This window comes from Pristis pectinata, chromosome 3, assembly GCF_009764475.1.
Source record: "Pristis pectinata isolate sPriPec2 chromosome 3, sPriPec2.1.pri, whole genome shotgun sequence".
In the NCBI taxonomy this organism is placed as follows: Eukaryota; Metazoa; Chordata; class Chondrichthyes; order Rhinopristiformes; family Pristidae; genus Pristis; species Pristis pectinata.
This window is the reverse complement of record NC_067407.1, coordinates 49,079,305-49,566,891: the sequence shown is the minus strand read 5'-3', so window position 1 is coordinate 49,566,891 and position 487,587 is coordinate 49,079,305. Positions and strand designations below refer to the sequence as shown.

The 487,587-nt window shown below is 39.5% G+C and overlaps 8 protein-coding genes across 12 annotated transcripts in view; 6 read left to right on the top strand and 2 right to left on the bottom strand.

Moving 5' to 3' along the window:
• Positions 1-4,101: 4,101 nt before the first annotated feature.
• camsap2a (calmodulin regulated spectrin-associated protein family, member 2a) lies at positions 4,102-156,865 on the top strand. Its single transcript, XM_052011124.1, is given in 23 exon segments — positions 4,102-4,511; positions 4,513-4,542; positions 4,544-4,604; positions 14,723-14,746; positions 14,749-14,801; positions 14,803-14,958; positions 14,961-14,984; positions 84,574-84,735; positions 93,788-93,871; positions 104,363-104,395; positions 114,111-114,252; positions 116,127-116,266; positions 127,060-127,153; positions 127,757-127,859; positions 129,506-129,588; positions 132,858-132,930; positions 136,881-139,062; positions 140,893-141,026; positions 142,136-142,353; positions 142,698-142,770; positions 146,241-146,356; positions 147,909-148,027; positions 148,842-156,865. Coding segments are annotated over 23 exon segments (4,458 nt in total). The 5' UTR covers positions 4,102-4,460; the 3' UTR covers positions 149,145-156,865.
• Positions 156,866-172,031: 15,166 nt separating this feature from the next.
• LOC127568143 (WD repeat-containing protein 47-like) lies at positions 172,032-216,700 on the top strand. Its single transcript, XM_052011521.1, is given in 18 exon segments — positions 172,032-172,254; positions 184,589-184,772; positions 186,939-187,022; positions 188,898-188,982; positions 190,340-191,142; positions 194,902-195,034; positions 199,296-199,474; positions 199,718-199,963; positions 200,977-201,067; positions 202,620-202,716; positions 202,719-202,776; positions 203,753-203,781; positions 203,784-203,921; positions 209,357-209,527; positions 212,793-212,924; positions 214,530-214,748; positions 215,364-215,477; positions 215,480-216,700. Coding segments are annotated over 17 exon segments (2,766 nt in total). The 5' UTR covers positions 172,032-172,254; positions 184,589-184,614; the 3' UTR covers positions 215,509-216,700.
• A 1,920-nt stretch (positions 216,701-218,620) lies between these two features.
• clcc1 (chloride channel CLIC-like 1) lies at positions 218,621-253,702 on the top strand. Of its 2 annotated transcripts, none has more exons than XM_052010712.1 (11): positions 218,621-218,746; positions 228,125-228,268; positions 229,361-229,480; positions 230,446-230,556; positions 231,905-232,123; positions 239,454-239,582; positions 240,115-240,214; positions 241,857-241,954; positions 242,043-242,189; positions 242,537-243,331; positions 253,490-253,702. In XM_052010712.1, exons 1-11 carry the CDS (start codon positions 218,669-218,671, stop codon positions 253,562-253,564), a joined length of 2,016 nt encoding a protein of 671 aa, XP_051866672.1. In that variant the 5' UTR covers positions 218,621-218,668; the 3' UTR covers positions 253,565-253,702. The 2 variants fall into 2 exon arrangements, with proteins under 2 accessions (XP_051866672.1, XP_051866673.1); XM_052010713.1 differs by lacking the exon at positions 253,490-253,702 and adding an exon at positions 244,522-244,669.
• Positions 248,124-307,332, bottom strand: gpsm2 (G protein signaling modulator 2). Of its 2 annotated transcripts, none has more exons than XM_052010715.1 (16): positions 307,230-307,332; positions 293,924-294,014; positions 288,915-289,224; positions 275,293-275,514; positions 273,985-274,120; positions 272,591-272,733; positions 267,090-267,213; positions 266,298-266,413; positions 265,130-265,285; positions 261,423-261,531; positions 259,512-259,641; positions 257,727-257,797; positions 254,907-255,095; positions 253,735-253,891; positions 252,096-252,313; positions 248,124-248,282 (listed from the first exon to the last, which is right to left on the bottom strand). In XM_052010715.1, the coding sequence occupies exons 3-16, from the start codon at positions 288,971-288,973 to the stop codon at positions 248,124-248,126; spliced, it is 1,989 nt and encodes a 662-aa protein (XP_051866675.1). In that variant the 5' UTR covers positions 288,974-289,224; positions 293,924-294,014; positions 307,230-307,332. The 2 variants fall into 2 exon arrangements, with proteins under 2 accessions (XP_051866675.1, XP_051866674.1); XM_052010714.1 differs by lacking the exon at positions 307,230-307,332 and adding an exon at positions 299,989-300,314.
• An 82-nt stretch (positions 307,333-307,414) lies between these two features.
• Positions 307,415-357,919, top strand: LOC127567730 (uncharacterized). Of its 3 annotated transcripts, none has more exons than XM_052010708.1 (21): positions 307,415-307,549; positions 313,819-314,156; positions 318,363-319,678; positions 320,877-320,951; positions 322,946-323,096; positions 323,733-323,884; positions 326,728-326,787; positions 328,045-328,178; positions 330,627-330,789; positions 331,415-331,578; positions 337,000-337,135; positions 338,276-338,376; positions 340,858-341,072; positions 341,917-342,073; positions 344,263-344,433; positions 344,616-344,740; positions 345,378-345,524; positions 351,243-351,326; positions 352,314-352,431; positions 352,715-352,874; positions 355,987-357,919. In XM_052010708.1, the coding sequence occupies exons 2-21, from the start codon at positions 313,823-313,825 to the stop codon at positions 356,122-356,124; spliced, it is 4,101 nt and encodes a 1,366-aa protein (XP_051866668.1). In that variant the 5' UTR covers positions 307,415-307,549; positions 313,819-313,822; the 3' UTR covers positions 356,125-357,919. The 3 variants fall into 3 exon arrangements, with proteins under 3 accessions (XP_051866668.1, XP_051866671.1, XP_051866669.1); XM_052010709.1 differs by lacking the exon at positions 307,415-307,549 and adding an exon at positions 308,449-308,532; XM_052010711.1 differs by lacking the exons at positions 322,946-323,096; positions 323,733-323,884.
• Positions 357,920-371,052: 13,133 nt separating this feature from the next.
• On the bottom strand, positions 371,053-410,055 carry stxbp3 (syntaxin binding protein 3). The gene is made up of 19 exons (XM_052011156.1): positions 409,833-410,055; positions 403,044-403,090; positions 398,067-398,148; positions 395,864-395,940; positions 395,336-395,408; positions 392,909-393,009; positions 388,569-388,735; positions 387,137-387,227; positions 386,455-386,579; positions 385,157-385,258; positions 382,358-382,415; positions 381,144-381,209; positions 379,998-380,078; positions 379,696-379,834; positions 378,151-378,254; positions 377,720-377,818; positions 373,444-373,529; positions 372,401-372,549; positions 371,053-372,143 (listed from the first exon to the last, which is right to left on the bottom strand). Exons 1-19 carry the CDS (start codon positions 409,873-409,875, stop codon positions 372,082-372,084), a joined length of 1,752 nt encoding a protein of 583 aa, XP_051867116.1. The 5' UTR covers positions 409,876-410,055; the 3' UTR covers positions 371,053-372,081.
• Positions 410,056-422,325: 12,270 nt separating this feature from the next.
• LOC127568501 (fibronectin type III domain-containing protein 7-like) lies at positions 422,326-440,889 on the top strand. Its single transcript, XM_052012329.1, has 14 exons — positions 422,326-422,461; positions 423,058-423,076; positions 423,368-423,625; positions 427,137-427,391; positions 427,994-428,254; positions 432,248-432,523; positions 433,886-434,140; positions 435,318-435,575; positions 435,957-436,211; positions 437,804-438,058; positions 439,792-440,049; positions 440,206-440,235; positions 440,379-440,415; positions 440,501-440,889. Exons 2-14 carry the CDS (start codon positions 423,058-423,060, stop codon positions 440,505-440,507), a joined length of 2,424 nt encoding a protein of 807 aa, XP_051868289.1. The 5' UTR covers positions 422,326-422,461; the 3' UTR covers positions 440,508-440,889.
• Positions 440,890-471,668: 30,779 nt separating this feature from the next.
• LOC127567760 (fibronectin type III domain-containing protein 7-like) overlaps positions 471,669-487,587 on the top strand; it is a 21,814-nt gene continuing 5,895 nt past the window's right edge. The window contains exons 1-5 of the mRNA XM_052010765.1: positions 471,669-471,723; positions 473,756-474,016; positions 479,992-480,147; positions 483,870-484,001; positions 486,316-486,576. Coding sequence (XP_051866725.1) covers positions 471,669-471,723; positions 473,756-474,016; positions 479,992-480,147; positions 483,870-484,001; positions 486,316-486,576 — 865 coding nt within the window. The remainder of the gene's footprint in view (positions 471,724-473,755; positions 474,017-479,991; positions 480,148-483,869; positions 484,002-486,315; positions 486,577-487,587) is intronic.

The following is a 487,587-nucleotide window of genomic DNA, read 5'->3' as shown; positions in this document are numbered from 1 at the left end:
CTTCACCAAAGAATTATAAATATTCTCTCTCCAACTTTGGCATTGGATAGATTATCATTGTTCTTTGTGTAAGGTGCAATTTCTAAATCCTATTATAAATTTTAAAAATCCTATTGCATTAAAATGTCCTAATGCATTAAAATTAAAGTGTCTATTCTGACACTTCACTGTGGTTCTGAGTGATTGTTGCACTAACAAGATTGCACTCCTTCAGATGAGAAGGCCCAGTTAATACTCTCAAGAGGACCTAAAAAATCTACCACTTCAAAGAAGAGCGAGATGAATTGTAATAAACTGCAAGGGGACACGGGTATGGGTGGAAAAGTGGCAGGTGCCGTTCAATACATGGAGTGTGAAATTTTGGCGGAAGGAGCAGGGAGACAAAATATAGGCTAATACATGGCACAGTTCTATAGAGTGTACAGGAATATATTGACCTGAGTTTTTAAATTGAGAAGTGCATGTTGCAAGTGCATTCAGTAAGGCATATGGAATCCTGAGTTTCATGAAAAAATTAGAATACAAAATCAGAAGGTTCAGTTGCAAACTATTTAGGCCATAACTGCAATATTCCATCCGATTTTGGTCAACTTACTTTGTAAGGATCCGAAGATCCCAGAGAACATGGGGAAGAGATTTTCTAGAATGCTTCCAGGAATGAGGGATTTTCAGCTGCAAGGTTATTGGTTATTGGTTCATTATTGTTACTTGTACCGAGGTACAGTGAAAAACTTGTCTTGCCTACCGTTCATACAGATCAATTCATCACACAATGCACTGAGGTAGTACGGGGTAAAAACAATAACAGAATAAAGTATCACAGCTGCAGAGTAAGTGCAGTGCAAGTAGACAATAAGGTGCAAGGTCATAACAAGGTAGATTGTGAGGTCAAGAGTGCATCTCATCGTATAAGGGAACTGTTCAATAGTCTTATAACTGTGGGATAGAAGCTGTCCTTGAGCCTGGTGGTATGTGCCCTCAGGCTCCTGTATCTTCTGCCTGATGGGAGAGGGGAGAAGAGAGAATGACTCAGATGGGCAGGGTCTTTGATTATGCTGGCTGCTTCACCAAGACAGTGAGAGGTATAGACAGAGTCCGTGGAGGGGAGGCTGGTTTCCGCGATCTGCTGGGCTGTGTCCACAACTCTCTGCAGTTTCTTGTGGTCCTGGGCAGAGCCGTTACCATACTGCTGTGATGCATCCAGATCGGATGCTTTCTATGGTGCATCAGTTAAAGTTGGTGAGTGTCAAAGAAGACATGCCAAATTTCTCTAGCCTCCGAAGGAAGTAGAGGCGCTAGTGAGCTTTCTTGGCTGTGGCGTCTATGTAGTTGGACCAGGACAAGCTATTGGTGATGTTCACTCCTAGGAACTTGAAGTTTCTCATCCTATCACTGCAATTTTTGGGTTACCAAGGATAGAGTCTGGCCATCTATCTGCCTCCGCTAACCGTATGATTGCGTTTGTTACCTTAATGGCCAAACAATCTATTTTGCTTAAATGGAAGGATCCAATACCCCCTACTACTTTTCAATGGTTCTCTCAAACTATATCATGTTTAAACTTGGAAAAAATCAGGAGTGGTACTGTTGATCCTTCGCTTAAATTTGAGGAACTTTGGAGAGTCCATTTATTCAATATTTTCACATGATATAGATCCCCTTGTAATAATCTTTCAACTTAGAGGAATAGAGTTGACGACATAATATTGCTCTGTTTCTACTGAGAAATTTTAGTCCAGTTTTTTTTCTGTTTGTTTTGTTTTTGAATTTTTTTAGCTTAGTTTGGTTTGATATACTGTTTATAAATTTTCTTATCGTTTTGGGGATTTTTTTTCTTTTTTTTATATTTTATAATAAATCTTTTTCTTTCCTTTCTTTTATATTATATTCATTCACTAAGAGATCGTTGGATCTACAGATTTTTTTATATACTTTATTGTTTTTTATGATTATCCATGCCATGATTGTTCTTCCGATCTCTTTGTATTACATGTACAGACATTGATGTTATATATTAATCTGTATTAATTTGAAAACTAATAAAAAGATTGAAAAAGAAAGAAAGGAACTTGAAACTCTCAACCCCCTCGAACTCGGCACCATTGATGGAGACAGGTGTATGTACACTGCCCCCTTTACTGAAGTTAATGACCAGCTCTTTTGTTTTGCTGACATTGAGGGAAAGGTTGTTGTCATGAAACCATGTCACTAAACTCTTTACCTCCTTCATGTACTCTGACGCATGTTACACCGTGGAGGCCAAGGTATGTCATTGGAGAAAAAAAGATTGAGAAGAGATGTGATAGACTTGCAAGGTCATGATAGATTTATACTGAGTGAATAGAGAAAAGCAGTTCCCATTAGCAGATAGTTTGAGGACCAGGGACAACGATTCAAAAGAAATAGGGGTCATGTGAAGCAAGTGCATTTATGAAGTAAAACTCAGTGCCTGTAATGATTGCGGGAATAAAGTCAATCAAGATTTCAAAAGGAAGTTGGATTTCTGCTTGAAGGTAAATAATTGTCAGGGCTATGTGGACAGAGCGGGGGATGTGACTGTGAGGAGCTGTCATTGGATTTAAGAGGTTGAATTGCCTCTTTCTGTGCTATAATGATTCTATCATACTAAATACTCAAAGTGTATTACCTTTGAAAATCAGTTTGAATGAGATATTCATTACTGAAAGGGAACGAACCTAAAAAAAACACAATAGTTTAATGCGTAATGACGTCAGATGCTCGGGGAACAATCCACAGATGAATACGATGCATCATTACACTAATTTTGTTTACCTCTCTACTTAATTAACTTCAAATAATTTTTAAACTGTGGTGCAAACAAATTGCGTTTGAAAAGGTTTATGGGATTTGATTCATGTGCCACAGCTGTGGCCCTGTTGTTTTAATTTGGTTCATTCGGTAGTACTGTCACCTTTTGAGTTGGAAGGTTGCGCATTCAAGCTGCACACCAAAAAGCTGAGCAAAGAGCCTATGCTGACACTTCACTGTGGTTCTGAGTGATTGTTCCACTAACAGGATTGCAGTCCTTCAGATGAGAAGTTAATTCTCTCAAGAGGAGCTAAAAAAAATCTACCACTTCAAAGAGCAACTGAGTTATCTTCGTGTGCTGGCCAATATTTATCCTTCATTCTTACTAGAACAGATAATTAGGTAATTGCCACGATGCTGTTTGTGGCAGTCTGCTGTGCATAAATTGACTGTTGAGGTTCCGACTTTACAATAGGGACAATATTTAAAGAGTATTTCATTGGTTGTATTGTGATTTGGGAATCCCGAAACGGACGTGAAAGGCCCCAAATAAATGTTCTTTCATCTGCATTGCCATTTCCGAGTTAGTCGTTTAATCACAAAAGAATCGCCAATCTTCATGCAAAAATTCACATCAGCAGTTTGTGGCTATATTACCCAGAAAAGGACAATAATTTCTTTTTAAAGCTAGAATGATCTTTTGTTATTTTCTCACCTTTGCTACTTGGAGTTGTTGCTACGATGTATCGCCTAATAAATAAACGCGGTTAAATTAATTCCATTATTAACATTAGCAACGTTTTGCGGAGATGCGTCCGCATTGTGGTAGTTTTCTACTGTATTATGCGATCCGCGGTCTTCAACTGATTTGAAACAAATTTCATTATCACTTCGGTTTTTTAAGCGTTGTTTAAATTCCCCAAGAACAAACGACAAGTGAGAGAGAAAGATGTGATCTCCAAAGTAATTTAATAGTGCAGAATTTGCCTGGGAAGTGAGGGCTCGCTCGAATATGAAGCGAATAGAATGGAAAATGAATGAAACCAAAATGCATTACAGTTGAGGCGGCTATTAATTATTTTGAATGGCTCTTGTTTTTTGGGAAATAATGCTTGTGATAAAGGACGAGGCCGGCGGGCAAGGCTGTAAATGCCGAGACGAACAATATGCACCGTCTGGAAAAGAAAACAGAGAGAAGGCCCTAACACCAACTGGTGGCGCGCATTGTGCGGGAACGAGCTTAACCAAGCAAAGGAGTGGGGACGTGAGAACTTCACACGCCCAGGACGTTGACGGGAGCGCGCAGCGCGGGGCGGCGCTGGGAGGCGGGCTCCCGGTGGAGCAGCAGCCCAGTGACAGGAGGCGGAGGATGGGAGCGGCCCGAGGGTAGGCAGCGGGAGCGGCCGGCCCCAGCTTCTTCCCCTCACTAGCCCCTGCGACCCGGCACCCCCTCATCCGTACCTGGAGAAGCGGGAGGCAGCGACAAGAGGAGCCTTGTCACCATAGAAAAAATAATCCGGATCTTCCATATAAAATCACCCTCCACCAAAAAGCTTGGTTGATTTGCAAAGGCATTCGGAGGAGCCGACACTTTACGCGCTGCAGGGATGCCGTAAATCACGCAGGATTTTCCTTGCGGCAGAGCCAATTTTAAGGAGGGAGAGAGCGGCTGTTGGCGCCGGGCTTCAGTAATGGGCGACACGATGGATGCGGGCAGAGAAATGAAGAAGACGTTCATTGTCCCCTGCCATCAAAGCCTTCGATCACTATGATTTTTTCCAGAGCCAAGATCGCCTGCAGCCTCTCGTGGTTGGTGGCGAAAGCATTCGGGACAGGTAGGTGGCGCGCTGTGTGCCGGGTGCGGGTTTTGTATGGCCAGGAGATGGGAATGCAGCAGACACAGACGGCCGGCCCTCCTTCCTACGACACATCAGCACCTTATAAACTGCTGTGCGTCCTCATTGCACGCGGCTGGCCTCCGCTGTCTTCAGATTTTAATTATGTTAAAACATAAGACGTATTAGAAAAACGTATTGACATTTGGCCGGTTCTGACTTCATAGGAAGGTTGCTGGGTCCTTATGCCCCAAAAGGAATGATCCCATTTGATCTTTTCCCGTGTGCTGTATTCATATGTTTCAGGAGTGTATAGCGAGTACAGGGATTTGTTTGTTTCTATACAGATCTACCAATAAACTACACAATGTTTACACAATTTTTCTTCTAAGATGGTGGTCGAGTTAGCTTTATTGACACCTTTGTAATTATTTTATATGCGTGAATTATGCTTATCTTTTGCTTTTCGATTTATCAAAACTTATAACTATGGCATTAGCATGAATGTACATGGTCTACATTTGTTGATGGAAAAATATTTTTTCTGCGTTATATAATTTTTGTTCTTGTAAATGCCTTAAGGTAGGTAAGACAAGTTCAAGGACGTATAAAGGTAATTTTTATGTCATCTGCAATGAACATTTATCGCATAGGGAAATCAAATTCATTTGTGATTTCTCTGCGTTATTTACACTGGTTGTTGTAAAATAGTATGGCTATTATTTTGGGATTGCAAGTAGAGGCAGAGCACTAAGTTATAGTGATGAGTGCAAATATTGACCAAGAGTGGGGTAAACACTTAGTTGTTTTGATGGGTTTCTTGATAAGCCATGACAGTTTACGCCTGTGTGGACATTTACATGGCATCCCTTCATCCCTTAGAGCTATTGTTTGTCCATTGGTGATCAACTCCATGGAAATCTGCTCTGACATGGGAGTCCCTGCCACACTTGCTGCAGGTGAAGGCAGTGGGCTGAGAAGTGCAAAGTTTGCTGGCCTTTGTTTCCACTGGGCCGCTTTCACAGCTAGCCAAGCTTTCCATTTTTCCTTGTCTCTTCCGATGCTATCCTGAATAGTCAGCCTCTGGAGATCCAGATCATTGTCAGTCTTCATCTGCATTGATGTCCAATATCTTCCTACCTTGCTTCCAGTTGTTCTTGTCATGAAGGTGTGAACAGGAAGTCATGATCTAGTGGTCAGGTCAACATACAGAATATGTTTGGAAATGGACCCATCAATCATCTGATGAATGTGTCAATCCATTGCAAGCGCTGCTGGCTTAGTACTGAATAAATGCTAATGGACTTGGCACACTCTAGAACTTTGTGTTGCCAAGGGGTACCAAGAATGTGTCTGAGGCAGCAAAGGTGGAAATAGTTAAGTCTTTTCTCATGCCCTGTATGCACTGTAGGTGTGTACTAAAGACACCATCTTGGTGGACTTGCAATTTGCTGTTCTTGTGTAGGTGCTGTTGCTCCACACTCTTTTACTGAGCTTGGATGTTAATAGTCCAATTGATGTCACATATATTCCAAGGCAGTGTGATCACAAGACGAGCCATAAATGTCTTCACTTGACGTTTTTCTTGCATAGATAGGTTTTTGAAGCAAACAAAATGATACAAAAAATTATTTTGCTTTCAATAAACATTTGTACGTTGGGTTAGGGGACTGTGAGAACATAATGTAACATAACGTTTAAGGTTGTATAAATCGGTAATGCGCATAGTTATTTTCTGTTAATTTTGAACCCAACATAGAAACATGTATACTGTCATAGTTCATAATTTATACTGTATAATTGGGGTTATCCAGAACTCCGTTATTGGTGTTAATAACTTGCACTAAGTCCCATTCACTCCTCACCCTGTATTTACTGACCTACATTGGCTACAGCTCAAGCAGTGGCTTGATTTTTAAAATACTCACCTTTGTTTTCAAATCCCTTTATGGTCTCCTTCATATCTCTTTAATTTCCCCCAGCCCTAAAACACTGTAAGATATCAACACTCCTATTCTGGCCTCTTGAGTATCCCCACATATAGCATAAGCACTTGAGTCCATAGCTGCTGAGCTTCTAAGTTTCAAATCACTCCCTGAACCTCTCTGCTCTTCTACCTCTGTTATCCTCTCTGCCGTTCTTGCCCCTCTGCTTTATTCTCATTTAAGACACTGGCTAAGTTTTTGATCACCTACCCTAATATCTCCTCCTTTTGTGGATTGGTGACAAATTTTGTTTGATAATGTTTCCATGAAGCTTTATGGGATCAACCTAACCAAGTGCCTATTCTTTGAAAATCAAAAAACTGCAGATGCTGGAAATACAAAATAAAGACAGAAAATACTGAAAACACTCAGCAGGTCAGGCAGCATCTGTGGAAAGAGAACCAGAGTCAATGTTTCAGGTTGAAGACCGTTCACCAGAACTAGGTTTGACCAGAAATCCTAACTCTGGTTCTTTTTCCACAGATGCTGCTGAATCTGCTGAGTATTTCCAGCCTATTCTGTGAACCCCTGTTGTGACATGTATACACCCACAAAGTGCTGGAGGAGCTCAGCAGGTCAGGCAGCATCTATGGAGGGAAATAAACAGTCAACGTTTCAGGTCAAAACCCTTCATCAGGACTGGAGAGGAAGAGGGCAGAAGCCAGAATAAAAAGATAGGGGGAGGAGCACAAGCTGGCAGGTGATAGGTGAGTCCAGGTGAAGAGGGGGAAGGTAGGTGGGTGGAGGAGGGGGGAGATGCAAGAAGCTGAGAGGTGATAGGTAGAAGAGGCAAAGGGCCAAAGAAGAAGGAATCTGGTAGGAGAGGGCAGTGGACCATGGAATAAATAAAGGGAAGGAGGTGGGGAATAGATGGGCAGGTCATGAGGGTGGGGAAAGGAGCCACAGGAATGAGGGAAGGCAAAGGGGGGGGGGTGAAGGATGGAGGAAAAAAAGGGGGGGAGAAGAGGAGAGTGTTTACCAGAAGTTAGAGAAATCGATGTTGAGGCCATCAGGTTGGAGACTACCAAGTTAGAATATGAGGTGTTGTTCCTCCAACCTGCGTCTGGCCTTAATGTGGCAGTAGAAGAGGCCATGGATAGATGCTACCTAACCTGCTGAATTCCTCCAGCACTTTGTGTTTGTTGCCCCAGATTCCAGCATCTGCAGAATCTCTTGTGTCTCTGTGACATGTATACAGTTTGCTTGTTCAGAACTTCTAAAATTTAAAGAGTCTTCCCTTTTAACAGAGATATTTTAACTAAATTGAACCATTTGTTTAGTTACCAAAGAAGCTTGATGAACATGTAATATCTTTCTAAGGTAGTGCCCAAGTTTCCTGGATTGCCTTGTTTAAAAATTTCCTGTCAGATTTTTGCTCCTTCTATAGCACTGATTAAGCACATAGAGTTTGATTATAAGATCATCTCACTTCTCCTCATGCTTGATCTTTATGTAACCGTAGAGATGATTCAACATATCATCTTCTTTCAATTCCTCTCCACTGTCCATCTATCTGATAAAATTAGAGAATCACTTGCAATGGTTTCTCTAGCCATACCATTTTGTTTCCTCTGATGTCTCCCAAGGATTTATCCTCCCACTGTATCTTGTCAACCTGCTGTCCCTCATAAACGTGTGCATTGACGACATCCAGTTCCACTGCACCATCCCCAGCTTTGACCTTTCACTGGCTCTAAATTGTCACATTGTTTGGCAAGCATCCAGTACTGCATGAACAGGAATTTCCTCCAGCTCAATATTGGAAGCATCTCAGCTGTTTTTGGTCCCATCACAAAGTTCCCCAGCCACTGACTTCCTTGCTCTTGCTGAAAATTGTCTGAACCTAAACCAATTGCTCACAACTTCGGTGTAATATTTGATAAGCTTCAGATCTTGTATCATCACCTCATTTCCATTCTGTGATGTTCTTGACCTTGGCTCCTGCTTTAGCTCATCTGCTGATGAAACCATCATCCATTCTTTTGTTACCAATGGACAAGTTTATTCCAATGCACATCTGATCTGTCTCCCTCATTTCATCTTCTGTATCAAAAACTTTGCTTCCATGTCCGAACTCACTCCAAGTTTTATTCACCTGTCTCCCATATGCTTGCTGATCCATGTTGGCTCCTGGTTCAACAATGTTTTGACTTCTTAAAATTTTCATTCTTGCTTACATTTCCCTCATTATACCTATCTCTGTGCTGTGCTCCTCTAAATTTCTTCCAATTCTGGACTCTTGGTCATCCTCAAATTTAATTGAATTGTCTGCTTTCAGCTCTCAAGTAAACTCAGCTCTTAGAATTGATCCCTAAACCTCTCTATCATTGTTCCTCTTTATCCCTTTAGAATTTTCTTTTCAACCAAGTACTTAACCATCTTCCTTACTATTTCCATGTGGGGATTGACGTCAAAGTTTGTTTGTGAAGCACTGTAGAATGTTTTGCTGTATTAAAGAAACAAAAGCTATCTTTTGTTTCATTTAAATGAGAGAAAATTATTTTTCAGTCTGTCACTAAAGTGCAACTTGTTTATGAGCTTGCATGAAGGTTATAAAATTGGCACATTTTGTTGCTTGTACATGCATAAGTATGTTGGGCCCAAATTTGAAGCAACCTCCATCGATAGGATGGTTTTGCTCTTCATTTGCAAAAAGTTTATGTATTCTCAGATTAGGTCCTGATCCTAGTCCAAAATAAATTTAAAACAAAATAGCCATCATTTACCACAAAGGCATCACGTTCTGATCCTTGTTTGTGGATGCTTTAAAAATAACTATGACTGGAAATTTGTTTGCTTTTCTGGATGCAGGAAGAAGGAAATACTTTGAGACTCATTTGCTTGATAGTATTCTTGCTTCTGAATCTGAAGACTGAATTGGGTTATTCCTACTCTAGATTCTTGAGTGCAAATTATGGGTGCACAGTTGTGGGTGGCATTTTTCAGTTGAGACATTAAAGCTGTTCTCTCAGATGGACATTAAAAGATGCTGTGGCATTAATTTGAAGAAGAGCTGGAGAATTAACCTCTGGTATTTCAGCCAATGCCTTTTCCTTTATTTACCATTACAGATAATCAGGACTTTATCACATAGTTGTTTGCAAAACATTGCTTTTGGTAAATTGGTTGCAGTGTTTCCAATATTATACAGAGGCTGCATGTCAGCAGTATTTTATTGAATTTAAAGCCCATCGGACATTCTGAAAGGGAAGAAGATTTATTTTCATCTTCTGGCTTAGTTATGTTTTTGTTTGATTGTTCTCCTATGAAGTGCTTCGGGACATCTTACATTGTGTTAATGCAATTTGTTGTTTATGTGTTTTATTGGAGTAGTGCTAAATATGACCAGTGAAATGAAATTGTCATTTCCCCACAGGAGAATACTAATTTACAAGTCATGAGTTCACACAATAACTGTAGTGTTAGTGCAAAGCAGTTACTTGATATCTCATCCATAAGTTTGATATTGATTGCTTTGGATGAGTGTTAAATCTATAGCAAGAATGTGAAGGAAGAATGGAGCTTGCTGGGAAGGGCATTGCATCAGGATATCCTAAAGTACTATGTAGCCAATGAAGTACTTTCTGAGATGTGTTAATGTAGGGAAATGCAGCAGCTAATTTGTACACAGCCAAGTTACACAAAGTGTAGCGAGGTAAATGACAAAATAATTTGTTGTCACAATGTTAGTTGAAGGGTAGATGTTGGCCAACACAGAGGAAAACCCGCCTGTTCTTCAAGTAATGGCATTGGATCTTTTATATCACCTGAGAGCTATTGGTGCCTTGGTTTCATTCACAAGTCAGCATCTCTGATAATGCACATCACTTCATTAACTGTGTTGATCATTGGTTTAGATTGTGTTCCCATATCTCTGAACCCATTCCTTCTGACTTGGTGATCAGGTCTTCCCAGTGAATGAGGAAGTTTTTGAGATATGTTAATGTAGGGAGATGCAGCAGCTAATTTTCACAGAACTAAGTGTGATACTTCCATTAAGGGGAAATTTCCTGTCATATTTTAAAAAATATGTTGAAATAAAAATGATGAAAGTTTTCCTTTTTCATCTCAGTACATGGTTAAAGTAAGATGCATGGAGCTCAATTTTTAGTTTTCAATTTTATTATACTCCAACGGTGGCTTTTTATGTATAATTTATTATAGATGTATGTAAGTGAAAATGGTCATGCTCTTTCTTGGGAAATATTTCATCTTGGTTCTTTACGTAACTGCCCTTATGGAAATTTACCCTTGTGTTCTTTCTCTTCATTTTCACAGTTCTAAAAACATCACCAAAATGTGTTAGCGTGATGTTAGTGAGAGTTTGTCAGTATTGCAAATATATTTAGTTATTTAAGGATCCAAATTGCAGGTGGCAAAATAAGCTTTGGTACCTAAATTAGCAGTAATAAATGAAATAGCAGATTAACTGTGATATATTGGAGCAGGATACATTGCCATTTATTTCTCAAGTTTTGTGTGCATTATATTTTTTGTTATGTTGATTGGAGAGAACAGCTGAAGGCTTATGTCCTCCTAATCAATTGAGGTAAATTGAAGGTGAGAGTTGACAGCCTCTCTCTCAGATTGTTTCACAGTCACCAGAATGGAACTAGAGTTCAGGAGAGTAAAACCAGACATGGAACATTTTAAAGCAGAAATATTCAGATGTTCATGCTTTAATGCACATTTTCATTGCACAATGTTTGCAGTAATAGCAGCCACTTGTATTTATGTAATATCTTTAAATGTAGCAAAAAATATCCCAAGGCACTTCACAAGAGCTTTTTCAAACTAACACATGATCCAGGAGAGATATTAGAACAGACAAACAAAGGCTTGATACAAAATGTGGATTTCAATGAGCATCTTAAAGGAGGTAAAGAAGCAGAGTGGTGTCGGAAGGGGGTTCCAGAGTTACGAGCCTTGGCAGCTGAAGACATATCTCCCACTAGTAGAGCTATTAAATTCAAGGATGTGCAGTATTCTAGAATTGGAGTAGCATAGGTATCTTCTTCAGTGTAACAGAGATTGGGATGAAGTAAGACAATATGAGGGATACAAAGCAGAGAAATTTTAAATCCGGGTATTGTTCACAAGGAGGGAACATCGCTCAGCGAGCACCAATATTATGGATGATTGGAACTTAGTATGAGTTTTAGATGTCCTCGAGTGTACAGCAGGTAGAACAAGGGGTACCAGCAAGAGTGCATTGGAATAATCAACTGTGGAAGTAACAAAATTGTGGTTGAGGCATGGCCAGCATCAGGCAATACCACTAACGTGGAAATAATTGATCTTAGACATGACACACAAATAAGGTGCAAAACCCAGCTCAGTATTAGAAATGATAACAAAGTGGTGAAATGTTTCAGACGGTTCACTGGAGACAGATGGAGTCAGTGGCTTGGGAACGAAGTTTGCAACAATGATTTAAGACAATAGCCTCAGTCTTACCAATGTTTATGCAAATTCTGCTCATCTAGTAGTGGATATTGGGTAAACAGCCCAAGAATTTGGAGGCAGTGAAGGAGTCAAAACAAGTGGTGCTGTGATAAGCCTGGGCATTGTCAATGTTTCTATGGAGACATTTACCTGGTTTTTGGGTGATTTTCACGTGGGGCAGCAAGTAGATGAAAATAAAAAGGAGCTAAAGGGAAAGTGATGGTGTGAGTGCAGGAAGGGCAGCCTTTACGAGTGACTCTGTCCATGACTGGATAGATAAGAATGGAACCAGAGTATAGTCCCATCCAGAAGGATGAAAGTAGAACACTTTTTTTGGAGGATGGTGTATGTGCTGTGTTAAAGGCTTCAGACAGGATTAGGGTGGCTATTACAATATCAATCACATTGGATGTTATTGGTTCCTTTGGTCGGAGCTGTACAGTGGCAAGGAAACTACCTGATTCTGAGTGATTCAAACAGGAGCTCTTTAAGATAGGTACAAGATTGGGAGGCTGCAAAGTGTAGGTTGAGCAGGTATTCTGATGGAGCAACAATCTGCTGGAGAAACTCTGCGGGTCAAGCAGCATCTGTAGGAGGAAAAGAATCATCAATATTTTTGGTCGGAATCCTGAATCAGGACTGGTGCAGGTTTCAGTCTGAAAACCTCATCAACTCCTTTCCTCCCACAGTTGCTGCTTGACCTGCAGAGTTTCTCCAGCAGTCTGTTGATTCTGCTGAGTTATGCAGGTCATGATGTGGTGGTTATGAAATATTCAGCAAAGTGCATTTTAGATAAATACTGACAAACTTACAGTACCAGAAAATCAAATGATTCTCTTGAAGAACAATAAATGTTTGGGATACTTTGCTTGGTAATGTATTTTAGGAAAACCAAGCCTTCTAGGGACAGTAAGATCCAGCTGGATGCTATAATGGGAAAACTGAGAGGATGAAGCTAACTGGGCTAAATAATTTTTTCTCATCCATGATGCCTGATACTGCTTGTCTGTATCCAATTGCAACAAACGTAGTTCAGCAAAACTGGCAGGGATAGACAGAGCAACAAATTGATGGATTTGCACTTTATTAAAATAGTTAATTAAAATGGCATCATTTTAACCTTAACATAGTATTTAATACATCCTGTTAAATTATGATTTTTGAGATGAATCGAGCGAGTAATTGTTAAGAAGCTCTTTTCTACAGAACAGTTTACATGAAAATCCTCTCTGTTTATAATGGTATATGGTTTCACTTTTTTTAGTAATGAACTGAATGCCTTAAACAAAAATATTGCCCATTCTTAGTGGACCTGTAAGTAAATTTAAGTTGGAATAATATCTGATGCATTGACCAAATTTGTGGCTTTAGTATACATAGAAAAGAGAAAGTAGTTCATCTGTGGAACAAATAGGGCAGTGTATAATATGGCGTCATTGTAATTGCTGGATGATAGCAATTATTTCTTCTCGTAGTTGAGACCCATTTGAATACAATTATATTCTCTATTATATTAAGCTTCTGTATAATTGGTTTTGAGTATCATTTCAACCTTGTATTTCTACACAAGGTGCATTCGACATGTGCCATATTTAGTTTTCAAAGTTTGGTGATGGACTTTGACTTTCCAAAGATGGATTGAAGAAGTGTTTCTTCTTTTTCAAATAATTTTCAAACTGTAATGAGGTTGCATTTTTTTCTAATTCTTTTAATTGGGCCTGAACCTGATGGGAAAGGACAGTAGTTAGAGTTTGGAACTGCTGCATTTCTCCACCCACTTCCCTTTCCCCATCCCTTCAAGTTTCTGGAAGTTTGAGACTCAATGCAAGCAGAAAAATCCAGAGCTTTCTGGCTGCTCTACGCTGGGGCTTTTGCCAACTGGAATCGAGTGTCAGAGCGCTCGACTTCTGCAATAATCCGATAGTTTACTCTGTGGAATCTTCCTGCTGAATTTGTGCCAGATTAGATCTGCCACAGGAACACCAAGTTATTCATTGCAATGAGGAGGGTAAAAATAAGGCTTTAAAATTTTATGAATTAGTTGAGTTTGCTTTCAATTGTTTATAAGTGTCTTAAATATTTTAATTTGTGTTTTCTTAAACTTCAATCGTTTAATTGATTTTTAAATAGGTTTTGAATGCCTGGAATATTCAGAAGCATTCATAATCCTTGACAGGTTTGGAAGTTGATTAAGCTTGAGTGTATGCTTACCTGGTGGGCCAACATTTATTTTCAGCTGTTTCATGGGTAAGCCTTGTTCTGGACCTCTTGTGTGGTGGCATCGGGTTGAATCATGTTGTACTGGACCAGCAGTTCTGTTGAGAATGCAGGTTGTATGGTGTACTTTAGGAAAATGTCATATCCAAAGAGGAAGTGTGGAAGAGAACTCACTAAATTGAGAGCAGGAACGTAAGATTTTAGGAAAAAACTGGAATCATTTTCAATTGAAATGTTCAGAGGAAATTTGAAAAAATTGTGTTTGAGTTTGTAAATATTTGTCAGTAATATTAAAGTATTTCTAGTTCTCAGTGATTGTGAATGCTTCTGAATGTTCATGACATTCAAAACCTATTTCTAATTAAAAAAAAACACAAATTAAAACATTGCTGAAACCAGAGAAATAAAACACTTTCCAGTTTTATTGTGTTATTTATGCAAATTACTTGATAAGCTTTTGTTTTTATTAAGATCATGTACCAGAGGAACTTAGAGAGCATTTTACACAGACCAGTATGAACAGGAACACATTAAGCCACCTGTTGTCAACCTTGCTTCTTTCTGCTGAGCTGTATTGCCGTGCTGGGAGCCTGATCTTGAAAAGTGATGCTGCCAAAACACTACTGGGTCATGATGCAGTTGTACAGGCGCTTGCACAGAAGGGTCTTTATGTCACAGAGCAGGAGAAACTAGTGACAGAGAGAGATCTCTTCGCAAGAAACCTATTCAGATGGTGAGTGTTTGAAAGAAATCAAATTGCATTTGAGATGTTATGCCACAAATGTACTTTGTTCTTATACGATCCTTTGTTTTCCCTTATTTTGTCTTGAGAATTAAGATTTGTCTGAAAAATGTTATACAAGGATTTTACGCTATGGAATATCGTATTGCATGAAAATAGTTTATCCCATTTGGTTTTGTTTTATTGTTGAGTAAAAAAAGATGATTTATACATGTGCATGAAATTTAGATTTTACAGATATAATAGTTTTTATACAATCTGAATTAAAAATAGATTTAGTCTTGCTTATGTAACTTGTGATTTGATTCCCAGATGTTCAGATGGCAATTACATAGTGGCGTTTTCAGATACATGCAGAGACAGAAGGGTTTAAGACAATGGAGGGTGCACTTTAATTATGTTTATAGGTGTAGCCAAAAAAAATTTCATGTGGAAAAAAAATAGGTATTTTTAACTCTTTTATTGACAGAGGATTCTTGTTTTTTTTCATCCACATGAATGAACCATATTCATATACTCTCTTTACTTGAACTGCCACCTGGCCCTCTATGGTTGGCAGAAGCCCAGAGTTGAGGAAAAGGCATTCCAAAACTTTCTACTAATGCAAGAAAGAAGGAAGTAGAATACTTAATGTGATCTTTGCTGTATTTCATTCTTGTTTTCAAATTCCTTCATGGCTTGACCATCCTGTGATTTCTCAAGCCCTCTATTGATTCAAGCGATCTCATTTATCCAGCTCTGTTCGCTGAAGTATCCTTAATTTAATCACTTCATGGTTGGTAGCTGTCCCTTCAGCTGCCAGGGCCCAATTTCTGGAATTCTTCCCACCAATCATTTTATGTTATCATTTTAAGTGCTCCTTAAAAGCTGTCTATCTCCAATCTACCCCAAGTGGATTGGAATCAAATCTTGTTTGACAAGTCCTGACAAGTGGCTTAGGATGTGCAATTACGTTCAAGATGTAACATCATGCTCTTATTAGAAGCTATTAAGCTGATAGTTGCATGCTAGAGATGCACATTCCCTGCTCAGTAATACTCACTTTGGATTCTGTTTGGAGATCTCAGTATAACCTTGGTTCAATTATAAATGAAAGAATTGACTTCTAGAGGTGACGTCACAGCAAGGCTGTAGGGGTTTAAGGAATCCTTGTAAAATTGAAGTCAGTGAGATTCAAGAGCGATCTCTGGGTGTGGGAGCGGATTCGTATGCAATGCAAAAATAGATGGTTGTGTTTGTTTGAAGTCAGTCATTTCAACCCCAGGACATTACTGCAGATGTTCTTTAGGACAGTATTCCAGGCCCAATTATCATCAGCTGCCTTCATCAATTGCTTCTTTCAACACAAGGGTTGGAAGTGGCCATGATCGCAGTGTTCATTTCCATATTCAGCTCCTCCAATAATAAAGCAATCCATGAGAGAGATCTGCAGCGAGATCTGGATATAGGTTTTAGGCTTGGGCAATAAGTGAAAAGACATGGTTACACAAGTATAAGACAATTACCATTGAACAAAGAGAGTCATAATCATCTCCCTATGGTATTCAGCAACGTAATCATCACCAAATCCTCCATTGTCAGCCTTCAGGTGGACATCATTCATTCGAATTTAACCATTGCTCATGACCATAGTTAAAGGGCTTGTGGATAAACGGGACTGGAACTTTTTACACTTGTCAGACCAAACTGAAAATAGTTGGAAGTTTTATTTCTTCTGTGTAACAATAATTGGAAATAATTGCTTACACGGTATTAATATTTGGTTTACATATATATTTTATTAACATCTATTCTGTGAATAGCACTTGGCTAATGATTTGCTGACATAGAGTGCAGTAGCAAGGACATGGATGGGCTTAGCTTCATGAAAAATTCATATTCTGAAGCATAAAGGGATTAGCATTATATTTGCTTGATTGATTCTTATTGTCTGTGACTGGAATATACCCCCAAATATATAGTAATTTTGTCTTATCATTGTCTCGTGACTCTCACTGATTCTTTGGTTCAACAGAATTAAGGGCTTCAGCACAGAAATTGTGAGTCAAACTCTAACCAGGCAGAGGCTTAATTCAGTTGAACGATATTCTTTTCTACGCTATTTTAGCTAAAATGTTGAAACCAATGTTAAAATAGGAAAAGGCATTTTGTTATAACTAAATTGTTTATCTGTTAATTTGGCAAACAGTAACTTCATAGAACCAGCACACCATAGATGAAGCCTATGAATCCATGCAGCTTGTTAATAAGAGTAGTCCAGTTTGTACCATTCTCTAGTTTTTTTGTATACCTTTCAGATGCTTAACCAATTGCTGTTTGAAAACTATAATTGAATCTGCATTCACCTATATTCCAAAAACTGCTGCTCAAATCATAACTATTCATTGCAAGAAACATCTTCTATCATGTCTCCTTTGCTTCTTTTGCCAATCAACTTAAATCAGTTCCTCTGGTTCTTGAACATTTGTCTTGACCCATTGTGATTTTGAAAAATTCTATCAAATCTCCTCTTGCCTTCCCTGCTCCATCTTCTCCAGTATCAGTGTACTGTAATTTCTCTTTCTCTGAGTCATTCTTGTAAATTTCTTCACCCTCTTCAAGATTTTCATGCTCATCTGAAAGTGTGGTGGCCATAATTAGATACGGTCCTCCATTAGGGCCAAACTATGCATTTTAAGGTGCAATTAAACTTCTTTGGTCCTGTTTATAAGTTCAAGATCTGTTATGCCATTGTTTTATAATTTTTTGAAAATATATGAATTTGTATTCATATAAAAAGTGACCCTCTTCCCCCTCCCCCCCTCCCAAAAGAAAGTGGTATGTTTGTGTGTTTACTGGTGAAGAAATATTTTCAGATCTCTCTTTGTGTTGCTGGTTGGAATAATGGCATTGCATATTGAAATGCAAGGATAGCTCCATGCAATCTGCGGGGGAACTCAGTGGGTCAAGCAGCATCGGTGGGAGGAAAGGAATTATTGATGTTCGGGTTCAAAACCCTGTTCCTATGGCAGGGTTTTGACCAAAACATCGACAATTTCTTTCCTCCCACAGATGCTGCTCGATCCACTGAGTTCCTTCAGCAGATTGTTTGTTGCACTAATTTCCAGCATCTGCAGTCTCTTGTATCTTCAAAGATAATTTCATAATTCTTAGTAAAGGAGATGGAACTATCAGAGGAAAATTAATTGCCTAAAATCCAATAGAATGGCTTGAATAGAATCTCTCATTAACTGCTCTTAGAATTATAAGGGAGTTATGTTAATTGTAGAAACAAAGAATGTGAAAGGACATGATCGTTTTACATAAATATCAGTTGACAAAGTGTGATGATTCAGACTATCCATCTAGGGCTATGAGTTGAACTTTGGAAGGTTCAGGTACACAGTGAATCAGGCTTGAGTGAGACTTAATATTATAAGACAGCATATTCATAAAAGGATCTCTGCAATGAATAGCATTATCTGAATTGAACACAGCTTTAATTTGAATTTTATTCCAATTTATAATTGGAAAATTGTCATTTCATTGAAGCAAATGTGAATGAAGTAAATAGTCACCAGAAGACAACATTTGCAGTTTAGTTGGTCTGCTGTCAAGTATTTATGCTCTTGAAATTTAGAGGTGAGTTTCTGTAGAGAGTCAGGGCTACCAGTGGGCTGTTGTAAGATTGGGAAACCTGGAAGAGAAAAGTTCATGATTATCTTGCAGTAAAGATACTAGACGCCTCTTAGGTGGGGATCCCACTGATAGACACTTGAATTGAAAGGGAAGGAGGGTGGTGGGAAGCCTTTCAGGCAAAAAGCCCACTTCACAAATGTACAACTATCTGGAACAAATTGGTGTAGTGAGGGAATGATAGAGAGACATGAGGGAGTGGTGATGTGGTGTCAGTGGTGGGGAGGCGTGAAGTTTACTTCAATAGATTGTCTGACTTGGAGGAAACCCTTCTGCTTCTTTGGGCTAGTAAGTAGGTGCTTGTTGCAAAGCTGTTTATGACAAGAATTCAAACCTTTTTACCTGCGTTAAGTTGCCTGTTTTCCTGTGGCCAAGGAAACTAGGGGACTTGTGACTAAAGGTAGACTGTCTGTTAGAATGAAAGCAGGAAGCCTGAGTGTCCCATTTCAATGACCACCATGCGTCACAAGAGCATCTTCCACTTTCTGCCACCATTTTGCCACCATTAAAACTGGAAGAGAATGGGTTTGAAGCAGGTTTAGTTCTGTTTCACTTTTATTCGTTTTAATCTGTGGTGTGACCCCACCTGTTGAAAGAGAGAGATGATTTGTACCAAAATGTAACTTGTTTTCACCTTGGTCAAAGAAGCTTCTTGGAATCTTTTGGCATCGTTCCACTTCACCGAAATGGGCTGGTGGAAACTCACTGCTGCTTCCTGCTTATTTTGCCAAGTTAAAAGTTAACCTGATCCATGTCATCATTTGACCCAGAGCAGGTTAGTCAGGTCCTGACCGTCATATATTGTAAGCAGTTTTTGATAGTACAGATTAATTTGCTATCTGCAGATCCAGATACTCATGAGGTCGGCTTCAGCTCCCATTTCAAACTTTTTTCAAATAAGTATATCTGTATGCATGTCCTTGTTGAGCAGCCAATCATTGTCTATATAAACTGATCAGTTTCCAGACCAACTTGTCAAATGGCTGTATGTACTGTCTTTGTTTGTACATCAGCACCTTGTGATTCAAAACTGATCACTGTAAGTTTCAGTACTTTCAATCAAAGTATTTATTAGCTAATATCATTTCTTTTGTGTACTTAAACACTGTAGTGTGCTTATGAATGCCTGTTAATGTTTTCAGAACATTATAGGTCATATTTATATTTATTTGAGCAGTATATTGGTTACAAAGGTGGTATCCATGATTTGTCATATTTCATGGGAGGTCCATGCCCCTATCCCTCATGGACAGTGTACTTATTGCAGCTTTTGAGGCCAGCTGCCTTATTCCGTGAAATATGCTTTGACTGCCTCTAAATGGTATGTACAATTTGTGAATAGCTGATAAGTATGAAAGTGCTCACAATAGTGTTTTACATATAATGATAGGTTGAGATGACAATTTTATTAGTGATGAACCCGGCTCAGCAGAAATATCACTGGAGAACCTGAAGCAAGAAAATGTGCTTTCCACATATTTGACATTAAGGTCATCATTACAGACATTCTTGGCCTGAAGCTGGAATGTGGCAGTGTTTTCACCTGTAACGCAAACTGCTGATTTGAACTGTTTGGATGAACTAATTTATGACTGCCATTCAGACATACCATGAATCATAAATATGCAATAAAAACTTTTTTCAAAGGCATTTAATTTAAAGGTAACTGATTGGTGAGCTGGGGTTGAAAAGGTGAATCCTGTTTGGTTAAACCATTGACATCTTTTGAAATATTCATTCTTGGGATTTGGGCAATACCAGCAAAGGCATCTTTCATTGTCTATCCCTCATTGCAGTCTACGTGCACTGCAGCATTGCTCGTAAGCAGGAGGATGTGTGACTTTGGTGGGGGGGGGGGGGGGGGGGGGGGAGTTAGTAGGAGATAAAAAGCTTTCTGTGCACCTTGTTTTCTAGACAGAAGAGGTCTTGAGATTCAAAGGTGGCTTGGCTGTCTGCTGCTGTGCATCCTATGTAAAAATAAACTTGCATTTTTCAAAAAGAGGTTTGAAAAGTACAAGCATTTTTTATCATTCTTGGGATATGCCATCAAAAGATGGTTGTGAGCTTTCTTTTTGATCTGTTTGCAATCCATGTGGTGAGTATGTTCTAAGAATGCTATGGATAAGTAATTTTAGGGTATTATGTAGTAACAAAGAAGGACCAGTCTTGTATGTCTATGCCGACTGGGATGTAATATGAATGTGATGACATCACGGCACTCAGGCAACAAATTCTGAAACAGCACAGGAGTAGCTATTCAGCCCATTGTCCCTTTGTTGCTCCTTGGTAAAGCTGTCCAATTAGTTCCAGGATGTTTTATTTTCCCTTCAAGTATTTTATCCAATTGACATGTATCAGTTATTTTTTGAATTGGCTTCAACTGTCCTTTGTTTCCCTATTTTAGATTTCCATTGCATTTGCTACTATATCATGAATCTTGTGTCTCTGAGCATCTTCTTTCCTTGTTTTATTTTAGTCCCTATATCTTTTAATCTTTCTGAGGAATGGTGGCTTTCAATTTACTTCCTACTTCCCCCATTCAATCCCTCATGAGAATGTAATTACTCAGTGAACCACCTCATTTTGGATACTGGACGTCATTGGCAAGGCCAGTATTTATTGGCCATCCCTAATTACACTTGGGAAGGTCTTGGTGAGTTACCTTCTTGAACTACTACAGTTCATCATAAAAGGTAGACTAGCACTGGAGACAAAAGGGATTCACTAAGTTAATTCCTGGCATAAGAGGATTGTCCTATGTGAGTGGGTAAAGAAATTCCATAACATCATAGAAGATCAGGATATTTTTAACGCCTGTTCCCCTTGTTACTTGTTTGATCATCAATCACCAATCACAAACTAAATTTACTTATTGCAACACAGAGGAAGCCATTTGGCCCATTGGTGCACATCTGCTCTGAGCGGAGCAATCCTTCAGTTCCATTCTCCCTCTCTTTACTTTCCCTGCAGCCTTGCCAACTTAGTCTCTCTCAACTCTCCTTTGATATTTCTGCCACTTACCAATACTAAGGGTAATTTATAATAGTCAGTTCAACTCCATCAGATGGAAGTCCACACAGTTGCAAGGAGAACATGCAAGCTCTGCAAAGGCAGCACCCAACTTCAGGATCGAACCCAGGTTCCTGGAGCTGTGAGGCAGCAGCATGTTCTGCTGCATTACTTTGCAGGACTGCAGAACTTCGATTTGATGAAAAACACGATGATACTGGAGGAACTCAGCAGGCCAGGCAGCATCTGTGCAGAAAAGCAGGTGGTCAATGTTTTGGGTCAGGACCCTTCTTAAGGACTGAAGATAGGAAAAGGGGAAGCCAATATGTTGGAGGCAAAGCAGGGCAGTGATAGGTGGACAGAAGAGGGGAGGGGGGGGTGGGCACAAGGTAGCGATAGGTAGATGCAGGTAAGAGATAGTGATAGAGAAGTGTGGGGGGAGGAGGGGAGAGCGGATCCGCCGGGGGATGGGTCAAAGGTAAGGAGGAAAAAAGGGGTAGAAAAAAGAGAGAGAGGCTAAGAAAGGGGAGAAAAGAAGAAGCATGGTTGGGGGTGGGGTAAGTGTGGGGAAGGGGGTAGGGATTACTTAAAGTGGGAGAATTCAATGTTCATGCCATTAGGCTGCAAGGTTCCAAGATGGAAAATGGGGTGCTGTTCCTCCAGTTTGCATTTGGACTTCTGGCACTGAAGGAGGCCAAGGACTGTCGTATCTGTGATGGAGTGGAAGGGGGAGTTGAAGTGACTGGCAACGGGTAGATGCAGATCATGGTTACGGATGGATCACAGGTGTTCTGAAAAATGGTCACCTAGTCTGCATTTGGTCTCACCAATGTAGAGGAAGCCACACTTGGAGCACCGAATGCAGTCGATGATATTAAGGGAGGTGCAGGTGAATCTCTGTCTCACCTGAAAGGACTGTTTGGGTCCCTGGATGGAGGTGGTGTAGGGGCAGGTGTTACACCTATGGAGGGGGCAGTGAAAAGTCCCCGGGGTGGGAGCCAGAGGGGTGGGAGGGAGGAGTGAACTCGGGAGTCACGGAGAGAGCTGTCCTTGCGAAAGGCAGAAAGGGATGAGGAGGGGAAGGTGTGCTTGGTGGTGATGGAGGAAGTGGCGGAGAATGATGTGTTGGATATCTGGGCTGGTGGGATGAAATGTAAGGATAAGGGGGACCCTATCCCTTTTGGATCTGGGAGGGGTGGGGGGTGAGGGCAGAGGTGTGCCTCCCCTCTTTTGTCCACCTATCACTGTTCTGCTTTTCCCTCCTGTATATTGGGTTTCCCCTTTTCCTTTCTTCAGTCCTGAAGAAGGGGTCCTGACCCAAAACATTGACTGCCTGCTTCTCCCCATGGATGCTGCCTGGCCTGCTGAGTCCCTCCAGCATCATGGTGTTTTTCATCTTGATATTCCAGCATCTGCAGTCCTTTGTTTCTCAAACTTTGATTTGATCTGTTGCCTGTGAGTTTTGCTGATTAGTATGAATGCAGTCCTGTGTTGTAGATGTGATGCAATACTTAATGTGGATCTAGCTACAACAACAAACAGGAAAAAAGTCTGCTTAGTAAGTACTTTATGCACATTTCTAAATGGCTGCAGTGTACTTTCCACAGGAACAACTCCCAAACCAACAACCTCCTTCACCCACAGGAACAAACCATTAGGTACATAGAAGCACCTGGGAAATATGTAAAACAAAAAGATTGGGATGGTTCCAGAAGTCAGCCATTGCCATCTTTCTTTGTCCTTCTGTTTAAATGCAGTAAGATCTTTGAGACTAGCACTGTTCTTCCTAGTTACGGCATTCTTTTTATGACTTTTGCACCAGTAATAATTGATAAGGGAGCACATTCTGCTGCTGAATATTCAGCGGTGTTGCTTGACAGCATAGGAACACTTTGTCTGATGGAAGCATCTCTCATGTATATTTTTGACCAGTATTTGTTAGAATAGGGACATCTTTAAAATGGGATTTCTTACCTGCCAGTCCTCCTCCTCTGTCTTAGGCAGTGCCTTGGGATTAAGGATGAACTGTTGCCACTCTGGTTTTGTAGGATCTGATGTGGCTCATGCAGAGACCTAAGACTCTTTCACAGATGGGGTAGGAAGTGGCTGACAGGATGAGTGAGTGGATATTTTGTGAGGTGGTGCACTTCATTCATCACTTATACAGAGGTTTCTTTGTGCTCCCACGCATGGGCTTGAGGTTCCCAAACCATCATGAATGCTCCTCCACTTTGAGGGTCATAGCCAGAGGTTCCCAAGAGTCAATGGGGATGCTGAACATCTTCAAGGAAGCTTTGAGCACACCTTGAGTCTTTCTCTCTGTCCACCTTGAGATCTCCTCCCACAACAGTACTTGGAATACAATATTCATAGGCTGTTTTTATGAATAATAAGAATTTGGTCTGAGGGTCTCTCAGGTGTTTAGCCTGCAGAATTGTGCTGATCTGAATGTCAGGTTTAGTTCATTCCCTCAGTACTCCCAGTAGAGAGATTTTTTTTGGCTTGAGCACCAGAGCTTAGAGTGAAGAAACAGCAGCATCTAACTGCAAGATTTGGAAAGCTACCACTCTTGGGAGAAGATCTTTTGTACTATCTGTAACTGCCATTTTCCTAATCTGTTGCAGATTTGTAGACAAAAAAGTGTTTAAGCAGGAATTTAAGTGAACAGCAATTTAATTACTTCCATTTCATTAAAGGCAACAATATGCTGAGGTAAGCAAAAGGTAATTATGTTCCATATACCCAAGACAAATATATAAAATCTAAACTCTGTGGTTTTAAATTGATGCGTAGAGAAAGCTATAGTGGTGACCACTTAGTCCATGGAAAATTATTTTCATGATTGATATAATTGAATTATAACCATTACAATGATGGGAAGAGAATTTCCTCTATTTGTCATCAGTTATGTGGAATTGCATAAAATAGAAACACACTATTCTGACCAATTACTCTATACTGGGATTTATACTCCTGAAAGTGAGTCTTTGCCCATTCCATCTACTCTTCTCAATCTTTCAGCATACCTTTCTGTTCCATTTATCTTACAAACCTGGAAACCTTTGAGTTTGTTTTTCCACTAGACTGTTGGAAAGTGGAAAAATTGTGCAATATTTTGCAGACACCTTTGGTTAATGCTTACATTTTATTGTTACATAAATTGCAATTGGCACTAGTTTGTACTTATTAGTTTTTGTTATTGGCTTGCCTTGAAAGCGCACAGAGCAGAACTTGCTGTGCAAAATGTTTGAATTGACAGCATTGATTGGAATATCTGTCCTTTTTTAAATAAAACCCAGAGAGTGGAACTGAATAAATATCACAAAGATTGGGAATACCACTTTTTTGCAACTGTAGCAGTGATTTCACTCCCTATCCACAAAAGTTGCAAACTGTGTTTCTTTGTGATAAGTCCTGCTGGGTATGGAAGTTTTCATGTTTAGTGTTAAATGTGATTTTTGTAACTGCTTCCACTCCTCCCCATGACCAAGAGTAAATGAAATTCCAGTAATCACCACAGCAGTTTTTGCCCAGTTATTGGAAGTACATGAAACTCAATCTTTCTGGTATGTATCACCATACCTCAGAGCAGTGGTTGGAGATTGGTTCCTGCTTCAGATTGCCCTGGTCTTCAAGTCACCACCTTGGAGTCGGTGCACAACTACTTTGTCCCTAGGACAGGCTGATCATATTTGCTGAAAGCAATCCAGCAGAAGCACAGCAGGGAGCCAGGACTATATTTTATGTTGTGCAGTACACCAGTTCAAAAAGTTGAACAATCTGCATTGTAACAGTTATTAAAATAGTAGTACTGCAAGTTACTTTTTGTCCCTTCTCTCTGTTTTTTCTGGTCAGATATTTTCCCCCTTTATTCCTCATGTCCTAACCCTTGATTTGAATCTACTACGAAATACCATGTCAAAGACGGTTTTGAGTATCTAAAAATAATAAAATAATAGAATAGTTACAGCACAGAAGGATGCCATTCAGCCTATTGTGACTCCACCAGCTCCCGCACTGAGCAACTTGTTTGTTTCACCAATCCTTCCTCACCAGTCCTTTCTCTGTCACCTTGCAAATTCTTCTCCCCATAGGTTTGTCCAATTCCTTCTTCAAAGTCACAACCTCCCTTCATCATATCTGCAGGAATCATTCTTGATTCTGTCCACATACTGCAGAAAAATGATTTTTCTCGTGTCACTCTTCCCTTTTCATTTTGTACCCATGACCTCTGGTCCTCGACCCCCTACACCAGCATTAAACGCCTCCCACTATCCACTCTGTCCATTTCTCTCATTATTTTGTGTACCTTTATTGTCTATCCCTTCTAAAGAAACCTGTCCCTACCTGTCTGATGTATCCTTGTAACTGTCTCCCTTATCCCGGGATAATCTATACGTTCTTGAAAGGCCTCACATCATTACTATAATGTGGTAACAATTATTGATCACAGTACTGCATTATTCAGTGTTTTATAAATGTCCAGCATGACTACCCTGCTCTTACACTGCATGGCTGTAATGATAAATGTATGTTGTCAGCTACACTACTCCTGTCCATTCTTTCGATTACTTCTTCAAAGAAAAATAAAGTATTAGTCAGGCATGAGGGTCCCTTCCCTCTAACTTTGTTTTTGTCCATGTTTTATTACTTCTTTGATTTTCCTTGAAAATTTGATTTTTTTTAAAAAGTTCTCTCTGCCTTCCTGGTGTGTTCTTAATATTTTTCTCATGTTCCTTGTTTCTTTTTTCAGCCTCCTCTCATTTAATGCTTCTTGCATGGTTCTTAGTTGAGACTTAATTTTCCCATTAGTCCTTGCTTTCTTCACAAAGCTCCATAACCAGCTTTCATTTTCAAACACAATGATTTATTTCCTACAGTTTTTCTGTTTATTTTTTTTCCACCCAGTTTGCCCTCATTAATTGTCCTTTGTTTGTCTCTCTTGATTCTAATTTTGAATGTTTCTATGCCATATAGAAATAAACCTTCTGAGCCAGGTTGAATGGTTATGGTCATAAACTGAATTTTGCATAAATAATTGCAATTTTCAGTAATTTAAAACAGAAAATGCTGGAAAAACTCAGCAAGTCAGGCAGCATCTGTGGAAAGAGAAACAGTCAACGTTTTACATCTGCAACCTGTCGTCAGAAGTCAGTAAGTTAATTTTCAGTGGTTTACATCCGTTACTTACCTGGGCAAAGTAGTGTTGCAGCAAAACAGCCTTAAGATGGTTTTCATTTCACTGAGTTTGTAAATGAGCGTTCTTTAAAATTTATATACCGTTATACTACTTATCAAACAGTTTTAATAGCATGGACTAGAATAAAGCCATCAAAAAAGGATTTTAGTCCAATTAATTTTTCTTAAGATTCTAGCCCCAAACCACAATTTTCTGTTCTTGATGCAAAGTGTTTCTCAGTTCCATTTCTGGTGCTTTGTGATTTTTGGGATTGCCTCACTCGGTTTCAGGGAGTGTTGTCAGTGTCCACCTTTGTAACAGTATGGTTAAATAATTTATCATCAAATTTATTTCTGACTGGAGTCCATTAAGTGCAACATAGATGGATTATTATTCAAGCCCTGCTGTCTGTTGGTAAAGATAATATGTAAATAAAAGTGTTAATAATGAATTATGACTGACAAATAGGCTATGATTTATAAATAATGCAAAACTCAACTTCTGCCAAGCTGATCTCTGAGTACACAATTACAGAGCAGATTTGGTGTGATGCTAAATGATCTTCGACCAGATGCTCAGTCTGCTATGTAACTCCACATAGTCAGAGTCCAACATAATTCTTAATGAGAGGCTCAGTAAATATGGCACTGAATTTAATATAATGTAAGGACTAGTTTATTATGTGCTCAGAGGATCCATTGGAAAATTAGAGACTTTACTAATCTACCAAATCTCTTCTTAAATTTTCCAATTTGACTATCTCCATTCCATGCTTTGTATGCATTTACATTTTTAATTGTGAGGAATTGGCTGTTCACTCTTGTATCCAGGCAGGTATGCTGTACACCATGGAGACACAAGAGACTGCAGGTGCTGGAATCAGGAGCAACACACAAGATGTTGGAGGAACTCAGTGGGTTAGGCAGCATCTATGGAGGGAAATGGACAGTCCAGATGAAGGGTCTCAATGTGAAACATCGCTGTTCATTTCCTTCCGTAGGTGCTGCCTGACCTGCTGAGTTACCCCAGCATCTTGTGTGATGCTGCACAACATTGTGCTTTAGGCAAAGCTAATATTACCAGCCAATAGGATAGTGAATTTCTTCCATGACTGGAACTTTAACAGTATACCTCAGGTTGTGAGTTTAAATCTTTGTCTGGGAACCTGTGTAATTGAATTCAATAAATGTGTCGTTTTGGGTTTAGCATCAGATAAAATGACTCAGAAATTTATCTGATTTCCACCAAATCTGAACTGTTTCACAGTCTTTTAAAAAAGGGATGTTCCATGCCAAGCCTTGTGTGTGACATCAGTCCCACACCATATGGCTGACTCTTCATGTCCTCAGGATAGCTAGTGATGGTAACAAAGTCCTGGCTTGTCAGTGTCCCTTGTCTAAAATACAAATAAATGGCAGCTACCGTGATGGTCCTGAGACTGATAGCTGCAGTATAAATGTGCCTTAGATTCTTTAACAAACTGATGCAAAACTTGACACGTCTCTAGGGAACTAACATTTTGATTGTCAGTCAGGACTGGCTTTAATAAAATTGTGACTCACTCGATTAGGTACCTGAAGACTATTTTGAAACTCTTGAGTACTACCTCACAAAAGGTATCTTACTAGATATTTTCTAATTTACTGCTTGATAAAGTGTGAATAGAATGGTACTCAATACAGCAAGGATTTTGCTGCATTCCTTACTGGGAACTGGAATATAAGGATTTGATTTGTGGATTTGAGGTAGGAACTGTGTCATATTTATGAAATACTGTTTGTCAGATTTAATTGTTTTGTACTTGGGGTAAAGGTATAAAAGAATAAAGCAGTTCACTTCATAGATTCTGGGAATTAGTCTGGAGATTTGGTTCTGACTATGCAGTTTCTAGTGTATTCCTGCATGTGTTGTCATTTATTTTTTAACATTTTAACCACCCCATGTGTTGAGAATTCTGTACTAAATTTGCAGTTACAAATAAAAGTTTCAAGATACTGTCACGAACCAGCAACAAAAGAAACACACTGAGCATGATTCAGTGTTAAAAACTATTTTATTAATCACTACTTATGATAATATGTAAAATAGAAGTAAAAATGTTAGTATGTTAGAATTCAAAAATGTTAAACCTTGAACGTTAACCCCAAAAACTAAACTCTTCGTGTGTGTGTGACAAAGTCCCAAACTCCAAGTTCAGGAATGGTTCTTAAAGTTCAGTTCCGCAAGCCATAAAGTGAAACATGAGCAAGGGCTTCTTCAACAACCACCGTTGTCTGAAGATAAGATGTATACGTAGAGAAACAGAGAGAGAGTAAATACGAAATCCAAATGTTCCACGATGGAACCCAAGCGACACTTCAGTGTTTATTCGGTAGTGACTTCCTCACCCCGAAAAGCATCCGAATCGTGGTCGTCCACACACAAATACCTGTTTCCTTCTACAGGTCAGCAACAAAGTGAACTCCACCGGATTACTTCCAACTTCCATACATGGATTTCAGTGGCAGACACAGTTATAGTTTCTCATCCATCGATAGAGAAAACTAGCAGGCTGGTGTCTCTCTCCCTTCTCTCTCTTCTTCCACAACATCATTACGTCCTTTATCTTCTATTGACGTAAGCACGCCACACACACAAATACACACACACTCTCTATCTTAAAGGGACATTCACTGAGTCCGTAACAATACGTTTAAAGTAGATTATTATGTAACTTCAATAACTGATTGAACATTATTTGGGTTAAGACAAATACTTTATTGTACTTGTGTACTTAATTTCCACAGGGTTTCAAATTCAGTAAAGCCTAAAAGTCAACTATTCTCTTCTCCCAAGTAGTAGTTCTTGTAAAGATAAGGAATTTAAAGGAGCATGTTCAGTTTCTCTTCAAACTAGTTTGTTGTCATATACACCAGGGTGCAATATGCATGAAGCTCACAGAGTAAACAGTAAACAAGGTAATGATAAATACGTATACAACAATAAATACAATGACGATTGCAAAACAGAAGAATGGTGCAAAGATTGAAGTAGCCATCTGAAGTAATGCAAAAAGAAATACTAAAGTGACAGTGAAGGAATAACCGAGAGAGGTAGCGTTAAGGCAAATGCAATGTTAGCATTCATTTCAAGAGGTCTAGAATATAAAAGCAAGGATGTAATGCTGAGGCTTTATAATGCATTGGTCAGACCATATTTGGAGTATTGTGAGCAGTTTTGTGCCCCATATCTAAGGAAGGATGTGCTGGTATTGGAGAGTGTCTAGAGGAGGTTTATGGGTATGAAAGGGTTAACACGTGAGGAGCATTTGTCTCTGGGCCTGTACTCGCTAGAGTTTAGAAGGATGAGTGGAGATCTCATTGAAACCTACCAAATATTGAAAGGCCTGGACAGAGTGGACATGGAGAAAATGTTTCCAGTAGTCGGAGAGTTTAGGACCAGAGGGCACAGCCTCAGAACAGAAGGATGCCCCTTCAGAACAGAGACTAAGAGGTATTTCTTTAACCAGAGGGTGGTGAATCTGTGGAATTCATTGCCACAGGCGGCTGTGAAGGTCAAGTCATTGGGTATATTTAAAGAGGAGGTTGATAGGTTCTTGATTAGTAAGGGCATCAAAGGTTACGGGGAGAAGACAAGAGAATGGGGTTGAGAGAGAAAAATAAATCAGCCACGATCGAATGGCGGAGCAGACTTGATGGGTCGAATGGCCTAATTCTGCTCCTATATCTTATGGTTAAGAGTTCAACTCAGTGAGGAGAGATCCTGGGCAATAACAGCACTTTCAGGGTTGTCCTTGTTTCTGAGTTTAGCTTCCAGCTGTGAGACAACCTTTGCAGTTGCCATCAAGGCTTGGGCTTCAGAATATGTTTGAGCCACACTAAAATATAAATTGCAACCTTTGGAGACTGCTTTCTTTTGGCTAGATGGCAAATGTCAGGCCTGGTCATGCATCTGTTATTGAAAAAGATACATATTCATAAGATAAGTTTAAGGGTGGAATTGCTATTATCCTGGATCCAATGTTAATGCTCCTCCATTTTGTGAGATATGGGAAACCCATGTTATTTCCTGGAATGAGCTTTTACTGAACATAGATTATTTTTCTTTGAATACTATTGGCAGAGCAGAAACCTTATACAATTTGATTAAGCATGTTAAGTAGGGCAGTACTGTGGTGCCGCACTTAATGAACCGAGGTTGGACACTGACATCAGATTCTGTCTGTGCAGGATTTGTATGTACTCTCCATGACTGGCATGAGTTTTCTCCCACATTCCAAAGAAGCTCTGGTATGTGAATTAGCTCCTGTAAATTACCCTTTGATATACATTAATGGCAAAAAGATTCAAAGGGAATTTGATGGGGATGTGTGAAAGAGTATAAATTGGAGGGATACAAGGAAATGAGCATAAAGGGGCAGTGGAACTAATGGAATTGTTCCTCTGGGAGCCAGCATGGACCCAATGGGCCAAATGGCCTCCTCCAGCTTCATTATAAAATAAGATATAATCACTTTTCAAATGGAACATTTTCAAATGGAATGTTCCATTTTATTTATTTTAACCTTGTGTGATTTTACTGGCATCACATGTAGTAAGATGGGTCTTTCCAATGTTAAATTTGAATGCAGATCTTCGCTGTGGCTATTAAAATCTGAAACAAAAGAATGTTTTTTAAAATTCACAATGTGAAAGTGAGAGGCATTGGCAAGTTGACATTTCATGTCCATCACTAGGTATTCTGAGAAGGTGACCCTGAAAGTGCTGCACTAGTAGTGGTTTAATATGACAGGCTGGCTGTCTTGGGCCACTTTGTGCAGGATTGAAGTCATACATAAGACGAACCAGGTGAGGATGAGAGATTTCCTCTCCAAAGTAACAGTGCTGAACTATTCAGAAGTTTAAAGACAGCCTTGCAGCTTAATAGTCACTTTTTGATGTTGCTTTTTATTTTTGTTTAGACATTTTAAAAAATTGAGTTCAAATTCTCAGAATGTTATTGTGGGATTGGACTCTTGTTTTAAGGATTATTATTCCTACTTTTTATTATTCATTCAAGGGATGTGGGCTTTGTAGGCTCAGCCAGCATTTAATTGACCATCCCTAGTTGCCCTTGAGAAGGTGGTGGTGAGCTGCCTTCTTGAACTGCTGCAGGCCTTGAGCTGTGTGTACACCCATTATGCTGTTAGGGAGAGAGTGCCAGGATTTTGAGCTAGTAACGGTGAAGGAATGGTGAAATATTTCCAAGTAAGGGTGGTGTGTGACTTGGAGCGCAACGTCCAGGTGGTGGTGTTCCTTTGCTTTTGACCTTGTCCTTCTAGCTGATAGAGGTCATGGGTTTGGAAGGTAGTATCTAAGGATTCTTGGTGATTTACAATTATTATTCGATTAACAGAATTATTTACCACATATCCCCAGTAATGTGAATGTATTTACATCAGATGGTGTATCTTGAGTTATCAGGAATATTTGTCTTTGGGCAAAAAGCCTTAATTTGCTTCTGTTTTCCCTGTTTATTGTGGTAAATTTTTCAAACCCCCACCCCCAACCCCCCCCCCCCAACCCCTCAAGCAGCTATTCCTGTAATTACTGGTGTTCAAGGGCTTTTCTTATAGATGATGGACAAATGGGTGTGGCACTTCTTTGTCTGTCTCCCAACTGGCCTGCTCTCAATCCAGCAGGCCCTTCAGAAAGTTCAGTGAACCCCAGTGAAATCACCACCAGCTCACCCCCACCCCGTCCTTGTATCACTGGAAGGTTCCCACTCTTGGTGATCCAGTGCCGACATAAGTCAGTGTACCTGGACATTGGATATGTAAGAGTCAGGAAAGGGCCAAATGTGACTGAACCACTGCTGGAGGCTTCTCCTGGGCAAGATTGACGTGAGGCACCCTGGGGAGAGAAAGCAGCAGTGTGCAACTGGCAAGTATGACTGACTTGTCAGTCATCAGAAGATCTGCTCAATTATTATTCTCAGGACAGCAAAAAGTTGTTGCGTAAGTAATGTCATTCCAGCTACCAAACAGCCACTTAACTTCAAGGTCACATCACTAATATGCTGTGGGCTCTTTAGTAGTCCATCCATTAAAATATATTGGAACTATGTGATTGTTTATCCAACGGCTCTGCTGTTTAATGTGCCATAATCAATTGACATTAACTGTTTCATTTTCAGAGGGGGATGTAATCAGTCAGTTCTTTTAATGAAGTTTCAGCACCGACAATATCCCCACAGATTTTATAGCCTAGTGTATTTTAACTGTTGTTTATGATATAGCAGTGCAGAGAGAAAAATGAACAATCAGAATTGTATTGGATTGATTTTTAAAAAGCAAACATGCATGCAGAACATGTTGCATAATTTAGGCTTATTAATTGTAAAGGAGACATTAATTCATGCAGAGAATTGTAATGTGTTTAGAGGCAATAGGACTTGAAATGCATGCAGATTAATACATTTCAGAACCAGGGAAATTGGAAGATATTATCAAATTCCAGTTTTGAAGAAAAAGTGCCAGTGTACAAATGAAAATGAGCTAAACAGCTTAATAATAGTCACCAAAAAGGAATAACAATGGGCAATATATATCATCTTAAAGAAAGCAAACACAATCATAGCTTCAAGGTAGTGTATCGTCTTTTGAGCAAAATTGCACCGTGTAGAGAACATTACAGGCTAGGAATGTTTAGGAATCTGCACAGTCCTTTGTATACTTTTTCAACCACCTTGGAATGCTGAAAAAGCTTTGTCTCAGCTGTGGTTCAGTTGATAACACTCTCACCTCACAGTCCAATGGTGGAAGGTTTAAAGCTCACTGTAAAGATTTGAGTACAAAAATTATTAAAGAGATACCCGATCTGCTCTCTCAAAAGACACAATTTTAAAGAAGAACAAAGCTATTATCCCTGGTATCACAAAATTAGCAGATTATATTCACTGGCAAATTTCTGTTATGGAGTTTGCTATGCTCAAATTGGTTGTCATCTTCCCTACATTGCAACAGTTAATAACCTTCAAGGATCATATCATTGACTGTTTAAGTTCTTAAGGCTATCCTGAAGTTTTGAAGTCTGTCTTTAATTTATTCCTTTTTTTTGCCCAGTGTTGGTATTTGTGGAGAACAAACAAATTAAGTGAAATTGCTTGATAGGGTTTCAGAGGTGCACAGATTGATTTGGTTGTTTTGTTGCAACTGAAGGAGGATGAAACTACAGTGACCATGTAGATCAATTGAATCTTCACTGTGCAGCACAAATGCTCAATACAGATGTATTTTTGTGTTTATACTGTAGCGACTCACCGCATCGGCATCGAACCGGCTCCCGACATCGTGAACGTCGTCGGAGGCCCCGATCCAAGATGGCGCGGGCCCTCCTCCTTCCCCATCGTCGGGCTAGGAAAGCCCGCACGCGGGAAGGTCAGGTGACCCGCGCGTGACATCAGCACGGGAACTGTAGCGCGGGAAGTTTTGGGATATTAAAGGCGCACCGCGCCCCTGTCATTCATTCGACTTCTGATTTTGAACCAGCGACTCTGTGTCTTCATTTTGTAGTGTGTAGCTAGCCGCTACGTTGGTGACCCCGACCAGTCCCAAACGCCTTTGGACCCATGAAGTCTGCACAGCAAGAGGTACAGGCAGTAGCCCTTAAACTGCCCACCTTCTGGACCCTCCAGCCCCGTGTCTGGTTCGACCAGTCCGAAGTCCAGTTCCAGATTCGCCAGATCACCAGGGACGACACCAAGTACTATTACATGGTGAGCGCCCTCAACCAAGACACTGCAGCCCAGGTCGAGGACTTCATCCAGGCACCCCCGGAGGAGGAGAAGTACGATAAGTTCAAGACCCTCCTTCTCAAGACTTTCGGCCTTTCCCGATGCAAACAGGCCTCCCACCTCCTCCACCTCGATGGGTTGGGCGACAGACCCCCTTCTGCACTCATGAATGAGATGTTGGCCCTGGCAGATGGGCATAAACCCTGCCTGCTGTTTGAGCAGATCTTCCTGGAGCAGTTACCCGACGACATCCACCTGCTCCTGGCAGATGCCGATTTCAGTGACCCCCGGAAGGTGGCCGCCCGGGCTGATGTCCTTTGGCGGGCGAAAAAGGAGAGCGGGGCGTCCGTCGAGCGCATTGCCACGCCACGTACCCAGCGGCCCAGCAGGCCAGACCCGGCAATCGAACACACCCCACCGCCACCAGGTCTGAGACACTGACCGACCAATGGTGTTTCTACCACCAGCAGTGGGGCGCTGACACCCGCAGATGCTGGCCACCATGCAGGTTTCCGGGAAACGCCAGAGCCAGCCACCGCTGATGGCTACGGCGGCTGGCCACCCGGATAGCCTCTTGCATGTGTGGGACAGGCGTCCCGGACGTCGGTTCCTAGTGGACACTGGAGCCGAAGTCAGCGTCGTGCCTCCCAACAGCCACGAGACTCGCAACTGCACACCAGGACCCACCCTCAGAGCTGCCAACAGCAGTGCCATTTGGACCTTTGGCACCCGTTTGGTACACCTCCAGTTTGGCACCTGCAACTTGGAGGTTCATCCTGGCCACCGTCGCGCAACCACTCCTTGGGGCAGACTTCCTTCGCACCAACAGTCTGCTGGTTGACCTGTGGAGCAAGCGTTTGGTACATGCCAGGACCTCCCAAATGTTCTCGTTGGGTGAGGCCAAGCTACCGGCCCCACACCTCGGCTCCGTCACCACGTCGATCAACGAGTTTGCCAGGGTCCTGGCAGAGTTACCATCCATACTAATGCCCCAGTTCTCCTCCACCTTGCCCAAGCATGGCGCCCAGCATCACATCCCCACCCAGGGCCCCCCCTCCACGCCCGCGCCCGGCGGCTACCCCCATACAAGCTCAGCCTCGCGAAAGAGGAATTCAAAAAAATGGAGGAGCTGGGGATCATCTGCAGGTTGGACAGCCCATGGGCCTCTCCGTTACACACGGTCCCCAAGGCAGCCGGAGGCTGGTGACCCTGTGGCGATTACCGACGCCTCAATGACATTACTACCCCGGACCGGTACCCCATGCCGCACATTCAGGACTTTGCTGCCAACCTGCACGGGCGGTCCATTTTTTCCAAGGTCGACCTTGTCTGTGAGTATCACCAGATCCTGGTGCATCCGGACGACATTCCGAAGACGGCGCTGATCACACCTTTCGGCCTCTTTGAATTTGTCCAGATGCCCTTTGGTCTCAAGAACGCTGCTCAGTCCTTCCAACGACTGATGGACGCGGTCGGGCACGACCTTGACTTCGCCTTCATATACCTCGACGACATCTTGATCGCCAGCTACAACCGCCAGGAACATTTCACGTACCTCCTCCAACTCTTTTCTTGCCTGAGGGATTTCAGCCTGACCATCACCCCAGCCAAATGCCAATTCAGGCTGGAGACAATCGATTTCCTGGGCCATCGGATCGACAAACACGGCGCCACGCCCCTGCCTGCGAGGGTCGACGCCATCCACCATTTTGCCAGACCCACCTCCATCAAGGGCCTGCAGGAATTTCTCGGTATGGTAAACTTTTATCACCGGTTCATACCATCCACGGCCCGCATCATGCGCCCGTCCTTTGCTCTCCTGTCGGGCAGAAGCAAGGACATTGTTTGGTCGGAAGAGGCTCACACCACGTTCGTCGAAACCAAGCAGGCCTTGGCGGACGCGCTCATGTTGGTGCATCCTCGCACGGACGTCCTGACTGCCCTCACGGTCGACGCCTCCAGCACAGCGGTCGGAGGTGTTCTAGAATAGCTTATCAAAGGGCGTTGGCAACCACTGGCGTTCTTCAGCAGGCGCCTTCGACCAGCAGAGCTCAAATATAGCGCCTTTGACCGCGAGCTGTTGGCGTTGTACCTGGCCATCAGACACTTCCGATACTTCTTGGAGGGCAGGCCATTTACAGCTTTCACCGACCACAACCCGTTGACCTTCGTCTTCAACAAGGTCTCAGATCCCTGGTCAGCACGGCAGCAGGGGCACTTGTCGTACATCTCAGAGTTCACCACTGACGTCCGCCATCTGTCTGGGAAAGAGAACGTGGTCGCGGATGCACTGTCACGGACCACCATCCAAGTTTTGTCCCAGGGGGTGGATTTCGGCGCCTTGGCGGAGGTGCAGTGAACGGACATGGAGATGCCCAGCTATCGCACCGCAGTCTCGGGCCTGCAACTGCAAGACCTACTGGTAGGCCCCGCGAGCGTACCCTGCTCTGCGATATCTCTACAGGTAGACCCCGCCCCATCATCCCAGCTGCCTGGCGCCAACGGGTGTTTGATGCCATCCACGGCCTTGCACACCCATCCATACGGACTACTGTCCAGATGGTGACAGACGAGTTCGTCTGGCATGGCCTGCGTAAACAAGTTTCCGAATGGGCCCGGTCCTGCACTCACTGCCAGACCTCGAAAGTACAGCAGCACGTCAAGGCCCCCTGCAGGATTTTCAACCTACCTGCCAGAGGTTCGACCATACCCATGTTGACCTGGTCGGCCCCCTCCCAGTCTCCCGAGGATCACGGTACCTCCTCACGATTGTCGACCGTTTTACCCGCTGGCCTGAAGCCATTCCCCTCGCAGACAGCTCCACCCAGTCCTGCGCATGGGCCCTTTTGTCAACTTGGGTGGCCCGTTTCGGTGTCCCGGCACATATCACCTCAGACAGGGGAGCTCAATTCACCTCTGGCCTGTGGTCTGCCGTTGCCTACTTGTGGGGTTCCTGGATCCACCTCACTACCGCCTATCACCCCTAATCCAATGGGCTGGTAGAGAGGTTCCATCGCCACCTGAAGTTGGCACTCATGGCCCGCCTTAAGGGGCTCAACTGGGTAGACAAACTCCCCTGGGTCCTGCTGGGGATACACACCACGCCAAAAGAGGACCTGCATGCCTAGTCCGCAGAGATGGTCTACAGAACGCCCTTAGTCATCCTGGGCGAGTTCCTACCAGCCCCTCGGGGGGCCAGAGGAAGCACCTGCCACGGCACTCAACCCGCTGCGCGAGCGGCTTGGAAACCTGGTCCCGATTCCCACCTCGCGACATGGACAGGCCCCGACCCGTATGCCGACTTCCCTCCAAGACTGTAAGTTTGTCTTCGTCAGGAGGGGCGCACACCGATCACCACTGCAACGGCCGTACGAAGGGCCATTCCGGGTCGTCAGGAACAATGGGTCTACGTTCGTGCTGGACACTGGTGGGGTGCGAGGAGGTGTTTATGATTGACCGGCTGAAGCCGGCTCATTTAGACTTGGACCAACCCATGGTGGTCCAGCGAGCGCAGCGCAGGGGCAGGCCACCCAAGTCATAGTTTATTTAATTCTGGTTTTCGCGACGGTATTGCCAGTTCTGGGGGTGGGGTTATGTAATGACTCACCGCATCGGCATCAAACTAGCTCCCGACATCGCGAACGTCGTTGGAGGCCCCGCTCCAAGATGGCGCAGGGCCCTCCTCCTTCCCCATCGTTGGGCTAGGAAAGCCCGCACGCGGGAAAGTCAGGTGACCCACGTGTGACGTCAGCGTGGGAACTGTAGCGCGGGAAGTTTTGGGATATTAAAGGCGCACTGCGCCCATGTCATTCATTCGACTTCTGATTTTGAACTAGCGACTCTGTGTCTTCATTTTGTAGTGTGTAGCTAGCTGCTACAATACATACCTGGAAAATCTGGCACACAGGTAGAATTTTCTTTCAAAAGTATGGCCTCCAAGTTTTCTGTGTTGTGAAATTAACACTGACATTTCTATTTCTTCCATATTTTCATTGCTTGTCAAATTGTTGTTACTTAAAATATTGGTGTGGGAAAACTGAGCTATTGTAAAGCACATATGTCGCAGTGCACATATGTTGCAGTGCACAATGCATGTCAGACTAATAACTTTATTCTGAATTTATGTGGTAAAAGAGTTCTAAAAGTATGTTGCACATCTAGTTATTTAATGGCTTTAGAATCCAGGAGTTATTTAGGTAGTGTTGATTAAATATACTAAACAACATATTGGTTGAAGGCACTATTTTCCCAGTGGATTAGAGATCGTCTTACAGTTGTTGATTGTTGTCCAAATGTACTGGGTGGCCTATCCTGGTCACTTGCCTCCATTTGGCATGGCTGCATAGTGCTTTGTTGGTGATTTTATTAGATCATTTGATTCTCATTGTTGCAGGCAGTTGAGTTTTTTGATATGCAGGTGGTAAAGGGAGTAAGTCTCGAGTGATACTGGAGACAAAGGGGCACAAAGCTGCAAACTTGGTGCTTTGTAACAATTTTAACTCTGTCATCCCACTGCCACCATGTCTAAATGAAAATGTCTATATTCATGTTTTGAGAGCTACAGAAGGTTGAGATGGCTGATTTTCAGTGGATTTGTAAGTTCTTTGCCAGTGCTGGTGCCATTAGTTTGTAGTGCTGGCCAGGCCCAGATTAATTGGTTACCGTTCACTCTTCTGTTTGATAGTGATAAAGGTGGTGAGTTTCTACCCGGAGGTAGTTGTTAAAGTATTTTTGTTTCCTTTACGTTAATGTAAGTGCTAAGTATGCCAATACCAGAGGTACTTAACACCATTGACACAAGACTTTAAGCTAACTCGGAGTGGGGGGTGTGCTCCAAGAATGAAGGTTTAATAAACTGGGAGGAATGAAAGAGCAATGGCACAGGATAGTGATAGAGAGTGTGTTGGGCGAGGGCAGAAGATGCAAGTCAAAATATGCAAAACAGCAAATCCAGAGTGGTAAATAACTGTTTAAAAAAAAATCAAAGCTAAATATTCTTTATTTTAATGCACGTAGCATTTGCAACAAGATAGATGAGTTGATAGCACAGATAGTAACATATTAAATACGATGGAGAAGCTATTACAGAAACGTGGTTGCAGGGTGACCAGGAGTGAGTGTTCAATATTCCAGGTTATATACTGTTCCAAAAGAACAGGTCAAAGGTGGAAGGAGGTAGAGTGGTGGTGTTAATCACAGAAGGGCATGAAAAAAAAATAGTGACGTTGAATCGGTTTGGGTTAAAATCACGAATAGCAGGGGAAAGAAGACGTGGGTAGGAGTAGTCTATAGACGCCCCACAATTTGGTCAGAGAATAAATGGGGAAATTCCTAAGCCATGTTTGAAGGGAACTTATTCAGAAAGTCAGGAGGCATGGGATCCAGGGAAACTTGGCTGTGTGGATTCAGAATTAGCTCGCCCATAGAAGACAGGGTGGTGGTAGATGGAGCGTATTCTGCCTGGAGGTCCAGTGGTGTTCCGCAGGGAACCTGTTCTGGGACCCCTGCTCTTTGTGATTTTTATAAATGACTTGGATGAGGATGTTAGTAAGTTTGCAGATGACACGAGGTTGGTGGTGTTGTGGATAGTGTAGAAGGTTGCTGTGGGTTACAACAGGACTTTGATGGAATGCAGAGCTGGGCTAAGAAGTGGCAGATGGAGTTCAACCCAGAAAAGTGTGCAGCGATACAGTTTGGAAGATCGAATTTGAAGGCAGAATACAAGGTTAATGGCAGGACTCTTAGCAGTGTGGAGGAACTGAGGGATCTTGGGGTCCACGTCCATAGATCCTTCAAGGTTACTGCACAAGTTGCTAGCATTGTTAAGAAGGCCTACAGTATGTTGGCCTTCATTAGTTGGGGTATTGAGTTCAAGAGCCATGAGGTAATGATGCATCTCTATAGAACTCTGGTTAGACCACACTTGGAGTATTGTGTTCAGTTCTGGTCACCTCATTATAGGAAGGATGTGGAAGCTTTAGAGAGAGTGCAGAGGAGATTTACCAGGGTGTTGCCTGGATTGGAGAGCATGTCTTATGAGGATAGGTTGAGTGAGCTAGGGCTTTTCTCTTTGGAGAGAAGGAGGAGGAGGAGAGGTGACGATAGAGGTGTACAAGCTGATAAGAGGCATAGATTGAGTGGACAGTCAGAGACTTTTTCCCATTGCGACAATGGCTAACATGAGGTGACAAAATTTTAAGGTGATTGGAGGAAGTTATAAGGGGAATGTCAGGGATAAGTTTTTTTACACAGAGTGGTGGGTGCGTGGAACACACTACCTGGAGAGGTTGTGGGGGCAGATACATTAGGGACATTTAAGAGACACTTAGATAGACATGAATGAGAGAGAAATGGGGGGCTATGTGGGAGGGAAGGGTTTGATAGATCTTAGAGCAGGATAAAATGTCGGCACAACATTGTGGTCTGAAAGGCGTGTACTGTGCCGTAATGTTCTATGTTCTAACTGCAATTATCATGGGAGATTCTAATCTACATATTGATTGGATGAACCAAACTGGCAAGAGTATCGTAGAAGAGGAATTTGCAGAATGCATCAGGGATTGCTTTTTAGAGCAGTATATTGCAGAGTCTACCCAGGGCTATTTCGTATTTGGTCTCATGTGAAGAGGAAGGGTTAATAGGGGATTTTGTGGTTAAAGATCCCCAAGGAGGTAGTGACCACAATATGTTAAAATTGCAAATGTAGTTTGAAGATAAACACCATAGGTCCATAACCAGTGTCTTCAATTGAAATAAGGACAATTATAATGGTATGATGGAGGATTATTTGAGGTGGAGTAAATGAGTTAAGAGACAGGTCAGTAAATGAACAGTGGCTGATATCCAAACAGCTGGTCTGTACTGCTCAGCAAGAGTTTATCCCAAACAAGAAGAAGATTCCATGGAAAAAAGGCACAACGGTGGTTAACAAAGGAGTAAAAGGATAATGTTAAATTGAAAAGAGGAATATACGAAGTGGTAAGAGCTAGTGGTAGACCATAGGACTGGGAAGTATTTTAGGATGCAGCAGCAGAAGACTAAAAAGCTCAAGAAGGGGAAAATGAGTTTTGAGAGAAAACTTTCTGCATGTAGTAAAAGTTTCTATAGACATATACATCAGAAGAGGAGAAGAGGGTGGCTCAGGTAAATGTGGGACCTCAAGAGAACGAGGCTGGTGAATTGATAACAGGAAACACAGAAATGGCAGATATGTTGAATACATTTTTCCATCAGTCTTCACCATGGAAAACAATGCTAATATCACTAAGATAGCAGACTGGCCGGTTAGTTTAGCAGGTCTATTGTTGAGATGCTGGAGTCAATATTCAAAGAGGGAATAGCTAATCACTTAGGAAAGTTGAATACAATTAAACTGAGTCAACATGGTTTTATGAAAAGTATATCATGTTAGACAAATTTGTTCAAATCCTTTGTGGATAGAACAGGGAGAGTTAATAGAGGGGAACCTATAGATGTGGTATATTTAGATTTTGAAAAGGCTTTTGACAAGGAGCCACATAACATGTTGGGGTATAAATTAAAAGCCATGGTATCAGAGGAAGAGTGTGTTGGAATGGATTGAAAACTGACTGTCTCGTCGAAAACAAAAATTTGGAATTAATAGGCAAAGCGCTGGAGGAACTTGGCAGGTTAGGCAGCATTTATGGAGGGAAATGGACAGTCAACTTTTCATCAGCCCAGATGAAGGGTCTCAACCTGAAATATTAGCTGTCCATTTCCCTCCATAAATGCTGTCTGACCCGCTGGGTTCCTCCAGTGCTTTGTGTGTTGCTCCATATTTTCAGCATCTGCAGTCTCCTGTGTCTCCATTGTGGAATAAATAGGTCCTTTTCAGACTGGAAGGAAATAATTAGTCCAATATCGCAGGACTCAGTTCTTGGCCCGAAATTGTTCACCTGGAGGAAGGAACAGTATATCAGGTTTCCAAATTTGCCAATGATAATGAAAATGGGTGGAAGGGCATGTTGTGATAATACTGTGATTCTTCAATTGGATATAGATGGATCGAGTGTGTGGGCAAAAGATTGGCAAATAGAGTTTAATGTGGGGAAGTGTGAGGTCATACACCGGAAAGAGAAATCAAAAGACAGATTATTATCTTGATGGAGAGAAAATGCAAGTGAGTTAAGTACAGAGGCATCTAGGTGTTCTGGTGCATGAATCATAAAAAAAAAACTAGGAAGCACATTAAATAAGTAGTTAAGAAGACAATTAACATTTTGGCTTTCATTGCAAAGGGGTTGGGGTTTAAAAAAAAAAGGAGATTTTGATGCAGTTGAAATACTGTACACAGTTTTAGTCCCCTTAACTTAAAAAAATAGAGTAACATCAGAGGCAGTACAAAGGAGATTCACCAGGCTAATTCCTGGGAAGAGAGTGTTGTCCTACTAAGAGATGAGAAATAATTTGGTCCTGTATTCCTTGGAGTTTAGGAAAGTGAGGGGTGACCTTATTCGAACATATAAGATCCTTGACAGAGTAGATGTTGGGATGTTTTCATTAGTGGGAGAGTCTCAAACAAGGGGACATAACTATAAGATAAGGGGCTGGTCATTTAAAAGTGAGGTATGTCGAAATTTCTTCTCCCAGAAGGTGGTGAATCTCTGGAATTCTCTGCCACAGTGGATGGTGGAAGCTGGATCATAAAAGGTACTTAAAGTGGAGCTAGATAAATATTTGATAGATCAAGGAATAGAGGAATAGATGCCACAGAAGAGGAATTGAAGCCAGCATAGATCAGCTATGATCATATTAATTAGTGGGGCAAGCTTGAAGGACCTAATGGCCTACTGTTGCTCTTATTTTCTTGTGTTCTTGTGTACTCATTGTACTCATTCCAAAACCAGACAGCATGGATTTAAGGTGAGGGATTAGAGGGTGATCTGACGAAATGTTTTTTCACCCAGAAGATAGTTGCGATCTGGATGCAGTGCCTGAAAAGGTAGTGGAGCAAGGACTGTCACAATATTAAGAAGTATCTGAAGGAAGAACTTGAATCACCAAGACAAAGAAGGTTACAGACCAAATGCTCATAAATGGGATTAGTTTAGATGGGTTCTTGATGATCAGTATGGACATGTTGGACCCAAGGGCACGTGCTGTGTTGCATGACTCTGTGACTTTAATACAGGAAGTGGGAAAATGAGTATGCCCATCAACCTTGCTCATGCTTCTCCATTTGCTGAAGACGTTTGCAGATGGCTCACAATGCCACGTGCCTGCTTGTATCTTGGCTCAGGAAGAGACTGTAAACTGATCTTTCTCACCACTCGCTATCATCAGCACAATGTAATTATAGGTTATTGTGGTAAAGTGATTCATCTTGCAGAACTCTTGCTACATTTTGTTGAGTGAACTTCACATCACTAATGTGAAGTCTGCTCCTGTAGAGAGTTGTGTTCTTAAGGATTCACACAGTCCTACCTCATTGCTCGCTGCTCTTTAGTTCTCTCTACACAGCCTGGATGATGACATCAAGAAAACATGACATTTGAGCCAGTCATAGATTTCATATTAACTGGATTTATTAATGGAAAGTGACAAAGGATTTATTAATGTAAGTATCAAAAGCTGATGATAAAATGATGGTAGTATATGCTGAGAGCTTCTAAAAACATTCTGCTTCTTCAGAAGTTAATGTTGTAAGGTTGTTAACCGGTTGTCAGGGGTGCGCACTTGATTTTAGTTCCATATCACCCAAGACCATACTGATACAATTATCTCTTCTATCTGAGTAACAGTCCTTGGCCTTGGCATTAGATTCCAGCTATAATGCTTTTTTCATTGCATTCAAATCCATTGTGGATTGGTAAACCATAAAGTAGGCAGTTGCAATGTCTTATGTCACATTTAGTGCTGCAGAAGGAATTCAAGTGGATATTTCCATGATTCAGTGAGGAGATTTCCTGCACAATAGGAAATCAAACTGAATTGTTCACACAGCATCATTTAGTCATTGGTCTGTAGTCATTCCCAGCATGAATATGTTTTACTAAAATATTTTTATTTGCCTTTTTATATAGGTCTATCCACACATGGAAATAACAATCCCCCCTCCCCCCCCCCCCAACTCCTAATCATTTTCCTCTCTCTGCTTCCCAACTCTAAAATCACATCCTCCTGACCATTTGTGCCTCTAACACTCCTTAACACTTTGTCCCCAAGGTCTATGCCATGCTTTATCTGCTGGGATGCCCGATCCCACCCCTTCCCAACCCATGATTCCTGGTCACCAAGTTTCTGATCACCTAATCTGACTAATCCTGGCATACAACCCACAATCATCATAATGCTTCTGCCCTGGCCACCTTCAAGCCACAGCTGTCCCCATTTACCTTGATGCAGATACTCTTTCAGGCCCTGAGTGGTCTTAGGAACAGTGGCACTCCCTGACAGTCATATCAGGTTGGGCTCCAATGCAATGTTAAAACGAGGGTCCTTGACCTAAACATGTTATTCTGTTTATATACCATCACAATGAAATTCTCCAATATTAGGCCCCTGTTTCCTGGATCAGTGATCCACAGAGGAGAAAACCCCACACATCAGAAGTGAAAAGTCTCCAGGCTTTATTAGCAGTCAAAGTCGAGTTTATTATCATATGCACAAATATGTGCATGCACAAGTGCAATGAAAAACTTACTTGCAGCAGCATCACAGGCAGATAGTCAAAATCAAAAGCTATTTTCCAGGAGGTAAAGGTGTTTTTATCTACCTATATCAAAGTTTGTGGCAATTATAATGAAAATGGGTCTACAGAAAGAATCACAAAAGTATACAAACTACAAATGAAAGCATAATGATCAATTCTTCCTCATGACTAACTAACTAAATTTGCAGAATATAAAATCAGGCCATCTGTGAAAATAGGAAAATCAGAAAATTCAAAAGATTGATCATTTTTTTCTTCAAGTATTCTTAACTTTGTTCAATATATTGTACATATACAACCATCATCTTTCAGTTGGTGATTGCATCATAGAAATACATCAATGTATACACAACTCAGAACCAATGAATTCAGCTCATTCACTGATCCTCTTTATTAAATCTCTGTGTGAACAGCCAGTTGCAATTCCTTTCACCTACCTTCTTTTGATTTCATTCAACCCCTTTTTAGTCTCATCCATCCATACAGATTTATCATAAATGTTTACAGTTCTTACCATGAATTAGGAAGTGAGTTCAACAGCCTCACAACTCTGAAATGAAAACAGGATATAGTGGAAATATGCAGCAGGACAGAGAGCATCTCTCTACAGATGCTGCCTGGCCTGGACCCTGGAGGGTGCTCTAGAATAGAGAGACCCAGGAGTACAGGTACATCGTTCCCTGAGAGTGGTGACACAGGTAGACAGGGTGATGAAGAAGGCATTTGGCATGCTTGCCTTCATTGGTCAGGGCATTGAGTACAGGAGTTGGGACATCATGTTACAACTGCACAAATTGTTGGAAATACATGGACATGTTTGGACAAAGGGCCTGTTTATGTGCTATATAACTCTATGCCTCCATAACTTGCTGAATATTTGAACATTTTCTAATTTTGTTGCAGATTTCCAGCATCAGTTTTCTTTTGCTTTTTATTGTCTCACAACTATGCTAGAAGAACTTACACTTTCTGTTCCATTCAATTTTGTAATTTATGACTTCTCATCCTCAGTCTGTCAACTACAAGAAACAGTCTTTTCATTATATCATGTTCTTTCCTTCCTTAATTTAAGTATTTGCATTACAGACTGTAGGTGGTACATTATTCTAATGATAAGAGAATGAGTTTTTCAGTCAGAGACTTTTTCCCATTATGACAATGGCTAACACGAGGGAACATAATTTTAAGGTGATTGGAGGAAGGTATAAGGGGGATGTCAGGGGTAAGTTTTCTACACAGAGAGTGGTGAGTGCGTGGAAAGCACTGCCAGCAGAGGTTGTGGGGGCAGATACATTAGGGACATTTAAGAGACTCTTAGATAGACATGTGAATGGCAGAGAACTGGGGGGCTATGTGGGAGGGAAGGGTTTGATAGATCTTAGAGCAGGATAAAATGTCAGCACAACATTGTGGGCCGAAGGGCCTGTAATGTGCTGTCGTTTTCTATGTTCTATTAAGTCAGTCTTTGTCTGATATGAGACTATACAAGAACAATGTTCAAGTAAATTCCTTTCGTATTAACATTTAAATATCCTTCCAGAAGTCTGGATTCTATGATTACTGGTAGTATTCTGACAGAGCAATAACTGTTGCCCTAATGAAAATCCACAAATTACAGTTCAGAATTTTTTTTTGACATGGCAATAGTGACTTTTCAGTGATGTATCAGAATTTGAATTCCCTTTGTAAGAAGAAATGTATCCTGATCTAACTTCTGATTTACTTTCATGTGCTGAACTCGCATACAAGAGGAAATGGTTTCTCTCCCTATCAAAACTGTTTCATTGTGATAAATATACCAGGTCATTCACTTAATCTGCTCTCTTGAAGGGAATATAAGCCTCATGTATACAAGCTGTCCTTATGATTCTGGTAAACCTATGCTTCAATCCTGCCATGAGATGCTTTCTGCATCCTTAACATAACCTCCACCCTTTTGTATTTTAGCCCTCTTTAATGAAAGAAGAGGTTTTAATTTGCCTTTTAGAATTATTTTTTGTTCTGGCCACAATTTTTTTTCCATCTCCTCTTCCACAAACCAAATTTGTTTCTATTCAGGGAATATTTACAGCTGTTATTTGCTTTTTACTTTCATTGATTTCAATCCACCACTTTTTAAGCCAATTTTCCTTTATCCTACCAATATCCATTGAAATTGACTTTGGTCTTTGCAAATTTCATACTTCAATCTGGCTCTTTTATATATGGTGTAGACAATGTTGCCCCAGAATTGAACTTGTGTGGATGCCAGTATCTACATTAAACCTTTTGTGAAAATTTGTCCTTTATTCTCACCCTGTTTTCAGGCTTACAATTAATTTTTAATTCTGTTTGCCACCATCATTCTCATTCAAACCCCATTCAGCATCCTCACCACTACAGTGACATGCCCATTATTCTTATCAAGTAAACCATAGTGAGGAACCTTACAGTCTTTCCTGCAGTCCATTTCATTTCACCATCTATCGTGCATATAATGTCAGCCAGGCTAATGTACTCAAAGAATGGTCCCAAATGCTGAGAGATTCTTCTCCACCAATGCATAAAACAAATGGCATCTCCTTGGCAATTCTGCTAGTAACAAACTCTAACTTGTGAAGAGACTTGGAAAGAGTTATTGCTGTACTTTGCTCAACTGCCAAATCCCACACTACGTATGTTCCAGGCTTCATATTAACCAGTGAACATGTCTACAAAGTAGATTAATGAAAATAAGTTCAATGAAAGAAAATCCATGCTGTTTCAAGGCAAAATTCTTTCTGTACAATGGTTTCTTCCTGGAGACTTCATATTGTCATGTTTCAGCATTTCTGTACTTTTCTCATTACTTTACTCTTCAAGCTGCTGAGGATGTGAAAAGGCAAACTGTACTTGGCCTTTATTAATTACACTCAGCTGCTCAGAATGAGGCACTGTCCTATTTTCCCTTCCTCCAATACGTATGTAACCACTTCACCTTTCCAGATTCTTCTTGTTTCTTGCTGACATTGAGAATTTCATCATAAAACAAGCCATAGGTAGAATCCTAAAGTTAACCATGGTACATAGCAGTTTGATACATTGCAATCAAAACCTCAACAACCTCCCCTTTCCCTTTGTGCCTTCCTACTGCAGTGTCTTTGGCAAGCTGATAGACCATTAATGAAATTATATAAAATGTCTACTTTCTTAAAAAAAATATAAGCTGTTTCACAAATATTTAATCGAATGAAACTTTGTATCTGAAGGCAAAGCCAACTTGCAGTAACTTGAGCACAGTACAGACATTGTCTGTTTACCAGTGCTGATGGAATTCTAAAAGTGATGTATTAGTCTCCCTAGTATATGTATGTATACAGTGAGTGGTGTTTATGCACCTTTGGAATTTTATTCTGTGGGCGTCCCATTTTCCATCAGTGAGTAATTGCGGGTTTATTTTTTTTTAACATAGTCTGAGGTGTTAAACTGGTAACTGGGTGGAGATACTTTGCAGGTTTAGTTTAAAAACAAAGAAAAGATCTGATAGTAGCTAACAAAAATATGTTTGCTTAGAAAGCTACAAAGTGCTTTTAAAAGTTGAGTGATAATTGGTGAGAGGGAAATGATTTTGGGACACAGAGCAACAATTTTGTTAAGCTGTTGAAAATGAAATATTCCTCATGCATTGTGCTCCCTCAGACACTCCTGATTTTTCTTCAGACCAAATAAGGACAGGTTTGAACTTGGCTGGGGTAAAATGGGCAATTACATTTCTTACGTGAGAAATCAGAGGGCTGGTTGTATTCATGGAACCATAACCCAGCAAGAATCCAAGACACGAGAAGAGGAGATAAGGAGGGTTTTTTTTAATATAAAATCAGATACACACAACTTTGTGACTTAGTGTCAAGTCAAGCTGATTACCATATACAGCTAACAGGAAAGACGTGTCTTGACAGAATAAGCCAATAATGTGTTATGGAATACTCTACTTATATGTATGAAGTTGTTTGAGTGTGTGTGTCTGCATGTGTATGTGTTTAATAGGAGATTCTTTTATTTCTGCCCATTAATTTGTATGCTGGAAGTCAAATCAACCATGAAATTTTGACAGTTGAAATTTGTAGAATTAATACTTTGGAGGGGAGGAATTAAAAAAATTTGTTTAAAAAAAAGTTTACCAGTTTTGCTGCCTGTGGAGTTAGTTTTTTCTTCAAAGCAGATTGCTGGACACGTGCCAGGCTGCCTGCCCCATCCAGAAGAGACCTGTTTGGGTGTTGTATGTGATGAGTCTGTCAGCATATTTCTTTGTGTTGAGAAAGCATAAAAATTCTTCCAAATCATCAAGTCCTGGTGGCCAAGAGTAGTAGAAGTGTTCATTACTAAATCAACTGGATAGGTTTTGGGGTGGGGGTGAAGCTGCTTCTCCAGAGAGCCAGAAGAAAACTTATGGAATGGAGCAGAAACTGCTTTGTGAACTAATGAGCAGCCAAGTTAGGGGATAGGATTAGCAGATACAGTGGAACAAACTTTGGAGTCTGCATTTAAAAGCAACTATTTTAAGTGGGAAGCATTCAGTTCTTAGTATGAAGAATTGTGTTAACTTTTATCTTCAATCTCTTCAAGTATTTATCCAATAAATAAGGGAAATTAGAACTACTTTCAAGTGAAGTAGTTGCCAATATTCATGATGGCTGAGGAAATAACTTTGATTGAAAGGAGATATCTACATGAAGACCATTGATGGCTTAAATGCAGTGGCAACAATACTTAAATGTGTAGGTCAAATCTAAAGATTTTGAAGTACAGTAGTATAGGTGTGGATGAGAAATTGCTCCATTGTTACTTCTTTAGAACTGTAAAACATAAGGGTTTCCAAGAAATTAATGCTAGTGGAGATGGTGCAGCTCTGAGCAATCAGCCCAGCAAGCACTTGTTCTGTTTCATTTTCTTTGCACACAATACTGCAGGGCCACAGTAGTGCACAGCAGAGCACCAGCTCCCTCAATGGTGTCATTTCCAGAGGCTGTGGCTTGTATGTGCTGTACTGCCACTGACGAAATGAGCTACATCTCTCCATTTGACATTCACACCTCATACTAAAATGGGAAAGAATAAAAACAGCTCTGTGACCAAGTTATTTCTAACTTTGAGCCAATAAATAACTGCACTATATTGGAAGAAGAAAATTGAGGAATTTGTCCTTTGGCCAGGAACTTCCTTGATGAAGTAGGTTATGCAACATGTCATCAGAGTTGTTTGCTTCCATAGACCACAGTTAACAGGAAATAAGTTTACTGATGAATTTCTTTAACGCCGGATCCATTATCTATGTAAGTTAAGTTTTATAAATTAAGGCTATGAAACACGTTTTTCTAGTCCTGGAGCTGAGGTGCAGTTGTTAGATTTTGCCTCATTGATGGTTGTGACACAAATTTGATTGGTAATTCTGTTCAGGTATAATCTGGAAAGCTCGAGTTGCAAGTTAAAGAGGTTGTGGATTGTTCAAGACAAATATCTAGAAATGGCTGAAGAGCAGCATGGAGCACCTCCATTATCAGATGTAGCATGCAAGTGATACAGAATCATTCCCCTATCCTCCTCTTTCCCTTTATAGGAAGCTTGTCAGTGGATGATGAGCAAAGTAAGTGCAGAGAAAGGTCATTTGCCTCAGGAATTCTGCCAAGATACCACTAACCTGCACTATACTTGCTGAGTAAGTGGGCATGTTATGTGTGCAGTGAAATTTCCTCCAACCTCATTGTGTGAGACCATGAGAAAGTTTTTGGATCACACACACCACAGTATGAATAGGCACTCAGAATTCTTTTCACCTGTTCCCTCCATTGTCACTAACCACAACAGCCAGTTCCTAAGCACCAAAACATAGAAGCATTGATGGTCCAGAGCGTCTTAACTCAAACAAAATTAACCATAACCTTGGGTGCTAAGGAAAAGCAGTATAACATCCAGAGTATATTGTAAGTTATATGTATATATTAGAAGAGTGACTTGTTCTCAGATTTTACCAACACCACTGTTGTTGGTAAAATATCAGATGGCAATGAGGAGACATAAAGGAGTGAGATAGTTCAGCTGGTTGAGTGGTGTGGCAATAACAACCTCGCACTCAACATCAGCAAGACCAAGGAATTGATGTGGACTTCAGGAAGGGAAAGTTGGGAGAACACACACCAGTCCTCATTGAGGGGTCACTGCTGGAAAGGGCAAGTGGCTTCAAGTTCCTGGGTATCAACATCTCAGAGGATCTATCCTGGGCCCAACGTGCTGATGCAATCACAAAGAAGGCATGCCAGCAACTCTACTTCATTAGGAGTTTGAGGAGATTTGGTATGTCACCAAAGACCCTTGCAAATTTCTATAGATGTACAGTGGAGAGCGTTCTGACTGGTTGCATCACACCTTGGTATGGAGGATCTAGTGCACAAGATTGCAGGAACCTACCAGAGGATTGTAGACTCAGCCAGGTCCATCACTGGCACAATCCTTCCTCAATCCTTCCCCACCATCGAGGACATCTTCAACAGGTGGCGCCTCAAGAAGGTGGAATCCATCATTAAGGACCCTCACCATCTGGGACATGCCCTCTTCACATTACTACCATCAGAGAGGAGGTACAGGAGCCTGAAGACCCACACTCAACAGCTTCTTCCCCTCTGCCATCAGGTTTCTGAATGGTCCTTGAACCTATGAACACTACTTCATTATTCCTTTTTTTTGCACTATTTATTTATTTTGTAATTTATAGTAATTTTTATGTCTTTGCACTGTACTGCTGCTGCAAAGCAACAAATTTCACATCATATAAGCCAGTGATAATAAACCTGATTCTGATCTATTCCTAAACCAGAGTTTTCACTGTTTATGAAACATAATATAAAATTACATTTTCATTACAGTAAACTTAGTGGTAAACTGTAGAAGTGTCATGATGTCCTTTCAGTTGCCCTTTTTATAGCTGGACATTTTTAGCAACTGTGACACTGAATCCAGTGGAAAATGACACTAAATTGAGTGGAAAAGCAAATTGTGCAGAGGATGAGGAGAGTCTGCAGAGAGATATAGATAGGTTAAATGACTGGGCAAGGGTTTGGCAGATGAAGTACAGTGTTGGTAAATGGAGATCATCCACTTTGGAAGGAAAAATAGAAGATCAGATTATTATTTAAATGGTGAAAGATTGCAGCATGCTGTTGTGCAGAGGGACTTGGGAGTGCTTGTGCATGAATCGCAAAAGGTTGGTTTGCAGGTGCAAAAGCTTATCAAGAAGGCAAATGGAATGCTGGTGGGACTGAATTTAAGAGTATGGGGGTTATGCTGCAACTGTACAGAATACTGGTGAGGCCGCATCTGGAGTACTGCGTGCAGTTCTGGTCTCCTTACTTAAGGAAAGATGTACTGGCTTTGGAGGTGGTGCAAAGGAGGTTTACCAGGTTGATTCCAAAGATGAGGGGGTTAACCTATGAGGAGAGTGAGTCATCTCGGACTATACTCACTGAAATTCAGAAGAATGAGAGAGGGTCGTATAGAAACATATAAAATTATGAAAGGGATAGATAAGATAGAGGCAGGGAGGTTGCTTCCACTGGTAGGTGAGATTAGAACTAGGGGACATAGCCTCAAGATTCGGGGGAATAGATTCAGGACAGAGGTGAGGAGAAACTTTTTCCCAGAGAGTAGTGAATCTGTGGAATTCTCTGCCCAAGGAAGCAGTGGAGGTGACCTCATTAAATATATTTAAGACACAGTTAGATAGATTTTTGCATAACAGGGGAATTGAGGGTTGTGGAAAAAAGGCAGGCAGGTGGATCTGAGTCCATGGCTACATCAGCCATGATCTTATTGAATGGTGGAGCAAGCTCAATGGGCCAGATGGCCTATTCCTCCTCCTATTTCTTATGTTCTTATAAGCTCTATATTCCAGTAGCAGGTAGTATCTTGTGCTTGTCTCATTTTGCTAATTCCATAAAATATTCATCACTCATTTCCCCCAACATTACATGTTTTGCATCAAGGAACTTTTGTAAAATTAAAGTCAATGGAATTTAAGGAGAAACCTCTTTGCTGGCCAGAGTCAAACCTCACAGAAAAGGTGATGGCTATGGTTGTTGGTGGCTAATCATCTCTGCCCCTGGACATCACTGTTAAGAGTCCCTCAGGGCAGTGTCTGCAGCTCCCTCATCAATGGCCTTCTTGCCATTATAAAACAGTAGTAAGGCACTAATGAGTGTGAATTCCAGTTGCAACTCTTTGGTAATGATGTATCCAGTAAGGCCTGAACAACATTCAGAAATACTGCATGTGCCACATGTCACTTATGAGCCAGATAAAGAGCACCTCGAACAAGTGAGCATTTAACCACATCTACCTTTGAGTACTTTTATTATTCAGGCAGGCTGCTCAAGAGAAACTTGTCTTTACAATGTTCTGTCAAGGAACATAGAACAGTACAGCAGAGGAATGGGCCCATCAGCCCACTGTGTCTGCACTGACCATGATGCCAAATTAAACTAATCCCATCTGCTTGCACATGGTCTGTGTCCCTCTATTTCCTGCCTGTTCAAGTGTCTGTTGAAAAGCCTCTTAAATGTTGCTATCATATAGGCTCTACCACCTCCTGGCAGTCCATTCCAGGTGCCTACCACTTTGTGTCAAAACAAAACTTGCCTTGTACATGTCCTTTTAAATTTTCCTCCTCATCTTAAATCCATGCTTTTTAGTATTTGACATTACCACCCTGGGGGGAGAAAAAACTCTGATTATCTCATCTATCTATCCCTCTCATGATTTTATATACTTCTGTCAGGTCTTCCCTCAGACTCCGCTCCAGAGAAAACAATCCACATTTGTCCAACCTCTCCTCACAGCAAATACCCTCCAATCAGCAACATCCTGATGAACCTCTTCTGCACCATCTCCAAAGCCTCCACGTCCTTTCTATAGTGTGATGACCAGAACTGCACATAATATTCCAACTGTGGCCAAACTAAAGTTTTCTACCACTGCAACATGATTTGCTAACTTTTATACTCCATGCCCCAACCAATGGAGACCAGCATGCTGTAAGCTGCCTTTACCACCCAATCCACTTGTGTTGCCACTTTCAGGAAGCTGTGGACTTGCAACCCAAGATCTCTCTGTACATCAATGTTCTAAAGGGTCCTGCCATTTGCTGTATTCTTTGCTTTTACCTTTGACCTCCCAAAATGCAACACCTCACACTTGTCCAGGTTGAACTCCATCTGCCATTTCTCTGCCCACATTTCCAACTGATCTATATCCTGCTGTATCCTTTGACAACCTCCTTCACTATCCACAACTCCACCAATTTTCCTGTCACCTGCACAGTTACTAATCAGGCCACCATATATTTATCCAAATCATATTACAACCCACAGAGTTCTCAGCACTGACCCTTGTGAAACACCACTGGTCACAGACCTTCGTCAGAATAACACCCCTCGATCATATAAATCTTCTGGATCAGTCTTGCATGAGGGACCTTGTCAAATGTTTTACCAATATCTATGTAGACAACATCTACTGCCCAACCCTCATCAATCAGTTTGTCAAAAAAACTCAGTCAAATTTGTGAGACAGGACCTTGTCTGCACAAATCCATGCTGACTACTGCTAATAAGTCTATGCTTTCCAAAATGTGAGTAAATCCTGTCCCTCAGAATCTTCAATAATTTCCCTATCACTGATGTAAGACTCATTGCCTTATAATTTCTTGGATTATCTCAGTTGCCTTTTTTAAACCAAGGAATAACATTGGTTATTCTCATGGTCTCAGGATGTCCTGAAAAACATTATCTTTTGAAGTGCAGTCAGTATTATAATATGAAAAGTATAACAAACTGATTTGAACACAATCAGCAGTGAAGTATTGATCAGATTACCTGATGGTGATGTTGGCTGAGTTTTAAATGTTGACAAGGCCTACCATGAGATCCTTTGTGTCCGGCTGAAAGAGTGGATAAAGCTTCAGTTTAACATCAAGAAAAGATGAAGGTGCACCTGAAACCCTAGCACTCTTTCTGGATGGTACTGAGGTATCAGCATCACTATTTCTGGAGGTTAAGCCCACAACCATCTGTATTTGAGACAACAATAATAATAGTTGATCTGATACCATGTAAGAAATACAACTTTATCTTGGACATTTGTCTGTTAACTTCATAGAAATTTCAGAAATTAGCCTTTGCATATGATTCATTTTTTTTTATTAATAATAGGAACAGCAGCAAGGAAAGATGTTTTAGCCAATTGACCAACTTTGAGGTCACTATTTCAACCTTTTCACCAAGCTTTGTTTTGGTCACATAACACTGACAGCATGTGTATATGAGACTCCTGTGGTGGCTGTCTGATTTTCAGAGACAGATTGGTAGCTGGCCTACTGCATCTGTTCCTTTTTCCATGTGCTGAGTGCTCCAGGGATTGACATTGTTCGTGAAGCTAAATCAATAACAATGGCCATTATAAAATGATTGAATTTTAATAGTATTCTGTTGCCAGTCTTAAAGATGAAAGAAAGCCACTTTATCTGTTGGCAGCAATCATTGTTTAATTTCTATTCACTCAACGTAAAAGCACTGCATTATTGTATGTGTTTCTGCAGTGATCATTAGCAAGCTCAACAAAAAATGTGCAGTGCACTGAGTTAGTGTTATAGTTTTACCTGGGTTTGGAATTATGTACAACTTGCGTCATGCCTACGTTCTTGATTTGAGCAGTTTTAATCTGAGTCTGCCTCTGAAACACTGCCCAAGAAATCATCAAAGATTTACAATGTGAAAGGAGGTCATTTGGTCAATTGTGTCCTTGCTGGATGTGTCTGAGTTACAGAAGTACCTTTTAGTTCATAGTTAGGTGGAAACACCTTGGACTTTGTTTCACCCTTGAGCTCAATTTCCAAAAACACTCTTAAATTTTTATTGTCTCTTTCTTCATACCTGCCAGCAACCTATGAATGTAACAACAACAAATGCACTGACCAATTTAGCAATGTCACAGAGTCATAGAATTGTACAGAATAGAAACAGGCCCTTGGGCCCACCATGGCAATGCCAACCATTATGCCTATCTATACTAATTCCACGTGGCTGCATTAATTACATGTCCCTCTGTGCCCCGCTCATTCAAGTACCTGTCCAGATGTCGCTTACATGTCGTTACTGTTCTTGCCTCCACCATTTCCTCTGGCAGCTCATTCCAGATATTAACAACTCTCTGTGTGAAATATTTACCCTTCAGAGCCCCTTTAAATTTCCTCCCCCTCACCTTAAACCTGTGCCCTGTTGTTTTAGACACCCCAACAGACTCTGGCAATCCATCCTATCTCTGCCTTTCATACATACATTTCATTTCTAATTTCAACAGTGATAGTTCCTTTTATGTACTTGCATTAAATGTTTGCACAATGCCACCCATTGATATTAGGTCTAATCTCCTGCTGGTGTGAATTGAATTTTCAGCTTCTTCCAATTAACAGCTTGCGAGATCACATGGATAGGTTTTCTTTGTGGAAGATTGGATGGGCAAATGGGGAAGGAGACTTTTTTTCTCTATTCAGTTAGTTGGAGGAACACAGGTACTAAACAACTGAAGCAAAAATCAGGCAAGTTGAAAATGAGCACTGATTTTAAAAATATGGCAAGACCTGCTTCTGTATGCACCCATCCCCACAACAACTGAAACAACCCTTTCTGGTGTTTCACAGCCCTAAGTTGAATGAGTTTGTTTCCATGGTGATTGATTTCACTACTGTGAAGGAAGGCTGCCAATGTTAGGGCTACTTCTTCGTACAGCCTTTAGAATCCATCATTGATGGTATTTAACATTAAAGATGCTGGCATGTAGCACAATGTCACTGTTGTTAAGGAGATACTGATTAACATTGCTTGCAAAACATAGATAAAATTGATTTCATGTTGTATTTTTATACTTCTCTCTCAATGTCACTTTTTGCAGTGACCATCTTGTACTGTGGTTAAATCTAATAATATAGTCAATATTTTTTCAGTTGCTGACTATTTTAAATGCCTGCTTTTTGCAGCATTTGTTTATTGTCCAATTTCTTGCAGCAAACTGATGGTGCATATCACTCAGTAAACTGGTGTTCCTTTCAGTGATTTTATCATGCATTTACATATTTCTCTGAGTATGGAGTGATTTTTGTCATAATATGTAAATTAATTTTGGTCATTCTCAGTTCACTAACATGGGAACATTGCAACTTTCAAAAATGTTCGGTACATGGTAAAACGTAATTTATAAAATTGATGTGCACTTCTGAACACTTGATGTTCATGAATACTTTAACAGAATGATGTTCTTTTCATTATTGTTCATTTCAACACTGAATATCCCACATAACTATGAAATATTCCTTACATTTTCTATTATATAATCTCTGTAGTTTGATTCTCTCAATATATCTCTGGTTAGTTAACATGAAGTTAAATATAATAGCATGATAGTTTTGAAGCTTACTGTATAAATAACATGTATATTTTTAAAACCATTGAAAAATAGGAATTGTAAATTGAGTTGAACTCTCATTGTATTCAGGGCTATAATAACCACTTATATTACTGACATGTAATTGTATTTCCATTAATATTACCAATTTATGCTGGCTGTAGCTGAGATAGGAATAAATGGGCAGTTAAGGTTTCCTTATGTCATCATTGCATCTGCTAATCAAAATTGTGCATTAGGCGCAGTGCAGAAATCAATTATTCTAAAGTATTGCTGAAAATAGAATGGAATAATTTTTATGTACAATGAGCCAGCACAGACAACAGTCTTGCTCAATGACGTGTAACTGCTAGCATTCCATAGTGTAATGTGGGCCATTTTTCTGTATGTGTTATAAATTGCCCTCTGTGCTTCCTGATTCATGTTCTAAGAGGCATGTATCTGTTAAGAATGAAACAGTCATGAATTTGGCAATCATTATTATAATTATTAATACCACAAATAATATCTGTTGAGTGCTTTTAGGTTAGCTGTGAGCAAGTTGGAACAGCTATGGTGTCTGGAACTCTTTGGAATATTGGACACATAGTTATTCGTAACCACTCCTGCACCATATTTTAGCAGTACTGGTTTTAACTTTGCACCTGAATAAAGAATCTTGGAATGATTATTTATATGAAATGAGCTACATAATTTATTATCTTGACTCAGTAGTACTTAATTATATGTAAACCTGCATGATACTATATTACCCTCTCTTCCCTCTGTTTCCATAACTACATGAAGTAAGAAGTAAAAATAAGAGTTACATCTTGCCTCAAAAGCTGAAGAAAGCTCATTTTCTAATTTTGAATTTCATGAATTACTTCAACATGCAGTCACTTTCTTTTTAAGGGAAAATGTGGCAATCATTGCACTCACACCAATTGGAATGAAATGAATAACTAATTAATCTGTTTTTCATCATTTTGGTTGAAGGAAAAATATCTTGGAACACCATGCAATGCCATGCTCTTCAGATAGTTCTCTTACTGATCTTTAGCATCCAATTCAATCATCAGAACGTGAAGTCTGGAGTTTGTTTAGTATGTGTTTCACCTACATACATCTTCAGCAGAGTGGAGAGATTGGAATTTGGCAAAGGGGTGGAAGTTGGTGCACCAATGATGATGGAAGTAAGGAATGGCAGACACCTTGAACAATTTTTTTTTTGTTTTCAGGTAAAAGACCTTAAAAATACCTCAATAATAGCACAAAAACATGGAGCAAAAGGGAGGGAGGAACTTAAACCAATTACAATCAGTCAGGAAAAAGTACTAGGTAAACTAATTGGGCTAAATGTTGAGGAGTCCTCTGGACCTGATGGTCTTTTTTTTGTGTCTTAAGAGAATTGGCTGCAGAAATAGTAAGTTGTATTCTTTCAAAATTCTCTTCATTCTGCAAAGGTCCCGCTGTTTCCTTTTGTGGGGAATATAGAACTGGGGTGTATTGTTTCACATTAAGGGGATGGCCCTTAATATAGAAATCAGGAGGAATTTCTTCTCTCTGAGGAACCTGAATCTTCCATATTTTCTGTTTCAGGGAATTGTAGTCATTGAATATATTTGAAGTGTAGACACAGATTTTCAGACTATATAGGGGAGTTAAGTGTTAGGAGAAACAGGAAGGAAAGTGGATTTTATTGAGTGTGAGCAGGCTTCAAGGGCTGTAGGGTCTACTCCTCCTCCTGTTTCTTGTGTGTTGATGAAAAATCAGACTTCTGAGAATATGGCTGGATCCCACTCAGATTATTTTGGGATTGACGAGGGTGCATAGTGAGGGGATGAGGTGGATCGATATTAATCCACAGCGCTCTGACTGTGGTCAAATTCACAGCAGTGCTGACATTTCAGCAGTTCATTCAACTTTTTACAACTTGTTACTGTCTCTTCATTATTTTTGCTTTCAGAATTTGGTGACTTTTTTTTGTGTGGTTTTCTCCAACATATTCTTCACTTCCAATGTTTTAAGTTTTGTTGCACAGAATTGCAGAGAATATACGGGGCAAAAACAGGCCTTTTTGGCCCATGTTGGTGGTTATGCTGCGCATGAGCTCCTTCACACTTTCATCTCAACAATTACTGTAATCTTTTAATACACTTTCTCTTACATGTATTTCTCCAGTTTCCCCTTTGGTGCACCTGTACTGTTCACCTTTAGCACGGCAACAAGTTCCATATTCTCACTGAATTTGTCTATAGGTTCCACTCTGATCCACTCTACCTTCGAGGAGAGTAACTCAGTTATAAGCTTCTGCTAATTCATATTTCAAAAATTGTGGCCAAGGAATTCATCATTTAAATCCTCAAAGGATATGCTTGTAATACAACAGTGGCATGGACTTGCTTCACATCCGTGTGGAGTCAGGCCTCAAGCTGGTGCTGTAATGCAGAATTTCTACAAGCTACATGTTTCTGGTTCAATACAAACATGTTGGGCCTTTACCCCAGGATGGCATTTAGGAATCAATTTACCGACCATACTGCATAAAGAAACACACAGTAAAGAGCTCAATTTTGCATACAGTGAATCTCTGCAGATTCCTGTTTTAAGTCTTGTAGGCCTGTTCCTCATATAATGAGGTGATCATGCTTGGAATCTCAGCAGGATTCTTTCAACGCCCATCCTTGTTGTACAAATAAATATACTTGTTTATGTTGGGTCTCTACCAATATTTACCGCTGAGTTACTGTCTCCGCAAAACTTTTGTCAGGAAACCATTTGGGCAACAACTTTAAAAGTGGAAATAACAGTTGCACATTTATCTTCTCAAGCTCATCTCAGGATTTCTGCCGGGGATTTCATTGTTCTTCAGCTGTTGCTGTGAGCTGCTGTTTATTAATCCATTTTATTTATTTATTAGTCATATGTACATCGAAACACACAGTGAAATGCATCTTTTTGCGTTGCTGAGAATATGCTGGGGGGATAGCCCGCGAGTGTCGCCACTCTTCCGTCACCAACATAGCATGCCCACAACTCCTAACCTGTACGTCTTTGGAATGTGGGAGGAAACCGGAGCAAAGGATGTTAATATATTTCCTCCAGTTTCTGTTTGATCTCTGAACCATGTTCAGCTGAATGTCATGTTCCTTCCAGGCTTCTCTGCAATGATAATGTCATGATGCTTGGGAGTTATTATCCTTGAATGTTCTGCCTTCTCATCGCAAAGCACCTGATACGCCCTCAGTATATCCAAGTGTTGACATGGCCAGAAGTGGTAATTCGCTGTGTGAGGAGTTGCACTGGCGAGGCTGAAACCTATATTGAAAATGTATTAATGTGCTTCATTACTGCATTGCTGGCAGCTGTTGCTCCTGCTTTGGTGTTGTGGGATAGTTTTAAATTTTGTAGTTTTGCTTTTATGTAAGGTGAGGAAGTTTGATAATGTTACAGCTAACAACAACATCTTCTGAAAGAATGGAGAGGACATTACAAGTGTGAAAAGTGCTGTGGTCTGAAGGAACACAGTGGCCACAACAGTGTTGTACTCCTGTTGTTCAATTACAAGGTATACATGGATGGCTTAATTATGCCTGGGAAGAGTTTTCACTTCAAGTTGTAATACTTTGAATGTTTGAGGAGAACAAGGCAACCATTATAATTTGAAGAAGGCAAATGTGTAATTTGGCTGATATCTGTATTCAGAATATTTCTCATTGTGTAATTTAATGCTTCAGCAAACTGCACTTGTATAGCATCTTAAATCCATTTTTGCCCGATAGTTACATCCGTATGTTAACTGCCTGTAATGTGATTTCATTGATAGTTTCTTAAGGATTTGTATAACCTTTGCTGGTTAAATCATTGCAGTTCAAGAGTGTTGTTACATTGCAGATTGGATAGAACTCTATTAGCAGATTCTCACATATTTGGATGATAGCATAGCTAAAGGCCCTAAACTTGTCATTATTTCCTTATTACTCTTGGTGAAGCAACTATATACTCATTCTTCATTTGAAATAACAGGGGAATGACTTTATTCCTGGCTTCATTCTGCTGCAGTCTGTAACCAGTTATTAAGAGGTGCTAGAAGAAATAACTGCTGCAAAAGTTCTTTGCCTAACAGTTGGTGTCTAAGAACTGGGGTTTGCTCTGTGCCTCTTCATGATGATACAGATGAAGTTATGAATTCACCACATTGGCTGATCTTCATCCTAACCAATCGCTGTGCCAACATGCTGATAATAAGGCTGTTCCCTTTAAACCCCATGTGGCCTCCGTCTCCAGTGCTGTCTCTAAACCAATGTGAACTCCATCTCCACCATGGTCCTTAAACTTTCCAGATCTCTCTACCAGAAATCACCAGCACTGATTTGATGAGAATAATTGGGAGGTGCTGATTATCCAGAAACAAAAGGTGTTCCTGGATTGGAAGCTCCATGATGCCTCAAGCTCCCTAAAGGTCGAGATCCAACAGAAAGTCCATGAAATAAGGAGTAGGTGGTGGGTGGAAAAAGTGTAGAGTTCCAGCAAGTCACTGGTAACCATTACAGGTACAGATTCTTCATCACTGTCAAGACCATGTGTGGCCAGTACCCAGGGCTCACCACACTGAGAGCCAAGAACGGAGATGACCTTAACAAGGACAGAGAGGCAGCCAGTGCCCGCTGGAAGGAACACTTTGAAGAGCTCTTCCTCTTTGAATGAGTGTCCTTGACTTTATTCCACTGCACAATAGCAGTCCAGTTATGCCCCCAGCCCAGACTCACAAGAAATAAAGAAAAAGCCCTGTATGCCAGCTGAAAAACACCAGGACCTGAGCAGATGCTGTCCCTGCTGAAGTTTTAATACAGGGTAGAAAAGAACTTGTCTCTCAAATTCACAACCTTTCTCTCCCACAACTAAGAAGAAGTGGAAATGCCAGGAGACCTCAGACATGCCGCAATCAGGAAAGGAGAAAATCCAGTTGTGGTAATTATAGAAGAGTCTACCTGCTAGAGGGAAAGATATCACCAGGCTGTTCCGCAACCACCTTCTCCCAGTAGCTGAAAAGCTCCCTGAATGGCAATGTGGATTCCGTCTATCTAAGAGCAGAATGGACGTGATCTTCACCATTTATCAAGAGAAAAGCAGGGACCAGGTTAATTACTATATTTGGCTTCTTTTGATCTTGCCAAAGCCATTGACTTCATTAATCTTAAGGGACTGTGGAGCAGTCTCCATTTGTCTCCATCCTGGGTCTGCTTCATGATGGCATGCAATCCGTGATTTTCCCAGAGGATCCATAGCTGATTGGTTATCACTCCAATACTTTTCTCAGTCTTGCTTGCTGTAATGCTTTGCCTCAAATTCCAACAAGCTTTCTACTAGAATGAAGCTAATTTACAGGAAAATTGGGAAGCTGTTCAACTTGTGTCACATTCACTCCAGAATAGAGGTCACCCCTGCCTCAACCGTGGAGCTGCAGTAAGGCAGGTGATGCTTGCATACGTGTAAGGTTGTAAGCAGAATCAGAATCAGGTTTATTATCACTGACGTATGTCGTGAAATTTGTTGTTTCATCATCATCAGCTGCTTCATTGAATCTTATGAGAGAAAAGGCCTTGCATTTCAAATCCATGTAACAGATGTCTTCTGCCAACCTGCCATGCTCTACGACACAATAAAGATCTACAATAAGACCATGCAAAATGTGGACCACTTCTCAAATCTCAGACACTCCATTCAATGAAGGCAGGTGTGAATGATAAAATTCACTATCACCTTCAGTGCACCAGCACAGCCTTTCTCAAACCTGACACAAATCTTATGGTTTACTAGGCTGTAGTAATCCCTGCCCTCCTATGTGCTTCTGAGACTTGGATTACCTACAACACACACCTCCAAGCATTGAAGAAATGCCACCAATGCTGTCCCTGCAAAATCCTCCAAATCTACTGGAACAATAAGTGAATAACCATCAGCATCATTGAGTCCCTAGTTACACTCAGTTGACTCTCTTGTTCAGGCTATGTCATTTACATGCCTCCTACCAGTCTTCTAAAACAGCCATTCTATTCCAGGAACTGGCATGGAAAGAGGTGGACAAAGGCAAAGATTTAAGGATGTCGTCAAAAACCCCCTTGGAAAAAAGGCAGCATCCATGGGAATCCCTCCCCCATGACTATTCAGAATGGAGAAGAGTCATTCAGGATATCACTGAGAACCTTAAGCACATACATTTGGATGACATAAGCCCAGTGCAAATGGTGGAAGAAGTGCACTACCTCACAAACTTACCCACCACGAACACCATCTGTCAAACACCACCTGCCCCAGCCGTGGCTGAGTGTGCAGGACCTCCACTGACATCTTGGTTTACTTGGTTTTCTAATTCATTACTTTAGTGTCTTATGCATGTTCTCAGTTTCATCTCAAACTCTAAATGTGTTGTAATCCCTTAAACTTGCTTCTCTTGCCTCTTCTGATTTTACTTGATTCATCGGTTAAACTTGTGCCGAAAAACTGGCATTAAAAAGGCAATGGACAGGAGAAAGAATCAGGAGATGTTTCATGACAGAGGCAAGTCACAGTTGTTTTGTGAATGGACTAGAGATCAGGGAGAAGGCTAAATGGCTTGGGTCCCCAACACCCATATTAACTTGTGCTAGCAACTGGCACGGTTGATGGAGATCAGGAATGAACCACAAAGGTGCTGATAAGAACTGTAGGCGTGGGTCACAATTTCTCAATTCTGTTGAAATATTTTTGGACTGTTCTGTTCTTTGTATCTGAGTAGCATTTTAAGAAAGTGACAGCAAAGGAGGAGGCATCAAGGTAGAAGTGAATACCTTCAGTATGCAGACAACCTCATCATTAATTTGTAAATAATGAAAGGAAGGACACTAAACATGACACTGTAGGCGACACTAGAAGTGGCCATACTAGGAGAGAAGTTATGGCTGTTGGCGTGAATCAGTGAAAGATGAATAAAGGAGGCAGTGCAATGGGCAGCAGAGGAAGAATGTTGGAGACAAATGACATCAAAGGTGGATGTACAGATTAGGCAATGCGATAGTGAGATCAAAGGTCACACTTCCACGGTGTCATATTTGATGCATTAGTAAGTTAGGTTGATTCAGGCTGCTTGTACATGTGACTAGCTGACAGTACAGCATGCAGATTGATTTTTATTAGCGCCTAGTAAATATTGCTTTAACTGTGCAGGACTGGTTCAAACCAGCATAGTGATACAGTATGCATTTTAACGTTTTACTCAAAAATGCAAATTATTTCTTAGTTTCACACTAATGACAGTGGATGTTTTATTTTAACTTTTTGGCCAAACTCCATGTGATAACATTTAAATATCCAAGGCCCTGCTGCCACATGGGCCTCATAATTAGTGATCACTTGTGCTTTGCAGGAAGGTAGCCTTGGGGGATCTATTAAAGGTAAGTCCAGACTTGATGATCACTCTCACTTTGCAGGAAGATCGCCTTGGGGGATTTGTTAAAGGAAAGTCTAGACTGTGTGGACTTTTCACAGGGATTGTGGGCACTGGAAGAAATTCTGAGCCACAGTCACAATTTTTTATGGCAAAGTCATCTGTTTCAATGTGTTATTTTACTTGTGCAGTATTGTCTGAGTGCTGCCTCATGCTTCCAAAAAAAATGATGCATGTAAGTTTTCCAATCTAAAGTATTAGGTCAAACAAAATATCCAAAAAAGTCCAATCCTGGTAAACTACTCTGGAAATGATAATGTGCTGTCCATATTTGTACGGATAATATGAATAATTATGATGTCTATAAATGATACATACAGAAGGTATGAGGAGAGGGCAAGAAAATGGTATTAAGATACAGGATCAGCTGTTGTCATTTTGAAAGACAGAAAATGTTTAAAGGGCCAAATTTTCCACTCCTGTCTCTATTTTTCTAGGTTTGTTTTGTTCTAAAGCAGGACAGGGATATCTTCAAAGAAAAAGGCACCACGAATGGTTATCTTTGATGTGGTTTGTTTGGCAATTCTTTTCTCTGAGGCCTCTCACATGCATTATATATTCCACAGATTTATAGGTCATTTCTTAATTTCTGTCATTCTAACCATCTCTGCCCTTTGTGCCTCTATTTATAGAGTATACAAACAAGGAACCTTTATCATTCACTGGTTAGACCTTGGCTGGATATTGTGCCCAATTCTGGGCATAACATTTTTGGAGGAATGTAAGGGTAGAGAGGAAATATACTGAAATGGTACTGAAGGTAGGGGACTGGAGTTATGTTGGGAGGTTAGAACAGCTGGAATCACTCTCAAAACAGAAGAGCTTATGATTTGAGAGGAGTGCTCAAAACTGAGAGGGGCTTTGATGGAGTGGTTAGGAAGAAGTTGTTTCCATGGCCGAATAGGTGACCTCTGGACATAAAATTAAGATGGCTGGCCATAGAGAGCAGGGTAGAAAGAGTAAATAGTGATGGTCTCTAATGCACTCCCTGAAATATTGCAGAAGCAGATTCAGTTATAACTTGCAAATGAGAACTGAGTAAATACTTGAATAATAAAAATAAACTTGCTGACTATAGAGAAGGGAAGAAATGGAAACAGTTGCAATTTGGTGAGAATTTGTCACTTTGTCAGCATTCTGGCAAAATGAGCAAATTATCACTGACCAAATCAATAAAACTTTATGCCAATATTGCTAAATGAAATTACCAACAGAAGTTTCTGATGTGTGTAAGACTCTGTATGTTAAAGATATTAATATAGATATTCCAGCAGATCGATCTGTGCAAGACCTTGATTGTGAGACGAGGCAGCTATGTTCTGTCATTTGATGGTAAAGTCAGGGTGCTTTCATTGAGTCAAGATGTCAGCTGTGGTTCATTGGTGGCATTCTTCTATGAGTTGAACCTCATTTCAGATATTTGGGCATATAGTCTAATCTGACATTTCATTGCACTACTGAAGGGGTGTTTCACTGTCATCTTTAGGCTGAGGCACAAATAGAAGCCCTGCCAACTTTCTCAGATGGACATAAAAGCTATCATTTTGCTTCTGATAGTTTAACTCGATTTAGAATCAAAATATTGTTATGGCACAGAAAGCCATTTATCTGACTGAATCAATGCCTGCTCCCAGTAGAGCAACCTTTTCAGCCCAATTCCCACTTTGCACATTATTCTTTCTCATGTGCCCATCCATTCCCTTTAAGGCACTGATTGGTTCTATTTCCACTATCCTTGTGGTTGGTAACTTCCAGATCCTAACTGCTTCTGAGTAAAAAGGCTTTTTTCCCCCTCACGTTCCCCTTTTATCTTTTGCCCAAATGAGTAAATCTACATTCCCGGTCTTTGGAAATGGAAACTGGTATTTTTTAAAATGTATTGATTTTTCAGGATCTGGGTGTCACAGATAAGACCAGCATTTATGGTTAATTCCTAATCGCCATTCTGAAGGCAGTGGTGAACCACTCTGAAGTGCTGCAGTCTGATGGAGCTACTCCCACAGTTCTGTTGAAGGAACGGCGATATATTTCCAAGTCAGGATGATGAGCAACTTGGAAAGGAACCTGCAGGTGGTGGTGCTCTTGTGTACCTGAAGTCCTTGTTTTCCATGGTGTCAGAGGTTGCAGATTTGGGAGGTACTGTTGGAGTAGCCATTTTATACACGTTGCAGCCACTGTGTGCCAGTGGTGGAGGGAATGAATGTATACGGTGATAGAGTGCTGACTAAGTGGGTTGCTTTGTCTTGGATAATGTTGAGCTGGGCAGGTAAGTGGAGCGAATTCTATAAGAAGGCATCAGTCAGAAATGTGCCTTATAAGTTGTGGAAAGACTTGGAGGTGAATCTCAAGCTGCAGGAAACTCCACTTCTAACCTTCTCTTGTAGCCACAGTATTTATGTAGCTTGGTCCAGATGAGTTTCTGGTCAGTAGTGAACCCCAAGAAGCTGATGATGGGGGTGGGGGATCTCATCATAGTAATGCCATTGAATGTCAATTGTAGGTAGTTAGATTCTCTGATTGGAGGTGGTCATTGTCTGGCACTTCTGTGGCATGAATGTTATTTGCCACTTATCACCCTGAATGTAGTCCAAGTCTTGTTCCATGCAGGTATGGACTGTAATTTTCTGAGGAATTGCAAATGGAATTGAACATTGTGTAATCATGAGTGAATGCCTAAGCCCTTGTGCTGGAGGATGTTGATGAGGTAACTTAAGATAGTTGTGTCTGGGACAGTGTCTTGAGGAACTCCTGCATTAATGTCCTGGGCCTGGGATAATTGAACTCCAGCTATTACAGTCATCTTCCTTCATGCCAGTTATGACTCTAACCATTGGAGTGTTTTCCCCTGTCCATTAATTTCATTTTTACCAGGGCACCTTAGTGCTACATTCAGTTAAATGTTGCCATCATGTCAAGAGCAGTCATTCTCATCTTGAATTTTGGCACTTTTATTTAGTCCAAGTCTGTGAGAACTTGCTATCTCGAACCCTTTCAGTCTGTAGGACAGTCACCTGCTGGAACATGCAATCCCAGGGAATTTGCAGATTTCCTAATATTCTGTCATGACTCTGGCTGTCCCTAAAGCTCAGAAGTCCTGGACATTTGGAAGCACTTTCTGCTGTACTGGTTGTCCAGGATACACAACATGCTGAAGTTCCCATGTGGTGCAGGAATTGCAGTCAATAGGGATCAGTGACCCATCTCCATCTGAAACAGTGTATTTCCTTCTCTAATCCCTTCTTTGGATATGCTTATTATTAATTTGTTATTCTTACTGAACTTCTCCATCTTTACATATTTTACTGTAGCTTCACAGTTTAAGCTTTGTTAATAATTTTTTTATTAATTTAACTCTATTAACTCTATTAATTTAAAAATATGTCAAGCAATACCCTACCCCTTGTATGAATCCCTTGCTCATCATAATTCCCACCACACTTGGAAGCTGAACTCTGTGTTACCAGAACCCATGTAGGTTTATACTACCAGGATCTTGCATTTTGACCCACTGACAGTAATTTCATTTCCAGCTGATCACCAAATTAACTGTGAAACTAATTGGCAACTTGTTTACTGTTAGCAACTTAAGGTTGAGAAATTCGAACAGCAAAACTTAAATAAACTTTAGAGTATGATAACAGATATCTTGCTCATGAATTTCCTGTTGGTAGGTCCTGTGCTCCATGGAAACTGAACTCTTTGCTGAGCTTAAACTTGTCTCATACCTATGTACGTGAGCTTGATTGTGAGCAAATGAACTATTGCATTTTCCGATGCTGCAACTGTAATGGCAATGGAAAAGTACTGAGGTGATTAAAGTCACAATGTAAATCAGAATTTGTACTTTTTTTTAATATTGTGAGCATCATTTTTGGTTCACACACCAAAATGTCTCTCTTATGTTGACTAAGCTTACTGATTTGTAGGACAAAAGTGGTTCTTGCGAGAAAGTAAATCCAATTTAGAAATGATGTGTGATACTCCATCTCCTGTGTGTGTTCCTGTTCCTTCCATGCTGTGATGTTCCTCATATTTGAAATTACTGCTGGAAAGATGTTCTTAACTGCAATGATTTAAGTGGTTTATAGAAGAACATGGATGTTGCCTTTGATGGCTTATGGGCAAGCTAAGATATTTCAAGATTCCACTTTATTGATAAACTGAACTCTATCATTTTTACTTAACAATAAGTTTTCCAGAAAACTAATGGGTGATAAAGTTTCAGAAATTGACAGTCTTGAATGGTAACTGTAAGTTATCAGAGAATGGTGTTGAGGGATGAGTGTGCAGTAGGATGTGTATTTGGAGTGTAAGTGTGTATGTGTGCACATAAATGCCAGGCATTAGTATTGATATTTTTTGATTGGTTTATGGTTTGTTTTGTTTATTTACCTGCATTAGTGTTAGGCAAAATCAGTTAACTTCAGTTAATAACAAATATTCACTCACAAGTTGCATTGACTTTTGGAATCTGTAATCTCAAATAAATCAAAATAACATAAAAAATACTTGGGTGATTGGAATACCTTTAGACCTATATTCCAAACTATGTGGCTAAGTTGTGCTGTGATCTGAAATCCATTTTCCTAATTTTAGATGAATACATGTGCAATACCACTGCCACTTGTTAAGCCAAATGTGGAAGCTGGCTTCTACTCTCCTGCTGTTAAGGGGATGGTGTTTTTCATCTTTCATGCTGATGCTTTATTCAAAAATTTGGGGAGTTGAAACAAGCCTATTTTGCAGTTTGCCAGGAAACAGTTAGTACCAAAATTGATCCCATGAGTCACGATTTCTTAGTTTTCTTTAACTGAGGCTGTCAGCTACTTAATTGAATACTAAAGACCGTTCACAAAATATCTATTGGGAACACAGTGAAGACCCACAGACTGAACAACAAGAATTTAGTTTTCTTCCACATTCTTGCGCATTCCTTTTTTTTTGCTTCACTCCATTTCTGTCTGCACTTTCAATACTCCAGTTTTTTCACCACTGACATACCATTGACCAGTGCATCCCACAGACACTTGGTCTGCGTGCACATCTTGAAAGCTGCATTTGGCGTTCTGAAGGCAAAATATACATGTTGCATGGCTGTTATTTTTAACAGGGCATTGTCATTGAAAGATGAATAGAACTAAGCAACTTTTCCCAGTATGCCTTCAGGAATGTTTCTTTGACCTTTGTAAACCAAAAAAGCATTCAAGCTGTACATTTTGGTAATAGTATGAAAACCCTTTCTGGAACTTCAGTCTCCTTTGTTAGTAATTGCATTTTTAATCTTTAATCTTTCTTTATGGGTTTCCACATTTGCACAGATCACTTCATTAAAAGATCATAACATAGGAAACTGAGAATTCTTGTTTGGTTTTCCTGGGTTTGTGTGTTTATAATAAATTTCTGTTGCAACAGACATTGTACTGACTAAATTCTGAAAACAGACAATAGGATAGAAATCTTGTGTACAGTATAAGATAAGATGTGACCTTTTTGCTCACTTTATTTCACAAAGGTACACTTTGTGTGTTGAAACACTGAACATCCATGTTTTTTTGCTGTTAATCTTCCACTATTGAGTACCAGTTCTTGATACAAGTTTATCCCTGCAGTTACAGCATAGATATTGGTTTGATACCAATCCTGAGAGGAATATGGGGAAACAACACAGGGTTATACCAATTTATGCTGCCCTGCTTGCCCCAATCTCTGTGGATGTGCATTCATTTATAAATGAACGCTGTTGCAGATGTGATTTTGTTTTTTCCAATCTTCAGTGAAGATTGCTATAACCTTTTATCTTTTCTGTGGCTTTACTGAAAATTTATTGACAGTTTGATGGACTTCCTGCTTGGACTTCAAAATTTAAATTTATAACATTCATTTTAAATCAGTTCAGTTACTTTCACAAGCTGGGTAATGATGGCATGGTTTGTGATTACTTTCCAGAGGTGGTCTCTCAAATTGAATCATGCACAAAGAAGGACGAGTTGCAGTGACATGGGCGAAAAGTTAGGAATTGGACTCACTAATTTGTTCTTCTGAATGGTCACCACTGACACGATGGGCCATATGGCTTTTTTTTGTGTTATACGATGCAATGATTGTATTTGTGCCTCAAATTAGAGTTACATTTCTGATTTCGACAACATAAGAAACCAGTCATGACACTGTAAACCACGCATTAAAATCCCCCCCTAAAATTTGTTTACTAACTATTGGTTTGTTCCAAAGCCTACATTTCAGCCAAGTAGGAGCAGAACTAATAGCTTTTGAACTGTGATTGAGGGGAGTTGGGCACAATTTCTTCAATGAAAGTAGTGAAACTGCAAGGTAACTTGCCTGTTACTAGGGGAGACGTATATTCTGAAGTATGCTCATCTATCAATGGCAGCCTATTCAGAATAAAGAAAGCAGCCTACTGTTTTTCTTAAGCTGCTTCCTGTCAAAAGTAAAGCTTGGCTATGTTTCAAAGCAGGAACTATCTATAGCTTGTTCTCAGGTGGAACCTGGTTTTTACGTGAGAGAAGTTAGTGTTACTGAAACTCCACCAGTGCCAGAATATTGGTTTGATGTATTCTGAGACGAGTGACCTAAACGTGGTTCTGTTGGAAAACAACTTTGCAGAAAATTTTGCAGCTATGTAATGTTGATATTTATTTTTAGATTTTTTTAAAATCAATCTCGCAAGTCTGCAGCATAAGGAACCCACATTGTACTCCCTGAATTGCTGCAGGTATGGATATAAACCTGCTGTTGTCTTTGCTGAAGCTTTATAATCATTTGTTCACAGGATGTTGTTTTTGCTGCCCATGCCACCATTTATAGCCCTTCACGGATTGACTCCTAAACTAACTGGCATGCTAGGCTACTTCGCAGGGAAGTTAACTGTCAACCACATTGGAGGAATCACCATTACTGAGATTTATCCAGACTTAGTTCATTAATAGAATTTAAATTCCCCAGTTGCCATGTCTTTGTATCGGTAATCCAGCTCTTTGTACGTTGGTCAAACAACTTAAACTGCTGTGATACTGTATCCAAAGTGTATCATTATTCTGAACTTAAAAGGAAAAATTAATAGAATGAATATCAACAAACTTGTCAGTTTGGCCCATTTGTGCCTCTTGGAATGAAGGATGCAGGAGACCTCCATTTTTGCTTTCTCTGATCGCTGTACTTTTTTGTTTTGAATGTTTTGTGTTTGGAATAGTTGTCTGAGTGCATCAATGGTAATGCCACTGTTGCTGTACAAGCACCTGCGATAAGCACATTATGTGTGCATTGTGGTGACGGGGCAAACAGAACATAAAAACATAAGAAATAGGAGCAGAAGTAGGCCATTTGGCACTTCCTTCTCTACCATTCATCAAGATCATGGCTGATCTTTTACCACAGTTTCGATTTGCTTTACTATCCTCATTTCCCTTGATCCCTTAACATCCTGAAATCTATCAATTTCTGTTTTGAATGAACTCAGTGACTGAGTCTCCTCAGCTCTCCAGGATAGAGAATTCCAAGGATTCACTCCCTAGAGAAGAAATTTCTCAACTGACTCCTGTTTGGCAGGTTTTCTGCATGTTATTGTTGAAATACTCAAGTTGTTACCTTCTGATATTTTCATGAAATGGTTATCCTTTGAAAACTTGGTCAGTGTATGATGTATGCTATATCATGTCCGGATGATGCAAGGTGCAAGTTTGAAGCTTAAAAAGCAGTTCATATTTATCTTATATTAGTCTGGTATTTGTGCCTTTGCTTCATGCCTTTATGCTTACTCAAAATTAATAACTGACTCTGCATCAATTGTCAAAGAGAGTTGAAAATTTCTCCCACCTTTTCCATGTTGGAAGTGTTTTCTAATGTAAGTCTTGAAAGGCCTGGCCTTTTGTTTTAGGCCTTAGCCTTAGATTCTCTAACCAATGGTTTCTGTCTATCCTATCTGTTCCCCTTACTGTCTTGTAAACCTCAGTTGAATCTTCTTAACTTTCTAACTTGTGCTGAATGCAACTTTTTTTTATAATCTCCCATTTAACCCTTGGATTCCAATATCATTCTGGTATATCTGTGTCGCATTCCCTTCAAAGTCAACACATCTTATGTGTGGTCTGGTGCCCAAAACTGAGCACAAGGAAGGGAGAGGACTTTCAAAGTAAGGAAAGGGCTTGAGGACTTAAAATGTAAAGGCCCACCTTCCATCCCACTAAATTTTCACTAGTAATATGATGCTAACAATGTTTCACTCTGAGTATATTTTTGAAATGGTTCTTATTCCAGTTTCTAACACTCAATATGAATAATGATTTAATACAATAGAGAAAAAATTCTCCCTGGAAGTAAGTTATTTTTCTGATCTCTGATGACACAAAGCGATCATAATGAATTATTTTAAAACCTTCTCTGAGCAAAATCTGCTCCTCATTATTTTCTGGGTTGATTTTGAAGTAGCATGTAATGCACAGCCAACCTGTAATTTCAATAACTTAATTATGAAAATTAAAAAAGATGAAATAAAATTGCCAATGAATGGTCTGTCTAGACATCTTTTTCCACTTTGGCTGCAAAGCTAACCACTCCCTGTCTACACAGCAACTCACGCACAGCTCCCTCCGTCTCTTTTATCACCTGATTAAACTTCCAGCTCTGCCCAAGACACCATTTGCTTCGATGATTTCCAAATTCATAAAATACAAGGTGTGAGTTAGGACATGGCCATCAGGGTACCCCTTCTTCTCCTTCAATGAGGCAATTGTAGCCTGTAGCCCCGATAGCAGTAGAGATATAGAGGAGCAGATTGGTAGGCAGTGTTTGGAGAGAAGCAGAAATAACAGGGTTGTTATAATGGGAGACTTCAACTTCCCAAATATAGACTGGAACCTGCTTAGTGCCAAAGGTTTAGATGGGACGGAATTTGTTAAGTGTGTCCAGGAGGGATTCCTGACACAGTATGTTGACAGGCCAACTAGAGGGAATGCCATGTTAGATCTAGTTTTAGGAAATGAACCGGGACAGGTGAAGGATCTATTGGTGGGTGAGCATTTGGGGGACAGTGACCATTGCTCCATAACCTTTAAAATTGTCATAGACAGGGACAGGTGCAGAGAGGACAAGAGGTTTTTCAATTGGGGAAGGGCTAACTACGAGGCTATAAGGAGAGAACTTGGGAGTGTAAATTGGGATGTCCTTTTTGAAGGAAAATGTACCATGGAGATGTGGTCGATGTTCAGGGATCTTATGCAGGATGTTAGGGATAAATATGTCCCGGTGAGGCAGAGAAGGAATGGCAGGATGAAGGAACCATGGGTGACGAGAGAGATGGAACGACTTGTTAGGGAGAAGAAGGTAACATATGTGAGGTATAAGCAGCAAGGTTCAGACAGGGCCCGTGAGGAATATAGGGTAGCGAGGAAGGAACTTAAGAAAAGGCTGAGGAGAGCTCGAAGGGGACATGAAAAGGCTTTGGCTAGTAGGGTTAAGGAAAATCCCAAGGCCTTTTTCAAGTACGTGAAGGGTAGGAGGATGGCTAGGGTGAAGGTAGGTCCGATTAAGGACAAAGGTGGGAGAATTTGCCTGGAGGCAGCGGAAGTGGGAGAAGTTCTCAATGAGTACTTCTCTTTGGTATTCACCAGGGAGAGGGGTCTTGATGATGCGGAGGGGAGTGCTGGTAGGGGTAATGTTCTCGAGGTTGTTGATATCAAGAGAGAGGATGTGTTGAAGTTGTTAAATGATATTAAGACAGATAAATCTCCGGGGCCTGACGGGATTTTCCCCAGGCTGCTTCGAGAGGCTAGGGAGGAGATTGCTGAACTGCTGGTAAGGATCTTTGAGTTCTCGTTGTCTACGGGGGTGGTGCCGGAGGATTGGAGGGTTGCGAATGTTGTCCCCTTGTTCAAAAAAGGTAATAGGGATAGGCCAGGGAATTATAGACCGGTGAGTCTCACGTCTGTGGTGGGTAAGCTGTTAGAAAGGATTCTAAGGGATAGGATTTATGAACACCTTGAGAATCATGGACTGATTAGGGACAGCCAGCATGGCTTTGTGAAGGGAAGATCTTGCCTCACAAGCCTGATAGAGTTCTTTGAGGAGGTGACCAGGAAGATTGATGAGGGCAGTGCGGTGGATGTGGTTTACATGAATTTTAGTAAGGCATTTGATAAGGTTCCTCATGGTAGGCTTCTTCAGAAGGTCAGAGGCCAAGGGATCCAAGGAAGCTTGGCTGTGTGGATTAGGAATTGGCTTGCATGTAGAAAGCAGAGGGTTGTGGTGGAAGGAGTGCCCTCGGATTGGAAGGCAGTGACTAGTGGTGTCCCGCAGGGGTCGGTTCTGGGACCTCTACTTTTTGTGATATTTATAGATGACTTAGATGAGGGGGTAGAGGGCTGGGTTAGTTAGTTTGCAGACGACACTAAGGTAGGCGGTGTTGTGGATAGTGTGGAGGGCTGTCGGAGCTTACAGAGGGATATTGATAGGATGCAGAGCTGGGCTGACAAGTGGCAGATGGAGTTCAATCCGGAGAAGTGTGAGGTGGTACACTTTGGAAGGACAAACTCCAGGGCAGAGTACTGGGTGAATGGCAAGGTACTTGGCAGTGTGGAGGAGCAGAGGGATCTGGGGGTTCATATTCACAGTTCATTGAAAGTTGCCTCACAGGTGGAAAGAGCAGTTAAGAAGGCCAATGGGATGTTGGCTTTCATAAGTCGCGGGATTGAGTTTAAGAGCCGCGAGGTGATGGTGCAGCTTTACAAAACTCTAGTTAGGCCACACTTAGAGTACTGTGTTCAGTTCTGGTCGCCTCATTATAGGAAGGATGTGGAGGCATTGGAGAGGGTGCAGAGGAGATTTACCAGGATGCTGCCTGGATTGGAGAGTATTGAATATGAGGAGAAGCTTAAGGTGCTAGGGCTTTATTCACTGGAAAGGAGGAGGATGAGAGGAGACATGATAGAGGTATATAAAATATTGAGAGGAATAGATAGAGTAGACAGTCAGCGCCTCCTTCCCAGTGCACCAATGCTCAAGACGAGAGGTCATGGCTTTAAGGTTATGGGTGGGAGGTTCAGGGGAGATGTCAGAGGGAGGTTTTTCACCCAAAGAGTGGTTGGTGCATGGAATGCACTGCCTGGGGTGGTGGTGGAGGCAGATACATTGAACAGGTTCAAGAGCTTGTTGGAGAGGCATATAGAGGAATGTGAGATAGAGGGATATGCGGGAGGAAGGGGTTAGGTAGTGTGAGGGTGGTCTGATGGACGGCACAACATGGTGGGCCGAAGGGCCTGTTTTGTGCTGTATGGTTCTATGGTTCAATGTGCAAAGATCTTTTTACCTCTGGCATACAGGGCATCAATTCGAGGTCCCAAGTGTGAGACATAACATTGAATTGTGAAGAGATTTGAACGCATAATTTTCTGAGTTGGAGGCAAGAGTGTTACTAATTGAGCCAGAATAGCAACTTTACTGTGTGCTTTAGCTTACAAACTCCAGCTTGAGGATGGTAAAAAAAAATAGTGGACAAGTTTACCATTTATTGTGATACTGCAAGAAGAATATAGGAACAGGTATAGTCTGTCCCACCTTTCTTTCAGTTATGGTTCATTGAACCATAACTCTATGTACCTGTCTTGGCTCCATATTCTCAATTTGCAGTGTTAAGCCTGCCGAACAAAAATTTTCACTTGACGTAGCCTGAGCAGTTTTTACTGTGGGGATTAAATTCTAGTTTATACTGCTTTTTGTGTGAAGAACTGCCTGTCTCTAATTCCAAGATTATGTTCCCTTTTTCCAGATTCCACAGGTGGTGTTGTTTCTCCCTATCTAGACAAATCAGCTCCTTGAAATACTTAACAGGTCTTGAGACTGCAGTCCTGAAATATGCAAAGGTCAAGGTTACATTGGGGCCTGTAGCACAGTTGACCTTCATATCACTAGACCTGAAAGAGAGAAACGACTTTTTGTTCAATTTCAAGTTTACTGCCATGGGCATACATACCCAGGGTATTAATGCCATAAATATTAGCTTTTTGCAGCAGCAGCACAGTACATTACAAACATCAATTATATAAACTTAAATTAACATAAAAACTTACACAACACAATAAACAAAAATAACAAAACAATATTAGTGCAATTTTAGGGAAATATACTCCAAGGTAGAATTAGGGTTTTTCAGGTCTGTTCAAGAACCTGATGGCAGTGGGGAAGGAGCTGTTTTTGAACCTTGAGGTGTGGGTCTTCAGGCTCCTGTACCTCCTGCCAAATGGCAGCAATGAGAAGAGGGCATGGCCCAGGGAGTGAGATCCTTGTTGATGGATATTGCCTCCCTGAGACATCGCCTCTTATAGATGTCCTCAATGGTGAGAAGAGTTGTACCTGTGATGGAACTGGCTGAGTCCTCTTGCAGTCCTGTGCATTGGGGTTTCCATACCAGGCCATGATGCAACCAGTCAGAATGTTTTTCACTGTACATCTGTAGAAGTTTGTCAGAGTCTTCGATGACATGCTGAATCTCCATAAGCTTCTAAGAAAGTAGAGACGCTGGCGCACCCTCTTCATGGTTGCATCTCTGTACTGGGCCCAGGATAGATCCTCCAAGATGTTGACACCCAGGAACTTGAAGCTGCCTTCCCTTTGCAGCACAGACCCTTCAATGAGGACTGGTGCTAATTTGCCTGACTTCCCCTTCCTAAAGTCCACAATCATTTCCTTGCTTTTACTGACATTGAGTGCAAGGTTGTTGTTACAACACCATTCAACCAGCTGACTGATCTCACCTCTGTACGCCTCCTTGTCACCATCTGTGGTTCTGCCAACATTAGCATATGCACCAATCACAGATAGACTATGGGTAAAATCTGTGGGAGGAAACAGGGCCATGTCAGCTGTAGCATGATTTTTAAGTCGATAAGTTCAACAAATTTTAGAAGGAGAATTCAGGATGGTATTGTGTATGTCAGAGCCCTTCATCAGGAACACACAGAGCCCTTCAGGAAGATAAATAGCCCTTAAGTAAGCAGCAGAAGGTGTGCACGACCTCACAAATTACCTATTCATATGCCCCATTGGTAGAAGAGTCTACAGTTCTTATATTGGGTTCATTAGCCAACTCAGAACCAACAGAACTGGAGTAGAAACAAGGCTCCTCGATCCTTGGGGACTGCTGAAGAAGAAGAGACAAAGAAGAGCTAGATGTTGGATCAAGGTTCATGGGATGGACAATGTTCATCAAATTAACTTGTATGGATAATGGCTTAAGCAAAATTCCAACTTTTATTTTGGAACCTAACCTATTTAGCAGAATTAACATGAAGATTTGACCAAAGTGGTGATTAACTGGGCAATAACACGTACGCTATTTGTGAGAATGTTATACAGCAAGCATTGTTTTGACTGAGTAAGTTTTTACATAATTGCCTGTTAAGAAAAGTATTTGCCATAGCATTCTGTGTTGCATTGCTACCAAGCAGATAAAATTCATTAGAGTAGGTTCATCTTTACCATAGCCTTGGAGAGGGATAGGAGCAGACGATATGAGAAAGTATTTAATTGGGGGAGGGGGAATTATGATGCTATTAGGCAGGATCTTGGGAGTGTAAATTTGGAACTGATGTTCTTGGGGAAATGCACAATGGAAATGTGGAGGTTGTTTAGGGAGCACTTGCATGGGGTTCTGGGTAGGTTTGTCCCATTGAGGCAGGGTAAGGATGGTAGAGTGAAGGAACCATGGTTGACAAGAGATGTAGAATATCTTGTCAAGAGGAAGAAAGCTTACCTAAGGTTTAGAAAGCAAGGATCAGACAGGGCTCTGGAGAGTTACAAAGTAGCCAGGAGGGAGCCTAAGAATGGACTTAGGAGAGCTAGAAGGGGGCATGAGAAGTCCTTGGCGAGTAGGATTAAGGAAAACCCCAAGATGTTCGACACGTATGTGAAGAATAGGAGGATGACTAGAGTGAGGGTAGGACTGATCAAGGATAAAAGAGGAAACAAGTGCCTGGAGTTGGAAAAGGTAGGGAAGGTCCTTAATAAATACTTTGCTTCAGTATTCACCAGTGAGAGAGACCTTGATGTTTGTGAGGATGTTGTACAACAGGCTGATATGCTAGGGTATGTTGATGTGAGGAAAGAGGATGTGCTGGAATTTTTGAAAAACATTAGAATAGATAAGTCACCAGGGCCAGACAGGATATATACAACGTTATTACAGGAAGTGAGGGAAAAGATTGCTGTGCCCTTGGCGACGATCTTTGCGTCCTCACTGGCCACAGGAGTAGTGCTGGTTGATTGGAGGGTGGCAAATGTTGTTCCTTTGTTCAAGAAAGGGAGTAGGAATAACCTTGGGAATTACAGGCCAGTGAGTCTTACTTCAGTGGTGGGCAAATTACTGGAGAAGATTCTTAGAGACAGGATTTATGGGCATTTGGAAAAGCATTGGCTGATAGGAGAGAGTCAGCATGGCTTTGTGAGGGGAAGGTCGTGCCTCACGAGCCTGATTGAATTATTTGAGGATGTGACAAAGCACATTAATGAAGGTAGAGCAGTGGATGTGGTGTACATGGATTTTAGTAAGGCGTTTGATAAGGTTCCTCATGGAAGGCTCATTCAGAAAGTCAGGAGGCATGGGATCCAGGGAAAATTGGCTGTGTGGATTCAGAATCGGCTCGCCCACAGAAGACAGAGGGTGGTGGTAGATGGAGCGTATTCTGCCTGGAGGTCCAGTGGTGTTCTGCAGGGATCCTGTACTGGGACCCCTGCTCTTTGTGATTTTTGTAAGTGACTTGGATGAGGATGTGGAAGGGTGGCTTAGTAAGTTTGCAGATGACACGAGGTTGGTGGTGTTGTGGATAGTGTAGAAGGTTGCTATGGGTTACAACAGGACATTGGTGGGATGCAGAGCTGGGCTAAGAAGTGGCAGATGGAGTTCAACCTAGAAAAGTGTGAAGTGATACAATTTGGAAGATCAAATTTGATGGCAGAATACAAGGCTAATCGCAGGACTCTTAGCAGTGTGGAGGAACTGAGGGATCTTGGGGTCCATGTCCATAGATCCCTCAAAGTTGCTGCGCAAGTTGCTAGGGTTGTTAAGAAGGCGTATGGTGTGTTGGCCTTCATTAGTCGGAGTATTGAGTACAAGACCCACGAGGTAATGTTGCATCTCTATAGAACTCTGATTAGACCACACTTGGAGTATTGTGTTCAGTTCTGGTCACCTCATTATAGGAAGGATGTGGAAGCTTCAGAGAGGGTGCAGAGATTTACCAGGATGCTGCCTGGATTGGAGAGTGTATCTTATGAGGATAGGTTGAGCGAGCTATGGCTTTTCTCTTTGGAGAGGAGGATGAAAGGTGATTTGACAGAGCTGTCCCAGAAGATAAGAGACGTAGATTGAGTGGACAGTCAGAGAAGTTTTCCCAGGGCAAAAATGGCAACACGAGGGGGCACAATTTTAAGGTGATTGGTATTGGTTTATTATTGTCACTTGTACCGAGGTACAGTGAAAAGCTTGTCTTACAAACCGATCGTACAGGTCAATTCATTACACAGTGCAGTTACATTGAGTTAGTACAAAGTGCATTGATGTAGTACAGGTAAAAACAGTAGCAGTATAGAGTAAAGTGTCACAGCTACAGAGAAAGTGCAGTGCAATAAGGTGCAAGGTCACAACAAGGTAGATCGTGAGGTCATAGTCCATTTCATTGTATAAGGGAACCATTCAATAGTCTTATCGCAGTGGGGTAGAAGCTGTCCTTAAGTCTGGTGGTACGTGCTTTCAGGCACCTTTATCTTCTACCCGATGGAAGAGGAGAGAAGAGAGAATGTCCCGGGTGGGTAGGGTCTTTGATTATGCTGTCTGCTACACCAAGATAATGAGAGGTAAAGACAGAGTCTAAGGAGGGGAGGCTGGTGTCCGTGATGCACTGGGCTGTGTCCACAACTCTCTGTAGCCTTTTGCGGTCCTGGGCAGAGCAGTTGCCGTACCAAGCCATGATACATCCAGATAGGATGCTTTCAATGGTGCATCGGTAAAAGTTGGTGAGAGTCAAAGGGGACAAACCAAATTTCTTTAGCCTCCTGAGGAAGTAGAGGCGCTGGTGAGCTTTCTTGGCTGTGGCATCTACGTGATTTGACCAGGACAGGCTGTTGGTGATGTTCACACCCAGACATTTGAAGCTCTCAACCCTCTCGACCTCAGCACCATTGATGTAGACAGGTGCATGTACACTGCCCCCTTTCCTGAAGGCAATGACCAGTCAATGGAGGAAGGTATAGGGGGAATGTCAGAGGTAAGTTTTTTACACAGAGAGCGGTGGGTGCGTGGAACGCACTGCCAGGAGAGGTGGTGGAAGCAGATACATAAGGGACATTTAAAAGATACGTAGATAGCCACATGAATGATAGAAAAATGGAGGGCTATGTGGGAGGGAAGGGTGAGATAGATATTAGAGCAATATAAAATGTTGGCACAACATCATGAGCCAAAGGGCCTGTACTGTGCTGTAATGTTCTAGGTAAATGGCAGAATGAAAGTACCAACTAGTCTCTGGTTGCAAAAATGTTGAGAATTATTTCTGTCAGAAATACTTCTATCTGATTGCATCTGAAATGTATTATCCCCTATTAAACAATGATGAATATCTGTGCCATTATTAGCTGCAGGAGTTTTGACTTGTGGCAAATTGTCATATTGTGGGGTTGCAGAACAGCTTCTTCCCCTTCACCATCTCCATCAGATTTCTGAACGGTCCGTGAATCCATGAACATTACTTCATTATTCCTTTTATTTCGCATTATTTATTTATTTTATAATTTATAGTAATTTTATGTCTTTGCACTACACTGCTGCTGCAAAACAACAAATTTCACGACATACAAGTCAGTGATAATAAACCTGATTCTGATTCAGTCTATCAGCTCACTTTGTCTCTCTAGTGGCAGCAAATGGGTAATACAACAGATTGGAATCAGGTTTATTATTACTGACATATCATGAAATTTGTGTTTTTTGGCAGCAGTACAGTGCAAGACATAAAAATTACTATAAGTTGTATTAAAAAAATAAATAAATAGTGCAAAAGAGGAATAACGAGGTAGTGTTCATGGACTGTTCAGAAATCTGATGACGGAGGGGAAGAAGTTGTTCTTAAAACGTTGAGTATGGGTCTTCAGGCTCCTGTACCTCCTCCCCAATGGTAGTAATGAGGGCATGTCCTGGATGGTGAGGGTCCTTAATGATGGATGTCATCTTCTTGAGGCACTGCCTCTTGAAGATGTTCTCGATAGTGGGGAGGGTTGGAGCTGGCTTAGTCTACAACCCTCTGCAGCCACATTGGAGTCTCCATACCAGGCGGTGATGCAACCAGTCAGAATGCTCTGACTGTACATCTGTAGAAATTTGCAAGAGTCTTTGGTGACATACCAAATCTCCTCAAACTCCCAATGAAGTAGAGCCACTGGAGTGCCGCCTTCTTGATTCCATCAATGTCTTGGGCCCAACATAGATCCTCTGAGATGTTGATGCCCAGGAACTTGAAGCTGCTCACCCTTTCTACTGCTGACCCCTTAGTGAGGATTGGTGTTTGTTTACCCGCGTTCCCCTTCCTGAAGTCCACAATCAATTCCTTGGTCTTGCTGATGCTGAGTGCGAGGTTGTTGTTGCGACACCACTTGACCAGCTGTTCTATCTCACTCCTGTATGCCTCCTTGTTGCTGTCTGAGATTCTGCCTACAACAGTGGTGTCATCGGCGAATTTATAGATGGCATTTGAGCTGTACGTAGCCACACAGTCATGAGTGTTGAGAGAGTAGAGCAGTGGGCTAAGCACGCATCCCTGAGGTGCGCCTGTGTTGATTGTCAGTGAGGAGATGTTATTACTGATCCACATTGATTGTTGTCTCCCGATAAGGAAGTCAAGGATCCAGTTGCAGAGGGAGGTACAGAGGCCCAGGTTTTGAAGCTTGTTGATTAGTACTGAGAGGATGATGGTGTTGATCCCCAGGCTGTAATCGATAAACAGCAGCCTAATGTATGTATTGCTGTTGTCTAGGTGCTCCAAAGCTGAGAGATTATATTTGGTTGAATATTTTTGCCTCCAGACATGTCACTGGACATTTTTTCTTCCAAATTATTACATATACAGAAATGTAAAAGTTTCAGTGGGAGAGATGAGGAGGGCCAATGTGTAATCTATATAAATATTTTAAGAGCACAATATAACTTGAATATAATGCAAATGCACAGGTTCTGAATGGTTGAGAAATTCACATTGTATTTTTCCAACAGCTTATGTTAAAGTATTTTTTTCCAGAAATTTTGTTTTCAGCAAAAAGTAAAGATTGTAGTAAAACCAGCCCAAATGCAGTGGCAGCAGTAGGAGTAAAAGTGAATGGGCTGCTGTCCCTTGCCGTGTTATCTCACTCGCCTTGTCTACCATCCCCTTCTCTATTATTATGCAGAAGATGGATATGCTGATAGGGACTACTATTTATGTTGTATGAAGGGGAGAAGAGATCAATAAAAGAGACTGATTGCATTAAGGTTATGTATAGTGCATGTCTTTAATAGCAATTTAAAAAGAAATTACTTACTTCAATTGATCTGCTTTTCAGAGATTTACTCATGGGAAATCTCAATTACACCAGTATCAGTGACTCGAGACAATGCTTCGCCTCAAGTTTTAGGCCAAATCTCTACCAGTTATTACCAACTGGTGAATTATGTTGTTTTTCACAATCTCAAGTGTTCTAAAACAAGGAAATCTTGATGTAATAAGCCTGCACCGCACTTGGAGGGGTATATAAATGCAAACTATTGACAAAAAGCTTATAATGTTGTTCCATCATCAGTGCCTGTAATATTCTTTAAGTACAGTAACCAATCCAGTCAAGGAATTGAGCTCTCTTTTGACCAAGTACTATAGAGACTCAAACACAGATTGGTTGAAGATAAGAACAGAAAATTTGAATTGAGGTTGTTAATGGATTCCTTAATCATCAGCTTGGCTATAATAATGCTGTCTTCAATTTTATTTAGGTTGTTGTAATACCAGCTGCAAAAACAAATGTACTTATCAGCATTGCAAATAATTTTTTGCTCTTGAAGCAACATAACATTTACAATGCCCTCAAGTAGTAAGAGTAGTTCATACTTACATCGTATTTGGTGACTGAGGTGTCACTCATATAGTAGACTCACCAGACCTTGTAGGGATGACCAGTGTTTCTTTTAATTAAACAAAAAGAGGCACCAGAGGCTTCAAAGTATGACTGTGTAAACTTGTGCAATTTCAGTTTTATGTCTTTGATACAGCTTTGACATTTCTTGAAGATTACTCCGAATCTTTTCACTTTGCAGACTGCCCATTTGGCCATGATTGACACACTGATGATGGCTTACACTGTAGAGATGATCAGCATTGAGAAAGTGGTCTCCTGTGTCCAGCAGTTCACAAACTTCTTCCCAGCCACAGAACTTCCGTATGACATTGAAGATGCCATTGTCTGCTGGATAAATAAGGTAAAATGTCACTAATCTGATAAAATAAAATTCTTGAGCAACATTTGAGAATGTGATAACTGAAGTACCATAACGAGTGTGGAAATGAGGTTGTTAGCTTCAAAAGCAATGAATGATGCAAGCTGTCAACAGAGTTAGAGCAGAATTCAATTGGGCAGAGGAAATTTGCACACAGTTGTATCTCGATTTCTTTCTTACTCCTTGAATTATTTTCACTCTGTTCTCAGTTCTCCACTTTTCTTCCTTTATCTCTCTTCATTCTTCTCCAAATGTTTTTCTGTGGTCTTCACTCTTTCTTCCCTCCCCAGTGTTGCTGTGTTCCAAATTTTCACTGAGATGCCTAGGACTGTGACACCAAAGTGTGAAGTATGTCAAATACATTCTAAAACTGATTTATGAGACTAAGTGAGAACTGGGCTGAAATGTCCCAGTGCTGATTAGTTTCACAGAAAGAGATCATAAATTTGGGCAACTTAAATAATTTTATATATGTTTTGTCAATAAGATGCAAAACATTTTATTCACTGTATTGTTTTAAATATCTATCTTACCAAATGTGCATGTCATATTTTAAATGTGACCACAATGATACAGCATTTGGCCCTTCTTGCCCTCTTACCTGCTCCAGTTTTCAATAAGATCATGATTCACCACCACTTGCCTGCATTAACCCCAGAACCCTCAATACCCTTAACAGACAAAAATCTATGGATCTTTGTCTTGAACTTACTCTGTTACTGATCCTTCACAGCCCCCTAAGACAGACAACTCCAAAGGTTCACTACCCTCTGGGTGAAAACATGTTTTTTTCTCATCTCAGCCTTGCATGGCTGAGACTTTATAGAATATACAGAAATTTGGAAGATGAAAGCTATATCTATAACCTCTTTCAAAACCTTGGGATGCAGGTCATCACATCCTGGGTATTCATCAGCTTTCAGTCCAATTAATTTCTCCAATACAATATTTTGACCAATGCTTATTTCTTTAAGCTGCTCATTGACTTTAGACCTGTTCTCCACTTTTTTCTAGGAGGTCCTCTGTGTCTTCCATGAAAACAGACACAATATTTGTTTTATTTCTCGACATTTCTTTATTTCCAATGTAATTTCTCCTGTCTCTGTCTGCAAGGGGTCCACATTAATGATTGCTTTTTTTTTCCTTTTTACCTACCTATAGAAGCTTTTGCTCTCTTGTTTATTGGTATTGGTTTATTATTGTCACTTGTACCGAGGTACAGTGAAAAGCTTGTCTTACAAACCGATCGTACAGGTCAATTCATTACACAGTGCAGTTACATTGAGTTAGTACAAAGTGCATTGGTGTAGTACAGGTAAAAACATGTTTACTCTGGGATTCTGCTTTTCCTTTCCTTGTTTATGTCTTGATGAATTCTAAAATACACCCAGTCCTCAGAATTGGTGTTAATGGTAGAGCTAGTGCAGGACTGCACCATTTGTATCATTGTACAAGTAGTACCTGGGGTGCATGAAATATCAATGTTTCTTGAAGATCACATTTGTTCTTCTTCCAGCATCTCTCAGAAATTGAGTTAATATAACAAGAGTTTAATTTAGATCACAAGATCACAAGATAAGGGAGCAGAAGCAGGCCATTCGGCCCATCGAGTCTGCTCCAAGGAAAAGGGAAAAAGAAATGGGGTGGGAAAAAAAAGAAGAAAAGAAAAAAAAAACTATTCTAATCCCATTTGCCAGCCTTATCCCCATATCCCTTGATACCCTGACTATTTAGATATCTGTCTATCTCCTCCTTGAATACCCCCACTGATCTGGCCTCCACTGCTGTGCGTGGCAAGGAGTTCCACAATTTCACCACCCTCTGGGTAAAGAAACTTCTCCTCATCTCTGTCTTGAAACTGTACCCTCTAATTCTAAGATTGTGCCCTCTGGTCCTGGACACGCCCACCAAGGGAAACAGCCTAGCCACATCTACTCTATCCTTACCTGTCAACATTTTAAATGTCGCTACGAGGTCCCCTCTCATCCTTCTGTACTCCAGCGAGTACAGTCCAAGAGCCGACAAATGCTCATCATACTTAAGCCCTTTCATTCCTGGAATCATTCTCGTAAATCTCCTCTGAACCCTCTCCAACGTCAGCACATCCTTCCTAAGATGTGGGGCCCAAAACTGCGCACAGTATTCCAAATGAGGCCTCACTAGCGCCCCGTAGAGCCTCATCAACACTTCCTTACTTTTATACACTATACCTCTCGAGATGAATGCCAACATAGCATTCGCTTTCTTAACCACCGATCCAACCTGGTGGTTAACTTTTAAGGTATCTTGTATAAGTACCCCCAAGTCCCTTTGTACTAGCGCACTATCAATCTTCTCTCCTTCTAGATAATAATCTACCCGCTTATTTCTACTTCCAAAGTGTACAACTGCACATTTCTCAACATTGAATCTCATCTGCCATTTCCTTGCCCATTCTCCTAAACTGTCTAGGTCCCTCTGCATTCTTTCTATTTCCTCTATGCTCCCTACTCCTCCACTTATCTTGGTGTCATCCGCAAACTTAGCCACACAACCATTTATTCCATCATCCAAATCATTGATGTACAAGGTAAAAAGGAGAGGCCCCAACACCGACCCCTGCGGCACACCACTAGTAACCGGTAACCAACCAGAACGAGATCCTTTTATTTCCACCCTTTGCTTCCTGCCAACCAGCCAATTCTCCACCCATTTTGCTACCCTGCCCATAATTCCATGACCTCTCATCTTATTAATCAGTCTCTTGTGAGGCACCTTATCGAAGGCCTTTTGAAAGTCTAAATACACAACGTCTACCGCCTCTCCCTTATCCACCCTACCTGTGATTTCTTCAAAAAACTCCAATAGGTTGGTCAGACAGGACCTCCCCTTCACAAAACCATGTTGACTAGGTCCTATCTTGCCTTGCGCCTCTAGGTATTCGGTAACCTCCTCCTTGAGGATAGACTCCAATAATTTTCCCACCACTGACGTCAGACTAATAGGTCTGTAATTGCCTTTGTGCTGCCTCCCACCTTTCTTATACAACGGAACTACATTCGCTACCCTCCAGTCCTCCGGAACCATGCCAGAATCTATCGATTCCTGAAAAATAATCGCCAATGCCTCCGCTATCTCCACAGCCACCTCCTTCAGAACCCGGGGATGCACCTCATCCGGTCCGGGAGACTTATCAGCCTTAAGCCCCTTTAGTTTTCCAAGCACCTTCTCCCTATTAATCTCAATTGAACTCAGCTCCAATTCGTGAGACTCCTGACTAACGGGCACATTGCTTATGTCCTCCACGGTGAAGACCGATGCAAAATATTCATTCAATTCCCTTGCCATCTCACTATCATCCATTATAATACCTCCTGCACCGTTATCAATTGGTCCTATGTCAACCCGTGTCTCTCTTTTATTCCTTATGTATTTAAAAAAACTCTTAGAATCCTTCCGAATGTTGTCCGCCAGCTTCCTTTCGTAACTCATCTTTGCTTTCCTAATGACCTTCTTAGTTTCTCTCTGCAGATTTTTAAAATCGTTCCAATCTTCTGTTTTCCCACTAATTTTTGCTACTTTGTACGCCGCCCCTTTTGCTTTTATTTTATCCTTCACCTCCCTCGTTATCCACATCTGTGCCTTTTTTCCATTCAAAACCTTCTTTTTTCTTGGAATATATCTGTCCTGCATTGTCCTTATTTCCTGTAGAAATTTCTTCCATTTTTCCTCTGCCGTCCCTCCAGCTAACTTACTCCTCCAATCAATTTGGGCCAACTCATCTCTCATACCTTTGTAATTTCCCTTATTCCACTGAAATATCGATACACCAGTTATCAGCTTCTCCTTCTCAAACTTGAAACTAAACTCAATCATATTGTGATCACTTGTTCCCAGTGGTTCCTTTACCTTTAGTTCCCTAATCACCTCGGGTTCACTACACAGCACCCAATCCAAAACAGCTGATCCCCTGGTGGGCTCCTCAATAAGTTGCTCCAGAAAAACATCCCTTAGACTTTCCACAAACTCACTCTCCTGAGTACTACCGCCTTGCTGCATTTCCCAGTCCACCTTCATGTTAAAATCCCCCATAATTATCTTCACATTGTCACTCTGGCACGCTTTTTCTATCTCAATCTGCAACTTATGGTCCACTTCCTGACTGCTGTTCGGGGGCCTATATATGACTGCTATTATTGTTCTTTTACCCTTGCTATTTCTTAGCTCCACCCATAAGGATTCCACCTCCTCTGACCCAATGTCCTTCCTTTCTATTGATTTTATATCGCTACTAACCATCATGGCCACACCTCCCCCTCTGCCTACCCTCCTATCCTTCCTATATACTGTATACCCCTTGACATTCAGTTCCCAATCACATCCATCATGAAGCCACGACTCAGTGATTGCAACGATGTCATATTTATTAACCTGTAGTTGTGCCACTAGGTCATCTACTTTATTCCTGATGCTACGTGCATTTAAATATAGTATGTTTAGACTGGTATCTGCTATTGATTTTATTGTACTTCTATTGATCAGCAGATTATCCTGACTTTCTACCTGTCCATCCTTCTTACTATCTTCGCTACCTACTATCTTAGACATGTTCGTGTAGACCTCATCCCCTATCCTAACATTCGGTATCCGAACATCCTCATCCCCGATCCTAACATTCTGTATCCTAACATCCTGATTTGTTGTACTTCTATTATTCAGTAAATTATCCTGACTTATCACCTGCCTGTCATTCTTGCCATCCTCAATGGATTCGTTTCTATACACTTTCTCCCTCACCTTAGCATCTTGTAACCTAGCATCCTGGTTACCATCCCCCTGCCAGATCAGTTTAAACCCTCCCCTACAACTAAATTCTCCTTACCAGCAATCGTTTCACTATATGAAGGGATTATGACATTGTTCTGGGTTTGATACATCCAAACTCTGTCCAAAAAGAAAACCCAACAGTGCCAGGGCTCTGAAAGTCAATGGATCACAGCTTGCATGTAAAATATTTACACATCCTCATCGTCTCTCTGATGTCACAACCATTTTAAGAAGTTCTCTTCAAATCTTTGCCCTGTTGTTAACCTAAAATTCTCAGAACATAAGGCTGTTCTGTGTTTAATGGAGCAGAGTTGAAAGTAAGTTTCAGCCTACTTTTTTTAAAAGAAAGAATTTATGATGGAACAATAGGAATAGCATAATTCACAGCAATAAAAATATAAATATTTTAATTACTACCAACAAAATACTGGTGATCATTACAGCCTTTTTTAAATACAGCTTTTCATAAATTGAGAGAGATGTTCTTGAATTCCTCTGTGGTTATCTGTCTGTCTTACAGCAGTTAGCAATTAGAACCGTTTACATTTTCTGTCCACACGAACAGCTAATAATCAGGTGAAATGATTAAAGGCTGTTTGCTTTAGAATTCAACTTTACTTGAACTCAGTTACAGTAAGGGAAAACGTCTGCTCTTAAGCTTAATGCAGTTCAGTTTATAAAATACACAGCAAAGCTCTTCAGCAGTGGAGTAATCAAGAGTCTGTCTTTTCTCTTTCCTTCTCCTGTTGCTTTAGCCCACTCTTGCTATCAACATTAATTCTGGCATTGGCCATCTACATAGTGCCTCAAACCAGGCTCTTTTTGAAGCTTAAGAAAAGTATTCTGGCATCACAACTGACTGACACTGATGCACAGTGGGAACTTTGGAGACTGCACTTGATCAAACTGCACAAATCAATTCAGCTCACAGAGTCACTGTGTTGGAGATAATGTCATGTCCTAGCCTTTAGAAGACTAAGGGGCCTTGAAATAAAACTTATTTATAGTATCATAAGACTTAGCAGTGTAAAGCAACTTGTTTTTATATATACTTTCGCACAAGCATAATCATACAATATCAAGAGTGATTGTTGCTTGAATGTTCAGAAACAGACTGAAGGAGATGATTGAAGCTCAGTCAAGATGTATGACACAGGTGCGTAACATCTGCCTCACCCTGTACAAGGAGAGGTGTTGTAATTTCAGGTCGTAACTTGTTCAGAAGCATGATTTAAGAAATGCTATCACATATCAGCAGCATATTTAAAGAAATGTATCTTTTCCAAAGAATGCATCCTAATCAACGTTTGGTTGTCATGCCAAAGCTATCTCATTGGGCTTTCTGCTATGTTTTTGCAAAAAAGGTTAACCAATAAAGAAAGGCCACTGTAGTCTTGATCATGAACTCAGTTTGTCCAAAGCTTCTTTACAATTAAATAATTATGAGATGTACTCACTGTCATATGAAGGAAACTCAACAGCACTGTGTACACAGCAGGATCCCACAAACTGCAGTGTAATACCGACCAGACTATTTGCTTTGGTGATGTTGATTGCGGAATAAATATTGTCCAGGTAACCTGGAAAGGAATCACCTGCTCTTCTTCAAAATTGTGCCATGGGATATTTTCTGTCCATCCTGGAGGGTAGATGGAGCCATGGCTTAATCTGAAATGCCAAGTGAGACTGCTAACGCTTCTGATTTGTGAAATATACATCAGAATTGAACTAAAAGGTGTTTCACGTACCAGCAACAAAAGAAACACACTGAGTCATGTATGAGTGTTAGAAAATATTTTATTGATAACTACTTACGATAATAAAAAAAATAAAAGTAAAAATGTTAGAATGTTAAAAGTAAAAATGTTAGATATTAAACCTTAACCCCAAAACTAAACCAAATTCCAAGTCCAGGAATAGTTCTCAAAGTTCAGTTCAGCAAGCCATAAGGTGAAACATGAGCAAAGGTTTCTGCAAAACCACTGTTGACTGAAGAGGAAGTGTAGAGAGAAAATAGAGAGAAATTATGAAATCCATATGTTCCACGATGGAACCCATACGACACCTCAATCACTGATGATCTCCATTCCTTTGTTCCGAAGTATCTGCCACCCCAAAAGACATTCAAGACGTGGCCGTCCACACAAATACCTGTTTCCTTCTACAGGTTAACGACAAAGTGGACTCCACTGGATTATTCCAATAATCCACACGTGGATTGTGGTGACAGACACAGTTACTGTTTTTCATCCATCGATACAGAGACCAGCAGGCAGGGTGTCTCTCTCCCTCTCTCTCTTCTCTGACTCTGACTGAACCAAAATGTCAGCATGTCCTTATCTCCTGTTGTTGCCGTAATCACGCCCCCCCCCCCCCCCACACACACACACTACTGTGCTATGTCTTAAAGGGACATTCACCAATAGTAACCTAATCTGTAACAGGTGAAAGAACTAAATGCAGCATTTATGTTTCTATAATTGCAAGGTGAAATCGGCCACACCTGGACACCATTTCTGCATTCTCTGTTTATTCACCTTGAAATCTTATCTGCCCAGGAAACATTAATCTTGTTGAATTCTGCAGTGTTCTTTATTCTTCTGTAATGAAGTTCATTGCTGCGAAAAAAAAGTGTAGATATTTTACATGAGTCCAGAAATTGGATTTGAACCTCTTAGCTTCATATTGAGATACAAGGTAACCACCATTGAACCCAAGCTCTAAGTTGCTGTGGTCCTAAACCTAAAAATTAAATGTTATTTTCATTTTGAAAGTCAAATTTGCATGTAGACTAACTTGAAGAAGATTCTATGTAGTAGTTTTTAAAAAATATTGTGATTAAATTGTCCAGGTTGAGAAAACAGGGTTTGAGTTTCTAATATATTTGAGAGGCCTGTTTGGATTATTTTATTTTATTTGTATCTCTCTGGTGCAGCATTTAATTTAACATTTGACACAAATAACAGACTTCTGAACTGCACACTTCGTATTTCAGAACTAATTACACCCTCATCCTCCTTGCCTCATGATTAATAACCATTGTGTTTTAAGTACAGTTTTCAAAATAGTTTTGCAACAAGCCTTTTTGTCAAGACACAAGACTGCAGATGCTGGAATCTGGAGCAACAAACAAAAATTGCTGGACAAACTCAGTGGGTTAAGCAGCATCTGTGGAAGGAAAGGAATTTTCGTTGATTCTGGTCAAAACACTTCATCAGGATGTATTGTCATTTCATCTCTATGACCTTAGTTAATGGGAAAAAGTTTCCCTAAGACTTTCACATGAAATGAGCTTGGATTGTCTCGTCCCAGTTCTTACCTGTTAATGAATTTACAGGAGAAGACGGATAATAATTCAAGAATCTGTAAAGGTAGTCTCCACAACAAATAGGCACACAAGGGATCTTGTGTTGAGGTTGAGGTAAGTTTTAAGGACGGAGTCAAGGCAATTTTACCCTGTTTCTAATCACCTTATTCCCACAGCTTTCTGACTGCAGACATGAGGTGTGTAAATATAAACTTAAATATAGACTGCGACTTTGAGTATGTTGCAAGAGGAGTGGAAAAGAATGTTTAGAAATTTGGTGAGAGAGCTGAAGTATGATGTGAGATTTGTGCTGACCATTTGGGTATCATAATCGCTATATATGCATGACTATTAATTGGATATTTTTAGGAGTAGAAACATAGGTAGACCACAGGTACAACACTGAGGCACTGAAGCTAGACAGCAGTTCCATTCTCTTTTGAATTTATGTATTTACAATGGATATGGTGTGGCTTATTTGTTATGGAAACATGAAAAAATATATTGTCTTCTTATGTGCAAACCACAGATTAGTTTCAAACATCAACACTGATGCTTTTAATGTTTTGACTACATTTTCCCCACGACAAATGTGCTGAGCGAAATGTTTATCATTCAATACATAATCTTGAGTACATTATTTAAAATATCAATAAGAATTAAAATCATCTGTGTTTCTCTCTCTCTCTCTCTGTCTGTCTCTCTCTCTCTCTCTCTGTCTCTCTCTCTCTGTCTCTTCCCTCCGCCCCCCCATCAATCTGCTGCACCTGCTTAAATGTTACCTTTCACTTCCTGTTACATCTTATATGAACAATAAATCACAGAACAATAATGTAAATAACACAATTTATCAGCAGTTAAAAAAAATGTTACATGTATTGGGTATGATCTTAAATTCCTTTTTTGATGTTATTGATTTAGGTAAACGAACATTTGAAGGCAATAGTTAGTCACGAGCAGAAGTTGAGGCGACCACAAGGGCCAGAAACACCTGGAAGTCAAAGGGTAGGAACTCAGATTGAACTTTGTCAATAGTATTATATTTCTCACAAATAACTTCAGTGTACAAGTAAATAAAAATGGGCTTTATAGCCTTCAGAATGTGTCAACTCCCTTGCCTGTCAAATAACAGAATGAATATTTATCTTTCACTTTTAAATCATTGTCAAGTTTTTTTTTAAGAGGCAGCATGTTTCTACAGATTAAAGGCTGTACTTTGAGACCTATTGACAATACTCTTTGGTTTCATGAAACTTTATCATATGATCATTGTAGATGATGTGGTGGTAAGCTAACTACCAAACTGGAAAGTAAACTTTGCACTTGAAACAGCACAAAATCCATGATACAAAATAACAAGACATACTTCAATATTTCATTAAACAAAGCCCAAATGTCATTGATGGAATGCAGAAAATGTAGGTTGTTTCAACTGAATGATCTGAGTTGGAGTCTTTGGCTAGATTCCAATTGATTTAGTGATATGAATCAGAATATAGTCAGAAATAAGCAGTTATCATTATTATAGAAATTTCTTTACATACTCTGTTCATAAACCCATTATTTTAATGTTCCAACATTTCATGATGTCGCAATTTTTTCATACCAGTCCAGAAACTCAATGTAACAGTTCCCAATTTACATCATTTTGGTCTTGTATTGAGCGGTCAGCTGATGCAAGGCCTCATATTTTTGGCCAAAAGATAAAGTCATATTTTCCCAGCCAAGACTTCATGGCATTTAGCAATAGAGGCAAATCATACTGGTGAAGATTGGCTCTCATTGTTGACTATGTAGCAACTGTAATGGTGTACAAAACTGATTTGCATTCAAGAAATTGGCAGGTCCCGACACGGATTTTAGTTGTTCAAAATGCATAAATGAAGATTGGCATGGCATTGGTGGATTGGATTTGGAAAAGTACAGAAGTGCCAAGGACATGTATTGGTGACAAAAACTGCATAATTAATTTCAACAATGCACAATGTTCTTTTTTTTTTCCCAATCTTTTTATTAAATTTCAAATTAATAAACATAATAGTAATTATACACATGATACAAAGAGATCGGGATTACAATAATAGTTAACATATACAGACACAAAGAGTAAAATATATAATCTGAACCTCCCAATCTCTTGATAATTAAACATGAGAAGGATTTAAAAAGAAACTTGATTATATGAAAAAAAACCAAAAATAAAAAACAGTAACAAAACAACAAAAAAAAGTAATAATAAACAAAAACTAACCAAGAACTAAACAAAAACTGGGCTGTCGTATTTCTTCAGTTAAAAGCATTATTATGTCATTAACTCCGTTCCTCTATATTTAAATAGAAAGTTATTGAAAAGGATTAGGAAAAGGTCAACTTACATTATATGAAAATGCTGGTTAAATGGGCTCCAAGTTTCTTCAAATTTAGCCGAAGGATCAATAGTACCACTTCTAATTTTTTCTAAGTTTAAACATGTTATAGTTTGGGAAAACCATTGGAATGTAGTAGGTGGTTTAGGATCTGTCCATTTAAATAGATTGGATCTCCTGGCTCTTAATGTAACAAATGCAATCATACGACAAGCTGAAGCAGATAAATGGCTAGAATCCATCATTGGTAACCCAAAAATTGCAGTAATAGGATGAGGTTGCAAATCAATACTGAATACCACTGAAATAATATCAAAAATGTCTTTCCAATATTTTTCCAAAAGAGGGCAGGACCAAAACATATGTATCAGGGAAGCCACCTCAGAATTACATGTAACAGATAGGATTTATATGGTTATAAAAACAAGCTAACTTATCGTTAGACATATGGGTCCTATGAACCACCTTAAACTCTATCAAAGAGTGTCTAGCACACATTGAAGAGGTATTAACTAATTTGAGAATTTTCTTCCATGTCTTTATAGGTAAAAGTATCTGAAGTTCTCTTTCCCATTCATTCTTAATTTTATCAGATATCCCTAGATGTATTTTCATAATCAGATCATAAATTATTGCTATCAAGCCCTTCTGATAAGGGTTAAAACCTAAAATTTTTTCTGTAATTTCAATTTGATGTGGTATCGGAAAAGTAGGTAAAGTAACATTTAAAAAGTTTCTAATCTGTGAATATATATAAAAAAAAATGGGATCTAGGCAAATTGTATTTATTAGACAACTGTTCAAAAGACAAGAAACAGTTATCAATGAATAGATCACAAGAACATGTTATTCCCTTCATTTTCCATAAAGAAAAAGCTGAATCAATTCTAGATGGTTGAAAGAAAAAAATGAATTGAATAGGATTTGATAAGATAAATTTATTCAATCCAAAAAATTTACAAAATTGAAACCATATTCGTATTGTGTGTTTAGTTATTGGATTAATCATTTGTTTATTCAATTTAGTAAGTGCAACAGGGAGCGAGGCCCCTGAAATAGAAGCCAACGAAAACCTTTGCACTGACTCATGCTGGAGATTCACCCATTGTGGACATTGAATTACATCTAAATTTTGAATCCCAAAAATTAAATATCGAATATTAATTGCCCAATAGTAAAATCTAAAGTTAGGCAAAGCCATACCGCCATCCTTTTTTAATTTCTGTAAATATTTCTTACTTAACCTTGGATTTTTATTCTGCCATGTATATGAAAGAATTTTAGAATCAATAATATCAAAAAAGGATTTAGAGATAAAGATTGGAACTGCCTGAAATAGATACAAAAGTTTAGGTAAAATAGTCATCTTAACCGCATTGATTTGACCAATCAGTGATAGGGACAATGGGGACCATTTAGTAAGCAATTGTTTAACATGATCAATTAAGGGTAAAAAGTTAACTTCAAATAAGTCCTTATGCTGCTTGGTAATTTTAACACCCAAATAAGTAAAATAACCAGTCACTAATCTGAATGGTGATTGCCTATAGATTGGAACTTGCATATTTAATGGGAAAAGCTCACTCTTATTAAGATTTAATTTATAGCCAGAGAAACCACTAAACTGAGCAAGCAGTGATAATCCTGCAGGGATGGATTTCTCAGGGTTAGAGCTATAAAGTAACAGGTCATCTGCATATAATGATACCTTATATGTCCCATCTCCACGAATAATGCCAGATATGTTGGAAGAGTCATAAAGAGCAATTGCCAAGGGTTCCGAGGCAATATCAAATAGTAAAGGACTTAAAGGACAGCCCTCTCTAGTACCGCGAAAAAGCCTGAAAAAGGGGGATCTCTGATTACTAGTAAGTACAGAAGCCAAAGGTGTATGATATCTCAATTTAATCGCGGATATAAAATTTGGGCTAAAATTAAATTTCTCAAGCGTGTTAAATATTCCCATTCGACTCTATCAAACGCCTTCTCGGCATCAAGCGAAATAACACATTCTGGAATTTTAGATGAAGGGGTATATGCAGTAGTCGTTAACCTCCTAATATTAAAATGCAAATACCGATTTTTAATAAATCCTGTCTGGTCGTCAGAAATAATTTGTGGAAGTACATTTTCCAGTCTAGTAGCCAATATTTTGGAAAAAGTTTTGGAGTCCACATTCAATAAGGAAATAGGTCTGTATGATGCACATTCAGTACGATCTTTATCTTTTTTAGGAATTAAAGAAATAGATGCTTCATAAAAGGATTATGGTAATTTATCTCCAGATAAGGCATCTTTAAAAATTTTACATAACCAAGGAGTAAGAAGATCAGAACAAGATTTTAAAAATTCTACTGTATACCCATTGAGACCAGGTGCTTTACCAGAATTCATCGAAGAGATTGCTTTCTTTATTTCTTCCTCCAAAATGGGTGCATCTAATGTTAAACGTTCGTTAAATGGTAATTCCAGAATATTCAATTTCCTTAAAAATCTGTGCATTAAGGTGGAATCCTCAGGAAATTCTGATTGATATAAAGAAGTAGAAAATTCTTGAAAAGATTTATTAATTTAATCATAGTCAACCGTCAAATTACTATCTCGTTTACGAACCTGAATAATTCGACGTTTAGCCAAAGCAGCTTTTAGTTGGTTGGCCAATAATTTACCAGATTTATCACCATGTATATAAAACTGACTCTAAGTTTTGAGTAATTGATTTTCAATTGGGGATGTTAATAACAAACTGTGTTGCAATTGAAGTTCAATTCTCTTTTTATAAAGCTCCAAATTAGGAGCAATAGAGTATTTTTTATCGATTTCTTTAATCTTATCAACCAATGTACATATTTCATTATTAGTTCGTTTTTTCAATCCAGCAGAGTATGAAGTAATTTGACGACATATATAGGTTTTAAAGGTATCCCATAATACCCCACTGGAAATTTCTTCCATTGAGTTAGTTGAAAAGAAAAAGACAATCTGTTCTTTAATAAAATTAATGAACAATGTTCAAATGGAAGTTTTATATTTAACAGTGGAATGTGCGAATCATAGAGGAAGCAACATGTCCCAGAGCCCAGATATTCTTGGCCTTACTGGTTTTTTGCTTCCATAAGACAGTCTTTAACTGCATGTGTTGTTTTCTTTTACGTTATCATTTACTTATAGGAAAGTAGGATGGGCTGGGATTTTAGTGGATCCAGCCTGCTGTCCAAGCATGCTGCCTATGCTGCCCATCCAACCACGGTGACCCGATTTCAGATATGGAGTGCTAGCCAAGCTGACCCTCGCACCAGAGAGTTCTCTTAGGAAGCAGGCATCGAATCTTGAGATTCCCTTTTGTCCAGCTCCCAGAACTCTCTGATGGTCTTTTGACAACTTGCTATTGTCAAAGACCCTTGAACTAGTATCAAATGCCTCTGACAATTGGATGCATCTTAAAAACAACTCAAATAGGCTTAAGTAATCAAATGAAACTGATGTAAATAAATTTAATTTAAAGCATTTTAAAGTCCAAGGAATTAATTAAAAAGATAAAGAATAAGTAAACCACTCACCTACACGTAAAACTTTGGTCAGAGTTAGCATCTCCAGTCAAATGGGAATGGGGTTGGGTGACATGCCAGTTATGGCAGCTGGAAAGCTGAGAGGCCCTGAGGTAGAATGGTCATTCCAGCAGTGGAGTGGGAATCATTTGCACCAGCATCTTTGCTATTGGAAGAGTCAGGTGACAGTGCACTGACATCTATCTCCGGCTAATCCATGTTTTCCACATTTCCATGCATGAACCTAGAAGTCTGAGATGAGCAAGAGGTGAGCAAAATGTAGTCTGCTAATCAAGAACTACATCGTGCATTTTTGCCTTCATTCAGAGTTCCTGTTCATCTTTTACTAGAGAGTGAAGCATTCTGAAATTAATGTGTGCGCAACTCTTGTAATGGTTAGTTTGTTGGCATCTGTGTTGTCAGATTGAATTTGTCGCATCAGTCGTTCATGCCAGCAATTGCCAAGAATTAAAGCAAAAAGCAAACAGCAGGGGAACTCAGCGGATCAAGCAGCATCTGTGGGATCACAGATCTGTCATTACAGAAGCTGCTTGACCCACTGAGTTCCTCCAGCAGTTTTTTTTTGCTCCAGATTCTGCAGTCTCTTGTGTCTGCCAACAATTAAATGTGCATTGGTTGTGGCTAATATGGTACAATTGGTCATAATTTGCTTCACAGATCAGCTAAGATTGTGTCCTGCCATGTTACTTATCTGTGTTGCATCTGAATGGGAAAAACAAATCAGTTGGCAGATTTATGGTCCTGAGGAATTAAAGAGAAAAGTTTATAACACGTGCATTTCATGTGCATGTATCTTGCATTTTTTGCTCATCTCTTACATTGTTAGATATTACCCTGCAAAGATTTATTGCGAAAAGAAGCCAGTTAATTCCTGTTTATGTTCTCTGAATTTGGTAATTTGGTGTCTGCCAAATTTAAGACATTATATTTTCAGAAGGCTAAGATCTGTTTGTAAATCCCCAAGATGTGCTTTATTGGATTGTTTTGTGCAGAGGTACATTCTGTAACAGGACGGGTGAATCCAACCTCAGCAGCTAATGCACCACAATTATATTTGAGCCATTGGGAAACAGACTGGCAAATAGCAACAAGTAAAAAATTCAAACACTAATCTTCAATGTGCAAATAAATAAAACTAAATGTGATTGTTAGAAATATAGTCTTTATTTATTAACATTAAAGAGTTTGAAATAAAACAGAAAATGATGGAAATTCTCAGCAGGTCAGACAGCAAATGTGAAGAGAGGAACAGAGTTAATGTTTCAGGTTGAATAGGTTACAACACACCAGTCCTTTATTTTGCAATACAGTTTAATATCTGAAGATTTTGGAAGTGCGTTGAATAAACCTAATAACTTTTCTATCCACTTCTACAAGGTTGGCTGCAGAGTTTCCTATGACTATGGTTCATTTTTGGAATCACTGTATCTCTGTGTTACTGAGGCCCCCTTTGACATGCTTTGCTCCTTTACCCTGATAGACAATGAGAGGAGGAGAGAGGGTGTGGTGGTTGGAGTGAGCATGGTTTATTCATTCACCGTATCTCCTAAACCTGCAATACCATTGAACAGGAAAAAACTGGGCACTTGTGCTGCAGATCCTTCGTCCCCCAGCCTGAGATGGGGCTTTTGTAAATAATGGCTGAAGGTTGTTTGGATACAAGAAAGACTACAGGCCCTGACAACATTCTGGCAATAGTGCTCCAGAACTTGCTGTGCGCTTGGCCAACCTGTTCCAGCGCAGCTACCACAATGGCATCTACCCGACAATGTGGAAAGTTGTCCAAAGTGCAATGTGCAAAGTAATGTTCGCTGATGATTGTACAATATTCAGCAGCATTCACGGCTCAAATAATGAAGCTGTTGACAACCAAATGCAGCAAGACCTGGATGATATCCAGGCCTGGACTGATAGGTGGCTAGTAACATTCATGCCACACAAGTTCCAGGCGATGATGATGAGAAAATCCATCTAGCAGCCCCTGACATTCGATGTATTACCATCACTGAATCCCCCACTATCAATATTCTGGGGGTTACCAATGAACAGAAACTGAACTGGAGTAGCTTTTTACACAATGTGGCTACAAGAGCAGGTCAGAGGCTAGGAATTCTGTGGCGAGTAACTCACCTCCCATCTCTCCAAAGCCTGTTCATCTGCAAGGCTCAAGTCAGGAGTGTGATGGAATACTTACCACTTGCCTGGATGAGTACACCTTGTCTGCGTAGGTTTCCGCCAGGTGCTCCGGTTTCCTCGCACATTCTAAAGACGTACGGGTAGGTTAATTTGGGGTTTAAAAAAATGGGCAGCGCAGACTCGTTGGGCTGGAAGGGCCTGTTACCACGCTGTAAATAAATTTTTTTTTAAAAATCAACAAAGTCGAGAAGCTTGACACCATAAAGGACATAGGAGCCTGCTTGATAGGCATCCCATCTCCAACCATTTACTCACTTCACCACTAATGCACAGTAGCAGCAGTTTGTACCATCTACAGGATGCACTGTAGCAACTTACCAAGATTCCTTCGACAACACCTTCCAAACAACTTCTACAAGCAAAAAGGACAAGAGCAACAAAACCAGGGGAACACCACCAACCAGAAGTTGCCTCCAAGCCACACACCATTCTGACTTGAAAATATATCGCCGTTCCTTCACCATCACTGGGTCAAAACCCTGGAACTCCCTCCCTAATAGCATTGTGGATGTACCCACACCTCAAGGACTGCAGCAGTTCAAAAAGGCAGCTCACCATTGTGTTCTCAAGGGCAACTAGGGATGGGCATTTAAATGCTGGCTCAGCGTGCAAAATGCACGTCCCTTGAATGACTATATAAAAAATGTAGTCGTTTTAGTCATTACGTGTCATTTAATTATGTTTAATACTTAAAATGATTGTTTCAGAGGGTTCATGTGGTGATAGCTGAACTATAATAAGATTCTTTCAGGATGCAGATCTTATGCAAATATAATGAAAAAAGAATTGACTTACATCAATGACTGGAAATGTATTTTCAGGAGAACTTGAGTGGTCACACCTGGTCTGTATTTACACATTCCTTTTGTTTCTGAAATACCTCTTTTGCACATGGAATCCATCACTAACTCACATTGTTGAATTTTAACAGCATGACGGTTTTTAATTCATTTGTTAGAAGTGTTATTATTCAGACAACATTACACAGATGAATAGTTTCCCTTGCCTGTGAGAGCATTTATTGGTACAGCAAAGAAGGAAGGGTATATTAGTTGTACCCAACTATTTTTAAAGCATTTGAAACAAAGGTTTTCTGTTTTGAAGAAATATTGTTAATTGAATAGTTTTTCTGCTGATATTGGAGGTTTTGAGATAATTGCTGACTTGTAAAGAAAATGGTCTTTAAGTGTATCTCTAATGCAGCTGAACCATACCTGACTACCAGTGCACAGTCCTTCTGTATGTGTCCTGTTACCACACAGACTTGCATTATATATCTGAGTAGCTGGACTTCGATTACAACCTTTGTGAGTCCATATTTAAAGCCCTTCACGTAGATGCAAAGCTAGTAATTTTATAGTGTGATTAAAAAGTTTAATTATGAATGTTTGTTACTATTTCATGATAACACCATGAGATATTACAACAATGATTTTTTGTTTTGATTTTTTTGGGCAAGACTTTAATGGAGTTTTTTATCTCCTCAATTAACAAGGCTTTCAACACTTGAATATTCCAGACAATGGCTTTTGAGCTGTGTCTGTAGGTTGGCAGACTGTGCAATATTACCTGTCCTATATCCAGTCGGCCTCCATAGTGTTTCCATACAGAGACCAGCCAGTAGATTTTCTTTTTAAAAAAAGCTTCTGCAAAGGTCAGGAAATGGATCAAATTGGGAAATGTGGTTATTCCAAGAAACTAAATTTAGTGGTGTATTTTTACATGTTTTTATAAGATTTCAAAATTTCATTTCTGCCCAATTTGTCTGGATGTCCTTAACCAAATGAGCCATTCCAGAAGCTCTGTCACTCAGCAAAATCTATGTGTAGTTTAGTTTTGGAAATCTGGAGGTTTACTTATTGTAAACAACTGTTTTGCACATTTCACATTTTAACTTGCATTAAAGCAAGATTGTTAAGAATTTGACCAAGAGCAGAGAAGTATTTAGAATCCCTTTGCAAAAAAAGTCATTGGCCATAATATCAAAGCATCTTACAGACATTTTAATGGAAATCAAAAACAAACTGCAGATGCTGGGAATCTGAAATAAAAACATAAAATACTTCAGCACAGAGTCAGTTGGGCAGCATCTATGGAAAGAGAAACAGAGTTAATATTTTAGGCTGAAGACTCGTCACCAGAACTGGGAAAGGGAGAAAAAAGTTATGAGTTTCAGAGAAGGAGTGGGGAAGGATAGAAAGGACAAAGGGAATATTTGTGATAGGGTGAGATCAGGGTTGCCATGGGGATAAGTAGTGATTTATGGTTGATGGTGGCATTAATAATAAAGACAAAAGAGTATAAATGGAGGGCAAAATATTGCAAACTATGGGGCTGTCGGTCCTGTCCACGCAACTGCAGGAGATGCAACACCTGTTCTTTCACCTGTTCCCTTTCCCACTTTTCAGGGACCCAAACAGTCCCTCCAGATGACACAGAGATTCACTCGTACTTCTAGTGTAGTGCAGTTATGTTCAAAATGTAGTCTCCTTCATACTGGGGGAACCAAACCCAGATTGGGCAACCACTTTGCGGAGTACTTGTATTTAGTCCATAGGAGCGATACTGAGCTTCTTGTTACCTTGTCACTGTAATTCTCCGTCCCACTCCCACTCAGACCTATCTGTCAGTGGCCTTCTGCACTGTTCTAATACAAGCTCATCACCCATCTGAGCATGTTTCAGCCTTCCATGCTCAGTAGCGAATTCTACAACTTCTGGTAATGCATTTTCTCTGCCTATATAAGAACTGGCCACTAATGCTGTAAGTCATCCACCTGTGATACTGACTCTTTTCTCTCTCCATGAACACAGCCTGATCTGCTGGACATTTCACAATATTTTACACTCCTTTGTTTGCATTATTGCTCTCTATCTGTGGCCATTAACCTATCAATCAATACTTATCTCCAAGGTAAACCTGGCCAACAGATATGCCCTTTTTCCCTGTCTATCCCAATGTATAATTAATTTGTTTTTCTCATTTTCCCAGTTCTGACAAGAAACTCTGTTTCTCTTTTCACTGATACTGCCTGATCTGCTGAGTTGTTTCCAGCATTTTCTGCTTTTATTACAGTTCTTTTAAACGGTGTTACCATTTCTTCCTGCATAGTTTGCATGTATGTGCAGTGCATTGAGAGACAAGAATACCCATCTTGTATTTAAAATTGTGAATGAGACAAATGCACCCGGAATAGCAAACTAATATTTCACAAAACTGTTCAAATCATTTTATCTTTTCATCATCAAGTGAAGGACAGTAAAGCATTTAGAAGTAGCTCATATGAACCTTGACAAAATTGTGACTTTCTTTTTTTTCTCATTGCTTCCATCCCTTCTCTCTCCTTGATGCTGCTTCCTGTGAAGTCTCCAACCAAATGGTATTGGAAACTGGTTCCTGTAAGTTAATTCAATGAGTAGTGATCCATTGTATTTGTGAATATTTTATTTTCACTGTTGCAGTAGCCCGTGTGGATTAACGCTTCATTTGCTTTTCGTCCACTGTGATCCATTGTCATTTTCTGCCATTAACCTTTATCTCCTTTATTCATTTGTTTAAAGATGAATCGCACAGTTTTGCCACTTACATTCATGTCCTTTCCTTGCATAGAATGTTTACTTTTTAACAAGGCTTTGTTTCTCTGAAAGTTTTTTAAAAAATTGTCACTTTTAAAGTCAGTATTGAGCATGTCTATGTGCGTGATAAGTTAGTTGATAATTGGAGCTCCATTCTTACTCTGAAAACAGTGCAGGTGATAATCAGGGCTTTTTTTAATAGTCACTGAGACAAGGATATGTTAATTAAGAATTACAATAAATTGAATATATTGGCACGTGCTCAGAGTCCACAGTTCAAATTTGGTCCACAACATCTCAACTCTGAGCAGAAATGTCATAAACTAGCTTAGAGATGGGAAAGAGGCTTATACCATTTTCAGCAACTTGCTTGGGGAAAAAAGACATCCAGTCCTCGGGAAGTATTGCTTTATTCCTGTATCAATTCCTGGCAAATAGTTTAGAGAAGCAAATCTTGTGGCATATATAATGTAGCTGCATTGTTGATAGGAAACACCCTTGTGGTATAACTGAATTAAGAGATAATGAAGTGTGACACTGAATAAATTCAAGGATAGCCAGCAAGTTTACATAGGAAGTTACCATTATAAATGTGAATAAGAAAAATGTTCATTGTACATAACATTTCACATTGTCAAGACATCATAAAGACATCCCAAGCACTCCAAGCCAATTAAGTATGTACTAAGTGTAGGCATTGATCTAAGTTACATAACGCTGGTTTAACATTTAATTCAAAAGGCATCTTCTCCAACAGTGTAGTATTTGCTCAGTTATGTCACACGGTGCCAATCCAGATGGCACCGCAAGTCCCCAGAACCAGTGAGTCAAAGTCTGTTGGAAATGTGAATCTAACAATGTCAACTTTGGTAAGATTTATGTTGCTGTGAGATGAACTAAATACCTGGGACTGTAGTGAACAAACCAGGCTACCTGGTTCACCATTTAGGGGAGGATTTCTGAGTAACAGCTCAAGACAGAGAGGGAAGTGTAGATTGGAATGGAACAAATAAAGAAAGAGAAATTAAGAAAGGAAAACTGATGGGATTAGGAGAGAATAAAAAAGGAAAAATTTGTAAAAAAAAACAAACAAAATTTTAAATTATCCAGTTAAAACCAGAAGGAATGAGGATATTTGTACTTAAGCATTTTTATAATAGTTTGCGAGAAGTAGACAGACGTGGTATTTTTGAAATGTTATGAAGGGATGGAAACCCTCATTGAACCCCTCATATGATGCTGTGCAGAACAATAGGTTTGGTTCTTGTCCGTAGATCTGAGCTGTTGATCATAGCATCATGGCAGCACAGAAATAGGCCATTGGTCCCATCAAGTCCATGTCAGTTCTCTGCAGAGCAATCCAGTCCAACCCATTGCCCTGTAATGCAGGCATTAAGGGATGCCAGTGTAGTATCAGAAAGGGAAATCTGGACGCAGCAAATTGCAGCTAGGTTGTACACAGCATTGTTAGCAGCAATGAAATTAGAACATAAATTACATTGCACTACAGATCAATTTAACACTTAAATGTTGAAGCAGAAAATGCAGCCAATGCCCATGTAGAGGAGTGACTGGTCAAGCTTTGGAGAAGCTGCTAATTCTGGTTGGAGGTGCCTGGAATGGAACATCTTGATTTGCATGATATCCCCATGACCTGGTCTCGGCCAGCATAAAAAAGTTCTACCTTATCAGGAGGCAGTAACCATAGTATGATAGAATTCACCCTGCAGTTTGAGAGGGAGAAGCTGAAATCAGATGTAACGGTATTACAGTTGAGTAAAGATAACTAAGGAGGCATGAGGAAGGAGCTGGCCAGAGTTGATTGGAAGGGGATCTTAACAGGGAAGACGGTGGAGCAGCAATGGCAGGAGTTTCTGGGAGTAATTCAGGAGACACAGCAGAATTTCACCCCAAGGAAGAAGAAGCATACAAAGGGGAGGACGCGGCAACTGTGGTTGACGGGGGAAGTCAGGTACAGCAAAAAAGCAAAAGAGAATGCATGCCATATGGTGAGATTATTGGGAAACCAGAGGATTGCGAAGCCTTTAAAAACCAAAAAAGGGTAACTAAAAAGGCAATAAGAGGGGAGAAGATTGCAAAAGTTTTAATAGATACATAAAGGTTAAGAGAGAGGCAAAAGTGGATATTGGACTGCAGGAAAATAGTGCTGTAGAAGTATTAATGGGGAACAAAGAAATGGTGGAGGAACTGAATAGATACTTTGCATCAGTCTTCATTGCGGAAGACACCAGTAACATGCCAGTAATTCATGCGAGTTAGGTGGCAGAGGTAAGTGTAGCAGCCATTACTAAGGATAATGTGCTGGGGAAGCTGAAAGGCCTGAAGGTGGATAAATCACCTGGACCAGATAGACTACACCCCAAAGTTCTGAAAGAGGTAGCTGAAAAGATTGTGGAGGCAATAGTAGTGATTTTTCAAGAATCACTGGAGTCAGGGAGGGTGCCAGAGGACTGGAAAATCATAAATATAACACCCCTGTTTAAGAAGGGAGGGAGGCAAAAGACAGGAAATTATAGGCTGGTTAGTCTGACCTCAGTGGTTGGTAAGATTTTAGAGTCCATTATTAAGGATGAAATTTCAGAGTATTTGGAAGTATGTGACGAAATAGGGTGAGGTCAGGACCATTTCCTTAAGGGGAGATATTGGCTGATAAATCTGTTAGAATTCCTTAAGGAGGTAACAACAGGTTCTACAAAGAGTCAGTGGGCATTATTTACTTGGATTTTCATAAGGTCTTTGACAAGGTGATGCCCACGAGGCTGTTAAACAAGATGAGAGCCCATGGTGTTAAATGCAAGGTACTAGCATGGATAGAAGATTTGCTGACTGGCAGAAGGCAGAGAGTGGGGATAAAGGGGTCCTTTACAGGATGGCTGGGGGTGACTAGTGGTCAGACCACATTTGGAATACTGAGAGCAATTTTGGGCCTTGTATATAAGGAAGGATGTGCTGGTCCTGGAGAGTGTTCAGAGGAGTTGAACAAGAGGAGTTTCACAAGAATGATCCCAGAAATGAAAGGCTTAACTTAGGAGCATTTGATGTCTCTGGGCCTCTATATGATAGAGTTTAGAAAGATTAGGGGAATCTCATTGAAACCTACCAAATACTGCAAGGCCTGGATAGAGTGGACGTGGAGAGGATGTTTCCATTGGAAGGAGGGTCTAAGATCCAAGGGCACAGCCTCAGAATAACGGGATGTCTCTTTAGAACTGAGATGAGGAGGAATTTCTTCAGCCAGAGGGTGGTGAATCTGTGGAATTCGTTGCCCTGAAGGGCTGAGGAAGCCAAGTCATTGCATGTATTTAAGACAGAGATTGATAGGTTCTTGATTGGTAAAGGGGCTAAGGGTTATGGTGAGAAGGCAAAAGAATGGGGTTGAAAAAAAATCAGCTATGATTGAATGGTGGAGCAGACTCGATGGGCTGAATGACCTAATTCTGCTCCTATATTTTATGGTCTTATCAGCTATTTCTGAATTCCTCAACCAAATTACCCTTTAACTTTTTATTCTCCATGACAATATCAGCCTAATTTAGACTGAATAATCTTTGTGACTTTCCAAAATAAATCATCAGAACTAAACGTAAGCTCCGTAAGTCATCTAACCAGGGCTTTATGAGGTTGTACAAAATTTCCCATTATATTTTACCCTTTTAGTTATAAAGGCTTCTTTCCATTTGCCATTTTGATTTTTTTTTACTTGATTGCTGTATTTTTGTCATTTTTGAACAGGAACTCCTAAATCTCTGGTCATCTATTTTTCTCGTTTGCTTTTCTTCATTTGAGTAATAACCAGAGCTTTTGTTTTTGCATCCAAAATGGATGACTTTTGAGCTTGCCCTCACACTGCATTTATCAATATGTCTCAGTAATTTTGCGTTCCCTCTTAGTCTACTTACCATAATACATATCTTTGTACCAATAGACTTGGTTACATCATTCTTGTAAGTGCTATGTAAGGTGAGGCCCAGATCAGACCCTTGTGGGACGCAATAAAGCACTTACAACTTATTATCTCTGAATAACCCACCACCAGCAATGTAGTACATATTCTCTAGCACACTTTGCTGAGATAGGCGTTGAAAGCCTTGTCATCGTTTTTGTTTTTAATCTGCATCCCAAAGATATTGAGGCTCTTATGACAGGAAGGGCATTCTAATCAAGCCATTTCCATTTGTTGTCACATGTAGTCCATTTACCCTGAGCTATCTGTGCTTGGAATCATTCTTGTTTCCCCTCCATGCCCTTCCTCCACCCCTCAGAATGTTATTAGAGAAGAAGAGAAGAGGGTTTCATTATCATATATTGATTGCCATCACTGCTTTGTCGGATCGAAGGAATACGTCTTTTCATGTGAGCAATAGTTGTGTCATAAATTCTTGTGTCATAAATTACACAAATGTATTTTTTGCTCGTTAAAGATAAGGATGGCGAAAGGGCTCGAGTTTCCTTTCATTCAAGAGAATGTTTTGATTCTGCATCAGGTTCTAAAGAGTATAGAAAAATTAATCTGACATTCTGTGGCAATTTGTCTCATTCTACAGTATTGGTTATGTGAACCTACTGGAAAGAATCATTCTTGTGTAAATAGAGAAAAATGTGTTTGTTGGAGTGTTTGGAAATTCTCCTTGGGAAGTATTGCATCATGTCTTCTTTACCCCTGTATTGATTCCTGGCAAATAGTTTGGGGAAATAAATTTTGTGGTGTGTATAATGTGACCTCATTGTTGATAGGAAGCACCCTCATGATATAACCGAGCCAAGAGAGGATGGAGTGCAACACTGAATAAATAAGTTAGAGTTTTTTGTTACCTTCCATGTAGTAATACAAGTGTTCTTGTAGTGTGCAGATTATTTCAGTAAAGGAAACATTGGATTTAACTCTTCTTCACAGTCAAAATTCTTCGTCATTTTAAACTAACCAAGGGAAATATCATGGATATTTTAAAACTTAAGATTCTTCTAAAATGGAGTTTAATCTGGACAAGTATGAGGTGACGAATTTTGGGAGGTCAAATGCAAGGGCAAAGTATACAGTAAATGTCAGGATCCTTGGGAGCACTGATATACAGAGGAATCTTGGGGTGCAAGTCCTTGGCTCCCCGAAGGTGGCAACACAAGTAGTAGAGAAGGTATACAGCATGCTTGCCTTCATCGGTTGGGGCATTGGGTCTAACAGTTGAGAAGTCATGTCGTAGCTGTATAAAACTTTGGTTAAGCCACATATGGAGTATTGTGGGTAGTTCCAGTCGCTGCAGTACAGGAAGGATGTGAAGGCTTTGGAGAGGGTGCAGGAAAGGTTAACCGGGATGTTGCCTGATTTGTAGCTGTAAGGATATGTTGGACAAATTTGGATTGTTTTCTCTGGAACATCAAAGGCTGAGGGGTGACCTGAGAGAAGTAAGTACAATTATGAGAAGCAGTTTTTTTCCCACGGTGGAAATGTCAAATACTAGAGGGCATTGATTGAAGAGAGACTGGTAAAGTTTAAAGGAGATGCGCGATCGAGGCAACTTTTTTTACACAGAAGGAAGTAGGTGCCTGTAATATATTGCCGGGGAGGTGGTGGAAGTGGATACGATAGCAACATTTAAGACCCATTTAGACAGACACATGAACAGGCAAGGAATGCATGGATATGGAACGTGTGCAGTCAGATGGGATTAGTTTAGTTTGACATCATGGTCGGCACAAGCATGGTAGCTCAAAGGGCCTGTTCCTGTGCTGTACTGTCCTGACAACAGAGTTTAGTGGGATACAGTTATGCACTCAATATCACTTTTTTTAAATGCGTGGCTGTGTTTTCATCTCCCTCACTGGCAACTAAGGTACTGTATGTCTGTAAGGGACTGTGGTTGAAAGTGCTGACCAAGGTCAACATCAAAGGGACTGTGGTAGAAAATGCTCACCAAGGTCAACATCAAAATTTCACCAAAGACATTGAAAGCTGGGATTTTATTTTGCCTTTGCACATGCCTGACTGTTTTCTGCTCATTTGCCATTAGCAAATGCAAAATCATGTGTTGGTGGAAGTAAAGCTAAGTATCCCAGGCTCCTTGGATGCAAAAGTTATTATCAAATAAGTTACAGTGATAATTTAGAAGAGTTTAATAATAAATAATTCCCCATGGAAATAATGCTTTTTCAGATGATATTAAACATGGCAATTTTTTTTATCCTTTCTCTTTTTATATAATGTACTTTATTTCTTGAATGTTATTGAGTGGGTTTGCATCACCAATACATTGACGAGATCTATTTCGAGAATTTAGTGGTTGCAGACGTAATTTGCACTGAATAATTTACTGTGGAAATTTTGTGAACACATGGTAATAGATGCACTATTGAGCACAGTACCTTGCCGACCACATCTGTTGTGCTACCTTGGTTAGCTATCAAAATAGGCAATTGAAAGCTTCCATGTGGATTCTAAATCTAAATGACCTTTTGATTTGTTGTTACATATATTGAACAATATTCAACTCAAAGCATTCATTAGTTCTTAACATGTTGGGGTGCAGATATTGTGATTTTGGTCACTTTCTCTTGTATCTGGGAGGTTTTTCCATCAAAGTTTTCTTGCTCTGTTATTAATTTCAGAACATAGACAATATTCTGATGTAAGATTGGGCTTTTGCAGATAACTTTTGTCTCATATCGCTTATACAAAGCCTTGGAGGAGAGGGAAATGTCTTACCTTGTCAATCTGATTACTGGACAACACCACTTAACTATTATAGAATTTATTTGTATTTAAGAAATACTTTACTCAATAATATTGTTGGAAAGACATGTTGAGAAAAGGACATTTTTTTACAGACCGGTACCACTTTCATTTTGTATACCAGCTGATATTGAACGTTACAAAACAAGCATTATAGTGACCTTTATGAACCACGCACTCCAGTTTGTTAATAGTAAGGAACTGTCATCCATTGACCAGTTGAGAAATTGCTTTGGTCATTTCCCAGCATGCATGTAACAGAGTTGGCTCATTCTAATTCATAATGTGATCCAGAGAGAAATGACCAGATGCCAGCTGTCCCATGTCACAAAAAGTAAGCCACTGGCACAATCGGAGTTCTGCTTGTCACTGTATTTCTGTATCAGAATGCACTTGTGTCGCTTCCAGAAGTCAAAGTCGATTTTATTGTCATATGTACAAGTACATGTATGCACAGGTGCAATGAAAAAAATATTTGCAGCAGCATCACAGGCACATAGCATCATACAAGCAGCATTCACTTGAAAAACATATTTAAACATAAAGCAGAAAAGGTTCATGATCCCAGCTTTCTCAATTAAAACTTTAAAAATCTTTATTTATACAGCACGGCAACAGGCCCTTCTGGCCCAACGAGCCCACGCCACCCAATTACACCCTTATTAACCTACTAACCCATATGTCTTTGCGCATTACAATGATTGGCTGGATGGGATAATGAGTCGTTAGTGAAAGAAATCCATTGTCAAGTTAGCAGTAAACACTTGCAAAGAATTTATAGGTTTGCTAGATGAATATTAGAATTTAAGTTCTATTTAGCATTTTGTGTTTTAAAAAAAGTTGAAGTTGGATGCAGGTTTTATAATGCCAGTGTCAATGAAATCCTGCCAGCTGTAGTACCCAGCAGTCAGGACACCGGATTGTATAATGGGGCATATTATAAAGGAAAATAATACTTCCTGATGCCAGCCACTCAATGATTATGATCTGCCTTGGATGCCACATTATTTAAAACAAAATGCAATAGGGCTTAAACTTAACTGCAGGGCGACTGAATGCAGGCTCCTGTATCCCTCGAGCCTCTCCGCCAGCTTGTCACAGCCCACACTGCCACTGAGTTCTGTATCATATCCAAGTTTGCTGATAATAGCAAGTGGCAGTGTTGTTAATACAACACTAGGTGGCAGTGTTGGTTGTGAAAAGGATGCCAAGTCAAGTCAAAAGTCAAGCTGAGTTTATTGTCATGTGCACAAGTACAGCGAGGTACTGCAACAGCATCACCGGCACATAGATTCAGACAACAGCACACAGAACGCAAGTTGTACATGAATTATACATAAACACTACATGACAATGAAGAAGAAATAAAAGACTGTGCAAAACAAAACATTAGTGCATAAAAGAATGGAAGTTCCTGGGATGCAGAGAAGCCTTGGAGAATTATGGACAGGTTAAGTCAATGAGGAGATAGAATTTAATGTTGCCAGATGTCAGGCCATCCACTTGGGCAGAGAAAAAGAAAGGTGGAATATCTTTTTAAATGGTGAGAAACTGAAATGCTCGTATTCAGAGGGACCCGGGTGAACTTGTAACATTCTGGTACAGCAAGCAATTAGGAAGACAAACAGTATGTTGGCCTTTTTTTGCAGGAGAATTTGAAAATAGGAGTATAGACACTTTGCCAGATGTGAAAATAAGCCAGCAGAGGCTGGTACAGCATACTATTAAGAAAGTGGCCATTGGTACGTGGGTTAAGTCAGCAACATTAACAATATGACTGTACCAATAAGAAATTTAAATTACTTACACCCCTGTGTCTTGCTCTAATTATAGAATACTGGTGAGTCTGCCTATGGAATATTGTGTATAGAAGGATGAGGGGTCATTGAAACCTGGCGAATACTGAAAGGCCTGGATAGAGTGGACTTGGAGAGGATGTTTCCATTAATAGGAGAGTCTAGGAACCGAGGGCACAGACTCAGAATAAAGGGGTGTCTCTTTAAAATTGAGATAGGGAGGAATTTCTTCAGCCAGTGAAGGTTCACTAGATTGATTCTAGGGATGGCGGGTTTGACAGCTGAAGAGGGATAAGCAGACTGGGCCCATAACATCAAGAGTTTAAAAGGATGGCAGATGATCTCATTGAAACACTCAAAATTCTTAAGGGACTCGAGAGTTTAAAAGGATGACAGATGATCTCATTGAAACGCTCAAAATTCTTAAGGGACTTGACAGGTTAGATGTGGTTTTGTCTTTCTGGGGATGTCTGAAACCAGCTATCATTGTCTCAAAAATGGGAATCAACTACTTGACACAGATGAATGGAATTTTTTTCACCCAGAGGATAGTAAATTGTTGAAATTCTCTACCCAAGAGAGCTATGCTCAATTGTTTAGCATATTAAAGAGATCATTAGGTTTCTATACTGTATATTAATGGAATTGATGGATGTGGGGCAAATGCGAAAAAATGGAGGTGAAATAAAAGATCTGCCATGATCTTATTGACAGGCAGAGCAGTCACTTGGCCCACTCCTATTTTTATGTTTCTAATGTCCTTATGTTATTCTCTGTGTTTTGTTAGTGGCTGAAAACATTCTATAATAGGTGATAAGTGCTGGGGAAAAAAATACATTTGAATTGTTGTACCAAATGACCAGGGGTATAGAAGTTGCATGAGCACTGTTTTTGATAAACCTTGCTAATTTAGAGAAAAGGAAAATGCACATTTTATTTTAAATACCTGCTCATTTGCAGTGGCATTTATTTGTCTAATCCCTCTATTTGGTGATAGGCTCGCTACAGGAAAGATCAAACACTACCAAAGCAACTGCCCTGCATCCCGCCAGTGGAAAATCTGTTGAAGGACACCACCGATGGTTGCTCATTAGCTGCACTGATCCATTTCTACTGTCCTGATATTATACGAATGGAAGGTGAGACTTTGTTTTTGAGTGGAGATCATTGTCAAAGAATTTATCCTGCTTACCTGTAATAGACTCATTTGGGAATCAATGTGGTGGGAGTCTGCTGAAATATTGCTTACCTCAACTGTTATTTTTCAATTGGGATGACATCATCATTATGGAGTTTTCTTGTGGCCACAAGAGTTTTTATTTGTCAGTTCCATCAAGAGCTAAGCTCCTGCTCCAATAGCCAATCTAAATTCCACTTTTAAACAAAATGTAGTTTGGAAACTTCCCTTTATACTGTAAGCAGAATTGCCTTTGTCGTTCAGAGATTTAAGAGAATTCAAGAAGTTGTATACTGTGCTTACATTTGGCTAGTCCCAAAGTGCTCCACCACTGACACTTCAGCTATTACCCAGCCTCATTTCCTAATGGGAGGTCAAGTGCTGCCCTTTCTCTAGTACAGCCATCTACATATTACTTGAGAAAACTTTTCTGGGCACGCTTAACAAATCTGCCCCATCTAATCTCTTAGTATTACGTCTGTCCCAGTCAATGTTAGGGAAGTTAAAATCACTACTCTCACAACCCCATTGTTGCTACAACTATCTGCAATATTTGCCCCTCTAATTCCCACTGATATTTGGGGGCCTATAGTACAATCCCATCAAAGTGATGAACCCCCTTCTTATTTCCTAGTTCAATCTGTATAGTCTCACTGGATGTTCCTCCAGGAATATCCTAAGTACTGCTGTGATGTTCTCCCTAATTGAAAAAAACACAACTTCCTCTCCTCTCTTACCTCCATCTCTATCAAGCTTGTAGCGTCTGTAGCCCAGAACATTGAACTGCCAGTCCTGCCCGTCCCTGAACCATAGAACATAGAATAGTACAGCATGGAACAGGCCCTTTGGCCTACAATGTCTGTGTTGACATGATGCCACTCCAAACTAATCCCATCTGCCTGCACTAATCCCTCCATTTCCTGCCTCTTCGTGTGCCTGCCTAAATGCCTTTTAAGCATTTCTGTTGTATCTACTCCCACCACTTCCCTTGGCAGTACTTTCCAGGCTCCTACCACTCTCTGGGTAAAAACTTGCCTCAGATCTCCTCTAAACTTTCCCCCTTCACCTTAAAACTATGTCCTCTGGTATTCGGCATTTCTACCCTGGGAGCACGACTCTGAGGATCTAGCCTATCTTTGTCTCTCGTAATTTTATGTACTTCTATTGGGTTGTTCCTCAGCCTCTGATACTCCAGAGAAGACAATCCAAGTTTGTCCAACCTCTCCTTGTTTCCGTAATAGCTATAATATCACAATCCCGTGCTTATTCATGCCCTGAGCCCATCTGCCTTACCAGTGAGGCTTCTTGCTTTAAAATAAACACAGTTTAACCTATCAGACCTTCCTCCCTTCCTGTCCTGACCCTGCCTATCCTGCCTAATGAATTTGCATTAATTTTTATATTTGCCTCAACATTTTCATTTGCCACACAACTACTTTGGATCCCACTCCCCACCAGACTAGCTTAAACCCTCATGTCACAAATCTCCCCACCAGGATATTGGTTCCCCTCCAGTTATCTATCTATTTGCCAACAAAATAAGTGAAAACAAACAAACTTTATATATGCTTTGGTAGGCCTTCAGATTTCACTTCAAAACCTTTTAATGTACAATCCAATTTTGTTTTTGAAAGCACCAAAAGCAAGATGCAAAGTTTGTACGAACCTGGAATCCAGTGGGGCAGTGGATGCTTTAATTCAGTCTAAAAGTTGCACAAAATCATAGCCAGTGTATTAAGGATCACTCTTTATTAGTTGGTTCCTGAAGAGATTCTTGCCAAGGGCTGGTGGAAAGAATCGGTGACACTAAATCAGTGTGTAACTTTCTTTTCTCAGATATATGCTTGAAGGAGACCATGTCATTGGCTGATGGCTTGTATAATCTGCAATTGATTCAAGAATTTTGTGAAGGTTATCTGAACCAGTGCTGCCACTTTCTACTTGAAGACATGCTCTATGCATCTTCATCAATCAAGGTAAAACTGACATTGCTGGTGCTAATTTGCTTGACTTTTGAAATCTGATTTTTCCGTTGTTCCTAACAACTGCAGTGCAGCAATGTAGATGCCTAGTTTAGGTCAAGGAAATTGAATTGCCCATCATGCTAATAACAGCTTTGTATGTAAGGCTGTAAAACACATGTCATTTTGATTTAATGCAATTGTTCCCGTCTAGCTCAGTTAAATCTATAGATGCAGTGGAAAACCTGAAAAATTCAGTAATGCAACTTGAAGTTCACAGTTCCTGAAACAGATACAATATATATGGGTTGCATTACTTATGTGCAATGTATCTTATTCCTTACCAGCTAATGCACTAGATAAGAGCATACAGAGGTTGGGGAAATATATTGGCATGGATAGGAGAGTGGCGAACTAACAGAAATCAGACAGTAGGGGTAAAAGGGACATTTCTGCCCTGATAATCAGGAACTAGTGGGGTACCACAGGATCACTGCTGGGACCTCAACTATTTATAATGTATAATAATGACTTGGATGAGGACTGAGTATATCGTAGCCAAATTTGCTAATGATACTGAGATATGTGGTTAGTTAATTGTGAGGAAGATGCAATGAGCTTGCAAAGGATATAGATAGGTGAGTGGGCATGGAGTTGGGCAGTGGAGTATACATTGAGAAAATGTGATGTTATCCACTTTGAAAGAAAGAATTTAAATGAAAATTATTATTTAAATAGAATGAGACTATAAAATGTTCCATTGCAAAGGGATCTGCATGTCCTAGTATGTGAAACACAAGTTATCATGCAGGTACAGCAAGTAATTGGGATAGCTGATGGAATATTGGCCTTTATTGCAAAGGATATGGAATATAAAAGTGAGGAGTATTTGAAGCAACTTTACAGGGTGCTGGTGAGAGCATACCCATACAGTTCTGTTTCCGTATTTAAGGAATTATATTCTTTCATTGGAGGCAGTGCAGAGAAGGTTCAGTAAGTTGATTCTTGGAACGAAGAGGTTGATGCATGAAGAATGATTAGACAGGTTGGGCCTATACTCATTGGAGTTTAGAAGTATTAGAGATGATCATCTTAAAAGATGCAAGGTTCTAAGGGGGATTGACAGGATGGATGCAGAGACGATGTTGCCCTGAGTGGGGGTATTTAGAATAAGAGGCATAGTTTCAAAAAATGGGGCTCCCATTTAATGAGAAGGGGAAGAATTTCTTCTTCCAGAGGGCAGTGGAGGCAGTCATTGAATATATTCAAGGTGGAAAATGACAGATATTTGAGCAACAAGGGAACCAAGGGTATGGGGAGAGAGCAGGAAAGTGGTGTTGAGGCCAAGATTGGATCAGCCTTGCTCTGATTCACTGATTTAATCCTGTGGGAGAAAATCTCAAGCAGCCAAATTTTCAAACAATACCCTATGATTAGTGTATATTTATCTTGTTCAAATGATACAGTCTCCTGAAAATGATTAAAGATTGTAAAGCATAGATAAGCTGGTAATTCAGAAAGCTCTGGATGACCTATAGGAAAATGAACATTATTTAGTTAATTAGTATGATATAATGAAATAACATTAAATAATATCCTGTGGCATTGCAGCCAAGAAGTCGAGTCCAAGTCTGGTCTTCAGGTAAAGTGGGGTGAGAGGGCAAAGTCAATTATTCCAGGGAATATAGATATAATTCCATTCCCATTTTCAATAATATATTCCATCTTTACTTCTGTAAGACCACACCTCAGCCAGGTGCCAGTTCTTAATGAGGAAGTTGGAAAAAATGAATACAGATTCTTTGATTATTGCTCTGGAAGTTTTCAGTAAGAAGAAGTTACCACAATAAAGTTAATAGCATTTTATCTTTTGTATGCCTCTATGCCTTGTCTATAGTCCAAGTCTCAGAAGCACAAAGGAGGGCAGGGTGTTCTGCTGCCCAATATATCATGAGTTTTGTGTCAGGTCCTCTTTTGCACTCTTTATTTATTTTTGTAACTTATAGTAATTTTATGTCTTGCACTGTACTGCTACCACAAAACAACAAATTTTATGACATATGTCAGTGATAATAAACCTGATTCTGAGGTCTTTTCCTCAACTCACCAAAGGCTGTGCTGGTGCTTTAAAAGTGGTGGTGAAGTGCATCATTATTGTAATTATTGGCTCCCAAGATATGGGAACATTTTTTCCAGAGTCTCCCTGTGAACCTTTGTTTGTCAGTGGGCAGTGTGGTGCAGCAGAGTTTACTTTGTGTTCACTTAGTGTTGCTATCTTGTGTATAGAAGCTGAATTTAGAAAGTGAAAACCTATTTCTGAATTGCAGAGTTGTTTGAGCAAGAAGTCTTGTCAAGAAAATTATTCCTGTACTTATCTATCATCTTAGGAATTGGAATGCATCCTATAATTCTCTTGCCATCATGTCTCAGGGCTTCTGGAGACAGCCCTACTGGGCTGCCTGCCTCTCCCTGCTCAAAATAGAGCCATTATTTCTTCTGTTGTTTCCACTGCAAATTCCATACCGGTCTCCAACAACAATCCCTGATGTCAGTGTCCTCTCTGTATTTCATTATCAGACATACTTCTTGCTATAGTATTTGTTTGGTGATGTTGAAGTAGCTTTTATATGGCTCTAATCCACACTGTTTGGCTGCTGGACAAACAGCCAGCAGATCTTTGCTATTGTTGTGTTAGTGCTGTTTCACAGCATTTGTTATTTGTCACAGGAGGCAGTGTTTGGCATTTCAAACGCAATGTGATTTTTAAATGCTCGTGGGAAATTATACCTCCATAATTAGCACAGTTTAAATATGCTACAATGATTGAACAATGTTTTTTCAACTGAATTCAATATCTAGGCACAGCTTTCTTAGTTAATTCCATGACACATTACTCCAGGATTCTGTCTAAATGCCTCCTTTCTTGGTTGTATCTATATCACAACTTTGCTTTTGAAATTTTTGATTGTTTTTGTGCTGATGATTCACAGTTATCTGCAGATTCTATGGTATTTTTGTCTTTCTTTAATTCAGGTAGACAACCTCGCATTAAACTGTATTGATCACAATTTTATCCACTCGTTACTTTATCAACGCCTCTTTGCAACCTCCCAGTACACAGGCTACCTACCTTGGAGTCTTCAGCAAACTTGGATCTTGGCCCCTCTTTTCCTTCACCTGGGTAATTTAAAATTATAATGCAAAGCAAGGCGATAGATTCCTCGAGTTGCTTCCTGCCAGTATGGGTATTTAGTCCTTATTATTACTCTATGTCTCTTAAATGCAGGTGATGGATACTTTTAGAGATAAATAAGCATCATGCAGAAACACACATGATACTGTACGGACACTTTTAGCAACTTGTTCCCTAAAGGAGAATGTCTGCTCACCCAATGGAGTCAGCCTTTGTGTCATGTGATTAGAGTCCTAAAAGAAGGCTGCTCCAACATCACCAAAAAAATACAACAGAAGATGTGTCTCTGCCTGAAGTGCTGGTGGAAGCTGATTCCAATAATAATTTCAAAGGAGTCTGACAGATAGTCAAGGATGAGGAACTTACAGAATGTAAAACAAATCACCAACAGATGTTCTAACAAGTATCTCAGGAAGGCAGGACTGTTGTTTGAGGAGAGATTGGGTTGACCATACCTGTATTCACTAGAGTTTAGAAGAATGATAAGATAAGAGATAAGATAAGATTTCTTTATTAGTCACATGTACATGGAAATACACAGTGAAATGCATCTTTTGCGTAGTGTTCTGGGGTCAGCCCGCAAGTGTCGCCACGCTTCCGGCGCCAACACAGCATGCCCACAACTTCCTAACCCATACGTCTTTGGAATGTCAGAGGAAACCGGAGCACCCGGTAGAAACCCACGCAGACACGGGGAGAACGTACAAACTCCTTACAGACAGTGGCAGGAATTGAACCTGGGTCGCTGGCGCTGTAATAGTGTTACGCTAACTGCTACACTACTGTGCATGAGAGGGGGGGGATCTCATTGAAATTTACCAAAATATTTACAGGGCTAGACAGACTGGATGTTGGGAGGATGATTCCCCTCCCTGGGTGATCTAGAATGAGGGGCTATGGTCACAGGGTTTGAGGTGAGATATTTGGGATTGAAATGAGGAGAAATGGCTTCACTCAGAGGGTGGTGATCCTGTAGCATTCTTTACCGTGAAAGACAACAGAGGCCAATACACTGAATATATTTAAAAAGCAGTTTGATAGATTTCTAGATGCATCAAGGGGTAGGTAGAGAGGGCAGGCATATGGTATTGACATAGAGGACCAGCCATAATCATATTGAATGGCAGAGCAGTCTTGAAGGGCTGAATGGTCTACTCCTGCTCCAACTTGCTATGCTTCCTGCCTGACCCTGTCTTGATATCCTCCACAGTGCTGTGTCTTTGCCATCATTTGCTTGTGCGTCGTTATGTTGTGCAGCCAAATGCAGCATTAAAAAGCATATTTTTCTGGCACGTTGATAATTTTATTTCCTTTTTATACCTTGCAGCTGATATATTTTACACGTGGAACTGGCCAAAGATAGAATGCTACACTGACTTTTCCACACTCACTTGTCTGCATATGAACTGGGACTAAACTGATGCAGAAGCTCCCTGGCTGATTGTCCTTTCTTTCTGCTCATTCATCTCTTTTAGAAATGCAACAACACTAGTCATAGTCGTACAGCACAGAAATAGCCCCTTTGGCCCACCACATCTATGACAACCTTTTTGCCCATCTACATTAATCCCAATTGCCCTCATTAAGGTTGTATCCTTCTCAGCCATGCTTATTTAAGTGCCTGTCTAACTCCCTCTTAAATGTAGTGATTGTATCCATGACCTCTCACAGGCATTAAGACCAGTCATGCTTGAATGTGAGAGAGACTGGTCAGTTGAATTGAAGATGATTTCTTATGTACCTACTACAGTTCAGACCTTAATTCCATAGAGTTCAGATAAAAGATGTTTAAAATCTGTGGACCCTTCTCATTGCAAACAAATTTTCCAACCAGTGGGCATTAGTTTGAACCCTCAGGATCACACTTCACTATTCACGTTGTCAATAGGACATGAGAAAATTTCCTGTTCCTAATAACCTAGCAGACGCCATTGAATTGTTTGGCTTTTCATGACATTGTTCCACGCTGCATGTCATGGTGCAGTTAGCATTTGGAGCCTTTGCCGTTACTTTTGACACCAATTTCCTGAATTTCTGTGGAGCTCTGCAGTTCCTGTTCTTCAGAAGCCCCGGGTGCTATGCTTCCTCCTTAATGAGGTCTGTGCACAGAATATCAAAGTTAAGACATTTCGTGTATATGGCTTTGGAAAAAATATACTTTGCACACCTTTTTGTAAAGTATCAATTTTACTTTATTCTGTTTTTTCACAATCTCTCCATTATGCTTTGCCTTTACAAAGGAGGTTTGTCTACAGTTAAACCAATGGGATATTTAAAAATTGACCGTCCTGACTGAATTTGTGGTATGTCTTGTTTTCAGCATCCCATATAATCATATTTTCTCTATATTTAATTTGTACCTCAGTCTATTTTCTTTTGTTTTTGCCCAAATAAATGCTAAAAATCTATGGACACAGATCATCCTGATAGGTACTGAGTGCTGTTCATTCACAGCTGACAGCACCAAATGGAACTTCTTAATACTCTTCCTGCATGCTTCATGTTTATTAAATGAGATTTTCTAAGGAGTGTTAAATTGAGCAGAGACTATTTCTTTCTAAGTATTTGCTTTCTAATGCAACATGTAATTTAAAACAATATTGCAATTCTCCAGTGTTAGCATGTTTTCAAATTATGCATGAAATGATTTGAAGGTGAGTGTGAGCAGGAATCATTAGATTTAAGTAGGAACTGCAGACAGGACCATAAGACATAGGAGTAGAATTGGGCCATTCAGCCCATTGATTTTGCTCCCCCATTCGATCATGGCTGATTTATTGACAGGAATTGAGGAGAAACTGCATCTCCAGTAAATACAGATGTCAAAATTATGAACTTTACAGCAAATGCAGTACCTGTTGGAACAAAGGCTTGGTGTCTTCACTTGTTGTATTTACACCCCAAAAACCCTGCTTTCCATCTAATCCCAAATTGCCTGCCTTGTGCTTTTTTTGTTGTCCTTCCTCTTCCCCTCCCTTTCTACTTTTCTAATTGTACATATTAGTTGAATTTCTGCATTGAACATTGAAGGACATGGAGCCATGGTAACAACCTTACCTGGCAATCTTAAGAAATTAATTTTGTACAGGAAATCTTACTTATTCTGTGTCATTGGTTCCTGCTTTGTTGTTAATGGTGCAATGAGCTAACTTTATGGTTGCTGTTGCCATGGTTCTGTTTCTGAGAGCAAATGGGGTGATGTGCTGAAACCATGTCCCTGCCATCTGCTGCTGAACAGATTGTGGTTCAAATGAATCTTGAAAATCATAGAGGCACAGAGTCTGAAGGGCAGTAAAATTATGACTAGAATTTCAGATCTGTTTCAATAAAGCAGACTGTTCCATAAATATCCCACTACAGCCAGATGAGGTAAATGGTCTTATTATGAACGAAACATCATTTGGTAAAATCATGTTGAATTTTTTTATACATTTTGAGTAACTGCAATCTAGCTTCAAAGGCATTTATCATGGATATTTCATAACTACCATGAGCCTAAGACTGGATTAATGAATTACAGGGGCACAATGTGGTGTACTAATTAAACATGCCCAAACAGAAATTGCTCAGCAAGTTTTTGAGCTTGAGTTATGCAGTACAATGCAAATGTAATGAAGCACACCCATTAAATGACTTTAAAAAAGAAATTACAGTCAGCTTTAATCAGCTTTCTCATACCCCCCATCTTTTTGAACCCAACATGTATACAAAACCTCCTAAACCTGAAAGGAATAGTTCCAGCCCACTTTTTAATAAAAAAAACTATGCTCCAAAAAGCAAATTTTGAAATACACAGTTGCACAAAATCATGGCCTTAAAACAGGATAAAATAAAATATAGAATTTTGACCAGTTTATTGATTGGCGTCTGCAATGAATAACTTTTGTAGAAGACTGTGTTCATTGTTAGCATTATAGCATTGCTGCAAAATTTAAATGTTTTCAACTTTAATAATGCTAAATTGAATGATTTGGCAACAATGATTTCTTGTAATGAATTATAGTTAATCATGCAAAAAATAAAACCAGCCATTGTGTATTAATCGTGGTGTTCAGTGCAGTGTAAAGTGAATGAAATACCAATATTTTTGAATGTTGTTTCCTCTTTGAGAGGAAGGAGCACAGTGGGGAAGAAGGTGAGTGAGCAGGGTAACAAGAGTGCAGGTGGAGGAGTAGAGAGAGGAGTAGTGGTAAGGAAACAGGAGTGGGGGCATGTAACAGGTCTGGTAGTTGGGGTAAAGGATTGACGGAGGGAGGAAAGAAAGAGAAAGCAAGGTGAGAGTGCTTCTCTTGCCCCCTCTCTTCTCCGTCCCCCACTTGTTCCCTCTCCCACCCCTGCCCTCTCTCCACTCCTCCGACTGTCTCTTCTGACCCCCCCATCCTCTCTCTCCCCATCCCACTGCCCCTCTCTCTTTCTCCTCCCACTCTCCCAAACCCCTATCTCCCCATCCCAACCCTCTCTCTCCTCCCCGCAACCACACTCTTTCCCCCCCAGCCCCTCTGCTCTCTCTCCCTCCCAGCCCTCTCTCTCCTTCCCCCCATACCCTCTCACTCTCCCCCACCCCATAGCCCTCTCTAGCTCTCTTCCCCCCCTCCCCATCCCTTCGCTTTTATCATAGTTCTTACTCATGTTCTTTTGTCAGTCACCTTCAAAAACCTGTCTATGTACTCTGTCTAGACCTTAAGTCATCTTAAGTAACTCCATCAATGCCCATAAAGTATAACAGCAAGGAAGTCATAAGAAACTTAAAAAAAAAACCCTGGCTCTGCCACAGCTGGAATATTGTGCCCGGTTCTTGGCATCATACATTAGGGAAGATGGAATGCTCTTTGGGAGGTTGCAGAAGAGATTTACTGGAATGATTCAGTGGAGAAGCAGCAGATTGTTGGAATGGAAGTGGGTGAATGGGGATCTTATGGAGGTATTTAAAATCATAAGTGGTCGTGATAGAGTACATAGAGAGAAGCTGTTCCCTCAAGCAGGAGGGTCAGGAACTAGATGATGTTGACTTTGGTGGCATTTCTGGGGGATCTAAATAAGTGCTTCAAAAAAGTTGCAATACCCTGGGCAGGAGGCAAGGGAGTGGGAATGGCTGGATTGCTTTTGCATAGAGCTGGTACAGATTTGATGGGACAAACGGCCTCCTTCTCTGCTGTAACTCCTCTGATTCTGAAATGTGAGGGTGACCTCAACTGTGTGCTTACACTGCCAGAAGATCAGAACATGCTTCATGTCTTGCTGTTCCATAAATATCTGTTATTCAAAATCACTGATGTGAAATGACTCACAGAAGAATTGAGAAAGATATGTCTGTGTGAAACAAATTGCTGCATAGCCCTATCATTTTATTTCTTTTGCAGAGGTTTTGTGGGTACATTAGAACCTGAATATTGTTGTCAAGGTGTGATCTTAGATCTGTAGTTGTATTAAATGAGATGCAAATGGGCTGCAATGTTTCAAGATTTTGCTGCAATTTCAAATGAAGCTGTTGAGTGTATTTCTTGAACAAGTGAAATAATGACTTTTTGCAATTTCTGCCTAAGTATTCCATCGAATCAAGGGGAGATTATTCTGTTCCTTAAGCCCTGTTGCTATGTATTGTTCAGATCAGAAACTTCTATCACAGTATTTGATAGCAACTGTTCTTGTTGGCATTTGAGCATCTGTGAGGTTTGTAGGTGGGAAGGGCTGTTTGCTATGATGGTATTCAGCTTCTGAACAGATTAATTCAAGATGCAGCAGGTATTAGGTATGAAAAATGAAGGGAGTATACAAATGAGGAATAACATTGATATTGGTACTAGACTTCACTGTAACAATATTGACATTATTCTGAGTAAATCTTTGTTGTAATATATTTCTAATATTGAATTGGGTGTTTCAGTAAGTTGTTTATAGGAGAGAAAGACTGTGTTCATCCTAAAGTAGGAAATTTCCTTGAAATCATTATAGCTGGAGTATAAGGCGGCACTAATTGATGGTGTCACACTGATACAAGACTGTTCCCCAGATACTAGCTTAAATTACCCTGCAATTATCTGTGTGATTTGCGAATGAATGTTCAGGAAGTGGTGGATGTAATGGGGATAATGAAAATGCTTTTCATGGTCAAACGTTGCCTTGCAGCACATTCAGAATAGCAGTCTCTTCAGCCTAGCGTGAGGCTCCTGTTGCTGAGGGTTTGGACTTAGCGGCTCTTCACCCTCTTCATCTTCCTCTTCCTCCAGCTCCTGATCATTCTGGTGTTGGATTTTGCCCTGGTGCTCCAGCTGTCTTGCGTGATGGACCTTCCCTTGCTCCCTCACGAGGCAATGGCTGAGCTTGTTTAATGGCCAAATTATGAAGATGACACAATATCAGAGACTTTGGCTGCTGAGTACTATAGAATGCAACCACAGTGAAAATGTATTTTGAGCATCCCCGTTGTCACATACACTAAGCTGCTAGTAATAGTGTGGCTGTGAGTGTAGCACTGGTCAGCTGGTGTGTATGGAGCTGTAAGCAGAGTGAGCAACCACTTGAGCAAGCGATAACTTTTGCCCAGCACAATCCATCCTTTCGGCCTCCTGAAAGGTGAAAAGCAGTCATGTCTATGTATTTGCCCAGGGCCAATTCTTCCATCATAAGTCTCACCTTTTTATAATGTACCTTAAGTGGAATCTCACCATCCATCCTAATAATTCAGAAGTATTATTTCCAAGGAGTTGCTTTAAAGTTATAAAAAGCTATATAAACTGGAATCTAGTGTTTTCAACTTGATGAGTTTGCAGAAATTAGGTGCAAAATGCAATTATGTTGTTAAAGAACCAGAGCTACTGTATATCCTGATGTTTACAAAAACAGCGGATGTTTAAAGTAAGAAGTTGTGCTGGTAACACAGTCCACTCAGGAGTATATTAAGCCATTCTTCTCTCCTGATGCTCCTGAATTCAGTCATTTTTCATCCTATCTCCATTTTGTTAGTCCAAACTTTTAACTTTTTCAGAACACATTTGAAACTAAAATGTATTTTTTCAAGGCGGTTGTATTGATTTTGACTTTGCTGGAGCTGAAGATTTGTATGCATCTGTGAATCTGCAATCAGCAGTTTCAGAAGAATTTCCTGTTTATATAATGTTTTCATCATTTCCTTTAAAAGGAAAGAGCTGATTAGATTTGGCTGCGCCTCACTAGAGGAATGAATTGTCTATTACCAAGTCTCAACTGGCTTTTGTTGTGATGTCATCTGATTCTCTGTGTGGAAACACCATTGGAAATTCATTCATTCTCTCATTATTCACAGTGTCTTTGCGCAGAACAATTGTTTGGTTGATCCATTGATGAAATAGAAAAATTGGGGAGTTTTGTATTAGTTTAATAGCCCCTTGTCAGCTTGAGAAATATTAAAATGTATTATTGCAGGTGATTGACTGATTCTTCTGCTGTCTCTTGATGTTTGAGGATCTTGTGGTTAGATTGATGGTTATGATGAACAGAACCCAAACCAGGTATTTGCATATTCCCCTGTGAGCAATAGATGCATTTTAACAAGGAAAGGCAGCAGTTTCTTAATAAAATGAATAGATTTTTGGATTTATGTTCTTTTGAGTTTTAATATCTTTTTTTTTCTTTGCAGAATAACTATCTGGTATTTATGGCAGAGCTGTTCTGGTGGTTTGAGGTCGTGAAGCCTCCTTTTGTACAGCCCAGATTGGCTTCTCAGTTGGAAGGTGAATTTTAGTGTGTGATGCTGTTACATGTTATTATTAGTGATGGTGGTTCCAGTTGAGATTCTCTGGAGATTTTATGTAGTGCAAAGAATATTCAATGATAGAAATTTTCTTTCAACCTGTCACAGTTTGTCTGATGTAGTAATATTTGGCTTTGCCTGTTTTACATTGCCTTCAAGTTGTATTGATCTTGGCTGTGAAAAAATACTGCTGTTAAGCCTATCACAATTTCTGACCACCCTGTTTTAGTTGGGAAGTAACGACTGGAAAAGATGTGAAAAAAATATGCACAATAAAAATATTGTGGAATTAGCATTCCCAATTTAAATCCTTCTGGTGTGGCAGACCTATTGATAGAATAGAGGTAATGAAGATTCCCCCAATGTTATACGAATTAACTATGCAGAGGGTTAAACCACAAACAAGATCTCAGTGTGCAATGAATGTGTGAAGAGATAAGATTTTTATTGGTAAGATAGAGCAAAACATGCATACTTATCATCAATATATTTGACCTTGCTCTAAAGACCCAAAAGTTCATTTCAGTGTTGTGTGACTGCTTCTACTTTGCAAATATTAATTGTGTAACTTTATTCTCAGCAGAACCACTTCACCCAACAAGGAACATCCCTGCTGCTTTCCCGATATCAAATGCTACTAGAAAAAGCTTCATGGAAACTTCTCCCATCTCTGAGTTTGACTGCAGGTAGAATTTAGCTGAATTATTTAAGAGCATATATTTCCAGCAGGAAAATAAATAAATGTAGATGCACGTTTTCTCCAGATTAAATTGCTTCAGCAGAGTTCTCAAATTAGATGATATACACACAGACTAATTTCATAGTGTGTATACATAAATGAATGAATTGAATTCCTGTAGATGCTTCAAAAGACAAAAGCCTTTACAACGGGTGAGCAAGGTGACTTTTAAATTGGATTATTTTCCATTTGTAGTTTCATTGAAATAGTTTTGTCTTAAAGACATTTTCGGAGCTCATCGTGGGGTGTTAGGCTCAACAATACTTACCAGGCAGACATTAGTTTTGTGATTGATTGAGGTGTCACTTACCAACGTAATTGCATCTGTATTGTAATGGCATGCCATATCTGATGGCTAGGAAGATGTCTGCCAGTACACAAACCTATCCCATTGTAAAACTGGAGTCTTAGACATCACAGTGAAGGTTCCCAACACCAACCAAAGCTATGTAACCTCTTAGGAGAAGTACATGATTAAGAATCTTGAATACCCTTTTAGTAATCAAAGGGAGTGGAAAGTGTACTTCATCCCTCATTGCAAATATGTAATGTGGTCTCTGGCCCAAACTATACACTTCCAAGTCCACAGCATTTGGCTTAACAACAGTCAGGCCACTTTGGATGTTATTACACTGGACTTTGCAATATTGAAGTTTTGTCTTCCTAACTAACTGAAGGTTCCTCCTTCCCCCTTTTGCCTTCAGTTGGGCAAAAATCACCATCTGCTAATGGCAGTGTGGTTTTCAATAAATATGATAGTATACAACCAGAATTTTATGGCCATTTTTCAGAATGTTTTAAGTGTCCTCTGGAAGGATGTTTCACTCTTCTAAGGTTAATAAATTAACCAAGAATGCATCAATGATTATAGGTATCTGATTTTGTGGTAGCTGTGATGATATCAATATTATAAAGCAAAAGGCAGAAGGAGGAATCCTCAGTTAGTTAGGAGGACAAAACATCAGCCTCACAAAGTCCAACAAAAAACATCCAAAATGGACTGACTGAAGTGATTGTAGTTTCATTGGGGTTGAGAACTCCTGCTCTGATGCCTAAGACTCCAGATATGTATAGCTTGGGTTCGTGCACTAGCAGGTATCTTCATGGCCATCAGATAAGATGTGCCTTGACAATACAGAAGCAAGCCAGAATCTCATCTGTTTAGTTGGTCACATATGCAAATTGGAATGCAGTGAATGGAACTTACCACAGTCTGTCCCTCTAGAAATTTGTTCTTTTAAAAAGTCAGGTGCTATTTCAAGGTTGCACAGTCATTGAGAGCTTAAAGTGTTAGTATGCAATTGCATAGTCTTGTAGTTGATTTTCACGCAGTACTATCAAATTCCCACTCCTTTTTGGAGTCGGTCACAGCACTGGGGTTAATGACTGAATTGGTAAGTTGGCAGGATGCCTTACTAGTTAACAGACCTTTTTATGGGACACAAAATTTGCAGACTATAGAAAAAGACTTCCTGCTGTTTTATAATGAGTAGAGATGATGCATTTATGATTTTGTTTGCAATGAATGAACTGGAAATGCTTGCTTCTGCCTTGACAATTCATGGTCTCATTTAGAAAATGCTTCTATTTCAGCAAAGTGAGTCCAACATTTTCGCCATCACAGCCACTTCTGCCACTGCGGCACACTCAACACCGTCCACATTCTTCAGATTCAGGTACAAAAATGCATTGCACATTTATGTGTTATATAGTTTGTGTACAGCTTGAATTTAATTCCTTTGTTGGGTTCCAAATCCTTAGTAACATCAGTAATTCTGCTAAACTCCATGTTTTACACTTCCAGCAAATGTAACTGGATTAGATCACTGATTTAAAAATTGGATTATTCAATGCACCTATAATTGGAAGCATGACTGAGGTTGAGGTTGAGGCTGAACCAGTGTTTTCTGAAATTTGGCAGAAACTCCTTTCCTTTGTACTTTTTGTCCCCATTTACAAAGCCCAGTATCCTGTGTGCTATATTTACTGCTTCTTCAGCTTGTCCTAAACTCATATTTATTCTTTTATTTACAACTTATACTGACATCTTTATACACTTCCTCATTGCTTAGTCACAATTTGTCTCAGGTCTGCCTATTTCTGCCGTTTTGTTGATACCAGCCACCCCCTCAACTTTTCCTACCACATATCCATTTCTCGGCATAAAAACAAAGTGCTGGAAATATTCAGTAGAACAGGCAGCATCTGCAGAGAGAGAAACCGTTAATATTTCAGGTTGTGAGTTCTGATGAAGGGTCATTGACCTGAAATGTTGAGTCTGTCTCTTTCTCTGCAGGTGCAGCCTGATCTGCTGAGTATTTCCAGGACTTTGTTTTTACTTCAGATTTCCAACATCTGTTTTTTATGACTTTCTATTTCCTGGCATCTCCTCACTTCCCTCAGTACACCTAGCATCCTACCTAGTAGAATATTATCGATGACATGAAAGTTTATAACATTCCGAAAATCACAAATTAATTATATTACAGTTCCCCAGGATCAACATGTTGGCAAACCATTTGTAATTAGCAGTAAGTTTGGCTCACTTTGTTATGGATGCAAAACAATCTTAAACATCTGTTTCTGCTGCAGTTCAAATGTCCCTACAGAAACTGATGAGTCCAATGAGAAAATTTCACTAATACTTGAATGCCAAATAATTAATTTGTACGACTGTTTCCTTCAATTTAAACTTGGTTTTAAAAGTAAACTGACCCTTCTTTGCAAAATAATACACAATCCATTCTCATAATCAGTGTATCATTCCAACTTGTTGTTTGTGGACTCTGGAGAAGTATGTCAGTTTATATTTTTGATGGTATTCCTGAACATGCAATTTGTACCAATAAGTAGTATTTGAACATTATTTGCAAGCTGCAGAAGGAAAATATTATTTTAACAGGTTTGGCGATACTTTGTAAAATTTTCACTACTATTAATTTGTTTTCTGACACCATTTGGACTCTTCTGCAGGAGGAATTAAGTCTGAGATCTGCATTATTTTTGATTGACAAACAGGACTGTGAACATTGCAGAAGTAAAAATATATTACTGATCGTCTTTACCAAGTCATTGTCGAAGCATTGCTTTTCACCTCATTGTTCAACTCCCTGGAGTTCTTCAAATTCAGATGGACTTTTGTACTAGTAAAGCATTGGCACTTATTAAATTTTAAGAAGTCCTCTGACAGCAACATATGACATGTAACTCTACTCGTAGCTCACCCAATATTGCCACAGTTTGATACAAGGAGAGAGAGAAAGAGAGCATTCAGCCCTGTTTTGCCTTTCGGTTTGATCATGGCTGAGCTATCCCTCAATCCGATTACTTTTTAATGCAGTTCAAAGCTTCAGATATGAAACTGAATCTAGCATCCATATCTATTTATGTAACTACCTGGGTATATAAAAAAAAGTTACAAGGCATGCCATGAAGATATAATCAGGATTAATGGTTATTGAGCCAAAGTGAGAAATAAGCAGGAATGACCAAATTAGGTCAAAGAGAGAGTTTTAATAGGGTGAAGAAATACAATGTAATAAAATTTTGTGTATGCAGGAATCAGAGAAACCTGGCAAAGTATTTGCACAAATCACTGAAGGTGTCTGAACAAGTTGATTTTTGTTTTGAAAACACATCATGGGATCCTGGGTTTCATTCATACAGTACAAAAGCAAATTTGGTGTGCTGAACTTGCAGTGGAGTATTGGTTAGTCCTTGACAGAAGTATTGTGTTCCGATACGGCCACATGACACACCTACTCTGATTTATGTCCTTCACCTATTAGTGTTCCAGCCTAAACTCAAGGAACTGCATCTGCATTTAGGGCTTAACATTGAATTAAACAAATGCAGATAACCAGCCTGACTAGTTTTGATGAAAGGTCATTGACCTGAAATATTGTCTCAGTTTCTTTCTCAGCAGATACCTCCTGGTCTGTTGAGTATTTCTAGCATTTTCTGTTTCTTTACTGGAGAGGCCTGTGTGTTTGAGGGAATTTAAGATAAAGGAATATCAGCAGCTCAAATGTGACTCTGACTGGTGGGTAAAGGGGCTTGGAGGTTAGAGTCAGTGGAACAAATTGTTCTGTGCAGAACTGTCGGGCTGCTAGACTGTACTGATGTAGGGAGTTGGCGAGTTTGTATGGACAACTTAGCATGAAAATGAAAACTGGAAACAGGAGGCATTAGGAAGCCAGAATTATGTAGAGTGGCAGTGAGGAAAAGTGATGGATTTGCTCACTCTGTGCTAACTTAATTGAACTCTCCTGGGCAGAAGAAGGAACAGTGTGATTGACTACAACTGCATGGACTCAGAAGAAGAAGAATCACAGTGGCTTTTAAATAAACTGGGAGGCGTTAAGTCGTGAACTGGACTGCCACGTTAACAGACACCCTGGACCAGAGGGAATTTGTATCATGCACATAGATGTAGGAGGGATGAATTTTAAATTAATATTTAATTTATTTTGGATTAATATACAATGTATATTACAAAGGACCTTGAGTTCTTCTTTCTTGAACTAATAAAAATGTGGAAATGCTTGTTGTTCCACTTTTGAGGTGCAGTTTGATATTTTTAACACAGAGATGGAGATTCTGGTATTGTCTATGAAATAGGTATTGCACTTCTAGTAACACTGATAATCAGCTATCCTATTGTTCAGAAATTTTGATCTTTTGAGATCAGGCTCACTTGAATGTGTTTCCTGTACTCCCTTTAAACTCAATGGTTCCCATGCTCCCTTTACACACCTGGTTCACTGGAAAATGTATTATATTTCTATGTAATATCTTAAGTACATTAAAAGTGTGTTGGTGCATTAATAGAATTAATATCTAATAGTTTGGAAAATCTGCCCGTGCAGGACCACCACAGTCCTGAGTGTAACGGGTTATTTTCAATTCATTTAAAAAAAAGGTTATTTAAAATTCTTCCTCTCAGGAATCATGCGTCGATCTACCTCCATGTCTTATGTGGAGGGTTATGCTGGGACTTGGCCTGAAAAGAAACAAAGGTTAGTGACATTTTAAAAAGTTTTTGGCTCTAGGTAAGGATTATCTTCTATGAAATTGATCCTGAGGGGTCTTGACATGGTGGATGTAGAGAAAATGTTTGGTCTTGTCAGAAAATCAGGAACTAGAGGTCACAGTCTAAAAATAAGGGATTGTTCATTTAAGACAGAGATGAGGTGGAATTTTTTCCAAGGGTTATGAGGTTTTGAAACAATCTTCCTTGAAAAGCGGTGGAATCAGAGCCTTTGAATGTCTTTAAGGCAGAGCTAGACAGATACTTGATGAGAAGGGGGGTGAAAAGTTACAATGGATAGACAGGATGAGGAGCTGGCAACATTTGGATCAGCCAGGATTGAATGATGAAGCAGCCTTAAAGGGCTGAGGGGCCTACTGCACCTCATCCATGTGTTCATATAGTCATCAGATTTTGACAGTGCATTGACATTTGATGAATCCTGCTCCATATAAAATAGATATTAATTTACAAGATTCTGTTTTTAATTCCCATTTATAATCCTCCCAATTACTTTTCTTACTGTTGTTATATTGCAGTGTCATAATTTAAAGCACCAGGTATTTAGAAAACTGTATAATCCACCAAGATTATATAATGCTTGTTTATAGTGGGGGGGGGGGAGCAACTGTAGTATAAGAATTGACTCAATGTAAGTTAAGAATAGATCTAATTAAGGGGTGCCAAAGTAGAAACAAATCACTTCCAAGTTTGTGCATTTTATATTTTAAATGTATTGTATTTGTTTAACCAGGGCTTTAAACAAAATAGTAGGGGGGTGGGTTCAACAGATTGGAAAAGTATGGATGAAGTGAAAGGGAAGGAGAGTGCAGGAGAGGTTACTGAAGTCTCCAGAATAAAACATAAGACAGAATGTTTAGAAAGGAATAAGAGTTTAACTTCAGGCAACATGCAGACAAATTTGAGAAGAAGGGTGGTGAATACAGGACTGAAGGTGTTATATTTGAATGCACGCAGTATATGAAATAATTTAGATGAGCTTATAGTGCATAGAAATTGGCAGATATGATGTGAGCATCACAGAGTCATGGTTGAAAGAAGATCACAGCTGGGAGCTAAACATCCAAGTATGCACATCCTATCAAAAAGATAGTCAGGTGGGCAGAAGGGGTGGGGTGGTTCTGTTGGTAAAAAATGAAATAAAATCCTTAGAAAGAAGTGACATAGGATCAGAAGATGTAGAATCCTTGTGCGTAGAGTTAAGAAACTGCAAGGGTAAAAAGACCCCGATGGGAGTTATATACAGGCCTCCAAATACAGCCAGGATGTGGGGTACAAATTACAACAGGAGATAGAAAAGGCATGTAAAAAGGGCAATGTTACGGTGGTCATGGGAGATTTCAATATGCAGGTAGATTGGGAAAATCAGGTTGGTACTGGATCCCGAGAGAAAGAATTTGTAGAATGCCTACGAGATGGCTTTTTGGAGCAGCTTGTGGTTGAGCCCACTAGGGAAAAGGCAATTCTGGATTTGTTGCTGTGTAATGAGCCGGATTTGATTAAAGAGCTTAAGATAAAGGAACCCTTAGGAGGCAGTGATCATAATATGATAGAATTCACCCTGCAGTTTGAGAGGGAGAAGCTAAAATCAGATGTTTCAGTATTACAGTTGAGTAAAGGTAACTACAGAGGCATGAGAGAGAGGAGCTGGCCAAAGTTGATTGGAAGGGGACCCTAGCAGGGATAATGGTACAGCAGCAATGGCAGGAGTTTCTGGGAGTAATTCGGAAGATGCAGGATCAGTTCATCCAAAAGAAGAAGCAGCATTCTAAAGGGAGGATGAGGCAACCGTGGCCGACAAGGGAAGTCTCAAAAATAGCATAAAAGCAAAAGAGAGGGCATACAATGCTGCAAAATTTAGTGGAAAGCTAGAGGATTGGGAAGCTTTTAAAAACCAACAGAAGGCAACTAAAAAAGCAATAAAGGGAGAAAAGATGAAATATGAAGGTAAGCTAGCCAATAATATAAAAGAAGATACCATAAGTTTTTTCAGATATATAAAGAGTAAAAGAGAGGCAAAAGTGGATATCGGATCACTGGAAAATGACACTGGAGAGGCAGTAATGGGGAACAAAGAAATGGTGGATGAACTGAATAAATATTTTGCATCAGGCTTCACTGTAGCAGTCACCAGCAACATGCCAGAAATTCGAGAGAGTCAGGGGGCAGAAGTGAGTGTAGTCGCTATTACTAAGGAGAAGGTGCTTGGGAAGCTGAAAGGTCTGAAGGTAGATAAGTCACCTGGACTGGATGGACTAAACCCCAGGGTTCTGAAAGAGGTAGCTGAAGAGATTGTGGAGGCATTAGTAGTGATCTTTCAAGAATCACTAGATTCAGGAATGGTTTTGGAGGACTGGAAAATCAGAAATGTCACTCCACTCTTTAAGAAGGGAGGGAGGCAAAAGACAGGAAATTATAGGCTGGTTAGCGTGAGTTCAGTGGTTGGTAAGATTTTAGAGTCTAATTTTAAGAATGAGGTTTCGGGAGTACTTGGAAGCACGTGATAAAATAGGCCGAAGTCAGCACGCTTTCCTTGAGGGGAAATCTTGCCTGACAAATCTGTTGGAATTCTTTGAGGAAGTAACAGTCAGGATAGACAAAGGAGAGTCAGTGGATATTGTTTACTTGGATTTTCAGAAGGCCTTTGACAACGTGCCACAAATGAGGCTGCTGAACAAGATAGGAGCCCATGGTATTATAGCAAAGGTACTAGCATGGATAGAAGATTGGCTGGCAGAAGGCAGAGACTGGGAGTACCGGGGGCCTTTTCTGGTTGGCTGCTGGTGACTAGTGTTGTTCCACAGGGGTCAGTGTTGGGTCCGCTACTTTTCACGTTATATGTTAATGATCTGGATGATGCAATTGATGGCTTTGTGGCCAGATTTGCAGATGATACAAAGATAGGTGGAGGGTCAGGTAGTGTTGAGGAAGCAGGGAGTCTGCAGAAGGACTTGGACAAGTTTGGAGAATGGGCAAAGAAGTGGCAGATGGAATACAGTTTAGGGAAGTGTACGGTCATGCACTTTGGTAGAAGGAATAAAGGCGTAGACTATTTTCTAAACGGGGAGTGAATTCAGAAATTGGAGGTGCAAAGGGACTTGGGAGTTCTAGTGCAGGATTCCCCAAAAGTTAACTTGCAGATTGAGTCAGTAGTAAGGAAGGCAAATGCAATGTTAGCATTCATTTTGAGAGGACTAGAATATAAAAGCAAGGATGCAACGCTGAGGCTTTATAAGACACTGGTCAGACCACACTTGGAGTATTGTAAGCAGTTTTGGGCCCCATATCTAAGGAAGGATGTGCTGGCATTGGAGAGGGTCCAGAGGAGGTTTACAAGAATTATCCGGGGAATGAAAGGGTCAACATATGAGGAGCATTTGATGACTCTGGGCCTGTACTCGCTGGAGTTTAGAAGGATGAGGGGGGCATCTCATTGAAACATACTGAATATTGATAGGCCTGGATAGAGTGGATGTGGAGAGGATGTTTCCAGTAGTGGGAGAGTCTAGGACCAGGGGGCACAGCCTCCGAATAGAAGGATGTCCCTTTAGAACAGAGGTGAGGTGGAATTTCTTTAGCCAGAGGCTGGTGAATCTGTGGAATTTATTGCCACAGACGGCTGTGGAGGCCAAGTCATTGGATACATTTAAAGCAGAGGTTGATAGGTTCTTGACTAGTAAGGGTATCAAAGGTTACAGGGAGAAGGCGGAAGAATGGGGTTGAGAGGGAAAAATAAATCAGCCATGATCGAATGGAGGAGCAGACTCGATGGACCGAATGGCCTAATTCTGCTCCTATATCTTATGGTATTTTAGAAGTCATTGAATCTATTTCTGAGGCTAATTATTTTTCGTCAATTTATTTCTTAAAATGCAAATATCTGTTAGTTATAAAGCCTATTTTTGTTTATTTCAATAGATCCTTTCCCCAAGCAGTGTCATTCAATATCCCCTTTGATTCAGACAACAATATTGATTCATCCACAAAAAGCAACCGAACAATAATGAGATCAATTAGTAATGACAGTTTGATTTCAAACATTAACAACACTCCCAAACATTTGGTTAGAAATGAATCTTTGCAGCCAATAAATGGACAGAGCAATGGAACAGAAGAAACTCATCTATCTAATCATGATTATGAGAAGCCAACTAAAGGCTCAGCCAAGAGACCTGGCCCAGCAATGGACACTCTGCGAAGACGCCTCATGCGAGATGTAGTATCAAATGGGCCAAAGGAAAATAACTTTGATGTTGGAGACTATGATAATCACAATGGGCCACCAAGTATTGAAGAGGCTCTACAAATAATTCATGATGTAGACAAGCCTTATCTAGAACTTGAAAATGAGCAACTAGCTGATGGTTTTTTCCTACATGTTAAAAATGCCAATGACATTACTGAAAAGTCCAAAATGAATCAAACCAGCAGCCTAGATTCTATCACAGAAGTTAAGGGTGCTACAAGCCCCTTGACTGATAATACTGAGGCAGACACAGGGATCCATGTTCCATCTGAAGATATTCAAGAAACAATTGATGAAGACTTTTCCTTGAGAGATTACACAGTTAGTATGGATTCAGACATGGAGGATACTTCCAAACTTCATGACTCTGATCTAAGAAGTGATGATCCTAACATTTTAATTTCAAGTTCAAATTGCTTGACTGCAGCTCTACAAGCTGGAAATAGCATTTCTCCTGGTTCTTCAATTAAAATGACCAGTTTTGCTGAACAAAAATTTAGGAAGTTGAACACCCCTGATGCCAGGTTGAGTAGCAGTAGTTCTCAAAAGACTACTCCAGAGAGCTCAGAGCTCTGCACACCAGGTGTGGTCTCAAGTTGCCAGATACCTGAGCTTAGCCCTAACAAAATAACCAGAGATCCTGCTCAGCTGCTAGCATCTGAAATGATTCAGCTTAAAATGAAACTTGAAGAAAAACGTCGAGCCATTGAAGCTCAGAAGAAGAAGGTTGAAGCGGCTTTCACAAGACAAAGGCAAAAAATGGGTAGGACAGCGTTTTTGAATGTGGTGAGAAAGAAGGGTGATGACATTTCTCCACTGAAGGAGGAACCTGGTGGTGAACATGAAGACAGATCTGGGTCTGGTGAGGAGAAAGACTATTTGAAACCTGAGACAATTGGAATGATGGGCAACTCCGCAGATGGTGATAAAGAGGGTGTTCAGTCTTCAACCACTACAGTTGAATCAGAAAAACAAGTTGGCTGGAATTTAAGCAGCCCCACGGAAGAAGCTTTGGGTGATGTTGACATTGTGGAATATAACAGACTAATTGAGAAAATGAATACAGCTTTGCATGCCCTGCAACAAGAGATGCAACGCCTGGCAAACCAGCAGGAATTAATAATGCAGATGAGAGAACAACAGCAACAGCAAGCCTGGGTAATTTCTCCTCCTCCTCCTCAATCATCATCGCCACAAAAACATGTCAGAGAGCTTCGATCTTCTTCACGGTCAACTGGGTCACAATCTCCTTCCCTTTCCTCTTCTGGTGAATCTCCTCGTTCTACTCAACGATCTCCTCAAACTAATCACAGAAGGTCTTCATACTCTCACGTTAAGAACTCAAAATCGAGGCCAAATGAATTGAAGATAACGCCATTAAATCGTGTACTTACACCCCCGTGTTCTGTTGACCGTCTTCCTCACCTCAGGAAGTTTGCTCCTAGTCAGACCCAGACTAGGTCGTTCATTTTCCTAGGGGATGAAGAACCTGAGGACTCTTCAAAAGCAGAATGTGAAAAATCAACTAATGAGGCAGCGGTGCCACAGACAGAGGAAAGTGAAGTGGCAAATGAAAAGCCTTTAAAGGCAGAGAAAGAGGATTGTGAGCAGCCTGTAGAGCCTGAAACTTCACAGGTGCCTGTAGTGCCGACAGAAAGTTCTGGGTCTCTTGCAGACACTCCGACCAAAAGGAAACATCAGGTTGACCGGACAGTCAAGGCAAGCTTAATTGAGGTTTCCCTTTCTGAACTGAAGCTGTCAGAGGAGGAAGCAGAAGCAGATGAAGCAAATAATGGTGATGCTGAAAGGGAACAATTTGAAGAACAGAAATTGTGTTGTGGATTCTTCTTTAAAGTAAGTGACAATTATTTTTTGATTTTTTGGGATTAAAGTGTATAAATTAATATTAATTGAAGCAGGTGAGGGTTGATAGTTTTCACCAAGTTTTTTGGCACTGTGATACAGCTCCAACAGCAACTTCTTTAATCAAGCATCAACTCATGCCTGAAGTTGCTGTGGTGTTTTTGCATGAATAACACTGTTGGTTTTATGATTTTAGTAACAAATGTTGTCTGGTTTAATAATATTTATTGTTTTTCATTTGATTTTATTTGCCTATAATTGTTACAATTACTGCTTATCATTGTGCCATCATTAGCTCCATTTTAATTTCATCTGATATTGCCTGTTTTAAGACTATTTTCAACTGTAAAATCTCAATTCAATTCCACATAATGTAAAGCAATCTCACAGGGAATATTCTTACCAATTTTATAATTAATCATTTCCTGGTTCACGTGCCTCAACCTTTACACTGTTTCCTCACATGATCCACATTCTGTTTGATTTTGTTTTTGGTTAATGCCTGCAGTATTTGTACTGATCTATAAAAGTGAAGAAGTACTCAAATCAATAAGAGCTTTGAGTTCAAATGCATAAGTTCTTCATCTTCATTCAGTCCTTTGCAATGTCTGTTAGAACTGATTAAGAGCTTCAGAATCCTAGGCAAAAAAAAATCTTTTGCCCTAATCTGACAAACCTAAGTGCACAATTAAGGATTTCTCCAATTAATTAATTTCTTTATTTTTAAAAAATCTGGTAAAGAAACATCTTGAACCCCTTCTGTTCTGAACAGCCAATTCCATTCCCATCCCCTATCTTGCATTTATCTGGTATGTTTCTTTTAAAACTAATTACCTATTGAAATAAGTGTTTTGTAAATGTATGGTCAATTGAGCAATCATGACCAAATACAAATTGGGTGATCTGCCTTTCTATGGGCCAATATTCCATTAGGCACTCACTGAGAAGGAACCATTGTATGTTTTTGGGTAATCCTTTCCAATACAATTGTAAATTAATAACTGCTTTTTCTAATTAGGAGCAGTCATTGTTCAAGATTAAAATGGTAAAAAAAAGTTTTGTACTGTTCTCTAGTACCATTTTTATAGGATGAGATTACAAAGTGTTTCCAGTGTTGTATTAACAGTTTACCTGAATGGAGTAGATATCCACCCATCACCATAGTTGGGACTAGGATTTGTCATGAAAAATTTGGGCTTAATCACAAAACAGCCATGCTATAGTTGCTCAAAATCATGGAAAAAATGACCAAAGGGGAATAACTTGATGGGAAGTGGGCACATGATTGTAAGTATAGTTTGTATTAAGAGAATAATTTCAATTTGCCAATTCTGCACCCACATTTTGGTAGCAGTAGTTGAAGAATCAGGACCATAGCACTGACTCCCTTGAGGTATTGTAACTAGGCTAGTTTAAAATATATCAAAAGGGGGAAAAAAACATTTTTCTCAACAGACATGGAAATCATCAAAAATTATAGATGTGAGCAAAAGTCATGGTATCTATTATCTTCATGACCAAATATCAACCTTAATAACAAGAGAATCTTCTCAGGTGAGCTGGTGTGGGTTGGTTAGGCATTAATCCTCACACTCTGTCAATTCTCAGTGTGTCTTCTGGAACCACTGTGTAAAAGTTGAGATTTAATATGATGGGATGACATTTAACATTATGGGTTGAGGTATCTTATGTTTTTGCTAGATGCCCATACTGTGTTCTGGTAAACTGATTTCTTCCAGAATCAAGTAATATGAGCTTGAACTGTTTAAGTGAAATGGAAAGTAAAAACCATGAATTCTTCATGAAACCCTCTTTTTGAAGGATGATCAGAAAGCTGAGGAAATTGCAATGAAACGAGCAGCACTCTTGGAGAAGCGTATGAGGAGGGAGAAGGAAAAACAGATCAGGCAACAGCAGTTAGAAGCAGAGTTGGAAGAGAAGAAGGAAGAAGCCAGGTACCCCATGGTCATAGATTTAACAGGCTTTATAAAATGTAAATGTTTTATAACAATATTTAATTTGAATAACAATACAAAGGGAGTGATTACGGTATAATGTGATGTCTATCCCAAACCATGGGTCACAATATCAACTGAGGCCACATTTGGCAAGTCATGGTGCTTCTAATGTTAGATTCACCTGCCTGCCCCCACCTCTGTCCACCCTCTGTCAGGCTAATTGCTTCCCCAATCTCAGGCCTTCCTAATCGGATATGAAATCATGCAATGATCTCGTATCCGAGAGAAACGCTGAAAATAAAGTAATTGTTTATTAAACTATAAAACTGTGGAAGTTGTTGTTCAAATTTGTAAAAACCTGCTACAGATCTATTGCTACAAACAATACTAACTAATAACATTTAAAAAAAGAAATTCAAGGAGACTAAACATTTAAAAAAGAAATTCGAGGAGACTATTTCCTTTGGAACCATTGGAAGGTTTCAGTTCTTTACTCTGCTACCAAATGATTTAGCTGTGTAATGGGCTGTGCTTGTATCAAGGCACACAGTAATTATGTTCATTGTAGCATTGATCAAGTAGATCTAATTTCCACAATGCCTTAACTTTTGCTTTTTTGATTCAAAAGATGGAGAACTGTATTGAATGCAATGGAAAAACTAGACAACAGCAGACCATTTCAGGAAATTTTGACCTACCATTAACAAATATGGTGTTAACTTCAGCTCAATGGTAATGGTTTCATTTCTGAATCAGAAGGTTCAAGTCTTCAGATGTCTTCACATCATCAAGGCTGACCCTTCTTTTAGTAATGAAAGATTGACATACTTTTGGAAATGACATCTTTGGCACGAAATGTTAAGACAAAGCTTAATCTTATTTCTTGGGTATGAGATCCCATGGTAGTTTTTTCAAGGAAGGTGGAATACAAGGAGCATTTAAAAAATGCTCCTTGTAAATATTATTGCTGCTTTGCAGTATCCATATTGGCTGCTGTGTTTGCTTGATGAATTGCTCAATTCAGAAGTGTGTGGCACTTTGAAGTCTTAAGGTTGTGAAGAGTATGCTTGTAAATGTGAGTGCATTATATCTCAAACATTCCACAGACTCAGAGCTGAAGAAGAGCGACAAAAGAAGGAAGATGAAAAGTCACGCAGAGAGTTCATTAAACAAGAATATCTAAGGAAAAAGCAGTTGAAACTAATGAAGGACATGGATAATGTGATAAAGCCTCGACCTACCAGTCTAAAACTGAAGAAAGCTCGTCCGAGGTCTTTCCGAGAGGATCCATCAAGTCCACGAACACCTGTCAGATCATCAGCAGGTAACTAATAGCTTTTTTAATTAAGGACTTTTTTTTTCCTTTGGAGATTCTGTCAATTACTTGTAAATCATTTTCTGAGTTTCTGAATGTCATTGGATGCAGCTCCAATATAGAAGAGATAATACGTCACACAAAAAAGGCTATAAATGCACAGAAGATCCATCAGTGTCCTGGAGTGAAAAGATGGGTGTAATAATGGGTTTTGCATTCAAATTTCTCTCTCTCTCTCTCGTCTTTTTTTGTTACAGAAACCAGTGAATACTACTTTAAACAAGTAAACCATTAAATTTGCTGCTTACCTATTTGATGTTTGTGCAAACTCATGTGTGCTCACTGTTTTCCAGTGTCCTGCCTATCTTTGGCATCATTGAACACAGCAGATGCCGACAGTGTACATTCAGGAAAAAAATCTCCCAGGTAAGAATAATCACACTGGACACTTAATTCTTTAAAGTTAAGACAGTTATTTGCCTTAATATTTGGGGAACAGATTTTAGTAGCTCTATGAAAATGGGTCACCTGTCCTAATTTGCCCACTTGCAGCTTGGCATTTAATTTTGTTTGATTGAGGCTCTTCTGATGCTTCTTAGAACTTTTTCACAATGCTGACATCACTAAGTAAATGTTTGCTTTTGTTTAGCAAAGAGATAGATTTACCTGCTCAGGTATAACTGTTTTTACTATTTAGAACACTACATCAAAATATTCACCTAATCCCTGAAGTGGACTTGTGAAAGAAAATTTGTCTGAACAAATGAAGAATATGATGTCACAAAGAAAGACAGCCATATTACTGACAGCAATCACTTTAATCATGAAGTTTGGAAAATATCTTAAATTCTCGGAAGCAGATAAATATCAGGTCAAGCAATTGGAATCTTATAAATATTAAAACAGAAGCCCTTGTGCCATTTGACACAGATGTCCATGCTGGGTAACTTATACATCTCTTTTGGTCGAAAGCTGTGTCGATGAAAGCATTTCAGTTGCTTATTAAGCACTTCTTAAATCTGAGGCCTTTTGCATCCTCCACACTTTTGAGTGTGTTTCAGATCCCCCACTACTCTTCAGATGTAAGTAGCTTATGCTTATCTCCTCTCTAATCCTTGCCTAAAATCCTTGTCCCCTGGTTTTTGACCTCTCTGCTAAGAGAAATGAGTCTTTTCCCCCACCCCAAATCCTTCCCTCACCTTGAATAGGTCTTTTATAATTTTATTTATGGCAGTTTGAATTTTCCCTGGCTTCCTTTGTTCGAAAGAGAACTAATCCAGTGTAACTAATCTCTCTGTGTATGTAAAAACACTGGGACTATCATAGGGAGAGATTTCATTTACGCCAATGTTAACTGTGGTGCCATCAGTGTGAAACATTTAAATGGCACAGTATTCCAAAACTGCATTTGGGAATTTTTTTTTAGCCAGTATGCAGCAAGATGAGTGGACAACTCAATTCATTTGCACTAGGACCAAAGCAAAAAAAGACTGGAAAATTATTTTGGAGCCACAGTCACTTCCTGCCTTGTCTATTTTAAGAGCCTGGGATGCATTTTATCTGTGTTGGTGATTTGAGTTGCATGTTCTCTCTCATCATATTTTGTGCATTTTTCTCTCAGTAACAACTGGTGAAGAAACTTAAATACAGAAAAGCAAAATTTTTAAGTTGTAGTTAGTCATCAGATTCTAAATGTCCCATTGTTACCTTATGGTTGTTCAAGAGAACAATATAATTTTTTTTATATCAAAATAAACTTTATAATAAAAAACAAACTATATACAATTATAAAACAGTGAAAAACTTTACATTCTTGTACAGATCATTCATTAGTGTTACCTTTTTATATTAAAAAAAACACACGTGTGGCTCCCTGGAGGCTACCCAGTCCCATATTTACAATATTTAAGAGCTTTCTCGCCTGACCCCGCCCCTCCCTCTCCAGTGGCAGAAGAACTCTAAACTGTAGTCCTTCCCCACCAAGCCTTTGCATTGGCTGCACCCAGCTTCAGTGCGTCCCTCAGCACGTACTCCTGCAGCCTGGAATGTGCCAGTCGGCAGCATTCCCCTACGGACATCTCGCAGTGCTGGAAGACCAACAAGTTTCGGGCTGACCAAAGGACGTCTTTCACCGAGTTGATGACCTTCCAGCAGCAGTTGATGTCCGTCTCTGTGTGTGTCCCCGGGAACAGCCTGTAGATCAGAAAATCCTCTGTTACGCAGCTGCTGGGGATGAACCGTAACAAGGACCCTTGCATCTTTTGCCGCACCCTCCTCGCAAACCCACAGCCCGCAAAGAGGTGGGTGACCGTCTTGACCCCAGCACAGTCCTCCTGGGGGCAGCGCGCGCTGGGAGTGAGGTTCCGACCATACAGGAAGGATCTGACTGGGAGGGCCCCTCTCACTGCCAGCCAAGCGAGGTCTTGGTGTTTGTTGGTGAGTTCTGGCGATGAGGCGTTCTGCCGGATGGTCTGGACAGTCTGCTCAGGGAACCACCCTACAGTATCCATTGAGTCCTTCTCCTGAAGTGTCTGCAGGATGTTCCGTGCTGACCACTGCCTGATGGACTTGTGGTCAAAGGTGTTGGTCTGGAAGAACTTTTTCACGAAGGACAGGTAGTGCGGCAACGTCCAGCTGACTAGGACGTTGTGTGGCCACGAGGCCAGGCCTATCCTTTGCAACAGCAGGGACAGGTAGAACCTCGGTACATAGTGACACTTGGTGCCCACGTACTTGGGTTTCACGCACAGCCTGATGCAGCCACAGACGAAGGTGGTCATCAGGATGAGGGCAACATTGGGGACACCTTTACCCCCATTGTCCAGGGACTTGTGTATGGTGACCCGTCGGACCCGCTCCATCTTGGATCCCCAAATGAACCGGAAGATGGCACGGGTGATTTCCAAGCTGGAGCAGCGAGGAACAGGCCACACCTGCACCAAGTACAGCAGCCCTGAGAGCACCTCGCACCTGATGACCAAGTTCTTCCCAGTTATCGATAGGGAGCACCGTTCCCACAGTCCCAGTTTCTGCTTCACCTTCCCAATCTGCTCCCACCAATTTTTGTTGCACGCCCCAGCTCCTCTGAACCAGATTCCCCAGCGCCTTCAGGTAGTCAGGCCTGACGGTGAAGGGGACGTTGGATCAGTCGGTCCAGTTGCCGAAGAGCATGGTCTCACCCTTCGCGTGGTTAACTCTGGTCTCTGATGCCAACTCAAACTGGTCGCAGATGCTGATCAACCTGCAAACTGACCTTGGGTCTGAGCAGAAGATGGCGACGTTGTCCATGTACAGGGAGGTTTCCACCTGGGTGACGTCACCCCTCTGATGCTCTCGTCCTTCCTGATGGATTTAGCAAAGGGTTCTATACAACACACAAACAGGACAGGGGAGAGAGGGCAGCCCTGCATGACTCCAGACTTAGTGGGGAAGCTGTCTGTTTCCCACCCATTGATTTGGACTGCGCTACAGCTGAGAACAATATAATCACCTGACTACTCTTAAGGGGAAATAATTTCAATTAATTACATTAGAGGGCTGAATTCTAATAAGTTATACACTTAAGAATGCATCTGAAACATATGGCGACCTGCTGAAAAGGTCAACATAGAATGTCTCAATGTTTCGCAATGTTAGCAACTCTGCAACCCATCCTATCAAGGGCAATCTAAGAAGTTGCGTAAAATTTATCGCATTAAGCACCATGCTTGATGATCGTTGTTTCATGGACTCAGTGCGTTACGATGGAGAAAGGAATAAAGGATAATAAAACTTCAGCACATTGGATTACTTTTCACTGCAATGGGTTATCTGCCAGTTGCAATGTAGTGCATTAGATAGTTAAAATGTATGCTGTACTGACTGAAGATTTTTCTTTTCCCAATTTAAATATCCAGGACAGAATCAGTTGATGGATTTATGTCACCAGGTTGTTCTGCCAATCGGAATGGTGAAAAAGACTGGGAGAATGACTCAACAACTTCATCGGTTGCTTCTGCAACAGAATACACAGGTATAGAGCTTGGTAATATTTTCCCATCGCAGCCTTTTACTTTCACCCATTCAACATGTAAACAGGTTGTCAATGTGAGCTTGCAGAGAATCACACAGAATAAGTAGCCCAGAACAGGATACTTGACTCAATTGATCAAACATTAGCTGTCCAGGCAATTCCACTCATAAATCGTACTGTACAATTAGATAAGCAAAGAACATCCCCATCCTCAAATAATGGTGCAGCCCAGCACTAGTAGAAAAATTGCAAATACTTCATTTTCCCTTGTCTTCAACTGGAAGTGCAGAGTGGAATAACCATCTCTGCCACCTTCTGAGGTCCACTCCATCCCTTTAGCCAGTCTTCAACCACAATGATGTCAAGAAACAGTTGAGTGCACTGAATACAGAAACTAGTATCATCTCTGACAATATGCTGGCTTTGGTACTTGTGATCCAGAACGAGATGCATCTGCTACCAACCTTTCAGTAAGGTTGCATATCATTGTGCAATGTTATCTGGCTATGTTCTGTCCACAAAAAGACAAATTCAATCTGGCCAATTACTACTCTATCAATCTACTCTTCTTATTAGCAATGTGACAGATGATGTTCCTGATAGTCCGGTCAAACTCAACTTGCCAATAACCAAAACTCAAACTGAGTTTGAATTCCATCAGTGCTACTCGGGTCCAGTCCTCCTGAAGGCCTTGGTCCAAACATAGACAAACGGTATGAATTCTAGAAAAGAAGAAAAAGTAATAAGTGACTGCCTTTGAGTTCAAGGCAGATTTGAGCTAGTTAGCATCATGCCGCTCTGTTATTTCTTCTTCCTTCAATGGCTTCAAAGATGTCAGATGTGAGAATATTCCTTTTTGATTGAACATCGTTCATTACCATACATGTACTAGGTGATGACCATCTCCCTTTTTAAACAGAGTCTAAGCACTTCCCCTTTTCATTCAACTAACATTGCCAAAATCCCCCACCTTGCTTATCCTGGGGCTGGATTGGGGGAAATGGGGTGGTTAAAGGTGGGAGAAAGATTAAATTATGGTGTCAGCATTGATCAGAAATATTAACTGGACTGGCTACCCAAAAACTGTGGCCTTGAGCAAGGCAGAAGTTGGCATTCTTCAGCCAGTGGGTCACTTTCTGTCTTCCAAAGTCTTCCCATTATTGACAAAACACAAATGAGTCTCTTTGACTAGATTAATTTAACTTCAAAAATGTGCCTGAGACAAAAGGTAGCCTGCTTGAACAGATGCCCATCATCCACCTTAACAATTCATTTATTTCACATCCAACACGGCATAACTGTAGAACAAATGGTCTGCAAAATGGACTGCAGTAACTCACCAAGGCTTCATAGACGTTTGCTCCCATAGTTACAGCCTGTATTATCTAGCAGAACAAAAGCAGTATTGTTCATGAAACGCTAACACCTACAAACTCTCCTCCGAAATGCACACCAACCTGACTTGGAAATGTATCCAAGTTGTCTTGTGATTAGAGAGGAGACATTTGATTTTGTTCTTTTGGAGCATGAATTTGTCTGTTTACTTTTGCAGGACCAAAATTATACAAAGAACCCAGTGCAAAATCTAACAAACATATAATTCAGAATGCAATTTCCCACTGCTGTTTAGCTGGAAAAGTCAATGAAAATCAGAAGAACAAAATACTTGCGGTAAGATTGGAATTTCCAATTTCTTATCGGGTAATGCTGAAGTTAACTTTATTTTACATAGCAAAAGGGTGTAGATATTTTAATAGCTCAAACTCCTGGGTGCAATAGCACTGTGATTAACTTACTGGACTAGCAATTTGGAGACTTGAGTTCAAATTCTACTTACTTCTAAACTAATAGATTTTGAAATGGAAAAATTGAACTGGTATCAATGATGCCATCAAATACTCGATTATCATTTTTAAAAAAAAAACTTTCTGCTTCTCTAATTTCCAATAGAGAACAGGCTTGTATGTAGCTCCAAACTCGCAACAATACACTTGACGTTTAACTACTCTCTGAAATGGCCTCGCAAACCTCTCAGTTCAAGTGCTAGCATTGCTATTGACATCCACATTTCCCAGATGAACTAAAGTAGTGCATCAAACTCAAATGGAGTCTTCCTTGGTCATGAAAAAGCTTACTCATGTTACTGAGGATCACCATAGTGTGAAAAATCCAACGAGTGGAGTATGCTATATATTGTTAAAGTTTGCTATTTCCCATGATTTATCTTTTTCAATTTTGCTCTATCTGTCCTCTTCTGTATACAGTCTTTGAATTGAAAATCTTCAAACTACACCTCCTGTGCCATTTTAGTTAAGGCATATATTTAGTTTAGTGTGAGGACAGCTTCATCTTAGTACAAAGACCATTGCTCTCTGTGTGACTTTCCCTCACTGTAACTGTATGGAGAGTTGATCAATATTTTTATAATATATTCAAAGGTGCTTTCATTAATTTATTATTATAGTTATATTTTTTGTATTCTTAGGAAATGGAAAATTCTGAAGCTAATAACTTCTTGATCCTTTTCCGGGATGCCGGTTGCCAATTCCGGTCACTCTATACCTACAATCCTGAAACTGAAGAAATCATTAAGTTGGCGGGAATAGGACCTAAAAACATTGGAAGGAAAATGATTGAGGGACTCTACAAGTACAACTCGGATCGCAAGCAGTTCAGTCGCATTCCTGCCAAATCATTGTCTGCCTGTGTGGACGCAATTATCATCCACGGCCATCTGTGGCAGCATAAAAGACCCAACACTCCCAAAAAGCTCACTCCAAGGTCCTAGTAAGGACAGCCATCATGAAAATAGTAATGGCATTAAGCAATTGCACTTCATCGTAACTGCCTGAGGACAAGGGGTTTTCTAGTTACCCAGAGCATTCCTTATGTTTATAAATTTGATCTGTCTAGTACATACAATTGAAACTGGACACCCAACTCCGCTCTCAATATGCACAACTGGAATGTATAGGTTAAGGGTCTTAGATGGACATCACTGTTACAATTAGAGGTAAAGTGATTCATTGTAAAAAAAATTTTTAGCTTGATCATGCAAATTGACAATTTGTAACATCACTACCATAACTCGTTGTTTGGTACACTGGAGAATCATTAATCTGAATGATACATGTTTAGTCAGTAATATTTTTTTGCCTTCGTCACATTTTTTATGTTTTTACAACTGTCATACAATTTGACTCATGTTTTAAAGGGTAGGTCTTTTATATCATTCAGTCTTTAATGTTTGTTGTTCTTCAGTATTAGCCATATCTGCATAAAGGGGCTGATGTTAGCTGATTAGTGCAAAAGGGTGCTATATTGCATTGATTTACTTAAATACAAAGCTACTTGCCTGATACTGATCCAGAATATATGTTTGAAGCAGGTTTTATAACAGTATTACAAGTTAACCCAACAATCTTCGGTTTTCAGTGTTAGAAGTACAGCATCATTGACATGACAAGGTAGAAATTTGTCCTCTGTTGCAGGCAATAAAGCCATGCGTACTCACATTTGGCTCCATTGACGTCAGTGGAACTGAATTTCTGTAAGTAGAGTACAACATGTACTAGTATATTGTGATGTGGGACGAATTTCCACTCTAGTGCTTTAAAGCTATGGCAAGAATCCTTAAAATCTGTGCTGGCAATCCCAGTGCTTCTGCTATAGGTTTGCACAACAGTAGTCTTGCAAGGGAATGGTGTTTGCTTCCTGCTTCTGCTGTTTACTTGATTTTAATAGCCACAGGGTACCCTGTAAATCCAGAAGGGATAGTGATAGTTATTGTACGGTGAGTAATGAATAGACATAGAGGCTAAAATCTAACACCAGATCAGTTGTAGTGGCACTAGACAAGATAAGTTGACTTGGAAAAAAATAATGGAAATGGTAAAGGAAGTAGACTTTTTAATTGTTTTAATTCCATAGTTAGACAAGTAGTTAGGCTAATGATCCTTGTGTGTCTTTATTGAGTGGTATAAAACTAACAGCTAGAGAAACGTAATTCACATTCCCATCTTTTGAGAACTCATTCCATTTGTGAATCACGTGCATTAAGTGTTGCCATATTCTGGCTAATTTTAGTTTGTTGGAAAGTAACACCATATTGAGATTAATTTAAGTATTTTTTTGTGCACCACTGAAATTGGAGGCCATGCATTGTGGTGACAAGCCATCTGCCATTCCAAGATAAAAACAGAAAATGCTGGAAATGCTCAGTTGATCAGACTGGATTTGTGGGAAGAAAAATAGAGTCAATATTTCACGTCAAAGACCCACGATTGTTCTGACAAAGGACCTTCAACCTGAAACATTGATTCTGTATATCTTCCCATACAAATACTGCCAGAGCTGCTAAGTATTTCCAGTATTTTCTGTTTTTATATTAGATTTAGATTTCTGGCATCTGCAATTTTTATTGATTTTCATATGCCATTCCGTATTGCTCTGCTGTTGTAATGTCTAAAATGGGCTGCTCCAGAATATTGTGGAGTACTAATTTATAATCTTCTGTTTCTGCTGCACAGTATGCCTCGCCGTCATTCCTGAAAAATGTAAATTCTATTTGTTATTTTTTTGCCTGGTGAGCAAATAGCACACGACTACTCTCACACCCACACCCCCAGCCAAAGAAAAGTCTTACTGCGTTTTCTTCAGCTATATGATTTTTACTCTATCACCTACTTTCCCTGCTAACAGAACTTGTTAATTTCCATATAGTATAATTCTTTTAGTGGAACTGCTTTCTAAGCACACTATCTAGGTGTTTCTAAAATGTAACCCATTGTATAAAGTCTGATCTTTAATACTGTTCTTAAATTTTCATTTTTAATTTTATAATGCAGAGCAATTAGTTATTTAAGCTTTTAACGTTTTTATTTCTGTTGTCAACATATGCATCTTGAGAATTCATGGTACTTTCCCCTTGATTGGGTTACCCTGGCCATTTTATTTCCTTTCTGTATCTTGGCCCATCCTGATGAATGCCCTTTAGATTCCTCATGCTGTTTTGGTTTTATACATCTGGTATTAGTTTGAGATCTTGGTTTATTTCATTTTATGACCACGACACTTATCACCCCTCTTGACTGTCATGTTTCTATTCTATTTCCCCCTTCCTTCAATCTCCTTGCCATGTCACATGACTCCCACCTGCCCCATATAATAGTTATATCTCTCCCTGTATGTTTTCATGTGATATCCATCTTTTCCAGAGCCCATAATGTAGACATTCTCTGCCTCATTCCCTTGTGTTTCTGTGTTCGATTCATGTTCCCGCTCTTTTTTTTTCAGTCTGATTGTATTTGGAATCTGACTAAGAAATATAAGAGACGGCATCTTGATTGAATTGATTTTAAAATATCACTGTAGCAGACCTTTTGTGAGATTTCATGCACCCTTGATCTTTTAAATTCTTAGAACTGCTTGAAAAAGCTATGATTTGCTCACACATGCATGAAAACTCAGTACTTTCTTCTATAAGACTTGTTCCTGGTCTGACAAGGTATTTCTGTGCCATATACCCTTTCTTGAGATTATCTGCTCACTCACATGTACCAGTATTGCTGCTCATGATGATGGGAAGATTTTACTGGTGGTCATTTCTTGAGTAGCTTTATATCTTTTCAGCAGTTTATTGGAGCATCTGGAAACCATTGGAATGCTATTCGGACAGGTATACATTTTCATGGCTTAGTTGATCCTAGCTTTTGTCCTCCAGCACTCACTTTCCCTCTCCGGCTTCTTTTGCCTGCCTTTCTATCAGACTTTTGTTTGGTTTTTCTATAAATAACTTGAGCAAATCTTCCTTGTTGCACAGTAGTTTATGAAAGTCTGCCATGTATATGGGTTATCACAAACAGAATTATTTTAGGATTAACAACAAAGATAATTGCTGAAATGGTACTGGTATAATAAAATTCTAGACTTGACTCCATAGTGGAGTTTACGATCATTTGGCCAGTTGGATTGTTAAAATGGTTTGTTTTACACTTTTAAGTTCTCAATGCCAGCAGATCCTGGCAATTTCAATCACATGAAATTCTGCCTCCACCCATCAATTTTTTTATATAATTATGTAATTGCACATAATACAATAAGGTCTATTGAGATGTTATATTAAAATGTACAGTGTTGAACTTTTTTTAAAAAAATAAACGTTAGGAATCTTTCTGCTTTTCCATCTTGCCATTATTTTCCTTATTGCTGTTTTTGTTTAATTTTACATTGCCTATTTTCTACATGTTATCTTTATCTTTCTTAAGTATCCTAAATGCCCATTATCCTGCAGTAGTCCATTTTAACAACCAAATCAGTAAAATCAAACATTTTGAAAAGCTGTTAACCAGGAGAATGAACATTGAAAGTTTGAATTAGTTGCTCTAATTTCTTAAAAAATAACTTAAAATTTGAGTTTTTGACTGAAAGTAAAAATGGCCCATTCAGCGAGGTAACCATTTGGGAGACTAGATGACAGATTTTAAGGAAGATGAATAATTTGTTTCTAAAAGTGATTATTTTTACCTAGGAGCCACATCAGCACAATGAGGAGGTGCTTGTAGAGAGAGACAGAGCATGTGAAATTTTTAATTTGTGTTGAACATGATTAGTGCAGCATTCTGTAATGCTGAGATTATATTTGCGCTTTGCTGTTTGCATTTCCAACTCATTGCTGTCTTCCATTTCCAGCATTTTTGTAGTGATGTTTTCTTTTGCTGCAGTTTTAATCTGCAGCACATGCACAGTAATTTACAGGTTCTCATAAAATGCTGGTTATTTACCTACTACCTATTTTTGCCTGAAACCAGGAGTCATTGGTTGTAGATAGAATAGGTTTAGGTGGACATGTGTGCAAGCAACAAGCTTTAGAGCTACTATCCTGTACAATCTATTTAAAATCAACTGGCAGTGTTCAACTGGAGAGGTTTCATCAGGAATTCATTTTTACCTTTTAAAGGATTAATGCATTGCTTTCCAAGAGTTTGTTCCCCAAGGGTAACAGGGAAAAGAATAGTAATGGGACAAATCAAAGTTCTTACATTTTGGCATCTCAGTAAAATTTGAAACTATGTGTGGCATTGATTCTCTTTTTAATATAAATTTGCTTTTAGAAGTCGTACTATCAATGGATATGATTAAAGGCTACAGTTTTGGAACTGATCACAAAACATTTTGGGAAATCTGCTACTTCGTTATGGATGATGTTATTATCATTCAGACTCTGGCAGGAACGTGGTCTCCAAACCGACCACTTCCCACATTTAGTAACCTAGACTTTGTTTCTTTTTGTTTGTCCGTGCATAGTTATCAAAAGCGAAATGCATTGGGTTGGGTGGAGTCTGTGATAGTAAGAGAAATCTCTTAAACCTTCCTTGATCATAATACTTGTTTCCTGTGGAAATTCCCACTGCCAAATCTGATGTTCTACTTTCTAGGAATATTTGGAAGGAGGCAGAAAGGTGAAGGGGCAACTTGCACACTGGTGTATCTTATTAACCGATGTACATAGTGGTAAATTTTCCCAAAATATGGGTTACAACATCAGCTGGGTTTGCATTTGGCCCCCAGTGTCGCCTTGCACGTTAGAACTCTTGCCCACCTAGTGTTGGACCAGTCTTTCTGATGTGCTGGATTAGCTTCCTAACTCTTGCTGTCAGATCATATCTCCACTCCCACTCCCTTGACAGTGAAGGCCTACAGCCCCAAGTTCTTCAAACCTTGCAATCTGGACAGCAAGTTTTCCCAGACTGGGTTATGAAAAGATGCTGGATGTTTTACAAGAAAAGCATTTTTTCTAAAAGTGAAGATTTCCCCTCCAAAAAAGGGAGCGATTTCACACAGGTGCTTGACAGATTTTACAATGACTGGCAATTTCTTTGCTTACAATTGCTTTGGTTTTTCTAATTTTATTTCTGTTTTTCTGCAAACATCATGGTTTCAGCATGCACATTCTGCTTGCAACCATTGTCACAGACCCTCACCCCAAGTTTGGAAAGCTTGCTGTGGTTTGAGGGCAAAAGGGAGGTACTTTTTTTTATTTATATATATATATATATATATATATATATAAATATAAATAAAAATGTGTGTGTGTGTGTTTAGAAATAAATAATTTAGATGCTGTTGAGGAAAATCATGTTGCATATTCATCCTTTATTTCCTATATTCACTTAAATTAATTATGTCAGCAAACCTTTAGGTTTATTTTTCCAATCCAGCCCAATCATACAAAAACTACAGATCTGGTGATTTAAAATTTGGATTTCCTCTTGAACGATGGGATTTATCTGGCATTGCACTGATTTTTTTCTAACATATGAATAATATTTGGAACAGAATAATTTGAAGATTTTAAATTTTGCATTAACTTATGTGGCATTATTTAACATAGGGCAAAGGTGTGCTGCATTGAACTAAGCAGAATGGTAAAGTAATATCATCAACGTTGCAGTGTCAATGAAATTTAAATGGGCTTAATATATATAATATATTCTAATTTCATGCTTTAAATATATTGTTTTGTGGATAAGGAAATGCATGCTGGTAGAAATAGAAAAGCTGTTTCTGTTTTTTTTTTCTAGTTATGTCCTGTACTATGTGATATAACACCAATAACTTCCATATAATTTCAGAAATGCTGCCCTGTTGTCCAGCAGTAAGTAAAAACCTTCAGGTGAAGACACAAACTCTTTGATTCATGCACTGAAATTGTCAGCCAAAATTCTGGTTTCACCTATGTGAAGCGTTTTAAAATCTCAAACTGCATGTTCTCAGCCTGGCTGATAATTGTGCTGCCACAATCATTGTAGCAGGGAGGAAGGGGGAAAGCTTTTTAATGCTCTCCAGTTACAGTGTGTGATCTGAGATAGTGATTGTGTTGATTTTTCCCCCACCCTTTGCGATTTGCTTGACCATTGCCCAAATGTAGTCAACTTGTCTGCCAGTTGAAATGCTATACATGCTAGACAAAGGATGCACAGTGCTTCAGCATTTTAGCAGTTAGTGGTTTCTCTTCTATTTGCTCAGAGGCTTTAAATCCTTTAGATATGAAATTAATATGCAAAACATGTTTAACATTTAAATCTAATTTATGCATTTGTTTTGTACTTTTGTTAACTGTATGCAAAACCCTAGTTATGGACCTCACCTATGGTCAGTAACTGAGAGTCTTGTTTAATTTTGGAAATTGCAATAGGTGACACTTCATAATACTGTCTGCATGTTACCAAAGTTGAGGTTGTATGTAATGCATAAACTGTGTATTGATTTGTATAAGTGAGCATGTACATAAAACCAATATTAAGAGTTTGCTTTGATCAGCACATTTTGAAAGTTAATCATATAGCTCCAAACCCATTAATAAAACTCCTGGATGGCAATTGTTTTTCAAAGAATAATTAGTGCCATGAATCAAATTTGATTAATACTTTCAGGAACTGGATTAAAACAACAATTATCCAAACCTTGGAATACTTGTGTCACAACGCAAGTTACAAAATACAATAATTTATGTTCTTTCTGTCTTTACATTTTCCTCTTCCTGTAGAGTGTCTTATTTTTAGCATTTTTTGATGTTTGGAATAGTTACAAGTAACCTCCTCTTGGATCTCTAGTCCAAAATCATTCAATTACTGGGTGCCAGAGGTATTCAGGGTCATTTTAAGATGTCTCCTCTTTTGATGTCTGTGCATCATTTTGCTGTTTATGGGTGCCCAGATCTGGATGTTAGTGCATATGTGCCACCAAGCAATATTGTTTCCTATTGTTAAATGTTTATTATATTTAATAAACACCTTTCAAAATAACTTTCTTTTTAAAATGTAGGTGTCTGAACCAAAAGCAGTAAATAAGAGGTTTAGGAACAATGAACTGACAAGGGGATAAGCCTTTGCATTACTACTGCAGTTCCCATATATTTGATCATTATTGTACTTGGAGGATGCTTGAGCAGTGTGTTCACAAACAAGAATAGTCACTTTTAATTTAATGTTATTGGTCAATAATTTTATTTTTTGAATTATAGTCGAGGAAAGGAATGGAAAGACGTATATGTCCATGCCTTGGACTTGTAGCTTTTTTGCTCAATTACAGTCGTTATTGGAAAAGCTCATTTGGGGATAGTGTGGTTTTCCATCCAGTCAGAAACACTGGTGCTTTCATCATGGCTTTATTTATAGAATATGAAATATATTTGTTTCTCCAATTAAAGTAATGTTGGGAGTCATTAAGTTACTGAAACCTTCCTGGTTTCTCTCTTTGGAGTTTAATCTCGGTTGACTGTTACAGAAAGTTTTGGCTGTTTAAAGCCAGAATGAACTATTGAATTTTTCTTAGCCTTCATTGCTAAATGTACAGTGTGTTCTATGTTCAAACTTGATGATCTGTCCACTTTAATGGAGCTCTGCTTCAATTTATCAGATGCTGTGCTGTCTAATTCTGTCATGCCATCATTTAGTTTGCTAGATACTAGTACTGTGGAATATTTTTTCTTTGAATAAAGTAAATAAAGCATGACATCTTGGAGATTATTTGGTCTTGTTTGGAGAGCATAAATTATGAGTGTGGAATATTCTGAAGAATACACTTTAGCTCTGTGTTTCCCTTTGTTCTGTATTTAGATTTACTCAGATTTAAACATTCATTTAATTTACCCATTTCAAGTTAATGCTGCAGCATAAATAATAATTTTCAAATTCTGCCATACAGAATTATGCTCATTGGGTGCCACTTTTTCCGGGTCTTTCAAAGAGTCAGACAATTTGATTACACTACCATTTCCTTGAACCCTTGATTTTTTTTTCCCCTTTGTGCCATTCCATATGAAAATTATGATTTATTCAATCTCCAACACCTTTCCAGACAACGCATTCCAGATTAAGGTGCACTTTTTAAAAATAGTCCTCATCTCAAATCTGATTCTTTTTTGTTCAGCTTTTCTGTCCTTTTGCTCACCTTCCCTTTACTTCTGGAAATACTTTTTTCTTCTTTGCTCTTCTATGATTTTGAACTCTTACTAAATTGCTACCTAAAGGTCAACAACTCTGCCTTTCTAGCCTAAAAATCAATAAAGCACTATATCCCAGGCATCATTCCAGCAAATCTCCTCACTTGATTTTCTATAGGAAGAAAAGAACAGCAAAATGGATTTATAAATTAAAATATTTTTTCAGAACACATTTTTCTTTGATCTTTTGAAACATAAATGAAAAGTTTGCTGTTGAGGCCTAATCTATCATTTGCTAACTTTAGCGCACAATTTTTTTTATTAAAAGCCACATAAGTAATGTGGAAATTAATGGCACAGAGACTGAACATCAAAATGTATAATTTTTGTATTGGTTGATCTTTGATTATACAAAGTCACCAGTGAACCTTGGTAAAGAAACCCACCATTGTGCAGCCTTGGTAAATTAATTGCTGATGTCCTCAGCAAACCATTCTAAATACACTGCGCAACCTTCAACATCCAAAGTTAACAGTGCATGATGTCATTCTGTATTATCTCCATAAATGTGAGTTATTTTATGGAAATTTATAATTCAGTGTCCTCCACTTTATTTTCATAAACTTATTAGCTGTATATAATCGATAATTGTGGCCTGAAGTATTGTTTCATCATCATCATCATGGACTAATGCCGTTGAAATTTCAGTTCCGTCCTTCCACAAAATGTATCTCAAATCCTTCCAATGCATTGTCAGTGTCATTATCCATCATTTATTAATAGTTCATGTTCAATGTCTGCATATTTTTGATAATACAAGATATATCTATTCAACAAATACACGACTTTATGAATTGTGCTGCACTGGAAAGGATTATTAAGTGAGAGCGTTACTGTTTCTGTAGGGGAGTTGGTCACTAGATCTTGAGAGAAGTTCAGATGACAAAGGAGCCCAGTGCATATAATCTATTTCCACACTACCTATACAATGTTGCTGTCTTTCTGCCAGAATGTTACAAATATGCATCATCCTTTTAAGTAAGGAAATGTTTCATGATATCTTATTTTAAATGTGTCTTTCACAGAAATAAACTAGTGTTGTGTTACATCTCCCATATGTTCTCATGAGCCAGCTCTTTGGAGACTGAAGAGCCAGGAATTATGTCATTTTCAGTGATACAGTTAGCATCAATGTAGGTGTCACAAACCAGCAACAAAAGAAACACACCGAGCATGATTCAGTGTTAAAAACTATTTTATTAATCACTACTTATGATAATACGTAAAATAAAAGTAAAAATGTTAGTATGTTAGAATTCAAGAATGTTAAACCTCGAACGTTAACCCCAAAACTAAACTCGTCGTGTGTGTGTGTGACAAAGTCCAAAACTCCCAGTTCCTGAATGGTTCTTAAAGTTCAGTTCCGCAAGCCATAAGGTGAAACATGAGCAAGGGCTTCTTCAACAACCACCGTTGTCTGAAGATAAGATGTAGATGTAGAAAAACATAGAGAGAGTACATACGAAATCCAAATGTTCCACGATGGAACCCAAACGACACTTCAGTGTTTACTCGGTAGTGACTTCCTCACCCCGAAAAGCATCCGAACCGTGGTCGTCCACATACAAATACCTGTTTCCTTCTACAGGTCAGCAACAAAGTGAACTCCACCGGATTACTTCCAACTTCCATACATGGATTTCAGTGGCAAACACAGTTATTGTTTCTCATCCATCGATAGAGAAAACAAGCAGGCTGGTGTCTCTCTCCCTTCTCTCTCTCTCTTTCTTCTTCTTCTTCAACAACGTCATTACGTCCTTTATCTTCTATTGACGTAAGCACGCCCCATACACACATACACACACACTCTCTATCTTAAAGGGACTTTCACTGAGTCCGTAACACCTCCCACCTAAAAAAAAATTTTCCCAAGAAAATTTTAACCGCGCATAGTTAGTAATTTTAATAATTATCATGCTACACAACTACAGACTATCAGATTAGTACAGATACATGCTTCCCATCTAACATCGGGAAAGACAATCAGCAATCACATTATCTTTGCCTTTAATGTGAGTTATCATGAGATCAAACTCTTGCAAAATTAAACTCCAGTTTAACAGCCTTCTGTTCTTGTTTTTGACTCGGCTCAGAAACACCAATGGGTTATGATCTGTATACACAGTCAATGGTTTCTGAGCGGTGCAAACATATACACTGAAATGTTGCAAGGCTAAAACAAGCGACAGTAATTCTTTCTCTATGGTGGAATAATTCTTTTGATGCTCATTAAATTTCTTTGAAAAGTAAGCTACAGGATGGTCAATATCATCAAGGTCACCCTTCTGCAACAACACAGCTCCTGCAGCTTCATCACTGGCATCTACTGCTAATGAAAATGGCTTTTCAAAGTCAGGTGTTCTGAGCACAGGATGGTAGCATAAAATGGCTCTCAGTTTCTCAAATGCTTCTTGACAAGAATCTGTCCAAACAAACTTTACTCCCTTCTTCAGAAGATTAGTTAGGGGAAGAGCAATATCAGCAAAATTTTTACAAAATTTTCGATAATATCCAACCATTCCCAAAAATCTTCTAACAGTCCTCATACCTGTGGGAATAGGGAACTCAGATATTGCTTGAACTTTTACCTGAACAGGAGCTTGCTTGCCTTGACCTACAACATAACCAAGATACGTCACAGTGGCATGGCCAAATTCACTTTTAGCCAAGTTAACTGTAAGGTTAGCCTTGGAAAGTCTTTCAAACAACCTTTCTAACGCAGAGATGTGATCCTCCCATGTATCATTCCCAGTCACTAAGTCGTCAATGTAGGCATCTGTATGTTTTAACCCATGAATCACTGAATTAATCATTCTTTGAAATGTTGCCGGAGCATTTTTCATTCCAAATGGCAAAACATTGTATTCATACAATCCAGAAGGGGTTACAAAGGCTGAAATCTCCCTTCCTCTATCTGTTAATGGAACACACCAGTACCCTTTTAATAGGTCAATCTTTGTAAGAAATTTTGCCTTTCCCACTCTGTCTATGCAATCATCCACTCTAGGAATAGGGTAAGCATCTGACTTTGTTACAGCATTCACTTTCCTGTAATCTGTGCAATCTAACAGTTCCATCAGGTTTAGGTACAATAACACAGGGCGCACTCCAATTTGAACTAGAATGTCTAATAATATCATTTTCCAGCATGTATTTTATTTCCTGATCAACAAGTTTACTTTTTTCCACATTCATTCGATATGGGTGTTGTTTGATTGGTTTTGCATCCCCAACATCAACATCATGGGTAATTATCGATGTTCTGTTTGGAACATCTGGGAACAGATTTTTAAATTTTAAAATTAATTCTCTCATCTGTTGTTTTTGTGAAACTTGTAAATGGTCCAACTTCATTTCAAGGTTCTCCATGATATTTTGGTTTTTTAGTTTTGATGGAACAATATTTGGTCTAAATTGGCCTTCCTCAACATCAACATCAGGCATTCTAGAAACAACCTTTTCACCATCCACCAAGGCCACAACTGAATCCCTCTCATAATAAGGTTTTAGCATGTTTACATGACAGAGTTGGGTTTTCTTGCGTCTATCTGGTGTTTTGATTATATATGTTAGATCAGTCACTCGAGATTCAATAACATAGGGTCCAGAAAAACGAGCTTGCAAGGGATTATTTTGGCTAGGGAAAAATACCAACACCTTTTGCCCCACTGCGAATGTCCTAGGCCGAGCACGTCTATCAAAATATGTCTTCATTCTTATCTGGCTTGTTTTCAGATTCTCTCTCGCTAGCTGGCAGACTCTCTCCAACCGAGTTTTAAATTTTTGGACATAGTCCAACAGACTCAAGTGAACTTCCTCATTAACCCATTGCTCTCTTAACAACTCCAAAGGTCCTCTCACCCTATGTCCAAATACAAGCTCAAACGGACTTAATCCGATTGACTCCTGGATCGATTCTCTAACGGCAAACAAAAGTAAATGGATACCTTCGTCCCAATCCTTGGTGTTTTCAAAGCAATAAGTCTTCAGCATATTTTTGAGAGTAGAATGAAATCTCTCCAGAGCTCCTTGAGATTCTGGGTGATATGCAGATGATACAATCTGCTTTGCTCCCAGCTCATAGACTATTTGTTGAAAAATTTTTGACATAAAATTACTACCTTGATCAGATTGGATTTCTTTTGGCAAACCAAACAAGGTAAAAAATTTTACAAGAGCCTTTGACACCGTCTTGGCCTTAATATTTCTAAGGGGTATTGCCTCTGGAAATCTAGAAGTGGCACACATGATGGTTAACAAATACTGATTTCCAGTCTTAGACTTTGGTAAGGGGCCAACACAGTCCACAATCACCTTCGAAAAGGGTTCACCAAAAGCAGGAATTGGTTTCAAAGGAGCCACAGGGGGATTTTGATTTGGTTTACCTACCATCTGACATGTGTGGCAGGTTCGACAAAACATCACCACATCTTTTCTCAAACCAGGCCAATAGAATTGTTTCAAGATCTTCCCTACAGTTTTATTCACACCAAAATGACCACCCAAAGGCATACTATGGGCCAGGTTTAAAATCTCATCCCTATAAACTTTTGGAACAACAACCTGATGAATAACTTCCCATTCCTCAGTAACAGGAACATGAGGAGGTCTCCATTTCCTCATTAACACTCCATTTTTGACATAGTATCCAGTTGGCACCTTTTCAATCTCCTCACATGAGAGAGCTTTTTCTTTCAATTCTGTCAATTCAGGGTCCTTTGTCTGTTCCACCATGAAATCCTTCCTCGACAAAGACAAATCTTTAAATTCAGGCTCACTATAAGGATGTTGATCCTCCAGTGAAGACAGAAAAGTCTCAGATAAGGCATCAAAATTTTCTTCCTGTTTAGGACTGTCACAAGGAACTACATCAGACTGCACCGGACTGTCTGTCTTGGCTAATTCTTTAGCTCTAGCTCGAGTCACCGCACATGATGGGTAAACATCTGAATCATCCTCAGACTCATCAATCCTTGGTTTGGTTGTTAACCGTACCACAGGATCACTTTCTCCATTTGCAAGGTCATTTCCCAATAACAAAGAAACTCCTTCCACTGGCAAACTAGGTCTTATCCCTATCTCGACTGGTCCTTCTACGAACTTTGACTTTAAAATCACCCTGTGAAAAGGGACAGACATGGTCTCACCTGTAACGCCTCGTATTAGATTTACCTCACCAGTGTCACTTTCTTCACCAAAATTTAAAACACTGTCCAGCAAGAGAGATTGACTAGCCCCAGTATCTCTAAGAATTTTCACTGGCACCTGGGGTGACTCATCATTCAGTGAAACAAAACCCTCTGATACATACGAACGGAATTCTTTTCTCACCTCCTCCAACTTTTCCGCTTTTCCCTCTTGCAAGGACTGATCTTTAACAGCATCTCCTAAACCTTTTTGATTTTTAATTGCCTGAAAACAAGCATTGGGCCCAGCTTCCTTCTTTTTCTTCAAAAGGGCACAATTAGATATCACGTGGCCAGGTTTCCTACAGTAATAACAAGTACGCTCAACAGGTTTCTCCAGCCCTGGCTTCTTTTCATCCTTTCCTTTTTGATTACCTCCCAATTTAATCTCCGGTTTACCTGGATTGTCTTTGTAACTCTTTTGAAAGGTTTTAGGTTGTCCCCATTTGGATTTATGGGTTAAAGCATAATCATCTGCCAACCTAGCAGTTTCTTGTAAAGTTTCCACTGCCTTTTCATTTAAATATGTTGTTAATTCAGCTGGAACACATCTTTTAAAGTCTTCCACCAGTATCAATTCTGTCAATTTATCATAATCCCCATCTACATTTTTAGCCAGGCACCATCGTTCAAAACATATTCTCTTTCCATTGGCAAATTCCATATAAGTCTGATCTGCAGATTTCCTCAAGTCTCTGAATTTTTGTCTATAAGCCTCAGGGACCAATTCATAGGCCTTCAATATAGCTTGTTTTACCTTGGTATAATCAGCTGCATCCTCAACAGACAAAGCAGAATAAGCTTTTTGAGCTTTACCTTTAATCACACTCTGTACCATAAGAGCCCATCCTTTCCTTGGCCAGTTTGAACTCACAGCAACCTTTTCAAAATGTTGGAAATACTGATCAACCTGATCTTCTTCAAAAGGAGGGACTAATCGAACCCCCCTGCTGGCTGAAAAACCACCATCAGAATCAGATTCCGAACTCCTACGCTTCATTTGTAACTCATGCTGCCTCTTTTTCTCCTCGTTATCCAGCTCCATCTTCTTCAATTCCATCTGCTTCATTGCTAGATCAGCCTCTATCTTCATCTGAGTTAGCTTTTGTTCGGCCTCTAATCTCTTTTCCTCTCGTTCAGCTTCTATCTTTAACTGGGTTTGTTCTCGTTCAGCCTCTATCTTTGCCAGCTGCACCTGTGCCTCAGAAATTGCTATTTCACTGCCAGGAAACTGTTTTAACACTTCCTTCTCAAACACCTTCTTTTCCACATAATGGCCAGCTATCAGTCTCTGAATATCTGCCTTTCTCATAGACTGCTTTACTTCTGTAAGGTTTAGCCTTGTAGCAATCTTTATCAAATCATCCTTTTTCGCCACCTCCAATCCCTTTTGGGTTGGTGACTCCAAAAATGCCTTAATATCCATTGCTGCTGGTTTCCACACACACAAGCCAATTAAAAAGAATTTATCAGACCTCCCTCAAAAATCTTTGGATTGAATCTCGAACAAATCTCGTCAATCTGGGGTACAATCCCAGACGACACTCGTTAACCTTGGGAACTATCCCGGACGAATCTTGTTAACCTTGGGAACGATCCCGGACGAGCCCCCAATTTTGTCACAAACCAGCAACAAAAGAAACACACCGAGCATGATTCAGTGTTAAAAACTATTTTATTAATCACTACTTATGATAATACGTAAAATAAAAGTAAAAATGTTAGTATGTTAGAATTCAAGAATGTTAAACCTCGAACGTTAACCCCAAAACTAAACTCGTCGTGTGTGTGTGTGACAAAGTCCAAAACTCCCAGTTCCTGAATGGTTCTTAAAGTTCAGTTCCGCAAGCCATAAGGTGAAACATGAGCAAGGGCTTCTTCAACAACCACCGTTGTCTGAAGATAAGATGTAGATGTAGAAAAACATAGAGAGAGTACATACGAAATCCAAATGTTCCACGATGGAACCCAAACGACACTTCAGTGTTTACTCGGTAGTGACTTCCTCACCCCGAAAAGCATCCGAACCGTGGTCGTCCACATACAAATACCTGTTTCCTTCTACAGGTCAGCAACAAAGTGAACTCCACCGGATTACTTCCAACTTCCATACATGGATTTCAGTGGCAAACACAGTTATTGTTTCTCATCCATCGATAGAGAAAACAAGCAGGCTGGTGTCTCTCTCCCTTCTCTCTCTCTCTTTCTTCTTCTTCTTCAACAACGTCATTACGTCCTTTATCTTCTATTGACGTAAGCACGCCCCATACACACATACACACACACTCTCTATCTTAAAGGGACTTTCACTGAGTCCGTAACAGTAGGTCAGTGGCTTTCTCTAACACTTTCCATGATCCTCCACTGTGTGTTTGTGTATTGTGGAGTATAGTTTATCCATTCACAGGATTTATTGGTTTTAAAGCTCCAATTGCCAACTTTGAACTTTGACATGTGTTTGGAGTTGGGTCTATAAATGCAAACATGGTAATCTCACCAGTTTACTTCTCCCATTTCACTAACATTTCCTTGACCTGGAAAGAAAAAGCTTGACTTGGTCACAGTAAATGCACCTACAGACTATTAGGATTCCAGTTTGTATTGACTATATTTTTTAGTCTATAGCAATACCCACTGGATTAACATTGACAAATTTCACTTAATTTTGTCTTGTTTATCAACTCTTTTTGGTTTTTAAAAATGTTTCTTAACTGTAAGCCATGAGACTGCAGAATATTTGAAGATTCTAATTTGGAAAATTCTAATAAAATCCAAAAGTCAATGGAAAATATATGAAGTTCTAAGCCATGCTAAATTGATAACCCATCAGTTATTGTATTATGGGGATTTTTCCTACATTGTGTTTTTCAATGTGTAATTTATCCCAGAAAATTCTGACAGGCATAAGAATGTGTTTACACTAACATAGGGACATTTTTATGGGTGGGAAATTATTTAAGCTTCTTGTTAGGCTCCAAGTTTCTTATCATATTACAAGAACTATAGGAAAATGTGTACTTAAACACACCAATATCCCAAGATTTGATTGAAGCTTGCTGTTTACACGATTTGCCATATTTGATATGTTTTAAGTATAAATTGCAACATGCATAATTTTCTTCACTGGTAGATTGATTCTGAGGTAATACTGAAAAACTTCAATCTGAAACACATTCGAAAACATTTTACCAACCATTATTCAAAATATATTACGCACTGCAGTAAAGATTAATTGGTGCATTGTCAATTCTGATTGTATTGAATTCCTTTCAAATTTAGGGGGAGCACTTAACCTCCATGTGATTCTTACTAAAGCACTACCTTTTGCACATTCTTGAAAACATTGACTATTCTTATAGTGGAATTAACATGACATAGTGCCATCACACTAATGGTTCCTGAATTGGTGTTTTACTGTTGACTACTTTATGTACATTGTGGTAAAAAAGAAGAAACATTATGTGGGTATGAATGGAAAGAAAATTCTAGCAGCTATTCTCTAACATCCATATTTAAACACTGCAAAACAAAACAGTGCAATGAAACATAATTTGGGTTCTCACAATAACCACTATTGTGTTTCATATAGAACCACACACAACTTTAATACAAATACAAATTGCATTTGGGTGCAGATTAGCAACCTATGCTTAGGAATTTCCAAACAATGCAGACATATTGTTCAGATTAAACCTGCTCTGTAAAAGTAAGGCTTAGCAATACACTGATCAACTTATCCAGCTTTTACTCAAGTCATTTGGGCAATGTCTTACAAGGTTATCTGGAACTGAGTGAGAAGAATTTGTCTACCAGTAAGATTATCAGTCTAGTTCCCATTAGTGAATCAATTCAGTGTCTTGGAGTACTATAAATTCAATACATGGCTTATCTATTGAATTAGACTGCCCATTCTATGCTTACATACAAAATTATACTGCTTCAAGTTCAAGTTTGTTATCATGGGCATACATACCCAGGGTATAAATGCCATGAAAATTAGCTTTTTTTTTTCCTTTTCAATCTTTTTATTAGTTTCCAAATTAATACAGATTAATATATAACATTGATGTTTGTACATGTAACACAAGGAGATCAAGAGAACAATCATGACACAGATAATCATAAAGAATAATAAAATATAAAAAAAACTGTAGGTCTCACGATCTCTTAGTAAATGAATATAAGAGAAAGGAAAGAAAAAGATTTATTGTGTATATAAAAGAAAAGAAAAAACCCAAATCAATAAAAAAATTATAAACAATATATCAAAACAAACTAAAAAAAAATTTCAAAGAAAAGACTGGACTGAAATTTCTCAATAGAAACAGAGCAATATTATGCCGTCAACTCCGTTCCTCTAAGTTTGAAAGTTATTGAAAAGGGATCTATATCGTATGAAAATATTGAATAAATGGACTCCAAATGTCTTCAAATTTAAGCGAAGGATCAACAGTGCCACTCCTAATTTTTTCCAAGTTTAAACATGATATAGTTTGAGAGAACCATTGAAAAGTAGTAGGGGGTATTGGATCCTTCCATTTAAGCAAAATGGATTGTTTGGCCATTAATGTAACAAAGGCAATCATACGGTAAGTGGAAGCAGATAAATGGCCAGATTCTATCCTTGGTAATCCAAAAATTGCAGTGATAAGGTGACGTTGTAAATCAATCTTCAACACAGTTGAGATAATGTTAAAAATATCTTTCCAATATTTTTCCAAAAGAGGACAGGACCAAAACATATGTGTCAGAGAAGCTACATTCGATTTACATCTGTCACATATAGGATATATATGGTGATAAAAATGGGCTAGCTTATCTTTTGACATATGGGTCCTGTGAACTACCTTAAACTGTATCAAAGAGTGTCTGGCACACATTGAAGATGTATTAACTAAATGAAGAACTTTCTTCCATGTCTCTGTAGGGAAAGATGTCTGGAGTTCACTTTCCCATTCATTCTTAATTTTGTCCAGTGATTCTGGACGTATTTTCATAATTAAATTGTAGATTATTGCTATCAAGCCCTTCTGATAAGGATTAAGACCTAAAATTTTTTCCATAATTTCAGTTTTGTATGGTGTCGAAAAAGAGGGTTATAGTAGTTTTTAAAAAATTTCCAATCTGCAAATATCGAAAAAAGTGTGATCTAGACAAATTGTATTTGTTAGACAGTTGTTCAAAAGATGAAAAACAGTTATCAATGAATAAATCATGAAAACATACTATTCCCTTCCTTTTCCATATAGAAAAAGCTGAGTCAACTCTGGATGGTTGAAAGAAAAAATTAGATTGAATGAGACTTGACAAGTTAAATTTATTCAATCCAAAAAATTTACGAAATTGAAACCATATTCATATTGTATGTTTAACTATTGGGTTAATCTTATGTTTACTTAATTTGGTAAGTGCAAAAGAGAGTGAAGCTCCTAAAATAGAAACTAATGAAAATCCAAGTACTGATTGATGCTCAAGGTGTACCCATTTGGGACATTGAATTACATCTAAATCTTGTATCCAAAAAATTAAATATCTGATATTAATTGCCCAATAATATAATCTAAAGTTAGGCAGGGCCATACCACATTCCTTTTTTAGTTTTTATAAATATTTCTTACTTAACCTTGGGTTTTTATTCTGCCAGCTTTTTGAAGCAGCAGCACAGTACATTACAAACATGACAAAATAAATTACATGCATTTAAATTAATATAAATTAGATAAAACTTGCATGACAGAACAAACATAAACATAACAACATTAGTACAAGTTGAGGAAAGTATTGTCCGAGGCAGAATTAGGCTTTTACGGGTCGGTCCAAGAACCTGATGACAGTGGGGAAGAAGCTGTTGTTGAACCTTGAGGTGTGGGTCTTCAGCCTCCTGTACCTCCTGTCTGATGGCAGCAATGAGAAGAAGGCATGGCTTGGATGGTAGGGTCCTTAATGATGGATGTCGCCTTCCTGAGACATTGCCTCTTGTAGGTGTCTCGATGGTGGGGAGAACTGTACCGTGATGGAACTGGCTGAGTCCACCACTCTCTGTAACCTCTTGCGTTCCTGTCCATTGGAGTTCCCATATCAGGCTGTGATGCAACCAGTCAGAATGCTTTCCACTGTACATCTGTACTATGCCATATTTCCTCATTCTTTTGTGCCTTCTGGTATATGCTACAACCAAACACATCTTGGCTCATTTTTAACAGCACTGCCCTAATTACAAGAATCATACACCCAAATTTTGGGAACTTGCGATAATTCAAAACAGGTGCAATAGAAAACATGTTGTTGTTGTTGTTATTAGTGCCATGTTATTTTTTTGTTGTTTCTACTACTAAAGCCTATACCCTTTGATATTTTAATGCACTTTTGTAACATTAGTACAAGAGGTATTAAAAATTGAAAATCCTCCTCGGTTGCATGCTCTTCCTAATATGCATTAATGATGGACGCCTTGAGGTTTTAATTTTATACATAAAGATAGAATATCCAATGTGAATTAGGACTTCACTCGGGCTGTAATCATTTAATGTGTTTCCAGTTGTTTACACCCATGTTTACTATCCAGCATTTTAATGCACACCAGCATCCTACTTTTTTTTAGGAAGTTTAGCCATAAATGGTCGTTTTCGAAATGGGGAAATGAATGGGTACAACTTTGGTTAACTTCCTGATTTTGCCCTTAAGGAAAATTCCAGTGTCAGTGCATTATACTGTCATGCAATTGGTGCAGTATATATTGAAGTACAGAAACAGAAATATCTCTTTCTGAGATTAAAATTAAGGATGGAGGGAGATTTATTTGCAAGATATTATCATGAATTTAAGTTTTCATCCTGGATGGTATCCATTTTACCAAAGCAATGTCATTGTTGGACCAACAGCAGCATCATTACCAATAAATACCCCCTCATACCTCTCATTTAATCCTGATAGTTATTAGCTATTTTCTTTTAATAAGAGCAAATTCCCACTTAGTTAATTAAAACTGAAGAGATCCCAGCAAGCCAAATTTATGTTTGCTCAGGATGTTGAACATTCAAGTTCCTTTCCAGAGATTTGAGCACAGTAATCTGGGCTGACAATTCATTGCAGCTCCTAGGGATAGATGCATTATCTTTTGGATGAGATATTAAACCTGTCCACTCTCAGATGGTAAAAGATCCCATATGCCTATTTTGAAGAACAAGGGGAAAAGCCAGGGGTCCTGGTCAATATTTATCTCTCAATCATTATCAAATAGATTACCTGGCAATTATACATCACTGTCTGTGAGAGCTTGCTGTGTGTAGGTTTAATGTCAGATTTCCTGTATTTCACTTGTGATTCCACTCCGAAAGTACTTAATTTTATAGTAAGTGTCCTGAGATTGTCATACATTTTTGAAAGTCTCCATTTAAATCTGTTTTATATTTCTTTAAAAGGCAAACACATATGTTCTCAACTGGAATGATTGTTCAGTAGCAAGTGTGATTTCTCCTGGACAAGTCCCAAACTTCCACTCTGAGCAAACTTAAATTCATACAAAACTATTGCCTGTTCCCTAACTTTCACCCAGTCATTTGATGCATCATCCCTGCGTTCACACTCGCTCTTGGTCTAGTAACGTCCCAAATTTGTGTTGAAATCTATCCATGGCCTTACCCTTCACTATGTAACCTCCCCCAGATCTTTCATCCTTCAAGATCTCTGCCAAGTTCCAATTGTGGCCTTTTGTTAAGCCCTGATTTCCTTCCTCTAACATTAACAACCATGCATTCTGCTACTCAAGACCCAAAATTCTCTAAACCTTTCTGCATTTCTATTCTCCTTTTCAAAGCCCCTTGAACCCCAACTAATGACCGTATTTTCTTATGTGTCTCTGTGTCAAATTTTATGTGCTAAAGTTCTTGTGAAACATCTTTTATCTTTTTACCGTGTTGAAGACGTAATTCAACCACTGGTATTGATATAATGTGGATTTAATTGACTTGTTCAACAACATTTTCATCAAATATTGTTCAATTTTCTTTTCACCTTATAAATTTCAAGGATAATTGCAGGAGAATGGTGGGGATGGTATGTAGGATGGGGGTAGAGATAACTTTAATTTCCTCCTTGTGTTTGGCTTTGGACTAGGATACACATTAAAAGGTGTGTCCTGAATTTCTAAAATAAAAGTTGAACTTTGGTTGACTGAGATTTGCATATAAGTAGTTTTCCGGAAACACTTATATTTACTGATGGGTCAATTTTTGAGAGATTAGTAAGATTTTAAGGAATATTTTATTGTTTAACATCTGAACTTGTGCCAGGACTCCCACGTGTGGAGTTTAGTTTTTTCAATTAGACATAATCATCAGGTTACTCATGATCATGTAATAGTTGGACAGAGAAATTTTTAAGTCGAGAATTAAAACAAAGTTCTGGATCTAAATATCAGGTCAGGCAGTATCAGTGGAGAGAGAAACATAATTAATGTTCCAGTTTGATAACTTTTTGTAGGAGCAAAGTTCAAAATGAAATGTATTTTAAGTTACAGAGAAGGGCAACAGGTAATGAAGGCTTGTTAAGCACAAATCTACATATGGCTGCAAGGTATGGAAATAGAAGATGAATGAAGATGGGATGATATTAAAGAAAATGTGCTGGAACTGTGAGATACAGACTAGAGAAACAAAAGTGGAGATGATAGCACTCTGAAGGAGAAACAGAGAATGTTGGAAATGCACAGCTGCTCAGACAGCCTCTGTTGAGATGGAAATAGAGTTAATATTTCATGTTGATGACCTTTCATCGACAAACTGATACTGTTAAATTTAATGTGAAATCCTTAGGGTTATTATGTGCTAAGTTGCCAGAATAGATTAGTAGCAGTAAATACAGAGGACAGCACATTTTGATGTTAAGGGCAGCGCGAGTCAAGCATTATCCAAATCACCAGATTTCATTTGTGCCTCACAGTTCCAACATTTTCATTCTTTTTGTTTTTCTCCCGCATTCATTCATCTCCTTCCACTTGCGTACCTTGCGGACAGATCATCTGCCCTAAACGCATTTGATTTCAAACCTGTTCGATGAAAGGTTGTCAACCCGAAACATTAATTTTATTTCTCTTGACAGGTGCTACTTAACGAGTATCACCAGCATTTTCTGTTGTAATGTCTGATTTAAACAAAAATACTCTCTCCAACTATTGCATAATCATTGCAGGGCACTCATGATCATGTATGAATTAAGAAAATTGAACCCCATAGGAGATGAAAAATGGACTTCTGCCATAAGTTCTAATGTTAAACGAAAACAAATATCGGAAAAAAACGTATTAGGTTACAATAAGACTATTTCGAACATACGATCTGCTACTGAGGAGCCTGTCAGGCCAATATATATTTTGTTTTGTTAACAAAAAAAAGCCATTCCAGCTGTCATCATGCGAAAGGCTAATGCGGTGTTGCAAGGAGCAGCTCAAAGCAGCACCAATGTGCGTAAAGTGAACTCAGGGTCAAGGCGGTCGTTATGGATCCAGTCAGCGTCTGACGAGGCAGGGTTTGGTGGAGCGGCGGCCGCACAGGCACCCACCCCGCCTGCCCACGGTGCCCAGACCGATCCGCAGGCGTTGCCTGCGGCGCCTCGCACTCTGATTGGACGCGAGCAGCGCGGGCGCCAAGACAACGGCGCCGCCAGCCCAGCGCGAGCTCGAGCGGCGGCCCGACTGCGCGACTCGCGGGGTGAGCGCGACGCGCCTCGCGCGCGGCCCGTTGTTATTTAATCGCCGCAGCGAACCGAGTCTCGTTTATAGCGCGGCGACCGGGGCTTGGGCATCACCGGCCGATCGGCCCCTTCTCCCGCCCGGGCATCGCCGGCCGATCGGCCCCTTCTCCCGCCCGGGCATCGCCGGCCGATCGGCCCCTTCTCCCGCCCGGGCATCGCCGGCCGATCGGCCCCTTCTCCCGGCTGCCAAGTCTTGGCCGCGCTGCCTGGTTGCTGCGGCGACGGGCGCGCAGGCGCAGTGCGCGTTTCCTGCCCAGCTCCTGGGTCGTGGCTGCTGCTGCTGCTCTCGGCCGGGGATGGGGAAAGGAATAACGGTCGGCAGCAAGCGGCGATAAACTGAGGCGGGAGGGGCGGGCAAGCGAAGGACGCTGCTCGCCGGGCACTCCAGTCGATCGCCGGCGTACGGTATGGATTGCAGCTGCTTATTGAAGTTGTGAGTGGGTTGTGCGAGGGCGGTGGTCTCGGTCGCCCAGTGGGCCAGCTTGAAGCCGGCCCCTCTTTGTGGTGAAGGGGGGTTGTGGTGAGGGCAGCCCAACCCCGCCGCCGGATCGAGTTTAGTGCGGCTTCGAAGGATGCGTTGCGGCCCCTGGTCGATGCCGTCGACTGTGCTGAAGCCCCAGGCCCTGGGACTTGGGGGAGGGGTCAGCGCCCCCGCCGGCGTTTGAAGCCCGTTGCAGATGTCCCGGAGGGAAGGTGGGAGTGAGGCCGTGCGGGAAACGGACGCTTCGTAGCCTGCGATCTGCCACCCTGGCGAGCAGATCGGTCTTTGTCCTGCCTGCCCACATTAACGAAGCTAAACTTGGTCTTTGTTTCAATTCGCGGTTATTTATTTGGACGAAAACGGATAACGCTGGAAATTCACATTAAAGTAACCCTGCATAATAACTGTCCCCCTCCCCCTCCCAAAAAAAACAGATTAACGTTTTAGGTTTCGTTTGAGCATCGGGGAGGTTACCACAAGAAAGTGAAAAATCAAAACAAAAACGGCAGGTGCTGGAAATCTAAAATAAAAACAGAAAATGCTGGAAATAGTCAGTAGGACAGGCCGCATCTGTGGGAAGAGAAACAGCTAACATTTCAGGTCTGCTGACCTACTAAGTATTTCCAGCATTTTCCCCCTTCATTTTGGGTTACCACAAGACTCGGGCTCTAAGACTTTTGAAGGCAAAGAGAAAGATAGGTGGGTAAAGGATTTTAATCAGAATTACAGGTAATCGAGGCCTGTTGGTATACGCTTTTGAAAAGAGGGAAACCATCAACAGTACTATTCAGAAGATTAAAGTATTTGAAAAGGTTTGAATTGATCAAAAAGAAACAGTAAAGGACTGTATGAAATAACAGAAAATGCTGGAATCACTCAGCAGGCCAGGTAGCATCTGCTGAAAACAACAGTTGATGTTTCAGGTCAAATACCCTTCATCTGATCCTTTGACCTGGAATGTTAATGGTGTTTCTCTTTCCATGGATGTTGCTGGACTTGCTGAGTGTTTCCAGCATTACATCACAAACTTAGTTGACTTTTTTGAGACGGTCGCTATCATGGAAATATTGATGTGGTCTATGTGGATTTCAGTAGGCATTTGATCTTTGCTGGAGCACTCTAGGAGCAGTTTCTATAAATAGATTTCAGAAAAGATGCTTGCTGAAGGTATCCTGGCCAAAATTTATCAAGTCAATATTTCATTGCCATTTATGGGAGCCTTTTATGCCAAATTGGCTCTTGTGTTTCCTATATTACAAAATGACAATTTTCAAAGTACTTAATTGGCTGTAAAGTGCTTTGGGGCACTCGGAAGTTGTGAAGGGGATTACTTGAAAAGCATTTTGCTTTTTCAGCTATTGATGAGCAAAAGATTGTTGGTTTGGCAGTTGACTTTTGATCACATTGCTGAAAAAATGGTATACTTGAATTGGAATGTTGAAGGTTGGCTGCAGTGGGAAAGTTGCTTTGGGAGGAGAAATTAAGTAGAATGAGAAATGATTTCCTTGAAACAATATTTTTGGACAATGGGGTTGACGTCGAAAGCCTTTTTCCCTTGACTGGGAATTGGTATCCATAATTGCAGAATAAGGTATCACTTTGAGATAAGAAATTTCTTTACTCGGACATTAGATATGGAGAGGATAATTGGCCAGAGAGAAGTGTCCAGGTCCAGATCGGGAGTATTTCCGGCATTTTCTGTTTTTGTTAGATTTCCAGTATTTTCTGGTTTTTTTATTCTATGTTCTCCTTTGTTGTCCTGAAGGTATATGATTTATGTAGGTCATACTGCCTTCAGCTTATGCCCACTGTCCTTGGTGAATCTCATAACCAATGATGGCACAAACCAGGCCAGAGAATCGCTATCGTGCTTAATATCGCTTCACCAGAACCAGTCTATTTTTGCACTGGAGAGGGTGCAGAAGAGATTCACCAAGATGTTGCCTGGGATGGAGCATTTGATTTATGAAGAGACACTGGATTGGCTAGGTTTGTTTTCCTCAGCAGAAGGGGGACCTAATAGAGGCACAGACAGGATGGATTGCAACATACTTTTACACATAACAGAAGTGTCAAAAGTTAAAAGACCCAAGATGCTCGATTTGAGATATGTGGGTATTCAAGAACCATTTCTCGGAAGAATTATCTAGGCAAGCAGTCAAATCACCAAGGTATAGAAGGCTACAGACCAAGTGCTTGGTAAATGCAATTAGTGTAGAGGGTAACGAATAGTTGAACATCGTGGGCGAAAGGGCCTGTTCCTGTGCTGTACAGCTCCAAGATTGCCTTTGAGTCAGAATTGAAATCCCACTCCAGAGACCAGAGTAATCCTGCTAGCCCAGTTACCATAAATCAAAGTCTCAGTATATCCATAGAGAGGCAGGTCTTTCCAGTACCTGTTAGTTCTGAGTGCAATTAAATTAGTCCTCTGCATTCCAAGGAAAATGATGCCTACCCTCATCACTGTTATTCTCTAGCCCTAGCAACGTCTGTTAAGCATCCTGTCTCATCCAATTGCATCTTTCATGTGGTGTGGTGATCAAGCAGTACCAGGTGCTCCAGCTGTGGTTCAACTGGTGTTTTGTCAAAGCTGTGATTGAGCTAATGACTGTGCAGAAAAGATTCACCAGGATGTTGCCTGGATTGCAGGGCTTAAGATATGAGAGATTGGATAAGTTGGGTCCATTTTCCCTGGAGTAAAGGAGGCTGAGAGATGACATGTTAACGTGTATAAAATTATGAGGCAGAGATGAGGCGGATAGCCAGAGAAGGAGTGTTTCAAACTGGGGCATAGGTTTAGATTGAGAGGGTTTAAAGGAGATCAGTGGGATAAACTTTTAAGACAGTAGTTGGTATCTAGAATGAGCTGCCAGAGGAATTGATGAAGATATGAACAGTAATTTCATTTAAGAGGCATCTAGACAGGTACATGAATGAGCAAGGTTTCAAGGAATATGGAATTAATGCAGATGTGGAATTAGTATAATTAGGCATAATGGTCTCCTTCCATGCTGCATTACTCTGACTTCCAAAATTTTTTGTAATTTTCTACCCAGAGGGATGTGGATCTGGAGGCATTGAGTATATTTAAGGTTTGATTTTTTTTTGGCTCAGAGGGAATAGGGATATGGGATGGGAATGTGGAAGTAAAAGATCAGCCTTAGTGAATGGTGGAGTAGTCTTAATAGGTAATATTTGCCTTATTGCTGTATTCTATGAGTTGTTTTTATTTTTAAAAAGGCTCTAAAGCAAAGAATAGCAAAGAAAAGTGTGAGAAATTGGAGATAATTACCAATCTAAGATTTTAAATTAGTTAAGAGAGAGGACACAAATTTGAATTATAGATTGGCAGAATGTGATAAAGGCTGTATCCTTGGAAAAAGTGGTGGAATTAGGGTCTTTGAATGTTTTTAATGCAGAGGCAGATAGATACTTGATAAGCAAAGGGTGAAAGGTTGTTGCACTTAAAGGGGAACACAGAGTTAAGACGATCATCATATCTACTGTGATCTCACTAAATGGCAGAGCATGCTTGAGGGGCCATTTAGCCTATTCCTGCTCCTAATTTCTTAGTTGGCATTCTTTTTAGTGACAATGATTGAGGGACAAATAGAATAGTACAGTATTGGACAGGCCATTCAGCACATGATGTTGTATCAATTTTGATCCCAATTTATACCAAATGCCTTACTCCTGTGTATCATCTATATTCCTCCATATTCATGTGTCTATCTAAAAGCCTCTTGAACTCCACCAAACTGCCTGCTTCCGCTACTACCCCTGGTAACCTATTCCAGGCATCGACCACTCTCTGCGTTTCAAATAAACTTGCCCCTCATGTCATCTTTAGACACCACCACCCCCCCCAACCCAACCTTAAAAGCATGTCCACTAGTGTTTGACATTTCTACCCTGGAGAAAAGATTCTGAGTCTACCCTAACTAACTACGCCTCTCATAATTTTAAAAAACTTTATTGGGTCTCCCCTCAGCCTCTGATGCTCCAGAGAGAACAACCCGAGTTTGTCCAACCTTCCCTTATAGCTCATACCTTCTAATTCAGGCAGCATCCTGGTGAACCTCTTCTGCACCCTTTCCACAGTCTCCACATCCTTCCTATAATGGGGTGACCAGAACTCCAAGAGTGGTCTGACTAAAGTTTTATTTAGCTGCAGCATGACTTCCTTACTCTTGTACTCAACATCCCTACCAGTGAAGACGAGCATGCCATACATCTTCTTTACCACTTTTTCCACTTGCAGAGCCCCTTTCAGTGAACTATGGACCTGAACCAAGATTCCTCTATCTCAATGCTATTAAGGGGCCTACCATTAACTGTATACTTTTCCTTTCATTTGACCTCCAAAAGTGCAACACGTCACATTTACACGGATTAAACTCCACCTGCCACTTCTCTGCCCATATCTATATCCTGCTGTATTCTTTGATAGTCCTTCACAGTGTCGACAACTTCACCAATCTTAGTGTCATCTGCAAACTTGCTAATCCACCCATCTACAGTTTCATCCAAATAATTGATATACATCACAAACATAGGTCCCAGCACCAATCCTTGCAGAACACTACTGGTCACAGACCTCCAGCCGGAATAACAGGCTTCCTCCCCTACTCATCTTTGGGCAAGCCAGTTCTGAATCCAAACTTGTAATTCACCCTGGATCCCTTGTATCTTTATCTTCTGAATCATCCTATCATGAGGGACCTTATCAAATGCCTTACTGAAGTCCATGTAGATAATGACCTCTGCCTTACCTTCATCAAGCACCTTTGTCACCTCCTCAAAAAAAAAGAGTTTGTAAGGCATGATCTGCTCAGCACAAAGCTATGCTGACTGTTCCTAAGCAGGCTATGCCTCTCCAAATGCACACAAATCCTATTCCTCGCTATCCTTCCCAACCACTGACATGAGGCTCACTGGCCTAAAATTACCTGGATTATCCCCATTTCCCTTCTTGAACAAAGGCACAACATTTGCTATTCTCCAGTCCTCTGGTACCTTACCTGTTGCTAGTGAGAACACAAACATCTTTGGAAAAGCCCCAGTAATCTCCTCACTTGCTTCTTTCAGTATTCTGGGATATATGCTATCATGCCCTAGGGACTTATCCATCTTATTGGTTTTCAGAAGACCCAGCACTACCTCCTCAATCTCAATGTCCCAGCACATTAGCATGCCCCATTCTGTTTTCATCATCCACCAAATCCTTCTCCTTAGTACATATCAACACAAGTACTCATTTAGAGCTTCAGTCACTTGCTCTGACTTCAAGCACAAATTCCCTCCTTTATTCTTGAGTGGACCTACCCTCTCCTTAGTTATCCTCTTTTTCTTACTACAAGTTAAAAAAACACCTTGGGATTCTCCTTGATCCTGCTCACCAAGGACATTTCATGGCCCTTTTTGACCTTCCTATTCACCTACTGAGCACTTTCCTGCTACCTTAATATTGCCACAAGGGCTCAAGCTGATTTTAGCTTCCTAAACCTTACCTATGCTTCCTTTTCCTTGCTGACTAAATTTAGGATCGCTCAGGTCATCCAAGGTTCCTTAGGACCACTTAGGTCATCCTGTCCTTGCTCCTTACCAGAACATGCCAATCCTGAACGCTGATCAGCTGGTCTTTAAACAATTCCCACATGTTTGATTGGGCTTGTCTGACAGCAGCTGCATCCAATCAACACCCCTTAGCTCCTGTTTCACCCTGTCGTAATTTTCCCTCCCCCAATTTAGTACCTTCCTGCAAGATCCAATTTTATCCTTACTCATAACTACCTTAAAACATAATGAGTTGTGGTCACTATTCCCAAAGTGTTCACCCACTGTCAGGTCTGTCACCTGGCCTGGCTCACTCCCCAGAACAAGTCCAGTATGTCCTCTCCTTTAGTTGGACTCTCCACATACTGTTTCAAGAACCCCTCTTGGATGCACTGAAGAAATTCCACCCCATCTAAGCCTCTTGTAGTAATGAATTTCTAGTCAATACTTGGAGAGTTAAAAGTCCCCCACTATGACAACCCTGTGTTTCTGCACCTTTCCATAATCTGTCTACATATCTGTTCCTCCACCTCTCGGTGGCTATTGGGGGGCCTATTGGTACAATCCCATCAGTGTAATTGCACCTTTCTTATTTCTGAGCTCCACCCAAATTGCTTCGATGGATGTGCCCTCCAGTATGTCCTCTTTGACATTCTCTGAGATCCTCATTGTGACACTCTCCCTTATCAGTAGTGCATCCTCTTCACCTCTTTTACCCCCTCTCTTGATCAGATCTAAAACAGCAAAACCCAGGAACGTTGAGTTTCCAGTCCTGTCCATCATGCAACCAGGTCTCTGTAAAGGCAACAACATTGTAATTCCATGTACTGATCCAGGCCCTAAGTTCATCCTCACCCAAAATACTCCTAGCATTGAAGTAAATACATTTCAGCCCATCAGTCCCATTATGTTTATTAGCCTACCCTTTGCTGTCCTTCCTTTCAATCTTACTTGTCATATCATCTTTCTTGCCCTCAGCCCTACACCTGTTGGCCTGCTGCTGTGGTTCCCATCCCCCGCCATGCTAGTTTAAACCCTCCCGAGTAGCAATAACAAGCCTCCTGGCGAGGATATTGGTTCCTCTCCAGTTCAGATGCAGTCCGTCTTCTTTGTACAGGTCCCACCGTACCTGGAAGAGAGCTCAATGTTCCATAAATCTGAAGCCCTCCTTCCTTCACCAGCTCCTTAGCCACGTATTGAACTGCACTATGTATCTATTTCCCACCTCACTAGCGTGTGGCACGGGTAGTAATCCTGATATTACAACCCTGGAACTTCTTTTAACTTTGTACCTAGCTCCCTAAAATCCCTTTGCAAGACCTCATCCTGCTCCTAATGGGACATGACCTCTGGCTGCTTACCCACCCCTTTCAGAATGTCCTGTACCCACTGAAAGTCATCCTCCTCCCTGCCACTAGGGAGACAACGCACCATCCTGGAGTCTCATTTGCGGCCACAGAAATGCCTATCTGCGCCCCTTACTAATCGAGCCCCCATCACTATCACTCTGCCTGACTTTACTCTTCCCTTCTGTGACTCAGAGCCAGGCACGGTGCCACTGACCCAGCTACTGCTGCTAGCCTCTGAAAGGTCATCTACACCCCTCCCCCCCCAAAGTATGCAAAAATTACAACCCTGGAAGTCCTTTTTAACTTTCTACCTAGCTCCCTAAAATCCCTTTGCAAGACCTCATCTGTTATTGAGGGGAATGGCCACAGGGGAACCCTGCACTGATTGCCTACTCCCCTTACTTCTCCTGGTGGTCACCCATCTATTTAGCCTGAACCTTGGGTGTGACCACCTCACTAAAACTCTCATCTATGATATCCTCAGCATCCTGGATGATTCTGAGTGCATCCAACTGCACTTCCAGTTCCTTGACCCGGTCTGTCAGGAGCTGCAGCTGGGTGCACTTCCCAAAGATGTAGTCATCAGGGAGACCATGAGGTCTTGCAGGAGGAGTATTCCACTGCTCTGACTACCATTTTGTCTACACTGTCAAAGGTCACAGATTAACAGGAAGATAAAAACCTCACCTGTGCCTCTTCAGCTCCCCACAGCTACATTGGCCCACTCTTCCAATGGCCACTCCAAAAAAATATTGTTTGAGGCATAGTAAAAGCCCACTAAATTATTTTACAATATTTTTTGAAGTCTTTTAATCCACTTGGGAGGGCAGATAGAGGGCTTCAGTTTAATATTTCTTCTGAAAGATGGTAACTTCAACTGTCTCTCAATAAGACACTTGAGTGCCATCCTAGATTTGTGCTCTGGTTTCTGACTGAGAAAGATTTATTGGCATACATTTCGACCTGTTGATTCTGCTGTGTGAATCCAGAGCAGAGGTGTGGGGGTGGAGAGGTAATGTTAGAACTGGAGCTAGGTTGAGTGGTTATGCTCAGCAGGTGTTCAGAACTCTTTGGTAAAATAAAGAATTTATTTTTTGATGGTTGTTAATGGGAGTCAGGTGCTTGTAACTCCAAGAAACAGAAGCAGCTATTGCAACTGAAACTCTAAAGAGAGTTTAGTGGGTAAATATATTGAGGAATATTGAACAAAGCAGGTAAATGGAAGCTTGAGTTCATGCATATTAATTTAATAAAATGTACTTTTTTGTATGTTCAGAAAACTGATATTGTCTTTCGCAACTTGAGCTATGGAACTCTGGGAATACTTCTATATTTATAGGCATTTCCACTGCATACCTGATGCATGTGCTTGGCCAATTGAAACGAAGCACTTAAATATAAAGTGACTTCCATTATTGGGGCTGTTTACAAAGTAAGATTTAACATTTTAATGCTATAGATTGACTAATCATAGTGAACGTGATTTGGTTATTTTGTTTGTACAATGGAGTGTATATTTCAGTTTGTTAAAGGTAATGGTTAACTTCTGTAACATATAATTTTTTGATAGGGTAGTGTAAGATTTGATCTTGACTTGGGGTCAGTTTCAACCTAACACAAAAGCATTTAAGAGCAGTTAGTTTTAGCTTGTGGGGGGGAAAAAACGTAATGCATATTCTCATTTAAAACTAATTGTTACCAACAAAAAAAAAGATTAGAAAGGCCAGATGTTTCAGACTACTTTGCTTGCCCGGAATTTCCAAGGTTGATCACTCTTGGAGAAATGCTGGTGGTTCTGTACAGAACTGCTGATAATGCACAGCAAGTTCTAGCCCATGTAGTTAATATTCAAATCTGATCCATGAGGAAAATGTGAAGATGAGAGAGTGAGTCAACCACAGCAGCACTTGTATTTATTCTGACAATTATTTCTAAATTATCACCTTGTGAATATATTCACTTTCAGCTTGGGAAGATACCTTAAAATGTCAGAATTTCCATTTGTTAATTTCTGCTGGTTACTTTCCAAACAGCTGTATTTGATATCATTTTATTACTTTTAAATATAGACTTGTGTATTATTTCTAATGGCTCTTTCAAAACATTAATTTTTATTTCTACTTCAAAACATTACTTCTTATGTCTCTTTCAAAAAATCCTCAAGTGCTTTACAAGCAACAAAGTTAACAGACAGAAAGCAAAGAATGGAAATAAATAATCTTTCTCAGGTTGTTGGACTGTGACGTAGGGATTAGTGCTTGGGTCCTATTCACAATCTACATCAAGTTTGGCATAGGGGACCCAAATGTCATATTTCCAAGTCTGCTGATGATACAAAACTAGGGGAGATTATGAGTAGTAAGGAGGATGTAAGGAAGCTTCAAGAGGGTATAGACCACCTCAGTGATTGGGTGAGAATATTTCAGATAGAACAGAATCTGGGAAAATGAGAGGTTAGCCACTAAGGTACACAAAAAAGGGGGGAAAAAAGTTCTTTTGACTGGTGCCAGCTGGAAGATTGGTGTTGAAAGGGACCCGAATGTCCTTGTACAAAAATATCACTGAAATCTAACATGGATATGCAACAAGCAGTTAAGAGGGCAAAGGGAATAATGCCTTTTAATGCAAGTGGACTTTAATGCAGGGTAAGGAAGTCTTGCTACAGTTATGTAGGGCCTAGGCAAGATCTTGGTACTCTTCTAAGCACTACACTGTAGAGTGCTAATTTGTATTAATGTTCTTAGTCCTGCAGTCAAGGTATGTAAGATATTATAATCTTAATAATTAATAATATACCTTAATAATGTAATAATTAAAATAAAATATAAACTAGAGATGTAACTCTCAAGTACTTTAATAAAGATATCTGTTGGGCTGCAGCTGCTTTGCCAGGGATCTGGTGCAAACCCCTGCTCTCATCTTTGCTGAATACTGCTCTTATGGGTGCCTAGTGCCAACCCCTACCCATCATTGATGCTTCTGCAGCAATAAATCTGCTATAGTTTTATGTGGCGAGGCGGCCAGTAGTGACTAGTGTTGGGCTGACTGGAGTGTGTGGTGTGATTCTCAGCACTACAACGAGGGGCTTAGGGCTTCACCTCAGCAGGCACAGTGTACTGGCAGCCTCTGCTCCATGTGCTAACATACCACCAGACCCTTCAGTTTCTTGCATCACATCTGGTTGTGATGGAGGCAGCTGTCCCCAGCCCAGAGATATCTCTGATAACAAGCTCTGGTGGTTCCAGGCCTTTGAGCTTGTAGGATCCAGGTAGTCTGTCAACTTGTGGAGCAGCCACTGATGGTCACCACAGTGGCCCACACTCAACATACCAGCCACGGTGTGGCACTGAAAGGCCATACAGCTTGCTCCAGCACACTCAACACCTTAGGCAGCTTCTCCATTATGAACAATGGGTGATTCTTTGCTGCAGGACTGCCATTAGAGGGCAGGAATTGAAGCAGGTTCCCAGTGCAGTAGTGGGAAGGGCAGGGGTCCACATCAGATTCCCAGCAAAGCAGCACTGTCAGTTACACATTGCGTTATACATAATATTATGATGATTTCTTTTAGTGCTGATTCCTTTTAGTGTTCTCATTCCTGAGGACACAATCCAAGCATGAAACTAGGTAGCAGTATATTGTGCATGGTTTTGTTCACCTTAACTGAAAAAAATACTTACTGTAGAGATAGTGGTGTGGCAATTCACCAAACCAGTTCCAGGGTTGACAGAGTTGCCACAGGAAGAGGGAATAAGTAGACTAGTTCTGCATTTCGATCTCATTGGAACTTAAAAAAAATTCTTGGAGCTTGACAGTGTGGTTGCAAGAATAGATGTTTCCCCTTGCTGAGGACTCTGGAACTTGGGGTAACAGGTTCAGAATAAGGGGCGGACCAGATTTCAAACTGTGCTGAATCTTTGGAATACTCTACCCCAAACAATTGTGGAGACTCATTCACTGAGCCCATTCAAAACAGATGCCCTTTTGAATGTAAAAAGCATCAAGTTATATGCAGGAAATTGGTACTGAGATAGAAAATCAGCCATGATTCTGATGAATGACTGAGTAGGCCAATTCTCATCCCTAATTCTTGCATTCTTAACTATTATTGTAGAAAATACAGCTTTGATTTGTGTGTAGCATGGTCCCACAAAAAGTGAAGTGATAATGGCATGATAGTTTCAATAATATTTTGGCTATAATCATTGGACAGAACATTGCATACATCATTAACACTTTTCAGATACTTGTGCAATTATATTTGCAGATACTGAAAGGCCTGGATAGAGTGGACGTGCAGAAGATGTTTCCGTTAGTAGAAGAGTCTAAGATCCAAGGACACAGTCTCAGAGTAAAGGGATGTCCCTTTAAAACTGAGATGAGGAGGAATTTCTTCAGCTAGAGGGTGGTGAATCTGGAATTTGTTGCCTCAGAGCTGTGGAGGCCAAGTCATTGGGTGTATTTAAGGCAGAGATTGATAGGTTCTTGATTGGTAAGGGGGTTAAGGCTAATGGAGACAAGGTGGGAGAATGGAGTTGAGAAAAGAAAAACAAATCAGCCATGATTGAATGGCAGAGCAGATTTGACGGGCCGAATGGCCTAATTCTGCTCCTATATCTTATGATCTTTTGATTTTTATTGTTCTAACACAGAAATGCATTTGTAAAAACATAACTAGATCCGTTTCTAGCATGTTTCTAATGTTCGCACAGTGAATTAAGGCATAAGCTATTGCATCTTAGAAAAATCCATTGATCTTTCACATTCAAATTGGGATGTGTTTATGAAATTAAAAGACCTGGTAATTGTGGATTAATGACTAAAAACTATGTAACTTAATTTGGTGTGAAGCACAGTAAAACTTGTTTTTTTAAAGACATTAAATTATATGCTTTTTTTTAATAGGTTATCCCATTTGGAAGACAGTAATCATGACAGCCGAGGAGACTATAAATGTTAAAGAGGCAGAAATAATCAAGCTAATCCTGGATTTTCTTAATTCAAGAAAACTCCATATTAGCATGCTATCTCTTGAGAAAGAGAGTGGTGTCATAAATGGACTATATTCAGATGACATGCTTTTCCTCAGGTATGTGGTGCAGTTAAGAGATTATTTTTACATCATGGGTGAAATAGTATCTAAAAAAAATTTATAGCTTTTCTGAATCCAACTTTTTGTACATTTCATTTCACTTTGCTTTGTACCATAATTCCTTTTGTTATTTAATCAATTCTTTCCTGTGTTCTTCAGCCAAAACTTGACCATTGATATTTCCTGGCACCTCTCTTTCCCAAACTACTTGTTGAAAAAAATTTATTCCGTGATAGCTTCCAATTCTACGCATGCCATTGCCCTGAAATAGGTGGCACATTTCCTGCTGTTTTTACTTGATTCTTCTAGTTAGCGCATACCCAAGGATTGATTATTTAGAGTGCTCTTTTGTACTGGATTGGGAACAACTTTGTTGTTTTCTTTTGTGTATATTATAAACTGGGTTCATATTGCCCAAATTCATTTTATGCGTGGGATCTTTGTGTTGTTCAAAAAAAGATTTTGGTCTTATCACCCTGGACTCAAGCTTTAGAGGTATCTGCTTAACAGATTGTATCATTCAATTCATAAAATCTCCTGGAAATACCCAGCAGTGTAGGATCATTTTCTCAGAATGTTCCATACAGACTGATCCAAATGTGACCACAAGCCAACACTGGTAATCTGCCATTAACTGAAGCCTTTCCAGTTATACCCTTTGTGCCATCTTGTCTCATGAAGTCATCCTGATTCTGCTCTGGTCCAAGTACAGAAAACCCTGATACTCCAGTATCTAGTGATCCCAATGGTTCAGGAATCTAGCTTACTAGAGCCCCATTTGCATGCTCCACGCATACTGAGTTCACTGGAAAATTTGTTATACTACTTCATAAAATATTTTTTTAAAGTTGGGTATTAATAGGAGTAATTGCTAATTGGTCTGGAAAATCTGCTAGTCCAGCATCACCAAAGTCTCATGGTTGTTAGATTAGCAGAGTTTTACTGTATGTTCCCAGCATGTGTTTGTGTTTACTTGATCTTCTCCATCAGTCAATTTATTCCCATGGAGGTACTAAATAACAATATTACATTGTGACTTCACATGCCATTTTCCCCCCTTTTAAAATTTAGAGCTCCAGCACTGATGTTCTAAGATTAAACACAAATTAACCAGTATTGTGAAAGTGAGTGTCAGCTGGCTGTTATTTTGCTTATAGAAAGTTAATCATAAATGTCAGTTGGTTCATTTTAATCATCTGTTGGACATGAAAGCTGCAAATTCTTATTGTTCTATTGACATTAGAAATTGATTGGTAAAGTCATTGGAAAAAGCTAGTTTTAATGTACTGATTCAATCAAAATAGGCCACAAAGGAGGTTCCACACAATTCTGTGATGTTGCACACAAGTGCAAATGTATTGGGATGAACTTTCCAATAAATCCAGCAAGTGCGCAATTACTATACCTTTTTTGGTATAAGATTTGGTTGAGGAAAAAATGTTTTTTTTTCTTTTAAAGACAAAATAATGGTCCAATTTAATGACTTTCTAAAGATTTAGAGGCGCATTGAGGCCAAATTTCCAATGGCCCTTGAGATTCCCAGGACCCATTTCCGTTCTCCTGTGGTAGATAATGCAATATATAGCCTATTAAGCCAAGTTATCCCTTTCTGTCCAAGACTGAAGATATTGATTATGAAATGTTTCTGTAGCAGTGGGCACAATACTGTTATTTGTGCTGAACTATTACATTTCATGCATTTACTGTGTGGCTGTAGCAAACACAGTAACTAAGTACAATCCTTTTTCACGTTAAAACATAAACAGTGTTGTTTAATCATGTATGAGCGCAGAAACCTGTCATTTTTAACACTATATGGTTTTAGTATCAGCTTGTAGTAAGCTCCAACTAATGTCAACACAGATCTAAGTTGGAACCATCCTAGTCAAGATGATTTGAGACTCCCATTGTACAAATGCACTGAACGGTTAGATCAAGTACTATTGTACAGTATTAAGGCTGCAAAGACGGGTTCAAAAAGTTAACTTACTATTTTTGCTACATTGGCTGAAATGCAGAAATAGGAAAAGTAATTTATGTGGCAAAGATTATATATGCACTGGGTTCTTGATTCAGTTAGATGTGAATACAATATCCTGGTTATGCCATCTGAAAATATTTAGTACAGTACTTCACTTTTTAAAATCTTTATATATTTTATAGGCAGCTAGTGCTTGATGGTCATTGGGATGAAGTGCTTCAGTTCATCCAGCCTCTAGAGTGCATGGAAAAGTTTGATGGAAAAAGGTGAGATTCCCCCTCCTCCCCCCAACTGTTTCACCCGTCCCTACCTCTAAGCAAAGTGTTCCATAATAAATGCCTGAAACACAAGCATTCTGCTAATGTAGATATAGATTTTCAAAAGAATGTTGCTCATGAGTTTGTAAAACAGTCCCTTTTGCTTCAAGGACATTTATTTGAAAGATCTAGAGAAATAGTTGTCATTGCCTTTCATTTTCTGAGTCCTGATGAAGGGTTTTGACCTGAAACATTGATAATTCCAATCCCGGTACAGATGCTACTGAACCCTTGTTCTAGATTCCAGCATCTGCAGTCTCTTGTGTCTCTGCCTTTCATTGATCTACTCACTGGTTTAGGCCAACTGCTCTTTTTGGGACAAGACCAGTGATTGCTCTTTTCTCTCTTAGCTGGAGAGGAGAGTGATAGTAAGGGAAATTAGTTATTAAAGTAACATAGTTAAAGGCAACAAGTTATACTGTATTTATGTTTACATAACTAATCATTTGAAGTTTAACAAAACTGCTGGAAGAACTTCAAAATATTGCAGCGCGGTTGCAGAAAAGCAGACAAAACTCTGGGAAAAGTATTTGACTTTTAAATCATAGGAATAGTTTTCAATAAATCAATAGGCAAATTTGTTTCTTAAGAGTGTAGGGGAAACAGTTTAAACTTAAAAAACAGCTTTTATACCTTTTTCAGGAATATTTTCTGCAACTATTAATAATGTCGATTAAGGTTTCTATTGAGAACCAGTGCTGTCTTTTCTCAACCTTGCATCATTCTTAACTGAGGACCTGGGAGTGAATGAGACTTCACTTGGCACTGATAGCCCAGAAACTGGGGCTAATTTGGGTTGGAGAAGGTTGATCCCAGTGCTCCGCCTGATCAGCTCTGGAAGTAGGTTCCAGTAGCTTTGTGGTGACCCTTCATCAGCAAGATTTCCCCCAGTATCCTCCATCAGGTTAATGCACCTACCATTTTCCCAACTAATAATTGCTGTCCCCTGACCTGGGCCTGTCCATGCAAGTCACGCTATCATCACTGTGTCTCCTCTCGTTTTCAGTGACTGCTATTTGTGGGACAGGTCTAATTATTGCTCTTTAGAGCTTCATTGAAATGTATTTTGGGCTTTTTTCTTTTTAAAAAAAATCGTCATCAGTGATCATAAATGATGATGATGAAGATCAATTTAAAAATTGTGCTGGCTATTTGTGATATAATTAGTATGTGCTGCCAAATGTTCAAATCGTTGTTATTTTGAAGAAAAAAGTATTGAAAAACTAGATTGAATTGCTCAGCTGCATTGGATGTGATTACCATTTTGTATTTTTTCTGTAAACCTCAGTTGCACCTGCAGTTTCAGTCTTGGAAATGGATCACCCGTATAATTCCTTTGATGCTGTGAGAATGGTATATGCGGGTGTCAGCCTAACTAAATTGATGAACTAATAAGTTCAGAAGCTTATTTACAAGTTGAAACTATGCACCTATGAATTTCACAGCTTTAAGTATTTGATATGAGAAAAATAACCATATCGCTTGTGTTTAAAAGTAAAACAAAAATAGGAAAATGCTGGAGATGCTCAGTGAGTCATGTAGCATCTTTGGAGAGAGAAATATTTAATGTTTTGGATCAGAGACCATCAAATGTATTCCCAGTTTTTTCTGTTTTTATTTAGATTTCTAGCATCTGCATTTTTTTTGCTTTTTGATTGCTTAAAAGAATTGTGCAAGAATAGTAACCTATTAATTCCCTGTGGTGACTTACTTGTGATCTGATTTTGAGGAACTTGGATTTAATATGAGAATGTCCTAGTACTTGTGTTTAACCTCTTTGCTCAGAGTATAAAATCAGTTAATCATGTTAATCTGCCTTTCCAGGTTCCGGTACATTATATTGAAGCAAAAGTTTTTGGAGGCTTTGTGTGTCAACAATGCAGTGTCAGCAGATGATGAACCTCAACATGTAAGTACTTGAACCATTGAGTTTGCTGTTTTAATGCATTTTTCTATGAGGTAAGTTGGCCAAACGATCCATTTTGCTTAAATGGAAGGATCCAATACCCCCTACTACTTTTCAATGGTTCTCTCAAACTATATCATGTTTAAACTTGGAAAAAATTAGGAGTGGTACTGTTGATCCTTCGCTTAAATTTGAGGAAGTTTGGAGTCCATTTATTCAATATTTTCACATGATATAGATCCCCTTGTAATAACCTTTCAACTTAGAGGAATGGAGTTGACGACATAATATTGCTCTGTTTTTGTTTTGAATTTTTTTTTCTTAGCTTAGTTTGGTTTGATATACTGTTTATAAATTTTCTTATTGTTTTGGGGATTTTTTTTTCTTTCTTTTATATTATAATAAATCTTTTTCTTTCCTTTCTTTTATATTATATTTCATTCACTAAGAGATCATTGGATCTACAGATTTTTTTTAATATACTTTATTGTTTTTTATGATTATCCATGCCATGATTGTTCTCCCGATCTCTTTGTATTACATGTACAAACATTGATGTTATATATTAATCTGTATTAATTTGAAAACTAATAAAAAGATTGAAAAAGAAAGAAAGGTAAGTTGAAGTTTATGACAATTAAATCCATATTAAGCAGAGTATCTATTATCTCGACTTTATAAAGTTGCTTTTGCTAATTGGTTAGTTTCTAATAATGTAACCTCGGTGCCTTTAAATTCTGTTATGATTTTATGACTTTGTTTTCATGATTACAAAGGACTGCCTCCTTCTACTTAAATAACACAGACGCTGCTAGAGCTTTCTGCAGAGTCAGAACACTTATGTACCATTACCCATCAATCAACTAATGGCATCTGACTTTCAAATGTTACATGTTTAGTGAATGGAGTGTTTTTTTTAATCTGGTGTAAAGCCAATAAAAACTGTAGGTTAAACTGCTTATCCAACAAAAACCTCAGGAAAAAGTTCAGGGTAAATGCTTTCTCAATTCCTATGCAACATAGTAAAGATTATACTGGTTTGCAGCCTATCTTCTAATCTCCTTAACCTCATAAGATTTGATTTGTAACTCTTAATTTGCATGACAGCAACCTGAGCAAACTGTACCACCTGTTTCATGCTTTTTTCTTCTTCAAGCTTGTGAAAGGTATCCTTTAATCTTTTGTAGGGGGCATTTTCCAGGTAGACATTTTATATAGAATGTTGTTAAAGCAGTATTTTGCCATTTTAGTTTGTATTTCTATTGAGAAGAATATTGCCTCTAATAGTAAATTTCTAGTTAAATTTTGTAAAAGATAGATTAGTATTAAAATACCATATCTGGGACATTCTTTGTTACAGCTGGAGTATACAATGCAAGAGGCTGTGAAGTGTCTCCATGCATTAGAGGAATATTGCCCCTCCAAGGAAGACTACAGCAAACTCTGCTTACTGCTTACCCTTCCGCGGTTAACAAACCATGCAGAATTTAAGGATTGGAACCCCAGCACTGCTCGTGTCCAGTGCTTTGACGAGGCCTGTGTTATGGTGGCAGAGTTCATCCCTGCTGACAGAAAGCTGAGTGAAGCTGGTTTCAAAGCCAGCAATAACAGACTGTTTCAACTTATCATTAAAGGTTTACTATATGAGTCATGTGTAGAATTCTGTCAGAGTAGAGCCACTGGTGAAGAAATCAGCGAGAGTGAAGTACTGCTTGGAATTGATTTACTCTGTGGAAATGGGTGTGATGATCTTGATTTGAGTCTTCTCTCATGGCTTCAAAATTTGTCACCCAATACTTTCTCCTGTGCCTTTGAACAAAAGGTTTTGAATATTCATACAGACAAACTTGTGAAACCCACAAGGTGTTCATACACTGATATTTTAACACCCCTAATTAATAAGTTGTCTCCTTATCCATCATCTCCAATGAGGCGACCACAGTCTGCTGATGCATACATGTCACGTTCCTTGAACCCTGCGTTGGATGGCCTGTCCTATGGACTAACTAGTCAGGAGAAACGCAATGCTGATTTAGTAAACAGAAGCTCTCCAATGTCTCATTCATTTGCTAATTTTCATTATCCCGGCACACAAAATCTTTCAGAAGTCTCTTGCTGGAAAACAACGGATTGTCATAGCATATATGAGGAATCACCAGAAAGGTTAGTTTACTTTCGTATTAACTCAAGTGATTATTTGATAAAAGGCATTATGCATTGTGATATGTTTGCAATTATGATGTTAAAGTTCAGAGCAGACCACTGAAATTGGATGCTTTTATGCTTTCTAATATATGCAATGAGAAGCTTCTTGGGGTGAGTAGTGCAATGGAACATAAAATAATGTTCTGAGTCAGACATCTGAGAAATAAGGGTAACTAATAACTAGGTGAAAAATCTGAATTTGAGTCATGGATAGTGAAGATTTAATCTTGGTTGCCTTTATTGAGGGTCACAAAATTAATGTGATTGAAGGTGGTGTTTTAATCACTTGAGATGTTTATTCTTCTCACATCCTCTTCCCCCCCCCCCCCCCACAAAAAAAAGATGTATTAGGCAAAAGAGATTTTGTCATCCTAACTTATTTCAAATTTACTATTTTGCCAGATCTTCCCAAATTTGTTTGTTTTGTCCTGTTTCCTTGTTTTCTTTCACAACTTAGATTCTGAAACTATAGAAATATTTATAGTTTACTATCATAGGATATACACTTATGTAAGTTCTTGATCATCCTTTTTGATAATTCAGTTCTCTGGTCCACGATTAGCTTTGTGTCTTTGCTCCAAAGTGCCTAAATATAATTTTGATTCAGTTAGGCACTGCATATCAGTGCACTGCTGCTGCTTGCTAAGGTGGGAGCAAACCTATCGATATGTACGCCAAAAGATGATTACATTGAGGCCATGGTGATTCTTTGCAAAAATTAAAGCAACAGGTTTTCTTATAGGTCTGTAGGTTTTATAAGAGGAGATGGAATGAGTCATGTTATTCAGTCAGATCATGCTTGATCCTTGAGTTCACCATCTTTCTGCCCCTCCCTGTATATCTTGAATCCCTTGAGTCCAAAAATCTATTGATCTCCATCTTAAACATATTTAGTTTCTGCTCATCCACAAACCGCAGGGGAAGATAACAACAAATATTCACAACTCACTAGGTGAAAAAACTTCTGCATCTCCTCCTCATCACAGGATAATTGCCTCCTTATCCTAATTGCATATTTCCCTAGTTAGGATTCCCTTGCTTATGGGAAAATAGTTTCTCAGCAGGCATTCTATCAATGAAAGTGCTATACAATTGTAGCATGACCCTTCGACTGCAACATTTTTGTACTATTTTATTGGTCTTCCTAATTGCTTGCTTTAATCACATGTAAGCTTAGTATTTTGTGTCTCTAAGGGAAACTAAGTTCCTTCTGAATATGAACACCTGATAGTTTATCACTGCTTAGTTGAAAAAAATTCTGATTTTTTTAATTAAGCAAACAACCTCATACTTGCCCACATTATTACTCCATTTGCTACTTGTTTACTTATCTATCTAGATCAATTTGCAGACATTATGTGCACTTTCTTGTCTTGCTTTCACATTTAGATTTGTAGTGTCAGCAGATGTGAATAAGTTATGTTGTCTTCAACTAAATAAATAATATAGTTTGTGAACAACTAAGGTACCAACGCCAATGCTTGTTGCACCCCAACAGTGAGTCTGTCATCCTAAAACACTTTGACTCCTTAGTTCCACTGGCAACCTTTCTTGATCTCATACTACTCTTTGAAATTCTTCAGCAAGCCAGAGGTGTATCAGGTTCCCCATTGATCTTTGATTTCTAGTGGAATACTGTATATGTTGATTGACAATCATTAAATATATCTTTAATTTTTCCATTATTTATCACCAATTAGATTTTTTTTATTCTAGCCACCTTGCCGTCATACCTTTTTATAGGATTGATTTAAATTCTACCTCAATGTAAGGTTTTTATCACATTATGATCACTCTTCCTCACAGGATGCTTTCCTATAATATGACAAATTGACATGTTTACAGAAGATCTAAAATAGCATATTCCCTGGTTAATTATACAAGTTACTGCTCTGGGCAGCCATCCTTGGGGCTTGTCTTCCGATCCACAGGCAAAATGTGAAGATTAGTCTCCCACAGTGATGGCATTTTGATTTGCGCAATCTACCTGCTGCTAGGAGACATATAAACTAACTTGCCTAAAAACATCTTCAGATATACTGTTATGTTTTGTTTGTAAATATACCTTTTAAGACTACCAGCTTTCCCAATTTTTACTTTTATAAACTGCTGTCTTGTTAAAAGTATCCTATTATTCTGTCACATTTTGAATAAAATTTGTTGTATGACTACACAGCTTTATGATCTTGATGCAAGTCTCTTTTAAGGTTATTTCTTTTTTCTGTACTTTGTAAATGCTCCCTGTCTGCAGGTTTAGTTATTTAGATTTGCCAGGGCAATGGTTCCAATCCCGTTTAATTGGAGCTTATTAACATTTTTAGACTTTTACGTTTCCTTATACAACATAGACCATTCAGCCTGTTAAGTCTATGCCAGCTGTCAGAGTGATCTCATTTCCTCTTATTTCTCTGTAACCTGTTCTCTTCTCACACAAGCCTACTCGCACCCCCCCCCCCCCCCCCCCATTTCTTCTTCCTTCCACATACACCAGGGGCAATTTGTCACAGCTAATTAACCTAACAATCATCATGTCTTTGGTATGAGGGAGGAAATAGGAGAATCTGGGGGAAACCCAGGCAGTTGCAAGGAAACTCTACATACACAGCACCAGAGGTCAGGACTAAACCTGCATCATACCTGCAGCACTCCCTGTGCCACCCTACCAACTATTCCCAGTAAAATTATTGTCCATTTCCACAAGTCTGTTACCAAAGTCCCATGAAAATCTAGAGGTCAACTGTGAGGTTCTGCATGGTAGTTTCAACCCCAGCTGCTTCAACTTTCTCAGCAGATATTCAATATAGTTTTAATTATATTGATTCTCATGTGGACCACGACAATGGGATCCTCCCTCTCCTATTCCAAGTTTGTAGGCATGAGGAAATGTTCTTAACCTTGCCATGAAACACAGCCTTCTGTATTTCTTTCTATGGCTGTAGAGTATCTGCTTTCTTGATTATCATATCTGGTTCTGTGACTATGCTCCTTTCAATGGCTTTCTTTACCAGGGTACTGTGGTCATATTGCCAATTATCCGTGCAGTCTTTGTCATTATCCATATGTTAAGGAAAACCTCATTGAATGAGCCCAAAACTGATTCTCCTGCAGCTCGAGTCCCCAAACTGTCTGATTTGCAGAATTTGAAGAATTTTCAATCATATCAGGAAAGAAAAGGAATAGTTTTAATTGCTATCCAAGGATAGTTCAGTGTAAAAGAGAAATCACACAAAGTTAACATAGAAGCTAACAATATGACACTTGTTTTTAAAAAGAAAGTTGATGTTTGAGCAAATTGCAATCCACATTAGTTTGTAAAGTGAGTTTGCTTAACAGTAATTATGGCATACCATGTCATTTAAGATACCTTGGAATTTATTCAAACAGCATTAGTTTCAAGGTAATAGACAGTTAAACCTTTGGTATTTACAAACGATTATGATCAATTCATTGATTTCTGGTGATTGCACTGAGTTTGGCTGCAAAACAGTATGCTTGTTTGTGCATTTCTGCATGCAGATATACATGCTTTACTGTCACATCAACTACAAGATTAGGACCACTCTTCTTGTTACTTATGATTTGAAAGTATGTGCGATATGCAATCTATGTATCAGAAGAGAAAAAGTCTATCTCCTTGTTGCTTTTCCTTGAGGTTACTATTTTGCTCAATAAGCTACTTTTTCCTTTTCTCACTAAATTTCCACCATGTCTTAATAGGACAGATTCGCCAGTGCCAAGAGCTCAGCATTCTACTGGTAGTGGTGAAACCTCAGTTCGGGATGAAGCATCCCTATGCAATTCGATAGAAGCAACATCGAATTCAACTACCCCAAAAGTGGAGAAGAATGAGGTAAGTATTAAATTCATTATGTGAAAGTTCAGAGTTTTGTTTTCAATCTTAATCCAACTTTCTTTGTATTTACAAAGTTCATTATGCATTTGTATACTTGGAGAGGTCACATTTGGAAAGAAGTATCCAAATTATATGAGCAAAACAAATTAGTCACAAGAAAGTTTGATAGAATGTGGGTAAGGGGTGTAGGTTAATGATAATTGGTACAGCTTTGATTAAACATTATCATTGAAGGACCTTGAAAGAGTATGACCAAGATGCCTGAAAACTACTTCCTTTTGGAAGGAATGGATAAAGTAGGAATTTTTTTTAAAATTATGTTTGGGAGGACATATATCATTGGATGAGATTCCCTTTGGAAAGGGTAAAGTAACTGGATACAGAAGTGGCTGGATGGTAGGAAACAGAGTGATGGTGGAAAGATGTTTCTCAGACTGGAGGTCTGTGACTGGTCTGCCCCAGGGGTTGGTGCTGGGCCCATTATAATTTGTCATCTGTATTCCTAACCCCAACCCTAACAGTTTGGATGAGAATATACAAGGAAAAGTTAGTAAGTTCGTAGATGAGACCAAAGTATGTGGTATTGTAGACAGTGAAGAGGAATATCAAGAATTGCAGTGGGATCTTGACAGGCTGGGTAGGTGGGCTGAGGAATGACAAATGGAATTTAATTCAGATAAGTGCAAAATATTACATTTTGGAAGGACAGATCAAGGTATGACATTTACATTGAATGGGACAGTGCTGGTTACTGTTGTAGAACAGAGGGACTTTGGAGTACAGGTGCATAATTCCCTTAAAATGAAGCAACAGGTAGATAGGACAGTGAAGACAGCTTTTGGAATGCTGGCCTCCATCAGTCAAGGCATTGAATATAGAAGTTAGGAGGTTATGTTGCAATTGTACAAGATGTTGGTGAGGCCACACTTGGAATATTGTGTTCAGTTTTGGTCACCCTGTTTTAGGAAGGTTGTGATTAAACTGGAAAGAGTACAAAGAATATTGACAAGGATGTTGCTAGGATTCAAGGGCCTAAGTTTTAGGGACAGGCTAGAGAGGCTGGACCTTTACTCCTTTGAGCTTAAGAGACTGAGGGGTGATTTCATAGATGTATATGAAATCATGAGGGGCATAGATGAGGTGAGTGGTCTTTTTTCCAGGGTTGGGGAATTGAAATCTGAAGGACATAATTTTAAGGTTAGAGATGAAAGGTTTAATAAGAACCTGAGGGGCAACTTTTTTATACAGTGGGTGGTAAATTATGTGGAACCAGCTGCGAGAGGAAGTGGTTGAAGCAGGTATATTTAAGAAGTATGTGGACAGATATATGGATGACAAGAGCTTAGATGGATATGGGCCAAGGGGTGGGAAATGGGATTAGCTTGAATATACGTCTTGGTTGGTATGGACCAAAGGGCCTTTTTCCGTGCTTTACGACTCTATGACTCTTATGAAAATTATAGAAGGATATAGGGATATTGAATATAATGGGATCCAAATGTTTGTCCATCACTAAAATGTATGAATAAGATCAATGTTTGATACTCCACAATTGTGGCAAGTCTGTGGTGCTGCCTTTCTCTGCAAATGGTGTCATATTTGTTTCCAGTGTTCTGCTTTTATGTCTGAATTCCATTGTCCACAGAATTTTGGCTTTTAATCTAGTTTATTAATTTTATGGCACAGTTTATGAATTTATTAAATTACAAGCAGGTCTCAAAAGCGTTTGACTTCTGCATGCAAGTGTAAAATGCAGTTCTTTTCGGTGGCTTAATTACATTCAAAGTCACATGTTATAGTGGAGGCCAGTACTTAAGATCTTTCTAGTGCTTGCTATTCTAAGTTTGTGAGTTTGGATTAATTCTGATCCTTAAATTCATCTAATTTATTGCAAATTTACAATAGCATCACAAAACATCAAATAACGTGACATGGAGCTAAAATTAGATTAGGAAATTTATTATAGCCACATTGATCCATTGAAATTCTTTTCTCAAGATTGTAATATCTTTAATGGAGCTTCCAATTAAAAACTGGTTATTTAGGAGAGTATTTTGTCTTTTTTTTCTTTGCGAGTATGGGGGAAATCAAGTTGTATTGAAGCTGACAGATCTTAGTTCGAGCCACAAGTATGGAATTATAGCTAGAATGTCAGTTAAACTGAACTGCTAAAAGCAAATCATTCATTCAGCCCTTGATATGGGTCAGAAGCAGAGATGGCAGATCTGGTGGAAAAATGAATGATTTAAGGTTTTAAAGAATAGCAGTACAGTATTATTAAAAAAAATGTGAAAAAGCTGCCGTATTTTCATAGAAAAATGGTTTTGATTCCTGTAAAGCCAATTTGGAATGGGTCAAAAGATGAAAAGTTTGTGTAGAACCATAGAAATGACCACACAAATGATAAACCAATGGCTTTCACAAAGTCTACCACTTCAAGTGTGCTATCCATGGATTCAGCCTCCAGAAGCAGCACTCGTATAGGAGCTGCTGCCAGGGAGAATTCATATTATTTGCATTTGTAGTGTTGGTGGGTAATCGTGTAAGGAGCCATAACAGTTTAAATGGATTTGTGATGTTTCATTTCTTTTCCTCAGTAACCATGTTCAAAAAAGGTGCTATTAAAAAATAACATGTTGTGACATTTTGCTTTTTCATTATCAAATATGCAATTTTTTGAGGATCATATTCTATATTTTGACAAAAAAAATATTATGCTTGAATTAGAAATGCAAGCCACATTGTGAATAATTGGCCTTCCCATCTTTATTTCTGGTTTTAACCAAAGCGGAATTTGTTGATTTTCTTTTCCAAAGAATGCCACTTAAGAGTCAGGTGACAGAAGCTGTAGTTTTCACAAGTACCTCCAAGGTTTCTTTTTAGAGGAGAGGCTACCAGTTCAGGAAGCTAAGTCTGAATTAGTCATAAATCTGGTTGCCATAATGTTAGGATCTTGTGACTGAGAACGACATTGTCAGCTCCTTTCATTGTGTTGGTGTGGTCACGAAAGAAAATAATTTGTTGTAGCTTAAATTAAAACTGATAGTTAGCTTCATGCAATTTGGGAGAAAGGACAGATGGGACTGATTTCTGTTTGTTCTTAATTATGGCTATTGTGGCAACTCACCGTTTAGTCGGTCGAACCGGCTCAGCAGTCGGGTCGAGCGGCGTCGGAGCGACGAGGCCCAAGATGGCGGCGGGCCTCGTCTTTCCTGAGCGACGGGGAGAACCCACGCGCGGTAAAGTCTTGATGACGTAGTACTTACGTCATTGCCGGTTGAATTGGGCGGGAACAGTCTCCCTTAAAGGGCCCGCGCAAGGCGGGAAAATAAACCAGTTCTTGTTCGACAATCCTCCGACTAGCGTCTTGTTTTATTTCGCAGTAGCAACCGCTACACTATGTTACTGTTGACTTTAATCACCTGAAACTGCTCTTAAGTGTTGTGCTAACCTGAGCTAGAGTTAATTAATTAAATCCACCTTGAAGATGGTGGTGCAGTTGCTTATCCTTTGACTGTCTCAAGCTGCTTAATATTGCATGATCTGTTCTGTTAATTCAATTTTGAAGATCAAATGGTTCAAAATGTCTTTATAATCGAAACAGCATTTTAAGGCAATGCTGTTATAAATGTCTTTATAACATCATTGCCTTAAATTTTTTAATGTTTTAAAAACTGAAGTATTGGCATGTCTTTAGCAAAGTGTCCTTATTATAACACACAACATATTACTTCATACAGTTCAAGAGTAGGCAGAATCATTGTATGTGTTCTGAATTATGTATTGTAAGGGTATCAGCTTTAGAACTGGCAAATACTATGCTGCTGTTATCTGCTAGATTACAGGCAACTCTTTACAGAAAAAAAAAAGATCCCTATCAAAAGATTTAATAAATATTAACTTTCCTGTTGTCTGGGCTGTTCTTAAGTACCCATTGGCTTGAAGTTTAATGATCCAGTACTTTTCAGAGATTGTATTTTCTGATCTCGCATTACCATTGGATTATTAACCAGAACAGAAGTAGCAATGGTATTGCCATATGGTCAAACAAAAAATGATGTGTAACATTTATACCCTGTGTATGTGTGCCTATGACAATAAACTTGAACATGATATAAAGCTACAAGATAAATTTCTTGACAGATCAAAATATTCACACAATTATGCTGATTTGACTGAAATGGAAAACAAAATTTCAGTTATAGCCAGGGTTATAATAAATTCAAATAATTTTAGATGTAATTTTGTTTAATCTCAGCTGAGGGAATCTACAGATCAATTTCAGGAGTACTGTCGACAGCGAATGCGCTACCAACAGCATCTGGAGCAAAAGGAACAACAAAGACAACTATACCAGCAGATGTTATTGGAAGGAGGAGTCAATGAAGAAGATGGAGCAGCCCAGCAACAGAACCTCACAGAGCAGTTCCTCAGCAGGTAATTTGTAACTCTGGTACAAATATGGCTGTGTTGATGTTATTTTTCTTGCCCTCCTAAAAGTAATCTGTTTCACCACACACTTAGTATGTTGTGCCATGTGTTCCTGAGAATATATTGTGAATATGTTTTTAAAGAAGAGCCATATCTGAAATTTAACAAACGTATGTAGTAGAATTTTGTTTAGATTGCAATGTATTTGATGAAGTTGATGATGTGATTTAACTTTGTTTTTATTATCAGATCAATGCAAAAACTGGAAGAACTGAATCTAGGAATGGACAATGTTAGCACAGAGGCACAGTCTGCTAATCAACAATGTAATGGAAACCAGCCAAGTATGCAAAATGACTCTTCAGCTACCAATTTTGTAACACCTCTTGAAGTTCATCAGCAAAATTCAGGATTATCTGATGGCACAAGTACTCCAATTAAACCCAACACAGGAAATGCATTTCCTTATTCTGAGACATCTTCATTCTTTTCTAAGTAAGATGTTTATGTTGTTGCTAACAGAAGCTGTGCATTAGATGAAATTATGTCATGTTAGATTCTACTGGAAGTCTCATAGTTAAGTATAATTGCAATGTACTAAAACATTTACAATAATCTATGGAATAAATGTTGCTTTTTAATCTGGCAAATACTGAGGCAGCGCTTCTAACAATGAAAAATGAGGGGATTTGCACTATGGCATATTGGAATGTTAATATGTTCTTTCTCTCAATTAACTTTAGAAGAATAGTAACATTACTGAAAATGTTGGCTCCAAACCAATTGACTTAACATGCTGTTCCAGCTGATTCACTGTTGTTTAATACATCACAATCACCCTTAATCTGAATGGTTAAATTATTTTTTTAAACTATACAGCGACCCCCCACATTACAAGGGGGTTGCATTGCTAAAAAATGGCCTGTATTGTGATTTTCCCTAACACATGCATCAGGAACCTGAGTTGGAGAAAAAAAAATTTGCTTTTTTTTCCCTGACAAATTCGGTAAAAATGAATTTTATTCCACATCTCTAATTTTTGGGTCATGATTTGTGAATTCTGTAAGGACGAATGTCCATTACCCGAACGACCGTAACATGGGGTCACCTGAATGTGATCATAAATATAAAAGAACTGTGGAGGGATGGGGGTGAAGGAGGAGGGATGCTCAGGAAAGTGTTCCCCAATCCCAGGCAATGTTCTGCATTCAATCTCTTGCTGACTACAAAATCAAACTTGGAATTGACATTGGAAAATAACTGTCCCCCTTCTGGGTCAAGTCCCTTGTTTGCTCCCTGACTGTTTTTCTAGCTGTGTTGCTGATGCTGAGCCTCACTGAACTAGTACAGCATGGCACAACGTGGCATGACTTGACCCAAATCAGAATATTTTGGCAAAACGTAGATCCAGTCCAAACCCAGCACATGTAGATCTGTTCCATTGGGCTAATGTTATGTAACCAGGTTCTAATGTAATTAACTAAAACATTTTGCTTTTTTTTATATAGGGCAGATTCTTCTGCTTCAACAGATCTTACAATAAGCCCACCAATGGCAGAAAACGTTTCCGTCGGTGGAAGTGGCACAAAGTATGAAGAGGTACGGTTCATTTGTGTAATTTTATTAATGGTAGAATTGGTTGGTTCCTGCTTCCTATTGTAGGCTAACAAAGATTTTCTCACAAGCAAATCGTTCATGGAAGCAATTGCATGTTTATTCATAATCCAAACACTTCCCTAATTTTTTTTTTGTATACCGATGGATTTCTGTAGCTTCAGAAAATATGGTCATCTATCTATCTCCCTCTCTTATCTAAGAACTGCTATTCCTTAATGGGTTTCTTTGGTTTCCAAGATATCAAAATTTCAGGTTTCTTTCCTAATACTGTAAATGCCCTAATTTAGCCTTAAGCATTCTTTCTCTAACCCCACAGACATTTTCCTTCTTGCCCTGACTGTTCTCTCTTGCAAAAATATTGTTGAGGCTGGAGAATTACTGTTATGAGTCAGACTTTCTATGCTGGATATTTTCTTGAGGTCAAAGGCCACTTAGGGGAGATTTAATTGATGAGTATAAAATTTAAAAAGGCCTCTATAGTGGATTTTAGCAGAGAGGACAATAAAAGTATTAGAGGAGAGTTGAAGAAAAAAATATTCATTTGGTGGTGGAGTTCGGAAATGGTTGCCTGAAAAATTAGTGAAAATCTTGCTGTATTTAAAAAGGACCTGGATAAACACTTGAGGAGCCATAACCTACAAGGCTATGGACCGTTCCACACAACCTACAGCCTGTTTTAGATATTCAGTGACACCAGTTTTACTGCTTCCTCCCAGATCAGGATGACTTTGTCCATTTAAAAAAAACATAAATGCAATGGCTGACTTTATCTCTCTTGCCTCAATTTTTCCCAAGTTTATTTTCTTTTGTGTATCATCTGTACCATTTTATTTAATATCCCTTTTCCCTTCAGCTCCATGGGCCAATTTATGTTTACCCATTTGGCTTTGGAATTCCTTAAGTATCTTTCTGTTGTGCAGGCTCCATTTTAAAGAAAAGTCTATTTATTGTGGATTCCCATGACCAATTAGCTCAGTTCGTTAATGGGGTTCTTAAAGAATCAAGCTGTCCCTGGGAGCCATAATCATTCCCACTACTCGTGACCATGCAAAGCTTTCTTGAAACATCTGAGCAAGGAAGCAACATCCGAGCAAGGAAGCAGTAGAGCACTTGCCATTGTTGTATGTCAATAAATTGTTATTTAGCTTATTAAACTTGAGTAGTATCTCTATTGAACATTTCTTTACTACCTATACTCTTGGTCTTTGATCTTGTGTATGCGAGATATCCTTGTGTGGGTGCAGAGTGGGCATCATGCCATTCCAAGTAGTGCTCACTGTATGGATTTTTATGTACTTTGAGCATCTCATTGACCAAAAAGAAAGCTTGAATTATCTAACAATAAAACTGAAACCTCCTAATCCAAGATGAGTTAAATCCTTATGAGCACTGTTAGAATTTTTTAAATGCATAAACCTTATCTCAATTAATCTGGTACGAATCTGTTTTTTGATATCACGTGTATAAAGCTTTGCATAGATTGTGTTTATTTTAGAAGCCTAAATGTGCATTTGTGTTTTTATTGCACGAATAGGAAGATAGATCCAAAAAGCAGTTCATTGCCATTAATACTCTTGAAGATACTCAAGCCATAAGAGCAGTAGCATTCCATCCAAGTGGAACACTCTATGCAGTGGTTCAAATACCAAAACCTTGCGAGTTTGTGCGTACCCAGACATTATTGACCCAAGGTAACAACACAATTAATTTGTGAAAATATTAAGAAATTAATTTGTTAAAGTAATGCAGGTCCAACCTATGTTTCTATTAAGTTTCTGTTCAGCTGATAACAAATTGAGGGAAAGGGCAGGTCATATACTTGAGGTCTGCAGTGAACCAAAGCACTTTTGTTTGTCATGGCAGCCTTGTGAATTAATGAACTGCTAAAGATGTTTGTCTCAAATTCCTCTCTCAGCTGACCCCAGATAATTCTGCCAACCAAAGTTGGAATGGCAATTTTGGTCATTGGGATTTTTTAATGGTATCCTGTTCTAGTAAACTGTGCCTTGAATGGTGATGGTGCTAATGTCCATCCGTTATTGTGCCACTGTTTCTTTTCATTTCCACTCCACAATTTGTGTGGTTTCAGGAATGACATCTGCCCTGATTTTTTTCTTTGTGTGTGGCAGTGATGATACCAAAAACTGTTGTCATTCATCTGTGATGCTGACAGTGACTTCAGTCATTCCATGCATGCAGACATTAAAATTACAATTCCAAAGTTACCATTGGTGATTTAGTGTGCCTCCATACTTGCAGTTTGTCTAGTGCAATCAAGCTTATTTCCAATCTAGATCTGTTATAAAAATAACTGAAAATCTTAAACTTTATAGATTTCTGAGGCAAGGTCCAATTGAATTTTCATGTACTGAGCTTTATTAACCAATAGTAAAACTATCTACATATATACATACTATTTACGTATATTTTAATTTCCTTGGCTATTAATCTTTTGTAAGTTCTTATCTTGACCAGTGATCTGACCTGTAAATCACTGTTATGAGAGAACTAATTTACATGAAATGTGAAATAATGAGTGCAAATTGTTTTTTTTTTCACTTGGAATTTGTGGGAGGGCAGAATTGTAATGATAGTATCTGTCACTTAAAAATGTTTTTAAAACCATTTTCCTACTTTTATTTCCTTGCATCATCCCACCATTTATAGTGCATACAGTTCACCTAAGCAACCTCTAGTAAATTTAAAAGGAACAAGCACCACAAAGGTTCAATTTATTGTGTGGCCTGGAGTAAGTGTGGACAACTGTTAGCAACTGGATCAAATGACAAATATGTGAAAGTGCTGCCGTTTAGTGCAGAGACATGCAATGCTACAGGTACGTTGGAGTGGAATTTTGTGTGATTGAAGTGGTTCCTTTTTTTACTTTGGAATGGAAAATGCTGTTAACTTATTATGTCCTTGCATGTTAGCAAGGTTTAATTTCATTTTCTGCTAATTATGTTGAAATTAAAAGCCAGTGTTTTAATGGTATAACACGATGAACAAAATATGCAAGAACCTGCAGAAGAATGGAAGTAACAAAGTCATGTATTTGACTTCTTTTTGCTTAGAAACCAAGATGAACTATGATATGGGCTGTGGTTTTTGTACAAAGTTGGGAAATTGTTTGGAAATGTTGTAGTTCTGGAAGGTGGTCTAATGAAGCATTGGCAGAAGTCTTAGAGTTGTTTACAGTAGTCTTAATATCAGCAGTTGCTTGCCCCCCAGCTAGGGCGTTGTGCTCGCAAAGAAATGCTGTCAGTTAATCCCATACTATGCTTGTCCCATTCTGGGTAGAGGTCAATTCTACAATGTTTGGGATCAGTCTTTATTTAATACCCATGTTAGTTGTGGTCTGCCTGAGAGTTCGTTCCCATCTTGCATCAAGCTGTTGATAATATGCAGGATACTAGTGAAATCAGCCATGGCTTTTATCTAGGCAATATCCAAAAAACTGGAACATCCTCTCCCTGATTCTTTCAGGCACTTGTAGACATGCAATTTGATAATGGACTTGGATGTTGATACATAGGCACTGTTGGTTGAAGGGGTGGGATTGGATGGGAGAAGTCTAAGATGATAATTAATAGCCAATAGCCTCTTAAGACCAAATGTGTGCTTGCATTCTCTTATGATCTCTCCCCACATCAACCCTATTTATCAGTCACTACGTTCAACTGAGTCTCTGATGTTATAATCTATACAGATGCAGATGATAACCCTGCAACCAAAGTCTGTGAAATCACCAGTCTGTCGATTATACTGTATGTTGATGCACTGCAACAGCTCCCTCTGTCCAAGTTTAAGAGAGGAATAGGGAAGCCAGCATCATAGTCCCAGTTTACCTCCATGAATCAGCCTGGCAAACACCGTATGGGAAATAGTATGTCTGAATTTTTGTGAGTCACGCCATAATTTTTGTGCTTGTTAAAATTTACATAACTTCAGGCAAATCTTGTGTAAAAAGCCTTGGATATTAATTCCCCCCAAAGATTGATGATTTAGAATTTTTGATGCATTTCATTTATAAGAGGTGGTAGTAAATTTAATATGTAGCTTTTAAATTCAACCAGAAACACTAATTTTATTGTGTGACATCTTTTTATATACATTGGATAAATGCTTCAGCGAGGGCAGTGAAGAAAAAGAATACTTTGTTTTTCTCAAAGACCAAATTAATGCCAAGCACAAATGTTTGTTGAAAATGCATATTGAAACAGAATGCCGAATATGTCATAAGTTAACTATACAAAAATGTTTGTTTCTATCATCGTAAGAAGCTTGGGGAAGCCATAGTACTTGTGAGCCAAGACAAAAATGTCCCAGGACCTAAGTGGGGTTTGGTCTATGCCAGAAGACTCCATTGGAATCCCATGCAACGTGTCACCAGCTAATGGACAGACTCTCAGTAAAGAGTTCAGATTGACCATCAGGAAGACAAATGTCACAACCCAGGATATGCTCATTTCACCATTAATTAGCATTGTTAATATATTACTAAAGGTTGTTTACAGCTTAGTAGATCTAGTCTTCACGATCACTGGCAATCTGTCATTTCATGTGTCTCAACATGACAACTGTTTTTGAAATGCAAATGTCATGCTGAGCATGAGTATGTAAACTAACAATAACCTGAAGGAGAAACTAAGAGTCTCTCCAGTCTGTGTCCCTGTCACCTACTTCAACAGTAGTGAGCATGAGAAAAGGCTTAGCATTTTCTGCCATCATTGCTGTGGCATATCCTGGCAAGACAAGATTGCCATCTTATAGGTACGAGCATGTGCCATCGACATGCCTTCATTACTAAGCCAATAGAGTTTGTAGCAGGTTAACCAGGTTCACATAATGAATTATGCTATGTTTCCAAGGATATTCTTTATAGTGAACTGGCCACAGGATCATGGTCATGCTGGACATCCATGTCTCTGCAAAGGATAGTTGCAAGGGAGATATGACATTGCCACAGACAACTGGAGGATAGCAGCTGATAGTTGGAACATCTGGAGGCTGACTGTTGAAAAGAGCATTGGAAGAGTCGAGAAACAGGATGCTCGGTTAGCTGAAGGGAGGGCCCGGAGATAAGCAAGCAATTTTCTCAGCTCTCTGCCTTCATGTGCAGCAAGCAAAGCAGAGACTCGCATGCCGTAATGGGGCCTCTGAGACACACTATATCATGCTGAACGCTGAGGTGACCACCAAGGCACAAACTAACATTCATAAATATATAAGAAATCTGGTAGATAATTTGTCCGTAACAGTCTCTCAACGGCAATGGGATATTGACTAGATGAGCTGTATCTGCAGTTTTAATTAAGAGAAAAATATTTTTTGGAATGGTGGCATTAGATATTTTGCATCACTTGAGAGAGCAAATTGCATCTTGATTTATCATCTCTCAGAAGACTACATATGTTATGACATTCCCCCGTAATGAACTGAACTGTCAGCCTTGGACATGCTCACCTCTCTAGCATGGTATTTGAAGCCACAACTTTCTGTCTCTGGAGGCAAAGCCCAAGGCTGATATCTCAAAGAAAAGTTTCTATTACCTACAAATTTAGACAAATTTTGATTTTTTTTTCTAGTTGGTCAGGTGGTTTGTGCTAATATGGAATAAGTCAACAAGACTAGGAGTTGGGCATTCACTTTGAAGGAGCCCACTCAAACCACACAGCAGTTAATCTTCCAGCCTAATGAATTTTATTCATTTCTGCACTTTAACAGGGAGTGCTGAGTGTGCTTAGGCTACCCATATAAAATGAGTGATGAAGAAGTGTATATTTGAGGATATTCAAATTGGAACTGCAAGATTTTTAATAGCTGCATCTCTGGAATTTTATAAAAAAATATAATTTGTGTATTCTCAAGTTTGATGAAAGCAGAGGTAGCAAAGCAGAATTTGCTCTCGTTGATCCTCATGGTCACACTTAGAACACCTACCTAGACATTCAAGAAAAGCTATCTTTGTTCTTCCCGTCAAGAAGGCAGTGGACTCTTTCCATTTGGGATCTGACCTGCAAATAGGCGCACTCCCAGTTGTAAGATAGTTGCCAAACCTCTCAATGTTTATGCCTCCAGCTCATTCAGAGAGGCTCTAGATGTCATCAGTAAATATGCAGTACAGCTATCCAAATAGCTTTTGGAGGATCTGGTGTGGATCTGCGGGACTCTCCAACTTATTAGTCCTCCTAAAGAGCAAATAATTATGATTTAAAATTTTTGATTCCTCCACCCAGGAGTGGAGATCAAGATACTTCGGTCTCATCAAAAGACCACAGCTTCAGTGCATCACCATACCAGTACTACATTGAAATGCCAACTCAGATGTGTTCATGTTTTTGGAGTGTACCCTGACCTCTTTAATTGTCCATACCACTTGTGATAGCAAAGTTTTTCCCTCCTTGATAGTTGCTTCCCTTTAAAATAGTTTCTACAATATAAGATTGACAATTGTGTCATTCTTCCTGCCCTTCCCGTGGGGGGAATAATCAAGTTGCGATCCAGGCCAGAATCTCACTTTCCATAACATCAGTGGATTGATGTGGAAGAATACACGAGTTGGTGATTTATGTGAGTGTCATTTAGAAGTGTAGTACACGTGCTCATACTAGAATGTTTGCCATGGTATTTCTCCATGAGTTAATATAGCCCAACCTTAACTCGTTGAGAAATCAAATGAATGCATAACGATGTGATACAGCATGTTCTTCGACAGGTCATAAAGGTTTCCTTTATGTTTCATAGAGAATTGTATCTTAGCTAAGCAAAAGAGCATTTATTAAATTTGGAACATCGAACAATACAACACAGGCCCTTCAGCCCATGATATCTTTGCTGACCATGATACCAATTTAAACTAATCCCATCTGCCTGCACGTGGTCCGTGTCCCTCCATCCCTGCCTGTTCATGTGCCTGTCTAAATGCCTCTTAAATATTGCTATCCTATCTGCTTCCACCACCTCCCTTGGCAGTGTGTTTGCAAATTTGTTTTCTGCTTTCCAAAATGCAGTTTTGTTTGTTTTATTTATATTTAATTTTAAGTTTTAGCTTCTGCGTAAGTCAATAGATTGTAAGGCTTGAGACACATTCAAATTGCAACTTTTGGGCATATTTATGAGGATAGAGAACTGAAAAGTCTAAAATGAGAGTCATACAGTTATACAGCACAGAAATGGGTTCTCCTGCCTACCACCTCCATACCAATCTTTTTGTCTGTCTAAATGCCTCTTAAATATAGTAATTGTATCCAATTCCACCACCCCCTCTGGCAATACATTTCAGATATCAACCACTCTGTGTAAATAGGTAAATAACTTGCACTTCAGATTTCCTTTAAAACTCCTACCTCCCATCTTAAACCTATGTTGTTTTGTTTTTGATACCCCTACCATGGGGGGGAAAGAAAATTTTGACCATCTACCTTATCTATGCCTCTCATAATCATATAACCTTCTATCAGGTCACCCTTAACTCCAGGAAAATGAGACCAGCCTATCCAATCTTTTCCCCATAGCTAATATCCTCCAATCCAAGCAGCATCCTGATAAGTCTCCTTTGCATTCTCTCCAGCACAATTACATCCTTCCTTATAGTGTAGTGATCAGAAATGCACATAATACTCCAAGTATGGCCTAACCAGTGTTTTGTAAAATCGCAACATAGCGCCTAACTCTTGTATTCCATGCCCTGTCCTGTTAATGCAAGCATGCAATGTGCCTTCTTCACTACCCTATCTACCTGTGTTGCCACTTTCAGGGAACTGTGGATGGGCCCCTAGGTGTCTCTGTCAACATTTTTTTGTGTCCTACCATTTACTGTATATGTTCTGCCCCTATTTGACTTGTAGTTTTATTCATTCAGAGTATAAATTTTGATTGTAAAAAGGCACAGAAAACCTATTCCCAAGAGACATTTGGAAAATCAAGTTATAATGGAAGTTGAACAGTTATGGTTTATTTTAATTTAGAAGTTTAGTTATGACATTCTTAATTGTCTTTATCCTGGTAATTGCAGTACTGTCACATGTATTGAAGTGCCATCCAGTTATATAATTAAAGAAAAGACATTTGGAACATGACATGGAGATTGTAGCAAGTTGCAGAATAGAATTAATGAAATTTCAATCAGAAAATGCTGGAAATACTCAGCGGGCTAGGCAACATCTGTGGAAACAGTCAATGTTTCAGGCCAAAGGCCCTTTTATTATAATAAATCACAATTGCTAGAGTTGGTTAAAAATCTAAATGACAGACATGTGTTTTTTTCCGCAGGTCCTGATCTGGAGTTTAGCATGCATGATGGTACAATCCGTGATCTTGCTTTTATGGAAGGCCCAGAAAGTGGAGGAGCGATCTTAATCAGTGCGGGTGCTGGAGATTGTAATATTTACACTACAGACTGTCAGAGGGGCCAGGGATTGCATGCACTCAGTGGACACACTGGTATGAAATAGACTGAAAAATCTTTAGCTTGATATTGTCTTTGTAACTAAGAAGAAAGTATGTACAGAGAATTAAGGAAAAAGTGGCATTTATCTGCAATGACAGTTGATAAATATAGACATTGCTTTGGGTATGTATTATTTAATACAACACCAATGTCGTTTGGTTGAATAAATAATCTGTAATATTCCAGGGGCAGCACAGTGGCACAGCTGATAGTTGCTGCCTGACAGTTCTAGTGAACCAGGTTCAATCCTGACCTTTGGTGCTGTCTGTGTGGAGTTCTCAATGTGATTGCGTGGGTTTCCTACAAGTGCTACAATTTCCTCCCACATCCTCAAGATCCACTAGTTTTTAGGTTAAATAGCCTCTGTAAATTGGCCTGAGTGTATAGGTGAGTGGTAGAATCTAGGCGGAATTTATTGGAATACGAGAGAATTAAATGGGTCAACACAGACTCTGGGGCGAAGGGCCTGTTTCCATGCTGTGTGGACTCTAACAGATAATGTGAGTTTGTGTTTGAATGAACTGACTTTTCCAAGTTTCGCCACAGGAAAAAGGCAAAATGTTTTCCTTATGCGTAATGTCTTAGACAAGGAAATATGTTACAAAGGCAGGCCATCTTAATGAGCGAACAAGATTTCAGTTCATTTGAAAGTTTAATGTTTCAGTTGCCAAAAAGCTCAATGTTAGCTGCATGAAATTAATTTAAGATAAATAAAATTATTGTTTACCAGTCAGACTTGTTTGCACACTGCAGAGAAGCTTTAAGTTGAAGTGCAAACTTGGACATTTCTTGTGCCGTTCATTATTCTTGAGATTTTTGCCATGATATCAAACATGTTTTCCCATTTTGATAAGTGAGTAGTCCATGCCGCACATATATTACAAAACTATATCGTTATAGAATAGGAAGGAAGATCATGGTAGAGTTGGCAAACCATTGCCACTCATCTTGATTGCGTTTCTGTTTTTGTTTCAGTGATCTTAGGAGGAGACGTTCTGTACTATCTAGGTTAGATCTTTTTTGTAGCAGGAGGTCTGAAGCTTCATTGAATAGGGATGCTTTTTGTTGATATCCAGGTCTGTTGAACTGGGGGGGGGGGGGGTGGGGGGGAGGTGAGGGGGCAGGGCAAAAATATTGTTACGGCAAAAATTAGTTACAGGAAGGTGTAGGTTACTTCTCTACCAATAACATTTCTAGCACTGGATAGGTAAATGTAAAAAAAAATACCAAATTCACCATTCCATTCTCTTTGATATTTTGAAGAGGGTTGCAGAAGGTAGTGAACCAGGAATGAGGTGATTACAGTTTTGTCAAAGGATGGACAAGCTGTGATTATTATCTACACAACAGAAAACTCCAGGAGGAGGTTTGGGTGTTTAACATTATAAATGATTTAAGCAGAATAAATAGAAACAATTTCTAGTGGCTAAGGATCAAGGTAATGTGAGGGAAAACCTATTGACAAAGTGAATGGCTTATGTTTGGAATGCACTACCTGATTGGGTAAGACCATAAAAAGTGGGAACAGGAGTAGGCCATTCAGCCCCTTGAGCCTGCTCCACCCTTCAACAGGGTGATGGCTAATCTGACATTCCCAAAGCCTTGTTTCCCTGTAACTCTTGATTCACTTATTCATCAAAAGTCTAGTTATCTCAGCCTTAAATATACATAAGAACCCTGCCCCCACAGTTCTCTGTGCCAAGGAGTTATTAAGGCTTGCAATCCCCTGAGAAGAAATTCTTCCTCATCTCGGTCATTAATAGGTTCCCATTATTCTGAGGCCATGCTTTCTGGTTCTAGACTCTCCCATGTGAGGAAATATCCCCTCGGCATTTACTCTCTCTTCCATCCTTAGAATGTTATATGTTTTAGTAAGACCATCGCATTCTTCTACAATGACTCCAAACATGTATGACCTTTTTCGCCATATGCAGGATGATCCTCATAAACTTTCTAAAAATCACCTCCAATGAAACAATATCTTAAATAGGAGGACCAAAATTGTTCCAGTACTCTAGATATGGTTTCACCTATGCCTTGTATAATTGCAGTAAGTCTTCCCTATTTTTTATACTCCAATCCCTTGAAAAAAGGCCAATATTCCGTTAGCTTTCCTTATTGCCTGCTGCACTTGTAGGCATATTCCTTTGTGCTGCAGATTTTCTTTGTTTAGATAATACCCTTTTCTTTGTTCTTCCAAAATGAACTTAATTTTGATGCTGCCTGAGCTGCTGAGTTCCTCCAGCAGTTTGTTTTTTGCTCCAGCTTCCAGCACCTGCAGTCTCTTGTGTCTTTTTTTTCCCTCACATTATACTCTATGTGCCAATGTTGTGCCCATTCACTTAACCTATCGATATCTCACTGTATGTTAGTTGGAACTTGCTTTTTCATCTAATTGTATGTTGCCCGCAAATTTGGTTACTGTGCATTTACTCCCTTCCTCCAAGACATTTTGAGCATTTGCAGTCCCAGCACTGATCTCTGTAATACTGCGCCAGTACAGGTTGCCAATCTGAAAATGGGCCCCTTATCCCTACTCACTGCTTCCAGTCCAATAGCCAGTCTCCTATCTAAGCTAATGTATTACCTCCAATGCCATGGACTCTTATCTTGTGACTTAACCTTTGGAGGCAGCTTGTCAAATCCCTTATGGACATCCACCGTCATTGAAAATTCCTCAAAAAAAAATTTATCTGACATGATTTTTCCTTCATGAAACTGTGCCAACTCTGCTTGACTGAATTATGATTTTCCCAATGTGCTGCTATTCCTTAATATTGATTCTAAAAAATTTTCCAACAGTAAATGTTAGACTAATCAACTTATAGATCCTGCATTTTGGCTCCCACCCGTTTTGAATAGAGGTGTCATATTAGCTGTTTACCAATCTTCTGATATTTCTCTGGAATCTGAAGACGTTGTATGGCTACAACTAATGATTTCACTGTTCTGGTGCCCAATTCTTTTCTGATCCAAGGTTCCAAACCATCTGGGCCAGGCCACTTATCAGCCTTGAGACCCATCAGTTTGTTAGTGTGGTAAATTGGGTGATGGATTAGATTTAATAGGAGCCTTCAAAAGAGATTTGGATATGTACTTCAGAAAAAAAGATTGAATAAAGAATGAGTGGGATTGCAATTTGAAAGAGCTGTTGCAGGCTCATCAGGCCAAATGGCAGCATACTGCACTGTTTAAGTGAAATAGTTCTGTAAGCAGCATAGAGAATGTTGGATCTCAGCATTTGTCTTGTGATTTCAGGTCATATTCTTGCACTATATACATGGGGAGGATGGATGATTGCATCTGGCTCACAAGACAAGACTGTAAGATTCTGGGATTTGAGAGTGCCAAGTTGTGTCCGTGTTGTTGGAACAGCATTTCATGGATCGGGTAAATATATCTCTGCTATTTGATTCATTTTGTTTCAAGTATTATTGTAACAGCAGACCAAACTTAAACTATTGCAATTATTGCAGTGTCAGCTATTGCTCAGGTTGTAGCAGAGTAGAAAAGTTCAAATCCCACTTTTGCAAATTCAGCAAAAAAATATAGGCTAGTACTATTTGAAGAAGGGAGTTATGCTCACTATGTATCCCTCTATTTCTTAAACAGGTTCTGAACCTATCACATAAACACAGATATTTCCAGTCATGTTGGCAAATTTGCTGCCATTTTTCCATTTATGCTTGAGTAGTATTTCAATGGCTGGAAATGCATTAGGATGTTCTGAAAGTGCCATATAAAATCTGGTGTTTTTAGTGAGAGGCTTATAGTAGTAAGGTCAAGGATGCAGAAGATGTTGCTATTTGCTGTTAAGTTCTGGATGGAGCCTGGAGAATTAATGAACAATCATCCAAGTTGCAATAAGTTTGTAAGAGACAGGATGATCATGTCGCTGACCATGGAATGATATGAAATAAGTTGATGACTACAATTCCTTGCACAATGAATTCTTAATATTAATTGTGTTCCAACAGCAAAGACAAGTCATATTTGCTAACAAAGGATAAGATGGACCATAAATCACAGTGGTTTGAAGTTGGGTTATTTTAAACAGAATAAACACAATTTTATTCCATAAACATTGACAAGGCACATACTCTGCTTTTCATTTAAATCTAAGTCTACTTATATGTACTCACACAATATAGATGAGTATTTCATGAATACTTTTTAACATTTATTGATCATAAAGGCTATTTACCTACTAGCCTTTTTGTTTTAGAGAATAGGAATAATAGCTCCTTAAACTGCATTTTTATGAAGTCCTGAGTAGAAGGCTTTTATTCTGCTATTCACCTTACCTTACTATTTTGCCAACAAATGAACAAATATGAAGTTCATGGGGATGGACATAACAAATAAAAGTATTGAATTCACATGACCATATTTTTTTTTCAATTGCTATTCTAAATTCCTGTTAGCCACATGATTAATAGCTAATGCACTAGCCAACGAAGTCTGTAGTTTCCAGAAGGGATGCTCTCAAAAATTGTGGAAATTGTGTCAGTTCAGCTGATATGAAGTTTCTTTTACCTTGGAATGTTATATATTTAGTAAACAAATTATATCTTACAAATAATAGAAAAATCTTCAAACCTTTAACTGGAGAATTTTATTGTATTAAAAGGAAAATATTTTGTGCCAGATAAGTACGAGAGGACATGGCTTTAGGGTGAAGGAGGAAAGGTTTAGTGGGAACATTAGGGGGAACTTCTTCACTCAGAGTGGTAGGAGTGTGGAACAGGCTGCCATCTGATGTGGTAAATGCGGGCTCACTCTTAAGTTTTAAGAATAAATTGGATAGATACATGGACGGGAGAGGTCTGGAGGGTTCTGGACTGGGTGCAGGTAAATGGGACTAGCAGAATAAAGTTTCAGCACAGACTAGAAGGGCCGAATGGCCTGTTTTTTCTGTGCTGTAGTGTTCTATGGTTCTTTATAAACATGTTAGAAATGATACTGTTATATCATTGTGTAACTTCCATTATCCAGGCAGCGCTGTTGCTTCTGTGGCTGTAGATCCAAGTGGACGACTTCTAGCTACAGGTCAGGAGGATTCCAGCTGCATGCTGTATGATATTCGAGGAGGGAGAGTGGTACAAATTTACCAACCACACACTAGTGATGTACGTTCAGTGAGGTTCTCTCCAGGAGCTTACTATCTACTTACAGGATCTTATGACACCACTGTAAAAGTTACAGATTTGCGAGGTAAAACTTGTTATCCATAGATTTTGAATATTTTTACATCTTCTAACATTCAAGTTTTTTTTTTCTTTTGTCCTGTTTTTAATAAAATTCCGTGTTTGGGAGCTGAAAACATCCATGATTTAACCCCTGGTTCCAACCTTGATGTTTGAGTTTTAGATTGAGAGCTATTAAAGCCAAGTTAAATCCTCATGCTTTCTCAGCATGCATGGCTGTTCATATTGAGTGTACATTCCTATAAAGCAAGCTTCACTATCTTTGGTCTGGCTGACATAGCTAAAACAAACTTCAAACTGATCTAGTATCTTTCTGGATAGTGTAGTGTGTTTGCCCACTAAACTGTTTGGTGGTGTAGTAACTTATCAGTTATGGAGTAAAATTAATTTATTTAAGAGTTTTCAAAATTGTTTATGTATTATTCTTGCATAACGATGAAACTGAAGAATAAATGGATATATCTTGCAACTTTATTGCACTTTACTGGAATTCTGTGAGAAACGGGTTAGTCACTGGCATTTTGCAATTGGGTGTTTTTTTTTAAAGCCCATAATTTTGTTCAATTAAATATTTGATCATTTTCTAAATAGGCTTGTGTAACCTTTAACTATTGGTCCACAGGAGATCTAATAAAGCCACTTCCTACAACAGTAGTATCTGAGCATAAGGACAAAGTTATCCAGTGCAGATGGCACACTGAAGATCTGTCTTTCTTATCTTCATCCGCTGACAGGACGTAACCCTCTGGACTTACAATAACAGTTGACTAATTGATACCAATGCAGACAAAGCACAATTGTAACTTTGAGAAAGGAAATGTTGGCAATCACAGATTGATCGCTATGTAACTGACCAGTTGAACACATGAAAGAACACATAATATGTGCTGCTGTTGAAATTAAATGGAACTGCTGTCTGTTTGTATTATGCTGTGCTTAAGTCTTCCACATGTGATCATGCTGTCACTGAGGTCTGTCACCAAATGTACACAATGACTGAATCAAGTGAGGCAAATGTTCATTTAGTATTTATGACACGTCTTGTTCATTGTGCCAGTGACTAATGTAAAAAGCTGCCTGAGTATTATAGATCCAATATTGGTTGTACATTTTAGTTTTACATTGACAAACTAATCACTTAAACCACTAATTTGTTGCTCTAATGTAAGAGATGTTAAAATTCATCATTTCTGATCACAACAACATGAAATTTTTATGCAGAACATTTTGGACATGATTACTATTTTATTGGCAGTAGCATGGCATTCTACATTGTGCGTGTGTTTACTTGTGTGGGTGTGCGTGCACACAAGATAATAGTATAGTACATGTCCATGAAAACTAATGCTTTGCGTTGCAGTTAGTATTAAATAAGTAAATTTTATTTTTCTGTTCATATATGTAATGCTTTATTATATTTTCTATTGTACAGTTTAATATAAATAATATTGGGTTTATTAATATTTAACTTATGTATTTGCATTTTGTTTACAAGGAGCTAGATATAACTGTGCAGCAGTGTGGTGTTTTAAGTTACTGGACTAGAATCCAGAGGCCTGGACTTATTGATCTAGAGACATGAGTTTAAATCCCACGACAGCAGCTGGGAATTTAAATTCAATTGATTTAAATCTGGAATAAAAAGCTTGTATCAGTGGAAAGAGGCATGAAACTACTGGATTGTTGTGCAAACTAATGTAGTCACTAATGTCCTTCAGGGAAGGAAATCTGCCATTTTTACCTGGTCTGGCTAAATACAGGAGTCCAGACCCACCAATGTAGTTGACTCTTAAATGCCTTCTCAATTCACGGGCAATTAGAGATGAACCATGTCTGTGAAAGAACAAATGAATAAAAATCTCACATTTTTTGTCCTAATCCTTCTAATTGAAATTTATAATGAGAATTATGAAGTGTGATAGTGCTGTGTTCTCAATAAATCATTTATTTGATGAAGAACTTTAGCTTCCAGTTTTGGTATTCAACAGTAGCTGTTTCAGTTTACTGTTATCTGACTTGTATATTTTATGGTGCACAGACAACAATATTGCGATTTTCCCTGCAACTGTGTGGCTGTCTCCTAGCTAATGATCTTCATGTTTTCCTCACAAATGACTCAGTAACACCGCACTCCTAGGCAAACCTCTGCACCACTGTGGAAGAACAATCAACATTTTATTCTTGGATGTCCTTTCTCTGGATAAAGTTTGTGAAGTATGACATTTTTCTTCGCTGGAGTTTTGTTACTTTCATCAAGTCCCACTTTGCCCATACACCACCACCATTGTGCTAATGATGGGAAGTTATCTGGTCTAGTCAAAACCCTGTCAACTTAAGTATAGACATTCCATCATGGTAAAACCTTTAGAAATCAAAGTTAGCTTTTTGTCTAGCATATGAGCTCTTGTGTAGCCATGTGTTTGGGGAAATTGGGCTTTTGTTGTTTTTCTCTTGCTTGCCATTGTTTCCATAAGCAAATTGTTTTGAACAAAAGAACTAAAGTTTCTTCACATCACTGCCTTTGTATTTGAAACTAGTAACTTACTTAGGCCAAAATAAACTAAGTTAACCTTACTTCACTTCAAATTTATACGCATCTTTGCCCTCGCTCTTTGTCCCATTCCTGGAGATGGTGAGCCAGATCTTGTTGAACCCAGCCAGCTGACAGAACTTGCTGCCTGTTGTATATATCTGCTAGGACTTGCTTCTTCCAGGTCAGAGAACGATCCTCAGCATTTGGTAGATATCACATTAGGTAGATCACCTCAGTTCCAAGTGGTAAGAAGGCCTCTGGTAATGTGTTTGCTGTTCTTACACACAGAATGCCTTAATAGTCTCTTGGAGCATGATTTTATCCACAGCACCATTACCAGAGGAATATATAGACACAAGCCATAAGTGTAGTTGTATCTGAATCACTTGAGTAACCATTTTAAAGGTCAAGCAACATCTGTGAAGTGAGAAATGGTCAACATATTAACTTGATAAGTTGCAGCACTATTTTGGGGAGGTTCTGCAGAATCTAGGTAAACTGTTGTGCACTGTCCGGTACAAGGACGGTAAGGTAACTGCGCATGATCAATCACACAAAGTGGATGATACTGCGTTGAGGTACTGCATGTTAGTTGGACAGTGATCTGTATTATTGGCATGCCACTAGTGAGTTAGAAGCTTTTTATACACGTTTTCACTGATGTTTACTATGATATTGTTGATAAAAGACCTGCATCAGTATTAGTCCGTGGTCTAAGTACACCTATTGCATCCTGGTCACAGGTGGAGGAGGAGTTGTGCAAATAAGAAATTCTGGTCCATCATAGTGTATGGGCAATTCCATTGCTAGTGGTTCCTTGTGCAGACAGTAGGAGATGCAATTACGGCGAGTTCAAGGTCACACTAACCGGAACTATTGATGATGAACAGGATCTGCTGCATGTCTTGCAATATTGGTTTCCAAAGCTGATGGGTTCTGAATATTTCAGTAAGCTGGACCTGTTCTTTGCTGGAGTAAAATACTGCAGGGGATTCCCCAGACATCTGTGCAAACAAGATACTGGTCTCAGTTATTGAAAGGTCTTGAAGAGTGTACACTGGAGCAAGTAAATAAATTCTTAGTGCCAGAAGAGAGCAACAAAAGAAACTATATTGAAAGCAGATGAGCTCACGTTTTGACTAGGGTCACTTAAACAACATGTTCAACTATTTCAGATAAGCAGCCCATTTTAGCCTTTAATATGGTATTTCCAACACCTTTTCCCCATAGCCTCACGCTGGCTTCATTTCTGACTTTCCTCGGTCATTGAAATATTAACTTTTTTTTTCTCCCCGTCTCCTCAGATGCAAGACCTTTTCCAGTTTAAGACTGCTTCAGACGTACTACGCAAAGTCGCTTTAACCCACTAGTTGGCTGAAGCGATCTGAACGCAGATGCGTCAAGATCATGTGTCTGAGGGAGGAGAAACCTGGTGGATCGTTACGTTTTGGTCACCTTGGACGGGGGCTACGGTAAAGTTGTGTGTTGCTGTTTTCCGTATTTGGCTGCGCCTCATTTCCTGGCCGTGAGGATATGTTGACTGCGGCGGCTTGTAGTTTTCTGCAGTTAAACACACCGGTGAACTCGGGGCAGCACAAGTCTGAACACATCCTTACGAAGCGTCATCACACTATGGCGTGTTAACGTTGTTCGTTCAGGGACCGTTTTCAGTAGACAAAAGGAAGTGGGCGGAGGGAGGGAGAGAGATTCAGAGCTCAGAAACAAGACATCTGAAAGGCCACCAGTTGTGGAGCAAATATATTTGGGCTAGAAACAATCAGCCGGAAGAATTCAGCGGGTTGAGCAGCGCCTGTGGGAGGAAAGGAACAGTGAACGTTTCAGGTCGAAACCCCGCATCAACACTTGAAAGTGGAGGGGCAAGATGGCTGGTATAGAGGAGAAGGGGCGTGGTGAGCCGAGGTGATTGGTGGGCAGGTTGCCTGTCATCTTGCACCCCTCCTCAGTCCACCAGTCACCTCGGCCATCTTGACTCTCCACCCTCAGTCCTGATGCGGGGGCGTTTCAACCGGGAAACGTCGACAATTCCTTTCCTCCCACAGAGGTTGCTCAACCCGTGAGGTCTTCTAGCAGATTGTTTGTCGCTCCAGATTCCAGTATCTAAGAAAGTAGAACAGTACAGCAGAGCAACAGGCCTTTCAGCTCACGATGTGCTGAACTAATTAAGTTAGTTATTAAATGTCTAACTGAACTAATCCCTTGTATACAGTGTACATATCCCTCCATTCTTTGCACATTCAAGAGCCTCTTAAACACCTCTTGTCGTATTTGTCTCCAGCAGCACCATACCTGGCAGTGTATTCCAGGCACCCACCGCTCCTCGTGCAAAAACAATACTTGCCTGCACATCTTTAAAACGTACCCCCTCTCACCTTAGATGCACGCCCTCTAGTATTAGACATTTCAACCCTGGGAAAAAAGATACTGACTGTCTACTCTATATATGCCTCTCCAACTCTTATAAATCTCTATCTGATCTCCCTTCAGCATCTGCTGCTCCAGGGAAAACAACCCAAGTTTGTTCAACCTCCTTATAGCACATGCCCTCTAATCCAGGCAACATTCTGGTAAACCTCTTCTGCAACTTCCCCAAAGCCTCCACATCCTTCCTATAATGGGGTCACCAGCCTTGAATACAATACTCCAGATGCAGCCTAACCAGAGTTCTATAAAGCTGCAACATAACTTCCCGATCCTTGAACTTAATGCCTTGACTAACTAAGGCAAGCATGTAATACGCCTTCTTTACCACTCTATTGACCTGTGCAGCCACCTTCAGGGAGCTATGGACTTGGACCCCAAGATTCCTCTGCACACATCAACACTGTTAAGTGTCTTGCCATTAACAGTGTACTGTCCCTTTATGATCACTTTGGACTCCTTTCTCACCACTCCCTTTCTCCTCTTTTTGCTGGCCACCTCACCTCTCTACTATCAGTCCTGCTGCAGGGTTTCGACCTGAAACATTGCCAGTTCCTTTCCTTCCGTAGGCACTGCTCAACACGCTGAGTTCTTCCAGCAGATTATTTATTACTCCAGATTCCAGCATCTCCTGTCTCTTGTGTCTCCAAATATATTTGAGAGTGGCTGGGAGACCAGAGTTGGAGTGAAGATCTCTCAGGGTTATGGGTCAGGGAACAAAGTTCAGGAGGGAAAAAAAACTTGTAGAGGTGTCGAAACAAGGATGAGAAATTTAAAATTGTGGTATTGCTTAACCTAAGGGCAATGCAGGTCTGTAAGCATAGTGCTGAACGGAGAAGAGTGATTCCACCAGCTGACTTATCTTCCCCTCTACTCCCCTTTCAGCATTCCACAGGGACTGTTCCCTTTGCGACTCCTGGTTCACTATTCCATTCCCACAGCCAACTCCCTTCTTATGGCACTTTCCCTTGTAACTGCAGGTGATGTAACACTTGTCCTTCCACCTCTTCCCTTCCCACCATCCAGGGACTCAAAACATCCTTTCCCTGTAAAGCAGCCATTCACTTGCTTTTCTTCCAATCTAATGTATTGCATTTTGTGTTCACAATGTGGTCTCCTCTACATTGGACAATCACTTTGCAGAACCCCTGGGTTCAGTCCACAGGGGCAACAGTGAACTTCCCATTGCCTGCTACTTTAATTCTCCATCCCACCTCCACTCTGTACTGCTACAGTGAGGTGTAATGCAAGCTTGAGGAACAGCACCTCGCCTTCTATCTGGGCAAATTGCAGTCCTTTTGGACTGAATATTAAATTCTGCAACTTCAGAATACTTGATTTCAGACTGTCTTTCATCCATCTGCAGTGTTACCTCAGCTTGTTTGTGTTTTTCCCCATTTTTTTTCCTTTTATTTCCATAGAACCATACAGCACAAAACAGGCCCTTTGGCCCACCGTGTCGTGCCGTCCATCAGACCACCCTCACACTACCTAACCCCTTCCTCCTGCATATCCCTCTATCTCACATTCCTCCATATGCCTATCCAACAAGCTCTTGAACCTGTTCAATGTATCTGCCTCCACCACCACCCCAGGCAGTGCATTCCATGCACCGACCACTCTTTGGGTGAAAAACCTCCCTCTGACATCTCCCCTGAACCTCCCACCCATAACCTTAAAGCCATGACCTCTCGTCTTGAGCATTGGTGCCCTGGGAAGGAGGCGCTGACTGTCTACTATTCCTCTCAATATTTTATATACCTCTATCATGTCTCCTCTCATCCTCCTCCTTTCCAGTGAATAAAGCCCTAGCACCTAAGCTTCTCCTCATATTCAATACCCTCCAATCCAGGCAGCATCCTGGTAAATCTCCTCTGCACCCTCTCCAACGCCTCCACATCCTTCCTATAATGAGGCGACCAGAACTGAACACAGTACTCTAAATGTGGCCTAACTAGAGTTTTGTAAAGCTGCATCATAACCTCGCTGCTCTTAAACTCAATCCCGCGACTTATGAAAGCCAACATCCCATTGGCCTTCTTAACTGCTCTTTCGACCTGTGAGGCAACTTTCAACGAACTGTGAATATGAACCCCCAGATCCCTCTGCTCCTCCACACTGCCAAGTACCTTGCCGTTTACCCTGTACTCTGCCCTGGAGTTTGTCCTTCCAAAGTGTACCACCTCACACTTCTCCAGATTGAACTCCATCTGCCACTTGTCAGCCCAGCTCTGCATCCTATCAATATCCCTCTGTAAGCTCCGACAGCCCTCCACACTATCCACAACACCGCCTATCTTAGTGTCATCCGCAAACTCACTAACCCAGCCCTCCACCCCCTCATCTAAGTCATCTATAAACATCACAAAAAGTAGAGGTCCCAGAACCGATCCCTGTGGGACACCACTAGTCACTGCCCTCCAATCCGAGGGCACTCCTTCCACCACAACCCTCTGCTTTCTACATGCAAGCCTATTCCTAATCCACACAGCCAAGCTTCCTTGGATCCCTCGGCCTCTGACCTTCTGAAGAAGCCTACCATGAGGAACCTTATCAAATGCCTTACTAAAATCCATGTAAACCACATCCACCACACTGCCCTCATCAATCTTCCTGGTCACCTCCTCAAAGAACTCTATCAGGCTTTTGAGGCAAGATCTTCCCTTCACAAAGCCATGCTGGCTGTCCCTAATCAGTCCATGATTCTCTAGGTGTTCATAAATCCTATCCCTTAGAATCCTTTCTAACAGCTTACCCACCACAGACGTGAGACTCACCGGTCTATAATTCCCCGGCCTATCCCTGTTACCTTTTTTGAACAAGGGGACCACATTCGCAATCCTCCAATCTTCCGGCACCACCCCCGTAGACAACGAGGACTCAAAGATCCTTACTAGCAGTTCAGCAATCTCCTCCCTAGCCTCTCGAAGCAGCCTGGGGAAAATCCCGTCAGGCCCCGGAGATTTATCTGTCTTAATATTATTTAACAACTTCAACACATCCTCTCTCTTGATATCAACAACCTCGAGAACATTACCCCTACCAGCACTCCCTTCCACATCATCAAGACCCCTCTCCCTGGTGAATACCGAAGAGAAGTACTCATTCAGAACTTCTCCCACTTCCGCCGCCTCCAGGCGGATTCTCCCACCTTTGTCCTTAATCGGACCTACCTTCACCCTAGCCATCCTCCTACCCTTCACGTACTTGAAAAAGGCCTTGGGATTTTCCTTAACCCTACTAGCCAAAGCCTTTTCATGTCCTCTTCGAGCTCTCCTCAGCCCTTTCTTAAGTTCCTTCCTCGCTACCCTATATTCCTCACGGGCCCTGTCTGAACCTTGCTGCTTATACCTCACATATGCTACCTTCTTCTCCCTAACAAGTCGTTCCACCTCTCTCGTCACCCATGGTTCCTTCACCCTGCCATTCCTTCTCTGCCTCACCGGGACATATTTATCCCTAACATCCTGCATAAGATCCCTGAATATCGACCACATCCCCATGGTACATCCCAATTTACACTCCCAAGTTCTGTCCTTATAGCCTCGTAGTTAGCCCTTCCCCAATTGAAAAACCTCTTGTCCTCTCTGCACCTGTCCCTGTCCATGACAATTTTAAAGGTTATGGAGCAATGGTCACTGTCCCCCAAATGCTCTGGGAGTGGAGGTCATGCCCTGCCTTGCCTGCCAGGCATGTTTTCCTGTTCCGCATTTTGCAACTCCTACATTCCTTTGTTTGTGTTCTCACTCTCTATCTGCTCCCATTCACTCATTGACCTGATAACCTTGTTTACAGCTTATTCCCAGGGTCACCCCAGTTTTACACTATCAGGGATATCCACCTTCCCTGCAGCTTTACAAGTTTCTTTTGTCTTCTTCCCAGTTCTGACGAATGGTCTTTGACCTGACACGTTAACTCTGTTTCTCTTCCCACAGCTGCAACTTGACCTGCTAAGTATTTCCAGCATTTTGTGTTTTTATTTTGGGCTTTTTAATTACCTTGTTTGGAGAATTGAAGGAGGGAGTCTGGCTAGGGAAATAGTCAACAAAATAAAGTTGACATAGTAAAGATGTGGTTGAAGATTTTAGCAGTAGATGAGCTGGGCTGGGGGTGGGATTGGGTGATGTTAAGGATGTGAAATCTGAGAAAGGGCACAGGAATGGGTTGGAAGCTCACCTCAACATTATTTCTATTTGTGAGAAATATGACTAAGTTACCTTGGAAGCACATAGTTGGTTTGACAGAGAAATGGATTGTTCAATACCTTGGGTGCAAACCATTTGTAAGGAGACCTGATCCTTTGACCCAGCCTTTTGGCTAGTTTTTTTCTTGTTGAGGTGCTATGAGGTTATTGGTCTTTGCAGTTATTTATGTATGAATGCAACGGTAACTTAAAGGGAAGGACAAGTGCACAGTTGAGCTCAAGTTCTGGTTCAATTGGACTGTGAAAGTTGTCATCTCAATATATGGCTCACCACGGACGTGACTGAATGGGATGAAAGTGCAAATTTTGTATGAGTAGATACAAATTAAAGTAGGTGCACTAAGTTTGGTTCGAAGTATCAAAATTACCCTATCTTGTGCCAGTTATCATCTGTGCACATTTATGATTTGTGTATATTTAAGCTTGGATTCTCTCAACAGGAGCCTTTTAGTCGTGATACTCTTTGTTGAAGTAGGTTGTCAGATTCTTTTTTTAATATGTATTTGTCATCGGTGATTCTTCAAGTGAATGCAGGCCCTTAATACCCAGAAAGAGTGAAAAGGGATGCCCTTTCCACTCTGTGTGTACAAACAGAAACTCACATTACAGAAAGTCATACAGTGCTGGTCTGAGGAAATGGATGAGCTTCTACGTGACTGCTTTGAGTTAGCAGATTGGTCCATGTTCAAAGACTCAGCAGCCAACCTAGATAAGTGTGTCACCACCGTCATGGACTTCATCAGCAAATGTTTAGAGGACTGTGTACCAAAGAGGTCAATCTGGGTGTTCCCAAACCAGAGCCCCCCACTCTACCCCTTATACTCTCACAACTGCGTGGCCAGATTTTGCTCTAACTCCACCTACAAGTTTGTGGATGACACCACCGTAGTGGGCCGAGTCTCAAATAACAATGAGTCGGAGTAGAGGAACGAGATAAAGAGGCTGGTGACATGGTGTCATGACAACAACCTTTCCCTCAATGTCAGCAAAACAAAAGAGCTGGTCATTGACTTCAGGAAAGGGGGCGGTGTACGTACACCTGTCTACATCAATGGTGCTGAGGTTGAGAGGGTCGAGAGCTTCAAGTTCCTAGGAGTGAACAATACCGATGGCCTGTCCTGGTCCAACCACATAGATACCATGGTCAAGAAAGTGCCTCTACTTCCTCAGGAATTTGGCATGTCTCGTTTGATCCTCACCAGTTTTTATCGAGCACCATAGAAGGTATCCTATCTTGATGCATCACAGCTTGGTATGACAACTGCTCTGCACAAGACCGCAAGAAACTGCAGAGTTGTGGACACAGCTCAGCACATCACGGAAACCAGCCTCCCCTCCATGGATTCTGTATACACTTCTCACTGCCTTGGTAAAGCAGCCAACATAATCAAAGAACCCACTCCAAACATTCTCTCTCCTACCCCTTCCATCAGGCAGAAGATACAAAAGCCTGAAAGCACGTACCACCAGGCTCAAGGACAACTTTTATCCAGCTGTTATAAGACTATTGAACAGTCCCCTTGTACGATAAGATGGACTCTTAACCTCGCAATCTACCTTGTTATGGCCTTGCACGTTATTGTTTGCCTGCACTGCTCTTTCTCTGTAACTTTATTATGCATTCTGTTATTGTTTTCCCTTGTACTACCTCAATGCACTGTTGTAATGAAATGATCTGTATAGGTGGCATGCAAAACAAAGTTTTTCATTGTACCTCAGTAAATGTGACAATAATAAACCAACTTACCACCAGGCATTCTGCTAACTGTTTATCTTCTGTGTAACATTGCAGCCCAGTGCAAAACAACAAATACTCTTGCACCCCACCTGGAGGTTTAGCAAGAGGCTGGCTCTCCTGATGATGGGGGACCACTGTGTAAGGAAGCAGTTATCACCTCTGAAATTGTCTTAGGATCTTTAGCCAAGTTCTAATTCCTGGAGCATCTCATCAGTGGACAAGAAAGTAACTAATCTTTTCAAATTGTATCTCGGAGACACAAGAGACTGCACATGCTGGAATCTGGAGCTAAAAACAAACTGCTGGAGGAACTCAGTGGGTCAGGCAACATCTGTGGAGGAAAATGGACAGTCATCGTTTTGCATTGAGACCCTCGATCCAGACCCAGATGAAGAGTCTTGACTTGAAATGTCTACTGTCCATTTCCCTCCACAGATGAGTTCCTCCAGCAGTTTGTTCTTTGCTTTAAATTGGGTCTTTTCAGTAGGGAACCAAAAAGTGCTTTGGAAACACTGCAAATGCAGCATCCATGAGTTGCAGAATTCAGTTCAGAGATGTCAATGAAGCCTCTTGGCAATGCATCTATCTCCTCCATCAACAGCTAATGCTTCAGGTCGATAATCGTTAATTGAACACATTTCCTCTCTCCACTGATGCTGTCTGACCTGCTGAGTAGTTTCAGTGTTTTCTGCTTTTATTTCAGATTGATGACGCCTGCAATTTTCTTGTTTGCTTGTCTATTTCCAGATTTTTAGCAACCTTGTTTTGGAGCTTGTGTAAAACTGATTTGGGCTCATTGCCTGCTATTCATAGAGTCATACAGCACAGAAATAGGCCCTTCAGCCCAACTGGCCCATGCCAACCAAGATTCCCATCTAAGCCAGTCCCATTTGCCTGCATTTGGCCCATACCCTTCTAAATCTTTCCTATCCATGTACCTATCCAAGTACCTTTTTAAATGTTGTTAATGTACCTGCCTCAACCTCTGGCAGCTTATTGCATATACTGACCACAGTCTGAGTGAAAAAGTTGCCACTCAGGTTTCTATTAAATCTCTCCACTCTCACCTTAAACCTATGCCCTCTAGTCCTTGATTCCCCAACCCTGGGAAAAAGACTGAATGCATTCACCCTATCTATGCCCCTTATAATTTTATACATCTCCATAAGGTCACCCCTTATTCTCCAATACTCCAATGAAAAAAGCCCCAACCTGCTCAACCTCTCCCCATAACTCAGCCCCTCGAGTCCAGGCAACATCCTTGTAAATCTCCTCTGCACTCTCTCCAGCTTATTAGCATCTTTCCTATTGCAAGATGACCAAGTATTCCAAATGCGGCCTCACCAACGTCTTGTACAACTGCAACATAACATCCCAATTTCTATACTAAATGCCCTGACTGGTGAAGGCCAGAGTGCCAAAAGCCTTCTTCAGCACCCTGTCTACCTGTGATGCCACTTTCAGGGAACTATGTACTTGTACTCCTCAGTCCCTCTGTTCTACAACACTCCCCCGGTCCCTACCATTCACTGTGAAAGTCCTACCCTCATTTGTCTTCCCAAAATGCAACACCTTGCACTTATCCGAACTAAACTCCATTTGCCGTTCCTCGGCCCACTTACCCAGCTGATCAAGGTCGCTCTGTAAATCTTGATAACCATCTTCGCTGTCTACATCACCACCTATTTTAGTGTCATCTGCAAACTTGCTAACCATGCCTTGTACATTTTCATCCATATCATTGATATAAGTGACAAATAGCAATTGGGCCTAGCACCGACCCCTGGGGAACACCACTGGTCAGGGCCTTCAGTACAAAAAACTACCTTCCACCATCGCCCTCTGCTTCCTACCATCAAGACAATTCTTATTCCAATTAGCTGGCTCTCCCTGGATGTCACGCAATCTAATTCTCCATAGCAACCTACCGTGCAGGACCTTATGAAAGGCCTTACTAAAGTCCATATAGACCACATCTATCACCCTGCCCTCATCGACCTTCTTGGTTACTTCTTCAAAAAAAATCATATTTGTGAGACATGATCTCCCATGCACAAAGCCATGCTGACTATCCCTAATCAATCCTGTCTTTCCAAATGCTTGTATATCTTACCCCTCAGAATCCCCTCTAGTAACTTACCTACCACAGATGTTAGGTTTACTGGTCTACTGCAAAGAAAAATCTGGGTCTATAGCTCCCAGATTTTTCTTTGCAGCCCTTCTTAAATAAAGGCACAACATTAGCCACTCTCCAGTCTTCTGGCAATTCAATGGGATGGGGAAGCAAGTTGCATTTGTGTAACACATGGGACCCCTAATATCCCCAGTTGTTTCAGTGCCAAGAAGCATGTTAGTTACTGTAGGTAAAAGGATCAGCCAGTTTTCTACTTGTTCCTTTTTGTATTCTATGACTTTATGAATTTGCAGAGATACTTCCAGTAAGTTGCCAATGCTAATGCCTTTCCTTAGATTTCAATCATGTCCATGCTGTGGTTGCTATTCGAAGTGATGCTGGTAGTGAATGGGTTCCAAGGTGACGAAGATGAGTGGATTGATCCGACAGACATGGTGAACTATGATGCTGCAAGTGGTAGAATGAGAAGACCATATCTGGTAATTATCCAACAGCATTTTTCAGGAGACTTGTATCAATGCATTTTAAGGTTTAGCAGTTTTCCAAAATTCTTCATTCTAGTGCTAGTTGCTACACTCAAAATTTGGAACGCCTTGTCACTTGATAAGTGAGTTTACGGCTTTTGTAATTCAGCTTGTTTCTCTTCCCCATCTCTACCCACATTGATCGCTAATGCCCCTAGCTTCCAGTTCTGGTTTCCATCTTGCGATCAAGATAAATCAAAACTTCTCAATCCTTTAGCTGGGCAGTATCTGATGGAAGCTCCCACAGTCCAGACTGTTGCTGCAAGCCCAGTCTCTGCCAGAAAAGAGATCAATAATGTTTGTGGTATGAAAAATATACCGTATGTATATTTGTTTGAATATAGCCAAGTAAGCAATTGGGCCAGATCAGCAAAGTTGAAGTACACTGCATTAGTTCACCATCACCTCATTTTGAGCCGACACTGAAATTTCCCGGAATATAACTTTTCATTTTGAATGGAATATAATTTGAAGTTGCCTCATAAAGCATATAGTAAATGCGGCATTTCAAAAGCAGCACAGATGCACAGTTCAAAGCTCATTCCCTCTGCAGTCTGGTGTGAGATATGCAAATACATGGCCACTAATATAGCAGACTGAGTGTAACGAGGACCTCAATGCTGAAGTTGTTGGCTTGGGAGAGTACTGATGTTGGTTCACTTATACTTTCTATGAATTTGGAAGAGTTCGTGGAAGCAGCATTGGTAGTATCATTCCAATGCTTTAGGCTGTCTAGGTAATCCAAGTCACAGAAGCATGTAGGAGAACTGTTGCACACAGACATTGATGCCAGGTCTTGATCATCAACCACCCTTTGAATTAAAAACAAAACACAAAAAGAACTTATTTCAATTGCTCAACAGTTATAGTTTAGAAGAAATTACTGTGACCTATAATCAACTACCAATATTTATGTTACTCATGCTAACCTCGCCTTGATTCGAGTGGTTCAAGTAGTTTTTTTGAAATGAAAAAGAGATGGGCATCAAATCTTGCCAGTAATGTCCATATGTTTAATTAAATTCTTTACCACTCACTTCACTGAAGACCAGAGATGGGCAAGAGGATACTGAGACTAATAAAGGCACCTCAGAAATTCATCAGGACCAAAATACCTGTCGAGATTGTGCCGTTTGTGAGAGAAGACGTGATAGTTTACAGAAGGAGGTTAGTAACTTTTTCCTCCTAGTTTAATGTGAATGGTTTTATTGTTAAAGAACTATGTCAATTCAAGAGAAGCAGAAGAGGAATGAAAGATTTATAGCTCTGTGCAATGTGTCAACAGTTTGTTGTGAAAGATGTTCTTGGGTACCTGCATGAGTAATAAATGGCAATTTCATTATGTAATTAAAATTTAATTCAAGAACATAATTTGTTACTTAGTCCTACAAAACTCTTTCAAATTTTATTTATTCAGAAATAAAATGAAAATGGTGGGGAGTTGGTCTTCTTCTTGAACTGTGACCGTTCATATGGTCCAGCCCTGCAATGATATTATGTAGAGAAGTCCAGGATATTGTTGCAATAACGATGAAGGAACAGTGTCGGTGTCCAAAATAGAATGGTGTGACAACTGGAGGGAAACTGGGTGAACATGTGACATTCCTTCTTAGTAGTATGGCCTACAAAGGTGGGAGGAGGATACAAGTGTTTCTCACATAAGTAAAATCAGTGGTTAGGCAAGCTTGTCTTAAAATGTACTTTTAGGAAATTGTTCAGATCAGTCAGTACTGAATTATAAAGCCCACAAAAAGTCTTTATTCTTCATTTATTAGCATCCACCTGTAAACAGATTATCCTGGTCTTCCCATCTTCTGTCCACCGTGGGAATAAAAAAGATCCTAGTTTTATGTAGACATTGCATTTTGTTGAAGGAATAAGGAAGCCTCAACTACAATTAATAATTTTAAATGTGAAAATACTTATACCATGCAAATTGATATATTTTTAATACTGGTGTAAGATAAAATCAGGGGAATGAAAAGTAATTGGTGTAAGATGTGAAGTTTGATTCACGGTGCAGGGTACCAATTGTTATTGCCTCTTTTGATGTGTGCTTTTGTCCTCTGCATTTTATTGCAAATTTGCTGTGGAGAATATAATAGCCAAATGACTTTTTTTGATTTAAACAGTTGGAAGAATATAAAAAAATAAAATCAGCTGAGGCATCAGAGATCAGTTGCAATCCTGTTTTCAAAAGATATCTGAATAAACTGCTGCTAGAGACTGAAAAAATAGGTTTGGTAAGTATTCCAATAACAAAATACATGGAAACAGTTTTATTTCATCATCTACATTGTTCCGACAAGAGTAAATATTCATTTGTTGCTGGATGCGCACTATGAATTTCAGGATTTGGCTTGCATTTCCTAGATGACAACTTAAAAATTGGAGTAACTGTTCAGTTTTCATGTCCAAGTTCCTCATTTTCAGTATTTGGAAGCAGGTTTTAGGGTTATGCAGCTATTACATGTAGGCTTAGTTCTCCTTAATCATTATGGATGGAGTCTGGAAGAATGTCAGTCAAAGTTAATTGCAAATACTATAGCAAGTTTTTTTTTTCACTTATTCCCTCACGGTGATTGTGTTGTTGTGACTCACTGCAGAACCTGTAGTGGTTGTAAGCTACATTCCTAAAGCATTGAGGAAAATTCAGCTGACATGTTATAGGTGGGCCTACACATTTCCATGAGCGTGCAAGCTTTATACTCATTAGGAACTGGGTGAAAGACTCTCATAAACTGCCAGGCATGGGCTAATACAAGGATGGATTACAGGATCGTATGTAGAAGTACCAAGTGTGTAGGTATATTTACAATGAAATTTAGAGCTAACACAATGATTTCAGTGCAAGTGCATCTTAAAAGACTTTAGAATAACAGTCGGGCCAAGCTACTGCTTTCTTAGTGAAATGCTGAGGAATTTCAGAACATTACTGAATGCAGTACATCTCCTTGTGAGTGACTTTCTGGTTTTGCTGTTATTGATTGTTTCGGTGGTCTCGCTCCATTGCTGATAATTTAAACAGAGGCACCCTGCAAACTAATCCTTATCATTTCCTTTTTTTTCCCTCTTGGTATGAGCTTTAAATATTTGTCAGATGCAAAATGGAAGTGCTATCTGACAAGAACGGCAAGTGTAAAATGTGTGGCCTAACAGCTGTTTTACTGTACAGCAGAAAACTTTTGTAAAATGATAGAAGATACTTACAAACTGGATTCAGTGTTTTGTAATATCCAAGATATTTATAATGTTGTAAGCAATTTGCATTGTGTAGAAGAAGAAATCATTTAAGATTAGGAAAGAGAAACAGTAAATATTGAGTGGAAGGAAAGTTTTTGAAACTGGGGAGAAAGATATCAAGGCAGAGCTGTATAGTGACTTCCAGAGGTTAAATAACAGACACCAGCGGTGGAGCAGAGGGAAATTGTTTTCATAAATCCTGGATCAAATATATTTTACTCCATAAATCAATAGAGATATCAGAATATCTTTATAAAAGGAGCCATGTATTTTCATGTCTTTTTATGCATTCTATTATTGCCACAATTAAAATTGTAAAAATCCTTATCTTTTGTGTTTTTCCTTTAGCCTGATGATGATAATGAAGTTCATTATGATGCAGAGGTTTACGTTACAAAGCATGATGTGACTGAGATTAAGAAATTTCTCAATGGTAAGCCATGGACGTCTGGTCCTTTGGATGATGCACTGAGTAAACTTCTGGTTAATTTTAAGCATCATGATCCCATTGCTTGGAAATGGAAGTTTGAGGACACGTTTGGAGTGGATCTCTTGACAGTACTTCAGGTGAGAAACTTTTCTTATTATATTAAAAATAATTGTGTGTTGAAAATTATCAGTCCATGAACCAAAATATTTCATGATCGTTAGTTTTCTTTGCTATGATTTTTGCATAATTTTTCCATGAGTTGAACAGTGTTGCACGGTGTTGTATTGCAGCCATACAGGTGTCAAGTATGGGCTAGTTGGTCGCACTCTCACCCGAAAAAGATGTGGGTTCAAGTCCCATTCTTAAGACTTGAGCACAGAAGTCCAAACTCATGCTGCAGTGCAGTTTTGAGGGAGTGCTGGAATCAGAAATGATGTCCTGTGGAATAGATGTTTAAGACCCATGCAGTCTGTCAGCTCGGAGTAAAAGATCAGGTGGTATTATTTTAAAATCAAGCTGGGAAGTTATCCCTGTATACAAGCCAATGTTTATAACATCACCACATCTTCTGGTCTTTAATGCTACATTGGGTTATTTCAATGACCATCTCAAACGTACCTCTTTGGCTTTCAGATGTGCAGTGAAAGGTACTGATATAAATATTAGTCTTTCTTCCATTACATAACTAACACCTGCTGAGGTCAAATCTTTGCCCAGAACACAACAGAACCAGATGTTTACAACAACTGCTTCAGTAATGTAGTTAAATATTCAGATGCATGTGATCCACGGTGACTTGGCCTTTTGGATTCATAATTGGCTTGCCATAATTGGTAGTGGTTGATGGATCTTATTCTGGCTGGAGATCCGTGACTAGTGGTGTTCCGCAGGGATCCATACTGGGACCTCTGTGCTGTTTGTGATATATATACATATACATATATATATATATATATATATATATATATATATAAATGACTTGGATGAAAATGTGGATGGGTAGATTAGTAAGTTGGCAGATGACACAAAGATTGGTGGCATTGTGAATAGTGTAGAAGGTTGCCAAAGGATACAGCAGATATAGATCAGCTGCAGATATGGGTGGAGAAATGGCAAAGTACACAGTTAATGGCAGGGCCCTCAATAGCATTGATGTACCAAGGGATCTTGAGGTCCAAGTACATAGCTCCCTGAAAGTAGCCGCACAAATCAATAGGGTGATAAAGAAGGTATATGGCATGCTTGCCTTTATTAGTTGAGGCATTGAGATCAAGAGTCAGGAAGTTATCTTACAGCTTTCTAAAACTCTGGTTAGGCTGCATCTGGAGTGTTGCATTCAGTTCTGGTCATCCCATTATAGGAAGGATGTGGAGGCTATGGAGAGGGTTCAGAAAAGGTTTACCAGGATGCTGCCTGGATTAGAGGGTAATGCTAGTGGGCATGTTGTTAAGGTGAGAAGGGGAGGGTTCAAAGGAGATGTGCGGGGCAAGTTTTTTTACACAGAGCGGTGGGTGCCTGGAATGCGCTGCCAGGGATGGTGATGGAGGCAGATACAATAGAGGTGTTTAAGAGGCTAGAGAACCAAAGGACTGCAGATGCTGGAATGTAGATGAAAAACCCAATGATGCTGGAATACGATGATGTTTAAGAGGCTCTTGGATAGGCACATGAATTTGCAGAGAATGGAAGGATATGGACCATGGATATGGATTGGCTGCATCACAGCCTGGTATGGGAACACCAATACACAGGAACGCAAGAGGCTACAGAGGGTGGTGGACTCAGCCAGTTCCATCACGGATACAAGTCTCCCCACCATCGAGGACATCTGCAAGAGGTGATGCCTCAGGAAGGCGACATCCATCATTAAGGACCGCCACCATCCGGGCCATGCCCTCTTCTCATTGCTGCCATCAGGCAGGAGGTACAGGAGCCTGAAGACCCACACCTCAAGGTTCAACAACAGATCCTTCCCCACTGCCATCAGGTTCTTCAACCAACCTTAAAAAAAAGTTTATTTTTCTGTTGTGTAAGTTATGTATAATATTTGTTAATTTAGGCTTGTATTAATTTAGGTTTATGTTACTTATGTTGTCGTGTTTGTAATGCACTGTGCTGCTGCTGCAAAAAGCTAAATTTCATGGCATTTATACCCTGGGTATGTACGATCATGACAATAAACTTGAAACCTAAATAAACTTGAAACTTAAAACGTGTGTAGGCAGAAGGGATTAAGTTTCTTTAGCTTAATTAGTTTGGCACAACATTGTGGGCTGAAGGACCTGTTCCTGTACTGTACTATGTTCTATTCACTTTGACTACTTTAAAAACTCTTCAAAAGAGCACGAAGTCATGGAGTAAAATAATAGTTTTTTTTTGAGATCCATTCACTGTCTGTAAGACAATAGAGGAAAGCAGAATAAAAAATGAAAAGAATTGGAGAAATTTACTCACATTTTCTCCATGGGTGCTGCCCGAACTGTTGAGTGCTTCCAGCATTTTTTTGTTTTATTGCAAATATTGGAAATCAGAAATATTTTGCTCTTGTAATAGAGGGAAAGTGTTTTGTATTTGTTTTGGTATTTGTAATTAATGAAAGGTTAGAGGAACTTGTGAAGTAGGAAACTGACTTAAATTTTGAAAATGAGTCCGGTTACATCAAGTTACTGTAACTGATTTTTCAAGTAAGTCATTGAATTCCCAGAGTTACTATTTCTATGTAGTTTGGTTAGCAGCATTATCTCCACTGAGTAAGAAAATCATGGATTCAGGTACACACTGGAGATCTGGGCAGTGCTTCACTGTCAAAAGCTTTTTGAATTAAAGTTTAAAATATGAGCCCCATCTGAACTCGGTTAAATGTAAAAGATCCCATGGTGTCCCACCCTCGGCGGCACCAAAAGAGATTATTTAATCATTAATTTCATTACTTTTTAAGGGATCCTACTTTGTGGAATCTTCTATCACTGCAGTACACTTCCAAAATAGATAATTGGCTGTAATTTTGTAGGTTTTTTTGGTTTTTTGTATTTTATTTTACTTCTGTTTTAATTTAAATTACAATTTAAAATTGTAATATGCAATTAATTTTGTGATGCTCTGAAATGATAAAAGGTACTCAGCCCCTTACTATATTCCCTATACTCACACGACCGTGTGGCCAAATTCTGCTCCAACTCCATTTACAAGTTTGCAGATGACACCACCGTAGTGGGCCTGATCTCAAACAGTGACAAGATGGAGTACAGGAACCTAGTGGCATAGTGTCAAGACAGCAGTCTTTCCCTCAATAAAGGAGGGAATTTATTCTTGAAGTCAGAGGATGTTGGCAAAGAACTAAACAAGTACTTTGCATCAATATTCACTAAGGAGAAGAACATGGAGGATAGGGAGATCAATGTGGGGTATTCTAATATGCTAAGGCATTTTGACATCAAGAAGGAGATGGTATTGTGTCTCTTAAAGAGCATTAAGGTAGATAAATCCCCAGGGCCTGATGGGATCTATTCCAGGTTATTGAGAGAGGCAAGAGAGAAAATTGCTGGGGCTTTGAAGAAGATCTTTGTATCTTCTCTAGCCACAGATGAAGAACTGGAGGACTGGATTGTAGCCAATGATGTTCCTTTGTTTAGAAAAGAAATAAGGATAATCCTGGAAATTATAGACCGGTGAGTCTCATTTCAGTGGTAGGGATGCTATTGGCGACGATTCTTACGAATAGAAATTATTCACATTTGGAAGAGTGTGGGCTCATTAGGGACAGTCGCATGGTTTTGTGTGGGACGCAAGTCACGTTTTACAACCTTGATAGAGTTGTTTGAGGAGGTGACTGAGGTAATTGATGAGGGTAAGGCAGTGGATGTTGTCTACAGTAAGGTGTTTGACAAGGTCCCTCGTGGTAAGTTGATCAGGGAGATTAAGATGCATGGGATCCACGGTGACTTGATAGTTTGGATTCGGAATTGGCTTGCCCACAGAAGACAGAGGGTAGTGGTGGAAGGGTGTTATTCTAGCTGGAGGCCTGTGACCAGTGGTGTTCTGCAGGGATCAGCACTGAGCCCTCTGTTGTTTATGATATTATTTGAATGACTCGAACAAAAATGTAAATGGGTTGGTTAGTAAGTTTGCAGAAGTTGGTGGAGTTACCAACAGTGAAGAAAAGTCATCAAAGGATACAGCAGAATATAGATCAGTTACATTTGTGGGTGGAGAAATGGTAGATGGAGTTTAATCTAGGCAAGTGTGAGGTGTTGCACTTAGGGAGGTCAAATGTAAGGGGAAAGTATACAGTTAATGGCAGGACCCTTAACAGCATTGATGTACAGAGGGATCTTGGGGTCCAAGTCCGTTGCTCCCTGAAAGTGGCAACACAAGTAGATTAAGTGGTAAAGGCGGCATATGGCGTACGTGCCTTCATTGCTAGGGGCATAGAGTATAAGAGTCCCGAAGACATGATGCAGTTGTATAAAGCTTTGGTTAGGCCACACTGGAATATTCCATTCATTTCTGGTCCGCCCCATTACAGAAATGATGTGGAGTCACAGAAAAGGTTTACCAGGATGCTGCCTGGATTAGAGGTTATTAGCTACAAGAAAAGGTTGTATAAAGAGTTGATTTCTCTGGAGCGTCGGAGACTGAGGGGAGACCTTACAGAAGCTTATAAAATTATGAGAGGCCTAGATAGGGTAGACAGCCAGGATAGAAACGTCGAATACTTTCAGCATTTTCATATGATGTAAGCTGACCTTTCCGAATCCTTCTCAATAATTTTCTATTCGAATATAGAGGAACGGAGTTAATAACAATAATTTTTTTAATTGATGAAATACAACAGCCCAGCTTTTGTTTAGTTCTTGGTTAGTTTTTGTTTATTATTACCATTCATTTTGTTTTGTTGCTTTTTTTTAGTTTGGGGCTTTTTTTTCTCAACTAATCAAATTTCTTTTAAATCTTCTTCATGTTCAATTATTAAAAGATTGGGAGGTTCAGATTACATATTTAACTCTTTATGTTTGTATATGTTAACTGTTATTATTGTAATCCTGATCTCTATATCATGTGTATAATTACTATTATTATGTATATCAATTTGAAATTAATAAAAAGATTGAGAAAGAAAGAAATGTCGAATACTAGATGGCATAGCTTCAAGGTGAGAGGGAAGAGTTTAAGGGATATGTTTGGGGCAAGTTTTTTTTTACTACACAGGGAGTTGTAGGTGCCTGGAACGCACTGCCAGGGGTGGTGGTGGAAGCAGATATGATGGTGACATTCACGGGGCTTTTGGATAGGCACATGAATATGGAGGACTATGGATCATGTGCAGGCAGAAGGGATTAGTTTAATTTGGCATTGTGCTCGGCACAGACAGTGCTGGCGGAAGGGCCTGTTGCTGTGCTGTACCGTTGTATGTTTTATGTCAGCAAACCGAATGAGCTGGTTATTGACTTCAGGAAACGGGATGGAATACACACACTTGTCTGTATCAATCGTGCTGATGTGGAAATGGTTGAGAATTTCAAGTTCCTTGGTGTAAATAGCACCAACAATTTATCCTTCACCAGCCACGTGGACGCTACAGCCAAGAAAGCACACCAACGCCTCTACTTCCTCAGAAGGCTGAGGAAATATGACATGTCCCCACTGACCCTCACCAATTTTTACAGATGCACCACAGAAGGCATCCTATCTGGATGCATCACAGCTTGGTATGGCAACTGCTCTGCCCAAGACTGCACGAAATTGTTGTGAACACAGCCCAGTCCATCACAAAAACCAGCCTTCCATCCGTTGACTCTGACTACACTTCCCACTGCCTAGGGGAAGCAGCCAACATAATCAAGGACCTCTCCCACCCCGATCATTCTCTCTTCTCCCTTCTCTCATCAGGCAGAAGATAGAAAAGCTTAAGAGTACGTACCACCAGACTCGAGAACAGCTCTGACTCACTGTTATCAGACTCTTGAATGGACCTATCATTACTCTAAAAGGTGAACTCTTGATCTCTTAAACTCTGTAACTGTAACGTAGTATTCTGCTTCCCTTTTTTCTACTTTGATGAACTTATGTTCTGTTGAACATAAGATGTTCAGACAGAATGATCTGTCTGGATGGCATGTCAACAAATGCTTTTCACCGTATTTTGGTACATGTGACGATAAACTAAAGAGCTGATCGTTGACTTCAGGAAGGGGAAGGAGGGTGAACATACACCAGTCTACATTGGGGGATTAGTGGTAAAGAGAGTCAGCAGCTTTAAATTCCTGGATGTTAACATATCGGATGACCTGTCCTGGGCCCAGCACATAGATGCAATCACAAGGAAGGCGCGCCAGCGTCTTTACTTTCTTAGGAGGTTAAGGAGGTTCGGCTTGTCACAACACTCTAACAAACTTCTACAAATGTACTGTTGAAAGTAGCTGGACTGGTTGCACCATGGTCTGGTATAGCAACTTGAATGTGCAGGAACGTAATAAGCTGCAGAGAATACTGGACTCTGCTCAATACATCACGGGCACATCCCTCCCCACCGTCAGTAGTACCTACAGGAGGCGCTGCCTCAAGAAGGAAACATACATCATCAAAAATCCCCACCATCCAGGACATGCCATCTTCTCGCTGCTACCGTCAGGCAGGAGGTACAGAAGCCTGAAATCCCACACCGTCATATTCAAGAACAGCTACTTCCCTTCAACCATTCGATTCTTGAACTAAGTGCACAACCCTAATTACTACAGTTTAGTAACACAATGACCACTTTGATCACTTTGCACTAAAATGGACTTTTTTTGTTCTAATTGTGTTCTTTTCTGTAAAAATTGTGTATAATTTATGTTTAATTTATATTTTTCTTGTGAATCTTGCCTATATGATGTTATGTGCCTGTGATGCTGCTGCAAGCAAGTTTTTCATTGCACCTGTGCATACATGTACTTGTGCATATGACAGGAAACTTGACTTTGACTTAATAAACCAATACCAATAATAAACCAATCCCAATAAGAAGCCAATTATCAGTGTCTGTCTTGGTGTACTGTCTCATCTAAAGGATGACCCCTGATAATGCGGCGTATTCTCCATTGAATTTGCCAATTATTGTCATTGTGCAATGGGATTTATATTGATGATCTTACTAAGAGGGTTAGTACTGAACCAAGCTGAAAAGCAAGGTTATTCACAATCTAACACAAGCCGCTATAATAACAATGCAGCAGTGCCTTGCATAGCTTCAAAGCTGCATTCATTTTATGTGCTCTTGCACATCTTTCTGGTTCCATTTCATCCTGGTGTCCATTGCTTTTCTGATCCAATCCCATCGAAAAATAAGAAATAGCCTCACAATCTTTCAATTAGATATGTTATTAACTGCATGGATTTAAATATGCTGTACCTTAACTGGAATTACTGGTTTTGATTGTGAATGATTTGGTATATTTTTGACTTGACTCTTTTGCTTTTCCTTTCCAGTTTCTGGCCTGCCTAGTTTGTATTTTTGCAATTATTCGTCTGGCATGGACACCATTGACACGACCCTATCGTTTCTTATTATTCTGCTTTTTGATTAGTTTTGGGTGGAATTGGGTGTTCTTGTACAAGGTATGAAAGGATTTTACTTCTTTAAGCTTCTGATAAATCTTGCTGAATTTCTAGGATTTTATGTAAAATACAGCATCATACAGCACGGAAATGGGCTCCTTAGCTCAACAAATCCGAGCCAACCAACAAGTGCCTATCAGCACTAATTTCATTCTCCCCTACCATTTAACCATTCTCCCCTACCATTAACAGGGGCAATTTAAAGTGGCCTATTAACCTACCAGCCCACATGCTTTTGGGACATGGGAGGAATCCAGAGCACCTGATGGAAACCCATGTGGTCACAGGGAGGTACAAATTGCACACAGCACCTGAGGTCAGGATTGAACTCGGGTTACTGGAGCTGTGTGGGAGCCATTCTACTGTGGAAATAAGGAAATGATTATTTGCAAAAAAAAAGTGGATATTTGAAAATCCTGGCAATATGTATCAGTATTTCTTACTTTTTCTGTTAGTTTTGTGATTTCCAGAAAATGCAAACCATACAAATAATGCAAGTCTTGAAGCTTTAAAATGTGTTTTATTTTTGCAGACAGCTTTTGCTAAGCGACAGGCTAATGTTGCCAAGTTGGAACCTGATAAACTTGTATGTGCAGGGGTCCAAAAAATGGATTGGAAGGGCAGTCTGTTTGGTGAGCACTTTTCATTGAACAAGCTTTTAATGAAAGAAATTACCATCCTCATGTAATGTCTCTTGTGATTTTGCTTCTATAAGAGCAGCATTATTACTGAATGATTTATGGCAGTGTCACGCATTATTCATGAAGCATACAATCTGCAGTGCCAACAAAAAATTCTTTTTCAATTACATGAATTCACAGAATAAATGTTTAAAGTTGTAATATTTGTGATTATTTGGTTATAGTTCACAAGTGGCTATCTGAATAAGACTTTTCTTTTGTAGAAGACCCATGTATAAACTGATTATCAGGTAATTTTATTGGGATTAAATGAAAAAATAATTTAGCAGTGTAGTTACTTGAGTAGAAAAGCAACTCATTAAAACTTACAAAATTCTTGCTGGGCTTGACCAGGAAGATGCAGGGAGGATGCTTGCCTTGAGTGAAGAACCTAGAACCGGGTCACAGACTCAAAATAAGGGGTAGACCACTTTGGGCTGAGATGAAGATACATTTCTTCAATTTGAACACAAGAACATAGGAGCAGGAGTTGGCCTTTTGGCCCTTCAAGCCTGCTCTGTCATATATCAAGATCCTGACTGCTCTTCTACCTCAGCACCATTTTCCAGCATTAGCCCTAATCCCTTGATTCCTCAATGCCTAGAAATCCATTGATCTCTGTTCTGAATGAAAACAACAATGGAGCTTCCACAGCTGCCCAGGGTAGAGAATTCCAAAGGTTCACCATACTCTGAGTGAAGAAAATTCTCCTCATCTCAATCCTAAACAGCCTATCCCTTATCTCAAACTGTGCCCTCAGTCCTGGACTCCTCAGTTAAGGGAAGCATCTTCCCTGCCTCTTGCCTATCAAGCCTTTCCCTCACTCTTCTAAACTCTAAAGGATAATACAACAAACACCATAGGGAATGACACAAGTGTGTACTTTTTTCTCATCACTTTTCTACCCATCCATGCCCTAAGAGAAGTAGGTCCTTCCAATACACTATTTCTAGGCTGTTTTTTAATTTTCTTAAATTTAAAAAAAATGCAGCATAAGAGACTTGGGGTTGTAAGTGCATAGATTTTTGAAGGTGGCAGGACAAATTGGGGACGCTGTTAAAGGATATTGTGTTGTTGGTTTTGTAAATGGAGAAGGGCACTAGAGCACAAAGTTACTCTACTTGTAAAATGCTGCAGCTGGAATAGTGCAACCAATTCTGAACTGCCAGCAGTAAATAAAATCATAGGCTCACTGGACTGTATTTATAAAAGTGTATTTAGAAGGGTCCATTTCTGTCTCTTCCTCACAGACAGGACATTAGATGTTTATTTTTGTCTGTGATATGAGATTAAAATGATTAAATTTGGTTCCTGCATTTTATCTTTTAAACATTTACGTAGCAGCAGAAGTATCAGACAACTTAAAAACATTACAGCTAACTTTATGGTGTCAGAAGGGCTACACATTTTCTGGCTTCTCTTAAGTGTCCTTTTTGGTTGGAATGGATTGTGTAAGGGAGTTTTTCAGAGAGAATTTAGCAGTAGGTGATCGATATCTTGAATGTTTACATTTTGCCAGAATTTTGTGATGATTAAAAATAGTCCTAAATTTGGAGTAACATGGAATTTTAATTTTTACATCTTCCCCAAACAGAGTGGTTCAGGCGAACGTGGACTCTGCAGGATGACCCATGTGAAAAATACTATGAAGCGCTCTTGGTAGATCCAATTTGGGAAGTTCCACCAGCCAAGGTAAAAATGAAAAATAATGGTCAGAATGCACATAATCTAATTTAGGCATCCAGTGTACTTTAAGCATCCAATTTGTGTACTTTTTCAGGCCCTGATGCTTACTATAACAACACTCATCACTGAACCATTGAAGCATATTGGGCAACCCATCAGTCAGTTTTTTCGAGACCTCCTTAAAGACCTTCCATGGCTATTGCAGTTTTATGTGACCCTCGTGGTAGTTGTGTCTGTTATTGTGAGTATTGGTTTTAATAAACAAATGGAATAATGTTCATTAAAATAAAATTATGTAATAAATGTCTGTTTATTAATAATATCCTGCTAATGTTATATCAATGTTTTGGTAGGCAAATACATGGAATATAGGGATGCAGGTTTAGCATCTCCTGAACCTTGTCCGCATTTGTGCTGAAGAAACCTATCAAAGTAGTTTCTGTAGGGTAGAAGGTTGATGTATTAAGGTTTCAGACTTTGCAAGTTATTTTCAATGGCAGTAGTCCTGAAATACCTCTTTATTTTTGTAGGTTGGAGGAGGAGTTTATATGACCATACTTACCTTTCTTTACTGTTTTTGTTTTGCAGGCAATCTGGTACTTCTGTGTTCATGCAGCTTTTCGATATGGTTTACCTAGATTCCTTCCAGATGGTAGTTCACGGCCTCCAATTGCACACCATCATGTGCCATATATAATGCAAAGCCCCACTCGTGATACCTTTTACCAAATGGGAGGATGTGTGGATTATCAGGCTGGGGGGGATGCTCGACATGTTCCTGACATCAGAAAAGATACCAACGGTGAACAGCCTAGGTGTGCAGTTACACGTCCTGAGAGAGGAAATAATACGAATCAACACGGTGTTGAAGATGTAATGAATTGGGAAAGAGCTGGGGTGTCCAATAATGGGAGGGGTGACAACCAGCTACGAAGAAGAAGAGTACCAGGCTCTCATTGTTCTGGGCACACTTCTGATGATCAGCAGCCAATTAGCAGCACCTTTTTGTCTACTGAACCACAGCCACTTGGAGAAAATCAACAAAATGCTGCAAAAACTGTCATGGAACATAATGTTGCTCATCAGGCTGGAGGGGTTGTTGGACAGATTGAAGGTGGTGATTTGCAAAGTAAGAATATAACTGGCCTCCCTCCTAGCAACTCCGATAATAGATTGTACAATGAGAAAAGAGCAGGGGAGAAGGATGTGCAGAATACTGGACAAACTCCTGAGGATCCCTGGACAGCTGACAGGTCCACTAATGCAGTTCCACAGCATCCATCAAACAAGAGTGCCACAGACATGGAACCTATTGATAAAAGGACTCTCCAGGAAGAGAAACTTGAAAATGAGGAATCCTTCATAGAAAATGTGGGAACACAGGTAACTTGTCCTAAAATCTTAGGTACAGGCCATCCCTGGGTAACACTCCTTAGGTTGATTTTGTTCAAAAGTTGGAACACACAATATCTTGATATGGCAACATCATCTACACAGTATTGTAATGCATGGCCTCACACATATATGACTGATAAAGAACAACTGCTAAGAGAGAATAGTTCTGCCATTCGCAACAACAAACATATGTGTAACTTTTGAATTTAATAATATTACAGGAGCTCGTTCATATGTAGAGGTGTCCATAAGTTTGGCATTCGTAACCCAGGGATGGCCTGTACTCCTCTGACAGAAATTAGATTTTTAGTAAATCCTCAGCAAACTGAGCACTACTTATTATGGTAGAGTACAGGAGATCATTCAGCCCATTGGTTCATGCTGGATCACAGCAGTCTGGTTTCCATTTCTTTATCCACAGTAGACCTACGACTTATTTACTATAGCCTCTGAATTATGTGGGAAAACCAAATGTCATTTAATTGTTTTCAAGTATTCCTCTGACTGGAAACAAGGATAAGAGTAGCAGGATTTGTCATTGAAGATAGCTGCATTAAGAGTAGTGTTGGGGAAAGAAATGATTTGCTACAGATGCTTTATGCAATTGGGCAAGGGATCAGTTTTGATCAGGGTTGATGATTTAATCCTCATCGAAAATTCAATTTTGTTTTGGTATTTTGGATATCACAGGATATGGAGTAAAGTGGCACATATTATTGAATGGCAGAGCAGGCATAAGAGGCCATATTTCTAATTCTAATTGCTGAGAAGAGTGTTCAATTTTTGGTTAGTAATGAAGTGATGGTTTCTCTGTCACTGGATTGTTGCTGGAAGACAAAATTTACATCTTCCTTAGCAAAAGCCATATTATTTGTACGAAGGTGAGCATTTCTCAAATGCAAAGTTTCATCAAAAATAGTGTTGATTTTGTTTTTTGCGTGGATTCTTCCTCTTGATGTTAGCTTGACATAAGTTATAAATATGTTACATTATCGGACTTTGCTTTGAGTATATTATACTATTCAATGTTTTCTGAGAAATTATTTAGCCTATGAAATTCTTAAGCATGGGTCAATTAATATTTAGCATCTTTAAAGTGAATAGAGTAATGCATAATTACTTGTTCACTTTTCATTAATTTTAGGCTTTGTGTGGAATAATGCTTGTCTGTTCTGTAGGCTTTCAACAATCTAGAATTTGGAGAAAATCAAAGAACATGAAGACTTGTGTTGAAGAAATCATGTTTGTTATAGCAGATAACGTAATGATTGATTATTGCAAACTTAAGATAACTATGAAAGATGCATGCAGTCATTTAAGTGATAACAAGAATTTGCATTGCATATATTTCTGAAATTTTGGGAGTGAAAAGCAGCTAGAAGTTTTCTAGTAGTGCTGGCATGTCACTGATCTATTTACATTCAGCGCTACCATGGAATTATTTATTTAGTCTGTTTCTTTCAGTGCAGTTTGATAGTGCTGTGAATATTCCACTGAATTGTACCAAAAAATAACTATATTAAACATACCTGGAGGTAAGCAAAACTACCAACAGAAATGGGTCCCCTAAGATATTAGTTTACGAATCTAAATCATCAGGGTCAGTAGTTAAGGCAGTCGGCCCATCTGTGATGTGGTATCACTTGTTTGCGTTTTTCCTAGAATTAAGAGAGGGCCTTACTTTTATAATAACCAAAACATCCACGTATATGAAATCTGTTGTCATGTTTTTCTCTTGATATGAACACGTCTTTTAAATTCATCTATATCCTTTAGTTACTGAGCTTTATCATGGGAAAACAATTTCTCCTCTATGTATTCACTATTTTGAACACTTACCAAATCTCCTCTACTCTGGAAAAATCTCAACCCAAATCCCTCATTTCCGACAGCATTCTAATAAATTTCTTCTGCATCTTCTAAGGCATTAACAACCACTTTTGATTTTAACAATCCTCCATTTGTGGCCTAATGATTATTTTGAAGGTTTGGCATAATTTTCTCATATTTATAGTAGAATTCTTCATTTTTGTTTTAAAAATCAAAGATCCCATGTATTTTTAAGTCAAACTTCATTTTGTCCTACCATTTTGAGATGTATATGAACATTCCAAAGTTTTTATTCTCAGAGCAATACAGCACGGATACAGACCCTTCAGCCCAACCAGTCCATGCTGACCACGGTGCCCACCCATCTAGTCCTATTTCCTGCATTTGGCATATACCATTCTAAGCCCCACCCCTCCATGTACCTATCCAAGTGCTGCTTTACTGACACTATTGTAACTGCCTCAAACACTTACTCTGGCCGCTCATTCCATATACTCACCACCCTCTGTGTGGAAAAGTTGCCCCTCGGGTCCCTTTTAAATCTTTCCCACTCTCACCCTAAATCTATGTGCCCTAGTTTTGGACTCCCCTATCCTGGGGAAATAGACTATGCTTCACATAATTTTAAACACTTCTATAAGGTTGCTTGTCATCGCCAAGGAATAAAGATCTAGCCTGGGCAATCTCTCCCTACAACACAGGCCTTCTAGGCTCTTATAATCTTTAAGACTACATTTAGTTTACACTGCATCCTTCTTACTAATATGCATCATTTCACATCCTTCAGTGATAAACTATTACATTTATGATAGAATTTTCAAGTCGAGCCATTTGGCCCTCTTCACATGAAGTACCTTGATCTTCTACACTACAAGCAACAAATGAAAGCCATTAATTACATGTAGGTTAGCATTTTCAAATTATTTGCATATCCTCTGGCACACATCGACCAGGTGATGCTACTGTACGTGGCAAACCTGCTCTGTTCTTCACCATTAAGATAGCATGAAAACAAAAATTGACATGTTGCTCCCCTGGTTAGAGAGAAAGTTGCTTCAGTTGGTGTTTACCATACATTTCTCCTGTGAGTGAATAATGTAGCAGGCGGTAGCATTTAAGCTCAACCTGAGACTGTACAACAGCTACAAATGGAATACACATGCAAAGGAATATCCAGGTAAGAATAAACAATATGTTAATTGATTGATTGCAAAAAAACTAATCTGTCCCAACTGGTGCCAATTTGGCAATGATGCTGCAAGCAGCACTGGGTCAGAATGGGATTAATGGAAATGGTCAAAATTTCACCTGACCAAATGGTGTGAACACTATTGGATGAGCCTGGGTTTTCCAATTATTGCTTACCTTTATATGCTTTAATTCATTTACTCTGAATGGATAGAAAATGTGTGGAAGTCAAAAACTCTGCTCCCACTTTTTGATTTTTGGAAAAATGTTAATGTTTACCCAAGAGATTTACGCTATCAGTCTTTCATTCCAATTGGCCACTTGGTTTTTATCACGTCCTCAGACAAACAGGAAGGTAGACCATATTCTTTTAGTTCTTTTTTATTGTAGATATGACAATGTCATCATTGCAGTTTTTTCTTTGCAAAAGCTACATCTGTTTTGCACTGAAACACAATAGGTATCAACATTAAAACAAAACCTGCTATGAGTCACTACTCATGCAAAAAGTATAATGCAGTTCTGCATTCTACTGTTATTCAGCATTATCTCAGTGATCAATGAACAGATAGTTCTTCTATGTCAAGAAGTGATTTATTTTTTAATCTCAGCTTGGGATCCTTTAAATTTTAAACTGTACAATAGGACACTCATTTTTTAATCAATGTACTGTACTTGCCTGCTCCCATTGCTCTGTATTTTAGAACAGCTAAGATGCAAGAAATATGTTTTGCAGTTGCATTACAGTACAAGTATTTTGAACTAAGGCAAAGTAAATCAACTAGGGGCATGTTTTAACATTTGCAAGGTAGTTCATTAACACAGTTTCTTAAACCAGTGGTAAACAGTTTAACTTCAAAATTTACAAAGGCTTAATCTTTTGCAGTAATACATGCAAACTTAAGTTTTTTTCCACAATTGTATTTTTGATTATTCCCTTCAAAACTATACTATAAAAATTTATACACCTTCATTACCCATTTGGAAGCAAGGATACAAACAATGACCTGAAGGAGATGGATTTTGAGCTTTAACTGAAACTTGATTTCTAAAAATTACACCGATTCCAATTAACACATACATATTTGAAGTTATTAATGCATAATTAAACAGTAAGTTTATCAAGAATAAAAGTCTTGCTTCCAGTAGCAATTGCAAAAAAAGTTCTAGAATTCTGTATAGTTTCATGAAGGGACTTTGAAACTGAGAATCAACCCAAGATTGGCAGTACAAGACATTAAATAAGTCTACAATTACTTATGTACATCTGAGAATCATCGTTTATAAATACCATTTCCTGTAGGTATTGCCAAAAAAAAGTCAATGACGAATAAGTAGTGATCATTTTTCTGCTAATTAAAATATTAATATTTTTGCTAGTAATTACTGTGTTTGTTGATCTAAAACATGTAAAACTAAAAATCATAATAATCCTCTTCCTGTTAGGATCATCAGAAAATGGAGTGTTTTCAATTTAAAAATAATACTGGCATATTCTTCAATCAGGTTGTGTGACCAGTAGGTACTGTAAAGGAATTAAGATGTTTCTGTTTTACTGTTTAGCAATTTCTGTTAAATCATATTCCTGTGAAATTTTAACAGGGTAATAAAAAAGCAAGCAAGAAAAATAAATTTTAGACAAAATTGGTGGTTGCTAGAAATCCAAAGTGCAGTGTAAGTTTTACCAAATCCTAGCAATTCCTCATGAATATTTACTATTTTAATTATCGATAAATGTACATTCATTTCAGTGGGATGGATTTTACTTTGTTCCCTCACTTGAAGGAAGTGTAACACGTTGTTCATTCATTCGTTTGGCCTGAGATCGTAGGATTAGGCTAAAGAAGTCTTCATCAGGAACGGTTACACATTTGTGTGTAAATTGTGGTGGTGCACATCTCTGGTCATCCAGCCTGCAGCCCTGGTGAAATGTATGAATTCAATAACTGCTTTAATAACATGTCAATTATTTTTCTAAAAGCTATTTAAAATTGATGCTTTAAAAGTAAACCTTTTACCATTACAAAATATTGGTTTGATATTACAACTCAATTTGCAAAGTTGCATGTTTGTTTTAAGAGACAGTTAAAATCTATGTACAAGGAAATATCTTCTTTCAAATTTCCATTATGTACAACTAAAATGTTCTATTGCCCAAGAGAGTGGTGGAAGCAGCGTCACTGACAACATTTAGGAAATGTCTAGTTGAGCACTTGAATTGCCTAGGCATAGACCATGGGCCAAGTGCTAGAAGATGAGATTAATATGGATGTGTTCCCTCGAGTAGCTTGTTTCCATCTGTACAACATTACTGAAAGCAAGTTGTTTCTGTTTTCTCTCTAGAATTCAGAATACACACAAGCATAATTTACAAATAGCAGACTGTGGCTTAATTTTACCTTGGAGGAATTAAATGAATAATATTTTAAATGGACTTAGCTCTTGTAGTTGGCAGAACCATACTTGACGTCATTCATAGGATTTGGATGTCACTGGAAATGTCAGCATTTATCATGTATCCATAACTGCCCCCAAACTGGGCAGACACCTAGGAGGTTCTAGACCTTTAACTGTGTCTAATCAGTGTGGTAAGGGCAACAGATGCCTTCAAAGGACTTCAGTGAACTAGGTTAAATCCAACAACAATGTGGTAAATGGTTATTGTTCCTGATACTAGCTTTAAATCCAATTAACTTAACTTGAATTTAAAGTCATTGGGCTCTTTAAGGTATCCTAGGCCAGTTGACTTTCTGTGAACAGTGCCAAAATATAGCTAAAATGCAGTGACCAATCTGATAACATTGCAGAATCAGAATTCAGAGAGAGGTTATAAGGTCTACTGAATTATTATGAGAGAATATTTGGACCAGTAATGATAAGGTTTAGATTTGTAATGCAGTAGGGCAGTAGTAATCTAAAGTAGAACTTAACAGATGACAGCAAACCAGTGTAGTTATGGGATCTGACCGTGGAACTGAAGGTTAGGACACAAAATTGCAATGGAACAAATGGGAGTTCTTTAAAGAAAAGGTGTTTCAGGTACAAGGTAGGTATATCCCTATTTCTGATTACCACTTTCTACCATCCTCCAATTTAAACAAAAATTGCCACAACTCTCTCAAGGCCCATCACAGCAAGGATAAGAAACTGGTTTACTAAGGAGCAAAGGTGATGGAGAGTAAACTGAATATCACAACCTGAGAGGGGGAGATGGATTAACAGCAAATGAGACTAGAATGGCATTTAACGTAAAAGGGAACCCAAAAAGTCCCCCATAGGCAGAGTAAGCAAGCAGTAGAAGTGGGAGGATAGGCTGTGATTACTTTGTATTGATCTTTCTAAAGAAAAAGAATGCCAAAAAAAGCAGAAGAAGGAATGGTGGTGGAGAAGGTGGAAATACTGGAAAGCTTGTCTGTGCTTCAATATGTCAACTGGTGGGAGTTTCAATGGAACTGAAGATGGAGATTACAAAAGTGTATGCCTTAATCTTCTAACCCTCACTAGACTAAGCAGAGATGCCAGAAGGATATGCAGATGTTTAAAACAAAAGGTAGAGGAACATGCCCAGCAACTATAAAAATCAGTCAATCCTAGGGAAGTTTTAGAAATAATAAAAGAGAAAAATATAATAAGTACTTGGAGGTTTTATGTTACAAAGGGAAAGCCAGCAAATACTATTTGACTGACCCAATTTGAATATTGCAAGTTAACTGACAGAATTAACAAAGAGAATGCAACAGGTTTCATCTATGCTAGATACCTACAGGAAAGCTATAGAGTCCCACAAATGGCTAATAAGTTAAGGCCCATGACAGCAAAGCTAAGAAATTGGTTTGAGAACTCACAGTTTTGGCAATTTTTGTTTAAACTGGAGGATGGTTAAAAAGTGGTAATCCTTGAGGGGAGGGTCAGTGCTATTGCTTTTTTTCCACAAATTATTCTGCACACCCATTTCCAAATCATCAAAGATTATAAATTTGCTGACAAGACCAAACTTGGTGTAGGAAGCAGTGAGAATAGTAATGGATTGCAAGATGGCGGCAAGGGTAGACATGTGAAAAATGAAATTTAATAAAGTCAAAAGTGGTTATATACATTTGATCTCAAGAAAAAAAAAAGACAATGTAGACGAGATTACAGTTTAAAGGGTTTGCAGGAATAAAGCAGCCTGAGTGTACATGTGCATGAATCTTAGGAAGGTCAGAGAACATGTTGAGAGAGCAGTTGCCAGAACATCTGGGATCCTAGTCCTCATAAATAAAGGCATAGAAAGCAGGGAGATCATTTCATGAAGGTTCAAGATGCTAGTTAAGGCCAGATGGGTATACTGAATACAGTACTGGTCCCCACATTTTAGGAAGGATGTTAATGTCCTGGAGCAGATGCAAATGTTCTCACTCATGAACGGTTTGTGGACAAGGGAACGCATTTAAAGTGATGGACAAACTACAAGGGAAGAATGTGTGGAATAATTTATTCTAATGTAGAGTGAATATGAATCAGAATTTGTTGCCTGTAAAGGCTAGTGGGGTAACAGTCAACCAGGGCTCAAAGGGAAATGGATAGGCATTGAAGGAAAATAATTTGTAGGCCATTAGGGAATTAGGACTGTCTGAATTGCTGAACAAAGCTGCATGGACCTTTTGGTACATAAGGAAGCCTTTATGATTCTGTCCTATATTTCCATGTACATTTATCACCCATTCTTTCATTCGCTTTTGGCAGGTGGGATTTAATCCCAAATAGTTCAAGGTGACACATTTTGCAAAGTCAAATAGGGGTAGAACACGAAGGAACGTTGATGAACTGTCACCTAGGAGTCCAAGTCATAGTTCCCTGGAAGTGACAACACTGGTAGATAGGGTGGTGAAGAAGGCATATGGCATGCTTGCCTTCATGGGATGTTATGTTGCAACTTTACAAAACAATCATTAGGCTACACTTGGAGAACTATGTGTAGTTCTGGCTGCCTCTCTATAGGAAGAATGCAATTGTGCTGGAGAGAACTCAGAGGAGATTCACCAGGATGTTGCCTAGATTGGAGGACTTTAGTTATGGGTAAAGACTGGATGGGCTGGGCTTGTTTTTCCTGGAGTGAAGGAGGCCGAGGGCTGACCTGATAGATACATATAAATTTGTGAGAAGTGGTTGGGGTAGATAGTCAAAACCTTTTTTTCCCCATGCTAGAGGTATCAAAAACAAGACAGCATAGTTAGAAGGTGAAAGACGGGAGTTTTAAAGGAGATTTGAGGGGGTAAGGTTTTTTTTCCCTACAGACAAGTTGATATCTGGAACACAGTGCCAGAGGGGTGTGGTGGAATCAGAAACAATTACTATGTTTAGGAGGCATTTAGATAGACACATAAGTAGGCAAGGCTTAGAAGGATATGGTCCCAACGCAGACAAATGGGATTAGTGTAGATGGGGAATAAGGGTCAGTATGTTATGGTGGCTGTCGTGCTCACTTCAGTGCTGTACAACTCTATGACACTTGTCAAGTCCATTCTGATAGGTTCATACAATTTCTAGTTCAGTCACTTTTAATTAGTGTTGCATTCCGGTCCAAAAACTCTCCTGCTCTTTGCCTTAAAATCACTTGGATTTAATCTTATTGTATTCTCACTCTACATCTATTAAACTTGGATGAGAAACTGTGCCAGAGAAATTCATATTCAGAGATTACCTGAACTATAACAGATTAAAAATGCAACATTTGGAAAAAATAAAGACTTACTTGACATTTTAGTAACATGTCAAAGAAAGGATCTTCTGGTTCCTTGCTGTCACCACTGATCAGCTGACTGCGAATAGTGTGGTTATTATGCTGGTTCAGTCGCAAGCCAGGGAGGTTGCTGATGCTTGCACGTTGATTATCTAATCGACGGCTCTGGGAACTAGCAAGCAGGTCCAAAAACTCATCAGTCTGCGGTGAGACTACTGATGTGGAGTGAGCTGAAATTGGAGATAATACTTCAGCACAAAAATCACCAAATGCTTCTCAATAAAGGACAACTTTCTGCTGGGTTTGAAATTAGTATTTAAAGGTTACTGCGTCTATGAATCAAGCAGGAACAGTTCTGTTAGAGAACAAGTATGATATCCAGTAAAGCCATGTAGCTTTAATAAATAATTCCAATGTTTTAAGTTCAAGGAAATTACTGCAGGAAAATTCCAATAATTTGCTATGCCAGTTTTTGGAAATCTAACTTGTTCAGCATCTGGCTCACCAAATGCTGTTTTTCCCATGCTCCCTTTAAATACACCGGGTTCATTGGAAAATGTATTACATTACTGTGTAGCATCTTAAAGTGAATTAAGTGTGTCATAGTATTAATAGGAGCAATATCACTCAATGACTCTAGTTTGGAAAATCTGCCAGTCTAACCCCAAAGTCCTGACACTGTCAGATAACTGGAATTTTACTGTAAATGTAATATTTACTGTTTAATGTTGACCTTTGCCGTGTTCAAAATGATCTTTTTAAAAGTTTTACTCAACAACATTGAAGCAAAATCCAACAATTCTCAGTGGAGTTCAAACTACTTGTCTAAATTCCTACCATCTGAAAACCCATCTCCTTATTACAAAAAAAAGTTAAATACATACTTGTCTTTCCATTTCTCTAGTGGGGAATGGAACACTCATTCTAGTGCTCCTGCCACACACTGATCAGGTTGGACTAATTAGATGCAAGTCAGCAACAGAAGGAACATTATGTGCAGGTGTATTGGGGTTGACCACCTCAAAACAAAACAAATACCATGCAGAGAGGATTTTGCTGCAATATGCAGATGGCAACAGGCCACATCCACGAGGATGACAGCAGTAACCTCGACTTAGATGCACCACTACTTTATATTGCAATAGATGCAGTTACTGAAATTGGGAACTTTGCAAAATCCCAACTATTGAAATATATTTCTGATCTGCTGTCAACCACTGGCTCTGAAGTTTGGCTGAAGACCAGCTTGCAACATACAACAACTCTTAGTGAGCCAGCACATCCACATTTTGCTCCTCAATTATGCATGACATTACTCCAATTTCATTACCGAGTAAAGACTGTAGTAAGCAATCTTGTTATGACATTATCTAACTTATTAAACGTTAATTTTTTTTCCATTTTAGGTATCCTTCTATATTTCTTCTGAAGTGAAAAGGGGTTATTCATTCTGCCAGAGAATAGTATGGTATGAAGGTTAGTTCCAGCAAAAATTGTGCTAGAAACTTCCTTCAGCCAAAGAGTTGGGCAGAAATGTAAGGAAAGTAAAGATACGTAAAAAGTTTGACAGTGTGCCAATAGGAAAAACCATCTGTGGAAAATTATGGAGCAATTCAGGTATAAAGTCAGGAATATTCTGAGGCACACTCACCCAAGGGTTTTGGTGGTGTGGATGAGGCAGGCACAGCCTTCACAGCACATCTCTGACTCTCCGTGAATGAACATCGTTGGTCATCCATACGATTACTCTGGAACCGACTCAGCAAGTCAAAGAAGCCTTCGTCTCCCATCATAGCTGAACTGATCTTCTGAAAATAAGTTTCACAAACTACAATCAATCTCGTTCTAATATTTTACAAAACTACAGTGATACGCAAACATCATTTCACTTCCCTTAAGGCATTTCTGAAATGGGGATGAATACTTGAAACACCAAAAATGTGAATGTTATATCCAACTTTGGCCTGGTAATAAATTATAAAAATCCAAGTGCCCTGTTAAATGCATTAAACTACATAGCAAATAGAGGAAAAGACAAAATGCCAATTAAAATGCCTAATTTTCTGAAAATGGCAAAAGAACCCAAAGTAACCAAGAGGTAATTTTTTTTTCCTTACACAACAAGGTATGACTTGGAATGCAATGCCTGAAGAGGTGAACTTACTCTGGCTTAAACTTCAACCCTATATCTAGTCAAAACAGCAGTGTTGGCATCACAACTTGAAAATTCTTGCTTTTCTGTTACATTCTACTATCATAGCAAACATTCTTAAAATATTCAAAGACTTAAATACATTGTTGTGGAACCACATCCAAGCTAGGAGAAGAGTACCTTTGTTTGCTTCCACCCAACTTTCAAATAGTCTTAAGGCACCATTTGTTTATTCAGGCTCCCTTCTTTTCCCTTTCTCCTCTGATTCCCTTCCCCAACTGTACATGCTCCCTCCAATTTTCTACCTATTCAAGCTATTCTATAAAATAGAACTTCTGTTTGGGACGAGTGTTGTTTAGGTGCAATAATATTAAACAGATCATTCAAATAAACATTTTCTTGTGATTTGTGTGATCCTTTGGGAGAACCCATCCACTTAGTTCTGTATCAATAAAATTAGGTAACCTTGCTTCTACTACACACGTTCTACATTTGGTTTTCTTCATGAATGACTCAAAGTGATACAAAAATGATTGGGGAATGAGGTTGGTACATGGAATCTGAAACACACAGATTAAGAAATCTGTATATTGTGCAGCATTTTGCAAACCAAAACGGAGCAAACCCAGGAGCTGTAAACAAGAAAACCAAAGTTCCTTAAATTAGCTTACCTTTTGTGGAACATGGACTCGAGCATCATTTATGACCACAGAATTACTGGCATCTTTAAAAACTTTTGCGGATGAATTGTTACTTTTATGCTTTTTTCCCCTGAATCGATTTATAAACAACAACTTAGTTGATGGCTTCCAGAGGGCAGGTTTCTGTTTCAGGAGAATTTCACTCTTCCAACTCTGAACCTAGACAAAAGTCAGTTCATCAATATTACAAAAATGTCTTAAAAATATAGTTGCTGGTCACTGGAATGCAGGATGAGTCAGAAGAAGTAGTGTTTTGAAGAGCATCTGTTTAACACCACCCTGTTAAGGAAGATGGCAAAAAGGATCGCTCTTACAAAGAGGCGCTAAGCTCTCATGTCACATGATATCAGAATCAGATTTATCATCATGGACATACGACGTGACATTTGTTATTTTGCAGCAGCAGTACAATGCAAAAACAAAATCTATAAATTACAAAAATAAATAGTACAAAAAAAAGGAATAATGAGGTAGTGTTCAACACACACAAAAAGTGCTGGAGGAACTCAGCAGGTCAACCCATGAGGCAGTGTTCATTCAGAAATCTGATGACAGAGGGGAAGAAGCTGTTCCTGAATCATTGAGTTTGGGTCTTCAGGCTCTTGTACCTCATCCCTGATGGTAATAACAAGAAGGAGGCATGTCCCAGATGGTGAGAGTCCTTAAATGATAGATGCTGCCGCCTTTAGGCACTGCCTCTTGAAGATGTCCTTGATGATGGGAAGGGTTGTGTCTGAGTCTATAACCCTATGCATTAAAATTACTTGGCACCTTCCAGCTACAGGCCATTTATCTCAGCAACTAAAAACATCTCAAACTGCAGTACACTGAATGGCATCTGATGATTTTCCACGTTAGTTAATATGGTCCCGTTCTGCACACTTCTGCCTTCATTCCATCTCACTCCCAAAATGTAACCTTGTACCCTGGCAGCTTCCAAAGTTCACATTCCAACCAATTTAGAAAATTCAAGTGTCTCCACCAAAGATATCTTCCTTGTCCATTCGGCATTCTGAAGGGACTGTTAACTCCCAACATCTAAACCCTTTCCCACACAAGCAAAGATGAAGCAACATCAACATTTTCACTTGCCCCTCACCACCACTACACCTTGCTTATACTCTAGAATATTCTCTGCTCTTGCTGCGGTTTTTATCCAGATTTATCTTATATTTTAAGGAGACTAAATATAAATTGCTTGTTTTGCTGAACACTTTTATTCAGTTTATTTGCCTGCTGCTTTATTTCTCTATCACTTGAATTTCAGTTTCCTGTTTGGTTCTAAATCTCAAGGGCAACATGTACAACATCACATCAGGTTTCATTTAGGCACTTTTTAGACTGACAAAACACAAGTTCATTTTGATTTTGCCTAATCCAAAATTGTTGGCCATAACTGGGACTCTGAACAAAACAGCCCACTGCAAGTCTGGGTCATTACTGACACCTCACCACCCAACTCCAAGATCAGAAGCTTCAAGGCAATTGGGCCTTCACATCTCTACAAGGTTAGTATGGGGATGGCACAGTAATGGAGGTGATAATTGTGCAGAACAAGTCGTATCCATAAGTTGAACCCACAGACGTATGGCCAGCAACAAGTGGTGGCAGCCCAAACCTCAAGTGTCCATTTCACTTTAGAAATAGTCAGATCCAATAACCAAGTGATTCCAGGATCAGGTTTCTCATTCCCAAAATATTTTTATATTTTTACATCATTGAAAATAAAATAATAACTATGATCAAAGAGTAAACACTGGTGAAAGTACTTCCATGGTAAATAAATGTTAAATTCAATGTGCAAAGGTTCTGATGGAAAGACCCATCTTTATTGAGAGGAAATACTATTGTTATATAAATATGATAGTTTTACATAAAGGTTCTGCAGAAAATAACATTTATGCACTAGTGAGAAAAATTATTTGGTACCAATAAATCGTCCACAATGTAGAAATGAGCTCTTGCCATCTTGTCCACGAGCTCCACCCTACCCTCCTCACTCCTCTTCATTCAACTTTAACAGCATACCATTCCATTCTTTTCACCTTCATATGCTTTTCAGGCTTTGCATTTGTGCTACTGCTTCAACTATTTCACAAACTTACTATTCTTTGAATAATTGAATTTCTTTTAAATTCACTATTTGGTGTATTTGTAAATGTCTTATTATCTTATGACAAGCAGTTTTCAAATCCCCTAAAAGTGGAAATATATCCACAAGCTCTCAGCATCTCAAACATTAATTTCATCCTCAACCTTATCTATTTTAACCAGTTGAACTGCAGCCTAGTCAGCCTTTCTGTACCAACCACTCATTTAAACCAATCCTACATTAATCAATTTTTTTCTCCCCACATTCTCATCAACTTCCTTCATATTCTACCATTAACTTACACACTTTAAGCATTTACAGTGGCCAATTAGCCTACCAACCCATATCTTTGGGATGCAGGAGGGAACCGGAGCACCCAGAGGAAACTCATGCGGTCACAGGAAGAACGTGCAAACTCGATACAAACAGTATCCGAAGTCTGGATTGAACTCAAGTCTCCAGCACTAGCTATACCACTGTGCTGCTTCAATTGTCCGATAATTCTGCATTCCTCCATTTCTGGTCATTGTGCATCCAGTTTTTCTTTTCCCCACTGTTGACAGCACATTGCCTCAATTTTTGTGCATCAAGCCTCTCCACTTCTCTAAAATGCATCCTTGAAAACTTCTCCTTCAAGGTTTCCTTTTTTGGCTCAGGAAATGTTGCTGAAATACTTCTAGAGTTTTCAATGCCCATACCTTTTCTGGCGTTAACTTCATTAGTTCCATTTTCTCCATACTCTGCCGACGGCCCAATCTTGGTCGAGCACCTGTAAAGAACAACAAAAAGTTAACTGTTTTGGTCCTGCTTTCACCCTTGAACATTTAACCGGGAGAGGCACTACTTAGAATAGCTGTCCAAATATCCATCCTCTCATTTTCTTTTGCAGGCTTTTGAAACATCTATTAAGTACTTTAATTGCACGTGGGCTGGTCCATTCTATGACCACTGCCATGCACAGAGCTAATTTGTGCACCTCTACCATTACTTATTGTTGAGGGATATCCTGAAAGATCACCCGTTTCATCCCATCGGCAGCTCAACCATAAATACAGCCGTAGCAGTGACCGAAGGAGCCAGAGGCTGATACAGAAGTGGAAAACACATCATTGCATCTGACACTGCTAGGCCCCACTTCCAATACTAACAAGGGAAGAAGTAGGTTTGAGAGGCAAGGGCCATAGCAGAAGGCACATGGCACCAGCAGGCTACAGGAGGGTTAAGCAATCTGGTGTGCCATCTTACCAAAGAGAGAAGTCTGTACTCTCCCAGGGTAATCTGACTGGAAGGTTTTATGAGAAGACCAGTACAGATGCACTAACAGCTGGCAAGTTGCAACAGACTGCAAGGATCATGAAGGAATCCACTATTGTTGTTGGTAGAATCTCGGAGGGCGACGAGGAGATGTACAGGAGTGAGAGAGATCAATGGGTTGAGTGGTGTCGCTACAACAACTTCACACTCACCGTCAGCAAGACCAGGGAATTAATTGTGGACTTCAGGAAGGAGAAGTCGGGAGAACACAAACCAGTCCTCTTTGAGGGGTCAGCTGTGGAAAGGGTGAGCAGCTTCAAGTTCCTGGGCATCAACATCTCGAAGAATCTATCCTGGTCCCAATACATTGATGCAATCACAAAGAAGGCACGCCAGCATCTCTACTTCGTTAGGGATTTGAGGAGATTTGGTTTGTCACCAAAGACTCTTGCAAATTTCTATTGATGTATGTTGGAGAGCATTCTGACTGGTTGCACCTGAGTCTGGGATGGAGGCTCCAATGCACAGGATCCCAAGAAGCTACAGAGGGTTATAGACTCAGCCGGCTCCATCATGGGCACAACTCTCCCCACCATCAAGGACATCTTCCAGAGGCAGTGCCTCAAGAAGGAAGCATCCATCACTAAGGACCCTCACCATCCAGGACATGCCCTCTTCTCATTACTACCATCAGGGAGGAGGTACAGGAGCCTGAAGACCCACACTCAACGATTTAGGAACAGCTTCTTCCCCTCTGTCATCAGATTTCTGAATGGTCCATGAACACTACTTCATTATTTTATTTGCACTATTCAATTTGTAATTTATAGTCATTTTATGTCTTTGCCCTGTACTGCTACCGCAAAACAACAAATTTCATGACATATAAATAAGTGATAATAAACCTGATTCTGAAATACTGATCAGTTCTTATGGGTACTAAATTGAGCCCCCCCCCCCCAAAAAAAGAAAACTAAATAAGTCCATCGAGTTCCTATGTGCTCTCTAACAGTATTAATATTCATTTACCTGGACAAACGAGAGAGATTTAAGTACTAAATCATGGAAAATTACTGGGTTGACAGGCAGAATATTGCCAATACTAGGCACAATATCTATGCTGAGATTTGCACAAGGCAACTTAAATGATTGTTATGAATGCTGCTCCCCACTACAGCACGTTAAAATGGGATCCCAGGATTTCCTTTACTGAATTTCTCTGTACCCACCTTGAGAGTTATAATCCAATTCATGACTTGTGGATAAGATGGAGTTGTTTGTACTGTAGCTAACACCCAACACCAACTGAAGATCTGAAAGATTCATTCGGGCTGTGAGTTCACCACTTTTATCCCCTACCTGCAAAAAGAAAGATTACTGTAAAACAGGTTTTATTTAATCTTATGAGCTTTGGCCCCATTTTGTAAGCCAAACTAAGCCCAAATCATTTCAAAAGCTAAACTTATTAATTCAAGCATATAATAAATTAACTATTTATAAAACCACATTTATCCCACACCCGAGAACTAAAGATTACAATTTTCATGCAATTGACTCAATTAATGTTGGAAGCAAGAGGTTTTGCCCACCTTATTATTCTTCATTGTGTATAATTTGCTCACAACTTATCTTGTGAATTATGGTATGTTTCTCAGAAACAACAGTCCTGATAATATACTAGGGATTTCAAAACAGAAATTCTGGTTGAAAAACCTGAAAAATAACTCATTTGGTTTTAATTACTCCTTGTAACAGATTTTGGAATAACATGCAAGAGGAAATTGAAGGATATAGTTCATGGAAAATGGAGTCTCAAAAGGAAGTAGTGACACCCCTAACAGACAGATACTGCACCTGTCATCTATTCAAGTTTCTCTTCCTACAGATGCTGCCCAATCTGCTGAGTATTTCCAAAATGTTCCATTTTTATGACAGAAAGTTGATTTGCAATAGATGGGGATGTCATAAGGAGCAGCTTGTACTGTGGTACTGCTTGTAGAGCTGTTACCTTACAACTCCAGCAAACCGAGATCAATCATGACTTCTGGTGCTATCTGTGGAGAATTTGCACACATTCTCCTGCAGGGGTTTCCTCTGAGTGCTCCAATTTTAGATGGTGGAATCAGGCCATTTACTCCGGATGCCTGTTGTTGAGCTTCCTGAGAGTTGCTGAAACTGCACAGCATCCAAGCAAGTGGAGGATATTCCATCACAAATCTCACTTGCACCTTGTAGATTATGGGAAGGATTCAGGATGTTAAGAGGTGAGCCACTGGCATCAAGATATTCAGCCACTTACCTGTTCTTGTAGCTAGTATTTCTATGTGGTTGGTCCAGTTGAGTTTCTGGTCAATGGTCAATCCCTGGATCTTGATGGTGGGGGAATTCAGTGATGCTAATGCCACTGATTGTCAAGGGTAGGTGGTTATGCTCTCTCTTGGAGATAATCATTGTCTGGCATTACATGGGATGAATGTTACTTGCCAGTTATAATTTTATCTGAATGTTGTCTAGATTTTGCTGCACGCAGGCATGGACTGCTTTATTTGCTAGGAATTACGAATAGAATTATTGTGCAATCATTAGAGAAAATCCACATGTGATTTTGTGATGGATGGAAAATCATTGATGAAACAGCTGAAGATGTATGGGCATAGATCACTGCAGTAACACCCTGGGACTGGGTTAACTCGTACCTATGTATTTTTTGGGGCTCCTATTTTCTGATGTTGATGAAAGTGAAACAGTGGATTTTGTTTTTTTTGCTCTGTTTGGAAGTTGTGTCTGATATACCAGCTTTTTCTATTTAGATTTTGGATTCATTTCTACATTGCTTTATTTTTTCCTTTGTTTAAGTGTCAACATTAAAGTATGCCCAATAATCCTTAGTTATGGAACAGCTAGCAATTGCTCTTCAGTATTTAACTTCAGCCAAACACGAAACCAGAGAACACAGACATTAAATGCATCATGTATGGTTTGGGAATATCGAGAATATCCTTGATCAGAGATATTGTTCCTTTCAGTTGCGAACTCAGGATGGAACTCTGGATGACAACTTTGAAGTGAAGTATATTGAAATGCATTCACAGATGCTAACAACTATTTTGCTTTGTCTCAAGTAAATAAAATAATTTTACCTCTCTTGAAATTTCGAAGTGTTTCTCTGCAAAATGCACTGCTTGTTCGTGATCTCCTACTGCAGTATATGCATTTCCTAAACTCCAACAAGCTCTTCCTTCACCAATCCTAAAATTCAAATAAAAAGATAAGTTTAAAAATCTATACCATATTATTTGATTCTTTCCTCCATTTTTAACCAGTATTATCCCAAATCATCTACAACTACTGGCCAAAAGTTGAGTCAAATCTATTTCATCCCAGAAGGGAAAATCCATCTAATAACAGTCAATTATTTTATTTTTTGGGGATTTAGACCTCTTAGGGAACACCAACAACAATTTGGAAGGTCAAAAGGTAGTTTGCCAAACATGTCATCCCTGAGGTGCTAATCACAGTTCACAACAGAAGACCTTGTGAGGTTCTCAGAGGACTGGCAGTTTGAACATTGGACATCTTGTTTTCCACAGAGTAGAAAAGCAGAGAACATTGTGAAGGTCACCAAAGAATTGCTGAAGGTGGCTAAATAATCACAGTATACAAATATCCTCACCTACTGCGATCCCAATCCCCATCAGTGAAGACCTGTGCAGACAAGTTAGAACTCTTCAACAGAAAGGCTGCTAAAACCAGAAGTGCATGAAAGTGCAAGGAGACAAAGGGATCTGCCACAGTTGAGAGTTGGAGATACCATAAGGATGAAGCCCACATCAGACTAATATCAAATGTGGCAGAAGGAAGTGATGCCATCAGTGACACTACTACCTCCATTGCCAACTGGTGTAGAAGAACATCACTCATAAAACGCTATACTTGCTGACGACAACTACCTCCTTCAAGTGGAGGAATACTGATGGAGGAACACATTACTTAGGATTCGACAGGATGTTTCCTTGCCATGTTTAATGCCAGATTTCATGTTGTCCAGAGTGCACACCAAGGACCAATGGCAGACTTCCTCTTGAATGTGAACCACTAAGCCAACACTTCCAGTGGATCTTTCCTGCTATTGAAACTGGCATACCCAGGGATGATGACAGTTTCAAAAAAGGTACGATTCTATGTGTCTGCCTATGTCAGGCTGGTGCTCATCTGATCTGCAGGACAGCTCTACTAATTTTCAGATGTTGCCAGGGTATATTTTTGGCTGCATATGCCTTGTTTAAAGGCAGTGTGGGTGCCAGAAGCCACCCAAGTTTAGGGTTGCTCTACTTACTGAAGGATGATAGCAGCTATGCGAGGTGCTCCCGCTTATGCAGGGTGAACCCTCTTCCACTGGCCAGTAAATCTCATGGCAGGACCCTTCATCCCATCCACACTACACTGGGAGGATAATCTGCTGACATCAGTCAACAGCAGGCAGGCAGCTGAAGATTCAAGCTTTTCTGAGAGAGGTTCAGGGGATCTGGACTTGGGCACAGGCTTTGGGCAATGTGACGTTTTTGACCTGGAAGTGGGGAGTTATGGGGGTTGCAACTGACAATCAAGGAAGGAGCTAGCTTTGGTGAGGGCAGCCTCATTATGGGAGAGCATGAGCAGCTGAAAATGGGGAAAGAGCAGGAGAAATTGAGAGAGAAAGGGAGTGGGATAGGGCTATGTAAAGGCTAAGGGCAAGGTCATGTAATCGACACCTGGTCAATCACAATTGAGAACATAGCTGAGACAGCTTTACAGCCCCTGTGAACTATCTAATTGTAAACCATCCCACTGAGAGCTATCTGGAGAACAGAATAAGCAAATGGTGATGTTTCTGGGAACTGATATCTTGTGATAAATTACAAAAAGCTCAAACAAACATTCTGAACCAAATGATTGAAATAAATATGGGATGGCACCAGCAGGAATTTGACGTTAAAGGATCATATATAAGTATGGATAAAGATTGGAATTACAGTTGTGTAAATGGCAATAAAGAACTAAGCAATGCTTGGGAGGTACGTGAAGAAATGTACAAAAAGTTGCCTTATGAGACGACCAGCAGCAGTGACTCCAGAGACCAACCACTGAGACGACCCTGAGTCAGAGACTCAGTGAAGAACTCACCAAGATCAAACCCCATCAAGAGTGGGTAATATCTGAATAGAAGTTGTAGATTTTGGAAGTTGTGAAAGTAAGCTAGAGTTATGTAACTAAAAGGGTTGTGGAACTGGGAAGTTAACGAGTCTTATTTGAAACTAAATAGTGAATCTTTTAGGTGTTTTAACTAATCGTGATTAATAAAGTCTAGTTGTTAGGCAAAGTCATTGTCTGGTGTGTCTTATTGTGTGCTGCATTTAATTGGCAACTACACAAATCATTGAAAATTAAGGTATAGCAAGCAATTTGGAGGACAAATGGTACGTTGAGCTTTACTGCAAGAGGATCCGTGGACAAGAGTAGAGGCGTCTTTCTCCAATTATACAGATTCCTGGTAAGGCCCCATATAGAACAGTGTGCGCATTTCTGGCCTTCCTACCCAAGGACAGATAAATCTGCAAACAGAGTGCAGTAAAGGTTCATCAGATTGATTCCTGGGATGGCAGATTTGTCATATGGAGGAGATATTAAGCAGTATCATTCTATACCATCCTGAGTTTAAAAGAACGAGCTTTGATCTCATTGAAATGCAATAAAAGAAATTCTTAATGGGCACAATAGTAAAGATGCAGAGCTGATGTGTCCTCTGACCGGGATGTCCAGAACCACGGGTCAATAGTCTCAAAATAAGGAATCAGCCATTCAGGATAGAAGAAATTTTTTGACCCACGGTGTAGTGAATATCTGTAATTCTCCATCTGAGAGCCGTGATACTAAAATCACTGGGTATATTGAAAAAAAGATTGACAGATTTTTTAAATATTAAGGGAATCAAGGGGTACAAGACAGGTGCAGGTAATTAAAAGAACCCTGTAAAAGATCAGCCATGATCCTACTGAATGGCAAAGCAGGCATGAGGAACCAAATGGCAATTCCTGCTTCTATTTATATTGTTAGGGTTTGTTCTCCAGTCATTTGGACATCTTCACCACTGGACCAAGATTTTGCTCTATCAGGTCTATGCAGTCACCAGTGTACAACAGCTTGACCATGTTAAAAAATTCATGCAGCGGTATCTTTCACTTCCAAGAGTGGAAACAAGTCACCTTCTGTCCAAAATGACTGCCAATGATGGGGAAAGAGAGTCAATATCCAGGACAATTAAGCATTTAATTTTTTATTTATCATTGTTACTGGTTGGGTATATCAGAGTAGTTTGCTGGGTCACTACTCAAATTTAAGCATGGAAAAAAAAAGAGTTCATTTGGGCCTGTTGAGTCCATACTAGGGTAATCCGGTTAGACCCCATTCCCCTGCCTTTCCCCCATCGCCCTACAAGTTTCTTTCTCATCTTTCAGAAAGCATTGAACCACATCACTATTGGCCTGGAAGCCAATTGGTGTTAATCTATGGTCTAGAATCACAAATAAGATAGGATTGATAAGGACTACATTTCACCTGGCTCATTCAGGGAGATAGTTTCCTTGCTTGGACTACATTTCACCTGGCTCATTCAGGGAGATAGTTTCCTTGCTATATAGCTTTATATTACATAGAAATTCTACATTTACCATTGCAGGTTTTGAACGCATTAATTTTGGCTTTTAGATTATTAGTCTTGTAACGGAGCTTCTATACTCATGAATATATTGTAGACTGCAGTCAATAATAACAACAGGCTCAACCTAACACAAATAACTTTAAATGTTACCTATCACAAAGCTCTTGTGCTATCATAAGGTGTTTCAAATGGTATTCAATGGCCTTTTCGTAGTCTTGAAGCAGGGTGTAAGTGTTTCCCAGACTGTAACAGGCTTGTGCTTCCACGGCCCTGTCCTTTAGCTGTCGAGCAAGATGGAATGTTCTCCTGAATAAATAGTAAAGAACTCAGTTCAAGATGCTTAATCCAACATTCAAATATTTTAGTGTCAATGTCATATTTCAATGTTTTAAGAAAGAAATTGAAACAGATTCTGCAACCACTTCTGCCCTCTGCCCCCCCCCCCACCAACTTCCCACCAAGAACAATAAATCTTGCTCATTGCATTTACATTGGCATACCGCTGACCTAACAGTGATCTCACTAATCTTGCACAGTCCTTCCAGTGGGAACTCACTGCCAAAAGCTGTCCCAATCCTCCTGTGACTCAGAAACATAAAATGGAATCAGGACAAACAAAATCCAATCAGAAAATTTGCTGTAAAAAAAAACTGATAACTGGCTAAGCCACATCCCCTGGTTTAGCAAGTCATCAAAAATTTGACATCAGAAATATAGAAAAACTATTCCAACTTAAATTTTAAACTAAAACACACTTAGAAAAAGTAAACCGAAAAACTATAGTCCTCTACAGTCAGTGTCCATAGGTGATGAGGAATCTGAACAATTTCACACACGTGTGCTGACAATACTTTAGAACAGTTGCAGAAATGCTGAACAGCTGTCACCCATTTTAAGACTGTTCATACGTGCAGAAATCCCAAACCATGACACATAGTTACATATAATACTACAGTCATTTCTTCTCCATAATCTGGGCTATTATAACAGCTTTCAATGTCGTGGCCACATGACTGAGTGTATCCCATAGTGAACAGGGGTATTGCAATTGGTCTCTGGTCAGTACCTAGCTAATTGATCAAATTCCAGATCATCGTGCAGGCTATTCAAATTGGCCAAAGCATCTCAGTTTAGAGATCAAACAAGCTGCAGGTTTTATGCATATTAACTTTGGACACTTGTCGAGTAATGACATTTCCAATTCTTCCCCACTGAACTCCCCTTACCCCAAACACAAAGGCAAAACAATACAATGGCTTCTCAACATTTAGCTATAAAATTTAAAAGAATGAAGGCTTCAAATACAAATAATGCTCACTTGTAATATTCAGCAGCCACTGCAAATTCACCAAGAAAGACATGGGCATTTCCCAGATTGCTGCATGCTCTCCTTTCAGCTGATCTATCTCCAAACTCTTTTGCAATTTCTAAGCGCTGCAATCATGAAATGAATTAATCAAAAACAGAAGCTAATTGAAATTTACACAAACTGCATTTACTGCATGATGACACAGAACAATTGCATCTGCCAGAAGCAGATATGTGAAAAGTTGAATTTTTCTCTGAATTGTATGTATTTAGGGGCAGGATGCTTAATACTAAATTATTAATAAGTATTACGGTTTTTTGGATCATTTGTAAATCACTTAAGTAACCAGATCTTGGAAATTTATTGAATAGATAAAATATTAAATCTGTTCTCTAAATCTCTGAATTGGCCCAGATGAATGCAAGTATGGGGGGCTGAGGGTACCATACGTCCTCAAGTTTAGAAAAAGTTTAATATGCACTTCAAGTTCACAAGCCAGCACAGTATTATTTTGAGAATAACTTCTATTTGTAATGCTTCTAATTTTATAAGTAGAAATAATAGGAAATAAAGTAGGAAGAATGAATCAGTACAGCTGAAGACCTTTATATCTTGAAGGTGTTTGCTGTGAGATAGGCTGGCTTCGGATCTATGCACATAGCAAATGAAGAACAAGGATAGCCAAACTTAGTCTTTCATCAAGTTATAAAATATTCTATCCAAATCCAACAAAAATAATCCATTTGAATCTCCGTGATGGCACACTGAAAAATGGTAAAGAGTGCTTTTGACATCCCTTACCTCCTGATGGGATCTCACTGCTTTTCTGAAGTTCCCCAAAAGATAATGTGTATTTCCTAGATTCCCATAAGCCCGTCCCTGGGCTGCTCTGTCTCCAAGCTCTTTCACCATTGTCAGGTTTGCCCTATGAATAAAATTGTTACAGGTTAAACACTAGTCATTAGAACCTTGTTTAACACAAAAAAAATGCAATGATGAATTTGCATTGTAAATTATTGACTATTCAAATTAACATCTCCAGTTACTTATTATGAAATCCAGCTGTTACCAGAATATATTTGTACATCTGACCCTTGAGAAATACTTGGAAACAGCAGATGTGATCAAAATAACAATGATATTAATATTATAATAAGATTGAATAGTATTCCTTTGAGTTTACAAAAATGAGAGATTTAATTGAAACTTGCACATTTCAGACCAGGCGAGGTAGACTGGATGTGGGAAGATAGGGCCTCTAGAATGAGGGATCATAGTTTCCAGTTACAGGGCAAGACACTGAGGAATTTCTTCTGAGGGTGGTGAACCTGTGGAATTGTCTATCATAAGATGGTCGTAAACGCTAAGTCACTAAATATTTTTCAGGAGACAGATAAATTTCTGGTCTCAAAGGGTATCCTATTACCTCCGGAGAATTTTGATCAGTCCTAAAGTTTCCCAGATCCATTGTACTGGCTTTGAGGTCCCTTTCTATCTCTTCATTTGTCCTTTTCCAGGCACAAACTAGTAACATTGTCTGGGAAACTTTAGGACTGATCAAAATTCTCCAGAGGTAATAGGATACCCTTTGAGACCAGAAATTTATCTATCTCCTGAAAAATATTTAGTGACTTGACGTTTACGACCCTCTTATGATCGCCAATTCCACAGGTTCACCACCCTCAGAAGAAATTCCTCAATGTCTTCCTGTAACTGGAAACTATGATCCCTCATTCTAGAGGCCCTATCTTCCCACATCCAGTCTACCTCGTCTGGTCTGAAATGTGCAAGTTTCAATTAAATCTCTCATTTTTGTAAACTCAAATGAATACTATTCAATCTTATCTCTCTTCATATGTCAGCCCCACCACCTCAGAATGTTTGCTGCACTCCCCTCCATGGCAAGTAAATCCTTTCCTAGATAAGGAGGCCAAAATAACACAGAATACACCAATGTGGTCTCACCAAGGCCCTGTACAATTATAGCAAGACATCCTTGCTCATGTACTCAAACCTCTTGCTATGAAGACCAACACACCATCTGTCTTAACTGCTTGGCACATACATGTTTGCTATCAGTAACTGGTGTACAAGGATACCCAGGTTTTTGTACATACCAACACTTCCAAATTTAACATTATTTAAATAACATGCCACCTATTTTTCCTACCAAATTTATTCACATTATACTGCATCTTCCACACCCTTGCCACTTTCGCAATCTGTTGTCATGTCACCCTGACATCTCTTTGCATCCTTAATTAATAATCTCTCCTACTTTGCTGTCGTTGGCAAACACCAAAATATTATGGTTGGTTCTCATCCAAAACCAATGATATATTACAAATAGCCGAGGCCAATGCACTGATTTCTGCAGTATTCCACTAATTACTACGTGCCGCATAAAAAGAAACATTTATTCCCATTCATCTGTCAACCATTTTTCAATCCTTGTCAATACATTACTCCCCAAGACTACGCGCTTTACTTTTGCATACTAAAGGTTTGTGGGACTTCATCAAAGGCTTTCTGAAAAATCCAAGTACAATCTCATCTACTGGTTCTTACCTATTCTACCAATTATATCTTCAAAAGCTCCAGAGGATTTGTCGAATATAATCTCTTTCAGAAATCCCTGATGACTTTGTCTAATCCCATTGATATTTTCTAAGTGTCCTGCTATCTCACTTTTTATCCACAATTTTCACAGCTACTTCCTTTAGTACTCTGGGATGAAAATCATCAGGTCCCGAGGATTTATTGGCTTTCAGTGCTATTACTTTCTCCAGCAATATTTTCTTACTGACGTCAAGTTCCTTTAGTTCCTCAACTTCACTGGATTCTTGGTTCCCTAACACTTTGGTTACTTAATTCTGTCTTAACAGAAGAGGACACAAGTATTTTTTTTAATTTGGGATCAGGCAAAGAGAAGAGCAATACAAATTCCCTGGATTCTGCCTATAGGAGACCTATACTTGACTTCACTAACCTTTTCCTTTTTACAAGTTTTTGCAATCTACTTGAATTTTTCTTAGAAAACGAAACTGGGCAGATGGTGGAAATGTCAAAGGGGGAACACTTTGGGAACAGTGACCATAATTCTGTAGGTTTCAAGGGATAAGGTTATGGAAAGGGATAAGTTTGTCCTTAAGTTGAGACCATGAATTGGGGGAATACTGATTTCAATAGTTAAAGACAGGGCCTGGCAAAAGTAGATTGGGAGAAAATGATTGCAGGTAAAGCAACAGTTGAAAAATGGGAGTCTATTAAAGTTATCAGGAGTTCAATGCCAGCATGTTCCAATAAAGGTGAAAGGCAAACTTGGCAACATTAGGGAACCTTGATATTGAAAATTTGATCAGATTAAAAAAGAAAGCATATGGCAGGTATAGGCAACTGGAATCGAGGAAGTCTCTTGAAAAATATAGTGTGTGTTGGAGGGAACTTAAAAAAGAAATTAGGTGGGCAAAAAGGGGTCATGAAATATCCTTGGCAAGTAAGATTAAGGAGAATCCCAAGACTGTGAGCATATCAAGAGCAAGAGGATAGCCAGGGAAGAACAAGAAGGATCTTGGGATTCAAGTTCCTTCAAAGGGACAACACAAGTACATAGGGGATCGAAGAAGGCAAATGGCACGTTTGCCTTCATAAGTCGAGCCATGGAACATAAGAGTTGGGATTTTATGTTGCAACTTTACAAAACACCTGTTACAGCGCACTTGGGAGTACTGTGTGACGTTTTGGTCGCAGCACTGTAGGAACGATGTGATTGCACTGGAGAAAGTACAGTGGAGATTCAGCAGGATATTGCCTGGATTGGAGGACATCAGTTATGAGGAGAAATTGTATATGCTGGCCTCGTTTCCCCTGAAATGAAGGGGGCTGAGGGGGTGACCTGAAAAAGTAATGTAAAATGGGAAGGCATAGATAGGGTAGATAGTCAGAATCTTTTTCCCATGGTAAGGGTATCAAAAACAAGAGGGCTTGGTTTAAGGGGAGAAGAAATTGTTTTGAAGGGGATTTGCAACTGAAGTTTTTTTTCTTTTTACACAGAGAATGGTTGATGTCTGGAACTCACTGCCAGAGGAGGCAGTGAAATCAGATACAATTATTACTAAGAGACACTTAGACAGGCACTTTAAAAGGCAAGGTATAGAAGGGTACAGACTTAATGTGGGCAAATTGGATTAGTGGAGATGGACAAAAAGGTCGGCGTGCACGTGGTGGGCTGAAGGGCCCCTTTCTGTGCTGTACAACTTTATGGCTTTTGTTTGTTGTTGATGTAATTCTGAAGTATTTATTTGAACTTTCCATAAAATTCGGTTACGTTCCCTCCACTTCAGCCATTCCATAGGAGAAGCAAGAGGCTGCAGTATTTTGCATTGCTTTGAAAGACATTTTCAGTGCATTTAGTAATGAAGGCAAAAACTGACACATCCAAATAAAGAATTGACTGCTTGAGATTTTAAAGCTATACATCTCGGTGAGTTCTGGCTGTCAACTGTAATGGAGCTCCAAGCTGTCCCAAAATATAAAAACAGAATTTCCCCTTTGCCCAGCTACCGCCACCCACCCACCCCCCAGACACACATATATACACACACACACACACAGACAGGCATTATTTGCAAAGTAAACAACAAAACTAACTAGCATTTGAAGATAGAGATTGATTTGTGGGTAAAGCTACAACAATCAGAACTCTACAAAATTACACTAACAAGCAGGCTCATGTGACAAAGTTTAATCACTTCACCATGTTTAAATTTATTCATCAGCAATTGCTTTCAATGCTCTTTTGGATGCAAAATTTATGCTAAACAAGGACTTAAGATATCCTTTATAAACAAAAAAAGGTGCTTTTGTGAAGAGGTTAGAGTCCTATAGCATGGAAAAGACCATTTGGCCCATCGTGTCCATGCCAACTAGTGGACACCTACCTGTATTAATCCCATTTTCCAGCACACAGCTCGTAGCCTTCTGTGCCAACCCAATTTATGTGCTCGTCTAGACACTTCTCCGTCACTCTCTCCAGCAGTGCATTCCAGATACTCACCACTTTCTGGGTGAAAGACCTCACCCCCTCTCAGATCCATTCTAAATCCCTTGCCCTTAATCTATGCCCTCTAGTTTTATTCACTTTTGACATGATGAAAAGTTTCCTGCCCTATCTATACCCCTCATAATTTTATATATTACAATTGTGTCCACTCTTATCCTCCTCTGCTCTACGGAAAACAGACCTGGCTTCTCCAGTCTTTCCTCATAACTGAAACACTCCATCCCAAGCAACATCCTGGCAGATCTTCTTTGCACCTTCTCCAGTGCTATCATATTTTTCCTATAGTGTGGTGACCAGAAATGTATGCAGTACTCCAGCTGAAGTCTGACCAAGGTTTTATAAAGTTAGAGCATAACCTCCCTGCTCTTGTATTCAAAGCTCCAACCAATGAAGGCCAATAACGTGGTCAAGAAAGCAATTGGGTTATCTACTATCACTGCCACCTTCAGGGATCTATGAATTGTATGTCAAGGTTCCTCTGTTTCTCAATACTCACATTCACGGTGCATGTCCAAAGCTCAATAGTACTCCCAAAATGCATCACCTCACATTTATCAGGATTAAACTCCATCTGCTATTTCTGAGCCCATTTCACCAACACAATAATATCACTCTGGAGTTGAAAACCTAAAACTACCCTCCACACTGTCAACAACTCCACCAATCTTAGTGTCATCTGCAAACTTGCTAATTATGCCCCCTACACCCACATCAAATTTATTCACGCATGTTACAAACAGCAAGGGTCCCTGCACCAATCCCTGTGGAACATCACTAGTCAAAGTCATCCAATCACAAAAACAGCCCTCTACCATCACCTTCTATTTCCTATTGCCAAGCCAATTTTGGATCAAATTTGTCAACTTCCCTGGATCCCATAGGCCCTTATCATTTGGACCAGTTTCCTATGTGGAACCTTACAGAAGGCCTTACTGAGCTCTATGTAACCCACATCTATCTCACTGCCCTATTCAATACACTTTAAGATGTGAATCTCGGGAAAGAAAGCACAGCAACAAAAATATTGATTATTTCCTCTAGTATCTTCCCTCCCCCAAAGTGATTAGGGAAGCAATATCCATCATTGCCCCAAATTTATGAAAAAAATTAATATTTTGAAATAATGTAAAATGTTGTACAATGGCAGAATAATGAAGTGACTAATTTGTTCAGGGAAAATCAAAATGGATTAAATTTATGTGCTTTAATATTCTATGAACTAAAGGAAGAGGTTACTCACTCATAGTATTCCGAAGCTTTCTGTAACACCACCATCACCTCTTCTGGAAAGTTACCTGGGTCCTGTGCTGCTGCACAAGCCAGTGTTTTACCATTAGCATGGTAAACATTGCCAAGGTTGTAAAGAGCTCTTGCTTCACCTACCTGTTCATTAACACAAAAAACAAAACAGTATGAAGTAGAGGAATGCAGTAAGGAGCAGTAGGGGCAAGGAAAAGGCCACCCACCCAATAATCATTAAATATGTCAAGGATGCGTGCACATGTCCAATCATGAACAACGTCCGTGGACTCCTGGGATTGCCCCAGCATGATGAACATCTAATTAAAGAAGAATTCTGTAACTGCAGATCATTTTTGTAATACATCCTGTTGGTTAGACAATTTTGATTGATTTTGAATTGAAGTTCTCATTTATACTATAAATTATCAATCGTTCTAACAAGTCTCAAGACAGCAGAAATAAATGTCATACACTGTTTTAGTTAGTGACACCAATAACCAGATCTATCGCAAATGCAAAATAAGCATTATGCCATAAATGGGTCCACCTCAGAAATTCTGCAAACACTCTGGCTTTTCCTTTATTGGCACAGAAAAACAAAGTTCCTAACAGACAATTAGGAAATTATGGTCAACTTGCACAAATTTTCCAGCTACTCATTTTTCATACTTAAAGGAAAATATATTTTAAATTGCAAGATCTTCAGTAAACTAACTGCAGCAGTGCTAATTCACCAATAAGAATAGGGCTAAGAACTGATTGCATAGATTGGGCTCGTTTTCTCTTAAATATAGAAGTTTATGCAATTAACTGAGCCATTTAAGATCAAAAATCAAAGAATCAAAAGAGCAAGAATACTCCCTTCTACTCAGCAGGGCCATAGTTCCTGCGCTGCCTTCAAACTCACCTGGTTTACTGAAAAATTTATTATTCTACAGTGTAATATCTAAATAATAGTAAATTGAAAGTTTGCTGGAGTATTAACATCCGATAACATCCAATCATCTGGAAAATCTGCTGGGCCAGCACCACCCAAAGTTCTGTGTATACCGAGTTAACAGAGCTCTACTATAGTTTGTCTGGGGTGTGCAAGGTGATTTTATCTGCTCCACAGTAATTCAATTTCACTACAGTGTTCAACTTGATCCATTTTATTGTTTACTCTAAGTAATGACAACAAGCAATTACTCAATCTGGCCATCAATCTCCCTCTAAAATACTGGTGATAAGCAATTACTTGATCTCTGTCATTTGCTTTGAATTCCTAATATCACCATAAAAAGTCATACCTGAACACCTGATTGGCAAAAATATGTAAATGTTAATATCGTTATCTAAAACGGCACAGAGAAATAGATGGTTAGGCACATCAAATTCTTTAATGACCAATACCTTATCACAAAGTTCTCTTGAAATATCTAGATGTCTTTGGCAGCAAACTACAGCTTCATCAAAGCGACGCAAAACCTTAAAAGTATTGCCAAGGTTGCCACTAGCCTTAGCTTCCCCTAGTCGATCGCCAATTGTTCTGAAAATTAAGCAAATAATCGGTTAAAACGTAACTGGCAACGCTTTCTGCATTGCACTTGTTCTTAATGCTCGTCTCATCCTTTGAAGCACAGCAGAGTTAATTCAGGGCTGAAAGTTGTGTGATCTTGTAGAAAGAATTTAACTGAAGTTAAAACAAAATGGTTGCATTTATTTCCAAGAGCTTCTTGATCACCTTCTTGGTGGTGAAGATCCAAAAGCTTGTCTAGAACATAAAATATAATTTGTGCACTCTACTATAATTCAATGGCATACAAAAACATCAAAATTTGATCCATTTATTGCCAGAACTCTGTAGTACATTGTCAGGCAATCTATAATCACAAATGCTGAGCTCAAAAAGCATAGATCGAGATAATGGAGGGATTTCAACATCAGAATGAAAATTTTAAAATGAACGTTTCCAAGTGAACCAGCATGGGAGGGGTGGGCAAATGGGACCTGCTGAATTGGGATATGCAGAGCAGGGTTTTGAATATAATACATGCTGTACAACTAACAGAATATGGTCTCGTGTTTTAAAAATACATTTATTCATTCTTGGAGTGCAGGTAAGGTTGATATTTATTACATCACAATTTCTACAACCCCCCCCCCCCCCCCCCCCCCCCCGCGAAGGTGGAGTAACTGCCTTCCTGAATCAGTGAAGTGCCTGTGGTGAGGGTACAACCTAAAATGAATACCATGGGAGAAGTTCCTAGACTTTGACCAAAATATAACGGTATCATATGCCCACATCAATGTGGTCTGACTCGGAAGTGGAAGGTATTCTTATTTAAAATTCAATAGGAACAATCAGATCAGTTAATATCACGGAAAAGCTACTGGAAGCCACTCTCAAGAATATAATTAAAATGTTCACTTAAGTAAGCATAGTCATTGCATAAACACAAGGTTCTTACAAGGCAGTCAGCATGGAAGCTAAATAATGCTCAACTAGTGTTGATCGGGTTATTTAATGAAGAAATTGAAGGAGGTGGGAAGAAAGAATATACTGTGGTGAATTTTGTGTACATGAACATTAAAATATTGGATGTAAAGGGATGAATTTCAAGCCAAATTATAGTTTTTGAAACTATGTAACCTGAAATAAATCCAGTAATCTTTGTATACTTAAGCAGGTAAATATTTATAGGCAGAGTGCTTGCTTACCTTGCAAGAGTCAAGTCATGATGGTGGTACTCCAGAGCTTTAGAGTAATCATGCAAATAAAAATAAGCATTTCCAAGCTGACTGTAGATGGCACTAAGAGTTTTCAGATCCTCTGTTCCAACCTGAACTGCTGCTTCAAAAAATGATACCCCAGCTCGACAGTCACCTGCTTTACAGAGTCGTTCACCTTCTAAGGCTAGCTCCAAGCAGGAAGCTTCCATTCTGCAAAAACATGAGAAAATGAAAGTAATTAATTTTATAATGTAACTACTCAGGAGGTAACAAACAAGGAACATTAAGGAATTCTTGTTGTCTATTTTTAAGAAAAGGACAGGGTTTCAAATGAACAAAGGCCCTTAGAATTGAGGCTGGGGAAATGCAGAGGAGTTACTGATATGTGCACCCTATGATCCTAAAAGAAGCAAATACTGAAATAGTGGATGCGGTACTCATAATTTTCCAAAAATCCTTGGACTCTAGAGAACTACCAAAGTGACACCACTATTCAAAACAGAGAGCCAAAAAGAAAATTAGCCTAACATCTATTGTTTAGAAAAAAACTAGAATCAAGTCATTTAGAAGTAATAGCAGTTTATTTGGAAATCATAATCTAACCAAGCCAAGTCAACATGCCATCATGGAAGGGAAATGGGATAGTACATTCTACCACTAGGGCTCAAACAACCATCCCCCCCACCTTTCAGTAATCCATACTGTTCAGGTCCCGTGGGTGGGGGGGGGGGGGGGGGGAGGGAGGGAAGAAATGCATCGCAATGGGCCTTGGTGTGGGAAAAGGACAAGGTTGTTCGATGTCATGAAATAGCTAGTGGCCTACCTAAGAAAATGCACACAGTTTTTCAAAAATTCTGTAACACGACAATATGCTGTAGAAAGTATTGATCTAATGGCCAATCTCCCTTCTTTGTGGGATAAAGTGAACAGGGACAGTGAATGATGATGGTAAACGGGATCTCTTTAGCAAAATGTTGAAAATGGAATGCAATGCATGAGAAACTACACAGGATTAGCAGGATATGCTGATGTAGGAGGTGCCTATGGTACATTGCCACTGACTGAGACCAGTTAGGGCCATTTTTCTTCTGTGGAAAGTGGAAGAGTTTGAACATACTGAGAATCTAACTAACTTAAACAGAGAGAATGCGATCTAATAGATGGACTATTAATACACTGGAGAAATAGATCTACCACAAGTGCTAGGATCTTCTCTTTATTCCAGATAATAACTGGACAAGGCAGTAAGCTGGAGAAGCAACAAAAAGACGATCAGTACTAATCAGCAGATAGAATTTGTGTACTAAGGGAGGTATGTGTACTCTATGATTGGAAAAACAAGAAGTGTTTGCGTTTCTCAGTCGCTTGGAGAAATGTGTTTCACTTAAATACGAGGTGCTTAAAAACATACAGGCTCAACACAAACCTACTCCCAGCTCCCAAATCAAAATAAGGGAAACAAATTTTAGCCCAAGATAAAAAAGTTGTCTTTAAACCTTTTGGGATGAACCAGATAACTTCCATCTGCAGCTCACCTGGTACCCATAAAGCAATCAAGTTTACAAGATTCAAAACAAAGTTCAATGTCCAAGTTAAATTTTAGTCAATGCTTTGTTTACACATATTTCTGACCAATTCAAAGGGGAAAAAAGTAGGACATTAGTATTTTCAGGTTTTATTTCCTCTTGGTGTAAGAAATGCTTAAGTACTAAAATACTGAAGGCATATATGGCTCAATCAACATTTCAAAGAGATAGTCTGACAAAGTTTATCTACCTTTTTCAACATGCCTGAGATAGTCAGGCATGCTCAAAAATCTGCACCTTTGTTGCACAAATAGATTGGGCTAGATTTAAAATATCACGTTTGCCTAAATCAAGCAGTTACACATAGAAAACAGCAACTATTCCTTTAGCAACAACCAATCCACAAGTCTGAGACATGACTCAGCTGACTCAGATGTTTCTCAGTATCCATCCATATTTTATAAATTCATTAATTTTTTAAAACCAGTCATTTAATAGCACTGTACTTAATTCAGATCCATTTCAGCTACTGGCGTGCAACCCTTTGTACTGAATAAACATGAATAGTTAAACCAGCAAAATTTAGTACCAGTTAAAGACACCAAAAACCAAGGCAACAGAATCAAAGTATTATAAGGTTAGTTCACAAATTTCCAATGAATGATTTACCAATTTGTGGGTTAATGTGCAAGAAAATAAAAGCATACATCTTCAGGGCTATCCTGCTGAGTTCAGTGGGCAATGCAACTGGTAGTTATTGCCCATGGTTTGATAATTATCTACTCTGGTTCAGATTTGCTGACTTTGGGAATGTGTGGCACCCATTTTTTTTTAAATAGTTGGTTGTGTCAGGGGGCACGTCAGAGTGAACCATCCACATGCAACTGTTCATGTAAGAAGCAGGCTGGATGGCTTCCTACAGAAGCTCATCAGGCAGTACAGCCCAAAAAGAGCACTGCCCTCTTTGCTAGCACTCAACCCTGTCTGAAGTTACTGCACCATCAGATATGCTGCTGAAGTCTGTTACTATCATTGGACACTTCCAAATTGAAGTTACACTGTTAAATGAAGAAAGCAAGGCCAGGCAATGCCAAAAACTCCTGCTCTCACTCATGAGCCTGATCTGGGCTTTCACTGAGGTTGTGGAAGGACAGAAATGCTTCAACACACAGCTGGCACAGCTTACACTTGTCCAGATGCATTATTTTCAAGTTGCCGAAAACTTGCTTGATGCTGTGGATGTAAGCGTAGGCGGTGGAGAATACAGGTATTGCCCACAGTCACCATGGGTGATGACACGATTAGTAGGCTTTTTAGAACATAGACAGGCATGGTAGTGTAGCGGTTAGCACAACACTATTACAGCGCCAGCAACCCAGGTTCAATTCCTCCCACATTCCAAAGACGTGCGGGTTAGGAAGTTGTGGGCATGCTATGTTGGCGCCGGAAGCACAGCGACACTTGCAGGCTGTCCCTAGAACACTCTACGCAAAAGATGCATTTTCACCATGTGTTTCAACGTACATGTGACTAATAAAGATATCTTAAGATGTTGTGCCGATCTTGACACCAATTTTTATATTAAATGTCCTCTTCCTGTACATCATCCATATCCCTCCATTCCCTTCACATTCATGTGTCTATCTAAAAGCCTCTTAAACTCCACCAAACTGCCTGCTTCCACTACCACCCCTGGTAACCCATTCTAGTACACACACCACAATCTGTGTAAACAACTTGCCCCTCACATCACCTTTAAACATCCCCCCTATAATCTTAAAAGCATGTCCTCTGGTATTTGACATTTCTACCTTAGGGAAAAGATTCTGACTGTCTACCCTACCTATGCCTCTCATAATTTTAAAAACCCCTATAAGGTCTCCTCTCAGCCTGCGACATTTTAGGGAGAACAACCCAAGTTTGTCCAACCTTTCTAATATACGCTCATACCCTCTAACCCAGACAGCTGACCCTCTTCTGCACCCTTTCCACAGTCTCCACATCCTTCTTATAATGAGGTGACCAGAACTGCACACAATACTCCAAGTGCAGTCTGACTAAAGTTTTATACAGCTTTAGCACGACTTCCTTACTATTATACTCAACATCCCTACAAATGAAGGCAAGCATGCAATATGCTTTCTTTACCACCTTATCCACTTGCAGAGCCACTTTCAGTAAACAATGGACCTGGACCCCAAGATCCCTCTGTACTTCAATGCTATTAAGGGCCCTACCATTAACTGTATACTTTCTCCTTTCATTTGACCTCAAAGTGTAACACCTCATACTTGCCCAGATTAAACTCCATCTGCCACTTCTCTGCCTGTATCTGTAGCTGATCTATAATCTGCTGTATTCTTTAATAGTCCTTTACACACTCCACAACTCCACCAATCTTGGTGTCATCTGTAAACTTGCTAATCCACCCATCTACATTTTCATCCAAATCATATATGTGTGTATATGTACAAACAACAGAGGTCCCAGCACCAATCCTTGTGGAGCACCAGTGGTCACGGACCACCAGCCAAAATAACAGCCTTCCATCCCTACTCTGTCTTCAATGGGCAAGTTAGTTCCAAATCCAAACTTGCAATTCACCCTGAATCCCATGCATCATTATCTTCTGAATCAATCTACCATGAGGGACCTTGTGAAATGCCTTACTAAAGTCCATGTAGATAACACCCACAGCCTTACCCTAATCAAGCTCGTTTGTCGCCTCCTCAAAAAAACTCAGTCAAGTTTGTAAGGCATGACCTGTCCTGCACAAAGCCATGCTGACTGTCCCTACCCAGGTCATGCCTTTCCAAACATGCATAAATCCTATCCCTCAGTATCCTCTCCAATAGCTTCCCTACCACTGATATGAGGCTCACTGGCCTAAAATTACCTGGATTATCCCTATTTCCCTTCTTGAACAAAGGCACAGCATTTGCTACTCTCCAGTCCTCTAGGACCTCGCCTTTTGCTAGTGAGGATACAAAGATCTTGTTGAAGCCCCAGCAATCTCCTCACTTGCTTCTTCAATATTCTGGGATATGCCATCAGGCCCTGGGGACTTATCCACCTTAATGTTTTTCAGAAGACCCAGCACTACCTCCGCCTTAATCTCAAAATGTCCTAGCACATTAGCATGCCCCATTCTGCTTTCTCTGTCCTCCAAACCCTTCTCCTTGATAAATACCGACACAAAGTACTCATTTAGAATCTCAGCCACTTGTCTGACTCCAAGCACAAGTTATCCTCTTTTTCTTAATACAAGTATAAAATGCCTAGGGATTCCCCTTGATCCTGCTCACCAAGGGCATTTCATGGCCCCTTTTGACCTTCCTAATCACTTGCTTGAGCACTTTCCTGCTACCTTATTATTCCCACAAGGACCCAGTCTGATTTTAGCTTCCGAAAGCCATACGTATGCTTACTTTTTCTTCCTGACTAAATTTAGGATCACTCGGGTCAGAGGTTCCCTTACCTTACCATCCCTGTCCTTGCTCCGTACCGGAACATGCTGATCCTGAACTCTGATCAGCTGGTCTTTAAACAACTCCCACGTGTCAGACATAGACTTGTCCAACAGCAGCTGCTCCCAATCAACACCCCTTAGCTCCCGTCTCATCCTGTTGTAATTTACCCTCCCAAATTTAGTACCTTCCCGCAAGATCCAATTTTATTCTTACAACTACCTTAAAACATAATGAGTGCGGTCACTATTCCCAAAATGTTCACTCACTATCAGGTCTGTCACCTGGCCTAGCTCATTTCCCAAAACTAGGTCCAGTATGTTCTCTCCTTTAGTTGGACTCCCCACATACAGTTTCAAGAACCCCTCTTGGATGCAGAAATCCTGCCCCATCTAAGCTTCTTGTACTGTGGAAGTTCCACTCAATACTGGGGAAGATAAAGTCCCCCACTATGATAACCCTGCTGTTTCTGCACCTTTCCGTAATGTCTACATATCTGTTCCTTGACCCCTCGGTGGCTAATGGTGTGCCTATGGTACAATCCCATCAATGTAATTGCACCTTTATTTCTGAGCTCCACCCAATTTGCTTCTGTGGATGACCCCTCCAGTGTGTCCCCTGTGAGTACTACTGTGACATTCTCCCTTATCAGTAGTGCAACCCCTTCACTTCTTTTACTCCCATCACGCCTGAAACAACGAAACGCAGGAACATTGAGCTGCCAGTCCTGTTCCCTCATGCAACCAGATTTCTGTAACGGCAACATCATAATTCCTTCTACTGATCCAGGCTCTAAGTTCATTCTCCTTATCCATAATACTCCTAGCATTGAAATAAACACATTTCAGCCCATCAGTCCCATCATGTTTATTAGCCTGCTCCTTAGCTGTCCGTCCGCTCAGTCTTACTTGTCATATCATTTTTCTTGCCCTCAACCCTACCACCTGTTGTCCTGCTGCTGTGGTTCCCATCCCCTTGCCACTCTAGTTTAAACGCTTCCGAGTAGCACTAACAAACCTCCCAGTGAGGATATTGGTTCCTCTCCAGTTCAGATGCAAACAGGTTTGTTTGTACAGGTTTTCTGGCATTATCCGTGTTTGCTCTCCAATACCCTGGATATCAAGAATCAACTGTACACACGACTGCATTCTGAGAAAACAGTCCGTATCATGATTTTCCAGAATGTGAAGCCACATCATCCGCACATGCATCAAGAAAAGTGAGTTGCAAAAAAAAAATCTTGTATTTATTTACTTTTGTTTTCCCACATAAATTCCATGAGAATGAATTTCATTTTGTATCTCAAATATTTGGGTAGCAATTCTCTATGGGCTAATGTACATTACCAAAATAGCGTAACAAGGGGATGGGGATCACCTGTATATATTTTTCTAACTGTTTATTAATATTTGCTTCAAAAGCTGAAGTGTCTAACTCAATCATGAATTCTACTAAAATTAAGGTAATTTCTGTCTTTTGAGCTTGCAGACTGCATGTTTGAATGCTTGAGAAACTTTTCAAACAAAAACCACCAATCCTCAAAATTCTACATTTGATCACAGAAGTTTAAAGTTCAGGCCTAGAAGCAGAAACCTGCATATATTTTCACTAGATGGTGAATAAAATAATTTTAAAATACAGTCTGCAATAAAACAAACTGCATTTACTAAAATTACTCTTTTAATACAGCAGCCATATATTTTTCTCTATAGTAATCACTTCACACAATTCCTTCAGATCAGCCCTACAAATTAAAGTTCAACATGATTCCTGCTGTTATCTTGCCATTGCAAGTACTACTACAAATTATTTTCTACTCAGAATGAGCTGGACTAAATAAAGTTGAACATAATTCTTCCTGAAAGCTTGGCAAGTATTCACTGAAGGTAAACTGAACTACTAGACAACTGAAATGGAAATGAGAGCTCTTCAGACCCATAGCATTGCGATAGCCATATTTCACAAACATCCTCCTAGCTCACAAAGAAAGAAACTTTCTACTTCAAGCAATGCTTCTATAAAAACAGATCCCTTGCTAAGAGAAAAGCTCCCAATTGTCATCTGAGATTTAGCAATGGAACTGAAGCATGACTAAGGCAAAGGGGAGGCCCTTGGGTGACCCTGTTCGACGGCGAAAGGAGTTTAGCAAGTGCAACCAGAAGTGCCCCACTCAGGATGATGCAACTGGCCCTGCAACAGCGGTTGAACTCCCTGCAGGAGCCACAGTAAAGGTAGTTTATATATAAAAATGTTCCTCATTTACTAACCAAAAATCTGGTAATATTCATTTCAGTATACTTCCACTGGAAACCGTTCATGAACTGTTCTAACCATTTGAAAATTCATTATTTGACCTGATGAACATTTTTTTATTTCCTGAATTCTTTTAACAGTTGCACAATCCAACAAACGGATCAGGAAAAAAAACTTCAAAGAAAAACTGAAAAGGAAAAAAAAAGTGTTCCAAGAAGTCTCTAGAAATTTGCAGAATCAAGTTTGGCCTATCCAGAATTGCAACAGCTTGCCTTACTAATTTGCTGCCACTGCATCTGAGGCAAGAAGGAGATTCTCTTATTTTCAACCTACCAGTGGTAACTCATGCCACAGAGTGGAATATTGAATTGCACAGGAAGGGTAGTGGGAATCTAGACAACTCCTATTTTGTGAACCACAGCTTCAGGCAATACGATGCCTCCTAGAGAGAAGCACAGATTCAAAGCTACCAGACTTTCAAGGTTTCAAGTTAACTAGGCTTTACATCCATCAAGAAAGCTGGGCATCCACTTTCCATTTCAAACTACAGAGCAACACAGACTGCTAGCTCCCCTGTACAATCAGATGGCCCTCTGACAAGGGATAGCATGTTGACTAGTTGAGGATTCCACTCCAGACAAACTCCTTTCAAGAACCTTGAGTCTAATTAACAGAATCCCACAATACTGACTTCAGAAATTATGGCAGGAAGGGCTATACATATTTAGAATCACCATCATTTCCTCATGATATTGCCCATCCCCAACAAGACAAGTAATCCACTGCTACTTTTGCAGTATCAGAGAATCTGCACACATAGATAGTTCCCTTCTCTTGTTATGGGAGAATACAGTCGACTCCATCAGCACTTCTCCAAAACCGCATGACACTAATATAAAAGTGACTCAAAAGGCCAACATTTCAGAATTATGACTGGATGCACCTGGTCTAAAATGGGACACAAGCAAGCAATCAAAACTGATGAATTTGTTGAAGTTTTGGAACTTCATTGCCACCCATGTCACAATAGATTCCTAATTACTCCTGTTAATATCATAGGCAAAAAGCATATGGGAAGGTTTATTACAGTGGAATTCAATTTTACACCACTCATTTTTGCTTTGAAAGAGAGTAAACTAATGTAATTTGTAGTGTCTTTGAAAAGCAATGCTATAATTAGTGACATACAAAAAATGCAGCATTTAATTTTAATGCTGGGTTAAAAATATCAAATTAATGTTAATGTTTTTTGCACACTTGTACTGCGAAAGCACTTAAGAGTTTGCTTGGTAAAAAAAGCTCTAACCTTTTTAAACTTGTGTGCAAAAATTAAACAATCTTCTTTTACTCTACTGAGGAATAGAAATTACAACAATAATTTCTTTGCCAGGGAGAACAAAAAAGTCTGGAGAAATTAACTGGTGCCTTAATCTGCCACAATATTACATGCAGAACATCAAGAGGAAATGATCTTTAGATGAAATAGACTTAGAAAAAGGTAGGTTTATTGGAACATTTGGTTCACATAGAAGTGTTATGATGGAAATAAAGTAAATGGCAAATAGTGTGAATACTGCAAATATGAAATAAAAGCAAAAAAAATGTTGGAAGGCTGGCATAAATTTGTCACATTGAAATTATACTCGTCATTCACAGGTAATTATAGAATCCCTGTATAGATCATTATTATAGTGGAAAAATGAAAATAAAAATTTATACTGGAAATGGCTGACAACAGTAGGAAAATCTGGAGGTAATCAGCTAAACTGGCAAGTAAGTATGGACAGTGGCATCACCCTCCAAACAGGGAACTGATTACCATTGTTAGTCACCATTAAATATACTTCATAACTGTGAGATCCCATCTCCACATGGTTTCTCCTAGACAACAACTTTTGCCAACTGTGAACATTTTAGAAATTGCTGGGCTCTGGTGATGAACAGTCTGGTGGTAAGAAAAATGCTTGTGGGTATTCTCCCCTGTGGAACACTCATACCTGGGAGGAGTTGCTACCAGGAAATTAATGACCCTGCTGACTTATCCACAGAGACTTCTTGCAATAAATGCAGATACTGTGGGCAGGCCATCTTAAGCCCAACTAGGCTGCCTATAACCTCAGAAACTCAAACGATGGAGGGTGGCTTCATTTTAACAAAAAGATTTTTAGTTCCCAGGGTTGTTCAGGAGCCTCCATCTTGCAGGTGTTGAGGCGTTAGGATACATGTGGAGAGGTCAACTCTAGTAGACCTCGACTCCTTTAATTCCAATTGTGGAATTTCTTTTGGTCAGCCCTCTGATAGTTTTAATCAAAGATTTTAAAATCTTAAAAACATCAATTTTAGATTGTAAAGGAATCAGGTCCTTTCATTTTGTATACAGTGCTATATTTCCATCTAAGATTGGCTTAGGTCAGCACGATCATCGCAAGCACTCCACATTAGAAAATTCCAAAAGATCAGAAAAATATGGATTCTTGCAAGAGGGACAGCTTTGTTAATAAGGGAGACTTCTGTCCATTTGGACAGAAAAAGCAGATAGTCTCCCTCACTTAACTTTTAAATTTGAAGCAAAAAATATTAATGTTCTTATGGCCAGAGAGTTGGGCACCAAAACAAATAAACTGGCCTCAGACAAGTACTGCAGGAAAGTGGGCGGCCCTTGAAGATAGACCAGCTTCTTTGGAGGAGGTTGAGGTAGATGTGGATAAGACAGGTGTTAGTGATAAGTCGGTACCATTGCTCTAGTCAACAAGGATGTAGTTGAGGTTGTAAAGGATGTTGTCAGCTCTGATAGGGCAGCCATGGGTGATAGATGTAACTTTCAGGATGGTTTTATTGATGATTGTTTTGTTGTGGTTTCAAATAGCAGTGACAAAATTTCTGTCACCCAGCTATTAATCAAGGTTGATGTTTTATATAGCAATAAGGATATGGGTAGTAAGAAGAAACATGAAATTTTACTGTTCAGGGTTATAGATTTATTAATTAAAACACAAATGTAGGGGAACCAAAAGAACATCAGCACTGTAGAGACACCAGCTTTTTAACTCCAGTGCAAGAAAGAAGGGAGAATTTATGTCAGTGAAAAAAATAACTAGTTTATGGGCAGAACAACTTATGTAGTTTGCTTTTCAGCCATTGATGTTTTACAACCCCTTCAAATCTCATTTTGCAGTTTTGAAATAATAAAGCTGATTCCACAAAGTTTAGCCCCTTGGGTACTTGGACTAACAACTATAATCTTTTAAATAATATTTGTGTTTGAGATTTTTGATGCTCTTAATAGTTTTAGAAAGGATACTGCTGTTGGCCTGGACAGCGTGGTTTTAAGTGTGATTATTAATATGGGTATCAATATTTTAAAATGTTTCTATTCCTCTTGGGTAAAGTGCAGCAAATATTAAGAATAGTTGCACAGATCTTATTCCAAAAATCAGCCAACCCAATTGAATTGAAAAACATTGATAACTGGAGGTCTATCACTATTGGCTCTACATTACTCCAGGTGTTCAGTAAAATCTTGGCTGGGCAATTGGCTAAAGCATTTGCCCTAAAATGTCCAGAAGGGATTTTTAGCAGCAGCTCTCAGTGTTATCAAAATATCTTGATTATGAATAATCCATTAGCAGGGTTCAAAAGGAATAGAATAATTTAATAGAGGTGTTTATAGATCCTGCAAGGCCTTTGAATCTGTAGGCTATAAGCTTATTAAGGCTTTTGGCTGCATGGGAGTCAATGCCCATTTTGTAAATCTAATTCCAGACTTTCATTCTAACCTGTCCACTTTTATTGACACTGGCAAGGCCAAAACAAAACTATCCCTATCATGAGGGCATTTAATCAGAGCTATCCTCTCCCCCCACCCCCCATCTTATTTAATGAAGTAATGGACATTGTGTTCTCTTAATAGAGAAGTTGCAGTTTTATCTAAAAGACTGTAATATGTAGTCTACCACTCTGGCTTTTGCTGATAGCATTGTCCTTTAGTGTTTGTCAAAAAGGGGACTGTGGCACAACTGGTAGAGCTGCTGCCTTTCAGAGCCAGAGACCCAGATTCAATCCTGACACCAGATGCTGTCTGTGTGGAGTTTGCACATTCTCCCTGTGACCACATGAGTTTCTGCCAGGTGATCTGGTTCCCTTCCACATCCCAAAGAAAAGTAGGATATTTGCCCACTGTAGAGAGCAAAAGAGTGTCTGTGTAAGTAAAAATGGGTGGCTGATGGTCAGTGAGGACTCCATGGGGCAAAGAGCCCACTTATGTGCTGCATCTATGTCAACAAACTTTATTGAAAAACTTATTTCAATAAAACTGCAGATTTTTGTGTTTTAAAAATGTTGCCCAAGAACAAAACCTACATTTTTAATTCCATTAAATGATCTATAAACAGTAGCAATTTAAAATTTATTGAGCAGAGATTTTTGAAAAATATTTAGATGCCTGCATCAACCCATAGCTAGGCTGCATGAGCAATGATTAAGTAGGTAAATTAGAGTGCTTGCCATACAATTTGTTAAAAAGCTGGATAAAAAAAATTCTAAACTGGTCTGTGCTTTAAATTTTTCGTGATTCCTAGAATTCATTATTCCTTAATTCTTAATGAACAATTCCAAAATATTTTAAAATTTCTAATAGTTTTATCTAACTTCATTATGTTAAAACCTATCTTACACCTTCTTCATTGCATTAACAACAGTTTTATATTCTAGTCTTAAGGACAGCAGTCTTGGCCTTCCAAATTTGGAAGTCAAGATTACTTTATTAAGAAATTAATGTCTTCTTTTCTTTTAAAAGAAAAGGCCACAGATGGCCTCATCTTCAGTTTGCAGTTTTCAATCTAGAGGAATCCATTGCAAAATTCAAGAACTTTAACCGTCCAAGAGCCAACATTAATGATGATGCATCTAATATGGAGGATGCTCCAATAGTTGTTCCAGCAGGGAAAGGCCATTATATAAGCTCCAACAACTGGTGTAACAAGGAATTCTACACCCAAGCCCAGTTGCCCCATCAAGAAATGGATGTTAGCTGTATTAAAACTACTAGTCTTCAAAAGTCAGATTAAAAGATTGTGTTCCTTTTTAAGCCTACCCCATCAAAACAATTTAGCAAGATTTGCAGAAGAGTGTCATTGAAATCTTGGGGCAATAAGCAAAAGGTAAATGTTGGATGAACTCAGCAGGTCAAGCAGCATCCATGGAGGCAAGTGGATGTTCAACATCGAGTCCTTTTGCCTCCATAGATGCTGCTTAATGACTGAGTTCTTTCAACCTCGGGGTATGTTTCTGGGCGCTGCCTTGGTGTCAACAAAAATACCAGGATCAAAAGGATATAATCGTGTGTTGGAGATTTTATTACATAAAGGCCACCCAAGCTGGATAGTCTGTTTAGACAGCATGGATCCCCAATGCCATTTTTAACAAGAAAGACTCTGCCACCGTCAAAGTGTCTGTAAGATTCAAAGGTAATTCTGGATCTTTGGGGGAGGCCAGTAATTGAGAAATTGGTGAAGTACACTTATTTGCTCAGGGCTATAAAGGAGAATGGTCATGTCAAATCAGTGAGTTTCTTTGGTTTTGTTATTGGCACAAGAGGGATAGGGTTCCTGGACAGCAACTAGGGAGATTTCTCGGGATTACCAAATTCAAAGGTTTTGCTGTATATGTTTTGATCTCAATTGTACCCAACAGAGCAGGGTTTTTTATGGATTACTAAATTGTGTTTTATATTTGCTTTAAATTTTGTAATAAAAATTTAGTTTTTAGTGTTAAAAAGATAAATCAAGTGATCAAATAAAGATAACTTTATACTGAGTGGTCTTATCCCTGGCTCCTGGTCACCAATGGTCGTCTCTCCTCTTTGGTGTTTTTATTTTTTTTACTTTTTAAAAACACTATTACCAGCTAATCATGTCGCTGGTAGTTCTAGAAGATTAGCTACTCTGAAATTCAAAAGAGATAGAAATGTGTCTGCTATATTTCTGATTAACTGAAGGAAGATACAACAGGTCCTGAAAAAAATGAAAATTAATAAGATCCATTCAATGAATACTTTGTTTTATCTTCTAAAGGAACCACTATGAAGAACTTTAACATCTCAGGGAAATAAGAGTAAAATATAAATAATGGCAAGAAAATACAAGAATAAGGTGGGGGGGAAGTCAAATCAAAGACACGGTTTATTTAACTGTGAGAGTTATATTAGCACACTTATTATACAAGATAAAGGATTCCGTTTAAAGTGTTTTTAAGAACACAACCAAATCAAAAATGTTATTGCATCAAAGTAATAAATCAACTTTAATATGAACATATTTAAAAAACAATTCACTCCTCAAACCCTCAAAAATGAAATTAAACCTACCTGTAACGGACGTGATAAGGGTGTTCACGCAGGTTAACCAAAATATCATTTGCATCCATTCAGCTGCTTAATGTAAGGGTACTCCGCATATCCACCGTAGGCTCAGCCAGAATACCAATACCACTTAATGTCATAAAATTTAATTAAGCAATTAAAATACAGGCTTCACAAGTGTGACATTATTGGACTGTTGGCTATGTATCAAGTTTAGTTTCATTGTTTTCTCTCCAAGTTACACAAAAAAAATTTGGATCACAAAACATGCCCCAATTTCTTGTAACGATGGACCTTTCAATTCTTCAACTGTAATCTGCAAAAGGAACAAAGAACCAAAAGTCTGTAAAAACTACAATCATTTATGTGCATCAATATTAGTGACTGCCACCAGATAAAAGGCAATGGTGACTACAATGAAAATAGCAAAAAAAAAAACTTTATGTAACAATAGAAATTCTGCCAAAAAATGCAAATAGCACAGAAAACATTGAGGAACAGATATGCAGGCAGATTAGGGAAAGGTGTAAAATTAATAGGGCTGTTGTCGTGGGAGACTTCAACTTCCTGAATATAAACTGGGACCTCCTTAGTGGAAGAGGTTTAGATGGGGCAGAATTTGTTAGGTGCATCCAGGAGGGTTTCTTAAATCAATACGTAGATAGTCCAAGAAGAGGGCCCCTACTGGACCTGGTGTTGGGTGATGAGCCTGGCTAGATAATCGACCTTTCAGTGGAAGAACAGTTGGGGAACATGACCACAACTCCTTAAGTTTTAAGATAGCTATAGATAAGGATAAGTATGGACCTTGCAAGAGAGTATTAAATCGGAGCAGGGCAAATTACGAGAGCATTAGGCAGGATCTAGGGAGAATTAATTGGGAACAGCTGTTTTTGGGCAAGTCCAGATCTGACATGTGGAAGGTTCTTAAAGACCAACTGCACAGAGTACAGGACAGGTATGTTCCAATACGGAAGGACAAGGATGGCAAGATAAGAGAACCTTGGATGCTGAGAGAAGTGATGAATTTAGTCAAGAAATAAAAGTATGTCAAAGCTTAAGAAGTTAGGATCAAACAGAGCACTTACAGATTATAAAGAAGCTAGAAAGGAACTCAAGAAGGGAATTAGGAAAGCCAGGAGGGGCCATAAAAAGTCCTTGGCAAGTAGGATTAAAGAGAATCCCAAGGATTTCTATACATATATCGAGAAAAAGAGGATAACTAGGGACAGGGTAGGACCACTCAAGGACAAAGGAGGGAACATGTGCTTGGAAGCAGAGGATGTGGATGAGGTCCTTAAAAAGTACTTTGCATCAGTATTGACCAAGGAGAAGGAATGTGGAGGATAGAGCAATCAGTGTGGAGCATGCTAATATGCTAGGGCATTTGAAGATAAAGGAGGAGGTAGTGTTGGATCTCTTAAAGAGCATTAAGGTGGACAAGTCCCTAGGGCCTGATGGGATATACCCCAGGTTATTGGAAGGCAAGAGATGAGATTGCTGTGACTTTTAACAATATCTTTGTGTCCTCTCTAGCCACAGGCGAGGTCCTGGAGGACTGGGAGTCAATGTTGTCCCATTATTCAAGAAGGGAAACTGGGATAATCCTGGTAACTATAGACCGGTGAGTCTCACTTCGGTGGTAGGGAAGTTACTGGAGAGAATTCTTAGGGATAGGATTTATGAGCATTTGGAAAACCATAGCCTAATTAGGAACAGTCAACATGGCTTTGTGTATGGCAAGTCATGCCTTACTAACTTGACTGAGTTTTTGACGAGGTGATGAGGGTGAACGATGAAGGTAGAACTGTGGATGTTGTCTTCGTGGATTTTAGTAAGGTGCTTGGCAAAGTCCCTCATGAGAGGCTCACCCAGAAGATCAAGATGCATGGGATCCACTGTGAATTGGCTGTTTGGATTCAGAACTGGCTTGCCCATAGAAGACAGAGGGTCATGGTCGATGGGACTTATTCTAGCTGGATGTCTGTGACTAGTGGTGTTCCTCAGGGATCCGTACTGGGACCTCTGCTATTTGTGATGTATATAAGTGACTTGGATGAAAATCTACATGGCTGGTAGTAAGTTTGCAGATGATACGAAGATTGGTGGTGTTGTGGATAGCACAGAAGACTGGCAAAGGACACAGCAGGATATGGATCAGTTGCAGATATGGGCGAATAAATGGCAGGTGGAGTTCAACCTGGACAAATGTGAAGTGTTGCACCTTGGGAGATCAGATGTAAAGAGACAGTTCACTGTTAATGGCAAGACCCTTAACAGTGTTGATGAGCAGAGGGATCTTGGGGTCCAAGTTCATAGCTCCTTGAAAGTGGCTACACAGGTTGATGGGGTGGTAAAGGCGGCATATGGCATGCTTGCCTTCATTAGTCGAGGCATTGAGTTCAAGAGTCAGGAAGTTATGCTGCAGCTTTATAAAACTTTAGTTAGGCTGCATCTGGAGTATTGCATTCAGTTCTGGTTGCTCCATTATAGGAAGGATGTCGAGGCTTTGGAGAGCACCCAGAAGAGATTTAACAAGATGCTGCCTAGATTAGAGGGCATGTGCTTTGAGGATAAGTTGGGCAAACTTGGGTTGTTCTCTCTGGAGCAGCAGAGGAGACATCGGATAGAGGTTTATAAGATTGAGAGGGATAGATAGGGTAGACAGCCAGTATCTTTTCCACAGGGTTGAGATGTCTAATACCAGAGGGTATGCATTTAAAGGTGATAGGGGCAAGTTCAAAAGGAGATGTGCAGGGCAAGTTGTTTTCAAAAAAAACAAAAATGGTGGGTGCCTGGAATGCACTGCCTGGTGTGGTGGTGGAGGCTGAAGGGCCTGTTCCTGTGCTGTACTGTTCTATGTTCTAATACATTTAGATTACTGAAAAGCCACACCCCAACTCTAGAATTTTATTCTTCTTTAATTACAGATGTCCTAATGAAATTCAATTGCTCATTCATATGCACAATGACATGGCATAGATATATAGCTTTGAATTTCATTCAAGTACATTAACAGTCATTAGAATGAACACTTTTAAGAGGTCAAGGTGGATTTCAATAAGTGGTAATTAGAATTGTCATAGTAGAGGTACCTAGTCTTGATAAACAACAAGTATTTATAAAGAAATAGTGTGGAAAATATCAAATCAGGCATTTTTGTTTTCAAGTTAAACCTGACCTCAGCACAACTTAAAAGGCCTATTCATGATGACAAGTTATCTTCAAACAGAAATTATTCAAAAAACATTATCTGCAACAGTGGGTCACCAATCAAAAGGCTCCAACCCATCTAGTATTTTGTGCACAGGCCCATAGTCACTTCTTAAGGTTGTGAAGAATATCCTAGATGAGTGAACGGTCCATGTCACAGAAAGACAGTTTTGAGGTTCCAACTTATAACAAAGGAAGTGAAGTTTGCTGGACCTCTGGGCACAAAAAAGTGGGACCAGAGAAAGCTTAGATGTTGAACCTCTGGTTGTAGAATGAACCTAGTAATGTTTAATAATTACATACTGCTGCAACAGGATGGAAATGTTCAGAAGGCAACCTCACAAAAAGATGCATACTAACTTCCTTCCCAAGGTGGGCAGGAAAGATGCTTATGCAAAATGAAGGATAGAAATGTCCAGATACATGTTTGTGGTATAGAACCATCCCTTTGTTAACATTGGCTTTCATGAATATGGAACCATTGTAGCAGAGAGCCACCATGCATATTGGATATCATTTTCTACCACCAATTTTAATAATGAGAAAACTCACAGCATTGCATGACTAAGATCATAGGTAAAATGGTTTATTATTGTCACATGTACCAAGGAACATTGAAAAACTGTTTTGCATACCATCCATACAGATCACTTCATCATATCAGTGCATTGAGGTAGTACAAGGGAAAACAGTAACAGAATGCAAAATAAAGCGTTACAGTTAAAGAGTGGCATGGTAGCGTAGCTGTTAGTGCAACGCTATTGCAGCGCCAGCGATCAGGGTTCGATTCCCGTTGCTGTCTGTAAGGAGTTGTACTTTCTCCAGTGTCTGCATGGGTTTCCTCTGGGTGCTCCGGTTTCCTCCCACACTTTCAAAGGACATACGGGTAGGTTAATATGGGGTGTTTAAAATGGGCATGCGTGGTCTCATTGGGCCGGAAGGGCTGTTACCACGCTGTAAATAAAATTTAAAAAGAGTGCAGCGCAGGTGGGACAATAAGTGCAAGGTCTAATGAGGTTAGACTGAGAGATCAAGAGAACATTCATTGTACTAGGGGGATCATTCAATAGTCTTTATAACAGCAAGATAGAAGCTGTCCTTGAGCCTGGTGTACAGGCTTTTGTATCTTCTGCCGATATGAGGGGGGAGAAGAGAGAATATCCAGAGTGGGTGGGGTCTTTGATTATGTGATTGCTTTACAGAGGCAGCAAGAAGTACAGACAGAGTCCATGGAGGGGAGGCTGGTTTCCATGATGTGCTGAGCCGTGTCCACAGCTCTCTGCAGTTTCTTGTGGTCTCGAGCAGAGCAGTTGCCATGCCAAGCTGTTATGTATCTGGATAGGATGCCATCTATGGTGCATCTACAAAAATTGGTGAGGGTCAAAGGGGACATGCCAAATTTCTTTTGCCTCCCGAGGAGGGAGGCACTGGTGTGCTTTCTTGGCCATAGTGTCTACATGGTTGGACCAGGACAGACTATTGGTGATGTTCACTCCTAGGAACTTGAACCCTCTTGACCTCAGCACCCTTCCTGAAGACTTCTAATTTGATACAGATAAATGTTTTGTTTAAAAGGTGTAGGTTTTGAAATTTTATGTTTTCCAAAAGAGCATTTTTTTTTTAAATAGGCAGGAGCTCAGTACTTAAATGGTGATCAATCTGTCCAATTTTAGCAATTGCATTTTAAGGAATAGCAAATTCAACCAAAAATATGTTCAGTGCTTCCCCCCTCCCCCAATCCTGAACAGTAAAATAAGTTATTGAACAAGCACAAACCAAAACAGCAGATAAAATTAACTTACCAAAACAAAGATAGCAACTACTTCCTCATGGCAGTCATGTAGTGTTCTTCCAATTGTGAAATTTTCTTCTCTTCACCGACTACTGTGTTGTCTGCAGAATGTAGAATGAAATAAATCATGCAAACACGTGTGTAGACAACTGCACAAATTGTTTCTAACTTTATCTGCAAAGTAACAATTTGCTAGCATGCATTACAGGCCACCCCTGTTGCTTGGGGAGGGGAGAGTTTAAGGGTTGTGTTCCTAGAAAACTGGCCATGACAAGATTTTCTGTAATATGCCAAGATGCAGGCATCAAGAAATGCAAGTTGAAAGAAGTGTTGATTCATTTACCTTCTCCCCCCACACAAATTCTGAGAGAGTGAATTTTACTCTACATCTCAAATTTTTTGCATAGCAATTTAAGACTTCTACCAGGGCAAATTTCCATACCCAAACAGCTATGACACAGGGGGTCACCTGTATTTCATTTTTGCCAAGTACTTAAGGATGCTCTAAAGTAAAGTAGTTCAATACATCACCAAACCTTGTGACAGTTTAGAAATGTACAACAAATTTCAAAGTAGTTTTCAAATTATGCATTTTAGTATCCTCAATCTTTGCAAATTTGGTTATTTTTAATACTGCCCCAGTAGTTCTGAACTGCAATGTGCAATTTAAAAATGACTCTTCATTTATTAGAACAATTTAAACTAGCATATCACCCTTATTTGTGCGTTGTTTGGCAATTCAAACTGACAGGATAAGACAGAAGAGGCACTTAAGTGATATCTTAAAAGCAAGTGCTCCAAATATTTGCTTAAATGATTTAAAAAAAAAGGATAATTAACTTTCAGTACAACAGAAAACCAGGCATCTTATCTCAAGAGTTAAAGAAAAATAATCTACCCACTGTACATCAGCACTTAGCAGAAAATGTAACCACCTTTGTAAGCAACTGTGTTAGGGATAGCTGTCAGTCAGATTAAAAGCAGTATTATGAAAAAGGTAGAAATCTATTTTTAAGAAGTATGAGGAGAAATGGATTGCAATCACAAATCAGGGCAGGCATTGATGTTCATGAATTCAACTGGTTATCATTTGCTACATCAGTTTCACACATTAATTTGTAAACTATGCCCAAAAGATGCATCTCTAAATGTGGCCTCATTTCATAATAACTTCCATCTCATATTAATTTCCAGAGTCTAATTCATTTTATACAAAATTATTGTTTTTTTTTTAAAAACCTCTGTCACAGATCTCTCTTTTTCTGTCCTGCTCTTCAAAAAGCCTTAAATTCCCTTTTCTCTCCCCACCCCACCCCCAACTCCTCTGTTAGGTCTCCATCCTCCTTTTACCCCTTACCTTTACCCCATCAGCAGGGGGGAGGGGTAGGAGGGTTGTTTGGATTCAGACCCTGGATCAGAAGGAGCTTCTAAATCAGATGGAATTAAGGCAAGTTTTTTGTTTAAAGAAAGAAGACAATGTTTAGATGTAGTAATTTAGAAAGGAAATTTCTGCTTTTGTAGACTTACTAAAGACAAATGTAGCCAACTAGCAAAATTCCAAAATCTCAACTGCCTACAACACATGTAAACAATGGAAAATAGTTCTATCATTGACTGTATTCTAGATCAGATATGACATGGGATTAGTCAGCACAATCTGGCCAGCTCTGATGGAGACACAGAATAAGTTACACAGAACTGTAGAAGTTAAGGCGGCTGCAAAGTGCCCAGATGGAAGACTAGGTATTGTTCCTCAAAGCTTACACTGAGGCTCATTGTAGCAGTGCTGGAGACTACAGACAGATATACCGGAGTGAGAATGGAATGGACAATTAAAGTTTTTTTTGATGGCCAGCAAAATGTGGAGAACTGGGTAAAGACCAAATTTCTGGACTATGACAAAACTTCATGTTGTACTATAGAAATTTATATTAAGTAGATATTTGCTGCAAATACGTGGGTTTCCCTCGGGTGCTCCAGTTTCCTCCCACATTGTAAGACGTACAGGTAAGTTAATTTGGGCTTAAAATGGGCCAGCGTGGACTCATTGGGCCAGAAGGGCCTGTTACCATGCTGTAAATAATTTTTTTTTAAATTTAGATATTTATTGCTTACTTCATAATCTGGCTTATTCTTTCAAGGCAAGTGGTGATGGTAACAAGAAAGAGTAGGGATGCAAGTCAAAACAAATCAAATCAAAGCAAGTAAGGAATTTGCATAACAAGTCCAAATTCTGATAGAAAGCATCCTATCTGGATGTATCACGGCTTGGTACCGCAACTGCTCTGCCTAGGACCGCAAGAAACTGCAGAGAGTTGTAGACACAGCCCAGTGCATCACAGACACCAGCCTCCCCTCCTTGGTCTTTACCTCTCGTTATCTTGGTGAAGCAGCCAGCATAATCAAAGACCCCACCCACCCAGGACATTCTCTCCTCTTCCATCAGGTAGAAGATACAGGTGCCTGAGGGCACGTACCACCAGACTTAAGGACAGCTTCTACCCCACTATGATAAGACTATTGACTTTTATACAATGAGGTGGACTATGACCTCACGATCTACCTTGTTGTGACTTTGCACCTTATTGCACTGCACTTTCTCTGTAGCAGTGACACTTGACTCTGTACTGTTACTGTTTTTACCTGTACTACATCAATGCACTCTGTAATAACTCAATATAACTGCACTGTGTAATGAATTGACCTGTACAATCAGTTTGTAAGACAAGCTTTTCACTGTACCTTGGTACAAGTGACAATAATAAACCAATACCAAAATTCATTGTTTTGTTGGGAGGACTTGTTTCGTAGGGAATGCCTATCACACAAATCCTCAAATTGAAATCATATTGGGGCAGGGGGAGAAAGGAAGGCGACATGGGTAACATTCAACCAAAAGTGCTCAGTCAAATCTCTGGGCGACATAGAAAACTGAGTTATTGTATTTCACTCTCCTCCACTTTCAGCACTCCAAAGAGACCCTTCCCAACTCCCTGGTCCATTCTTCCATCCCCAAAAACTACTCACTTTCCCATATAACCAAAAAGGAAGTGCAACACCTGTTCTTTACCTCTTCCTTTCCCACCAAGTTTCCTAAACAATTCATTCAACTGAAGCACTGCAAAGACGACAGTATCCTGGATTCAATATCAAATTCTACAACTTAACTTGATTTGTTTGCATCACAACTAGCCAGGTTTGCTGCAAGTCATCTATCTATAATATTGGCTCAGTTCTCCCCCTCTCCACTGACACAGCCTGACCTAGTGGACATTGCCTACAGCTCTATCATGCAGCCTTTATGTTTTGCTTGTGTTCTCCCTCCCCAGCTGTCCTCAAGGACATCAAGTACAGTTGGTAAATTACCTCCTTATGCAAAGTGATTTTATGTACATCTTGAGTCCAATTATCAAACAATACCCATCTTTATTTCCACTATATATTATGAACAGCCAACCTTTATATTGTGTACATTAAAAATAAGAGTGAATAATGATGTTCAACAGATTACAAAACAACCTTATGGTACATGAAATTTTAACTTAGATGGAGTTCCACAATAGAGGAGCAAGGGGGGGTCAATGTATTTTGAGCTTCATTACAATGTCGAGGTAAGTAATCCAATGTAAAACAAATTTTATGGTAGATTCAATGCTGTGTTTAGGTCTTTCCTAAGAGGGAGAATATCAAAGTTGTTTCCCTAGCCCATGGATGGAATACAAAAAAAAAACAAAAAAAGAAGCTACCTTAATAGATTTCAATTTTCCATGCACTAAATTTAAACAGACAGAAGTTCATTTGTGAGGATGTGGGATGATGTTAATTATGGGTGTGCTATCATCTCCACCATTTTATTTTGCCCCTAAACACTATCCACACGGGAGACAAAAATCAAATTTTCCGTGGAGCATCTTCATTTTCCATCTGCAAGTTCCAGATACAATTATATTCTAAAATGCAATTTTGCTCATACCTTTATTTGAACTCCTGGAATTGGAGGCAGTGTACAATACTTGGGATGGGGATATACATTTTTTTTAAATTCCCTACAGCAAGGGCAATGCTCCATAGGAGTTCGGAAAAAGCAGTACAAGTACATTCAGAACCAATCCGATGACATATTGGGAACAGCTACTAAGGACAGGTTTACAGGGCACGCAACCCTCAAACTGCAGTTCAGACTGTCACAGAGCGGGAGCCAAAGAGAATTCAACATAACGGCAGTGGCTACAATAGGAGCAGCCACATTTGCAGATCACTGATCTGTCTTAAATCACAGAAGAGTTCACACAACAAAAGAGCAGACCAAGTACCAGAATAGAAGCAGAAACGGCTGGAAGATAGTTCACAGTTAAAGTGGGATAGAGAATTAAAGTGACAAGCAAATAGAAGCTCAAGTATCACTCTTGCAACTGAATGGAGATGTTCTGCAAAGTTATCACCTAATCTGCATTTAGCTTCTCCAATGCAGGAAGACAATGTTGTGAGGACAAAATTGGAAGTAGAAGTAAATTGCTATTTCTCCCTGGTATCAAAGTTCAGGATTTTGAATAATGGCCAGGAAAGAGGTAAATGCAGAGGTGCAGGCATAAGTGCAAAAAACTGAATAGATGTGGTTGAACATCCTGTGCTATGGTGGGGGAAACCATGGTTAAGGAAAAATAAAGACATCATAACAGATGGAAGGAGCCATCAACAGAAATGATGTGAGAGAGCTGGAAAAACTGGTAGAACAGAATTAAGTCCTGGAGTGGGAGGTGGTATGGTCAAGATAGCAGTGGAAGTCAGAGGGCCTGTAATGGATACTGGCTACTAAGCCATCTCCTGATAGAGATAAAGATCAGGAAAACAAAAAGTCAGAGATGGATGGTGGATAACACAGCAGGGTGGAAATTGGCAGCAACAAGATAAACAATTGAGAACTGTACAGAGCATGTAGCAGCTATGACAGCAAATAGGAGTGAGGATGGGAATTCCAATAGTTACATGTTTGATTTGTAGGAATTAAGTGGAGTTAAAAAGTGGAGCTCCATCATGGGCAAAACTTTTCAGGAACAGCTTCTTCCCCTCAGCCATCAGATCTCTGAACAGTCCACGAACACTACTTCATTAATTCTCTTTTGCACTATTTATTTTTGTAACTTAATAATTTTTATGTCTTGCACTGTACTGCTGCCACAAAACAACAAATTTCACGACACGTCAGTGATAATAAACCTGATTCTGAATAAGAGAACAAGCTTAAGCAGGTGGAGGAAGGCAAAATTTGGCTGGAACTCCCAGTTCAAGGAAATGCAAAATGACCTCAGAATGGAAACGTAGAGGGATTAGACATTCATGGTGAAAATGAGTTAATTGGGACTAAGAAATTTAAAACTTGGTATTGGACTCCTCCCTGGTAAAAATTATGATACTAATTCCTTACACTGACCTGGGTTTAACCACAAATACAAATGATTGTTCCAGATTAAAAACAAACTCAAGTATGCCAGCTCCCGTTTTGTTTCTCTGATTTTAATCTGGTTAATGCCTTATTTTCATGTACAAGCAACACGGTGCCAACATTCTGACATAGGGACTAATTCGATTAAGGACCTCCTCCAAGGGCCGTCAACAGCCGTCTAGATCAACGGGTGCTTAGAACAGTGGCATGGCTAGGAGCCCAGAGTAAAGGCTAGAACACCACTATACACGAGTTGGCTCATTCGTTTATTACTACCTCGGCGAGACAGTTTAAACTCTCAATTAAAACGGAAGGTCCAAATCGAGCAATTCTCAACAATGTATGTATTCGGGCCACTGAGATTAAAGAGTGGGGAGGCGAAAGCAGCAGTGGAGAAAGTGACAAAGCCAAGAGTTTGTCACGGGCTGGGTTGAATGAAGTAATGGATGCGGAATAAAGCAGGCCAGAGGTGAGCAAACAGAAGCATTTTTCTGATATCGACCAGCACTGCAGTCCGTAGTTGAAAGCTTCAGAACCCTGCCCGACTTTTGTTGCGGATTACTTCTATTTGATTCCTTCGCCTACAACGAACCATTGTTTGTAATTCAACGAGTTTGAAGCGATTGGCTTACCCGGAGATTGCACATTAAGTATCAACGCCCGCCTCTGCCTTTCTCTCCATCCACTCCAGCCTTTTCCACCCGGTCAATAAGAGAAACTACCACCGCCAACTTCGTGGTTTAATGCTCACGGTGCATGTCCGAGATCACTCGTATAGTTTTCTACCAGTCTGCTCAACCTTCCAACTCCACATCAACGGCAGTTGTGTAAATTAAAGAAATAATGATTTCCCGGGCTACCATTGGTTCAAATTTGAATCGAGCCCCGAGGTGAAGGCGGGGTTTAGCTCCGCCCGCCTGCTATGATGATACGGAGGGCGTAACCCTGAAGGAGGAACTGTGGATACTGGGAGAGGCTAAAACCTCGCTGTTAAGTTAGTGTCCAAGCTGGAGTGCAATCGTCAATCTACATAATGTCCCTTCGTGAATGCTGCCGATTAGCACTTTGCTGGCTGCAGGAACACGCAATGAAGGACCTATCGAAGCGTGGTGTAGCTAGCACAAAGGCTTTAACCACAATGCAAGGACACCTGCTTCCACTGGACATTGAGGGACTGGGTCATATGTAACAGCCTCTCGGGTGTACTGTTTTAAAAGGAAACACGCGTGGTATTGGTGCTTTGTAAGAGTATATATTGACCGTGCAATATCCTTCTCTGGAAGACACTAAATATTCCTAAAATAACTGATGGACTAATTTCAAGTAACATAGAATTCATAGTGCTTAGAGGCTGACAAATCGCGAAGACCTGATTGGCTGTGAGTTTCTCTAATGATTTATTCCTTGTGGTGGTCTATCCCAAGACTTTTAAAGAAAGTGGCTGTAGAGATTATGGACACTTTGGTTGATTTTTTTTTAAAAAGTTCCTAACACAAGATTGGAAAATAGCCAATGTGATTCCCTTGTTCATAAAGGAAGATAAAAGGTAGGAACTATCGGCCAGTTAGTTTAACATCTATTGTTGGCAAGATGCTAGAGTCGATAATCATACAGCAAAGAAATTGGCCCTTTGGCCCACCATGTCAATGCTGACCATCAAGTAACCATTTATACTAATCCCATTTTCCAGCACTTGGCCCATAGCCTTCTATGCCTTGGTGATTCAATAGCTCTTCTAGATACTTATGTTGTAAGTCCCTGCCTCCATCACCTCTCAGGCAGTGCCATCCAGATTCCAATCACCCGGTGAGAGTAAAAAATCTTTCTCAAATCCCCTCTAAACCTACTACCCCTTACATTAAACCTGTGTCCTCTGGTTTTATACACCTCGTCTATGAAGAAAGGTTTCTTACTATCTGCCCTGTCTATGCCCCTCATCATTTGTATACCTCAATTAGGCTAATGAAATATTTCACTCAGTGGTGTTAGGCATTAAGCATAAAGTTTGGAAATACATATTATAAATTACTTAATATAGTGCTACTCTATATTTAATCTTTCCTGTATGACTCTACTATATGAAGCCACCTATAATTTACAGATTAATTATCTAATGAATATTAGATTTTTTTAAAATCATTTTTGTTACAATTTCCATCCCCATTTCTGGGCTCCAGTCTGGAAGGTAGATTCAATCAGCCATTTATCAGGCTACTCATTGTTCATTCATTGGAGCAGGTATTGACTTGCACATTCTTAAATGAGATGTAGAAAGGAATTCCAGTGCAACGTCATTTAATTAAAAGTAAACCGCTGAACTTTAATATTCTTTAAATTCAGACTACATTTTGAATTTAATTAGCAATACTTAGAAATTGTGTCAGGCAAATAACAGTTAGTATAGAAACTATTACAAAAGTCTAGAATGGGTTGAGAGTTTATACTGTGTGATCCAAATTATATTTACAGCAATCTAAAACCACACTCATACATGCATATAAAAATACATTTCTCTTGACAGTCAATTTATTTCAATGAACTCACTGCCAGGTTCACCTGTAAGCTTAGAAATCTGTGGATATTTCAGAGTCATGTATCAGATGGATTGTCAGGTCTTTGCCAGGGATTGTAGGTTACACTTGCTTATTGTAGTTATTGCCAGGGATCATGGGAGGAATCTGCATTGAGTCATTCAGATTGGGAATATGTTTTTGAAAGAATCATAACTTGGGGTGTAAGGAGATCCAGAAGCCACATAGAATTGAGAGTCCATGGCCCCGCCCAAGCAGACCACTAATCAGATGGGCTTGGATGGCACCAAATTGTCTACAGCTCGGAGTCGTTTGCTGGCATGGGTTGCAAGGTGCATCTCCAGTGAACTAAAGAAAGGAAGTGGAACCTGCTACAATAAAACTATTTGAGGAAGGAAAAGAGAGTGAAGATTTACAAAGTAGCAACACAATGAGTAGAAGGTATGGAGGAAATATGGTTTTAGAAGAAAAAATTCCATGCTGTTCCATTTTTATTCACATCATCTTGTGAATTTGGATATTTCTCAGATAGAAAGCTGATTTTCAGGAGATGCTGAACTGTCGTCAGATGAACAGGAAGTTTCAGATAAGAAACAGATCAGAGCCTTGACCAACATGGTAAAAGAGTAAGTCAGTGCTCTGGAAAGGGAGGTTAGGGCAGTCTCCACAGTTGGAGAAGGCATTGAAAGAGAATAAACTGCTCAGGAAGAGGTTTCAAGCTATGCTACTAACACAAAAGAAGACAATGAAGATACACAGCATGGAAGACAAACAGAATGGTTAAAAAATCTTCCACACAAATTAATGCTGGGTTATCTCAAAATATTCAAGATATTAGAATTCCTGCTCTCAAGTTGGCCTAGCATTTTAGGGTATTCTATTTATTTAATTTGGTGGTGAATTTTTTGCAGCATTGGTATTGGAATAAAGTTAAGGTATTAAAGTGAAAGGTTAGTTCATTGTTATCCATGTAGCAGATATATTCAAAATGAATAGCACACAAACAAGCAATATTTGCATATGAAAATTGTTCTGATACAGATACAACCCTTGAAAGTGGTTATGAAGGACCAACAGAGGTGACACAAAATAGGTAATATGGTGATACAGTTTGCATCACAAGTAAAGACACTAGTTTTCTCTTTCGTCCCAAGGATGTGCAGATTGGTAGATTAACTGGCCATAATAAATTGCATTGATGCGTAGGTGAATGGCAAGATCTGGAGGGAGTTCACGGGAATGTGGGGAGAATAAAATGGGTTTAGTGTAGGATTACTGAATGGATGTTTGATGGTTGGTGCAGACCCATTGGACTGAAGGGCCTGTTTCCATGTTGCTTCACTCTATGACTCTGTGCCACAACATTAATTTTGGATGGGTCAACATCTCCCAAGGATTCCCAGTGTCAGTGATAAAGAAATAAAGGAGAGTGGAAAAGTATTAGGAAAGTTGGACAAAAACCACAAGACTGACCCAAAAACAAAATGGACTTCAGGAATGGAATCACTACTGGAAGCAGTACGATGGACTCAAGATCAGAAAAAAGTCAGCTCTCTGAAGCCAAGGTATGATAGAGGTTGATGGCAAAAGTTGGTCCAAACAAGAGACATACGGTAAGGGAATGAACATACAAATTAGGATGAGGAATGGGTCTTTCAGTCTCTCAAATCTGCTATGCCACTTAAAATCATGGCTTATCTGATTGTAATCTCAACACCACATTTCCTTCTACCCAATGGTAACCTTTCATTCTCTTTCTTATCAAATATTTATCTAGCCCAGCCTGTCCAACCTTTCCCTACAAGACAACCTGTCTGTTATGTCTAGGAAACCTTATCTGATTCCAATGAATTAACAACCTCAAGGAAAATAATACTGTATTCCAGATGTGATCTAATCAATACCCTAAATACCTGAGGCATAACCTCCCTACTTTCATATTAAATTGTCCTTGCAACAATGACCTTCTATGAGCATTCCTAATTACATGCAATACATGTATACTAGCCTTTTGTGATCATGCAACAGGACACCTAAATCCCTCTTCATTAGAGCTCTGCAATCTCTCGCCATCTAAATAATACTTTATTATTTTCAGGAAAAAAAAGACAGTTACACGTTTCCATTTGCCAGATCTTTGCCCATTCTCGAGCCGTTAGCCCTTTATAGCCTTGTTATATCCTACACAATTTACTTCCCTACTTATCTTTGTGTCATCAGCAAATTTAGCTAATGACTCAAAGTTTAAAGAGAAAATAGAATCATGGAGACATACAACACAGAAACAGGCCCTTCAGCCAAGTCTGTACTGATCTTCAAGCATCCATTTACACCAATCTTACATTAATCTTTTTTTAAATTCTCACACATTCTCAGGTGCTTAAGGACACTAATGTCTAGTTCTGGGTATGTGGTTTTAAAGGACATGTTCTGCAGTCTTAGATCTTAGGGGTTGGTGCAGACAGTCACTGGGCCATGATGGACCATGACTGTCATCATGCAAGTTATCCATCAGACTGTTTATTGTAGCTCATGGAACTTCAGATTAGTCCATAAAAGAGGCAACAAGCAGAATTAAGGCCCATCAATTTAGTTCCTAATCTGGGAAATGAAAGATTAGGCCCCAGGCAGCCAGTAGATCATGTGTCCTCTTGATACACTGTTGTCCCACAGGAGATGGGGCAGAGCAGGCCAGGGTAGATGGAGAGTTCCAGAGGAGGCAAGAGCCCAAGATAGATGCCTTCAATGGGAAAGCTGTGGATATATTCGTAGCAAAGTCAAAAATGTAAAGAAAAAGGAGAGAATTACTGTTTACAAATTGGAGAAAAAGAGAGGAAAGTCAGGATGAAAGACGGCATGGAAACAAAAGTAGGAAGACTTAAAAGGCACCTAAGTACTGACCTTGAATTCATACATTTAGCAGTGTGCTAAATATGTTGTATGGTTTCTGTTGTAGCTGTTGGACTTATTAAATGTTTGTATTAAGATTTATGTAAATTGTGTACTGCACGGAGCATGTTCAAAGTTGGAAAGATAATTATGTTAATGCAACAATGATAGAGGCAGTTGCCAGATCAAATGTGTATGAGAACTACCTAATGATTTATTGAAATCACTAATGTCTGAAATGGATATTTTGGAGATGTTCAGTAGTGTCCTAAATTAAGAATTTTGTAGAAGAGAATATTAAAAAAAGCTGAGTAAATTTGCATTTGGTTAAGTGTATTACTGTGTATGCATGCAAGTCTCCAAAACATCCATTAATTCATTTCTGTAAAGTATTATCTGAATGGTACAAGTTAATATACATAGATGGTTTGCACAGGTTTGTTATCTCTTTCTAAAGTTAGGCATTCCATCTATCAACTTTATTTTGTTTCACTAGATATTTAGCATGTTATTTTTAAAGAAATTTTGAAATAAGATATTTATTAACACATCTGGAATTATGCGCCATGGTGGCGCCAATTCTCCAGGTAATTTTTTGAAGGCATTCATTCACTCCACCACCGATGCACAGTAGAAGTAGTTTTTCTGGTCTGCTTTTCCCTCCTATATACTGGGCTTCCCCTTTTCCTATCTTCCGTCCTGAAGAAGGGTCCTGACCCGAAACGTTGACTGCCTGCTTTTCTCCATGGATGCTGCCCGGCTTGCTGTGTTCCTCCAGCATCATCATGTTTTTCATCTAGATTCCAGCATCTGCAGTCCTTTGTTTCTCCTGTACCATCTACAGGATGCACTGCAGCAGCTCACCAAGGCTCCTCAGGGAGCACCTTCCAAACTCACAACATCTACTAGCAGGTTGCAAGGGCACAGCAAAAAGGGAAGCAAAAACATGGGAACACCACCATCTTGAAGTTTCCCTCCAAGCCTGACACCATCCTGACTTGGAACTATATTACCATTCCTTCACTGGGTCAAAATCATGGAACTCCCTCCCTGACAGCATTGTGGATGAAGGCAGCTCACCATCACCTTCTCAAGGGCAATTAAATGCTGGTTCAGCCTGTAAAGCCCACATCCCTTGAATAAAAAAAGTAAAACAGCAAGTGGGAGTATGCCTTTAAGACCTCAATATGCCACTTAGTGTCCTCTCGATGAATGGTTGTATCTCACACTCCTGTTTAGTGTGAGAATAGTTGCCTTCAGTAAGGAATGTTGTTTTGATTTCAGACAGCAATGTTTAAGAAACTCACAGACCTTATTGGGGAGAAGTGGACCAACCCTGTCCATAACAAAAAAGGAAGAAAATAATTTTGAAAGCCGACTGGGCCACATGCCCCGAAGTAAATTAAAAAATACTAAAACACTTGAAATCACGCACTTTTTAAAAAAAAACCAATTAACCAATACTTACCAAAGTTGCCTTACAACCCTCCCCTTTCATCTAAGTGAATGCACTACATCCAATCTAATGCAGGATCTTCAAGCACTTTCTCCGCTGTTAAATGTTGGCAGGCACGGTAGTGCTGCGGTTAGCCTGACGCTATTTACAGCGCCAGGACCCAGCCACTGTCTGTAAGGAGTTTGTACGTTCTCCCCGTGGGTTTCCTCCGGGTGCTCCGGTTTCCTCCCACATTACAAAGATGTACGGGTTAGGAAGTTGTGGGCATGTTATGTTGGCGCCGGAAGCATGGCGACACTTGCGGGCTGCCCCCAAAACACTCTACGCAAAAGATTCATTTCACTGTGTGTTTCGAAGTACGTGTGATTAATAAAGATACCTTAAATAAGCCGTACTCATAAGAGCACAGTTAGCTGCCCAGGCTAACCTGACAGCAGCTTCCACAGTTCTGTATAACCATTGAAGTTACTGTCAGTTACTTGGGAAAACGATGACAAGTTCTGACGTTTGCGAAAAAAAAATTACCTGGAGAATCGGGGCTAATTGCTAATTGCAGCTCTTGTCCTGACGCCTGAAAAAGTCTGCCTCCGTCTTTCCTCAGTGAGGGATCGCCCCTTCTCTCTCTCCCCCTCCTCAGTGAGGGGCGCGTAATTCCAGATATGTTAATAAATATCTTATTTCAAAATTTCTTTAAAAATAACGTGCTAAATACCTAGTGAAACAAAATAAAGTTGATAGCAAACTTAACTTTTGGAGTGAAGCAAACGCGTCTCTCCCGCAGGTGCCCGTTGTTAAAGCGAGATTAACATTAGGACAAAACACTTCGGAATAGGATACAGAATCGGCGAGTATGAGGATGCAAATCCATTCAGACACAGGTGGTGCTTGCTGTTTGAAGTGGGTGACAGTGCCATGGATTAAATTCTTTCACGTAAGTGAAAACTAACAAGCTTTACAGACTTCAGTGAGACTCGGTCCCGACGCAAACGTGTCTTACCCTGCTCTATAATAAGCACACCGACACGGTTAAATTAGCGCTGGGAACATCCAAACCCCAACCACAGGAATCTTGTCCACTCTCTTCCGCCATAGTTGCAGCTTCCTCGTCACCATAACAACTGCAGCGAACCCGGACCCTTCGTCTCAGAACCTGATTCAAATTTTAGCCAATGAGAGCGAGCGTTCGCCTAATTTATGCAACCGCCGTTGGTGCGGAGTTTGAAGGGCTGAGCGAGCCTGCGGATGGGCGGCGTGTCACCGGACGCACGGCCAGTCGGCGCGGAGAGCGCAGGCGCCACCGGACCAGCCGGCAGCACCGTGAGTGTTAACCGACGGGGGCGATCCCTCACTGAGGAAAGACGGAGGAGGAAGGGGATCCCTCCTGAGGAGGAGGAGAGAGAAAAGGGGCGATCCCTCACTGGGGAAAGACGGAGGAGGGGACGATCTCTCACTGAGGAGGGGGAGAGAGAAAAGGGACGATCCCTCACTGGGGAAAGACGGAGGAGGAAGGGGATCCCTCCTGAGGAGGAGGAGAGAGAAAAGGGGCGATCCCTCACTGGGGAAAGACGGAGGAGGGGACGATCTCTCACTGAGGAGGGGGAGAGAGAAAAGGGGCGATCCCTCACTGGGGAAAGACGGAGGAGGGAGGGGAATCCCTCTGGGGAAAGACGGAGGAGGGAGGGGAATCCCTCTGAGGAAAGATGGAGGAGGAAGGGGATCCCCCCTGAGGAGGAGGAGAGAGAAAAGGGGCGATCCCTCACTGAGGAAAGACGAAGGAGGGGACGATCTCTCACTGAGGAGGGCGAAAGAGAAGAGGGGCGATCCCTCACTGGGGAAAGACGGAGGAGGGGACGATCTCTCACTGAGGAAGAACGGAGGAGGAAGGGGATCCCTCACTGAGGAGGGGGAGAGAGAGAAGGGGCGATCCCTCACTGAGGAGGGGGAGAGAGAGAAGGGGCGATCCCTCACTGAGGAGGGGGAGAGAGAGAAGGGGCGATCCCTCACTAAGGAGGGAGAGAGAGAGAAGGGGCGATCCCTCACTGAGGAAAGACGGAGGCAGACTTTTGAAAAAGGGCAGGCGTCAGAACAAGGGCTGCAATTAGCAAATTACTTCAAATTAGGTAAACGGAGCGCATTGCTCTTTAACTCTTGAAATGAAAGAAAGACATCAAGTGTTTTAACTTTGCGCGCACTGCACTAATTCCCCGGTTTCAGACCCGCTGCCGTCACTGGTGAAGTAACTGGGAATGGAAATGCGGGGGGTTGTGCCCAGGATAACTGCAACTGGGAGCGTAGCAAAAGTTGGTATCTTTTGAGTGTACTGTACGGGTGCAAACGTGTTCCGCGGGTAATTCCAATGCACCCAAATTTCATACGGTTTGATGCCTGCCTGTTTTTGGGAGCCTGATGTCTATCTCATTGATGTTTTTCAGCACACACTTCAGTTTCATACACCACAACGTGGTGGAATTACCAGCTGCTAACAGCAAACAAGGACTCAGAAGTCCTTTTAATCTATAGTGAATATCCGAGCCACATTCTTAACCAGAGTTAAAAGGATCTAAGAATGGTGAACTAGAATCAAATCAGATACAGAATGAGGAAAACGGGTTGGGGGATTATCAGATTAAGTGCGAGACAAAATTTAAAGGAGTATTTAAAATTTTAAGTATGTTCATAAACACTTCGACACGTGGAAAGATTGAACCATCAGTGTTTCGTTTAATTTCTGGGCTAAGGAGGTTGATTAGCATTGCATATACCAATGTTGAAAGCATACAATTTTGTGTATAATTTTGATCTTGTCTAAAAATAAGGGATATACTTGGTATAGAGAGAGTGCAACAAATATTATCAAGATCAGTTCTTGGGATAGCTGATCTGTCATGAGGAGATATTGAGTAGGCCTGGCCTCTACTCTCAGATGAATGAGAGGTGATCTCACTGAAACAAACAAAATTCTTAAAGGAAACATAAAAACTGCAGATGCTGGAATCTGGAGCAAAAAAAAACAAACTGCTGTGGAATTCTTAAAGGGCTTGACAAGGTAGATACAAGTAGGATGCTTCCCCTTGGCTGCAAGCCTAGGACTTGATGTCACTATCTCAAAATAAGGAGGCCATTTAGGACTGAAGACATTTCTCCTCTCAAAGGATGGTGAGTCTTTGGAATTCTCTGACTTGGAAAACTGTCGGGGCTTAGACATTTAATTCAAAACTGAAACCAATAGATTTTTTGGTTATCAGTGGAATTGGAACATATAGTGTTGAGTGGTAGACCAGCTGTGAGCTAGATGTAGGCCTCTTTTTGTTTTGGTCCTATTTCTTGTGTTTTATGTCCTCTCGATTGCATATCCAATGTCATGAGCTTAAGGGATGACTAATATTGCAAATCTATCAAGTTCTTACAAAGTAATGAAGTGAAGGATGAGATGAAGTATACAAAATTATGTAGAACATAGAATACCAAGTGAGACACTTTCTCCTTAGCAGAGTTGTCTATAAGCAGATGGCATAGGTTTAAAGTACATTGAGATCTTTAAGGGGATTTGAAGAGAGTGGTTAAAGTCTGGAACACATTGCCTTAGGGGTTTGTGGAAGCAGGTACTCTCAGAACACGTAAGAAATATTTAGATAAGCATTTGAAAAGTCATGGCATAGAAGACTACAGGCAGAGTGCTAGAAAATGGTAAGGTGATATGGGAGTAGCCACACACCTCCCCCCCCCCCCCCCCCCCCCCCACCCCTGCCAAAAAACATACTTAGCACTTTGCTTCTGGCAGTTGCTGTGCCTAACATCATGAGCACAGCAAAAGTCCGAAACAAAGCTTCTGGCAGGTGGACACATCTTCCAAGTCACATTAATGCCAGAGTGCTGAAACATCTCCATCTTTTTCTTCAAGCCTCACTGTACAGTTTTGTTTCCCTTTCCATTTTCTTACCTGTTACACGTATCCTGGACACAAGATCAAAGCCCTTTTGATTAATCTTCAATCCACTTACATTACTTCCACATTCTTTCCCTTGGCATAGCACAACATTTTGACAGATTTTATTACAGCGTTTCACAATGGGAGGAATATATTTACTAATGAGAGATTGGATTTATTTATTTCAGTTATGAGGAACACTGAAAGGGGCCTCCAATAGTTTCAAATTCAAGCAATTAACATACAATGTGAATATAATGGATTTCTCTTCCTACTACACACAAACGTGAACCTAAACAGTTTGTCATTCAACAACCTAATTAAGCACTTGGAGCAGAACAAAAAGAAACAAATGGAATTGAAATCATAGTTGCATTGTGGTTAGTTACTAAATCATACAAAGGAAGATTGATAAGGTATACTTCTGATGATTATGTTAAGTTAAACACAACAAGTATGGCACTGCATGGCAGAATGAAAAATTTGAATGGATTGTGAAAAAAGCTGAACTAAACACAAGCATATTATTTGACTCATTACCATTGCAAAATAGAAATATATATGCAAGGAGATTTTCTGCTTTTAAAGAAATTTCTAGTTAAATGCAAAATTTGCCATTGTTAACATAGAAATAATCTTTTTTTTTAAGAGCTATCAATATGACCAGCAAGCTAACATAATTATTGAAGTGGTATTATCCTTTGTTGTGCTGAAAGTAGAAGAGAACAACTAGATAATTAGGACTAGATTTTCATGAGGTTGTTTCCAGTTGTATTACAAGAAAACAGAGTTTATTTCCAGTCCTTCTTAAAGAAACTATTTAAAATTGCTTCCATTTAAACTTTTTTAACCATAATTTCTACCAGTAACTGCATGTTAAACCTGCAGGATCACAAAAGAGATTGAAAGTAGCACACAAGTATGGAACCTTCCATGTTTAAATTTCTATGTCAGCTATCTGCAATCTTTTGAAGAATGAATAAATAATGTAGTATTAAGTCATTCTAGACAATTAATTATAGCTTGAGTTACTCAGTCTTTTAAATATTTTAATGTGATATCAAATAAAGGTTTCTATTATTTGCTTTCAGGTTTAAAAACAATTGAAGGATCAGGTTCAGTCAGTAAGCTATCTCCTTTGCTGCAGTAATCTGATTTTGGCACTAATGGCAGCCCTTAGTTTATGGTTGCACACCACAGAAATTGTAGGTGGGTCAATCATAATAAATAGAAGAATGAGAGGTGATATTATTAAAACATACAAAATTCTTGCAGTGCTTGTAAAGATAGATACAAGGATAAAAGCTGATGTGTCTAGAATCATGGATCACAGTTCATTCAGGGCAGAGCTGAGATGACATTTGAGGTAAAAACAGGAAATGCTGGAAACATTCTGCAGGTCAGGCAGACCTGTGAAAAGAAACAGAATGTTTCAATCAAAACCCTTCATCAGTACTGGAAAAGAGGAGAACAAATTAGTTTTAAGTTGCAGAGAAGGTTAGAAAGATATATAGGACAAGGGGAATATCTCTAAGTTGGGGACAAATTGCAGAGGTCATTCAGTTGATAGGGGCAGGTAGAGAGAGGGAAAAATATAGAACAAAAGCTATGAGAAGAGGGCAACTTGAGGTTGAGAATACCAGCAAAAGGACATGAAAAGCTGCGAAATGCAGGGCTAGAGGACATGCCCAACATATCAGGCTATGCCAATGGAGAAGGAGAAACTGAGCCAATATTCATAATTGAATGACTTACAGCAGAAATGGCAGTTGTGATACAGACGAAGTGAATTCAGTATTATGTCCATAGATGGAAGATGAAGTGCTGTTCCTCAAGCTTACATTGGCCATCATTATAACAGTTCAGGAGATCAGATAGGTCAGTGTTGGAATGGGAGTGAGAATTTAAAGTGGTAGGCAACAAGGAGCTCTGAGTGGCCCTTGCAGACTGAATACATATGCTCTGCAAAGTAGTCACCCAATCTGCCTTTAGTTTCTTTGTTGTCGAGGAGTTCACATTGTGAACACTGGATAGGAAGAAGTGCAAGTAACTTGCTTCACTTGGAAGAACTGTTTGCATTCCTGGATGATAGGAAGTGAAGTGGTAAAAGCACAAATATGACATCTCCTGCATTGTATGGGAAAATGCCGTGAGAAGGGTAGTGGTTGGTGGGCAGGGAATAATGGACCAGAACAAAGAAAGAAACAATGTGGATGACCTTTCTCTCTTTCCCAGGTCTAATAAAGGATATTTGACCTGAAACATTAACTCCATTTCTTTTTCAATTGATGTTGCCTGACTGCTGAGCATTTCCAGCATTTTCTGTTTCTACAGTATATTTTTGTTTCATGAGAAGAAAGTTTTCCATCTAATGGCTGGAGGAAATCCTTGAACCAAGAGGGCTGCAGAAGATTGGTTGCTGCCTACATTTATGACCGAGCAATGTACTTTTCGTTAGTCAGGTCTATGGGATTAATGCAGAAAGGTGATACTGAGGTTAAAACATCAGCTGTAAGCATCAAATGGTGGAGTAGACACACGTTGCCAAATAGCCTACTCCTGCTTCTGTTTCTCTTGTTTTAATAGTTTTGTAATGTTGTCAGGTTGCTATTTCAAAATCCTGAACTCCGTAAGCACTTCCAAATTTAAAAAGACGTACAACTGGAAGCAAATTGCAGATGGTGGTGTTCATCTATGGTTGCAGCCCCTGAGGTTCCTTGTCATGGAGGTGGTGGGTTTCGGAAATAATATTAAAGAAGCCTTTGTGAGTTCCTGCAATGAACCTAGTGGACGAGACACATTGTGGCCACATTGCACCAGTAGTGGAGGCTACAAATGTTTCAAGGTGGGAAATAGGGTGCCAATCTGGTGCATTGCCTTGGCCTGAATTTTATTGAGGTTCTTGGGTATTGTTAGAGCTGCTCACATCCAGACAAGTAGGGAGTGCTCCATCACATTTCAGATGGCAAAAAGGATTTGGGGAGTCATGAGATGTGTCACCTGCACTTAACCCACTCTATTAACCACAGTATTTTTATGGCTTGTCCAAATAAGTGTGGTCTCTGGTGAACTTTCCTGTTTTTATGCTCCTTAAAGGCTGAAAACTCCAGGTTTCCCTAACCATCAATGATGAAATCTGGCCCTCTAGTTTAAAACTTACTGAAGTTACCTTTATTGCTACAATGTATACTATTTTAATATTTTCTGAGCAAACTTCTTAAAATTAGTCTGTTTTATTTAAATACAACACTAAATTTTAGTCATGTGGTAATAAGGAGGTTTTATGCAGAAAGTACGCAGCATGTATATCTGTGAAGTAGACATGATACGCTTGCTACACAGCTAGTAAATGTAGTACTACGTAATTTCAGTACTTGTGAAACAAATTGGCACAAGGTCACCACATATCATATTGATACAATACTTTAAAAATTACATTCTACTTTTGTATTAAGTATATAGTTACTGATTGAATATTTGGCAAGTAATGCTTTTAAAGTGCATTCAAATATTAAGTATAGTAACCCTGTTTTGATGTTCCTATTTTCTGTCCTGCATAGATTATTCAAGTTCTAGAGTATTTATTTCAGATTTCAATGATGGCATATACTGGAATAGCACAAGTACATAACTAGCATTATAATTTCTGTTAATTTAGGAAAATGGAATACTTTGAAGCAGATATTAACCTTGATACCACAGATGAATTGGATACAGAATACAGTGAAGACTTTTTAGAGAAAATGGATGATTGTCAGTTTGTCAGCTATGTGGAGAGCCACTGTAATAATTTGCAAAAATCATATGGCATCACAGAAGATGAATGGATCAAACACAGGAATAAGAATTCTTTAATATGGGAGAAATCATTTGAACATGAAATACTTCTAGATGTGGATGATGATTTCAACTTGAATTTTAATGATATATGTGATTCCTATACCATCTGCCTTTCTCAGTCATCAGCAGAAGATGTTAGTGTTAACCTTACACCAGGTTTGTAAATGTGACCTTTTTTTGTGAGGAGTTTCCCTTGATAATGTTCTCATGGGTAAGAAAATATTGAGAGGATATTGAAGTAGTACATCCATTCATCAATGGTCACCAGATAAATGAGGACTATCTTTGTTATTCTCTCACTGTGACATATAATCAATAATACAAATTTTAGTTGCTCTGTAAAATTAACCAAGATGTAACATTAAAAATCAATATATTGAATGTTTTGCATTCACTTGTACATCGCCTATCCAACACTGTAACTGCTTTCCTGGCTCTTACATAAAATCAGAAGTGATACAGTGACTAAAACTTTAAAAAAATACAGTCAACCATGTGAAGGAACTCTTCTGCTAGATCTTTTATTCTTCTTCCCTTTCAAATGTCTGAACTTAAAATAATGGACTTCAAGATGTTAACAAGACTAATGTGTTTTTTTTTCTTAATTAGTAATTGTACATAACGTAATCAGGTTCTAAATTCCTTTAATACTAATCCTGGTGGCTACAAGTCCAATTATGAAGAACATAGTAAAAATAGTTGACTAATTGCTTGCTTTAATTAAATTTAATGCTGCTGCAATTCAGATTTCTCCCCTTAGTTTTATTTGTGCTCAGAAAATCCAACTAGGCAGTTTCAATGGACTGATCTGTGTCTTTGGACTGAAACTTGTATACCTCATGCCTAAGGTGAATAGAAGAATTGAATAAATAGGTTTTAAGCAAGGTTAAAAGAGAATAAAGGCAAAGGTAGGAATCCGGAAAGTGTAGAAATAGACAAAGTTCAAAGAACACTAATTTCATAGATGGTTGAGGCACTGGAACATAGAACAGTACAGTACAGGTACTTCGACCAACAATGTCTGTGCCAACTATGGTGCTAATTTAAAATAATCGCATCTGCCTGCACATAATCTATATCCCTCCATTCCCTGCCTGTTCATGTGCATGTCTAAATATCTCTTAACCATTGCTATTGTATCTTCTTCTACCACCTCCCCTGACAGCGTATTCCAGGCACCTACCACTCTGTGTTAAATAAAAACTTGCCTCAAAAATCTTCTTTAAACTTTCCCCCTCTAACCTTAAAGCTATGCCCTCATGTATTTAATATTTCTACCCTGGGAAAAGATTCTGGCTATTTACCCTATCAATGTCTCTCATAAAAGTATATACTTTATATCAGTCCACCTACATTTTTGTCCAAATCATTTATATATAATCGCAAGCAACAGAGGTCACAGCATTGATCCCTGTGGAACACCTCTGGTCACAGACCTCCTGTCAGAATAACATCTTTCCACCACTACCCCCTGTCTTCTATGGCCAAGCCAATTTTGAATCCAGTCTATCAAGTCTATCCCATGTGCCATAATCTTTTGAATCAGCCTACCATGACGTATGTTGACAAATGCTTTATAAAGTCCATGTATACAACATCCACTGCCCTACCCTTAACAATTGTCTTCACCTCCTCAAAACAAAAATAGAATAGTTGTGCAGATAGGAAGAGAGGGAGCAGGGATTTAATGCCAAAAGGCAAATTTTAAAATTGAAATTTTAGTGGACTGGGACCCAGTGTAGATTTGCAGGTACAGAGAGTATGACTAATTGGGTAAGGACACAAAGCAGAAAGAATGCTTCCCCCCCCCCCCCCCACCCCCTTCTCTTTGAAGATGAAAGACAATCAGGTCTGTAATTTCATGAATTATATTTGGTCATTTGTGAGTAAAGATATAAAATTTGGCACTTATTTATTGTACTCTTAATAGGAAGTGAACACTTGATAATGTGAGTGATCTGAGATCAGGTGGTTTTAAAGGAACTAAAATACAACACGTGAATATGTTGAGCTTTCCTAAAATGTAGATATTCAGTGATGGGGAAAATTGCTAACTTCAAGAAGTTCCAAGAGATCCAATAGACTCGCTGGGCACTGTGTTGAGCCAAAAATTCTATGAAATGTCAATCTGAAACCATTTGAAAGCACTAAGGGGTAGTGCAGTGAAGTTTCCAGGAACATGTCCAGTGGTATTTAAAAAGCTGGCTACACTTGTCCTGCCAACAGAGCCATCACCAAGTACTATTTAACTTAAGATTTTGATTGATTTTGGAGTTGCATCAGCTATTTTATATTCATTTGGAGAAAGAGTATTCTTTTGATCTAACACTATTATCTTAAATTTAAATGCAATTACAAAGAAATGAACGCTAAAGTGGACTCTAAAAATAAAGGTAAGATAAAAGGTAAGGTGGCAGACGATTAAAGAGGTATTTAATAAATCTCAACAAAGATGTCTTCCATTGCGAAATAAAGACTCAGAGGGGAATTATCCATCTGTGCCTAAAGGAGTTAAATTGGGGGGGGGGGGGGGGGGGGGGGAGAGCAGATAATGCCACAAAGGATAATGTAGGCCAAAAGATGGAAAACTTTAGAAACTAGCAAAGGATGACCAAAGCAAAAGAGAACATAAATTAGGAGAGTAAGCTAACAGAAATATAAAAATAGAAATTAAAAGCTTTTACGTGTGGATGAAAAGGAAGAGAGTAGCTAAGGTAAATGTTGGTCCCTTAAAGATAAGACCAGGTAATGAATTAAAAAAAATAAGATAAGATCTCTTTATTAGGGCAGAGACTTTTACAAGAAAAGGTAGTAGGCAAACCAATGGAACTAAAGGATAACAAGTCCAATCGAATTGATGGCCTGCGTCCTAGGATGTTTGAAGGAGTGGATGCTGAGACGATGGATGCATTGATTTGTAGTCTTTCAAAATTTCCTAGATTGGCAGCTGCAAATATGTCCCAATTCAAGAAAGGAGGGTGATAGAAAACAGGAGACTGTGGACCAGTTTGCCTGATTTCTGTCAAAGGGGAAAATGTTGAAATTCATTATTATTTGTGATTAAGTGGGGTGGATAAAAGAGGACCAACAGATGTAATGGATTTGTATTTGCAGAAACATTCAAAAAAGTGATACATAAAAAGGTTACCGCATAAGGTAAGTGGTCATGGAGTTGGGAAACTATATTTTAGCATGGATAGACGATTGGCTAACTAACAGAAATTAGAAAGTAGGGAAATATAGAGCTTCACATGCCCTAGGAATTTCATTGCACCCTGGTGTATAGGACAATAAACTAATCTGAATCTGAGAATTTTCTGCTGTGCAGATGAATCTGGAGCCATATATGAAATACAAAGTATGCAAATACAGCAGATAATTAGGAAGGCATGCGGAATGTTGGCTTTTATTGCAAAGAGGGTGGAGTATAAAAGTAGGCGAGTCTTGCTACAATAATGCGGAGTGTTTATGAAACTGCACCTGGATTACTGCATGTAGTTTTGATCTCATTAGAGGTAGGTCAGTGATTCTTGATTCCCAAGATGAAGGGGTTGATGTATGAAGAAAGGTTGAGGAAGTTTTGCTTATGCTCATTAGAGTTTAGTAGAATGAGAGTGATACTATTAAAACAAGTAAGATGTTGAGGGGCTTTGACAAAGTAGACGTTGAGAGAATGACCTTTGAGGTAATCGAGAAGCAGGGGGCACTGCTTCAGAATACAGGGTTGCCAAATTAAGATGGGGATGAGGAAGAATTTCTTCCCTCAGAGGGCATGAGTCTATGGAATTCTTTATCTACAAAACAACAAATTTCACGACATATGTCAGTGATAATAAACCTGATTCTGTGTTCTGGAGATTGAACCTTTACCATTTTCGAAGCAAAAATAGATTTTTGGTCTATCATGGTCTCAAGGGTTAGGGAAATTGGGCTGGAAAATGCAGCTGAAGCCAGTTCAGATCAGGTAAGATTGTACTAAATGGCAGAGCAACCTTGGGGCCACATCATCTAATCCTGCTCCTACTTCTTATGTTCTCTCATGGTCCATGCTGCAAATGAATCAAAATAATAATGATATGTAAAATAGGTGCATTGAATTGAATGTAATAATTAGTTCAAATCTATATAATTTGAAGAATAAAATGATGTAGGAAAATATTATTTCCTCATATTTTTGAGTTATAGGAAGATATTTTTGTAAATCTTAACCAATCAAGATAATTCATTTTTTATTTAACATGATAATAAACCAGTGTGTGATGACTCAGATGGAGACCGATGGTGATTAACATTACATTTAAAGACTTTACTGAAAATAAGGTTGTACTTCCACTTTGATAGTGCTTTTCTATTTCACAATAGATGATATATGCAAGATTGAAAAGGAATATAATGGCAGCGATGAAGCTGAAAGAATAAACACTGAAGAAATTAACTATCAACATAACCAAGATATTCACAGTTCTAACTATTCTGACGCGCATGATGAAACAAAAGATAATTTGGAAGGCTATAAATATCAGGACATAGCTGCCAGTACCAGTGATGAGGAACAGGAAGAGTTGCCTTATGACAGTAACTTAAAGAATGTTAGTGAACATCATACAGACATTGATTTAGGTAGCCATGTGCCACCATTATCCAGACTTCTTGGGAACCCATCAGGTAATGGTCCTGGTAGTGGAATGAGCCAAAATATCCCACTTAGAGATCAAAGATCAATTGTGAAAAATATGTTCTCCCAACAAGAAGTATCTGACACTAAACTGAATACAGAAGTTGAAGCTTCTAGTCATGAAAGTAAAAGAGAATTTAATGCTATTACATCAGAGCAGCCAGTTGATTTGTTGATACCTAGATATGGAACTAAAGCAGCAAAAGACTTTCAGCTTGGTGGTGGAAGATCAAGCATTTCTGAATCAGTTCAACATTACTTTTTTGAAGAAGATCAGGCACTTAGTTCAACTATGTACATTGACTCTGAGACTCTACCAGAGACCTCTTTTACAGATAGTATTGAAGAAACTGTTATTAAAAATCAAATTTCATCAAATTCCAACAATGAATTATTCATGAAAAATAACATTTTTTGTAAATCAGAAACTGACCTTTCAAAGAAAGAAGAGACAGATGGAAAATTTGAAAATAATGAACAATTGGTACAGGTGATAGGTAATTCTCACTGCAATAGATTTGCTGAAGTGAATGTGGAAAAAAATGGCACCTGCAGAGGAAAGACAAGTTATGGTCTAGAGACTCCACCAAAAGTAGTACAAGAAGAGAATGAACAAGCACCACTTAGTCATAAAACAGCATCAGAAACTGCTCAAAATCCAGTGTTAAAAATGGGAAGAACAATTTCTTATAATGAAATCAAATATGGCAAAGGAAAACAACATTATCCTCTACTTGACTTTTCCAAAGTTGCACCCAAGGTTAGAATTCCCAAGAGGAATACTTATAATAATTATAAATGTCCAAGATCAAGATTTAAAAAAACAAAATCTTCACCCAACTCATCAGAAAACCTCCACGCCATTCATAAATCAACAGTGGATGTACTGCAAAACATACCAGATAACACACAACTTTCAGTAATTGCTACAAAAACAGAAGTTAATAGTAAAAAACAACATGTGGAAGCAAATCAGACCCTTGAACATTTCCAACAATTGCAGGTAATATAAATTTTATGGTCAGATTTGTGTACTGTGCCATGCAATTTATGGGCCAATGGCAGCACCACATCTAACTGGTTCACTGACATCTTTGAGATACCATCAGCTATACATAATCCAACTGATTTGCCACTGTGCATGGGGCACAAAAGCTGTGTCTTGAATATTTTAATTCTGAAGTGGGGAAGAACATTTCTATTTTTCCTGGCTCCACAATAAGGTAAACCACCACATAGTGTTGTTGTTCATAGTCTAATTTGACAATTTAGTCTAATCTTACTTAAACAATATGACTAGTAGTAGTTTCAGGTGATAACTTGAATGCTTCCTTCCCTCACTGCCACAATGGGCAGTGCATTTCCAATGTTAAGTGAAGATGCACACACTGCTCCACTGGAATGCAAGGCACCTACTCTACATCTAGAAAGTGGACACTATACCATCAGTGTTATTACTACTTCACCATTCTTTTCCTGGTTTGATCTTGTGAAGAAAGATGCAGCCAATACAACAAAAATGTAGGTTGGAGTCTCTGCTTAAATGGTTACCAGTCTGTGATTTTCATAACCAGCTGCTTCAATGAGTGAATGTGATAATGAATACAGAAGGAAAAAAACCTTCAAATGTACATAATTTAACAAAATTATGCACAAAGGAACCTGCTCAGATTACTTAATGCAATATACCCAGTCTTGGTTTCCACACATCAGGAAAGCTAGAGATTGCTTGGTGAAGGTGTGGAGGATGGTGATCAGAAATTATATCAAATGATTATAGTTACTAGTATTAAACACAGTTTTATTTTCAAGAAGCTCTTGTTTATAAGGTATGTTTATTTTTTAATGAATTGCAATTTACCCACAGGTATATAATGTAAGTGATTTTAAATCGTTGTCAATATGGAGGCAGATATTTTGGATACCTATTTCCAGCAAGAATAAGTTGTTCCCTTGTCTTGTTCCAACCCAGCAAATGGAATAACAATTGACCTTCTAATTCGATGTAGAGAACATTGTTAAAACTATTGATCTTCTGTTTTCTTTGATGGTATTTTTAAATTTAAAAATTCACAACAATTTTATTAGAATTTGCCACCTATTCTTTTGTCAATATTATTGTCAGCAGAATTTTTTGGTCTGCAAGTTTCCAGAAAATTGCTCAGTCTTTATATAATTTTATTCCCATGTTTCATTCTTAGGAAGAGTTTGACAAGCTGCTAATAAAGTATGCAGAAGCAGAAAATACCATTGATCAGTTGCGGTTTGGTGGTAAGGTAAGTGCATTAGTTTTAGCAACAATATTTAGGTCCGTTCTTTCTAACAATATATGAAATGAACACCAAAAATTACACCGACTGAGTTGAGCCTTTGTCAAAGATCTTGCACTGAGTTTACTAATAAATCATAATTCATTCTTGCATTCATGATTTCTTATGTATGAGTTTCAGCAGAGCAAGAATTAGGAAAGTAGCAAAGACTCAAATTAGGCTATGAAAGGAAAATGTAAATTATACAACTTTTGTTGGGGGTGCAGACTGTTAAATAAATTTATAAGATTCAATATGTATAATTCAGGTCCGTGACTTATAGTGTTCATCTCCTATACCTATACTTGGTTAATGCCAAAAAGCCGTAGGCAATACTTGACTGTTTTGAAATAAAACAATAAAAAAAGGAACTGCTGAGTATTCCCAAGATTTTGTATTTTTGTTTTAGATTTCCAGCATCTACAGTATTTTGATTTTGAATCTTTTGATCCCTCGTGGGATGAATTCCATCAAGCATCTTACTAATTGTTGGTTATGGAATTTCAGATTTCATTGTTGATTTTACTTGGATATAAGTAAAATATGTGGTGGCTCTGAATTGCCTTGTAATCCCAAAGTTGCATATTCTGCAAATTTAATAATTTTGAATTGGTAGGACAATCTATTGTTCTGATTAAAGACAACTAACAATATGTTTTGTGCAGAAAACCTTCTTTATATAATTGTAAACTACTTCTCTAGGGACATTGAGATTGAAGGTTCCATTAAGCATTTCAGATACACAATATTATGTTCTCATGTACAAAAGTGCCACAAAGAGCAAATGAAATAAAGTTATTGTAAGCTATTGCTGTTTTGAATCCAGACAGCTTCCTTGCTCTTTTTCTAATATTTAATTTCAAAGACATTTTGACAAACAAGGCAATGGGACATCAGTACATAGCTATTTAGACAGCATTAAGTCTAGGACTTCCATGCCTGCTACCTCAAGTGCAAAAGTGCAGGACTTACTTGGAAAGCATCTGTCAGTTTGCTCCACTGTTGGAATGCACACTGAGTATCACCTCTCAGATCCTCTGGGGATTATAGGATTGTGGACATGAGGCAACAGGATAGTGAAGTTTAATTTTCAAAATTATTTTTGGTTTGCTTAATGCTTTTACTTATGTGTTTAGGTAACTTCTATTTTGTAAAAGAAATGTGAGTAATTTTTAGATTTAAAAATGATGTACTTCAATTTTAATAGTTTTGAAATGCCTCTTCTGACAAAGCCATTTATTAAAAAATGGAAATGCATCACAGCTTTGACAATCAGCAAAGCTGGGAGCAGGATTTGCTGGATGCCAAAACTTTCAGTGGCATTTCAAGGCAGGGCTTCTTCGCTGTGGCATGGGAGGTCCTACTGCAATGAGACCACCTTTGGAGGCTTGGATACTTCATGCCTGCAAGTATCGTCATGGAAAACCCGAAGTGATGATTCAAGCAAAGAGGGGGAGGATAGGGGAACAGAATAACCCAAAAAGATCTCTTCAAATACTTTCTAAGCTATTAACTTTCTTAGTTTAATGTGGTAACCTAATGGAAGGTTTGATCTTACTTTTTCACCATAATTAGCATTTGATCTCTTTAAAATAATTGGGAACATTTCCAAAATGACCATAACAACATACAGATGAAGGCATTGATTTAGTTGATCATGTGCCATCACTAATCAGACTTGCTGGGATTGTCAGGTCATGTGTTTGCCGATGCTATAAATGGCAAGAAACAAGATGCTAAATTACAATTTAAATCTGAAGTTGGTTGTAACACAGATCTGAAGTGTAATGGTGTGAGAATCTTTCATTCTCTATCTGCCACAACCAACTCGGAGAAGCGAGTGTAGATTCACATCACAAACAGAATACAACTATTAATTTGAGACTAGCAAGTGCAGTACACACAGAGGCTCAATGTTGCTAACATAAAATGTTAATTTTAACTTTTTATTCTTATATTAGGTAACTGTAACTTCTGATTTATCCAAATCAAGTCAAATGATTCATTCTGGAATTTTGTCATCACCTTGTCAATTAACTATTATGACAAGTTCACAGCAACCCAGAGCTGAGTCGGTATGCACCACTGAATCAGTCACATTCTTCCCTTTAGGTAAATAAATAATCTCTTGAACATGGAATGGTATTATATACCTTTTAGACTTATTCATAGGAAATGTTGTTGAATGGATAGAGTAAGCATGTAATCACGTTTGCATTTAACTAGTTGCTATATCTCATAATTGCAAAACGTCTGTTTTAAGTAATTTCAAATTTTCAGTTTGATCTTTTACCCTCTATGACGAAGGTATTGCTAATACCTTTATTATGTAAACTGACTGTACTAATTACTTTAAAGAACTCTCAAGTAAAGTTTGCTGTACTCCCTCTAACAAGGCTTCAGAAATGGAGAGCTCAGCTTTATGCTGTTCAAGGACCTATATATCTTATTAAATAATACTTTCTTACTCTTGCTTAAAGGTGCATTTCTAACATGTTTGAGTTGGTTCCATTCAAAAGTAGCCAAATACGTATAAAGCTGACTGAAATATGATATTCTGACACACTACAGAAGTGATTACATGTTAAAGTGGACTTCATAAGCTGTAAAACATTTGAAACCTTCCAGGATCATGAAGGGTGTTACAAAACTGTGTGACTTTTTTACCTTTAGATTTAATGGGAACTTATGAATATATTGCAAACCTTAAAGATTACAGAACTAAACTCAGAATTTTATTTTTGGCAGAATCAACACATAACAACTATCCCATGTCATTATCAGTAACTTCTGCTGGATCTAAACCAGATTCTTGCCAGCCTATTTCCGAATTTTACAAGGCAACAGGAGAACAAATGGCTCAGAAGCTAAATAACCATATTGAGTATTTTAAACATAAGGTAATTATTTAACTGGAACATAGCACTGCAAACTATTTAACATTGGCTACAAATACAGGATGAGAAGAACACTCTAAATATAACGTGAAGGTACTTCTGAAATTCTATATAAATCAAGTTTAAATACATTATTGGTTAATTTAAGTAGATTAATAACATAATAGTAAACAGGTAATTAAAAAAAAAGGAATATCAATATTTGATGTGGCTAATTTAGTAACATTGCTTAAATATGACAGAAGCTACTCAGAAATTCTACTGTTTTAAATTGCAATGTTTTTAATCCCACCCTAATGCAATATAACAGAACTTTACATACAAGCTCTACTATGTTATTTGTGAAAATTCACGTGAAGCAAGCAGTGGTAGCAGTTGAGCTACCATTATGGTTTCATACTGGAAAAAAATTGCATTCCCCTGTACTGTTCATGCAGTACCAAAAACAAAAATGGCAAGAACGCATTTCAATGTATGTCCAGTGAATGGAGCAAACAAGTTGCTGAATAGATTTCAGGTGAAAGTTTTATATAGTGCAATTTCGCAACGTTTTCACCTTGCTTAGCACTTCTGCTAAGTATGGAGTTGGAGCAAAATCAACTTCAAAAGTTTTTAAAGCAGAGACTGGTCATTATATTAAAGCAACAACACAATATGGTACAACAATGGCCATTAAAATTTTAACTGAGGTGGACTATTCGTTTTTGGGCAAAGTGATAATTAAATATGATAAAGTGCTACAAAATGAGTGTTCAGTGGCTTGTACTACAATGACACTTTCACCGAACTATACAGAAGGATGGGCCTTGCACTCAATACCCACAAGACCCAGATCATCTACCAAACTTCTCCCACTGCACCACAATGCCCTCCAACAACAAAGGTTCATAGCAAGAACATAAACCACTTTGCATAACTTAGAAGTCACTGCTTGGTGAAGGCAGACATGGATGGTGAAATTTATCACAGCCTTCTTTGCTCCAGCACAGCTTTTAGTCACTTGAGGAAAAGGATATCTGAAGATCTAGACTTCATGATCTACCCTGCCCACCTAAATACTTCTGGAACCTGGATTAACTACAGCAGACAACTCAAGGCACTGGAAAAATACCACCAATGTTACAAATCTTCCAGATTCCCTGGAAGTACAAAGGAACCAACATCAGTATCCTCTTTCTGGTCAACATCCCCAGTGTTGAGGTTTTAGTTACATTCATTCAGTTATGTTAGGCAGGCCACATTGTTTGCAAAGCCCTACACCAGAATCCTGAACTATTCACTCTACTCTGAGCTCTGTCATGGAAAGAGATTACCAGGTGGAGAGAGAAAAAATTAAGGATGTCCTCATTGCCTCCGTGAAGGAATGCAACATTCAATTGAGAACTACTGATTCCTGATATCCTCTGGCTCATGACAACCCAAATTGTACAAGGAGCATTCAGAATGGAATTGAGAACCTTGAGGCCATGCATTGGGAGCAGATGAGGATTGGCTTAAGCAGTGGTAAGAGCATACTACTCCATAAACTACACTCTGCCCCATTTGTGGAAGAGTCTGTGGTTCCCCATTGGGCTCATTAGAACCCGCAAAACAGAATGGAAGTAGGTCAGCTTTGATCCCAAGGGGACTGCATAAGAAGGAGAAGAAACACTACCACTGTCTTGTGTTGCATGTAGAGTGAGCTAATGGCTTTAAATTTCAAAAGGCATCAGTTTACAATGACTGTCTCCTTTCACTTCCTTTTCTAAAATGAATTGCTTTGAGACTGGAAACCTACACTAAAATAAATTTGTAATTGTAATCTTCATAACATGTCCATGTTTACATTGACTAAAGTATCAAATATTATTACAGTATTTGGCCTATCTTAAACATTTGTTGCTTTGGTTGCTGTAGATGCTTGTATTTTGTTCATCACAGTGGTTTCCATAGTCACTTGAAGCCTTCCTGTTGTGATATTGAATAGTCTTTGAAATATATATGCACTTATTGTTTATTCCTTCCTTGATTGACATCTGACACTAAAGTCTGGGGAAAATATCTGAGTTATATTTTAAAAATTAAATTTCAGTGTAGGTGGATTAAACAGTAAGTTACATTGAACAAATTAACTTATTCATGCTGACAAATATATAAAAGGAGACACAAAAGCAAGGAGCACAATCTCCTTTAAATGATATATTAGCATATCGGCCTTCCCCAGGCAAAGAACTGGTTCGGTTTTTTACAGATGTCCATCAGTCAATTTTGTCCTTATGTCAGAAAATAACAAACTTAAATTGTTTTGTATGCCCTGAATAAGAAAATTATGCCTGATATCTTACGGACTCAATTGCAATTTTAACAGTTGGTCAAGCAGAAAACGTAATATAGCTTTCTTACCTGCGTGGACAACACAAAGTACTAAAACCTGTTTTGAACATTTAACATAACAAGATTTTATTTTAATAAGTAACAAATCTATTGCTATGTATTTTATATACTTCATCTATTCCTTTATATGGCATTCAAAGAAGTTGTGCCATTTGAAATGTAATGCAATACTCAATGAGCTGTCTATAGTGCATTGCCATTACCTTTATTTCTTCTTAGAAGCTGACCAAAGCAAGGTACTTTCAATATGTTGGAGTGCAGGTTTTAACGTAGCCAAAAATGTTTTGTGGTAAAATACCCTGCTAATGTGAAGCAATTATATTTTTCAATTATGTAGTTGATCAATAAATTAGGAACTGAATATTTGGGTGAGGATGGATATCTTTGTACATATATTTTGAAATATACAGAAATCCTGGATCATTCCTTTGAGTTAATGGTTTATTGTATGATTTTTTTAAAATTTCCTGTAGGTTGAAGACTTCAAGAACTACTTGAATTCGAAATTGATTCCCGTGGAAGATAAACAACAGGTTAATGTCTTTAATAGCCATTTTACAATATTTTGGAATAATAAGTACTTTGATAATCAGAAGAAGAGGACTATTTGCCACAGCTTGTTAACAGAAACACAGTAATACTTTTCCAAATTTTATTTGATGTTGCACACCATGAAGAATATTGGAATTGTTATCTTAATAAAACACATTTAGCGATATTCTAAGAATCATGTATTTATATTCTACTGAATTCACTTCAGTTACAAGTAAATTTGTATTAATTTAAATTAAATAAATTCTCCTAAAGTACATTTGTTCTTGGCAATGCATGTCAAAAAACATGAGCACAATAGTCTACCAATAGGTGTATTATTTTTATCCAGTAACACAGCATAAATGGAGCCACAAATCATGAGATATGGTCCACAATATTCTCTAGCGTTATAAAACATCACACGTGGCGAATATGAGGATAAAGAAAGTCTGCTTCTCTTTCTCACCCTGTGGAAATAACCCAAGGTCTTTACTGTTACGTACCAGCAACAGAAGAAACACACCGAGTCATATCTAAGTGTTAGAAACTATTTTATTAATAACTACTTGTAATAATAAGAAAAGTAAAAATATTAGATATTAAACATTAACCCCAAAACTAAACTCGAAGTATATGTGTGGCAAATTCCCAAACTCCAAGTCCAGGAATAGTTCTCAAAGTTCAGTTCAGCAAGTCATAAGGTGAAACGTGAGCAAAGGCTTTTGCAAAACCGCCGTTGACTGAAGAGGAAATGTGGAGAGAATATAGAGAGAATTTACGAAATCCACATGTTCCACGATGGAACCCATATGACACCTCAGTCACTGATGATCTCCATTGCTTTGTTCCAAAGTATCTGCCACCCCGAAAGGCATTCGAGACGTGACCGTCCACAGAAATACCTGTTTCCCTCTACAGGTTAACGACAAAGTGGACTCCACTGGATTGTTCCAATAATCCATAGGTGGATTGTAGTGACAGACACAGTTATTGTTCTTCATCCATTGATACAGAGACCAGTAGTCAGTCTCTCTCTGTCTCTCTGTCTCTCTCTGACTGACTCCCTGAACAATAAAAGTCAACACATTGTTATCTTGCTGTTGTCGTGATGATGCCACACACATACTACTCTACTGTACTATATTTTAAGGGGATAGTCACCAAATAGCAACCTAATCTGTAACATTACATACTGAAATGAGAGTCATGGTCTCTATCATATGTACAAATTTTAATTGTGAATTTCCACACAACAGGAATTCAAGGAACTGAGAGATGGCCTAGACAAACTAGAAAGGATCTACATTGCAACTAAAGATGAGCACCGTAATTTACAGCATCGCTGCTATTTGGAAAAAAGTACTACTGTTGGGGAGTTTGACCCAGATAGGTTAGATATAAATAGATGGGGTTTGGCACTCACACATATGTTCTCTAATGAGTTAATTATGATTTTAACAAAATTCCATGTCATTATAACGATTATGATTATAATTTTTGTTTGGAAGGGAGGATCAATTTCAAGCTTATTCAAGTAACTAATTTGAATTGGACATCATTATAAGCATTGCAAGTGAATCACAGATATTGTTAGAGCCGATCATATTTAAATTTGTCTTTTATGTAGTCTTTCTCTACCTATAAATTTGTTTGTAATGAATGCAGGGACTCATGTTATAGAGAAATTACTGTTGTGTAGAATACTATCTAGAACCATTCATGATTTTAAATATCCATACCCACATGTTTTTTTAGTCCATTCAACTAAGTCCATCATCCCTGGAATCATTCTACTAAATTTCCTTTGCATCCTTCCAAGTCCTTCACATCTTTCCTAAAGCACATTTCCCCAAAGTAGACAACTAGATAAAATAGTGATTTATACAGGCTTATCATGAGTTCCTTGATCTTGTACACTATGCCCCAATTCATGAAGCAAAATCCCAAATGCTAAATGCTTTTTAACTACTTTTTCCAATTTTCCCATCACTTTCAACAATTAAAGTATCTATAATGGACATATGTACCTATAGGCCCAGATCTCTCTGTTCCTATACTTCCCAGTTTACATTGCCTTTCCTTATACTTCATGCTACAATCTAACATTTAAGGCTTTCCTGTGTCTAACTTGCATCATCCATATGTCCACCAGCCTATGTGTATCCTCTCAAAGTCTATTAATATCCCTCTCACAGTCTACTACACTTCCACAGTTTGTACTGTGCAAGTTTGGAAATTGTGTCCTGAACATCCAAATCTAAGCCATTATATATATATATATATATATAATAAAACAATGGTCATAGTAGTGACTCCTGGAGAACACTACATAGAGTACTGCATACTCCCCTCCTGTATGAGAAAAAAACAAACATTCACTTCTACTCTTTGCTTCCTATTATTTACTCAATTTTCTATTCACAATGCTACTGGCCCTTTGCCACAGTTCTGATGACAATCCAATCACATAGCACCCCAGAACCAGACTGAATCCTACTACCAAGTTGTCCTGAAAGTTAACTCCATTTAAAGTTTTAGTGACAATATCGTGCAGAATCAAATTTAATTCATATGAACATAATCAGTTAATATTTTTGCTCATGGCAATTGAACTGTGTACTAGAGGGTTTTTTTAGAAATTATCCACAGGGTATATAGTTATTTTAATATTATATCAATCATCTAGAATCATATAATTGTATAGCACGGAAAGGGCTCTTTCAGCCCATCTCGTCATGCTGACTGTGATGCCTATCTACACTAACCCATTTGCCCCCATTAGGTCCTTATCCCTCTAAGCCTTTCCTATCCAGGTACCTGTCTAAATGCCTTTTAAATATTGTAATTGTATCTGCCTCTACCACCTCCTCTGACAACTTGCTTCAGATATCCACCACCCTCTATGTGAAAAACTTGCCCCTCAGATCTCCTTTAAATTTCTTACCTCTCACCTTTAACTTGTGTCCTCTAGTTCGAGACTCCCTTGCCCTAGGGAAAAAAATTCTTACTATCTATCCCATCTATGCCCTTTATAATTTAATAAACTTCTATAAGGTCACATCTCAGGATCCTCTTTTTCAGTGAGAATAAACCCAACCTATCTAATCTCTCCATTCCAAGCAACATCCTGGTGAATTTATTATGCATTCTGTCAATTGCTACAACATCCTTCCTGCAGTGTGGTGACCAGAACTGTACACAATACTATTAGTGTGATCTAACCAATGTTTTGTACAGCTGTAACATGACATCCCAGCTTTAGTACTCAGTGTCTCGGCTTTTGAAGGCAAGCAAATGCCTTTTTCACTACCCTTTCCACCTGTGTCACCACTTTCAGGGAGCTATGGACTTGTACCCCAAGGTCTCTGCACGTCATGCTCCCTGCCATTTACTCTCTGTGTCTACCAGAATTGACTTCCCAAAGTGCATTACCTCACAGTTGTCTGGATTAAATTCCATCCGCCATTGCTCTGCCCAACTTTCCAGCTGATCTATGTCCCACTGTATCATTAGACAACCTTCTTTGCTACCTATGAATCTACTAATTTTTGTGTTGTCTGCAAATGTCCAAATATTTTTGAAGCACAAATGAAAGTATATTTTACGTATCAAAACAAGTTTACCTTAGGTTCAATCCCAAACCATTCTGGTACCATGGAAGTCTCTTTAGTTTCAAGTTCCTTTGTGAAAATTACAATCAGGAACCTAAAGGGATAATTATACAGCAGAAAACTGCATTTAAATTGTCAACCTTACTCAGAAAGGATAACTGATGGGGAAAACAGCGCACCAGTGCTGTCAAGCGCATAGATTAACTCAACTTTTCTTTAATCTCCAGAGAAATTGAAGGAGAAATATTTAGAATAGGAATGGTACTGGAAAATATAAAAGACGAAATTGATGAAGATATTTGCAATCAATCAAGCTTACACAGTTCCATCTTTACACCTACTCCACTCTCCATCCCCAAGTTGTCTGCAAGACATGCAGTTTATTCTGAGGTAAATATGTTGTTAAAACCTCTTGTTATTCAGAAGGCGAGGAACTTAAATTCACATAGTCTTGTAAATATGTCCCCACAAATTATTTAAGTAAGATTAAGACTTCAACATATATTAATGTAATAAAAATATCTGATTCATTTTTTTTGGAAAAGAAAATCAGTTTTGGCTCTTTAATGCCAGAGTTTATTTATTAAATAAATATTGCAAACTTGATGGGTCCTGTGGAAACACAAGAGACTGCAGATGCTGGAATCTGGAGCAATACACAAGAAAAGTTGGAGGAACTCAGCAGGTCAGCATCTATTGGAGGGAAATGGGCAGTTGACATTTTGGGTCGGGACCCTTCATCTGGACTGCCCAGTCCAAATGTAGGGTCTCACCCTGAAACATCGACTGTTCATTTCCCTCCATAGATGCTGCCTGACCTGCTAAGTTCCTCCAGCTCTTTTTGATGGGTCCTGTGACATTTTCATCACTCCTCGTTTTTTAAGAGATAGAATCAAAGCCAGAAAGGCTTTCGGGTTTGCACTATATTTGAGTCATCTTAAACTGGAGTAATAAAACTATTGCAATGTCATTTTCTTTACTAAAGATCAGGCATTTTACCTTTTTAACATTAAAGGGTTCCATGACTGCCATTACCCAAGAAGGACCAAGGGAAGCACACGAGGGCAGCTTACTCAATGATGAAAGTGCAACACAGAAAATTGTTCAAATGCAGACAATGACAAATGAGAACAATAAGTCACCCTTACTAAAAGATACATACAGTCTCACCTCACAAAGGTAAATAATAGTTTATTTTTTAAAATGCAATATGCCATTTGTTACATTAATGTGGTTATTAATTAAAGCAAGGATGAAGTTATGAACAAACATACAGAGGAGATGTAGTGTTTACACAGAGAAAGAATAGGATCTGTGTAAGCATAGTGGAAATACAGTCAATTAATGTTTTCAAAGGGGAATTAGATAGGCACTTATGGAAAAATGATTTGCAGGACTCTGGGGTATGAACAGGGGAGTGAGACTTTTTCTCTGCCGTAATGATGTGATGATTATGGGTATCACTGTAAAAGGAAGCATAAAACTGTACAGGGATATCAGTTGAGTAAATGGCCAAAACTAGTAAATGGTTGTCCGTATAGGGAGATTTATTTTATATCTAAAATAAATGACGATAAGCTAGAAACAGTGGTAGTCTAAAAAGATTTTAGGATCAATATATATTTGGATCATAAACATGGGAGGGATCTTGTGCATGAATCAAAAAAGTTAGCAGGCAGCAAATACAGTAAAACTTTAATAACTACAATCTCTTTGTTCAGAAATTCCAATGGCTTGGCATTTGGCTCACCGGATGCTGGTTCCCACAGTCCCTTGACACTGACACAGGTCCTGTTTCCATGCTCCTTTAAACTCACTGGAGCCCTGTTTCCCTATTTTGCTAGAAAATTTAATATATTGCTCTGCAACATCTTTTAAAAAAAAACAAACTAAAAGTGCAATGAGGTATTAATTGGAATAACATCCAATAGTCTGGAAAATTTACCAGTCCAGCATCACCAAAATTCTGAGATTAACAGCTTTACTGTGGTTAGGAAAGCAAACGGCCTATTGGCCTTTCTTGCACAGGGGTTGGAGTTTAGAAATAGGGAAGTATTGTAATAATTGATCAGTGTGTTAGTGAGGTCACACCTGGAGTACTATGCAAAGTTTTGGTACCCTTCTTTCAAAAAAGCTATACAAGCAACACAGGAAGACCTAAAGAGATTCACTAGGCTAATTCTTGGGATGGGAGGGGAATCCTATCATGAGCAGCTTAGGAAGTTGGATCTGTATTCTTTGGAGTTTAGAAGAATGAGGGCTGATCTTATAGAAATATACAAGACCCTAAGGAGGCATGACAGGGTAGATGTTGACATGTTTCCAATTGTGTGTGGGTCTCCGATGTCGCAACATAATTATAAGATAAGGGGAAAGGGAGTCATTTAAAACTGAGGTGTGTAGGAATTCCTTCTTGCAGAGGATGGTGAATCTCTGGAATTCTCTACCCTCTGGTATTTAAAGAGGAGATAGATAAATTTTTGAAATATTAGGGAATTAATGGCTATGAGGAACTGCTGCTGAAGAGGAGTTGAGGAATGGAGCAGATCAGCAATTTATCATATTGAATGGCAGGGCAGGCTTGAGGGTTGGCCTACTCCTGCTACTTTCTTGTGTTCCTTTGATTTGAAAAGGGTTTTTAAGATATCAAGGGAGATTGATGTAGCACATGGAGAGGACCTAGGAGTAAGGGTACAGCCTAACATGTAAAAAGGATGTAGTTGGAATTTTCTTCAGTGCAGGGTGAATTGCTAATTTAAAGACTGAGATTGATGGATTTCTGTTAAACAGAGGTGTTAATTATATACGGTTAGAACACAGAACAAACTCAGTGCATGGCAGAACAATTCCTGAGGCTGATTGGCCTTCTTCTATTTAGACCTCCATATGGAACAAAAGAGTTAAATTTCTTCAGAGATTAGTTCCTGGTGATTATTTTGTTAAGCCTCTGACTCCCCACCTCTCTACAGTTCACATGCATTTTCAATTTCCTGAGTAAGACCTGAATACATATTTCAAGATGTCAGATTTCTTAATGGCTGACGGTAAAATAAACAGCAATCTTTGGGTGCCTGTCTAACCTAAACAAACATTTGAAAGTGAAGTTTGTGGTTCTATCTTGGAACCAAGAGCAAATAACAATGAAAAATAAATGAAGCAGGATCTTAGAACAATGAGTAAAATCTACAAACTAAAATTTACAAATTTATACTGTTAGGTACTGTTATATATTTGCAAAGAAACATACTAAATTTATATTTGGATTGTAAGTATTTAAACACCTTAGTATGAGAAATGAAAAATTTTTTTTTGTTATTTTTCTTTAATCTGTATTTTCTTAAAGTTGATCTGCAGTTTAACGAACCAATTGTGTAAGTTCAAGCTTTAAATTCAAAATTGTTAAATTAATATGCCATTTGTTGATAACATCTTTACAATAAATTCCCACACTGCTACGTGATAAATCAGTTACTCAATAAGTGATTGATTTATCAGGAATAGACTGCAGTGCCTAGAAATTGAATCATCAAGTGCAACATTTTTATATCTTAGCAATTCAATTTCAATGCAAAATAAAACATAAAAGAAAATTGTGGACATTCAGCAAGTTGCTCAAAGCCTGTGATTTTACTTCCAGGCCCTCTATGCATTGGACAAACTAATCTCAAAGCAGTTCGGACATGCACATCTAATGTTATGTACTGCACAGGTGGATTTTCATCCATCATGCATGCCATATGCACTCACACAGAAAAATGTCTTTGCAGTGTTTGTCAGACCTTGCTTCAGCTTTAATTATAAGGGAGCTGCCTCAGCATATCCTATCCAATGGAATCCAGCACCATCACCCACTGTCCAACCCTAATAATTCCTGGCAGCAGAGCAGTTACAATTATGCCCTCTGCTATCCTGCTGACCAAACCCACATACCAACCTCCCAGCTAGACCAGTCCACCAACCTTTTGGCCCAACCTTCTAATCTTCGGTCACTTGCTTGACCAGTCAGCCAGCCTGGCAAAGCATTGCAGTGGGATGCCTGGAGATGGAAGGGAAAGCTTTTCCTAGTGGAAGCCCTATTCTGTAGCGCACAATGCCTTGAGCCACTGGAATTTTCCAGCAGTGAATGCACAAGCAAAATATTCATGCAAGAACAGTTCAATCCACCTAAACTAGCACCTGATATACGTCTGTTATTCCCAGAGATGCAGGAACTTGTTAATCACATGCAAAAAGACATAATAGAGTTATACAGCACAGAAACAGGCCCTTTGGCCCAACTGGTCCATACTGAGCAAGATTCCCCATCCAAGCTAGTACCATTTGCCAGTGTTTGGCCCATAACCTTCTAAACCTTTCCAATCCATGTACCTGTCCAATAGTCTTTTAAAAATTGTCATTGTACCTGCCTCAACCACCTCCTCTGGCAGCTGATTCCACATACACACTACCCTTTCTGTAAAAAAAAAGTTGCCCCTCAAGTTCCTATTAAATCTTTCCCCTCTCATCTTAAATTTATGCCCCTCTAGTTCTTGATTCCCCAACTCTGGGGGAAAAAGACTGAGTGCATTCACCCTATCTATGTGCCTCATGATTTTGTACACCTCTATAAGAACACCTCTCAGTCTCCTATGCTCCAAGGAATAAAATCCTAGCCTATCTAACCTCTCCCTATAACTTAGTCCCTCAAGTCCTGGCAGCATCCTTGTAAATCTTTTCTGCACTCTTTTCAGTTTAAAAACATCTTTCCTATAGCAGGACAACCAAAACTGAACACAATACAGCCTCACCAGTATCTTGTACAACTTCACCATGACCTCCCAACTTTTATACTCAATGCCCTGACTTATGAAGGCTAGCATGCCAAAAACCTTCTTCACCACCCTGTCTACTTGTGACTCCACTTTCAGTGAACCACATACTTGTACTCCAAGGTCCCTCTGTTCTACAACACTCCCCAGGGTCCTGCCATTCACTGTGAAAGTCCTACCTGGATTTGACTTTCCAAAATGCAACACCTCGCACTTATCAGAATTAAACTCCGTTTGTCATTCCTCAGCCCACTTACTCAGCTGATCAAGATTCCCCTGTAATTTTTGATGACCTTCTTCATTGTCCACTATACCACCTATTTTAGTGTCATCTGCAGACTTACTAACCATGGCCTGTACATTCATATCCAAATAATTGATGTGGATGACAAACAACAATGGGCCCAGCACCAACCCCTGAGGCACACCACTAGTCATGGGCCTCCAATCCGAGAAACAACCTTCTACTATCACCCTCTGCTTTATACCATCAAGCCAATTGTGTAGCCAATTAACCAGCTCTCCCTGGATTCCATGCCAGAGCAGCCTACCATGTGGAACCTTAGTAACTCACCTACTACAGATGTTAGACTTACTTATCTATCGTTCCCAGGTTTTTCTTTGCCGCCCTTCTTAAACATTCGCTACCCTCCAGTCTACCGGCATGTCATCCATGACTAACAATGATGCAAACATCTCAGCCAGTGCTCCCGCAATTTCTTCTCAAGCCTCCCACAGTGTTCTTGGATATACATGGTCAGGCCTTGGAGATTTGTCTACCTTCATACCTTTTAAGGCATCCAGCGCCTCCTCTACTGTAATGCGGACTGTCCCCAAGACCTTCCCATTTACTTTTCCTACTTCTGAAGTTTTCATGTCTTTCTCCATGGTAAAAACAGGAGAAATATTCAGTAAGGACCTTTCCCATCTCCTGTGGCTCCACACAAAGGCATCCCCTTTGGTCTTTGAGGGGCCCTATTCCCTCTCTAGTCAATCTTTTTCCCTTAGTATAAAATCTCCTTGGATTTTCCTTAATCTTCTTTGCCAGAGCTATCTCATGCCCCTTTTTTGCTTTCCTGATTTCGTCCTTGAGTACCTTTCTGCCTTCCTGGAATCTGGAAAAGGAAATGATTGGAACTTCATTCTGCCTTTGAAACTCTGATGAAACAAAACAGCATTCTTTTCATTCTGTAGCAGGTTAAAGTTTGAAATGGCAAGTCTCAATAACAACTGAAGGTGCCTGAAGAAAAATAACCGACAGAAGGATGCAGAGCCACAGCATTTAAAAATAGAACTATATCTCCAAGAAAATTGCACTGGTTAGTTATGGCCCAATAGCCCTAATGTATGAAAACATGGTCACAATTTCAAAGTTTCTGCAGGAACCACTTTCTGAAACAGTTCATCTAAGGCCATCTTGCGTAACAAATGGGTTCCATTTTTACAAATGTCCATAAATCAATTTTGTCAGTAAATTGGAAAATACACAAAAAAAATCACTCGATTATCGTAACTATACCTCCACTGCATTGTAATGAATGGCATGAAAAGCACAAAAGACTGACAAGAAAGAACAATTACTAAAAGTCGAGAGAGGAAACTTATTCTGCCAATGGTAGGAACAAACACATGTACATATGTTGGACTTTTGAACTTGATGATATGGGAGCTCTTTCGTATGTAAGGATATCCATAAGTCAGGCATTTGTAACCCGGGGACGGTCTGTATATAGATAACAAATACTTAAGTACCCCAATATCATGTTCATTCATCTTTCTTTGTCCATTATAGGAAATCTCCTATTGTACCAACAAAAGCCAAGAATAATATTAATTCTTCAGTATATCTTGCTGATTTATCTTTGAATGGAACTTCAGAATTACAAAACATCTCATTCCGGGGACAGGAATTAGTGAATGAATTTAAGGTGTGCATGACACAGTATGCCTTTTTTTCATAAGCATTTAAGGGTAAAGTCAGTAATCTTGTGCACACAGTGGGGAACTTTGCTGAAGGGCAGTGAGGAAGTCACAATGCAGAATTTGCCTCAGAATCCAAAGATGAATTCAGGAAATGCGAATTCCTCTAATGACTTGTATGCATTAAATATTCTATTTATCTTCATTTTCCAAGAATGTTGCTAGAAAAGAAATTCTGAGAGGCATCGCTACCATGAATAACTACCATAAAGTGCATTGGAAATCTTTGAACTTTAGAGTCATACAGCACAGGAATGGGCCTTTTGGCCCAACTGGTCCATACCAACCAAGATTCCCATTTGCCTGCATTTGACCCATATCCTTCTAAACCTTTCCTATCCATGTACCTGTCCAGGTGCCTTTTAATAAATGTTGTTAATGTACCTGCCTCAATCACTTCCTCTGGCAGGTCATTCCATATACTGACCACCCTTTAGATGAAAAAGTTGCCCCTCAGATTCCTATTAAATCTCTCCCCTCTCTCTACAGTATGAAACATATGTAAATTATTTAAAATAAACAGAAAATATAGGAAGCAGCATCACAGAGGGAGCATCTGTGAAGAGAATAGATGTTATTATTTCAATTCTAGAGTTTCCACCTGAACTGTAAGTTATTATGGATGAATAGCACTTAAATGGATGATTTTGTAGATGGACACCAACCATAACTGAGAAAGAAGGTGAATGATATACACTAAGGATTTCAAGATTGCTCTGAAGGAGCTATTAGAATGTGTGCAAGATTACCACACTATTGTTCTGCATAGAAAAGTTTATAGCATTTGTTTACCTTTTCAAATTGTGAGATCATTGAACAGGAGAATCAACCTGTGATCAATTACTGCATGTGTGGGTCCCAGTTCTCATTAAATGCATTCCTAGAGGTTTAATGGCCTCTCTCCTCTTGTCGTTTGTGTCCAATTTCATGGCACACTCCCTTCTCAGAGCCAAAATCAATGTCATGTTAATTATAATCTTCTCTTCAATTGTGACCTAGTTTAAAATGCAAATGTCTTCTAAAATAAAATATATTTAAAATGATTTTTGTGTTTAACCCATATGTAATTTTGTATATTCCACTGGTAGCAACAGATACTCTTACCTGACAGTGGGTTTGGTACATCAGAAGGCGGCAGACCTACTACTGCTACACAAACATTGGATTCTGACCAACCACAAATGGAAAGGTATTTATAGGATTCTTGAATTTGAAACCACCAAACAAAATGCAACTACATGCTCAATGTACATGGAAATAATCAACATGCTTCCTGAAAATGCTAGTATTTCTAGCATTTTTGATTAAATTTTATATTTCTAGTTCCTACAATATTTCACGTTTATATTAGAATTGAATCTATTTTGAATAAAGCTTGAATTTCATTCTTACAAACCTATAAATCTAGATTATTAAAGGGCCCCTTTTATATTGACACCCTTTCTTGCTTTCTAAAATTTAGAAAATTCTCACTATGGTTTTAATATGACTAAATAGATTTTTTTGGTGAATTCATTACTTGGTTGAAGTGATAAATGTTAATGACAGAAATGGAATTTCCCTCTCTGGTTTTGTTACCCAACTCAGTTAGAATATCAGATATCCAAGAATTTTTTTTAAGTGACTAAAACACTGTGTAAATCTAGAAAGCCAGGAAAGACCAACATGAATTTTTGGGATGATTGCCACTGTGAAGAAATCATTGGCAACTGCCAATATTTCAGATAACATTGTATATTTAAAAAAGGGTCAATCTGACCCAGTCTACTACTGACATATACCAACATCAACAATAGTTGAAATCATGACAGTTAGTCTGTAGAATACATTATTTATTAACAATTAAACAAAATAGCAGCTTGCATTGATTTCAAAGTTAAACAATCTTCCAGACCACCCTCTTGAGCACTTCTGGAAAGCGTTTGAAGCTCAGGTGAAATACAACTAAGAATAGTATCAAGAGAGACCATAATACATGTGAATGTAATTTTTTTTTATTGATAATTGAGAAACATATTGCAGTTGTGAGAGATTAGACTGATTTCTGAGATGGCAGCTATGTTGTATGAGGGGAGGTTAATCAGACTGGACCCATACTCTTTTGATTTTAGAAGAATGAAAGATGATCTCATTGAAATGTGAAAAAGTCTTATGGTGCTTGACAGGACAGATGCAGGGATATTGTTTCCTCTGACTGGGATGTCTGGAACTAGGGATTCAAAATAAAGGATCAGCCATTAAGGATTGAAATGAGAAAAATTTATTTCTTCACCCAGAGGCTATTGAATCTTTGAAAGTCTTGACCAAAGTGGACGCTTAGTCATTGAATATATTCAAGTCAGAAGTAAATAGAATTTTAGGTATAAAGGGAATCAAAGGTGAGTGGCTTGTTTCTTCTCCTATTTCTTAAGTTACTAGACGTAACATAAGAACATAGGAAAAACAATCATAAATCAGTCCTTCCAGCTTGTTCAACTTCATAATCAGGTTTTGTTAGATCTTTAGTTGAATTCCATTTACCCATCTTTGCTCCATCTAGATACTATTATCTGGTATACATCTTTCAGTCTCTATCTTGAACACGTTAATTGGTCTAGGATCCTCTTTCTGTGAGGAAAGTGAGTTCTAATCTTCATTAACATTTGCTAACAAAGTGCTTCCTGTTACATTACTGCATTACAACTCCAATTCTAACATAATACCTTTTGATCTGGTTCCACCTGAAGAGGAAATACTTTTCCAGTTACCACCCTTTGAATTGCTTTGTGTTTTATAAACAACTCAAATTGATCATACTTTGACCTGTCCTCAATGGAACATAATGCACATTTATTTAACCAAGTAAACCCTGTTATCATCCAGAGGAGTTTGCAGAGCTAATACATTTTTCCTGAGGCTTGTGTCCACAATTGAAGGCTGTATTCCAGATGAGGTCTGACCAAGGCTCTGAAAACTAAAAGCAGCAACTTTATTAAATTGCCAACCTCTTGAATTTAAAGCCAACATCTGATTAATATTTTCATTATTTGTAACTGTTGCATCACCTTTTAGTGATTTATACTCCTCCAAAGATTCCAAACTGTCACTATCAATTAAACATTCTGAGTGAAAGTGAGTACAGGATAAAGACTTCATCTTGTATTTAAGACTAACATGGATTCACTGCCTGCCAGAAGCCAGATATTCAGCGTCTTCCTAATTTCAAGCCTGATCTAACTAATTCCAACTTTCTGTACTGGCATGTCCAGCTTTCTGAGGTAGCTCATTGGTCCTTTGGATCAGTTTGGTGTTACTGAATGCTGTGTCATGGGAGGTAGAGAAAGATAGACTAATGGAGGAAAAAGCTTGGCAGCACAAGACCAACTTTGATGATGCGGGGTCATAAGCAACACTAACGAACCAACCTTGTTTGTAAATTGGAAAGGATCTTCCAGTTGGAACACCTTTGCATGCAAGGATATTACCTTGCCTCAATCCAGTTTAAAACTGCCAAAAAGCTAAATATGTAGAAAAATGATGTTTTGTAGATTACTGTAAATTAATCCTTTCCTTAAGTAAGTAACATAATTGGAAATTCTAAATTAATACATATGACATGCCAAGGTTTTAAGTAGTATATAATTAATTACATGCTAACCTTTTTAAAAACGCTTTTTCATATTCTATTCAGAAACTCAAGCCTTTGTGAACAAATGTCTTCCTCTAAGCTAAAATTACATAATGCAAACGGGGAGCCATCATCCATACACACAGATGAAAATATAAATGAAGTGGGTAATAACAAAGTAAGGCAGTTACTTCAGATGGCTGTTCCATCAGGCTGTACTGCTTCATTCAACTGGCATAAACCCATAATCGATGTAGCTGATCCTCCAGCGCAACAAGGTAATAGGGCAAAAAAGCTAATTTTTCGATTGTGATGATCAAAACTTGGTAATTTGTTTTAATGTATTATTAATTAGTCTATTTGCTGACGTTCTTGTGTACACAGTTTAAATCGACTTAATTTATCTTTATCAGATATGTAACAAAAGTATTCATAAAGCCCTATCTGTAAATGTTTCAAAAAATGCCACTTTCGCAGGCTGCATTAAGAAAACCATGTAATGCAATTTGTCAGTGGGTAAACAATAAAGTTTCCTTATCAATTTCTACAAAAATACACTGAAACAGAATTCGATTGGGTTTTGCAATGTGTAACTGGATTAACAAAAGTATATAGCTTCAAACTACCCATTGCATTTTTTTCTTTTAAGAGGATCTTACAATTACAAGTTTTTAAAAGTTTAATACACTAATACAGTAAAATAAATGAAGCTATTTCATGTTACAAATTAGTTTCATTATTGCAGTAGCAAGTATATCCTAGTTATTCGCAATATTTTCATTTTTTGTGTTGGTAGTTTACTACTCTAATCCCACTTTTATTTGAAAGATCCTGATTTTATACCTTAAAGCATGAAACTAACACTATATAAAAAAAAGTGGTGAATGAATCACATCCACTACTGTGGCAGCATAGGCAATTAGATTATTTGATCTTCCACTTAATACAAAAACAGTAATATAAAGAGGAGTGGAAAAGTGCCAAGAATCTTCAGCAACAAAATTTTCACATCCTTTATGTATGTCAGCTTTCTTCGGCAGTATATTAGCTAGCAAATTAACAACTTTTATTGCATTCTTGAACTGCAAACCAGTTGCATTGTACTTGAATTTATCATTGTAGGAGAAGCATTCCTGCAACTGGATTTTCTTACTGAGTACTCAGATGATCACATACCATTACCAAACCCTCAACAGTGCACACCTAAGATATCTCTTCAGCAGACTAAGTGTGACATAAAGAAAAATGAAAGTTTATCTCAGCCATCTTCTACAAGAAAGTAAGTGGGATTTTATCTGAATTTAAAATTCAACATGATCAACTAAGTTTACCATTAAATGGTCAGTGGCATGATATAAAATATATTTATCAATATACTTTGTACCATGCCAAATAAGTAAAAATATCAGCCACTTAAATTTTCATTTACTATAAGCATTGCTGGGTTAGTGATTCAGTTGTCCAGTATATGATAGTTAAAATAGCAGCAATTGAATTAATGTGGGAAATTTTAATTGCTTGATTGACTGAATATATATATCTTTATAATTAACTTGCTGTTTCTTGTGATCTTCAAATAAGATTCATATTGTATAGTCACATTTAGTTATAGACATGCAAAACTGAAGTATTTTCTATTGATTGTTAATATCTAAAGTATAAAAACAGGTCTGATTGCAATTATTATCTATATTTTAATGCACATAAAGACTCCCTACTAAACAAGTTAACAGACATATATCCTTTCACAGAAAAGCAAATATGTTAGTATTGTGTATTGCAGAAAGCAAGATATACATTGCATAAATTAGTTTGAGCATAGCATTCTTTGAACAAAGATTGAACTTGATGGATGTATTGTGCACAATTTGAAACTATAAGCATATTTGGGTAACTATATTTGTGTTTATTTTCTTAGAGGGACAATTCTTAAAAACTGTGCAGAAATAATTAGAATTTAATCCGGAGTTTAAGCAAGTCCTCTAACTAGAGAACACCCTGCCATGCGAAACTTAGTTACCTAAGGGTATAGTAAATTCAAAACAATGGGAGCTCAGCACAAATGCAAGAATGTATGACAGATTTCCTAGTGTGAAAAAAAAGAATCAACAGAAGTGTAATGCCATGTGGGATGGGACATGTGGAGAACTGTGCATATCACAAGATTCAGCAATGGGAATACTGGTATTTGTAATGAGCAACAATAACCTCAAATAGTCACAGTAGCGTAGCGGTCAGCATAACACTATTACAGCTCCAGTGACCCAGGTTCAATTCCAGCTGCTGTCTGTAAGGAGTTTGTACGTTCTCCCCGTGTCTGTGTGGGTTTCCTCCGGGTGCTCCGGTTTCCTCCCACATTCCAAAGACGTACGGGTTAGGAAGTTGTGGGCATGCTACGTTGGTACTGGAAGCATGGCGACACTTGCGGGCTGCCCCCAGAACACTCTACGCAAAAGATGTATTTCACTGTGTGTTTCGATGTACATATGACTAATAAAGATATCTAATATCTAATCAATATAAAGTGATCAAATTGGCACCAAGTTAAGAGGAATAGTGCTTTATAGTTAGGAGGCCTAAAAAACAATTGGATGAAGTAATCAAGATATGTGAGTGGGTTGAACAATTTCAGCTAAAATTTAATGCAGACAAAAGGGATGGAAAAACTGGAAACATATACTCTATGAACTGGGTTGAAATATATCTAGACTTTGAAGAATCAAGTTGATTGAACGTTCAGTATGTCAACCAAAGTAAACCAGCAACCTTTAAAGCCAACAGACATTGATCTATGGACATGGTTATAGTAGTGTGCTCTGCTTAATATTTAGTAACAGATGTCGAGGGACAAGAGAACTCCTCAAACATGAAGGTTGGCTGTACAGGACTGATCTCTATTATTAGAGGTCTAGACTATAACAAAAGATTGAAAAGACTCTGCACCTCAGCCTGGAACTGAGGTGTAGAAGAGGTGATATTATAGAAATGAAAGGTCATGAATGAAGTGGATAAAGCTAATCCAGAATAGTAGCATAAATCAAATTGTGTGAATTGGGCAAGGAAGATACCTGCTTAATAAAGCAATTAAGCTTTTAATTCCTGCATCAAGTTACTGACATTAGGAATAGACCTGAGCAGAGCTGTGGAAAGAAACAACTGGGATCATTTAAGAATCAATTAGATCTTCAGAGAGGGGAGTTCAAGGTCTTACTGAACGGATTAAATAAGATTTGTCCAACGATCTTTTTTATGCTTACCTTATGATTTTGTGATTCTACTGTGCTAGATACAGTGTCTGTAGATCAATTCATTTTGCTTTTTTAGTTGAGCACAAACACAGTTAAGGTGGGCAGGTGTCTACAAATATACATTTAAAATATACATGAATTGTATGAAATATAATACCTTTAATGAGGTCACGCAAAGATTACACTTAGATATACTGATTTACTTATTCTTCTGCTTAAGTGAAGAAATCATGGAACTGCAACAAGAAGTTGCAAAACTCAAGCAAAAATTGGAGGAAAGTCTCTCCAAATTATCCAATGACCCCAAGACAAAAAAGGTCTTTGAACCTCTATTACAGAAACAAGGCCACAACATCACATCATGTTGTAGAAAGAAAACTTCATCTAGAAGGTAAAATCATTGTCAATATTTCATTGTTTTTATTAAGAAATATAGCTATTATATGAATGGTCCATAGACTGAAATTATTGATGCAATGGAGTGATTTTGGAAGCCACTGGCTAATATTTTGATTATGACATTTTTAATATTAAGATTTATATTAAGATCTTTACTTCTGCTTTATGTTCAAGTTCTTTTTCTTTCAATGGTGAAAGTGTGGACCGTGTTAAATTAACCAACAATAGTTTAAAACACCATAAAAGAGGGCACTCTACTTGGCTACGAACAGATGATGATGCTTCAGATGCTGAACTAAGTAAGTGTTTAAATCTGGAAATGAAAAAACTGCAGATGCCAGAAATATAAATGAAGACAAAAAGTGCTGGAAGCACTTAGCAGATCAGGCAGGATCTGTGGAAAGAGCAATAGAATTAATGTTTCGGGTCCAAGACCCAGTGCTGACAACGAATCTTCAATCTGGAACGTTAACTCTTTTTTCTTTCCACAGATGCTGTCTGGCCTGCTCAATGTTTCCAGCATTTTCTGTTTCTATGGAAGTGTTTAAATATGCTACATTTTATCATATATTCCTGAATATATGATAAAATAGATTCCAAAAAGCTCACAAATATAGTTATTTAATGAACATTAATGTTGACTTACATTATTTCTCAACATTGTCAAGAACATGATGGCATTTTAGGAGAATCTATTGATTTCAGGCACTTTTTTGGTAATTTGGACTTTGTTGTGGAAATATTCACTCTTAAGACCAAAGGGCCAGAATTTCTGTTTATATGGAGTTAAAAGTGGTGCATTTCTTGTGTAAAAGATTAGAATTTATTGCATGTGAAAGAAGAGTTACACCCATTCTAAAATACATGATAAAAGTTACTTTTATTATTATCTAATTTATATGTGATCAGTAAAATGAACTTTTGTTTTCAATAAAGGCAGTGGAATGGATTTTTTTTCTGACACAGAAGCATCTGTGCACTCAAAACAAAGTTTCTTAGAGACATCAAGAACAGCTCACCATAGACAAACTTATTCCAGAAACTACAAATCAAACAGTTCCTGGTCAGAAGGTTCACATAAAGGTAATAGTCATTCAAAACTCACTAACTGCCTTTGATTATCAATGAAAATAAAAGCAGGCAGTACAAATTATAAGATATTCATTTTAACAGGGTTGAATGCAATGTCTGTAGATCAGCTCATTTTGATTTTTTAATTGAGTAAAAACACAGTTAAGGTGGGCAGGTGTAAAATGAGTCTACAAACTAAATGTTTTTCAGTTATACATACATTTTATGAAGTACAATACCATTAATAAGATCATGCAGTGAGTGTACTTAGATATACTGATTTACTTATTCTTCTGTTTAAGTGAATAAATCATGGATCTGCAACAAGAAGTTGCAAATCTCAAGCAAAACTTGAAGGAAGGCTTTAGGAGTGTCAAGTAAAAAAGGTTGCAAAAAAGGTAGAGAGGGAATTCCAAAGGTATGAGGCTTAGGCACTGAAGGTACAGCTGCCAAGAGATGCAGTTGTGCAGAGATTAAAGTCAGGTAGCTTAAGAGGCCAAAACTGGGGAAGCACAAATATTGGAATAAACATTTCAGTGAATGGATGTAAAATGAAAATTCACTCAGCAGATAACTGAAAAAGAATAGAACATTTATGGATACTTGATAGTGTCCTGTGCAAGATTTATTGAGAAAGAAACAAGAAGATAATAGTTGTCCTCACTGCAGCTTTTAGCTTGTTGTTGGCAGAGAATAAGAGCTGCATTTGCCTACCTGGCAATAATCTGGAAAGTAATTTTAGACTTGTGGACTCAAAAGCAAATATCAGTTACATTGCTAAGACAAATATTTGAATTACTGTGTAAAATAATTTTTGTTAACTCTTGAACAGTAAAACTGATAATACACTAACATAGTGGTAGGCATGGTAGTGTAGCGGTTAGTTTAACGCTATTACAGCACCAGCGACCCGGGTTCAATTCCAGCCACTGTCTGCAAGGAGCTTGTACGTTCTCCCCGAGTCTGCGTGGGTTTCCTCCCACATTCCAAAGACATACAGGTTAGGAAGTTGTGGGCATGCTATGTTGGCGCCGGAAACGTGTTGACACTTGCAGGCTGCCCCCAGAACACTCTATGCAAAAGATGTATTTCACCGTGTGTTTCGATGTACATGTGACTAATAAAGATATCTTATACTAGTTAAGGAGACTGATGGTTTGGCATCTGGCTCACTGGGTGCTGATTCCCATGTTCCCTCTCACACACCAGGACCCCAGTTTCCGCGTTCCCTTTCACACAACAGGGCCCCACATTCTCATGCCCCTTTCCTCCCTTTAAATTTACCAGGTCCTGCTTCCTGTGTTCCCTCGAAACTCATGTAGTTGTGTTTCTCAGCCTCCCTTGAAATTCATCAGGGTCTTGTTTCCCATGCTCCCTTTAAATTTACTGAGTTCAGTAGAAAATATATTATGCTTGTGTGCAACATCTAAAAAAAGTTAATTAAAAGTGTTTTGCAATATTAATAGGAATCAAATGCAATAGTCCAGAAAGTCTTCTAGTCCAGCACCAAAGTCCCAGTGTGCCGGATTAATGAAATTTTTGTAAATTTTGTCACAACAGATTTTTTAAGAATCATGCACATTTATGAAAGATGTTTACCTTCAGTTATTTAAACTTTAAGCACTGAATTCTCACTCTAAACCTTTCCATTTCTCTACTCCCTTTTCTCAAGATGCTCCTAAAGCCAATCTGTTTATTTCCCTCTCGATTCAGACTCAAATTCTGTTTGATAATGTTGCTGTGAAGTATCCTGGGATGTTGATTACCTTAATGGTGCTATGTCAATACAAATTGTTATTGTTAAAAAGTGGAAAGAATTGGAAAGGGAATTTTGTGTTGGAGCAATTAAAGTCAGGAATGTGAAGGTAAGAATTGGAGGACCTTCAAAGAATGTTCAAGGGCTTAGAGGGACATATAGAGATTGGGAGGTGGCGGGGGTGAAGTTATCGATTAACTTTAAGACTGGGATGAGAATTTTAAAACTGAGATTTTTCCAGGCTAAAAGCAAATGCAAGTCAGGGAGTGCAATAACAATTAAACATGGAAGTGTAAATGAATGGTATTTGATGTGAGGTTGGACATGGTCTGCAGAGTAGGCATAACTGAAAAAGAATGACTTATCATTCAGTTAGAAAATACAGTTGTTTTTAGAAATGGGGCTTCATTCCAGTATTCTTTCAAAAGAGGTTAACCTGTGCCTTTTTATGCCGGTGCAATCTCGACATGGAAGTCAATTGTGTTTGCTCCAAAAAAAATGTCTTTCCCTTTTTTGATCATTGCTGTTATCTTCTTGGTGTGCTGTTTATATTGATTAATGGGTACCTGCTAACCTATTCGTGCACTGATTGATATGTGGGCTTCAGCCCTTAAAGGATTCCTTTCTAATCAGCCACAGTACTGCTGGGGGCGCAAAAGAGACTGCAGATGCTGGAAACCTGGAACAACACGCAAAATGCTGGAGGAACTCAGTGGGTCAGGCAGAATCTACGGAGGGAAATGGACAATCGAACAGACATGTTGATGTGGGAATGGGAAGTGGAATTAAAATGGCTGGACTCTGGGAGATCCTGGCTGTTACAGCGGACAGAGCGAAGGTGCTCGACGAAGCGATCCCTCAATCCGCATCGTGTCTCACTGATATAGATGAGGCCACATCGGGGACACCAGATGCAGTAAATGACACCGATGGATTCACATGTGAAGTGCTGCCTCACCTGGAAGGACTGTTTGGCGCCCTGAATGGTGGTGAAGGGGGGAGGTGTAGGGGCAGGTGTAACACTTAGCGCAGTTGCAGGGGTTAAGTGCCTGGAGGGGGATCAATGGGGAGGGACAAGTGGACAAAGGAGTCATAGAGAGAGTGATCCTGTGGAAAGCAGGGAGGGTAGGGGAGAAGAAGATGTGCCTGATGGTGGGATCCCGTTGGAGATGGCGGAAGTTGTGGAGTATGATATGTTCGATGTGTAGGCTTGTAGGGTGATAGGTGAGGACAAGGGGAACTCTATCCCTGTTATGTCTGGGGGTGGGGGGAGATGAGGTGAGGGCAGACGTGCAGGAAGTAGAAGAGATGCAAGTGAGGGCTGTATTGGTAGCAGTGGAGGGGAAACCTGTTTTCTGAAAAAAGAGAACATCTCAGATGTCCTGAAGTGGAAAGCCTCATCATGAGAACAGATGTGGCAGAGACAGAGGAACTGAGAGAAGGGAATTGCATCCTTGTAAGTGACAGGATGGGAGGAGGTGCAGTCAAGGTAACTGTGGGAGTCAGTGGGTTTGTAGAAGATGTCAGTGGATAATCTGTCTCCCAAGATGGAGACAGAGAGATCAAGAAAGGGCAGAGAGGTGTCAGAGATGGACCAAGTGAATTTGAGGGAGGAGGGAGTGGAAGTTGGTAGCGAAGTTGATGAAATTGATGAGCTCAGCACGGGTGCAGGAAGCAGCACCAATGCAGTCGTGAATGTAGCGGAGAAAGAGTCGGGGAGCATTGCCGGTGCGGGTTTGGAAGATGGACTGCCCCACGTAATCCTCCATGACAGTACTGCTGGGAGTGTCTGTACTGCTATTCTCTGATGAAATATCTGTAGTGAGGCATGGGGGTGGGGGTGGGGGGGAGCGGAGGAGAATGGCTTCTCAAAGTCAAAGTCAAGTTCATTGTCATATGCAGAAGTAGATAAATGCACAGGTGCAACGAAAAACTTACTTGAGTGGTGCCGCAACAACAACCTCGCACTCAATGTCAGCAAGACCAAAGAATTGATTGTGGACTTCAGGAAGGGGAAGTTGGAAGAACACACACCAGTCTTCATTGAGGAGTCAGCGGTGGAAAGGGTGAGCAGCTTCAAGTTCCTGGGCGTCAACATCTCGGAGGATCTATCTTGGGCCCAACCCATTGATGCAATCAGGAAGAAGGCACGCCAGTGGCTCTACTTCATTAGGAGTTTGAGGAGATTTGGTATGTCACCAAACACTCTTGCAAATTGCTACAGATGTACGGTGGAGAGCATTCTGACTGGTTGCTTCACCGCCCGGTATGGAGGCTCCAATGATCAGGTTCAAAAGAGGCTGCACAGGGTTGTAGACTCAGCCAGCTCCATCACGAGCACAACCCTCCCCGCCATCAGTGCCTCAAGAAGGTGGTATCCATCATTAAGGACCCTCACCATCCAGGACATGCCCTCTTCACATTACTACCATCACAGAGGAGGTACAGGAGCCTGAAGACCCACACTCAACTTTCAGAAAAAGCTTCTTCTCCTCCTCCATCAGATTTCTGAATGATCCATGAACACTACCTTGTTATTCCTTTTTTGCACTATTTATTTAGTTCCGTAACTCATAGTAATTTTTATGTCTTTGCACTGAACTGCTGCCGCAAAACAACAAATTTCACGACATATGTCAGTGATAGTAAACCTGATTCTGATTACTTGCAGCAGCATCACAGGCACATAGCATATCTTCCTGACATGGACATTCAGTCTTTCTTATGATGCTGATAGGAAGAGACGTGTATATGGTGAAACGTTTGGCCCACCTAACAACATGTGAGAGAATGAGAAGGAGCACTGGAGAGTCCGAGTCTAGCAACTCACAGGAGTTTATGCAGAGGCAGGAGCACGTTTTTTCCACTCTGAAAGTGGTGTATTACCTTGGAGCCACCTGCTGTTAACACTTCCATGGTGCAGCAAAAACTGGTGAAGCAGATTACTGCTCGCATTGAGGCAGAGGCCTCCCAAAGTCTTTATATCTTCGTGGACCATCAGACCATTCTAATCAGTGCTCAGCCAGTTGTCACCCTTTACCAGACTGCTCTTATGCAGGAGTAGAGAGATGTCACCTGGAAACAGGTTGCTGCCAACGGAAGCAGATTGCTTTACTCTAAGAACAAAGGAATAAGAGCTGTGGGAACACTGTTATCATTAGAAATTAGACTGCAACCATACAGCTGTGTTTAAAGCAATCAGTGTCAGTGAATAATCACCATTACTCACATCATTTTATTATCTGAGCCAATCTTGCCCTGTGTTCTCAGGGTGGAATTCTTGATGTTTCTCATAGGAAGCATATGTTGCAGAGAAGGAGAATGCACACATTTCATGTGCAACAATAATACACCTTGTATGAGTATGAGAAAGAATAACATTGCAGACATGAAATGACACAACTTTAAGTGGCTATTTAGTTGAAATGAGATTATTGCTTTTCACTACAAAACAATGAAGTTAAGCCAGAATGAAGTGATCAGAATTTCAAGAGAAATTTCAGTTTAGATTAACCACGTGATATTTGTACATTTTTGCATTCTTCAGATTTATTACTATTTGAAAATATTTCACAACTACACCCAACATGCTTGAAATATGCCACTTGTGTCTTGGATCTAAACCATCAAAAAGGCTTGTTTGGAATATCAGATGCAGAGAGTAATGAAATGGAGTTCTAGGGGTGAAAGTATTTGGATTGCTAGGCCTGCAATATTGTGCAGAGCTGAAGCAATTGGGGTAGTGTACATGCTTGCATGAGGCTGAATAACTTATTTTATATGTTTTATCTATCTAAATTCTCTTGGTTTGTAGGCAGACCTTCTGTCTGATTCGTTTATATCTTATCAGTAGGAACTGAATACAGACTCGAATTTTAATAGTAGAAGGGAAATGATTCATTCCAGCAAACAGATTCCAGCAAAATTTTCTGGTCAAGCGATTATTAATATTTTTAACTTTTTTGCCTCAACAGGCTTGTCCTTATCATCAGATGGACAGAATTTGCAGAGAAGGAGAATGAACACAAGTATTTTGCACAACAAAAATATACCATTTAGTGAGTACGCAAAAGAATAACATTTTGGACATGTTAACCCTACCATAGAACCATAGAACAGTACAGCACAATACAGGCCCTTTGGCCCACCATGTTGTGCCAACCTTTAAACAAATAAGATTAAGTTGATACACCATAACTGTGGCTATTTAGTATAAATGGGATTATTGATTTTTTTTTACCATAAAGTACTGAATTTGAGCCAGAATCAAGTGATCAAATTTTCAAGAAATGTTTCAGATGGATTAGCCACATGAGTGCACATAACAAGATGTAAATGGCAGAGGGAGCACATCACCTCCTAAACTACCCACGAACCTGCCCCACCTGTGGCAGAGTTTATGGCCCCCATAGTAGCCTCATCAGTTACCTCAGAAGCCACAGAACTAGAGTAGAAGCACATCATCCTCACACCAAGGGACCTCTTAAGGACAAAATAGAGGGGAAGTCAAAAATAGTAAACTGTTTCCAGCATTCTCAAATTCTGTAATTCACAATGAAGCATATTTAGATAGTTTGAGTTCAGCTAGTCTTAATTCCATGATCACTCTCAATAGCAGGATTGAGAATTTAATTAAATCTTATACACAAACATAATTAAATCAATCTTACAGTCTGATGGATCGATTTAAAAAAGGCAATTACTTAATACAAAAATGATTTTAAACGCAACCTATTGTGTTGATAGATATTGGCCTTGCAGTTGGTATAATCATGGGAAACTACATGATCAGAGCCAATTTTTGAGTACTGATTTAGATTAATGGGTGTCTAGCTGATATCCTTTACATAGCCAAATCCAAGTTCCATGAATAATACTGAGAAAGTAAACATTTGAAAGATTAAGAAATTAATGATTATTCAATAGTAGAGTGATTATATTCAGAAAATATCTATTGAAATGATTATTTGAACAATATTGGGATTATTCAGAAGTCTGAATGGAGACATCATCTAATTCTATTAGATTTATCTTTTATTACACAGAACGCTTCTCTGAGAGGTCTTCACGACGAAGTAGGAGTGAGCTCACTTCTAGTGTTGGTATTTCATCTACTGCAGCAAATAAATACTCTGAAATGTCAGCATCTATTTCACCAATAAGGTGAGTGTACTTTTGTAATTTATAGTAATTTTTATGTCTTTGCACTGTACTGCTGCTGCAAAACAACAAATTTCACATCGTATAAGTCAGTGATAATTTTGATTCTGTAATAGGATAATGCATAAACAATATGAATAGCTTTATTTTCATTAACACTCTAATTGAAAATTCAAATTGGAAGAACACACAAAATAATGTCAATTGTTTTTCCTAACCTTTCAAAACATAATTTTCTCCATGAGCAAACTGTAAACTTTACAATTGGAATTTATCTCTCTTGCAGATCAACCATTGAGTATCCACCAATATCAAGGGTTTCCAGAAATTACTATTCACCTTCATATGAAATAATCAAAACAGGATTACAGTGTTTACCAAACCAAATCTATAGCACCAAGTATTTTTGGAGAAATTGCACTGATAAAAGCATCAGTATTCCACAGGTAAGTAATGTACTACTAATAATGAGATGTGGAAATGCGCCTGTAACAACTTTCTATCTCCACAATTACACAGGGGTTTAGCTTAATCAGAACAAGAGAAAGAAAAGAGTAATAGTAATAGTGTGCATTTGTGAAAGGCCTGAAGTCAGCAAGTTTGGTTGCGACAGAAGGTTGTATCAATACCAGGGACATGACAAAAGAGCAGCATATTCAATCCGAACTGGAGGTGGGATGCCACGGTGAGGGAAAGGATGCAGAAAATAGACAGGGAGAGAAAACAAGATGTGAACATGTTTAACTTTATTATCAGGTGAGTTGGAAGAAATTAATACACTGTTGCAAATTACAAAACTTTTTTTGCAGAATATGATTAGTCACCAAACAAAAACTCCAGATAACAATCAGAAAATAATTGGAATTACTAACCCAATTCAAAAAGCAAAACATAAGCCACAGTGAACCAATTAGAAACATCATACCTGAGCTTACACTAAATCAATCAGAAAGTTCCTATATAAACTTCACACAAAAAGGATAGCACAAAAAATGTATTGAACAACTAATATACAACTTGCGAGGCTATGTAGCATTAAAAAGATTTTATCTGTTCAGGGAATTAATTAAAAATCTTTACACCCATACTGAAATGGGGACAAGACCAATACAGGTTTTCCCTTTTAAAAATGAGCATCCTGACTTTGCTAATTCAGTTTATGGTCAAAAGGAAGTAGATAACTGTTGAGGCCCTTGGAGCAAACACCATGGGTGCAGTCTATGCTGATATTAATGTTCCATATCAGTTTCCTTCTGCCCCATTTCAATAAACTTATCAGCATCTTCTTCTAGTTCTTTTTTTCGTTATGTGCTTATCTAGCTGCTATTTAATTTTACCCAATTCCATTTGTGTATTTGAAATGGTCAATGTTGATGTGTATTGGTGGCAGTGATTAAGCTTCATTCAATATAATTAAGGTTTGTAGCATTACCATTACTAAATAATAACCTGGATGTATGGGTATAGTTGAGAGTTATACCCTGGATAGAAACTAGAAAGTCCTGCACTCTCTAACCATTGTTTCTTCCATTTCTTTGGGGCAATCAGTTCTCATTAGAGCAATGCACACAAAATGCTGGAGGAACTCAGCAGGTCAAGCAGCATCAATGGAGACCTCTTAGCCCAAAACGGCAGCTGTTCATTTCCCTCCATAGATGCTGCCTGACTTGCTGAGTTCCTCCAGCATTTTGTGTGCATTGCTCCAGATTTCCAGTATCTGCAGTCTCTCTTGTGTTTCAGTTCTCATTAGAGATGTATTACTCTCTCCTTCTTTAATGGCCCCATTTTCATACAAAGCTATGGAATACAGCTAAGATGATTTATCTTTAGGTTCCATTGTCCAATTACAAAATATACACAGACACATTGCAGACCACTGCTTTCTTAGTCTTGGGTTCTGTAACACCCCTTTCCTTCCGTTATATCATTTGTTTTTCTTAAATATAGGGCTGTTATCAGACACAGGTGTTTTTGCACCAAAGAGACATGGCAGCCTTGATGTTTAATGATCCATATGAAGAGGCCTTGTTTCTTTGAAGATATCAGCCTTCACTCTCCTGTTTGTGACATTTCTTTGTAGCTCGATTCCTTTGCATGACTGTTTCCTTCATTTTGGCTATTAACTTTCTTCCTTCTCTTTCCCTGTCCTTTACATCACATTTCAACAGTCATCTGCTTTGAGCAATGGCCAAAGGGTTCATACTAGCAGAATTACAGAGGCATTACACTTCACTGATAGAATAGCATGTATATGTGTTATACTTTAAGCATTTTATATTCAAGGAAGATTTTTGAGTATCTCATGGTAACCACCTTTGAAAAGAACAGGTCACTTATCATCCCTCAACTACCCAACCAGCTCTCAGCTGCTGGTTCTCTGGATTAGTCTCCTAGTCATATCCCTTAATTAGCATGTCATGAGCATCAGTATTATTATGACTTTGTGGAGCCTAAACTCTACTGATGTGAGTGGTGGCTTAGGAAGGTGAATTAAGCTATATACTATTTCTGTTATTTACTATTGACTTGGGTTTGAAAGTCCTCATCAGTGTCACACTGCATATGAACTAGATAATCCTCTGAATGGCTATATGCTTTTTGCTTCAAGCTGTTCTTGCGGTAATACGTTGCATATTCTTACCACCCTTTGGGTAAGCAATTTTCCCTATTTGACTCCTAGTGACTGCCTTACTTTTATGACTAGTTATAAATATGGCTCATGGATGAAATGTTTTCCTTACACTTTCCTTACCAAATGGCTTAAAAACCTAGAGTTAACTCCTTAGTCTTCTCTTTTCTATAGGAAAGATCCCTCCCTCTTTCCTGATAAATGAACCTCAGTTTTGATATCATCCTTTTGAATGTTTTATACCTTCTCCAGTGCCGTTATATCCTTTATTAATATGTGGACAAGAACTACACAGTATCTCCAGTATGCCCTAACCAGGGTTTAACACAATATGAACATAGATCTGTGCTACTCAATTCCATCTCTCTAGAATTGAACCCTGGAACTTGATTTGTTTTAATTAAGGCCCTTGTATCCTGCGCCATTACTTTTAGTGACGTTGGTCATTTGTACCTGAAGATTTGCTCCTTTGCCGCTTTTAAACTCCAGTTATCTGGACAGCATAAAGGCCTTCTTCCTCTATCCATTAAAAATGCATAACACAACATTTCTTGATACTTCATTTACCAAACTACAACCATACTGCAAGCTTATTTATGACTTGTATTTTGCCACCTTCTTCCTTTGTATCAGTGATTAATAATAGACACAACTAGATCACAATCTTGATATACTAAAGGGAGAAACAATTAATGAATTAGATGGCCTATCTTTACTCTTCAAATTCTTTCTTGCATACTGTTCACGTTATTTTTGAAGAAGCATGAATAATGCTACTATTGCAGAGGAAAAAGATTAAAACAATTCAAATATACAAGTATATTGCTGGATTGTAGATGCACATAAGTATTTTAGGTACCCTGCTTAATTTCTAAATTCAGATATTTATCTGCAATTTAGTACCTTAACGCAGTGTTTTCTTCACCCAGATTTTACATCTGAACACAAATCTGGACAGAGCAATAGAGGCTGCAAATAACATGAAGAAAACCACCAGAAGAATGGTTAAGATTTTGTCTGCTGACTTGGCCAAGACCGAGTACTATAAATATTTGCATGATTTTTAATATTTTCTTTGTAGTGTATATTAGCCCTGTGTAATGATGTGCAATATTATGTATCAAAATCTTGTAATGTCCAGAGTAGGAATACATCACCTTTATCTGGTGAAATAATTTGCAACATTCAGGGCTGTTAGACATCTTTTGGACTTTTTCATTATTGTTTCAGTAATTTCTGATAGTCATTTAAGTCCTAATATAAACAACTTATATCTGGATCTTTTTGAGCATCGGTAACTAGAGATGGCGCATCAATGTGAAGTACTGCTTGTCTCATCTAGACTTGAAGAGAGATGTTGTAATCATGTCTTGAACTCAGAGTGCTGAGCAATTTTCTCTTTTTCAGATTAAATCACTGCTGATTGTCAGTTTCTTTTTGGCTGTTTCACCACAGGATTATCCAAAATTTTACTGACTGATGCCCTGGACTATACCATAGAGTACATGTGCAAAGTACCCATTACTATGGAAGCAAGCTAGTTTGATGAGGTCTGCATAGCTTAGGTCAAACTTCTCAAAAAAGGTCATTGGCCATCACTGCCAATAGCAAGGAAGACAACTCTACATGTGACAATGCAAAACTGGCACTATTAGCTTCCTTAATAGTGGAAGGCTCACCTTTGGCCTCTTCTACTAATACACCACCATTGAAAGTCCTTTCCTATCAAAGGTCATGTTATATATGATCAACACATAATTCTATGCCCAACTTTCCCATCATTTCTGTTCAAATCCCTTTAATTAGATTTCTGCCTTTTACTTTGCACAAAGGGTGCCCAGTTTAACACTCTGAAAGTACTTGTAGAGTGTTAGCCTGCCTTGTCCTTTCTAGCATCCTTCAGATGGTTGACAATCTCATCCTTTCCGACTATGCATCTCCATCATATTAACCCAACTTTACTCCTTATTTTATCTTTGCCTACAATGGTCACTCAACATGTGGTTATCTTAAGAATGCACTCAAGCTGTCTTGACATTTTCCTCATTTGCATCATCACTGCCTCTGACTCTACTTACCAGAGGGTGCCAGAACATCCCCGTCTTAGACAACGTTTAATATTTCAAATAGTAAACAGCTGTAGGAACCCTCTTTGGAATTAACAGTCCCAAATTCCAGAGACCCATGTTCAATTCTGACCTTGGGTGCTATCTGTGTGGAGTTGGCACTTTCTCCCTGTGAGTGGGCAGTTTTGCTCTGGGTGTTCCATTTTCCTCCCACTTCCCAAAGATGTGTGGGTTAGTGGGTTAACTGCCCACTGTAAATTGCCTTTAGTGTGTAGGTGAGTGGTAAAATCTGGGGAGAGTTGATGAGAATATGGGGAGAATAAAAATAGGCTTAACGTAGGATTGGTATAAGTAGGTATTGATGGTTGGAGCAGTCCCTGTGGACCGAAAGGCCTGTTTCCATTCTGCATGACTCTATGATTCTAAGCGGCAATAAATGAACTAAGTATTGTATGAAAACTAAAATAGTAAAACAATATTTTTATAATCTTCGTGAAAAACACTATGTATTGAAATAAATCTTAAAGGTGTTCTGGGATGAAGAGAATCATGGAACACTGCATGGTAAGCGACATTTGAGATTTTTGATCTTAACCTGTACTGAACTTAGCAGTACCTACATCCAGTGACAGAACACATAATATGGCACTGTTATAAAACATTATTTTTAAACACGTGATAAACATTCAGACCTAAGTCCTCTTTTTAGGTGTATTTGCTGCAAAATAATTTGTTAACTTTTTTTTGCTAACATATTAATATTTGGTTTATTCTATATATTTGTCTTTGTGGATTTAAGACTCATTTGGAATAAACAATTTTGGGAAGGTTATAATTAATATCTAGACTGTTTTTTTGTGTCATATAAATTATACCAGGTCAACCTTTTGAATTGGAAGGCTTTATATGCATCAGTTACCTGCCTAATCAAGTTAGATAGATCAAGTTAGATCAAGCTAATCAAGTTAATGGAGGGTTCAGCATAAGGGATTGGATCACCCTCCATCCGGAGTCTGAGGGACACCTTTCCCTCTAAATTACTTCCACTGCTCCTGCATCTGGAGGATGTCCTTAGGCCCCTTAATTCATCTACTCTGCCCACAACCGATTACCTATATGGCAAACCCCATGCTAATCCCATTGAATTGTCTGCCTGGTTTGCACCAATTGTTTTTTCCACTTGGGAACTTCAATGCATCCCTGTTCCCCACCCTGGTCCTCACATTCACCTGCTTAGAGCCTCCATAATTCTTTTCTCAACACCATTCCCGCCCCATGAAATTATCCAGTCTTCAATATGCTCCACAGCGACATCCAGCCTCTGCAGTATTGGGACATCACAATTTGTTATTCTGTTGAAAGCTTACAATGAACGTAAGAAATAGGAGCAGCAGTCAGCCCCTCATGCCTATCATTCAATAAGGTCATGATTGATCTTTTGCCTCTGAGCACTTTCCTGCATTAACCCCGAATCCCTTAATATCTAAAAATTATCTGTGTCTTAAATATACAGGTATTCAACACAAAATTCCAAAGATTATCTACGTTCTATGTTTAGAAATAACTTCAAATCTCTGTCCGGAATGGCTATCCCCTTATTTTGAAAACAGACACCTCAGGCAGGACAATTATCAACCATGCATCAACCCTATCAAACCCAAAACAATTTTATACATTTAAATGAGATCACCTTTCATTGCCCTAAACTCAAGAGCGTAGGACCAATCTGTTTAATCGCTCCTTGTAGGACAACTCTCAACCATTCCAGGAATTAGTTTGGCAAACCTTTGCCGCCCTCTGTCATTTATATCTTTCCTTATGTTGGGAGACCTAACTGCACAATGTATTTCAGATGCAATCTCACCAGAGATTTATATACTGTCTTCTCTTGTATTCAAATCATTTTGTAATGTAGGCCAGCATACCACTGCCTTCCTAGCTGCTTACTGTACCTGCATGTTAACTTTACGTGATTTCCTTTACAATAAAACTCAGGCCCTTCTGAAACTAATACCTTTCAATCTCTCATTTCTTAAAATATTCATCATCTTTCTATTTTTTTTCTGCAAAGCTAGATAACCTTACATTTTTTTCACATTATATTCTATTTACTATGTCTTTGCCCATTCATTCACTTCTATCTCCTTGAAGCCTCGCCACATCCTCCATGTAGCCACCTAACTTTGTATCATACCTTTGATTCCCTCATCCAAATTAGTGATATAAATTGTGACCAGTTGGGGTCCTTGCAGCACCCTACTAATCAGCCTCCCAACTCCTTTTCTGCCCATTAACAAATCCTCAAAAGGTCATTAGCCATCACTGCCAACAGTAAGGAAGACAACACGAAATGTGACCATACAAATTAGTACTATTAGCTTCCTCAGTAATGGACACCAGCACATTACCACCAATAAATATCACGTGCTCTCATCTTATTTAATAATATCTATGGAACCTTTCCCTCTCCTGCCTTTATCCCATTCTCTACTAATGAAGCTATCCCAATCTTTTTCATCTTGTCTATCTCTTCTAAATTGTAAATATCCTGGAATATTTAATTCCCAAACTTTGTCACTTTGCACCAGACTATAAATGCCTCGTCTGTGTGCCTCACCCAGCATTTTAAGGAAATTTTGCTATTGCAGCACATTAGTGCTCAACTCAGGAAGGTAGGTTACCACAAAGAGAGCAATTTTGTTAACTATTGTGCATGTACTTATATTTATACTTTTCTGTTTTTTTTTATTTTCTTAAGACATTGGCCCATTTGGCTCATTGAGTCTACACTGGTTCTCAGACACTTCCATCAGTCTCATTCCCCCACTTATTGCCTGTATCCTATTCTCCCTCACATGCTAATTAGCTCCTCCTCCCCCCACCCACCCCACCTGATTCTTTTGCCACTCAGCTACACTGGGAGAATTAACAGGGATGATGTGTAAACTCCACAAAGACAGCACCTGAAGTCATGAGGCTCTGGTAAGGGCTTGTTAAGACACAATTTTCAGATACTTGGAGAGCAGATTACTTATGGGAACCACTGACTTATGTTGTGAGGAAAAGAGTTAATTTTAAAAAATGTAACACTTATAATCAAAGCTTAATGTGCTGCCCCATTATGTTTAAATATTTATGTTAATGAGAATGTTAAGGATCTGTGAATTCTATGACACAAATTCATATATGGGATTCAACTTACAGTCTAATTGATTCTTCCACCTCATATCTTTTAGAAAACATTTTACAAGCTGATCATTTTTAACCAGGAGAATTATTAAATAGCCATTACCAGCACTGAGAAATGGAAGTAATTTTTTTAAGAGTAACTGATTAGTTAGTAGAACAAAGCATCCATTTACAATTTTAAAATGAGTACAAAAGCAGCAGAGAAAGCTGGGGTTGTTTGCGCAAAAATCTTTGAAGCTGACTGGACAGTTAGGCAAAGCAGTTAACTAAGCTTATCATCTTGGACTTTGTATATAGAGATACATACCAAAGCTAAGCATTTATGTAAAGCTAGGGTAAAATACATCAGTCCTGATGCAGAGTTTCGACCTGAAATGTCGGCAATTCCTTCACCCCCACCCTCCCCCTCTCCATTCCCCCTCCTTCTCCTCCCCCCCACACATGCTGCTCGACCCACTGAGTTCCTCCAATAGATGTTTGTTGTTCCAGGATCCAGCATCTGCACTCTTTTGTGTCTCCAAGATAAAATACTAGTTTGGCCCTAACTAGTATCCATTTCTGAGCACCACATTTTAGGAGGGCTTTAGAATGGACTTTACAGAAATTCACTAGAATAGTTTCAGGGATTGGGGATTAAAGTTATGTGTATGAACCACCCATTTTTCTCTTTCTCCTGACATGTAGCTGTACCCTTCAGTTTCAATTTGTTTTTGTTTTGCTCTTAAGTCTCAAACTACCAGTTTATGAAGTAATTGTTGCCTTGATAACTTTGGTCTGTACCCCATCACATATATTTCCTTGGTTGTCTCCACCCCTCCTCCTCCTCTTTCCAACTTAACATGCTTCTTTACCCATTTTTCCAGTTCTGATAAAAGGTTTCTGTTTTTGTTTCATGGAAACAGTAGTTGCTCCTAGAGCAAGAAAGCTAATCAGAAATTTTATAAGAGTTACTAAAATCATGGTGGGTTTAATGAAAGTCAAGTTTATTGTCATTTGCACAAGTACATGTATGCACAGGTGCAATGAAAAACTTACTTGCAGCAGCATCACAGGCACATAGCATCAGATAAGTGGCATTCACAAGAAAAAGATAAATTTTGAATTTGCATTTATAAAGACTATTTCCAATAGCTAAAGGTTTGACAGCGAAAGGTTTTAAGGTTACTGGCAAAAGAAACATTGCCAGTGTGAGGAAAAGACTTATGTTCAATGTATGCTTAGGATTTGAGTACACTGTTGATAGGGTGATAGGTACAGATTCAATAATAGTTTTCCAAAGAGAATTGAATGAAAAAAAGGTAGAGGGGAAAACCTCAATAGGATATTTTTTTGAGCCAGCACAGATTGAATCAGCTAAAGTGCAACCTACTGCGCTGCACTGTCCAATGATAATACAAAAATTAGGACTTATCAAAGGTTGTTAGACACTAACGCTAAAAACTTGGCAGAGTATTACAGAAGAGCAAGGGTTCAATCTCCATTCACACAAAGTTTGAAAAAAAGCCACTGCAGTTACAAAGACTGAACAGTAGATGGTTCAGCAATTCTGCTAACAATATCCAAGACAGTAGATATTTGTTAAGTCCTTCTGAAATAGGCTATGGCGATTTATGTACATATGTGTATATTAATGTTATAGTCATTACAAAATTTAGAGTGGGTTTAATTAAAAATAATTTGAGGATAAAGGCATCGTTGCTTTAAAAACACAAGAAAGTGTAAGAATTCTTCAAAGATTTCAAAAATACCTTTAACCACATTAAATCTATTATTTTATACAAGAATGGTATCAAAATTCAAACTTATTAAGTTACTGATCATCTCATCCCAGCCCTCAGGAACTTTTGTAACCAAGTTGGCTTGACTTCCAACAGTAGTTTGTAATGAATGAAAATAATACCCCCCTTAAATATATTCAAGTACTTCTTCAGTCAAATCAAGACAATAAATTTTTGTACTTTAACATCTCTTAATACTTCTCAGGTTTCTGTAATCTTTTAGATGTCTATCATAAAATGAATGCGGTTATTCATGAGACTAATAATTCTGCTCCCAACAGATTTTACAGTGACCCATCCCACTTGCGCAATGGATTCAAAGACAACTAGGCCAGAAGGAGGTTCCAATTATCACCTCTAATCTCTGATATTACATCTCCAAGCCAACAACATCCTTTGGACACTTAAACAACATAAGTGTTCAAAAAGAGACCCATTTTACACAGTGCCATTGCCCATTGTGGGTCATATACCATTATTTTAAAAACACAAAAAGGAACGGTGTAAATGGTTTCACTAGAAGTAAAACATTTGGTTTTGAGATGTTTACTTGTTTACTATAAAAAAAATACTGACACCCATCTGTCAATGTGGACAATGGCCCAATAATGCCATTTCATAAAAAGCAGGACAAATCTAATCTGGCTAATAACCATGCAATCAGTCTAAATCATCAGCAAATCGATGGAAGGTGCCATTGATGGTGCTTTCAAACAGCACCTACTCACCAATGCAGGATCATCCAGCTCCAGACCTCGTTATGCAAACATGGACCAAAGAGCTGAATTCCAGAGGTGAAGTGAGAGTAACTATCCTTGACATTAAGACAGCATTTGACCAAGTGTGGCATCAAGGAAGCCTGGTAAAACTGAGGTCAATGGATATTAAGAGGAAAACACTCCAATGGCTGGAGTCATACCCTGCACAAAGGAAAACCTTTGTGTTTGTTAGGATTCAATCACCTCAACCCCAGGTCATCACTTCAGGGGTTCCTCAGGGCAGTGTCCTAGGCCCAACCCTTTTCAGCCGCTTCATCAGTGACCTTCCTTCACTGATGCTCACTGACGATTGCACAAAATTCAATCCTAATCACATCCCCTCAGCAAATGAAGCAGCCCATGGCTGCATGCAGAAAGACCTAGACAACATTCAGGCATGGGCTGATAAGTGGCAAGAATATTCATGCCACAAAAGTGCCAAGCAATGACTATCTCCAGCAAGAAGAGGATCTAATCACTTACACTTGATGTTCAATATCATTACCATTGCCAAATTCCTCATCATCAATATCCTGAGAGGGTCACCATTGACCAGAGACTCAATTGGGCCCATTCTGGACCTGCTAATATAAATACTGTGGCTACACAAGCAGGTCAGGGGTTGGGCATCTTGTGATGAGTGACTCAACCTCTTGACACCCTAAAGCCTTTCTACCATCTGCAAGGCAGAAGTCAGAAGTATGAAATACTCTGCAAGTGAGTTTGTGCCAATGTTATTTGCTTAAGGCAACTGCAGAATTAAGCATTGAATGCCAGCATCTTTAAGGCAGTATTTCCTTTCACATTAAAATAGTCTCTACTAATTTACATGCACAAACTGCATTTAAAATTTATATATTCTTCTGTAGTAGTGGAAATCCATCACTAGATAAAAATCGGGACAAGAACCCTGCCTAAATTTTCACCCTTCCTCAGTGTAGTTTGTATTTATTATAGAACTCCAAATGATGCACCTGCTGAGATTTGCTGGCTCAGGGCCAACCAGATTGTCTCTGATCATTTGAGATAGTAGGAAAAAGTTGAAAATAATTTAAAATTAAAATATAATGCAAATTAGATTCATAAAATATACTGAACCAATAATCTCCAATAATCCACTATCTGATTTGAAATCCTCATGGTTTGGCATCTGTATAACTGGGTAATGTTTCCCATGTTCTGTTTAAACTCACCAGGACCCTATTTCCTGCACTCCCTTTAAACTCACCAGGGTCCCATTTCCTCCACTCTCTTCAAATTTACACGGGCCCCATTCCTTGCACTCCCTTGAAACTTTTCAGTTTCACTGGAAAATTTATTATACTACTATGTAAGATCTTAAAGAAACAAGTGACTTAAAAGTTTGTTGAGGTATTAATAGGAATCACATCCAACAGTCCAGAAAAGCTGCCAGTCCGGCACCAAAGTCGAAGTTTTGCTGCAATATTTATTAAAGTAATGTACATATTTTTAAAGTAAAAGTAATAAAACACTTACCTTTTTAATGAATATTTGACATATCATTCAAATGAACAGAGCTGAGTTGGATTCACCAGACATGGTTTGCATAACGTTGAGGGACCAGACCTGATGCATGCAGTCCCTGGGCTTATTGCAAGTGATTCATAGTTCCACATTGCATTGCAGGGGCAAGTCCAGAATGCCCCAACACAAGCTCTGCAGCTAGCCAGTGAATCTATGCGAACCACCAGTTCGGCAGCAGCATTATCTGACCAGTTACATTTGGCCATATTTCTTAAAATTTCTCCATGATTCAGCAAAGGCAAATGAATGCACTGTCATTTATCCATTATCCTACTTAAATCATTAATTATCTATAAACTCACTATTACCAAATTTCCTTTAGCCTTGCAACCCTTCTACTCTGATCACTTGAAAACTCTCAATTATAATCATTCCATCAATGACACCTAATGCCTTCACATTGACAAAACCCTAAAATTAGGAATTCCGTACTTAAATCTCTTCACCTCCCTTTCCTCCGTTAATTTGTTCCTTAAAACCTACCTTACTGACCAAGCTTTTGATTATCTGCACTATCATCTCCTTGTAATTTGGTATCAAATTTTGTTTGACAGGGCTATCATGATCTGCCTTGAGAGTCTTAAGGTGCTATGTAAACATGTTGTTTTCCAATTATTTTTAAATTTGTATGGGCACGAGAATCAGCAATTATCTTCTATTTTATCTTATCATCCCCTCTATTCTAGCATGTAATATTTTGCTAAAATTCCATCTAAAACAGAATTTCAGATCTGATGCAAAAAAAATCTCAGGCACAGCTAGGACTTCAGGAAAAAATAGCTTTGTCTTGAGCAAAGAATCAGGGGGTCAGGCAGCATCTGTGGAGGCAAAGGGATTGTCATCGTTACGGGTTGAGACCTTGCATCAGGACTGAGCGTGTAATGGGGAGATAGCCAGTATAAAGAGGTGAGGAGTGAGGCAGGAGCTGGCAAGCGATCGGGTGGATCCAGGTAAGGAAGGGTTGATCAACAGATGGAGCCAGGTGGGGGAGGGAAGGGTGGGGAGGTGATTGGTGGAGAAAACAAAGGGCTGAAGATTATGGAAGCTGATATGAAAGGAAGGTGGTGAATGAAAACAGATAAGGGAGGGCTGTAGTCAAAGGAGAACCGGGGAGGGGAGGGGATAGGGGACCGAGGCAGTGGAGTGTGTGGGTGAGTGGTGGAGCAGGTGGGGAGGGGGAACCAGCGGTTGGGGGGTGTTGTAAAGAAGGGGGTATGGAAAAGGACCTGGTGGATCAGGAGGAAAGAGAAAGGAACACAGGGGGTATAGATACCTAAAATTGGAGAATTCAATGTTCGTGTCATTGATTTGTAGACTACCCAGGCAGAATATGACTTCCTGTTCCTCTGGTTTGCATTGGGCCTCACCCTGGTAGTGGAGGAGGCCAAGAACAAACAGGCTGGCATGTGAATGCAGAGGCGAGTTGAAACTGTTTGCAAATGCTCAGGAAGGACATTGCAGACAGAGCGCAGTGCTCGGCAAAGCCGTCACCCAGTCTGCGCTTGGTCACACCGATGCAGAGGAGGCCACATCAAGAGCACCAAATGCAATAGGCAAGGTTGGAGCAGGTGCATGTGAATCTCTGCCTCACCTGGAAGGGCTGATTAGGTTCCTGGATAGTGTTGAGGGAGGAGGTGCAGGAACACGTGTTGCACCTCCTACGGTTTGGACTTTGTTTTGAACTTTGTTTTGAACTTTTGTTCCATAAGTATTCTGCAGTGTGATATCTAAGCACACCTGTGATCATGGCTCTCAGTTTCGAAAAGAGTAAATATATTTGCTTGTGACTGAGGATTGTCAAAAATGGAACTTCAAATGCTCCTGCATGTGACAATTAGAACAGCAAGTAGTCTTTAAATATTCCTGTGGTGGGAGAACATTTTAAATCCTGTCCGACTGCTTGAGTCAGTGGACTGGTCCATGTTCAAAGACTCAGCTGCCAGCCTTGATGAGTATGCCACCACTATCACAGACTTTATCAGCAAGTGTGTTGAGGACTGTGTACCAAAGGGGACAATGTGGGTGTTCCCAAACTGGAAACCATGGATGAACCAGGAGATCCACTCCTTACTGAAGTCGAGGACTGCTGCATCACAAATCTGGTGATCCTGATCTGTACAAAAAAAATTGAGATATGACCTCCAGAAAGCTATCAGGAATGCCAAGACACAATATCAGTTCAAAATAGAGTCCCAGACCAGCCGTCAGTTGTGGCAGAGCTTACGTGCTATAATGGGCTACAAAATGAAGTCGGGCTGCATAGTTAACAACAGCACATCCCTTCCTGATGAGCTTAATGCATTCTATGTGTGTTTTGAACAGAAGGGGAGTGATTATCACCACCCACCCTGATAGCCTCCAACGTTACAGAATCCGTGGGTCACCGTCAAGGACATAAGATCAGTCTTCCAGAGAGTGAACCTGAGAAAAGCACCTGGCCCAGATGGTGTCCCGGCTGAGCGCTCAGATTTTGTGCTGATCAGCTGGCGGGGGTACTTGCAGACATATTTAACCACTCTCTGCTTCAATCTCCAGGTTCCCACCTGTTTTAAGAAGACCAATATCATCCGGTACCAAAGAAAAGCAAGGTAACATACCTTAATGACTACTGACCAGTGGCTCTGACATCCACCATCATGAAGTGCTTCAAGAGATTGGTTATGGCACACATCAACTCCAGCCTCCCAGACAACCTCGACCCACTGCAATTCACCTACCAGCCGAAACAGGTCTACAGTGGACGCCATCTCCCTGGCTCTACACTCAGATCTAGAGCATCTGGACAGTGAAGACACCTACATTAGACTATTGTTTATTGACTACACATCCACCTTCAATACTATAATTCCAAGCAAACTCATCACCAAACTCCGAGACATAGAACATAGACAATTACAGCACAATTCAGGCCCTTCAGCCTACAAAGCTGTGCCGAACATGTCCCAACCCTAGAAATTACTAGGCTTACCCATAGCCCTCTATTTTACTCAGCTCCATATACCGATCTAACAATCTCTTGAAAGACCCTAACGTATCAGCCTCCACACAATTGCCAGCAGCCCATTCCAAGCACCTCACCACCTCTGAGTAAAAAACTTACCCCTGACATCTCCTCTATATCTACTCCCCAGCACCTTAAACCTATGTCCTCTTGTGGCCATCAATTCAACCCTGGGAAAAGCCTCTGACTATCTACCCTATCAATACCTCTCATCATCTTATACACCTCTATCAGGTCCCCCCTCATCCTCCGTCTCTCCAAGGAGAAAAGGCCGAGTTCCCTCAACCTGCTTTCATAAGGTATGTTCCGCATCCCAGGTAGCATCCTTGTAAATCTCCTCTGCACCCTCTCTATGGCTTTCCACATCTTTCCTGTAGTGAGGCAACCAGAACTGAGCACAGTACTCTAAGTGGGGTCTGACCAGGGACCTATATAGCTGCAACAATACCTCTCGGCTCCTAAATTCAATTCCCCGATTGATGAAGGACAATACACCATATTCCTTCTTAACCACAGAGTCAACCTGCGCAGCCGCTTTGAGCATCCTATGGATTCGGACCTCAAGATCCCTCTGATCCTCCACACTGCCAAGAGTCCTACCATTAAGACTATATTCCGCCAACATATTTGACCTACCAAAATGAACCACTTCACACTTATCTGGGTTGAACTGCATCTGCCACTTCTCAGCCCAACTCTGCATCCTATCTATGTACCTCTGTAACCTCTGACAGCCCTCCAAACTATCCACAACACCCCCAACCTTCCTGTCATCCGCAAACTTACTAACCCACCCCTCCACTTCCTCATCCAGGTCATTTAAAAAAATCACAAATAGTAAGGGTCCCAGTACAGATCCCTGAGGTACACCACTGGTCACCAACTCCACTCAGAATACGACCCCTCAACAACCACTCTTTGCCTTCTGTGGGCCAGCCAGTTCTGGATCCACACTGCAATGTCCCCTTGGATCCCATGTCTCCTCACCTTCTCCATAAGCCTCGCATGGGGTACCTTATCAAACGCCTTGCTGAAATCCATATACACTACATCTACTGCTCTCCCTTCGTCGATGTGCTTAGTCACATCCTCAAAAAATTCAATCAGGCTCGTAAGGCAGGACCTGCCCTTAACAAAGCTATGCTGACTATTCCTAATCATATTATACCTCTCCAAATGTTCATAAATCCTGCCTCTCAGGATCTTCTCCATCAGTTTACCAACCACTGAGGTAAGACTCACCGGTCTATAATTTCCTGGGCTATCCCTACTCCCCTTCTTGAATAAGGGAACAACATCCACAACCCTCCAATCTTCCGGAACCTCTCCCGTCTCCATGGACGACACAAAGATCATTGTCAGACGTTCCGCAATCTCCTCCCTCACCTCCCACAGCAACCCAGGGTACATCTCATCCGGTTCCGGCGACTTATCTAACTTGATGCTTTCCAAAAGTTTCAGCACCACCTCTTTCCTAATATCTACATGCTCAAGCTTTTCAGGCCACTGCAAGTCCCCACTACAATCCCCCAGATCTTTTACCGTGGTGAATACTGACGTAAAGTATTCATTAAGAACCTCCGCTATTTCTTCCGGATCCATACACACTTTCCCACTGCTGCACTTGATAGGCCCCATCCTTTCACATTTCATCCTCTTACTCTTCACATACTTGTAGAACGCCTTGGGGTTTTCCTTGATCCCGCCCACCACGGCCTTCTCATGTCCCCTTCTGGCTCTCCTAATCTCCTTCTTAAGTTCCTTCCTTTTAGCCTTGTACTCCTCCAGATCTCTAACATTACCTAGCTCTCTGTACCTTTTGTATGCTTTTCTTTTCCTTTTGACTAGATTTATTATAGCTTTCGTACACCACAGTTCCCATATCCTATCATGACTCCCCTGTCTCATCGGAACATTTCTGTTTAGAGCTCCACACAAATATCCCCTGAATATTTGCCACATATCTTCTGTACTTTTCCCAGAGAACATCTGTTCCCAATTTAATCTTCCAATTTCCTGCCTGAGAGCCTCATAATTCCCTTTACTCCAAGTAAACATCTGAGATCTGGGACTCAACACCTCCCCTCTGTAACTGAATCCTTGACTTTCTGACCAACAGACCGCAATCAGTGAGGATAGGCAGCAATACCTCCAGCCCGATTATTCTCAACACTGGTGCCCCACAAGGCTGTGTCCTCACCCCATACTCTACTCTACTCTACTCTACTCCCTATACACTCATGTCTACATGGCCAGATTCTGCTCTAACTCCATCAACAAGCTTGCAGATGATACCATTGTAGTAGGCTGTATCTCAAATAACGATGAGTCAGAGTACAGGAAGGAGATGATAGAGAGCTTAGTGACATGGTGTCATGACAACAACCTTTACCTCAATGTCAGCAAAAGAGCTGGCCATTGACTTCAGGAAAGGGGGCGGTGTACATGCACCTGTCTACGGGTTGAGAACTTCAAGTTCCTAGGGGTGAACATCACCAATAGCCTGTCCTGGTCCAACCATGTAAGATGCCATGGCCAAGAAAGCCCACCAGCGCCTCTACTTCTTCAGGAGGCTAAAGAAATGTGGTATGTCCCCTTTGACACTCATCAATTTTTATCGATGCACCATAGAAAGCATCCTATCTGGATGCATTACAGCTTGGTATGGCAACTGCTCTGCCCAGGACCACAAGAAACTGCAGAGAGTTGTGGACACAGCCCAGTGCGTCATGGAAACCAGCCTCCCCTCTATGGACTCTGTCTATACCCCTTGCTGCCTTGGTGAAGCAGCCAGCATAATCAAAGACCCCACCCACCCAGGTCATTCTGTCTTCTCCCCTCTCCCATCAGGCAGAAGATACGGGAGCCTGAGGGCACATACCACCAGGCTCAAAGACAGCTTCTATCACACTGTGATAAGACTATACAATGAGATGGAATCTTGACCACATAATCTACCTTGTTGTGACCTTGCACCTTATTGTCTACCTGCACTGCACTTCCTCTGTAGCTGTGACACTTTACTCTGTACTCTGTTACTGTTTTTACCTGTACTACCTCAATGCACTCTGTACTTACTCAATGTAACTGCACTGTGTAAATGATTGACCTGTACAAATGGTATTCAAGGCAAGTCTTTCACTGTACTTCGGTACAAGTGACAATAATAAACCAATACCAATTAAACAAAATGGCCCCTTTCTTACCATTTATTTAATTATTTGCCATACTGTAACTTAAATTGCAAGGTTGATTTTCATAAAAATCTCCCAAGCTATACAACATTTTCTGAGAAATGAGACAGTCAAGCACGACCTATGCTTTTACCTCATTGCCCTTCTCAAACTAACGAGAAACTGAGCCTCTGATAACTTCTCTTTAAGCTTTCCTTCTCCTTCTGTGAAAATGATTTATCCATTTTGCACCATCCTCAAACATTGCTAGAATACAGAATTCAATGTGCAGGGATTAAGTCACAAACTTGTGTTACACTACTCCCTGTAACAATATTAAGCCCACCAATGTTCTTTGTTGTTCTGGTTCACCGAAATGTGCCCTCTTGATACATCTCATTAAATATTTAAAAGTTGGCTCAAGTGTTCTATTCATTGTTTGAGTTCAATTTTTCAGAAGGTGTTCATGCCATTACAAAACACAGTTGCCTCTTCGCAGTGTTTAATTTATTAGCTTGTCACAAGACACATAGTGGATTCAAAACTTTTTATGTTTTGCTTGGTAGTTAGCATTTTGTATAACAAAATGCAGAAAATATTCCAATTACTAATATTTCACTGCTAAACAAAAAATGGCAGTTGTAATAGGCCTATGCAAATAGTTTCAATACATAGCCAGAATCTCCCCGCTCTCTTATTTTGGATCTACACACGAGTCACATTGGCACAGCTCAGGAAAAGAAAACTGCACAGATTAGGTGGCACCTTACTGGATTAGCACCTGAAGGGTGAGATATGCATTGCATTGTACAGAAACAGAATGGCACAACTTTATAGCTTACAGGTACTTTTGTAGCAAAAGACCATACCAATTATTCTGCCACTACACTGAAGTAGTATTTCAGAATGCAACCAAATTTTGTTTACATGACAAATTTGTGTAATTTAATCCTTTTAAAAGAATGTTTACTGATTTAAAACCCAAAGTACATTCCTAGTTTTTATAAGGCTTTAAGGCTTTTGCAAAAGCATTTACATTGCAATATTAGATAGAACATAAGATTTTTTTTATAACTATATGTCGAAAATGTTACAGTTTTATTCAAATCCTATGTTAGGCATATATATTATGGGCAATATATTCAAAACATGGCTGTAAAATATACAAGGCCTACAACCAACATTAATTTCTGAAAAGACCTCAATGTAGTCATCATTTTAAAAATACACAAACAGTTAGCCAATTATGGATCAGAGTGCAATATCCTCATTGAATTACAGCCAGTAAGTCTAAAGCAGAAATACTCTTCGCCAAATATTGACCCTCCCAGAGGATTCATTTACAGTATTAATATTGTAATTACATTAGATTTCTTGGACTGGTCAATACAAGCTGTGTACTTCATTTATCAAAATACTTTAGACTAAGGTTCATTGCATGAATGTTAAGTTCTTGTCATTCATGTTAAGTGAAATTGACATAAGTGGCTGACTTTAACTCGTATGTGGTACTTTTACTTGTTCAATTTCTTCAGATCATCTAGTAATCCTGTGGGTGTAAGAATATGAGTTGACCCTGGGGGATAAATAAGAAAAACAACTTCAGTAACATTTAACTGCTTGTGATATATTGTATCTATGTCCTCTGATTTTAGAGCATCAACATACTTAAGCCAAGATTAGTCTTTCACATATATCCAATATACATTTACCATGCACTTAAATTAGGTTATCATAAATCAAGCATAAAAGATACAATCATTTGATCAAGATTTGAATAAACCAAATTTAAAAGATTGAATTGTGTTGAATAAGTGATTTCAAAGTACTTACCAATAATGACTTCACAAAACTTACTGGCCTTAGAAACTTCATAAGCACAGCGCATTTCTGAATACGTCATACCTCCTATTACAAATATAATTAGTTTTAAACCACCTCTGCGGTCATCTGGGAGATTGCTTTTGTTCCCCTGTCGAGCACTAAACAGGAAAGATTAGTTAATATCTAGAGTCTGAGTCTTGACGATTTGAAGAACTTATGTAATTCATACAGAAAGGGAAAGAATAAAAGTGTCCTGAACTTTAACAACCTAAATGCAACATAGTTATAAGTACTGGTCACAAACAACCCGAAGACCAACAGAGGTAATTAAGTCCAGATATTTCCACTTATAAATGAACTCATCTATTTCTTTTTCTTAAATAAACTCTGACAAGAAATGTAAATTCAAAATTAAGTACTGCAAAGGGGAATATAAATAATAGATTCCTAACTTTACTAAACTGAAGTGGCACAGTCAACTACCATGCAGAGGTCATCACTGTCATGAGATAGATTGGGTGAGAAAATAAGAATACTAGTTTTCACAGAACATTACATGCAGCCCATTAAAGGCATGGCCACATTCTGTTGAAGATGACAAGAAAACAACAGTTTGAAATGTTGCAAGTTTTATGTTGTCCTTGTGTCATTGTTTCTTGGAAACTTTATAGTGCTAAATTGCAAAATTTCAACATACAGCTCAGAACACTCCAACAGAAATTCTGTCCAGATGTTCTGTGGCATGTTTCCAATTCTCCTTTCACAATAAACCAATAACCAAATTACTGCAACACATGTGTTTCTGTTTAACATGGCCTAGAATAGAATAAACTCTGACAGGTTCATCTGAAACAGTAACAATTTCATTATTTAGGGAGGGCACTGAATAGCTTTATGACATTTACTTCATATTGATTTGAACAGGAAAATATCAAAGCCTAATTTTATTGGAAAATTTGATAAAATTATAATCAATAATTCAGTATTTTAATCACATTTTGTTAATTTGTGTTGCTCAGAAAGATTCATAGCAGAGTTGAAGGAATGTATACCTTACAGCTCCTGAGCCATTCCAAGCAGCACTGCAACCTGAGCAATGAGGCCAATCAAGGGAATCAAGCTTGTTGGCAATGGAATCCTGTGCAAAAAATAAGAACTCAAATACTGTTAAAACATAAACACAACAATGTTTAAAGCTCTTATATTTCAAACAGACACTAAAATATGCATTAAAAGCAAATGGAATAGTTGGATACAGTAGAAATTAAGATTATATTTGAAACAAGTATTAAACTTGAGCCGTTTTGACAAGGGACCAGACCAGGGATTTAGGCCCATATCTTCATCTTTCAATCCCAGTTCTCCGGGGGTAAATTGGCAGGAGAGCTACACAAGTCCATTGGGAAATTTAAAGATAACCCATTCTAAAACAAGTGTGTCCAATTTAAATCCAAGAACATAACAATTCTCTCCGCATTCAACATAGGGATGCACTTTTCGTGCTCTTGTAGACAATAATGCATTGGATGCATATTCCTTGGATATGAATGACATTGTTTTGGTACTTATTTATTGAGTCCCCTGCTGCTATTTATATATTCCCCATCTATATATCTATTTTTTTTAAATATCCTGTTAACTGTTCTGAAGATTGTGATCACCTTTGAGCTTGTTACCATAAAGATATTTCCAAGCTGAGGAGAGCGAGGCAACCATACAAAGAGGGGAAGCACAGCTTCCATCATATCCAGCAGGAGATGATAGAGAGGTAAGAGGATCTAAGTGGGCTATCTACACTAGAAGTCGTCGTTGCCAGTCCTCAACAATGCCGGCACTCATCATGCCGGCCAAGGTGTACCTCTGAACCCCACAATTCAGCGAAGAGCTGCCACACCACTGCTAATTTTCTAAAAAGATATCGAACCAAAAGAATATTACAGAAGAGAATTACAACTCTCCAGTCAACACTTGTGAAATTATGTCATTCTATATAAATTTCCTCAATCTAATATCCTCTTCTTACAAAATCAGTACCAATAGTATATTCGGTAACCAGTTTAACCAAAGGGACAATCTTAGGCTACTAACTAAAATAGTATGACCTGCCAATTATTCCCTGCAATGGGCTGTAAGAACAACAAGTAACTCAATCACAGGTCCCTGGCTGTGATTGCCAAGACTGCCTCCATTTTCGAACCTAGTTCTAGAATAATGTTTTGGAGGTCTGGTATTTAAACAAGAGACAAAACTTTACTCTTTCTCATCCAATTACACATATTGTATCCTTCCTTTTGGAAATTGCCTGCATTCACCCTATCATTGACAGAAGTGATTTCTCTAATCCTCTAATTAATGATCTCACAACTGTACATCTTACGTCATGAAAGTAGCTATTAATTCTCAAATTATCTATCATCTTCAAGTTCTTGGCCAAATCCACGATAGCCAAATTGGCCTTTAGCAATTCAACTGGTGATGCCCCTGGCTAAGTAACTTACCTCCAGTGTTTGACCTTTGAATATTTTGGTGAATCATGTGTCATAAGCTTTGGCAGTGATTACCAAACAAGTGAGCAGTTGCTTTTTAACCAGATAACAGTTATTTCCATTACTCATGCATCACTCTTTCAGTGTTATTGTTGGAACTTAACCTGCAAGTTCATTCCACCAATCCAAGTGTTTTCAAGAGATCCTCACTCTCACCTCAGTGTTTGCTGGTATCTAGAATGAACACTCATTCAATATTACTTTGATAGTTTCTCTGGTTCACTAACAATAGTGAACCATTCTTTGGGCCAATCATGCCTGATTTGGAATACCACCTGGACTCATCTCTTGTGCCCTCCCCACACCCATTCTTGTACTATTGCACGAGTCCAGTCACTGTGGGGCTCCCAATTCCAGAGTAAAGGAACTCAGACGTAGTTGCAACTACACCTCAGGTGACGTACAGCTGAGGTCCTATTCTTGGAACACCATGACAGCCACTGATGGGAAGTATGACTATGGGTGGAGCCATGCCACTTGTTAAAATCTACAAAACTTTACAATATTTTCAAACATCTCTGATATTAATGTTTTTTTTCAATATCTGAAGATTTTTTAAAAATAAAGTTAACACTAATAAATTAACTACACTAAAGTAAGTTAAAAAAAACCTGAATTTACCTTTATATTACTGATCTACAGAATGGATGCTCATCAACCCAGATGATGGTGTGGTGTGACAGATGCACATACATTAGCTCACAAACCTGGAGCTTATTTACCTGCAAGCAGTTGAATGAGATCTGAGCCAGCTCGATTCAGTCAGATCTCCAAGGGAGCATGCCCTTGAGATGTATAACTACTTCTGGTTGTTATGTCTGAGGTGTTAACAAAAATCTCATTGCATTCAATTTTGGTTGGACACAAAAATGCAAGTCCATAATTATTTATGATCCATGATTAGGTTTTGATCATCCAAACTCTCAAAACAAAAACTGAATCCACACAGTTCTTCCCCCCTGCACACTTCTTCCCCCCACTCACCCCTGCCCCCAACAATTATTAACTGCACCTCTTGTGGGCAGCTTCAACTCTTGCCTGTGGTTCCTGAATAAGATAAAGAAAATACAAATAGGATCCCTCTCTGTAGTCTCCATCTTCATTTAAACCATTCTTGCCCCTGTTTTATTGTCAGCAGGGTTAATTAAGGCAATCAACACTGAAAACCCAACAGGGTGCAATGTTACTTGCTCCATTTAAGAGCGTCAAGAAAATTAGACAGTTTTAACTGCAGACACAATTTAAACAACCCAAGAAAGGGGGAAAGAGAAAAGAAGTAAAAACAGGCAAGGAAAGAATATTTATAAATGCTTTCAAAATTATTGTACTAATTGCTAATAATTTTGAATTTGTTCTATTTACAGTGCTGAAAAATAGAGCAAACTAATAGAAAGAGACATCATCAGCTGCTTTAGTAACTTGAAATAAAGGCATGTGCAAACAAGGCAATGATATTTTTCAATCTAAATTGTGTCAATACTGTATATTTGTAAAATAAAAAGTTAGAAAAGTTAATTATTGAACTGTATATTTAAATGGAACAAGCATGTGTATCCAGGTGAGTTCAACTCTATGAAATATATCAACACATAAGATACCCAATGAATGATGAGCAAATTCAGGGTAGAGAAGGGGGAGAAGATGTCATTTACCATACAAAACTGGATCCAAAACTGGCTTGGCAATAGGAAACAGAGGGTAATGGTAGAGGGATTTTTTTTGCAATTGGATGCCTGCGACCAATGGTGTCCCACAAGGATTGGCGCTGGGACCCTTGCTTTTGTATGTACGTGAATGTCTTGCATGTGGATGTAGGAGGCATGATAAGTAAGTTCACGAATGACATGAAATTTGGCAGAATTGATGGTTGGAAAGTAGCTTTAGGCTGCAGAGAGATATCGACGTGTGGGTGGAATGGGCTGAAAGATGGCAGATGGAGTTTAAATCGGACAAATGTGACATGATGCATTTTGGGAGTACTAATGAGGCTAAGACATACACAATGAATGGTGGGGTCTTAGACAGTATTGAGGAACAGAGGGACCTCAGAGTACAAGTCCATAGATCTATGAAGGTGGCAACACAGGTAGATAACATGGTTAGGAGGGTATATTGAATATTGCCCTTCATTAGTTGATTACTATTGAATACGGAAGTAGGGAAGTTATGCTCCAACTTTATAAAACCTTGGTCAGACCTCAGCTGGAGTACTGCGTGCAGTTCTGGTCACCATGCTATAGGAAGGATATGATAGTGCTAGAGAGAGTGCAGAGGACATTCACCAGGATGTTGCCTGGGATGGAGCAGTTCAGTTATGGGGAGAGACTGGAGAAGCTAGGTCTGTTCTCCCCAGAGAGAGGAGGTTAAGAGGGGACATGGTTAAGGTATATAAAATTATGAAGGGTATAGTTAGGGCAAACTACAGGAAACCTTTCACCTTACAGAGGTAGATGAAACTAGAGGACATAGATTTAGGGTAAGGGGGAAGAGATTTAGAAAGGATATGAGGGGGCCCTTCTTCACCCACAATGGTAAGTACCTGGAATGCACTGTCTGAGAGACTGGTTGAAGCTGGGGGTCACTGATAGCATTTAAGAAGTGTATAGATGAGCACTTGAATTGCCCAGGCATAGAAGGCTAATGGACCAAGTGCTGAGGGATGGGATTGGTAGAAGGGTGCCCACACTGGTTGATGTGGACGTTGGGCTGAATGGCCTGTTTCCACGCTGTACAATTCTATGATGTTAAGCAAAAATATACTTTATATTTGAGTTAACATTACCTCCATGATATCTTTAATGAATGGAGTCCACCTGGAAAGCTGGTAGCTCTCCTCAGCACTACGATCCTTCCGCACAGGTTTACGCTGCTGGGAATTAGACTGAAAGTACAAAACCATCAGCTGTTCAACAGTTAAAATACATCTTCACAGTATTACCGTTACAATTTCAATTGTGTTTTTTTTCAGAAATATATTTATGCTTAATGTTTCACTTAAGGAAGGTAATGGACCAGCTGTGCAAAAGAAATCAAATTAGATAGGAAAAGTTTAGTATCAGTTCCATCAATAATATTTCTCCCCCAAGATGAGAAAACAATTAAAATAGTTTTTAAAAACTAACGTGGTGTAAGTTTGTATACCAGTCTGAAATCTGACTTAAACTAGAGGCACAAAGATTATACAATTTAAACTGTATTGATGCTTTAACTTACAGAGAGGATGGGTACATCAAGAAATTTCCAATTTTCAATGATGTCACGGTTTTCTGCAACTCTTCCATGCTGGATGAGCTTGCCGAGATTCTCTTCTGTCGTTCCTATAACAGAAAGAGTAAAAACATTTACTTTTCCATTGTGAATCATTTTTAATTCTGTTAATTTAACATTACACAAATTCAATATTATATCATACCATCCCATCAGCTTTATTTTTCAAATTTGTGAGCTACAAACTCATCTATACATTTTTCCCCAATATGCAGCAGTTCCAAAGGCTTGAATATGCCAAATATCTGCTAAAACAGTTCCCAGATGTGCCTAGCCCATTGGATACACATTAGCAGATTAGTTCATTAGTTGCATAATTAGAGGTTAGAAATTCTGAAGAGATGGTCAAAGAAAGGGCAAAAAAATGGATCAAAAGATCTTCACACTTTATTTTACAGAGTATGCAAATTAATTCAGTCTTACAGTTATCAGACTAAAATATTACTGTTTTATTGGAAAGATGTAGGGGATAAGACACTTATTTATTGGAAACAAACTGTTTATTTGGCATTTCTGGTATGGAAAGATGTAAAGAAATTAAAACACTTTTGACCCAAGACTTAAGTCATAAGGACAGAACATAAAAACCTAAGGCCCAAGTTATGTAGTTCTATCAGTTTTCCTTACTGGGTCCATTTATTTTTCTATCAGGTATTGCAAATTTTCTTGATTACACGCTCACTGTTTTAACTTACACCTTTAGATCAGGTTAAGACCTGCTTACAAACATTGCCACGTAATTATTAGGCAACATAATGAGACAGCATAATCTTTCTTTAAAAATATCAAAGGAAATAATCCTTCATTTACTTTTCATCTCGTTATAACATTGGTAATGTTATACTTCTAGAATAGGGCAGATTACACATATACAGATGTTATTCACAAAATGTTCTTCCTGTGTATCTTATATGAATTTGTATTCAGCAGTGGAAAAAAAAACACAGGAATTTTTGAATTCACAGTTTCATTTAAAGGAAGCTGGTAAAAAAGAAATTTCAGAACATTAATTCTCAACACTAAATGATGAGTCAAAACTCCAGCATCTCTACTGAATAGATCTTAATTTTAAGGTAAGCATTGAACTAGTTTGGGCTGTGAGCTGAAAAGTATTCTTACAACACCAAGAAAAAGTTTAATTTCTACTAAAAAATATGCTGATTTTTCCACAATTCCTTAACCTTCATTAAACCTATATTAAAAACAATTAGTGCCAGCTGTCAGAGCAATATAGTAAGACACTATTTCAACAATCACATCATTATATCTTCTCGAAAATCACTTGTGACAAACCAACTTCCTTTAATAGGGTCTATCATCTTGATAAAGAAAACAAAACCTCTGCAAAATATCACAAATTAGTCTCATGCCACAATTCCGTTTACAGGTATATGTTAACGTGAAAAATTGTTTATCTTTTGTGTGATTTGGATTTACGTGTAGGAAACCAAGCAAATACTGGATATAAAAAGCATGTTACATTTACTGTACCATTTACATGGAAGATATAGAGCAAGATGATCCTTAATTTGTCATAATCTCCAATAGACTTGTCCAGCAGAAAAGGCAGAATGATTCTCATGGGGTCCTTAATTTTCTGGCTTTGTGCATCAGTTCCAACAGCCAGGTCCTTAAGAAAAGAAACATTAACTTAACAATAAAAGAAATCAATACTCAGCAAATCTTTGGCAAACTCTACTAAAAATGGTCAAAAACTACTTTTATGATCCAACATAACAAATTAAGTTATGGTTTAACGTTCAGCATTTTGGAGCCCAAGGAATGTTTTTTACCTGTTCGGCCTTGCATAGTTTCTCTACTATCCCGTGGAAACGTTTCATACAATCTTCAGCAAGAGTCAGGTGGACTGTTTGCTACAAAGAGAAGGGGATGAGTGGAGGAGGGGAAATATGCCACAGGTTAAAGAAGACATCTTTCAATCAAAAGATTTCAACAAAAGTGCTGCCAGATAACTCTATAACTTCATGTTCAGTTGTTTATGATCACATTGTAGAACTGACCCCTAACCCTTTTACAGTAAGAATAGCTTACTATAAATATCCCAGGCATCATGACTTTTTTCTTGTGCTTCATTAATATGACAACAGAGCATTTATGCAGTACATTTTAATACCAGCACTTTTAGAAACGATGCATGACACACATGGACTACATTCTGGGATTTAGATTGCTAGTACACCAATATAGCCTTACTACGAGGTCATAATCTATCATCCACAATTTATCATTACAGAAATCTTTCAGAACAATGGTGTTAATATCAATTAAGTTATGCCTTCCACCACAGAGGCATGATATTTAATCTTTCTGATTTTAAAAAGTAGCAAGTCTATAAAATAGTACTTTGAAATATAATATTCTTGTTAGTCTGCAATATAATCAGTAAATAAGTAACATTAATAACACCAACATAATACATAAACAGCCATTCTTTGAAATGTAGAACAACATATTCTTCCAGCTTTATTTCTTCTGTAAACGTATGCAGTTTAAGGCTTAAACCTGCCCTGCTTGTTCAAGATCCGGCCTTCATCCATCACATTTGATCCTTGAACTCAGCCAGGGTCATTCACCTTTCCTTGATTTTCCACATCGATGTCTTTTTTCTACCGAAACCCTGCTATCAAATTGTGACTCATTTTTGTAAAGCATCTGGCACTATATTAAATAAAGTGCAGGATCTTTTTTCTAAAGACATGCAACTTAGTCACACTGGAAAAGTTTTTTTAAAATCTTCATTATTCACTTATTGTCCATATTGCAAATGGAATTACAGCAATGGCAGCACATTACAGTTAACTAAGATTGAGAATAGGTACAGAGGAGGAAAAATGCTGCATAAATAGATTAACTAGCTAACTGAAATGGCTGCAACATATTGCATATCACACAAAAGTCAATCCAATGTTGTTTCATACCTTAGCCTTTTGTTTTCGGAAAGCAGGCAACTTCTTCATCATTTGAGATAAAGAACTTACAGTAAGCTGGAAAATAAAACATAGCCAGTAAAATTACTAACAAGGTTTAAATTAGTTTAAATTTGAATATTGTCCAGCTAGAGCCAATCACATTTTGAGGCTGGCCAAACTTTGTTGAGGGTTATGATCAGAATGTAAATCAGGGATTAAAGGAACTTTATTTCATGAAATGGATCCTAATGAGGACAGTGATTCAGCCCACCTTACTTCATCTTATTTGCTCGAGTGCTCCAGGATCACCTCCAATAGTCTTATCCCAAAATCAATTTCATATGTAGGTTATTATTAACTAACACTTATTTATTTTTGTTCTTAGTTATTTTTCTATTTATTTTAATACTTCAATCCAAGACCAAGGTCTATCTACTTTATTCAGAAGAAAAGAAATGAGAACTGCAATAGACTGTACCAGACCTGCCACACCATTCAATACGACCTTGATTATGAAAGTCTATATCTCTTCCTCTCCCTGTCCTATTCCCTTATTGCCCATAAATCTATCATTCTCAGTTTCAATATACTCATCAACGGAAGACCCACAGCGCTCTCTGGCAGAGAAGTCTAATGATTCAAGTCTAAAGAGATTTCTCCTCATTTCTCAGGATCAACTACTCACATTCAACTGCTGCTCATATACAAATATTCTCTACTTTAGCTTCCAAAGTTCGTGTTTGAGTATCCTGTGATTCCCTCCTGGAGAAACAGCCTCTCAGCATCATCCATATCAAGCCAGCTAAGAGTTTTATGCATTTCTATGAGATCAGCTTTCATTCTTCTAAATCCCAGGGAATACCAACTGATTTCACACAATCATCTTCACAGGGCTAACCACTCATCACAAGATTTCCTTTTTACTTAGGTGCAAGGAGTTAGCTTTCTAGCACTTCTCTGCACAGCCTCCAGCTCTTCACAAATCTTCAATCATCTTTTGCTAGCCTTGATCCAGTGGCATCAGGCAAGACAATGGACCTGTCAAGTCCAAGTTAGATATTCTGTAGCTACAGCCAGTGAAACCAGCAATGAAGGAAAAAGTAAAATGGAAGCCTGTGACCAGTCCTCAGTCCTGGTTCTGCTGTCAGCCTAACTCACTGGGGAATCTCACTATGTAATGCTCCAAGAGTGTTTTCATGTTAAAAGGTGGATAAAATACTTACTTTTCCTTCTGTTGCTTTGCTGCTTTGGGTAAGTTCCTTTACCAGTTTGGGTATTTTCCTGTATGAAAGGAAGTATACAGAATGCTTGTTTTTTTAATATGTCAGAATAATTCATTCCTTTAGCATTTGCAGCTCCTACAAACTAAAATTACAGTAAACAAATTCCAAGCCAATTTTAGAGCAATCAGCTTGTGTGCAAGAAACTACTTAAAACATCTTCATGGAAAAAAATGCTTCTCTTGTATAGAGCATTACGACAATTCATGCACGGTTCCCCCCAAACCCCCATGTCAAAAGATCTTACATAGTTTAACTTGATCATTTAAAAAAATAATCACATTTGTGATGATAATTTCATGTTCTCATAAGACTTTCTATTATTGTGATTCATTGGCTGGTATCCTGAAGAATACATATTTAATCACCATAACATGTCTTTCCAGATTACAGTACAACTTTGGCTTCAGCATTAATATTGCTTGGATGTCACGGTAATAATGGTTACATCCTGGCAGGGACAAGTCATTACAGTGGCAAGCTAAGAAGAAATTACTGAGCCATTTGCACTTTGTAGCAGATCATTAATCAGCCATCAAAGCTCACAACTATAGTGACCTAGAGTCTATGCTCACTGTAAAATGACATCCGCTGTTGTTTGCCCTACCGTTTTGAAAACGATATAAGAAAGAGATTTATTTATCTGCTGGTTATATGGTGCAGAGATGTACAGTAACTTGATTTTAAAAGGTTGTGAAAATGAGGCTAAGTTCTCTTACTCCCGAGATCTCTTGGCAGGAAGAAAATGATCAGTACTGCAAAGCTTGGATGGGTAGTGTCGAAAGACAAAGAAGTAAGTCAAACATATTTCCTGCTCCCTTCCTTCCAAATTGCATGTTGCATTCTATTTCAGCAACTATTACTACTCAGGACAGTATCTATAATCCACTGTGATGCACAAAGCCTCCAGCTCAATGTTCTGAAGCAATCATGGAATGTATTTACCCCAACATGCACAAACTCCATTGGTGGCCCTCCCCTCTTTACATTAGAGAATGCCTGCTGTTGGCCTGACCTGGCAACAGCAATTGGAGTCTTTCTAAGCAGCAAACCATGGCCTCCTAAAGTATCGGTGTTCCAGCCCTTTACAGAATGCTTTTAAAATGCACAGTTTCTTCTGTCATATTCCTTACCTTAAATCAGGTGATATACAAATGCAAAACAGACCAGATGCTGGAAATTTAAATAAAATCGATAAAAGTATAAGAGGTAAAAGGGGTATTTAACATATCCTGCAAAGTGCTTAGCAAGGTGTTGTGGGAAAGAAAAGTGTCTAGATAGTGATGGAGGGATGGACCAAGATGTTGCAAGGAAAAGAGGAAGAGAAAGGAAGCAGTGCTTAGCTGTGGTATTCTACCAGAAAGTGGTAAAGAATGATCTGTTGAATGTGGAAGCTAGTGGCATCGAAGGCAGGCCCAGGAGGAAGCTGACTGTATTTCTGAGAGAGGGGAAGAGGTGAGAGCAGTGGAGTGTGAATTACAATGGGCATGTTATAAATATTATCAATTATCATGAAGAGGAATCTCCCATTTTGGAAAAAGGATGTCATAGAGAAGCATCAGGTTATATTCACTAGTGCATCAGGCAATTAAATAGACAATTTTATTTTCTGCTTCCAACATACAGTTGTGCACTTTTAAAACCTCAAAGTTCAATTGTTGAGTAAAGTTTCAAATCTCTCGGAGCACAACAGTTTGGTGAGAAAGCTTTGGAAAACCATAAATCATATATAGGGCCATTGATCAATGAATGGCTTTATTTCCTGGGAAAATTTCTACAAAGTCAGACTTATGTGTAGAAATGCCATAGATGAAAATATTCAGAGAAAGCAATAAAAAGGCACACAAAGCTTTTCATTCTGTTCTTGTTGATGGTACTTGACCAAAATATAAACATGGAAGTTTAAAAACTTCTCATACACCAAGCTTGTGAAGAAATCAATTGCCTTAGAGAGTTTCATGCCAACTGCACAAGAGCCAAGGGATATCCTTTCAGCTGCCGTGACACTGAGGGAATGACAACAAATGAGGACAGCCCAGAGATTATGGTTCACTAAATTGCCATTTGGCAAGCCCCTTCCATTACACTACTTGGATTGCCTTGCTTGTCGGGGCAAGCATAGTAGTGTAGTGGTTAGCATAATGCTACTACAGTACCAGCGACTCGGGTTCAATTCCAGCCGCTGTCTGTAACGAGTTTGTACATTCTCCCCGTGTCTGCATGAGCTTCCTCCAGGTGTCCCGGTTTCCTCCCACATTCGAAAGATGTAGGAGTTAGGAAGTTGTGGGCATGCTATGTTGGCGCCGGAAGCATGGCGACACTTGTGGGCTGCCCCCAAGCACATTCTAATCAAAGATGCATTTCAATGTGTGTTTCAATGTACATGTGACTAATAAATAAATCTTATCTTATCTTGAAAGTTGCTTTATTTCAATACATTAATAAATCAGAGCACAAATGATATATTCAATCTCTGTTGAAAGTAGTTTTGTTTTAACCTGTTGGTCAATTTTTCAAGTTTTTGTCTTGCCAAATTCTGCATGATATTTTACTCCATTAACTTCTTTCACAGATTGTAACAGCATTGCAACAAATATCTTGGCGACATCAGGTTTTCTAGATGACAGATACAATATCAGCTCCAAACAGATGTCGATACATACACCTTGTATGAATTGTGAAAAAGCACATTTGTAATATTTTAATATTTCAAATTTATAATTGAAGAGGGTATATACATACTCGCCAACTTCTGCAATATGTAAATGCCGCAAGTTTATCCAGAGTGTGTCATCCTCATCCAAAAGAGCCTCTTTGGATGTCGACTCATCTTTTATTTGATACCTATTAAAATTAAGACAAAAAGATGTCATGCTTTTTTCATGGAATAAAAACCACTTCAGAGGGCCACACCCTATCAATGACTCGACAGGTGTACCAGTACATTGCTGCATGTAAGATGTCAGGTGAGAAGAATCAGACTCTATCGTGATATCCTATGTATCACCCAACTAGCTGTCATTATTATCAAGGCTTAAGAATAATCCTTGTGATTAAATGCATTGAATCTCAATTACTCACTGTTCCAGAATGCAAAATTCCAAATTAAGATTAAATCTGACCAACCCAAAAACGGCAATTTTGGCACACTAGAACTTCTCACTATTATATGAAATAATTAACTTCTGAGCCAACAAGTAACACTGGAACTTGACCCAATTTCAATACATGTATCATAGCTAGACAGCAAACCAAATTTTGTGGCACAGAGCCTGAGGAAAAGACTAATTCCAACTCATTTTAGCATTATAACTTGAACACCTTATTGCACTGCACTTTCTGTAGCTGTGACACTTTACTCTGTACTGTTACTGTTTTTACCTGTACTACCTCAATGCACTCTGTACTAACTCAATGTAACTGCACTGTGTAATGAATTGACTTGTACGATCGGTATGCAAGACAAGTTTTTCCACTGTACCTCAGTACAAGTGACAATAATAAACCAATACAAGCTTGTTTTTGTTTAAAACCTCAAAATAATATTGGCATGTTCCACATTTTCGGAAGTTTAAGTCTGACAAGAAGAATATTTTTTACTTTTGGCTGGGAATGTTTTGAAGATTTAAAGAAAGCCACCCTGCACGCGCAATTTGGATGAGAAATAATGACCCTAGGAACGAAACCACAGCGACCGCACGTCAACAGATTGAGGAAGGTATCAGGAAAGTAAGTAGGCCCAGCATTTCCATGTTTTCTGCCAGAGCATCAGCATAATCAGCAATGCTGGAATATATATTCAATTTAGTTTAATTCAGTAATCTTGAGGACATCGCCAGTTGATAATTATGATCAATAATGCTGGGTGAAGGAAGACTTCAACTTTAGGCTAACGTTCATTAGTGAGCATAAACTTAGAAGCAACTTCACTTCAGCAACTATCCTTAGAAGAAACTCCAACCTCTAATAACTTGTGTTTCTGATTGCTGAAATGTTTGTGTCAAATCAGCATTGCAACAAAAAGATTGTCCAAGTCTTACCTATAAATATTATTTTCAATTGGAATCAGGTCATAAGCCATGGCTTGAAAGGTTAGCTCATGCAAGATTGTTGATACTGGATCAAAGCCACGATCGATTATCAGAAGCTGTGACTGTGTTTTACCCTGAAATGTTACATGCCATAGAATGGTTACTAACAACAACAACAACTTGTATACATAGAACATCTCTTTTGTTGTAAAACATCCCAAAGCACTTCAAAGAAGTGGAATCAATAGGGAGTCAAATATGGAGGGATTTGAAAAAAAGGATGCAATTTACAAAATAAAGGTGTTAGTTAGCAGGAACCCACAATATGGGCATCATAGACAAGGAAGTGCAATTTTGAACAAACTCAGCAGAGTATGGGATGACCTCATCCACTCTACAGAAGGTTATCAGTGCAATGTCAATAAACGTGTAGAACAAAGGTAGATATTGTTGGGAAATTAGGGAATATGGAAAAAGGCCAGGGCCTAGATTGGAGGTTAAATTGTGGTACCCTCACCTCAAAGATGAGCTGAGCCCACCTACTATCACCAGGCTGATATGTTGCAAGAGGCAATCAACCAACAAACTTTCTCCAGCACTTTCACATCAAAATTATCAACTGAATTGTCAGATTGAATTGCAATTTATTAAGAAGCTAATATATGTCTCATTTTATTTATACATATCCTACCTTTATATTGCTGTCCTCAGCTAGTTTGTAATGTTCTGCCAGCTTTTCTTCTACCAGATGTGCAAGATACTCAGCATTATTTTCAGTAAAACTGAATACAATAACAAAAATATACGCAGAGAAGAAAAATAAACTTCTGATCCATTTCACTTTGTAATCTTGTCAAAAATGAATCATGAATCACATCACTTAAGATTACATATAGCAATCATTAAAAGAGTTTCACTTTTTATTAATCATTTCTTATTAGGGGGAAAACTAGCAGATACTACACTGTTCTGGGAGTGTGCAACACCAAAATAATGCATTATATAGGACTGCAGAAGAAAACAAATAGCTATTACACACAGTCTGCAATCCTGGCAATAAATGCTCGAATTGAGAGCTACATTAGTTATGTCAAAAGCTGGCAAGCCATGTGTTGAGTGCCACCCTCAGAAATATTCAACAGAATGGATGCACCTAATTTCTTGCAAATGAGTCATTATTCTTTTTATTTCCCAACATGGTACTTTGATTCCCAGTTAAACTTATTATCCCAAGTGAAGTTGAGTCATATAAGCCAAAGTTCAGTTTACACAGGTGCCTATTGTAGGCAGGGGAGAATGTGGAGTTTGCCACATTTTAATTATCTCCTTTTACACATCTCTTTGATTAGGCAATTTCCTGACTGACAAATGAATAATCAGTTTCCTAGTCCCTGTAATACTACCAGAAAGCAATGCCAGTGATAGTAAAAGGCATGTATGCCCTTGTATTTCCTCCTTCTGTGAAAAGGCAGAGACCAGAAGTGAACATTGTGGATAGACAGCCTCACCAATAGCACAACAAATTTCCCGAGATGATTTAATGCTAGTTACAATAAATCCTCTTCCACACACTCCAGTTATCTACCCTCCTAAAAGTGTTGACTCATGCTGAACTGCATTTCCATAGACCGAGATGATATTTTATCTTGCTTGTGGCCATTCTTTATGTAAAACTGGGGGTTGGTGAGCATTAGCAGACCACATGAAGGAACATTAATAGGAAACACTACAATGTTCACACATACACAATTTCTAATCAGAAAGCAGTAAGTATCTGGCACCCTTGACAATGTCCCATCCTAGATCAGGGATTCTCAGGTCAACAATAGCAACTTCAGAAGAGCTAACTTTACACCTTACTTGCACTACTCAATTGCACACAAGAAGGTAAATTTACAAAGAGGCAATGGGAACTGGTCATATAAAGTGGTGCCTGATAAAACTATTAAAATCAAGTTGTTACAATAAAATTTTGACGGTTTCAAGAAGTCAAAATTAAATGTGAAAACATTCTGCAGCATTAGATCCCAGGAAACACAATGTTGAAAGTGCAATTCATTCATTGACTAATTAACAAGGTGAATAAAGAGTTTAAACTGTAATATAAAAGTATCAAAATGGACCTGTAATCATTTCCACGTTCCTTTCTGTATCGGACACCCGGATTTTCATCCAAAGTTGCACACACTGTTGCAATTTTCTCTGCCATCATTTCCATAATAGTATTTTTATCTTTTGATGCTGGACTATAAATAGAGTAAAATGCATCAGGAATGTCAAAGATGAATACCTGGATTGAAGATGGGAGGAAAAGAAAGGAAATTTTAACAAATGAACTTTCTGAGTTTGATGCCACTTGCATAATGGTGCAATACTAAGGGGTTAAAATTTAAGGTTGGACGCTCTATCCGAGAAGATGCTAAGTGGGCATGAAGTCTACAAAGCGCAAAACATCAGCAAGGGTGACTCAAGAAATACAGGGTAAGATCCTAGTTATTGGAAGTTAGTACTTTTAAGACAATAAAACTACAACAATAATTACAAACCCATTTCTTTTTTCCTCAATAACTGAGAGAATGGCTGAATTTATTACCAGGAACAAAGTTAGTGATCAGACATGGAAGCTTAACATAGAACTCAAGAAGCAGTCAATTTAGATGTTTTGTTTTTACCCTATGAGGTGTGTCCCAATTACCTACTCACATTATCCCACTGAACATTTGGCAATTTTGTTATGTGCCCAGGATAATGGACAAAGATTTTTATTTATCTAGTTACTGGAAATAACGGGTGCCTCCAGAGGACCTTTCTTCCCTATCCACAATAATTGAGACCCAAGTTAAAAAGGATTTCATAATTAATACACAAGGTATTCCAGAGGTTTTTTTAAAAAGGAAGTCTTGCATTTATATAACACTTTTCATAACTTCGGAATGTTCCAAAACACTTTACAGTGAGCTATTTCTGAAGTACAGCCTAAATTGGCAATGTGGAACATGTGGCAGGCAAATTACATACAGCAATTTCCACAAACAACAATATGGTTGTAACCAAATGGATTGGTTGTTCGATGTTGCTTATGGAATGAACACTGGCAAGAGAAGGATTACTTCTAAGCTTCTTCAAAATAGCACTGTGGATTTTTGCATACACTGGGTTGGATGGATGAGACCCTGGTTTAAAGTATCTCCAACAATGCAGCACTCTCTCAGCACGTTAGCCTGGATGAGGAAGAATAAAAGTAGGATGGATGACAATTCTGATTTGGGGCACCAGACTTAGAACGGAGTATTGGCCTTGAACATACAGCAATGTTGATTTATCAATGTCAAAGATGAATACCTGGGTTGGAGGTGGGGAAGAAAGGAAATCTTATCAAATGAAATTCCTGAGTTTGATGTCACCTGCATTGCAATCCAAGATTAAGGGATTAAAATCCAACGCTGGATTCTCTTTCCCAGAAGATATTAAGAGGGACTCCACAGGCTAAATTATGAGGAGAGGTTGCACAAATTCAGAAGCCATTGAAGGTGTCAGGTAATCATGGGGAACAGATAGAGGCAAATTATTTCTACTGGATGGGGAAGCTGAGAATGAGGTCAAAGCCTAGAAATTCGACCAAGGCTTTTTCAGAGTGAAGGTAGCAAGTATCTCTATATGCCTGGTGCAGTAAAAATTATGACCTTCTTCTGCAAGCACTACTTAGAAATCTGTGATTAATAGATTTTCGTAAATTCAAGATGTTAAAGGGATATGGGGGAAAGGACAGGTAAATGGAGTTAAATCAAATCAGCCACAATCTTATTGACAGGCAAGCCAGGTTTAAGGTGTCAGAGTGCGTTTCTGTTCCTATTGAAAATATGCATTCTGGAAACAGAGGAAGTCTCCAATAAACCTCTACACCTGCCTACCTTTTCCCTCCTTTGAGATGCTCCTTTTAATTCAACTCGTTGATTAAGCTCTTGTTCATCTGTCCTAGTGCATTCCTATGAGGTTTGGTGTTTTATTTTAATCAAATAACACTTGGCAGACTCTGAGTAAAGCTCATTAAACTGAAATGCTATCTGTTTTTCTCCTTCTACAAATGCCAGCTACCCAGCTTTGTATTTCCAAGGTTTTCTGTTTTGATTTCAGATCACTGGCCTCTGCAGTATTTTGATTTTATATGTTAATACTTCTATGAAGTGCCTTGGAACATTATACTATGATAAAAGCACTGTGTAAAGGCAAGTTCTGTTGTTTGACAGATTGATGTCAACAAAAATCTACCCCATTCTAAATGCCCCATTTGCTTAGTGAAAAGATTTTTTAATGGGATATCCCTGTTAAATGTGGTGTTACCACCCATCACCTTACCGTCTAATCATGAAGTGTTCAATATATGACAGTATTTTAATTTGCCAGCAGAGTATCCACATGACAACATGAAGCACACAAAAAAAACACATCACTAATAAACATTTAAGAAAGAGGTGCTGATAAAAAGTAATATTTAAGCAGCAAAACGTTCTCTCATGCGAGCCTCTAGCACCTTGAAAACACTGAAATGCTGCTACTTAAACTGAGGTATCATTGAAGAATTCAGTCTTAGCATTTATGTGAGCAACCACATCAATTTTAGCACTTATTTCAGCAACCACATATATTCTGATTCTTTATCTCAGATGATGGACCAGTCTTTTCTGGCAAAACATCAGCAAGTTAAAGAGACTGGTTCTTGGTGTGTAACAAATCCAGTAATTTGTGCTATGGAGGAAAATGGCCTTGGTTTGGAATCGTGAGTCAGTCACCACCATTGAAAAAAAATGGGACTTTCCTGTCAAGCTCCCTTCATGAAGTTCACTGGATTTGCACTGTAAATAACTGCAAAAAGTCAGAGTTATTATTTCACGAAGAATCTTATCATCAAGGGGATTAATGTATGCTCCTGAAACACCACTGAACGTTGAAAGCCCAAAAAGGGAATAATTATCACTGTGCAGTTCTCATTCCAGCAGGCAGTAAACTGAGGTTATTTTAGAAGTTCAAATTTTAAAATATTTTCCTTTGCTTTTCCTTTTTATCCTATCTTTCTTTTTCTCTTCTCTTTATTTCTCCTTTCTCTAATTTGCTGCTATTTACTTCTCCATCTTTCTCTCTAGTTCTTTCTCCATTCCTAAATCTCAGTGTATAAATAGATAGAGTACTGGTCCTGTTGTTCAACAAGGTCCCAGATGTCCCATTATCACTGCTCACCTCCACTAACCTAGGCTGCAAGATTAAACTAGAAAGAATAGCCAAGACAAAACGTGTGCTCTTTGACAGCCAACTGCAGCTTATCTTAAAAGAACGGATACAGACTGTGGCATAACAACAGCTTTTTCTTCAATGTGCAGTAATACAATGCCCCGAGGAAACTGCTCTTACGATTCTGTTATGATTCCACTGAACTTTCCATATCCTTCCTACTCAGAACAACTATGTGTTATGCAGACAAATAGGAACTCATGATGCTTGTCTTCTTCCAAAAGACAAATCTCCTTCATGTTCATACTTCAACCTCTTGAAATAAGCTTCCTAGTCTTTGTCAGCATGTAAAGAGGAGAGATAACCGACATTTCCTTCTTATTTATAAAGTCTGTAAATATTTAAAGGTGCCCTGGAATATTAAAAGTGAAGCTAATTTTTCTGGAAATTAGTTAATGGGTGCGTGGTCTTCTGGGATCTAACTGATCTGTCCCATGGCACAGAAGAGTAAGCTTGAGCGGGGAATTTTCGCATGACTACAGGACTCTTAAGGCTTTTGTTATCTTTCCCCATGAAGGGTAGGGAAGGGCAGATGAGAGCCAACAAAAAAAAAGGGGACCATATCTCCACGACCTCATGGCTTCTCAGCAAAACAAAAAGATCTATCCTGATAGGTAACCAAGTAGCAACACTTTCAGCTACAGGAAATGTTCACAGATTTCAGTGCTGCCTATCCACTGAGGAGCAGAAAAAAGCAAATGTTGTGATAGAACTAAGTGACCATAATATTTAGTGGAATGTAATTCCGCGAGGTCTGATGTTTTGAAGTATATGAAAATGATATACAAAGTCTTGAATGCACCATCATTCAAATTAAGATGAATATCTTTCAATATAAGTTTGCTGGTATTGATTCTTCTGAATGCTCTGTGCTTCCAAATGCATATTCAAACCAATTAAGCAGATGTAGTTGAACAAAAAAAAATTAAAACATGTGCACCAATTGTATTATGAGAAAAACAAGTGCATTTGCATTAATGTAAACTCTACAGGGAGGGTTTTACAGTGCATTACTCAAGTTGCAGCCTTCTTGCCTTGCTGATGTTCTTAAGAACAAGTGAAAGGTTATTTCACCTTCTTCACCCAAACAGCAACATCATATTTGCTTTTAGCATGCCAAGTTAAACACCACAAATTTGAACACTTTTTTTCAAATCACAATAATATTTTTAAGTACCTGAGATTCATATGAAAGAAAGGAAACATTAACTTCTTTGCAACGTTTTATGGGTTTTGAGCATGTAGTTTTTAACTGACTGAAGAGATTATCAGGACAATCTAAGATTTAAAAAGAAAGGTTATTTCAGTAAAACTGAACATCCACTTTTATACACTTCACAGATCAAGTATATCTTTAATAAATGATTAAGCTAGAAATGTCAATATACTGAGAGTGTAACACTGAACTTGTCTATACCCACATTCACACATCTTGGTTTCAGTTATTGCAGCAGTAGGTACAAAACAGAGACACAACTCTTCATAAAGGGCAAGTGAATATAAAGCCATTCAGGACCTCAAGGTTCTAACTCATGACCAAACGATGAGACTAACAGAGACCTGAGCAATAAGAGGAATAAACTTACAATCAGAAGTTGTCAATGCAGAGCTCTGCTGGATGGGAGGACAGATTGAAGGTAGAATATTTAGAATTGAGCCTCAAAACACACTATAGTTATTCAACACTGGTATGTAGGCCCATGGTATAAGCTTCTATTGGTGTGAGATTTCTGTTTAGAGAGCTTTAGTTCCAAACTCATCAAAATACCAAAATGACCATATAATTGGGGTCAGTTCTAACACTGGTACTTCCCAACTGCTTTGCAAATAACCTTCCCACACTATGGACAGACATTTAATTAGGAGCTGACATCTGTCTGACAGTGCAGGACCAGAATTTCAGTCACCAGGAAGTTGTGAATAGCAACAAGCTGTGGACAGGTGACTACTGCAGTTTCCAACAATTCTTACAAAAATGATCAATAAGCATCTCAACATCTTCCTGAATCGGCACAGATGGATCTTGGCCTGTGTAACTAGTTATTATGCTGAGGCGTACCTTTACTATCAAGGAACCCCCCCCCCCCCACATTCCCATCAACTCTCCTCCAATTTCTAGCACTCACCAACACACTAGGGACAACTTTTCTGACTAATTAACCAACCCACTCGGTGATCTTTGGATGTGAAAGCAAAGCAGAGCAACCAGAGGAAGGCTACATGGTCAGAAGGAGAACATGCAAAATCCATCAAGAAAGCACCAGAGGTTAGGATTGAACCTGGGTTGCTGGAGCTGTGAGGCAGCAGCTCTATAGTTGTGGCATTGTGTTGTTTTTATGACAAGGAGACATTGTTGGTAAGCCAGAATTTATTGCCCTGACCAAAGGCAAATTTCTACTGCTATGGAACTCTTTATTGCAGCTACGAAAAGGACTTGCCCTAGTTTTCTGAACCCCTATTTATGGTCATTCAGGCTTTATGTAATAAAGCATACAGATTGATTTACTGAATTGCCAATATGTTGATTTCAATTTAGCACCCAACGTAGAACCTTAACAGATGGGAACACAAATTGGAAAACCAAGTTTTTTTAAAACTGTGATTACATTCTAATTATATCCTGGACACAATAAGTTAATCATACAGATTAACACTAAATAGAAATTATTGTTTTTAAGTCATTGCAAGTGCCAGCTAAACTCTTAAAGCTCCACTTATTCAAGTGAAAATCCATTGGACTGAATATTTTAGTCATCAATATTTCCTTCTCAAACAAAAGAAATGCCCAAAGTATTGTGTGAATCCCATACATGATCATTTAGAATCCATAACATTCTAATTCCATTAGATTCGCAATCACCACTTGAACCTAATAAATTAATTTAAAATTTCAAGGTCAATAAAATTGAATTTACAAGCTTTATCTCTCACTCCAGTGTTGCTTACAAATTTACTTTAAAATACTACACTGGTACCCATTGCATTTTGTTCAGATATCTTTGGGCCAAAGCTTGTAGTTCTGTATAAAGTTTATCCCATAAACTTCTGTTTTTGAAGAAATTAAAGAACTACTGCTGTTGATTTTTCTTTTAGAACATCTCAGAAATTTCTGTACTAATTTTGTTAAAATGTGACAAAGTCAAGTCACAGTTTTAGTCAGGTGGGTCATGTAGCTTTAGTGCTCATCAACATTTCATTTAGAGAAATTTGCACAATATATATATCTGAAAAATAGGACAACATATTTCTTGTTCCTTGGTATCAACAAAGCATGAAACAATGGATTAAAGGGAAGTTCAAGGATTGGTTATTTGGATCCTGAGAGAAAACAGATTTAAATCTATGTCCCCATGGCAATGACTTAAGTTGCTGACATTAGCAAACTGCCAAATACCAATTTAGCATTTATCCACCAATGAGTCAGTTACAAAAAGAACCACCATTTATATGCCTTGACACCTACTGACATTAGCCAATGAATCAGTACTGACTTGCCCAGGCCATGTGAGTCTTGACAATGGGCATGTTTCGGCTAAAATATAAACAATACAGCAATGGAGTTACTTTAGAAAGAAATTACACCAAATGAAATGAAACGACTTACAGTCAGTGAAGTAAACATAAGCTGCTTTATACTTGTGTTTTTTCTTGAAGTCATTTATCAGTGCATCTACAGACTGAAAAGTAAAAGAATTGCTTAACCAGACACTTTATCAAGTAGAATAGTTCACAAATATTTACTTCAATACACTTTCCCCTTTTATACACAAATGTTTCAACATTTTTGAGTTTGAAGCATTTGCCTTAAAATTAATATAAAGGTAAATGTTCAAAGTATTAACATCTCTACAAATAAAAATCTTGCACTTTGCACATATCCATTGAATGTTACACCAATAGTAACCACTGCATATAGCTTAACAATAAGTTCTGCACACAAATGAAGACAATCTTCTCTTCTGCCTCTCTGATTTTTAAATACAATTGTACAAATTTTCCCTCCAAACATAAATTAAAATGTTCAGAAGAGGATGTGAAAATAAATCCTTTGAGCTTCAGTTCTATAATGCTGAATCAGAAACATGCCTTCCTCTTTCTGAGTGCTTTACTAAACATTAAGGGAAAAAAGTACCTTTTCTGTTGGAGTAATGAAGTAGATAGCCTTCATGTCTGGAACTGGCTCACGGTTTTTGTGCAGGTCTTCAACAACTGGGAACAAAAACATTCAAAGTAAGTGCAATTCCAAAAGAATCATTGGTAATATTTACATCATGACTAGATTTACAATTGTGGGCTGATACAAATCTAGCAGTCACATGCTCGGCATCTGGACAGAAGACAACAGGATTGGCACTCTCTCCCACACTATCTTGACACTTGCACATGAATATGGCAACTGAAAGTATGGGCTTCAGTGCGCAAAGGACTGTACAAAGCAATGCATCATCACCCAATAGATGATGCATTGCTACATGTTGAGCAAGGAGAAGGAATAGAGCAAATTAATAAGTAACAGTAATATTAAATATGTGCAAGAATAAAAACAAAGAGTTCTAAATGCTACTTTTTTGTTGTTCCACATCCATGGTGTTAAAAGGCAACTCAAACAACTTATTTCATCACAAGGATAGATCAACTCATCACGTGGGTTATTAGATCATTCAAAGTAATAAAATGAATGAGGTTTCAAAGACAAATGTCATTTGATTATAGTATTGATTACAGAATTAATTGTAACTTAGATTCTAAAAATTACCAAGAGGAATTAAGCATTCATTTTCATAGGACCTTTCACATTTAAAATTCTCAAATTAGTTCACACAATTTTAAAATACAATAACTTGTTATTCAGGTATCTAGACAATGACACCATAAAAATATACAGATTATTATATCACTAGAGGTCATATGTTTCTGAACACCTGCAATCTGTTAGTTTGCAAACAACCACTTGGCAAAATTTTGGACTGTATACTGCAATGTTTTATAATCTCGCTTTTGTAATCTATGCCTCTACTTATGAAGCCCAGGATACCAAATGCTTTACTAACAACTCTCTTTACAAGTCCTGCCACTTTAAAAGACTTGAGCACTTCTGCACACAGGTCCCTCTGTTCCTCGATAGTCTTTATAGGACTGTATGATTTAGTCTGCATTGTTTGCCTGCATTCTTGTATCATCCGGGAGAGAAAGATGGGGCTTTTTGTTTTTAATCACATCAGGAGCACGTCAAAGCAATTTGCATGCATTAGTGATGTGATGTGCAGTGCCTTACTATGTTGACAGATGCCTCAGCCATTTTACATCCAGAAAGGTCTCATAAATTAACCATTCATTTCACTTGATCTATTTTTGTTGCTATTGATTGAGAGAAATCTTGGTGAATAATGCCACCACCAGAATAGGCAAATAGTCCAAAATCCCATCCAAAGACCTGTATCTGTGATAATGTAGCGCTATCAGTATTGTGTAAAAATGTCAGCTTGGCTGAGTTTTAAAAATTATTTATTAACTTCAAAAGACAATCTTCTGGTATAAAAGCTTCCAAATGCTTTAAGGTGCAATATGATTTACTCAGCTAAGTGCACATAATGATATGGTCTTTGTATTGTTCCTCTAATTCAGCCTTCACTTCATTCAACCTTTTTAAATTCAGGGCATTTCTGTGAAGACCAGCAGGTGCTGACAGATTTGGATTTTACATTTGGATAGATCCCATTAAAATCCACATGGGTCAGACCATAATGTTAGAAAAGTAACATCCTTACTTCAAGCATTAACCTTTCTGATAAACCGAATCTGGATTTGATATAATCTGATGATGAATTTCAATGATTTTGTGTGTGATCTTGCATCAACATGTTTTTCTCCAATTAAATAAACTTAAACCATTATCATTATAATTGAATGTTCTACTAAAAATGTAACAAACCCTCATCCCTCCAAACCTACTTGTACCATGGCAAAACATTCCTAAACTAAGAATTTAAATAGTTTTTAATCTGTTGCTCCATTTCCATTAGTGTTTCTCCTGAGTACTTCAGATGTTAGGAGAATTTGTAAAGCTGAGAGAACAGTTGATTATAAAGGGAAAATGGTTTATTGGATTTTCATTTCCTGTGTAAAATGATTGAATTACAGAAAGGATTGCAATTAGAAATTGGGAAAATAGAGATAGGCAGTGGAAGGGAAAACACAAATCTCAAAACTGATGACACTTCTTTCTTTTATAAGTCATGTCACTGGCGAGTTTATAATAAACTGACAACTGAAATAAAATAGCAGATTATCCAGCATCAGTCAGGGCCAGATAACAAGTATTCTTCAGTACATACCACTGATTTTTTCAGCCATAAGGGTGGACACCTTGCAGCAAGATGAAAGAAGTTTTGTGGTGTAATGGTCCAAAATAAGTATCTGTAAGTAAAGAGTGACAATTTGAGATTCCCACAGTACATTTAGTTTCATCTGGTTAATAGTTGCAACAGAAGAACAAACCACACATTTTCTGAAATGTTCTGCTTATAGACTGCACTAGTATTTTTATTCAACTTACTTTTTTACTCTTCTTCAAAAGGAAATAACTCTTTCCTGGATGCGGTTCCATACCACCTTGGTATGGCCATTTTTAATCTGTATCTATCAACAAGGATGTAAGCTGTTGACTGCAGGGCAAGGAGGAATCGTAGCACAACCATAATTTATGTGCATGTTCCAGTGGCCAAGTTCAAATTTTACAGTTGATCAAGGGTCAAAACTGGAACACTCCAGAGTGCAAATTTGATGCATTGCTACTAAATGTTGGGCTGGAACAGGGAGAGGGGAGAGATGGTAAAAGGACTATTTCTATTGTCTTCATGGATCCCACTAACAGTCATATATACAAGGAAAAACAACAACGTTTGGAAAATAGATTTGCTGGTTTTGATCGAATGAGATCACCTGAATTTTAATTTTAGACATAAACTACAATGTTAGTATTCCCAATAAAAAATGTGCAAAATGTGAACAGTTAAGACATAAATTGCACAAAGGAATGGACACATTTGCAAATGAAAATTCTCACACATATTGGAAATCCACCCCCCCCCCCAAAAAGAAGAAAATGCTGAAAATCCTTAGGAGGGCAGAGATCCTGGGGATAAATTGAGATAGCAAAATGTCAGTAACCTAAAATGTTAAAGATGGGTGGAAAACAAAAGTAACATTTTTAAGATCGTCAGTACTGTGCCAATCAAGAATAATAGATGAGAATCATGTTGAAACTTAGTTATCTTGTTCATCCCTGATCTATTAAACCAATCTAAGTTAGCCGTTTACATTTGTTTGCACAGTGTGGACATCACAGGTTAGGCCAGCATCTATTGCCCAGTCCTAATCGTCCTTGAGAAGGTGCTGATAAGTCACATTCTGCAATCCTTCTGGTGCAGGCACTCTCACAATGATGTTGGGTAGGGAGGTCCATGACTTAGACCCAGCAATATATTTCCAAGTCAGGATGGTGCGTGCCATGGACAGGAATCTGCAAATGGTGGTGAACCTAGGCGCCTGATGCCCTTGACCTTCTTGGTGCAGAGGTCACAAATTTGGTCAGTATTGGCCTGATGTACTTCTCATTACCCATGTTTTGCATCCTGCTGACTGGCATTTTTGGAATCAAATTTTTTTGCCCAGATTAATGTAATATTGAGCTCACTGCTTTGGGCCCAATTTCATTTTTGTTATGAACCCTGAAACACTGCAGAGCTCAGAGGAATATAACTCAGATCACTCACCTGCTCCATCTTCAGTAACCTTCAGAAAACCCTTTAAAATTTTGGTTGAATAAAGCAAGAACCATGCCCTGACATAAGTACAATGATCAAAGTAACCAAGGATCAGGCCGATGGGCATACAAGAAATTAGCAAGCTATTTGGAGCATCATGAGAGACAATTGTAAACTAATGAGGTTTCAAAGACAAATGTCATTTGGTTACAGTATTGATTACAGAATTAATTGTAACTTAGATTCTAAAAGTTACCAGGAAAAATTAAACATTCATTTTCATAGGACCTTTCACATTTAAAATTCTCAAATTAGTTCACACAATTTTAAAATACTATAACTTGTTATTCAGGTATCTAGACAATGAGACCATATAAATATACAGATTATTATATCACTGGAGGTCATATGTTTCTGAACACCTGCAATCTGTTAGTTTGCAAACAACCACTTGGCAAAATTTTGGTCTGCATACTCATGTTTAGAAACGAAAATTCTAAACTTCTGATGAAAAGTCTTTGACAAAGAACATTACGCTTTCCACATACGCTGTTTGGCCTGTTGAGTGTTTCCAGCATTTTCAGTTTTATTTCAGATTTCTAACATCTGCAGCATTTTTTTGCTTTCTTTTTGCTTTTTCAACTCTGCATTTGTTTTAATTTCTTTATACAGATGTTCTTGTTCAAATTAGTGTAAAACGAATGAAGATATTGCAAATTTTGATAAATTTGAATATTCCAAATATATTGGAGAAGCCAAGGCTGAATGTGGGCTCTGTTGGAGTTATTAAACTTATAATGATTCATATAGCAAGTAGCTCTCCCTCAAATATTTCATAGACTTTCAGAAGTCTGGTTCTTTTATTTTATATTGATAGATGAGGTTATCAAATATTAAGGGCATTCTGGATGTCTCAGTTTGTGAACAATATAATGACTTCCATTCGTTTTTTTTGTATGAGAACATGGAGTTTTCAGAACTTTGTTTTACTTCCCTCTCGACCCACTAAAATTACACAACCACAGACTTTCCAGAAACAGTGTACTCTCCTGCTGTTCTTGACTTGTCATCTCATGGGTGTACAAGAATGGCTCACTAGAAGTAATTTTAATTAGAATGCAAGGACATAGGGTATAACAGGAGGAGGTCATTCAGTCCCTGTAATTCAAAAAGAACATGGTTGATCTTTTACCTCCGTTTCATGTTCTGCACTAACCCCTTATCACTCAGTTGTTCTAATACCTAAAAATTTATTAATCTCTTTCTTGAATATAAATAATGACTGAGTCTTCAGAACTCCCATGGAAAGATAATTACAAAGATTCACTGTGCTTTGGGTGAAAGAAGTCCCCCTCATCTGTGTCCTGAATAGTTGACCCCTTATTTTGGTATTGTGACTCCTGGTTCTAGACACCTCAGCTGGGGAAAAGTGAACTCCACATCCAGACTTTTCGCAGTTTAGTGTGCTTTCATCAGATCTCCTCCTATTCTTCTAAACTTAAGTCACTACAAGTCAAGTCTGCATAATCTCTCCTCTTACAATAACCTCTCACAGAACCCAACCTGGTGTATCTTTGCTGCACTTATAAGTATGTCTTTCCTTAGGCAGGGAGACCAGACATGTACACAATATTCCATATGTGGTCTTACCGGGGCTCTATATAATTGGAGCAGGATGCCTCTACTCTTGAACTCAAATTCCCTTTGCAATAAATGCCATAAACTTTTCATTTTAATTCCTTGTATCTGCATGTTAACTTTCAATGAAAATCATAAAAGCTGCAAATGCCGGAAATCTGAAATACAAGCAGGAAATGCTAGAAGCACTCAGTGGGTCAGATAGCATCTATGGAAAGAGAAACAGCCATCATGATCCTGGACCATGATGAAGTTTCCACTTTGTTAACTTTCAATTATTTTTGTTTTTACAAACACACTCAAGTCCTCTTAATACCAATACTTTTCAATCTCTTACTATTTAAAAACGTTTCCCATCTACTTTTTCCACATTAAATTCTATCTGTCTTATCCTTGTCCATTCACTTAGCCTATCGATATCCCCCTGAAACTTCTCTACATCCTCCTCACACCCCTGACTGCCACCCAAGTTTGTGTAATGTATAAACTCGTTTATATTACACTTGTTCCCCTCATCCATCTCATTGATACAGATGTGACAGACTGGGGCACCAGCAATGATCACTGCAGCATCCCAGTAGTTACAGCATCCCAACCTGAAAATTACCTGTTTATTCTTACTCTCTGCTTTCCATCTATTAACCAATTTTCAATCCACTCCAGAATATAACTCCCAATATTGTACTCCCTGACTTTGTTTAATGTTCTGTGGCACCTTATGAAAATCTAAATGCACCACATCAACTGGTTTGCCTCTATTAACTGCTTACCACCTCAAAAAACTCTCCTCTTTCTTAAATCTATAGTGACGCTGCACAGTCCTATTGTTACTTTGCAAATGCCCCGTTACACTTCTTTAGAAGTAGATTCCACCATTCTCCCTATTACTTATGTCAACCTAACTGGTCCACAGTTCAGTTTTCTCACTCCCTTTAAATAGTGGGGTCACGTTTGCTACCTTCCAATTAAAACTTCTTAAAACTTATTTATACAACATTTTAACAGGCCCTTCAGGCCCAACAAGCCCGCGCCACCCAATTACACCCATGTCAACCTGCTAACCTGTACGTCTTTGGAATGTGGGAGGAAACCCACGTAGTCATGGGGAAAATGTACAAACTCCTTACAGATAGCAGCAGGAATTAATCCCCAACCGTTGGTGCTGTAATAGCGTTATGCTAACCGCGACACCACCGTGCTGCTCCGTGCTGGAAATGTTCTAGAATCTATGATATTCCAGAAGATGACAACCATGGCCATTGTGATACAGGTCCTGGAGACTTATCACCTTCCAGGACCATTAATTTCTCCAACACTAGTTTTGTGCTAATGGTAATTTCTTTTGAGCCCCCTAGTGACCTGTATTCCTACACTCTTTCCAGGAGGTTTTCTGTTTCTTCTTGGTTCTGATTCTAATTCTGAAAATATTTGATTAATTACTCTCATTTATTTATTTTCTTAATAATTTCTCCTGTATCACAGTGCAAGGGATCCACATTAACTTTTGCTAATCTTTTCCTTTTTACATATCTACCAAAGATCTTATGATCTGTTTTAAATGTTTCCCTCTAGCCTATTCCTGTGTACTCTTTTCCTTATCAATACCTTGGTTTTCCTTTGCTGAATTGTGAAATACTCACAATCCTCAGATTTATTGCTTTCTTTGGCAACGTCATAAACCTTTAATTTTGATCTAATAACATCTTTAATTTCTCTTTTTACCCTCATCACTCAACACAAAAGCCATTTAGGAGAAAACTTTAAATTCCATCAGTCCAGGTTTCACATTTTTGGTGACACATCAGAATAAGGATATATAAAAAAAATTGATGATTAAAAATTTAAATGATTATGTTCAAACATCATATCAGTTAATAATGGTGTGCTGCATTCAAGTATTTGACATACCTTCCATTCTTCTTCCATGCAGTCATCTAAGACAAGTTTCTTGATCTCTGCAAGAAAATAAAACTTTAAAATAAAACTCTAAAATCAAATAAAAACATAATTCATGAGTTAGGTTCTTGATCCTAGCAGTCCACCAGCACTTCTAGTTTTATGTTTTATGTAACTTTACAGATAGTTTCATAAATTAGAATTTCAAAATTATCTTATAACATAGCCTAGTCCACACACCTATGTGATCACTTTGAATTCATGTCTTTCGGTTGCCTCTGTATACTTGCAGTGCTTGATCTGTGACGCCACATCAGAAATGACTACCTCACATGACACACTTGTCTTCATCAAATGGGGATGTCACCTTGCAGTTGCACAAGATGTTTGTGAGGCTGCACCTAGAATATTCTGGTCACCATACTATAGGAAGGTTGTGACTAAGCTACAGAGGGTGCAGAAAAGATTCACGATGATGTTGCTGGGACTGGAGAGCTTAAATTATAAGGAGAGATTGGATAGGCTGGAACTGTTTTCCCTGGAGTGAAGGAGGCAAGGGGTGACCTTATAGAGGTTTATAAAATCATGAGGGGCATAGACAAGGTGGATTGTCACAGTCTTTTTCCCAGGGTAGAGGAGTCTAAAATGAAACGGCATAGGTTTAAGATGAGAGGGGAAAGATTTAAAGAGCACCTCAGAGGCAAGTTTTTCCACACAGAGGATGGAGAGTATATGGAATGAGCTGCCAGAGAAGGCGGTGGAGGTGAGTACAATGATGTTTAAGAAACATTTGGACAGATCGATGAAAAGGAATGCTTTAGAGGAAAATTGACCAAATGCAGACAAATGGAACCAGCTCAGGAAGGCACCTTGGTCAGCATGGACGAGTTGGGCTGAAGGGCCTGTTTCTGTGCAGTATAACTGACTCCATATGCAATTTGTGACATTATTTTAGATAACCATATATTATTGTCCCCATATTGCAATGTTGTAATTCCCAGTTAAAGGTTTCTCAATATGACAATGAAAATATGGGAGGGTAGAGAAAAGTAGCTCCAAACCACTAATGTGATCATAAATCTCCATTTTACTTCACACAGAGCAGCAGAGTTTCTAACCTGTATAATTCCCTTTGCAGGTGGACAAAGTTCAGAACAGGAATAGCTTAATGCACTGTATCATTAACCTTTTAACTAGTGCTTAAATCACTTAAAAAGTTAAATAAAAGAAACACACTATTGCATGGAATATTAATTTCTTCACTAACAATGCTGTTCAATTCTTAATTAATGGCAATGGGGCTTTTAAAAAAAGTTTGTGAATCCTTCTCTCAATACCAGGTCTGCACAAAACAAAACCAGCTGGAACGGAAAACCAACTTATGATCATGAATTGAAAATTACATAGTTATATTCAAAATCAATCAAGCTCAGTAGTCACCACTTTCTGAGGTTTCTCAGGAGCAAGCTATCTGAATCATTTCTCAAAGGCATATTTTATTTTCAATAAACTTTTAATTCAGATGGAAATGCAACATGAAATTTGACTCAATGCATTTCAGAAATTGGCAAGTCCGGAAGAAAAGAGAGGATAGAAAAAAAACTGCTTTTACAATGTCTCTCTCCAGTCTTTGTCTATCATGAGATGCAATAAGACCATAAGATATAGGAGCAGAATTACGCCATTCGGCCCATTGAGTCTACCTTGCCATTCAATCATGGCTGAATTTTTTTAACCCCTTTCTTCCTCCTGCCTGCTCCCCGTAACCCTTAACCAATCAAGAACCCAGCAATCTCTGCCTTAAATACACCCAATGACGTCCTCCACAGATTCACCACCCTCTAGCTGAAAAAATTCCTCCTCATATCAGTTTTAAAGGGATGTACCTTTGTTCTGAAGCTGTGCCCTTGGATCCTAGACTCGCCTCCTAATCGAAACATCCTCTCCACATCCACTCTATTCTAGACCTTTCAGTATCTGGTAGGTTTCAATGAGATCCCCCCTCATCCTTCTGAACTTCATCGAGTACAGGTCCAGAGACATCAAACGCTCCACATACGTTAACCCTTTCATTTCTGGGGCCATTCTTGTGAACCTCCTCTGGACATTCTCCAGGGCCAGCACATCCTTCCATAGATAAGGGGCCCAAAATTGCTTACAGTATTCCAAATGCGGTCTGACCAATGCCTTATAAAGCCTCAGAAGTACATCCTTGCTTTTATATTCTAGTCCTCTCAAAATGAATGCTAACATTGCATTTGCCTTCTTTACTACTGACTCAACCTGCAAGTTAACCTTGAGAGAATCTTAAACTAGGACTCCCAAGTCCCTTTGCACCTGATTTCTGAATTTTCTCTCCATCATTCTCTCAATAAAGCTACAGTGCATAAAAAGATGCAAAATGTGTACTAATATCCTGATGGCTTAAGGTGTAGGAATTTTATATAATAAGCCATAATATCCCAACTGCTCAAAAGGTGTGATAATAGCCATACAATGTCCAAAAACTGATATTTTCCCATTTTTACAAAAAGGTCTGATACCAAGCCAAATGCTCAACGTGTGATGATATTGCAAGTGTAAAATGAAATGCATACACCTCTCAGAAAAGATGTGATTCAGGACCAATAATCTGCACATGGTTGAATATAGACAAGCTTTGATCACACAAACACATGGTTGACTAGAAGACAAGGCCTATAAATGATTGGGCTTGTAAATGACAGGTGTAATTTAACATGGAGGAATGCTGTGACAATGTGCCTATGGAACAAGACAGTTCAAAATGCATTCACCTCCTGCATGGATGCCAAAAATACGGGCAGGAAAGGACTCGGGTTAGTCACCGATCAATCACTAATATGTGCTGTTTGTGTCAAAAACAAATAAAAAATATAAAAATCTTATACAAAGGTTTCACACAAGCCCTTTTCCTTGGTATGTCCCTACTTTTAGAGTGCTTCAGGATTTGGTGTTTATATACTGTTAATGACAGTGAAACTCCAGGGAGCAAGTCAGCCTTTGGCTTTCAGGTTTAGCTACTTCATAAAACAGTACAGAGCAGAATAATGCAAATCAGGATATAATTAATCAAAACCTTTTCAAAGACACTGAAGAAAACAATAATTTGCACTACTCTTTGGAAAATGTCAATAATGCATGCAACTGTTATGCAAAGGAAGTGCCTAGAGGTGACCAACTCCAAAAAAAATCCTTATCAGCATCACTACTGCCAAATCCCCCAGAATCAACACCCTGGACGTCATCACATGAAAGTAATCAAATGAAGAAATGAAAGAAATCTCTCTGTTATGACAGCAGGGCAGAGCCCCAGTACTCAGCAGCAAATTGCTCACAACCTGACTACACAATTCCTCCCCATCAGCAAGGTTTAAGTCAGATGTATAACTGAATATTGAACTTTTGCCTGGATGGGCAGAGCAACTAGAATACTCAAAAAGATCCATGCATCTGCAAGACTGGCTGCAATATGCAAATACACTGTGCTGGGTTGTCTCAAGATTGTCAGTTTGGTGCTTGCACTGGGTTCTATCTCTGGAGCAAATGAAAATCAAAAAAACTGCAGATGCTGGAAATTTGAAATAAAAACTGAGAAGTGCTCAGCCTGAAATATTAACTGTTTCTCTTTCCACAGATGCTGCCTAACCTGCTGAGTGTTTCTCGGATTCTCTGTTTTTATTGTCTCTGCAGACACTGGTTTGGGGCTTGCACTCTGAAGCTGCTCCTTTGGTCAATTGCACGCCACATTCCAGAGCTAATAGTATACTTGCTTAGGTTGTACTGCAACACCAGGCTCCTAATATAGACACACTGTTCCAAGTTCTGTCGTGGGAGGAGATTATCAGGTGGGCAGAGAGAAAGATTCAGGGACATGCTCAAAGTTTCCTTGAAGAAGAACTATACCATGAAGATTTTATGGCTGCTCAAAATGGAGAAGGAGCATTCAGCACAGAATTTAAGATCTCAAGGTCATCCATCAGGATCACAGAGAAGTCCAGGATATTAGGCACATCACCTCAGAAACTATCCGCCTGCTCACCCAACTGCCATCTCCTGCCCATTCTGTAGAGGAGTCTGCAGTTCCCACAATAGGCTTTTCATCCACCTCAGAACCTACAAGAACAGAGTGGAAGGAGGTCATCCGATCCCAACAGGCTACCTAAAAAGAAGACAATTTACAGGATACACAGCAACAACTCACTATCATCACATAGCCTGGAACCTCAGCAGCAACAAGGATAAGAGCTCCAAAGTCACAGGAACACATCACTCCAAACGGTCCTCCAAATTACACACCCTGGCTTGAACAGCTGTTCCTTTAGTCATTTGTTCAAACATCTCTGACCTAAAGTTCCCTTGCAACAGCAGCATGATGATTGCCATAATGGAGCTGTTCAAAGAGAAGATTGATCTTTGCAGGGCAACTAGGAATGGGCAATAAACACAGCCTGACAATTGTTCCCGACTCTGACCCTGGTGAACAATTAGAAACTCTGATTCGTGGGTTCTTCTTTCAATTTTCTCCACTCCTCTCTACCTATGATGTTAAAGTATCATCTCCCAATTACATCAGAAGGAACAATGGAACTTCAGTGTTCATGACCAAGGATCCCTGAAAGCTGCAGTACAGGGAGATAAAGTGGTTAAGAAGGTAAATGGAATACTTACCTTCATCAGCCAGGGCACAGAATAGGGACGTTATGGTACAACCATATACTCTATAAATCATTAGTTGGGCCACAGCACTGTGTGCAATTCTGGTTGCCATATTATAGAAAGCATGTGATTCTACTGGAAACGGTGCATAGAAGATTCACTAGGATGTTGCCTGGGATAGAGTCATTGACTTCAGGAAGAGGGTTGCAGTCCATGGCTGTCTGTATCAATGGTGCTGAGGTGGAGATGGTTGAGAGCTTCAAGTTCCTAGGTGTAACTATCACCAACAATTTGTCCTGGTCCAGCCACATTGCAGCTACAGTCAAGAAAGCATTCCAATGCCTCTACTTCCTCAGAAGTCTAAGGAAATTCAGCATGTCCCCGATAACTCTTACCAATTTGTACAGCTGCGTAATAGAAAGCATCCAATTCGGATGCATCACAGCTTGGTATGGCAACTGTTCTACCCAAGACTGCAAGAAATTGCAGAGTTATGAATGCAGCCCAGTCCATCACACAAGCCAGCCTCCCCTCCATTGACTCCATCTACACTTCCCGCTGCCTCAAAAAAGCAGCCAACGTAATCGAGGACCTGTCCCACCCCAGTCATTCTCTCTTCTCCCCTCTCCAATTGGACAGAAGATACAAAAGCTTGAAAGCACATATCATCAGACCCAAGGATAGCTTCTATCCCACTGTTATCAGACTCTTGAACAGACTTTACATACACTAGAGATGAATTCTTGATCTTCCATTCGACCTTGTTGAGGCCCTTGCACTTTATTTGTCTACCTGCACTGTATGGCACCATCTCTGTAACTGTAACACTATATTCTGCATTCTGTTTTCCTTTTACTACCTAGCTGTACTAGCATATGGCATGCTCTGTCTGGATGGCATGCAAACATAAGTTTATGACAATAATAAACCAATACCAATGAGGAGAGACTGGATAGGCTTGGTTTGTGTTCTTTGGAGTGGAGAAGGCTGGGGTTACCTGATTGAGGTATATAAGATTATAAGGGACACAGATGAGGTAGATAGTGAGAAACTTTTCCTCTTTACACTGGTGTCTATAACCATATGGCATAAACAAGGGGTAGGAGATTCAGAGGGGATTTGATGAAGATTTCACCCCCCCCCCCCCCCCACACACACACAAAGCAAGTGCTTGGAATCTGGAACACTATCTGAGGGGGTGGTGGAGGCAGGTACTTGCATTTAAGTATTAGGTGAGCATTTGGAACTCCCTGAAGGCTATAGATTAAGTGCTGGGAACAGGGATTAATGTAGATAAGTAACTGATAGTCAAAACAGACGTGATGTGCCAAAGGACCTGTTTCCGTGCTGTAGGACTCCGAGATAAAGTACTTTCCAGAGTCGTGTTTCTAAGAGTCTAAACAACTATCTTCATGCTTTATGTAACATAGGTGGACCAGGACTCTCCAGACTTGTCTGTTCACACTACATTCAGGATTACAAGCAGCAAGGCTGGGGGGAAGATGCCCAACCCCTAATGCACCATTGGGCCTGATGTCACCCAAGCTACAAGTTAACGACAGGCCGCGGAGATATTCGTCCGTTCGCGGTGACCGCGCCTCGGAAAAAACTTTTCCACCGACTACTCCGGTTTTGCGGACTGCGCTTGCGTACATCCGCAAACCAATCCGGGCCGTCACTCAAATGCAAAGCCACCATTAACAAACCCAAGTTCTGTGTTGTTGAGGTTGACCGGAGTCGAAGGTTCCCAAAGAGTCGACGGGATTAAGTTTTGTTATTTTCACACTCGAAGTGGTGTATTTAAAAAAAGGGTTGAATTAATCGAATATTATGCAAAGACTTACTTAAATAGGTTATTTCCCCCTCCCACTTATTAAAGCCGCCATTTACTATCTTGAGCTAGCCATAAAATAAAACTTCTTCCCCCTCCCCAACTTAGTTATGCGGGTTGCAATCATGGGCTCAAAGCCCGACATGTTTTGCCGGTCTCCGCGCCGCGACCTGTTGCCTTGGACCGGCCACTTCCGCGTTCGTTCGCTGGGCTCCCGGCGGAGCGGTCGCGGCGCCACCGCCGACTGTGCAGCCGGCGAGGGGCGGGAGGCCGCGGGGCGCTGCTCGACTTACTCTGCCACACCACTCTCTTCAGGCTGTACTCCGCAGTTGCCATCTTTCCTCCCCCGGAAAACTCCTCCAGTGACGTGAGTCTGCGAGCGGATAAGCAGACTTCAGTCAGGCGGCCGCCGGCAGCTTTCGGGGAATGTCACTGAACCCAGAGGCGGTGCATGCACCGAACCAGCAGCTCGAAGGGGAAACCCAGAGCGGGTACCGAACCAGCAGCTCCAGAGAGGTGGGGGGGGGGGAATCCAGTGCGGGCACTGAACCAGCGGCTCCAGAGGGGAAACCCGGAGCGGGCACCAAGCCAGCAGCTCTAGAGGGGCAATCCACTGTGGGCACCGAAACAGCAGCTCCAGAGGAGGAAACCCAGAGTGGGCACTGAACCAGCAGCTCCAAAGGGGGGAATCCACAGCAGGCACCGAACCAGCAGCTCCAGAAGAGAAAATCCAGTGTGGGCACTGAACCAGCAGCTCCAGAGGGGAAATCCAGAGTGGGTACCAGACCAGCAGCTCCAGAGGAAAAATCCAGTGTGGGCACGGAACCAGCAGCTCGGGGGGGGTCCAGTGCAGACACCTGACCAGTGGCTCCAGAGGAGAAAATCCAGTGCTGGCACGGAACCAGTGGCTCCAGGGGGGAATCCAGCGTGGGCACCTAATCAGATGCCCCAGAGGGGGAATCCAGTGCAGACACCGAACCAGCTGATCCAGAGCAGGCACTGAACCAGTGGCTCCAGAGGGGGAATCCAGGGTGGGTACCAGACCAGCAGCTCGAAAGGGGGAAACCCAGTGCGGGCACAGAACCAGCAGCTCCAGAGGGGGAATCCAGTGTGGGCACCGACTCAGCAGCTCAGAGGGGAAATCCGGTGTGGGCACCGAGCCTGCAGCTCCAGAGGGGGAATCCAGTGTGGGCACCAAACCAGCAGCTCCAGTGAGGGAAATCCACAGCGGGCACCGAACCAGCAGCTCCAGAGGGGAAATCCACAGCGGGCACCGAACCAGCAGCTCCAGAGGGGAAATCCAGTGCTGGCACTGAGCCTGCAGCTCCACAGGGGGAATCCAGCACTGTCACCTAACCAGCAGCTCCAGAGGGGAAATCCAGTGCAGACACCGAACCAGCGGATCCAGAGGGGGCAATCCAGAGCAGGCACTGAACCAGCGGCTCCAGAGGGGGAATCCAGAGTGGGGAATCCAGGGTGGGTACCAGACCAGCAGCTCGAAAGGGGGAAATCCGGTGCAGGCACCGAGCCTGCAGCTCCAGAGGGGGAATCCAGTGTGGGCACCAAACCAGCAGCTCCAGAGGGGGAAATCCACAGCGGGCACTGATCCAGCAGCTCCAGAGGGAAAATTCGGTGCTGGCACTGAGCCTGCAGCTCCAGAGGGGGAATCCAGAGTGCGTACCAGACCAGCAGCTCCAGAGGGGGGACTCCAGTGTGGGCACCGAACCAGCAGCTCCAGATGGGGACTCCAGTGTGGGCACCAAATCAGCAGCTCCAGGGGGGGAATCCAGTGTGGGCACCAAACCAGCAGCTCCAGAGGGGAAATCCAGTGTGAGCACCGAACCTGCAGCTCCAGAGGAGGAAATCCAGTGTGGGTACCGAACCAGCAGCTCCAGAGGGGGGGAATCCAGAGTGAGTACCAGACCAGCAGCTCCAGATGAGAAATCCAGTGTAGGCACAGAACCAGAGCTCGGGGGGGGGGGGGTCCAGTGTGGACACCTAACCAGTGGCTCCAGAGGGGAAAACCCAGTGCAGGCACCAAACCAGTGGCTCCAGAGGGGGAATCCAGCGTGGGCACCCAATCAGCAGCTCCAGAGGGGGGAAATCCAGTGCAGGCACTGAACTAGCAGCTCCAGAGGGGGGAATCCAGCATAGGCACTGAACCAGCAGCTCCAGAGGGGAAATCCAGTACGGGCACTGAACCAGCAGCTCTGGAGGGGGAGAGACAGATGCTGGAATCCGGAGCAACAATCTGCTGGAGGAACTCAGCAGGTCAGGCAACATCTGTGGAGGGAAATGGGCATTTGTCATTTTGGGACTGAATGAAAGGTCCAGATGAAGCTGTTGACTCAAAACATCGATTGTCCATTTCCTTCCACAGATGCTGCCTGGCCCACTTGAGTTCCTCCAGCGGTTTGTTTGTTGCTCCAGAGGCAGAGCCCAATGCGAGCACAAAACCAGCAGTTCCAGAGGTTGAACCCAGTGCAAACACCAATCCAGTATCTACAGAGGATGGCAGAAATCTGAAATAAAAATGGATAGTTCTGGAAATAGTCTGTCAGGCAGTATCTGTGTAGAGGGAAACAGAGTTAACATTTCATCCCCAGTGACAGGTCATCAACCTGAAACATAAAAATTCAGAGCAGGGCTCTTTGGAAGTCTTCACCCTAGAGGGCTATGGAAGAGATTACTGAATATATCCAAAGTGAAAGTTGACAGTCATTTAAACCAGAAGGAACTTAAAGGGAAAGGGGGAGAGCAGGAAAATGGTTTTGAGGCTAAGATTACGTTAGCCATGGTCTTGTTGAATGGTGGGGCAGGGGGCTCAGGGCTGAATGTTCTACTCCTGCTCGTTATGTTCACTGGCCATCTGGCTGTTCCAGCCTGCACCAACTTTCACCAAGGTCAGGGCTCATCTTCGATCTCAGCCCTGGTTTCCTGCCCTATCCCCATAACCCTTGATAGATTTTTGACTATAAAGGAATCAATCTCTGATTTGAATGAACACATTGACTGAGCCTCTCCACTGCCCTCCAGGGAGAATTCCAAACCATTGACCAGCCTGCAAATGAAGACATTTCTCCTCACCTCAGTCTTAAATGGCCTACCCCTTCTTCTGTTCCTGTGACTCTCTTCTGGCATTCTCAGCCAAGGGAAACAGCTTCCCTGCATCCACTGCATGGAACCCTGTAAGAATTTTATAAGCTTCAATGAGATCACCTCTCATTTTTATACACTCCAGAGAATATAGGTCACGTCTCGTCAATCCCTCGTCGAAAGGCATCCCAGATATTAATCTGGTGAATCTTTGTTGCACTACCTTAAGCAAGTAAGGGAGACCAAAACTGTACACAGAAATCCAGATGCTGACTCACCAAGGCCTTATATAATTGGAACAAGACATCTTTGAAGCTCAACACTACATTCCTGCTCTCTAATAATACCCTTAGCCCCCTTGTAGTTTAAATGTCTGTCTGACTCTGCCTTGAATAAATGCAGTGTCACAATTCCTTTTCCTGCAAAGGCCAATGTAACATTTGTCTTACTGTTTGTTTGTTGCACCTACATGTTAGTTTTCAGTGATTTGTATATAAGGACACCTAGGTCCCTTTGAACATCAACTTTTCCCAACCTGCCACCATTTTAAAAAAATACTTTTTTTTGTTTCAAAAAATGCTTTAATGTTTTGTGCACCAAAGTATAAGCTGTCCCTGGGTTACAAATGCCCGACTTATGGAAATGGACAAACAAGCTCCGTAATATATTATTAAATTCAAAGCCTGACATACATACATACATACATTCATTCCGATGAATGCCAGAACTAGTTCCCCCCCCCCCCTCCACCTTTAGTAATTGTTCTTTCTTATCAGTCTTGTGTGCTTTTGATACTATTCATTACAATACTGTGGAGGTATGGTTAGCATATCGAGTGATTTTTGTGTATTTTCCAATTTATGGACAAAATCGACTTATGGACACCTGTAAAAATGGAACCCGTTCATTTTCTGGGGATGGCCTGTAGATGACCTCACTTATTTCACATTATACCACCCCCCACCCCTGTCATGTTCTTGCCCACTCACATTTTGCTGATGTGCCCTGGGAGCCTCTTCCCTCCTGCTCTCCACTCATAATCCCACCAAATTTGATATCATGAGCAAAACTTGGAAATATGACATTCAATCCCATCAGCCAAATTGTTGATATGGATTGTGAATAGCTGGGGTAGCTAAGCACCAATCTCTGTGGAACCATGAATTATAACCTGCCAACTTGAGAAAGCTCTATTTATTTCCCACTCTTTCCTTTCTGTTTGTTACTTATCCTATTACTCTAATCTTGTAGACGAACCTGTGAACACAAGAAAATAGAAGCGGGAATAGGCCACCTGGCTCCTCAAGCCTGCCCTGCAATTTATTATGATCATGGCTAATCTGTCCCAGAGCCTCAGCTCCTCTTCTGTGCAGGTTCCCTATGGCCCTAAATTCCCTGATCTTTCAAAGATTGATCTATCTCCTCTTTAAGTACCTCCAATGAACTAGCTTTCAGAGTTCTTTGGGATTGAGAATTCTAGAGAATTATCAACCTCTGCGAAAGGAATTATTATTTACCTCAGCAGCCAGAAAATCCATCCTCATCCATCTTGGTCGGTGCCCCAAACGCTCGTTCATGTGTAAGGGGGGTGTCCATAAGTCAGGCATTGGTAACCTGGAGAGGATCTCACCAACACCCTATACAATTATAGTAACTCTTCCCAATTTCTAAACTCCACGTTATGATAAAGGCCACTATGCCTTTTGCCTTTCTAACTACCTGTTGCGCCTACCTGCTAATGTTTTATGATTCACACACAAGAACACCCACTCCACTCATTTGCAATCTTTCTCTATTTCCACAGTAGTCTGTCTTTTGATTCTTTTTACCAAAGTGGATGACCTCACTTTTTCCCATTTGCCAAGATTTCACCTATTCACTCAACCTATCTATATGCTGGTGCAGAGTCTAAATAATAAGGTAAATTATTATTTACTATTTGAATGACTGTTTCCTAATCTTGTTACCATATCCCCTCATTTGAAGCTCTCCCATGTATAGAATCATCTATCTATCTATCATTCCCCCTTAGGAGCTTGTATGTTTCAATAAGATCACCCCTCGTTCTTCTAAACTCTAAATGATACTGATCCAACCTCTTTAGCTGCTCACAACAGAACAAGCCTCTCACCTAAGGAATTAAGATAAGACAAGATCTTTATTAGTCACATGTACATCAAAACACACAGTGAAATGCATCTTTTGCGTAGAGTGTTCTGGGGGCAGCCCACAAGTGTCGCCACGTTTTCGGCGCCAACATAGCAAGCCCACAACTTCCTAACCCGTACGTCTTTGGAATGTGGGAGGAAACCAGACCACCCAGAGGAAACCCACGCAGACACGGGGAGAACGTACAAACTCCTTACAGACAGTAGCAGGAATTGAACCTGGGTCGCTGGCGCTGTAATAGCATTACGCTAACTGCTACACTACTGTGCCTGCCCAAAGTTACACCGGTTACATCTGGCCAGACCCGTTGCTCCCGTAGTTCCGGCAGGATTCGAACCTGCGCAGGGAAACCCCAATGGTTTTCTAGTCCATCGCCTTAACCATTCAGCCAATTGCTTTTGTACTGCCCCCAGTGCCAGTACAGGCAGTCCCCAGGTTACGGCAGGGTTCCATTCCTGAGAACTGTTCGTAACCTGAACTGTTCATAAGTTGTGACGGGAGAGTAAGCAGGCTTGGGAAAGAGCGGCTGCCAAGCCAGCCTCACTGACTCGGTGAGCGAGTGAGTCTGTTCAGCACTCCCAGCACTGCTCAGCTCGACCCAGCCTCCGATCGTTGTGACTTCGGAGGGGGGGAGGGGGAAGCGGTTTGTGTTTAGAGAAGGCATGCAGGGAGACCCTGTTCCCAACCCAGCAGAAGATTACCCGCAGCCCCACAGCAGCCAGAAAATCCATCCCCATCCATCTTGCTGGTGCCCAGAACACTTGTTCATATGTAAGGGGGTGTCCATAAGACAGGCACTGGTAACCTGGAGAGGTTCTCACCAACACCCTATACAGTTATCGTAACTCTTCCCTATTTCTAAACTCCATGTACAATAAATGCCACTATGCATTTTTGCTTTCTAACAACTTGTTGCACCTACCTGCTAACTGTTTATAATTCACACACAAGAACACCCACTCCACTCATTTGCAATCTTTCTGTATTTCTATAGTAGTCTGCCTTTTGATTCTTTTGACCTCAGTTTTTCCCATTTGCCAAGTTTTCACCTATTCACTCAACCTATCTATATCCTGGTGCAGATTCTAAACATCTACATTGCAACATGACCTACTACCTTGTTTAGTGGTCATCAGCAAACTTGGGCACCTTGCACTCTGCCCCTGTGGTCCTTATCGAAAGCCACCTGAAAACCTAAATGCACAAATCAATTGGTTTCCCCCTTCTACAATATATTCCTGGAAGGAATCCAATTGATTAGTCAAAAAATGTTTTCCCTTCATAAGTCCTTGCCGACTCGGCTCAGTCTTACTATTCTCCTCTATTCTGTTATTGCAGCTTTCATTATAGATTCGAGCGTTTTCCCTACCACGGATGTTGGGCTATCAGGAAACATTGACTCTATTTCTTTGTCCACAGATGCTGCCAGACCAACTGAACATTTCAGCATCCTGCAGATGCTGAACACAATGCAGGCACCACACCAGTACCTCCAGAGACAGGGAACCCAGTGCAAACACCACTACTTCTAGATTCAGTCAGCGGGTGAAGGTAGCAATCCCACAGGTTTGATAGAGGGTCCTGAAATAACTCTGGAAATGCAAACCCACCCACAGGGGAGGTAAACATTTCCTTACAGGTTAGCTGATTACTGGGAAGGGATTCTTTCCCATTCCTTCCGTCTTTCTCTTCACCTTCAAGAGGAGAGCCTTTATCCTCAAAGTACGCCACTGCCTAATGGCATTGAGCCTGGTTAATCACTTGCTCCTTCCAGCTAGTGATTATCACACACATTTTTATCAGATGCAGATTTAGCCTTCTAGCCACCATGGGATTTCTGATTATGGGTGAGCTCTAAGTAGTGGGTTTGTTTGCAGAGACAAAAATCTAACATCTGCACCCAATGTCCAATCCAGCAGAGTTGGTGATGAGGTTCATTGCATCATGCTGTTGATACTGGCTTCAGTGAGCATGCTGGTATTGCAGTGGTAATCATCCCAATTGATGTGTAGGGGATCTTCCAGTGGTAACATTGGTGGTATCTCTGCAAACTCAAGATGTTGTTGGTAGGTTATGTGGGTTATGCATCCACATAGGAATGTAAGAACGACAATTGCATTATAGATCTAGATCTTAATATCCTTCTGCAGGTCCGGAGCAATGGAAATATATCAGAACAGCTTCCCAAAGGAAACACATGCACTGGATCATTTGCAGCATCTCATAGTCAATGTTAGGCCTTTGAGAGAGGGAGCTACTGAGAGAATAAAAATGTTCAATTCTTTCCCTCAATGGTCTTCTGTGGAGGGTCACGCACCCAGTTGATTGAAAATCAAAGGTGATGTTGATTAAAGAATCATCTGTCCATTATGTTCTTAATGTCACTTCTGTTGGGGAGGTGTTCTTTAATGAGGGCAAAGATGACTGTCAACATTAAGGCCAAAGACCTTGACCTTTGACCTTGCTAATATTCGGGTTCAGCACACATTTAGGAAGGCAATGATATTTTGGCCTTTATTACAGGAGATTTTGAGTACAGCATTAAAGATGCCTTAGCACAATTACACAGGGCTTTGGTGAGACCACACCTGGAGTATTGTGCACAGTTTTAGCCTTCTTACCTAAAATGGATGTACTTACTATAGTGGGAGTTCAATGAAGAATCACCAGGTTGGTTCTGGGAATGGTGTCATTCCTCAAGGGTTTAGCAGAATGACAGGTGACTTCATTGAACATTGCAAAATTCTCAGAGAGATTGACAGGGTAAATGTGGGGAGGATATTTTCCTTGGCTGAGAAATCCAGAACTAGGGATCACAGTCTCAATATAAGGGGTAGGTCGCCTGTGACTGAAAATGAGAAGAAATTTCCTCACTCAGATAGTGGAGAATCTTTGGAATTCTCCACCATGAGTGCTGCGGAGATTCAATCACTGGTTGCATTTAAAACAGAGATCAATAAATTTTGGATATTAATGGAATCAAGGGATATGGAGATATGCAGAATTATGTTTGAGTTAGACGATCAGCCATGACCTTGTTGGGTGGTAGAGCAAGTTCAACGGACTGAATGGTTTATTTCCACACCTATTACTTATCATACTTATATTCTTATCTTTGACTCTGGCCAGACTATTCCGGGTGCAAATTCAGTATCTGCATGACCTAGTTTAACTTGGCACTGAGATTTCTCACGTTGAAGTGATTTCTACCATAATTTTACTTCAAAACACAATGTTTTTCACAAATTTTATAACCAAAGTTTGATTTTAATTTTCCATTTTCCTGTATTTCTTCCATCTCAGAATAATGTGCAGTTCAATCTGCACCACCAAACATTTGGTACCTTGCCTCAAGTTGTTAGCTTTGCATGTGAACCTGGAGAGGGTGGACCAATAATTTATTCACCATCCAATCAATATATTTAGAGACCCTCAGCCTCTATAACTTCAGTGGAAAGAGACCTAAACAAATTTACCTCCAAGCCTATAGTGATTAATTGAACCATTCCACCGCCTCCCCCCACCAGCCCCCCCAGCAAATTCCTACCATTAGTGTCTATACTTTGCACATCGTAGAGTCATAGAGTCATCCAGCACAGAAACAGGCCCTCCAGCACAACTTGTCCATGCCGACCAAGGTGCCTACCTGAGCTAGTCCCATTTGCCTGCATTTGGCCCATATCCCTCTAAACCTTTCCTATCCATATACCTGTCCAAATACATTTTTGTTAAATACAGGTTCTCCCCAGGTTACGGCAAAGTTCCATTCCCGTGAACTGTTTGTAACCCAAACAGATCACAAGTCAGAAATGGAGCTGCTAACCAAGTTCCCACATGGCAGAAGATGCCTACAGCCCCACAGCAGCCAGTAAATCCATATCACTGGTCTCCCAAATTCCCGATTGTACGTACAGGCTGTACATAAGTTGGGCGTTCATAACCTGGGAATGACCTATATCGAATAGTGATTGGTTTCATATTCTGTTTAGTGTAAGAATATGCATGCAGAGTAAAATATGCAGGCATAAGTAGGAGACATTTGAGATGAATACTGGAAGAGGCTACATTTTAAAATCCCAAGGCAGCTGAACTACGGACTATGGGAATATAGCTGCTTAGCTACCAACAGATAAGCAGACTCCAGTCACTAGAGCAGAAAGCAGCATACTACTACAGAACAAACAGAAGGTTGTAAGGCAAGGTCAAATTTATTTGATTGGCCCTATGGCAAAAAAACATCCTTTCTGATATTGAGTTAGTTATTTCCAAGTGTAATCCAAGTACAAATTTATGGTAGAAATGTAACCTTGTAGTTGAGGAAAAGGCATTGGATCATAAGGAAAAAGGCGAGTCCTACCTGGCTAGTCAGGGAGCATTCACAGAACTTGATCCTGATAAAAAGCATTGGTGTGCGTGCTCTAACACTAGAATCAGGTAAAATGGCCTAAAATCAGTGTCAATATTGAAAACTATCACCTTAACAGCACTGTTTACTGTATTAACTTTGTGTGGGTAAATAAAACTTATTGTTCTTAACTATATTGGTGTCAGGCTGAAACACTGAACTGACATTAGATCAATTCTTACAGAAATAAGTTTTTAGTAGCACAAACAAATTTTCAGGGTATAGATTCAAAAGCTGTGAAATTATGCTAAACATGAGAGAGGGAGAGAACACATAGTGTACACTGGTATCTGGATGGCCTTCCAGGACCAGTGGGCATGGGCTGGAATGCAAGCTGGATAAGGTAGAAAATGTTTTAATTTGAAAATACTGTAGTTATTTTTAAAGCAAAAGAAACAAATAAAAACAGACAAAATAAGGGCCTCGAGATAAAGGCAAAAAAAAAAGTCTAAGCACAGAGTAAAGCTCCCTCTATTTAAAAAAAACAAAAAGTAAGAAAAAAAGTTTCAGCATAGTTCTGGACTCTACGCTGTAAAGGAGACAAAGAAGCACTGGAAAAAGTGCAATAATCAACATATGACAATTGTACCAAGACAGAATGATCGCTGCTGTCGGGAAAGACTAAATAGGTTAAGGCTTTTCCATTATGAAAGTAAAGGTAAGCAGGCCTATATGAGATTGCTGAAACTATAAGTGGGTTGGACAAGATAAATGCGGAGCAAAATTGTCCACGTAAATACAAATCCAAAAACGAGAGGCAATAAATACTAGATTAGTATTAATAAGGTCAGACACAGAAATTAGAAATTGATTCCTGTAATGTTAATAGCAAACCACCATTAGAGATCAAACCTTGAAGCACAATTCCTTCCTTTATTCTCTGAGACAATATAATATTTTCATTCTAGCTTATTTTCCACAATGGACTGAACCAATAACAGTGGCTGGAAGTCATCTATGTGGTGTCATGTAGGTAGGAGGGACCACTGGACTTGGATTGTAATTAACAAACAATCGAAATGTGCGATGTTGGCCAATGATGGTACACATTTTGTTTTATCAAAATAAACTTTAGTCATAATAAAAGAAACTATATACAATAATAAAAACTGTTCAAACCTTTACATTCGTGTACAGTTCAATTCTTAGTGTTACCTTTTTATATATAAAAACACAGCACCGATGCCACATGTGTGGCTCCCTGGGGTGATACCCCAATCCCATATTTACAACATTTGAGCGGCTTCCTTGCCTGACCCCGCCCCTCCTCCTGTGGCAGAAGAACCCTAAGCTGTCATCCTTCCCCACTGAGCCCTCATGCTGGCTGCACCCAGCTTCAGTGCGTCCCTCAGCACGTACTCCTGCAGCCTGGAATGTGCCACTTCGGCAGCATTCCCCTACGGACATCTCGCAGTGCTGGGAGACCAACAATTTTCGGGCCAGACCAAAGGGCGTCTTTCACCGAGTTGATGACCTTCCAGCAGCAGTTGATGTCCGTCTCTGTGGTGTGTACCCCAGGAACAGCCCATAGATCAGAGAATCCTCTGTTACGCTGCTGCTGGAGATGAAACGTGACAAGGACCCCTGCATCTTTCGCCACACCCTCCTCGCAAACCCACAGCCCACAAAGAGGTGGGTAACCATCTTGTCCCAGCGCAGTCCTCCCGGGGGCAGCGCGCGCTGGGGGTAATGCCCCAACCTTGCAGGATGGATCTTACTGGGAGGGCCCCTCTCACCGCCAGCCAAGCGAGGTCTTGGTGCTTGTTGGTGAGTTCTGGCAATGAGGCATTCTGCCAGATGGTCTGGACAGTTTGCTCAGGGAACCACCCCATGGTGTCCATCGAGTCCTTCTCCTGCAGTGTCTGCAGGATGTTCTGTGCTGACCACTGCCTGATGGACGTATGGTTTCAAGGGATTGGTCTGGAAGAACTTTTCCCACGAAGGACAGGTAGTGCGGCAACATCCAGCTGACTGGGACGCCATGTGGCCACGGGGCCAGGCCCATCCTTCGCAACAGCCGGGACAGGTAGAACCTCGGTACGTAGTGACACTTGGTGCCCATGTACTTGGGTTCCACGCAGATCCCGATGCAGCCACAGACGAAGGTGGTCATTAGCATGAGGGTGACATTGGGGACACCTTTACCCCCATTGTCCAGGGACTTATGCATGGTGACCCGTCAGACCCACTCCATCTTGGATCCCCAGACAAACCGGAAAACGGCGCAGGTGATTTCCAAGCCGGAGGAGTGAGGAACAGGCCACACCTGCGCCAAGTACAGCAGCCCAGAGAGCACCTCACACCTGATGACCAGGTTCTTCCCGGTTATCGATAGGGAGCGTCGTTCCCACAGTCCCAGTTTCTGCTTCACCTTCCAATCCGCTCCCGCCAATTTTTGTTGCACGTCCCGGCATGGTGGTAATGATGGTACACATTGCTCAATGGTGAGACAGAGTGTGGGTGCTGCTTTCTTTTGACATCTATGACGCATGGGGTCGTAGCTAATCTTTCCCATCTTCTTCTTATTTGGGGAGAAAAAAAGTAAATGAAGAACAGAAGATCTTTCACATCCACCTGAGAGAACAGACAGGGCCTTGGCTAAGTGTCTCTGAAAGATGTTGCCTTTAACACCACTGTGCTCCCTTGATATGCTAATATTTCTGGAGAAGGCCTTGAACCCACAGTCTTCTGATTCTGTGGCAAGAGTGCTACCAGCTGAGCATACTATCTGTAACCCTTTATTAGATGGACACTGGGGACATCAGAGATTTACTTCGCTGGAATTCAACCTGCAAATGATTTGAGAACAGATGCCTCAGGTAGTTTCATCTTCAAATATATTGCCAAGACTGACAATTGACTTAAGCAAGCTGTGCGCAAAATTAGGCTTGACCTTTCAGTCTCAGAGAGTATTTCGCTTCAGAGCTTCAGGATTTTGCTCCACAAAATGAGGTGTGGCCAGCCCCTGTTAAAGATGTAGGACTGTAATTAGGCAAATAGCTGCAAATACCAAAGTCGGACTGCGGTGTGTCATTGGTTTAGGTTGCATAAAAGGGGCGGTGTCAGAGTTCAGGATTTATAGTCATTTCGAGCAGTAAGGCAGCTCCGTATAAGTGATATCTCGGATGTTTGTCCACAGTGAAACTGTACGCCGCCTTTGCACAAACCTGATTCCAAACTGATGTTTGGGGAAATCTATCAAACAATGGCATTGGAGGATTGACTTATGTGCTGCTTGTCTGCATTGCAAACGTGAGTTAAAAGCGTGTGCACATCAGAAAGATACGTTTCAAGTTTCGTTAAATAAAGTTACTTTGCCAACTATCCAATTGGTATAGTTTTCTGACAACACCTCTGTTATATGTGGATGAAATTGCTTTAATATTCCAATAATAATTAGTTTTTGAAATGAAAGGACCGCTAAGAACTTTAAATGTTAATGTACTTGGATGTCTCAAACAGTTGACTATCAAAAGGGACCCTGTTGGATAGATGCTGCTCATTAGAACAGTGGCTCTTTCAATAGTTGTCAGCGTCCCCTAGGCTTGAGCTCTGAATCAATGGAGAGATTCAAAAAGGAAAATTGAAATAGAAATGTGATATTTACATCCTATGGTAAAAGCGGTGACAAGGTTAAAACTCGCGAAAAAATGCGCCATCCTGTTGTCACGATTTTGTGCCTGATCTCTTTTGAGTGGAAGGGAGATAGCAGGAATATGTTTGTTAAAAAAGAAAACGAGATTCCATTGCCGTGTATTGATCTTACCTGTTACATTCCTCGGGGCGTATTAGGAAAATGAAAGTAATATCATGAATACTGTGCCCTTACTCTATTCATCTTTTTGCAGATGTCCTTGGCAAGCATGGGTAAGACGATTCTTCTTTCAATGGATAATCATAATTATTGCTGCCTAATGGGACGGGTTTCTATAAAGAGTGGATAAATTGCATGAAATCGCACGGTGCTCCGGCTACAAACGAAAAATGTCGCTTTGTCCGTGGTATATTTTAAAAGGACAGGCTTAAGGACTGAAAAGAAATATACACGGCCATCAGAAATGTTACTTGCAGTATAATGCACACGCTGATTTACACATGCACAAATCCGCGTCCGGTTTACACAAACACGCTCATTAATCTGTGTCCTTCCTTTTCAAGATTTCACCCTAACGATTTACACCGTGACCTCCAGGAGCATTTCAGCTCGCTGGAGCAAATACGTGGGAGCACATTCCTACAAGCTTTCTGCAGCCTCCAATACAGCCACGGGACAGCCCGTGTTTGTTCACTTCAACAATCGATTTGTCCTCGGCACTGTAACCAACTTGTTACCTGCAACTCAGTACAATGTCAGAGTAGAGGTTCTTGACTCGAGCGGGAACGTACTGGCTGAAGCTCAAACACAACACCAGACAGGTGAGATTTACAAAATTATATTTCACTCCTTCAAATTCATTGGACCATCCCCGTAATTTACTGTCACCGCAAAGGCGAGATCGATGACAGTCGCTATTACTTATGCGCCAACGATACAGCAACTTCAGGGGAGGACAGATGGAAGGATAAACGTGGAAACCTCAAAACTGAGCTGCACTTCCTTTACTTTAGTGAATACCGTTTTTGTCTTGCCATGAGCACCATGAACAGGTTTGAAAGACTTGGATTTGTTCAATTTTTCAGGTGGAAATGAACTAAATTTCCCGCAGAAAGTTGCCCTGTCAGTTTAAACGCCCTTGTAACTGTGATATATGTGTTACTTACTGCCAATCAACCTCCGAGTACTAAATAAGTAATACTAATTCTCATTCCGTCAAGTTTTAATTGTTAGAGGTATGAAAATAATTTTTTTCAACTTTACTTTCATTCATTCTTAATCCAATCTTTCTTTGCCACTTTTAATTTCAATTACCTTATCGGATTTGACATTGAGTTCAACAAGTTAACTTCACAATCTTCGATCTGATTTGTGAGGGTCAGATACAGTTGACCCTCACAAATCAGATTGAAGATTGTGAAGTTACCTCTCCCTCACCTCAGGACAAGACAGCATATTTGTCTCACTTTAGTGCTATCAGTTTTTAATTTTAGTAACTTTCATTCAATAGGTAAAAAGCTTAAACATACAAAGAAAAGGGTAAATGAAAACAGATACTATTTCAGTTTACTCTTACAGAAAATTATGGTCCAAAATATTTTAATTATGACTTATTTTGTTGTCATTGTGATTTTCAATTCTCCTTTTTCAAAAAAAGTAACGAAATTCAGTATTAAATATAGAAGTTATAGTTTGTGATAATTATTTACAAACCATTTGAAAATTTGTGTCGGATTTCCCTATTTCCTCATTTAATACAAATATTAACCTAGTTATTTTAAAAAAGTTAGTAAACTTGCAGAAATGGCAGAAATTTGAAAACAAACCAAAATGATTGCCCATTTATATAGATAATACTAATTTCTGAGCTATGGAATATTATTCATTATTTAAGCCACAAAATTAAACTGTAATGTATTATTGCTTGAAACTTTAAACTTATACTGCTGAAGTCCACTCGCACTAGTTTAGTGGAGGTGATTAATTATTTATTATGAAGACTCTACTGCCTCCTCTAAAATGGGGTTTTAAGGGGCATTTCAGAAAATTTCATAGCCTGAATGATTATACCTCTTTAAAATGTACTTTTCATCAAGCTTTGAATCCCTCATGGTTGTTTTTTTCTGATTACTCTATTTGGGAGTCAATTGTGATTTAATTTTTGTTAAGGCTCTATGCAATTGTAAGTTGCTGATATTGCTTTTTGGATCAACAGTAAACTGCAGGATACAATTGTGACTGGAGGCTTGATCTTAGAATCCAAAAAGGTTTCCTGGGAATAAGGTTGTCATTGCACCAGAAGTACCATTTAAAAACCATGAAAGCTCAATAGTCAGATGAAAGCACAGATCTGTATGCAGGCTTAAACACTTGTCTAGCTCAACTTTTGGAATTTTTAAACCTTTAAAATTGGCCAAGAAACACGTATGTGTCTGATTTTGGAAGCTTACTCACAAATGTTAACAAATCAAGCTCAAATTGAAGGTGGTGGGTGGTCGTGGATCTTGGATTTTAGCCCCTGGCCCCTAACATCCTCAACATTTTATAGTGGGGGACAGGGTGGGAGTCTCCATTGATATTTTGCTCCTTTTGATTGGGTTAGTTTGTAGGATCTAGGGGGGAAACATGGACATCCATCATCTGGTTTCATGAGGGGATTTGATAGGAAGATTGCAGACCTCAGGAGCTTTGCTGGAGAGAGGAGACTCCTGCTAATTATGATCGCTCAGAAGATCATGGGTTCAAGAATGCTGGTTGGAGCAGGGTCACGGAGAATTCACGGGAGTCTGGAATCAGAAGTAAAGTTCTTAGAACTGGGGGCGGCAATGCTTACACCAAGTACTTCACTTTATTTACTTAAATGGTGCTTAGAGCTAGTTTGTTAAGGCTCAAACAGTCCTGGCACTGGCTACCACGCTGCATGCCAGAGTCACACCAGAGACCAGAGATGGGCCTTGGACCATGTATTTTCATGTGTAAGTATACTAATGTTTGCTTCAAGTACAGGATGCCTTTTGTTGTCCTTTACCAAGGTGGCATCCAGCACCATTCTTGCACCCATCAGAAGCCATTTTGATCCAAACAACACTCTTAGCAACCAAAGGGCATGATCAATCCCAAGTAGGTACCCATTATCTTCACACTTTATTGCCTTTTAAGGTGTGTGTTTTTACATAATTGCTAGCAGTCAATTCTGAGCTAGAAAGTCATGGGATTAACTTGCACATGAGTACAAATTTCAGGAAGATGGGGAAATAGTGCTAAAGCTATGATGCTAAACTAAGTCACCGCCTTTCTTTACATCTGGAGATATAAAATCCCAACGGCACTGTTCAAAGGAGTACAGGGTAGTTTGACTGTTTTGCCACAAGGTAGGAATTATTTAAATGTTGAATACAATCAACAGAGAAAATCTTCCCCTTTCTGACCTCCCCAATTATTTGCAGTTTGTTAAATGTAACCTGCAAATAAAGAATCAAACAACATATGATACCATTCAACCCATCAAACTTCTGCCAGCACTTTGAAAGAGCTACCAATTGGTCCAACCACTCTTCTTTTTCTCATAATCCTACAAATTTCTCCTTTTCAGGTGAAGAATAAGACTTCTTGGAAGTACTATTGAATCCACAGCTCTCTCAAACAGCACCATTCAAATCACAGTCTTAAAATAACCTCCTTCTCCTATTTGTCTTTATACCAGTTATATTAATAGAATGTCCTCTGGTTACCAAATCTCCTGCTGGTAGAAACAGTGTCTCCTTATTTGGTCTATCAAAAATCCCCTGGGAATACTGAATACTTTCATTAAATATTTCTTTCACCTCCTCTGCTCTCACCAGGACAATCCAAGATCCTCTAGTCTTCCAAATTACCAAAGTCTCCATTACGCTGAGGGCAGTTTAAAATATCAGGGAAGGAGTTGGTTAACCATTCAATGGACTGAATCAAATGTCCTCTAATGCAGATCTGAAAACCGAAAGTCCAATGTCCAGGATTTTCTGATCATGTCAGAGTGAAACAACCAATGCATCATTTTCTGCTGGGAGATGAAAATCAGAATATTGCTCATTTTGTACATGATAATATCACGTCTTGCTTCAACATTAGGTTGGGTGAATTAGCGAGAGCAATCAGCTCATTCATTACTAAATCATTTGATGACAGAACCAAAAAATAGCCTATTGATATAAAGATGATGCAAGGAAATTGTTGCCACAAAGACACTGAAATCGAGGAACATCTGTTTACGAAAATGAAATATTTATCATTTATATTGGCAAATGTATTGGAAGAAATATTCTGAATTAACTCTCATTTTGTTTTTTATAGCTCCTGATATCCCTTCGAACATAAAGGCTTATTCAAAGACCAGCAATAGCATTACTGTGAATTGGTCAGCAGTTCCGAAAGCCACAGGCTATGTCTTGAAAGCCAAAGCTGGCAATTCGATCACTAAAATCATTGTCAATGATTCTTCAGGAACCCTGACCGGTCTCCAGCCACATACTTCATACATCATCTCTGTGCAGTCTTTAAATCCTGGAGGAAACAGTCAGCCATCACTGCCTGTAGAAACAAGAACAGGTATCTTTACAGAATCTTCAGTAGGGTGGAGTCAAGCAAGGAGTACCTATTGTGCTGCAAGACAGTGCTGACTCTCATATGCAAGCAATTCTCATACATTTTCTACTAGTGTAAACAGCAGATGGCCTTGGAAATTAAAGCCTGCTTCAAGTCTTCAGGTTGCCTTGACACATAGTCTGACAGCAAAGTTCCAAATTTTAAGTGGAAGCTATTTAATATAGATTATATTATGTATAGAAATCACAAACTTAATTGGAACTCAATAGACATTTTCAATGAAGATTCGTTGTGACCTGGTTCATTGTTTTTTTGTAAAAACGGCTTTAATTGTGCAACATAAAATCTGATACGAATTCAGTACATTCTAATTTTAAAATAATTTAAAATTTTTAAAAACTGACTATTTTCAATTAATGTTATTGTAGGATCATAAACCACAGAGCTGAGGTGAAATAAATAATCATAATAAAAGTTAGCTTAGTTGATGAATCTTTTTAGAGTTAATATTTAATAAGTGAGGATTACATTCCAAGTTTTGCTACATATTGATTAAAATGTTTTGTCTATTATTATGACTTCTAAGAACAACTATGTGTTTACAGTTTTAGATGCCCCAGTCATCCACTCATCTTCCCCAAACTTTCATACCATAATGGTCAGTTTGGAACCTGTGCCCCAAGCAGTGAGGTACAGCTTCATTATCATCAGGTCAGATGCTGTGGGCAACAAAATTAAAAAGACCACAACTTCTACCAATGCAACATTCGCTGACTTGAACCCAGGCACTTGGTACACTATAAAGGCATATGCTTTGGATGCCAATGGAATATCTGGAGATGATAAGATGAAAGAACAAGTGACAAGTAAGAGACAAACTTCTATTTTTAACATATTCACAAGTACTTTTTCATCAGGAACTCTATAATTCACTATTGTAAGGTTTATGTTTATTTAATTCTGGGAAATTTTATATGGAATATTTTTAATATTTAGTTTGTTTTGGTAATGGAAGACCAATAAACTCTTGCTTTTAATTCTATGAATCATTCTTCTGAGGAAACACCACATTTTAAAAGTCTTTTGTTAGCTGAACAGGCATTGACAGGAATTGTGAAATTGATGTTTTCTATTTTACAGCAAGAAATAGGGAGGGAAGAAACATGGAGGAAGTTGAAATCAAAGATGAGCATTTTATCATCAGGGTGTTGATTAATATATGTCAGCATGCTGGGTGATGGGTGAACAGTATCTGGTACAAATTAGAACACAGAAGTAGATGTCTGAATGATGCCAAGTTTACAGTGGGTGGATTAAGAAAAGTCAGACAGGAATACATTGGAGTTGTCAAGCCTAGACATAACAAAGACATGGCTGAGTGTTTTAGCAGGAAGTAACCCGAAGCAGTGTGTTTCCGAAACAATGTAAAAGTTGGACAAGTATAGCATTTTAGATACTGTTAACGGGGGGGGGAGGGGAATGGCCTCAGGGGGGAAAACAGCAGGAGTGAGATCAGTAGCACTAGGACTGGCACTGTCAGTCAGAAGGGAAGGTCAAAGACTCGAAGAGTATTAGTGATAGGGGACTCGATAGTCAAGGTGTCAGACAGATGTTTCTGTGGCTGCGAGCATGACTCCAGGATGGGGTGTTGCGTCCCTGGTGCCAGGATAAAGGACGTCACTGAGTGGATGCAGAAAATTCTGAAAGGGGAGGGTGTGCAGCACAAGTCGTGGTCCATGTTGGTACTAAGGACATAGGCAGAAAAGTAGGACCTCTAAGGTAGTAACCTCAGGATTACTCCCCGTGCCATGAGGTAGTGACTTCAGGAACATGAAGATAGAACAGCTAAATACGTGGCTAAGGAGCTGGTGCAGGGGGAAGGGCTTCACATATCTGGATAATAGGAACCTCTTTTGGGGCAGGTCAACCTGTACAAGGACAAGTTACACCTAAACTGAAGGGGGACTGATATCCTGGTAGGGAGGTTTAAACTTGTGATGCGGGGGGGTGGCCCCCAAAAGGACAATGTAGTCATAGGGAGAGAGAGAGAGACATATACAGTAAATCAGCAAGTCTAGTGGGCAGAGCAGTCAGAGGTGGGTGGGGGAGCATATGAGGGCCAGTGCGTTCAGTTGATTTACTTTAATGCTAGGAGCCTTGCTGGTAAGATTGATGAGTTGAGAGTGTGGGATTATGATATTGTGGCAATCACGGAAGCACGTTGGAGGGAAAGGCAGGAATGGCAGCTCGATGTTCCTGGGTATATTGTTCACAGATGTGACAGGCAGGGTTCCAAAAGGGGGAGGAGGTGTTGCACTACTGATCATGGAGGGCATTACAGTGGTACTCAAGAAGGATATCCTGGAGGAATTGGCAAATGAAGCTATAGAGGTAGAAATTAGAAATAAGAAAAGGGCAATCTCTTTGAAGGGATTATACTCTAGGCCTCCAAATAGTGAATGTGATTTGGAAGAACAAGCATGTAGAACAATAGTAGTAGGATGTAAGAATAATTGGGTTGTAGTAGAGGGTGATTTTAACTTTCCCGAAGTTGATTGGGATTATCTTAATGTATGGGGCCTAAATGGGATGGAATTTGTTAAATGCATCCAGGAAGAGTTTTTAAAGCAGTATGTAAAGAATCCTAGAAGGGAGAGAGCTGTACTCGACCTTATTTTGAAAGAATGAGGATGGGCAAGTGGTGGAAGTGTGTGTGGAGGTACACTTTGCGAACAGTGACCACAATTTGGTAAGCTTTAAGGTAGTCATTGGAAAAGGGTAAGGTTGAATCCAGAGTTAAGGTCTTAAATTGGGGGAGGGCTGATTTTAATAGTGTAAGACAGGCCTGGTGAAAGTAGATTGGGAATAGCTGCTAGAGGGAAAAAGAATATCTGATAAGTGGGAGGTGTTTAAAAGTGAAATAGTAAGAGTTCTGAGTCAGCATGTCCCTATAAGAGCAAGAAGCATAGACAGTAAAGTTAGGGAACCTAGGTTAACAAAGGAAATTGAGCAGTGGCAGCTGGAATTTATTCCAGACAAGTGCGAGGTAATGCACTTCAGGTTATCTAATACTGGCTAGACATATACAGTAAACATCAGAGACCTTAGAAACATTTGTGGGACCTCGGAATGCAAATTCATACCTCCCTGAAAATGGCAACACAGGTGGATAAGGTAGTGAAGACAGCGTTTAGCTTGCTTTCCTTCATAGGCAGGAGTACTGAGTATAAGAACTGGGACATCATGTGGCACTATCATTGGTTAGGTCACACTTGAAATACTGTGTGCAGTTCTGGTCAATGACAGTATAGAAAGGATGTGGTAGAACAAGATGTTGCATGAAATGGAGGGCTTTAGTTACAAGGAGAGATTGAGTAGGCTGGGATTGTTCTCACTGAAGCACGGGACACTGAGTGGTGACCTTACAGAGGTTTATAAAATTGAGGGACATGGATGGGATAGATAATCAGTCTTTTTCCAAGGGCAGGGGAGTTTAAAACTAGAGGACATGGGTTTCAGGTGAGAGGGGAAACATTTAAAAGGGATCTGAGGTGCAAGTTTTTTTTTACAGAGTGGTGGGTATATGGAACAAGCTGCCAGAGAAGGTGGTAGGGGCAAGTAGAATCATAGTGTTTAAAGAAAAACATTTGGACAGGTACATGGATGGGAAACGAATAGAGGGATATAGGCCAAATGCAAGAAAATGGGGTTAGCATAGATGAGCATCTCGGTCAGCATGTACAAGTTGGGCCGAAGGACCTTTTCTTGTGCTGTATGACTCTATAAGATGGAAATCAGCAGTACAGCAAATAAAGCAACAGCTTTGCAAATGGTTTGGTTTGGTTTCTGACTCATAACAAGAGGACAGATGGTGAGGGAAAGATGGGGGCTGATGACAATAGCTTCAATCTTCACAAGATCTAGTTGGAGCAAATTTTGGCTCATTCAGTACTGGATGTTGGACAGTCAGACAGTTTAGAGACAGCCAAAGAGTCAAGTGATGGGGATTTAAGATAAAGCTGGGCATCAAAAATGCATATGCGGAAATCAACACTGTTTTTGGCTGATGTTGCTCCGGAAAAGATTTTAAATGGGAAATGAAAGGGAATCAATTATGGATTCTTGCAGGGCATCAATGGTGATGGTGCAAGAAGAAAAACCATTTTAGATTTGCTCACATGACTTGGCGGATAAGAAAGGAACTGAATGTGTGTGGGCATACCCTGCTAAACAAAGTAGGTCCAACAAGACATCTGCAATCTTCTACTATTGGCCTCTTGATCATACAAATTTAATTTTTCTTCCACCATCGTTAATTATGCCATGATTAATATACTAAATAGGCATTAAGAACACTAGCATATTTGATTCATGCAATTTTACAAAAGATAGGAAGCAGGATTTGAAAGCAAAAAATGAGACTTTGCTTAACTGGGAGCCAATGCAGGTTGTCAAGTGTAGAGTGATGGTCAAATGGGAATTAGTACAAGTTAGGACATGGATAGTAGAGTTTAGTGCTATGCCAAGCCCTAATCTTTGGAATTCCCTTCATTAATCTCCCCGTCTTTCCTCTCTTAAGATGCAGCTTAGAATTTAACTCCATAACCATGCTTTTGTACATCTATCCCAACAATTACTGATGTAGATTGGTGTGAAATTGATAATACTCCTGTGAGTTACCTCATGTTCAAAGTACAAAGGCAAGTTGTTACAGATTTGTTAAATTAACAGAATTTTTAAAATGCGAATGATTTTACAAATACCACACAATCAGGAAACGAAATCAAAAAGGCTGTTTCACTGAAATTATGATTAATTTTCAGAAACTTCAGTTAATTTACTCAAATGTTTTATTTCAGGACCATTTGCTCCACAAGCTGTTCGTGTAGTTCTCACCAGTGATTCAATGAGTAAATCTCTGGGAGTTGTTGTTACTTGGAATGCCTCGGAAGGCTCAACAGATTATCTTGCTGTACCCATTGAGAAATCTCGCAATGTTGCCCAGAACTGCACATCAAAATCCACATCCTGTGTCATCTCTCCTATCCAGTGTGGCATACAATACAATGTCACTGTTGTCGCCTTTAATGAAGCGGGACCTTCTGACCCTGCAAATCCTACCGAGTTTACAAGTGGTAAGTACCCAGGTGCAGTGAAAAATAATCTGCTAACTATTTTCAATGAAATCGAAGCTGAGTTGTATCTTTTTCTTTCACATTCATTATCACTAACTTCCAATTCCTTAACAATTACAGTGTTGGCAATCTGTAAACCACCTAATTTGTACAATTAAGATTTATCATCATTTGGAAATAAACATTTATCAAAACATATACTCTAAAAAAGAATCTGCCTATTGAATGTTTTTTCCTCCCTATTTTTTGCCTTCTCAGTTGACCTCCTTCATCAATAAGGTGAAAATTTCCACATGGGTATTTCCACAAACAAGGAATTAGGGGTGTGGATCCAACAAATACCTCGGTCGCTGAAACCATAAGAAAATTAAATACCCATAGTTTCAAGTTAAATAAGTAACCTCTTGGCCCAAACCATTCTCAAATAGATGATAATACTTCATTTGAGATGTTGGTCAGAAATGGTCATCTCTTCAAAGTAAAGACTCAACTCTTGAATATACTGTAGATGTTTCAGATTAGTATGATTTTGGGGTTTTGGAGGATATCTTGGGATCTACAAAACCTTGGTTTGCTCTTTGGCACTCTCAATACTCCTTATACTTTCAGTATTAGGGTTTCTTTAATCATTACATTCTCCTCACACAAGCCAGTTGCTATGTCATCTCCATATAGATACCAACACAATGTTCACCAATGTATTTCGTTGTAGAAGAGGTGGTTGAAATCTTCTCCTACACCAATGTCTGTCACTGGCATCAGTGAAACACTTTACCTGACTTACTTGCAAATACTGATGGTGTAATGCCCTTCTGTCAACTTTAGAAAAAAAAGTAAACAAAATAAAAGTTGACATGTTGCCTTATTTTTTTCTACCGGAAGTAAAATTATTGCAGAAAAGAAATCCATCCCCTGTGCATACAGTATAAAGAAAATGGGTAATGGATTTTCCCTTCTTTCTTTCTGAGTTTGGACAAATATGTCTCTATTGGAAAGCAAACTGAAAATGATACTTGAGTTGGTGAGCTGGGAATATTAAGGGTGCCTCCATCAGGGAGGTGCATTAAGCAATTCTATCCTGTTGAAGTGGTGTCAGAGTCTTGTTGTTGATGCAGGACCCCAATCTGTTTTTGTCCATTGGGCTTTTGCCTGAATCTGGCAGAGTCCTCAGCCTCCAATGAAACAATGGCATTATAAATCAGATTGGCAGGAATGAAGCGAGATTACTCATCTATTCCATTCTCAAGCAATGGGTTGAATAATAGTTCACATTATTCTTTGAATGTATTGTAATTTTATTTATGGACATGAAATGTTTTGAGTATTTTTTAAAGAGACTTTCGTGTTACTTTTTTGTTGCAGTACCTTGTAGTCCACATGACATTAAAGTTCAGGAGATGCATCCTGGCAACTTAACTGTATCCTGGTCCCAATCCTCCCTGACTGATTACTACACTGCTTTTGTGAAAAGGGATGATGGCCTGGAGGTTACCTGTAACACTACACTTAAAAGATGTTACTTCCAGTCAGAATGTGGATTCACATACTTTATCAGTGTTTTCTCCTACAACAAAGCTGGTCAGAGTCCTCCAGGCAATGTTTTAAATTACACAACAGGTAATTATTCATAGTTACTTATAGCTGGAAAATGTCATCAAATTCTCCAAGTCCTACAACCCCAAAGTATTGTACACTTGAAGAGTAAAATGTTTCGACCACCACAGTTATTAACACGTAACACTAGCAGCATATTGCAACATGCTACTTATAAACCCATTGTTTCACAGATCTTTGCATCGCTTGTTTTTGTTATTTAGCTAGTCTGTTTCCTTTAAGTTGAAATGCAACACTATTAAGCCCAGAAGAAAGGACTTTCAAACTAAGTAGAATGAAAGCACATTATAATCATGTCATTGAAAAGAGGCACCACCCTGATTTAATGTGAAATATTTGCCGAAACCTAAGGCTAATTTCAATTTGACTCATCTGATGGTAATGGGACAAAAATGCGGTTGAATTCACTATACACACCACTTACCCCTCTGTTACCATTCCAGCACCACATCCAATGGGGTCTTTGGCTGGGTGACCCAAGAGCCCACCTGAATAAAAAGGTCCTATAAAGTACATTGGAAACTAATAAAAGTTGGTGGGAGTTTGAGCAAAGTATATGTTGTGGGTATTTCAGCTGGTTCACAAAACTGCATCTCTGAAGCATAGACAATCTGGAGTGCTGCTTCAGGCTCCACGAGGATATCGTAGGGTGCTGCCATCCTACAGCTTCCCTGGTCCTACCTACCTCTGGGTCAGCTGCAGTAATCTTGCATCAGCCCAGAGCTAGCAAGCAGAAGCCTAACATTTGTTTAAAGCCTGAGGCTTGTCAGTGCATGATGATAAGGTCTGGCCATTGAAAACAGTTGGCCCTCCTATCAGCTCATGGTACTCCTGCTGTCTGCTTATTCTATGCTTGCACTTAATTTCCTATCATTATAAATGTACATTTCTTTAATCTGCATTGAGATAACCTTACCAATTATTTCCAATAAAATACATTGCCCAAACAGATGCAAGATGAGGGAAAATGGGACAGTTAATTAAATTGATGAGGTCAGAGGGTTGAGACTCGCATGAATCATTGGCTTGGCACAGACCTAATATGCCAAGTGGCCTGTTTGGGTGCTGTAAATATGGGGTGACACTGCAGTCAAACTCTACTAATTATTACTCTGTACCTGTCAACTTTTTGAAAGCATGTTGCCATTGCTTGTGCTAAAGTTTATTCTTTCTCCCTTAGTGCCATGTTGTCCAACACAAGTTAAAACATTATTTGTCTCAAGCGATACCATTGAGGTGAAATGGGATTCAGTTCGTGGAGCTGAAATGTATGAAACCAAAGCACAAGATGTGGGCTCAGTAGTGTTCTGTAATGACACTTCCACAATCTGTACCTTATCTGGATTGAAATGCAACACACACTACAATGTTACTATATATTCTTACAGTGATATCAGGGGATTCAACAATTCATGTCAAAGAAAGTCAATCACAACAGGTAAATATATAAATGTGTGCAAAAGACCACTTCAAACTTTTAATTTGGGTCTCATAAACAAATTAACTGAAAGAAAAAAATTCTGTGATGTGTAGAATATGATTCTTAAAATGATCCAAAAGTAAAGTCCTCCAGATGCTGGAAATCTGAAATAAAATGTATAACCCTGAGAATGTTTATTCAAACTCTGCTGTTATGGTTAATTTAAAATTGAGGGGCAAATTTTAAAAAAAACAAATGAAAATGGGTTTTACCTTTAGGCATACATATAGGTTGTAAAATCTGTAAATTTATCACACTATCAGTTTAATCAGTAATCACTGAAGTCAAGCATTGTGAAATATAGCTGAATAATTTTAAATTGCTGTATTATTTAAATAGGGCCATGCAGTCCCAGAATTCTGAATATTACAAAAATGAATCCAACCACTGTTAATATTTCATGGCAACAAAATAACATTGACGCCATGTACAATGTGACTGTTTTCGGAAAGGATGAAATCAAATCCTGCAACAGCTCTGGATGTTCTTGTGAAATCACCCACCTACCCTGTGGATCCACATTCTCCGTCAGTGCAGTAGCCACTACTCCAGAAGGAAGGAGTTTACCCAGCTACAGCATACCGTTAGAAACAGGTAAACAGCATTTGGGTGTTTGGAAGATGTAGTTTGCGTGAAATGTCTGTTGCTGATGTGGTTTTCATGTACTGTATGAACTAGTAACTGAATATTCCATGACTAACGGCTCAATTGCTTTACGTAATTACTGAACTACACAGACTAGGAAACTCTCTGGCCCATTATCCCAGTTGATATTGAGTAAACTGAAAAGAACAGTTGCGTCTCAGCATTGCTGGGAATGAAAGGAGAAAATCCAGCCAGGATTTCTGTTCCTGTTAGCTTTCTACATAGCTCAGGGCAGCACTGTTGTCTCTGAATAGGGAGGATGTACATTCAAACTCTACTCCAGGATTTGCGCTCATAAATTTAATTTTGCATTAGTTAAGAAATCCTGCAATGCTCGAAGTGGAAATTCATCCTTGATTTAGTTTGCACTAAACATTTAAGAGATTAAATGCCACGGCTTGTATCAGTATCCAAAGTTCAGTTCCAGTGAGGTCAATGTAGCTGGATTTTGGAAGAGCTCCTCCTCATATAGTCCATGCTCAAGGCAAGCAATTGAGGATAAATTTCTTTGCCTTTTTAATTCAATGTTAAATCTTCCAAAGTGGGTATTAGCTAATGTCCTGCTTCCCCCTTGGACAGGCATAATATATTTCCATAGCATTATTTGAAAAAGACCAGCGAGGTTCTCCCAGTGTCTGATCAATATGAGCCCCTCCACCAACAACGGTGAAATCATTTATTGTTCATATGGGACCACACTTTATAGAAACAGGTTACTGTACTTTGCTACATTTCAACAAATACAATGTTTTTAAGTAACTGTGAACTCCCTAGAGACACTCTTGGGTCATTTAAGGTGCTGTCTAACAGGTACTACCAAGATATTGGTTTTAGGAAGGGACAGTACAATTCTCCCACAGTGAAGTTCAAAGATCTGCGAGAGCTCATGTGCAAATAACAACTACTTGAATCAAATGTTAGAGGGCGACTGAAACTGGTGGCTGGGGAATACTAACTCAGGATGAGTCAAGTCCCAGAGAAGCAAAGGGAAAGAAGGAGAAAAATCTTGGCCCTGATGGGAAGAACGTGTTTACAAAATGTTAGGAAAACAAGTCCAAGAGGGCCAGACAAACTGAGAACTGATCAAATGTTGAACATGTTCATTAGATTTATTCTGAGTAGCATAAAGAATAATTAAAATTCCCCAAAATTACTTTCATGCTTGGAGATTAGAAAGTTAATTACTAGTGTGATTTTTGTCAGGAAAAGGTATGTACATTTCATAATCATTTTTATGAGCAATTAATTAATCTGGACTGAAATATGTGAAGACAAAAGCAGTTTTTGTCTGCGTAGAAATTCATCCCTGGTGATACTGTGGTCTGTGATACTGTGCCTTCCATGGTCTAATGAAGCTGAATTTCAGAGGCAATGTACAATACTCTGATGCCTCAACAGTGCTTCTGACTAGGGATGAATTTCTGGGCACTTGTACTTCAATGTTTAATTTCATCTTGACCTGGTATTGAATATTAGGGGGATAAATATTTAGAAGTGGAAAGTTGCAACTTGAGCTGTAAATTTTCTTTTCTTCTTCCAAGCACCCTGCTGCCCTAATAGCTTCACAGTAATACAAATAACACAGTCGATAACCAATGTTAGCTGGACTGCTGCAACTGGAGCACAGTCATATACTACACTCCTGGAGTCACCTAAAGGACAAGCCAAGTGCCACACTGGAGAAAACCATTGCCTTCTTGGATGTATAACCTGCAGCACCAACTACACAGTGTCTTTACTTGCCATTAGTAAAACTGGAATGGTGTCAGAGTGTAGCTACCAAGGATATTCGTCGAGTAAGTACAGAGCACAGAGATTCTATTTATATTAATCAGATGTTATTTTCAAACACCATTCACAATGTAGATGTATATTGCTTGAAAAGCAACACATCTTAAGGTCAAAGCTTATCAGGTGACTTCATTGAGATTGAACCTAAAGATGCTCCAATTGCAGTTATTCTTATTGCAGTTCTAGTCAGCATACCCGAGCTAAATGTTCCCTTCTTACCCATGGCAGATAAGGGTCAGTAGCACTCAGAACTGGGTGTCAGTGGGAGGAGGGTCAATGATCCCAGTCTCATAATTGTCATTGCAACATTGTTCCCCAGGGTCCATCACTGGTCTAATAGAGACAGGCAGTGGGTTCAGTTAAAGTTGATATTGGAGTCCTACCACACCAGTGGGGCTTTGATCACCATTCTTGTCCTGAAATGTTTGGAGTGTGCACCATGCGCCAGGTGCTGCACAAGTTTGGGTCAGCCTTAGGTGGTGGTGTGACTGAATAGGACCTGAAAGATGTGCATCTTTTATGTGGGCCTGGAAGGATGTGATCACAAAGCAGCCACCTCCCTGTCAACCTTCCTGGAAATGAGGCTCATCCCTGGGAACCTACCTCCCTTCCAGCCTGGAGGAAATCTTAGATGCCCAGTATTGATGCAACACAGAATGGTGGGCTGCCCAGACACTTGATTTCACATCACAGCCAGCTGGTCCAATACAAAACAGGCCTGGCCCTCAAAATTAACATGTCCTCACAACATGGCTATTGCTGGCTGTCCGGTGAGTGGACCAGCAAATTGCTCAGACGTCCTTCTGAGGGAAAATCAATCTCTGTCACTTTCCTTCAAAATCAACATTTCTCTGGAAAATTGATTAGGTCCTGTAAATTTAGTTACTCATTAAAGGAAGTAAATTACTCTTAAAGCAAAAAAAAAGGCATCTAGCATTTCTACCGGGAGTAAAATTGGCCTTCAGCAATAGTGCAAATAGCAAAATGCTTTGGTCAGATTAACTATGCATTCTACACCTTAAGTTATTTAACCAATTAACTAAGATTGGATGTGCATCCATGTAGTAAATTTTACATGGATTTGTTAAAGATTCAGATTGACAGTCCCTCTCCTAGTTTTAACATTTGTCTGTAGTCATCATACTCCCAAATTATTCATTATGTGAAATGCTATAAGGATTTCAATGCAAAAAGCCACGGTAGAACTGCACATGATATTTTTATTTGTTTCATAGATTTTGTTAGACTGGAGAAGTCAGGGCAATATTGAGGAGTCTGTTACACATAATTTGCACTGCATTATAAAGCAAGACACTATTTGCCTTAGAAATTTTTTGCAGATTTTAAATTTGACAAAAAAATGACAAACATTACCAGGTTCTCAGTTCTAAATGCATGATATAGGAGCATGTGTCCACTATACTTTTCATTCCAACATTAGATTCTGTGGAGCTAAACTTCAGATTGAATGTCAACGTTTCTTTGCTAGTATATTGTGACAAATTTCTACCCTATGAGTTTAGTGATTTCTAATAGTTAACTTTGAAGTTATTTGAACTGAATATGTTTGATTATTACTGAGTTTTTCCCCTACTTCTATTTCAGTTTAGTAAATGTTTGAAGGTTTTGTTCTAATAAGGTTATAAAATCAGTTAACAATTTCATTGTAAGGAACTAGTGTATATAGTGTTTGTAAGGTCAATGTATTTAATAAACTTTTATTTATATTTTATATTAGGTGGCTGTTGTCCATCTGCAGTTAAACTTTACAGGCTAGGGAGCAATGCTTTAAGAGTTTATTGGCATGCCTCTGCCTCTGTGAATTATGTCGTAAATGTTACCAGCGACAATGCAAACTTTACCTGCTCTCCCACAACCAACGTCACATACTGTGACATAAATGAGATTTACTGTGGGGATCTATACACCGTCGTCGTCTCTCCCATTTCCACAGATGGATCAATAGTCACATTTTGTCCGATGAAAATGTATTCAGGTAATGTGATATCATTATTTGAAATAGTAGTATTTTGAAATCTAGTTCAGTCACTCCATTGTATTTAGAATTTTTAGAAATCCTGTACACTGCTAGTTTTAATGACAATTAAAGCAAATAAAAGGTCATTTTTAAAACTTTGTTCTTTTCTTCTAGTCTCCTGTTCTATGAATTCGGGTGCAATGGGTAAGAATTATTTTCCACAGTTGGCTATATATTGAATCCAGTTTCCATCTGTAAATTAACTAGCAAGATTTTATTCAATAATTAGTGTTGAAATGTATACATTTATGTATGAAATATTAATAACAAATGATTTCTTTATTCAGTAATTTATCGAGGGAAGAGAAGCTTAGAAGTGCCAAGGTGACAATTCATTTGTCTTGTATTTAACATATTTTGTAAAGCATATGGAATTGCAATACTTTCTAATACATGTTTGTTTTACTAGGATTTGAGATCACCAAAATCAGTTCATCACAACAGAAGACAATGAGAAATGATTCCTCACATTACACTTAATTTAGACAACACAATGTGAAAACTGCTTTCTGATTATTTTGAGAAATGCATTGATGCACATTTTTCACAAGCTGGAATCTAGTCCCTTGATTTGATAAACTGCCAATGTGTTTTGCATGTCCATATTTTTAATCAAGAGTAAAATTAAAATTATATAATTAATAAAAACATTGTATCATTAACTGTACCTGTCATTAAAAAATATTAAAACTGAAAACAAATTTGACAATAAAAAACACTGTATCATGCGCAAACATTTTACTTTTTAGAATAAAGTTAAGAAATCTGAAGAAACCACTTAAAATGAAACATGAGCGATTATCATTGGCAATCATTAACTCTTTCTTGTTGCACACATATTAAAAATAAAAGAAAATCTTGATGTGCTTCTCTATTATTTACAATTATAATTTCTGTCCTTGAAATATTTCCAAAACTGTTAAAAGAAACAAGGGAGGAGATTATCAGGTTTGAATAGGAAGCAGGAAATAATCAAGTAATTTAATTACTAATCAAATACCATACCCATATGTTTTGGCTCCTGCTCTTTATGTACTTATACATATCTTTGGATTTTTTTTATTTTAATTGCCAGCATCTTTTCATACCATCTTTGTTTTCCTATTTCCTTTCTACATTTTCTATATTATTCCAGATTTTCTATGGTATTATGCTTTTGGATCCCACATAACCTTTCCATTTTTAACTTTTCTTAGCCTCGAGGCACTTGGAAACTAGGGAGTTCCAGATTTGGTACTCCAACCCGTTATGTTTGCAAGAACTATTTACTTTGAACCCCTTCAATCTTGAATATTCCCCTTTGCTCTGAGATTGATTTACTTTCATGTAGCTATTTCCACCTCTTTTCCAAAACCACTTCTCAGGCTGGTAGAATTTGCCTTTCCCCTAATTTAAAACCTTTACTCGTATTTTATCTTTGTCTTTTTCCGTAACTATGTTAAATTTAATAGAATGGTGACCCTAATCAGAGAAATGCTCTCCCACTGATACTCTTTACAGCAGCTTGAGTTTATTCCATTAAACCAAATTCAGAATTCTGTATCCTTCACACTGACTGTATCCTTGTTAATATCAAGTTAGTTAACATTTCCCACTATTACTCCCCTTGTGAATATTTTGTCAGAAATTTGCCTTTAAATTTTCTGTTACATCTACTTCAGGTATTTGGAGATCTATTGTATAGTTCCATCAGAGAGGTGGTCCTTTTTTTTGTTCACTTCAACAGATATGGCTTAAGTTTATTATCCCTTCAAATTATCATCTCTTCTTACTGTTATCTGTGATTGTTTCTTTAATCAATATTGCCAACTTTTCTATCTCCTTGTCTACCCTGTATGAAAACCTTATACCCAGGAATGTTAAGCAGCCAGACCTGTCCTTCCTTAAGCCAGGATTCAGTAATAGCCGAAATATATTTCCATGTGTCAATTTGTGTCTTTGTCTCAACTGCCCTATTAATTAAACTCTTTGTATGTATGTAGGTATACACAATAAGCACAGCCTTTGCTCTGTTTCCCTAACACTCAATAATTTTTTGCCTTCCATTTTCAGTTCTGATTTTCTCCCTTTTGAATTTATGCTCAGTTTCCCTCCCCTGCCAAGCTAATTCAAACTCTCCTCAACAGTACCACCAAGGCTTCTGGAATGTTTGCTTTCATTAATCGAGGTATTGAGTATAGGAGTCAAGAAGTTATGATCCATCTCTATAGATCTCTGACTAGGCCGCACTTAGAGTATTGTGTGCAGTTCTGGTCACCTCACTATAGGAAGGATGTCGAGGCTTCAGAGAAGGTGCAGAGGAGGTTTACTAGGATGCTGCCTGGATTAGAGGGCATGTACTATCAGGAGAGGCTGGACAAACTTGGGCTATTTTCTCTGGAGCAGCAGAGGCTGAGGGGTGATCTGTTGGAAGTGTATAAAATTATGAGGGGCATAGATAGGGTGGACAAGCAACATCATTTTCCCATTACTGAGCGATCCAATACCAGAGGGCATGCATTTAAGGTGAGAGGGGGTAGGTTCAGAAGAGATGTGAGGGGTAAGTTTTTACTCAGAGAGTGGTGGATGCCTGGAATACTTTGCCTGATAGGGTGGTGGAGGCAAATTCACTGGGGGCTTTTAAGAGGGGCTTGGATGGGCACATGAATGAGAAGAAAATGGAGGGACATGGGCATTCTGTAGGTAGGAGGGAATAGCTATGTCAGCACTACATTGTGGGCTGAAGGGCCTGTTCTGTACTGTACTGTTCTATCTTCTATGTTCTATGTAAATCTGCCCATGGGAATACTGACCTTACCATCTCTCCAGCCACCCATTCGTCTGCACTGAGCTCCTATTTCTAGACTCACTAGCATGAGGCATCAGCAGTAATCTGGAGATTATTACTTTGAGGTCTTGCTTCTTAATTTCTTTCCTAACTCCTTAAAATCTGTCTGCAGGACCTCATTCCTTTTTCTACAAATGCTCTGGCTGGTTACTCTTCCTTTCTATAACATTCAGCAGCCTTTCATTAATATTTTTAATTGTTGGCACCAGGAAGGCAACATACCGTCCTGAAATAATGCCCGCTACTGCCGAAAGGCTTTCTTTTCCCCTAACTATTGAATCCCCTGCAATTATATCCCCCTTGGTTTTTCCTTTCTATTCCTGCACAACTGAACCATCCATGGTGTAATAATCTTGGCTCTGGCTGCACATCCAAGGGGAACCCACCGCTCCCCCCACCCCCACAACATGTGTATTAGAACCAAATACTAATTTGAAAACAAAATATCTTCAGATTGTGATGAAGGGTCTTTGACCTGAAACATTAACTCTGTTTCTCCTCCCACAAATGCAGCCTGACCTGATGAGTATTCCCAGTATTTTTTGTTTTCATTGTAAATTTCCAGAATTTTTTTTTATTTTCAAGATATCTTCAGGATCTGCCCAACTATCTGCCTGCTTTTTTTTTAACTCCTCTGGCAGTCACCCATTTCTTCTCTGCCTGCACTCCGTTGAACTACAGTGTGACCACTTTCTGAAGCACACTATTCACGAAGCACTCAGCCTCACAGATGGACTACAGTGGCTCAAGTTCCAAAAGTTTGAGCTTGAGCTCCTCCAGCTGACAATACTTCCTTCATCTATAGTTGTTCAGGACATGGGAAGCAATCTGGATTTTCCAAATGGCACAGGATATACATTTCTTGGAAACAAGTTGTTCTGCCATGCTTCTTTTTATTAACTTACCTCAACATGCAGAAACAAAGTCTCAGAACAGTGCTAGAGAAACAAAGGACTGCAGATGAAAGAAAGGACTTCAGTCCTGAAGAAGGGTCCTGACCCAAAATGTTGACTGCCTGCTTTTCTCCATGGATGCTGCCTGGCCTGCTGAGTTCCTCCAGCATCGTTGTGTTTTTCATCTCAGAACAGTATCTCTTCTCCCCACACACCAATCTCAAGTTTCATGCTTTGTAAAAGAAGTACCATATAACTGGATTGCATAAGATTTAGAGAAACAAAGGACTGCAGATGCTGGAATCTAGATGAAAAACACGATGATGCTGGAGGAGCTCAGCAGGCCAGGCAGCATCCGTGGAGAAAAGCAGGCGGTCAACGTTTTGGGTCAGGACCCTTCTTCCGGACTGAAGATAGGAAAGAGGAAGCCCAATATATAGGAGGGAAAAGCAGGGCAGTGATAGGTGGACAAAAGAGGGGAGGCAGGGTGGGCACAAGGTGGTGATAGGTAGATGCAGGTAAGAAATAGTGATAGGCAGGTGAGGGGGAGGAGGGGAGAGAAGATCCACAGGGGGAAGGGTCAAAGGTAAGGAGAGAAAGGGAAAAAAAGAGATATGCTAGGAAAGGGAAGGAAAAAAGCACATGGGGAGGGGGGGGGAATTACTTAAAGTGGGATAATTCAATATTCATGCCAATTCTCCCACTTTAAGTAATCCCCTTCCCAACCACACTTCTTCTCTTCTTCCCTTTCCCAGCCTACCTCTCTTTTTTTCCCCTTTTCTCCTTACATTTGACCCTTCCCCTGGTGGATCTTCTCTCCCCTCCTCCCCACACTGCCTATCACTTTCTCCTACCTGTGTCTACCTGTCACCACCTTGTACCCACCCTGCCTCTCCTCCTGTGTAAGATTTATTCTTGCTAAACTCTCTTGTATTTCTACTCACTAAAACTCAGACCTGAACCAGTCTTGCTGACAGTAATTATTAAGTAACCAGTTCCAGCTAGCCATTTAATTAACTGTGCCAATGCTACCAGTAAGCAACCTGTGTACCACTGACTTACATTCAAATTAGACATGGTTAGATATTGCAGGAAATAACAAGTGTCTTCAGAATGGGAGAAAATTGGGCAAACGTACTGCTTAACTTGATAACTATAAAAACAGAACCTAGATCTAGGAACACTATTACATTTACAAATATCCCACATTCTTATATTCCCATCATATTTCAAATAATCTAAACCTTAAGATATTCAGGTACATTAATTTGTAATGATGATTATAATCATAAAATAAATCACCCTGAACAAGTGAAAAGAGCCATTTGAAATTGTGCTTGTGATAAAATCACTTTCTGATATGGGTCACTTTTCACTACTGATATCATTTTTGATGTTCCTTCATTGGGAAACCAAGAATGGAAGAGTAAGGCACAGATTACAACAACTTTCAATTGTACAGCACCTTTAAGGCATTTTACAGAAGAGAAACAGTCATCAAGCACTATATAATACTCCAGCATTCTCTGAGAATTTAGTTAAAGAGGTAGTCTCAAGTCTGAAATCTCAATCTGATAAAATCTTTTTTATCAGATTGAGACCTGCACAGTGAAGGGTTTAAAGAGAGATTCAAAGTGTAGAGTCAAGAGGACTAAAATTTCTTCACTGATAATGGAACAGAGGGAAGTCAGAAGAACAGGGTTATCCATCTCATTGATGAAGATTTCAGTAGAAGTGAGGGTGAGTTAAATGGAGAAATGTATATTCTGTAGATGGATAGGATACAAGGATTGAAGAATTCCGAAGCTCAGACAGGTTTGGATATATGTAGGTTGGTGTGAGGGTGAAACAGTGAGTGACGAAATGTACCCTTGAGTAAAGAGGATCGAGCTTCACAAGCTTCTGACAGAGCACCTGGTATTGTGGTTCAATATTACCACTTTTGTACATTACTGAATGAAATATACAAATTTCATTCAGTAATACACAAAAGTATAAGAGTTAAAGGAAAGAGCATGAGAGGTTTACACAAACCTTGAACTAATAGCTGTCCTCAAATACCCTGATCTTTACCACCACCACCTACCTGGATACAGTAATGATCAGTAATAAAATACAGCTTCCAGTACTTGCATGAAGCATATTCTTTGTGCAAAGGAGCCATAGAACCCTCAAGGGTTATAACCAGGCTCACCTGGCAGCAAGTTGTCACTTGTTAGGAGTAATACTGTAGAAGTGCATTCTATGAATGCCTGCACTTTGGGAAAACCATGCCAGCAAGTCCCTCTGCTATTTTGCTTGCAGAGATGGACTGAAGGAAAAAGAGTTAAGTCTCCTAACTTTGACTATGAAGCTTTGGTGACCTCCCTAATGCAGTGGTGAGCAGCATATTGTGAGATGTGATAGAGATCAACATCCTGGGACTAGTCCAGAAGCTGGGATGCTGAGAGTGAACGTGACTTTGACCTCCATGGATAAAGAAGTCCAGGCTCAAGTTAGCTTTTAAAATCACAGGAGGTCAGATATCTGAGTGGAGGCGAAGAAAGTATTTTGAGTGCTGACCTTTAAATAGGGCAGTCTCTGGGCTGATTATTTGGTGACTTGCTAAGACCTGTCAATTTTTTCAGACCAGTGAGTTTGAAAATTGGTCTTGAGATGAATGTTGGAATACTGTGGATGTCATTCGTGGAAGGTTCACATTGGAAAATAGACACTGGCAGAAATGAAAATCCCACCAAAAAGTCAAGGTCAAATTTCCCAAGGGCAATGTGGGAATGTGTGCAAATTACTCTGTGTTAGGGCAATTTTGATCTGTATGGTGCTGTTCCTTTCAGAGTGGTATGAATAATATTCAGGCCACAAACATCTTTGTAGAAGTGTCTTCCAAGAAGACTTAGAAAAACTGATAAAAAGATAAATCTGAACTTCCAGAAAAGCTTTAACAAAGTTCCCAAAAATATCTAATACATATGAATGAAATAACAAATTCAAAGAAGAGCTTGGAAATAGATTAATTAAAAAATATTTGAATGGTAGAAAATAATGATAGCTGTCAGGACACTATCATATGGGGACAGATATGAGGAATGATTCCAAGGACAGGTATTGAGACTCCTTCTGTTTCAAGTGAGCGCATAAGTTGTTAAATCGTGTAGAAATACAGAAGATAGACCAAGGCAGTAGCACTGGATTGTAGGAATTAGATCAACTCTCAGGAAGCATTTGTTTGTGCACTAAATAGTTCGCACATGGAAAATGTTCTGGCTGTGTTGGGGAACAGTCCTTGGATACAAGAATGGAAATACTGAAGGTGTTTAAAGTTGGATGAATTAACTAAGGTAGGCAGGAAGGCTTTCATTTTATGATCTTGTGATCATGAGGAGGTAACCATTGGCCTTGAAACCATTCAGAACCAAACACTGAGGATATTTGTAGGAACTGGGAATTTTAAGTTATGAAAGAGCAGACCCCAAGAAAATTCAGTGGAAGTTTTCAAGAGTATTAGTGCAATTTATAATAATTGATCAAAAAGAAAATGTTCACTATGGCAAAGAATTCAAAAATATCTAGTTAGGATAACTTAAAGATACATAAATTAAGATTAGATGTAAATTAGCATAACCTACTAACTCAAATGCAAAGTACAACTCTTGGAAAGCCCTGTGGAACAAAAATAGGTTCTTGAGATATGTTTGGAGGGTACACTTCCCTAGACTGCTCCAAAAGCACATCTCAGTCCCTGCAACCTCTATCACCAAGAAGGACAAAGGCAGCAACCACAGGTGAGTTCCACCCCTCCAAGTCGTGTAGCATTCTGACTTGGAAATATAGTGCTAGTCCTTCATCTTCACTGGGTCTAAATCCTGGAACTCCCCACAGTGGAAGTACCTTTGCCAGAAGGAACATAGCCTTTCAAGAAGGTAGCTGACCACCAGATTGTCAAGGGCATTTAGAAAGGGACAATAACCACTGGCCTTGCCAGTGATGCCCCAATCATTTAAAATGAGTAAATGGAAAGAAAAAGTGGCTGGGGTTGCTCGCTACAAGAGGGAGGGGTTCATTGGGATTGTTGGTACTTTCCTGTACTAAAGAATGTACATTTTTATGAAGGGGTCAGTTCTATTAAAGCATAAAGAGGTAGATGACTCATTGTCCTAGATTTTGAAGACATTAACAATGCCTTTAAAGTTAATCAGGTCAGATCATGTATCTTATTTTCTGTAATTTGTAATGGTCCCTATTATTTTTATCAATACCACAAGTGACTCAAAGGCTGAACTATTGTTGTCATTGGCCTAAATTAGGTTATCTCCTCCACAGGATATTATTGTAGAAAGTATAATAAATCTATTTTTTTATTTTGAAAACAGAATACTTCATGATGAATTTCTAATGGTCCTCTCCTCAAGTTACATTTTTAAGATGAAAGCTTTGTTACATGACAGATTATCTGGATTCTAAAATGTATCAAAAGAAGCAAAAAGTGTTCAAAGTGTGGCTTTTGTATAAAACAGTAGATAGATGTAGATTTGAAGGACAAACATTAATTACAAGGAGCTTGTTTAGATAAAGTCATAATGGAATGTGTTTTTATAGATTAATTAATAATGGAGTGCCTCACAGCATTGAGTGCTGAAAATTCAACCTGGGTGTGATGGTCAGTAAATATAGGGAAGAAATATGAGAGGCAAAGAATCTGGATCTCATGGTAATGAATATAGGATGAAGCTTCAAAAAATTGGAGGAGAAGAACAGCAACCTTAAGAGCAAGGAAAGTATTTTAAGGGAAATCCTAACTATTTGGTTGAGAAACAATTTCAGCTGTGCAATGTAACTGATGTGAATGCTTCCATTATTCATTGAGAGAGAAGTATGATGAAGGATAAGTTTAGTTACAGTACATTATAAACAAAGGGGGAATCTTGCAGTTATCAAAAATATTGATCGTATATGAAAAATAGATGATGTGAATCAAACGTACAACATCTTGGGAAATAATTTATTCAACACTGGAACAATGAGAAAATATGTGTTGGTACTCCATCAATCAAGATTGGGCATAAAGAATGGGGAGCTGTTAATCATGGGAATCTCGTTCTGTTGCCAAAGGGTACTCTGGAAGAAGCAATACTTTAATAATTACAGCTTAGCCTCATAGTAAATATGGTTGGGTGAGACTTGAATGCCACTGATCTCTAAAATTCCGCAATGTATGAGACCTAGCCTGTCTGTTCAGCAGGTTAGTGGATAGCTAAAAATGCACAAGAACGTTATCTGTCTGGCCCTTGCTCCGCATTCAATGGTAGGTGGAGCAAAATGAGACAAGAAAGCTTTAGTGCAGTCAGGACAAGTGCAAACAATGATTGAGCGCTACTTTGCATTGGCTCAAGAGAGGGAGGAAAATATTTCAAATCAAATTGCTCATGATGGAGATAGAATGGGGCAACCTGTATTGAAGTCACAGAGCATGCAGCAGAAATTCGGCCCCCCTTTTCAGCAGGAGTGCCCACTGGAGGGGAGCCAGCCTTCAACAATGGTTATTCCTAGGTTGTAAACTCTCACAGTGTTGAGTGGCATCTTCATGATTGGTGGAGATCTTGCCTCTAAACACTTCCTCCTCTTGCAGGGGAATCTAGGCTAATATTTCTGCTCTCTCTGTACTTACTGACTTTTGTTTCAAGTCAATTTATTTGAACAAAAGATCTCCAGTTCACACACGATGTAAAAATACCATAACTGACTAAGCACAATAAATGGGAAACACATTTGTAGAGAAAGCAATAAAGATCAGATTTAATCCTTTTTGATTGAATATGCTGCAGGGCTGCAACAGTTCTCTACTAAGTTATATGTGTTGCAACGGAGAAACACAGAGGAAGCAATAGCTACAGCCAACCATCGAGAAAACCTTCAGACAATAGGAAAGACTGTAAAATAACTTTAATGCTACATATATTGGTTATGACACCTTATTAAAGCTCAACACAGGTGAAATTAAGGAACAGGAAGAACATGAGATACTGTCATTATAATGGAAACATGATATACTCCTTACACATTACAGGGAAGATCTTCAGAATTAAATATTTTCTGAAGTCTAATGAGGTGCATATCCTATAACTTGACACAAAGTGCAATGTGAAACAATTAGACAAAGTCTGGCTTCTTGATGTAAGAACTCAGAACACTGAAAGGAGGGCGAGGTGTATTTGCGTTAATAATGACACATAAATACTAGTTCAAGGAACATTTGATGACCATTTAGCTGATTAAATTACATTACACAAAAAAATTGCACAATTGACACCCATGTGGCAATTATTTATATTTTCCAATATTTTAGGATTGTGATTATTTTTGGGTGTGCCCATCAAAGTGAGGGATATTAGTGTAGATGGACTAAAAGCTTTTCCAACTTGACCTTTGGTCTCATTGCCAAACACTTCCAGAGCAAGAACAATATGGAGCAGTTGTAGAGTTATTCCTAACAGTGTGCATTCAATCCAATCTTTATTGTCTACATTTCATTTGGTTTATTAATCATTGCAGTTCCCTTAATTTTGTTCCAATTAATGCTGACTGATGTTTGTTACTGTTTTTTTGAAACTTTTCTCACCAGCAACTGAGCAAGACCCATTTCTGGTACAGTCTTTGTGACTTTTGGATGAGAAATTGTCGCAGTTTTGGGCCCCATATCTAAGGAAGGATGTGCTGGCATTGGAGAGTGTCCAGAGGAGGTTTACAGCAATGATCCCGGGGATGCAAGGGTTGATGTATGAGGAGTTTAGAAGGATGAGTGGGGATCTCATTGAAACCCACTGAATATTGAAAGGCCTGGATAGAGTGGACATGGAGAGGATGTTTCCAGTAGTGGGAGAGTCTAGGACCAAAGGGCACAGCCTCAGAATAGAAGGACGTCCCTTTAGAACAGAGATAAGGAGGAATTTCTTTAGCCAGAGGGTGGTGAATCTGTGGAATTCATTGCCACAGACGGCTGTGGAGGCCAAGTCATTGGGTATATTTAAGCAGAGGTTGATAGGTTCTTGATTAGAAAGGGCATCAAAGGTTATGGACAGAAGGCAGGAGAATGAGGTTGAGAGGGAAAAATAAATCAGCAATGAATAAATGGCAGAGCAGACTCGATGTGCCGAATGGCCCAATTCTGCTCCTATGTCTTACGGTCTTATGGAACTATCAGTTTGGAGAAGAGGTAAACAACTGACTGTGATGCTTACTAATCCTCCTACAGTTATGTTTCAAATGTTAATTGTTTAATCAGGAAATTATATTATAGTCCTGTAAAGTTAATATAATTTCTTTTTAATGAATATTTTAATGGACATGCATAAAATATCATATAACATAAAGCTCCAATAATCTGACTAGGCTTGAGACTTCAGTGGTGTCGGACTGGCAGATTATAGAGACTATTAGATGGTATTCCTATTAATACCCTAACACACCTGTAAATGACTTTTTTTTAGATGCTACACAGTATTATAATAAATTTTCTGGTGAACCCAGTAATGTCATGGGACGTGGGAAATGGGTCATGGTTGGTTTAAAGGGAGCACGGAAACCAGGGCCGCAATCAGTTGAAAGGGAGAACGGGAACTGGATCACTGGTGATTTGGAACGGCAGTGAGTTGGAAGACAGTGGAAGATCTGGGGGTGTGGGAATCGGGACCCTGGTGAGTTGGAAGAGAATACTGGAACTAGACCCCCGGTGAGTTGGAAGGGAGCATGGTGAGCATCACCTGGTGAGCCAGATGCCTAACAATTAGGATTTCCTATGGAGGATTATTGGAGTTTTACTAAATACAGGCTTTAATATGTGCTCCTACCTGTTATAATCCCATAATGGTAAAACGTGGGCAGAGGACAAATGAAAATTAAGAAACTTAATTAAGTATTACTTAAGATTTATCCTTGACATATCTTAAATATTAGAAATCAGAAACTCAGAAATATATTTTAAGTAATTTGATTCTTTTGTCTGTCTGTTTCATGCACAAAGAAATTTATCACCATCGCTGAGAGTCTCAATGCCTGTGAGTTTGCATTTCTGTGAGATGTACTGCACACTCTAGTCTATAAGATTGCACTGTACCAGCCCAAGACTGGAAAGCTTCAGCACAGTTCATCAAATGTCACGGCTCAGGGACCCTCCCAAGTCTACATAAGGGTATTCCTGGAGTTCAGCCAGCTGAACTCGCAATTTACCACATGGAGTACAAGTATATTTCCATTTCCTCTCAAGCCAGGACAATTTAATTTATTAGGCATGGGCTTACAAAATTAAAAAGTCCTGTAGCATTTTAACACATGAAGTTGTGGTGGAACTCCTTTGGTTAGCAATGCCCAATTAAATTACTGGAGGTGAACTTGAGCTGTGGATGAATACTGACTGTGAATTCTATTTTGTATTTCAGTTGAAGAATACTCAAATGTAATTACTGTGGTATTCTGTGCTTAATGATTAACAACTGTACTTGGCCACAGAAGGAAACACAGACAAGAAAAAGATGTGAATTATTTGTCTTCTGTAGCAAGCACTGAATGAAGAGAGCATTCACACACCACCTCCCAGTCTGAGAGCATTAGCTGCATTTTAGGTTTCAGGCAGTCAAAACCCTGCTTAGTTTTTGCTTGACCTCCACCTGAGTGGAACTTTAACTGTCTGTTAAGGAAGAAATAAATTGTTTTTGTGTCATGCCTTTCACAACTGCAGGTCTACTTAAGGCTCTTCATTCCAAGTGAAGTGCTTTTAAGGTGTAATGATTGTAAGTCAAGTTAAGTCAAGGTTATTGTCATATGCACAAGTATGGTGAGGTATAGGTACAAGGAAAAGCTTACTTTTCATTGTCTGCAAACCTGCAACCAATTTGTACAAGGTAACGTCCCACAAACAGCAATTAGATCAATGACAAGGTTATCTACTTTCTGATGATGTTTGTTGAGGAATATATGCCACCATCCCAAAAAAGACTTGCCTGTTCTTTCCTCTTTTAATGACTTCAAGGGATGTTTTACATCTATGAGACAGGTCAGGGGAGCCATAGTTTAAAGTCTCATTTGAAAGACTGTACCACAGACAAAGCAGCACTTCCTCAATAATGCATTGAAGTATTAGTTCACGTTAAAGGCTCATTCATGTCCTGAAATCAAAAACGTCTGATTCAGGCAAGAGTGTTACCATTAGGCCAAAGCTGACATTATAGAAGGGTATATGCTTAGTGCTTTCACTCAAAAATTGCGGATTTTGGTTTTTTTACTGAAGTTATGTGTATATGCAAAGCAGAAACAGAGGGGAAGAAATTCAACTTTGGTGCTCATACTAAACACATGTAAAAGAATTAGCTGCTACTTGTACTTACCTCCCACGTGTTCAATTCTATGATGGAATCAGAGCTGATGAGGTGAGCACAAGTGACCAATACTCTTGCACATGTTCAGTACTTGCACCAAACATTAACTTTTCCCTTACAGCATTTTAGATTTTGCAAAGAGACCACTCAGTTCATCATGCCAGCATAAGCTTCCTGAAGCAGTTATACAGTTAGTCTTTACCCCACAATCTTACAATATTTTTATGGGTGCAGCAAGACTCTCCCCTCTCCCTGATGCAATTTGCAAACCAGATTTGATACTTGACTCACTCTGGATTTAAACTGAAGCGGTACAAGATTCCTTCCTCACCACTGCTTAGAGTTTAACTCAGGAATCAGGTCAAGTACTCTCTCTAAACTTACACCTCTGTTTTAAAATTGGTATACAATTGAAGTCACTCCAAAACCTGAAATTGTGGTGTAATTGCTGACATTTTAAGAATATAGGAAAAAAATATTAGGAAATGAGAAGATTGAAATTTCAGGAAAATTTTTAATAAACGGATCACCAAGGATATAGATGGCAGTGCATTAGCAGTGCTTCTCCCTTCTGTTGTTACAGCCTCCAGGTATAAGGATCAGATAGTTTCAAACAAACAAATCAGTGTTTCTCTTAGCTAACTGCAAGGGTGAAGTTTCGTCATGTTTATATTTAATTATGAAAGTAATACATGGTTTTAAGGACGTATTACCAAACTGGGTCAAGTTAACAAAGCGACATTTTCAGATTTGTTCTTTTATCAAATTTTCCCCATACACTGAGAGTCTAAAGATGCAGCGTGTATGTAAAGGCTGATTGAGGGCCTGGTCAGTCTTAGTATTGATGCCCTTCAACACTCAATAATATACCTACATTCACTTTTGAGACTTCACATGTGAAAAGTGGTGTCTGGTACAAATTACTGAAGAACTGGAGGAAGGGCCATACTGGACCTTGTACTGGGAAACAATCCTGGCCAGGTGACTGACTTTTCAGTGGGAGAGCATATTGGAAACAGTGGTCACAACTCCTTAAGTTTTAAGATAGTTATGAATAAGGAAAAGTCTGGACCTAGGGGGAAAAGTATTAAATTGGGGCAGGGTAAATTACAGCATTGTTGGGCAGGACCTTGGGAGAGTAAATTGGGAGCAGCTGTTATTGGGTAAATCCATGTCTGACATGTGGGAGTCATTTAAAGATCAGCTGATCAGAGTTCAGGGCAGGCATTTTCCATTAAGGAGGAAGAAGAAAAATGTTAAGGTAAGGAAACCTTGGATGATGAGGGAGGTTGTAAATTTACTCAAAAAGAAAAAGGAAGCAAACATAAGATTTAGGAAGCTGAAATCAGACAGGGCTTTTGAGGAATATAAAGAAAACCAGAAAGAACTCAAGTAAGGAATTAGGAGGGCAAAAGGGGACATGGAACGCCCTTGGCAAGTAGGATTAAAGAGAATCCCAAGGCATTTTTCATATACATTAAAAACAAGAGGGTAACTAGGGAGAGGGTAGGACCTTTCAAGGATAAAGGAGGGAAATTATGCTTGAAGTCAGAGGATGTCAGCAAAGTACTAAATGAGTATTTGCATCGGCATTCAATAAGGAGAAAGACATGGAGGACAGTGAGATCAGCACGGGATCTAATATGCTAGGGCATTTTGAGATCAAGAAGGAGATGGTGGTGTGGTAATGATCTTAGATATGACAAGATATCTTTATTAGTCACATGTACATCGAAACACACAGTGAAATGGATCTTTTGCTTAGAGTGTTCTGGGGGCAGCCCCCAAGTGTTACCACGCTTCCGGCACCGACATAACATGCTCACAACTTCCAAACCCTACGTCTTTGGAATGTGGGAGGAAACTGGAGCCCCCGGAGGAAAACCACGCAGACACGGGAAGAACATACAAACTCCTTACAGACAGCGGCTGGAATTGAACCTGGGTCGCTGGCGCTGTAATAGTGTTACGTTAACTGGTACATTACCGTGCCTGCCCTCATTGTAGTTATGGGCGGAGAAATGGCAAGTCAGAATTGTTGCATTTTGTGAGGTCAAATGTAAAGGGAAGGTATACAGTTAATGGCAGGACCTTAACAGCATTAATGTACAGAGGGACCTTGGGGTCCAAGTTCATACCTCCCTGAAACTCACAACACAAGTAGATAGAGTAGTAAAGAAGGCGTATGGCATGCCTGCCTTCATCACTAGGGGCATAGGGTTTAAGAGTCAGGAAGCCAGGTTGCAGAAGTATAAAACCTTGGTTAGGCCGCACTTGGAGTTTTGTGTGCAGTACTGGTCGCCCCATTACAGGATTGAGGTGGAGGCTTTGGAAAGGATTCAGAAGAGGTTTACCTGGTAGCTGCCTGGATAGAGGGTATTAGCTAAGGAGAGGTTGAACAAACTTGGATTGTTTTCTCTGGAGCATTGGAGACTGAGGGGAGACCTGATAGAAGTTTATAAAATTATGAGAGGCATACATAGGGTAGACAACCATAATATTTTTTTCAGGGTTGAAATGTCAAGTAATAGAAGGCATAGCTTTAAGGTGAGGGGAGAAAGTTTAAAGAGGATGTGCAGGGCAAGATTTTTTTTACACAGAGAGTGGTAGGTACTTTGAACGCACTGCCAGGGGTGGTAGTGGAAGCAGATATGATAGTGGTGTTCAAGAGGTTTTTAGATAGGCACATGAATATGCAGGGAATGGAGGGAGAAGGATTAGGCACAGGCAGGGATTAGTTTAATTTGGCATCATGTTCGGCACAGGCATTGTGGGCCAAATGGTCTGTTCCTGTGCTGTACTGTTTTATGTTCTATTTTTGACTGTTGCCACTTGTGAAGCTTGCCCCACCAAGGAGGAGGAAAAGTTTAAAATTTCCTTTAAAAGTTTCAAAAAGATCATAACTATTTAGATTCATCACAAGTATTGTAGATGGCCTATTTCTGTGCATGAATATAGGATTACGTAGGATATATGGCACACAAAGTAGTCGATCGCTGCAGTTATGCTCCATCCCAGATTCCTCTTGGCTTTCCCCATCTAAATCTATCTATTCCATTCTCCCTCGTATGCTTGTCTAGAGGTTTCTTAAATCCAGCTAAACTATCAACATCAACTGCTCCCTGTGACGGTGACTTCAGGTACCTAAAGTGGTAATTCAGCCCATTTCCTTTTTCTCTTAATCTCCCACACAATCTTTATTTCAGAGAGAGAGAGAGAGCAAGGGAGAATCTAATCCCAGTTGGCTCTGACACAATCTAATTTCAAGCACTAATTCCCTGTTAGAAGATTTTGTTAAATTTGTGTTAATAATGACCTTTGGATGAGAACTTTCTTGTGATTATTTTACATGTGCAACTTTGTTCCTGTCTTACTAACTATTGCAAACAATCTGTCACTATCCAATTTATAGTAATCCTTTCTAATATTGTAAACCTCCATTAACCTTCTCATCTACACCTGAACATACTCTCACTGGCTTGCGTTCAAAATGGCAAAGCAATTTTTTTGTCACATCCCCAAGGGCTTAAATTTGTGCTGAGAAGTTATTCCATGATACATGGCACCATCACAAGCTCATCTAAGTGGCCAAAGGCAAAGACTCCTCCACTATTATCAGGCTCAAAATTGGCCGAGCTACAGTGTACAGTTTTAATATGGTTCTGGTAACAGAAATTCACCCTTACAGAATTCACAAATCACTGCTAAAAATTTTGATATACAGAATAAAAATTTGATCTTATGGCTTTTATAGGAGAAAAAAAGAACTAAATAACCACAAAATGCGAAAGAAGCAACAAATTTTGCCAATTTTTGTCAAGGGTTCATGTTATGGAAAATTACGATACAGACAGTTTTCTAGGAAATCAAACTCTCTGCAACATGAGGATGCACTGTATTGCATTTCAGGGCTGAGAAATGTTTAATGGGAACCTAAGCTCATATATTTCACAATTAAACAGTTAATTCAAATGAAAACTGATGATTCCATTGACAATGGCTTTTGGTGATTCTGAATATATGGGTTCACCTTCATATTTCCCTCTTCCTTGTTTCATCTCAGATTCTCCCTGTCCATCTTCCCCAAATTGCTCATAATAGAATAGAGTGAGAAGAGGAGTTCACACAATTAAATTGATAAAGGGTGGCCAGGTATCCGTCTGAGAAAGAAAGATGGACTTGTATTCATGTAAGCACTTCTCACGACCTTAGGACATCCCAGTGAACTTTATTTCTAAACAATAGTTATATTGCAATGCAGATAATTTGCACTCAGCAAGCTCCCAAAATCAGCAATGTGATAATGATTAGATCAGTTGTTTTAGTGATATTGATTAAAGAAGAAATATTATCCAGGATGTACGAAAGAACTCACCTGCTTGTCTGCAAAATATAGCCTGAGATCTACCTACCCTGAGAGGTCAGAAAGGATTTTGGCTTAATGTCTCATCTGAAAGACACATTTGTGATGAGACAGCACTCCCTAAGTACAGAACTAGAAATATGAAAGTAAACCTACATTTGGACCGGGACTTGAATCAAAAAGCTTTCTACCTTTGAAAGGCAAGAGCACTGGTTGGCTAAAATACAGATGGCACAACTCACTATCTGCAAATCCCATTTTGGATCCGTATGACTGCATTTGTTTCTGTGCTGCTGTTCACCCTTGCTGTTCATTTTAGGTGTACGCTTTTTGGAAGACTGATCGATTCCTTTGTGCAAAACGTTCAGCCCTGGTAAAACATGCTGTCATTTCCATATTCCCCTGTGTCTGGCAGATTCTCCCCATAATGGGACAGTCCAGGTACCTCTTCGTTGGCATTAATGGTATTACTTGGGTCTTTTCTCCACATATGGCAGAAATCTTACCCTCTTTCCAGTACCACTTTAAGAGCGAAACATTGTTGGAACTCGATGATATCAACTCTTCAACGCCACATCACAGCAGAAAATTGTTGAACAATTTTCAAGGCACATGACCCGCTTTTATCAAACCAAAACAATGAAGGTAAATTATTCCAACACTTGAAAAATGTAAACAAATCGTACAGTTAAATAATTGAATGAAAAATCCAGAAGATTATTAAATAGAAATCCAGTAGGTGTGGATTTCATTAAATAAAGGGCGGCCTTAAGTTTTCACTCTTATCTATCTGGAAACCAGACTACACGTAGCCTGGTTTTCAATAACAATCAGGTTACAAATCAGGTTACAAGTGACCTGGCATCCAGGTACTCTCTGGTGTAGCTTCACAATTATAGTTTTACTTCTTACCTCTTCAATTGTTCATTTATATTCTCAGTATTCTCAAACTTTGCATTGATTTTTCCTGGCTATTATTTCAATCTTCTTTCCACTCTACCGATTCTTTGCTGTTTGCCTTGGTAAGAAAACTTTCCTTTCTGCCAAAAGAATGAAAAAAAAGTTAATCAAAAAGATGTATGTGTAGATACTTAAATAATGAAAGTGATGAAGTGGAAAGTCCACTCTCTAACTCACTCACTTTGTCTGTGCTTTTCTAGTGTGCTGCTGTTGTCTCTTCACTCCTTAAGATACGGTAAAGATTGCTCCTCCCTTGGTTAACCTACACTTTTGATTTTGAATCCCATGCTTTTATATCAGGCCACTGAATTTTACAATGATATGTGTATTATTAATTGTTTAGGGAAGCAGCAAATTGGAGAATTATGAAATTCAGCTCATCCTTTGCATTTCAGAAACTCAGCCTTAAGTTGTATACAAAGAGAAAACAATAATTTAGATAACAAGGTAAAATGGGTCATTTCACCAAATATCTGGTGATCACATCAACGGTATAATAAATACCAAGCTTTGCTTACTTGGCATGGACCACAAGGACCAAATGGCCAGTTTCCATGCTGTATACTCTATATAATTACATGCATTGTATCAGGTGTATTCATGTGATATAAAGGCATTGTGTCTTCAGATGTCAAGCATTCTCTGTATATGGCAGAGGTATCATTACTTGCAGCTAACATCTGCGGTAGCAATTAACAATTGTCGAAAATTCCAAGCAGATTCCTTTAACAGGCCTAAACGTTCCACCAGAGGGGGAACCACCATCATAAGTGTATTTTGACTGCACTTTTCCCCTTTAGTTTGACCTATTCCTATTTGCTTGACCAACCCGCTTAAAGGAGAAAAGAGCAGCAGCAGGGAAGGAAGGCTCAGAGAATAAATTCCAGACAATACACAAAAATTGCTGGAGGAACTCAGCAGGTCAGGAGGGAAATGGAGGGAAATAAACAGTCGATGTTTCGGGCCGAGACCCTTCATCAGGACTGGAAAGGAAGAGGGCAGAAGCCAGAATAAGAAGGTGGGGGGAGGGGGAGGAGTACACGCAAGCAGGGGATGGGTGAGCTCAGGTGATAGGTGAGTTTGGAGCTAGGTGGATGAAGGTGCAGATGGCAATGATAGAATACAAGGGGCCAGAAGAGGATAAGCACAGGGGTAATGGAGGGTTATAGAACCAGCGGTTACAGATGTTGTGAAGGACAAGTCATGGGGGATATGAAACCAAGCTTCATAATGGTAGAACTGAAATGATGCTGGAGCAGGGACTAATGTAGGTCATTGAGCACGTTGGTAATTGGTGAACTGAATTTGATGCAAGTAAGGGCACAAGCAGCAGGTTATTAGATGAACAAATTTATGAAGGAGATGATGGGAGAGAAGGTGTGGATGTGAATTTTAGCAGTAAATAAGTTGAGGAGGAGGCAGAAAAAAACATTTGAGGTGGAAATAGGTGGCCTTAGCTGTGGCTGTCTGGTCAAGACCTCATGTTAGGGCCAATTCAGACAATAAGTTTGTGAATTGCCATGGAGTGAGGTAGATGTGGTGAAGAAGTTTATGGTGTGACTGAAGCATTGTGCCCTGTGCTATATTTCTTAGGGTACATGGAAGATACAATCATTACCATTAGCAAGTCTGAGCCATTGAATCACTGTGCCAGTTTGAAAGAAAATAACAAAAACAAGATTCTTCCACAGCAGATTTGATCAAGGAAATAATCTTACAAACATGGCCTTTAATGATACTTCTGCCTGTCTGTTGCCTCCTGTCAACCAACACTCTATCTGCAAAACAGGTATTGTTTTTCTTTGGTCAGTGACAGGTAATGGAGTGAGAAATCTACCAGTGGGACATACCTATTACATTATTAATCATGGGAATATGCTGGGCGGGGTTGTGGCAACAGTGCTGACTAGAGCAGCCCTTTTTTTTACACACATGACTACTGAACAAGTGCATCTTGGTCTTTCCTTGTCCTGTTTCCTCTCTACCAAATCACTCAAAATAAGCAGAACTTCATGTTTCCCATTTCCAGTGATACCTCGAGCCACAATCATATTTTGTTATGCATCACAGTGAACATGAAAATGATGAAGATCAGATTTAATGCAGCACATGAATTTCTTTCATGATAGATACAAGGTATATGTCCATTCGTGAAAATGACCAGAGCTCATACTAGAATTATTAAGGTGAACAAGTACAATTTGAATTCAACTAGACCATATTTTGGTGAAATAACCAATTTAACCTAACCTCTCCTTTAAAATGAATGGTTTGTATTCATCAAAAAAATTTGGAAGCATAAGAAACATTTCATAAGGAGGCCCACATATTGCTTCTTGAACCTGTTCAATCAATCCATCACTCAGCATAACTATCACCAAGTCCTCTTTCCTCAATATCCTGGCAGTCACCATTGATCAGAAACTCAACTAGACAAGTCACATAAATATTGAGGCTACCAGAGATTGGGTATCCTTTCCACCATCTACAAGGTCGGTCAAGACCGTGATGGAACACTCTCCATTTGCCTGGATGAATATAGGTCTAATAACATTGATGAAGCTTGACACCATCTTGAACAAAGAAGCCGTCTTGATTGGCAACCAATCCATCACCCTAAGGATTTATTCTGTATGGCACTGGTCAATCATGGCAGCAGTATCCACAATGTACTGCAATTACACACCTAGGCTGTAGCTATGCAGAGAGAAACAGGTTATTGGGAAGGCTCCCAGAGAAATGTTAAGGAAGAAATGCTTTGTTACGTACGTAAAGACATTGTCTATTAGGATGAGCCAAATAATGCTGGATGTAGAAGGTTTCAAAGGGAACTGCTGAAGTTCTGGAGAACTTATATTCAGCTAATTAAATAAATCTGGAAGGAAAACCTAGAATTGGTCAGGGTGACCATGAAACCAACCGATTATTTTTCAAACCTGTCAAATTCACTAATTCAATAAACACAAATAAAATGGGTTACCAGCTAATTGTTTTGTGGAACAATTAGTTGAGGAAGACTGAATTTCTTGCTCTATTTCATATAGTTCAATGGAATAACTCCATAATTCCCAGAGCTATCCTCATAATATGTTATACTCGCTCAGTGCTGTACTGTAAAAGTTACTTGTCAATAATACGTTCACATTTTAGTGTTGAGTCTTTTCACCAGCGATAAATGTGCTACTAACTGAGGCAAGTTGGTGCATTTGAAAACATCTTTTAAAAGCCCAAGGAGAGGAGTAAGGACAATAGAAATATCAGATGAAACATATAAAGTTTATTCAGCAAGAGGACCATCAGGGGTAAGAAAATAGTGACAAATGAGGAAAAAAAATTAAATATAGAATGCTTGAAGCATGGAATGCAAAGAAAGAAAAAAACCTCTTTTTTTTCTCCCAGCTAACTAAATCTTAGGGTTTGTATGTTCTTCCTATAACTTTATAGCTTAAGGACAAATATAGTACAATGAGACTGAGCAAGTCTGTGTTAGAACCTTGGCATTTAAATAATTGGAGAGCACTAAAAATGTTGTTGCATTTATCAATGTTACAGCACAGAGAAGAACTTATCCCATCAAGGCAATGCCCATACTTACTCCTCTTCCAATTCCTCTTGTTTAGTATAGTTTCCAATATTCATCTTTCACAAACAACTTTAAAGTATTTTGAATTCAAGTTAAGGAACTTGTGGCACATTCTAAACTCTTGGAGTACGTATCTTACTTTCACGTGTCAATCATTTTAAATTTGTACTCTTTCATTAGTGCCACTCTGTCCAACAGAAACAATCTATCATTGGAACATAACTTGGCCATTCAGCCTCTTAAGCCTGTTCCACCATCCAATACACCCATTTATCTTTTGCATCCTCCCTCCATTTGTTTCCATATCCTTACCAAACTAAAACCAATCACTCACTTTTGAACTTTTCAATTGACATTGCCTTAAAGGAGGAGATTACAAAGATGTTTTAAAATTTATCTTTGGGATGTGAGCTTCACTGATACCTACTTATTACTCATCCCTGGTTGTCCTGAGAGGAGAGTCGTGACTCACCTTCCAGAACTCAGTGAATAGTTCCAGTACTTGGACCCAATGATGATGAAGCACAGTGATGTATTTCTGTGTAAGGACAATGCGTGATTTTGGGGGAAACTTGCAGTTGATGGTACTGTCCCTTTTCTTCTAGATGGTAGTGGGCACAGGTTTGAGAGGTGCTGCTGATAAAGCCTCTGTAAGTTGCTGTGTTGCATTTCATTTGTTGGGTGTACCACCTAAAAATGTTGTGTCAGTAATGGATGAGGTAACTACTTATGCTGGAAGATTCGGTGCCAGACAAGTAGATTGCTGTGTCCTGGATGGTGTTGAGTTTCATGAGTGTCGCAGGAGCTACACTGATAGAAGCAAGTGGAGAACACGCCATCATAATCTTGACCTGTGGTTTGTGGAATGGCTTTTCAGCATCAGGAAGTGAATTATTCACAACTGACCTGCTCTTGTAGCCATGTGGCCGGTCCAGCTGAGTTTTTTAGTCAATGGCGAGCCCCCAGAATGTTGATGGTGGGGGATTCAGAGGTGGTAATGGCACTGGATGTCAAGGGGAAGTAGTCAGACTCTCTCCTATCACAAATGGTTATTGTCTGGTACTTGCAGGTCATGAGAGTTATTTACCATTCGTCAGCCCATGTCTGAACATTGTGCAGGTGAGGACTACTATTTTATCTGATGAGCTGTAAATGGATTTCGACATTGTAGAATGATCTGTAACCACTCACTGTTCTGACCTTATAATGAAAGGAAAATCATTTACAAAATAGCTGAAAATGATTGGGTCGAGTACACTGCCATAAGTAACTCTTGCAGTGATGTCCAAGGGTTAATGTGAGAGATGGAAATCAAAAAGCTGCAGAGGCTGGAAATCTGAAGCAGAAATAGAAAATCCTGGAAATGCTCAGTAGGTCAGGCAGCATCTTTGGAAAGAGAAACAGGATTAACATTACAGGTTGAAGATCCTTTGTCAGAACAGGGGAAGAGAGAAAACAATTTAGTCTTAAATTGCAGTGGGGGTGGGAAGGGACTGTATAGGATGAGGAATATCTCTGACAGGGTGAGACCAGGGTTGTCCAGATGGATTAATTGGGGGCAGTTGGACAGAGAGAAAGAAAGTGAACAAAAGCTATAAAATGAGGGCAATTGGGCAGTGAGAGCACAAACAATGGAAGGTAAAACTTGCAAAGTGCAGGCTGTGCTAATGAAGAAAGAAAGCTGAGGCAATATCATGGCTGGATGACTTGCAGCAGAAATGGCCAGTTCTGATACTGACAGAGAAACTGAGTTGCCTGAAGTTGTACAATTCGATATTGAGTCAGAAGCTTGTAACATTTCCACATGAAAGATGGGCTGAAGTTCCTCAAGCTTATATTCTTCCTCAGTATAACAGTGCGGATAGATAAGTCAGAGTACAAGTGGGATAGATAATTAAAGAGGAATAGGTAGGGAACAGAGGAATTGCAATTGGTTTATTATTGTCACATGTACCGAGGTTTAGTGAAAAACTTCGTTTTGCAAGCCATCCATACAGATCATTTCAAAACATAAGTACATTGAGGTCGTACAAGGGAAAAGCAATAACAGAATGCAGAATATAGTGTTACAGTTACAGAGAAAGTGCAGTGCAGGTAGACAATAAGGTGCAAGGGCCATAACAGGGTAGATTGTGAGGTCAAGAGTTCATCTTTAACATGCGAGAGGTTTGTTCAAGAGTCTTATAACAGCGGGATAGAAACTGTCCTTGAGACCGGTGGTGCATGTTTTCAAGCTTTTGCATCTTCTGCCCAATGGAAGAGGGGAGAAGAGGGAATGTCCGGGGTGGGAGGGATCTTTGATTATGTTGTTTGCTTTCTTGAGGCAGCGAGAAGTGTAGACAGAGTCCGTGGAGGAGAGGCTGACTTTTGTGATCGACTGAGCTGTGTCCACAACTTGCTACAATTTCTTGCTGTCTTGGGCAGAGCAGTTGCCATACCAAGCAGAGAGCTCTGAGTTACCTCTGTAGATTGAATGCAGGAGCTCCCCAAATGTTTAGTTTTTTCAGTGTAGAGGATATCCCATTGTGAACATCGAATGCAGTAAATTAGATTCAAAGAACTGCAAATGAATCGCTACCTCACCTGGAAGGACTGTTTGGATTCCCTGTTTGGAAAGGAAGAGGAGAAAGAACAGGTATTGCATCTCCTGTAGTTGCATGGGAAGCTGCCACAAGAAGGGAAGTTGTAGATGGGGGTGAAAGGACAGACAAGGGAGTCATGAAGGCAATAGTCCCTTTGACATGCTGAAATGGTTTGGGAGGGGGAGATATATCCGGTAGTAACACACAAAAGTGCTGGAGGAACTCAGCAGGTCAAGCATCATCTGCAGAGGGAAATGAACAGTTGATGTTTCAGGCAGCGACCTTTCATCAGGACTGGAAAGAAAGAGGGTAGAAGGTAGAATAGAAGGGGAGGGGGAGGGGTGGAGCATGAGCTTGTGGATGATGGGTGAATCCAGGAGAGTGGGGAAGGTAGGTAGGTGGGGGAGGGGGGTGGATCAGAATAATGTGAGAGCTGGGAGGTGATAGGTGGAAGAGGCAAAAGGCTGAAGAAGGTGGAATCTGATAGGAGAGGACAGTGGACCATGGAATAAAGGGAAGGAAATGGGGAATCAGAGGAGGAAGGTGTGGGGGATGGGTATGTTGTGGGGGGAGGGGAAAGAGAAGGGGTAATGGGGCCAGAGGGATAAGGGAAAACAAAGGGGGGGTGGGGGAGGGGGACAGAGGGGAGTAGTTACCAGAAGTTAGAGAAATCCATGTTGGTGCCATCAGATTGGAGACCACCAAGACTGAATATGAGGTTTTGTTCCTCTAATCTGCATCTAGCCTCAACTTGGCAGTAGAGGAGGCCGTGGACTGACATGTCAGTGTGGAAATGGGAACTGGAATTAATATGGCTGGCCACCAGGAGATCCTGGCTGTTCTGGCAGTCGGAGCGAAGGTGCTCGACAAAGCGATTTCCCCCAATCTGCGTCGGGTCTCACCGATGTAGAGGAGGCCTCACTGGGAGCACTGTATCTGGTAGTGGCATCTTCTGGAACCTGGCAGAAATTGTGGAGGATGACCCACTGAATGTGGGGGCTATAGGGGTGAGGGCTAGGGAAATTCTGTCCTTGCTCTGCCCAGGAGAAGCGGTGAAAGCAGAAGTATGAAAAATAGATAAAATCTATTCAAGGGCTCTGTTGACTTATGTAGAGGAGAAGCTACAGTTCAGGAAGAAAGACAATATCTCAGAGGTGCCTATGTGGAAAATCTAATTATCAGAGCAAATACAATGAGACAGAGGAACATGATACGGTGGTTAGCATTTGGAATGATGACAAACCTTTAGAATGCTATGTGTAAGAGGAAGTTTTTACTGACAGTGCCCCTGAAAACCAGATTGAACACCAGAGAGAGACACAAGAAACTGCTGATGCTGGAATCTGGAGCAACAAACAATCTGGTGGAAGAAATCAGTGGGTCAAGCAGCATCTGTGGGAGGAAAGGAATTGTCAACGTTTTGGGTCGAAACCCTGCATCAGGACTTTTGACCTGAAATGTCGACAATTACTTTCCTCCTGCAGATGCTGCTTGACTCACTGAGTTCTTACAGCAGATTGTTTGTTGCTCTAGATTGAACACCATTTATTTTCCCATTATGCTTTAATCTGGTCATCCTTGACCTTCAAACATCCAGTGAAAAGAGTATTGGTTTATTATTGTCACTTGTACCAAAGTACAGCGAAAAACTTGTCTTGCATACCGTTCGTACAGACCAATTCATCACACAGTGCATTGAGGTAGTATAGGGTAAAAACAGGGAATACAGAGTAAAGTGTCATAGCTACAGGGAAGTGCATTGCAGGTAGACAATAAGGTGCAAGGTCATAACAAGGTAGATTGTGAGGTCAAGAGTCCATCTCATCGGATAAGGGAACTGTTCAATAGTCTGATCACCATGGGATAGAAGCTGTCCTTGAGCCTCGTGGTATGTGCCCTCAGGCTCCTGTATCTTCTCCCTGATGGGAGAGGGGAGAAGAGCGAATGACCCGGGTGGGTGGGGTCTTTGATTATGCTGGCTGCTTCACCAAGGCAGCGAGAGGTATAGACAGATTCCATAGAGGGGAGGATGGTTTTCATGATGTGCTGGGCTGTGTCCACAACTCTCTGCAGTTTCTTGCAGTCCTGGGCAGAGCAGTTGCCGTATCAAGCTGTGATGCATCCAGATAGGATGCTTTCTATGGTGCATCATTAAAAGTTGGTGAGCGTCAAAGGAGACATGCCAAATTTCTTTAGCCTCCTGAGGAAGTAGAGGCGCTGGTGGACTTTCTTGGCTGTGGCGTCTACATAGTTGGACCAGGACAGGCTATTGGTGATGTTCACTCCTCGGAACTTGAAGCCCTCAACCCTCTTGACCTCAGCACCATTGATGTAGACAGGTGCATGTTACACCACCCCCTTTCCTGAAGTCAATGACCAGCTCTTTTGTTTTGCTGACATTGAGGGAAATGTTGTTGCCATGACATCACGTCACTAGGCTCTCTATCTCCTTCCTGTACTCATTGTTATTTGAGATTCGGCCTACTACGGTGGTATCATCTGCAAACTTGTAGATGGAGTTAGAGCAGAATCTGGCCACACAGTCATGAGTATATAGGGAGTAGAGCAGAGGGCTGAGGACGCAGCCTTGTGGGGCACCAGTGTTGAGAATAATTGTGCCTGAGGTGTTGCTGCCTATCCTCCCTGATTGTGGTCTGTTGGTCAGAAAGTCAAGGACCCAGATGCAGAGGGAGGTGTTGAGTCCCAGGTCTCAGAGTTTGGTGATGAGTTTGCTTGGAATTATAGTATTGAAGGCGGATCTGTAGTCAATAAACAATAGTCTAATGTATGTATCTTTACTGCCCAGATGCTCCAGAGATGAGTGTAGGGCCAGGGAGATGGCGTCTACTGTAGACCTGTTTGGTGCTAGGCAAATTGCAATGGATGGAGGTTGTCTGGGAGGCTGGAGTTAATCTCAACTCTCTCTTCATTACGTTAACCTAGGAGTATGGATTTTCTGTTCTGAAGAAAGACTGGAAGAGTCCTTAGAAGGACAGGCAATGCAAGTATCCCAGTATGTAAAGCTTGTCAAATAAATAACAGCAGAGTTAATATCGGATATTAATTAGAAATGATTTTCGTTATCTAATGGCCATAGGTGTTGGATAGAGAGTTCCTAAAGAGGTGGATCCCAGCGATGTTTTCGGATTCTCTGATTGGTTCTCGGGAAATGTGCTGGTGATAATTTCCTTCTCAAACACTTCAAAAGAATCACCTTGTCCTTTGGGGGTTTATTCGCATTCAAAGACCTGTCATCCCAGCTACTATTTGAGCTCCATGTAAAGAAATGCAATGGAGTTTGTAAATTCGTTGAGAATATGCTTAATATTAACAACACTGTATCAGGTAAATACTTTACCGATCGTTATTTTTTAAAAACGAGTTAACGTTTAGTGAATGTCTGTTGTGATTGCTGAAGGATACAATAATTTAAAGACACATTGTTTTCCTCTTTCCTGCAGGTGTCGTATTGCCATTCCGGTGAGTTATAATATCTAAAACAACTTCATAGAATGGAAAAGTAAAACTGGAGCGCCTGCATCGGTTTAATACCCTTTAGCCAACCCATTAGTTGTCTGCACTGGGATTTAGGGTCACGTTTAGGGTTATTTCTGGCAGCTGCCTTTGTTTTAATTACAGTAAATGCGAATCCCTTTGTATTGAGCATAAAAAGCGCCGCACCAGTGCGTCTTGTTTTAACAATCTTCGGGTTTTGCAAATGTTTAGATACATCTTGCCGTGACGGTCACATCACACAATTCTTCCTACTGCGTTCAATAGTCCTTTGCTTGCTGTAACCATACTTGGAACTCCTTAGTATTACTTTAAGAAGTCATGTTTAGAATTTAACTCGGAAATACATACAAACACTTTAATAATCTTATTAAGTTTCCGGTAAAATTTGCTGGACAAATTCTGTTACCTGCTTTAAATAAACTGACAGAGGCGACACTAGGTTATCCCAATATCACCAGCAGAAGGCCAATTGGGCAAGTGCCCTATAAACTGAAATAAAAAGGAACAGAAAATGCGGGGGATATTCAGCTCGCCATCTCAGAGCTAACATCTCAGGTGAAGGATCCATCAAGCCAAGGAAGCCTCACTAACATATTTAAACATTAATCTAAAAATAGTTATTTTCTTTACTAATTCGTGGTTAAACTTACATTTTGCTTTTGTTCAAGAACATACCAGTCGGCAGTTAGGATGGTATACGAGATATCATACGCATTCCTAAATATCCATTGATTAAACTGTTAAATCAATAACGGTTTAACTCTTAAACAACCTTGCACATGGGTGTTTACCCTGTGGTTCAAAGTTAACATTTTTATAAATGTTAAATATTTTTATCATAATTTCAATTTCGGTCACTAATTTATTTTAATTTCGTCTAATATACTAACACCGGGCAACGCCGTTTTGTTCCATTGGTAATTTGAGCAGCGTGGTTACAGTTCAGAGCCTGTTTTTTTAAAAAAAACTATTTTTGTTTGCAGCCTGGGTACCAAGAATATTTCGGACCCTCTCTTCCCCCTCCCCACAACCTACAACTATCCATTAAAGTACAAGCAATTAGGGAAATGGATGGAAAAAAATTCAGGCCCACAAAATGTTTACACGGTGCATTAATAATTAAGCAAATCATATTGCAATATACCGTGCCGAAGTTAAGACTATCCAGCAACATTTGCAGCTATTCTGTCTGGAATATTTGCATTCTGAATAATACAGCCCTAGCTTACCTCCTTTCTTAAAAAAAGAACTCACATACGTTAATTAATTTTTAATTTTGTTCAGTGATTTGTAAATTATGTTAAAAACACACTGACCGGAAGATTATTGTCCAACAATATGCAACAATGCTTCGAGATATAGCGTCAGTTAAAAGCCTACCAAATCCGACTCTCACTCCCCGTGTAATAAGTTACAAATATATGAACTAAACATTTGAAATAAACTGGGGTAAATATTGTAGTAAGTTTTTAAACTTTTATTGCCACCTACTGTTGAACTTAAATGCACGTCAGTTTTCAGGAAGCTCGTGTGAGCTGTTGGTGATTAACGGTGAAGGCTTCTTGAAATATCGCCGTCGCTTAGCCCAAATCTATTGAAAGTAAACGAACTATGTGTTTAATAGCAGAGGGTTTCACTGATGTAAATTCTGGGGTGAAAAGTTCTCCACGCCGAATCGCCTATTGATAACTTCAGTTAATTTCGCCGGTTTTTAAACGGGAAATGGCGTAAATAAAATCTCAATTACTACACTCAACCAAATTGACAAAAATAAAGGTCTCTCTTTATATTGGGACATGGAAAGAAAGGAGAGGGGAAACCCGCCGTTCCTGAATTCTAGAATAGAGGAACATTAAGGTATCCACTGCTATCCGAGTCGTGAAATTAAAATAAGTTTAAAGAAAAGTTCTTTTTAATGTAAACTGCTCTTAGGTCGGGTGCCCAGTTGAAAGTGTCCCCAAATAATTCAATCAAATGTCCCAGACCTAAAGCTTTTGCTTGACAATTATTTACTTTCGGGGTGGCGGTGGAGGTGAAGGAGGATGTTTTGATGTTCTGAGCACAGCAATATTTCAACACTTCTTTTCAACTCCCTGCAAAGAAAGCATCCGAAACTGGAGCTAGTCATTGTTTTGTGTGTTAATGTGTTTATTTCAGATTTCCAGGTTTTTGCAGCTGCATCACCGATCACACACTTAATATATTTCTACTCCTGAGTTTAGGAGGGTGGCTGTGTATTGGGAGGCTTCATACCATTTAAAGGAGGTGGCGCCGCCATGCACGATCTCCTAACTATTTTTATTTACGAACTATCTCAGAACCTCTCTTGATCGACTGAGGCGATGTTTCAGATCGCACTCAAAGGGCACGATGGACGAGAAAGCCAAAGGCCTTTTCCTGTCCAACATTTACAATGTCTTTTTTTCAAATCCTGAATTATGGAATCTCAAGTCAGGTTTCGAGCAAACAGTCAAAACCATAGAGGGAAATTTCATTCGAAATGAAAATATAAAGGCGACAAAGTTTCAGGGCAACTTCATACTCCTGTATAAAACGTTTCATAGGAGACTCAGACTCTGGGTTCTTGAAATTAGGTGCCAAGCCTGAAGGAGTGGGTTAGTATGAGGATACTGGATGCGCATTTGCTGTGGACACTTCCAGTCCTGTGGAGCTGACTAGCATCCAGGATCAATGGGTTTTTATGGGTGGAGAAGTTGGAGGTGGTGGTGGGTTAGGAGACCAATATGGACCCATCCTTCCATCTTCTAGAACAACAAGAGTTCTGGATGGCTGATTTGATAAAGCTCTGGCTGATAATGTTGAGCTAATCATCTGCTTCAGGACACAATTGTTGCAACCGTGTTAGAAATAGGAGGATCAAGTGAAACTTCTCCAAAGATATCCGAACTACCAGGATGTGACTGTAAAATTTATGTTTGACATAATATTTGGACAGCAACTGGACATCAAATAAAGGATGAACATAGAGCACCACATGTACAGTGATCACCAGCAATCCATATATCCTGAGGAAGAAGCCCAATTCTAGGAGGAGGATTTAAGTATCTGCATCAAAGTCATTAAACCAACCTCTTGAAAAATATCCCAACCAAGCAGGCTACAAGATGTCTATTTTTGCGAAGGTTGTTCTGATTTCATGTCAGCAAACCATTGTGAATTTCTCAAAAAAAACTATTGTACAACTGAGAGCATTGGAGATTTAGGGACTTTGATGGAAATGGAGACATTTTTGCTTTTAATTATGGAAACAAAAGAACCAAGCTGATGACAAAAATCCTCAATGGTAGAGTGAGGAAATCTTGATTATATGATTTGATAAAGATATATTCTTATATATCCAAGGAATGTGTACTTCATCTGAAAGAGATATGAACACCATACAAAGTGCAGTTGATCTTGGCTTGTCTTTTTTTTAAGGCATTGATTCAATCTCCTTAAAGCAAAATACAAGCAAAATACTGGAGATGTTGGAAATCCATAATACCTACAGAAAAATGCTGGAAATGGCCAGTCGGCCAGGTAGTACTTGTGGAGAGAAACAGAAATGAAGTTCAGTTTCTGATGAAAGATGAGAAATGGGAATTCTTTCTCATCCATACATGCCGCCAGACCTTCTGAGCATCTGTGGCACAAAGTATAATTTTTGTAAATATGTTTATTGTAAGAGTTGACATACTGAACGCACAAAGTGATTATCTGCCTTGGTGACCCTGGGCTCTGTTCGCTTGGAAGAAGATGGTGTTGTCTCTCTGCAGTCAGTAGCTGAGGGAGCGGTATCACTCGGCTGATTATTTATGAATACAAAAATCTAAATTCCTTGGCAAGGAGATCACACTGGTTCCCCAAGTGCAAAACAACAAAAAGAATTAAGTATTATGAAGGAGTTTAAAATCGTAAATTTGATGCCAATCAGAATTATTCCTGCTAGGAAATCAGTTTAGACACTGATGTTACTTCATTAGGTCAATGCCAGAAGCTTTATAATTCAACAAGGCAAGACCCATCATTATGGGGGAATGGAATGAAGATTTTTTTTTTGGTACCCAGTGTCAGTATTGAACAGTCCCAGCTGAAATAAATTTCAGTTCAGGTTCAGGATAAAACTGTAACTCTGTTACGATACTGGTATTTAACCTTTAGTCTCTGGAGCTGACACTTCATTACACCAGTGGGAACTCCTCCACACTACCATATCTTTTTAAACTTTCAGTAAACTATATAGTTTTTTTTTTACTATGGTTGCATGTACACAAGGTAACGAGTTGAGCCTGACCATAGATAAAAGGGGGAGCACAGGTATAGGTATGATTACGGGTGAAGTAGTATATGTTTGATCAACGTTGATGGTGTTTTCTTTTCAATAAGTCATAAGTACTCAAAGCAGTTACAGCCAATGCATAACAATAATCTTCTTGTGGGGGCCTAGAGACTTAACTATATTAAAAAAATTGTATAATCTCAGGATATATTCCCAGTGATTAAGAGACAGATGGCTAAATTTTATAAAGTAACCAAAAGCACAATAGAGAAAGGCTTCTAACAATTAAAATTGACTTCTAGTGAAGCAATGAAATGTCAGAAAATTGAACACCATGCTAAGAAGCATACAGATGAATGATCCATGGAGAGACTTGTGTTAGTTTTATTTTAGAAGTGAGTAAGAAAGGATAATGATAAAAGAACAGTGAATTATTTAAAAGTAAAGGGAATTGAACTAACTAAAGTTAGATAGTTAAAAATATTCTCATTTTCACTGATACATCTGAGTTTGGTATTGGTTTATTATTGCCACTTGTACCGAGGTACAGTGAAAAACTTGTCTTGCATACCGTTCATACAGATCAATTCATTACACAGTCCATGGAGGTAGTACAGGGTAAAAACAATAAAAGAATACAGAGTGAGGTGTCACAGCTACAGGGAAGTGCATTGCAGGTAGACAAGGTGCAAGGTCAAACAAAGTAGATTGTGAGGTCAAGAGTCCATCTCATCATATAAGGGACCGTTCAATAGTCTTATCACCATGGGATAGAAGCTGTTCTTGAGCCTGGTGGTATGTGCCCTCAGGCTCCTGTATCTTCAGCCTGATGGGAGAGGAAAGAAGAGAGAATGACCTGGGTGGGTGGGGTCTTTGATTTTGCTGGCTGCTTCACCAAAGTAGCGAGAGGAACAGACAGAGTCCAAGGAGGGGAGGCTGGTTTCTGTGACGTGCTGGGCTGTGTCCACAACTCTCTGCAGTTTCTTGTGGTCCTGGGCAGAGCAGTTGCCACACCAAGCCGTGATGCATCCAGATAGGATGCCTTCTATGGTGCATTGATAAAAGTTGGTGACTGTCAAAGGGGACAAGCCAAATTTCTTTAGCCTCCTGAGGAAATAGAGGGGCTGGTGGGTTTACATTAAGGTGCTATCCCTTTTGTGGTTGCTTGGCAGCATAATGCATTTAACCCAACTAAATCGATTGGGTTCACTATTTATCATCTGTATGATATGTAACCAATTGTGTAAGCTGTGCCATGAAAAGGCATAATTTTTTTTTAAACTGTGTTCACAGGATTTGCCATCACAGAAATATCATCAGTGGATTCATCCAAGTTAAAAGTATCATGGACACCATATCCTAGTGCTAATACTTATGTTCTTGACCTAAGGATTGCAAATAATACCAGAAATCTACCATTTATCATTGTGACACCTTCATTTATCACCACAAAAACATTTCAAAGGTTACGAGCAGGAGTACTCTATAACGTGACAGTCAAAGCGTTTAGGTACTTTACCATACTTGCTTCCACATGGCGAACAGGAAGAACAGGTAAGACAATAACACATCATTAATGCAGAGCAGGGTTGGATTTCCTTCCTCCTCCTTTTAGTTTGTCAATCTGCCTCTCGAGCAGAAGGCTGAGTGTTTGAGTCCCACACCAAGCACGTATTTCTGACTAGTACTGCATTGCATTGTTACGGAGGGTGTGGCAGTTTTGTACACGCCAGCATTAGATTGGATGTATGCTTCTCATTCACAGATGCTGCCAGACTGCCTGTGTACTTCCAAGATTTTCTGCTTGGTATTTAAGTGGAATGGAATAAATATCATTGGTTCTTTGGTGGCACAAAACTATGAATCTGGTTCAGATGGATTTCATAGGTCACATCAAAGAAGGGCAGTGTGTCCTCCTCCCTTACAAACACTCTTCCCTCCACTACCATCATCAAGAGAACAGATTAACAAATAACATTTCTCATTGCTGTTTGTGACCATGTTTGCCTGTATGAGAACAGTGCTGGTATTCTAAAATTAATTTACTTTGTAAAGTGATTTGGAATGTGTTGACAATATGCATTAAGAGATGGGTGAGGGAATTCCACCTTCGGTATTCCCAAAAGTTGTTCAGAGTTCTTGAGTCTTGTCTCGTGTGGTGAGACTTGGTAATTATGAGCTGGTATTGTAGTAGTAATCATCAAAAATAGCATTAGAGGCTTTGCCTGCAACTTTAATGCAACTTGTTTGTTGGATACCTTAAGTCAATGGAATAATATTGGGTTGGATATAGAAATGGTATTTCATCTAATCACATAGAGATTCCCACTCAATACATTCAGTTGAATAATCCATTATCTTTCTATTTTGTAGTCCAACTATCCCCTTGTTATGTGGAGTGTGGACACAGGCAAGTCCCAAATTGCAGCCAAACTGCTGGGATGCTCCCTCCAGTTTAGTCTTCTTTTGCCTTTGGAAATGTGGCTATCCAGCTTTTGGCTTTTTTCCCAAAGCTTTGTAGCAGTTTATCAAAAAGGGTTTTGTATCTTTGCAATTTATGTGTGCCAACTCTGAGCAGCAATGTGTTTCAGTGTAATTGTCTGCATAAATTACTGAAAATAATATGCTCAAAAGGATATCATCATCCTTACAGTACAATGGTTGTTATTATCACAGACAATAAGATGCTGATAATGTATCAGCACCTTAATGTAAAAAAGCAGGGAAGGGTTGGGCAGGGAGTAATTTAGACATTTAAAGAGAAATGGCAAGGTAAAGAGCAGTGTAAGAATTTGGGTAAATAAGCAAAGTGTATCGAATCTCACCCTGTCCCACCGTCAATCTTCCTCTGCCTCCAGTTTGAGCCACCAAAGGCATTTTATCACATTAGCTGTCTGTTATCACAGTGTCATTTGTGGGAGTTTGCTGTGCACAGATTGGATGATGTGTTTCCTACGTTGACTGTGCTTTAAGTACTTCTTTGGCTCTAAAGTTCTTTGGGAAATCTGAAGATCTTGAAAGGCAAAATATAACTGCAAGTCTTTCTTCAGTTCGCGAGTAATGCAGTTAAGTATGAAATTTGTCTTAATGCTGAGATCAATAGACGTTTGGTCATTAAGGTAGTTGAGGTACATGGGAATTTAGTAAGGAAGTACAACTGAGGTCAGGGATTAACCATGATCTGACTGAATGTGGCCTAGGCTCAAGGGGCTGAGTGGCCTAATCTGATTCATATCCCTATGTTCTTGAGCAGTATACATTGGAATACAGTAATTCTTGATGTATAAGCATTTGGTTTATGAATTTTTACTATAACATAGTGAATCTTTGGGTGCATGCCTTTAAATTTATGGAGCTATTTTTCACTATAACGAATAGTGGACCACTCAGTACACGTAGGACACACTATATCAAAATACCATTATGTATTTCACCCAGCCTTTTCAAGTTAGGAATTTTTGTTTCCTGAAAATGTTTCACTAAACACATCCCTTTCACAAATGGAGGAGTGGCTGCAATTGGGTATGAATTGTAATTTAGTATTGTTTAAGGACAAGATATTGCAGCAATACAGGGTCTTGACAGATTCATGTAAGAAAATGTCCACTTACCTGCACTGCTTCCAACTCTTGACCAAATGCTCAATTTCAAGCAGATTTCAGTGCTAGGAGGGGAAAAAAAATCAGGTTAACTTACTCATAGAACATAGAACAGTACAGCACAAGAACAAGCCCTTTGGCCTATGATGTTGTGCCAAACCAATTAAACTAGTAATTAAATGCCTAACTAAAGTATTCCCTTCTGCCTACACAATGTCCATATCTCTCCATTCTCTGCATATTCATGTGCCCATCTAAGAACCTCTTAAATGCCTCTGTCATATTTGCCTCCACTACCACCGCTGGCAGTGCATTCCAGGCACTCACCACTCTCTGTGAACACAAAAAAAAACTCCAAACAAGGAACCAGATGTAACAGTGAAGGTCCAATGTTCGCTGTCTGGTGCCCTCTCAGTTGGGCACATGCATAGTGTGGAGGGGAAAAAATACATTGAGAGATAACATATGGTAATAACTCAAAGGGTATGTAAAATTATTTAGTTAAACTTATCAGTCTTTGAGAAATATTGTGCATATCTTAACTTTCTAGCAGTTTAAGCATTTTAATTATTTATCTTTTCAGAAGCACACTTGATTGATAATTGTTCCATTTTGTTTACTTAATAATGAAGTGCCGAAGAGACCACAATTGCTCAACTTAAAATCTAATTCAAGTTCAACAATCATTGCAAAGTGGACCAAAGTATTAGGAGCAGATCGATATCTTCTGAATGTGAAATCCAACACTAGTGACTATAATTTGACGTTTTACAAAAACAATGGAATTGTCACAGGTTTGGATCCCTCCACTGTCTACAGAATTACTGTTTTTTCAGCAAATTCGGCTGGTATTGGAGGTGCCAGCAAAGCAAAGAGCATTGTTACCTGTAAGTAGGCTTTCTTGTCAAATCTCCATTCATAGAATCTAACTTAAAGTAAATGTTGCAATCGGGATGTTTATGTTAATTTGGTCTCTAATTGAAATAGTTTTATAACACTACTTTTGAAAGTTGATGGATAATAGGGTATTTAGTCCTCACCATGAATGTGTCAAAATGCAAGCCCTAGGAATTCTGTGCAGTTTTGGCTGAGAGTTAGCAGCAACTAGAGGAACCTTGTCCCTCATGCTCTATCCCCACCACTCCCCTATTGTAATATCAAGTTAAACCATGGGAAATTCTACCAATTCTTATGAACTACCACTTGCAGCCTTCGTTCTTCCTCAAGATGATGGATCAAATTGTCAATTGATTCTACTGAGATTATTTGCCATTCTGACACTGGCAAATCAGAAAGGGCAACTTCAAAGCAATTTGCCAAGTAATAAAAGATGGGTATACTTTCCCCTTTTAAAGTGACAAGGTAGCAGTCCAATAGCCAGCTGACTCTACAGTGTGGATATCTCCTTGTATTTACATGACACTGTCTCAAGTTTTAAGACCAGGTGAAAGTGAGAACAAATTGTCAGGGCCTTGAACTTGAAGAGATAGAGAAAGACTTCTGGAATTTCACTCATTTCCACAGCAGCCCGACAATTTTCATGCTTTTTTCAGTCCCAAAACATTTAGTTAAATGGTGCAAAAAAAGACTAATTTTGGGATGTTGCCAAGTTAGTGGAACAATGATAGCATTCTGCAACTTACCCTATCAATTCCCCCCTTCCCATGGTAAGGAACTTATGGCATTACTTTGGTGTTGGAAATGGGGGAAACGTAAGCAAATATCCCACTATTTTCTTTTACCTCCTTGCCTCTTCTTTCTCTATTCCCAACTTTGCCTTCCTCTCTGCTTGCTTCTGCTCTTTCCTTGACTTCGGTCGTAGGCTCTGCCTCTCTTCTGCATTCTGATCCTCGTCTTCTGACCTAGTTTCCTCCTGTCCTCTTAATTAGTTTCATAAATAAAAATTGATATAGGCACTGATGTTCCCCTCTTAACATTTCTGCTATTCACAACTGTTGAACGGAGGCAGTGAGAGACTGATGAGGGGAAGAGTGAATCTCTGGGGAAAAAAACAATAGAAAAAGAAAGCAGAGGGAAAGAAAACAGACGATCAAGATAGGGCGGAGGGGGAAAAAAACTGGGAGAACTTTCTATTAGAATGAACCCTTCTGCAAAAGTTTTAATTTCCTGGTGTCTGAAGATGGGGCTGCTTATGATTACAAATTTTACTTTGTTGCAAGCTTGCTGCCTAATTTAGTTCAAGAGGAGTTCCCAAACAAGTGATGCTGTAGTTATATATGGTGGCCACGAGATGGTGATGTAGTCCCGCTCGATCCTGTATCACTGCAGCTGCTAACTCGCTGAGCAAAGCAACAGGAGCCTGGCTGATGCTATACGAATATCAGACCGGAGCATCCGACTTACTGCTGGAAATGCCTGCCCTTACTGTCCTTTAATGTTAGAAGGTGGGCGGATTGGCTGAGATGGGGCTGTGATGCACTGTCGTACAGCTATCAGAGCTGCTACCTCACAGTTCCAGAGACCCGGGCTCAATCCCTGGTTTCCTCCCACATTCTACAGGCTGGCCGCCGTAAATTACCCCGTGTGTAGGCGATGGTAGAATCTGGGAGAGTTGATGGGAACGTGGAGAGTGGTACAGGCACTGGGTGTGTTTCCGTGCCTGTTTCCGTGCTGTATGTCTCCATTAACTGCAGTCTTTCTTTGATAATTTCCGAAGTCAATCAACGAAAGCTCCGAGGCTGACCATGACTGATAAGTCACTAACCATCCGTTTCTTTCTATAAACAACTTGTCAAGTGTTGTGCTAGACAATTAATAGATACACTGCATCTATTCTAACTCTACACCCGTGCATTTCACCGCAGTTTAGCACTGCTAGGACCGGTCGCATAAAAAGAAGTCTTCATTAAGGAAACAAACATAATTTGATGGATGCAGAACCACGGAAGCAGTAAAGAGGTCTAATGATTGTATCCGATCCTTTTACCGTTTTAAAACACCCTCTAGGTGTGAATAATGGCAAAGTAATTGAGCCTGCTTTCATAACCCAAAGCTATAAAATGTGTCATTTTCACGTCTGCAGTCTCCGCAGAACCAATATAACAGTGGACAAAAAAACCTGCACAATACCACGTGCGGAGATACCTATACACTCTGTGGGCTGAATACACGTTGCGTTTAGGGCTCTACCAGTATAATCTATAATAGTGGGTCAATAGCCTACCTGCTTTTCTATATTCAATCTACGGATTAGTACATATACTTCATATTGCCTGTACGTCTTTTAAGCAACGATCTAAATCAAACTGTGACCTATTGATTTTGTATAAGCTAAAGGCCAAAGGTAACGCACTTGGATTTAAGAACGGCTCCTCTGTATCACTAATGAGAGTCCAGTACAGGACTCCGCAGAATCCATCCTTCGGTGGAAACCGTGCTTCGATCCTTTGAATATCCAAAGTTTACCTTGCTGCTACTAATAGTGTCCTCTACCCTCCATCTAGCCATCCCTCCCCAGTACGAAATTCATTCCCCACTGTGATAAGTATTTCCCGCGACAAATGCCCCTGTAATCTGTTCGAGTCAAATCGGTTGCTGTTGATGTAACAGTCATAGTCACGCAGCCCGGAAATAGGCTATTCGGCCCACCGAATCCATACCGCCCATTTACACATCCTATTTTATTCTCCCCCCCCCCTCCCCATTCCCATCAAGTCTCCCTCCCCCAGATTCTCCCACTCACCCACATACTGGGGGCAGTATGCAGTGGCCAATTAACCCACACCTCCGCACGTTTATGGAGAGCAAAGGGACAAAAAAGAAACAATGGCTTCATCAAACAGTAAAATGAACAGATAAGGATGATTTAATAATTTGTTCGCATGTAGTCATGCAGTGAAAGGACGGCCAATATTTTGAAGGCGGCCAACATTAACTATGCGGACTAAATCCCACTCACACCTGGTGCAGGGGCAGGTCTGGGAGGCGGCGGGAATTGTAGCTGTAACGCGGATACTATTGCAGCGGTCACGTGGTCTCCTCCCCACCGCCCCCTGCCGGTGATCGGCGAGCGTGCGGACCCAGCAAGCGCGTCCCGCCGGGCGGCGGGCACCGTGACCGCAGCTGGCGGGCAGACCTTCCAACCCGCGTTGTGTCCTTCTCAGTCATTCACATTGCCAGTTTCTATTTTTAAAACTGTTATTGTTTGTGGTTGATGCTATTAACGATTTGTTTCGCAGTCATTAAAATATTTTTAAAGTGCAGCTACATGATAGAATCTGAGTTGGCCACTGCAGTACTGAGGGAGTGCTGCACAGTCAGAGATGTTTGGATGAAGCATGAAATGGAAGCCCACTTCAGGTGGTTCCTAGTCCTTGCTTTAAAAAAGAGAAGGGAGGTTAGAGCGTCCTAGGCTTGTACAGCAAGAAACAGGCCCTTCGGACCACGTCCCTGACGACCTTTTTGCTCATCGACACTAATTAGGTCTGTATCCTTCCATGCCTTGTCTGAGTGACTTGTTTCTGACTCTGCCACTTCTTCTGGCAGCAAGTTCCAGATATCAACCATTTTCTCTATAAACAAAAATCTTCCCCTCAAATCCCTTTTTAAAACTCCTTCCTCTCACCTTAAACCCATGCCCTCTTGTTTTTGAAGTCCTTACATAAAAAAAAGGTCCTATCTATACGTCTCATAATTTTATATACCTTCCATCAGGTCACCTATCACCTCCTTCGTTTCTGGGAAAACAAACCCAGCCTTTTGAATACCTCCCCATGACTAATGTCCTCCAAACCTGGTAACATCCTGGTGAATCTCCTTTGCATTCTCTCCACTGCAACAACATCCTTCCTATTATGTGGTGACCAGAACTGCACACAACACTCTAAGTGCAGTCTAACCAATCTATGAAGGCAAGCATGCCATATGCCTTCTTCATCACCCTATGCACCTGTGTTCCCCCTTTCATGAAACTATGATTTGAATCCCCAGGAACCTCCGTTTGTCAACATTCCTTAGCACCCTACCATTTGCTGTACATGTACTACCCAAAATGGCTTCCCAAAATGCATCACCTTGCCCTTATCAGGATTAAATTCCATCTGCCATTACTCCCCCCAACATCTAGTCTACGTCGAGCCGTTGGCTCAGACAACATTCCTCACTATCCAGGACACCAACTTTTGTGTCATCCGCAAACTTACTAATCATATCTCCTATATTCACATCCAAGTCGTTAATATATATCACATACAAGATCCCAGCTCCAATCCCTGGAGTATTACCACAGGTCACAGATTTCTAATCTGAAAGCATCTTTCCACCACCCTGCTTTCTATCACCCAGCCAATTTTGGATCCATCTAGCCAACTCGCCTTAGATCCCATGTGACTTAATGCTCTGGACCAGCCTACCATGCAGCATACCATGCAGCACCTTGTCAGATGCCTTATTAAAGTCGGTATAGACAACATCCTCTGCCTTGTCTTCATCAATCTTCCTAGTTACCTCCTCAAAAAAAACTCAAAATCAAATTAATGAGGCAAGAGCTATGCTGGCCATCTGATCAGCCTCCGCCTTTCTAAATGCATATAAATCCCATCCTTTAGGATTTTGTCCAGTAACTTCCCTAACACTGACATAAGGCTCAGCAGCTTGCAGTTACCTGGCTTATTCCTGCTGCCCATCTTAAATAAAGGATCAGCATTAGCTATCCTCCAGTCTTCTGTCACATCACCTGTGGCCTACAAAGAGGCAAAAATCTCCACCAGGGCCCTAGCTATCTTCTCCTTTGCTTCCCACAGCAATCTGGGATAGATTTAATCTGGTATTGAGGATTTATCAACCCTGTAAGATGGCTTTCAATGACATCTTACACCTCCTCCTTAATAATAGAGAAGCAAAGGACTGCAGATGCTGGAAGCTGGATGAAAACATTATGATGCTGGAGGAACTCAGCAGGCCAGGCAGCATCCGTGGAGAAAAGCAGGTGGTCAACGTTTTGGGTCAGGACCCTTCTTGAGGACTGAAGATAGGAAAAGGGGAAGCTCAATATATAGGAGGGAAAAGCAGAGCAGTGATAGGTGAACAAAAGAGGGGAGGCAGGGTGGGTGCAAGGTGGTGATAGGTAGACGCAGGTGAGAGATAGTGATAGGCAGGTGCGGGGGAGGAGGGGAGAGCAGATCCACCAAGGTAAGGAGAGAAAAAATGGGGGTAGAAAAAAAGGCAGATAGGCTAGGAAAGGGATGAAAAGAAGAAGCATGGTTGGGGAAGGGGGGGTGGGGATTACTTAAGTGGGAGAAATCAATGTTCATGCCGTTAGGCTGCAAGGTTCCTGCTAAGTTCCTCCAGCATCATAGTGTTTTTCATCCTTCTTAATGACCCGCTCCAGATTATCTGCCTACCCCTCGTTGTAGTCACCAAGGAGAAGGACATCTTCCTTTCCAAGGACATTTCATGGCCTCTGTGCGCTCCTAATTTCTTTCTTAAGTCCTCTCCTACACAGTCTATGTTCCTTAAGAGACTCCCTCAATTCCATTTGCCCCTGTACTTGCAATATGCTTCCATTTTTTCCTGATCAAACCTTCAATATCCTTTGTCATCCATCGTTGTCTTTCATTCTTACTGGAACCTGCTGACCCTGAACTCTTACTAACTCTCTTTTAAGAGACCACACTTGTTAGGTGTTGTTTTCCTGAAAGCATCTGCTCGCAATCTGCTTTCACCAGATCCTCTCTTACGCTATCAAAATCAGCCTTCCCCCAACTCAAGGCCTTAACTTGAGGACCAACCTTATCCCTTTCCATAACTACTTTGAAACTTACGGTCACTATTCCCAAAGTGTTCCCCCAATGACACTTCCACCACTTGCCCAGTTTCATTTCCTAAGATAATTGTTGAGTACTGCCCCTAATCTCTAGTAGGAATCTTTATACATCGTCTCAAAAAAACATTCTTGGATGCATCTAACAAATTCCACCCTATCCAAGCCTCTTGCACTAAGGCAGTCCCAGTCAGTAAGGGGAAAGTTAAACCCTTCATTACTATAACCCTATTACTGTTGCACCTTTTTATGATTTGCTTACATACTGTATCTTTTGTTCTAGTTCCCACTGACTATTGGGAGACATGTAGAATAACTCCAGCAAAGTGATTACCCCCTCTTATTCCTAAATTCTACCCATATGGCCTCATTGGATAATCCCTCCGGGATATCTTCTCTATGTACTGCTGTGATGTTCTCCCTCCTCCTCTTTTGCACTCGCCTCTGTTACATTTGAAACTTCTACACCCCAAAACATTAGGCCTCCAGTCCAGTCCTTCCCTCAACCACATTTCTGTGGTTGCAGTAACATCATAATTCCATAATTGTGCCGGTGTTCATCCTCTAAGCTCATCGGACTCACCTGTGAGGCTCCTTGCATTGAAGTAAATGCAGTTGAGCCTGCCAGCCTTGCCATGCTCCCTATCCTGCCTCTGTTCACTTTGCCCACTGGACTTGCTTGATTTATCCTCTACATTTTTCTCCCTATCTGCTGCACTGCCACTTTGCTTTCCACCCCCTTGGTGCTCTGACCAATAGTTATCCTTCAATCAGCTTCATTTAGGCAGGGACATTATACTGTTTGTGTGATCTCACTGTGTGCAGATTATTTGACATACATAACATCATAGTTTCCTACATAACGTCAGTGACCACACTGCAAAAAGAGTGGATTGAGATCTGGGAATGTTGTATAATTGCAAATTTTTCTTTTACCTTTCCTTTGTGATTCATTTTAGTGTTTTCTATGTGAAAACTAAAATATTAAAATGCCTTAACAGTTAACGTATCTTTTTTTCACTTACAGTGGTGCTGCCGCCATCTAACATTAAAATCACTGTTCTTGATAAAACTGCAATCCGGATAAATTGGAATCCAGTTGCTAACGCATTCCAATATGAAGTGACTGTGCATAAGAATTCCGGGAAAAATTCTGACAGTATGACTACAAATGTATTTACTAATTTTATAATACTAAATAATCTTGCACTATGTACCAACTACACCATCATCTTAAAGTCACTGAATGATTTCAACCTTCTTGGAGAAGGCACAACTGTGTATTACACAACTGAATGTAAGTAAAATGTAATAAATGTACTTTCATGTTTATTCTAATGAAACTAACACTAAATAATGCTTAGTAAATAGAGGAATTACTAAATTGATCTTTATTTTTTAATCCATATTGTTCTCCATTTACTTTTGTAGTTAACTTCCCTAGGATACATTTTCCTGCACCATGTCCCCTAGATGAATCTCAGATAATATTAAAGAAACCCAGGGAAGTGGCACTGCTCCTGTGTTGTTCTCTCAGGAATTTTGGTTCTATCCAGATAGTGGAGCAGCTTTCCTGACTTCCATTTTATTTCCTAGTTTGCTGCTGGAACATCCCATGGCATGAACACCCAGAATATAAAATGGCTCTCTTGCTCTCCTCTCTAGGTGCACGATGAAGGTGCCAACTCCCACTTCTCTCCCCATAACGAACTACAAGTGTGATATCTCTTTAGGAGATTAGGAATATTATCAATTCAATGGAACAATTACTCTATAGTTATGTTTTAGGAATAGTAAACCAAAGAGCTGGGCTAATGATTCAGAGATATATGTATCAATTCCATGGCAGTTGTGAAAGTTAAATCAAATTTAAGTAAATAAATTTATTACCAATAATGGTAAACAAAAACCTAATTGGTTCATTAATGCCCTCTCAGGAAGAATAGCTACCTTCCTCACATGATCTGGCCTAGATGTGACTGCAGACCCACGAGAATGTGGTTAGTTCTTAACTATCGATTGAAATGGCCGAGCAAGCTACCAGTTCAAGGGCATTCAGGGATATGTTATAAATGTTGGCTGACCATTGTGCCCACATCCATTAAATAATTAAACAAAATTAGATGATACAATCAGAGTTTTCCCATCTCACTTTGGAACCAATCTGAGCTTGTGCTTTAATATTTAATGGTAAATCACCTCATTAATTGGTACTTCCGAGTGGCATGGTGGGGAGGGGGGGTGGGGGGGGGGATCTGGCTGGCTGTTCCTCAAAGTGAGGGCGTTGTGTGGTGACAACTTAGAGATGTTCAACCCTCACTCAACACTCACATTGCGTGTACTGATGGAGTCAATGTCTTCAGCATATCTATGACTGTCCTTCTCCTTAATAAATCTGACCCTGTCAAATGGCTAACCTCTTGTGTTAACAGGATAGGAAACACAAACTGACTTTGATAATACTGTGGCTATTCAAAATGTGTATTTGAAGTGAGGGAATTACTGTCTTTCCATTGCTAGTTTAATCCTTTATTACTCTCACAGTTAGTCACTTTGCCCATGTAATCAGGAAGGGTTAGGCAATGTCACCTTGCAGGAGGCTGCCTGAAACTGGTGGGTAGAAACAGTTTTCAAGTGGCCATTCTTCACCTGGGTGGGATGGACTGGCTGACTGCTCAACACTGTGGGCAATACAAATTAGTCCAATCCTGACCCAAAACTGCCCATGCATGCACTCTCCTGTAGATCACAAGATGGTGATCAAGAGTGCAGGCTCAAATAACAAGAATTATATCTTTTTGAAATAAAAACAGATAAAGTTGGAAATGTTTAGCAGGTTAGGCAGAATCCCTGGAGAGAGAAACAGAGTTAATGTTTAAGGCTGAGGACTTACTTTTGTAACTTTTGGATAACTGATGGTTTTTGATTTGGTTGGTGACTGTCCCTGCAAATCTAGCAACAAGGGTCAAAGTTCCATGGTCTGACTCTGTCAACATAAATGAAGGGAACGTGGAAGATGCTGGACTTGAAAAGGGAAGATGATCAGGTCTGCATGAAAGAGGAAAGGGGAGTGCAATCAAAGCATTGCTCTTTCTAAGTGCCAGCACCGGCTTGATGGACTAGATGACTACCCTGAGCAGAGTATAAACGTAGGACTTTATTCTCCCTCGTTGTTTGTTTCCATTTTACATGTGTGACCCAGATCATAATTAGGGAGGGATTGACCACTGTGGGAACCATCAGAAATCTGTCAGCATTTACTGTCCTTGTACAGGTACATCTGTCAGGCATCATCAGCTAATTGAGACCACCAAAGTCTCATCCATATAAGACTATTGATTGACACCCCGGTATCTTGGAATTTGGATTTTTAACCCAAAGATTAGATTTATACCAAATGTTTTGCTTTATTTTCTGCCATTGAATTTTCAAATTGGAGAGAAATTAATATAGGGTATATTTTCTCCCAACAGGGATTAATCCAGTGCAAAATGTGAAAGCACTTTACAGCTGCGTTGCGGACTCGGTGGTGTTGTCATGGAATGTCAGCCCTGGTGCCACAAGCTATAGAGCAGTTGCCAGAAGCATTGCTGGTGTGATTCTGTACTGCACCTCCTCAGCAATTACTTGCCAGATTACTGGATTGGACTGCAGCGAAAGCTTCTCTGTAACAGTTATGGCACAGACTGACACGTGTAACTCCAGTGAAAGTTTACCCGTAATATTTGAAACTCGTACGTTTATATTCACAGAGAGAAAACTATGGTGCTGAGTTATTATATTGTGTGCTTGTGAAGGAAATTAATTTTTAATTGACTTTTTGAGATCTGGGTGTTGCTGGCAAGGCCAACATTTATTGCCTATGCTAATTGTCCTTGAGAAAGTGGCGGTGAGCTACTCACCACCATTTGTTATAAGAGATGTTGTAAATTTAGTCAAAAAGAAAAAGGAAGTATATGTAAGGTTTAGGAAGCTGAAATCAGACAGGGCCCTTAAGAAATATAAAGAAAGTGTGAAAGGACATACACAAGGAATTAGGAGGGTCAATGGGTACCATAAAATAGGATGAAGGAAAATCCAAAGGCATTTTATACATATATTAAAAACAGGGAGGTACCTAGGGAGAGAGTAGGACCACTCAAGGATAAAGGAGGGAATTTAAACCTGGAGCCAGAGGAAGTGGGCAAGGTACTAATTGAGTACTTGCATCAGTATTCACCAAGGAGGAGGACATCGAGGAGAGTGAGATCAGTGTGGGTTATGCCAATAACCTAGGGCATGTTAAGATCAAGAAGGAGGTGGTGTTGGGTCTGTTAAAGAACATTGAGATGGATAAGTCTCCAGGGCTTGATGGGATCTGTCCCATGTTATTGAGAGAGAAGATTGCTGGATTGTTGACAAAGATCTTTGTATCCTCTAGCCACAGATGGTAGTTGCTTGGACCACGCTGCCAGGGGTGCTTGTGGAAACTGACATGGTAGTGGCATTTAAGAGGCATGTATGAACATGCAGGGAATGGAGGGATATGGATCGTGTGCAGGCAAATGGGATTAGTTTAATTTGGCATCATGGTCGGCTCAGACATTGTGGACCGAGATGCCTGTTCCTGTGCTGTACAATTCTATGTTCTAAGCCATCAAGGGAAATGAGGATAAAATGTACATTTGGTGCACTGAAAATGACTGAGTTATTTATGAATAATTACTCAAAAGTAGCAGGCCAGTCATAGGCTTTCCAGATATTGA

Excerpts from the sequence above, each read along its gene's own strand:
- gpsm2 (XM_052010715.1), bottom strand. The coding sequence starts at position 288,973 with ATGGATGCAAATGATATTTTGGTTAACCTGCGTGAACACCCTTATCAC. Across the intron at positions 261,532-265,129 it reads GCACAAGAGCTTTGTGATAG|GATTGGTGAAGGAAGAGCTT; the intron begins GTAACATTTAAA and ends TTTGAATTTTAG. Across the intron at positions 255,096-257,726 it reads TGAAGTTAACGCCAGAAAAG|GTTCAGAGTTGGAAGAGTGA; the intron begins GTATGGGCATTG and ends ACTTTTGTCTAG.
- stxbp3 (XM_052011156.1), bottom strand. The coding sequence starts at position 409,875 with ATGGCAACTGCGGAGTACAGCCTGAAGAGAGTGGTGTGGCAGA. Across the intron at positions 377,819-378,150 it reads TTGATGTACCCATCCTCTCT|TCTAATTCCCAGCAGCGTAA; the intron begins GTAAGTTAAAGC and ends TTGTACTTTCAG. Across the intron at positions 372,550-373,443 it reads AATGGCTCAGGAGCTGTAAG|TGCTCGACAGGGGAACAAAA; the intron begins GTATACATTCCT and ends TTTCCTGTTTAG.
- LOC127568501 (XM_052012329.1), top strand. Across the intron at positions 435,576-435,956 it reads AAGAAAGTCAATCACAACAG|GGCCATGCAGTCCCAGAATT; the intron begins GTAAATATATAA and ends TTATTTAAATAG. Across the intron at positions 440,236-440,378 it reads TATGAATTCGGGTGCAATGG|TAATTTATCGAGGGAAGAGA; the intron begins GTAAGAATTATT and ends TTCTTTATTCAG.
- clcc1 (XM_052010712.1), top strand. The coding sequence starts at position 218,669 with ATGCGTCAAGATCATGTGTCTGAGGGAGGAGAAACCTGGTGGATCGTT. Across the intron at positions 229,481-230,445 it reads GTGATAGTTTACAGAAGGAG|TTGGAAGAATATAAAAAAAT; the intron begins GTTAGTAACTTT and ends TGATTTAAACAG. Across the intron at positions 241,955-242,042 it reads GGGAAGTTCCACCAGCCAAG|GCCCTGATGCTTACTATAAC; the intron begins GTAAAAATGAAA and ends GTACTTTTTCAG.
- LOC127567730 (XM_052010708.1), top strand. The coding sequence starts at position 313,823 with ATGGAATACTTTGAAGCAGATATTAACCTTGATACCACAGATGAATTG. Across the intron at positions 330,790-331,414 it reads GACATGCAGTTTATTCTGAG|GGTTCCATGACTGCCATTAC; the intron begins GTAAATATGTTG and ends TTAACATTAAAG. Across the intron at positions 352,432-352,714 it reads GCATCTATTTCACCAATAAG|ATCAACCATTGAGTATCCAC; the intron begins GTGAGTGTACTT and ends TCTCTCTTGCAG.